The 514508-nt window shown below is 42.5% G+C and overlaps 5 protein-coding genes, 1 long non-coding RNA gene, 1 other non-coding gene and 2 pseudogenes across 7 annotated transcripts; 4 read left to right on the forward strand and 5 right to left on the reverse strand.

Annotated features, from left to right (window-relative positions):
• Positions 1–2580: 2580 nt before the first annotated feature.
• LOC147915700 (uncharacterized) lies at positions 2581–15277 on the reverse strand. Its single transcript, XR_015554131.1, has 2 exons — positions 15014–15277; positions 2581–3875 (listed from the first exon to the last, which is right to left on the reverse strand). It is a non-coding gene; the product is annotated as an uncharacterized LOC147915700 (long non-coding RNA).
• A 4827-nt stretch (positions 15278–20104) lies between these two features.
• On the forward strand, positions 20105–20814 carry LOC147915701 (dynein axonemal heavy chain 8-like). The gene is made up of 2 exons (XM_087437822.1): positions 20105–20530; positions 20641–20814. The coding sequence occupies exons 1-2, from the start codon at positions 20105–20107 to the stop codon at positions 20812–20814; spliced, it is 600 nt and encodes a 199-aa protein (XP_087293948.1).
• A 3629-nt stretch (positions 20815–24443) lies between these two features.
• On the forward strand, positions 24444–315131 carry DNAH8 (dynein axonemal heavy chain 8). Its single transcript, XM_014782746.2, has 90 exons — positions 24444–24528; positions 27726–27877; positions 28633–28822; positions 29323–29486; positions 35016–35192; positions 37945–38058; positions 44978–45085; positions 49650–49751; positions 55985–56131; positions 61657–61854; positions 64071–64147; positions 65593–65692; positions 66292–66411; positions 67721–67856; positions 70844–71031; positions 75336–75416; positions 75823–75939; positions 77052–77171; positions 89919–90054; positions 90937–91049; positions 92764–92870; positions 101106–101181; positions 102148–102343; positions 107367–107563; positions 108121–108247; positions 110654–110889; positions 112619–112723; positions 116911–117024; positions 118305–118367; positions 124064–124164; positions 127092–127229; positions 127396–127636; positions 138080–138279; positions 141282–141435; positions 142860–143023; positions 144180–144282; positions 145284–145388; positions 145776–145937; positions 149258–149482; positions 152420–152592; positions 154276–154454; positions 160629–160816; positions 163402–163488; positions 163582–163689; positions 164566–164700; positions 166177–166338; positions 168438–168684; positions 168812–169053; positions 169142–169282; positions 170645–170882; positions 176142–176284; positions 176751–176885; positions 177328–177450; positions 183225–183438; positions 186438–186547; positions 190493–190656; positions 191996–192188; positions 193610–193732; positions 195303–195433; positions 200701–200854; positions 202467–202631; positions 203719–203945; positions 205779–205897; positions 207554–207657; positions 208625–208801; positions 211394–211561; positions 212080–212295; positions 215139–215276; positions 216462–216589; positions 217391–217562; positions 219054–219209; positions 223171–223326; positions 224799–224981; positions 228419–228524; positions 230298–230550; positions 230659–230849; positions 235976–236097; positions 239045–239163; positions 240819–241021; positions 259649–259722; positions 261589–261741; positions 262116–262271; positions 270272–270388; positions 272226–272327; positions 280965–281125; positions 295914–296070; positions 300082–300234; positions 300316–300505; positions 311629–311750; positions 314653–315131. Exons 1-90 carry the CDS (start codon positions 24468–24470, stop codon positions 314938–314940), a joined length of 13581 nt encoding a protein of 4526 aa, XP_014638232.2. The 5' UTR covers positions 24444–24467; the 3' UTR covers positions 314941–315131.
• LOC106800858 (dnaJ homolog subfamily C member 2-like) lies at positions 50877–52788 on the forward strand (annotated as a pseudogene).
• LOC147915702 (U6 spliceosomal RNA) lies at positions 87816–87922 on the reverse strand. Its single transcript, XR_015554206.1, has one exon. It is a non-coding gene; the product is annotated as a U6 spliceosomal RNA (small nuclear RNA).
• Positions 315132–325024: 9893 nt separating the features above from the next.
• LOC101404798 (small ribosomal subunit protein uS5 pseudogene) lies at positions 325025–326556 on the reverse strand (annotated as a pseudogene).
• A 12553-nt stretch (positions 326557–339109) lies between these two features.
• Positions 339110–371404, forward strand: GLP1R (glucagon like peptide 1 receptor). The gene is made up of 13 exons (XM_087437823.1): positions 339110–339121; positions 343771–343867; positions 344756–344863; positions 353733–353851; positions 354202–354308; positions 357564–357717; positions 358334–358493; positions 362926–362986; positions 363559–363628; positions 363752–363840; positions 364182–364320; positions 365249–365290; positions 371141–371404. Exons 1-13 carry the CDS (start codon positions 339110–339112, stop codon positions 371306–371308), a joined length of 1326 nt encoding a protein of 441 aa, XP_087293949.1. The 3' UTR covers positions 371309–371404.
• A 24353-nt stretch (positions 371405–395757) lies between these two features.
• SAYSD1 (SAYSVFN motif domain containing 1) lies at positions 395758–402047 on the reverse strand. The gene is made up of 2 exons (XM_004424183.3): positions 401766–402047; positions 395758–396595 (listed from the first exon to the last, which is right to left on the reverse strand). Exons 1-2 carry the CDS (start codon positions 402015–402017, stop codon positions 396251–396253), a joined length of 597 nt encoding a protein of 198 aa, XP_004424240.2. The 5' UTR covers positions 402018–402047; the 3' UTR covers positions 395758–396250.
• Positions 402048–465944: 63897 nt separating this feature from the next.
• Positions 465945–503682, reverse strand: KCNK5 (potassium two pore domain channel subfamily K member 5). Its single transcript, XM_004424182.3, has 5 exons — positions 503162–503682; positions 472677–472788; positions 471279–471445; positions 470825–470993; positions 465945–468638 (listed from the first exon to the last, which is right to left on the reverse strand). Exons 1-5 carry the CDS (start codon positions 503345–503347, stop codon positions 467773–467775), a joined length of 1500 nt encoding a protein of 499 aa, XP_004424239.2. The 5' UTR covers positions 503348–503682; the 3' UTR covers positions 465945–467772.
• Between the last annotated feature and the right edge of the window lie 10826 nt (positions 503683–514508).

The following is a 514508-nucleotide window of genomic DNA, read 5'->3' on the forward strand; positions in this document are numbered from 1 at the left end:
CACATGATTATATTTTTTAAAGAGCCATACAGAAAGTTATAAAATTGAAAAGTACAGTTCTTCCTCTACTTCCCTCCTCGAGGCTCTCTCACTTAAGGCGATCATTGTTAATAATTTATTGTGTATCTTCCCTAGAGAGCTTTCAATGTATTTTATCAAATCTAAACTATTACTGATTGTAGTTTTATGTAATTATATAAATGCAGATTGCATAATGTATGTAATTGCATAAAGAAAAAATGTGAGGAAAGAAACAAGTGTTGCTAATTAAACCTTTTTAAAGTGTGCATCTTAGAATAGATGAAATACCATATATGTGTGTATATACACTTTTAAAAATTTATGCACTTGCACTTGGTATCACTATGCAATAGACTGTTACCTTGGGGTTTTTTTTTTTTTCCCGTGTAACAATATGTCTTGGAGATCTTTTTATATTTGTATATATAGCTCTACCTCATTCTTTTTATCGCTAATATCTGCATTAAAATTTTATTGAACAATGTACTACAGTACAATTAATGGGTCCTTTATTAAGGGACGTTTTGGTTATTTCCACAGAGTGTGTTTGTTTTCTTGCTTGTGTTTGCTATTACAAGCATGTTGCAGTGAACAACCAACCTTGTGTGTATGTATGCGTACATATACACACACATATATATTGTGTGTGTGTATATATATTGTGTATATGTAGTAAGTTCATTTATATTTGCTAAGATTTTTCCATTTTAACTATGTAATCTATTCAAAGTATTGCTACAGTTTTTAGGAATTCCTCTGTATAAACTAGTTGTAGACATTTTCTAACTTAAATAGTTGTGTCACTCTTTGGAAGTGGTAAGCTGATATTTTAATATTTAGAGTTCATTACATACCAAGTACGATTTGACATTTAAAAACTATGTAGAAAATGTATCTCAAATTACTTTGTTAGAGAAAGAATTCTACAACTTCCCTGAGCAAAATCTCTCCAAAATGGCAATGGTTAAATTATTTATTTAGAAAGTCTTAAGTATATGATTTATTTAAAAATTTTTAAACCATAACAAATTATTTAGAACTTATTTGTTTCTTAGTCATGATAGTGATTAATACCTGGTTATCAGTTTCCTTATATTTAGTGTTAACAGACTACTAACATAAAGACTCTTTATGTGTTCACAAAATGAGAGCTTATCCTGTCCTTGGCTTGAAGTATGTGTAAGTCAGCACTCAATTAACAGAGCACAAATTGAACTCTTTGCATAGAACACATATTCTGTGAGGACTATTTTAATCAATTTCAGAAATTAAATGCTGTTTTTTTTTCCCTTAAACAACTTTACATAAATCCCAAGGAAACTGAGATAAGAAGACACACAGGTGCAAAGTATATGTCTGTTATATTTAAATGTTTACCTGAATTAAGGCTATAGATTATGTTTATTAGATTACCATATGAGCAGAGTAAATCACAATGACCTCTTTCAGTGTATTTTATTATAAACTTGATAAATTCTCGATTAGGAGATTTTCAAAAACTACCTAGGAGTGCTGGGCAAAAAGCACGGAGTAGAGCTGAGCCTGTTCCCTAACATGTTAACATTAAGAATCTGTGCTTGTAGAAAAACCACATTTTATTACTTATTTCAATGGATTCTGAATCCTTGCTATTTGTGGTCTTTTGGAGGAACAAATATGATATGGCATAATTCTAAACTTTTTTTTTCCAACTAAATTGACCTCTTGACCTTCTTGACCTCTTCATGGCTTTTCATGGCTTTACCTCTTTGCTTCTCTCTCTAGATATCCTCCCTCTGCTTCTTACTGAATCCTACCTATCCTTCAAGTCCAACTTATGTCCATGAAATCATCCTCTTTGTCTATTTTCTCCACACTCATTTCTTCCTTCTCTAAACTCCTTTTCCAATAGAACCCCACAATTTTATACTCTTGATTGATTCATGAGGATTACTTTGTCTCCCCAATAAGATTGTGAATTAATTCTTGAGGACAACAGCCTTGTCTTGTTTTCTGTCTCCCAGGGTGAATATCATAGCCCTGGGCACGTAATATGGCGGCTGTGGCTGTGGCACAGAGACGGAGGGAGAGGACTTCATATTTTTCTTCTCATTCTACTCTTTGTCTTCCTCCTAGCTTTCTTTCCTTTTCTTTTTTCCTTTCCTTTTTACTTACTTTCAGTTTCCCTTCTCTAAGCCTACGGATTCAGCCTGACCTTAGTAACCATAGTTATTGTTTAACCTAACTGGTGGTATTCAGGACTAACTTAAGCATTTTTAGCTTTTAATATCCTTTCTTTGCAAGATTACAAATAGCTGTTTGAGCAAAGGGGGAAACTGATGCCTACAGATGGTTAACAGCTCCTCAATGCCTAACTGATTGTATCTTTTTTTTACCTTTCTCTCTTCTTTAGTTTCAAAATGCTTTTTTTCCTGGTAGGTTTGAGAGGAAGTTTTCCAAATGAAGACCTCCTGATAGACTGTCATTAAATTGGTCATTTCCTTACTGCAGTGTTTACCATGTTGTTATGAGAGGTTTGGGGATTTGATTGGAGACGTAAAAGAAACTTTTTACTCCAAATAAATGGACCGAAGGTATATTTTATTATACAGAGGTTAGTAAAGGCGATAGTCCGCAAACAGATCTGAATAGGTCAAATAATAAGAGGGAAAAAACACCAGCTCGACTAGAAAGGGAAAACATCCACATCGGCTGAGATAGCAGCAGATTCGAATAGGTCATATAATAAGAGAGAAAAACATCAGATCGATCGGAAAGGGAAACATCAGATCAACTGAAGGGAAATGATACAAATTAACCGGAAAGAGAAACACTAGGTTGACCGAAAAGAGAATATATCAGATTAATTACTTTATAATAAATCAATTACTCATAACATTTATGCCCCATTGTCAGGAGAGTCTTGTCAATTGACATGGCTGGGCAAGGATCACACGTCCTGGGCAAGGTGTCCCTTCCACAGGTGGAACTCTCACCAGGCCTCGGTTTTCAGCAGTTTATATAAGCAGTTACAGAGTTTACAGAGCAAGCACTTAGTGTTCCCATGCACAAATGGTTATCAGTGGCATACATGCACTGAACCTCCTGGCTATCATCCCAGCTCAGTAGTTGTGTACGTGCATTGTTTACCCTGCTTATCATCCCAGCCTGGCACAGATGGCCAGTCTGTCCCAGGCTGCCGTGCCCAAAGGGCCTTGAAATTTTTACACATTGTAACTATCTCCATGGGAGAAGGGCCAGTTCCCACCACGCAGAAAGCAGCTTTTATATTTCTTTTTGTGCTGGTGGCTGTAGGTCAATGGAGCAGCCAAACATGGCTGTACTCATGTCAAGACATTTTTGGCCGTGGCCGTCTCCATTAACCATAAGACACCATATGCACAGACAGTGAACTTTGTACACAAGTATTTAAGACATATCCAAGAATTTAAAATCCAATGATCATAATCATTATAAAATTATTTTGTAATAAAGGACCTAAACCCCAAGGTAATCAATTAAACAATTGATTTTTCAAAGATAACATTAGTTAAGATGACATCTAGGCCTAACAAATTAGCTTGGAGAAGTCTAGATTAGTTCCCATCACAGAGGGTAGCAGAAGGCAGGGTAATAGAGAAATTATAATTAGTTTTGTGTAATGCATCAGAGATAGGCTTATATTGAGAAGTTGCTTGATGTTTCTGAGACCAAACTTCTCGGCCATTTGTAGTCCAGGTTACAGGTCCCACTGGTGTAGAGCAGTTGGTCTAACAGTGCAGGGTCAAAGGTTGTCCTACGGAGACATTAGTTGGTGTGGAGGTCTGCAGCAGACATGGAGTTGTAGCATAGCGTAGCGAGCACAGCAGGAATATCTATTTATGTAAAGAAACAGAATTTTTAGGAACATGATATAATTGTTCACTTTCTGGATACATGACTGTGAGTGTTGCAGTGGGCCCTTGGGCCACTACTTTTGTGGCACGGGGAGCCGCATTGGGTGGGTGTGTCACCCACACTTTGCTTTAGGTTTTCATCCATCTGTAAACCCAAATCCTGTATTCCTCTTTTAGTTAATTTAGTTGGAGGTTGTCCCAGTGACACAGGGGGAGTCAGGAGGGGAAGTACCAATAATTGTCTCATTTGTTTTCCAGACTCTATAGTTAGTATTGTGTCACTACCATTATATAATATAAATTTTATTTTTTTTTTGGTAATCTGGATTAATGACTCCTCCTAGTATATCAATACCTTTTGTCGCTAGTCCAGAGTGTCCTTTTAACAAACCAAAAGTGTTTTTGGGAAATCGTACCCCTATCCCAGTAGGGACTATAGACTGCTTCTTAGGGGGCAATTGAATAGAATAAACAGTGGATAAGTCCAATGCAGCCGCTTCGGCTGTGGCACGAAAAGGCAGGTTAGCAGATTGAGTCAAGGGCCAATAGGTTAAGGTCATAAGCTCATGGGTGGCGGCTGCCACTTCTGTAATCTTTGCTGGTAATAACCTTGACAGAGGAGCAGTACTTACATGGTTGTGCCACCCCTTTAATGAGCCATGACTGAGTTTTCTCAATTGTTGTTTAAGCAATCCATTCATTCGTTCTATGAGGCCTGCAGCTTGGGGTAATAAGGTATAGGATAAATCAATTCCATATGATTTTTTTTTGTATAAGTTTGAATTAACTTACCTGTAAAGTGGGAACCGTTGTGACTCTGAACCTGTTTTGGTGTTTTATAATATAACTTAATTGTATCTAATAATTTTATGGCACTCTGTTGGGTGGCTACTTTAGCTGGCATAGCTAATAAATAACCAGAATATGTATCAACAGCAGTGTAGGCATAAATAGATCCACAAGAATTTGGCAATGGTCCAGTAAAATCTATTTGCCGGGTATGAGCGAGAAATAATCCCTTTTGGATATGACCTTGGTAGGGGTGTGGAACTCCCCGTTTGTTTAACTGTTGGCATAACTGACATTGTTGTACTGTAGTGGGAATATCATCATGGGTGACAAGGATTTCCCTTTGTTGTGCCCACCTGTATGAAGTTTGTTCTCCCAAGTGTCCACTCTTTTTATGGACTCATCGTGTTAAGCCTGGGTTGTGTGTTGTATGACTTTGCACCAGCTGATCAGCATAAGAGTTATACTTTTGTTTTGTAGAAATTAAAGAACTGTGAGCATCAACATGAAATATAGTAACAACTGTGTTTTGACACCATGACCACATGTCTTTACATAATTTTTTTTTAAGTTAAAAAAAAGACTTTAATTTTGGCAAAAGTTTATCAAGAATATTAAAAGATTTTAAAACAGTTGGTCAATTAGGAAACAATTCTTAGTTATTTATTTAATCAAGTTGACAACAGAAACAGTCAAAGGCAAACAGAGAGTTAAAACAGTCAAAAAACAAAAAGAAAAACCTTAATAGAGAGACTTTGGTCCTTTTGAACATAGGAAATTATTTTAATAAAACATAGATGTTTTGTCTTTTATATAGATTTACTAAAAAGAATATCTTTTAATCTTTATATAAAGAGCAGACCCAAAGTTTAAGAAAATTATCTTTATAAGAGAGAAAGCCACATCCTAATTTTTTATCAGCTTACTTTAGCCAACTTGACCTGTATAAAAGTTTTTAGGGCTTTACTTTTATAAATTTTTTGTCATTTATTTTTTATATTTAGAATTTGTTTTATGTTTTTTCTTTTTAGTATTTTAGGACAAATTTATTTTTTTATTATTTATTTATTTATTTTTGTGAGGGAGATCAGCCCTGAGCTAACATCCGTGCTAATTCTCCTCTTTCTGCTGAGGAAGACCGGCTCTGAGCTAACATCTATTGCCAATCCTCCTCCTTTTTTTTTCTTCCCCAAAGCCCCAGTAGATAGTTGTATGTCATAGTTGCACATCCTTCTAGGTGCTGTATGTGGGACGCGGCCACAGGATGGCCAGAGAAGCGGTGCGTCAGTGCACGCCCGGGATCCGAACCCGGGCCGCCAGCAGCGGAGCGCGCACACTGAACCGCTAAGCCACTGGGCCGGCCCACAAATTTATTTTTTTAAATAAAATAAATAAAAATATCTCTATTTTTTATATCTTTTTAATGGATAACATACATTTTGGTTTTTTTGTATACAGACTTTTTAGAAATATGTACTTTTTTATAGAACATTTTTTAACATGTATAGAACATGTTTATCAATAAACGCATCTTTTAGTTTCTCTGAGATAAGAAACCAAAGGCAGACAAATCTATGCTTAGCAACCAATGTTCAATGTTTTATCTTATGTGGAAATGACCCAGTGACTCAATAAATTTTTATTAACTTAATTTAGCAAAACTCTAAAGCTTCAAGTTACCAAAAAGATTTTGGAAGCTGTTTTTGAAATAACTTTGTCTTTTAGAAGTTTCTGTGTATTAATTAAGGATTGCATTTCATCGTGAGAGGTTTTGAATCCTCTCTTTTAAGGGTGACCCTTAAGGTGAACTCATCTGAAACAGAAGTTTTCCAGAATGGCCATCACAATTTTAAATTACTTTAAAAGTTTACTTATTTTCACTTGCTTAATTTCAGATCAGGAATTCTGGGGGAGTTGAAGTGGGGAACCTCAGCAAGAGAGGGGAGAGGAGCAGCAGATTCAGCTTCGGCTGCTGGCATGTTTAATTAACTTAATTATTTTTTTTAAAGAGGCAGTACAGTATTTCTGATTTTATTTAAAAACCTCAAAAGAGGTGGGAGTCAAGATGGCGGCGTAGGCAGCTCTGAACTCACCTCCTCCCGTGGACACAGCCAATTTACAACTACTCGTGGAAAAATTACCCCTGAGACAGAACTGAAAACTGGATAAGAGGAACTCCTGCAACAACGGACAATCCTAACTGGGGCAGAAGAGGCAGAGACTCCCTTCTGGAGAGGAAAAACGCCGCCTTCACAAACCGCCAGCTTCACGGCCTCCGGGAGCAGCACACGGGTACGCAGCCTCCCTGGAGGCGCGGGGTCCTGAGCCAGGGAGCGCCCTCGCTGTGGGCATTTTGTGGACCCAGCACAATCGAGACCAGCGGCATAATATCTGACTTTGCCTGCTGCTAAAGCATTGGGGAGCACCCCCAGAAAACCCGGTTCACAAAGAAACTAAAACTGGCTCTTAAAGGGCCCACGCACAAACTCACCCATTCCAGAAAGCATCCTAAAATCACCAGAAAGAAAGGTGCACAGTGCTTTGGTGACAAGAGACTCACCTAATAGGCCCTGAGTGCATCTCGGTGAGGGGTGAGACCTCTCCAGGGACTGGGATATTGGCGGCGGCCATTGTTGTGGCCTGGTGTGAGTGTGCTGACACAGACGCCATTGGAGTTCTCCCTGAGGCCTGCTAGCCCAGGGTCTGCTCCACCCACTAGAGCACCGATTTAACCTAGCTCAGCCAGGGCAGGCAGCCCACCCTACAGACTGGCCCCACCCAACAACAAGACCTCAGGCAACGTGTGGGCCTGCATAGATTGGTGACTGGATTCTCTGCAGCCTGGCAACTGAGCTGACTTGAGCAGGCAGGGTGTGCACAAGGAGCGGGTGGAGAGTGTGGGGCGGTGTCGGAGTGTGTGGGGCTCCCGCCGTGGTGAGACTAGGTCCGGTGAGACTGGGTCTGCTTGGGGAGGTCGGGGCGCTCACACGGGGCAGGACTGTGTTGACTGTGTGTGTGGACCTGTGGGCAACAGGGCTTGTCAGCTGCAGAAGACTTGTGCTTCTCAAAGACCCACATAGGAGGTTTGCCCCACCTTCCAAAGCCTGAAACAATTGGGTGCTCTTGTGCCTGAGGCCAGCCCCACCCAGCTGCAATCCTCAGAGAGCTGACAAGAGACCTAATAGGCTAGAGGCTTACAGCAATTGTAAGGCCCTGAGCCTAACAACCTGCCACGCTGGGGGCCTACTCACTTAAAAGAAATACTGCAACACAAATGTGGTATTAGAACTTACAGCCAACTGTGCTGGGGCTCCCCACACCTGATAAAGAGACTGAAGGGCCCACAACAACTACAAGCAGCTGAGCATAACAACAGCTGGCCAGGACCATAAATCAGCCTCCCTGGGCGCCTATAGGGAGAGCTAACAGGCCACAACAGAAGGACACACGTAGCCCACATAGGGGCCACCCCTGGAACATTGAGAACTGAGGGAAGCACACTGGAAGCCTCCTAAGGCATCACTTACATAAGGTCGTCTATCCAAGAGCAGGAGATGTAGCTGACCTACCTAATACGTAGACACAAGCACAGGGAAAGAGGCAAAATGAGGAGGCAAAAGAATACATTCCAAGTAAGGGAACAGGACAAAACCCCAGAAAAGGAACTAAGTGAAACAGAAATGAGCAACCTACCCGACAGAGAGTTCAAACTAAGAGTGTTAAGGATGCTTACTGATCTGGGGAGAAGAATAGATGAACTCAGTGAGAATGTCAACAAAGAAATGGAAGATATAAAAAAGAACCAATCAGAAATGAAGAATACAATACTGGAAATGAAAAATTCATTAGAGGGACTCAAAAGCAGAGTAGAGAATACAGAAGAACGGATCTGTGTGCTGGAAGAAAGACTAGAAGAAATTACCCAAGGTGAACAGGTAAAAGAGAAAAGAATTAAAAAGAGTGAGGACAGTCTAAGGGACCTCTGGGACAACATCAAGCGCACTAACATCCGTGTTATAGGTGTCCCAGAAGGAGAAGAGCGAGACAAGGGGTCAGAGAATCTATTTCAAGAAATAATAGATGAAAACTTCCCTAACCTAAGGAAGGAAACAGACATCCAGGTGCAGGAAGCACAGAGAGCCCCAAACAAGATAAACCCAAAGAGGCCCACACCAAGACACATCATAATCAAAATGTCCAGAATTAAAGATAAAGAGAGAATCCTAAAAGCCGCAAGAGAATCTCAAGTTACATACAAAGGAAACCCCATAAGGCTATCAGCTGACTTCACAGCAGAAACCTTACAGGCTAGAAGAGAGTAGCACGATATATTTAAAGTGCTAAAAGGAAAAAACTTACAGCCAAGAATACTCTACCCAGCAAGGTTATCATTCAAAATGGAAGGAGAGATCAAAATTTTCCCAGATAAGCAAAAATTAAAGGAGTTTGTCACCAAGAAACCAGTGCTACAAAAAATGTTAAAGGGACTGATTTAAGGGGAAAAGAGAAGACCACAAATAGGAAAAATTATCTATTTCCATGATTAGAACGTAATGGATACAAATGCACAAAAAAGAGGTTAGATATGATATCAAAAACATGAAAGGAGGGAGGAGGGGAGTTAAAGAGTACAGCTTTCAAACAGAGGTCAAACTAAAGTGACCATCAATTCTGTATAGAAGAAGTAAGGAACAGAGAAGGACTACTAAAACTGAGGGGAAAAAAAAAGTTAAAAAATGGCAGTAAGTACATACTTATCAATAGCTACTTTAAACGTCAATGGACTAAATGCTCCAATTAAAAGGCATAGGGTGGCTGACTGGATAAAAAAACAAGACCCATATATATGCTGCATACAAGAGACACACTTCAGACCTAAAGACACTCACAAACTGAAAGTGAAGGGATGGAAAAAGATACTCCATGCAAATGGCAATGAAAAGAAAGCTGGGGTAGCAGTACTCATATCAGACAAAATAGACTTTAAAACAAAAACTGTAAAAAGAGTCAAAGAAGGGCATTACATAATGATCAAGGGAACAATCCAACAAGAGGATATAACACTTGTAAATATCTACGCACCCAATGTAGGTGCACCTAAATATATAAAGCAATTATTAACAGACATAAAAACAGAAATAGACAGTAACACGATAATAGTAGGGGACTTTAACACTCCACCTACACCAACGGATAGATCATCCAAACAGAAGATCAATAAGGAAACATTGGCCTTAAATGACACACTAGAACAGATGGACCTAGTAGATATATACAGAGCATTCCATCCAAAAACCGAAGAATACACGTTCTTTTCAAATGCACATGGAACATTCTCCAGGATTGATCACATATTAGGCCACCAAACAAGTCTCCATAAATTTAAGAAGATTGAAATAATACCAAGCATCTTTTCTGACCACAACGGTATGAAACTAGAAATCAACTATAGGAAGAAAATCAGAAAAGCCACAAATACGTGGAGATTAAACAAAACGCTACTGAACAACGACTGGGTTAACGAAGAAATCAAAGAAGAAATCAAAAAATACCTGGAGACAAATGAAAATGAAAATACGACATGCCAGAATTTATGGGATACAGCAAAAGCGGTTCTAAGAGGGAAGTTTATAGCGATACAGGCCTATCTCAACAAACAAGAAAAATCTCAAATAAACAATCTAACAATGCACCTAAAGGAACTGGAAAAAGAAGAAAAAACCAAGCCCAAAATCAGTAGAAGAAGGGAAATCATAAAAATCAGAGCAGAAATAAATGAAATAGAGACTAAAAAAACAATAGAAAAAATTAATAAAACCAAGAGCTGGTTCTTTGAAAAGATCAACAAAATAGACAAACCTTTAGCTAGACTCACCAAGAAAAAAAGAGAGAAGGCACAAATAAGTAAAATCAGAAATGAAAGAGGAGAGGTTACAACAGACACCTCAGAAATACAAAAGATTATAAGAGAATACTATGAAAAGCTATATGCCAACCAATTCGACAATCTGAAAGAAATGGATAAATTCTTAGAATCATACAACCTTCCAAAACTGGATCAAGAAGAAGTAGAAAATTTGAATAGACCAATCACCAGTAAGGAGATCGAAACAGTAATCACAAACCTCCCCAAAAATAAAAGTCCAGGACCAGACGACTTCCCTGGTGAATTCTACCAAACATTCAAAGAAGACTTAATACCTATCCTTCTCAAATTCTTCCAAAAAATTGAGGAGGGGGGGAAGCTCCCTAACTCATTCTACGAAGCTGACATTACCCTGATACCAAAACCAGACAAGGACAACACAAAAAAAGAAAATTACAGGCCAATATCACTGATGAACATCGATGTGAAAATCCTCAACAAAATACTAGCAAATCGCATACAACAATACGTTAAAAAGATTATACACCATGATCAAGTGGGATTTATTCCAGGTATGCAGGGATGGTTTCACATTTGCAAATCAATCAACGTAATACACCACATTAATAAAATGAAGAACAAAAATCATATGATCATCTCAATAGATGCAGAGAAAGCATTTGACAAGATACAGCATCCATTTATGATAAAAACTCTGAATAAAATGGGTATAGAAGGAAAGTACCTCAACATAATAAAGACCATATATGAGAAACCCACAGCTAATATCATCCTCAATGGTGAAAAACTGAAAGCTATCCCTCTAAGAACAGGAACCAGACAAGGATGCCCACTGTCACCACTCCTATTTAACATAGTATTGGAAGTCCTAGCCAGAGCAATCAGGCAAGAGAAAGAAATAAAAGGGATCCAAATTGGAAAGGAAGAAGTGAAACTGTCACTATTTGCAGATGACATGATTTTATATATAGAAAACCCTAAAGAATCCACTAGAAAACTTTTAGAAGTAATAAACGAATATGGTAAAGTTGCAGGATACAAAATCAACATACAAAAATCAGTTGCATTTCTGTACACTAACAACGAAGTAGCAGAAAGAGAAATTAAGAATACAATCCCATTTACAATTGCAACAAAAAGAATAAAATACCTAGGAATAAACTTAACCAAAGAGGTGAAAGATCTGTACACTGAAAACTATAAAACAATTCTGAAAGAAATTGAAGAAGACACAAAGAAATGGAAAGATATTCCGTGCTCTTGGATTGGAAGAATTAACATAGTTAAGATGTCCATACTTCCTAAAGCCATCTATAGATTCAATGCAATCCCTATCAAAGTTCCAACAACATTTTTCACAGAAATAGAACAAAGAATCCTAAAATTTATATGGAACAACAAAAGACCCCGAATAGCTAAAGGAATCCTGAGAAAAAAGAACACAGCTGGAGGTATCACAGTCCCTGATTTCAAAATATACTACAAAGCTATAGTAACCAAAACAGCATGGTACTGGCACAAAAACAGACACACAGATCAATGGAATAGAATCGAAAGCCCAGAAATAAACCCACACATCTCTGGACAGCTAATCTTTGACAAAGGAGCCAAGAACATACAATGGGGAAAAGAAAGTCTCTTCAACAAATGGTGTTGGGAAAACTGGATAGCCACATGCAAAAAAATGAAAGTAGACCCTTACCTTACACCATGCACAAAATTTAACTCCAAATGGATTAAAGACTTGAATGTAAGACCTGAAACTATGAAACTTCTAGAAGAAAACATAGGCAGTACGCTCTTCCACATCGGTCTTAGCAACATCTTTTCAAACACCACATCTGACCGGGCAAGAGAAACAATAGAAAAAATAAACAAATGGGACTACATCAAACTAAAAAGCTTCTGCACAGCAAAGGAAACCATCAACAAAACGAAAAGACAACCTAACAATTGGGAGAAGATATTTGCAAACCATACATCTGATAAGGGCTTAATCTCCAAAATATATAAAGAACTCATGCATCTCAACAACAAAAAAACTACCAACCCAATTAAAAAATGGGCAAAAGACCTGAACAGACATTTCTCCAAAGAAGATATACAGATGGCCAACAGACACATGAAAAGATGTTCAAAATCACTAACTATCAGGGAAATGCAAATCAAAACTACAATGAGATATCATCTCACGCCCGTCAGAATGGCTATAATTAACAAGACAGGAAACAATATGTGTTGGAGAGGATGTGGAGAAAAGGGAACTCTCATACACTGCTGGTGGGAGTGCAAACTGGTGCAGCCACTATGGAAAACAGTATGGAGATTCCTCAAAAAATCAAGGATAGAACTACCATATGATCCAGCTATTCCACTGTTGGGTATTTATCCAAAGAACTTGAAAACACCAATTTACAAAGGTACATGCACCCCTGTGTTCATTGCAGCGTTATTCACAATAGCCAAGACTTGGAAGCAACCTAAGTGCCCATCAAGGGACGAATGAATAAAGAAGATGTGGTATATATACACAATGGAATACTACTCAGCCATAAGAAACGATGAAATCCAGGCATTTGTGACAACATGGATGGACATTGAGGGTATAATGCAAAGTGAAATAAGTCAGAGGGAGAAGGTCAAATACCGTATGATTTCCTTCATTAAGTAGTAGATAATAACAACAATAAACAAACACATAGGGACAGAGATTGGATTGGTGGTTATCAGAGGGGAAGGGGGAAGGGAGGAGGGTGAAAGGGATAATTCGGTACATGTGTGTGGTGATGGGTTGTAATTAGTATTTTGGTGGTGAACATGATGTAGTCCATGCAGAAATAGAAGTACAATGATGTACACCTGAAATTTTTACAATGTTATAAACCAATGTTACTGCAATAAACAAAAAATTAAAAAAAAAATAAATAAAAACCTCAAAAGATTAAAATAGGCTTCCCACTAGTTGTTTAACTTTTTAGCTGGCTTTTTTCAATTGCATAAGCAAATACATCAGTTTTGGTAAACTGAAATTGCCCCATTTTGGCCATTTTCTCTGGAGTCTATGGAATATTGTGGCCATGTGGTGTTACAAGAAAAAACTATCTTCTTCTTGGACATGGTCTCCTAGCGGAATATAGCCCATTAAGCAAAGAGGTGGCCCAGAGGGCTTTTCTTGGGGACAGATGGAACTCCCCCCCTTCAAAATTACAAGCATACAGAACAGACAGTCAAATGGGATCCCAAACAGAACAGATAGATGCGTCTAACAGATTCTGGGTAAAAGTCCTACAACTATTCCCACTCCAGTAGGAATAGCCCTGCCTCTTAAAGAGACAGGACTCCAGATGGAGGGGAAGGAGTTTTCGGTGTAAGCAAAAACAGACAGATAGACAAACAAGCAAATAATTCTGGAGCCTGTTTCCCTGTCATAAGAAAAATATGCCCAGGGTCAGCGGTGCCGGGTCAGATGGAAAGCACTGGGAGCAGTCCCTAGGGCAAATCACCTAGGCAGCTGCTGGACTGTTTCCCAGGACATCTTACCCAGCCCAGGGCCACCGAGCCACAGACAAAGGGCCTCCCGGCTGGCTAGCCAAATTATTATTGGATACATATTCAGGCTCTCTATTTGTCACATAAGAGGGGCCAAATAAAACTAGAATGCCAGGCTCATGGCAAGGAGAGACTTCCTATTTTGGGTGACATCAGCCGGGACTGTAAATCTGAAACTTCTTTTTCGAAGAGTACCTTCTCCCTTGTATTGTATCCCTATCTTCTATAGCCCGACGATAAGCAGTCAATAAACACCAACCTCGCCGTGTCAGAAAAGAAACATCATCTCTTTCTTTCTTTTTCCCCACCGTCTGCAAAGCTTTGGTCACATCCAATGATTCATATCTCGCAGACGAACATCCCAAGATTCACATAATCCTGACCTATAAGTCCACTCCCCAGCCAGAGTGCAAAAGGGAGGGTCCTCCCATCCTGGGAGCTCTTCCACCTTGGCTTCAGTTACCTTTTGTTTGAACAGGAAAGCCATCTCCTTAGTCGAATCCTGCTCACAGCGCCAATTATGTTATGAGAGGTTTGGGGATTCGATCGGAGATGTAAAAGAAACTTTCCACTCCAAACAAATGGACCGAAGGTATATTTTATTATATAGAGGTTAGTAAAGGTGATAGTCCGCAAACAGATCTGAATAGGTCAAATAATAAGAGGGAAAAAACACCAGCTCGACTAGAAAGGGAAAACATCCACATCGGCTGAGATAGCAGCAGATTCGAATAGGTCATATAATAAGAGAGAAAAATATCAGATCCATCGGAAAGGGAAACACCAGATCGACTGAAGGGAAATGATACAAATTAACCGTAAAGAGAAACACCAGGTTGACGGAAAAGAGAACACATCAGATCAATTACTTTACAATAAATCAATTACTTACAACATCCATGCCCCACTGCCGGGAGAGTCCTGTCAATCGACACGGCTGGGCAAGGATCACATGTCCTGGGCAAGGCGTCCCTCCCACAGGTGGAACTCTCACCAGGCCTCGGTTTTCAGCAGTTTATATAAGCAGTTACAGAGTTTACAGAGCAAGCACTTAGTGTTTCCATGCACAAATGGTTATCAGTGGTGTACGTGCACTGAGCCCCCTGGCTATTGTCCCAGCCCAGTAGTTGTGTACGTGCATTGTTTACCCTGCTTATCGTCCCAGCCCGGCACAGATGGCCAGTCTGTCCCAGGCTGCGGTGCCCAAAAGGCCTTGAAATTTTTACACATTGCAACTATCTCCATGGGAGAAGGGCCAGTTCCCACCACGCAGAAAGCAGCTTTTATATTTCTTTTTGTGCTGGTGGCTGTAGGTCAATGGAGCGGCCAAACATGGCTGTACTCATGTCAAGACACATGTTTTCTTGTCTTTTTATTAAACAGCATTTTAAAATTGAGATCTACTTCACATAACATAAAATTCACCGTGTTCAAGTGTACACTTCAGTAGTTTTTATTATATTCACTGTGTTGTGCAACCATAACCACTATCTAATTCCAGAACATTTCCATCACCCAAAAAGGAAACCCATGCCTATGAGCAGTTAGACCCAATTCTTCTCCCATCTCCTGGCAACCGCTAATCTACTTTCTGTCTCTATGGGTTTGCCTTTTCTGAGCATTTTATAGACTCATGTAATATGTGGCCTTTTGAGTCTGGCTTCTTTCACTTAATGTGATGTTTTTAAGGTTTATCCACGTTGTAGCATGTAGCAGTTCTTCATTCTTTCTTATGACTGAGTAATATTTCATTATGTGGATATGCCACATTTTGTTTATCCATTTAATCACCTCTTTGGACACTTGGGTTGTTTCCATTTTTTGGCTATTATAAATAATGCTGCTATGAACATTTGTGTACAAATTTTTGTGTGAACATATGTCATCAATTCTATTGGGTGGAATTGCTAGTAGAATTCCACCTAGGAGTGAAATTACTGGGTCATGTGGTAATTCTATGTTTAGCTTTTTGAGAAACCGCGAGACCATTTTCCATAGAGACTGCACTATTTTACATTCCTGCCAGCAATGTATGAAGATTTAGATTTCTCTACATCCTTGCCAACACTTTTTATTGTCTTTTTAAAAAAAATTATAGCCATCCTAGTGGGTGTAGAGTGCTATCTTATTGTGGTTTTGATTTGCATTTCCCCAATGGCTGATGATGTTGAACATCTTTTCATGTGCTTGTTGGTCATTTGTATATCTTCTTTTGGAAATGTCTGTTTTGGTTCTTTGCCCATTTTTAAATTGCGCATTTTATATTGGGTTATTTGTCTTTTTTATTGTTGAGTAAGAGTTCTTGATATATCCTGAATACTAGATCCTTATCAAACATATGATTTGCAAATATTTTCTCCCATTCTGTGGTTTGTCTTTTCACTTTCTTGATAGTGTCTTTGATGCATGAAAGTTTTTAATTTTGATGAGGTTTATTTTTTTCTTCAATTGCTTGTGGCTTTTGGTGTCATACCTAAAAAACCGTTCTCTAATCCGAGATTTGGGCAACTCTGCCTAATCTAAGGTCACACAGATTTTCACTTACATTTCCTTCTAAAAGTTTCTTAGTTATTGTTCTTACATGCAGGTCTTTGATCCATTTTGAGTTAATTTTTGTATGTGATGTGAAATAGAGATCGAAACTCATTCTCTTACATGTGTATCCACATGTTTTTCCAGTTGTCTCACTACCATTTGTTGAAAAGACTGTTATTTCCCAATCAAACTATCTTAGCACCCTTGTGAAAAATCAATTGACCATAAATGTATGAGTTTATTTCTAGCCTCTCAAATCTATTTCATTTGTTTATATGTCTGTCTTTATGCCAACCACATTGTCTTGATTATTGTAGCCTGTAGTAAGTTTTTGAATTGTTGAGTGTGAGTCCTCCAACTGGCCATTTATTTTTAAAAGAAATGAAACTCATCATCTTAGCAGAACGTAAATGTTGAAAGACTGAAATACATTGGGTTTATTAGTGTTATAAAAAATGCTCAATGGGTGCTGGCCTGGTGGTGTAGTAGTTAAGTTTGTGTGCTCTGCTTTGGCAGCCCAGGGTTCACAGGTTTGGATCCTGGGCACAGACCTACATACCGCTTGTCAAACTATGCTGAAGTGGCATCCCACATACAAAATAGAGGAAGATTGGCATGGATGTTAGCATATCGACGATCTTCCTCAACCAAAAAGAGGAAGATTGGCAACAGATGTTAGCTCAGGGCCAATCTTCCTAACCAAAAAAAAAAAAAAAAGCTCAAAAAAATATGCATTGAATATACGTGATATATATGTTGAATATTAAATGTATTGAACATTAAATATATAGAAAATTAATATATTATTTCTATTCTGTATATATGTGTGTGTATATATATATTTTTTTTATCAAGCAGAGTTATATATATCACCAAGCACAGAATCTGGCATTTAATTGTTGACAGTTAATATTACTTCCCCAGTCTTCTCCATGGAACTTGTATGTATCTTACCAAGACTTATCTTAAACGACAGCTCCTCAGAGATTTCCCTCCTGTACTTTCTCCTCTGATGCTGCAGATTCTTGTGCACACTTTGGCTGGTTCCAGTGAAACTATAAGTGTTTGTCGGTATGTTTGCCTCCCTCATTAGACTGTGAGCTCCTTGCCAATGCCTAGAGGTGAGAGAACGGTGCTTGTTTCAGGAAATGCCAAAGTGTTGTGACTCCAGGCAGCACAGACTGCAAAGGCCATAGAAGAAACTGGAGAGAAAGATTGGAACTGAGTCAGGAAAGCCCTGGAGGACTCAAGAGTTTGTATTTGGCACCCAGAGGAGGACTTTACAAATACGGCAGTGATATGATACGATCTGAAGTTTAAAAAGATCATTCTTGGCTGTGTAATTGAATGAGGCCTGTAACTTCTCTGGATCTGAGTTTCATTATCAGTAAACAGGGCGAGTTGCACTAGATGATTTCTAAGGGTTTTTTGTAGTTCTGAAATTATGTGCTGTGAATCTCAACTATCTGGAATCCTCAGGGAATGAATTGTGTTGGATAATAACATTTTCTGAAAATTTAATTTGTGCCAACACTTAAATAATAGTAGCCATTTTTAGATGGAAAACTCATTAAGATTTATTGCATACTTCCCTGATTTCTTAACCAAAATATCATGATTCAATTTTAACCATTCCTTGATGGCGTAGATAATAGTGGCTCTGTAGTGGATTAAATAACTGTGTGGCTCTAGAAAGAGCACTGGTTGCCCACAGAGAAGCTCTCCAGTCCTACTGAGCTCAATCAGTACATGTGTTTTACCATTATATTGAAATTAAAGTAAATTTTGCTTTGGTTTCTGAAGCCAGACAACCATGCCTATCAAAAACCTTTGAGAGAAGGCACAATTCTCTTAAAGTGAATTGCTTCACAGAATTTAAAAGCATAAATTTGAGCAGAGTGACAGGCAGTTGATATGACTTCACTAATATGTATCATTACACTTGTTCTTGATGGCATGACCAACTCTAGGCCAATTTCAAGTATGAGAATGTAATGCACACACAACTCCTGGGTATTGTATATCTCCGTTGTATCCAATAATAACTCAGGGATATTTAATTAGTTATTTTCCAAGCATATTTACTTACATGTGAAGATGACAGACAGTTGTGGCCAAGGAACAAAGACAAAACTCAGGATTTATAAAAGAGAGACGAGAGAAGGATGAGAAAAAAGACTGCAGACAGTTTGGGAACAGTGGTTCTTGTTTGCACATCTTGGTGGGTGTGTAAACTGGTTAGCTGGCAGCTAAAAGATAGTCAGTTTGGGTATTTCTGTTCTTGAGCAGGCCAAGTTAGTATATCAAACAAAACAATTTCAGCTGTTTATGGTTCATTGGAAAACCTGGAGAGAGGAGCTGTGGGGTACAGGTTATAGGCTGTCTCTGTCCTCTTACAGGGGACTGCTGGTGTCCCTCCATAAGAAGCACTTACTTAGGCCAGGTCTGCTCCAGTGTCCTCAGAATTTCTCACTAGAAAGCCTCTTTCTCTGTCTTCTTCTTTTGAATTATTTGCTTTGGAATTTATTCTTTTGTTCTTAAGAATTTAGTATTATTTTGGTTTCTGGATCTTAGCCATATCCTGAAAACTTATTTCAATGGCGGCTTAATTATTGTCCTATAATATGATTTTTTTTCTGTAACTGACGTTTTCTCCCGTTCCATTGGTGTCACCAAATTTTCCTGGTTATGTGCTCATGATAACTTCCACACTCTTTTATAATTAGGCTTTTCTGATTGGGTAGGTCAGATTTATACTTTATATGATACCATTGCTTCAATAAATCGTCACAATCACATTTTAGCATGAATTTTATGTTTAGAGTTGGGATATTCATTATGGCTGCTGAGAGAATGTTTTATGCTTTTGCGTGTTTCTTGGTTATGCTCATATAGATGAGATAGATGGCTAGACAGTTGAGTGTCTGATTGGTGAATTGTATCGTATCACAGAGTTCCTCCAAGCAAGGAACATTTCAGTTTGTGTAGCTCTTTGCTTGTTCTCTTGGATAAGTGAGTATGTCAGCGGTGATCACGTTGGTCCTCTAATACAGTGGCTGTCAATCTTTTTTTAGCCCTTATATACCTGAAGACAGGTGCCCTCCCATCAGCTGCAGTGGTTACTATGACAGGGATGGTATATGTGTGGAGCCCCAGTCCCCTGCGGTCATATCATAATCAGGAGGAGCAATTATAGTTTGAAAAAGCCCCTAGGTTGTGTGTGTATGTGCTGTCCCCTTAAAAAAAATCATTTCTCTAGTCCTATAAACTTAGATTCTTTAGATAATGTAGTAAGGAAGAAATAAATGATTTTGCTACCTGTCTAGCTTCAAGGGGAGCAATAAATTAACGCATAACACTCACCTTATTGTGCAGTTTGAAAAGAAAACATTTTATAATTCTAGGTTTTGAAGTTTAAAGTGCTCTGCAGGAGGAAAGAGCGGATAACATGAGCGCTGGACAAGTTAGCCCTCCTGCTCCAGAAGAAGCAGCTCCTCCCTCTTCGGAGGAGCCAGCCCCTCCTTCAGAAGATTTTGCCCTTCCTGATCTGGGAGAAGAGGGTCCTCCTCCTTCGGGTGGAAAGTCCCCACCCCCTCCAGGAAAAGCAGCTTCTGCAGAAGATGTTATCTCTCTTTCCGAAAAAGGTCCTTCGCCTTCTGCAAGTGATTATCTGAATCTCATTCCTTCTGATGAAAGGATAATTCTTCCAGACGATGATGAGCCGGATCCACATAGAGTTCGACCTAGGCCTGCACCCCGAATGGTGCAATCAGCGCTTTCTGAAATGCTCTCTCAGTCTTCCCACAGATCCTCCAAATATCGCCGAAGCATGAGTGGCATTCCAAATCTACAGGAAACATTAAAAGAGAGACAGGTTTTGCTTATAATAAGTTTTTTTTATATGTGTCACTTTTATTTCGAATGAAATATTTTGGTGGTTTTTCTTCATAATTGCAATTTTTACATGTGGTTTTCTTTCTTTAGGCAAGATTTAGAGATGCAAGGGAAAGCCGAAAACTGAAAATTGACCCTTTATACAAATATATATTTGAAATTCTATCTGAAAAGCTTGGCCTGGACTTAGTAACTGTTGAAGAATTAATTTTGGATTGCCCATCTGTAAGTTTGTCTTATCATTATTTTTTAATTTCTCTTTGAGAAGTGATTGATGTAAGAAACTGGCATCATTGTCATGAACAACAAAACATTTAGAAAGAGGAGGCTGGAATTTTACTGAGTAGAGAAGCTTTATTTTATATAATTATAGCCAGCTGAATGATCTGTCTAGTTAGGTCTATTATTGAGGAAGGAAAGAGAAGAGTTAGCAGCTAGAATTTGATTCTAAGATTCTAACTTGAAATGACTTTAGAAGTTAGAGGGATAGTCAAGCACAGGTAGAGTAATATTTCAAAAGTACAGGTTATGTGAATTACATACGCAGATTATTTAGATAGAAAAACCAACTGCATAAATATGAGCTAGGGAACAGTGACTGTTGCATGAGTATAGTAGAAAACGGTGAGGCAGTTACCGTATGTCTCAGCGTGCCAGGACAGTCCTGGATTATGCCTACTCTCCTGGCATAATTATTAGCAGTCCCTCCTTTCACTCCTAAAAGGGTCCTAGTTTTGGTTGATGAATTTTATATAGTCACTCTTATTATAGTTAAGCTGTGACTTTCATAGTAGCTCTCAGAAGCAATGTTTTAGCTTCCTTCCTGATAGCTCTGATTCTAAATTAGTTTTCAATAAAAATACTACTAGCTATTTGAGCTTTTTATCAACTCTAGGAGTGGACTGGACTGGAGCCCCAGCAAGACCAGTGAGCAGGTGCATGCTGGTGTTGAGCTGATTGTCCCACTGAATGCACTGCTGAGGGAGTTGCGGTGGGGGCAATGTTTGATGAGGTTGTCATCATCAGGGTCCATACCCCCTGCTTTTACAGGGAACAGTGAACCTGGGCAACACTCTTTAGCTTGCTCTAGGAACCAAGATTCTGTTGAATGGTTCCTAAAAGAGCCTCTCTTTTGCTTGATGCAATGTGTTGTCAAGTTCTGGAAAGTTGTCTGCCCTTCATTTCTTCCAAGACCCTTATAAAAGCTTAGAACTGGCCATCCCCTGACAGTATGAATGGGATTGCTCATGCTCCTGCTCGCTTAGTGTGTTACATTGAGATGGGAATGTGGTTGATGCAGAGGGATTGATAGCTCTGAGCTATTTTAATGCCAAAGGATAGAAAAATGCATGATGTGTACATAAAACAAGAGATGCCACAGCCAGCAACTGGAAGTGGGGTATGGTTTCCCAGGCCACCAGAGTTTCCTGCGGGAATGTACTGGTGCGGTCAAGGATGGCTTCATAGGCATGTGGGCTGTGTAGTAGAATAGGCCTCTGTGCTGAAGGTCCCTGTGCTTGGTTTAATGATCTCCTGTGGCCATCTTGAAATTCTTAATAATTTTTTAACAAGTGGTCCTGCATTTTCATTTCTGTAAAATGAAATTCTGTAGCCTGTCTTGGCTGTGGGTGATATCCTCTGTGTAGCAAGAGGATGCTCTTTGCCATTCTCAAGTTATTTTTGTTTGTTTGTATTTTTTTGTTTGTTTGTTTTAATACTCTCCTGGCCTCCCTTCCCTACTGACTGTTTTGGCTCCTCTGGCGACTCTGGCTATGTGTCTGCCTATTTTCCAAGTAGAAGAAAATGGTGCAAAACAACCCTATATGCATCCCTGAGCAGATGACTACGACGAGATGAAGGAAAGACCTATTTCTAAGAGAGTGTTTCTCTATAGACCCAGGCTTCCGGCTTGTCCTGAGGATCATTCCTGCACTTGGTTAGAGAGGAAACCAGAGAGGTGATCAACCTTGTTTCACCTGAAAATTGCTAGGCCATAAATTTGGCTAACCCCACAATTGGAATCCCAGCAGCTCTGTGAAGAGTTTAGGCATAGACATTGGATCTGGCCAGTGCCTTCAGAGGCGGACAGCTGCTAGGACTAAGTCGGGGTCGGGGGAGATGGGTGCCTGCAAAGCTGGTAATCTCACCCTTAAATATTTGCCACCTGGCTTTCTGGGCTGGCATTCTCTGCTTGGAGGAAGTCTTTCTCACCGACTAGCATGCTGGCCAGGAAGTGGGAGTGCCATATGCCTGCAAAGCCTTCTGTTTGTCATTCCTGGGGTATGTCTCGGACTTTGGGTCTAAGTGGTTAGATTCTTCCTTTAAGGCTGTCACAGACTAGGCCAGACACTGCTTAGGCTGCAAGAAAGGAAATCTGGGTCTTAAGGGAAGAATCAAGCCAGGAAAGGTGGTTCCCTAAGAGTTATCTGTGAATTGGAAAGCCACGGTGGAGGGAAGATAGTACAGTCGGGAGGGAAACCAATGTCAAAATCTGGGAGAGATTAGAGTGCTTATTTGGTTGAAGGGATAGGGCAAGGACATATAGTAAACTGGCATCAAGATTGGTGGACAAATGTGTAAGAAGATGGAACAAGGAGCAAGGGGTGGCATGGTTGGGTGTGATGGTTTAGGAAACTGGGTACATGGAAAAGTTTTCCTGTTATGTGAAGCCCGGTGTGCAATTCAGAGCGAAAGCAGCTCACTAAAGGTACCACAAAAGTGGTGGACAACAGAGGGTGTGATGGTTATTTTGTTTGCCTTCAGATCCATTATCCACTCTTCTCCACCCTGCTCTGTGGCCTGGAAGGCCGAACTTTCTTGAATCCGTCATCTGGGCTCCCTTGCTCTCTGGCTTTCACGTGGCTCAGCCACTGGGAGGCACCAGCAGGAGATTGGAGGGCGGACGGGGAGAGAAGTCTGAGTTCTTTCCACTTGGCCTTGTTTCTGGTCTTGGTCGTGTCCTCCCATAGCTACAGCTCCTCCCGGGCATCCCCTCTCCCCCAGCTCCAGTTCTCAACTTGCTTCAAGCTATGCCATTCTCTCCTACTCCCAGGCTTTCAGGCTCTGCGGTGGTACTGGCTTTCCTTCACTGCTAGTCCTCTTATCGCTGCTAGTGCCACAGCTTCCTTTAACCCCGTTCTGGCCTCTAGAAGTAGCTTCTTTATTGTAATGATTCTTCAAAAACTCCTTTGATGGGACTCCTTTTCTTGCCAGGACCCTGACCAATACAGAGGTTTCCAGCACATTGGCTTTCCTGCTTCTGCTGCTTCCCGTTTTACTACTCCCTTCATTCTGCTCTGCTCAAGATAGTCACAGACATTGCTTTCCTGGCTTATGTGACAGTATTTTCCAGAGTCAAGGCAGCAGCAGTACGGTTCTGTGGAAAGAGCGCAGATCTGGAGGGCCACGGCTGCACCCAATTCCAGGCTCTGCACTTGTGGTTGTGTGCCTTTGGGTCCTTCACTCAAATTCTTTTTTGCTTTAGTTTTTCTCTTCTGCAAGAGGGCCATAATAATGCTGCCTTACCTATTGCAATGTTGCGGTGAAGCTCAAATGAACTGTTTGTAAAATGTTACGTATTATAAGTAAATTTTTAATCTGCAGTCATGATTTTTGCCCATGATGGCATTCACTCTGCTGGTCTCAGGAGTACAATGTGTCTAAAAAACAAGAATTTGTTGCATTCGATATTTGGATATTTAGAATAGATTCTAATCCTGCCTTTGCCATACCTGTCACTGTGTATCTTGAATAAACTCTTTGAGCATCATTTTTTTTTTATTTACAAAATGATGAAGATTAAGTTATGTAAAATGCCTGACGCAGGGCTTGGTTCATTTTATTGTAGTTCCCTAGTCATTTTATTGATTATCATTTTCTCTTTTATTTAACAGCTGGAAGCATTTACTCGTTTTTTTATGAAAGATGGTTGTAAGACATTGAAATTTCTGTACCAGGAAGGAGATGTACCTGGTCTGGGTAAGGATGTTTTACAAGGGTAATGTGCTAGGTATTAGTTAATGAATGTTAAAATGCAACATATCTTTTCTCTTATACATAGACGATCCCATATTTATAAAAAAAAATTACCAGAAGCTTACATGTGGAAAATATAGTGTCCTAAAAACAATACATTTTCAGCTCAAATATATATTTCAGGCATTACTACAATGAATTAAGGAGAAAACATCTTATAAAAATCATTGTCCTTTCCTGGAGAATGCACATTTTCACTAGAATTTAATTGCATTTTCCCTGAAATACCTGGATGTTTTCAGATGACCAGAAATCGTCGTAACCCCCCCCCCCCCCAAGAGCTCAGCAGCTGCTCCCTGTGGTCCTGGGTCAGCATCTTGTGTCTGCTGCAGCTGTCAGCTGGAATGTCCGGCTTCCCCTACTGTTCACATTATTCTTAAAATAATTAACACTTTACCAGGTTGTTAAACCTTTGTCTTAATAACTAGGTACATGAGCCATCATTTGGTCTCAGACTCCTTATCTCTAAGTCCTGTGGGTTTTACCTTCAGTGTATCCCTCCTATTGGTTCTTTCTCACTTTCCTCCTATGTGACCTTGGGCTGGGCTCATGCCTGCCCTAGTATTCCAGATAGAAAACTAGTATGTGTTACCGTGTTTCCTCTCTGAAGTTCACACTACTTATTCTTGTCAAGTAAATCTTTTATTGTGCTGCTAGTTGTTGAGTCGAGTCCAAACCCTCATTTAACCGCTAGGGCCCGTTGTAACCTGGATACACAGTACTTGTTTAGTCTGATCTATTCTTCCAGACGTGAACTTGCTTTTCCTTTTAAGCAGGTCTCTTCGTTGTTTTCTGTACATACCAGAGTCATTTCTGTGCCCTTTTCTCTGCCCCCTCGACTCTTTCAGAATGCCTTTCTTCTCTCCGCTGAGCCAAATCCTACTCCTCCTCCAGACTCCAGATCATCTCATGCATTCTCTTTTCTATGGAGCCACCCCAGTGTTCCAAACCACATCCATCACTCTCCTCCAAACTCCTGTCTCATTTAAAGTTTGCATCGTAGAATACAGCACTTGATTATGTTCTTCTATTTTCATCTAATTGTTCAATGTATATATCTTTCTTACCCCACAAAATATGTAAACTCATAATTAATGACCAGGTCTGCTCTATGGATTTTCTGTCTCTCACAATTCTTATCCTGTGGCATTATTTTATGGTCTATATTTTCATAACTCATTAAAAATTAAAACAATAGCTGAAAATTAAAGAAATATAAGAAAATATCTATAATTAGAGAAAAATAAAAGCCACCTACATTCCCACTCACTTGAAATAAGCACTGTTAACTCCTTGATGAATATTCCTCTGTAACTTCTTTGGTGTATGTATATATATAGAGAGAGACGGAGACAGAGAAAGTTAGATATGTGTATGTAGAGTATGTGTGTGTGTATATATATAGTTGTATATATAGTTGTGTGTATATCTATATATCTGTATATCTAGTATATCTATATGTTACAAGAATGGGATCCAACTCTACCTATCATTCTGTGATGGTTTTTAAAATTTGTTAATATTCTCTTCTCCATGCCGCTAGATACATTTCTACAATTAAATTTTAAAGAGTTGCGTTGTATTTCATTAGGCTAATGCCACTATTATTTTAAAAACTTATCTCCTATTGTTAAAATTTAGGTTGTTTACACTATTTTGCTCCTTTAAACAATGCCTCAATGAATATCATTGAAGCTAATTCTATGTGGATTAGGAAGACTTTTTAGGAAGAATTCTTAGGAGGGGAATTTCCAGAGAAAGCATAGACATATTTTTAATCATTATTTTTGCTACCTACAAAAGTAATACATTTATCGGGGCTGGCCTGGTGGCGCAAGCGGTTAAGTGCGCGCACTCCGCTGCGGTGGCCCGGGGTTCGCTGGTTCGGATCCCGGGCGCGCACCCACACGCTGCTTGGCAGGCCATGCTGTGGCGACGTCCTATATAAAGTGGAGGAAGATGGGCATGGATATTGGCCCATGGCCAGTCTTCCTCAGCAAAAAGAGGAGGATTAGCAGATGTTAGCTCAGGGCTGATCTTCCTCACACACACACACAAATGTAATACATTTATCAACTTGGTAAATATTCCTCTACATGTGTTTCTTATATGCATGTGCTAACATATAAGTGCTTATTATCATTTTAAAATGTGATCGTATAATACATTTTATTCTTGACTTGCTTTTTGCACTCGATAGTATAGGCTAGACATTTTCTATGTTATTACATATAGATTTACCTCATTTAAGAAATGCTGTACAGTATTCTATAGTACAGCTGCATTCTGATTCTTAGAAACTGTTCTCCAATTGATGGATCTATCAGCCAGGAATATGTTCAGCTGTAAGTAATGGAAATCCTAATAATGTCTTAAACAAATAGGGGGTCTATTTTTCTCTCATAACTATGTAGTTATATTATATTTATATAGTCTAATTAGTCTAGTTTTCACATGCCCACTCCTGCAGGGCTCTGAGACGGGTGTCCTCCAAAATCACAGGACAGGAGGAATCCCCAAACCCAAAAGAAGAAAGGCTAGAAACAAAGCATTTTTGTGGTTTTGGGATGAGGATTTAAACATTTCTTTTATCATATTTTAAATTGGTTATGGTAGTAAATAGGAAGCCTGTTGATTTTTGCATATTAATATTGCAACCAACCATCTAACAGGATTCTCATATTTTAATAGTTTTTTAAAATTAAAGAAAGATTTATAATTAAATCATTAATTTTCACTGAAATTAGTTCAAGGAAGTATTTAATATAAGCTGGGTGCTATGAGTGTATTTATTTAGCAGGGCAGTGGACCTTCTCAAGGGAGTCAGTGAAGGCTTCCCAGAGATGTGATGTTTCAGCCGAGATCTGAAAGATAAGTAAGAATTAGGTAGGCAAAGCGTCGGGGATGGGATAGGAGAATAGCTTGTGTGAAGGCCCTGCTGGAGACCAGGCCAAAAGGGGCAAAAGTGCAGAAATCAGGGAAAGGCACCAGAGGAGCCTGCAATTTAATATTGGAAATTATTGACATCTTTTTGTAGACAAAATAATTTATTCCACAATCATATTGAAAACTTCCACAATAATTTATCAGGTTTGATCGGTTATGTGATCATGTGCTAAGTTCTTGACTTTTGTTTCCAGACTGTGGTCGAACTATTGCTGGAGCGACGAAAGGGGCAAAAATGATGAGATTGTATATAGACAGCGCAGCCCCTGAGAAACTAAAGGGACTGTGTATATTTTTTGTTCGCTGTCGCAATGATGTTGCTATAAATATTAAAAATATTCAGGAGGTATGTTTACTTTTTTTTTTCCAAATATATAATTAAACTTTTTTCCAATTTTATTGAGATATAATTAACGTATAACATTGTGTAAGTTTAAGGTGTGCAATGAGTTGATTTAATACACTTAAATATTGCAAAATGATTACCACCATAGCATTAGCTAACACCTCCATCACCTTACATAATTACCATTTCTTTTTTTGGTGATGATGTTTAAGATCTACTCTCTTACCGGCTTTCAAGTATATAATACTGTGTTGTTAACTATAATCACTATGTTGTACGTTAAATCCCCCAAACTTATTCGTCTTCTAACTGAACGTTTGTACCCTTTGACCAACATTTTTTCCGTCCGAAATTCTGGGCAGAGGCTAGTTTCATTGCTCTCTCCCTGGACTGACAGAGTTTTTCTGGACCCTTTTTCACAGACAGGACGACTTTCAGCTGAGAACTTTCTTTAGGCAAGAGGCTCGGTTTCATTTCCCTCACATTGTATAGACTCCCGGCCCTACTGCCTTCGCTGTGCAGACATTAAAGCACCAGGGAAAGTGTCTACTTGATGAGCAGGCATGTAAATGGTTAAAATGAGGGCAGAATATACTCATTTGTATGTTTTAGAACTCTAATATTCACAACCACTTGTTTTCCTGATAGTTTATAAAATATCTTGTCTATACTTATTGTAGTGTAAAACAGGTTATGATTTGCAGTTCTTTAATGGGATCGGCGTATAAAATAACATTTGAACACCACCCTTTCAGGATGTACTATTTACTGTTCTGGATGCGTCAGAAGGACTCCTAATTGGGATTAGGAATATGCTGGCAAATATATTTCTACCAGCTATTCTTGCAACAAATAGTTGGGGTGCTTTAAACCAGTCCAAGCAAGGAGAATCTGAAAAACACATTTTCACTGAAACCATCAATAGATATCTTTCATTTTTAGATGGTAAGTATAAAATTTAATGTTTAATAAATTACTAAAGATGAGCAAATGAACAGTAAGGTATGTTATGAAAAATAAGCATTAGAGAAAAAATTTCCATCTTGAAAGAAGATGTTAATCAAAATAAGTATAAGACCTAGAGGAAAGTTACCAAATCATTAGAACCTCTCTTTCCAGGGATCTTTGTGGGAAAGAGATATGTTTTCTTTTTGCTTTTCCATTGTAGCAGGAGGATTCTCTCTATATATTATTTGTTAAAAATTTCATCTTACTTAAAAATATATACTTTAAAAAAATATATAGTTATGTTATTTCATATTGTTAAAATATACGGTTTTATTAACAATCATCAAGTCACAATCTAATAATCAATTAGAATTATATTATATTTCTATGAAGTATTAGAACTTTAGCATTTTAGTAATTAGAGCTTGAAACCATACATTGACGTTTAACACGTTAATATTAAACACCTCTTCTCAATATTATTTTTTCCCTTTTAGGTGCTACAATAAGTATTGAGGGAACAGTTAAGTTAAAGAAGGTAGACAATGTTGATTTCTCCAAGCTGCATACCTTTGAAGAAGTGACAGTTGCAGCTAGCAATTCAGAAACTGTTCGTCAGCTAGAGGACGTGCTGATGATATGGTACAAACAGATTGAACAGGTGAGCTGACCCAAGTAATTTCATCAAATGTGAGTTGTAGTTCTCATCTGTGTCCTGGTCATTGCATTTTGTCCCTAAGAGTAAAGGGAAGAGGAGTCTTCCAGATTCTATTATGAAACTCAGCCTATTCTTGACTCTAGTGCAAAATCATTGTTCTCTATGGACCACTTAAAATCAGTTTTAAGATATTTCTCAGTTTAAGGAAGAAACCATGACAATATGGGTTGAGAATGAAATAATGAAGAATCAGGAATAGCCAGCATTTATCTGAATACTTTATTTATTGTTTATACTCTTCATAAGAGAGAGAGGAAGAGGACACAATGGAGAGACTATAGCCACAGCGCTAGACAATAAATAGCTCTTGGTTGATCAACAGAATTGTCTTGTGTTGACAAAGAGGTTCAAACTAGGCTCATTCGTATCAGTACTACAGTGGCAAATCTGCAACTCTCTGGCCAAATAAATTTTCTCTGGCAGTTATAAAAGCAGTGATAGGAATCGGGTATATGTCAGCATTCTGAGAGGTACAAACTTACACTATAAACACTGCCAAAAATCAGATGATATCTAATTGCCTTAAACTGAAAGAGGACCCTAGGAGCCAAGTCACAGATCTCTAGTTCGTGAGCACAGGACAGTAGAACTAGAGAAGAAAATCTTCAGTTATGTGAGGACTATGGGAGAAAAGTCTTGACCAAGCAAGCGTTAGAGGAAAGCATTTCTGATTTTGCCTCTCGTCAAACCATGTTGGAAGGAGGGAGGTGCAGTTGGAGGGGAAAATTAGAGGACTTTGGAAACTCCACCAAGGCCTGGAATGCTGGCCACAGAATTTGCTTCCAGGTGTCACTGGGTAATTGAAGTGGGTAATTAATTGCCCACCAGAGAACTACGGCCACCTACTATGCCACTGCAGGAAGGGGGAGTTGTAACCCATTGTGGAAGTCAAGCTCTGTCCTACACCATGGCTGAGGAGATCCTCTCCAGTTATTATAGCCAATCAATATAGATCTTCTTTCATAAAAGTGAGCAAGCAAAAGAAAATAACTTGATATAAGGAGGGGTAGCATCTTGAAATAAGGAAATCAAGTTGGGCAAATGCAGCAAATGGCCTACAATTAAGCAGAATCAATGCAGGAAATGGGAGAGATCTTTTAAAAAATTACATCTAAAATAAACCTTGACCTCTTGTCATACACAAAAATTAATTCAAGATGGATCATAGACGTAAATATGAAATCTCAAACTAAAAGAAGAGATACATGCAACAACACGATGAATCTCAAAAACATGTTGAGTGAAAAAAGTCAGTCTTAAAAGAGTAATGTGAAAAACAAAACAAAAACTATAAATGAACCAGAACATTATGTAGGACTATGTTAATATCTTCTTAAGCAAGATGCAAAACCCAGAAGCCATGAAAGAAACAACTGACAAATTTGACTACATTAAAAAAGAAAAATTCCTAACTTCCATATGGCAAAAACCACCATAAACAAAGTTAAAAGGTAAATGACCTTCTGGGAGAAAATATTATCAGCATATATACTAAAGAGTTAGTATCCATAATATATGAAGAACTTCTATAAATCATTAAGAAATGGGCAATTCAGAGAAAAATGGTCAAGGATATGAACGATGCTATTCAAGGAAAGTACATGGAGATGTTTGACCTGGAAAAAAAGAGGATTTGGGAGTGACATTACATCTTCAAATATTTGATGGGATTTCATGTGAAATTAAACCTGCACTGCATGTCCCTAGAAGGCAGAAGTAAGACCAGAGCGAGTGTGATGATTATAAGGAGAGAGATTGTATCTTGAAATCAGGATAGTCTTCTCACAGTATTTTTTCCCCCTGAAAATGGAATGTGCTGCATCTCTGGAAGTATCTAGTTTGAGGCTGGATTATCATCTGAGTGATGATATAATGGGAATTAAACATCAAAAGTGACTTAAATTATATAGACTTTCAGCCATTTAGGAAAAGTTTAAATTATGTCTAGTATCCTCTATTTAAGGAGATGGAGAAGCTTGTAAGAAGGTTAGGAAAGAGTTCCATAAACCATCGTTAAAACTAAAAGCATTTCATAGATTAAAGATAGAACCTTCATAGGTTTGAAAAATCAACTATATGTTTTATCTCATTTGTGTTCTTAAAAATTCTATTACAATTTAAGTTATGAAAAGTTATAAACATAAAAAAGTACAGAAAATAATATAACAAACACCCCTGTAACTACCACTGAGATTAAACAGATAGTAACCATTTGCCGTTTTCATGAAAGCTTCCAACCCTTTCCTCCTTCTGTATCACTGTTCTGACGTTGTCTCCTCTCACTCCCTCCAAAGTTTTACATTTTTATTGCATTTGCATATTTATAATATATATAAAGTGTATATATAAATACAAAATATGTATTTGTGTTTAAAATCTTTACATAAATGGTATACCATTAAGCATCCTTTTAGAGCTTTTGTTTTCTCATTTAACATTGTCTTTCTTCCATGTTGATACAAGTAAATTTAATTCATTCACTTAACTGCTGGCTAGTAGTCCTCTATGAAGAATCAGTTTATTACATAGATTTTCAGACATTTAAATTGTGTCTAGTATCCTTTGTTTAAGGAGGTAGAGAAGTTTATTCCTCCATTCCCTCTGAAAGACAGTTGTTTCTACTTTTTTTACTATTACAAAACAATAATAGTACACGTTCAATGAATGTCTTTGTTCAGGTCTCCTTTGCACATGTTCAAGAGTTTCTCAGTGGAATTGCTGGGAGTAGTAGTATATGGATCTTTTATTAAGAGGGTATCACAAAGCCCTCTAAATAGTGGTTATATTAATATGTTTTTTTACAGAAGCATGTGAGAGTTCCCATTTCTTCAAATCTTTCGTTACTCTTGGGATTGCCAGATTGTTAATCATTGCCAGTATGTTGGGTGTGGAGTGGTGTCTTGATTTATTTCGCATTACCCTGAGTACCATTGAGGTTGAGCATATTTTTTTTTTTTTTAATTTTTATTTATTTATTTCCCCCAAAGCCCCAGTAGATAGTTGTATGTCATAGTTGCACATCCTTCTAGTTGCTGTATGTGGGACGCGGCCTCAGCATGGCTGGAGAAGTGGTGCGTCGGTGCGCGCCCGAGATCCGAACCCGGGCCGCCAGCAGCAGAGCGCGCACACTTAACCGCTAAGCCACGGGGCCGGCCCTGAGGTTGAGCATATTTAATGGCTGTTTAGGTTTCCTCTTTGTCGAATTGCCTGTTAATATCCTTTACTTAGTTTTCTTTCAGATTCCTTGATATCCTACTGAATTGGTGGATTTTAAGTAATATTATCTGGATATTAATCCTTTGTTGGTCCCCACTGTGTCCTGCATTTTCATTTGGTATAGTGTCCTTAATCTTGTGCAAGTTTTACATTTTAGTGTAAATATATTAGTTACAAATGGTAATCCAACCTCAATTTAGCTACCTTCAGTGACTAGGGAATTTGTGCTTTTTTAAATTTTATTTAGAAAACCCTTTCCTATTCCAGTGTTAGGAAGATATTCTCCTAAATTATTTATTTATTTAATTAAATTAATTAATTAATTAATTTATGAGGAAGATCGGCCCTGAGCTAACATCTGCAAATCCTCCTCTTTTTTTTGCTGAGAAAGACTGGCCCTGGGCTAACATCCATGCCCATCTTCCTCTACTTTATATGGGATGCTGCCACAGCATGGCTTGATAGGCAGTGCGTCCCTGCACACCCGGGATCCGAACCGGCGAACCCCGGGCCACCGCAGCAGAGCGTGCGCACCCAACCGCTTGCACCACTGGGCCGGCCCCAAAATTATTTATTTATTTTACATAGTAAAATATACAAAAATGAATACAAAAAAAGAAATAAATTATTGCAAAATAAACACCTGTATAACCTTTGCACAAGTTAAGAAATAGAACATTACCAACACCTTACAATCCCCCTGCATTCCTCTTCCAAATTTTAACTCCTATTTCTTCCCCCTAGTAGTAACCACTTTCTTGACAATTATGATATTCAACTCCATGCTTTTCTTTATAGTTTTACCCGTCTCCTGTATTTTTCTTTAAAAGTTTTACCATTTTATTTTATTTTATTTATTTTATTTGTTTTTGTGAGGAAGATCAGCCCTGAGCTAACATCCATCACCAATCCTCCTCCTCTTTTTTCCCCAAAGTCCCAGCAGATAGTTCTATGTCATAGTTGCACATCCTTCTAGTTGCTGTATGTGGGATGCAGCCTCAGCATGGCCCGAGAAGTGGTGCATCGGTGCGCGCCCGGGATCCGAACCCGGGCCGCCAGTATCGGAGTGCGGACACTTAACCGCTAAGCCATGGGGCCGGCCCCACCATTTTATTTTTAACATTTAGGTTTTTAATCCATCTGGAATTGTTTTTGGGTATGTGTATAATGTGAGGTAGAAATCTAATTTTGTCTTTTTTCGTATAGGTAGCCAATTGTCCCAGAACTGTTTATTTAATAGTCCATTCTTTCCATCAAATTTATAATATCACCTCTGTAATATATCAGGTTTATAGACTCCTTTATCTATCCCATTGGTCTACTTATTTGTTTTTTGTACTCATACCATGCTGCTTTAATTTCTGTAGCTTTTTACTAAATCAACATTTGCTATGGCAAGTCCCTTTCAAAATTGCATTGATTATTTCTGGTCAATTTTTCTTCCAAATTAATTTTAAGACTAGTTTTTAAAGTATCATGAAAAACTCTGTGGAGATTTTGATTGAAATTTCATTGAATGCATACATTAATTTAGAGAAAATTGCCATCTTTATATTGTTAAACTTTTCCATCCATGAACATGGTATATCTCTCCATTTATTTAGGTCTTCTTTTGTGTGCTGAAAGTAGCTTTTTAAACTTTCTCCAAAGAAATTTTGCACATCTTATGTTAATGTCTAGATATCTTATCATTGTTATTATTTGTTATAGTAAATGCTACCCTTTTAGAAGTTACATTTTCAGATTGTTAGATGGCTTGTAAAGAAATGCTACTAATATTTATGTATATATCCAGCAACTTTAGTGAATTGTTCACTTTTATTAATTGTAAAAGTTTGTCTCCAGGTATTCTTGAATTTTTTTAAATGTGGCAACCATATCATTTGTGATTATGCCATTTTGTTTTTTCATTTTCAATTTTTGTACCTTTTGCTTGCCTTACTTATCTTGTTCTGGGACCTCCATTACGAGGTTGAATAGAAGTGGGTGGTAATAGTGGCAAACTTGTCCTTGGGTTTAAAGTGATATTTTCTAAAATTTCATCTTTAAGGATGATGTTTGCTGTAGATTTTTGGTAGATACTATTTATCATGTTAAAGAAGGTCCCTTCTACTCCTAGTTTGCTAAGAGTTTTTAACATTGTTCGGTGTTGAATGTTATTTACACTTTTAGCTTTCTTTGTAAAGATACAAATAATGAGGTTTTATCAAAGAGGAAAGTAACATTTCTACGTTCTGTGGATTTTTTTGATTGCAGGTACTTATTGAGAGTGAACAGATGAGAAAAGAAGCTGATGACTCAGGTCCACTCACCGAATTGGAACACTGGAAACGCATGTCAGCCAAATTCAATTACATCATTGAACAGATTAAAGGGCCAAGTTGTAAGGCTGTCATAAATGTGCTTAATGTTGCACATTCCAAACTGTTAAAGGTAAAAGGCCTTTTATTTTAAAGTTTAGTATACTTCAGAACAACCACCTGGAAAATTATCCTTCTTGAACTGCTTCTTTGCATCATATACTGGACTCTTGTATTTAGAAATGTTAAACTTTGAGTAAGGCTTTCTCATATTCCACGATTATTTCCAGAAGAGGAAAAGGAAGTATAGAAATGAAGATTTATTTCTCACACCAATTTTGACAGTACTAATATGGGATGATTGCCATTTATTTGAAAATTGTTTTTGAAATTGTAAATCAGTAGAGGCTCATTGAGGTAAAGAACTACATAGAAAGTCAAAAGCAAAAATGCCCTCTCATCCTACATCTCATTCCCACCATTCCACTTCTTTCCCAGAGGTCATCTTTACTAACAGCTTGGCTTGATTCTTTCCAGGTTCCTTTCTTTTTCTTTCTTTCTTCCATTTTTTTCCTTTTTTTTTTTGCTGAGGAAGATTAGCCCTGAGCTAACATCTGTTGGCAACTTTCCTCATTTTTTTGCTTGAGGAAAATTGGCCCTGAGCTAACATCTGTGGCAGTCTTCCTCTACTTTATATGTGGGTCGCTGCCGCAGTGTGCTGATGAGTGGTGTAGGTCTGAACCCATGAACCGAGGCCACTGAAGTGGACCGTGCTGAACTTAACCACTATGCCACAGGACTGGCCCTTGTTTTTTTTTTTCTTTATTTTTCCTTTAGAAAAAAAGTATATAATACAAATAATGCATGAATACTTTTTTTTTTAATAAAAGATTTAAACAGTACAGATGAAACAAGTCTCTCTTAATTACACAGCCTACCACCCTGTAACTCCTATTCCTGAATGATAAGCAAATAGAGACAACCATAGTTTTCTGTTTTTTTTTTTTTTGTGAGGAGGACTAGCCCTGAGCTAACATCTGATGCCAATCCTCCCTTTTTTTCTTGAGGAAGAGTGGCCCTGAGCTAACATCCGTACCCGTCTTCCTCTACTTTATAAGGGACGTCGCCACAGCATGGCTTACCAAGTGGTGCATCGGTGCATGCCCGGGATCCGACCCTGTGAACCCTGGGCTGCCAAAGCAGAGCGCGCGCACTTAACCGCTTGTGCCACCAGGCCGGACCCTGATTGTTTTTTTTAATATATTTCCTATGGCATTTATATACAAATATGCTAAGTACATATGAAATTACATAGTTTTGTGTTTCTAATTTTTTTATTACATAGTGTCATACTGTATTATTCATCAACTCCCTCTCCTCCCAATAACATATCTTGCAGTTATGCCTGTCAGATCGAGCTGTGTAGTTTTCCAAAATGTTAATGTACCAGGTTAATACAGCAATTTTATCTAATTATTTTCCTGTTTTTAGACAGTCAAATTGTTTCCTTTTTTTTTAAACAGTCTTGAGATATAATTCACATACTATTCATTTCTCCCATTTAAAGTGTACAATTTAGTGGTTTTTAGTATATTCACAGAGTTGTGCACATCTCCACAATCAATTTTAGAACATTTTCATCACCTCAAAAAGAAAACCTGTACCCTTTAGCTATCACCTCCCATCTCCACCTGTTCCCCTTCCCCACCCCAGCCCTAAGTAACCATCAGTCTATTTTTTATCTCTATAGATTTGCCTATTTTGGACATTTCATATAAATGGAATCATATAATATGAGGTCTTTTGTTACTGGCTTCTTTCACTTAGCATAATGTTTTCAAGGTTTATCTTTGTTGTAGCATGGAACAGTACTCATTCCTTTTCATGGCTGAATAATATTCCATTGTGTTGATAATATCACATTTTGTTATTACTTTATGGACATTTGGTGTTTCCACTTTTTGGCTCTTATGAATAATGCTGCTATGAACATTCTTGTACAAGTTTTTGTATGGACATATGTTGCCATTTTTCTTGGTATGTACTTAGGAGTGGAATTTCTGGGTCAAATGGTAACTACTCTATATTTTACTTTTTGAGGAAAATTGTTCCTTTTCTATATGTTCACAAACATTGCTGCAGTTGAAGCTTCTATATGCATACATGCAAGTATTTCCCTAGGGTGTATGCTCCACAATTTTGTCAATACTTATTATTATGAGTTAAAAAAAATTTTTTTTTTGCCAATCTGACATGTGGAAAATGGCTTATTGTATTTTGTCTTTTGCTTATTCATAGTGAATTTGTGCATCTTTTAAAGTTTATTGGCTATTTGCATTTCTTTTCCTGTGAATTGTCTGTTTATATCTTTCCCCCATTTAAAAAAATTCAGATATTATTTGGTACCGATTCTAGGAGTTCTTTATTACTATGGCTATAAATCAATTGTTATATATGTTGGGTGGGGCAATCCGCCATGGTGCCTGAGCATCTCTGCACTTTCTTGCTGGATATGAAAAGTTCACTTTGCTGATAGGAATATTTTCTTGGAGTAATGATCTGTTTTAATAACCCTGACCCATTCTTGAAGACCCAGAGTAATGTAATGTCACAAATAACTAACCTAGAAAAGTCACTCCAGGTAGAAGTAGATCTGATTCAAGTCTACAGACAGGATGTTAATTACAGATGGAATGAGCTTTTGTTTAAGTTGTTTATAATAACTTTGTCTTAAATAATATAAGAAAAAATATATCAATCACGTTTAAATTTCTGCTCTTTTAGTATATGTATGATTAGGAAAGATAGCTTGAATTTCTTGATTAAACTTTAGCACACTGATATATTTGGATGTGTCATAGAATTCTTATACATTTTTTTCTTAGAATTGGCGTGATTTAGATGCAAGAATCACTGATACAGCAAATGAATCAAAGGATAATGTCAGATATTTGTACACTCTAGAAAAAGTATGTCAACCTCTCTATAACTATGACCTAGTAAGTATGCTTTTTAAATTGTAGTTTAAAATATTAATGCATTTTAAGATAACTTTAGTATGTGTGTATTGGGAAAATCTTATATTTCAGAAAAGTTATTTATAAGATATATTTCCTATTATATATCTATAATTAATTATAAACTATATTATTTTAACCCACATTTAAATATATAGCATTATCATAAGTAGAATCTCATTTGTGAATTGAGCAAGACAAATATATTAGTTATCCATTGCTGCAGTGGCTTAAAACAATAGGCATTTATTATATCACAGTTTCTGTAGGTCAGGAATCCAGGCACAACTTAGCTGAGTGCTTCAATGTCTCTCATGAGGTTGCAGATAAAATGTTAGTTGGGGATGTAGTCTCATCCAAAAGGGAGGCTGACTGGTGGAAGGTTCACTTCTAAGCTCACTCACATGGCTGTTGGCAGGCCTCTGTCCCACACCACATAGGCTTCTCCACAGGGCAGCTCATTTTCCCTAGGGTGAATGACCCAAGAGTGAGCAAGAGAGAGTGCCCAACCCAACCAGCATTACGCTGATACCAAAGCCAGATAAGGATGCTACAAGAAAAGAAAAGTACAGGCCAATATCCCTGATGAATATAGATGCAGAAATTCTCAACAAAGTACTAGCAAAGCAAATTCAACAACACATTAAAAGAATCATACACCATCATCAAGTGGGATTTATTCCTGGGAGGCAAAAATGGTTCAACATATGCCAATAAGTAAATATGATATACTGCATTACTAGGATGAAAGATAAAAATCATACGATCATTTCAATAGATGCAGAAAAAGCATTTGACAAAATACAACATCATTTCACGATAAAAACTCTCAACAAATTGGGTATAGAAGGAACATACCTCAACATACTAAAGGCCATATATGACAAACCCACAGCTCATATCATAATGGTGAATAGTTGAAAGCTTTTCCTCTAAGATCAGGAGCAACACAAGGGTGCCCACTCCCACCACTCCTGTTCAACATAGTACTGGAAGTCCTAGTCAGAGCAGTTAGGCAAGAAAAAGTAATAAAAGGCATCAAAATCAGAATTGAAGAAGTAAAATTGTCTCTGTTTGCAGATATGATATTATATATAGAAAACTCTAAAGATGCCACCAAAAAAAACTGTTAGAACTAATCAATGAATTCAGTAAAACTGCAGGATACAAAATCAGCATACAGAAATCTGTTGGGTTTCTATACACTAACAATGAAACATCTGAAAAAGACAAAAGGTCTCATTTACAGTAGCATCAAAACCAATAAAATACTTAAGAATAATTTAACCAAGGAGGTGAAAGTTCTACACACTGAAAACTATAAGACTTTGATGAAAGAAACGGAAGAAGACATGAACAAGTGGAAAGATATTCCATGTTGATAGATTGGAAGAGTGAATATTATTAAAATGTCCATACTACACAAAGCCATCTATAGATTCAATGCAATTCCTATTAAAATTCCAATGAAATTTTTCACAATAATAGAAGAATCCTAAAATTTGCATGGAACCACAAAAGACTCCAATAACCTTAGAAAGACAAACAAAGCTGGAGGCAACACTCTTCCTGATTTCAAACTATGCTACACAGCTATAGTAATCAAAACAGTATGATACTGGCATAAAAACAGACACATAGACCAATGGAACAGAATTGAAAGCCCAGAAATAAACCCTTGCATGTATGGTTAACTACACTTTGACAGGGAGCCAAGAATATCCAGTGAGGAAAGGATAATTTCTTTAATAAATGGTGTTGGGAGAACTGGATAATCACATGTAGAAGAATGAAATTGAACCCCCATCTTATACACAAAAAATAACTCAAAAGGGATTAAAAACTTAAATGTAAGACCTGAAACTCTCAAACTCCTAGAAGAAAACATACGGAAAAAGCTCCTTGACATTGGTCTTGGCAATTTTTTGGACATGATACCAAAATCACAAGCAAGAAAAGCAAAAATCAACAAATGGGACTACATCAAACTAAAAAGCTTCTGCACAGCAAAAGAAACAATCAACAAAATGAAAGCAACCTATGGAATGGGAGAAAATATCTGCAAACCACATATCTAGTAAGAGGTTAATATCTAAAATATATAAGGAACTCATACAACTCAATAGCAAAAAAACAAACAATCCAATAAAAAATGGGCAGAGGAACTGAATAGATACTTTTCCAAAGAAGACATACACACAGTCCACAGGTACAAGAAAAGATGCTCAACATCACTAATCATGATAAGATGAATAATTTGGGGGGATCGAACATACAACATGGTGGCTATAGTTAACAATACTGTATTATATATTTTAAAGTTGCTAAAAGAGTAAATCTTAAATTTTCTCACCACACACAAAAAATGGTAATTATGTGAGATGATGGAGGTGTTAACTAACTGTATTGTTTTTAGAAAAATGTTTTAGTGGCCAAGGAAATTGATCTAAATAAAGTAATATTGACTTAAAAAAAAAAATAGGAGAGTGCCCAAGTTGGAAGCCACCGTCTTTTTGTAAACTAATCTCACAAGTGACATCACATCACTTCTGTGGTATTCTGTTCGTTAGAAGCAAGCCAGGAAGGCCAGTGAACACTCAGGAGAAGGAGATTATAGAAGGATATGAATACCACGAGGGTGAGCATTTTGGGGGGCCGTCTTAGAAGCTGCCTAGATATTTCCCAGTTTACAGATTAGGAAACCAAAACTCATCAAGGCATAGTGACTTGGCCAGCATCACTCAGGTAATCAGTGATGCAGGACGGGACCCATCTTCTAGTTTCTAGCCTACTTTTCTCATAATAGTTCTGTAGAGTTCCTTTGAAGAACATATTAGCACTCCCATTTGCTTTTATTTTTCTAAAGTTTGTTTTAATTTTTATTCATAGATTATCTGGCATTTCATAATATTTCCTATGAAATATGAAAATTAAAGAAAACTATCCTTTCTTTAGATAGAGAGAAGTCAAGGGAACTAGTATTTGTTGAGAACTTAGGGCAGTGTTTCCCAGTTTTGACTGGGTGTTGCCTTTTTTGTGGGTCACTGTTAGGCAGGAGACTTGCCCAGACAGTTGTATTTTTAAAGACGACTACAGTCTTGAGAATCCCTAGCCTTTTATGGTACTACATAGTTTCCATTTCTGGAAACATTTTCATTCTGTTTGCAAACGATCCTCATTTTAAAGATTAGGAGACCTTGTTTGAGCATTTCTACAACTGTAAGTAATGGGACCAAATGTGAGTCCAGCACTCTTTGGTGTTATGAGTTGTATTTTTTTCCCACTTCACTCTGCGGCTTCTTCATGGTGTTCTCTAAGTTAAAATGCTCTCAGAATAATTTATATTAGTGTCTGATACACATGTTCAGCGTTCTCCAGTCTGGTTTTTGAAGAGATAGTCAAATCCTCCACATAAATGACACCATTGACCATATGGCTTGGTTGACCAAACTTTTGGGGGCAAATGCTAGATTCATCCTAGAGGCAGGGAAAGGGGAAGAGTCTATATCTCATTTCACTTAGATTTAGAGAAGAGGGACGTGTAGGGGCAGTTTATACCCATCCCAAGAGGGCACCAGTAACCAACGAGTTTAATGTGGATGGGGAGGGAAAGATGTGGGGTTGAGAGTCGTGGGCAGGTGCAATTCTTACTGCCGTGTGGGAATCCATCATCCATCAGGAAGCACCATGAGAGAAGATAGGAAGACTTTTCAGACATAGTCTTTTGATTGATTCCATGATAAGATGATGGACTTTAATTTATTTAAAACTAGTTGTTATTTGGAAAGAATTATGACTTTTTAAAACTTTACTCTCTGTTCACTTCTATCCCTAGCACCAGCAAGTGGACTTCTGTTGGGAATATTTAAAATTTGTTTCACATAAGAAACTTTATCTCACTGTTTAGGTGTTTCTGTGTATGATCAGGAGTAAAGAAAACCAAATTGTATGGTGATAGAGAAATACGGCCTGTGCCTGGCTCACTCAGTAGCTCAGTGACTTGATTCTCTAGCTTAAAACATGTGCATTTAAAATTTATGTATAAGAAAAGTTGGGGTTACTTACAAGAGTTGAAGATGCAGATATTAAATACACATATACCTAAAGACTCCTCTAGAAGGACTACCTGCAAGTAGCTCTTGATGTAAAAAATAATAGATGAAGTGAATAGAGCAAAATGTTAACATTTGTCAAATCTAGTAATGGATATACGTGGTCATTATAGTCTCTGTACTTTTCTATGTATTTAAAGCTTTTCATTACAAAAAGTAAACTTGAAAGATAAAATGCTTTTTATTGTTATAAAGACCTCTAAAATTTAAGGTATACTAATTTCAACTTCTTGGTTCAAAAGACTTGTTTAAATTCATATAATTTTCAAATCGTTTAGTTCTGGTGTTCTTTTCATGCTAGTTATTTAAAAAACTTTGTTCAATTGCTCTAGCCGTGGATGTACCTTATTATTAGTAACAGTATTTTGCTGTTGTTGAGCTTTTTATATTCTCTGGTGTAGGAACGTTTCAAATGTTATCTTTTGAAATTAAAGAATTGCTAATAGTGTTGAGTCATATAATTTCTTCCGCCTCATACACTCACAATTTCTATAGTTTCACAAATTCTTTTTTTCTCATTTTCTTTATTCTCATTAAAAGCAACCAGCAATTTTTGTTTAATTTGTAACTGTTATTTGAGCAGGAAAAAGTGCAGAGGACTCATGCTTCCATTTCTCATTGATAAAGTTTATGAATTTTGTGTTTAATGCTTCTTTTCATCATCCTGGTATTGTGCTTTAGGCATATATACAATTATATATTTCACATATAAAATGTCTGAACACTATGTATAGATAGGTAAGAACTGCATACTCAAGGAGCTACTATTTTAAATAATGATGATTAAAATTTGGATAAAGGGGCTTTTCCTGATGGACGCATTTGATACTATCCCTAAGCCTTCTTCATTGGTGTTAGGGGTACTTTATAAACTTGCCTTACTGAGGGTGGAAGGCACTCCTTCTAGGCATATTTTTATTAGAATCTTTTTGATCTACAGATAACATATAATATGAATTGACATGCAAGGTTAACTACAAAGTAATGATGTCAATTTCCATAAGCCACATAAAATTGATTTAATTATGTCATAGTTACACCTCATACCTAGGACATATGGTACACAAATCAGTAGTTGTTCTTCCCTGTTTTATTTAATCCATCACCATTAAAAAAATCTCTTTATACATTTTATATTGTCCTAACTCCTTGAGGGCAGGAATGCCACTGACCTTATCTGTCCTTCCATCGTGATTTACATCCTGGTTAAAAGCAGGTTCTCAAAATCTCAGGCCCATAACTATGGTTATGTTGCAGCTGTGGGACCTTGGACAAGGCACTTAACGTCCCTATCTCTCTATTTTCTCATTTGAAAAATGAGAATCATCATAATACGTTATTTTATAGATTCTAAGACACACATTTTAACATCTCTGTACTCAGAGCACACCTTACAGTCCGTTGAGTTTTATGAATCATTGTGGACGTGACTTGACACTATTTTAAATTATTAGTTCTCTCCTTGAGGGATAGTGTTTGTTTTGTTTGTTTTTGGTACCATTGGTGTGAATTCAGACTGCAGTGAGTGAGTACCAGCTTGTGGTACACATTCTCAGTGGAGTTTATTTCCCCTCCTCCCCAAGGAGCAGAATTGGGACATGGAAGTTGTGTTCTATCTTTTCTCCATGGCTTGTTTATTTCATGCTTGTCTTCACAGAAGGGGTGTAGCCCGTTGGGGGCTTAGTTTTCTGTGGGAGTTAGACTCCCCATCTTGGGCATTTTTTTCCCTTTCTCAGTAGCACATAAAGAACTGTGCAATCTTGGGCTGGCCCAGTGGCGCAAGAGGTTAGGTGTGCGCGCTCTGCTGTGGTGGCCAGGGGTTCTCCGGTTCGAATCCCGGGTGAGCACCAACGCACTGCTTGGCAGGCCGTGCTGTGGAGGCGTCCCATATAAAGTGGAGGAAGATGGGCACGATGTTAGCCCAGGGCCAGTCTTCCTCAGCAAAAAAAAAAAAAAAGAGGAGGATTGGCAGACGTTAGCACAGGGCTGATCTCCTCACACACACACAAAAAAGAACTATGCAATCTTATAATCAGTGATGTTTTAGATCTGATGAAATGAAAATACCTTAAATGTTTGCTGTCAGCATATATTAAGATGATGTGTGAAGTGCTTACCTAGTGCCTGGCACTAGGCATTCAGTATATATTAGCGATTCTTTTGTATCCCAGTTGCTCTTGTTCTGCTTTGCTCTGCACTGTTCTATTTGTTTCACTTGTTTGTGTGTGTCCCTTCCGGTCTGCTGTAACCTCCTCCAGAATAGATTCCTTATATTTGCATTTCTCCCAGTATCCTCAGAACCTAAAGGCGCTTAGTAGGTTTGCTGAATTGAATTAGGTGAAAATGAGTTCTAGTCTGATCTTTGCTTTTAACCAGCTTTCTGACCATAAGTAAGTCACTTTACATCTGAAGGTATCAGTTTCTTTATCTTTAAAAAGAGCAGCTTCAACTAGTAGTCTTTAAAATGACTTTCACCTCTAAAATTTTATTTTCAAACAAACTTTTAAGTTTAGATGTATACAGAAAAATTGCAATGGTAGCACAGAATTCTCTTCACCCAGTTTCCCCTTTTAATATCTTGCGTTGCCTTGATACATTTGTCAAAACTAATCCTTTTTTCTGTTCCAGGATCCAATCTAGGATACCATGTTGCACTTAGTAAAATTTGACTTTAAGATTAAAATGTTATACAATTTTATATATATTTAGAGTTTTGAATAAGCCGTAGGATATTGGCTATTGAAACTATAAACACATGATGGAATTCATTTAATATATTTAAATTTTAGGTTTCCATGGCACATGGAATACAAAATTTGATTAATGCCATCAGGATGATTCACGGTGTGTCAAGATATTATAATACCTCAGAGAGAATGACCTCATTGTTTATCAAGGTGAGTTTCCAAGGGAAGAAATCACACATGTGACCATGTGAAAAAGTTGACAGTGTTTTCCCTCTGAGTCAGAGAGGGGAAATGGGAAGTGTGGGCGCCTCTCTGAGTTCTGGATTTTAGTGCTTCCAGTGGACTAGAAAAGAAAGGTGTTGACTGGAGTCAGTTGTAGCTAATACCTTCCACAGACCTCTAAATAAAGGTAGTATAATGAGTTGAGAGCAATAATATGTTTGGTTGAAATGATACCTGATTGAAACGGATACCTTTATCCTTGTTAGAGGTAGGCCCTCAGCCTTTTTGTTTAAATGTAGCTAGTGGTTTTCTAATTTATTCATTCCAAATAGTTTTGCTTAAGAGCTAAGAATTGTGTCCACTATTAACAATGCTTCTTTAGCTACTCCCAACAGCACTGTGCTTTGTGTAAAATCTTCCTGCGTAGTGCTGTATGGTTATTATTTTAAATAATCTGGAAAATCATCCAAGAAACACATGAATAGAATTTCTTTGTAAATGACTCAAGCAAACATAAATACACAAAGTAACAGGCATATTTCAACTTTTTTTTTTTAAATCAAAGGATAGATTAAATCATTATGTCCTAAAAGAGGCGAGAACCTTAGGATTCTTCCCTGTCGCCTGTCTCTCTCCTTGCTGTGTACATCCCATGTTGAGATTTCTAGTTCCATATTATTGTTAATATTTTTTCAACATTATGAATCAACAAGTATTCAGACTAAAATCTAAGTATTGTTAGTTTCTTTGATCACCTCTGTTTTGTGATTTCTGTATCTTCCTCCATCCTAGATTCACTATTTCTTTTGCTGAAGAAAATTCTCGAGTAATTCTTTCAAACAAGGTCCGTGTGTGGTAAACTTCCTGAATTCCTGCATGTCTGATAGTTCAATTTGTCCTACCACTCAAATATTAGTTTGACTGGGATTCTAAGTTCAATATAATTTTCTCCTGGTACTTTGAAGATATTCTTGTCTACTATCCAGTATTGTTGATGAGAAATTTGATGCTAATAGGGTTGTTTTTCCTTTGTAGGAAACCTGTTTTATTCTCCCAGGAAGCTTTTAGCATTTTTTTCTTTATCCTTGAACTTCTAAAATTTCAAAGTGATGTGGTTCTTTCTATATTAATCTTGTTCTATACTTGCTAGTGTGGGGGATGAGGCAACCCTATTGACTTCTCTTTAGTATGTTTAATTAACATTGTCTGAAGGGCAGATTTATATGCTGTCTTACAATCAAGCAAGGGAAACGTTCCCAGTGAGACACAATGTCTATCTCCACAGTACAATTTATAATACAATCATGCAAAAGATATGTAATCACTTAATTCCATCAACTCTTATACCTCTAATCACAGTTTTCATTAGGACTTTATCAATAGGTCTTGGTCTTATAATTTTGGATAGAGGAAGCATTCACAGCCAGACATAATGTGCATTTTCAAAACCCATTCAGACAAAGTTGATATAACCTCTTTACATAAAATTAGCTCAAACATTCTAACCTTTATAATCTTATCAATACTTGTACTTTTCCATTTTTTCAGTTTAATTGTAGCCTGAGTCAGGGTCTTTATGCTAATCATTATTGTTTTGTATTTTCTTTTTTTTTTTAATAATTTTATTTATTTATTTTTCCTCCAAAGCCCCAGTAGATAGCTGTATGTCATAGCTGCACATCCTTCTAGTTGCTGTATGTGGGACGCGACCTCAGCATGGCTGGAGAAGCAGTGCCTTGGTGCGCGCCCAGGATCCGAACCAGGGCCGCCAGTAGCGGAGCGCACGCACTTAACCGCTAAGCCACGGGGCCGGCCCTGTATTTTCTTTTTAATTTAGTCTTTTTATAGGTACTAATAAAACAATTATGACGAGAGCTCTCAAAGTTTTTTTCTGGCCACATTGATGAGTAGGATCTTAATAGAGACTCCAACCAATAAGCCTTTTACAGCTTAACCATGGACACAAGAGGCATCCCCAAAACAGAGTGCAAAAAGGTGCAGCCCTCACAAGATCCAGAAAGTTCACTCCCAAAAATAGTCTAAGAAGGCAAAGGCCTTCATTGCACAGGCAGAGTTCACTAACAAGCAACCAAGGTTGAAATGACAAAGGCCCCTAATGAAAGCAGTTGGGACCCCATATGACAAACTCCCCTGAGAGCTGACACAGCTGGACAAAGAGAGTACATCTCAGAACCCAGTCTATTTGACTGGCTGCCAAGATGTATGCCAGTATGTGCATCCTCTGGATGGCGAAGACCGAAGAGGTCACAAAGCCAAGCTCTCAAGACGCAGAACAAGACAAAAGAAAAAAAAAACCGTCATAATCCATGGGAAAGTTTACTGCGGGACCGGCCCAGACAATAGGCTTATAGTGATGCCTTTGTCTTGCCCTATGGTTTTTTCTTTTGATGACTAATGACACAGAAGACAGAACAAGGAAAAGTAGTGACCATCTCTGGGAGGAAAAAGATCAATAAACCAACGAGTACTCAAACCAAATTTCCCGGAATCTCTGAGTCCAAGAAGCTAGCTTCACCAATATTTTCTCCTGCTAATCTAAATTTAGAAAAGGAAGAAAACCTCACTGCTCTCGCTTCCATTGGACCCGGCAGGCAGAGATCCGGGAGACTGACGTGGTAAGAACTCTTACCTCCTGCTGGCTCTTGTCAGGAGTCCAGGATCTCTCAGCTGCAGTAGTCCAGGAATGAAGAGCATCCAGCCAGTGAATTTTTTATCCCATCCTCATCGCCAAACTGAAGGAGAGGAAGACTTTCCTCTACCCACTGTGAGTCCTTTCTGGCTGGGCTACAAATTAAGTTGACATGAGACAGAATAACAGGAGAAAATCAAACAAAGTTTAATAACATGTATACATGGGAGAAACCTAGGAAAACTGAGTAACTCGCCAGAATGGCTAAAGCTGCCACCTTAAATATCATCTTCAGCTAAAGACAAAGGAGGATGTTGTGGGTGGTGGTTTGGGACTTCAAAGGGTTGAAAGCAATTCACATGGAAATGGAAAAGCAAATGTTTGGTAGACAGGACTTTGATAAGCATAGGCTTAGCAAGGACCCTCACAGTCTACTGATACGCAGAGTTATCTACGGTGATGGCTTGTCCTGGGGACAGGCCTTCTGTCTTAAATTTCTTTTAGGCAGTTAGGGGGAAGGTCAAAGTTTATTTCCGAGTCTTTTGTCCTTAACCAAAGAGACACATTTTGGGATGACCAATTCTGATCCCCCACACTTGGTTGTTTCAATCCAAAGACTTTCATTACTCTTCATTCCTGGGAAATTTTCCTCTTTTGCCTTGTTTATTCCTTACACACCTGTTCAATTTATTCTCTCCCCTTGAATCTGACTTCCATTTCTCCTAACTTTTTTTTTGCTCCATCTTTGTCCTTTGACCTTTTAGCTCACTTATTTGCTCTTCATTTACGTCCAATTGTCAGTCAGTTCATCAATAGAATTCTCTTATTTTGACGATAAAAATTTCAAATTCCAAGCTCTCTAGTTGTTTTCTTTTCATGTTGTAAAAACCTCTCATATATTTCTCCTGAATTAATTTAGTTAACAAAAAATATTTTAAAAGATTTTACTTGTATCTTTTCTGTATTTCCTCTTTATTGAGTTTAATGCCTCTGTAACCATGTTTGATTTCTTCAGTTGTGTGATGATTCTTGGTTGTCTGCCCATCTTTGTGTTTGGGTCTCCTAATTTGCTTTCCTATCCTGTTTATTGTAGTCTGTCTCCTGTGGGGGATAGGTGTGACTTACTGTTGGGAGGGGAATGTGAATTCTCTGATGATTCTCTGATATGTCCCCTTAGGGTGCAGTAGCTACCTGGGGCACAGCCACACCTCTCCAAGACTGTGGTCCATAGTCATGGCTTTGTCCTTTCAGTCTATGTCACTGTTGCCTGCTGTGCAAGTTGCCCCAAATTCAATGTGCAGGGTCACAACCAAGGGTCACCTTACATCGTCTCCTGTCTTGAAAATTTCCTGTAAATGTTCCACCTTCATAGTATGCTTCTTCAGAACTGGGTTCTGGCTTTCTCTAATCTTTTTTTTCTGTAGATTTGATCCTGTGTGCTTTCCATATTTTAGGAATTCTCCAAAATTTCTGTGTGACAGCCTGCTATCTTGATGTAACCTCCTGAGGATTTGAATAGCTATCTTGTTTTTTTTTTTTCACTATTTTGGGCGATGTGAGAGGTGGTTAATTTTATATTTAGTTTGCGTGTTAAAGAATGGTGAAGAATCACACTTGGACTGGATCAAGGCCTAATTAGAGGAGAAATAGACAAGAGGAAAATAGAGTTGACTTTGAAATTTATGGCTCCAGTGACATTGACTTAAATGCAGTGGGTAAATGTGACCTTGGGTTTTCTTTGTTTTGACTGGAATGTATATTTCTTTGTTTTTTATATTCTGTGATCAATTCATTCCATAAGTTTACTATTTCTCATATTTTTATGCTTGTGACTTAAAAAAACTTAAATAAATTTTATTTCTCTCTTTGCCTATAGTTATTTTGTACTTACATTTATTTTAGGTAACAAATCAAATGGTGACAGCATGTAAAGCATATATTACTGATGGAGGAGTTAACCACGTTTGGGATCAGGAAACACCGGTGGTACTAAAGAAAATTCAGGTTTGTATTGTATTTCTATTTTCGTAAAGTAAAGCTTTCACCATCTGGCCCAATTTTGTTTACTTTGTTCATTCACAAAACGTGTTAACTTTGAAAAAACATTGTAAAGAGTAGCATGTATATATAAAAAGAACTTCATTAAAATTATTACGTCCTTTTACATTTAGTGCCCCTTTTAGGGCATGATTTAATCCTCATCTTCTCCTTGACTGCCTGTATCAGACACCTCTTGTGTGTCTATTTCATATACTCTGGCCCCCGCCTCTTACTCCAGCCCCTGTTAATTTCGTTTTCTTGCCTTTTTGCGTTGCCTAGGACCACCATACACCCTTGGTGGACGTGGTGATAGTTGGCGCCAGATTTTGGTTTTCTTTTGGAAGAGAATGTTTCTAACATTTCCCCATTAAGTCTGATACTTTCATATGTTTTAAATATATCTTTGATTAGATTAAGGAAATCCTGTTCTTCATTTTAGTACTAGGAGATATTTTTTAAATTTACTAATGGATTTAAAATAAATTTTTTCTGCACATATTTATTGAGATACTTGTAAGATTTTCCTCCTCCATGTGTTAATGTGATGGATGACATTTTTAGATTTTCTAAAATAAAACTATCCTAGTATCCTTAGGATAAACTCAACTTGGTCATGGTATAATTATCTTTTTTTGAACACTCAAATTCGGTTTGCTACAATTGTGTTTAACATTTTTTGCAGCCATATTCATGAGGAAGATAGACGGTAATTTTCCTTTCTCTTACTGTCCTTGTCAGACTAGGGTCTTAGAATGAGTGGGGGGAGGGGGAAGGAAGTATTCCCCCCTTTTCTATTCTCTGGAAAAGTTTGTAGAAAATTTAAGTGATCTATTTTTTGAAAGTATGAACGAAATGACGACATGAGGAAGGCTCCATCAGGATGTGGTTGTTGGCTGTCTTCATGCACTCATTCCTAGGCTTTGTAGAGCCGAGACACGAGGCTGGGACTGGGAGGTAGAGCCAGGAAAGACACTCAGTGCCCTCCACCCCTGACGTGAACCCCTGTGCTCACAGGGCTGGCCCTGAGCTCTGCCATTACCATGCACTGACCTCTGGAACTGGAGGATAAGAAAGAGGAAATAAAAGTTGTCAGAGGAAATAAAAGTTGAAGACTTGCAGTTAGGATAGTTTCTCATGCCAAAAACACTTGATCCCAAAGACTGGAAGAACCAGAATCATTGTGTGTTTCTTGAACTTGGCCATGTAAGATACAAAGTTCCACAGAGACGGACCAAAGCAACTCATAAAGCAATGTTTTAAAACATCACTGAGAGCAGCTGTGAACCGATAAAAGGAGATAATAACTACTTCACTTGTGTAACTAAAGCTTATGAAATGTCCTGTCCAGTGTAAAAAGGAGAATTTAACGGTGTAGATCTTGCTTTTGATAACTCAGTTCCTTCTAAAAGTGAAGCAAAGGACAATTTTTTGGGGGGCGTTTTTCCCCGTGTTGGAACGAAATTCCAGATAGTCAAATAAAAAAACAAAAGTTCTGGGCCGGCCCTGTGGCTTGGTGGTTAAGTGCGCGCGCTGCGATGCTGGTGGCCCGGGTTCGGATCCCGGGTGCGCATAGAGGCACCACTTCTCCGTCCATCCTGAGGCCGAGTCCCACATACAGCAACTAGAAGGATGTGCAGCTATGACATACAACTGTCTACTGGGGCTTTGGGGGGAAAAAATTAAATAAATAAAATCTTTAAAAAAAAAAAAAAAAAAAAACAAAAAAAAACAAAAGTTCCTAAACTTGGTGATATGAGTTCATCATTTGAAGATGTAGAGGCATTTTATTCCTTCTGGCGTAATTTCTATCCTTGGAGAGAATTTTCTTGTTTAAATGAAGAGGAAAAAAAGCAGAATGTCACCATGAGAGGAGAGAAATTGAAAAGCAGAACAGAGCAGCAAGGGCGAAAAAGAATAAAAGGCTAAGTGAACTGAGTAAGAACATCAGTTGATAATGCACAGAGCTGTGATGCAAGGATAAAAAAATTCAAAGGAAAAGAAAAAGCCAAGAAAGAAGCAGAGAAGGAAGCTAAAGCAGAAGGAAAACTGAAGGAGCAAGAGGCTAAAGAAAACCAGAGATGAGCTGAATTAGAAGCTGCTTGGATAGCTAAGGAGAAAGAAGAAGAGGAAGTTAGACAACAAGTGTTGTTGGCAAAAGAGGAAAAAGATATCCAGAAAAAAAGCTGTTGAAAGGGAAAGGCAATATCAAATCATTATGTTGTACACCTGAAACGAATATAATGTTATATGTCAATTATATCTCCATAAAAAAAGAGAAAGGCAAAACTTTGAAATTCGTTGGAAGACCCGGAATCACTTTTCTGATAAGGAGATTGAGCAGGTAAAAATGATGGGAGAAGTGAAAAAGCTTACGGTCCTTAAATAAAATACATCCTCTACAAAAGAAGTAGGAAGGCCCTTTGGTAAACTGGTAGAAGAAAGCAATGAGCAAATTAGAAAAGAGGAAGAGGAAGTTGAGGCTTGTATGTGACAAACATCTAAGAATGCAGAGAAGAAGGTGGAAATTGGTCAGAAGATAACTGATCTACAATTACTAATTAGAGCTGTGAGCCTCTTCCTTGCTGGAACGAAGATGGGAAGTTATTGCCAATTACATGAACACACATTCTTCTTCTGGAGTCAAGAGAACTGCCAAAGATTTTATTGGCAAAGAAGAGCCTCCAGAAACTTGACCCTCATCAAAAAGATGACATGTTACGTGGAGTAGAGCCTCAAGCCAACAATACAACACCTTCAGAACAATTTGAAAGTCTGTGCATAGATTTCACCTCCAGGACAACAGAAAAACGGAAGCTTTTGGAACAAGCTTCGAAAATGTATCCAGTAAATATACCTGAAAGATGGGGAAAAAATAGCAGAAACAGTATCTGGCAGGACCAAAAAGGACTACCTGAAATGACGTAAGGAACTTGTTAAGATGGTAAAAGCAGAGAAAGATGCTCAAGAACAAGTGCTGAATGCAACTAGAAACGTGAAATGACTTAATGACAGTCTTTGTTGTGTGTGCATTTTAAGAATAAAACTGAAAATACTGTACAAAAAAAAATCTGATAAAACTCCTCTGGTAAGTCACCTGGCTTGATGTTTTCTGTGGGAAGATTTTAAAATTATTACTTCCTTTTATTATAATTAAAAATTTAAAATTGTGGTAAAATATACATTACATAAAATTTACTATTTTAACCATTTTTAAATGCATGGTTCAGTGGCGTTAAATACATTCACAAAATTGTGCAACCATCACCACTATCCATTTCCAGAAATTTTTCATCTTCCCAATCTGAAATCTGTATCCATTAAACAATAACTCCTTATTCCTCCCTCCCCATCCTCTGGTAATCTCTGTTCTACCTTGTGTCTCCATGGATTTGTCTATTCTAGGTACTTCATATAAGTGGAATCACACAGTATTTGTCCTTTTGTGTCTGGCTTATTTCGCTTAGCATAGTGTTTTCAAGGTTCACGCATGTTGTAGCATGTATCAGAATTTCATTCCTTCTTATGGCTAAGGATTCCATTGTATGGATATACCACGTTTTGTTTATCCATTCATCTGTTGGTAGACATTTGGGTTGTTACTACCTTTTGACTATTGTGAATAATGCTGCTATGAACATTGCTGTGCAATGATCTTTTTGAGTCTCTGTTTTTAGTTCTTTTGGGTATATACCTAATAGTGGAATTGCTGGCTCATATGGTAATTCTATGTTTAACTTTTTCTTTTGCTGAGGAAGATTTGCCCTGAGCTAACATCTGTGCCAATCTTCCTCTCTTTTGTATGTGGGTCACCACCACAGCATGGCTGCTGACGCGTGGTGTAGGTCTGTGCCTGAGGACTGAACCCGGGCTGCTGAAGTGAAGCACGCCAAACTTAGCTGCTAGGCCATGGGGCCAGACCCTATGTTTAACTTTTTGAGGAACCACCGCACTGTTTTCCATAGTGGCTGTTCCATTTTACATTCTCACCAGCAATGCGTGAGAGTTCCAATTTCTCCACATCCTTGTCAATGCTTGTTATTTTCTTTTCTTTTTTTTTTTTTTGATAATAGGTATCCTAATGCATGTGAAGTGGTATCTCATTGTGTTTTGATTTGCGTTTCCCTAATGGCTAGTGATTGTTGAGCATCTTTTCACGTGCTTATTGACCATTTTTATATCTTCTTTGGATAAATGTCTATTTAAATCCTTTACTCATTTTTGAACTGGGTTGTTCTATTTTTATTGAGTTATAGAGGTTCTTTATATATTCTGGATGTTAATCACTTATATATGTGCTTTACAAATGTATTATTGCTTCATTAAAAAAAACTAGTTATTTGACTGTTCTTTCTATTTCTTCTTGAGTCAGTTTTGGTAAGTTTATATTTTTGAGAAATTTCTTCAATTTGTCTAAAATTTGTAATTTATTGGCATATTGTTGATAATATTCTCTTACTAATCTTTGCCTTATTATGTAATGTCTCCTTATTCATTAATAATATTATCTTCTCTCTTTTCGTTTTCTTAATCACTCTTGCTTACACCATCCTCAGATTCAAAACAATCCATCACCCTCCTAGGAGTTTCTCATTTCTTTCGTTTGCTGGATTCCATGTTTCCCTCTATAATTTCTCCAGGGTTAATTTTGGGGGTGAGAGTCAGAAATCATTCCCCCAAAATTGGCCAATTGGCAGGAACAAGAACTCTTAACATAGAATTTAGCAATTTAGTCTCATACGTCTTTTAATATCCTCGAAGTCACTTGCCATTTACTGACTGAATTAGAAATGGAAGCTTGGCTTTCTGAATTCTAGTTTAACCTGATTTCTATTACATCTGAAATTTTTTTTCGGAAAACTTTTATTATACAATTTTTAGGAACAATTTTCAGATGATTTGGAGGAAGCAATGAGAAGAATTGTTATTCAGGACCTTGTCTGTCCGACATACAGGAATTGGTTGGTGAAGAGGGAGTAATATAAAGTAATTCCTACCAGATGGTATATTCCATGGGGCTAGGGGTCTTATCTGTATTCCTAGCATCTCAAGGAGTTCCTAACACACGGTAGGCACTGATAAACTTTTGTTGAATAAGTGAAAAATAATCAGTGACCTCGAGGAGAGTGATGATGTTGTTTTGGAGATTGTGATAGAGGAGGGAGAACGTGTCATAGTTAGAAGTAGGTATCAGACCAGTTATTCACAAAACTGAGTGTTTATAGGAATCACCTGGGAAACTTGTTAAAAATATAGATTCTTGAGTCTCACTCACAGAAATTCTGATTTCCTGGCTGAGGTAGGTAGACTAATGGCTTCTCAAAGATGTCCGCATCCTAAGCTCTGGAATCTGTCAATATGTTATGTTAAATGTCAAGGGGGAATTAAGGTGTTGAGGTTGCTAATCAGCTGACCTTGGGATGGGGAGACTATCCTGGATTCTCCAAGTGGGCCCAAGGGTCCTTATATGGTGAAGAGAGAGCTGGAACTGGGGAGTCAGACCCAGGAAGATGACATTACGATAAAGATTAGGCTTGGCCATTGGTGGCCTTGAAAAAGTTTAGCATTATTTTTTAAGCTGGTTTGGTTTTCTGTTAGCTTGACATATGAGTTCCTACTGGATCCTAGTGACAATGTCCTCTTTTTTATTTCTTATAGGTTCACTAGCCTGGTTGAACTGGCCATTGGTATAGCTATAGTCAAATATTAGGATTTCAGCAATGCACTCATTAAAGACTTTATAATCTCCTTGTGGAGAAATGATGGTTGGATGATAAACTAGTATTTCACAGTCTTAATGTTTTATATATCTGTATTAAAGAATGCTGATTAAAAGATGCCAACTGAATAAGACATATAATTGATAATAGATAGAATTGATAGATAATTTCTGGCCCCTGGGAGTTCTAATTAGCCATGAAAATGTGAAAATAAGTAGTATATGTCATACTTTGATAAGGGTAAGAGTTAAGGGAAAATAACGAGAATGAAGAAGATGAAAATATGTTGTAAATTTTAAAAAACGATGTTGATTTTCACAGGCCTTTCAATGCATAGGCAGAGAACTTGAATTTTTAATGCTAATAGCAACAGACCCTGTTGAGGGGCTGGTGTGATCAGTTCCGCATGAGGAAAGAATTTTTGACTCCTGAACAAATGCCTCACTACCCTTTCTTGCTCTTCTTTTAATTCTCTCATAGGATTGCATTTTTCTATTCAAGGAATATCAGACATCTTTTCACAAAACAAGGAAACAAATTTTAGAATCCTCAGGGGAGAAATCTTTTGAGGTTTCAGAAATGTATATATTTGGAAAATTTGAAGCTTTCTGCAAAAGATTGGAGAAGGTGAGCATTATGTAGGCACAGCCACCCTCAACCACACCTTTCTGGGGTTATTTTGTAGTTTGTGTAGCGCCGTTGAGAATTATTGTTCCAGATCTTGTCTCACTATTCATATGACTCGTCCAATATTAGTCACCAATCACTGCATTTTATTATAACTTATTTTTTCATTCGCCATTACTGTCTTCTGCCAGTCACACAAAAGCTATTGCAAACTTTCCCCTCTCTCAAGACCTCAATTCTACCTCCACCTATGGAACTTGAACTTCAAAGCCTCTGCTCTTAACTGTTGTGTTAGGGAAAGTGTGAGAAAAAGTGTGGAATGAAATACCTGCAACACCTGGCAGAAGCCAGTGCTTGTGTCCTATCTGGATGTGTGGGCACCTTCTCTTTCTAGGCTGGTGTATATGGTGTATACGTGAACATTGTGCTGTCTTTGTGGGAAAGACGTGGGTTAGAAACTTCTGTACCTTTGATTCATTTATTAGGACTAGCTGGAGAGGAGTAATATTTTTTCAGAGGATATAGAGCAGCCCATACCAGAGGTTTTTTGGAGTCAGTCTATAGGATATCATCTAGGTATCACCCTCTCCATGCTTCCACCATTTTGCCACCTCCCTAGGTCCTGGTAGTATTTAGAAGCCTCCTCATTGTTTGCTGGAAATTGGTGGGGGCATTACACAGGTTGAAGGGCATTTCCTAGACATGTCCAGAAGCCTATTGTTTATTTGTAACCTCCTGATCCAGCCAGAATAGGAAAGTACAGGTGATGAAGAGAACATGTGACTGAGTGGGTCATTTATACGTACTTCTATGGGGCTATTTTTGTTTGTTTCTTTAGCAGCTTTATTGAGATATAATTCACATACCATACAATTCACCCATTTAAAGTGTACAAGTCAATATTTTCTATATATTCACAAAACTGTGCAACCATTGCCACAATCTAATTTTAGAACATTTCATTCCTGCTGAAAGAAACCCTGTGCTCATTAGCAGTCATACCCCATTTTCCCCTCTACCCTGCCCTAAGCAACCACTAATCTACTTTCTGTTTCTATAGATTTGCCTATTCTGGACGTTTCATGTAAATGGAGTCATATAATATGTGGACGTTTGTGAGTGGCTTCTTTCACTTAGCATAATGTTTTCAAGGTTCATCTGTGTTGTAGCATTCTTTTTTACTGCTGAATACTATTCCATTGTATGGATACACAACATTTTATTTATCCATTCATTAGTTGATGGACATTTGGGTTATTTCCACTTTTTGGCTATTATGAATAATGCTGCTATGAACATTTGTGTACACATTTTTGTGTGGACATATGTTGTCATTTCTCTTGAGTATGTGCATAAGAGTGGAATTGCTGGGTCATATAGTCACTGCCAAACTGTTTTCTAAAGTAGTTGCATCATTTTGCATTCTCATAAGCAATGTATGAGGGTTCCAGTTTCTCCACATCCTTGTCAATGCTTGTTATTATATCTTTTTGAATTTAGCCATCCCAGTGGTGGTGAAATGGTGAGTGGTTTTGATTTGCATTTCTCTGAAGACTAATAGTGTTGAGCATCTTTTCAAGTGCTTATTGTCCATTTACATTTCTTCTTTGGAGAAATTTCTATTCAAATCCTTTTGAATTTAGTTATTTGTATTTTTTTATTGATGTTTTAATAGTTTTTAACATTGTGAAATTTTGGGTTGTACATTTTTGTTTGTCCATCACCATATATATGTCTCCCTTAACCCCTTGTGCCTACCCCCCACCCTCATGGCCCCTGGTAACCACAATACAGTTTTCTCTGTCCATGTGTTGGTTTATATTCCACATATGAGTGAGATCATACAGTGTCTGTGTTTCTCTTTCTGGCTTACTTCACTTAACATAATACCCTCCAGGCCCATCCATGTTGTTGCAAATGGGACAATTTTGTCTTTTTTTATGTCTGAGTAGTATTCCATTGTATATATATACCACATTTTCTTGATCCAATCGTCAGTCGAGGGACACTTAGGTTGCTTCCACTTCTTGGCTATAGTGAATAATGCTGCAATGAACATAGGGGTGCATAAGCCTCTTTGGATTGTTGATTTCAGGTTCGTTGGATAGATTCCCAGTAGTTATTTGTATTTTTATTGTTGAGTTATGAGTTCTTTACATATTTGGGGTATAAGTTTCTTATTAGATAGGATTTGCAAATATTTTCTCCCATTCTGTGGGTTATCTTTTCACTTTCTTGATGGTGTTCTTTGAAGCATGATAGTTTTTAATTTTGATAAAGTCCAATTTATCAAGTTTTTCTTTTGTTGCTTGTGCTTTTGGTACCATATCTAGGAAACTGTTGTATGAGGCTGTTTTGTGGGCAGTAGGAATTTCTTGGGGGCAAATGTCCAAATAGAAAGATATTTGTTGTTGTCGTTAGTGCCTGTGGAGTGGATTCTGACTCCTAGCGACCCTGTGTACAGCAGAGCAGAACCCCTGCCCCACCTTTTTGCACCATCCTCTCACCTTTTGGCACTATATCAAACAATGCTCTGCTGCTATTCACGGCCAATTTTTTTGGAAGTGAGTGGCTAGGTCCTTCTTCCTAGTCTGTCTTAGTCTGCCAGCTCTGCTGAAACCTGTCCACCATGGGGGACCCTGCTGGTATTTGAAATACTGGAGGTATAGCTTTCAGCATCACAGCAACAGGCAGTCTCCACAGCATGACAATCAACAGACTGGTGATATGGTACCCTGACTGGCAAATGATCCCAGGTCATGGAGGTGAGAACATCGAATCGAAACCACTAGACCACCAGGTCTGGCAGGAGGATATTGGCATGGGTTAAATTAAAAAGTAGGCCTCATTGGTCAGGACCTGTTCCACAAATGTGCTTAATGTTTCTGAATCCACTAGGCTGTAAACCTGGAGGTGGGTCCTGGTTATCCTATTTTTTCCAAAAGCCAGGATCCTTTCCAGCCTAGATGCAGTTTTACGTTTGCTAGAGTTTCAGGGCTGGACTTTAATAGTTAGCCCGTTGGCAGTAAAGATCTTTGGCGGCAGGTCTAATGCTGGACATGATGGACGTATATCTGTGAAGTAGCAGCTGAAGCATTCCTGATGCTGGAGGGAGTGGGTGGTAATGGCCAGCTGCATTAGCCACTCCCCCTGCCCTACCTCTGGACAAGCCCTGCCTCTAGTCTTAAGAATACGACTTCATGCCACAAGAGCTCAGCAACCAGAGCTAATGCTGCACTCCCTAGAGGCCCTATTTGAAGTGCATCCTGATTACTAGATTATCCCAGCTCCCCTGGGCTAAGAATCTCTTGGCTGACTGGCATCTCTCCCAGGTGTAATGGTGGATATTGGTGTTCAGATTCTCAAAGATGGGGCTGTAAAACTTACCCTGAAGTGTGGCCAGGATTTTGCATAATCCCCTAGAGGTGATTACTGAGCTGACTGGATGGGCTTCCCCTAATGAGTGGGGCACAGTAGGGACCACTGTTGGGCCACCCCCATGTACTTTTACATAGTTGAAAAGGAGAGTCAGAAGGGCAAGGTAAGTCAGAGCCTATTAGAAAAAACTGACATTCAAATGTCAGTATAGCCAAGTGCCAAGTCAAAGGACAAACAGGACTGAGATTGGGGTTAGAGAGCCAAGACCTCGGAGGTGGGTAGAGATGTCGGGGATCTTTAAGGAACAAGCGAGGAAGGTGCTAGTATGTCAATTTAGGGTGCCTCAAATGCACCTTTTTTTGGGAGGTAGAGACTTGATGGTGCATTGAGTGTTAGTTTGTCCTAAAGAGCCAGAATTAAGTGTGTACAATATCCTTTGTTTCTTCTTCCTCTTCCTGCCATGTAAATTTTGGTGAATATTGGTGATTCCCAGAGCTCTGGTTTAGTTTTGTTTTCTTCTCAACCTGAACATTTGTGGGAGAGAAGAGAAGGGGTGAGAAGCTGGTATTGCTGGGGGGAGATTTAAGGAAATGGAGCTAGTTGATGGGGTAGGGACTATGAGTAAAGTCCCTACCCCATCACTGAGAGGAAGGAATCATAGCATGTGGAGAACTGGAAAAGATGCCGAGGTTGGTGAGTGGAGAAGAGATTATAAATTGATTGTCACTACTGAGGGGTCAAAAGTTGACAAAGAGAGAGCTGGTGAAAAAGCCAAGATCAGGACAAACAAGCAAGAGCAAGGTCATGGCTGAGTACCATGGCTTTTATATTGCTGCTATGTGGCATGAGGGTGAGGGATGTGTTGGCTAAGTTTGAAGGGCCAAGCATGAGACTGACTGCCGTTTCTGCCTCTTGATGACCACTCATTCACCCATGGACAGTAGAGAGAACCTATTAGTGACAGGAATTTCATCCCAGTTTCTGGCCATTGGGGGCCAGGTGGTAAGGTAAGGGGTAAAGGGCAGAGTCTTAGCAGGTTAGAATAGTTATTTTTATTTTTTAAACTTTGTTTCTTTTTGTTTTTTAAAGTGAGTGGAATGTATGTGTTAGGAGGAAACTCAGATATTTCTCATGTTTGTATAGACTATTTATAGCATGCTGTAAATTTCAGGTAAATTCCAGGTGCCTATATTTCCTCCAGATTTGGGTGGCTTCTAGGATGACAGTGGGTTTTTGGAACTGTACGGAAATAGTGGCATAAGAGTGACAGTTACTCTCATGCTCATTCTGGGTTGACATGCGCAGGATCTTATGCGAATTCTGCTGGCTGTGTTAGGAGGACCAGTAATGTTCTCTCCATGGTGTCTTGTGTTTGGAGGACTCCCCTGAAAACGAGTTTATTCCTTTTGGCCATTAGACGAATGGGCCGGGCTGGGAGAGCTTTGGGCATTGTTCTCTAAAGCAGGAATCAAAATAGGGAATCATTGATGAAGATTAAGGAACTGAGTATCCTGTAGACATGAAAGATTTTTTTTTTTGGTGAAGTAGGTGGTGTTGGTACACTGAGATAGAGGCAGCCATTTCTGAAATAAAGTTCATTATGACGGTTTCCCAGGGCTCTTCAAGGGTCAGAAGTGACTGCAGTCATCCTTCAGGATTCTGGGGCCTTTCCTTTATCTAAATGCAGGTACCCAGGGAGAAGTGATGTGAATTTATGCTAGTGTCGCCTGTCAGACCAATAGTGAGGGCCAAGAAGAGGGGTAAAGCTTTTGAATCCATTGATCCAGTGAAGTGATTTTTAGAAAATTCTCAAGAACAAAAGGATGAAGCTATTTTGACATCTGCAAGGGCTTTTACTCAAAATTTTTTTTTTTCCCCTCTTGAAAGACAAAATGATCCAATTTTGAGAAAGATTGTAAACTCTCTCTGGATATGACAAAACATCATCTGTCTTAAATCATCCAGGAGCAGTAATGATTGGGACAGAGATTTGTCTTTCATTTTCTCTCTTCTGGTTGGTTTTAGGTAAATGATTCTAGGGCCTGTTTATTGGTTTGTTTTTTTAATCATTGTTTCATGAAGAGCTTATTTTAGGGAAGGGTGCTAATTTCTCATTTTTAAAATGAAATAACACTTTTTTCTTTAAGATTACAGAAATGATAACTATTGTGCAAACATATTCCGCCTTGAGTAATTCTACCATAGAGGGAATAGATATTATGGCAATAAAATTCAAAAATATCTATCAAGGGGTTAAGAAAAAGCAATATGACATTCTGGATCCAAGAAGGACAGAATTTGACACAGATTTCTTAGAGTTCATGGCAAAAATCAACGGTTTAGAGGTAAGTAGTTATACATACTTTTACCTTAGTAAAGCTGAAATATGATGAATAGTACTGGAATTCACGTATTTACTATTTATTATAAGTCACTCTTGCAAATTCATCAAAAATATTTGCCAGTGTGTAGGGCTGGCCCTGTGGCTTAGTGGTTAAGTTCGCATGCTCCACTTGGGTGGCCCAGGGTTTGCGGGTTCGGATCCCGGGCGCAGACCTACACACCGCTTATCAAGCCATGCTGTGGCGGCGTCCCATATAAAATAGAGGAAGATGGGCACGGATGATAGCTCAAGGCCAGTCTTCCTCAGCAAAAAGAGGAGGATTGGCAACAGATGTTAGCTCAAGGCTAATCTTCCTCACCAAGAAAAAAAAAATTGCCAGTGTGAATAATTTTTTATCTAGTCCACAAAATATTTTCCTTTTTTTAAAATTAAAAATGAGTATATTCAATAAAAGATTCAGTGAATAACCAGAAGCCCAAAGGGCTATTGTATCTAGGGTTTATTTTTAGTCTACATTAAAATTTGTATTTGATTTTTGTTGTGCCAAGGAGCCAATGTCATTTTTCCAGTCTAAGAGAACATTTGTAATCCTTAGTCTTTGTTTTAAATGTGAAAAGATTTGAGAACAAATTAGGAAGATGGATCGCTCTGCCCTTGGCTCTGCACTTTATGGCCCCATTCTCTCTACAGCTTAAGAGACCCTCATCCTGTGTGTCATAGCTTAAGGGACACCAGAGGGATGAAGGGTAGTTAAAAAGTATGTCAGATGAGACTGTAACATATTTCCCTCTCACTTTTTGGGCTTATATGACCTCAGTAACTCTGTTACTGAAAACTACTGTAAACCCAGGTTAAGCCTTGGGGAATGGTTTCCTCTTTGCTGCAGAATGTCCTGGAGACACGGGGAGGGACAGGAATACACACTGTCTACTTCCTGAGTCTGAAATTCTTGCCATGAAGGTGAGGAAAATTATATATTTTTTCTCATTTTTTTTTTAAAGACTTTAAAAAGTATATTACATGTAATCTGGGCAATATAAATAAGAAAGATCCTAAAATTCTAACAACAACACTTTTTCTTTTTGAGTAGATTTCCTTTCAGTTTTTGAAAATTAGACTGTTTATATTAAGATATATTTTATTTATTGCTTTTAGTGTTTGGCTAGTTGGGCAGAGTAGAGTTTGCTTCCAAAATGCTTTGGGAGTTATATCTTTTTGGCAATGGGAACTTGTTTTTTTTTTTTTTTTAAACTTAATGCTTAAACTGTTTTATGATTTATTAATAAAGATTATATGTTTTAAAGACTTTACTGTGATCTTAGATGCAAATTTTTAGCTTTCAGTAAATTTAGAGGCCATATTAACTTTTTAATATTCAAAAAGAGGCATCAGTGTTTTAACTTTCCTTCCTTTTCCAGTGTTGATTGATGGGTGTGGTATATATTAGTAGACCATACCAATATAATCTGTAAGTGAAAGTAATTTGCAAAGAGTGCTTCAAACTGAGAGTTCCATCAGTTGGGTACCAGGAGTTTGGAGTCCACTGCTAGGGATGGTGGGAATCTCAGAAGACATTTTCTGCTTCCCGTTCGTCCTTAGCACTGGCAAAGAGGCTTCTGAGAGCAGCAGTGTTGGAAAATGACACCTGTTGACCCTGGGTGTCTATAGTGTCATTACAGTGTTCTACCAACATGCTTAGAAATTCTAAATCCCAAAGAAATGTGCTTGGTAAGGGACATTCACTGCTTTCATAAATTCTCTAGGTCAGTAATATCCAATAAATAATGAACAGCAAATGCAAACCACATAAGTAATTTTAATTTTCTAGTAGCCAGATGAATAATAGTTAAAAGAAGCAGGTGAAATTAATTTTAATAATATACTTGATTCAACCCAATGTATTCAAGATCTAATTTTAATGTCATCAATATAAAAATCAATGATAAATTTTACATTCTTTTTTTTTGTACTAAGTCTTTGAAATCTAGTGTGTTTTTTATACTTACACACATCTCCTTTCCAAGTAGCGACATTTCAAGGGCTCAGTAGCCACATGTGCCCAGTGGCCACCATACTGGTCAGTGCCGTTCTCAATGCTTAGATGGTAGGTGTGTTTAAGGCTATTTTGATTCCGTAGGAAAATCGTTGATTGTTGTTAAACGAAATAGTTTCTTCCTTAATGCCCCAAATCATTTAAATATTAATATTTTATTTTAGGTACAAATACAGGCATTTATGAACAGTACTTTTGGAAAAATCTTATCTTCTCAGCAGGCTCTTCAGTTGCTTCAAAGGTATTTATAATGCATTAAGCAGTATAGTTTCTACGTGGGGTAACTTTATATTTGAAAATACGGTTTCAAATAAGATGTGCTTGGAAATCTCTCCTGTGTAAACTTTAAAACTTATAAACATTAATCTTTCAAGTACCATTAAATAGACTGGTAAAAATTCAAACTATAGTATGATATTTTTCATTGTATTTTTTTGTAGCAGAAAGTCTTGCAATAAGAAAATGAAATTATTTCACATTTTTTTCCCTCCAGCTCTGTAATATATTTGAGGTTAATTTCATAGCTGTTATTGGAAAGGGAACAAATAATGTTTAATTCTGTGTACTGAAAGGATTTCTAAAAGTGAAATTATCTAAGAGTCATAGATCCCCAAACTTTCCATTTTCCCTCCTGAGTGCCCCTGCAGCTTTCTTTACCCCTATTCCTGACTGCATGCTCCTCTAAACCGCAGGAAAGTCTGGATAAGAGGGGTGAGCTGGACTAGAGGCTGTTTCCTTCCAGCCCAGGAAGGGCTCATGACCCATGTTTGGGAGAAACTCTCCCCTGAGAGCCAGGGGATCCGAGTTTGGATCTGGTTTTGCCATAGTTCCACATCTCTATAATGATGGATCATGCCTCCTGAGACCTTACCTCATGAGACCATCATAAGAGTCAAAACAGACATAAAATGATTTTGATGAGTGACTATTGCACAGACAGGTGGCAGGTACCATTTTCTTGGCAATTTCTCTCTGTCTCTCTCTTTCTGTCTCTGTCTCTCTTTTTTTTTACCTATAGTCTACTGGTGTCAATTCATTTTAGTATCAGAACATTATGATTCTCGTACTTCCTGTGCATCATTTAGTCTGTAAGTGGAAGTGATATTTGGCTGACAAAAATCATTATCTGATTGTGGCTATTTGGAATTATGTGAGCCTTAATATTGGCAGAGGGCCAGTCAATGAGCTCCCCTCCATTTTTGCTAAGCCAACTCCCCACTCATCTTTTCAATCTCAGTTTAAGTGTCACTTTCTCAGGGAAGTCTTTCTTGATTCCCCAGACTTGGGTGGCTTCCCCTGTTGTATACATTTCTGGCACCCTTGTAATTTAAATAACTATTTATGTAACTCTTTTTTTTTTTTAATTTTTATTTATTTTTTATTTTGTTCCCCCAAAGCCCTAGTAGATAGTTGTATGTCATAGCTGCACATCCTTCTAGTTACTGTATGTGGGACGCGGCCTCAGCGTGGCCGGACTCTTGACTGATATCTACCTTCTCCATGAGATAACTGTAGGCTCTAGGAGGGCTGGAACCACACCTGTCTTGTTCATCATTGTATCCTAGGACATGGCGTGAGGCCTGGTATGAATATTTGTCAAATGAATGAATGGATTTTTAGGACTGCAGCAATTCTTAAGTATGTTTCTCATTTACTTTTTAATTATTCAACTTCAATTGCTTTTAGATTCCAGAAGCTGAATATTCCCTGTCTTCAAATAGAAATAAACCACACAGTTGAGCGAATTCTTCAGTGTTACGTGGCTGAACTTGAAGCTACTAAGAAGGCAAGTATCATGTTTGTGAATAGAATGGTACTTTAGTACAAAAAGAGAAATATTCTGAAAGTATCTGCCGTTGCTATCTGTGGCAAGCGTTTCAGAGCTGTCCTTTCACTGCTCAGCAGCTGTGACGCTCTGCTTTATGTGGGAAGGCGCGGACAGTGCGTCGCTGGACAGCCAGATTTACACTCCTTTGCTCTTAAGAACTGTCTTTTCAAGTAGAATTTATATGTGTATAGGAAAGCCCATTTAAGTTAATGTTTTTGTGTACAGAAATATGGGCTGTAGAGAATATTTTGACAGAAATAATGGAGCTAGTTGCTTCTTCTTTTGAATACCTCCTTTAAATTTGGGATAAAAGGCAGAAAAAAATATACATGTAATGGGAAATAAGGGTTAAGAGATAATTACGTGTCATATATTGTAAACATCATAGTTTCTGAGCCTCAGATTATCATCTCTGAAGTGCATTTACATATTTATTGACTACCCCCTGTGTGTAAAATGTGAATAACGGTAAAACACCAATGCAAATATAACTGTATATTTTTTGCCTTTTCCATTGTATTGAATTTCAGACATTAATACCAGATCTTTAATTGCAGCTTTATCATTCTCAAAAAGATGACCCCCCTCTTGCTCGCAACATGCCCCCGATAGCAGGAAAAATACTTTGGGTGAGGCAGCTCTACCGCCGGATAAGTGAGCCCATCAACTATTTCTTTGTAAGCCACTAGCTAAATTTACAGTATGTAGATTATGATGGTTTTTAATACAAGAATTATATTTTATCCTATAATATCTGTGTCCATTAAAGTAGTTAGAGCTAATTCTTTTACTGGATGAAGAAAGTTTAGTTCATAAATATGCTTGAGAGAGGCTAAGCCAGTTCTTTCATGTTTGGTAGATAAGCCCATTTAATTGCAGTTATCTCTTAGGGGTGATCTTATAATTTTATGACTTTAATAATACAGGGCACTTTATAAAGGCTTTTAAAAAATGATTGTTTTGAAAACAAAGTACAGGCCTAGTGCTGAAGCTCACTTCTCTATGTGGACAGATGGGTCACTGATATGTATTAATGAAGGTGAAGATATACTCAGGGAGTATGTTCCTGTATGGAGAACGGAGACCTAGAGCAGAGGATAGTAGAATACATTCATTCTCTGTGTCCCTAAGATTGTTAGATTTCTGGCAAACACCAGGATACTCTCAGGCTCTGTTGGCCTTCTGAAATTGCCAGTTTGTCTTCTCTTTGTTTTCTCTTTTGTTTTGTTTTTTAAAGAGACAGAGTAGCAAAGCAGAGTTGGTTTGCTTGGTGTTGAGTCTTATGCCTAAATACAGAACAAAATAACTATCAAACAATAGTCTTGCAAGTAATTTTATTATTTAAGCATTATGAAATATTACATTTTCATTGTTTCTGTTTGGCTGCTATCATTTATTTTATTGTTATTTATTAAAAAAAAGAAAATTGTCACCCTGGTCCTGGAAAAGAGGCCAGGATGGGGATTGATTGCTGATGAACTCTGCAGTGGCAGAGCAGAGATTGCCCAGGTTTTGATGTATGTGGCTCCAAATATAGAACTTTCCATTTTTACATAAAGAAATTTGGTTTTTGTTCTTGGTATACAGTTACATTTTTTTACTGCTGGAATTTAGGAATTTGCCCTGATGTTCACAGTTCAAGGAAATTCAGTCCATTTTATCTTGTCCAGATAAATGGGGAGGGAATAGAGAATTGAAGGTTGAGACTCTCAATGCCTGGGGCTGGCTGAGGGCTAGAGAATTCTCTTTTAAATCCTTTATTTCCTTTTCTAATTTTCCGCTTCTGCTGATAATGCTGATAATGTTTCCGTACTTCCATCTCTAGCTTGTACAGCCTTTCTCATCTCTGTTTTACTCCGAGGCAAAATCTAAATTGGTAGCATAATTATTTGATGTCATTTTAAATATAAACAGCTTTGTGGTTTAGACATGAAAACAATCAGCAGTCTTTTAAACACAAATCTTTCTTTTTCCCTTAAAAAACAGAAAAACTCAGAAATTTTGTCCAGTGTGGAAGGTAAAGCTGTCATTCGTCAGTATAACAAAATTTCCTATGTTCTGGTGGAATTCGAGGTGGTCTATCATACGGCATGGGTCAGAGACATCTCTCAGTTGCAGTACGGTGTGTATAAGACTGTGCAATTATGCGACAGACGGCATGTTAAGTGATTTTGAATGGGTTCATGGTTCTGGAGAATTTTTTACATTCCTTTTATATAATCTTGTGATGGTTAAAAATTTAGATTTGGAGATGATGCAATTATTTATTTTTTTACCGTTGTTAATAATATTCTGATTTTATAAACAAAAATTGCCATGATATACTTAGATTATGACTTTCCTCTGAAAAACAGTATTTAAAAGTAAATTAAAAAAACTCTTTATAGATATTTCCCCATAGATTTAGGAAAGTTTTCCTACTTGGTTTTACCATGTTATAGATTCAAATCTCAGTCCCCGTCAGGGGAGAAAGAATTGCAGCTTTGCCTGTCTTCCATCCTCCCTCCCTCCCTCCTTCCCCTCCCTCTCCTCCCTCCTTCCTTCTTCCCTCACTCGCTTTCTTTCTTTTTTTTTTTCTATAGCTGAATTTAATTTCAATTTTAAGCTCCATCAAATTAAGAGTATTAGGACTGTGTCTAAGTACTTCTGAGAGGTGCCAAGGTGTTGGGCAGAGTTAAGTGTGAGGTGGGGATGGATGGTTCTAAGCCGTCATCCATCCATGCTGGCATTATCTGGGATGTTGTTGTTATTGTGTAGGCTCAATTGTTGGTCCGTTCAGGTTTCTACTTGGTTCCATCTTAACCTGAAGCTCTTATCTGTAACCTTGGTGGAACTCTGACTGTGTTCCCTGGTAGAAAGGTTTCTCCCTCCCATGCCAGGATCAGCAGAACACAGAATTGCTGGCACAGGAAGCATGAATTCTGTGGTTGGTCACTGGGATTGATGGTGAGAGGGATTACTCCTACTTCTGCCTCTTGGTTCTAGACTCATATGGGGACACAGCACTATTTACAGGCCATTGATGATTTACTGCATCCTGGAGGACAGCGCCCCAACCCTGCAGGGTGTCTTCCCCAAATGGCACCTTAGTTAAGTCTTTAATAGGCCACTTCTATCAGGCCAGCTGTTTCTGGGTAATGTGTATGGCAGGACCCAGTGGATCCTAATGAAAGCCTGCTAATGGAGCAACACTCTCAAAGGAGCATCAGAGAAGGTTAAAACTCACATTATGGAAAAGGGCAAAAGAGAATTTTTACAGCTGACATCTGGAGCATGTACTATTTTGATTCTATAATGCTGTGCACTTTTCTACTTTTTTTTTGTCCCACTGATTTTTCCTCTTATCTGCACATATTCAAAAACAAGTTCAACAGTCACCTGTTCCATAAAGCTCTTCCTTATTCTTCCTGGCAGGTAATAATGTCTTCCTCCTACAGAGTCCTCCATACCCTTTATCTGTAGTTCTTTCTCATGACACTTCTTGCTTTATAGATCTGTCTTATCTGCGCTACATATTCCCAGGGTACTCTCTATGTGCTTTCATCTTTATATCCTTTAAATAGCAGTCATAGCTAACATTTACATAGTGCTTACCATATGCCAGGCTTTGTCTAAGCACTTCAAGTACACAACTTCCTTTAATCATCAGGGTAACCCTACAAGGAACTATTATTATCCTCATTTACAGATGAGGAAACCGAGGTACTGAGAGGTTAAATGACTTGCCCAAGATCACACAGCTAGGAAGTAGGAGAGCCAGGATTCAAATTTGCCTTTCATCTGAACACGGTCTAGTGGAAATGCTCTGGAAGACTTCTTGCAGTTGTATTGATGTGACTATATTTAACTATATGGAAACTTGGAATAATAATTGGGGACCTAGTATTGGCCTCTTTCAGTTGGTTGCTCTGTAAAGTTTCACTGATGATGATTCACCTAGAATGAAATGTTCACTGAGTCCTGGACCAGACTTCCTGCCTGTCATTTTTCTTAGTGGTCTGGCTGACCACGCTGTCCTTTCAAGAGCACTCAGTACAGCCTCAAGGATGACAGATTTTATTAAACGAATGTTCAAAGGTTTTTTGGAATTTACTTGGGAGAATAAATAATTTCTAGCCAAATTTTAAAAAGATTCCAAATGAATTGGGTAAATTTTTTGGTTGAAATCTTCATGAAACCAGCATCATTAAGAACCATATTGAGACTAATTTTATCTGGTGACTGAAAGTCAACTAACTTCAAAGGGATATACAGACTATTTTATTTTACTAGAAATTCGATGCAACCACATTCTGTGAAGTAATGCGAGGCTTGGAAGATACATGTGAAATTCTCATGTTAGTAGTGTTTGTTGATAGAAGATGTAAGTCAAGCTAGCACATACTGGTCTATAAGTGTGTTATTATTATGACTTTAGAAATAACTCATGTTAGGATAACAAATAATCAGCACAAACTGTTTGGGATTATGTATCTCAATTCATAATAAAAAGTGTATCTGAAAATGCCTATTTATATGAATGATGTTCATGTAGTAGTTCAGATGTAGTGTAAAAAAGTCTTCTACATTCTAGGAGTTCACGCTCAATGGTGTTTAATAAATATTTCTTACTGATATTGAGCCTAGTTATCAGAAATTCAGGATGGAGATTTAATTCAAATAAACCTCCTTAAAAAAGCTAGTTTGAGGGTTAGGCATAGAAAAAGGTTTGAAATCTATGAGGTGTGTCATATTTTGTACTTGTGCACATTTTCCAACTCTCTCCCAGGGGTTAAATCACAATTCATAAAAATAAACTAATCTTGTAATACAGCTCTCTTAGACTCATTCAGAAAAGTATTGCAGTTCACAGCACAAAGGCTATCCACTCTTGGTCCATTTTTATCTCTCTGGATCTGATTTATGGCTTTGCAGACACTCCGCATTCATTTATCTAAGTTTTGAGCACTGACCGTTTGTCAGACGCTGTGCCTTAGCACCTGGCGTATCCAAAAATACTGTTCCGCTCTTAAACAGTCAGTAGTCCAATGAGGAAAACAGGGATGTAAACAGAGCTGGAAGCAGAAAAGAAATCCAGAATAAGTAATGTCAACAATCATTTATTTGTAGCTTTACAAGCCACACTTTTTGTGCGACATCCAGAAACAGGGAAGTTGCTGGTTAATTTTGATCCCAAAATTTTGGAAGTTGTTCGGGAAACTAAGTGCATGCTAAAAATGAAGCTGGATGTACCGGAACAGGCAAAGAGATTGCTAAAATTGGAAAGTAAATTGAAAGCAGACAAATTGTATTTGCAGGTAAGATAGATTATATTTTCTAATTATTTTTGAAGGAGTTTTTTTTTGTAAAAGCAAAATATATCACTGCAGCTGTGCTGACGTGGCATTGAGGGGAAATTTGTTACTGTGTAGATTCTTTTTATTTTTTCAGCTTTAGTGAGGTATAATTGACAAATGAAATTGTAAGATATTTAAAGTGTACATTGTGATGATTTGATATACATATACATTGTGAAAGGACTCCTCTCCCATCTAGTTAATTAACACATCCATCACCTCACATATTTATATATACATTTTGGTGAGAACATTAAAGTTCTACTCGGTTAGTAAATTTCATTTATACAGTACAGTGTTATCAACTACAGTCACCATGTTATACATTAGATTCTCAGACCTTATTCATCTTATAGATGAACGTTTGTACCCTTTTACCAACCTCTTCCTATATCCCCCACCTCCCAGCCCCTGGCAACCACTTTTCTACTCTCTGTTTTTGTGAGTTTGGCTTTTTTAAGATTCCACACATAAGTGAGATCATACAATATTTCTCTTTCTCTATCTGACTTATTTCACTTTAACATAATGCCCTGAAAGTCTATCCGTGTTGTCGCAAATGGCGGGATGGCCTTCTTTCTCAAGGCTGAATTATATTCCATTGTGTGTATATATCACATCTTCTTTATCCATTCATCCATTGACAGACACTTAGGTTGTTTTCGTATCTTGGCTATTGTGAATAATGCTGCAATGAACATGGGCGTACAGATCTCTCTTTGAAATTGTGATTTCATTTCTTCTGAGTATATATCCCAAAGTGGGATTGCTGGATGATGTGGTAGTTCTATTTTTAATCTTTTGAGGAGGCTCGATACTGTTTTCCATAGTGGCTACACCAATTTACATTCCCACCAACAGTGCACTAGGGTTTCCTTTTCACCACATCCTCGCCAACATTTGTCACTTTTTGTCTTTTCGGTGATAGCCATTCTGACAGGTGTGAGGTGATAGCTCATTGTGGTTTTCATTTGCATTTCCCTGATAATTAGTGATGTTGAGCATCCTTTCATGTTCCTATTGGCCATTTGTATGTCTTCTTCAGAAAAATGTCTATTCAGTTCCTCTGCTCATGTTTTAATCATATTGTTTGTTTGCTATTGGGTTGTGTGAGTTCTCTATGTATTTTAAAGATTTTATTTATTTATTTTTCCCTGCAAAGCCCCAGTAGATAGTTGTGTGTCATAGCTGCACATCCTTCTAGTTGCTGTATGTGGGACGCGGCCTCAGCATGGCCAGAGAAGCAGCGCGTCGGTGCGAGCCCGGGATCCGAACCCGGGTCGCCAGCAGTGGAGCGCGCTCACTTAACCACCAAGCCACGGGGCCGGCCCTCTCTATGTATTTTAGACATTAACTACTTGTTAGACATATGATTTGTAAATATTGTCTCCCATTTGATAGGTTGCCTTTTTATTTTGTTGATGGTTTCCTCTGTTGTGCAGAAGCATTTCAGTTTAATGTAGTCCCACTTGTTTATTTCTGCTTTTGTTGCTTGTGCTTTTTTTGTTTGTTTGTTTTTGTGAGGAAGATCAGCCCTGTGCTAACATCTGCCAATCCTCCTCTTTTTTTTTTTTTTTTTTTGCTGGGGAAGACTGGCCCTGGGCTAACATACGTGCCCATCTTCCTCCACTTTATATGGGACGCCGCCACAGCATGGCTTGCCAAGTGGTGCGTTGGGTACGCACCTGGGGATCCGAACTGGTGAACCCCGGGCCGCCACAGTGGAGCGCGTGCACTTAACTGCGTGCGCCACTGGGCCGGCCCCTTGTTGCTTGTGCTTTTGGTGTTAAATCCAAAAAAGCATTGCCAAGACTGATGTCAGGGAACTTACCCTCTATGTTTTCTTCTAGGAGTTTTATGGTTTTAGGTCTTAAATTTAAGTCTTTAATCTATTTTGAGTTGATTTTTGTGTATAGCATAAGATAGGGGTCCAGTTTCATTCTTTTGCATGTGGCTGTCCCATTTTCCCAAAACCATTTATTGAAGAGACTGTCTTTTCCCTATTGTATATTTTTGGCTCCTTTGTATATTCTTGCTCCTTTGTAAATTAATTGACCATAGATGCGTGGGTTTATTTCTGGGCTATTTATTCTGTTCCATTTTTGATTCTTGATAGTATTAAAATGCTGATGTGCAAACAAAGGGAAAGATTGGAGTTGGAAAGCAGAAAGTGAAAAGATTATCAGAAATCAGAGTTAGACTTCTGGATAAGGACAATGGTCCTTAATAGCAAGTTTAAAAAAATATTCTTAATATAATTTTATAGATTAAGTGTATGAGGGTTCCAATTTCTCCACATGCTTTCCAACACTTGTTTATTATTTGTCTTTTTCATTTGAATATAATTTGGATGTGAAGTGGTATTTCAGTGTTGTTTTGATTTGCATTTTTCTCACGGCTAATGATGTTGAGCATCTTTTCATGTGCATATTGACCATTCGTAGGTCTTTGGAGGAGTGTCTATTCAAATCTTTTCCCATTTTTTTTTTTTTTTTTTGGTGAGAAAGATTGGCCCTGAGCTAACATCTGTGTCAACCTTCCTTTCTTTTGTATGTGGGACACCACCACAGCGTGGCTTGATGAGTGATGTGTAGGTCCACGCCCAGGATCTGAACCCACAAGCCCCTGGGCTGCTGAAGTGGAGTGCACGAACTTAACCACTATACCACCAGGCTGGCCCCCTTTGCCCATTTTTAAATTGAGTTATTTGTCTCTTTATTATTGAGTTATAATAATTCTTCGTACATTCTGGATGCAAATCCCTGATCATATATATGATTTGCAAATATTTTCTCTTGTTCTGTGGGTTGTCTTTTCATTTTCTTGATAGTGTCTTTTGAAGCATGAACATTTTAAATTTTGATGAAGTCCAATTTATCTACTTTTTCTTTTGTCCCTTGTGTTTTTAGTGCTATATCTAAGAAATCTTTGCCTAATCCAAGATCACGAAGATTTATGCATATACTTTCTTCTAAGACTTTAGTAGTTTTAGCTCTTACCAAAATAGTTTTTAAATGTTATATACATACAAAAAACTCTGAAGAGCATTGGCATTGTGGAAACTTTGGTTTCAGCTTCAAAAGCCCTAGGTTTTTGTACCTAGTTGTGACTTTAGTCCTGGTGGTCTAGTTGTTAAGATTTGGTGCTCTCACCACCACTGCCCAGTTTCATTTTCCAGTCAGGGAACCACACCACCTGTCTGTCAGTTGTCATACTGTGGCAGCTGTATGTTGCTGTGATGCTGAAAGCTATCCCACTAGTATTTCACCTACCAGCAGGGTTGCCCATGTTGTATAGGTTTCAGACTAGCAAGAAGGATCTGGCCACCCACTTCTGAAAAAATTGGTCATGAAAACCCTATGAATAGCAACAGAACATTGTTTGAAACAGCACCAGAAGATGAGAGGATGGTGCAAAAAGACTGGGCAGGGTTCTGCTCTGCTATACACAGGGTCGCTAGGAGTCAGAATCGACTTGACAGTACTAACAACAAGTTGTGACTTTGGAGGATTGAGGATTGAGTGTCAAAGTACTGTTTTAAATTGAAGTTAATATCACTTGCATTACGTTTTACAGGATTTTAGATAGTAGTGAATGATATCATGAAAGTCAAAGTCCTTTGCCAAGTGTCAAGTATACATAAAAGTTCAACTACAGAAAAGTAACAGAAAAGGAGGAAAGGAAGTAATAACTTTGAAACTATTAAGTAAACATTGAAACAGTTTAATATTATTAATTTGAGAAGAATTAATTTGAATCCACATCTCCCATCACATAGTGCAATAAATTAAAAAATGGCCAAAAATTGATCATTGTGGTTCATGTCTAAAAAATATCTAAAAGAAAATAGAAAAGTTTATTAATTCTGAATATGTGTACATTTATTTTGATTCAAGAAAACAAATGTAGCATCAGTGATAAGTACGCTTTAATATGTTGGAAGACAAGGAACAGAAAGGGGAAAAATGTATAATGATAGGCACCATGAAAAGATAATTATCCAAACTATTTAAAATAGCATAAATCTAGAAAGCCAATTAAATAATAAATATTAAAAATGCAAATCTAGGAAGCTCCATTGACTCACTGTTTAAAGGAGATGCTCAGGTAATTTACAGTAAATTAGTATAAATTTAAATGAGCAGCCTCCATCTTGGCAGGACTATGAGGAAACACATATAATGAAACATTCCTGGTATGAATCAAAATATGACTGTTACTTTAAAATAAATTAAAGTAAAACGTGCCATTTTGACTTTTAACAGGGTCTTCTGCAATATTATGATGAGTTATGTCAGGAAGTGCCTTCTGTATTTGTCAATCTGATGACCCCTAAAATGAAAAAGGTTGGTAATGCTGAAGATTTATATTGATTTCCCTGTTGTTTAAAATTAGATTCCGGCTCTATAGATTATGGATTTTAAAACATCTATTCTTGCCTAGACCCTCTATCTTTCCAGTTCAATTTTATAGCTCTATTTTTCCTACAGAATGATTTCTTGTCTAAGTTTTGTTGCCTTTGAAAAACAGCTAAATCTAAATAATGAGCACTTTCTAAGAATCCATGATTGCTTTGTGGACAGCCAGAGATGATTAAAAACAAAAAGTCACCTTTACTAGGTATAATGGAGGGGAAATATAATTACGGAAATATAACCTATAATATTTCCAGGTAATAAAATAAAGCCTTTTTTAAATAAATGCAGATGCTCCTGTTAATAATGGAAACTGTTGTGTTTTTTCTTTTTCTAGGTGGAGTCTGTGTTGAGACAAGGGCTCACAATATTAACATGGTCATCTTTAACACTAGAAAGCTTCTTTCAGGAAGTTGACTCAGTTTTGGATATGTTCAATCAACTTTTAAAGAAGGTATGATAAGTAAATTTTTAAAAACTACCTACATTAATACGCAGGCTATAAGTAATAGTTTGATTATGAAGGCTGGATAAAGGGTATGACTTTTAACCAAAAGGACATCCATTAAGTTAAAAAAAATAATGCTTTGCATTTTCTTTAACTGCTTTGGGGCCTTTTCGCTTAGGGTTGCCTTGTTCTTGTCTCTGAATTACCTTGCCTTTAATATGTCAAAATGATGGTTCAACTCCACGGTAGGAGCCAGCCTGGTAGCGTAGTGGTTAAGTCCATGCACTCCGCTTCAGTGGCCTGGGGTTGACGGGTTTGGATCCTGGGCGTGGACTTCTGCACCATTTATCAAGCTGTGCTGTGGCAGGCATCCCACATATAAAGTAGAGGAAGATGGGCACGGACGTTAGCCCAGGGCCAATCTCCCTCAGCAAAAAGAGGAGGATTGGCAACAGACGTTAGCTCAGGAATAATCTTCCTCAAACATACACACACACACACACACACACACACATAAAAGATGGTTCAACTCCACAGTGTAGTTTAGAAAATAGGATAATTGTAGACTGTGGAAGATGGCAGAATGGCATGCTTAAGTATTAATATTAATGCATCTAATGTTAATTAGAGGAGGCAGTCATATAACTGGAGACAATCTATTGATTTCTGACGTTTGCTGCATAGAACATGCATATCTTTTTAGATGTGCTAGTCTGTCTGTGGTGGCAGCATGGTGTAACAGACAAAACTCGGAGGCTTGGGCTTCAGACAAACCTAGGTATGATTCTCTGCCTTTTACTAGTTATGTGTTCCTCCCCAGATTGCTTTACTTCTCTGAGCCTTGGTTTCTTTAGCGGTAAAACTGGGATAGTAATGATTCATGAGCTGGAATGAGGATTCAAGGAGATAACAGAGATGAGGTTATGGCACACGTTGCTGCTCAATAAAACTTTAGTTCCAGGTCAAGCTTTCTTTGCAGATGTACTCCTAAAATTTCCACCAAATTATGCTTGGCTTAGGATGCAAGTTTCCAGATGTAGCCCTCTAAATTAATTGATAACTCAAGTACATTTTGGGTGAAAGAAGACTTTTCTTCCACATTTTTTCCTTGTTGATAGATCAGTGACTTGTGTGAAATGCAAATTGATACAGTTCTAAAGGAGATAGCCAAAACCGTGTTAATTTCCCTGCCTGAAAGTGGTGCTACCAAAGTAGAAGATATGTTGACGCTCAATGAGGTATGATTTATGTATTATATTCTGATCATAGAAATTCTAGCTCATAAACCTAAGATGTGAGTTTACAATCTAAAAGTAGAAATCTGTGTCAGTAGCATTTAGACATTCTAGCTTTTTTTGGACATCCTCAGCTCCAAAGATTTACAAGGCTTCAACAGCTCAAGCCCGCAGCCATATCCTAGACATTATCCTACTAATGTCCTCAACCTCATGCTGGAGTTCCCTGCTCTTCTTCCTCTGTGCTTGCTCCCAGGGCAATATTATCTATTCTTATGGTTGTAACTTCCACATACTTTCACCCAAAAATCTGGGAGTCATCTGGACTTCTCTCCTCACTCCCACTTCCTAAATCCAGTCAGTCTTAAGGCTTAGCCGGGTTTTGTCTCTTGCTCAGATTTTGCTTGAATTGCCTCTTCTTTTCCATATCTATTACCCCTTTCTTAGGCCAGGCCCCTTAGGCTCATTTTGAATTTAGCAATTGATCTTGTGATCCAACGGGTCTCAGCCTCGATATCTGGCCCCATCATATTCATCCTCCACATTGCTACGAAATCTGATTGTGCAACTCCCCAGCTTCAGCCCTTCAATAGCAGTGACATCCAGTCCCGACAGGATAAAACCTAACCTCCTCAGCATCACAAAATATGGAAATTACTTGAATACCTATTTATCCTCCATTGGCTCGAAAGCGCAAAAAGATAGGAATCCTATCTAATCACTTTTGAGGCCTGGCATGTAACACAATCTCTCAAAAGCATTCACTTTATGTCTTGAACTGAACTCTTTTCTTTCTTGCCTGTCTTGTGCTTCAGCTATACCTACTGTGCTGGTTTGGGTCACCTTGTCCTTTTCAAGACAACCAAGGTGTGGCTTCATCTCAGGGGGCCCAATCTGGCCCATGGGAAACAGGCGTCTTTGCTCCTCTTTTTATGGAAATTAAGCTTCTTCTTCTCAGGACCCCTCTTCTTGCCCTTAGGGGTTATTATTATTTATTTATTTTTTCCCCCAAAGCCCCAGTAGATAGTTACATGCCATAGCTGCACATCCTTCCAGTTGCCGTATGTGGGACGCGGCCTCAGCATGGCCGGACAAGCGGTGCGCTGGTGCGCGCCCGGGATCCGAACCCGGGCCCCCAGCAGCGGAGCGCACGCACTTAACCGCTAAGCCACGGGGCCGGCCCGCCCTTAGGAGTTATAGTTGCCTCTAACTCCCTAAGCAAGTCCTCTTGCCTCAGGACTACGTAGGCATGGGTCAGCCCCTCCATACCCAAACTCTAGAGGACAAGGGTCAAAGTCTCTGTGTAGTTCTCTTGAAGTTCCCTACACTTATTTCTACCAAGTCTCTACCAATGATCAAGCTTTCCTTCTATAACCTCAAGGTGGGTAATGGGCTGAGTTTGCCTCTCCTGCTACCTTTTAAGGACTGCCTTCTTTGTAATGTGTAGGATCTTAACATCATTTGTTCTCAGCATTGGGGCCTTGGCTGTAATGGAGACAACACTAAATGACCCATTTTAACCTCCTGTTCTTGGAGCATGCAAGTTTAAAATGATTATATCTTCCTGGCTGTTTGTTCCTTTTATCATGATTAAGCTTTTTATCCTTTGTCAATTTTGTTTGATATTAATATAGTTACACCAGCTTTTTTAGGTTATTATTTTCCAGGTGTATCTTTTTCTTTTTTTCTTTTTTTTTTTCCACGGGGAAGATCAGCCCTGAGCTAACATCCATGCCAATCCTCCTCTTTTTGCTGAGGAAGACCGGCCCTGAGCTAACATCTATTGCCAATCCTCCTCCTTTTTTTCCCTTTTTCTCTCCAAATCCCCAGTAGACAGTTGTATGTCATAGCTGCACATCCTTCTAGTTGCTATATGTGGGATGCCACCTCAGCATGGCCGGACAAGTGGTGCATCGGTGCGTGCCTGGGATCCGAACCCGGGCTGCCAGTAGTGGAGCGCACGCACTTAACCGCTAAGCCACGGGGCCGTATCTTTTTCTATTCTGTTATTTTCAACCTTTCTGGGTTCTCCTATTTTAGGTTTTCTCTTATAAAGAAAATTTGGCTGGATTTTGTTTTTAGTCTACTCTGAAAAATCTCTGTTTTTTTCTCGAGAGGTAATTTTAATCTATTTACATTTACTCTAACTGTAAATATATTTTAGATATACTTCTACTCTCTACCCTCTTACTTTGTGTTTTCTATTTCCCTGATTTACTTATCTATTTCTAGAAGTTATTTTTTGTTCTTTTTTCCAAATATATCTGGTCTTTTTATATAATCTTGTTCCTTTCTCTTGTTTTTGATTCTATTTTTTATTTAGACATTTAAAATATATTTTATAACAATTCCATTATCTGAAGAAATTGGGGGCTCTAATTCTGCTCTTTGCTGTTTCTGCCAACTCTTGGTCAGGGTGGCTTGTTTCTTCATGGTTTTAGTATTTTGGATTGTGAGCTAAATCACACATGTCCGTTTGGTTGAGAACCTGTCCATTTTTATTTGCTCCTATATGGTACCTAGTTGTTTTACCAACTCAGGACAACTTTATGTTAGTTTCTCAGAGGATAGAATTTCCTAAACTACAAGGTAGTATAAAATCACGTCCTAAACCCGTGTGAAGGTAAGCTAGTGATTGTAAATTCCCAAGGGAGAATTTGTCCCTCCAGCCCAGAGCCTCAACCAAGATAGCTAATGTTCCTTGAGACCATAGCCATTGATTTTCCTGATGTTATATAGGGGAAGGGGATGGGAGGTCTCAGTTCCAGCCTCCTACCCTTGTGAGGCATCCATAGCCTTATCTGGTATTTTGGTTATGGAAAAAAAGTCCCCATAGAAGCTTCAGTTTACTTTTTCTTGTAACATGGCCACTGCCGCCCTGGCTGCCACCACCACCACCACTGCTCATGATCACTACCACCAGTGTGGCCCGTCCTCTCATGAGAGACAGTGATTGGAGGTTGGGGGCAGCTTACTTTTCATTTTAGGCCCATGTCTTTTTCTTTTTTATTGAGATGTAATGTGTATACAGCAAAGTGTGCAAATCATAAGTGCACCATTCAAAGAATGTCTGCGTATGATACTCCCTTGTAACCATCTCCAAGATCAAGATACAGAACACTTGCTTCACCACAAATGATTGCTCGTGCTCCATTCCAGGCAATAACCCCCCCAGAAGTAATCACCATTGTGACTTCTATCACTGTGTATTTGTTTTGTCTATTTTTGACCTTCATATAAATGGAGGCATGCAGCGTGTGTTCTTCATATCTGGCTTATTTTGTCCAGTGTTGGGTCTGTAAGATTCATCCGCGTGGCTGTGTGAAGCAGTAGTTCTTTCATTCTAGTTACTATATAATATTCCGTTGTATGAATTTATTACAATTTATACATTCTACTGTTGAGAGCATTTGGATAGTTTATAGCTTCGATAACACACTGAGCATTCTTGTACATGTTTTTTGTGGACCTAAGTGCTTATTTTGGTGGGTATATACCCAGAAGTGAAATCGCTGGATCATAGGTTATGCGTATATTTAGCTTTCATAGAAACTGTCTTTTTAAAGTTGGTCTGTTTGAATTAGGAGTCAAATAGGTTCACACATTGCGTACATGGCATTTGGTTGATATGTCTCTCAAGTTTCTTTTTATCATCCTTCCTGTTTTTTCACTTGCAACCTTTTTATTGTGGTAAAATATACATAACATAAAGTTTACCATTTTAACCATTTTAAAGTGTACAGTTCAGTGGCATTAAGTACATTCACAACGTTGTGTAACCATCACCACTATCTGTTTCCGGAACATTTCCATCATTCCAAACAGAAACTCTGTATCCATTAAATAGTAGTTCTCCATTCCTCCCTTCCCCCAGCTCCTGCTAACCTCTCTTCTACTTTCTGTTTGTATGAATTTGCCTATTCTAGGTACCTCATGTAAGTGGAATCATACAATATTTATCCTTTTGTGTCTTGCTTATTTCACTTAGCATAATATTTTCAAGGTTCATCCATATTGAGCATGTGTCTGAATTTCATTCCTTTTTATGGCCGAGTGATGTTCTATTGTATAGATATGCCACATTTTGTTTATCCATTCGTCTATTGATGGACATTTGAATTCTTACCACCTTTTAGCTATTGTGAATAATGCTACTATGAGTATTAGTGTGTAAATATCTGAATCTCTACTTTCAGTTCCTTTGGGCATATACCTAGAGAGGAATTGCTGGATCATATGGTAATTTTATGTTTAACTTTTCGAGGAAACACCAACCTTTTTTCCACAGCAGCTGCACCTTTTACATTCCCATCAGCAATGTATGAAGGTTCTAATTTTTCCACGTTTGCCGACACATGTTTTTTCTGTTTTTAAAATTTAAAAAATTTCGTAGTAGCTGTCCTAATGGGTGTGAAGTGGTATCTCATTGTGGTTTTGATTTGCATTTTCCTAATGACTACTGATGTTGAGCATCTTTTCATGTGCTTATTGGCCATTTGTATATTTTCTTTGGAGAAATGTCTGTTCAAGTCCTTTGACACTTTCCTTCTTTTAATGCTCTTTATTTGTTGAAGAAATAGGATCATTTGCCATGCACAATTTTCATGTTCTCGATTTTGCTGATTGCATCCTAGCAATGTGATTTAAAATGTTAACATATTTCTCTATCCCCTGAATTTACTGTAAATTGTAATTAGATCTAAAGGCTTGGTTTAGTTCAGTTTCAATTTATTTTCTTTTTCTGAGAGACTAGTTCACAGGTGACGCTATGTATTTCCTGTTGCATTACATCAGGAGGCACATAATATCAGGTTGTTTCCTTTTTAGTGATAATAAGATTGATCAGTGGGCTCAGGGTGCAGTCAGCTTTATCCGTCATTATAAAGTCTCCCACCAACCTTTCACCTAAAGGTTTCTAGCAGCCCTTGATTATTGTTGCCTAGAGCCATTATTTTATTGAAGATTGCAAAATGTTGATATTCTAATTTTAGCATTTATGGATAAAATAGTTCTATAAAGAAGAAATTTCCCTCATTAACTGGTTGGTTATTCTGAAATGGCATTTGTACAGAAAAGTCAGGTTATTGCTTCAATCTTCCTTTTATATACCAGTTTTCAGAATAATCAGTTGGCTCACTAGCAACTTATAAAATGACCATTGAGTTTTAAATTGTTTAAATATCATTATGAATTTATGAATTATTATATACTTGAAGGATTCAGTCCATTACAGTCATTATTCTTTTTGATGTTTAGATTTTGCCATCTATGTCCAGTGTAATGTTTCAGGCTGGCTTCTGTGTTTTTGATATGACTCCAGTAGTCTTTGAAAGCTTCCTTGCTTTCTGGAACTATAGGATATCTTAGGTTCATCTTGTGCATTTCTTGCCCCAGACCTGGGATCACCCATTTCTCCAGGCAGCGCTCATTCCTTTTCATGTTACCAGTGGAAAATGGTATTTGGAGATCACAATCTGGGTGCTAGGAAAGGCACTTATTTTTAACTTTTAGCTATTTCTTATAGTATTATTTCTGCATCTCTAAGTAATATACTAGGGGTAGTATTTCTTGAGTTGGCAAATTTGCACATTATTATCTTCCTACTTTAGTAAGTGAGAATTTAGCTCTTTGACCCTATCCTCTACCACTCGTCCCTTGTCTTCTCAATATAGTTATAAAATTTTTTTTAGTTAAACAGTAGCTGTAAATAGCAACACTTTATTGTGCTTATATAAATATTAGCCAATGCAGAACCATGTAATGTACATGTAATATATCTTTTATTATACAACTTTTATTTTTTACTGGGGTTTCTAATTGCCTTTGTCTTCACATTTTCTTTCAAATACACTATTATATGAGAGTATAATTTCATTTATTTTCTCCCCAAGAGACCTCCCCAAGAGACCTCCCCTGAGAGCCCTCTGAATCCCTCTTTCAACCTGGGTTGATTACTCTTCAGGTCAGCTGCAAAACTGTTCACCTGGGACTCTCCCTGTCTGCTGTATTTCCTGGATTTCATGTCATTCTAGGAGAGAGAGCCCTTTGAATGCTGTACTGGTCTTTTTCTAGCAATTGAAATTTTCTGAAGAAGAAAGCTCCTGTTTCCTGACCAGGGGTAAGGGGTATTTTCCCGCCTGTCATTTTCTTCTCACTCATCCTAGAATCTGACTATATGCACTTCATACCAGGTCTCACTTATAAAAGAACAGAATACAAAGGAGTAAAGAAATTCCTATGTTGGTTTCCTTGTTTTTATCCCCTTTACAATGAAAACCATCTTCTATTGATATGTACCTATAACTGTTCTGACACTATCAACTGCTCAGCAGGGAGAAATTCACACTACCAGAGAGAATTTACTTTGAACACACCAACAAAGAACTTTTATATGCATAGAAAGAGTAACAGATCACACAAACGAAGGAAATTGTGATAGATTAAGGGTGAGTGAGTGTGAATGTGGTGTTTGCATTGATGGCACAACAGAAGAAGCTGTTCTTATTAGATAGGTGATAAGTCTCAATACTGTAAGTCAAGATACAGGAGGTGGAATTTTGAAGACTGGCTCTGCCAATCAATATGCTCCTGTCACTTGCAGCAGAGAGATCTAAGTTCTAGTAACATGTGGGCTGCCTTCCCACAAACCTATCGTCAGGTGGGCCGTTATAGTGAAGGCAGAATAAGATTTGTAACGACAGGGCAAAGTTTTGGAAACATGCCAAAGTTTTTAAGGATGAGGCTAATTTGGGCTAACCAGTGGTTTCAGACCGTATCTGGGAAGCAGGGCTATTTGCAATCAGGGCAGTGTTCCTTGGCTTGGAGCATCTAAACGGTTTTAGGACAGGTTATGTTAACTATCCAAAAGCTGTTGTCTGCCCGCTTCAAATTGCACCTTCTGCTCTATGATGCTGGGGCTGGGACTCTGCAAACTGCATTTATCCTTGGCCAGATGGTTCCCTTTTAGGCTTTGCCAATAGTGTGCTAGAAGGAAGGTGGAGGAGAGACAAGGGACTTGCTCTTTCCTGTTTTTCCTCCTGTTCTTGACACTGTCACACGGGCAACAGCTCTTCATCCTGGCAGCAGCAGTGAGTCTCAGGTCGCAGCTTTCTCCAGCCCTTCCAGTATCAGCCTCATTTGCCTTTCAAATGGACCAGCACCATGAGGTCCCTCTCTGAGCTCCTGAGGCAGCAGCACCAGCTGGGCAGCTCCCTCACTTCCCAGCTCCAGGTTCTAATAACTCCATTCTCCTTCCTGTGCTCCCCAACCCCCCAGGGATGGTAGCTGCTTCCTGCAGTTACTATTAAAATAGCTAGTGCGGCATCTGTTTTCCTGACTGAACCCTGACTGACATATCTGTATCTCAATAGATATACAAATGGAATAGAAAATCAGGGAAATATTATGATCCAAGTTATGATAGGAAAACACTGGTAAATACGTGAAAGGGTATTAAAAATTATATCAACAAAATCAACTTACTTCTGTGGGAGATCAAAATTGGCCACCTCAAAATATGTCTCTTCACCTTGATTATTTTCTCTGAAGGACGTTTGACCTTCCTCTCCCAAACTGCCTAAAGAATTTAACGTACAAGGCCTGTTCCAGGAAGGAGCCACTCCCATATGATAGCTATAGTAGAATGTGAAATAGATGTGATAGGAAAGGCACCAACAAGCCCATCTTATCAAAAATTCTATCTCTCTGGCCACATTCTCTACAGGTGGCCCTGTAAAGAGTTGTCTGACAAACATTTGCATTTCCATCTCCATGTAAATTGTCTTCTTTCCCTCTGAAATCCCAAACCACTACCCCAACATCCTCCTTTGTCTATCTGAATATACTATTTAATGCGAAAACCTCCGCCATTTGTCGAGAAACTCAGTTTCCCTGGTTTCTCCCATGTATACATGTTATAAAGCTTTGTTTGATTTTCTCCTGCTATTTGGTCTCATGTCAATTTAATTTGTAGCCCAGCCAGAAAGGACCCAGAGTGGGTAGAGGATGGTCTTCCTCCCCTTCACCTCTATTGAGGCAGGAAGTAGATTAGCGGTTACCAGGGCTATAGAGATGCAGGAATGGGGAGTGACTGCTAATGGGTATAGGGATTCTTTTTGGGATGATGAAAATGTTCTGCAATTAGATGGTGGTAATGGTTGTACAACTCTGTGAATATACTAAAAGCCAATGAACTGTACACTTTAGTAGGGTAAATTTTGTGGTATATCAATTATATGTCAATTTAAAAAAATAGAAAAAAACCCCCAGAAAATCAGTTGACTGTCTTCCAGTCTGTCCCTGGACTGCCCTTCAGTATTTCAGTCTGTTCTTCACGGAGTTGTGAGAATGGTCTTAATCTTCAAGGACTAGTTAGTCTTCCCAAGAAGAGATGGGGCCCTTATCTGGAAAGGATGCTTTACTTTGTGTGGCCTCAACTGGTAGTGACATGGTACATAGGCAGTTTTTGCAGTGGCATTATTGTGCCACTTGTTGAACAAAAGAAGATGGCTAGGTCCCTGGGTTGGCAGCTGACACGGGAAATTTCTCTGCAGTGGAGTGTGTGTACAGCTAAGTTTCTTATCCCCGGCATTTATGGCAGTGTGAGTTGTCCTGATTATTTGAGATGATCCAAGTCAGCAAGGATCAAATATGTTCTTTTGCAAGTGTTCTTTGATCAGGGTTTAGGCACTAGGATGGGGTTGGGAATATTGTGTATGGGACAGTACCAGTGAAGATCCCAGCAAGGTGAGACAGCCCAGAAGTCCCAGTGGTGATCATTGCCGCTGGGGCTGAAGGGATCAAGGGAGGAAATAGTGCTTCCAGACCCCAGTAGAAGCTGGAGCCATGTGGAAGGGCTCATCCTGTAGGAGGTGAATTTGTGAAGAGAGAGCATCTATAGAGAGGCAGCCTCCAAGCAATGAGGGAGTGGGAAAAAACACACCATCCTCTCTCTCCTCCAGCTCTCCTAGCTTCTGCTGATGCTTCCCATTGGGTCAAACCCAACTGGAAATCAGAGAATAAGGCAGCCCCAGGAGCCAGTTTCCCTCTGCACAGAGCAGGGCAGAGAAGAGCTGAGAATGGGTTGACAGGGGGCAAATGGAGAATAACCAGCACCTGGAGTGTTTGCAAGATGGCATTGACAGAGTTGCAGGGATTATTTATAGTTTTCTAAATTAAAGTTGTATAAATAATTTTCACAGTCAGAGCTCTTGGTGTGTTGTTAATTGCTTCTGCATCCAACTGTTCCTTCCTTCTGGTTTCTTGGAGAAAGTTCCTACCTCTTTTCAAAATCTAGGTCCTCCAAATGGGCTCTAGATCCATGCCTTCTTGCCTTCCTGCAGACTTACTCCACTAGTCTCCCTCCTTCTCCTCTATATCTTCAACTTTGTCCTCTCCACTGGACTCTTCCTACCAGCAGTCTAATATGCTCTCACCTTTTCCTTGCCAACAAACAAAAACCTTCCCACATTTCCCTTCACTTCTCATTCACAACCACACTTTTCCAAATTCTCACTCATGCTGCCTTCACTCACCCATCTTTCATTTCCTATCTTCATTGTTTTTCTCCAATTCCTTACTCGAATTATTTCTGGCACTAATTATTATTTTTTAACAACTTTATTGAGATCTAATTCATGTACCCATAATTCACCCATTTAAAGTGTACAATACAGTGGTTTTAGTATATTCACAGAGTTGTGCAACCATCACCACAATTTTAGAACATTTCATCACCCCAAAAGAAAATCCCTCACTCATGGGCAGTCATTCATCATTTCCTCTCAACTCTCCTAGCCTTAGGCAAACACAAGTCTATTTTCTGCCTCTATAGATTTGCCTATTCTGGACATTTCACACAAATGGAATGAGATAATCTGTGGTATTTTGTTTGTGGCTTTTTTTCACTTAGCACAGTGTTTTTCAAAGTTCATTCATATCTGTGCTTCATTTCTTTTCACTGCTGAATAATAATGCAGTGTATGAATATACCACATTGTTGTTATCCATTCATCAGTTGATAGACATTTGAGTTTCTACTTTTTGCCCATTATGAATAATGCTGCTGTGAACATAAATGTACAAGTTTTTGTGAGGACTTGTTTTCATTTCTCATGGATATCTACCTAGGAATGGAATTGCTAGGTCATACGTTAACTCCCTGTTTAACCTTTTGAAGAGCTGTAGGACTGTTTTCCAAAATGGCTGCATTATTTTAGATTCCCACCAGCAGTGTATGAAGGTTCCAATTTCTCTACATCCTTGCCAACACTTATCATTTGTGATTATAGCCTTCCTAGTGGGTGTGAAGTGGTTTTCTTTTTTTCTTTTTTTAATCTTTTCTTTATTGCCTTGGTTTATATATACATATAAACATTGGTTTATAATATTGTATAAATTTCAGGTGTACATCATTATACTTCTATTTCTGCATAGATTACATCATGTTCACCACCCAAATACCAATTATAACCTATCACCACACACATATGCCGAACCATCCCCCTTGCCCTCCTTCTTCCCCCACTCCCCCCCCAGCAACCACCAATCCGATCTCCATCTCTATGTGTTTGCTTATTGTTGTTACTATCTACTACTTAATGAAGGAAATCATACGGTATTTGACCTTCTCCCTCTGACTTATTTCACAAAAATATGGAACGCATCACGAATTTGCGTGTCATCCTTGCGCAGGGGCCATGCTAATCTTCTCTGTATCGTTCCAATTTTAGTATATGTGCTGCCAAAGTGAGCACTCTCATGTGGTTTTGATTTGCATTTCCCTAATGGCTAGTGATGTTGAGCATTTTTTCATGTGCTTATTATTATTAACCTTTTGTACACCTTCCTTCAGAAATGTCTATTCAGATTCTTTGCTCATTTTAAAATTGGATTGTCCTTTTACTTTTGAATTGTAATGAATTATTCTTTATATGTTTTAGATACTAGTCCTTTATCAGATATATGATTTGCTAATTTTTTCTCCCATTCTATGGGTTGTCTTTTCACTTTTTTGACAGTGTCCTCTGAAGCCCAAAAGTTTTTAATTTTGGTGATGTCCAGTTTATCTTCTTTTTCTTTTGTTGCTCTGCTTTTGGTGTTGTATCTAAGAAAACTTTGCCGAATCCAAGATCATGAATATCTATGCCTATGTTTTCTTTTAAGAGTTTTATAGTTTTAGCTCTTCCATTTAGGTCTATGATTCATTTTGAGTTAGTTTTTGTGTATGGTGTAAGGAAAGGATCCAATTTCCTTCTTTTGCAAGTGGATATTCAATTGTCCCAGCACCAATTATTGAATCTCATTAACTGTATTATTATACAGTATTGGAAACATACAGAAGAATTTATGTGGCATCCTCCCATTTATTCTTGTGGGCATGTTCTTTTTAAAAGATTACTTTATGTTATTTTGTTGAGGTTTCCAGAGATACCAGGGGAGTGCCAAGATAAACGTGTGTTCAGTCTGTCATGTTTAACTAGTAGTATCTGGTTGCTTTCTTAGGTTATTTCCAAGCAACCGGGAGTAGAGTGGGGTGGTGGTGTATATAAACACGTATCCAATCTGCCACGATCAGCTGGAAGTGTCTACTTGATTTACACTCATTTTCCCTGCTGGACTCTCAGCCACCATTGTCGTTCCAAGGTTTAAAACTATGTTAAATAAATTAGAAAGGATGGAATGAATGAATGCTGGAGCAAGGTCAGAAGAGTTGGTGGGAGTGGAGAGGATCAGAGAATGTCTTCCTGTAGGAAGAGAAACACCATTTCCCCCTGAGACTGAGAAAAGATGAGGATGGGTTCAGATACAGATGAGGTGGTATAAATGGGAATGACAAACTTAGAAGTATCTCTCTCAATCCAGTAGCCAAGGAAGGACTACATGAGGGTGGTACATGGGAAATGTGGGACCTCCCAAGGCCTGTCTGGAGAGAGGTCTGCATGGACAGGCTCTGGTTCCTCTACAGAAGTGGTTTTAAAGGCCCAATTGGCTGCTCCCATTTACTTTTCTCTTTCCTAAAATTGTTCCACAAAAGACCTATTTGATTTTATTAGCTAGTTTTCTTTTCTGAGTTTAACTGGTTCTCAATTTCTTCCTAAAGCCTTTGCTGACTATTAGAAAAGTTCAGAAAGTCAAAGCACAGGCTTTTAGAATCAGACAAAGCTAGTTTCAAACCCCTCTTTTTATCACCCACTGTGTGACCTTGGACAAATTTCTTATTCTTTCTGAGCCTCAGTTTTTTCATCTGTGAATTGGGGACAATAATATTACCTATCCCGAGAGATTGTTGTTTAATTGAGTTAACACACATAAAGCTCTTAAATTGATGCCTGGCATACAACACCATGCTCAGTTAAAAACTTTATCTCGTTTGAATCTCAAAGCAACACTTTGAATTGTCCTTTTCTAAAACCACTTCTCACTTTCAACTTTTCACATCATCGTCTCTCTACTCCGTCAGGCTTCTTTCCTTTCACCATATAAAAGTGACTATAGATGTCGATGTGTGATTGACTCAGGTAAACGGCAAAGACTTTAAATTTTTCTTCTTTTTCCTCCTTTTCTTTGCTTGGGCCTTAGCAGCTGTGCCTTCAGCCATTGACAGTTTTAGGTCTGAAACATTACACTATTGGTAACTCTCCCTAGTTATTTTCAAGTGGCATCATAGTTTTATAAATTAAGATCATATTAATAATTTTCACAGTGGTTTTTAAGTATCTGGAAATTAATAGTCATTTCTTTACTTAATAGACATACACAAAAGAATGGGCTGAGATTCTAAACCACAAAAGTAGGCATGTGGAAGAAGCTGTCAGAGAACTTATATCAATATTTGAGACTATTTATGAAGTAAAGCACAGTGGGAAAACAGCAAAACGTTTACCAGGTAATTTCACTAGTTATGGTGTTTGAATCACAAGAGTTACAGATATATGTTGTCAAATAGGCACCTTCTGCTTAGCAGGTACCAAAATTCCAGACTCCCAGAAGGAAAGCAGGCGTTCAGCATACGCCACATCATTTGCACAAACTGCTTAGGCAGAGCGAGCCCTTTTTATCAGTTAGAGAATGGTGGGAATCCTGAAATCCAGGTTCCCAGATGCCAACCTTGCAAGCAGGCCTTTTTATGGATAGCAGTCTCAGTCCTGCTGTGTTAACTCTCTCTCTTTCTTTTTTTTTTTTGCCACTGCATTCTAAATATCTGGAGACATTTTTGGTTGTCACATTTTGGTGACACGTTTTGGGTGGTGCTACCGGTGTCTAGTGGGTAAAGGCCAGGGATGCTGCTGAACATCCTACGATGCACAGGACAGCCCCCGCCAAATGAGAATGTCCATGGTGCTGAGGCTGAGAAACTCTGAGCTTCAATAAGTATCCACAGCATGTCTTCTTTCTCTTGGAGTTTTCCCACTTAGTTAAATTAGTTTTTGTCAGAAGTGTCAAAAACACGAAAGTATCGGCTCGTTAAGTTAGAAAACTTAAAAGGTAAACAGGTATTTTAGAAAGATAATATGTAAGACCCTCTTAAAATGTTTCTTAATTCTAGATACTAAGACAGAGTGTATTTAAAGAGTATATTTCTTAGTAGAATGATGATTCTATTGGGTGATTTAAATTGAATTCAAGGACGATTCCCACAGGAATAAATTTTAAATTTTTAAAATTAAGAACTTTTTAAGAAAAGGTTTCCTGAGAAGATTTGGCCGTATAGAATAAGCCACAGGTTCAACATTAAATGTTATATTTTTGTTTTATCCTTTCTCTATAGAACAGAAGAAACATGTTGCTTTTGGAAGCGAAACAGAAGAGGGTGAGAGCACTGACTATGAGACTAGTACTGTGACTGAGGTTGATGTTAATGACAAAGATGAATTTAAAAAGGTATTTATTGTGCAACAACCTCATGCCATTTCCCAGACTTATGACTTGTAGCATTGTAGATAACCCCAAATGGTGCTTCTTCCAGACAGCTCTACAGCCAGAACTGGTTTTTCTTATATAGTAAATGTCATACTTCTGGGATCGTAGTGCCAGTCCATCTGACTCAGAGTGGAGAACTTTGTTCTCCATTATTGTGTTTAGCAGAGTTACCTATATTGCAAGCCCAGATTTTGAACCACTGGGGGCCCAGGGATCTGCATTTTTCACTAGCACTATAGATGGGCTGTGGACTCTCTCCCAGGAGAAACGCTGGTGGGCAGGTTTTCACATGGTGTTGAGGTGTGTTGAGAGGGAAGGTTCAGACGGAGGTATGGAGTTTCTTTCTCCTTCTTAGACCTCATGCTTCTGGTCATGCATCAATTCTGAATTCCACTCCCACATTTATACTCATTCCTCCTTTCTCTCGCTCCTGTCAGTTTTCTTTTAATCCCTCATACTTATTATCCCTTCATTCTTTCTCTATTTTACACACTTTTATACTCTCTAACACACATTCTAATCTAGTCTTGGAAATAAACAGCACACATTTGTTCCACTTTCACCTTCTTGCTCAAGGATGATATTACCAGTTGATCCAGAAACACTTTCCTGCTGAGTCTAGGTTTTAGCCATAGATTTCTTCTCAGTACCACGCACCAGGTGGCTATTATTAATGGCTGGAGTCAGCTGGAGAGAGGAAGTGTATTTCTGTGTCAGCAGTCCTTCTCTTCCAATTGCATTCCCCTTGACACTGGCTGGGCTCCTCAGAGCAAGACAGAGGACCATCAGAACCTCTGGAATTGGGGGATCACCTGGAGATGCATTAGTGCAGTCAACTCCTAAATAGCCTCTGCCTCTCAAGTCCATCTTCCCCACTGCTGCCAGAATGGTCTATCCAACATAAATATTTGATTATGTTGTGCCTGTGCTTCAGCCTGGTAATTGACCAACCCTGACCATATTTTTCTTTGTTCATGCCTAATAACCCTCCCTTCTGACCCAACTCAACCTGACTTACCCCCCAAGTCTCGGAGGGGCAGGATGCAGACTAGAGAGTAGCATATGGCCAGAGCCTGGCCCTGGAAGTGTGACTCCCTATGTAAGCAAGACGTGGTGCCCAGATCCCTGCCAAGGCTCTATATTTGTCCTACATTCTGACCAATAAACTTGGCTACTTCTCCTCTGGAGGGAAAGAAGGGCTTGGAGAGAGGGACAGACCCATATTTCAGCCCATATATTTTGGTATTATACATTTTAAAATATGTTTATCCACCAAGCTGAGATTTCTGAGGATGGAGACTAAATATCCTCTTGTGCCCACACCCCTGAGCATTGAGAAGTACACCACACTTAATAAGTGCTTCAGTTTTGTTGAGTGAATTATTGAGTATTGAGCAAACCAGGATTATTTTGAATAAACTGTTTTTGAATTTTGGCTTTTGAATAAGTTCTTATGGTTTGATAGGGTGTTTATGAAAGCCACTTTTCATATATTGCTTCTTGTTTAAAAAAATAAACAAGTAACTTAGTAAACAACGAATTTACTCCTACAATATAATTGAAATTGTATAGTTTATTATTTTTCATCTTTCACATGTCATTTCTAATATTGTTGCTTTGGGAGTGTTAGAGTTTTTATTTTTTGTACCAAATTTAATATGATTTCTTATTACAGGAATGTAAAGAGGTCTATGCTTTTTTCTCTCATCAATTACTAGACAGTCTTCAAAAGGCTACACGGTTATCTTTGGACACAATGAAAAGAAGAATATTTGTTGCAAGGCAAGTTGAAGAAATGCTAAATATGTCTGGTAATACTAACTATCATAATGTAATGATAATAGCACCTCTTATTTTTATTAATTTAAAAAATTGTAAAATTTTGGGGCCAGCCCGGTGGCATAGTAGTTAAGTTCACATGCTCTGCTTTGGCGGCCCAGGCTTCACGGGTGCAGATCCTGGGTGCAGACATACGCACCACTCATCAAGCCATGCTGTGGCAGGCATCCCACATATAAAGTAGAGGAAGATGGGCACAGATGTTAGCTCAGGGTCAATCTTCCTCAACAACAACAAAAATTATAAAATTTAAAATATGCCATTCATGAAAAGACTATATGAAAACATATGTGTAATATTGCAAGAACAGTGATTGAATGAACAACCGTGTTCCTAGCACCCAGGCCAAGACAAAGAATACTGAACACTACCCAAAGGTAACCACCATCCTGACCTTGATGGTTTATGTCATTGTCTTGATTTTCCTTACTGTGTACCATGTGTTTGTATCCCTAATCAATGTATCACTTAATTTTGCCTGTATTTGAGCTGTGTTCAGTATTGTTTTGGGGATTCATCTACGTTGATATAATTTCATTTCACTTCTGTATAGTTGGAGTATGCACAATCTGTTTACCTGCTCTACTGGTGATGGTCATTTGGGTTGTTTCCAGTTTGGGCTATAGTGAATAAAGCCTCTGTGAGCATTCTTGTACCTATCTCCTGCTGCACTTGCTAGGAGTGGAATGGCTGGGCGCTGGGGTGTATGCGTGTCTCACTTTACCAGAAAACGCCTAGCACGCGAGTGCCCGTGGCCCCTCATCATTGCACACGGTTGATATTGCTCAATTAAACAATTCCTTGCAGCATAGGGGGTGTGAAATGGCATCTCATGGGGATTTAAATTACCGTTTTCCTGGTTACTGATGAGTTTGAGCATATTTTCATGTTTATGAGCCATTTGTTCTTTCTCTTCCTTAAAATTTGTGTTCTTTTTTTCTTTTCTTTCCTGCCTGTTTTTCTATTGAATTGGATTAATACATGGGTGTTGATAATAATATAGCAAATATAGTCCCTCAGTTGTGCCTTATCTTTTCATTCTCTTTATGGTGTCCTTTGCTGAGTTTAAAAATATTCAATATTTTCTTTAAGATACTCAAACTTATCAATCTTTTCCTAGTGATTTGTGATTTTTAAGTCTTTTAAAGGAAATCTTTACCTACTTCATAATGTCTTCTGAAAGTTTTATAGTTTTGTCTTTTACCTTTAGGAATTTAATCCACATGTTATTGATTTTTGTATTTAGTGTGAGGTAGGAGACCAGTATATATTTTTCTGTATGGTTAATTAGTTAACCAAGCAAAAGTTCTTGAAAATTAATTTTTCTTTTTTTTTTAAATTACATTGAATTGGTAGATAAATTTGGAGAGAATTACTATCCAAAATCATGGATTACCTCTCTATTTATTTAACTCTTCTTTAACATTTTTCAATGAGGTTTCATAAGTCTCTGTGTAAACGTCTTGCACATTTTTGTTAGATTTATTCCTTAACTATTCATTGCTGAATTTTAATTTAATTTCACTGTTAAAATATCCCAATATGATAGTGAACTTGATAATTTTCCTCCTACTTTGGTCAGTTCTTTTTTTATGTATTTTAAGGCTATGTTGTTAAGTGCATACAAAGTCATAGTAGTTAAATCTACTTACAACATTGTTTCTTTTATTTTTATTTCATTAAGCCTATTTATCCATATTAATCCTGATTCCTCAAATTCTTTTTAGTCTGTTCTTAATTTTACTTTCCCAGCTTTTTTTGTACATCTTTTCCTATCCCTTCATTTGAGCCTTTCTGTGCAGTTTTTTTTGTTTTGCCTCTTAAAACCATCATATACCTGATTATTTATTTATGTATTTAATTTCTTTTATTATACATTTAAAATATAAACTCTATAATGTTTCATTTTAAGACCTTTTTCTTCCTCTAGGGAATTGATAACCTAGCATCTTATGAAACGTTTTTTCCCCAGTTTTATTGAGATATTATTGACACATAACAGGTATTTGTTAAAGGTGTACAACATAATGATTTGGTATATGTGTATATTGTGCAATGATTACCACAATAAGTTTAGTTAACATCCATCACCTCACATAGTTACAAATCTGATTATTTTTATTCAATCTGATTATCTCTGTCTTTTAATAGAGTTTAATCTGTTTCTATTTATTATGATTTTTAATATAGTTACAGTTAATTATAATTTTTATTTTGTGTTTTCTTCTTACTATCCTTTTTGTTTGGTTCACTTCATTATCTCTGTTATCTTTGGGATGGATAATTTTTCCCTTTTATTCTCTTTTCTGTGCTTCAGTTCTTTAGTGGTTACCCTTAAATTTAGAATACACATATTTTGCTCCAGTTTTTTAGAAGTACTGCCTATAGTTCTTCAGCTTTCTAGCTTATTTCTGACTACAGGGCCTTGGGATGCTTTACTCACTGAGCTGTACCTACCTTATCATTGCTGTTTGATATTTTAGGCTTACCTCTTTTTGAACACTCAAAAATAATGTATTTACTGGCATATTTTTATAAAAATTTTCAGGTTCTTGTGTATTTCTTGTATCCTACTTGTGCCTTAGTGAGGGTATGTGAGGGGTAAACTCTTTTATTCATTTTGAGTCTGAAAAATGCCTTTTTTTGTCCTCATATTTTCATGACGGTTTGGCTGGATAAAAAATTTTCACTTGTCTCTTAGCATTTTGAAAGTATTTCTTTGCTTTGTTCTGACCTATGTTGTTGCTGATGTGAAGCCTGCAGTGATCTAACTGAGGGATGTTTTCTATCCTTGGGATTCTGCAGTTTTCTTTCCCTGTGTGGATGTGTCTTTATTTAATGCTGCTTTGTTCTCAGAGTGCACTGTCTATTTGAGGGCTTATAGTGTTCCTTACTCTTGGAAAATCCTCGGCAATTTCCTCTTCAGTTATTGCTTCTAGCACATTCCCTTCATTCTCTTCTTGTGGAACTCCTGGTAGCTGAATGTTGAATAGATTACCACGTAATTTATTGTTCCAACTGGGACATTCTTTAGAGTGAAGAAGCATTTATCCAGACGGAGTGCCAGGACAGACTTAACCTGGAACTGTCTGGGCACACTGGGCATGTGGTCATCTCAAATGTGGGGGCCTCTTGCTCCGTCTCTCTGTCTCCTAACTACTCTGTCATATATTTTGTCTTTTTGCCTTTCTGGACTACATTATGGGTGAGTATCTCTGTATCTAGTCTAAAAGTGATCTCAGCTATTGCATCTTAAATTAATACTTTTTCTTATCCTCCAGATATTGTATCATTTCTGCCTTTTTAGTTTAGCAATTTCTTTATTATTATTTTATGGAGGATAGCCTTTGTTTATCTCTTTGAACATCCTTATTTTAGAGTTTGTAATACTTCTATACATTTAATTTTATCTGAAGTGAGTTTCTGTTTCAATTATTGATTTCTTTAATCCTCTTTCTTACTGTTAGACTTATTCATGCATATTGGGATTTTAGGTTGTGGCCCCTCTTTGAGCGAGAGGTTTTTTCATTTTTCTCTGTTTCTTTCTCCTTCCCTCTATATCTAGGAGTTTCACTTTTGCCTCCACATGACCCTTGGAACCTTGAGTACAGAACCAAGTCTTATTTGTTCATGGTTACTGCCACCTGCATAGATACTGGGATATGGCAGGTTTAGTCTGGGGCAGAGGAGTGGCCTGGTTTAGTAGCTTACTGGGGGTGCTGTGTATTTGCTTCTGTCACCCCAGACCCACACCTTTTGGAAAAGCTGCAGCTATACGCAGTAGATTGATGGACTTTATTTTGTTGTTGTGTTGCCTCTTGTTACAAGTGGGGAAACGTCACTTTAGTTTCTGGCTTCAGGTAGCAAGCCTGACTGAGGTCTCATCTCACACGAAGGACTTTCAGTCCCATAGTCCACAGGGGCCAGCTGCCTGCGGTCACTGCCTCTTTCCCGACCAGCACTCTGGCTGGGCTGTCTTTGTGTGTCTGATCCATTCCTGATTCATGGAGATGCTTATCTTGTATGTAAGCATTCTTTATATTCTTTCCATGATTGTGATGTATTTGGCACGAAGAGGCATGTTTGAAGCCTGAACTCACTCTGCCATGTTGATTTACAAGTCCTGCAGTACTTAAGTGGTTTTTGAAGAGAGATTCATGAGTATAATACTTCAAAATCCTCCCTTGTCTATAATGTCTTTCTCTTACTCTCACACATGAATGCTAGTTTGGTCAGCTTGGGTCACAATCTCTCTCTCACACTCTGCAAATACTGTTTCATTGTCTTCTTTTGTTTCCATTTTCAGATGAGAGTTTTGCTACTAATCCGATTTTCTCTTCTAAGTAACGTCTGTTGTTTTGATGCCTACAGAATTTCCCCCTTTATTCCTGCAATTCACGAATTATATGTTTAGATGTAGGTTATTTTTTCCCATTAATCCTGTCAGACACACAGAGAATCTTTTTTTGTTTTTTTTTTTGGTGAGGAAGATTAGCCCTGAGCTAACATCTGTTGCCAATCCTCCTCTTTTTGCTGAGGAAGATTGGCCCTGAGCTAACATCCATGCCCATCTTCCTCTACTTTATATGTGGGATGCCTGCCACAGCATGGCTTGACAAGTGGAGTGTAGATCCACAGCCGGGATCCGAACCCGTGAACCCTGGGCCGCTGAAGTGGAGCACAAGAACTTAAACACTATGCCACCAGGCCGGCCCCCCTAGAATCTTTTCAAGATGAAAAAACAAGTCTATTCTTAAGTTAGAGAAAGGTTATGCTTTAATTTACATTATGTAGTGTTCACATGCTGGCTGTAGGTAGTAAGGCATCTCAGAGCTGAGTGACCGTCTGTAAGTTACTCTCTTCCTTGGTTTCCTCATCTACAAGATGGAAATAAGAATCACAGGATCTACCTCGCAGAGTTAATGTGAAGATGAAATGTGTTAATTCTTGGAAAGTGCTTGGTAAAGCACCTGGCATACATGAAGCATTTGGTAAACATTCTTATCTTTATCCTCTCTCTTACCTTTTCTTTAAGTAATTTCTCTTTGTATTTTGCATCTGAAATTATATAATTTGTGACTCTGTTCTGATTTTTCTGTATTGTGGTTACCATGAGGTTTGTATAAAAGATCTCAGAGATGAGATAATCCATTTTCTGGTAGCCTCTTGTCTCCATTGGCCTAAGCAAGTTCCATCCCTTTCCTCTTCTCCTTCTATGTTTTTGTTGTCATAAATTATTCTTTTTTGTGTTGTGAGTTTGTGACTAAATTGAAGTGCTTATAGTTATTTTTGATGCTTTCTTTCCTTTTATCTTTTACGTTATAATTAAGCGTTTGCTAACCTATTCCGATAGCTGCAATTTTCTGATTTTGTCTGTTTATCTCCTTGCTCAAAACTTTGTAAACCTTTGCCTTTTTGTTTCAGGTAGGAGGGCTCCCTTCATCATTTCTTGTAAAGCAGGCCTAGTGGCAATGAACTCCCTCAGCTTTTGTTTATCCGGGAAAGCTTTTATTTCTGTCATATCTGAAGGATAATTTCACTGGATAGAGTATTCTTGGCTGATAGTTTTTGTCTTTCAGAATTTTGAATATATCATTCTGTTTTCTCCTAGCCTGTAAGATTTCTGCTGAGAAATCTGCTGAAAGCCTGATGGGGTTCCTCTGTACGTTATTTTCTTCTGTCTTGCTGCCCTTAATATTTTTTCTCTGTCATTGACTTTTGACAGTTTTAATATTATATGCCTTGGAGAAGGTCTTTTTGCATTGATGTAATTAGGAGTTCTATTGGCTTTATATACTTGTATCTCCAATTCCTTCCCCAGGTTTGGGAAATTCTCATCTATTATTTCTTTGAACAAGCTCTCTGCTCCTTTCTCCCAGCCTTCTCCCTCTGGGATACCTATAATCCTTATGTTACTTTTCCTAATTGAGTTGGATATTTCTTGAAGAATTTCTTCATTTTCTTTGAATCTTAGTTCTCTCTCCTCCTCCACCTGAAGTATTTCTAGGTTTCTATGCTCAAGGTCACTGGTTTTCTCCTCCATAAGATATACTCTATTTTTTATGCTTTCTACTTTGTTTTTTATCTCATTAGTTGTGTTTTTCATATCCATAATTTCTGTTTGGTTTTTTTTTAGAGCTTCATTCTCTTTGATTAAGTATTCCTTCTGTTCATTAATTTTATTCCTCAGCTCATTGAACTGTCTTTCTGAGTTTTCTTGTAACTCCTTGGGTTTCTTTATGATGTCTATTTTGAGTTCTCTGTCAGATTGTAGTCTTCCATGACTTCAGGTTTGATTTCTGGAGAGTTGTCATTTTCCTTCTGTTCTGCAGTGTTACTGTAGTTCTTCATGGTGTTTGGTGGATTGATCCTTTGCTGATGCATTTGTGGTAGTAATCACCTTTTCTTATTTGGGTACAGCTTTTTAAACTTTGGTTCTGGTCACTTGGGTCTCATGTTCCTCCACTGGCTCTCTGCGGGCTCAGATGCTGCTGTCCTATGCACCATCTATGCTGCTGCTCCTGGGTTGTCTTGGGGTGCTGGTTTCACCACTGGCAGGGGTGCTGGGTTCACAGGTGTCACTGTCATTGGTGGGGGCCTGGGGACCCAGGGACTTGTATATGGCCCCTGCTGCTGGTGGAGCTGATGTCAGAGTTGCCATGATGGGGGGCTGGGTCACTGGTTCTGCCATGGTTCCTGTTGATTCTGGTTGCAGATTCTACCTTCCATTGTTGTGGTGGGGACATGGGCTGTTTTTTCTGTTCCCACCCCATCTGCTTGTAGTTGTGCTGGTTGGTTGCTCTGCATTCATGTGGGCTGGGCTGCAGCTCCTCAATGGGGCATGTTCGCATGGGCCAGGCTACTGCCACTCTGCAGAGAGCATTCATGTGTGGACAGGCTGCCCTTGCCTCCACTCACAGTGGTGCTGGCTGCTATGTGAGGATCTGCAACCTGGATCACTGCTGCTGGGGCGGGGGTGGCTAGGGAGCTCCCATATTTCCACTGCTTCCCAGGCATCCAGTCTACACACCTTCAGATGTATAGCTGCATGGCTCTCCCAGGTGTCCTGTTGTGCTGGGTAGGGAATCCTCTGTTGGATACTGGATGTCCATTTAGTTGTAACTTAGAGGGGAGAGACAAAGGGAACACCTCACTCCACCATGATGCTGACATCACTCTTGCATCTGAAATTTTGAAGAATTCCTTAAGTTAATCCTCTAGTTTGTCCAATAAGTTACTGAATGATCTAATGTGCTGGTCACTGCCTCTATTATTTCATCTGTGTTTTGTACTTTATGAAACTCTTTCTTGTTTTCAGATTGTGCCTTTTTTAATACAGTCTACACTTGCTCTATGGCTGCATCTTGAATTTCACAGTGAGACTATGAATTAGAGTATTTTTTCTTTGTTTGTTTGCATGCTTTTAGTTCAAAGAGTTCCTTGCAATAATATGTTTATCTCGGAACCATTGATTCTAAGTGGTAAAGTTGGGTATCCACTTTGAACTGTGGAGACTTATGTTTCTTGTGATTTCCCCCCCATCTGCTTGTATTTATAAATGGAAATATAGTTTTTTAGTGATGGCAGCGTTTCTTGCTATGAGAAGTTTACCTTTATATAATTTTATCTGGGATGGGGACAGAGGTCAAGGCAGAGGGAGGTAACCATACTAATTTGCAGCTCTGATGTGTCTCCTTCTTTATTTGCATGTGTGTATCTGTGTATCCGTACTTCTGTTTGAGCATGAGTGATATGGTTTAAAAAGGCAATTTTTGGAAGGCTTTGACCAAAAACCTCCTCTTTAATCTTGCAGAAAGTATATATAAAAGTATATATATATATACCTTCTTATATACCTTTTTGTTGGTGATCTTGTCTGGCATCTGTTATAGGTCTGGGAAAAAGGAGTGCTTGTAGAAAACACTATTAAATGGAGAGAGAACAACGTGAAACTACTAGAAAATATATATAAGACTAACATTTTACTTCTAAGAATATGAAATCATTGTGTTTTCTTAGTTCTCTGAGATTTATGATTCCATCATAAATAATATTCTCTTCGTGTAATTTGGTATTTTGAAAATGGTCTTTATTTTTAGGATTGAAAGTTGTAGCATAACAAGCTATTTATGAAATTTTAGGTTGAGGTTTATCAGCTAAATGTCCATCTTCTTACAGCCATTATGGACGAAAGTGGTCAGAAGATGTTGTTTCCTTTATAAAAGCTGAAGTACATCTTGCAATTCCTAATGTGGTAAGTATTATTAAATGTTCAAGATAACACAATGATATTTTGGTAATGTATTTAAGAAGTATAGCATAGAACTGAACTTTCATTTATAGTAACCTCTTGGTCCTATATATTTTTTGACTTCACCTCAGTATTTAACAAAAATCAAAATGTTATCATTTATATCTATTATAAAAAATTGCTCTGCATACCTCATGGTGTATCGAAGGTTGGTGTAGGAGTTGAGTTAAGCATCTGTTCTGCCACCAGTTAGCAAGTACTCGAAAAATCTTCTTGCTTTTCCTTACTTCAGACATTAAGTTATCTATGTAAGACCATCTCAAAAGTCCAAATCCCTACCCCAAACATGCGACCATGAGGCAACCCACTAAGGATGGCAGAATAGAAAAAAAGAGCCTATGCCCTTAGCACTAAGGATCCCTTGTGCTTTCTTATGGAACTTATCTCTACTACCACCCCAGCTGCTTATGGCATCTGGAACTCCAAGCCACACAGGATGACTGAGGTGCATTCTGTGATGGGCCAAGGGATAAGGCCAGGTAGGAACAATCTACGACTCACCTAACACCACGTCTACACAGTCTGGCCTCCTAAAGGAAATTTCTTTGCTTATTTGGCACATTTCAAGGAATTGAGGTCAGAATCTTGGCAGTGGAGCTTCTTCGGTTATTTTGCTTCATCAACATTCAACATACACTCCATAATTTTGGGCTGCATCTAGCCACCCTCACAGGGAGAGGATGACAAGTACTAGGTTTGACCTTCTGCCTGCAGAAATTGATGGAATGGGAAAAATTCAGGACAGAGTAAGTCTGCAGCCTGCCCTCCTCTAACATTCCTCTCCTCGAAGCAGCCTTCCACTGGGCCAGCTGAGGCTTTCCCCACTCAGTGGAGAATGAGGGTGGTGAGAATCAGAGGGATGGATTGTGTGTGCTGGTGGTCCCAGGAACTTGTTTCTTCTTTCCACAGGTAATGGTTCCTAGTTTGGATGACATTCAACAAGCCATTAACCGTATGATCCAGTTAACCCTGGAGGTCAGCAGAGGAGTGGCTCACTGGGGGCAACAGCAGACCCATTACACGAAGCCTGTCATTAGCAGTCCCTCGCGTACCACTACTGACATGACCCATTTAAGCACAGGGAAACAGTTGAAGAAGGAAGACAGTAAGATGTTAAATCAAATCTCACATCAATAGAATCTTAGAATTATAAAAATTAGTAAATAGTCTTTCAGATTCTTCCTGGGTATGACAGCATATATATATATATATATATATATATATATATATATATATATTTTTTTTTTTTTTTGCTGGGAAAGATTCGCCGTGAGCTAACACCTGTTGCCAACCTTCCTCTCATTTTATTTTTTTTCCTCCCCAAAGCTCCAGTACATGGTTGTATATTCTAGTTGTAGGTCCTTCTAGTTCTTCTATGTGAGCCACCACCACAGCATGGCTACTGACAGATGAGTGGTGTGGTTCTGCACCTGGGAACCGAAGCCAGACTGCCAAAACAGAGCAGACCTAACTTTAACCATTAGGCCATCAGGGCTGGCCTGGCATATAGATATTTTTGAAAGTCATTTTTATATGTTTATTTGTTAAATTTTGCATTTGAAAAAAACTAGTGTTCTCCATCTTCCATCTTAAACATAACATACAGATATTTCTTTCCAGATTTTGGTCATGGGTGAACAAGGATTTTTATCACTGTTCTACTATCATAATCTTAGACTCAAAGTTAAAAATTGTAGTAAGCTTTAGTTCTACTTCTACTTTCAGCATTGTATTTGGTCTCATAAACTTCGTTTGCTAGAACGTGGTGCTTAGAAAATCTGGGTCACAGCCTCCTTGTATATAAAGTGTATAGAAGCTATTCCCTTAAGTAATTATGAGTGTGATATGACACTGACTCAAAATTTCATGGATGTGTTTGGACACTTTTTTTGTATAGAACACCAAACTGTTTTTTTCTTTCTCTTTTTTCCTTTTTTTTTGCTGTTCTGCCACATTAAAAAATTTTTTATTTATTTTTGACAAACAGAAATTGTGTATATTTAAGGTGTTCAATGTGATGTTTTGATATATTTGTACGTTGTGAAATGGTTACCACAATCAGAGTAATTAGCCTATCCATAACCTCCCATAGTTACCTTTCTTTTTTTTTTGTGGTGGGAACACTTGAGATCTACTCTCTTAGCAAATTTCAAATATACAATACATTATTATTAATTATAGTCACCATGCTCTACATTAGGTTTCCAGAATTTATTCATCTTATAGCTGAAAGTTTGTACCCTTTGATCAATATCTCCCCTTTTCCCCCATCCCCCAGCCTCTGGTAACCACCATTCTACTCTCTGCTACTATGAGTTTGACTTTTTTACAATGGAATATTGTTCGGCCTTAAAAAAGAATGAAATCCTATCATTTGTGACAACATGGATGACCCTGCAGCACATTATGCTAAGTGAAATAAGCCAGACACAGAAAGAGAAATATCGCAAGATCTTATTTACATGTGGGGAAAAAAAAGCCAAACTGTTTTTTTCTGAAACAATACTGCCTCCACTGGTAATCAGGGAAACACAACTTAAAAACAGCAAGATACTATGTAAGTTATATGAGCAAGTAGGCCAGACCCCAGTGCCACCTTTCTATGTTGCACCAATTCTGCTCTCTCAGCTTATAACTGTGGTCTCATGGAGTGTTCCCTACAACAAGCTATGGAGGATGAAAAATCTCAGGCCTGGGCTACAATGAGTTGGCTTGATGTGTTGGTGTGAGCTGAAAATGGACTTCTACTGCCCTACAGTCTACTCAGGAGTGGCTCTAAAGGACAGTGAGAGGAGGAATTAGCCCCAGTGGGCAGAGCTTCAAGCAGTATATCCTTTTGAAAGAGGGAGGAATTATCTGAAGCAAAGATATATATATAGACTGTTAGGCAGTGACCAATGGCTGAACTGGTTGTTCAGGACCTAGAAGGAGCAACATTGGCAAATGAGAGGCAAAGGAGAAAAAAGCATGTAGATGGGTCTATGTGTATACATAAAACAGCTGGCAAAATAAATATTTATTCCATCCCTTTTTCAGGGAGGTTAAATAATTTGTCCAGAGTCACAAACTTAGTGACAGGGCTGGGAATGAATCCAGATATAAGAACTAGAATCCAATTGTCTGACTTTTAGTCCAATATTTGCCATTATTCTTTATTCTTTTCCTAGTTCATTCCACATGTCTTTCTATTATTATAGCAGGCTAAATGCAAAACTAAAAACCATTAGGCACAGGAATCTTTGGACTAATCAACAACCTTGCAAGTAAGAATTCTATTCTCTGTCAAATTAGCAACCAAGTATGATGGTAGAATAAAAACATTTTTCAGACATGCAGTATCTTAAAAAATTTACCCTCAATGCACCTTTATCCACAAAGTTACTAAAGGTTGTACTCTTCCAAAATGAGAAAGTCAAGCAAGGAAAAAAAAAAGATGACATGAGCTATTGGAAACAGGAGTAAAACACAGCCAAGAGGTGAAGGGAATTCCCAGGTGAATGATGAAGGATGATTACACAACGACAATTGTATTCTAAGCATAGAGGGCCACCTGTGTGACTCAAGAGAAGGATGAGTTTTGGCTGCCCTCACGAAGATGCTTGATACCATTGTACTGAATGCCTGGGTGAGCCTGGTCGATATTCTTGGCTGTGCTTGCTCACTTTCACCATGTGCTGATGAAGTTGCTCTTCTACTTCCATTGCCATGGGTCACCTGAGGAAACTCATTTCACAAAGTGTTCTTCTTTGACATGCTACTGAGAACTGGAAGGAAGGAACTGTGATCTAGGAAAATACAGATTAGCCCACTGTCCTGGCTGTATTCCTGCTGGACATCCATTACTTGGCTCATAAATACAGCCCTAGTAGATGCCCTAATTATGATGAGACCTATATTTTCTATATAGGACTCACTTGTGAAGCTACCCCGTGGCTTCCCCACAAAGGGCTTTTGTAAACATGTAGGAAAGCCAAAGACTAGACCCAGAGACTCTGGTCAGTTTCTTTTCTCCTAGGAGCCTTCATCTAACGTGGGCAACTGATGTTTCTTTCCTTTACAGCTAGGTTTGTGCTTAACTGCTCAATTTTAAAAAAATTATGCTGTTTAAAAAATATGTTGCCATATGTTGTTTAGAGATACGCACATTGGTTTATCTTCAAAGAAAATTCAGGATAGTGTTTACCTCTGGGAGTAAGGGAGGGGAGTGTGATTGGAGAGGGGTCTACGGAGGGCTGTTAATATCTTGGCAGTGCACTCTTCTTCCTGGATGCTGAGTACAGTGGAATTCTTTTTCTTCTTCTTCTTTAAAATATGTTTTATATACTTCTTATTCTTTGTTGACAAATGTTTTACATACCCTTCTGTATATGTGGGTATATTTCACTCACCCACAAACATCCTCTTGGAAAACTAAGAATATGAGGGATTTTCTGATAATGGTATCTGTGGAAAAATTTAGAAATATTTCTTTCCCATTAAAATGAAGAATAAACAAGGAAGCCTGCTGTTATCACTTTTATTCAGTATTTTGCTAGAGATCTTCACTATGAAATCAGATAATAAAAAATGAGAATAATAATTGGAAAGGAAGACTTAAGATTGTCCTTACTTAAAGATTATGCATAGAAAATCCAAGGAATCTAGAAACAACTATTATAACTAATAAGTTCAGTAATGTTTATGTGTAAAGACCAAGATACAAAAATAAAGAGTATTTCTATAATAGCCAATAATTCAATTAAAATGTAATAGAATTATATGTCAATTATATCTCAACAAATCTGGAAAAAATATGATAGAAAAAATAGATTTTTCAATAGCCACAAAACCATAAGGTACATAATAAATAAATGTAAGATAATATTTACACAGCATTTTTGGAGAAAATTATTATTGCAGAATGACATAATGGAAGACAGGAGTAAATCTACATCATGAAGAAGTCAATTCTTTGATGAATTTACAAATTCAGTACAATTCCAGTGAAATCACAACAGACTTTTTCCTATAATTTATCAATTTTATTGTAAAATTATATGGAAGTGGAAAGAGCCAAAAATGGCCTCAAAAATTGGTGAAGAAAAACAAGGTAGGGGGCTCTGCCCTGCCAAATAGCAAGCAGTATTATAAAGCCAGGCTAATTAAGACAACTTTTTAATGGTCAATTAATAGATAATAGATCATGAAGAGGACAGAGGGAGCAAAAACACTCATATATATGAAAATTCGATATATGACAGGCAGAATTACAAATCAGTGGGGAAAGAATGTACTATTTAATAAATTGTGCAAGAGACTTTTATCCACGTGGCAAAAACTTAAATTAGATCTTAATTACATACCCACTATTCTATATTCTATAATACTATTATATATACATATACATATATGTATGACATGATCAGATTTTGGAGAGAAATGTTTCCAGTGGTGGTGAATAGTGACTGCATGAGCTCTGTATACCAGACGCGGAGCTGAAGACAAACATATGTTGTCTCATGTAATCCTCACAAGTATTTCCATGAAGATTAAATAACTGGCTTAAGGTCATTTGGGTGATAAATGTGGTGGCTCTCCTTTAACCACCATGCTCTTCTGTAGGGTAGCAATTTCGACTCTTTTGACCCTCCTTTGGAGGACTTTTTATTTTTTAGGTTTTAATCAGTGTCTTTCAGTGCTGTCCTCTTTTTTTTTTTATAATTTTATTTATTTATTTATTTTTCCCCCAAAGCCCCAGTAGATAGTTGTATGTCATAGTTGTACATCCTTCTAGTTGCTGTATGTGGGACACGGCTTCAGCATGGCCGGAGAAGTGGTATGTCAGTGTACGCCCGGGATCCGAACCCGGGCCGCCAGCAGCAGAGCGCGAGCGCTTAACCGCTGAGCCACCAGGCCGGCCCAGTGCTGTCCTCTTAACACAGTTTTCTCACATTAAAGAAACTGAGACCTCAACATCTGACATAATAGTTTCATAAGAATAAGTAAAGATAGCAAGAGAATTGCTCTTAATTACTTGGAGGGAGAGTCTTTAAGAAAACACAGCTTGAAAGAAGTCTATAAAGTTGAAAATTGATAATATGTAAAGTTGAATATAGAATTTGCCTATATATAAAAACATCTGTTTTCAGGATCTTTTGAAGAAATGATTCCTGCAAGGAAGCTGAAGAATTTTTATCCGGGTGTAGCCGAGCACAAGGATATTTCCAAGCTGGTCCTTCTCCTCTCTTCCTCTGTGAATTCTCTCAGGAAGGTGGCTCATGAAGCCTTGCAGGACTTTCAAAAGTACAAGACGCTCTGGACTGAGGACCGAGATGTGAAAGTGAAGGTGTGTGTCTGCTACCTGTGATGCAGTTCAGGTTTGAATTGTTTATATCTAACTTGTGCGGGAGGACCAGGAAAATATCAGTGATAATGACAGGAGCTCATGAGCAGAGGCCGGGACCCTCTAACTGCCAAACACCTAACACCTTCTATCTTGTATAATTCTCACATTGACACTCTGAGGCAATGGATAATAATGAGGCATAGGCAGATTTTTTTTAATTCCCTAAACAATTGAGTACCAATTATGTTCCAGACATGTCCAGAGGCCAGGTATTCAAGGCTGTGACCCACTTATGTGGACTCAGCTCTAGTTTTGGTTAGGGACTCAAGGAAGCTTTACAGCTCTGAATAACCATTCGTGATAGGCTGTGAAACTCCCTAATAGAGCCTCCTCTTCCCAGTACTACCAGTTCATCCTTTTCTTTACCAAGCCACTGGCTTGATAGCGCATACACGTGGAAAAGTATATAAGCAAATGCAATTTTCTAATTTAACTATTATAAGAGTAAGATTTGTACTGTCAAAAAAGCTAAAGAAAACATTATTTCCTTACTACAGGAGTTTTTGGCTAACAACCCCTCTCTCACTGAAATCAGATCAGAAATTCTACACTATGCTACTTTTGAACAGGAGATTGATGAGCTGAAGCCTGTTATTGTTGTAGGAGCACTTGAACTGCATACAGGTATTTAAAAATATTTATTATCTAAAGTATCTGTATTTTCACATGAAATGTTACTTTATTTAGAAAGCAGTTATTAAGCTACTTTCATAGAATATTATAAATATTAAATATTTCTGGACTATCAATATTGTTCATATATATGTTATATATATTATACATGTATAATATATATTATATATATTGTACATATGTAATATTATACCAAGGTGGCTTAATACACTTAATACACTACACAGTTCCTCAATTGGCAGTCAAACAACTAAAAGTACAAATGAAACTCTTTTTCAGGTTACTGTGAGGAGGGGCTTGTGTACCTGAGATAGGAGTCAAGCAGTATGTAATCTCCTGAGAAGTTAATCCACTTGGGACTAGAGTATCAAAGGATGATGAGACAACCACTTAATGTCTGAAATAAAAAGATCAATCTGACTCTGTTGCTTACTGCAGTGAGGGAGAGCTATGCTGTTCAGGCATGGTGTTCCCAGCAGAGCAGACTGCTGGTCTCATTTGGGCGTCTGGGCAGCAGGGAGTCCAAGGATTGTGTGCATAAACAGGTTAACATTATCTATAAAAGGATGCTTGCTCAGGTGAAACTGTTGTGGATTGGTTGGCACTCGGATGCAGGCTTATTATGTCCCTCCTGATTGGTTGACGCTCAGAAGGGAGGGGCTGACACTGATTGGCTTGCAAAAATATGTGAACTGAGGTGACTTGGTCTATTGTTTGGGTTTAAAACTGGCTATGGTGGCTACGTATTGCCAAGGTTACAGAGGTACAATCAGTCTTGTCCTAAATTTGTCAGATTTTGTTTTCAGAGGATATTTGAATGGTCAGTGTAAAATCGGTTATCCACCTAAACTGGATTTTCAGATCTATTTTCAGGGAGTCAGGGTAACTGTGGCTCTGAAATTTGACTATCAAGGTTACTTGACCTCTTTAATCTCCATCTCCTCTGCTGGTGATAATGACAGTGTCCACCTCATGAACTACTTTATATGAGACACTTAACATAGTACCTGGCTCATAGTTGATGTTCAATAAATACTAAATATTATTATCATGTCTATCAAGAAGGAATTTAATTTGGAGAAGAATCACAAGGACTTGAGGGGATTATTTAGCCAGAAATCAGAAACTATGCATCAGGGGCAATAATTATAAGAACTTCTGTAGAGTTTTAGAAACTGTACTCTACCTGTTATTATTTTAGTGTCCTATTTGTTTCCTCATGGTGATTAACAATATGATCCTTAATACACAAATCAGCTTTAGCACAGTGTTATAGATGGCTGAGTGCTTGATGTTAGAGATAGGAAATTAAAAGATAGAATAGGTGACAACAGTTATAAAAATAGGGCAAGGCGGGCTGAATCCTTGGGGCCCGAGGAAAAGGAGAACAGAGGCCTGGGAGGTGTGGACCTCGTGAGATAGGATCTCACATCCTCGGTCAACAAGCTGTTGTGTGTCTCTTCTCAGGCCACACTTTCCTCAGCTCCCTAGTCTTCTCAGTTTAACTGTTGGAAGTTGGGAGGGGAGCAGTCATGTTTCCCCTGGCAGGCCTGGGGAGTGCAGGGGTGCAGAGAGGAGAAAAGAGGAATGGGCAAGGATTGATAACGTAGAGTTGAATAGTTAGAGCTCTTTTGTTTTCAAGGAATAGAAACCTATTTGAGCTACATTAAGGGAAAAAAGGTGTATCCCAGAATCAAAGATGCAACTGGGCCTTAAAAGTAGACCAGACCAAGAGACAGTATAGGACGCTGAGGAAATCCTTTCTCTCTGCCTCTTGTTTCTTCTTCCCTCTGTGTACGACTTTTTCTGATCCTTAGACCACATGGCTCCCCATCAAATCTCATTGCAAACTCTCGAGAAAAGATTCTGATCGGTCCGTAGAAAGTCAGGATTGACCTGGGACAATCAGCTAGGCCCAGAGTACAGGGTCAGGTTATACATATTCTCTAACCATGTGGATGAGGTAGCGAATAGAATAACAAGAAAACTGGTGCAGGGTTTGGCAGACACAACAATAGATTACACTCCATTGTTTGGAGTTACCTAGAAGAAAATGGGGGCATGAGGGAGGGCTGCTAATGGGATGTCCAGAAACAGAGCAAGGTTCATATTGGACAATGCTAGAACTAATTTCCGAAATTGTTCTCCATAGACTCTAGTGTCCTTCTCATGCACAGCTTAACATACTCCATGGGGATAGGAATTAAGACTTCAAAATCTAGTAACCTTTATAGCACATTTAATTCAGGCTAACTACATTTCAAGTGCTCAATAGCCACATGTAGCTTGTGACTATCAAATTGGACAGTGCAGTTATAGATGCTCAGATTACACAGAAAGTGAATAGTTTCAGAACGTCAACTGTATTCTATTTTGATCTTTTCTTGTCTTCACCAGAGCCAATGAAATTGGCCTTATCAATTGAAGCTAAGGCATGGAAGATGTTACTCTGTCGATATTTGAATGAAGAATACAAAAAGAAAATGTCAGACATGATAGCATTTATCAATGAATACTTGAAAAAGTTATCTAGACCTATTCGTGATTTAGATGACATCAGATTTGCAATGGAAGCCTTGTCTTGTATCCGTGATAACGAAATTCAAATGGACATGACTTTGGGACCAATTGAAGTAAGAAATGGTTGTATTTCTCTCTCATGAAATGCTATTTTTTTAAAAGATTGATACACATTAAAAAAGTGATTCTGTTAACACATTCTTTATCTGTTTTATGGCACAGTCTGCCTATTTCTCCTTTCTCATGTTGATATCTTTGGGGGGATTTTGACAATCATCAACAGTGAACAGTATATGCAGGAATATTAACATATTAATAATACTGTACTGGTCTAGACAGTCTTCAGTTTTTTATGCTGGCACCAACATTTTACAGAAAAGAATGGTTTTAACTCTCATGTCGGTCCCAACATATTAAGGAAGTTCCACAAATATCTTTGGCTTTCCTTAGAAACCAGTTATAGGTCTCACTCATGACCAGTGGCCTATGGTGGGCAGCATGGTGGGAGATACCCACTTAGGCTCAACAGTAAATTGTTGAAATTTGGATCAACAAAAGTTGTTAGGGAAGAGTATTGTATTAGTTTCTTATTGCTGCTGTAACAAATTACTGTAAACTTAATGTCTTAAAACAACACAAATTTATTATCGTAGAGTTATAGAGATCAGAAATCTGAAAATAGATCATATAGAGCTAAAATCAAGATGTCAGCAGGGCTGCATTCATTCTGGAGGCTCTAGGGAAGAATCCGTTCCTTGCCTTCTCCAGTTTCTAGAGGCTGCCTGCATTCCTTGGCTCATGGCTCCCTTCTAGCAATGGCATCACTCCTACTCCTGCTTCTATCGTTGCATCTTCTCTGACTCTGATTCGCATACTTCCCTCTATCTCTTATACGAACCTTTATGGTTACATAGGGCACTCTCAGTTAATCCAGGATAATCTGTCCATCTCAAGCTCTTTAACTTAATCACATCTGCGAAGTCTCTTTTGCCATGCAAGGTAACATATTCACAGGTTCCGGAGATTAGAATGGTGGACACCATTGGGGAGGCCATTGTTCTGTTTACCGCCAGTATTTTATGACTAATATTATTTAGAATTTCTGGCTCATGGTAATAAGAAAAATCAGATTCTTAATTTATTTTATTACTTGTTTTTAAATTCTCTACGGACAAAGCACTCCCTTATTGTACGCAGTACCTAGGGAACTGGCACACTGCCTCCACTTGGTACCCAATGCTCGTGACTATTGTATGCTTTCTCAAACCCTTTTAAAATTTATGCTCTTTGGTAGCTAACGAACTCCATACCTTTACTACTTCTTTAAATCTTAGTATTTGGGAATTTTGGATGATGACCACCCATTCCTCAAGATTTAATAAATTATCATATTTTTTCCTGACTATAGAAGCTAAGTCTTCAGCATAAATTCTTTTGGTAAAGCCAATTGCCAATCCTTCCCGTTTGATCGTTTAAGTTTCTTTTCTTTGGAGTATCTCCTAGATCATCACATATAAGAGGAGAGAGAGGCAGAAAATGATTCTAAGGATATTTTCTAGCATAGTATTTTCTAGGATAGTATCTCAGTGTGATCTGCCTATGTCTCCATCAGAATCACCTAGGCACTTATTAAATGCAGATTTCAAGGCCTAGGATCTAGAGTCAATATCTGGTGTCCATGAGAATCTAGAGGTGCTTTTTATATATGTTTAATTTTGGGAACCGCTCTTCTAGAATATGCTCTCTTCTTCTAAGACATAGGAATGTGTCTCTAGAAGGCATCTAAATCATTTGGCAATTGCTTTCCTTGTGATGTTTCTCAACTCCACCCCCATTCCACAGGAAGCCTATGCTATTTTAAACAGATTTGAAGTTGAAGTAACCAAAGAAGAATCAGAAGCAGTTGATACCTTGAGATATTCTTTCAACAAATTGCAGAGCAAAGCTGTAAGTACAAATTGAATTTTCATTTTTTGTTAAGTCACTATCTTCAGAAAACAATATATTTCATACTTTTAAAAAGCTTACTATATTGTTTTAATAGCTTTATTGAGATATAATCCACATACCATAAAATTTACCATTATAATTCATAAAATTTATAAAATTTCAAATTCATGAAATTTACCACATATAATTCAGTGATTTTTAGTATATTCACAAAATTGCACAACTACCATCATTGTCTACTTTTAGAAAATTTTTAATCACCCCAGAAGAAACCCCATACCCAGTAGCAATCTCTCCTCATTCCCCCCCTCACCCCAGTCCCTGGCAACCACTAACCTACTTTCTGTCTCTATGGATTTGCCTTTTCTGGACTTTGAATATAAATAGAATCATACAGTATGTAGTCTTTTGTGGCTGACCTCTTTCACTCAGCAAAATGTTTTCAAGGTTTATCCATATTGTCCCATGTACCAATACTTCATTTTCCTAATGGCTGATGATAGCGTCTTTCCATATACTTATTGGCCATTTGTGTATCTTCTTTGGAGAAATGTGAATTGAAATCCTTTGCTTGTCTGAAATGAATATAATGTTATAGGTCAATTATACTTCAATAAAAAAATCCTTTGCTTGTTTTTTGTAATCGGGTTATTTGTTGCTTTATTTTTGAGTTGTAGGAGTTCTTTGTATATTCTGGATACAAGTCCCTTATCAAAGGATTTGCAAATATTTTCTCTCATTCTGTGGGTTGTCTTTTCACTTTCTTCATGGTGTCTTTTGAAGCACAAAAGTTTTTAATTTTGGTGAAGTCCAATTTGTCTATTTTTTTCCTTTGTTACTTGTGTTTTGGGTATCATCTAGGAAATCATTGTGTAATCCAAAGTCATGAAGATTTACTACTATGTTTTCTTATGAGAGCTTTATAATTTTAGCCCTTATGTTTAGGTGTCTAATATATTTTGAGTTAATTTTTGTATATGGTGTGAGTTAGGGGTCCAACTTCATGCAAAAGCATGTGGATATTCAGTTGTCTCACTACCATTTGTTGAAAAGACTGTCCTTTCACCAATGAATTTTCTTGGCACCCATGTTGAAAATCAGTTGATCATAAATGTGAGGGTTTATTTCTGGACTCAGTTTTATTCTGTTGATCCATATGTCTACCCCTATGGCAGTACCATACTGTCTTGATTAAGTTTGTATTAAGTTTTAAAAAAAATTTTGCTAAAATTCATATAAAATTTACCATCTTAATCATTTTTAAGTGTACTGTTTAGTAGTGTTAAGTATATTCACATTCTTGTGCAAGCACTCTCCAGAACTTTTTTGTCTTACAAAACTGAAACTCTATACCTATTAAACAACAACTCCTCATTTCTGCCTTCCCCCAGCCCCTGGCAACCACCATTCTACTTTCTGTCTCTATGAATTTGACTACTTTAGGTGCCTCATATAAGTGGAATTATACAATATTTGTCTTCTTGTGACTGGCTTATTTCAGTTAGCATAATGTCCTCAAGATTCATCCATGTTGTAGCATGTGTTAGAATTTCCTTCCTTTTCAAGGCTGAATAATTTTCCATTATATCACATTTTGTTTATTCATTCATCCATCAATGGACACTTGGGTTGCTTCCATCTTTTGGCTATTGTGAATAATGCTGCTAGAAACATGGGTGTACAAATATTTCTTTGAGACCCTGGTTTCCATTCTTTTGGATATATACCCAGGAATAAAATTGCTGGATCATATAATAATCCTATTTTTAATTTTTTTAGGACCACCATACTGTTTTCCATTGAGGCTGCACCATTTTACATTCCCATCAACAGTCCACAAAGGTTCCAATTTCTCCACATCCTCAACTAACACTTGTTATTTTCCATTTCTTTGATAGTAGGCATCATAATGGGTGAGGTGGTGTCTCATTGTGGTTTTGATTTGCATGTCCCTAATGAGAGGTGATGTTGAACATCTTTTCATATGCTTGTTGATCATTTGTATATCTTCTATGGTGAAATGTCTATTCAAATCCTTTTCTTATTTTTTAATTGGGTTGTTCGCTTTTGTGGTTGTTGAGTTGTAGGAGTTCTTTATATATTCTGGATATTAACTCCTTATCAGATATATGATTTGCAAATATTTTCTCCTATTCCATAGGTTGCCTATTCACTCTGTTGATTGTGTCCTTATAATCCTTTTTATTTATGTAAGGTGGGTAGTGATGTCCCCTCTTTTATTCCCAATTTTAGCAATTTGAGTCCTTTCTCCTTTATTCTTGGTTAGTCTAGGCAAAGTTTGTCAAATTTGTTGATCTTTTCAAAGAAGAAACTTTTGGTTTATTGATATTTTTCTGTTGTTTTTCTATTCTCTGTATTGTTTATTTGTGCTTTATTTTTAATTATTTCCTTCCTTCTGCTTGCTTTGGGTTTAGTTTGTTCTTCTTTGCTAGTTTGTTTAAGTGGTTAGGTTACTGATTTGAGATATTTTTTCTTTTAATGTATGCATTTATAGCTATAAATTTCTCTCTAAGCATTTTTTTTTTTTTTTTTTTTTTTAGATTTTATTTATTTTATTTTTTCCCCCCAAAGCCCCAGTGGATAGTTGCGCGTCGTAGCTGCACATCCTTCTAGTTGCTGTATGTGGGACTCGGCCTCAGGATGAACGGAGAAGTGGTGCCTCGATGCGCACCCGGGATCCGAACCCGGGCCACCAGCATCGCAGCGCGCGCACTTAACCACCAAGCCACAGGGCCGGCCCCTCTCTAAGCATTTTTGAAGTTGGTAAATCTTTACACACCACCTGTTAGACATTAAAGTGAACTTCAAGTGAGGGTCCAGATTCTTTAATTATACTGAAAATTTTTATTGAATACGAATTAAATTAACATTGGCTTAAAATTTCTTGTTTATGGAAAGACTTGTCACTGAAATTGAAGCAAAACACAATAGCAAGGATACAGAGCTGAAATTGGGGTCATGACTTGTGATTCCATCTTTACCATCAGCCATTTGGGTGATCTTATGCAAATTAGTAACCTTTGTTTCTCAATTTCTTCATGTGGTCATGAACATGAAATAGGAATATTTTAGGAATTTTTTTATAGGCAGTTATGAGGCTCACTTGAGGTAATGTATATAAAATACTTATTTAATACTCATGTTTATTTAAATTCGTGTTAAATATTGACTAACTACTTGTTTTAAAAAATGCTTGCTGGTTCGTCAAGAGAATGAGACTTAGGAAGGAAATGGGGAACCCTCCACTGAGATTTAGTGAAGCCCAACTTTCTGTTATTGTTCAATGGAAAAAATTCATGTGGGTTGATCTTTCAGCTCTTCAGCTGTTAGTGTTAAACTCGCTGACCCATCCTTTAGTGGAGATAGACAATTCTGTACTACAGTCAGCATTAAGCTTAAAGTAGTATATGGTCCAACCAAGACAGATGCTGTTGTTGAGAGCAGTTAAGAGCAGGGGCCCTGGAGCCTCACTGGCAGGTTTTGAATCTTGACCTTGCCTCGTACTGGTGCCGGGACCTTGAGGAAGTTGCCCTGTTCTCTCTTAGAGTTTCTCACCTGTAAATGGGTATAATATTAGTATTTACCACAAGGGGATGTTGTGAGGATTAACAGAGTTAACACAGGTAAAGATCCTGGCAGATAGTAAGCATGAACTAAGTGCTAGCTATTATAATTGAAGGTTTAAGCAGAAGCATTGAAGACCGTTGTGGAGGGCATTTGCTGTTTTTTTTTTTTTTAAGCTGGACTAATGTCACTTTCTTTTAGGGAACTGCTCCAGCCACTGCAACCACGTGAACCTGCTAGAGATTGCTAATCCTAGCCCTTGGCCTGGTCCCAGAGACAGCATGTGACTCAGACTGGCCTAGAGTAATAACTGTTTCCCTGGCCACATTGATGGCCTGAGCTGGGTCAGCCAGAAATCTTTTTCCTAACTGCAGTTAGAGACAATGACTTTGCCTCTTGGGTCACTAACTAGAATGATTTGAGTCTCTGTTGATGCATTTGGGTTGTTTATTTCTTGGTTTTTTTTACAAACAACGTGGCAGAGACATCTTTGTTCATACAGGACACCTGTGGGTTAAAAAACTTCCTGGAATAGAATTATAGTTTTCATTTAAATACATTACTTTCAGTCTCACGTTGAGTATTCTTTATTATTCTAGGTTTCTGTACAAGATGAACTAGTTCAAGTGCAGCCAAAGTTTAAAAGTAATCTCCTTGAGTCTGTGGAAGTTTTTCGTGAGGATGTAATGGGCTTTTCAGAAGCATATGAGAAGGTAATTTAAGTATTTACATGCTGTGTGTTAAAATGTTCTGGAGTATGTTTGCATGAGATGAAAGTGATAAACCCTGAGAAATACACTATGATTTGTACCTTGTATGTAAGAGGCTATATTTGCATATTTGCAGCTATCCGAAAAAGGGGATAGCTAGTCCTTTAAGCATGTTTTATAGAGGAAGAAAGAAGATTTAACTGTTAAACGGAGCAACAACTTTGGAGATTGTGGAAGGATCAAAGGATCTGGTGTTGTCTTTTCTCAGGGCCAGAATTCTCATAGTTGAAAATGTAGCACAGTTGTTGGAAGGCTGTAAGAAACTAGAAACACCCTAATACCGGGGTGTTATGCCACTGATTTTTTTTTTTTTCCACTAATTCTTAGAGAACCAAAAGGGTCACTGAAAATAAATAATAAATGTCATACAGGGTCAGTCCCACAGACTATTCAACCTGGTATAATCATTATAATGGTCGACCTCTGAAGTTAAACTCAGAAGTTGGATATATTCCCCTAAAATATTCTACTTTCTTTTAGTGGTCACAATGGATCTGAATTCATAAAATAATTTAAGCCCTTGGTGCTACTTACATGACACTTTTTTTTTTTTACATGTACTAAACTTACCGATTTTAGTTGGATTAGTCAACAATTGATTGCCCTGTCATTCTATTATATGGGGAATCTGGTCTATTATTTTGTGTATCCATAATATTCATGATTGTACGGACCATCTGAGGTCCTTTTTGCAGCTATTTTCTGGCTCATGGCCGCCAGAGATGCCTTCTGCTTCTTCCAAATATTCAACCATGTGTATCTCTATTTCTATACTGCGCTGAACAATTAGTGAAAGGAGGAAGTTCCCAGAACTCTGTCAACAACCACAGCATCATCATTTATAAGCATAAATGAAATGAAACACAGCTCTAGTGGTACAAACTTCATACAGGATGTAATTTTGTCACATTTTTTATTGGCTTTGTCAAGGTCCTTTAAAAATGAATGGAAGTTGGAGTGATGCAAATGTTCTAAAACTAATTGTGGTCATAGTTACACAACTCTATGAATATACTAAAAACCATTGAGTTGTACATTTTAAATGAGCGATTGTATAATACGTGACAGGTTTCAATAAAGTTTTTGCAAAAATAATGAAAGCTTTGTGTACAGGACAAAATTACACCATTTAAATTAAAAATGTTTATTTATTTAAAAGGAAATAGTAGATAAGCCCAATAAATTGATAAATATATATGATTAAGAATTAAAATTCATTACAGGAAGGACCCATGGTTCCAAATATACCACCCCAAGAAGCTAGCAACAGGCTACAGATATTTCAGGTAAAACTACTTTTTTTTTGGTTACATTGACAATGTGTTGTTATTCTTTAAAATGATTTTAGGGAAAAATTTATGTTTTACCTTACAATGGGAAAGTTGATGTTTAGAGTGCTTTTAATTGTATTCTAATCTGCTTAATAATATAATTGATTCCTTTTCTTGTGTCCCTCCGTGCTCTTCTCCACAAAATATCTCTCTGTATTTTTAGAGAATTTAATTTTGAACTTGTGTATACCTTATTCTACTTCCAAGCATCTTATTTGTATATAAAGTGATAAAAATTCATAGAATAGGGCCGGCCCCGTGGCTTAGCGGTTAAGTGCGGGCGCTCCGCTACTGGCGGCCTGGGTTCGGATCCTGGGCGCGCACCAACGCACTGCTTCTCCGGCCATGCTGAGGCCACGTCCCACATACAGCAACTAGAAGGATGTGCAACTATGACATACAACTATCTACTGGGGTTTTGGGGGGGAAAAAAAAAAAGGAGGAGAATTGGCAATAGATGTTAGCTCAGAGCTGGTCTTCCTCGGCAAAAAGAGGAGAATTAGCATGGATGTTAGCTCAGGGCTGATCTTCCTCACAAAAAAAAAAAAAAATTATAGAATAATAAAATGTATTAAGATAAGAATTAAAATATTGACCCTGTTTTCCATCTGTATCTATTTCTCTTATTTAATTATTTTTTTTTATTGAGGTAACATTGGTTTATAACATTATATAAATTTCAGGTGTACATCATTATATTTTGACTTCTGTGTAGATAGACTGTGTCGTGTTCATCACCAAAAATCTAGCTGCCATCAGACACTGTACACATGTGTCCGTTTACCTCTTTCGCCCTCTCCTCTCCCCACTTCCCCTCTGGTTACCGCCAATCTATTCTCTGTGTCTATGTGTTTGTTGTTGTGTTTTATCTTCCACATATGAGTGAAATCATATGGTATTTGTCATTCTCTGACTTATTTCACTTAGCTTAATACCCTCAAGGTCCATCTACATTGTCATAAATGGCAAGGTTTCATCTTTTTTTTATGGCTGAGTGTTATTCCATTGTATATACACATCACATCTTCTTTATCCATTCATCCACTGATAGGTACTTAGGTTTCTTCCGTTTTTTTTCTTCCTTCTGTATTCATCACTTTAAACTTCTCAGCTCCTTTCTCCTACCTCAGACCATACAATACTTATTGGATCAGACCAACCATTCACCGTCTTTTTTTACACTCAGATTGCTGAGCACATCTGGAGAAAAATCACACACCCATTTGGATTAAGTTTTGCAGATTCATGGATTCCTATGTAAGCTAGCCCCTCAGGAGCATGAAGCAATTCTGTTATTTGTTCCTGTTCTCTATCTTGTTTCCTACAGTGGCTGTACTCTTCGTTCATGTTCTCTTTATGTCCCCTATCCCACCTGCATTCTTAGTCATTAAAAAAAATTTATCAGATGCCTACTGTATATCTTGGTTGATAGAAAGATGATTAAGAAATGGTTCTTACTTCTCAGCTGCTAAAATCTGGTAGGGCGACAGAGAACTGGATAGATAATCACAAAACTGTGTGGTGAACACTATGATCTAGGCATGTGAACTCCCTGCAGATGGAAAGAGCTCCCAACCCAGATAGAGGCTGCTGGGGCAGATAGAGAAGGCTTCCTGGAAGAGGAAGCATCTAAGCTGTGTCATGAAGGACTAATTAGAGTTAGTCAAGGAAAGAAGGAGGAAAAACAAGTTAGGCAGAATTTGTGGCTCATACGAAGGCCCAGCAATGAGGAGATAAGCAGGGAGATTTAGGGAGATGTAGGGAGTGTAATGTGGGGTGCAGCGTGTAAAGAAGATAGTGATGAGGGATGGAGCAGCAGAGCAGGCAGAGATCACTAATGGAGAGCCTTGTAGTCTGTAATAAGGAGCTCGTAACCTATCCTGATGAGGGCTGGAGGGCTCTAAACAGGGAAGATGATCAGATATGAGTTTTTTAAAACAGTTGTGTTTTTAAAAGATTTCTCTGGCATTAGTGTGGAGAACGGTTTGGAGGGAGGATGGTCAGGCTGGTGGCAGTTTCAGTAAAGCAAGCAAGAAGTTATAAAGATAGAGACCAAGCAAGTACAGTGGGAATGAAGAAAACAGGATAGATCATGAGTTTATTAAAGATATCGACTTGATAGGCTTGGAGCCTGGGTTGAGGGGAAAAGATCAAGGTTTCCAGCTTGGGCAAATAGATGAAGGTGGGACTATTTTACTGAAGTATAAACATGGGAGAAGGAGTAGTTTAGGGATTTGTTTGAACAGATGACTTTGTCTCCAAATTTACAGAGAAAATTTCGGGTCCGTGATATAAATTTCAGAGAGACGTGACCCCCTTCTTGTCCAGGGGGCGTCTTTACTATTTCCCTTGTCTCTTCTTAGGTTGACCCTTGTCTCTCTATGACTTTTAAACTCTTCCTCTTTACTAAATCTTCCCAATCAGCACTTTAAAAACTGTTTGTCTTTCCTTCTTAAAATGGCAATAATAAAAATCTCTCTCTGTGCTGCACCCTCTCTAGCTCTCACTTTTCTCTTTTCTTCACCCAGCCCCCATTTCTGCCTGCATTTATACTCAGGCAGCTTCCACGGTCGTCCCACCAGGAGATGCAGAACTGCTGTCTAAAAACCAGAGTTTTTTCCTTTACTAGAAATACCCAAATTTTGCAGCAAATCAAACCATATGAAGGCTTTCTACAGTATACCTGAGTTTTGCCACATAGTGGGTGGGTATTTCTAAATATCTCTTTACTTATGTCGGAGGTTACTTCATATCGCTCGATAATTGGGTTTTTCACCCCAAAGTGGATAAATGGAGGAGTGGAGTCAGTAATCTTGTTCTTCTTGCGTTATATGTATCTTCCATGGATGGTTCAGGCTGGTTCCATGCACCCTTTTGCCAAAAAGGTTCAATCGAGTTGGAGGGAATCTCTCAAGTCGCAGGTTCTCCTGAGAGTGGTAGGGGTAGTTCAGGCTTTTTCCATCATAATCAACTGGAATACCCCTTGATTTGAATGTTTTAAAATAGAAAATCCATATCCTGATAAGAAAAATATTTCTCCAGGATCATTGGAGCAACCAGAAATTGCAGTTGGTTTTTAGTGGAATAAGCTTGTGCAAAGTAGATGAAATCATCTGTCACAGAGACCAGTGTCTCTGCCGCCTGGCTTCCGGAAGAGTGGGTCTAGCCTAGTAGCTCTTGTGAATTTCTATAAGGTAGGTTGCATGTGCTGGCTAGAGTCTTCATGGGTTGTAGCAGGCCCAAGCCTTTCGCTTATATATGATGTCCTCAGACAAAAAGTCTAGTCCCTTGCTGTTGTCAGGGTTCTTCTTTCCCCAGAACTATGGTGGTCACTCTTGGACTAAAACCAGCACCCCCTACCACCCTTGCCAGCAGTTTATGCTGGACCCTGGAGGAGGCTCTCATCTTTTGCTACCTGGAGTCCTCAGGTTTGGACCCAGGGTCCCAGGGAAAGGCCTGCCTCTCTGGAAGAGCCAAGACTAAGACTGACCTGCTCACCTGGTGGCTGCCAGCTGAGCCATGAGGAACCCCTTAGCAATAAAAGCAAGATGAATTATGAAATAGAGTAATGTTCGATGGTGATAAGTGCCAAGGAAAAAAATAAAGCAAGGAAGGGCATAGAATTCTGGGCTGCGTGTATGTGAAATGGAGGTACAATTTAAAACAGAGTCTCCAGAGAAGGCCCCCTTGGGAAGGTGACATTTGAGTAGAGACCTAGAGAGGTAAGGGAATGAGCCAGGCGGATATCTGGAGGAGTAGCCTTCCAGGTGGGGGAAGGAGCAAGTGAAAAGGAGCTAAGTGAGAGCATATATGAGAAGCAACAAGGAGGTCAGTATGGCTAGAGCAGAATGAGCAAGGAGAGAGTAATAGCAATAAGGCCAGAGAGGTAAGGAGAGGACAGACTGTAGAAGACTTGCCAGCCCCTGGGAGGGCACTGGCTTTGACTCCGAGAAGAGTGACATGATCTTACTTGTGTTTTCAATGGATCACCCTGGCTACTGTGTTGAGAATAGATTGTTGACAGTGAAGGGTAGAAGCAAGGAGACTAATTAGGAGGCTATTGCACTAATCCAGGTGAGAGGTGATAGTAATTTGGACCAAAGTGGTGGCGTTGGAGTTGATGAAAAGTGGTTGGAGCCTGGCTATATTTTGAAGGTAGACCCACTTCCTCATCTTTCCCTCAGGAGTTAACAATTTATTGGTCAGCAACTGGGATTTTAACGTGCCACCTTTTACCAGGGGTGTGGTCACTTCATTGGAAAGACACCATAGGTCCCATCTCTTGTCTTCTTGCCCCTACTGTTCTGCCTATGTCTAAGGGGTCTGAGCTGAGCAGGATGTTTGCTATGCATCTGGCTGGATATGTGACTTAGGGTAGGATTTGCAGACCCATCTCTCTTTAAAAACAGGTGCCCACTCTGCCCTCCAAAAAAGCAAGTGCCAAGATCTAGATCTGGAGAAGAAGCAGGAGCCTTGCCTTGGGCCTTGTGTCCCAGTGGTGTTCTCTGATGCAGCTTTACTCTGATTTCGGGAGTTAGTGGGCACTCTGCTGGCCTGCCAACAAAGCTGATATTTTGTTCCCCATTTGGCTGGTGCTGTAGGTCTTTTTATATTATTTGGCACTTGAGTGAAAAAAGAGTGAGTGATTGGCATCCATCAATAGTCTTCACCACATTAACAAGATTTTAAACGTCATTATTTGAATGTATGTTAACTTGGAAGTTTTTGTTTCTCCTTTCCTGGTGTTCACACAGTCCCATGAACTCTTCATTCAGTAAGTTTATTGAGTAACCACTATACTAGCCACCAAGGAATATAAAAAATGAAAAATATGGCCCTTGCCCTCTAGGAACTAAGAGTTCAGTGGAGTTCCTCCAACATCGTCGCACCTTCCTGATTTGGCTCCTGCAAAATATGCTAATATATATGTCCCATCTATATTACTATCTGAGCATTGTGAGGTCTGATGCAAGATATTTTCCAGGGCTGGGAATTTAGGATCCTTATTGATATGTTATACCATTTATGTAGACCACAGGTATCTTGTCACAGGTGGATTATTTCTATTTGCTTTTGTGCTTTAAACACTGTTAATACTTAGCATTCCAAGTGGAGAGTATTCAAATTCCAATTCAAAAGATGTGTGCATTAACTTTGCTGATTTAAATTGTTAGAATTATTTCAAAGGGTGTTAAAATGGAATCCTTCATTTTATAGACTCTTTATTTCTTGTAGAGAGAGCAGGGTTGAATGGATTATACTAACCCTTTACTCATTTGAACACTGTAGGAGAGTTGACCAGTTTAAATTAGCAAAAAAGCCTAAATTATAGATTTTTAAAAATGCAGTTTTATTGCTTTCAGATGTATTTATGAGAACTTAAAATATATGTCTTCTGGGGACCACTTAATTTAGTAAAGAAATAATTTTATGTAAAATGGATACTTTTAGAATGCTTGAAAGTTAATTTTCCTAAGTGCTTAACTTTTCCTCTGATAGCTTGACATTAGTATAAATTTGCTTCACAAATACTTGTTTCACGGTATTATTAAATAAACCTCAATATAGCTTTTATTCTGATTATCACAAATTCTACTTTAATGGGATCTGAATTAACTATATTTTACTACAATTTAAAAACCTTTTTATAGGCCAATTTTGATGATCTGTGGAGGAAATTTGTTACATATTCATCTGGTGAACAACTTTTTGGATTGCCTGTGACTGACTATGAGGTTTTACACAAAACCCGGTAAGTTTAGAAATTGTACAAGCGTTACATGCAGATAATTAAATACCGTCCATTAGAAGAATCATGTCATCCATCATTAAATCTTTTATCATGCAGAGAAGATCCTTCCTTGGAACACTCCTAAATATTTCCCTTATTCCTGGCTATTCCTGACCCATTGGAGACACAATCTCCATATACAAAAGCAATGTTCTAGGAGTAGAAAATATATTGCAAAAATTCTGGGCGTTCATGGCCTATATTTAGCCTGTGCTTTGTTTTTTTATTTTCACTATTTTTGGTTAGTGTCGATGATGGTGCAGAAGCACAGCAATTTTGGATAACTTTTTTATTTAGAGGAACAGCCATCCTCAGCTCTCAATCCCTTCTTACTGCATTTATGCTAAGTGCTCTTCCCCATTGGATAGACATAGAATTCATTGAGATTGAAGGCCAAGGAACTTAATTGATTTTAAACAGTAACAATTGATTTTAAGCAGTGGATCTAGGATTTAAACAAGTATATTTTAATAGAATTTTAAATATAACTTTCCTCAAAGGCAAAATTAAAATAGTGATATTAGCTTATTAGGATCTTGGCTTTAGAGAACTTTATATTGACTTCTTTTATAGTCACAGCATGAAAATTATGGCAAAATAGACATGAAATTGTCTGCAGATAAATTAATGCTTCAGCCATTTAGGGTAGATGGTTTGTACTCTTTTTCTAAAGTAGTCATTTGCCAAGCTTAACCCGGTACCAATTGTGTTAGAACTGCAGATGTCTGGTCCTCGCCCCTGACTTACTGAATCGGAATCTCTGGGACGGAGTCCTAGGAAATCTGCATTTTAATAAACTCTCTCATTAATTCTTTTGCACACTCAGTCTGAGACTCAATGTTTTACTTTAACTCTCATTATTCTAGGAAAAATAATCATCCTCACTTACCATCTGGACCAATGGACACTTTTTATTTTTTTATTCTTTTAAGTAATTTATGAATAATTTACAGAAGTAAGAATAAAGGCATGGTGAAAAGAAATTTTATTATAAAATTCATAAGAATTTAAGCAGAGAAAACCCAAACTTTTACTCCATAGTGTCCTGGTTTGAAGATACGTATACATGAAATGGAGACCAACTTTTGAATGCAACCAACTGCTCAGCTGTCATGCATGGAGCTGGAGCATACCCGTCCTGTAAACACTGATTCCAGGTCTCAAATCCAACTCCAACAGCTTCTAGCTGATCATTACTTCTGTTTTTTCTTGTGCTTTCATTGTTAAAACTCAAGACTGTTGAAAACTTGGACACTCATGATTTTGTTGAAGAGAGGATCACCATCTTCTTTGCACTATAAATACAAAAATCTCTACTTTTAGGTTTGAATGATCAATTCAATGAATTTTTTCATTCCTGCACCATCTGTTTCCTTTAAATACACATCTGCCTTTAACATTTGTCTACTTATGGACTGTATCAAATAAGACCTATGCAGACATCATAAATAAGGAAAGAACACTGTCACTTTTTCACAGAATGGGATGGTCTAGGATCTTTTTGGAAACTGTTGCATGGTGAAGCCCTGGCCTCTATTGAAATATATTGTTCACTCATAAATTATTGTGTTTAATAAAATTCATCTAGGTTATTGTCATCTAAAGACTCATAGTCTGAGATTTACCTTACACCATCAGGTTCACTGTCAAAATTAGAGTCTAAAGTGTTGCTTTATGTCTCTTTTCTGTTTAATACTTGGGAAGAACCTTCCTTTGTCAATTTTCTTCTCTTTACTGTTTTAGGTAGAAAATGAAAAATTCTGAATTCTTAACTGTATTAAGTGAAAGCCAAATAAACAAAAATCAAAAGACTACAAAAATATTATCTCTAGAGTTCTTCTTTGTGCTTTCTTGAAAGATGATGCAATACTTTGCATAACACAATAAGAAACCTGAAGGATGATGCAAGAGTGATTATTTTTTTCACTATTGCCTTATCTTTATAGGTGATTTTATCATTCTTCTCTTTTCTTATTATTTTAGTCATTTTTAGCATAGTTGGGAATAATCAGTGATTAATAATGAAATAATTCCTAGGGTGGTGAATTAGCAAAATGAAACAAGAATTGGAAAAACAAGATAACTAAGATTCCAGAATGTGTCAGATTTATAAAAGGGTCCAGTGCACCCATATGGTAATTGCAAGATAGAGAGAGTTTTACTCCATTTAAAACATAAGCAAGTATTATCTTTTGCCTCTGGATTATCTATAATAAATAACATGAGTTGTGAATATCAAGCCTTACAAATAGTTAGAACTACTTAAGAAATAAACTCAAAAACTTAAATTGGATCCAGTGGACCCTCATGATATGCTAAAGGTTAAGGAATTCCTGGGAGAATCCACAAACTTTGTTGAGTGGTCAATTTTTGGTGTTTTATGCAATAAAGAACATTTCCTTTACTTGGACCTGGAATCCTTCCTTTTACTCTTGTTTTGGATATACCTTTATTTGGGCAGATGAAGGAAAGCTTTTAGTAGGAAAGTGATGTTTAAAGTTATACTTAAAGGCAGACATTGTCATAAAAATCTAGCTTACATTTGAAAGAAAAAAATCAAATGAAACCTTAGCCTTAGCTTTGATCTTGTTATCAAGTTTTGGTCACATTGTTTGCAAAATTTGGTATGGTAATAATAATCAAACCATTTGTTAATGTCAAGTCATAGTGTGATTTGGAATATTTGAGAGCTGTAAACCTGACCTAATTGATGGAACTTTAATAAAGTCTTGGTTTGGAAACCAACAGGGTTGTATGCATGTTGGTGTCTATAAGATATTACACAGATAATGTATGAAATCTTTGATTGGATGAATTCTGCCTATCCAATAGTGGAATTGATTTTTAAAATATACATTATGTAATGACTTAATTATTTGGTTTCCCAGAAAGGAGCTCAACTTGCTGCAGAAACTTTATGGACTGTATGATACTGTAATGGGCAATATTAGTGGTTATTATGAAATGCTTTGGGGAGATGTAGACATTGAAAAAATTAATGCAGAACTGCAGGAATTTCAAAACAGGTGAGTTTCAATTGAATTAAGCTTACCTTTTTCTATTGCCTATCTTCTTAGGGTCCCATAGATATTTCACCAGTGAATTTATCCTCTGATACATTGCTGTATATACATAACACTTTCTTCAAAGAAATGTGTAGATGAAATAATTTTTTCTTTTTTTCCCTGAAAGATGTCGTAAACTTCCAAAAGGTCTTAAAGATTGGCAAGCTTTTTTGGATCTGAAAAAAAGAATTGATGATTTCAGTGAGTCATGTCCTCTGCTAGAAATGATGACCAATAAAGCAATGAAACAGAGACACTGGGACCGAATATCCGAGTTAACTAAAACTCCATTTGATGTGGAATCTGATTCTTTCTGTCTTAGAAATATTATGGAAGCACCACTCCTTAAAAATAAGGATGACATTGAGGTACATATTATAAGGTCTTATCAATCCTCCATTAAAGAATGTCTCCTTTTTCTTTTCTGAAAATTGTACCAAGAGACATTTTATTCGAGGGTATACTAATTGCCCTATATAATGCACCCCCAAAATTTGGAATGGTTTTGCAAAATAATGCTGTAACTCAAGGCGGTAATATGATTATTTGAAATATGTAGTTTTGGAAATCCTTAATCTATTCTCCTTGTCCTTTAACTACACTTTTATTTTTAAATAATTTTTTTTTATAATTTCATTTATTTATTTTTTCTCCCAAAGCCCCAGTAGATAGTTGTATGTCATAGTTGCACATCCTTATAGTTGCTGTATGTGGGACACAGCCTCAGCATGGCCGGAGAAGCGGTGCATCGGTGCGCGCCCAGGATCCGAACCCGGGCCGCCAGTAGCAGAGCGCGCGCACTTAACCGCTAAGCCACGGGGCCGGGCCCTACACTTTTATTTTTAAAAATCTATTTATTTCTGTATTGTGTTCTTGGTGAGTTCCTCAGAACATTTTCCAAATTTCTAATTCTATACTTTTCCTATTAGTCTACTAAATATTTTAAATTATTATATTTTTACTTTGCAAGATTTTTAATTTGTTCTTTTTCTTTTTTTACCTGTAGCGTTTGCATAGTATCTGTTTTTTTTTTTTTTTGTGTGTGAGGAGATCAGCCCTGTGCTAACATCCACCAATCTTCCTCTTTTTTTGCTGAGGAAGACTGGCCTGGGGCTAACATCTGTGCCCATCTTCCTCCACTTTATATGGGGCGCCGCCACAGCATGGCCTGCCAAGCAGTGCGTCGGTGCGCGCCCAGGGTCCGTACTGGCGAACCCTGGGCCGCCCCAGCGGAGCGCGCACACTTAACCGCTTGCGCCACAGGGCTGGCGCCATAGTATCTGTTTTTTATTGAGATGTAATTGACATATAACATTATATTAGTTTCAGGTGTACAACATAATGACTCGATATATGTCTATATCATGATTACCACAGTATGTCTAGTTAACATCCATCACCCCACATAGTTACAAATTTTTCTTCTTGTGATGAGAACTTTAAGATCTACTCTCTTAGCAACTTACATATTTACAATACAGTATTAAAACTATAGTTGCCATGCTGTACATTACATCCCCAGGACTTATTTATTTTATAACTAGAAGTTTGTACCTTTTGATCACCTTCACCCATTTCACCCCCAGACTCTGCCTCTGGCAACCACCAGTCTGGTTCTCCCTAGCTATGTTCTGGGCTTTTTTGTTTTTTTGTTTTTAGATTCCACGTATACGTGAGATCATACAGCATTTGTCTTTCTCTATCTGACTTATTTCACTTAGCATAATGCCCTCAAGGTCCATCTGTGTGGTTACAAATGACAGGATTTCCTTCTTTTTTATGGCTAATATTCCATTCTATATTTTATACCACATTTTCTTTGTCTGTTCATCCATTGATGTCTTGGCTATTGTAAATAATGCTGCAATGACTACAGAGATGCATATGTTTTTTTGAGTTAGTGTTTTGGTTTTCTTCAGATACATACCAAGAAGTAGAATTACTGGATCATTTTTTGAGGAACCTCCATACTGTTTTCCATGGTGGCTGCGCCAATTTACATTCCCATCAACAGTATGCAAGTGTTCTTTTTTCTCCACATCCTTGCCAACACTTGTTATTTCCTGTCTTTGTGATGATAGCCATTCTAACCGGTACGAGGTGATATCTTCTTGTGGTTTTGATTTGCATTTCTCTGGTGTTTAGTGATATTGGGCACCTTTTTATGTACCTGTTGGACATTTGTCTTCTTTGGAAAATGATATCTATTCAGGTCCTATGCCCAGTTTTTAATTGGATTGTTTGTTTTTTTGCTATTGAGTTGTGTGAGTTCTCTATGTATTTTGGATATTAACTCCTTATCAGACTTAGGATTTGCAAATATTTTCTCCTATTCAGTAGGTTGCTTTTTCATTTTGTTGATGGTTTCCTTTGCTGTGCAGAAGCTTTTAAGTTTGATGTTGTCCTACTTGTTTAATTTTGCTTTTGTTGCTTTGGCTTTTGTTGTAAAATCCAAAAAATCATCGCCAAGACCGATGTCAAGGAGCTTACCACCTCCATTGTCTTCTGGGAGTATTATGCTTTCAGGTCCTACATTCAAATCTTTAATCCATTTTGAGTTATTTTTTGTGTATGGTGTAAGATAGTGGTCCAGTTTCATTCTTTTGTATGTGGCTGTCCAGTTTTTACAGCACCATTTATTAAAGAGACTGTCCTTTCCCCATTGTATATTTCTGGCTCCTTTTTCATAAATTAATTGACCATATTTGTGTGGGTTTATTTCTGGGCTCTTTTTCTGTCCTATTGATCTATGTCTCTGTTTTTATGCCAATACCATACTGTTTTGATCACTGTAGCTCTGTAAAATAGTTTGAAATCAGGAAACATTAGGCCTCCAGCTTTGCTCTTCTTTCTCAAGATTACTTTGGCTATATGGGGTCTTTTGTGGTTCCATACAAATATTAGGATTGTTTGTTCTATTTCTGTGAAAAATGCTGTTGGAATTTTAATAGGGTTTGCATTGAATCTATAGATTGCTTGCATGGTGTGGACATTTTAACAATATTAATTCTTCCAACCCATAAGCATGGACTATTTTTCCATTTATTTGTGTCTTCTTCAATTTCTTTCATCAATGTCTTATAGTTTTCAGTGTACAGATCTTTCACCTCCTTTTAAATTTATTTCTAGGTGTTTTTTTTTTGGATGCAATTGTAAATGGGATTGTTTTCTTAATTTCTCTTTCTGATTGTTATTAGTGTATAGAAATGCAACTGATTTTTGTATATTGATTTTTAATCCTGCAACTGTACTGAATTTTTTTATTAGTTCTAACAGTTTTTTGGTGGCATCTTTAGGGTTTTCTGTATATAATATGCCATCTGCAAATAGTGATAGTTTTACTTCTTTCTTTCCAATTTGGATGCCTTTTATTTCTTCTTGCCTAGTTGCTCTGGGTAGGACTTCCAATACTATGTTGAATGAAAGTGGTGACAGTAGACATCTTTGTCTTGTTCCTGATCTTTGAGGAAAAGTTTTCAGCTTTTCACTGTTGAGTATGATGTTAGCTGTGGGTTTGTCATATACGGCCTTTATTATGTTGAGGTACATTCTCTGTATACCCACTTTGTTGAGAGGTTTTATCGTGAGTGAATGTTGAATTTTGTCAGATGCTTTTTCTGCATCTGTCGAGATTATTGTATGATTTTTATCCTGCACTGTGTTAATGTAGTGTATCACATTGATTGATTTGTGGATATTGAACCATCCTTGCTTCCCTGGAATAAATCCCATCATGATCCTTTTAATGTATTGTTGAATTCTGTTTGCTAATATTTTGTTGAGAATTTTTCATCTATGTTCATCAGGGATATTGGCCTGTAATTTTCTTTTCTTGTGGTGGCGTTGTCTGGTTTTGGTATCAGGGTAATGCTGTCCTCATAAAATGGAAGTTTGGAAATATTCCCTCCTCTTCTATTTTTTGGAAGAGTTTGAGAAGATTGGTGTTAATACTTCTTTAAATGTTTGGTAAGATTCACTGGTGAAGCTATCTTGTCTTAGACTTTTGTTTGTTGGGAGGTTTTTGAATACTGACTCAATCTCCTTCGTAGTAATCAGTCTATTCAGATTTTCTATTTCTTCATAATTCAGTCATGGTAGGTGGTATGTTTCTAGGAACTTATCCATTTCTTCTAGCTTGTCTAATTTGTGTACATGTAATTGTTCATAGTAGTCTCTTATGACCCTTTGTATTTCTATGGTATCAGTTGTAACATCTCTTTCATTTCTGATTTTATTTATTTGAGTCTTTTTGCTTTTTTTCTTGGTGAGACTAGCTAAAAGTTTGTCTGTTTTGTTTATTTTTTCAAATACCAGCTCTTAGTTTGCTTGATCTTGTCTTTTCAGTCTCTATTTCATTTTTTTCCACTCTGATTTTTGTTATTTCCTTCCTTATACTAACTTTAGGCTTTGTTTGTTCCTTTTCTATTTCCTTGAAGTATAAAGTTGGGTTGTTTATTTGAGATCTCTCTTGTTTATTAATGTAAGCATTTATCATTATGAATTTCCCTTTTAGAACTGCTTTTGCTGCATCACCTAAGTTTTGGTATGTTGTATTTCCATTTTCATTTGTTTCAGGGTATTTTTTGATTTCTTCTTTGACTCATTGGTTGGTCAGTAGCATACTGTTTAATCTTCATATATTTGTGAATTTTATAGTTTTCTTCTTGTAATTGATTTCTCATTTCATACTGTTGTGGTCAGAAAAGATGCATGACATGATTTCAATCTTCTTAAATTTATTAGGACTTGTTTTGTGGCCTAACCTGTGATCTATCCTGGAGAATGTTTCATGTGTGCTTGAGGAGAATGTGTATTCTTTTGCTTTTAGATGGAATAGTCTGTATATGTCTGTTAAGTCCATCTGATCTAATGTGTCATTTAAGGCCAATGTTTCCTTACTGATTTTCTGTCTGGATGATCTATCTGTTGATGAAAGTGGGGTATTAAAGTCCCCTACTATTATTGTAGTGTTGTCTATTTCTTCCTTCAAGTCTATTAATATTTGCTTTATATATTTGGGTGCTCCTCTGTTGGGTGCGTAAATATTTACAAATGTTATATTCTCTTGTTGGTTTGACCCCTTTATCATTATATAATGATCTTCTTTATCTCTTGTTATACCCTTTGTGTTAAAGTCTATTTTGTCTGTTATAAGTATAGTTACCCCAGCTTGCTTTTGATTTCCATTTGCTTGTAATATCTTTTTCCATCCCTTCACTTTCAATCTGAATGTGTCCTACATTTGAAGTGAGTCTCTTGTAGGTAGCATGTAGACATGGCTCTTGTTTTTTTATCCATTCAGCCACTCTCTGTCTTTTGATTGGAGAATTTAGTCTATTTACGTTTGAAGTAATTGTTGATAGGTATGTACTCATTGTCATTTTGTTAATTGTTTTCTGGCTGTTTTGTAATTCCTTTCTTCCTTTTTTCTTCTCTTGCTCTCTCTCTCTTTGTTATTTGATTATTTTCTGTAGTAGTATGCTTAGATTCCTTTCATGTATCTACTATAGGTTTTTGTTTTGTGGTTACCATGAGGCTTACATATAACAGATTTATAACAGCCTGTTTTATATTAATAACAACTGAAGTTCAAATGCATTCTAAAGCTCTACCTTTTTATTCTCCCCACCTTGTTTTGTTTCTGATGTCATAATTTACATCTTTTTATCTTGTGTATCCATTAAAAAATTATTGTAGTTGTAGTTATTTTTACTACTTTTGTCTTGTGACCTTCATACTAGCTTTGTAAGTGTTTAACCAAGTGCCTTTACAACATTAGATTATTTTGAATTTTACTATATGTTTACCTTTGCCAGTGAGATTTATACTTTCACTTATTTTCCTGTTACTAATTGGTGCCCTGTTGTTTCAGCTTAAAGAAGTCCCTATAATATTTCTTGTAAGGCCCATCTAGTGGTGATGAACTCCTTTAGCTTTTGCTTATCTGGAAAACTCTTTATCTTTCCTTCAATTCTGAAAGACAGTTTTGGTGGGTAAAATATTCTTGGTGGCAGTTTTTTTCTTTCAGCACTTTGAATATATTGTGACAGTCTGTTCTAGCCTGCAAAGTTTCTACTGAAAAATCTGCTGATAGTCTTCTGGGGGTTCCCTTGGACATAACAAGTGGTTTTTCTCTTGCTGCTTTTAAGATTCTCTCCTTGTCTTTAACCTTTGACATTTTAATTATAATGTGTCTTGGTGTGGGTCTCTTTGTGTTCATCTGATTTGGAACTTTTTGGGCTTCCTATATCTGGATGTGTGTTTCCTTTCCCAGGTTAGGGAAGTTTTCAGCCATTATTTCTTTGAAGAAGATTTCTGCCCCTTTCCCTCATCTTCTGGGATTCCTGTAATGTGAATGTTGGTCCACTTGATCTGTCCCATAAGTCCCTTAAGCTTTCCTCACTATTTTTCTTTTTTTTTTTTTCATTTTGATGCTGTGATTGGGTAAGGTCCATTGCCCTGTCTTCAAGTTCATTGATCCTTTCTTCTGTTTCACCTAGTCTGCCATTGTATGCCTCTCTTATATTTTTCAATTCTGTTATTGTATTCTTCAGCTCTGTAACTTCTATTTGGTACTTTTAATATTTTCTACCTCTTCATTGAAATTCTCACTTTGTTCATGCATTGTTTTCCTGAGGTTGGTGAGTATTTTTATGACCATTATTTTGAACTCTTTATCAGGTAAATCACTAATCTCTGTTCTTAAGGTCTTTTCCTGAGGTTTTATCTTATTCTTTCATTTGGACCATATTCCTTTGTTTCTTCATTTTACTTGACTCTCTCTGTTGGTTTCTATGCATTAGATAAAACAGCCACCTCTCCCAGTCTCTAAGGAGTGGCCTCATGTAGGAGATGAACTTTATCATTCAACCCTGTCCTAGCTCTTGGTTATCTCTGAAACCTTTGTGATTGTCCAAGCAGTCTAATTTATACTTCCTGGCTCCCAGCAGTTGAGGGTGTGCCAAGACCTGTCAGTGTCCCAAAGTGGAGAATATCAGTCAGCATTTAGATTCAGACTGATTGGAAACCAGACCCTCAGGCAGCAGCTTTTGAAATACACAAATATACCTCTTTGGGTGGGTGGGGGGAACACTGAGAGATGGACATTTCTGTCTGCTCTCTCGGCAGACAGAACCCTGGGGTGATAACCAGTTAAGAACTATTTCTTTGTTTGCTACTATCCTGTTGAACCCATGAACACAAGCCCCACTGGCCACCAGAGTCAGGCCATCCAGGGATTTGTCCTCTGGGTGGCAGCAACAAAAGTTGGGCACCAGTTGTGTATGCAAGCTTCTTTCTCAGAGACACCAGTGCTCTGGAGCATGGCAGAGGAGAGTGCAAAGATAGTGTCAGCCCTCCAAGGTCTCTGGAGAGGGTTACAGTTGGCCCATAGATGTGTGTTTGGTTAGAAGCCTACCCCCTCAGGCTACAGCCATGAAGATAAGCTCTGCTGCACCCGGGGAGTAACCAGTTAAAAAGTCATTCTCAATTTGTTACAGTCCAATGTGACCCTCAAACATAAGCCCCACTTGCCACCAGAGCCAGGAAATCAAAAGGCATCCCCTGGGTGGCAGCTGCAAAAAACCAGGGCACTGGACATGTGCACAAGCTCCTTTCTGGGAGATACTGGTGACCTAGCATGAGGCAGAGGGAGAGCACAACGATGGTGCCTACCAGCCTCTGTCTTTGGAGAGTATTTCAGTAGGCCTCTAGTTGTATGTTAAATTAGATGCCTGCCCCTCAGGCCAAAGCTTTAAGATAAGCAAATAGGCCACTTTCACAGAAAGATTGGGTGCTTTTCAGTCTGTTGCCTCTGTGCTGCACCCTTGGGTGTAGCCAGATGAGTCTACACAGAGCCCTTTAAGAACTCTTTCCCAGTTTGCTATAGCCCTGTGGGTCTCGTGGATACAAGCCCTGTTGGCTTTCAAAACTAGATGTTTTGGGGGCTCATCTCTCAGGTGTAGGTCTTAAAAGTTGGGATGCCAGATGTGGGGTTCAAACCCTTGACTCCTCAGGGAGAAGCTCTGGTTTTTGGGTTCCTTCTGGATTGTGGGTCCCTGCACCAGGGATGGGGTTTATGGTGAGATTGTATCTCATTTTCTCCTACCAGTTTCAGTGTGGGTTTTTTCTCATTTGCTGGATGTGTAGGAGTCGCTCCTACACATTTGTTAGTTTTTGGATTTCTCTCAGAGGAAACTGTTATGTAGCTATGGATTTGGTGTGTCCGTGGGAGGAGATGAATTCAGGATCCTCCAATATCACCATCTTGAACTGGAGCTTGGTTCTTTTTCTTTTGTGGCCACCTGTTCTTTTCTCATTTCTCTGTTTGTTTTATTTTTTCTGTCCTTTTTATAGATTCTTAGATCTATAGATTTTTAAATCAATATATATTCTCAAATATTTTATATGTTCTCAAACCTATAAATCTCAAATCTATAGAGTCCTTCCTATATCCCTTTGAGCATCCTAAATACCATTACTTAAAAATTTTTTAGTATGGAAAATTTCAAACAGAAGTAGAGATCCTCTTACTTCAACAATTATCAACTCATCGCCAATATTATTTCATCTATACCTCCCATACTCTAACAACCCCAGATTAAACATAAAGATTTTTTTTTTCAGATTGCTTTATAAAATTAATTTCACCTGGACTGAGTTTTTACTCTGATTGTATTTTATGTTGGCTATCCCTCTGACTGTTAGATTTTTTTCATGGGTTTTGTAATTTTTATTTTTGAGAGGATTCATTTTGAATGGCAGACTTTAAAAAAATGTGGCTTTTATAATTTGTTAAATTTGTTTTCTCTCCTTCTGATTCTTAGCCTTCCTTGTGTGGTGGTTTTGTGGTTTCTCCCCCTTACCCCCCATCTCCCCTGATCCCCAAGTCCAGAGCCAGGTGTTACAGCAGTGGTTTACATCCTCTGTTCTGCTGTGGTGAGGCAGATCCAGGCAGAGCTGACCTGTTTCTGGTCCTGGTTGTGGGGCTGTGTCCGTGTCACCGCATCCCCCAGGTCCATAGCTTCATTTAGTCTAGTTGCCCAGATGGCAGCTGGAGGCAGCCTCCTTCCGCAGTGGAGGGATCTGGACCTTGCCCCTGATGCTGCCTCTCCTATAGACCACTTTCAGTCCCTTCTGTCCCACAGGAACCGAGGATTTGGCCCCCACTCACCAGAGCCCGCAGGCCTGGGTTTCAGCCTCACCCACCGGTCGGCATATCTTCTCCACTTCTGGTTCATGGCAATATTTATCATGTTTTTAAGCCTGGATATATTTGTCTTTTACTTTCTCTTTTTGTATTTTATCCATTATTCTATGTTTTCGGAGGTGAGGAACTGTACCACATGACCAGAAATCTCCCATATATTTGGTTTTGAGTTTTCTACCTCTCCCCTGCCTTTTTTTTTTTTTTTTGTGAGGAAGATTGGCCCTGAGCTAACACCTGTTGCCAATCTTCCTCTTTTTTCTTGAGGAAGAGTGTTGCTGAGCTAACAGCTGTGCCAATCTTCCTCCACTTTGCATGTGGGATGCCACCACAGCACGGCCCGATGAGTGGTGTGTAGGTCTGCACCTGGGATCCAAACCCTCGAACTCTGGGCTGCTGAAGCGGAGAGCACGAACTTAACCACTATGCCACCAGGTTGGCCCCTCCCCTGCCTCTTTTTAACAACATATGTACACCAAAAGTTTGTTTTCAAAGCATTTTTTGGTCTTATTTATAAATGTTGTTCAAATACTATTGAAGGAAACAAAGAGTTAAAAAATTTTGGTGACCATCTCATTCTTGTAAGTAGGTGTTTACACTTTAGAATATAGCCATTCATAGGCTGTGCTTTGAAAACTTCATTTTACAATTCCAAGGAACTCTAGGATTCAGTTATTAACTACTTGTTCTCCAAAACAGATTCTCAGTGCTGTCTACCCCAGTACATCCTGTTTGCTCTGACCCACAGGCTCTGCTATTAGCCAAGCTGGATTCCTACTGTTACTGGATTCACTGCCCCTAAAGGCAGCCTTTTCCCTCCTGTAGAATGTCCTCTCTCTCCCCCCGTTGGAATCCCACTGGCTCTCGGATGCTCCCTCCTCAGTGAAGCCTTTCCTCCTGACCGCAGGCAGAAGTCATTTCTCCCTCCTCAGAGCTCACAACAGTTCACACCACTCTTACAAAAGTTATCACACACTAATTTGTATAATAATTATTCGTGGAAATACCTTGCACCTTTAAATTCCTTCTCATCTCTGAGATTCTATGATTCAAAGTATGAAAATAAATTGAGGAATGGTGGGGGGAAAATACCTTACTTTTATTTTCCCTTGTGAGACTGTCACATCAAGGATTCTCAGAAAAAACAGGAAAATCCATAAGAAAAAAATATAATTGCTTTTTTAAGCAAATGAGATATTCATATGAGGACCAGAACAGGCAGGAATATAGCAATGTTTATGTGTTACTTTAAAGAGTTGAAAAGACTCTCACATATATTCTCATTTGCTTCTCATAGCAAGCCACTGAGATAGAGCAGCTGTGATTATCTCCATTTTGGCTGAAAAACTCCAATTAAAAATATAATCAAGAAACATAATGATTTAAGTTCCATTATCTCATGTATATGGTACAGAAAAATAATTAGTAGTCAGAATGTCAGAAGATTCTGGTTTGAACTTGCAACACAATGATCTTGAGCCTCGGTTTTCTTGGCTGGAAGATGACACATGACTTCTAGGTCCAAGCTAAAACATTCTATGATGTTACAATGCCCTTAATTTGTAATTGAAAATGTCGTGACATATTCTTTTATTTCCCCCTGAAGGATATTTGCATATCTGCCATTAAGGAGAAGGATATTGAAGCCAAGCTGACTCAGGTGGTTGAGAATTGGACCAACCAGAACCTGATTTTTGCAGCATTTAAGGGAAAAGGAGAACTCCTGCTCAAAGGAACTGAATCGGCAGAAATTATCACCTTGATGGAGGATAGTTTAATGGTCTTAGGTTCCTTGCTAAGCAACAGGTAATTTTATAATTTGGGGGGAAAGTTTTAATTGGTATTGAGGGTTATATAATACTGGGTAAAAGCCCAGTTTTGCAGCTGTAGCATAACACAAGATTCTGACCTAAAGTGCTAACTCTTACCTGTCCTTACATATTTCCCTAATAATCATGGCCTCCATCTCGTCTTTTATGATAGTTGTCTCCCCTTCCTATTTTTCCTGGTGGGCCCCATCATAATTATTCTCCCTTGGATTGACAGCTTATCTCCTGAACATCTTGGCTCCCCGCTGAGATGACCTTTCCATTTTTTCTTCTTTCTCTTTCATTCCTCTGATTTGTCATCCTTGTCCTCCTTTAAACCTGCTCAAGTATTTACCCAGTGGCCCAGAAACAGTGTACTGGCAAGATATGAAGGGAATATACCATTAAGAGCTTAGCACTTACACACTAGCATTTTTTATGGTGAAAAGTGGTGAATCTGTGCTGGGTCTGCTGTGGCCTAAATGAGCCAACCTGTCCATAATTGGACTATTGAACCAGCTTGAAGGTGACTGTAATCTCAAGAGCAGCTTTAGGAAATGGGACTCAGTCAGATTGTGTACTATCTGGTCTTGGTCTGAACATTAGCAACCTTTAATCCCCTACCTGACTATGCAGTAATTTTCAACTGTTCTTCACCCTAACACCCTAAGAAATATATCACAACCCCATCATTAACAGAGGTCAATGTCTAGGGTCCATGGAGCTTCTAATACCCCTTCTCCAGGTTGGGATCCCTGGTTAATGAATGACATCCTGCATGACCTCTGGCCACAGAGGCAGTCTTGTATTTGGATAATGTGCTAATCCACAAAGTTCCTACTTCTGGGAGTTCTTGGTTGAACTTGCTGGAGTTAAGATCCTAGGGTGCATCCTCTGCTTTCAGGGAATCTGGATAATCCTGGCAAAGTTGACCATAGGATATTCAGTGGTTCCTAGACTTCACAGGCTACTGCTTTCTCATGGTTCATTGCAAATTTTGCCATCCTGATTTCTTGAATGATGACCTCTTGAAGAAGGGCTTAGATTCACCTGAACAGTGTCTGTGGCCTGGCCAAAAAATTCGGTATCTGAAGGCTTTCTTAATTTCATACTTAACTTACATATAACCTGATTAGTATAGTACCTATTTATACTGCTAGTAAACTCAATATTGAGGCCTTGCTAGAAAGAGTGTAAGGATATCTAAGAAGTCACAATACTTTGGGAGATTCCCCTCCTAGAGAACGTTGCAACACCAAGTGGATCCAGAAAGCCTCTTCCAGAACTAACCACAGACTGGTCTTTAGCAGTCAGTGCCTGCTGGATCTCTAGGGCCACGTGGACGTGACTTCAGAAGGAAATTGTACATCTCCACGGGTGAGACTTGACTCTAGATATTGCCTGTATTGTGACACTTTCCTGGTGGATCCCTGATTCCATGGGGCTCCATGGGCCTTCCTATTGGTCATGACAGGTTCCAACATGCAAAGTTGTGCAGTGCAGGTATCTGCCCAAAGGACAGGAACTAGTTATGCTAGATTTTATTTCAAATTTCCTTTTTTTTTTTTTTTTTATAATTTTATTTATGTATTTTTACCCCAAAGCCCCAATAGGTAGCTGTATGTCATAGCTGCACATCCTTCTAGTTGCTGTATGTGGGACGCGGCCTCAGCATGGCCAGAGAAGCGGTGCGTCGGTGCACGCCCGGGATCGAACCCGGGCCGCCAGCAGCGGAGCACGCGCACTCAACCACTAAGCCACAGGGCCGGCCTCAAATTTCCTTTTTCATGTTGGGAAGTTGTACACCATCAAAGATGACTGTTTTTTTCCCCTGTGCAGGACCATTTTTGGCCCCAAATATGTAGGTGCTTCAACTCTCTGAAATACCCATCCATACTGTCTTGGTCTGCAAGTCTTGATTTTGAAAATGTTTTTGGCATATTGACTGCCTTTCAGCTCTAGGCTAGTATAAATTGGGTGTTGAGAAAAAAAATGCCTCTTACTGCCTGAACAACTCACCTACCTCCTTGGAGCAATTTTTGTACAACTCCCTTTATACCTCCATGTATAATATAGGCTTCCAGAGAAATTATGGGTTGTACTCAGGCATCAGACTCTACCCAGAAGAACCCCAATCTATTTGTAAGCACCTTCAAGTCACCTTGTCCTGGATCAAGAAAAATTTTAAGACACTAGTCAAGAAGTGCTGCTCACCAGGAAATGCCTCTATATCACATCAAAACTACTTGCCATTGCCACAAACTGAAGTTAGCTTCTTAATCCAACTGTAGGGTATTGGGTCTTTACCCAGTATTTTCCCATCACTTCCTCCATGGCATCCACTCCATTTCTTGTCTTTCTTAGCTGTGCCCAGATTTCTGGACACCTTGTGTGCTCTTGAACCCTTCAGCTAGTCCTGATGGTGAGAAAACAGGAACCATGCTATTTTGGGGTAGCTGTCCTGGATCTCTAACACTGCGGAACCTAGGCACAGTGCCTGGTGGAATTAGCAGTTTGTGAGTGGGAAGAGCACATCTGTAAGTGGACGTCAGAGCTAAAACTTGACCCTGGCCTTGTGGTAATGGTTCCACAGACCAGTAACAAACGGTGTCCTGTGTGTTATTCTCATTGGCAATCTCCACTTGGATTTGGTTTGCAGAAGTCTTGGAAGACTATCTTGTTCCTTGTTTTCTCTTTACTCCCGGAAGCAACCAGCACAATTCCTTTGCTGGACCTCTGTGGCCTAAAACTTGGCCCATTTTCCTAGTCTATGACTGATACATGGAAACAATAAGTGAAATCACACTATAATTATATTAATTGAGTTTTATTCATAAAAAGCAAAAATCTCATTAGCTGTATGAAATTTATTAGGAACTGCCTTTTAGAAAAAAACATTCATTTCCAAGGAAATGTTGCTCCTGTAATTTACTTTTGTTAGCCCATACTATTTTCTAAATCTTCCTTAAAATATAATATTTTTTCATTCTTACTTTTTAGATATAATGCTCCATTTAAAAAAAATATCCAGAACTGGGTGTATAAACTGTCCACTTCCTCAGATATAATTGAAGAGTGGCTAATAGTTCAGAACCTTTGGGTTTATCTTGAAGCTGTCTTTGTAGGTGGAGATATTGCCAAACAGCTACCTCAGGTAAATATAGTTTTTAAACTACAGATAGAATAATGTGGTGTGTGTTGTCTACACGTGTCTGTAAAAGTGTTCACAAAGACATATGGTCATGTTTGATTACTTACACCGGGGGTTGGCAAACTATGGCCAACTTGCTTGTTTTTGTAAATAAAGTTTTATTGGAACACAACCACCTCCATTCATTTATGTTCTGTCTCTGGCTACTTTTGTGTTACAACAGCAAAGTTGAGTAGTTGTTAAGTAACAGACACTGTATGGCCTGCAAAGCTTAAAGTGTTTACTATCTGGCCCTTTCCAAAAAAAGTTTAAAAAAAAAAGTGACCTTTGATTTACATGAACAGAAAGAAGAAACTCACATATTTTCAAATCTCCAGGTTCTCCGAAGATGTGATGTACATTCAAATATGATACTATTAAATTATAGTAGTTCATCTCTTCCAAGAATTAGCCTTATAACATTTCTCTGAGAGTAGAATTAAAGTTAATCTGTATTCTGTAAGTGCGGGTTAACTATTAGTAAGTCGACTAATAGTAGATCAAAAACATACTGTGGGGCAGAGAAACTTAGGCTTAGAAGCCTGTAACAAAATCTTTAAAACAGCTTTATTAGGGCCTTTTAAATAAATGCCAGTAACTTACTAATAGCTTTATTACTATGAAGGTAACTTTCCTCTTGTAAAAATTAAACCTGATCTTCTTGAATTTCCATATCTACAGGATCTCTATCCATGAAAAATCAAGGATAAAAGGGTTTTGAAAATGACCGATTTCCCTTTGTAACACGTTTTTAAAAAAATAAATGTTTTCTTTTTAATCAGAAAGTTGCATTTTTTTTAAAAAAAGTACTTAAAAGTTTTAAAAGAGGCAATATTATGCCAATTTCTAGAGGTATTTTTGCAGTTGAATACAAAGCTTAATATCATACATAGTAAATAGAAAATTTTCATTTGCAAAAATGTAAATGACGCTTTGTTTTGGGTTTTTATTGTTTTTTCTTTTTCTTTTTCCTGGGGTACTATTGAGCTGTAATTATTCCAAGGATCCTGAGATCAAATTATTTTCATGCTTCTTCAGTTTGCTCGTCAAACCAAAACACCTGGGGTGCTGAAAGCCTAGATTTCAGCTTTAATTTGATAGCTCTGCAAATTAATCATGTGACACTTTGAAAAATGTATTAAATGTAAGAAAACAAATAAGCGATAAACCCCGTTGTGATAAAGCAGCATTTCAATAAGCAGTTTTATGACTTTGGATTTTTGTTGTTCAGAGTTAATTCAGATGGAAAAAAATTGCTCCTTTAGATTATATAGCGTGAGACTAATGGAGGCTCGTTTGAAGAACTATAGGAAATTCCGAAGTGAAGACTTTGCTTTATTCAACTATCCAAATGCTAATTTTTACTAACTATGGATTTTTTTTTTTAGGAAGCAAAACGTTTTCAGAATATTGACAAGTCGTGGATAAAGATAATGCAGCGAGCTCACGAGAATCCCAATGTGATTAGTTGCTGTGTTGGAGATGAAACTATGGGGCAACTTTTACCTCATTTACACGAACAGTTGGAATTATGTCAGAAGTCACTTACAGGGTAAGAGGTTCATTTTTAAATTATCTATCATTTTATATGTGACAGTGTTTTATCCCAAACAAGTTAATAGTATTGACTGCATTTCTGGTTTGGTAGTGATGGTTGAAGTGGCAATAGGAATTTAACATTTCACATAAATTTAATTTTTCTGCAAAAAAAAGAAACCTTCAACTTAGGAGTGGGTGAGCTAAGGCATTGTATTAGTTTTGTAGGGCTGCTGTAAGAAATTACCATAAACTGGGTGGCTTAAAACAACAGAAATTTATTTTCTCACAGTTCTGGGGGCGGGAAGTCTGAAATCAAAGTGCCAGCACATTCTGAAGGCTCTAACGGAGAATCTTTCCTTGCCTCTTCCAGCTTCTGGTGGCTTTGGAGTTCCTTCGCTTGTGGCCACATAACTCCAATATGTGTCTCTGTCTTCCCTTCTCCTCTTCTTCTTCTTCCTGTGCATCTTTTATGAGGACACTTGTCATTGGATTTAAGGCTCACCTGGATAACCCAGGATTATCTCTTCTTGAGGTCCCTAACTTCAATACATCTGCAAAGATATTTTTTCCAAATAAGGCCACATTCACAGATTTCAGGGAATAGGACATGGACATATCTTTTGGGAGGCTACCATTCAACCCACTACAGGCATGGAGTAGAGATCTGCACTAAGAGAACAATTAACCAGACAAATTCCTGGATAATTTTCTTAAAAGGCAGTTTATTCTCAATTTCTATTTGAAATAGGATAATGATATGTCCTGGTTTGTCCAAGTTTATGCCTGTGTCTTGGCTTAATGGTTAGTTGTACCCCCTTTCACTCTCAAAATGTCCGGGTTTGGAGATAAGTTATGTGTTCTCCCTGGGTTTAAGCCGTGAGATTCACAATACTCTTAGAAAAGTCGCAGGAGGGCTCTTGATGAGAAAGATGACAGATGATGGGCAGGCTTGCCCTGAATCCCTTTCTTCTTTCCACTTGTTTTCCCAAGCATGGTCAGTGGTGGAACATGGACTTTGGTTCTAACCAAACATTTCGGAGGAAAATGGGAAATGACTATAAGTGTTTGCTATTGTCTTATTGAAAATGTTAGTGATTGTATCTTTGCTAAAAAAACCCAAAAATTAATAATTCAGAAAAAATCATTTGGTAACATGACTTTATTTAAAGGTATTTGGAGAAGAAGCGATTACTATTTCCAAGATTCTTCTTTGTATCTGATCCAGTTCTCCTGGAAATTCTTGGGCAAGCCAGTGATTCCCACACCATACAGGTATAATCTAAAATCTATTACCTAAATCGTTTTTTTCCATGGCATACATAATCAATAATAAAAATGCAGTTAACATCATAAAAGTGCAGGCAGGAAAGAAGAGTATCAAAAATTATGTTGATTATAAAATATCCTATTTACTGTGTATTCAGAGCCCATCAACCTGAGGCAACCAGTCACTCACCAGCTGGGTGACTTTGGCCAGCTTCTTAATTTTTCTGTGCCTCAGTTTTCTCATCTCTAAAACTAGGATATTAATGGTTCCCATGTTATAGAATTGTCATATGGATTACATGACATAATGCATTTAAAAGCATCTGGGACACAATATGTGCTCACTAAATATAATTCATTATTATGAGTATTTTAATCTAAATATTCTAGGTCAAATAGGGATTGTGGTTTGGATTTGTCCTTTTTTCTCATCCAGAATGTTTCTCAAATGCTTTTAGCCATTTCCGAGGGCAATACTTCCAGAAGAAAGAGAAAAACTATAGAGAACTGGGCGGAGGAGGCAATGAAACACATCGCAGGGCTGTTTATGTTTGGGAATCTGGGAAACAGCTAATAATATCTTCCTAGTTCATTTTCAGGAAGTTGTAGGGTTGAGGAAAGAGAGGAGGGAAGTAAAAGCTGCATCAGGCAGGGATAGAGCCAAGAGGGAGGGCAGGACTGAGCTGTCTCTGGGAGGGAAGAGGACAGGGACCGTATGGTTCAGTCTCCATCTGGACGAAGGCGATAGTCATTACTCCAATCTCCATAGCATAAGAGGGGCATTTGCAAGATTTAGAGGAAACATTCTCTAGGGCTGGATTTTAAAAAGTGGGCCTCCGAGTCAGTCAAGGGTTAAAGCAAGGGTTAAAGCTTTTTTTTTGAAACAATGAAGTAAACTCTTAAGTGTCTACAAATATAAAAAATATTAAGGCGTTTTAAAACTTCTCAATGGCTTTTGTGTTTAGCCTCGTGTATGATGTTTATGCTCTGTCTTGTGCTTCTTATAGCCACATCTCCCTGCAGTATCTGACAACATAAATGAGGTGACATTTCACGCAAAGGACTATGATCGCATCCTGGCCGTCATATCAAGAGAAGGAGAAAAAATCATTGTAATTTAACTTGTTCAAAATTTTGTTATTAGGATTTCTTTAAACATTTAGGTTGAGGAGAATGCAATTCTCTTATGGAAAAAAGGGAGAGGAGGTGGACTTGGATTCTAGTTCTGTAGCCCTGGCTTTGTTACACACCAGTTTGAATAACTCATTTAACTTCTCTGAGATTCATCTTATCATCTACAAAATGAAAGTTTTAGACCAGATGATCTTCATAGTTCCTTCCACTTGTGGTATTAGTTGATATTACTCATGTTTTAAATGTTTTGTGTAGTATTATTTGCTTTGCATTGAGGTGCTATGGTTTATCCAGTTAAGTGTGTGACATTTGTAAAAATACCAAATCGTTGTCAATTTGTAATATATTTGTAATATATTTTTTAGTTGGATACTCCTGTGATGGCCAAAGGTCCTGTGGAGATTTGGCTTATGGAATTGTTAAAAATGCAGATGTCATCATTACATAATATAATTCGATCCGCATACTATCAAATCAGTGATTCAGGATTTCAGCTCTTACCTTTCCTCAATCACTTTCCAGCGCAGGTGAGAATGCACAGTGTTTAAATAATGGAAATAAGGGGGAAGGATACTCAGGAGAAAGTTGGCCTGATGGTGTGGAGGCTGTTGTAGCTTTGAACCAGTTAGGTTCCCAACCACCTGCTTGTCCATCTACACCATTCTAGGCCAACCCACCCCATCCCTCAGAAGAGGACTTGCCACTATTCTAAATACACTTAGGCTAAAACCACTCATGGAAAATTTCGTCTTATATATAAAAGACACTTATCTATATAGAAGGCGTCTATCTCTATATAGCCATACATAGGTAGATATAAATGCAGATAGAGATATGGATATGGGCATATATAAGAAGAATGAACATATTTTTTCTTGAAAGAAATGCATCTTACCTTTTATCTTCCCTTCAAGTGATTAAAAATTGGCATAATCTGTTAAAGGAGGCCTTCTCATGCAACCGACTTTTTAAAGAGAGAAGACCTTGAGGAGGCTGGGGTTGGAGCAGGTGTTCTCTTGAAGAGCCCTCATGTCCCATGGCTTTTAGAAGTGCATTCTGATGTGCTAAGTATTATCAAAACTGGATATAAAAAGTGAAGAGCCAAGAGTTTTATTAAATTTTCAGCCAAGATAAATGAAAAGTGATGATTTGTGATCCAGGTCAGAGATAGAGTGGGATAGAAGGCAGGAGACATCCAAGGAAAATATAGGCAATTTTTGCCCAAACTGTATTTCTTCTCCAACTGCTCCTCCCAACTGACATTCCAAATCCTGAATTACTGCGCACACAGTGGAGACAGCTGAAATGACAGGAAATTATTATTATTATTATTTTTTGGTGAGGAAGATCAGCCCTGAGCTAACATCCGATGCCAATCCTCCTCTTTTTGCTGAGGAAGATTGGCCCTGGGCTAACATCCGTGCCCATCTTCCTCTACTTTATATGTGGGACGCCTGTCACAGCATGGCTTGACAAGCGGTGTGTCAGTGCGTGCCCAGGATCCGAACCTGCGAACCCTGGGCCACCAAAGCAGAGCACGCACACTTAACCACTGTGCAACTGGGCTGGCCCCAGGAAATTATTTATTCAAACAACTTAACTACAGATATAGAATCAACCTTTGTTGGAGATAATATTTTAATATCGTTATTTTTTATATTGTATAATACAATATTTTATATTGTATAATATCTTTGGCAAACTTTAATGTTTTTATTAGCATTATTACCTTTATGGTAAAGCTTTATAAAATACTTAATTTGATAAGCTGAGAAAATAGCTCCTTATACTAACTCAACATACTCTCCCTCCCCCAGGAAAGCTTGTTCACCCTGTATGTTCTGAAGGAGAGGCTCAGTCTAGTTTAGACAGAGAACTTAGCATTATAGGTGGAAAAGTTGAAGAGCAAGTTCAAAGCTGTGGTGAGGTTGAACAGGGTAGAGCAGGAAAGTTGACTAGCTTTCAGGATTTTCTTTAGTGTGTATACATACACACATATATATACACAAATAACGAAGTGAAATTTTAAACAATTTTAGATAAAAATCTTAACATAGTAATGGGCAAATTTAAGTTATTTGGAAAAATTGCTTTAAAGAGTAATGTATTTATTGAATGAGTAGACATTGAATGAATATATATATAGAATATATACATTGAATGAATATATATATGTGCGTTACTCTTTAAAGCAATTTTTTCAAGTAACTGAAATTTGCCCACCACAATGGTAATTTAAGTTATCTAAAATTATTTAAAATTTCACCTCTGCCTTCTTCTAAAACATGTTTTTAAGGTTATAAATGAAATGGATCCTTATTTCAAAAATTTGGAAAAATTCAAAAACCATAAAAGTGAAAATAATATTTTTTTATAAATTACTTTTTAAATAAATTTTTTATAAGTTACTTTTATAGTAATATTGGTGAAATATTTCACTTTCCCTTTCCCATATTTCTACCACCTGAAAATGATGGCTGTTAATATTTTAGTGTATTCCTTTCCAGTATTTTTTAATGTGCTTATTACAGGCATCAAATAATATCGATGAGGATGAGCATGCTTATTTTGTTTTCTTTTTTCTTTTTTTATTTTAATGAGATGTCCTGCAGTTTTCATCAAGTCCCCTGCCTTCTTTAACGGAGTAAAAAACATAAGTTAAACTTTTCTTGGTGACTCAAGATAGTCATTTTAAAGATGAGTTTTTAGAATATACCACTATGCGGTGATTTTTCAGGGTCTGTGGGTCTGTCTTTAAATCAGACAGCCTTCCACTGCTGTTTCTGTATTTTTTCTCTTCGCTTTTCCTATCTTGTGCCACCTTCTGCTTCCGTCAGGGTCAGAATTGGCTTACTTATTGGGAGCTTTCTGACTGACATGGGCTATTTCCTCTACATCCTGTTGCGCACCTCAGCCAGGTGCTTTCATTCGTCTTCACCTGCAGAGCCCAGGGTTGGCCACTGCTCTAGCAGGACGAACGTGGAAGCTCCTGAGGAGGCAGGGATAAGGGGAGGGGAGGGGCGGCTTTACCAGCATCCAGTGCCACGCCCCGCAGTATCCACATGCCATACACACTGCTTTCAGTCCTCTGCCCCATGTGGGGCTCCTTTTTGGTCCAGACGATCTTGGATCTGTTGCTTGACTCTGGGGATGAACCAAACCTCCCAAAGTGACAACTGTTGCAGCGAGGAGGTGGAGGGGGCAAGTTCTAACTACTTTTACTCCCTTTTCTGGGGCAGAAATTGTAGGTAAGGTGACATTCACTCACTATTTCCTTATGCCTTCATCAGGAGACAAGGACAAGCTTCTCCCCTTCTCATTTTCTCTCTCTCTCTACTTTAGATAAACATATAGGCAGAGAAGTAGATGTGGATAATGATATGGATATTAGAGAGATTGTGCGATCAAGAAAGGAGACAGGCAGCACACTTTTTTTTAGAAGATGCAAAGAGACCTTTGGAAAACTTGCTAAAGAAAAATATACAACAAAGAGTCTATTAATTCCATATGCTTTTCTTGAGAAAGAAAAATCTTTCTCTCATGGAGGTACCTGGTGGTCTCAGGCACTCCATAGAAAAATTTCCTAAGCATCTTCCACAAAATACATATAGCTCCATAAATGGTGGCCATTGTTTTATTATTTATCTATCTACATTGAAATCGTTAAATATCAACAGTTAGGACTTTAAATGGGTCCCCCCCCTTTTGGGAGTGGAGAAATCATGTCTCTTTTTTAGTTTAAAATGAGTAAAACCCTGTTCTCCTTCATGTGAATAAGTGACTCCCAAATGTTATTGCAGATGTGCTCTATATATTTGGCAAATTTATTTGTCTGCTGGATTTGTAGGTTGGGCTTCTGGGAATTCAGATGTTGTGGACACATGATTCGGAAGAGGCTTTAAATAATGCAAAAGATGACAGGAAAATCATGCAAGTGACAAATCAGAAATTTTTGGATATTCTGAATACTCTAATTAGTCAGACAACACATGACCTAAGCAAGTTTGAAAGAGTGAAGTTTGAAACTCTAATTACCATCCATGTGCATCAGAGAGATATTTTTGATGACTTGGTAAGGTATTTTTTTCTTAATTTAAGGTAATTTAATGTACTAATTAATACTTTAGTGCTCCTAATAATGAATAATTAAGTCTTATACATATTTCCTAACTTATATGAACCTTCTGTCTACTTGGTGCTTTTTCACCACTGTCTCCATATAGACCATGTCTACAAATATCTATATTTGGTGGTATAAACAACCATATATGACATTCACATTTGGCATTCTGAAAGTCTGGAACCAACTGATGTGATGTGAACTGACTAATTGTTACATTAAACTAAATAACCAGGGACATGATATAACAGGTGGGGTTGGTCATGAGTTATGATGGACCGATTAGGAAAGAAGTCCAGATCGAATAGAATCAAGCTTCAGATAACTCTCATGGCTATTAGTCCAATTGATAGTGTCCAACAGGGCATCATGGGCTTGATTTGGGCAAGGTTCTGTAGGATGTAAGAGGGGTGGTATTTGAATTCCCTTTGGAAATAAGACTCTAACTAGTGGCCTTGAGCAAGACCAAGTTCTCCTAAATCAGTGGTTATCCATTGTAGGGTAGGGGCCCCAGGAGGTTTTGAAATACCACCATTTGACTCTCTTTGTCTTTAACTACCATTGCTTTATTTTATTTTATTTGATTCATTTTAAAGATATATCTTTCCTTTATCAGAGACACACAATTCCTGCAACTTGGGGCCCTTTTTTAGAGAATATGGTCACAAGCTACCTGTTTCAAACTTGTATCAAAAGTTCTGATCACATAAGTTATATTTATTGAAGACTGAAGGACATGCAGTCCATTTATTCCCCTGGAATCGAGATCCCTGCTTCTCAAAGTATTGTATGCCAGCCAGTTGCATTGGCATCTCCTGGGAGCTTGTTAGAAAATCAAAATCTCCAGCCGCCTCCCCCTGCTCACCTCCCTCACACCTACTGAATCAGAATCTGCATTTCAACAAGATTCCCAAGTGAAGAAACACTGCCCTAGGATTTCTCTCTGGATCTCTGGATCAGGCTAATCATCAGGAAGCTACATACTTAGACCATATTTCTTTGGCCTTCTACAGATTTGCTTTCACTGCATTGCAACTACTGTTATACTTTGGCGTTCATTGAAGTCCACCTCAAGCAACTCCTGTGAAATCCATTACTGTATCTGCTAAGAGCGTACTATTTAAGATGTTGTCTATACATCTCTCATTGACTCTTTTTTTTTTTTTAAAGATTTTATTTATTTATTTTCCCCCCAAAGCCCCAGTAGATAGTTGTATGTCATAGCTGCACATCCTTCTAGTTGCTGTATGTGGGACGCGGCCTCAGCATGGCTGGAGAAGCGGTGCATCGGTGACCGCCCGGGATCCGAACCCGGGCCGCCAGCAGCGGAGCGTGCGCACTTAACCGCTAAGCCACGGGGCCGGCAGTCTCATTGACTCTTAAATCTGAAGTCCCATGGAAGAAATTTCTTTTAAATTTAAGTGCTGAGCAAAGCTTTACTTTATATACAGATTGGATTAAAAAAAAAAACCTATACACAATTAAAACCATGAAACTGTTTTGTTTTTGTCCTAATTGCTATTGAACTCATGGTCAGTTTGCATCTCAACTAAAATGAGATCACATGGCCAGCATATTTGCATTTTATTTTTCCATGTATAATACTTAGAACAGCCTGATATACAGCAAGAACTCGAGAAATATTAGCTATTCTTTCTTCTTCCTTTTCCATGTCCTCCTCACCGTCTTAACGGATTGTTGAAAGTAGCTAGCTCACTGCATCTCCATGGCTGTGGGTCCTGCATTAGCAGAGTTCCTGGGGGTGGCATTGGATTATGTTACCTGAAAGTAGTTCTTTTAGGGTGATGAATACAAACCGTGCTTTAGGAGGGAAGCCAGAATTCTTAACTGGAGGGGGAAGCAAGATCATAGACAATGAAACAACAACAAAAAGCAAGACTGTAAATAGCATGGAGACTTGATTAGATGGAGATCTGAACATTGTACAGTCGCCAGAGCTCCACTGTTTAGTGTTAGCTGAATGACCTGGAAGTGGGCCACTGGGTTTAAGAGCAGTGAAGGGGACCATTTGCCACTTTCCTATGTTGACTCCTCTGAGTGGGCAAGACTGGGGTTTCTCCAAGTTTGCCAATGGAAAGTCATGAAGCACCCCAGAATGTGGTTGTGGTGGAATCTTGCTCCTAAATGTGCTTGCCTGGTTTCTATCTCTTGTATCCATTGTGGTGGGAGCCCAGTACCTCTTCCCCCATAGGTATATGCTGATGACCGGGTAGGTTGATTGGTTTGGCCATAGTGCTGTTGTAGGCAGGCATATGTGCGTACAGGACCATGTATCTCCCTGCTCGATCCCTTCAGTGGCTTCCCACTGCCATGACAACAATGCCCAATCCCTTTCCCACGCCCAGGGAAGCCTCAACTCTCACTCTTTCTCCAGAGTCCTGATGCCTCAGCTGTGCTGAAATGCTTTTGGTTTCTTGAACACGCCAACCAGATCTTCTGGGTCTTTGCCTGGAACACTTTGCCGTGCCACACCTCCATCACCCCTTTTGTTTCATTTCCCTGGCTAATTCCTATTATTTATCCTGATTTTAGTTTAGGTGTTTCTTTCTCTGAGTCCCCCTCTCAGACCCCCTAGACTAGGTTAGGTCCTCTTGCTATGTATTTTCATGAACTCTGAATTTCTTTTCATACTTAATCGCGATTACTTGTTTATCTGTTTGTCTTTTGTCCTTTTCTGTCAGCTCTAGAAGGCGAGAACCATGTCTGTCTTTGTTCACCCAGCAGTATCAGGTTCAAGAAGGGGCTCAATAAATACATGTTAAATGAATGAGGATCAGTTCATGGATGAGTGAATAAAAACTGCCCATATGCTTGTCTTTTATGCCATTGCAATTCAGTATGTAATCTCTTTGTATTTCATGTTTTTAGGTAAAAATGCATATCAGATCTGTTACTGATTTTGAATGGCTAAAACAGAGTAGATTTTATTTTAAGGAAGATTTGGATCAAACCGTGGTGTCTATTACAGATGTTGATTTTATTTACCAAAATGAATTTCTGGGATGCACTGATCGTCTTGTTATCACTCCATTAACAGATAGGTAGAAAATTCAGTTTTTGTTATTAGATTTTGTAATTAAATAACATGCTTAAAATTGCTTTAAAATTGCATTTGAAATAAAAAAGCATATTGCTGTCGTGTTAGGTCTATGCTAGCTCATCAAAGTCAGTCTAACAATGAAATAACCGTAGTTGTTACTTAAATGTATATGTACATTAAATTTTTATGAAGTAGAAAAAGATAAAAGAATAAAAGCAAGCTAGAGTGTTGACTATGAATAATTTCATAATGAATTTTAGGTTGCAAGATGGAAAAATATCTCTAGAACCATAAAGGAAGTCATTAGAATTGCAAAGAAGGAAGGGGCCTTGGAGATTGTCTGGTTTAGTCTCCTAGTTTTTCAAATGTGGAAATTGATACCTGAAGTGAAGTTTCTTGGCCCGGTCTGAAGAGTCAGCCAATGACAGATCCTCTCACAGTTCTTTCCAGTATATGACACTAGACAAGAACTGGGTCTTTTTCATCTTTATGTATCCCACAACACCCAGTTTCATATGCTGTGCATACAATTCACTTGTTTGTAGAATTGCCTTAAATTGGGTCATAGAACAATTAATTCTGCCATTACTTTTTTTTTTTTTTGTGAGAGAGATCAGCCCTGAGCTAACATCCATGCTAATCCTCCTCTTTTTGCTGAGGAAGACCGGCTCTGAGCTAACATCTGTTGCCAATCCTCTTTCTTTTTTTCCTTCCCCAAAGCCCCAGTAGATAGTTGTATGTCATAGCTGCACATCCTTCTAGTTGCTGTATGTGGGACGCAGCCTCAGCATGACCGGAGAAGCGGTGTGTAGTGCGCGCCCGGGATCCGAACCCTGGGCCGCCAGTAGCAGAGCGCGCGCACTTAACCGCTAAGCCACTGGGCCGGCCCTGCGGTTACTTTAAATAGGGCTGCCTCCACGTAAAATTGCAACACAGTCACATTACATCTTCAGCCTCCTCTTGATTCATCCAACCTCCGTTTGTATGCCCAGTGTCGCTGCAGCATAAATTTGTCAATGTGTTTTCTCTTTCGTTGATGTTTACATATAAAGCTTCATGTCTCATGAAGCTGTGCTAAGTTTTACTTAGATCTGAAACAAATATAACTGAAGCTGGGTCATGGATACGAGGAGATTCGTTATATTATTCTTTACACTAATCTAAATGAGTGAAACATTTCTTGGTAAAATGATTTATTCGCAATAGTGTGCTGGAGTTGGCTCGTACCAGCGTGCGAGAGCCAACTACACACATCTCTTCCCGTTGGTAGCTTGTCATTGGCCTTGGTGGAAGTATTTATACCACTGAAATCAGCAAACATGAAAATCAGATTTACTTTTTTCCCTGGAGAGCTGGTTGTTAAACATCTGCCAGCATACCACTGCTTATTTGGTTCTCTGACTTAGGATTTATTGTGACCATAACGGAAGGAAGGCCTGAAGGTTTTAAGTCAGTGTTGAGGAGTTGAGAAGTTTGTCCCAAGAAATTTTTGCAATCAGTCACTGTACTACTTCTAACGGATACCAAGTACTCCAGCCTCGTTTGGTTGCCTGTCTCTTTTATGTGGGCTGTTCAAATTCCAAAATAAACAGGCCCATTCCAATGACACTGGACTTTTGCTTGTGCTTTCTTCTAACAGGTGTTTCCCCATGTTCACAATGCTTTATCTGATTCCCATTTGCAGGTGCTATATCACTTTAGCACAGGCTTTGGGAATGAACATGGGAGGTGCTCCAGCAGGACCCGCGGGCACTGGCAAAACAGAAACCACAAAAGACATGGGAAGATGTTTAGGAAAATATGTGGTCGTGTTTAACTGCTCAGATCAAATGGATTTCCGAGGGCTAGGGAGGATTTTTAAAGGCAAGTGTGAAACACTGTTAAATTATTTTTGATGAATTTATTTTTATTGCACTTTAATGTTACTTTCCGATATATATGTTTCTAATGTTTAATTATTCCACATAACCATAATTAGTATAAGTTGATGTATATGGTATTGCCATTTTTCTGGGTCAAAAATGGCTGGATATCATCAGTTTCATACGGTTCAATACTATTGCTGGCGTTACAATCCATGAGTTGAATATGTATTGGATTATGAAAATAGAGTCAATATGTTATTGCCTGAAACAGTGTTGGAGGAGCTAAGAGCAAGACAGCAAACCGATGACACATGTGACTTCCCTTCTTGCATTAAATCCTACTGAAATGAAAGACTTTTAAAGAGCATAACAGGGCCGGCCCCGTGGCTTAGCGGTTAAGTGCGTGCGCTCCGCTGCTGGCGGCCCGGGTTCGGATCCCGGGCGCGCACCAACACACTGCTTCTCTGGCCATGCTGAGGCCGCGTCCCACATACAGCAACTAAAAGTATGTGCAGCTATGACATACAACTATGTACTGGGGCTTTGGGGGAAAAATAAATAAATAAAATCTTAAAGAGCATAACAACACTGGAAAACAAGAAAGGGGGGCCATCAGCAGATGGGAAGTTTTGAGAAAATCCTGAAAGATAGGTTTCAGATGAACAGAAGAAAAAAGAATAGAGAGCACTTCAGTCTTAGAACTCAGTCCTTGGTGGTCTTCTCTTTTCTGTCTACATGCATTCTCTTGGTGATCTCGTGCAGACCAAACTTTAAATACTCTCTATATGATTAAAATTGTATCTCTACTTGGACATCTTGAAACTCCGGATTCATGTATACAACTGATATCTACTACTTGACATCTCCACTTAAATATCTAATAGGTCCAAATTCATTATATCCAAAACGAAACTCATGATCTCGCCTCCCCATATCTACTCCTTCCTTAGCCTTCTCCATCGCACTAAGTAGCCATTCCATTCTTCCAGATGCTCAGACAAAAATTTTTGACTTATCCTTTACTCCTCTCTTTCTGTCATACTCACATCCAAACGGTCAGCAAACACTATTAACTCTACCTTCAAAATACGTCCCAAATCTGGTCACCTCTTAGCCCCACTGCTGTCATCCTGGTTCAAGCCAATTATCATCTCTCAACTGTACTATTCCAATAACACTCTTAATTAGTCTTTCTCTGTTTACCCTTGTCCCCTCCCTGCTAGTCTCAAAACAACAGCACTGTGATACTTCTACACGTAAGTCAGATCATGACACCCTTCTGCTGAAAGCTGTCTGGTGGCTTTACTCAGAGTAAAAACTGAAATCCTTACAATGGTCCTATGTTGTCTTGTACAATCACACTCACTCCTTCCCCCATGCCCAGTGTTTTGCTCTGATCTTTTGACCTCATCTCCTAATACAGTTCCCCTCACTCTCCCTGCTACAACCATACTGACCTTTCTGCTGTTTCTCAAACATTCGAAGCACCTCCCTCCTCAGACCCCCTACACTTGCTGTTCTTTAGATTCTTCCCCAGATATCCGTCCACATGGCTCGCTTGACAAAGGACATCCACAGCAAACATCCTACTGTTGAAAACTCGAAAGCATTCTTTTTGAGATAAGGCATAAGACAAGGATTCTCATTCAATTACTCCTATTCAGCATTGTACTCTAGATCCTACCCCGTGCAGTAAGGAACAACAAGAACAGCAACAACAAAAATACAAAGGTTAGAAAGAAATAAGTATAAACTTTCATTATTTACAAATGATATGGTAGACTGTGAAGAAAATTCAACAAATCTATGGAAAAAGAGAATTTAGCAAGTTTACTAGAATATGAAATCAACATGCAAAATAAATTTTATTTTGATAAGCCACAAGAAACAGAAAATGAAAATTTCAGAAAGATATCATTTAGAACTTAATTTTGAGAGTGTGGTATTTGGTGCAGAGATTGATACATAGACCAGTGGAAAATAACAGAGAATGCAAAAATAGGCCGGGGACACTTGGCATATGGCAAAGGTGGTATTGGAAATCAGTGATGAAGAGAGAAACTTTACGATAAATTGTTTGGGGACAATAGATGAATTGGATCCCTACATGTATAAAAATTGGATGCCTACGTTATATATAAAAATCAGTTCTGGGGATTAAATGCCTAAATATGGTAGGCAAAACTATATGGTTTTTAGAAGGTGATAAAAGAAAATATCTTTGTTTTCAGAGTAGAAAGGGATTTTTAATACAAAATCACAAACCATAAAGAAAAGATTGATACGTTGCCTACCCTGAGTTAAAAACTTCTGTTCATCAATGGATACTACAAAGAAAGAGAAAAGCCATGCCAGAAGTTTGGGACAGGCATTAGCAACGTATATTACCTACAAAGGATTAGCATCCAAAATATATGAATAATGCCTATGAATCAATGAGAAAAAGAACCCGATAGGAAAACGAGGAAAAATCTTGAACAGGCATTTCATGAATGAAGAAACCCAAACGAGCAGCAATCAAAGAATTGCCATTATAAAGAGATTCCATTTTGTACACACCAGGTTAACAAAAGTTTGTGTGACTTTTTTTTTTTTTTTTGTGAGGAAGATCAGCCCGGAGCTAACATCCGTGCCAGTCCTCCTCTTTTTGCTGAGGAAGACTGGCCCTGGGCTGACATCTGTGCCTATCTTCCTCCACTTTAGATGGGACACGGCCTCAGCATGGCCTGACAAGCGGTGCATCGGTGTGTGACTGGGATCCGAACCCGGGCCGCCAACAGTGGAGGGGATGCACTTAACCCCTACACCACGGGGCCGGCCCCCATAAGTTTGTGTGACATTTTTGACCATTGGCAAGATGTAGAGCAACAGAAATAATCATCCACTGCTGGCCGGAGTGTGAAACTTGTTGGGAAAAGAAAGCATACATGTATTCTCAGCCCTCCCGCCTCCTGGTATATATTCACATAAACTGCGCTTATGCAGTGGGGGCCTGTGTGTAAATGTTCATGGCAGCATTGCCTGTAACAGCAAACAACTGGAAACAACTTGAGTGTCTTCTGTGATGGACAGGATACGTAAATACATAAATTGTGAACGTATAATTTGTATATTTTAAATAAAGAAAAGCAAAAATGTAATATATATGAAATTCTGTATAACTGCTGTATAGCAGTAAAAATGATTACAAGATACATGACATAAAGCAGACTCACAAATATAATTTACAGTGAGAGAAGCAAGTCTCACAAAAATACATTAAGTTTATTTAAAATTCAAAAATAGGTAAAACACAAAATATATAGTATTTAGATACGTATACATAGTGAAAAATAAAAGAAAAGCACAAAGTTCAGACTAGCAGTCCCTCCCTCTGGAGGGAAGAAAGGGGCTGTAGTTGGGGAGAAGCAGACTGGGGCTTCCTTGTATTAAATATCATGAGTGCACTCATCCAGCCCTTCCTTTCAATGGGATGTGAGACTATCCCTACAATAGATTACACATCCAGCTCCTACCTTTACCTAGCTGTTGGAATTATATATATATTATATATATAATATATACATATATCTCATAGTATATATTTACATATATAATTACACAGTCTTTTTGTGATATTTCTCCATTTAAGAAGGAGAAAAAAACATAAGCTACAGACTGGGAGAAGATATTTTAACATGTATAGCTGACAAAAGATTTATATCTGGCATTGAAAAAGGTTTTCTTCAAATCATTCAGAAACACAAAAATAATAATGAGATACCATTCTCACTCCTGCCAGTTGGCAAAAATGGAAAAGTCTGACAAAACCACTGCTGGTAAGGATGTGTAGAAATTGTAACTCTTAGTATGCCTTATGTGTGTGTAAATTGGTAGAGCTGCTTCAGAGAACAGCTTGGCAACAGCTGGTAAATGTGAAGATGCTCATACTCTCTGACCCAGCATTTCCACTCCTCACACGTGTTGCAAGAAGCTATGAGCAAGACCGATACATTGTTATAACAAATTATTAAGAACAACTCAAATGTCCGTTGAGAGTAGAACGAATTTTTAAACTGGTATATTTATGCAATGGAATACTGTACCATAGAGCATTTTTAAAATAGTGAATTAGATCTATGTTATCAGCATGGATAAAACTCAAAAAAATAATATTGAGCAGGGCCGGCCCTGTGGCTTGGTGGTTAAGTGCGCGCGCTGCGATGCTGGTGGCCCGGGTTCGGATCCCGGGTGCGCATCGAGGCACCGCTTCTCCATTCATCCTGAGGCCGAGTCCCACATACAGCAACTAGAAGGATGTGCAGCTACGACACACAACTATCCACTGGGGCTTTGGGGGGAAAAAATAAAATAAACAAAATCTTTAAAAAAAAAAATATTGAGCTAATAAATCAAATTTCAGGATGGTATGTACACTATTGTATAGCTAGATGTATAAATAGATACACATATACAAATTTTGAACAAGCAAAGTATACAGTGTTTGTAAATACATGCATAAGAGCAGTAGTTTAAAAGCATGCATAGGAAACATTGACATCAAATTCAGGGTGGAGGTTACCTCTGGAGAAGGAGGGAGTGTAGATCCAAAAGAGACATACTTGGACTTGAGCTGTAGTTCTAATATTTTATTCTTTAGGATGAAATATGAAGCAAATTGTTAAGATTTGATAGGTGGGTACATGGGTATTCCTTATATTATTTTTTATAAATGCCTGTCGGTTAAAACATTTTTGAACCCCAAGAATCATTTTCTAATCAAAGAGAAGAGTTCTTCTGTAGATCACTGCTGGCTTGAGGACTGGGGATGGTTGAGAGAAGCAGACTAGAGTACAAGGTAATCCCCAGAATGCCAAACTTATAGCAGAAGGCAGAGAAAAAGAACATGAATTGGCTGTCTCCAGTGTTTTTCCTCCGTGTGAAAGCTGTAACACAGCTCTCTGAAGTGGGAGTCCTGGCAAAAATCAACCCCTGGCGAGGACTTGGCCAGAGAGGCAAGCAACACACCAGGTCAGACACCAGGTCAGACTGCAAGCCCCAGACAGGGAAGCTCTCCTGCCTCTCCCACCCCTTCCCCCAAGTCACCAGAGGCAGACACGCATCCTGCAAACAGGAATTTGTATTTGGGATGAGGAGACACACACATATACAGAGATAACCAAGTCTCATAAAATATTTGAAGAAGTCAGGGAAGCACTCAAAACAGCAAAGAGACCTGCTGACCACTGAGCTGATTAATAGAGACAACAGAAGAAAACTCAAAAGTAAGTAATAGATTCAGAGAGATTCAAGAATTTATCACATACAACCAATTAAAGTTAAACAGGCTGCTATGAAAAAAATAACAGTTGGAATAACCAGAAATTGAAAGTGTAAATAAAAAAAAAAAAACAACCTCTCCTCAATAAAATAATTTTAAAAACCCCACATCTCTCTTGAGTTGGAATATCTAGCCAACAGAATACATTGCAAAAAGAAATGGAAAGTTTGACAGAAATACTTAGGGGTTATAGGGATAGATATTTAAGTTCCAACAACCGTGTAATGGAAATTCTCAAAGGAGAGAGAAGAAAAACTGGATGAGGGGGCAGTAATAAGAGAAAGAAGAGGATTTTGTGTAACTGAAGATAATGAAAGTTTTCATCCTTGGAGATTAGACAGGAGCGACGTTCACGAGGTCCAGGTGTTTCTTTGTGCTGGGTTTTATAAGGAATAAATAAAAATCCCTCTGGCCATTCTCTTTCTCACCCAGCATCCTGATATTTCTATCTCATTGCAACAAAAAAGGAACAGAGTGATCTGACCCAGACAGGGCATCCCTTATTTTGTTTCCCCAAAATGTTCTGGGTCCTTCTATCCCCATCCCCACTGGAGGCAGCACTTCCAGACTGAATCAAATTTTATCACTCTTCAGCATCCCTGGGTGTAATGTCATGGCTACACTTTCATTTGGGCAGTGTGCTATTTTCATTGTTTTGGTGATGATGTACAAATAATTAAACCTATCTTTATCACTAGAATTAAATATGTCATTATAAACAGCCAAATATGAAATTTTATATAAATGCTGTTTCAATATGTAATTGTTTGGGAGCAGGTTGGAGAAATTATTGCTATCAAGAAAGGTATATTATAAACTGTAACTTTTCAAATTAACTGTTTTTCATGCCAGGTCTTGCACAGTCAGGTTCTTGGGGCTGTTTTGATGAATTTAACAGAATTGAATTGCCTGTGTTATCAGTGGCAGCCCAACAAATTTATATCGTTTTGACAGCAAGAAAAGAGAGAAAAAAACAGTTCATTTTTTCTGATGGTGATTGTGTTGATTTAAATCCAGAATTTGGAATCTTCTTAACAATGGTGAGAACATAGGCTTTAAAGGCAATTTGATTTGTTTAATTGTTATAGACTTAAATAAAACAAAACATATATTAGTAGGTAAATGACTGACTATCCAGAGGTCATGAGCTAGTCTCACTTATCGAATGATTTGTTGTGAGTAGTAAAAATAGCCCAGACAAAAGATAAAATAGTAATATGTTCATGATAATAATAGCTACTGTTTATTGAGCACTTATTATGTGTAAGGTGCTGGGTTAAGTGTTATATGTATTATATCAGACAGGATAGCTGCAGTAACAGACAATCCCCAAATCTTAGTGGCTTAAAACCACAGAGATTTATTTCTCCCTCATACCACATGTCCATTGCGGGTTGATTGCGATGGCGGTAGGGGAGGGCAGGGTTGACTTCCTATGATCCTTACTCTGGTACTGTCTCAATCATTGGTGGTTGCTGTAGCAAAGGAAAAAGACAACATGAGAAGAACTATGCTCTTGCTCTTAGAGTTTCTGTCCAGAAGTGACATGGTCAGAAGTCATTGATTAAAGCAATTTACATGGCCACACCTAATTTCAAGGGGCAGGGAAGTACCTTCCTGTACTGTATTTTGTATGGTGGGTATTTTATAACTGAGGTACCCAAGGAAAGGGAGATTTAAAAACTTGCTCATCACACATCCCATTAGAGCAAGATGTTACTGTCTGTCTAATATCAAAACCTGACTACTTAACTGCTACACTTGGGTTTTCTCTGACACTCAATAAACAATGATGGAAATGGTTTAAAATTTCCAAAATAATTCAGCAAGGTTCTATACCAAAGAATTGTTACATATTCAGTTACCATGTGATTGAGGGCAGAGCCTTGAGATACAATGTTGTAACGATAGAAAACCAAAGGCATGAATACATAGAATTTCTGTGAATTGGAGAAGTGAAGTTAATGTTGAAAGAGTTTTATTTCATGTTTTTATTTGTTCTCTGTACAGTTAAATCTCTAAGTTGCAAGATAATACAAAGTGCTCTGAGTTTAAAGTGTTCCAGAGGACAAGGATAAAGACAAGAAAGTTTCTGATAAGCTTTATTGTAAGCAAACATCCAGTAAAGGAGTTGGGGATAGACAATAATAATCTAGAAGTGATCAGTTATAACTCAGAAAATGGGGTGAAGTGTGATGCTATGGCCTAGAAGAATATAAAAGAAGTTTAACATTCTCCCTGAATTAATAATATTGGAAATATCAATTAGATATTGCATTAGGCTGTGAATAACTGAGGCGAAAAATAGTGGCTTAACAAGTAAGGATTTATTCTCTTAAGATCCTTCTATGCTTCTGCTGAATCATGGTTTTCATCTTCAAGGTCACCTTATGACCTAAGATGTTACAGAGCATGTCTGTTTTGCTGCAGTCCATTGATTGAATGAACTCCCTTCAAACAAATATCAAGGATATTGTGTACCGTGTGTCCCTTTGTATCTCACTGTCTAGAATTTAATCACACCAGCTGCAAGGCAGTCTGGGAAATGTAGTTTTTAATCTGGGTGGTGATGCACCCAGCTTGCACTGGTGTTCTGTGACTAGGTAAGGAGAAGAGAAGGCATATTGAGAGGTAACCAGCAATCTCTATTCTCAGCACCTTGCAAGGTATTTGGCCTATTGACAGTGCCCAGTAAATGCGCAGGGACTGAAGGTTCTTAATGCACTTTCCTAAAATAACTGATCCCCCTTTGACTTCCTCGTCTTTGAACCCTAACCTTTCCTTTGGACTTTTGGATCTGACCTATCCTCAACCTGTTTTATTTATGATGTCTTAGCTTCCTTTCCACCTCTACTTTTGACCTTTTCAATATTTTTCTTGTCATTCTCCTATTTCCCTTCACCCTCATGGGTTTTTTTAAAGGTATTTTTTCAGCCAAAGAACTCTGTAATTCTGACTGCAAAGGATAATTGAGGAGATGAAATAAAAAAGTCACCTAAGTAAAGTGATCAATATGAAATCTCGAATTTTCTTCCTCTTTCAATGACATATTTTAGATCATAACTATCCCGGTATCTATTCAGTTTTCTTTTCTTTTCTTTTCTTTTTTTGTGAGGAAGATCAGCCCTGAGCTAACATCCATGCCAATCCTCCTCCTTTTGCCGAGGAAGACTGGCCCTGGGCTAACATCTGTGCCCATCTTCCTCCACTTTATATGGGATGCCACCACAGCATGGCCTGACAAGCAGTGCATTGGTCCGTGCCCGGGATTCGAACCCGGGCCACCAGCAGCGGACTGTGCACACTTAACTGCTACACCACAGGGCCAGCACCTCTTTGCTATTTTCTTAACCAGTAGATACACAGATGCTTAATTTTTGCTACACAAAGTGGTGTGTGTGTGTGTGACCTTATTAGTATAATGAAAATGGAAATATGTAAGAACGTGATGTGACATTAATAAATATAGATCCTCCAATACACATTTTTGAGAAAAGAGGGACGTTTTATGCATCTAATGTTTTCAATACCACCTTATAGTCTGAACTAGGGATTTGAAATGTATTTGTATTCATGAAATGAAAATTCTATCAACAATTAAATATTAAATAATTTTAACTTTTAGAACCCTGGATATGCTGGGCGTCAGGAACTACCAGAAAACTTAAAAATTCAATTTAGAACTGTTGCTATGATGGTTCCTGATAGACAGGTAGGCACCAGGATTTGAAAGCACAATATAATTTATGTTCTTTACCTGTTTTTCACTAAAGTTGTTGAAAAATCTCACTGTATTAATTTTCAGATCATTATGCGAGTTAAACTTGCAAGCTGCGGTTTTCTTGAAAATGTTATCTTGGCTCAAAAGTTTTATGTTCTTTACAAGCTCTGTGAAGAGCAACTTACTAAGCAGGTAACTTTTTATATCTATTTTTCCCCTAGCTATGGAACTTGATTTTTTTACTTGGCAATTTTTTACCTTGATAAATGCTAAACGGTGAGTTAAAAAAAATCTCATGGACTCTTCTAAAATATATTTATAATTAATTTGACCTATTGGTTATGTATTTTTGACAACTTTTTTATTTTGAAATAATTATAGATCCACAGGAAGTTGCAAAGAAATATACAAGGAGGTTCCGTGTATTTCACCCTGCTTCCTTCAATGTTGACATTTTATAACTATAGTACAATAACAAAACCAGAAAATTGACGCTGGTACAATCCATAGAGTTTATTAAGATGTCACCAATTGTATATGCACTTGTGTGTATGTGTAGTTCTATGCAGTTATGTCATGTGTAGATTCATGTAACTGTCACCACAACCAACATAGAGAACTGTTTATGACCACACGGTTCCCTCATGCTGCCTCTTTATAGCCACACCCACCTCTCTCCCAAATCCCTAACCCCTTGCAGCCACTAATCTTTTCTCCAGCTCTGTAGTTTTGTTATTTCAGGAATGTTATATAAATAGAATCATATAGTGTATAACCTGTTAGTTATGCATTTTAAATCTATTTGCCTCTCAAACTGTATCAGACTGTCTTATTCTCAAAAGATATTTAAAGTGTGAACACTGTATCATACAGCTTGATCTTTCCAATGGACTGATCATTTTTCAGTCAAAGGAAAGGTGGGAGAATTGAGCTGATAAAATTTTGCAGCTCAGTCACTCCAAAACTATAGTAGATAAGTATTGGAATATCTACCTATATGTATATAGTGGGTCTACATTTCAGAGTTTTTCAATTAAATAATCTTTTTTCTCTCTTTTCTCATCTTAGGTTCATTATGACTTTGGGTTGAGAAATATTCTGTCTGTATTGAGGACACTCGGATCTCAAAAAAGAGCCAGACCAGAAGACAGTGAATTAAGCACGGTCATGAGAGGACTAAGAGATATGAACCTTTCTAAATTGGTATTTTTTTTCTCTGAATTCACTTCTCTTTCAAGATTTTGACATGGTTTCTTTCTACTCAGCTGACAAATGGGGATTGGCTCATGTTACCCTGTGAACATTAATAACTGCAGGGACAATAGGTGTGCAAAGCTACTGCTGTGCTTCCAGAAGAAGGCAAAGACCCCCATGGCCTTATATGACCAATATGGCCTGGAAATGCATCCTCTTATCAGTTGTGTGCTATAAAACAGTCTTCAGCCCCCAAATTTTAGTCTAATCCTCTACCATTATCCATAATGTAACACAAATTCTAAACATGAAAATCTAGATTCCCAGGGAACCATGAGAACTTTTTGCTTTCTCTGTATACGACTAGTTTATCTCAGCTATGTCTCTCCCAAAACATCAACACCATTTCTATTTTCCAAAAATGCATTAGAAATTTGCCATGGAGATGATAATAGTTATTTCACTGCTGTCATGCTTGTCACAGTTGTGGCCAGGTTGTTTTGAACTAGCTGATGGACAGCTTCATGTGGTGTTTATTCAAGGGCTTCTGTATGCTACGTCTTGTGTCCATGCCCTGGGAGTACAAGGTTGAGGAAGAAATGGTTCTTAGGAAGCTCACATTCTAATTACAAACACTAACAATTAACATCTGTGTAGTTCATTACTATTACAGAGCCTTTTCAGGTTATTGTCTTCTTTGAGTCTCACAGCAACTCTGTGGGATATGGATGGCTAGTGTGCTCATCGCCATTTTACTTATGAGGGAACAGAGACTCAGAGAGTTTGGAGAACTCATCCACAAATACAGTCAGTTGAGAAGCTGGAATAAAAACCTACAAGACTTTCTGATGCCAAATCCTCTGCTCCTTTCAGTAGCCTTCACTGCCTCCCTTAGATAACAGTATTCTTGAAACTCCTAGAAAAGAATTCCAGAAAGCATGAGGGGAGCTCCAGAGACTAAGGAGAAATCAGAAGGGGTCAGCAGTTGGGAATGGAGTGATCTAGGTATTAAAGATGCAGTAAATAAGGATTAGTCAGTTTACTCAACCCTACTGTTTATAAGAAAGGCAGAACTCTGTTCTGATGGTTTTCCAGCCAATATTGGATGAGCCAGTCATGCAAGGTTATGGATATTTTCCTTACTTAAATGCAATATTAATATTCTATTCTTGTGGGGTTGGGACTATTAATTGCATGTTTTAAAAGTTGATGTGTATGCCTGTCTGTGAGAAGAGATAAAGGAAAGAGATCAAACTTTGGAGCAGTAGATTGTAGAAGATGTTGAATGCCAAGGAACGTTGGGTGCAATGCTATTGGTAATGTAGATTCATGGTGATGTTGAGGAGAAAGTACTAGAGGATACAAATCTGGTTAGGAGAGTAATAAATGATTTTCTGGGCATGAAATGATAAGTGCTATGTGCTTCCTAGCTGGCTGATAAATATTTGTTGACTGAATGAGTAAATTTAATTTATGCAATCCTAGGTCGATGAAGATGAACCCCTGTTCCTCAGCTTAATCAATGACCTGTTTCCTGGATTACAGCTGGATAGTAATACTTACGTGGAACTACAAGCTGCAGTAGCCAACCAGGTTCAGATAGAAGGTTTGATTAACCATCCACCCTGGAATCTCAAACTTGTGCAGGTAAAGAAATTTTAACCTATTATTAGTATGACAATAAGTGTGTGTTGTTAAAAATTGCCATTTGAGGAGAACATGTGATATTGGTTACATCAACATTACTTGATGTAAATGTTGAAACTAAATTAAAATATACATCATTGCAAGAAGAGTCCTCAGGGGGATGTGTTGGTCCTAGAGGGATGGGATGGATTTACCCTGCCTATCCTTTATACTTTATCCTTAATCTCTTCTCACAGACAGGCATACACATCAACTTTGAAAACATTTACAGTAAACAGGCAGTAATTTCCTGAGTTTACTTATACCTGGTGAGAAGGTTGGGTGGTAACCAGAATCTCAAGAACAGTTAGGAGGGGATAGTAGGCTATAAAAACCCAGGGAGGTAGAATGACCCAGCTGGCTTTTTGTGCTGATCTGGCAGTATTGCCCACAGCTGAGTGCCTTTGTGGGGCATGGAACCCAAGGAATCTGGCAGTGTTACTTTGCTCCTGCTTTGCATGTGGACATGTTCACGCCTACACTAAGACTTGAATCCTTTGCCTGCATCTCTTGGTGTCTTTCTTGCCATCACATTTCATCCCTTTGACAACCACCCAACCACTTTATTAGTAGAGTCAAGAAGCTATGGCAGAGACACAGGATTAAATCTCTATGAGCTTGATGCTTTCGGGGTATTTTCCAGGGCTTTTGGAAAATGAAGGTACTGAAATTGTGGAGAGTGTTAAAAACTGCATTTGAAAAAGAACAATTCTTATTTTAACTTACTGTTCTTGCCAGATTATAAAAGTGCAAGTATATGAGACATATCCAAATCTTACAAGGAAATATTTAAAGTTTAAAAGTAAGTTTTTCATCATCTGTGTATTGGAGACCACTTAACTTTTTTAAATTTCTGCGAAAGCATCATTTTATATATAATATGCATATAGGATACTGAGTACTAAAATCCTAGTCATCTCAATGTGTGGGGACCAGGATATTGTGTTCTTTTTTGATGTCACTAACATTACTCTTTAAAATAATGTTTCAGCTAGTGCCTCTGTTGCTTTTAAACTATGAGTTACTGTAGGAATAAATTTCTATCTAAAATGTTAGGAGAATAACTCAAATTCTACCTCTGATCGGCTGTAAGGGCTTTAACTTCTCATATTTGTTAAGAAATCAATAGATGGGATGTTGTAATAGACACTGTCCACGTTCTAGTGTGTCTCCTTGAGGCTCTTTTACCATTTCTCGGCGCCCCTTCCCCAGCTTCTGTGTGACTCTCACCCCCACATTCACCACTACCTTCAGGAGGACAGAAGCCACTGGGTTGGCAGGCACAAACTGCAGGCTGTGCCATGCCTGGGAGTTGATTTCCCACCCACTCCCAAACCAATCTTTCTTTACTTAAGGACTGATGGATGATGGAGTAGGAAGGTCAAGCTCCCCTGCCTCCAGGGGGTGAACAAACGCTGCGTGGTAACTTAGCTTCCAGAGTGACCTGCGAGACCAGTCTTAAGTCAGCCCTCTACAGAATTTTGTCCTCAGTCACACCTTGCTTGGCTTCTCCTCATCCCTGTCCCACTTCCCCCACTCCCTTATCAGTTTCTCCTGGGAGCACTTCCTGCATAAATCACCTGCACAGGAATCCTCAGCTCAAGCTGTGCATCTGGGGAACAAGAAGGCAGATGCGTAACTTGGATTTTCACCGCGATGGTGTGTGTTGCTGCTCGCCACCACTAGGGGGCAATATCATCACATTGCATGCAGAGAAAGTGGAAAAATTCCTCCTTATGTATCAGCAAACCAAAATCATAAGGAATAGCAGTTTGAGAAGCAAAAACTAAATCCTGAATTAATTATTTACAAGATGTAATTCAAGTTCCACATCGTCATTACTTTATCACTTTTATCATTTTATAACGTGCAAATTTGCTATCCATATCTAGTAAAACAAAAACCATTTTTTTTTTACATTTTCTCATCTTTTAAACAGTGAACTAGTTACTTTAATGAAGCGCTTATTGAAAGCTTTTTAAATATCAGCACACTACTTCAATGAAGGTCAGCAAAAGACTCATAAGTTACATTTTTCAATTGATTGTTTCATTGCCTAGTTATACGAGACATCGCTAGTACGTCACGGCTTGATGACCCTTGGGCCCAGTGGTTCCGGGAAGACAACTGTTATAACAATCCTGATGAAGGCATTAACAGAATGCGGGAGGCCTCATAGAGAAATGCGCATGAATCCAAAAGCTATTACTGCACCTCAGATGTTTGGCAGACTGGACACTGCTACCAATGACTGGACAGATGGGATTTTTTCTACTCTGTGGAGGAAAACATTAAAAGCTAAAAAAGGTGCACATAAACTCTCCTTTGTGATTATTTTATTCCTGCCAGTTTATGAATAACACAATTATTTGTTTAACTTCCTGTTTTAATTATTTGCAGGTGAAAAGTGATTTTCTGTTTTAATTATTTGCAGGTGAAAACATTTTCCTTATTTTAGATGGTCCTGTAGATGCCATTTGGATCGAGAACTTAAATTCTGTGTTGGACGACAATAAAACTCTCACGTTAGCTAATGGAGATCGCATCCCCATGGCCCCTAGTTGTAAGCTTTTGTTCGAAGTCCACAATATTGAGAATGCCTCTCCTGCCACGGTTTCTAGGATGGGCATGGTCTACATCAGCAGCTCTGCTCTCAGCTGGAGGCCAATATTACAGGTGGGGACAAGAGACCCGCAGAAGTGTGCTCAGCCTTTGTCCATGTTTCACTTTCTTGATAAACAGAGATTCTGTTTCTTTGCTGCAGGCATGGTTGAAGAAGCGCACTGCACAGGAGGCTTCTGTGTTCCTAGCTCTGTATGATAAAGTGTTTGAAGATGTATATACATTTATGAAACTAAACCTCAATCCAAAAATGCAACTCTTAGAGTGCAACTATATTATGCAAGTAAGATTTTTTTGGTGCATTCACTACCTAGACTTGAGATTTTTTTTCCCACTTAGTTGCGGTTTAGAGGCATCTGAAATAGAAAATTCATGCAGTCCATAGAAATCTTTTTATGATGTGGCTGTGAAAGTTCTGAGAAGTTTGATTTCTATTAAAGATCTCATTAATGCTCTTACTGCCATCTCTTTATTATTTTCACTTCTGAGAAAGGTGTTGTCTGGGGAAGAGGAATGAACTATCTTTCCCACCTTCAAACTCAGTAACCTTCCCAGAAAGGGCATTCAATTACGAGAGTAGACAAAATAAACAAAGAAAGCTGGCAGTTCTACAGAAAGGTAAAGAAAGGAGCTGGTGGCCATCAGGAAAACTTGGATGGCAATCTTGGCTTTGCAAATTTAGTATATATCAGATGGGAAAACCTTTAAACAATTATCTGCGTAGTTGGTAGCATTTTTTTTTTTTCATACTCAGTTTTCCTTAATAGTCTTTGGAAAAAACAGAACTAATCATAGATTTTTAAAGGCTCTCCTGATTCTAGTCTATAGGTGATCTCTCATCCATTCTAGTGCTTTGATTCTCTATTAGTGTAAGGGATGTCAGTCAGTGAGGGTAGGTAGGTTAGAAATAGTACATAAGGCCCAAATCAATGAATTATTTAGTAATTACTTTAAAATGCATAATATAAGTGAAAATCTTGTCTTGAAATAATTTTGTTTTTAAAGACTGAGGACGTCTTACTGTAGATATATTTTTTTTCTGATGCCATATGGGGGTTGGCACACTTTTTCTTCAAGGGCAGAAAATAAATATTTTAGGCTTTGCACAACTCTCTGTCTCAACCACTCGACTCTGCTGTTGCAGTGCAAAAACAGCCAGGCACGATGCGTACATGAATGCGTGTGACTGTGTTTCAGTAAAACTTGATTTGCCAAACAGATGGCTGGCCCCTGGGGCCGCAGTTTGCTGAGCCCTGCAAAATGTTAAAAAGAAATAAAATCTTTGATGTAGAAAATTTGGAGTAGCAAAACTTTAGAACCAGAAACTATCTTAGAAAACATGTAGTCTAGGTCTTTTGCTTTACAGATCATGAAACTGAGACTCAGAGGTTAGTGGCATGAGCTGGGAATAGAAACCACACCTCCAGATTCCCAGTTTAGCATCCTCTCTGATAGACTGTGCAGCCCGTTTAAAGCAGGATGGACTTCTAAATGCTGTTGGCTGTAGGACAGTGATCAAGCAGTATTTGGAGATATACTTGTTTTCTTCTCTCTTTCCCTCCTTTTAAATTTGTTATCATTTTAAAATTTTTATTAAAAAATTTAAATATAAAAATTAATTTTATTGTATTTTAAATATTTTCAGTCTCTCAATCTTCTGGAAGGTTTAATTCCCTCCAAAGAAGAAGGTGGTATTTCATGTGTTGAACATCTTCATAAATTATTTGTGTTTGGCCTGATGTGGAGTTTAGGAGCCCTTCTGGAGCTGGAAAGCAGAGACAAGCTTGAAGCCTTTCTACGAAAACATGAAAGCAAGTTAGACTTACCAGAAATACCTAAAGGCACGAATCAAACCATGTATGAGTTTTATGTTACTGATTATGGTAAGCACAGTGACTTATACCTGAAATGAAATGACATGTTTTTAATGGGAAAAATATAAACTTCTGTAATATTTCTATGGGGAAATATTAAACCAATTATGAATAACATAGTTGCTAATACCATTTTTAAAGGGCTTATATGCAAAGAGTAGTGGAATTTTCCATATTGGCTGTGACAGAAACTGGTATAGAGACTCTTGGCTTCTCCTTTTGGAATGGACTAAGTGAAGTATGCATAAATAAGCTAGCAATACCTCTTACATTGCCTACTTTCTAGTGCTTGAAGACTAAAGGTAGCAGTGTAGAGAACACAGATTCTTCATGATGCAAAACATGGTAATGCATGCAACAGAGCAGACCCACAACTTCCTTGTTGGAAATGTCAGAATAACTAGAGAATGAAGCAAGCAGATGGTGTCCTACTTACACGTAGCAGACTCGGCAAGGTCCGGTGCTGTAACCTCAGCCCCCGACCTCCTGTGTGTGGTAGGGTCCACCTCACCTTTCCCTAAAAGAAATGCCCTTGAGCATGGTGGCTTTATCCAGAGCCTAGCTCCCAATTCTTCTAAGTTCCAGAGAAGAAAAAACATGCTTCCTAAAAGCTGCATTTACCTCTGATTCTTCCTAAAACCCCAAAATGGCAAAGGTATTTTTTTGTTTTCATGCATAAATCAAAAGGATAAACAGAAAAGGAGAGTAGACAGCAATAATAACATTTTAAAAGCAAGAAAGCAGAAAGGTAAGTGGCAATTGATTCAGCACACTGGGCGAAGGGAAGCCCTAGACTGGCAGTGGGAAGAGTTAAGAAGCAATGTCGTGTACATCACAGAGCCTTCAAAGGGCTCAGGCATTGGGAAGTGGGGCGGAGGTGGAGGTGAAGACCACAGAGGGCTGCTTGTAAGTCTGTTTAAGAAACAGACCTCCAGGTCCTCTTCCCAAAGCCATGCTCCTAGACAACTGTACCTACCTCATAGCAGCCAAAGACTGAAGAATTATTGTTTGGAGATTGTAAAACACAGGATTGCCTAGACTTGGGAGACACCAGGCACATTTGAGGGTGTGAGAATCATACTGAAAATGGGGATTAAGTGAAAGTTTGTGTTTTAGAGGGCCTTGATAAAGAGATTGAGGTAAATGAATTCTTCAGCTGGCCGGCTTTAACCAGAGTGACCAATAATTCTGCCGCATGTGATTAGATGTATTAAAGATATGGAATGATAAAAGGGAGCTCTAATTCAAAATGCAAACTAACAGTTAAATGCATCCTTAAATCTAGATAGGAATTCTCTTAGAATCCAGAGCCAACCAAAGGATGGTTCTTTGAAAAGATCAATAACTTTGATAAATCTCTTATCAGAGATATCAAGAAATAAAAAGACATAAATTACCATTGTCCAGAATGAGAGGAAACATCACTACAGATCCTACAGACATTAAAAATAAGAATGAGTATTAGAAACAATGTTATGAAAATACATTTGACAGTGTAGATGAAATGAACAAATTCCTTGAAAGATACAAACTACCAAACCTCATCAAGAAGAAATAGATGTCCAAACATCTGTATATCAGTGAAAAACTGAATTTACACTTAAAAACCTTCCCGCAAAGAAAACTCCAGGCACAGATGACTTCACTGGTGAATTCTACCACATACTTAAGGAAGAAATAATACCAATTCTACATACACTCTTCCAAAATATATAAAATGTATAAGGAAGAAACACTCCCCAGCCCGTTTTATGACAGTATTATCCTGGTACGAAAACCAGAGAAAGACATTGCAAGAAAAGGAAACTATAGATTAGTATTCCTCAGGAACATTGACATAAATTTATTAATAAAATTTTAACAAATTAAATCCAATAGTATATGAAAAAGGTAATATATTAAGTCCAAGTGAGCATTTATTCTAGGAATGGAAGGTTGGATTAACATTTAAAAACCAATTAATGTAATTCACCATATTAACAGACTAAAAATCAAACAAACCATACAGTCCAATTAGATACAGAAAAATATTTGACAAAATCTAAAATCCTGTCGTGATGAAACTCCCAGTAAACTAAAAATAGAAACTTTATCATCCTGATAAAGGACATCTACAAAAAAGCTAACATTATACTTAATGGTAAAAGACTAAAGACTTCCTTACCAAGATCAGGAACAACACAAGGATGTTCTTTCTTATCACTTCTATTCAACATTGTACTAGAGGTTCTAGCCAGTGCAGTAAGGTAGTAAACAAACAAACAAACAAATAAATAAATGTAATACCTACAAATTGGAAAAGAACAGGCAAAGCTCTCTTTATTTGCAGATGATATGACCATCCGTAGACTCCTCAAAAAAGATGTTAGAACTAGTCAATGAATTTAGCAAGGTCACAGGATGAACGAACAATATATAATAACAAGGTGTATTTTTATATGCTCAGAGCAAACAACTGGAGATGGAGATTTTAAAATACCATTTAAAATAGCATGCAAAAAATAGAATCCCTAGGGATAAATTTAACAAAATATGTGTAAGATCTGGGGGCCAGCCCGGTGGCGTAGTGGTTAAGTTCGTGTGCTCCGTTTCACATCTTGGGTTCATCCTAAGTTCGAGGGTTTGGATCCTGGGTGTGGACCTACACACCGCTTATCTAGCCATGCTGTGGCAAGTGTACCAGTATGAAGTAGAGGAAGATGGGCATGGATGTTAGCCCAGGGCCAATCTTCCTCCGCAAAAAGGAGGAGGATTGGCAACAGATGTCAGCTCAGGGCTAATCTTCCTCACCAAAAAAGAAAAAACAAAAAACAAAACCTGAGATTATATACTGAAAACCACAAAACTGTGCTAAGAGAAATTAAAGAAGCCCTAAATAAATGAAGAGATAAATCGTGTTTATGGATCAGAAAACTCAATATTGTTAAGATGTTATTTCTCTCCAAATTGATCTACAGATTCAGTGCATCACAGTGAAAATCTCAATAGGCTTTTTTTGTTGAAACTTAGAAATGAATTCTAAAATTATATGGAAATGCAAAGAACCTAGAATAACCAAATCAATTTTTTTTGTCTTCAGTGTTTCATTTTCATAATGTTTTTTATTGCAGTAACATTGGTTTATACCATTTTATGAATTTCAGGTGTACATCATTGTACTTCTATTCCTGCATAGATTGCATCATGTTCACCACCCAAATACTAATTACTATCCATTGCCACACACATGTGCCTAATCATCCCTTTCACCCTCCTCTCTCCCCTCTTCTACTCTAGTAACCACCAATCCAATCTCTGTCTCTATGTGATTGTTTGTTGTTTTCATCTTCTACTTATGAGTGAGATCATACAGTATTTGACCTTCTCCCTCTGACTTATTTCACTTAGCATAATACCCTCAATGTCCACCCATGTTGTCACAAATGGCTGGATTTCATTGTTTCTTACAGCTGAGTAATATAAAGTTGGAGCACTCACACAACCTAATTTGAAGGCTTCCAGTAAAGCTATAGTGAGCAGCACAGTGTAGTATTGGTGTAAGGATACGTCTATAGATCCATGGAGTAGCATAGAGTTCAGAAATAGACCCACACGTGTATGGTCAGTTGATTTTCGGCAAAGATGTCAAGGTAATTCAGTGGCGGAAAGGATTGGTTTTTCAGCCATTGGTGCCAGAAAAATAGATTAGCCAAATATTAACAACAACCACAAAACAGAGCTTTGACTCTTACACTATCCACAAAATTCATCTTAATGATGAACTCAAAGTAGATCATAAAGCTAAACATAAAAGCTAAAACTATAAAATTTCTAGAAGAAAACAAAGAATATTTGTGTCATTGGGTTAAGCAAAGATTTCTTAGATAGGATCAAAAAAGCCCAAACCATAAAAGAAAAAATTGATAAACTAGACTTTATCAAAATTAAAATCTTTTGCTATTTAAAAGTCACTGTTAAGAAAATAAAAAGTCCCGGCACAGAATGGGAATAAATATGTAACTGATAAAAGAATTTTATCCAGAATACATAAAGAACTCTTGCAATTCAATAATAACAAGAAGACAGCCAATCCAAATTTTAAAAAAAGTGGGGAATAAATTTAAATAGATGCTTCATCAAAGAAGATATATGAACGGTGAAAAAAGCAGGTGAAAAGATATTCAACATCATTGGTCACCAGGGAAATGCAAATTAAAACTACAATAGGATATCATTACACAGCCACTAGAAGGGCTAAAATTAAAAAGATTAATAATACCAATATTGGCGAGGATGTGGAGCAACTGGAACTCTCATATACTACACAATGATACAGCCACTTTGGAAAACAGTTTGGCAGTTTCTTAAAAGTTAAACATACATTTACCATATGACTTGATTTTTTGCAAGGAAAGCTGAAATGGAGGTTATTCCTCCAGTGATGAATATTTGCTTTGCTACTATCAAATGTGCGCTCCTCTGTTATCCTTCCATGCGTTCTGTGTACACAGTAACTTTTTTGGGTACAATCCTGAATCATAGTATAATCTTTTTGAAGACATTTAAAATAGCAGTTAAACTCAATAATGCAATACCAACAATGCAAATAATTCAATTTAGATGGCAACAATATGAATATCTCTGACCAAGTTTGCCTAGCCAACAGCGATCGTAAGTCATCATAGGTTGTAAGGCGCATTCCAGAGATGCTAAAATGCTAAATTCCAGAGATACTGCAGCTCATCCACAAAATTCCCTGTAAGAAAACAAAATTTTTTCTTGGAATTGATGAAATGTGGTAATAATAATTGTTATAAGAATAATATCAGCGGGTAAATTAGTAGTTACTGTAAGTCAGGAGTCTGGGTATTCTATTACACTAGTTTTAGGGCCGGATTTGTTTTTCCCATTTCTTGTGGCAAACGTCCTACGTCCAGTAATCAGTTATTTCTTTTTTGGTCTTTCCCATGTTTTCGGTTGATGTGGCTTTCCTCCTAGTTACTACACATGTCTTTGGTTTTACCACTAGCTGATTCTAATTCCATTTCAGGCCAGAGCTCACTAGATGAATGATTTAGCAATTTAAAAACTGACTTTGTAAAGAGGCAAAACAAATTTAAATTATCAAATGCCATATACATTAGATAAGCAGATACGTTTACGTGTTTTAGGAAAATGTTTTAAATACTTATATGATTCTATTGATTGTCTATAGCACTTGCATTTTTGTATTCTGAGGACTTTTGAAGAATGCAGTTTTATTAAAACCAATTTTTGCTTATTTTATAGGTGATTGGGAGCACTGGAATAAGAAACTTCAGCCATATTATTATCCAACTGACAGTATCCCAGAATATTCATCAATTTTGGTTCCAAATGTTGACAATGTCAGGACAAATTTTTTGATAGACACCATTGCAAAACAACATAAAGTAAGTTTGATAGTTTCTTAGGTGATTGCAAACCATGTAGGAAACGTACCTTTTCACATACTACAGATAGAAAAATTAAATTCCAGCACAGAGGGCTGGAAGTAGTGTAATTTGAGGGGAACGTGTTTGGCAAACGAACCCCAGGTCCCAGGATACACTTAATTCAATATCTCCTGAACTGCGCGCCCCAGCTTGCTAAGGAAAGTGGGTGTCTGCTTACGAAGTCCTTCCATACTCCCATGGTCCTGCGAATATTCACCCATATTTTCTTCCAGCACTTTTATAGTATATGTTTTACATTTAAATATTTAACTCAACTAGAATTTATTTTGATATAAGTGTAATTCTAAAAAGTAATTAAAATTAATTGCATTAAAGTATAGAATGAAAGAACAGTAGAACCATAAGATATTTAAAACTAAACGTGTTAGCAACACCTTTCAACATGGTGATCCTATGATTGCAGGCTGTTTTGCTCACAGGAGAGCAGGGAACTGCAAAAACTGTAATGGTTAAGGCCTATTTGAAAAAATATGATCCTGAAGTACAGTTATCTAAAAGTCTGAACTTTTCATCTGCCACAGAACCAATGATGTTTCAGGTAAAACTCATCATTTGCTATAGTAATCAACGTATTAAATATTTTAAGTGATTGTTATAATAAAATGTGTATGCATATAAAACATTTATATATGTGTGTATATATATGTGTATATATATACACACACAGACGCACATATATATCAAAAGAAATGATACTGCAGTTGGCATTCAGGCTGAGATTGAAGCCAAATCCAAATTGCATATTCAGGCCTAATAGTGAGGCTGAGGCTGAATTTTGCAGTGTATCTCTTTTCATATAAATTAATGGTTAACATTCAAATTACTTATTTTTAAAAATTTCACAAAATATGTTTTGATAATTATATTTATACATATTAAATAAATAAGTAAATTCTATTCTATCTGAAAACCATGCTCGTCATTTGTGGTAATACGGATTGAAATCTAATGCATAAGACAAACCATCTCCTTTTCTCTAGAGAACAATTGAAAGCTACGTGGATAAGCGAATGGGCAGTACATATGGGCCACCAGGAGGCAGAAAAATGACGGTCTTTATTGATGATATTAATATGCCCGTGATTAATGAATGGGGAGATCAGGTATGACTGAAATATCTCTTATAGATGATATTTAATCACTATTTTTAGTTAAATATAAAGAGGTCAATAACCATCATCTTATGAAGCCTAGTAACAATTCTCAGTCTTTTTTGACGTCTTGGTTATGGCTGACTTTCTCCCTTCTTGAAATCCCTCTGCTCTTTTCTGCAATAATGTCCTCCTGTCTCTGGCTGCTTGATTCCAGGTCCTTTCTGGCTCCTCTCTTCCTTTTCTCAGGGTTTTATCCTTGCTCTCTTACCTCTTACTCTATATACTCTCTCCGAGGAGTACCTGGTGGTAGAAAACACGTTTTTTTAAAATAACTCTGCTACTCACCGCTGTCCTAGTTGTGATCACCTTTCAATGGCAGAGTCAGTCCCCATTAGAGAGCCTCACTGATGCTGCCAGAATTCTGCATGCTCCTGGTGGGATCCCCAACACCTCCTTCCCACTGCCGTCCACTCCCTAATCAACACCATCCACCCAGAGCCCGCCAGGACCAATCCATGCCGCCCTTTATCCCGGTTCACCTCAGACACTACCAGGAGGTCAGGTCTCCCAGGTCCCCACTTGTCCTGAGACTAATCCCCAGACAGCTCTGCATGGCCCTTCTCTGACCCCGTCTCCTACTTTCTCAACTCCTGAAACCTTTCAGTGTGCCCCTGGGAGCCACAGTACATCTGCAAAGTTCCCTGTAAATTCAACTTCTTCTCTGAACTTTCCTTCATCTTCTTGCTCTGATGGACACCCAGGACGCTGCCTTCCCTGCAGACGTCTCAAGTTGAAGCCCTGGGCCTGGAGGTGAGGAAGATGTCCTCCTTGCTTCTCGTTTCCCTACTGCCTGAAATCCTTTCAGTCTGACCTCACGCTGCCCTTGTTGTTGCAGTCATCTGGATCCTCAGATCACACCCCTTCTTTCCCTAGAGATTTTGGTTCCTGGGTCACTGTTACTGTCTCCAGTACTGTCCTTGTCCCTAGGGCAGCCTTCATTGTTGTGTTGCACAGGGGCTCGCATTTCAAAGGGCCCTGCCTGTGGTTCAACACTCTGCTGTAGCCATCTTGAAATTCTTTTTTCTTTTCTTTTTTTTTTGGTGAGGAAGATTGGCCCTGAGCTAACACCTGTTGCCAATCTTCCTCTTTGCGCTTGAGGAAGAGTGGCACTGAGCTAACATCATGCCCATCTTCCTCTAGTTTGTATGTGGGACACTGCAGCAGCATGGCTTGCTCCGGATCTGAACCTGCAAAGCCTGGGCTGCAAAAGCAGAGCATGGGAACTTAACCACTGCACCACCGGCCTGGCCCCTTGAAGTTCTTAATAATAATTTTTGACCAAGTAGCCTTGCATTTTCATTTTGCCTTGGACCCCAGAAATTATGCAGCTGGTCCTGCTTGTCATAATTCTCAGTGATGCCAATATCCACATACATGATCTTAGCCTCTTAGTTCCTTCACCTTGCCTCCTCCCAATGACCGTGTCTTCCACTCCATTTGAATTACTCATTCATGCAGTCGTACCCTACGTCTTGTCATTATCAATAACTGTGACCCCTTCATTATCTCAATTTCAAGCATTTTATTCTCTGATCATCATGTCCACTCTCTGCAGCTCATTTCTTCTGTTACTGGAGCTCGAGATGGATCTACCATCCATTGTTCCTGCCATCATGGCACTATCCCCCATTTCCTCACTTCCTTTCCCAGCTAAAATTCCACGGTCCATCATTATAATCACTGTAGCATACACCCTCTACTCACCTGTGAAAGCCTTAACCACATTAAAGCCTCGTTAAAACTCTCTGCCTGTGCAGCTAAACTTGGCTGGAGAAAACCACACAATCCTGTTATCAGTTTAAAATTATGATCATGGACCTCAACTGAGCTCCTAATGCTGCCCAGCAGTTCTACTGCATGTCTCGTCTCATGTTTTATATCTTTGTCCTATTCATTCCTTTACTGCATTTCCATTCAGGCTCCTGCTCTGTGAGATGACTATTTCATTCCTTCTTTTTCCCAAACCTCCAACACCTCCATTTCCTTACCCTCAGCTGAGCATAGATGTGTTGCAGCTTTCTTCCTATTTCTCTGAGGAAGTTGATTTCTTTCCTTTGTTTGCTATCTATATACTGTACTCAGTTTCTACGTTCTACTGGTTACCTAACCCTAGACAGTACATCCAGCATACACAGATAATCAAAAATAAAGATAATCAGGGGCTGGCCCAGTTGCATAGTGGTTAAGTTCACCCACTCTGCTTCGGCAGCAGCCTGGGATTCGCAGGTTCCGATCCCAGGCGTGGACCTACACACTGCTCATCAAGCCATGCTGTGGCAGCATCCCATATACAAAATAGAGGAAGATGGGCACAGATGTTAGCTCAGGGCCAATCTTCCTCACCAAAAAATAAATAAATAAATAAATAAATAAAAAAGGAGAAGGGTAATCAAACCTTTTATTCCCATCTTGTATATCCAATAACCTTTGAACACTTTAATTTCCTTTATCTTTCTCATGACATTGTTTTATTGTTGACTTATATTTTAATTCTATTTCTTTCTTTTTAGAAAAAACTCCCATGATACATTATTTTTACCATTTTATATATTCACTCTTCATTTGCATTACCCACATATTTACCACTATCTTTGCTCTTTATTCATTCTTGCTTCTCAGGCCTTCCATCTGGTATCATTTTCCTTCTGCTTTTAAAATTTCCGTTAAAGAAGGTTTTTTAATGACTGATTCTTAATTTCTGCTTGTCTGCACATGTCTTTATTTCATCTTCTTTATTTGAAAGATATTGTTGCAGGGTGTAAAAATCTAGGTTGATAGTTATTTTCTTTCATCATGTCCAATACATTATTTCTGCCTTCTTTTCCTTGTTGCTGTTGAGAAGTCAACTACCACTTAATCACTGCACCTCTGAAGTTAATCTGCCTTTTTTCACTTGCTGCTTTTAAGACTTTTTCTTTGCCTTACTTTCCTATAATTTTTTTCTTTTTTTAATGATGTTGGTGTAGATTTATTTGTATTTATTTCCTTAAGATTCGCTAGGGACTTGTAAATCTGTGGTTTGGTGTCTTTCATCATTTCTAGAAAATTCCCAGTCCTTATCTCTTCAAATATTGCTTCTGCCTCACTCTCTTTCCTCTTTTCTCAGACTCTAATGTATTTTAGACTTTCTTCTGTACTCTCTGTGTTTCTGTAATTCCCTTCTGTACATCCCAACCTTTTCTCTTTCCAATGCTTATGTTCTAGATAATTTCCCCTCTCTGTCTTCCACTTCACTAATTTTCTTCTCCACTTTGTCTAATCTACTGTCAAATTATCCATTGAGTTTTAATTTCAGTTACTGTTTGATTCTTTTTTCTTTAAAATATGTTGTCATTTTTTATAATTTCCTATTCCTTGCATATATTTTCAAATTTGTTGTCTATTTCTTTAAACATGTTGAGCGTAGTTGTTTAAAGTCTGTGTCTGTTAATTCCAGTATGTGAAGTCTATGTGGATCTGTTTCTGCTCTTTATGGTTTTAATAGTTCTTGTTTATGTTCAAATTGTCTTCTTTTCTATATGTATCTTTGACTGCTTGCTGAGTCATTGCCCTTGAAAAATTATCTGTGGCTGTTTCTTGAAGCCCAGGATGTATGTGCCCTTATCCAGACATGTTTAGAGTTTTCTTCTGCCAGATCCTTAAAAGCCTATTCAGTCAAGATCATCTCAAAGCAAGGTTAAGATTTGAATGTCTCTGGTCCACTTAGGCTATGCATATCCAGGGTGCAAATCTATGCAAGTGTCATTCTGAGGCCACAACCTCCCAGGGAAGGTTTCTTTTCTCTTTTTGTCTCCCATTCAGCAGGGATCCAAGGAAGATAGACCTCTCAGCAGTTCCTATAAGGTGAGGATATTGGAGGCATATTTAGATATCATCTATAAGCTGAAGAGCTCCTGAATTTCAGGCTCATTTATCCAATTAGGGATGTCTAGTTGGATCTCAAACTTACATTCAGGCTGAGATTGAAGCCAAGAGACATTCAAATCTTAACCTTGCTTTGAGATGATCTTGACTGAATAGGCTTTTAAGGATCTGGCAGAAGAAAACTCTAAACATGTCTGGATAAGGGCACATACATCCTGGGCTTCAAGAAACAGCCACAGATAATTTTTCAAGGGTAATGACTCAGCAAGCAGTCAAAGATACATATAGAAATTCCTGTTACTCCCTAAACCTGCTCCTCCAAAAGTGTTCTCCATCTCAAGAAATAGCAACTCCACGTTCAGTCTGCCAGGGAATCATGTTGGCTCTATCTTCAAACTGTATCCAAGATTTGACCACTACTCATCATCTCCATTGCTAACACCTGGTGCAAGCCACCATTTCTTTTCTTGATCGTTACAAATGCCTGTTCATTGTCTCCCTGTTTCCCTCACCCCTCTCAGTCTATTCTCAAATCAGCAACCAAGTAAAACATGAGTCAGATCATGACACACTCCTCTGCTCATAACCCTCCCATGAGAATTGTAGAATATAAATGCCAAAATCCTCACCATGACCCAAAGACCCTGATCTCCTCTCCCCATGATTCTGCTTCAGCCACATTTGCTGATCCTTGTACACATTGGGTGTAATGTTTGCTCAGAGCTTCTACATCTGCTGTTCCTTCCACTTGGAATGCTCTTCCCTTGAATATCTAAATGCTTTGCTTTCTCACCTCCTTCAAGTCTTTGCTCCTATGTCATGTGAGGTGAAGCCTCCTCTGCTCTCCAAATTTAGTTGCACCCCTGAGCATGGCCTATTTCTTTCTTTGTTTTGTTTTCTGCAAAAAACTTATAACATACCATTTTATTTACATGCATATACACACACAACTATACATGTGTATATTTTGTCTCCCATCACTAGAATGTATGCTCCATGAAGACAGGGAGTTTTATCTATGCTATGATAGAACCAAACACACAGTAGTCATTAAATGTTAGTTGAATGAAAGAGTGTCATATTTGAGGTGTTGTGTATCATCCACTTGGAGATGTCCAACAGAAATTTGGATATGCAGACGTGGAGCTTAGAAGGGAATCTGAAGTTAGAGTTATTGAGTTGAGATTCTTCAGGTATAGGGTTGAGATGGCATCCCCTGAAATAGTGAGAAAAGAAAAGGGTCAAGGATGGAATCCTGTAGAACAGTTACATGTGAAGAATGAGTGGAGAAAAGTGGCTTGGGAAGCAATCCAGAGTCACAAGCTGCGGTTGGAAAGAATGGAACCTCTGAAACCAACAGAGGAAAAATTTTCACTAAGGGGGGAGTGTTAGCAGTATTAGAGGCTGCAGAGAAGATAAGGACATAAAATCCAAACTAAAACATTCAGTAATATAATATTGAAATCTCAGGAGTAAAACCATCCTATATTCTGATTTAAAGTATTTTGAAGTGTTGATTATTGAGTGTGAAAGATATTGGCAAAATTTGTAATTCTGAGTACTGTTGTAATTGTATCAAATATTCCATAACTCACTTATCTACATTTATTTGGAAATTAGTTTTATCAATGTGGTAAAGACCACATTGGACTTGCACCAATCATGTTTAACTTACGGTTTAGAGTCCATGAGTGGCATCATTTAAGTCAAATTGCCTTGAAGGTGGTTGTTGACATTCACAAACACTTCACTGATAAGAGTTGAATATTTTCTTCTAATCTCATCTGTACTATTTTGTAGGAGCTATGGAGGACTATGATAGTGATGTGTTACTAAAATATTACTGTATAAAATTTCAGATAACTAATGAGATTGTGCGACAGATGATGGAAATGGAAGGAATGTATAGCTTGGATAAGCCTGGAGACTTCACTACTATTGTCGATGTGCAGCTCATAGCAGCAATGATTCACCCTGGAGGTGGTCGAAATGATATTCCACAACGTTTAAAAAGACAGTTTACTGTGTTTAATTGCACACTGCCTTCAAATGCTTCAATAGACAAAATTTTTGGTATGACTATTCTTGGTGTTTACTTTTTTTATTGCATTACATAATAAACAGAAACCACGCAAAACCTTATTTAAGAGATAAAAATGCTCTGTCTGAATTAGGGGTTAAATATCTGAAATGGAGAGCTAAGTATCAGAAAAGAGGGACTAAATACTAAGAATACTCATGTTTGTAGCCTATTCCAAGACTCAGGAATGTTTAGAAATAGCCTTGTTGAAGGTCAGCTGTGGACGTTAGTGAAACTTTGTGTTTTGGTTTTCTTGACGTGGTTAATCAGAGAAATTCGGGCTAATGAATGATGAACAATATAATATATGAAGTCAAATGTAGCACTTTGATAAGTTAATAAAAATGGGATTTTTGACACCATATTTAGGCTCACATAAACTGTACCATCAAAAATTATATACATGAAGACATACAAGAGAAACTGACCCATGCATATATGGACATTAATTATTTGACATAGCAAGCACTGTAGATCAGAAGGGAAGGGTCAGACTTTCAATTGGTAGTACTGGGATAAATTTTTTATGTAATTTTTATGGGAAAAATCACTGAAATTGGACCCCTATCTCACACTAAACATAAAATCAATACATATGGATTAAAGACCTAAATATAGAAGGCAAAGCTATAAAACGTTTGTAGGAAAATATGTAGATGACCACCGGGTAGGAAACACCTTCTTAAATGAGACTCAGAAAACACAAACCATAAAGGTGATGAAATGATAAATTTAATTAGATTAAAATTAAGAACTTCTGTTCATCTAAAAAGCAACATTAAAAGAGTGAAAAGATAAGCCCCAAATTGTAACAAAAAAATTTGAACACATATAACAAAACAAAAGAGTATTCTAAATATTTAAAGAAATCCTATGACTCAATCAGAGAAAAGCAAACAATCTAATGTGAAAATGGGCAAAAACCAGGCATTTTAAGAAGAGGAAACCAAATGACCAATAAACAAATGTAAAGATGATAAACATTAGTATTCAGGGAAATGCAAATTTAAAACACCAAGGAATACCATTGTATACCCACTGGATTTGCAAAAATGAAAAATTCTGACAAAACCAGGCATTGGTCAGAATGTGAAGCCACCGGGACTCTCATAAACCCTGCCGGTGAGAGTGTAAACTGCTACAAGCCCTTTAATACTGGGAAAGTAGAACATGCGCACACCCACAGCAGTTCCACTTCTAGGTATGTACCAATTTACCATTTTTTTCCTTTGTGGTTTGAGCTTTCTGAGTCTCATTTAAGAAGACCTTTCCCACCCAGAGGTCATACAGATACTCTCCTATATTTTCTTCCAAACATTGTATAATTTTGCCTTCCATATTTAAGTCCTTAATCCATCTGTAGTTGATTTTGCACATGTGCACCAGAAGACTTTCACGAGAATGTTCATAGAACAGTGTTCATGATAGCAAAAGCCTTGAAATACCCAATTATTTATTGGCAGTAAAATTGAATAAATAGATTGTGGCACAGGCACACAGTGTAATGCTGTGCAGCAGTGGATATGAGCGAACACAGCTACAAGCTTCATCGTGAGTGAAGCCCAGAAGTATAATGTTGAGTGAAAGAAGCAAGTCACAGAAGAATATATAACACGATTCCATTAAATTAAATTAAAAAAATTAAAGTTAAAAAAAAAGATTGAAGTTTAAAACCATAAGTGGCAAAGCTGTAAAGAAAAGTGAGTTACTGATTCTCAGCAAGTCAGAGTAGTGGCTACCTCTGGAAGAGGGAAGGGGTTATGGGTAGGGTTGGACAGACGGGGCTTCTAACGTCCTGGCGCAATGTTGCACTTCTCAGTCTAGTGGTCTGGACATGAGTGCTTGCTTATTTGTTAAACTATTTTTATACTCTTCCATATGATTAATATTTTAAATTAAATATGGAAACAAACAAACCAGAAATGGAGGTTCAGAGAAGTGAAATAACTGCCCAATCAAGGCCAGTTATTTAGTGCATGGCAGAGGTGCGGTGCTAATCCTGTTTTCTGGTTCCAGGTCCTGTGCTCCTTATATAACACATTTGTCCCACAGGGAGTTGGAGATCCAGAATCACAGGATTTCAGGAAGCAAAAGGGCCTTACAGCCATCTAGCACAACCAACCATGACTTTGGGGGATGATTTCATGTTCCCTCAAGGCTACTCTTCTTCGGTCTGTGTGACTGAAGCCCAGTTTCTTTAGCTGCTCGACCCTTCATAAACCTGCTCTGCGTCTCTGAGCAGATATTCATATTCACATTCCTCTGAAAATTCCATGCTCAGAACGGAACATAGTACTCAACATATAGTCTCACTGGAGCAAAGTGGAGTAAATCTATTTTTGCAGTCTAAAACCAAAAACATATTAAAACTTTAAGACTGGTCTATAAACCTACAAGCCAGTCCTTCCTGAGGGTGATTATGTCTGGCTGTCACTGTGCTGGGTGTTTCCTAGGAACCGTTACATGACCAGCCCAGGCCAGAGTGTTGACTGACTGCAGGTCAGGAGATGTGGGTCCTGATTCTAATTCTATCAGCAGCTAATCTATTACCTGCCTGGGCCTGGTCTCCGTGTCTGTAAGATGAGGAAGTAGTCTCTAAGTTCTTTTCCAGCTCTCATATGCTTCAGGGTGAGTGCTGTTTTACAGGCTCTGGAGCCAGGCTACCTGGGTTTAAATCTCAGATTCGCCTACCCACAAGCTGTGTGACCTTGGGCAAGTTGCTAAACCCATATTAAAATGGGAATAATAATAATAGTATCTGCCTCTGATTCTTTCTCATAGGATGTTGGGAGGGTTAAATGAGTTAATACACATAAAATGCTTATCACTGTGTACTAAGCTTTGCAGGACCCACCGCTGACTTCCAGTCTTGGCTGATTCCTAAGAGAAATTCTTAATGTCACATAATCAGTCTTGTAATAATTTATTCACAGGGATAAATATGTACCTTATAATCTTTTAGTAAGCTTGTACCTTCAATCTTATTTTTCAGGAATTATTGGCTGTGGATACTTTGATCCTTGCAGAAAGTTCAAACCTGAAATATGTGAGATGATTGCGAATTTAGTTTCAGCGGGCAGAGTGCTGTGGCAGTGGACTAAGGTACAGAATTATCTGTTGTCAATAATAAAAAAAAAAGTCAACTATTATTCAGCCTAGTTCTCACCTCGTGGCTCGTGAAGTTATCATCACATCATTTGTGGTAGTGTTTTTTTGGAAAAGACAAATTAGGTGCTCAAATAGATTTATGACACCTTTTCCTTCCAGGGAGCAAATATTCTGACTGAATGATGCTTTCCATATGTATGAGATATTACTATAAACCAGACACGACATCCAAGATAAAGCAGAATTTTGCTGAAATGAGAACACTGCTTTCCCACTTGTTACTCTGATTTGTATGTCTGTCTCCCCCCAACCAAACCATGTAAGACGCTCAGATGTTTACTGACTGAGTGAATACACGATTTCTAGATATTCTTAGCTAACCAAGACTTAAAATCTAATTTGTGTGTTTCTCTGAGGTGGAGCGTGAGTTAGTGAATGGATGGAAGTGTACACAACAAAACAGGCTAGATTTTAATACACAGCTGAGTGCCCTAAGAAAAGCTCAGTAGACCCAGATGGCTCAAGGCAAACTCATGAAAAGGCAATTAAGTATGGGTCTGAGATTAAAAAAAAAAAAAAAGATTGATATATTTGCCAAAAAATGGCAAAAGGAGATAAGGATTAGTTGTCATACTTCACTATACGTTCATTAGGCCAATACACACATCTGGGCAGAAATTGTGTCCTAGGGAAATCCAGAGTGTGCCAGCCTTTCAGATTCCTGGGTGGACTGGGGGAATTCTAGATACAGAATTATCAGAAGAGGAATTGGGTGTTTCTTATGAAATGCTCTTCTGTGAAATCTCCTATAGTGATCAGTTCCTTTTATGGGCCTGCTTCTTGCCAACAAGGGTCTTTGCACACGCTGTTCTGCCTCTCTTAAAGAAACTCCAAAATGAATGGCAAGGTCTGAGTGTCTGAGATGATTTTCTGTGGTAATATCCATCTGTTTTCCAGTGGGGCTATTGTTCAATTTAATGTGCTTATATACGTATTTGTATAGCGTTGGCCTTCCTGGTGTCTTTCCGGCAAAGCTTCTTTTGTTATAGGAATGCTTACTGGCTTCACTTCCTCACCTTTCTTTACCTCTTTACCCCATTTTGCACAAGCTTTTGTTTCCACTGCTCTCATCAAGGTCACCGAGGGCCTCAATCTTGCCAAATCCAAAGGTTGATTTCTTCTTCCTCTTACATGTCTCTTTAGCAGCATTTGACAAGTGGTCCCTCTGAACACTTTTTCACTTGGTTTCAGAGGGGCCACATGCTCTTGGTTTTCTTCCTACGTCACTGGCTGCCTTTTTTAAATCCCCCTTCTTCTTTCCCTCCTCTAAATACTGGAGGGCACCTTATCTCGATGCCGAGACCTCTTCTCTATCTCCATTCTTTATCCAGGTAATCTCCTCCAGCTTCAAGGCTTTAAACACATCTCTGTGCTTATGACTTCAAAATCAACACCTCCATCCCAGGCCTCTCCGCTTGGCTCCAGACTTATTTCTAACTGCTTAGGAGACATCACCGTTTTGATGTCTAATAGCCATCTCAAAGTTAACATGTCCAAATGGAACTCTTAATTGCCCTTAAATATGATCCTCCTTCAGACTTTTGCATCTTATTTAACAGCAACACCAATTATTCTCCTTCTCAGGCTGGGTGCCATCCTTGATTTATCTCTCTCCTCCCCTACATCCAATCCATCAGCAAGTCTCAGTAACTGTGCTTTCAAAATATACCCCAAAGCTGAGCACTGATGGCCATCTCACTGTGACCACCCTGATAGGTGCTTCCATCATTTGCCCTCTGGACCATGCAGCGACTTCCTAACCAACCTCCCTGCCCTCCTAGAGTCTGCTCTTTACACAGTCCTAAAGTGCTTTTTACAAAAGTAAATCCGAGATCATTACTCCTTCTTAAGACCACCAGTAGACTCCCCGTTACACTTACAGTGAAACGCATTGCCTTGCTCCGGTCTGTGAAACTCAACCTGAGCTGGCCCCGGCTTGCCTCTCTTCCCGTCCATCACTCTGCTCCAGCTGTGCTGCCCTTCTCAATCCTCCTTGAACACCTCAAGTTTTTCATGCCCCTGGGCCATGGTACTTCATTTGACTCATTCACATCATTCTTACCTTCAGAGAGGCTTTCTCAGATCATTTTCTTTAAAATAACCGTCCATGGCCCCATCCCAGGCATCATCTGTCTCCTGATCCTACTTTATTTCTTCTAACCATAATTGTTATCATTATTATTTGTCTGTTTGTTTATCAGTATCTTTGTTTCCTATTTATTGTCAGGCTCCCCCACTAGAACGGAAGCTCCCCAAGGGCAGCAGATTTAGCTGTCCTATTTACCGTGGTTTCTTCTTAAGGGCAGTGGGAGGTGCTCAGAAATAGTCACTGAAAAGTGAGGGAATCTTCCTCCTCGCCCCTCTCCCAAATAAGCAGCTTCTTTGTATCTTTTCTTCAGATCTCCCGTCTTCACAAAGCACTCTTTTAATCCACTCGTGGTCTGTATATCACTTCACCTTTATATTAGTTTACATAGCTTGAAAGCATGAGCAGGTGAGGAAAGAAAGAACTTGAGAAAAATTGAACGGAAATATTAGAAGAGAAAGAAAGAAGCAAGTTAATAAATGAGAAGAAGAGAGAAAGAAAGGAATTCATGTAATTCTCTTTAATGATTGCTTCAGTGGCCAATGGCTGCCATCATAGCTGCAGTCTTTTACAGCAAAGAATAAAAAAGCAATATTCACATAGCCTTACCCCTTATTTTGCATATTTGTAATATAAGTGTGTGTTTTACATTTTGGTGAGTAGAATAAACACTTTGGCTTGGAATGGAACTAGGCAAAGAGGGGAAATTGAAGGGTGATTGATAAAATAACACTTCTCTTCTTTCTATCTTCCCTTGCTACCTGCTGTTTTAACTTGCACTTTGAATTAGGCTGTAAAAATTACTCTGTAAACCCAATAGGGTACTTTTTCAATATAGAAAGGGCATATTCCATGAATAGGTACTAAAGCAAGCATTTGCTTTCCTGAAATAATCATGTGGAGAGCTTGCTTTGTGTCTCCAGAATTATTATTGTTTTCACTTTAAAATGATGCTAAGATAGTTACAATCTTTCTACGTGGCCAGCAATGCTTCCCACACCTGGTACACCTCACATTTATTCTTTAACTGGTATCTCTCTGTCTAAGAATGTGTTGTTGTTATATCTTTGCCTGTTTGGATTCTAGAAGTTGGTAGAAATAGTAAGTAAATTAGTGTTCATAAAAACAAACAAAACCCAGAAAAACCACCCTGTACTTACAACTGCATGTCAGACTTGACTGCCAATTTATTATGGATATACAGATATATGAGAGCATATTGACTGAGTCTGAATCCCCACGGTGAAATCTACATTATGACATACAAATATATTTGCAGAAATTCAAACACATTAAGGACCTTAATCAAGCAATCTATAGAAGATAGTCATTACTGACTTTAGAAGCGAACATTCATTGGTCTTAACTACTGGACAACAACTCACCTTCAGGTTTTTGTTATGACATATTTCCCGCATATACACACTAATAAGGTTAATAATGATTAGGAATACTTATTCCGTGACTCACATAGTTTTTGAGAACTCGGGGGAAAGTGACTTACTCGAAGCCAACTAATGAATGGTAGAGCAGACGTTAGAATCTGCATCTAGTGCACTATTCTTGAATCCATCCTATGCAAGGACTTATGGTCTTTTAAATTCTATGTTGGTTTATTTATGATGTATTTTTTCTGTCAGTGCTGTGAGAAACATGTAAACTTAATCTTGGTTTATTTACTCAGGCTATTTTGTCTAAAATAGGATTTGTGAAATAAAATAGTTTTAAAGCAGCTCTACTTTCAGTTTTATCTGTAAAGCGAATTGAAATCATCACACTTTTTTCATCTCTAGGTCAAGATGCTACCAACTCCTTCTAAATTTCATTACATTTTCAATCTTCGAGATCTTTCCAGAATTTGGCAAGGAATGTTAACCATAAAAGCTGAGGAGTGTAATTCAATGTTGGTTCTCCTGTCACTTTTCAAACACGAGTGCAACAGAGTAATTGCAGACAGGTATGTATTACAGCGTTTTGAATGTACTGTATAAGAAATTTACACTACTAGATTAATTCCTGCGTTATCTACTCAGATAAGTAGAATAAGAAGTGTTGCCTTAATTTGCTCTGGGCCTTGTGAAACATTGATGTCACTTCCCATCTGCTAATCACTTTAAAAAAATGCTCTGCTAATTTGCTTGAGTATTATTTCAACAGGACATCCTTTTAAATCACCTCATTATCAGAGAGTTGATAACATTCAGAGGCAAATTGTAGTTATGCATATTTTCTAAAAACTGTGAGCTCTGTGTAGGTTTTGCATGGGGAAATCCAGTCTATAAGCCCAGTCGTCTCTCTGAGACTCAGTTTCCTCCTCTATAAAATATGGATGGTAATGCCAGTCTTACAAAGTTATAAAGGGCCTACCATGGTGTCTCATACATTGGTGGTACTCGTCAAATGTTAGTCTGCCTACTTCCTCTCTTCCCCCTCTGATATTGTAAGTCTGAAAAGGACCTTCATGATCTGTGTGCCCGCAAACCCAGAAAGAGAATGCTCACCCACTACTGATCATCACTTCTGCATTCCTATTGCAAGTTTTAGGGACCTTTGACCTCACCTAAGTGACTCATCTGTATTGTTAAAGAAAAAAAATTATTCATGACACTTGTTAAAATGTTAAGGCACAGACTTTCCTCAGGACTGCCGTGATAGGTATAGGGGCCACTGCAATGGGGTTTGCGTTAGGGAAGAGGAATTGGGCTCAACTCCAAACACAACAAAGAAAAAGTGGGAATTTATAGCCAAGGAACAGGAGAGGGGAGGTTGGTGGATGGAAAATTACTAAGAGGAAAGTCAGGGGTAAGGGAGAGTTCTGGCTAAACTGACATAATAGAGTTCTTGCTGAAAGCAGGCCAGGGGGATCAGACGTTACCTGGGGGATAGCGGGGAATGAGGAATTTGGTCAGATATCAAGGGTGATCAGATATGGGGAGGGGGGGATTCTGACTAAACCGATGTGACAAAATTCTTGCTAAAATTGGGCGATGTGAAGAAGGACACAGAAGTCCAAAAGTCATGGCCTAGTTGGGAAGAGCATTCAAAGAAGCCTGACTTAAGTTTGGTCAAGGAGAGACTCTTTGTCAGTCTCTTCTCCAGATAATACTATCAGTGTTATGCTCTCTTGGGTGGAGTTATGTCCTTCTTATCAGAAGGCAGAACGTCTTGTTTCCCTGTTCTGAGGTGGCGGAGGAGCAGGCTGGGGGCTGAGAGGAGGTGGAGGAAGGTTGAAACCATGTTCAGTTAGGAAAGATGACTTCATATTTTGCATTTTTACTACTGTACTTCTATTTTAGATTTATAACTCCTGAAGACGAGCAGTGGTTTAATGCGCATCTTGTTCGTGCAGTTGAAGAAAATATTGGCTCAGATGTGGCGTCATCTATTCTTCCTGAGCCATACTTTGTAGATTTTCTCCGTGAGATGCCTGAACCAACTGGTGAAGAACCTGAAGACACTGCCTTTGAAGTCCCCAAAGTCTATGAATTGGTGCTTATTTTCATCGTTAGAAAGAGTTTTTTGGCTCACTCACGTAACTAGATTTTTCTCCCCGTGCTAGAGTCCCACCGTGGTATTGCCGTAACTTCTACGTTAGTTATGTGTCGTGATTCGTGTCATCATACACCAAGTAAAATATTTCTTTCAGTGAAATTTATCATCAATTCCATTAAAGTCAGGTCTAAGACAAGTATGTCTACAGTTGTCACTCATTTAATATTTCTTTGCAAGTTCTAGGCACTGCAACAAAATGACACAAAGAAAATAGATCTAATGAGGAGATAGGAAAAAACAAAAATATCATTATTTGCAGATGATGTGATTATCTTACTATAATCCAAGAGAACTTAAAATCCGTTTTAACTAGTAAGAGTTCAGTACGATAACCAAATATGATATAAATATAAAACTCAACAACTATGCTCTATACCAGAGGCAAATTACAGTCGATGGGCCGAACCCAGCCTATCACCTGGTTTTTGTTAGATTTGTGAGCTAAGAAGGGTTTTTACATTTTTAAATGGGTAGAAAAAAAATCAAAAGAAGAACAATATTGTGTAACATGTGAAAATTATATGGAATTCAAATGTCAGTGTCCATAAGTGAAGTCGTATTGTCACACCCCTGCCCATTCCTTTATAGATTGTCTGTGGCTGCTTTCGCACCACAATCGCAGTGTTGAATAGTTGTGACAGAGACCAAATGAGCCACAAAGCCTAAAATATTTACTTTCTTGCCCTTTACAGAAAAAGCTTGCCAACTCTTGCCAACAATCATAAGATAGAAAATATACCAGAAAAGTATTTCATTCGGCAGTAACAAATAGATAAAATATCTAGGAATAAACATGATAAAACTTTACTTGATTAAATAGCAACACGTCATTCTTCCTAAATTAATGTAAAGGTTTAATGAAGTTTGAAACAAGAGGGTTTTTTTAAACAGGGTCACACAACAAAGTAATTCTGAAGTACACATAGATCAAAGAATTAAATGGGGAGAAACAATTTGCAAAACAAATATGCGAGTGTTTCCTTCAGAACAATTTGACTACGTAAACAATGTCAAACTTCTGTATATTGTTTAAAATCCATAAACGATATTAAAAAGCAAATAAAACTGAGAAAAATATTTGTTGTGTTCCAACATTAATTACCATGGGTAGGAGCTGGTGCCAGGGTCCTTGAAGGGAAAGGTCAGAAATGGTTTCAGATTGGAAACCAACTAATGCAGTTTGGTTTCAGGCCTCTGAAAATGGAAATAACTAAAAGTGGACTAATCCGTGATAAATCTTTGGAAATCCATTAGGTTTTTAAAACAATTTTTTAGAATTACTTTTGAGTGTCTTTACAATTGTGATTTTTATAAATATTTGGATCTTTATTATTTTTCTCTCTCTCTCCCCTCCGTAGGTCCCATCCTTTGACTTTCTGTCTGAAAAACTCCAGTTTTACCAAAGACAGTTTAATGAAATCATTAGAGGAACATCTCTTGATCTGGTGTTTTTTAAAGACGCGATGACTCATCTTATTAAGGTTCTAACTATTGACTATTTACTGATATAAATAGATTGTGTAAAAGTTTAGTAAATTTCACAGATAAACTTTATGAGAGAATAAATATGTATTTTCAGGCAGTGTATAGAAGAGTGACCATAGGTTGGGTCAGTTCACTGTCTTAGAAAACAAAGGCTTAATCAGAAACTCCTTATTTGAATCTATCTACCTGACAGCAGATGTTTTTCAAGGGCAAATTGATGGTTTTTATGTTCAGAGATTTTGACACACTGAGTCTCAGTTTTACCTTCCTAGAAAGTAAGTTGGAGAACACCGAGGAAGAAATAGTCCCTCCTCAAATTATATTTTGATATGATAGGAATCCTGTTCCCCCTGGAGGAAAAGTTGATGCTTTAAAAAACATCAGTTTCATGATTGGGTTACAGATCATGGGCAAACTGATGGGGAAGGGGTGGGCTGGGTATACAGGACTGGTGAAAAAATAGAAACCAATTGGAGGCAGCACTCAAAAGGAGCATAGTTTGATCCAAGTCTAAAAGGCTGCAGAAAGGAGTTATTTATATAATTTGTGGATCAAAAAGGAATTTCTCCAGGAAGTCAAAACATGGAGTAGGGAGGTTTAATAAAGAGCAGGCTGTTAGTTCTCTATTTATCATAAAGTTGTCTTCTGGCAAACTTGGTGAATTTCCAAATGTTCTAGGGCTGTTCCACATTCATCCATTCAGCAAGTAATTATTGAGCACCCACTGTGACAAGGTCTTGGGGGCCTGGGACTCTGTTCTAGGTGCAAAACCACAGAAATGGTTAATATATTAAAAATATAATGATAGAATTAATACATATCAAGTTGTTGTTACTGATCTGCCACCTGTAAAACTTGCATTAAAAAAAATTCTTTTTAGTAGTGATAATGAATTTAGTGATCCATCTAGACTTTCTCCCTAATGAGTGACGTTAATGTAAAAGACAACTTTTTGGTGATGTCTTGAACTGGCCTGCATAAAATTTGGACCGCAATTCCAGCCTTATCCTCACTGAGGAAATCAACCATATAGAAAAGCAACGCAAAACTAAAAGCTGTGTCTCTGATTTTTTTTTCCTCCAAAGCCTTCCTGCCCCCATTGTGAGTAGAATTTGGGTACTTTTAAAAAATTTTCATTGGCAGAGATATGCTAGAGGTAGTATTTGTTGTAGAGCTGGGTGTCTACATACTTCAGTGTGTTAGGCTGATGGATAATATGCAAACGATTCTAAACTCCTTTCTGCAGGTTGGGAAGAGCAGCTCCACCATCCACTGAGTCTAAAAATAATAAAATTACACACACATACAGGATAGTTTGAAATAGGAAATAGGAAAGCCAATTTGTACTCTTTTTGAGTAAATGATGATATAAATGTAAACAGGCAAGGAAAGAATTTGAATCAAATAAATCAACCTGAAACTTTAATTTTTAAAATTCTGGGATACACCGTTAGAGAGTCTAATGTAGTCTAGAAGCATATGGTCAAACCTTGGACCCATTTAGTGCAAGAAAATGTAAACAGTTGAATCCTATTTTCAAATAAATACTGTTTTATTTCAAAACAGATTTCACGAATAATTCGAACATCATGTGGAAATGCATTGCTGGTGGGTGTTGGTGGTTCAGGAAAACAAAGCCTTTCGAGATTGGCCTCTTTTATAGCTGGATATCAAATATTCCAGATAACATTAACCAGGTAAGATAAAAGAAAACACGACAATACGTTTTTCTATAGGTAATTTCTTTGGAGTAAAATGTTTACTTAAAAAAAAACACAACAACTTGGTATATTTATTTTTTAAGTAAACTATTCATTGAAGTGTAACATATATAAGGAAATATACACAAATCATGGCCGTCACAAAGTAGGTACACCTATGTGGCTAGCCCACACATGAAGAAAACCCCAGAAATACCCCTCAGGTCCTGTCCCAGTCATTACCCTCCCAAGGGTAACCATATTTGGACTTCTAAGCCCATTGATTAGTTTTGCCTGTTTTTGAACTTTATATTGATCGATGCATGCAAGCTTGACTTTTTTGTGTCCAGTTTCTGTTGCTTGCACTATGTATGTGAGATCCATCCATGATGCTGCATGTACCAATAGCTTGTTCATCTTTACCACTGTATAATCTTCCACTTGATCGTGTATTACCACAATTTGCTTATCCACTGTACAGTTGATAAACATTTGTGGAGTTTGTTTTTTTTTGGCAAATAGAGCTGTTCTGAATATTCTTGTACATGTCTGAGTATACTCTTAGAGATGGAATTGCTGGATGTGAAGCATGCATATGTTCAGCTCTAGTAGATTTATGGAGTAGTTTTCCAAAGTGGTTCTACCAGCCTACACTTCCACCAGCAGATCATGAGAGTTTCAATTCTTCCACATCCTTGCCTGCCCTTGGCATGGTGAGTCTTTTTCATTTTAGCAATTCTTGTGGGTATCCAGTGGTATATCATTGTGGTTTTAGTTTGCAATTCCCAGATGGCTAATAATGTTGAACACATTTCCATCTCTTATTGGCCAGTTGGACAGCCTCTTTTGTGAAATATCTGTTTAAATCCTTTGCCCATTTTTTTTTTTTCAACTGGGGTGTGATTCTCTCTCTTATTGGCTTTTAGGAGTTGTTTATGTATTTTGGATATAATTTTTTTGTCAGAGTGTGTATTGCCAATACCTTCTCCCCGTCCTTGTCTTGCCTTTTCACTCTTGGTGAATCTTAATTTTAATGAAGCTTAAAAGTTTTCAATTTTTTCCCTTTATTTTAGTGCTCTTTGTGTTCTGTTAAAAAAAAATCTTTGTTTATCTCAAGTCCATGAAGATATTCTCCTGTGATTTCCTGCACATTTACAAATAAAATTTACTATTTTTACATTTAGAACCATAATTCATCTAGAATTTATTTTCTTATAAAGTCTGAGGTAGGAGTTAATATTATTATTATTATTTTTGTGTGTGTGTGAGGAAGATCAGCCCTGAGCTAACATCCATGCTAATCCTCCTCTTTTTGCTGAGGAAGACTGGCCCTGAGCTAACATCTATTGCCAATCCTCCTCCTTTTTTTCCCCAAAGCCCCAGTAGATAGTTGTATGTCGTAGTTGCACATCCTTCTAGTTGCTGTATGTGGGACGCGGCCTCAGCATGGCCAGACAAGCGGGGCCTGGGTGCACGCTCGGGATCCGAACCCGGGCCGCCAGTAGTGGAGCACGCGCACTTAACGGCCAAGTCACGGGGCCGGCCATGAGATTATTTTTTTAAATATAAGTATCCAATTAATTTAGCTCCATTATTGAAAGGGTCATCCTTTTCTTGCCACATCACAGTGTCATTTTTTTCTGAAAATCAGTTGATCGTATATGTGACTGTAGTCTATTCCACTGGTTTATTTATCTATCTGCACCATTACCCACTATTTTAATTACTGTAGCTTTTTAATATGTCTTGAACAACTTTGTTGTTCTTCTTCAAGATTATCTTGAATAGTTGGCCCTTTGTATTTCCATATACGTTTGAGATCACTTTTTCAATTCACATACACACACACACACACCCCTGTGCTGCCAAATAGATAAAAAGTTAACAAGATACAGTTTACAAGAGCGTTTTAAAAACATGAAACATCAGATGTCTAGAGATTAATTAAATTAAATTTAATTAGTTGTCAACATTTAAAAATTGGGAGATTTCACATAACAAACGTGTATTTCTGACTTCTCTTGAAACAATTGGAAGATCTGGCAACATTGGGCCTACATTCCCAGGTGGCTGGAGCCGAGCAGCAGCTGCCTCCTAAGATGGGCCGTGCTGTCCTCCAGTTGACCGGAGACCCACCAGCCTTGCTTCTCTCATTGGCGTTACTGCCCGATTCCTGAAGCTGTCTGAACTTGTGATCCTGGGGTGGATGTCGTTGCAGTCGTTGTAGTCAGAAATAACAGAGGCTTAAATTAAGGCAGGTGTGCTAACTACATTTTCTTATTTTCTGCATTCTTGATGCTCCGGCATCTGGGGCCTTGCTGAGTGGGGAGAGACTGCCTCTCCCAGGGCTAGTCAGTTCTTAGAGATAGCAAATGACTAGCCCAGGAGTGCGCCTTTCATATGTAAACCAACCAATCCAGAGCTCACACTCTGAACCACCGCCTCTATCGGGCTTTACACTCCAGGAAGCGGTATTCCTCTGCCTTAATCACCCCAGAGACAAATACCAGTCGACTAGGGACAGCATCTATGCCCCGGAACCTGCTGGAATTATTCAGACTAGCCAATCCTAAGTCTGCTTAGCCTGCCTTCCTCAAGGGAACCACAATAAAGGCTGCTGCCCAAGCTTTCCCCTCTCTCCTTCCACCTCCTGACTGACGCTGGTGCTTCCCTATGTAGCCCTGTGTGGCGTGGCAGGCCCCCTCTGTTTCTAGGGGTCTGTGAGTATAAACTTCCTCCTTCATGGTAATCTTTTTCCTGTCTGCGTTTCTTACCATACCCGATTAAAACAAATCCTGGGTACATTTTAAAATAGCAGGGAAAGTGGGAATAGAGAGGAGTCAGTGGGGACGGTTTAAAGTCTGTGGGATTGATAGCAACTGATTGGATACGGGGCAAAGAAGAGGGAAGAAGAAAGGGTCTAGGATGACACCCTAATTTCTCCAGTGGTATTTATCACAATGCATTAAAAAAGTGCTGGTTCACATTTCTGTCTCCTTCACTGTGCTGTGAGCTCCCTGAGGACGGACTGTTGTAACCTTTGTCTTGTCTACCATAACTATAAAGTGGTTACTTTTAATCAACACTATAAAAGTATGTTTGGGGGCCGGCCCCGTGGTGTAGTGGTTAAGTTCGGCATGCTCTGCTTCAGCAGCCTGGGTTCGCGGGTTTGGATCCCAGGAGTGGACCTACACCACTTGTCAGCCATGCTATGGTGGCAACCCACGTACAAAGTAGAGGAAGACTGGCACAGATGTTAGCTCAGGGTGAATCTTCTTCAAGCAAAAAAAGAGGAAGATTAGCAACAGATGTTAGCTCAGGGCAAATCTTCCTCAGCCAAAAAAAAAAAAAGTTTGAACAAATGAATAAATGACCTGTTTTAAATGGTAAAATGAGAATTTAGTTCAGTACATGTTGAATATGAAATGTCTGCAGAACACACAGTTTCCATAGGTAGTTAGCTTCACGGAGGTGGAGTTCAGGAGAGGGGTCTCAAGATATAAGTATAGAAGTCTCAGTGGAGAGAACACCTTTAACTTAATGAGGAGCATGAATAGGGTGCTGAGTGAGAAGAAAAGACGGCTGAGGAAAGAACCCTGGGGTCTCCCAACATAGAGAAAGGGGGCTTGCAATGAGGAGTAAGAAGGAGAGGCAAGTAGAGAGGGGGAAATCTAGAGTGGGTTCCAGAAACCAAGGAGGTAGAGAATTACCCTGAAAATGTTGATTAAGTTAAGGCATGAAAAGTGGTAACTAACAGTCAACGTGACCAAACTTCCAGTGGAGTGGATGGATGTGGACGCCACATTGGACTAAGGAAGGGGAGAAGCAATGATAACAAATTTAGGAACTCCTCAAGAAGCTTAGCTATGAAAGGAAGAAGCAAGAGATGTCAGGACCTAGAGAGAGGTGTGTTGTGACTGTGTCTATATATCGCAAAAGCAAGACATAAAAGTTTAATTCAAAGGAAAAAAATCTGTCAAAATGGCTATGTGACATCATTGCCTGGTGGATTCAGAGGCTGGCCGGTAAGGGAGAGGATTACTCTGACAGCACCAGCCCACAGCATCTCTGCAGGAAGGATGTGGGCTGTGTTACTCTCCCAACACAGATGCAGACGTAGGTGCAGCTATGTCTCAGCAAACGATTTTACCGATTTCTCTTTTTAATGAACTTCTCCTTTGGGAATTATTTTGAAAGGGACCTGTGTTCTTTTTTTTGATGGGGTTCCTTTTGTGGAGGTCTACAAGACTTTTACTGTAGTGCCACTCTGAAGCGGGTAGCTGATGCTCCCAGTTTAAAAATAAGCTATTTATTCATTCAAGTGCACTTAAGCTACATCACCTCTAATGCCGACAGCAACCTGTACAAATAGATATTATCTTCATTTTGCAGATGAGTTAACAGAAGCTGAGAAATGTGAAGGAATTTTTCTAAAACTGCAGAATGGGGATTTGACCCCAGGTCCATCTGGTTCCAGTGCCCATAGTCTTTCCATTAGACCCTATGGATTATTACTTATTACCTTTATTACCTGCACTGTAAAACCTCCTTCAAGAGAGGGTTTCTTTACTGTCCTTGTCATCAACTTACTCATGAGGATTCATATGCAACACTTCAGAAAATGTCTGCTTGATTTTTACACATCACATCATCTCTGGCAGCACATGTGTTTAGTAGGGGACAGAGTACACAGATAACCAAAGACCAAGAGCTTCTCTTTTCATCATCTGTAACCACGTAATTGTAACATCTCTGTTGTTGATATCACATTGCATAGTGCATCTTTTCCTGTAGGCTTTCTCTGAATCTAGCCACTTAGTGAGATGTGCAAATTACCACTATATATAATTTATCACTAATTTTATTTATAATTTATCATGACTTTCTTACAAATCCAAACTCATCCAAATTTCAGACTAGTTTTAGGTATTACAGATGTATTCACTTGGGCAAAATCTGTTGCTAAGACCTCTCAGATTTCAGGGAATAAAAGTTCATTTCTCTATTCCCAGTTTTTCTACATGAGTCACTTCTGGTAAGTTCCCCATTTCTCACCTCTCAGGTTAGGTAAAACATATTTGTTTTGAGTTATAACATGTAGCTTTTTTTGCTCTAATTGCTGTGTTTTCTAGCAGGCACTATTATTTAATATCTACTGGAGCAGGTGCAGATTATGCTCTATCATGGGTTATATTATGTTTTGAGATAAATTATGATTATATATATATTTTTATTTTTAAATTTCCTACTGCTTCTATTTTTAGGTCATATAATGTGAATAATCTAACAGACGACTTAAAAGGTTTGTACAAAGTTGCTGGTGCTGATGGAAAAGGCATCACTTTCATTTTTACTGACAATGAAATAAAAGATGAAGCATTTCTGGAATATCTTAACAACCTGCTGTCTTCGGGGGAGGTAAGTCTCAAAAGTAGAGAAAAACTAATATTTTTAAAGTGTAAATTTGGATAGACAAAACAGCAACCCTTCAGAAGTGAGGCCATTTAGCACACGTTTTTTATTTTAGACATGATTAACGTACGAGATTTACCAGATTTTTTGAAGTTCCTGTGAAATGAATGCTGCCCACCTCCAGATACTTTGTATGTTTTCTTTGATTTTAAATATGCTTTCTTATTTGTCTCTTCAATCTTCAATTTGATCCTATAATTTATTTTAGGAGAAGCAAAGTCATCTATCATCTCTCTCTCTCTCTCTCTCTCTCTCTAATAATCAAGAGTAAAGAATGGTTGAAAGAGTTCCACTAGCTGTAAGTAGCTGTTTGTGTCATGACTTTTTTTTTTCTTTTTTACAACAAATGAACTTCTTTTTTTTTTTTTGAGGAAGATTGGCCCTGAGCTAACATCTGTTGCCAATCTTCCTCTTTTTCTTTTTTTTCCCCCCAAAGCCCCAGTACATAGTTGTATATCCTAGTTGTAGGTCTTTCTATTTCTTCTATGTGGGACGCTGCCTCAGCATGACTTGATGAGCGGTGAGTAGGTCTGTGTCCAGGATCTGAACTGGCGAACCCCAGGCCGCCGAAGCGGAGTGTGAGAACTTAACCACTATGCCACCTGGCCGGCCCTTGTGTCATCACTTCTGATACCACTTGTATCAGCACTTCCACGACCACCCACATTCATGGTACTTTATTAGAAGGACTCATGGGACTTAGCATATAGTTGTACTCATGGCTAAGATTTATTGCAGCAACATAGTAAGGATTCACAGTAGCATCAGTAAAGAAAAAGACACCTCAGGTAGAGTCTGGAGAAATCCACGTGCAGGCTTCCTATGTTCTCACCAAAGGAGCCATGCAGAATATGCTTTTCCTCTAATAATGAAATGCGGTAGCACATGCGTTGTATTTCTGTTCAGGGAAGACTGTTTGAGATTCAGAGTCCAGTGGTTTAATTGGGGGCTGTCATGTAGTCACTCCCTGCCTAGCCACAACTGCCAAAATTCCAGACTCCCAGAAGGAAAGCAGATGTTCACCATATATCCCCATATTTGTACAAATAGTCTAGGCACAGTAGAACAACTTCATCAATTAGTAATGGAGGAGACAGTCCAAAAGCCAAGTTCCCAGATGCCAGCTGAGGGCCAGCCACCCCTGCAATCACACCCTTCTCTAGATCAGACCTGCTCTGTTAACTCTTCCCTTCGCAATGATGTATATTGATGCTTACTGGTGCACGAGCTGGTTAACTACCTTGGAGCCAGAGTTGAGACTATGAGTCAGAACAGAGGGTGTCACTGGACATTTAAAGAGATGATTGGAATGGTAGAGATAGCTTTTTGGTGGTAGCTATTGAGCAAGGAGAAACATAATTTGCTCCCGATTAAGCTGCTCAATAAAAAGTTGCACACTTGGTAATCTGTGGCAAACCAGGGATTTGACTATGGAGATGCAGAAAGAAAATAAGAAAAAAGATGACACGCAGGGGATAAAAAAGGACCAGACTTTGGCAGTGAATTGGCTGTGAGGAACTCTTAAAATACAGAATACTTTCTTGTCTATTCCTCAAAGATCTCCAATTTGTTTGCACGAGATGAGATGGATGAAATCACCCAAAGTCTCATATCGGTGATGAAAAGGGAGCTGCCTCGCCATCCTCCGACATTTGATAATCTGTATGAGTACTTCATCTCAAGGTCAAGGAAGAACTTGCATGTGGTTCTCTGCTTTTCTCCAGTAAGGTTTCATTTTATTTATATCTACATAGGAGGAGTTACTTATTTAAATGTGTTTGGATAGTTTACCTTCTCTGATGAGATGATTTGCTCAGAAACATTGTTACATTGAATTAAAATTAACACTTTACTACCACCAATCTGCACTGACCAAAATCTCATACCAAAGTGTGATCATTTAAAATATTCATCTTACTGGAAATTATTGCATAGCCTACAACTTTCATTAATTACCTAGAGATGTAGATTATCTCAATTATAATATGTTGGATAGTGAATATATTGGTGATATAATCCTATTCAGCTCTACCTCCAATATAGACATACCATCTAGAATGTCCCTGATGTAGGTTTGAATATCTCTAGCTCACCATGCTATCCAATATAATAGCCATTAGCTATGTATGGCCATTTAAATTTTGATTAATTAAAATTAGGTAAAAATAAAAACTCAATTCCTTAGTCCCAGTAGCTCCATTTCAAGTGCTCAATACCTATGTGTGGCTAGTGGCTACCATATTGGAAAACACATATATAGAACATTTCCATCATCACAGAAAGTCCTATTGGGCAGCTCTGCTCTGGGGATCTCACTAACTTGCCAGGCAACCTGCTTAAATTTTAGTTAGTCTAATAGTGAGAAAGATCTTCTTTACATCAATTGTCTCTCTGTCCCTTCCTCTGTGATTCTGCTTCAGTCCTATAAAGTGAACCCAGTCTCTCTCCCTTGTACAGCTCATGAGATATTTGGAGAAAGTTTTGCAAACAGGTCCCATTCCTTCTGCTGTCCTCACTTGTTTGTGTCCAGGCCTTTCATTGTCCTGGTCATCTCTCATTAGAAGAGTTCTAGTTTGTCAGTTTCCTCTTAAAAGGGAGCTCCTAGAGTCAAACAGATGTAGTCTTAGGACAGGGAAGAGTGTGGAAATATTACCTCCCTTCATCTGGACACTTTATTTATTAATGTAATCTAAGAAGATTTTTTTAAAAATTTGTGATGTCACACTATTGGCTCAGAATACATAAACCTCTCTCTAGCCAACTTATAATCCTTCTGTGTTTCTAATGCTTTTTGACTTTGCTATCAATAGGTTGGTGAGAAGTTCCGTGCCCGTTCTTTGAAATTTCCTGGCTTGATATCAGGTTGCACTATGGACTGGTTCAGTCGCTGGCCAAAGGAGGCTCTGATCGCCGTGGCCTCCTATTTCCTTTCAGGCTATAGTATTGTCTGCTCTAGTGACACTAAAAGACAAGTCGTAGAAACAATGGGCCTCTTTCATGACATGGTTTCAGAGAGCTGTGAAAATTATTTCCAAAGGTAAGTGACATTACATAAGCATGATAGCTCAGAACCACAAAGTTCCCCCCAAAGAGGAATTAAATGTAATGTCCAGTAAAAGACTCTTCCTACTGATTGAGCACAAAGGCCCAGCTATACTTAGATTTTTTCTTGCTTTGATTTTCTAGTGATTATGTATTGGAAAGATGATAAATAAACAAGATTTAAAAATTAACTAGTGCCCATACTTAAGTACCTCTTTTCCCTCCAGGCCTCAAAGTAACAGATGCTTAATGAATCACTTTATTTCATTTGCTTAATTTTTCTTTTGAAAACGACTTAACCAATCCATTATAAACTATTTGAAATTAGTTTCTTATTCAAATGCATTATTTATCTTGATTAAAGTAGTACACTGTTTTACAGTTTCATTATTGCCTTATGTTAAGGGAACATTTAGGCTTTGTATTTGCATCACTTAGTCTTATCAATGTTTTCATGCCAAATAATTATGAAACAAAATTTTAATTGACTGTAGAAGAGTCCATTCCCTAAAAGCAGCCACGGTGTTCATTATGTGAAAGCTGGGGTTGACAGTTCAAAAATACGGAATTTCTATCCAGTAGTCACTGTTACAATTGAGAGATGTGAATGAAGGTGGACCAACATGGATCTCTGGAACAGTGGGCTCCTCTCTTAGGGTTAATGGTGGGGTTCCAGGGGGTGTAGAACCTCCCAGAAAGACAATGCCTATTTTTCTGCATAGAGAGTCTGGTAACGCTTTCATTGATTTTTCCAGGAAGTCCCTATCTCACAAATGTTTGTTTATCCTGGCATTTTCTTTACTTAAAACCATACCTGGACCACGCTCTTACATAATTCTAGATAATCTCCCAGATGCTCTTGGTGAATCTGCGTGTATTAATTCTTACTGTTAGGAAGATTTTCTTTTTACTTCACTTGAACTCCACCTGCCGCCATCATCTGTGGAGAGAAATTTTTTACCTTTGTACAGGTACAAAAACCCATGTCTTTATTTTTGAAAATATTGACGTATTTTCCAAATTTTTCATATCCTCTTAGGTTGTCGAAGTTTATTCTGAATGTAATATTTATATAATATTTAATGATAGTCACATATTTGCCCAAGTCCTTAAATTTTTTTTAAATATTAAAAATCTTCAGAACTCTAAAAGTGAAAAATTAATATAAAAGTTAAAATAATTTTATAGTATGTGAAGAGCTCTTCTTTGACTTGAGTTTCTCCTGAATAAAATTATTTCTTTTATTTATTTCTATTGTTAAATATAGTTACTATACTAAAGCCTGTAGTGAGTTGAATGTTTGAATCAAGTGTGGCTGCCTTGATTTCAAGGACGATTCAGTGAATCAGGGGAGAGGCTGGTTTTCACCTTGTAAGCCCACTCTGCTGGGTTTGTAGCAGTGAAAAGGTGTGTAGCAAATATCAGTTGAATGAAAACAGATCGTAGCACAAATTCACTTCAACAACTTATCCCTAATATTTGTATAGAACCTTGAAGTTTACAAAATGTCTTTACATATGCTGTTTTATTTTTTGATCTTCACAAAATACTGGGGAGTGTAGGGCGGTGATTCTTTTCTCGGTTTTCCAGATGAGGAAATAAGCCCAGAGTGGGGATAAGAGTCAAAGACCTCTAAAAGGTCAAACATCAGTTAGAGATTTAGTGTTCTTCCCACCTCACTTCTAGGGAAACCATTCCTTCCCTCTTGCTAATGACTCACTCTCTGGAATTACACTGATTTCACAGTGGGAAGAGCGTCTGTATTGACGTTTTATGAGAGTACACCAGAATGATAGAGAGGAAGATCACTTTTATGTTCTACTTTCAGATACCGCCGAAGAGCACATGTGACTCCCAAATCTTATCTCTCTTTTATAAATGGTTATAAAAACATTTATACTGAAAAGGTGAAATATATTAATGAACAAGCTGAACGTATGAATATTGGTAAGCAGAATGGAATCTTGTCTTTTTAGGGCTTGTTTGATGGGGATCCCAATATTTTGTTTGGCAGATATTGTTGTGTTTGAAAATGAAATACTGACTTTATTGTTAGTAATAGATTATTTTGAGGGATACTCTTAAGGGTCTTTGACCTGTCAAGAAACTCTGGGCAGAAGAAAATCTAAACAGAGATGGCCTGTTTTCTCTCTGGAACCACTTCTCCCAGCTCTTTCAAATCTGGGCCCACCCTGTTGGGCAGCAAGTCACCATAGTTACCGCAGATGGGGAAAAGCCAGATCTTGGCAACTGACCACAATTTCAGTTTTGGGTTTCTTTACAATTTGCCTGGATTTGTATAAACTTTGCCATGTTAATGCTTCTCAAATTTCTAACAAATGAAGAGGCAACAAAACAGAAACAAAAAGAGATAACAGAAAGAGACTGTTTACCTGAGCAATGATTTTCTGAGTGTCCAGTGTATGTAATATACATAGGAAAAGTATAAATTGGAACAGATTACAAAGTCCAGAAAGCTTGTTTGGCCCAAACAATCCAAAACATGTTAGTGCTTTCTTTTCACTTCTTCTACACAAAACTTGGTCACATAGCATAACTGAGCTCTAAGGTCTGTGAAGTTACAGTGATGATAGAAGCACTGTGAAAGAAGCCTTCTTCTGCTGTTTTTCTCATGTCTCACTTTCTTGCAGCTTTTCCATAGAATGTTCTAGAATCATGGTGTGCTGAAGCTACTTGTACTGGCATGTGAGAGTTAATTGTTCAATTTTTAGGATTTTATGATCTGGTAAACACAGCCTTTATTAAAAGTTAAATCATATAAACTTACAATTAAATAAATTATATTAAAAAGAAGGCAATAAATACTCAAAACATCACTTCTTAGTTATTTTTACTCTATTTTACTATTATTAATGTTCTTGAGGTTATTTATTTCTGTCAGTATGGTAGAAGTGTTATATAATGGTATGCTACTGAGAATCTCTTGGTAGCTTGAAATCAGCCATGTGGAGAGTATTTACACCATGGGAATTGGAAAACATACAGATGAATGATCCCCCTTGCCTGCAAGAGACCCAGATGCTAAACATTCACCAAAACACCACTGTCTAGAACCCAGTTGGAATGTGAAAAATTCAGTTAACCAGTTATTTTTCTCTACAGTACTGAAAGTCACAGAGCCAGTTCCACAAGTTTTAGTATTTTCATTTTTATAGCAAAGAGAACCACCAAAATGTTAATATAGTTTCTGTCTCATTTGCCATCTCAGTTGTAATGTGATTCAAAGGCAAAAAATGATAGTTACAAACTGTTTGCAAAGCCAAGGAGAGCAAAAATTTGTCAAATAAGTTTCCTGACTAAAATAATCTTACTCAATATGGCATTGTGACTTTCCCTTAAACGTAGCTAGACGATGTTCTTCTCTCAGAGCTATTTTCTTCAACCCCTGCTGAAACTCGCAGAAATATGATCAATATTGTTGCTCTAAGATAGGTGTATTTTTGAAGCATTTGTCCAGAGATAATTATCCTGTGTTTGTTGTAGTACTTAGATGGTGCCTTATAAGTAGTAAATGTTGAATAAATATTTGATGAAGGGATGTTCATATGCTCAGCAAAAGCGTATATGTGTGTGTTTGTAAAGGTCTTGATAAGCTTATGGAGGCAAGTGAGTCCGTTGCGAAACTCTCTCAAGATCTTGCAGTAAAGGAAAAGGAATTGGCAGTGGCTTCTGTAAAAGCAGATGAAGTGAGTTGGCATTTATTTTATCATGAAGGGTGAGGAATATTGTTTCATATTAAAAAATTATTTTTTATGTGTTATTAAAACACATAGTTTTATACATAGGATATAAACCTATAGACTATTTCTGGTAAGATAATGTTCACAAAGACCATTAAATAGTTTTGTTTAAGTTATCCCAAGACATGTCTAAAGTATTATGTCCTCTATCTGATCTAAGACTATTCTACTTCTCTGGCTCTTCCTCTCTTTTCTGTCTCATCTGTTTATGAAATTTCTGCTAGACTATAAGTTATATTGGTCTTCTTGTTAAGATCCCTGAACACTCTAGGTTTCTAGGATAGCCCAAGTCCCATCTGAAGTTTGTATGGAGGAGGGAAAAGGATAAGAGGAAGAGTTGGTGGAGTTAAAAAAAAAAAAGATACTTTTCCCTAAGTGATGGGGATAAATGTTGCTCTTTTATACACCACCCACCAGTCTCAGATTACTGTCAGCTTCCACTCACTGAGAGTCCTTTAAGAATAGTTACTTACATCTTGACCCTTAACCTGTTGCCGGACTGAGGGAGACAGCATAGGGGAGGCATCATATGGTAAGCATTCAACAAACATAAGCCATTTTTATTGTTATTACATGAGGCTTAATATGGTTTCTGATCTTATTCTATTACACTGACTTGAATTGTTTTAATTTTCTAGACATTCCATAGAGTAGAAATACCGTTTTTCTGAAGGCTTAAAACATTTATTTTATATTCTAAGCCTGAGGAAAGCTTAGGAAGTAGAAGACTGCAAGGAACTGATCAAAGGACTTACTTTAATGTACCTTAAAATACAGATGACTTAGATGGGGAATAAATTTGCTCTTATTCATGTTTTATATTATATTGAATAAATATTCTCTCATTACTCAAATCTGTAAATTTTGCTCAAAGGGTTTCTATTTACTCTCATGTGTTTCCTCAACTTAACAGGTATTAGCAGAAGTCACAGTAAGTGCTCAGGCTTCAGCCAAAGTAAAAAATGAAGTGCAGGAGGTAAAAGACAAAGCCCAAAAAATTGTGGATGAAATTGATAGTGAAAAAGTAAAAGCGGAGACTAAACTTGAGGCGGCTAAACCTGCACTGGAAGAAGCAGAGGCGGCCCTGAATGTGAGCAGTGCATTGTTATCCCTCCCAACACAAGTGCTAGCAGGCGCCACGATTCGTGACATGAAATAACTGTGGAATTTTTGTAATCAGAAAACTGAATTGAATTCTTCACGTGATTTTATTTTCTGAGTCTGGAAACAAATGTTTCTCTTGATTAAGTTTTCTAAGTACTAATTTTTTAAAGTCTTCACTTCCCATAAATTATTTTCGTTTCATAAATCAGCCTTCCATGAGAACTGAGAAATAATGCTAGTGATTAATGGCCTAACCTGTAGCATAAGGGATTCAGATATGTAGAGAGCTGTCTCAGTTCCTTCAGCACCCTGTCCCGATGACGTCATGTGCCCTTTTAAAATCCCCTTGTGGTTCTCGTTGCTCTTAGGATAAAGTCCCAAGTGAGGCATCCACAGCTGTGAGGCAAGAGGGGCACAGCTTCAGAGGCAGGCAGACCTGCATTTGCTTCCCGTGACCACCTCTTCCTAGACATATGATCTGGAGTAAATTTACTTGACTTTCTTAGGTCCCCATGGGGATTATAATTCCTCATTGATCCTTGAAGGATCAATGTAAGCATTAAAAGCAATGAATACAGTTTGCTGGGCATGTAGAAAGTACTCAATAAATATTAGTGCTGCTGCTGATAACCTGGCTCCTGTCTACCCATTGAACTTTATCTCTTGTCATTCTGTCCCTACACACAATATGATGCAGCCATACAGAAACACCTATAGGCTTCTGGAAGAATCATGGCCTCTTTAAATGTGTCTCTCCTTCTGCCAGGAATGCTTTCCCTAACCTTCATTGCCTAGCAAGAGTCATTCTTTATTTTTTTTTTTTGTGAGGAAGATCAGCCCTGAGCTCACATCTGCCAATCCTCCTCTTTTTTTTTGCTGAGGAAGACTGGCCCCGGGCTAACATCCATGCCCATCTTCCTCAACTATATATGGGATGCTGCCACAGCATGGCTTGACAAATGGTGTGTCGGTGTGCGCCCAGGATCCAAACCAGTGAACCCCGGGCCGCCGCAGCAGAGTGTGCGCACTTAACTGCTTGCGCCACCGGGCCGGCCCCAAGAGTCGTTCTTCAAGACCAGGCTCGGGCCTCACCTCTTCCAGAAAGTTTTTGGTTCTTCTGGCTCCCCTTTATTTTCCTAGCACTCCTATGCTTCTATCATGACAGATCATCCTAGTTTAGGGTAATTGTGTTTTCTTTCTCTTCCTTGGAAGATTATGAAGACAAGCCTATGTTTGTTTGTTTTTTGTTCTATATGGTTGAATGCCGGTAGTTGTTGAATGAATAGATTTGTGATAATCATTTAATAAAATTGTGGCAATGACCAGGACACATTCTCCATCCCCACTCCCTTTATGAGTCCCATGATAAGGCAGAAGAGAGGGAGATCACTGAACCAAATGAGTCTTAGAAGATTTTATTGATCATATGATGTCCCAGTCCTTCTTGCCTTGAATGTCAGGTAATGTCTTATTCCAAATCCAGCTTACAGACAGAAACTTCCAAAAGTATTTTTATGAGCCATATGTTATAATAACTTCTCTTGTGTCCTTCACATTTCTTCCTCTTCCACAGACAGGGCAGCCCTCAAAATGAAGACTGAAAGTGAGGTTTCTGATATTCAGGGCCTTGCTCCTCTTTTTTTTTTTGTGAGGAAGATCAGCCCTGAGCTAACGTCCATGCTAATCCTCCTGTTTTTGCTGAGGAAGACTGGCTCTGAGCTAACATCTATTGCCAATCCTCCTCGTTTTTTTTTTCCCCAAAGCCCCAGTAGATAGTTGTATGTCATAGCTGCACATCCTTCTAGTTGCTGTATGTGGGACGCGACCTCAGCATGGCTGGAGAAGTGGTGCGTCGGTGCGCGCCCGGGATCCGAACCCAGGCCGCCAGTAGCGGAGCCTGCGCACTTAACCACTAAGCCACGGGGCTGGGGGCCCCCTTCCTCCTCCTTTAATATCCACACACAACACAGACTCTGTGCTTTGAAGATGCCAGTTCTCTAAATGTTACCCATCAATGAGGCCAGTTGCTAACAGGGGTCTGGGGTGGTGGGCAATGGGTGGTAGTGATATTCTAAAGCAATTAGTTGAAGGCAACAGAGGAAAAAAAGAAGAAAAACAAACAAACAGAAATCCCAGAATAACAATGAAAGAGCCATTATGCAAAGGAATGCAAGCCCTTGAGGAAATAATGTCAGGGAATGGGGAGAAAATACTTTTCAAAGTTTTCTACTTTAATTGTTTAAAAGTATTAGATTTCCAGGGGCCGGCTGGGTGGCATAGAGGTTAAGTGCGCGCACTTCACTGTGGGGGGGTGAGGGGGTGGGGGGCTCATGGGATTTGGATCCTGGGCGCGCACCCATGCACCGCTTGTCAAGCCACACTGTGGTGGCATCCCATATAAAGCAGAGGAAGATGGGCACGGACGTTAGCCCAGGGCCAGTCTTCCTCAGCAAAAAGAGGAGGATTGGCATCGGATGTTAGCTCAGGGCTAATCTTCCTTATAAAAAAAAATATTAGATTTTCATATGACTAGGAATACTACTCAAAAATTTTTTTTGATTCCTAACCCCAAATATAGACTATCAAGCCAAACGATATTGCCACAGTCAGGAAACTTGCGAAGCCCCCACATCTTATTATGAGAATCATGGACTGTGTTCTGTTGCTATTTCAAAAGAAAATCGACCCTGTTACTATGGATCCAGAAAAACCTTGCTGCAAGCCATCATGGGGAGAGTCATTAAAAGTAAGTAATTCTATCTTTGCTAAGTCCTGTGAGGTGCATCAGGCGTCCTCATCCCGGGGCACTAATATAGACCAGATAAGTTGGCAGACAATAATCGATTATTGTGTATCGAAGTTTATCTTAAACAGCATCTCCCAAAATGTAAGTAGGGAAAGATTTTAAAGCTGCGTGTTTTCTTTTTATAAAATCTGTCCAGAACCAGTGGCTACTATTGGCACAGTCTTGATATGAACCCAACCCGGTCTCCAAAAGGGTGCCTGTGTGGTTGGTGGCATTTAGAGATGCTCACTGGACAGGAAATTTACATAGTTTTTCTTTTTTACTCTTCCACCATGGAAATGGGAAGACAATTTGCAATTTACACATGTAGGTTGACTACTGCCATAGTATTGATTTGTATGTTTAGAGCACATCAGTTGTTCCTTCTTTGAAAAAATTCAATGTAGAAGTACATACTAACTCAAGAAGAAAGTATTTAGTTTCTTTCAGAACTTACAGGTTGTAATACTATTTTTCAGTTGATGAGTGCAACAGGATTCCTGTGGAGCCTTCAGCAGTTCCCTAAAGACACTATAAATGAAGAGACTGTTGAGTTACTACAGCCATATTTTAATATGGATGATTACTCTTTTGAAAGTGCCAAAAAAGTCTGTGGGAATGTGGCTGGTCTGCTGTCTTGGACACTTGCTATGGCAACATTTTATGGTGTCAATAGAGAAGTGTTGCCACTGAAGGTAAAAATTTTCCTCCTTCTCCCAGTAAATCAATGTTTAATAAAATCAATCGTTAGTACTGCTGTTATTAAAAGACAAAGCATAACTTCAAATAACAAAGGTAGATGTCCTTGTTATCAAATTTTTCTTTTTTCTGAATGTCCTATCACAGTTTCTCATTCTTTTTACATCTGTTTCGTTTCTTGGCATCGCAGACAAGAAACCGAAACCAACTTAAATAGGAAATTAATTTATTGGGAATAATAATCGAGCTAATTATAAAGGAAAATGGGCTGTATCTTTAAAGTTTAGAGATTAGGTTTGGAGACTGCATTTAATTACTATATTCCAAACAAAATTTATAAAAATTAGGATCAACACCTAGAAATGTTTTAAATTTCAAAGACAGAAAGAGAAACTTATATACATCTAAGAAACAATCAATCAAACAAAAGTAAAAAAGTTGCTTACAAAAGAAGAGAAATCCGGATGTTGCAGACTTCCCACCTGTTTCTAGAAAACTAGAAAGTAATGGAAAAATATATGCAGAGTATTGAGGAGGAAATTGCTGGGGTTCGAGAATTCAATAACTGGCCAAACTGCCCTTCACGTATGAGGGAACAAAAAGACATTCTTAAGGATGCAACTTAAGTATTGAGGGGTAAATACACACACACACACACACACACACACACACACACCATCTATACTGTCCTTCATGATGGAGGGACTAGAAAGACATTCCCAGGAGTACAAACGATTCATACAATATACCACTTAGACACGTACTACCCACTGCCCCCTGCCCGAAACCCTGTAAAGCTAAAAGAGTTGAAAGTGGTTTCTCTGTGGAATGGAAAATTGTGAGTAGGTGGGTAGGGGGTTATATTTTTCATAAGCTTTATAGAAATGGCTTCCTCTTTAAACTCTGTGGATAGGTAACCTTGAGAAAAATAGAAAATAAATTGAAAATAGGAAAATTTTATCAAAGGGAAATGGTGAGAAAATATAGCAAATGCACCCGAAGAAAATGATACTAAGAGAGAAATGTTATTATAAATGTAGAATTAAAAAAAAAAGCACACGTAAGAGCAGTTTTTTTAATTGATAAAAATTGTGATCCACGGTGAAACTTAATTGTAATAATGCTTTATACAATAAATAAAATAGCATCCAATTACATAAAGCAAAATCCATTGGTATTTTAAGTGAAGATTAACAAAAATAATATTCTAATTTGAGATTGTGGCACATACCGTCAATCCACGACATAACTGGTAGGCAGAGGCCAGTTTTATGGGCGTGTAACCTGTGCACACAGGACCCCATGTTTAGAACAGCCCACGCTTGGCTTAATGCTCTGCTGTCACCCTCTTGAAGTTCTTAACAATTTTTTAACAAGGGGCCCTGCGTTTTCCTTTTGCACTGGGCCCTGCAAATTATGTAGCCAGTCCCGAGTAGGCATAAATTAATAATTATATAAAAATTTTACGCTATATTATTTTTAAGGTTGAATAGCTACATTGAACTTTCTTCAATATGAACAAAGAATATGAATTGTTTCTAGTGTCCAAGAAAAGTTTACAAAAATGGATCATATTCAATTCTAAAAGACCTTGATCCAATTCCAAAAGCAAAAATTGCAGAGGCATCGTTCTCTGATTATAAACAATAAAATTAGAACGTTTACATTAGAAAGAGGGCTAGTCACTTCTATTTAGAAAATGATGACAAAGAGCTAGTTACCAAAGCTTTTGTGATGTGGCCAAAATCCTACATTCCTAGCCCTTAAATGAATCAAAGAAACTAAACACTTTAGTACATACTCACTTATAAGCACATACACACAATTTAAGGAAAGTGGAATAGAGCTAATAAAAATATTAAAAATTAGAGAAGACAAAAGTAGCAGAATTAAAGAATTGGTGCTTTGCAAAAAAAAATGTGTGAGACATGTTCTTGGAAAATCTAATCAAGAAGAAAATCAAAGTAGAAAGATAAATCCGTATAATGATAGATGTGTAGATTTAAATAATTAAAAAGCAAATTTTACATAGTTATGTGTAAATACATTAAAAAATCTAAATGAAATGAAAATTTCCTGAGAAAAAGGGCTAAATTCAAAAAACCAACTATTGAGAAAGAAAATGAGGAAGTTAAGTAGGAACTTCTATTCCAGAAGGCTCTAGGGCTATATTACTCTGATTATTTTAAATTTACAAGAAACAGATAATTACCACACTGTAGGACTTAGAAAAAGATGAAAAACTACTGTTACAGTAATTTCACGTCAAAAAATCTTCACCAAGGAAAGAATCCAAAATGTTTACATACCCAATAGTATTTATCACAGCATTATTTATAATAATTAAAAATGGAGAGGGAAAAAGAAATGTTTAAAAGTAGAGAAAAGGTCAAGTAAATTATGATACATCCAAATTGTGGGATATCACACAGCTATATAACCAATGTTCATGAAAAATTGTTTATAAGGATGTGGGGAAATGAGTATAGTACATTAAGTGAAAAAAAAAAATCAAAATGCCAGTTGTCAACTTCTTAACACAATATTCGCAGACTATCTCTGGGTAAAATCATGGGTAATTTTCGTTCTCCTTCCTATATGTTGCTGCATTTTCCAAGTTTTCTATATTGAACATTAATAATTAAAAGAAAAAAGAGAACTTTAATGAAACCTCTTCAAGATTCTCTGCTTCCCCAGCTGAAAAAACTGAGAGAGATGACCTCCAGGTACCAAGTAGGGAAAAAATTATGTAATTGATGTTGTTATTTACCAATTCCAATCAGGAACGTTTCAAGGTGCTAAAACGACTCTGCACTGATCACCTCTTCTTGCTTTCAAGGCTAACCTGGCCAAGCAAGAGGGCCGTTTGGCAGTCGCCAATGCTGAACTGGGGAAGGCGCAGGCAATGCTTGATGAAAAACAGGCCGAGCTGGACAAAGTGCAAGCAAAATTCGATGCAGCAATGAATGAGAAAATGGTGAGTTAAATACACAAAATTGCTAAAATGACGTACTGAAATTTGACACAAGTCTGTGTCGTATTTAGAAATTAGGCAAATGTTTATGATGAAAAAACATTTACCTGAATGCCTTTACCTGAATGCACTGGCTGTGTCTACTTATTTTGGATCTTCAACACTCTTGTGTTTTTAATAATCATTTTCTGTAAGAGTAAGCTGTGATGTCATACCCAAAGTGTTTTCTGACTTTAGAGTTAGAAAACTGGGTTTGAGATGGAGATCAGGCACTTATCAATTGTGTGATTGGGGGCGACTGATCTAACTTTATCTGTCAAGTGGGAATTCTAATATGACCTCATAGGATGGGTTGTGTAAGCAGTGGTGGTCTGGTAAATGTTCAACAATCAGCTTGTTGTGGGGCAGGGGCAGGGGGAGAAGAAAGCCTTGATTTGCAGTATTTGCTGATTTCTGTAGTCTAGGTACTCCCACCACTGTCAATTTTAAGCTGTCAATGTGACAACACTGAACACAGATTTGGAAAAAGATGGGCAGCATTGCACCATTATAAATATTTCCACCATGCAGATACAATGGACTTACATAACCTCAAGGGTATAGATAATATGAAAATGTAGTAAATAATTAGGAAGAAGATGAGTTCTGATTATTTATTACGTTTGCTTTGACATAATTTGTTTAATAGAAAGTTTATATACTTTAATTTTTAATAATGGCTGTGTTTAACACCAGCTCACAAATTTTCTGAAAATTTAACAATTGGCCCTTGTGAGCTGATACAAGCTGGCTGCAGCACAGTACTGTTTTGTAGAATCTTTTTTCTGGGAAAAAATACTTTGTGAACTGCAAAGAACTCAGAATTATTATTAAATCCAAGATTTAAAATGGTATATTTTATTGATTGGATTATGTTTTGAAAATATTTAATAGAAATACTATTTTAAGCTATGTGATTTGGATTCTGTCTTAGAAAATGGCTTTTCTTGAAATTTCATAAGGTCAAATAACAATATTATGAATGAATTAGGAGAATTTAATATGTAAAGTTTCAATCACACTGTATTTTTAGATTATATTTATTTTGCGATTAAGAAATTTCTCCGTGTATTTTTACGTGTGAATATCACGGATGTTTGATTAAGCAATTTAAAAAGTTCTTGAAACATTCTCCCTTTGTGAATGTAGGATTTGCTTAACGATGCTGATATGTGCCGGAAAAAGATGCAGGCAGCTTCCGCTCTCATCGATGGGCTGAGCGGAGAGAAAGTCCGATGGACTCAGCAAAGTAAAGAGTTCAAAGCTCAGATTAATAGGTATAAATTTTGGTGTTTGTTATAATCGCTCTCCTTAGTCATCACTCCAGACACCGCCTCTCTGTGATGTTAGAGAACATAAAGTCCATTTCCCTGAAGTGCTTTTCTCCTTCATTTCCATTTACCCATCTCTGTATCCCATCATCTAAGAAAGTGCCTACCGCTTAAGTCACACACTCTCAGGAAACAGGGCAGAAAATTTTGTGAAACACTTTTAATCTCAATTTCGGTTCAGCAATGTGGGTTTTCAGTACAAGAGTGCTTCCGAAATGGTTAGGATTTGCCAGAATAGTCTAGATACTTGCTCCAGTTCTAGACTCTTCACCTCAGTGGGTTTGAAAGTGTGGATCAATGGTTTGTTCTAAATGCAAGAGTATCTTGTGCTGGTATCTATTGGTGTCCTCAGAAAACTTAAAGAGAGGGGTGGGAGGAAGGCAAAAAGAAAGAAAAAAAAGAAGAAGAAAATAGTTTAACCAAGACTGAATCTGCACTGGACCAGGGCATGGGATGGAAAAAGGATACTTTCGTTCTCTGGGGGTCAAGGCTCTAGACTTGTAGGCTTCAGGAAGGAGCCTTCTCTCTTGCTCCCTGACCTACCCCAACTGTGGCCACTCCTACCCCCTTTTGGGTTTGGGGGCACCTTTTTGCATTGTCTCTCCATGTCTGGCTACCAATTGTTAAGCAAGGAGCAAAGAAGGATTTCGCCTAGTAAGGAAACAAAACTGCAGTGTGGCCTTTAAACTCCTTAATGGCAGAGCTTAACATGTGTTGGGTGACTCACTTTGTGTCTTTTCTTAACAGACTCGTAGGTGATGTTCTGCTGTGCACTGGATTCCTTTCCTATCTTGGTCCTTTCAATCAAATATTTAGGAACTATTTGCTTAAGGATCAATGGGAGATAGAGTTGAGAGCACGGAAGATTCCTTTCACTGAAAACCTAAATCTTATTTCAATGTTGGTGGATCCTCCAACAGTAAGTGTCACTTTCCTTATATTATTTGAATGTCAGCCTCATTTTATTTCTTACTTGCTAAGAAATCAAGGTACACTTAATTTTTTCTTTTTTCCTTTAATTGAAAAGATTGTTTTGAAAATGCTAAAGCTTTACAAAAAAAAGAATTTTCTTTGTGGTATAAAAGTTTCATTGCATTTTAAGAAATCTTGCTTTCAAATGAATACTGATTGCACTGCTGTGAACTAAAAGATTTTTCCCGAATTATAGGCCTGCTAATACTGAACTCTTCCTATTACCCTCATTATTTACACTCTCCTATTAAGTCACTCTCTCTGTTAAACATTTTGGGCAAATGTAGGCATTAGCTAGGCCATAAGCACTGGTATTAACCTTCTTTTGATCATTAACCATCTTTTTTTAATGTCCAGTAGCATAACACAATAGCACATTCTGGTATCGCTGAGCAATAGCGTGCCCTACTGCGCTAAACTTCCTTGCTGGGAATTTGATGCCACCATCAATTTTCAGTATATCTTGCAGAGCTCCTGTGGTATTAAATGCTTTCCAGGCAATTTGTATTTAGGAGCTGCTTTCTGATTTGTAATATGCTCCCCAGATGCTCTTTCCTTAGGGATGCCATGCTATTAATATCATGTTATCCGTACTTCAAAGTTAAAAAATAATCTTTCCCCATTCAAACAATGTTCAACTAGCCTTACAGGGACTAGATAATGTATTGGAGATGCATTGGGTACTGGCGAGGCAAAGTGGGCCAGGATATTCTTTACTAATTATGGCCTTTGGAGATGCTGGGATAATTCGACAAAGGGGGAGGCTGGTTGGTTCATTGGATCTCGGGTGATTTTATTGACCATGTGGGGGCAGGCGGGCAATTCCCTTTAATTTGGAAGGGAAATATTTTTTTAAAAATGTCATTGATGAGCTCCTGCCGATATAATATCTCATCTTCCCTAATTTCTCTGCCTCCAGCTATGCAATACCCCAGCCGCCATGAAAGCAGAACCAAAGGGCAGGAAGGGAAGGTTTCAGAGATTGGTCTCTTGGGGCTTATCTTCTTCTCTGACATCTCATTATATTCCTTATCTCCGCTAACTCCAGCCACTTTTGATCCCACCACCAACCCAGTGTCACCATATTTAAGCCCCTTTATTCTCTGAATGTTCAGCAACATGCTTCAAAATCCCCAAATGAGGTTTAATATGCAATCAATTTACAGTATTTCCTCATAAGTATGAAAATACAATGTAAAGGACTAAACCTAGTCTTGGGTTATTAGAGAAAGGATTTATTAGATGATAAATTTGTTTTTTAAATTTAATGTTATTTTGTTCACATTTACAAGTTTTGTTTTTTTTCTGGGTACCTGTTGCATAGTCTCAATGGAAAAAAATGTCAAATTTTGAATTCTTTTATATCGTGGTACTTTTAATTACTAACGAAAGCATTCTTGTTGTCCACTGAATGGCCATGTCCTTTCCCGTTATTCAGATTGGCGAGTGGGGGCTGCAGGGGTTACCAGGAGATGACCTCTCAATTCAGAATGGCATCATTGTGACAAAGGCCACCAGATACCCACTCCTCATAGATCCACAAACTCAAGGCAAAACTTGGATTAAATCAAAGGAAAAAGAAAATGACTTGCAGGTATGTACCATTTGGTGCATAGGAAAGTAATCTTGAAGTCATGAAATTTTCCCAAAATTTCCATTCAGTCTGCCAGTCATGAAATTGTTGTCTCTATGATAATTGTTTGCTGATTTACACCCGTGAGCTTCGTAACAGTGATTTGGGGCAAAGGCTCTGATTATCTTCTCTTTTGTGCTCTCTTTAAATCTCATTCTCTTTCTCTCTGTCCATTTTCCTGACTCTATAGTTTTGCCAATGTTGGATGTGGCTTTTATTCTGGGCCTTGGGTTTGGGCTTATAAGAAAGCAGCAAAAATAGAACTTGTGATTCCTCAGTTTAAGGCCATTTGCACCAACCTAGCTCAGTACTTGGTACTACATAGCATACTAGAGTCCAGTGTTGGAGTTGGAGTCTAATGAGGTGTAATTTTAAGGTAGCGTAGACAAGGGCAGGAGTCCAACATTCCTGGCTCCCTTGGGGATCTTGTTACCATCGATATTTCAATTCAGCTATCAATACGGACTATCATTGTTTCCTAGACCCTGTTCCCAGTTCTAAGCCTCCCACATCCATATTTTTGCTCATACTATTTCTATTAATTAGAATATCTTCTCCACCCTACTGCCCACTTCTCTTACATCCCGTATAAAAATCTTAAACATCGTTCAAAGTCCACATCCAGGGCTACCTTCATCAAGACTTGTCTGTGTCTCCAGCTTAATCTAGCCTGTCCTGAATCCTCACAATTCGGGATTGTCTGTATTGTTTGTATTTCTTGTCTTGTTTGTATTTCTGTTATAGACTTAGAGTCTGTCTTGAATTATTGTTCTTTGCACGTTTGTTTTTTTTTATCTCGACTGTACCATAAACTTCCTACTGAGCAGGTTTATGATTTTACACCATCTTTATATTTTCTGTACAGCTCTTTATATAGAGTAGGAATTCTGACATTTATCGAATTTAAGTGGATTAATCAAAGTTGTGTCATCATTCGGGGGAAAAAAAACCCAGGAAAATCATCTGGTCGTCTTGATAAATGCATAAAAAGCACTTGGTAAAATTCAACACTCATTCATGATATAACTTCCAGCAAACTAAGAAGAGGAGGGCTCTTCCTTAATCAGAAAAAGAGTATTTACAAAAAGCCTACAACCAACACCATATTTTATGGTGAAATGTTGAAAGATTTCCTTCTGAGATCAGAGCTTTACCGGCAAGCGGACACCGCCCAGTGCTCAGGAACACCCCTAAGATACTCCCACCTCGTAAATCCTCCAGAACACAGTGCGTCAGTCTATGTTTACTTAAAAAAACCCAGAGAAATCCCAGAAGGGATCAGAGTGTAATGGAGGAGAAGAGTTAAAGGAAACGGAGTTAATGGGAGTGTAGCTTCTGAGGAGCTCCATTCACAGAAGGAGGGCACAAGTGGAGGGTCCCGGGGCACTCCTGCTCCTGAACCTAGTTTCCTGGATCCAGCTCAGCTAGAACTTGTCTGCTGCTCTGTTCCTGCTCCCTTGCCTGGCTGTTGATCTCCCTGCTCACCTTACTCTTATTTTTCCTGACCACAGCTTTGTCTCTCCATTTTGGCATTAAACTCCTCGACAGCCTTCAGTCATGTCCTTCCTGATGCAACCCAGTCCCAGAAACCCTCTTGAGGAAGTAATAGAAATATGCCAGAGATAACTCCTTATTTGAAAAACCGTCAACTGCTGGGATGTAAGAAGGCTGAACTATATTCTCCTCACTCAGAAGACATTGTTTTTCTGAATATGTGAATGAGCACGTGCACAAACACACATAAATGAAAACAAAATGAAACAAAATTATTATTTCTTTACTTGGGAAGGAAAACAAAACGAAAAATGAAACACTTTATAAATGAAAAACAAGACGTTTCATATGTCCAGGACTGCACTCCTAGTAGCTTTGCCAAGGCCACCTGCAATGCCATCTCCAGGACTTACAGCTCTGACTTCTGGAAAGAGAAGATATTCACCAAGTTTCCCTGTAAAGAATTCACTGACCACCTTGTAAAGACCCAACACCTGAGCATCTGTGCAGATGACCCAGGCTCTGGTGGTGGCTACCGTATAGTGTTTCTACACAAGAAAAGTCAAGTGAATTAAACCTGAAATTATGACTCCAAGATATTATTTCAAGTTTATAAAAGACATGGAAGGTGATTAAAGGAAATCTTAAGTAAACTGACAATTTGAAAATTATTATTTCTTTACTTGGCATATTAGTCAGCCTTCTCCAGAGACACAGAACTAATAGGATATCTGTATATAAATATAGATATATAGAAAGAGATTTATTATGAGGGATTGGCTCGTGGGATTATGGAGGTGAGAAGTCCCACAATTTGCTGTTTAGAAGCTGGAGGTCCAGCAAAGCTGGTGGTGTGGTTCCAGTCCAAACTCTGAAAGTCTGAGAACCAAGGGAGCCAATGGTGTAAGGCCCAGTCCAAGTCTGAAGGCCAAGAACCAAGAGCTGGTGTCCAAGGGCAGGAGATGATGGATGTCCAGCTTAAGCAGAGAGCAAATTCGCCCGTCCTCCACCTTTTTATTCTATTCAGGCCCTCAGCAGCTTGGATGATGCCCACCCAAATCAGTGAGGACATCTTCTTTCCTCAGTCTACCTATTCAAATGCTAATCTTTTTGGAAACACCCTCGCAGATACACCCTGAAATGTGTGCCAGCTATCTGGGCATCCTTTAGCCCAGTCAACTTGACACATAAAATTAAACATCACACTTAAGAAGAAAATCACAAAAATAGAGTTTGGGAAATAGAGCAGGATGTTTACATTTAGTCTTATTGGGACCTTTTTTCATCTTGTTTAATAAGCTAGTTAAAGATCTTTATTTAGATTCATTTACCTTATCAACTCACAGTAAGGTCTTGCACAGCACATCATTTGTATAAATAAAACTATCTATCCAGAGAAACAAATTCCTTTACGTGCAGGATTTTTTAGTTATTTTCTTTTTAACCAAACAGGATAAAGGTAGACTTATGTAATTTTTCAATTCCACATTTTTTTTTCATAGCAACTGAGAGAGAATATTTTTTAATTCCTCTCTCCTAATCACCTGCTGTCCCAGAGGATCTTCCTTGGGTCTTAAGATTAGCACTCACAGTAGCATAGAGGCAATAGTTGAACTCAGAGGAGAGAGTATAAGGAGATAGAGTTGAGAACTGGACCTTAGGGAATCCTCGCACTCAGGTAGGGAGGGGTCACGGGAGAAGTAAGAGTTCAAAGCTAATTGACTCATGCAAAGATCAACCAGCCCAGTGTGTCTCTAATTGACTCATGCAAAGATCAACCAGCCCAGTGTGTCTATTTTAATTCACAACAAACATTGACCTAAAAAATGAGAGACCTCACCAGGCATTCAGAATTCTAATTTTTTAAAAAATGTAAATATACAAAAAGTGAATGTATAGTCTTTTAGGTTGATTTCATGGAAAGTATCTATCATATTCTTCTGTTGTACCTCTGTCAGAGACACATGGATGGATGCTTGGTTTGACTTAATGTATCATTTCTGACATTCTTAGGCTTACTTTTTTTAATCACTTATTCATCTCATAGGGGTCCTGAGGAGATAAATGAGTATCACAAATATGCAAGTGACTTTGCTTTCTCTGAGTGGTTGTAGCTGTGTGAGTTTAAAAGGATTAATCCTTGCTCACTTCTCGTCCATCTTTGGGAGCAGAGCTCTGACATCCCATCTCAGGAATGCCACTCAAGTCTCCTCTTTTCATCAAAGAAACCCCATTACACATCTAGGGCTTCCACAGAGTCATGACCCACCAAATTTTGAAAATTAATTTTTGTTTGTTACTTTTATAAGTAAGGCTTCCTATATAGCCCTTAGGATTCTTAGTCACTTATCTAATAATTCTCTTGGTTCCCACTTAGCAATAGGCACATTCTTTGTAACATTTATACAGCAACGCTCTCTATTTTCAGGTAACATCTCTGAACCATAAATATTTCCGCACACACTTGGAGGACAGCCTTTCCTTGGGCCGACCCCTTCTCATTGAGGACATTCGTGAAGAACTGGATCCAGCCCTGGACAACGTATTAGAAAAGAATTTCATTAAATCGGGCACCACTTTCAAGGTGAGCTTGTCAAAAAAAAAAAAAAAAAAAGAAAGAAAAAGAAAAAACGAAAAGAACAATGGTGACATCTACTTATCTTTTTGAGCATAGCAGCAAAGGCATTTTCCTTCAGATGGTGCTAATATTTGGTATACTGGAAAAAAATTATTTCCAAACTCATATTCAGTGTTTCCTTTTTTTTAATAGTATATGAAAAATATAGGGGGTGTGCGCTATCTTGGTAAGAGTAGCCATTTAGCTGAAACTAAGTAACACATTAAGGAAGGACATTGTCTGGTCATAATAATAATATATTAGTGTTACATGCAAAATATATATATTTTAGCAGCTCTGAGACAATTGGTTTCGCAAGCTTTGCATACATCTATGCAATAAAACCTGCATTTCCTCACTAGAGAAAATGGTATTTTAATAAAGTCTATGGACATCGATTTGTTCATTTCTCTCTTTATTAACTTTCAATCTAAACTCATGGACTTTGCTGGAAGCTGTGGAAACTGTTCCTGATCATTGGTAATAACAGGAATTGTTTTCCATATATGTGTTTCTTTTTTAATTGGTGTCATTCTACCTTTAGGCTTCTTTGGTTTATTTCTTGATAAATGACAGCATTTCTGGTTGAGTTTTTTCGCTTTGGACAACTTAATTTAATGAATTTCAGTGAATAAGTAAAGAATGCACATTTTCTCATTAAACGCAGATAGATTTATTTAGAAAAAATTTCTTCATAATGTGAATTCTTTTATATGCTATATTTAACATGCCAGAGGAGGCTGTAGGATCTCCATTCCTGAAGGTCTTTTGAAAGACCCCAGATTCTTATCTGCAATGTGAAGGCATGGTGCCTGAGAATGTGGGAGTGCCTTAGCTGTGTTGATTTTCAGTCATATGTAGGGTTAAGATTAACTAAAAATTTAAGTCATTTAAAAATATTATAATTTCCACCTGAGTTTTAGATAGCAAAACCAGTTTTTTTAATATACTGTAAATTGTAGTGTTTAAGATAAATGTTCTCTTTCCCGAAAAAGAGTTGGCATCTTTTTCTTTGCAAGTTTCATTAGCCCTTTCTGTTGTCAAATATGCTTCAGATATGATTGTGAAATGCAAAGAGAAATAACACTTCTCATAAACATGACACATTTCCATGGTAGGAATTTCCTCAAGTGGGAAAAAACAGTCAATCTTAGATGCATTTGAGTTTTCCTTTATTCAACATTTGTTTTGGATAAATGTTTCACTTAATTTGCTTGGTGTCATGGCTAAAAACATCTTCAGGCGGGACCACAAATCTAAATGATTCTAAAGGAATAGGCTTTATTATTTAAGGTCAGTGATTAAAATTTTACATCTTTCCTTTGCAATTCATTTAAGTTTCACAGCACTGAGCTTTGGTGAACTCTTTCCTAAACTGAACACAAAGTTTTTGTCCTGTCCTTTAACCTGTTTTTAATTTTATGTTTGAATTGATGTAGGTGAAAGTCGGTGATAAGGAATGTGATATCATGGATACATTTAAACTTTATATTACAACAAAGTTACCAAACCCTGCCTTCACCCCTGAGATCAATGCTAAAACATCAGTCATTGATTTCACCGTGACGATGAAGGGTCTTGAGAATCAGTTACTGAGGAGAGTGATTCTAACAGAGAAACAGGTAATAATTTCTTGAGGTAAAGAACTTCTACTTATAATAAATGTTTAAAATGTACTAGTAAGTTGTTAAGTGTATGGCAAAGGAGAAAAATTAAGCAAATCATATTTACCTTTGTTAACATAAATATTTGTTTTGCAATCTCAAGTCCTGTCAAGAAATCATGTAACTAACTCACTTCTCCTTCAACCCAAAACATACACACATGCATGCACACACACACACACACACGCACCAGTCACATTACTCTTTCTACTTCTGTCTTTAAACTTTTGGGGATGTTGACTTTCATATCTATAGTCCTATGGTTGGATGGTTTTTGGTATACCTGAAAAATTCAATAAAATAATGATCTTAGAGAAAAAGAAATTGCTCTGAATGAGTGTTATTGCCACTGTGGTAGTTTCAACTACTACCATCTAATAACTTAATGATCAGGGGAGCCATAATTCTATTTTAATTAAATGAAATTTGCAACAGGGAAATTAATTAAGTATAACTGAGGGTTCTAATAAAACAAAGAACAACTTAGAACTGGAAGATTTTAAGAGACTGATACAAGATTAAACTAATTTTTAAGATAAAGCTTAGAAAACATTAAATGTTATGCATAAAATATATGTATTGCATATATAAAATATATTTGTGTAAAATCTGAGAAAGTTTGTATTTGCTTAAATATAATTAATTTTAGTATTAAGGGTTCAAGGAAAGGCAAAGTTAGAAAGAAGACCAGAGAGACATAAAATTGGAGGGTGAGAAAAAGAATGGCTGAAGAAGACTTAAGAGAAGAAGGAAAAGGAAGAGATATGAATAGTTGGGACAAACACAGGGGAAAGACATTCAAAAAGGGAAAGACAGGGGCCGGCCCAGTGGTGTAGTGGTTAAGTTCATGCACTCCGCTTCAGTGGCCCGGGGTTCACGGATTTGGATCCTGGGCGCAGACCTACACACCGCTCAAGCCATGCTGTGGCAGCATCCCACATACAAAATGGAGGAAGATTGGCACAGAGGTTAGTTCAGGGACAATCTTCCTCACCAAAAAAAAAAAACAAAAAGGGAAAGACAAATGATACTGACACCAAAGAAATAGAGAGACTCAGTAAAACGAGAAGTAAAATCCTACCTGGTTAACAGACATGGTTAACTCGGGGCAGCCCTTGAAAGGCAGCCAGTCTGCTGGAGTAAGAGGGGCACAGTTCCACCTTCCACTCTCATTAGCTGTTAGCTTCCAACAAGCAGCCCTAGGCTTATGCAATCCAGAAAGGGAATCCTTCCCACTTCCACAGCCAGGCGGATAGCATGGGCCCCTCAATTCATTGCCTCCATCACCTCTTAGGGCTACATGGTGTCAACTGTTGAAAATTAGCCCTTCCTTCATGGTCTAACTGGTACTCTTGGTCAGTTCTGAGATGATTCCTCACTGGTCCAGATCCTCCATGCAGGCTGCACTAACTTCTGTAAGGCAGGCCCCTCCACTGTCTAAGGTAGGCTACACTCCATGTCCACAGAACACCTCACACCCACTCTTCTAGGCCTTAGCTTCCACTTCAAGAGATGTGCTAAGATGCTCATACCAACCTTGCTGGAAAAAACAAAATGCACACTTAATCTGCAGGAGGACATGCTGACCATGAAGTTTAACCCTCTTAACAGTCCTGCTTTTACACCCCCATTGTACAGATGAACAAATGGAGACCAGAGAGAATAGGATCTTAACCTCTATGAGCACATGGACTTTGCACCCTGCCAAGCCTCCTAGATAAGCTTTACAGGTCATGTTGTAAAATTCACAAGTGTCCACTGTACCATGATGCTTGTTTTTCCATATCATACTGAAAAGGCAGCTAACATGATTTCATTTTGTCCATGTATTCCTATACTGCCACCCAGGGGTGACTATTTTAATGAAACCAATTCATTGGCTATTTCCCTGCACATAAAGCCATAATCTTCATCGCCAGCCTGTCAAATACTGCAAACCTGATCTTATAGTGGCAATGTACACTACTCTTGGAGTTGGGGAAGAAGGGTATTAGGCCTGTCTCTGCCAGTAACTAGCTGTGTATATTATATTGGGATGTTACTTGGAGTTAATATTTCTGGGTCCTCAGTTTCCCCAGATGTAAAATAAAGTTGTTGAACTAAATTTAGCACACTTCAATTTAGCCAATATTTACTCGGTTGAGTCCCTTCTCTGCAAAACCTCAAGATAAGTGCTGTCAAGAAGACAAAAATGAACAGGACAAGTTCCTGCCCTCTAGACGCACGGGATCTAATTGGAGGGACATAATCTACACACAGATTGTGATGTAAGCCACAGTAGATGTATACAGATGAATGCTGTGCTGTGGCTTCTGATTGATGAATTGGTTTAGGAAGACTTTCTCAAAGTGATGGAATTTCTGAAGTAGTTTTTCAAGAAACTTTCTCACATAAGTAGTTTAAAAACACCTTTTAACATAATTCTGAGTACAATATTGATTCCGTATAAGATTAGAAAAAAAGTGCTGTAAAGAATGCTATTGAGATAATTTCAATTTATTCCATATTTAGCAAGAGTATTATATTTATGTTAAATTTCCTGAATTTGAAAACTGCACTATGGTTGTGTAAGAGAGTGTCCTGGTTCTTAGGAGATTTGCTGAAGTTTTTAGCGAGTAAAGGATCATGACACCTGCAAATGGTTCAGCAATAATCATAACAACATTAATGATAATAAGTTTTATATATAGAGAGATAATGATAAATAAAAATGTTATTTAGTGAATCTAGGTGAAGGGTATATGAGAATTCATTGTACCAGTCTTGCAACTTTTCTGAAAGCTTGAAATTTTTTAAAAATATAATTTTAAAAATACACCATTTCTGTAGAAAAAGATATACCTTATGAACATCCAGTGTAGCCCCTCTGATAGAAGGAGATGCAAAACAATGGAAAAAGGATTTTTACTGGCTATGCCAAACCAGGTACCTGGTGTTCCAAGAGGCAGGTCCAAAGCCAAGAGCTCACATTTGGCTTGGGTAGTCTCTTGGCTTCTTGATATTAATGCCTTTTGTTTCTACCACTTCTGACTGCAGATAAAGTTCGCATTTCTCACAGAGGCAGTGTGGGAACAGGGCCAAGAGAATGGGACGCTCTAATTTAAGTAAGCATAGAGCTGGGGTTAACGGGGGAAAATTATATTAGCAGGGTTATCTCGTGCATGCCAGTGTAAGTGCTGCGGAAATTTAATGCTAGCGGGCATAATTTTAAAAAATTGTCCAGAGAAACAAAAATACAGATAGATAGATTTGGCTACTGATAGTAATTTCTTCTGTCATTTGAAAGGCACTTTGATTTAAACTTTCAAAAATTGATAATAAACACTAGTAAATTGGATTTGCCATTATAACTGGTAATTACAGTTCTGATGTTATTTTTTGATTCTTAATAATAGGAGTTAGAGTCTGAAAGGGTTAAACTTTTGGAAGATGTGACTTTTAATAAGCGGAAGATGAAAGAACTTGAAGATAACCTCCTCTACAAATTAAGCGCTACAAAAGGTATTGTGTTATTAAGAAATAATCAAATAATGGATTCTGAATAAGGCTTTCTTGTACCCTCTTTTCAATGCCCTCATGATTACAGATGTTAGGAAATAGTTGAGTTATCAATGCAAAAACAAGCCAGGCAATTTCCATCTCGACATTAAAGAGAGACTGCAGAGAATCTGATTTTTGAATTAGCAAACAGAGTCTGAGCATTTGAAAATAAGACAGTTTTCTTGATATAATTGCTCTCTCCTGAGAAACATAAGGGCTCCCAATACAGCTAGGTAACTCATAATAGGCTAATTTGCTTGCCCAAAGGAAACTAATGTGCTCAATCTATTTTTCTTTTCTTTTTTTTAGATTGACTCTTTCATTTGATGTTAAAATGTGAATACCACAGTGGGTTATGGTGTGCATAATCTGTGTCAGAGGCACTTGAACACCCAAGGCCCAGCTCACTCTCTGCTTGACTTGACTTGACCTCTCACTCATAAGTTCTCCTCGGGACAGTCAGGTTCTCGTACCACATCCTGATTTAGGAAGGCACCCTCTCTGAATACACAAAAATGTTTTATCCAAAGAAAATAAAATCAACAAACACTATATTGTTCTATAGTAGACAAATTACAGCAACCTGAATTCTACCATTTATTAGCAGTCTAATAATGAATACCTCCCAACAGCCCTTTAATCTTTGGATAAAAAAAAAACTTAGCCTCCCAGAAGTACATTATGCATTACTCTCACAACAATCTCTAACACTATCTTTAAGGTGACCAGAGGGAAAAGTCCTTTTACCTGCCTTCATTGCACTGCTTATGCTGGTGAAGTTCTGTCTCTTGGTCCAGTGACTTCTCCCAGCCATTTGGATACTCCTGGGCATTCTAAATACTAGCAAGGAGAGCTGAGAGCTCCTCCCCTGATCCAGCCAAGAGTGTCCTGGATCAAGATCTCTTTCCTGTGAGGTTAATCTCAATCTGGACTTCCATAGTAGACCTAGCATGCCCTTCAGAGTAACTCAGCACCTTCCCATAGCGCTCACATGCCATCCAGACTTCTAAGGTCAGCCAGAGCATTGCCATTTGCAGATATGATGACCTTTAGCTCAGCATGTCCAAAGTGTCTTTCTGTAACTTAAAACTGAATTTATTGTCATAGATGTGTGATTTCTATTAAAAACAGTAACAAACGGTCAAACTAAAAATACAACTAGGATTCTTCTTCCTGACAAGACACTTCCGTTATCCCCCAATTTACTCTTGTTAGAGATATAAAGGGCTCAGAGTTCTCGGTGGCAAAGGACTGTTGTACTAAGACAGGAGGAGTGGAGAGTGTGCTGCTCGACTGCAAGCTGGTGTGTAACATTGGGGTCAGCTCACACTGTGAGACAAGCTGGATGGAGAAGCTCATGACACTTTGAGGGGAACCATCAGGATGATAATGGAGGTGAAAGCCGAGTCACATAAGGAACAGCTGAAACCGCTGGCAGTGGATGGAGACGTGATTTTGTCCTGAGACCTTTGAAGACCAGCCATGCAGGCTGCCTTGAGAATTGCCTTCTGAGGATTTTCAGGCAGAGGCAGGGATAAACCGTCCGCAGGAATCTTTAGAAGGATTCAGGCATCAGATGGTAGTTGGACTAGAAGCCTTTCGGTGTCTTAAGATTCTGCTCTTGGGGCTTTGGAGAAGAGGAGTTGAAAATTAGCGGGATGATTTCAGAAGTGATGCATCTTGCTTTGCACCTTTCCCATCTTGTGTTCTCCAGTTTTCCTGTTTGGCTTTTAGGTTCCTTGGTAGATGACGAATCTCTCATCGGTGTGCTTCGAACCACCAAGCAGACAGCGGCTGAAGTAAGTGAAAAGCTACACGTGGCTGCAGAGACGGAGATCAAGATTAACCTGGCTCAGGAGGAGTTCCGGCCTGCAGCCACCCGCGGAAGCATCCTCTACTTTCTCATCACAGAGATGAGCATGGTCAACATCATGTACCAGACCTCGCTGGCCCAGTTCTTGAAGTTATTTGACCAGTCTATGGCCAGGTGGGGCCTCACTCCCTTTCTCCCAGAGGAGTCGCTTAAAATTCTTTTTGTCTTCCCACTCTCTTAGACATGGCTTTTTACTTTTCTGATTTTTTAAATGTATTGCAGGTCTGAGAAGTCTCCACTACCTCAGAAGAGAATTACAAATATTATTGAGTATCTGACATATGAAGTTTTTACATACTCTGTCAGAGGCCTGTATGAAAACCACAAATTCCTCTTTGTACTCCTCATGACCTTGAAGATCGATCTTCAGCGAGGAACCGTGAAGCACAGAGAGTTTCAAGCTCTCATTAAAGGTGAAGGGTTTGGAAATGGATATGATACGTAAAGGATATTGCTCTTGAGATGCTCTTTGATGTTCCATAGGCCCATTTTGATAATATAACAGAGGAATTATGTCCTAATGAAAGTGAAGTTCTGTATACATCCTTTTTCTTTTTTCTGATTTCTATTCATTTTGCTCTGGTTACTCAAGATGACTTACTCCAGGTCTGTGTTAACTCTGATTTTTAGTATATAAGTTTGATCATTGTTGCCCATGACTAGGAGACCCGAATGCCAGAAGGAGGGAAAACGATGCTGGTGATGAGCTTTCCATCGCAAGAGAGCAATTCCCTAAGCAAGGGAGTATAATGCCTTTCAAGATTGTAAAAAAGGCACACGTATTTCATATTTGAAGTTAATTCTATTCATTGCTTATCTCCATGTTAAAAGTAAAATTAAGAAGACAGAGTGGTATTTTCATTCAGTTCAGCTAAACAGGTATTTATTGAGCACATACTATGCAAACCTACCACGCTAGTGTTTCAGATACAAGGATAAACCAGACATTGCTTTAAAAGAAATAACAGTCTCATCATGGGGATAAAGATAATTTAAAAAATAACTGCACAACAAGGCAGAATAAGCTGTGTTATAAGAGAGCTAACAACAAAGTGTTACATCTAAAAAGAGGGAGAGATTACATGTGATTGGCGAGATCAATAAAAGCTCCTTGAAAAATATACCTTTGCAGGGTAAGCAATGATTTTTTCAGATTATTTGATACCTGGGAAAAATGTTCCAATTTTTTCCTTATGTTTTTTGCTCTTAGTATATAGTTTAATGAATCATTTTTCTGGCTGCCCGCTCTCCTAAAAGAAGAAATTGGCATTTGAAAGGGACCCTGAAGGATAGGTAGAAATGAAGAGAATGTTCCATGCTGAGACAGCGCAGCATGAGAACAGAAATGAGTGGAGTATGTAAACTGCTGAGCCTTGACTCCTAGAGAAGGATTTTCTTGATCTGGTAAGAAGCAAGGAGCTGTGTAAGGGGAAGATGTGGTCCTCCAGGAACATTTAATTGCCCTTTAGGAAGACTATTCTGGCGGACACCTATAGGATTAGAGAAAAGAGGTTCAAGGGAGTCTGTTATAGTCTTCACAACCACAGGTAACGCATTCCCGACCTTGGGTAGAGACAATGGGAACATAAAAGAGGAAAAGATATGAGGGATCGTGGAAGTAAATTGGCAACAGACTGGAGGTAAGAGCCACGAGAGGGGTTAGAAATGAAGCTAAGATTTCTGGTTTCTGTGGAGATTCCTGGTCTGGTTGGTTGGAAGAGAAGCTAGTTTGAGGAGCGTCAGAGTGGGGTTATAATGAATATGGTTTGGGGATGTAGTTTCAATCAGGATAGGCCAGGTTTTGTGGCCAGAAACACAATCCCAAAATTTCAATGGCTTAACACAACAAAGGTATACTTCTCGTTCACTCTCTCTCCGACATGCTTGTCATGGTCACCCAGGAATTGAAATGGCTTCCCTAATGACTATGGCAGAGGGACAGGATGTGGCAAATGGTGTGCTGGCTCTTAAAAGTTACCCCATAAGTGACACATGTCACTTATGCTCATAGTTCATCAGCCAGAGCAAGATACACAGCCACATCTAACTTTAGAGAGAGCAGGGAAATGCAGTGCCCCCAGGGGCGTGGAAGATGGGAATCTGAACGTTTTTGAACAGCTCACAGTATGTGACTACATAGACATGTTGAATTTGAGATAGCCAGCAGACGGTTAGAAATGACAGGCCAGACAACTTAGGAGAAGTCAGACAGCTGCAAAGACAGGGCCCAGAAACAACAACCAGAGCTGTGGGAATGGAAGAGACCATCTAGGAAGTAGATGTCGAGTATTTCCAAATTCATACTACAAGGTGATAGGACATGATACTCTCTTATCCTCAACATCCAATTTGTAATAAACAGGCCGTAAACTGTAGCGTTTTAGTACTCTATCATTCTTCTTTCTGTACTTCAGTTAATTTCTTCCTCAGATCCAGGTTAGACTGCTGAGGTAGAAACTTTGCAAACAATTTTGCGTAATCTCTGAAATTTCTTCTTTGACTATTTCTTGTAGTTCAAAGGAAATCGGAATCTGTCATCTGGTGCGTATTTTTTCTCAGGTCTAATACACCTGGAGAAGTTGTGTCTTGAAGTGTGTGCAGGAGTAAGGCGGTGTTGTACACTAAAGTGTGTGCTGGGCTAGGAACCAGGGAGACGAACTGGGCTCTGCCATTGACTAGCTCTGTGATCTCATAGAGCCATCAGCCGGTACCTCCACGTACTAGAGGCTGTCGGGGCCCAGAGGGGAAATGATAAGTACGGCCTGGGAGAAGCGGGGCAGGCTCTACAGAGGAGGGTTCAGACGTGCGGGCTTGTGGTCTCTGTGACATTTAAATTAAGTGAGCCTGAATTTGCCAAATCTAGAAAGCTACTTTGACTCATTTCAGTCACCTCGAAGCTCTCACTTGGACTTCGGGCCCCATTCTCAGTGTTTGGGGCACTGGACAGTGGGGAGGGGGGACGTGGGAATCTAGGCAGCAGTGGGAGCAAAATGGGCCTCACAACTCAGGAAAGCCTTCTATCTGTGGAAGGTAAGGGGGATGGGAAGTATACTTTTGAATCTTTCCTTATCTGTGAGCTGACTTTACTTCTTGAATCCCGTTTGCCAGTATGGCCCCTGGGAAGGAGACAGATATGATATAGAAAAAAATGGGAAAGCTGACCCCTTGATCCATAGTGGGTCATGGGAAGGACAAGGGAATCAGAGGTAGAAGGAGGTCAGATGCAAAGTTTCTTGCCTCTTCTCTGTTTCCTGAGGCAGAACCTTGGGTAGGTAGAGGAGGGTGCGCAAGAAACATCCAGATAGAAGATGCCCATACGTTCTGCCCAGAGCCACATCCTACACTGAAGCTGCATTGCAGCACTGGTGGAGGGCAGTGGCCAGGTGGATAAGCCTTAGGTTTGGCAAGCAGGAGTGTGGACATGGAAGTGTTGAGAGGGCTGGTGTACAGCAGAGGCCTGGGCTTCAAACCAAGAAGCCACAGGGCAGGGGACTTTGTAACTGGAGACAAAGGACCAGTCTCTGAACAGCAGCCCAAAGTGCCTAGGGGTCAGACAGGATTTGTTGTAGCTCAGAGGATGCAGTACAGGGGTCCCAGCCTCTGACTGAGACAAGTGGAGACTGGAGGGCAACATGCAGATCTGAGGCATCCTCCTTATCAAGACACAATCCCACCCACCTCACGCCTCCCCACCCAGCAAACCCAGCCAAACCAAAGCTATTACCTGAAAGAGATTGGATTCTTTGAGAGAAAGTATGTAATCAGAGGAGACTGAAAAACAGTGGGGAGGGAATTTGTCAGAGGGATTAGATTTGTCACAGAAAAATAAAGAGGGCTGCACATTTGGGTTGTGGTGGGAGAACATCTATGACCCCATTTCATAAAACTGGAGAGTCAGGGAGAACCAGGTTGCACAGGGCCAGAAAGCCAGTGAGAGGAGTGTGGATTTAATTTAGTTGGCAGTAGGGAGCCATCGAATGTTTTATGAGCAGAGAAGTAGCATGGATAGAGCAGTGCTTTAGGAAGATTAATTTGGGATTGTATGTTAGGTTGATTGACAGAAGTATAATCAGCTCAGCAATAAAAGAACTGATTTATTGTACAGTTTGTATTAGTTTTGAACTGGCTTACATTTTGACCAAATTATTTTTAAAAAGATAGTATGACTTTGTTTTTAAAGTTTTTTACAAAAAGTTAACAAACATGGCCCTTACATCATTGATATTTTTTATCATTTTGAACTTGATACTTAAGGGGGAAAGAAAAAAGATTTATCAAAGCAGAAATGTTTAATTTCCCAAGAGTGACTGTCCCTCTGTATCAATTCCTACTTGTTTTCTGCAATATTTGGAAGGTGCCTTTGACTTTCTTCTTCAACCGAGAATGTCAGAACACTTTGAAAAATGAAATAGATACCAGGGGCAATCCTGCGTTATAGAGTAATTGATATACCTGTTTTTCCTGCCTGGTTATTTTAGAAAGATATCATCTTTCTTTTGTTGTAAACCATGGACAAAAAGACAGCTTAGGGGTCTGCTCTTGCCTTCCAGGCTGGATTGGACCCTAGCCTTCCAAAACAGAGAGAGAGTTAATGTTAAAATAACAGCTAATGATTGCATACTTTTTTGCTCAAGGGTTGATAAGTGAAGTGGAGGGATTTGATGAGTTCTTCAGGAGGATTATCAGAATTAAAAATTCAAGAAGCACTATTTTGCATACGTCAATTAAACAACAGAGCTGGAATTATTATGATAAAACATTACTAAAAACATGCAACAGAGGTATTTTGAAATTGTAAATATGATCCATGTGTCTTGGTGGAAGACTGTCACATTGGGTATGCTCATTTGGCTTGTGATTTGCTGCAAAATCCGATCCAATGCTATAACTCATGTTCTCCGCTATACTCCGGGAGAGCAGGGGCCCTGTTTGGTCTTCTCTCCTTTATCCCCTGTGCCTGGAATATGCCAGAGACGTAGAGGGTGCTCAATAAATATTTGTTGAATAAACGAATGAATAATTGATTTTAATGTTAATTACTCCCTTAAAAACCCACAGATGTATTATATTCTTCCCTCCCTCTTTCCCTTCCCCGCTCCATCTATCCGTCTATCCATCTCTTTGACCTGGTGAAAAATAGTATTGAATATCAAACTTCTGGAGGAGTGATGACTGACCAAGAAGTGATTTTTAAAATCACACATGAAAAGGTCAAACTATTCCTTGATATCAAAATTGTAAATTTCAGGTTATTAAAAAGACAATAAAAAAGCAAACAACTATAACCACCTGAGAAAAATTCTTTGCAGGGAAAAATGACAAGGAGTTGCCATCTGTATTTTATCAGATGGTAGTAATCATTAAGTAAAACACTAAGACTGGAAGGAAATGTACCAAAAAAAGGTAACCCCATTTTCTGTAATGTGATTATTTTCCAATTTTTTTCTATAATATGGTTATCTCGTTTTTATTATTTGGAAAATAAATTTCTGAAAACGGAGCACAAGCTGACCTGATTCCCGCTGACGCCTTTTCCCAGGGGGAGCAGCCCTGGATCTGAAAGCCTGCCCTCCCAAACCGTTTCGCTGGATCCTCGATATGACCTGGCTGAACCTTGTGGAGCTAAGTAAACTTCCGCAATTTGCAGAAATTATGAACCAGGTAATAAAAGCTGGATAAAAGTACAGATCTGTAAATCTAAAGACCCCCGGGCCTTTTTAATTGGGGCCTCCTGGTGACAGTTCCTTCACTCAAAGAAGGCAACACAGTAGCCTAGCGTTAAGGCGCTGTGGCTCTCTGGGGGAGATTTTAGACCCAGGGGTATCAGAAGGAACCTTTTCACAGGTGCAGACGCCTGCCTTGTCCTTCTGTGTACTGAGCATGGGTCATTTATAAGCCTGCTTGAGTTGCTGTCAGAATCAGAACCCGCAGGTGGACCCTTTTATTATAGACTATTGATGTTTTTACATTTTTACTTCTGCCTGTGATTAAATAATTTGTGCAAATTTGAATTTGAGGCAAATTAAAAGGTTAAGATCCTGTTCAAAAAATCAGTCATTTTAATGGTGAAAATATAAAATGGTGAAGTGTAGTGGTGAGAATGGTGAAACCGGTCCTGATTTACTGTTGTTTTTCTTATTTCTTAGTTGTTGATTCAACTCTCACTGGAAAACAACTATGCAACTCAGAATAAAGATAGTTATTGCTGGGGTCTGTTGGTTACAGCTGCCTGTCCCCGATGAGGGCCTGCATTTTCCCAGTGTCAAACGCTGATCATCATCTTTTTTGCAGTTGCTGGTGATGGACAAATGTGGCAATGGGTAGACTGCAAGTGGCTCCCCTCCACACCCCCCACCCCCTGCCCAGCGTACACTAGGTGTGTCTGTTTAGTGGTATTTCTGGAACCTTATGTAGACTCCTTGCCCACTCAGCCACTGTTGGGTCTGAGTCAATGGGATAAAGCCCCTGGATTCCATCTGTGGTGGACAATAAGCTTTGTTTTGTAGTACAGCCATAGATGAGTCCCCCAGGCCCAAACAAATACTTTGAAAAAAAAAAGTGGTCTGAGTCTGGTCAGAGACTGGGTAAGGGAGATCTTCAAGCACCACTGGAAAAATCACTGAAAACCTATGTCCTCCACTGATGGGCTGTGTTGGTATAGGGATGTGCATTATCATTTGCCTCTGTCAACTGGATTTTAAGTACCCGTGGTGTAGAATCTGGTAGCTACTACTGCTAACTATGGGATAAGTACTTTGCAACAACAATAACTGTGCGAGGAAATATTATTGACCCTGCTTTATAGATGAGAAAACTGAGATTCAAAGAGGTTAAGTACCTACTCACGGCCACATAGCCAATAAATGGCAAAGCTGTAATTCGACCTCCTGCTCTTTCCCTGACATCATGAGTTCTTTCTTTCCCACTCCTTTTACACCATTGGATGGGTCAGAGCAAGGGGAGGAGTCGTTCTCAGGAAAGTTGCAGAAGTTCTCTGGGGACCCATTCTCAGGCGGCCATCGGTTTGGCCTGTTTGTGGAAGGAAGGGAGGAAGTAGCAGGAGGTCAATCTCCCAGCTGAGTGGGTGTCAGGAGTTGAAAAAAAAACAGCCTCACACAGCAGCTGCCCTGCCTTGGCATCCCAGGCCAAACTCTTTAACACCTGGAAGTGGTTTTGCCAACACGGAGGGCCAGAAAAAGGACTGGGAAATGGAGGTGGGTGGCTAAGGGGCTGGACGTTATCCAATTGGCCATCACAGATGCAGCTCACCTGGAGGCTCTATTGTGGTAGAGTCAAAATTAGCAGATGGAAGGCCAGCAGGCTGGGAATAAACACTCTTTCTTCTTGTGCCTTCTCTCTAGCCACCAGTGTGGAGGAGGCCTGCAGGGGGTGCCATGGGTGGCAGCATGTAGGTACCAGCGTGGTGGGGTGAGGCTGCAGCAGCACCCAGGCCCTCCCAGCCCTATGCCAGGCAGATTCTTTGGGAGCAGCCAAATAGGGAGAGCCATGCAGTCTTCAGGGGAAAGATGACAGTTGTGGAACATTTCAGAAATCCTCCTCCATCCGTTAGTGTCCAGGGACAAAGGCAGAGCAACTGAGTTACAGAGCAATTGTTTTGTTATTAATTTGCACCCTGTCTGTATCCTATATAATGAATGGTTTGTGCAGTTATTGAACCTCTCTGTGCCTCAGTAAAAAGTGGGGATAATAGAGGTAAAAGTATGGTCCTTGAGTCTGGCACATAATATCTGCTGTGTAAACATTTGCTATTTGTTATCAATGTTTCCCATGGCTTCTAAACCACGCTTACAAACACTGTCTAAATAATCCAGCCTGATCATTGCTGAGGAGCAGCATCAGCCTCACCAAGCTATAGTTTTTGTAATTAGTTTTGACAGTACTTGGGCTTCAGGGAGCACCTTTCAATGCCTCTGAAAACCTGCGATTCTCTCCCTGCTTCTGAAAGAACGGGTATTTGAGACCAGCTCATGGAGACACTTCTTCCATTCTTAGGTTTAAGGTCTCAAGGCAGAGGATCACCAGGAAAATAAAAGTTTTGATTTTGTCATCCATCACTATTTTAAGTAGAGGTCAAAATTTAGAGGTTTGGTTATCAGAATGGTCTATATCAGTGGTTCTCAACCACGGGCAACTTTGTGCTACCCCCCAGAGAGCCTTTGACAATGTCTAGAAATATTTTGATTGTCACGAATTAGGAGGAGGGGTGCTATTGGCATCTAGTGGGTAGAGGCTAGGGATGCTGCTAAACATCATACAAGGCACAGGACAGCCCCCCTCAACAAAAAAATAATCTGGCCCCAAAATGCCAATGGTGCTGAGGTTGAGAAACCCTGCTCTCTATTTTTTCCTGCCCGATCATTTTGTGTAATTGATACATGGTCCCGGATTTAGTGAATAATGTAGAAAAGCAATGGAAAAAAGGAATACTAACATCCATGTTATTTGAGTCATTGATTCTGAAGAAAAATGTCAACTGTGTAGTTATGTTGAAAAATTATCTGCCTATAAAGAAGTTTTTCAGAATCCTCTCCAATATATTCCAATTGCATATATTCCTATGGCTTGCTAATTGGCTTGTTTATTTTAGATATCTCGTAATGAGAAGGGATGGAAAAGCTGGTTTGATAAAGATGCTCCAGAGGAAGAAATTATCCCGGATGGATATAACGATTCACTGGATACCTGCCGTAAACTTTTACTGATCAGGTGAGAATAGGTGTTATCTGACCTAGAAGCATCACTCATTATATTAAATTACAGATCTCGCCTCAGGGAGCTTACTTCAATACATCCCAGTAGTTATTATAAGAAATGTGTGTGCTTCCAATGCAGTTTTGGATGGCAATTCTTCAGTTCCTTGACAAGTAAATAAAATGGTGACAGTGAAAGGAATGGTATATCTTGACGGCATATTAATGATAGTGCTTTTAGCAAAAAAAAAATGAAACATATGCTCTTATTATTCACTTCATTCATCATTTACCTTTGAGTGCATCATTTATTGTTGAATTTACTTCTTTAAAAAAAAATAGACCTCACAAAGTTATAAGGCAATTAGCTCATAAGCTGAAATTTAATTTCATCTGAGGAAAAAACTAAGAATGTTGTGCTATTGAAATGTATAAATGCTGTTTTGGCTATTAAAATGGAAGCAAAAATTTGAAATTGTTGTTAAGGAAGAACATTCTTCCTTTTCTTTTCTTTTCTTTCTCACTTTTCCTGTTTTCTCAATATCTGGTAGCTCAAAGAAGACTTCTATATTGGAAAATCAGTGTGTGTGTGTGTGTGTGTGTGTGATTAGTGGGAAAGGAGGGTGGAGCTGGGGGAAGATGAGGCCACCAAAAGAATAACAAAAGGATGTAGAGCTACGTTGGAGTAGTTTTTTGTCTTTGCTAATATTATTCACCTGAGCTTGCATCCCTTAGAGAAAGTTGTTTCCTGGATGTTGTCACTCTTTGAGAGTGATCAGAGCAGTCAGCAATGATGACCTCATGGTTGACAGAGTATGAAAGGGCTACTTGTTTTTATTGGAATAGATGTGTCTCTCTTCCATTCATCATTTTTAAATTGAATCTATGTCAAATGAATAGTGTAATCTACTAGCAAATAAGAATCTGTAGGGCTTGTCTGCAATCTAAAATACCAAATGACATTTGTGTAATGTGTTGCTGGGTTTGGAAGCGACTACAGTGGAGGCTACACAGATGGTATTACATCAACGCTTGCTGATCAACCTACTTTTGACACCTTTGACCTGTTAATTCTCCCCCTGAAGACTGCAGAGCTTCAGAGTGTGCAGCAGGCTGGCCCCCACCGTGTACTGGAGCCGGCAGAGAACTCCCCCGCACCGCCCCCTGGGTCCCTGCTGAGTCCCCAGCACCCAGAGCGGGGCTTGAAGTGTAGTCTGCACTTGATAAATCTTTATCGGAAAATGAATGTGCTCCTGTGTGTTAGTTTGAATGAGGAATTGCTTACGTGAAGCTGACAGCCTCAGTTACTCAGGGTAATCGTTGATGTGTTTTTAAAAAACAACTAATTAAAGCTTCAGAGTAGTTGCTGCTGCTTCTGAAAATGAGACGCTTGGATCAGATGACTTCTGAGTTCCCTTCCAGGTTGGCAACAGACCATGTTGTTGCTGGCTCTGCCCTGCTTCTTGCCAGTGTCTAGCACCAAAACTACGTGAGTAAATTTGCACTGATCCAGGGATAGAAAACCTTGCCATCCCTCTTACCCAGATCTGCATAAGGGAGAACTAACGTTTTTTCCTTTGCTAATTAAATATGTTCTTTACATGCTTAGAATTTGACAGAATCAAGAATGAACACACTGAATTTCTTCCTCTAACTTGTATTCACTCCTAGGTCTTGGTGCCCAGACCGTACTGTTTTTCAAGCAAGAAAGTATATTGCAGATTCTTTGGAGGATAAGTACACAGAACCAGTTATCTTAAATCTGGAGAAAACTTGGGAAGAAAGTGATACACGAACACCTCTGATATGTTTCCTGTCCATGGGATCCGATCCCACAATTCAAATTGACGCATTGGCCAAGAAACTGAAGCTGGGTATGATCAGCAATCTGTGAAATTTAGCAAAACCTCCATATATTTGCCTCAAATTTTACCTTTCATAACTTCATAATGACTTTTAGAAATATATCCATAAAGCTGAGTTAGGAAAAAAATTAAACTCCTTACTCTTTCCTCTCTTTTCAGATCTTCTAGAGTGAGGGTGTGGTATAGATATCTTTGGGTAGAGAGGAACACACTCATCTACCATATACTGTTTTTGTAAGTTGTAAGCAGATGACCATACTACATGGATAGCAGACTAGCAAGAATGAACATACAGGAGTAAATTTTATTGCCATGTTTATATAAAATTACAACAAAGTCTATTTTATCACAAATTGAAAAACTGTAACCATTATTGTAATTCGTAGTAATTAGAGATTCATTCATTCATGCTTTCGTTCAATAACCATTTAGTACAGACAGTGTACGAGATTCAGGGAGTACAGAGATGAGTACAATGTAGCTGGGAAAGACAGACATGTAAATGCATAATTGAAGACAGTGTGACAGCTGCTATAACAGAGTTACATAGACATGCCTGATTACAAGATTCAGAGCTACTCAGACTCCACGGGGTACAGGGGAAAGCATCACACCGATGATATTTTGAGTAGGATCTGAAAAATAGATCAAGTTTTACCAGGCGGGATGGTGGGAGGTAGAAGGAAAGTTATTCCAGGGGGAGGAGGCAGGGCATGGGGTTATAAACATGTAAGTTGTGAGGGCAGTGACTGGGTCAGCAGGGCTAAAGGACAAGGAGCTGCATGATGCAGAGCACATCCTGATAGGATTGAGCCGTCCTCCTATAGGATGGCTGTTTCTAGGAGGGCTGTTTATCTGCTCTTCATACTCTGAAAATCTGAATGTTGTTGGAATTGCCATTTGGGATCATCCAGGTTCAGATCTCTATAACTATACCTTATAGGATTAATTCATTCATATATTTATAAAGATTATAAAAGTTACTGATTATGAATCACTAAACCTACCCTATGTAATAAAACTTATATTGAGTTTAATATATAATTAACATAAAGATGCTATAAAATCAATTCAGTCGTCTCCAAGTATTTGCCACGTCCCTCTGTGCTAAGAAGTTACTGTAAACCGTTAGCTTATGGTAGCATGGTCTATGTTCACTCCCTGTTTTCTCAACTTGACTTTGCCCTGTTCATTGTTACCACACTGTTGTGTCTTCCACGTGGATCCATGTTTGAATGGTCACTTTCTTCTATCTGAACACTGATACCCAATGCAAAGAACTCCCAGGTTCTATTGGCAATTGCTCGTGGTTCAGTCTCATTAACCACCTTTAAAGTAGGCTGATTTGCTCTAGTGTTTACTGCAGCATGCCAGTCATCTGCATCGGTCTAAGAGTGGTGCCTTTCTTGCAGCTTGTAGTTTGCAAATCTCTCTCGGATCTACTCCTTTATGGATCTTTGTCCAGCTGCTTCTATGCCCCACTTCTCTCTGTATGTAAGTTCCTTTTTCTTGTCTTGCCACAAACCAATCTCTATGTGACCATCTCTCATGGCCTCTGGTGGCTCATGGGCTTCACCGCTTACATGTTCAGTAAGTTCAACACTCCCAGGGAAACTCCTCGTATTCTCTTGGTCCCAAGTCCAAATATCCAGGGAAGATGTTCATTGGTTATGTGCTCCTTTCTGGTCCAGTCAATGAACTGTTGCTGTGGAGAAGGGTTCATAGCAGGAGCCATATGTATGGAGCTAGAGCGGGTGACATTACTTAGAAGGGGATACTGTTCCTAGAAGAAGGGCATGTTCCACTAGAGTTACCATTTCAGACGTTACTCAAAATAATGCTACTGTCTAGAACAAGAGTTTAAGAACAGAATTAAGAGATTCAAGGTCTCCTTTGGGAGAAATTGTAACTATGACATTAAATAAATACATAAGGCCAGAATTGTGCAATCACATTTAGAGTTGCTACATGTTATCGTACTGCTTTGCTTGGCAATTCGGTGAGTTTCATTTCTTGCTACTACTTTAGTTTTTCTAATGCCAATTCTTCAAGCTTCTATTGGTTACTTTGTTAGGATACTGAAACAAAGTAGATTTGGTTGTGACACTAAAGGACCCAGTGAATTTTATAAAGAACTCTTTGCTAAATCATTTTTAGGAATGTTAGGAAGTCTCATGGTGTTCACTGCTTTGGGTTAAAAATCCCCAAAATAGCTGTAAAAATGAAACTATTATATAGACAGAATATTATTCTAGTCTCACTAGAAATATTTTATTTGTATAACTGGATAATAGATAATCATAGATTGCCCAAGGTGAATAGGACTCTGGAAATCTTGAAAACCAACTACCTTATTTTACAGCTGGGGAAACTCAGGTCTGGAGATAAGTCCAGAGAGTTAATTGGTGACAGATCTGATTCGGGACTTATCTCAGGGCTTCCGAATCCCACTTCAGTGGTCTTTCTCTTTCCTTCCCTCTCATTGAGTTTATTGGATGAATTAACCAGTTATCTGACAGCGACTTGAGGAATGGGACCAAATCAAATAAGTTTTGGTAGGAAAAGAGGAGCAGGAAGACTTCTCACTGTGGATACTGTCTGGTGCCTGTCACGCTCTGCAGTGAGAGATTTGGAGCAGATAAATTCTGCACAAAAGCACTGGGTGCCTGGACAAGGGGGAGAAAATAGATGGATTTAACACGAGAACCTTTCTAGGAGCCTGGGTAAGGGAGAAAGGGATCCCAGAGGAAGGATGGTTTGAAAATAGACTCCAAGAACAAAGAAATAAAATACAAACTCATAACTATACAAGAGTAGGAATGAGAAAATGGGTATAACACCACATATAGATGAAAAAATTTAAATAACAAGAGAATGTTAATTCTGGTAATTTAATACCAGCAGAATAGTTCTGGTGTGTAATTATGGTAATAAACATTAAAACTGACAAGTTTGTAGAAAAATATAAATTTACAAAAACTTCTCAGAAAAGGTACAGAAACTTGAATAGACCAATAATCAAGAGGAGAAAAATTAGAAGTTTTTAAATTACTACCTCAGCAAAGGCTCTGGCCTTGGATTATTTTTTTTGGTAAGTCCTTTAAAACTTTCACGTGCTATCTTCCATTCTAGACATAGAAAAAGAGGATACATTTTCCTCTTTATTTTAAGGGAATAGCGTTATTCTATTATCACAAATAGACCAAGATAGTAATTGCATAAAAGAAAGAAAAGCACAGATTGATCCTACTTATCAATGTAAATGTAAGGATCTTAACTAAAATGCAAGCAAGAGGAATTCAGTGTAACATTAAAAAAATAACATGCAAAAAAGTAATAATAACATACTTTGACCAAGTGGGAATGCATGAGAGAATATAAGAAAGATACAATATTAAGCAATCTCGAGAGAGGAGTCAAGATGGCGGCGTAGGCAGACTCGGAACTCACCTCCTCCTGTGGACACAGCCAATTTACAACTACTCGTGGAAAAATTACCCCTGAGACAGAACTGAAAACTGGATGAGAGGAACTCCTGCAACAACGGACAATCCTAACTGAGGTGGAAGAGGCAGAGACTCCCTTCTGGAGAGGAAAAATGCCGCCTTCACAAGCCGCCAGCTTCACGGCCGCCGGGAGCAGCTCACAGGTACGCAGCCTCCCTGGAGGCGCGGGGCCCTGAGCTGGGAGCGCCCCCGCTGTGGGCATATTGTGGACCCCGCACAATCGAGACCAGCGGCATAATATCTGACTGTGCCTGCTACTAAAACACTGGGGAGCACCCCCAGAAAACCCGGTTCACAAAGAAACTAAAACTGGCTCTTAAAGGGCCCGCACGCAAACTCACCCGTTTCAGGAAGCACCCTAAAATCACAAGAAAGGTGTACAGTGCTTTGGTGACAAGAGACTCACCTAATAGGCCCTGAGTGCATCTCGGTGAGGGGTGAGACCTCTCCAGGGACTGGGACATTGGCGGCGGCCATTGTTGTGGCCTGGTGTGGGCGTGCTGACACAGACACCATTGGAGTTCTCCCTGAGGCCTGCTAGCCCAGGGTCTGCCCCACCCGTTAGAGCACCGATTTAATCCAGCTCAGCCAGGGCAGGCAGCCCACCCTAGAGACTGGCCCCAGCCAACAACAAGCCCTCAGGCAACTTGTGGGCCTGCATAGATTGGTGACTGGATTCTCTGCAGCCTGGCAACTGAGCCGACTTGAGCGGGGGAGGGTGTGCACAAGGAGCGGGTGGAGAGTGTGGGGTGGTGGCAGAGTGTGTGGGGCTCCCGCCGTGGAGAGACTGGGTCCGCTTGGGGAGGTCGGGGCACTCACACGGGGCAGGACTGTGTTGACTGTGTGTGTGGACCTGTGGGCGGCAGGGCTTCTCAGCCGCAGAAGACTTGTACTTCTCAAAGACCCACATAGGAGGTTTGCTCCACCTTCCAAAACCTGAAACAATTGGGTGCTCCTGTGCCTGAGGCCAGCCCCACCCAGCTGCAATCCTCAGAGAGCTGACAAGAGACCTAATAGGCTAGAGGCTTACAGCAATTATAAGGCCCTGAGCCTAACAACCTGCCACGGTGGGGGCCTACTCACTTAAAAGAAATACAGCAACACAAATGTGGTATTAGAACTTGCAGCCAACTGTGCTGGGGATCCCCACACCTGATAAAGAGACTGAAGGGCCCACAACAACTCCAAGCAGCTGAGCATTACAACAGCTGGCCAGGAGCATAACTCAGCCTCCCTGGGCGCCTACAGGGAGATCAAACAGGCCACAGCAGAAGGATACACGTAGCCCACATAGGGGTCACCCCTGGAACATTGAGAACTGAGGGAAGCACACTGGAAGCCTCCTAAGCCATCACTTACATAAGGTCACCTATCCAAGAGCAGGAGACGTAGCTGACCTACCTAATATGTAGACACAAGCACAGGGAAAGAGGCAAAATGAAGAGGCAAAAGAATACATTCCAAATAAGGGAACAGGACAAAACCCCAGAAAAGGAACTAAGTGAAACAGAAATGAGCAACCTACCTGACAGAGAGTTCAAACTAAGAGTGTTAAGGATGCTCACTGATCTGGGGAGAAGAATAGATGAACTCAGTGAGAATGTCAACAAAGAAGTGGAAGATATAAAAAAGAACCAATCAGAAATGAAGAATACAATACTGGAAATGAAAAATTCATTAGAGGGACTCAAAAGCAGAGTAGAGGATACAGAAGAACGGATCTGTGAGCTGGACGAAAGACTGGAAGAAATTACCCGAGGTGAACAGGTAAAAGAGAAAAGAATTAAAAAGACTGAGGACAGTCTAAGGGACCTCTGGGACAACATCAAGCGCACTAACATCCGTGTTATAGGTGTCCCAGAAGGAGAAGAGCGAGACAAGGGGTCAGAGAATCTATTTCAAGAAATAATAGATGAAAACTTCCCTAACCTAAGGAAGGAAACAGACATCCAGGTACAGAAAGCACAGAGCGCCCCAAACAAGATAAACCCAAAGAGGCCCACACCAAGACACATCATAATCAAAATATCCAGAATTAAAGATAAAGAGAGAATCCTAAAAGCCGCAAGAGAATCTCAAGTTACATACAAAGGAAACCCCATAAGGCTATCAGCTGACTTCTCTGCATAAACCTTACAGGCTAGAAGAGAATGGCACGATATATTTAAAGTGCTAAAAGGAAAAAACTTACAGCCAAGAATACTCTACCCAGCAAGGTTATCATTCAAAATGGAAGGAGAGATCAAAATTTTCCCAGATAAGCAAAAATTAAAGGAGTTTGTCACCAAGAAACCAGTGCTACAAGAAATGTTAAAGGGACTGATTTAAGGGGAAAAGAGAAAACCACAAATAGGAAAAATTATCTATTTCCATGATTAGAATGTAATGGATAGAAATACACAACAAAGAGGTTAGATATGATATCAAAAACATGAGGGAGGAGGGGAGTTAAAGAGTAGAGCTTTCAGACAGAGGTCAAACTAAAGTGACCATCAATTCTGTATAGAAGAAGAAAGGAACAGAGAAGGACTACTAAAACACTGGGAAAAAAAAAAAGTTAAAAAATGGCAGTAAGTACATACTTATCAATAGCTACTTTAAACGTCAATGGACTAAATGCTCCAATTAAAAGGCATAGGGTGGCTGACTGGATAAAAAAACAAGACCCATATATATGCTGCATACAAGAGACACACTTCAGACCTAAAGACACTCACAAACTGAAAGTGAAGGGATGGAAAAAGATACTCCACGCAAATGGCAATGAAAAGAAAGCTGGGGTAGCAGTACTCATATCAGACAAAATAGACTTTAAAACAAAAACTGTAAAAAGCGACAAAGAAGGGCATTACATAATGATCAAGGGAACAATCCAACAAGAGGATATAACACTTGTAAATATCTACGCACCCAATGTAGGTGCACCTAAATATATAAAGTAATTATTAACAGACATAAAAACAGAAATAGACAGTAACACAATAATAGTAGGGGACTTTAACACTCCACTTACACCAACGGATAGATCATCCAAACAGAAGATCAATAAGGAAAGATTGGCCTTAAACGACACACTACAACAGATGGACCTAGTAGATATATACAGAGCATTCCATCCAAAAACCGAAGAATACACGTTCTTTTCAAAGGCACATGGAACATTCTCCAGGATTGATCACATATTAGGCCACCAAACAAGTCTCCATAAATTTAAGAAGATTGAAATAATACCAAGCATCTTTTCTGACCACAACGGTATGAAACTAGAAATCAACTATAGGAAGAAAATCAGAAAAGCCACAAATACGTGGAGATTAAACAAAACGCTACTGAACAACGACTGGGTTAACGAAGAAATCAAAGAAGAAATCAAAAAATACCTGGAGACAAATGAAAATGAAAATACGACATGCCAGAATTTATGGGATACAGCAAAAGCAGCTCTAAGAGGGAAGTTTATAGCGATACAGGCCTATCTCAACAAACAAGAAAAATCTCATAAACAATCTAACAATGCACCTGAAGGAACTGGAAAAAGAAGAACAAACAAAGCCCAAAATCAGTAGAAGAAGGGAAATCATAAAAATCAGACCAGAAATAAATAAAATAGAGACCAAAAACAATAGAAAAAATTAATAAAACCAAGAGCTGGTTCTTTGAAAAGATCAACAAAATTGACAAACCTTTAGCTAGACTCACCAAGAAAAAAAGAGAGAAGGCACAAATAAATAAAATCAGAAATGAAAGAGGAGAGGTTACAACAGACACCTCAGAAATACAAAAGATTATAAGAGAATACTATGAAAAGCTATATGCCAACCAATTCGATAATCTGGAAGAAATGGATAAATTCTTAGAATCATACAACCTTCCAAAACTGGATCAAGAAGAAGTAGAGAATTTGAATAGACCAATCACCAGTAAGGAGATCGAAACAGTAATCACAAACCTCCCCCAAAATAAAAGTCCAGGACCAGACAGCTTCCCTGGTGAATTCTACCAAACATTCAAAGAAGACTTAATACCTATCCTTCTCAAACTCTTCCAAAAAATTGAGGAGGGAAGCTCCTAACTCATTCTACGAAGCTGACATTACCCTGATACCAAAACCAGACAAGGACAACACAAAAAAAGAAAATTACAGGCCAATATCACTGATGAACATCGATGCAAAAATCCTCAATAAAATACTAGCAAATCGCATACAACAATACGTTAAAAAGATTATACACCATGATCAAGTGGGATTTATTCCAGGGATGCAGGGATGGTTTAACATTCGCAAATCAATCAACGTAATACACCACATTAATAAAATGAAGAATAAAAATCACATGATCATCTCAATAGATGCAGAGAAAGCATTTGACAAGATACAGCATCCATTTATGATAAAAACTCTGAATAAAATGGGTATAGAAGGGCCGGCCCCGTGGCTTGGTGGTTAAGTGAGCGCGCTCCACTGCTGGCGACCCGGGTTCGGATCCCGGGCTCGCACCGACGCGCTGCTTCTCCGGCCATGCTGAGGCCGCGTCCCACATACAGCAACTAGAAGGATGTGCAGCTATGATACACAACTATCTACTGGGCCTTTGGGGGGAAAAAATAAATAAATAAAATCTTAAAAAAAAAAAATGGGTATAGAAGGAAAGTACCTCAACATAATAAAGACCATATATGAGAAACCCACAGCTAATATCATCCTCAATGGTGAAAAACTGAAAGCCATCCCTCTAAGAACAGGAACCAGACAAGGATGCCCACTGTCACCACTCCTATTTAACATAGTACTGGAAGTCCTAGCCAGAGCAATCAGGCAAGAGAAAGAAATAAAAGGGATCCAAATTGGAAAGGAAGAAGTGAAACTGTCACTATTTGCAGATGACATGATTTTATATATAGAAAACCCTAAAGAATCCACTAGAAAACTTTTAGAAGTAATAAACGAGTATGGTAAAGTTGCAGGATACAAAATCAACATACAAAAATCAGTTGCATTTCTGTACACTAACAACGAAGTAGCAGAAAGAGAAATTAAGAATACCATCCCATTTACAATTGCAACAAAAAGAATAAAATACCTAGGAATAAACTTAACCAAAGAGGTGAAAGATCTGTACACTGAAAACTATAAAACATTTCTGAAAGAAATTGAAGAAGACACAAAGAAATGGAAAGATATTCCGTGCTCTTGGATTGGAAGAATTAACATAGTTAAGATGTCCATACTTCCTAAAGCCATCTATAGATTCAATGCAATCCCTATCAAAGTTCCAACAACATTTTTCACAGAAATAGAACAAAGAATCCTAAAATTTATATGGAACAACAAAAGACCCCGAATAGCTAAAGGAATCCTGAGAAAAAAGAACAAAGCTGGAGGTATCACACTCCCTGATTTCAAAATATACTACAAAGCTGTGGTAACCAAAACAGCATGGTACTGGCACAAAAACAGACACACAGATCAATGGAATAGAATCGAAAGCCCAGAAATAAACCCACACATCTGTGGACAGCTAATCTTTGACAAAGGAGCCAAGAACATACAATGGGGAAAAGAAAGTCTCTTCAACAAATGGTGTTGGGAAAACTGGATAGCCATATGCAAAAAAATGAAAGTAGACCCTTACCTTACACCATACACAAAAATTAACTCCAAATGGATTAAAGACTTGAATGTAAGACCTGAAACTATGAAACTTCTAGAAGAAAACATAGGCAGTACGCTCTTCGACATCAGTCTTAGCAATATCTTCTCAAACACCACGTCTGATCGGGCAAGAGAAACAATAGAAAAAATAAACAAATGGGACTACATCAAACTAAAAAGCTTCTGCACAGCAAAGGAAACCATCAACAAAACGAAAAGACAACCTAACAATTGGGAGAAGATATTTGCAAACCATACTTCTGATAAGGGCTTAATCTCCAAAATATATAAAGAACTCATGCATCTTACCAGCAAAAAAACTACCAACCCAATTAAAAAATGGGCAAAGGACCTGAACAGACATTTCTCCAAAGAAGATATACAGATGGCCAACAGACACATGAAAAGATGTTCAAAATCATTAACTATCAGGGAAATGCAAATCAAAACTACAATGAGATATCACCTGACGCCTGTCAGAATGGCTATAATTAACAAGACAGGAAACAACATGTGTTGGAGAGGATGTGGAGAGAAGGGAACTCTCATACACTGCTGGTGGGAGTGCAAACTGGTGCAGCCACTATGGAAAACAGTATGGAGATTCCTCAAAAAATCAAGGATAGAACTACCATATGATCCAGCCATCCCACTGCTGGGTATTTATCCAAAGAACTTGAAAACACCAATTTGTAAAGGTACATGCACCCATGTGTTCATTGCAGCATTATTCACAATAGCCAAGACTTGGAAGCAACCTAAGTGCCCATCAAGGGACGAATGGATAAAGAAGCTGTGGTATATATACACAATGGAATACTACTCAGCCATAAGAAACGATGAAATCCAGCCATTTGTGACATCGTGGATGGACATTGAGGGTATAATGCAAAGTGAAATAAGTCAGAGAGAGAAGGTCAAATACCACATGATTTCCTTCATTAAGTAGTAGATAATAACAACAATAAACAAACACATAGGGACAGAATTGGATTGGTGGTTACCAGAGGGGAAGGGGGGAGGGAGGAGGGTGAAAGGGATAATTCGGTACATGTGTGTGGTGATGGGTTGTAATTAGTATTTTGGTGGTGAACATGATGTAATCTATGCAGAAATAGAAGTACAATGATGTACACCTGAAATTTTTACAATGTTATAAACCAATGTTACTGCAATAAACAAACAAACAAACAAACAAAAAAAGAAATCTCATCACAACAATAAGTAAAAGATTTTTTCTTAAGCTATCATAATATTATCTTGATAGATGCTAAAAAGGCATTTTATAAAAATTCAGCATTTGTATTTGACTTTTAAAAAGTTGAAATAGAAGAATATTTTATTAATGTGATAGTGAATATGAACTTCAAACATCAACATCATACTCATTGGGGAACAAGTAGCGACATGCCCATTCAAGTCAGGAGGAAGATAAAGATATTGGCTATCACCACTATTATTTAGTATTGTTGTGGAAGATATAGCTGATGTAAGAATCATAAATAAAAGATATAAGTACTGGAAAGGAGGCACAAAAATCATTGTTATTCTCAGACAGTGTAATTGTCTAACGAAAAAACACAAATGAATCAACTGAAAAACTATTAAATTTAATAGGATAGTTCAGTAAGGTGGCTGGTCACAAAATAAATATATTTAAAAAAATCAATGGAGCATTCTTGTAAAATAAAATGTAAAAATCCTATTCACTATAGCAATATAAATAAAACAAATAATTTAAAAAATGCGTATCAGAAGAGAACTATAAAACTTTCTTAGAGTCATAAAAGTGGGATAGAATAAGCAGAAAGTTAAACTATATTTCCAGTATAAAGATTCAATATTGTAAAGATGTCAATATTCTCTAAATTAATCTATAAATTGAATGCAAGTTTAATTGAAATTCCAATAGTATTTTTTTTTAATTGGATAGTAGAGGGATCTTAGATCATCTGGAACAATAAACGCACAAGAATAGCCAAGAAAGCTTGAAAAGGAGAAAGAATAATGGGGAACTAGCACCATCAGATTTTTAAAACTTTATCAGAATGGCCAATAGTTTAATCAGTGTGGAACTGGCTCAGAGTACGTAAACAGGTCAATGGAGTAAAATGGAAGGCCCCAAATTAGACTCTAGTCTACGTTAACAGCTTAGTCTATGATAAGATTCACATTGCAAATCTGTGGAGGAAAAATGGATTAGTCAATAAACAGTGTTGGGATAACAGGTTCACTTTTGATAAAAGTAAGAATTTTATCTCACATTAAACTCCAAAGTAAATTCTAGGTTGATTAATGTTTTAAAGTCTTTAAATTAAGCTATAAAATGATATATTGAACAGTTATGTACTATTGGGGTGGCTAAGATTTTCTTAATCATAATATCAGAGTCCAAAACCAGAGGGACAAGATGGGTCATTGGACTGGATGAAGTTTTAAAACTTCTGTTTGTCAAAAGCACCATAAAATTGAAGGACAAATGAGAAGAGTGTGGGTGGGAATTACAGCATTCCATTGCAGCTGAAGACACTGGCAGGTCTTTTTTACATATATCACAAATCTTTAAAATGTTTGTATGCTTTGTCCCAACTATTCTACATGTATGAATTTCTCGTAAGAACATATTGAGAGACACACAACAAGATTTATATACAAAGATGTTTAATCTGGTGCTATTTATATTGAAAAATTGAAAATGTCTTGAATATACAAAAGGGTAGTGGTTGAATGAACAAGGATGCATCAGAATGATGGAACACTGTGCCACCATTAAAAACTGTTCTCCAGTAATACTTAGTGACAGTAAAATACCCACAACATACTGATAAGAAATAGAGATATAACATGTATGAGTGTATGTGTATATATATATAACACATATGTACATATGATACATATATATGATTTTTAATATAAATAGGTCTACAATCCTTTATTCAAAACCCTTGGAGACAGATAAGTTTTGGAAATCAGAATTTTTCCAGCTTTTAGAAAGGTAATATTTCGTACATTATATAATATACTGCAGATAAAAGTACTAATATTCATAAAGATAGGGATAAATAAAGACTATAAATAGTCTTCTATCAATTCAGGTCAGGTTTTGCACCAAAATGATTTTGGGGTTTAATTTTCAGAGTGTTTTGAGTTTTGAAATGAGAGTAAGTGATTGTGGATTGTGCATATTAAAAAAATTAGAATGAAGATCTCTAGGGAAGGATATTGGTGATTTTCATTTTCTTCTTCTTTTTTTTTTGTGAGGAAGATCAGCCCTGAGCTAACATCCATGCTAATCCTCCTCTTTTGGCTGAGGAAGACTGGCTCTGAGCTAACATCTATTGCCAATCCTCCTCCTTTTTTTCCCCCAAAGCCCCAGTAGATAGTTGTATGTCATAGTTGCACATCTTTCTAGTTGCTGTATGTGGGACGTGGCCTCAGCATGGCTGGAGAAGTGGTGCATCGGTGTGCGCCCAGGACCCGAACCCTGGCCGCCAGTAGCAGAGCGCGCACACTTAACTGCTAAGCCGTGGGGCCAGCCCCTCATTTTCTTCTTTGTGCTCTCCTATATTTTCCAAAGCTCTCACTATGGGCATATATTACTTAATTAGAAATAAAAAGTTAAAAAAAGTAAAGAAAGAGGAAAAGTAAAAGAGAAACAAACATAATTTTGGAAAGAAATGGAAAGGTGGTTGAAATCTTACTAAGGTCTCTCGAATACAAACAAACAAACAAAAAACAAAACCTCAAACCACCAAAGAGTAATTTTCTGCATTACCTGCAACAACACTTTCTACAATGCCCTCAGCATCCATCCTTCTCTTGAGAGTCCCCCTTGTGATGTCCTGACACCTTTCCCCACCCTCTCTAGAAGTTCAGCCTGCACTGCTTCTTATCTCATGGCCTCTGTGCTTTGAGACTTTTCCCTTCTCAATTGCAAAGCTTCATCACTTTTCCAAAGTCAATCAACCTAGTCTTTCTAGACCATTAAGAAAATTTATTTAATATTTATTGACCTGTGTTAAAAATGAGGAAAGATTACAAATCAATAACTTAACCTTTCACCTTAAGAAACTAGGAAAAGAAGAGCAAACTAAGTGCAAAGCAAGAGGTAGGAAGGAAATAATAAATTTGAATGGAAAAAAATGAAGTAGAGAACAGAAAAACAATAGAGAATCAACAAACCGAAAGTATCTTCTTTTGATCAACAAAATTGACAAACTTTTAGCTTGACTGACCAAAAATAAAGGAGAGAAGATTAAAATTACTGAAATCAAGAATGAAAGAAGGGCCATCACTATTGACCTGACAAAAATGAAAAAGATTATGAGGGAATACTATGTACAATTATGCCAACAAATTAGATAACCTAGAAGAAATAGACAAATTATTAGAAAGAGACAACTACTGAAACTGACTCAAGAAGAAATAGAAAATCTGAATAGACCTATGAGAAGTAAAGAGATTGATTTAGTAATCAAAAACTTACCACAAAGAAAATACCAGGAGCAGAAGTCTTCGCTGGTGAATTCCACCAAACGTTTAAAGAATCACACCAATTCTTCTCAAACTTTTCCAAAAAATAAAAGAGGGAACACTTCCCAACTTATTCTATGAGACCAATATTACCCTGTTACCAAATCTATATAAAGACATCACAAGAAAACCAATATCTCTTATGAATATAGAAGCAAAAATTCTCAAGAAAATACTATCAGACCAAATCTAGCACCATATAAAAAGGGTTATACATCATGACCAAGTGGATTTATCCCAAGAATGCAATGATGGTTGAATATATGAAAATTAATCAATGTAATATGCCATAGTTAATAGAACAAAGGACGAAAACCCACATGATTATCTCAATAGTTGCAGGAAAAGCATTCAAAAAATGAAATATTCTGTCATGACGAAAACACTCAACAAACTAGGAATAAAAGGGAACTTCTTCAATCTGATAAAGGGCACCTAGAAAAAACCCACAGCTAACATCATATTTAATAGTGAAAGACTGAATACTTTCCCCAAAGATCAGGAGTAAGACAAGGATGTCTGCTCTCATCACTTCTATTCAGAACTCTATTGGAGTTTCTAGATAGGGCAAGCAGACTAAAAGAAGAAATAAAAAGCATCCACACTAAAAAAGGAGAAGGAAAACCCTCCCTATTTGTAGATGACATGATTTGGGATGTAAAAAACCCTAAGGAGTCCACCAAAAAACTATGAGAGCTAATAAATGAGTTCAACAGGATTGCAGAATACAAGATCAATATATTAAAATCCATTGTTTTTCTACACACTAGCAAGAACAATCCAAAATTGAAATTATAAATGCAATTCCATTTATAATATCTTAAAAAATACCTAGGAATAAACTTAACAAAGATGTGCAAGACTTGTACACTGAAAACTACAAAACATAGTGGAAAAAAGTTAAAGAAGACCCAAATAGATGGAAAGACATCCCATGTTCATGGATTGGAAGACTTAATATTGGTAAGATGACAGCACTCTCCAAATTGATCTACAGATTGAACACAACCTCTATCAAAATCCAAGCTGCCTTTTTTAGTGGGAATTGACAAGCTGATCTTAAAATTCATATGGAAATATATGGGACGCAGAATATCCAAAACAATTTTGAAAACGAGGAACAAAGCTGTAGGAGTCACATTTCCCAATTTCAAAACTTACTACAAAGCTACAGTGATCAAGACAGTATGGTACTTGCATAAAGACAGACATATTTATCAATGGAATAGAATTGAGAGTCCAGAAATAATCCCTTACATATATGGTCAATTGATTTTCAACAAGTGTGCCAGACTTTCATGGGGGAAAGGACAGTCTTTTCAACAAATGATGCTAGAAAGATTGATATCCCCTTTCAAAAGAATTAAGTTCGACCTTTATATCACACCGTATACAAATATTAACTCAAAATCAACCAGAGACATAAATGTCTGAGGTAAAACTATAAAACTCTAAGAAGAAAACAGGAGTAGATTTTTGTGGCCTTGATTAGGCAGTAGTTTTCTAGATAGGATGCCAAAAACATAAGCAACAAAAGAGAAAATAGATAAATTGGACTTGATCAAAATTCAGAACTTTTGTGTTCAAAGGACACCATCAAGAAAGCGAAAAAGACAACCTACAAAATGAGAGAAAATATTTATAAATCATACATCTACTGAGGATCTGGTATCCAGAATATATAAAGAAATCTTACAGCTCAACAATAAAAAGCCAAATAACCCAATTTAAAAGTAAGTAAAGAATTTGAATAGACATTTCTCCAAAGAAGATATACAAATGGCCAATAAGCTCATGAAAAGATTCTTAGCATCATTACCCGTTAGGGAAATGCAAATCGAAACTACAATGAGATCCTACTTCAGTCCCTCTAAGATGACCATAATAAAAAGATGTACTTGAGCAAGTGCTGGCAAGGATGTGGAGAAATTAGAACCTGTATACACTGCTGATGGGACTGTAAAATGGTGCAGCTGCTTTGGAAAACAGTGTGGCAGTTCCTCGAAAAGTTAAACATAGAGTTACAAATGACCCAGCAATTCTACTCCTAAGTATACACCCAAGAGAACTGAAAACATGTCCACACAAAGACTTACACAGGAATGTTCATAGCAGCGTTATTCATACTAGCCAAAAAGTGGAAACAACTCAAATGTCCATCAGCTTATGAATGGATGAACACAGTGTGGTACATCCATACAATGGACAATTAGTCATAAAAAGGAATGAAGTTGTGATCCATGTTACAAAATGGATGAATCTTGAAAACATTATGCTAAGTAAAAGAACACAGACACAAAAGGTCGCATGTCATATGACTCCATTTGTATGAAATGTCCAGAGTCGAAAACAGAGACAGAAAGTGGATTGGTGGTTCCTGGGGTGGGAGAGGGTGATGGGGAGTGACTGCTGATGGGTGTGGGGTTTCTTTTTGGGTTTATAAAAATGTTCTGAAATTAGATAGTAGTGATTGTTCTACAACTCTATGAATACACTAAAAAATTTTGAATTGTACACTTTAAAAGGGTAGGTTTTATGATATGTAAATTATATTTCAATTTTAAAAGTTTAAAAATATTTATTGAGCATCTACTGAGTGCCATGCACTGTCTAGGTGCTGGGTAAGACACCGTGATCTAAGTCTCTTCTCTTGTGGAGCTGACATTCTAGTGTGGGGGTAAAATAGACAATAATTGATAAATAAGCGAGTATATAATATGCTAAAAAAGAAGCAGAGTAGGGGCGGAGTGATGGGGGTAGGGGTGCTGTTTTAGATAGGATGGTCAGGGAAGGCCTTGTTGAGAAGGTGAGGAAGACCTGAGATGTGAAGGAAGTGGGTCAGTGCAGCTCTTGAGGAAACAGATTTCAGGCAGAGAGAAGAGCAGGGAGGCAGCAGTGTGCCTGGAGAGGCCATTGTGGCTGGAGAAAGGTGAATGAATGATGGGGAGAGTGGTGAGATAAGAAAAGGTGTGTGTGTGTGTGTGTGTGTGTGTGTGTGTGTGTGTAGAGGGCAGTGACAGTGGGGTCCAATTGAGAAGGGCCTGAAAGGCTACAGTAAGAACTTTGGATTAGATTTTGGATTTTGTTCTGAATGAAATGGGAAGCCATCAATGGTTCTGAGCAGAGGATGGACATAATCTGATTTAGAGCTGGACAGAATCCCTCTGTCTGCTGTGGGAAGAGTAGTTAATAGGGCACAAGAGTAGGACTGAGGTCAGCGTGAGGAGGCTGTTGCAAGAATCCAGGCAAGAGGTGGTGGTGACTTGGACCAGGGGAATAAAGGCGGAGATGTCAAGAAGTGTCAGATCCTGGGTATGTTTTGAAGGGATGCGGCTAAGTCTCCTCTCCACCCCTTACTTGCATCAGTAGAAGAAACTCAGGCTCATAGCCACCTGAAGAAAAAACAGTTCTTCTCTTGAGAAGGTGTATTTCAGAAGAGCTGGAAAGTGAGAGGAGATAGAATGTGGCTCACACTCATGTGTTACTGCTTTTTGTCCCTATCAAACCTTCCCCCATTGACCTATTGAACAGTTGTGAATTCTGTCAAAATAAGAGGGGCTCAGTATCTCTGTATGATCCAGAGGCTCTTCCCATTCAAGTCCCACCTCCCCTTTCTTCTTTTATATATGCGTGGATTCTTCCCAGAAGCCCCTGGGAGCAGTGCCTGGATCCCCTTGAACCGGAGAGTTCATGGGGGCTTTGGTGGGAAAATCCAGCTTTGCTCAGCCACCCTTGGCCTTTTGCAATTCCCAGTTCTCCAAACAGTGCACTTCCATCCTCTCTCAGGTACCCATTGCAAAGTTTCTTCCTGTGGCCCTGATTCCATGAACAATCCCTACTGTTGCACCTTGTAAACCCTAATGGAATCTCTGGCCATTAACCACTAGGTGCCATTTATATGGTGTATCCTGACAACTTCTCTGGTTCCTGACATGTTTCCCTCCCCACTCCATGGATTTCTCCAGTCCTTTGTAGCCTCTACCAGCAGTTCCCAAACCAGCCTCTCTGTTTGCCCAACCACAGTGGTCTATTTTTCTGAAGATTCAGGCTCACCCAATAGAGCAGGGCAAAAGCATACACTGGTTCACAATGTCTCCACTGACCTCCTTTCCCTGGACTGAGATCATGCCTCTCAAACTCAAGAAAATCTGCATCCACAAAGGCTTGATTAAAAGTTAATTTCCAACTCCGTTTTCGCAATCATGATTCACAGACTAATTTAGTGGATTCATATGTCAGGGCATAAGTGTGGTTCTTTGCCTACAACATTAAATTCACTAATGAGCCTAAATAGTGTATTCTCCCCTGAATTATAATCACACTTCTGATCTTGGAGTGGTCTCCACTTTCTCTTCATGCTCAGTCCCAAGGTGATGATAATCTGAGGAGTAGTTACTCCTGAATGTAGCCCTACCAGGGCTGAGCTGCCTCAAGTTACCCTCTCAGAAAATGGACCAACATGCAAACAAAACCAAAACAGACAAACAGAAGACACTGCCAGCCTGACATCCTAAAAGAATAAAAAGCCCATTAAATCTTTACTAAAGCATCTGTACAACACCAAAGGAGATTTCTGATCAAAACATGCAACAGAATTAAAAAATCCTCTTTCCCTCTAAATACCTATGATAATAGTGTAACTGCCTCTCTCATCATCAATCTTTCTTCTCATTGTCTCCAAAGGCCCCCAAACTCTCTAAAACTCAACCTTGTGCCTTTTGTCTCTCTCTCCTTGCCCTCATCTTTCCAGGTTGGTCCTCCAGTGTCTGATCCACTCATTTCTCTCATTAATACAGGCAGGGGCGAGACCTGTTTGAATAACAAAGTCTCCTTTTGAGAAGCCACGGAGGGAGGGAGGCTGTGACCATTCAGAAGTCAATTTTTTGTCCCAATCCTGTTATAAACTTGACGTTTTATCATAGTGATCCTTTTCCTGTGTTACAGAATGCAGAACTATCTCAATGGGGCAAGGACAAGAAGTACATGCTCGAAAGCTGATTCAGATGTCGATGCAGCAGGTATGTGGCAAGAGACACCTACTCCAAATGCAACATTCTTGCTATTATCCCTCTGGCCATCACGTCTACCTAGGACCACCACGGTGATGCCTGTGCTGCTCAGTCATTATTTCCATTTTGTTTATGTGTATATAGACCACCTTTAATTACCTGTGAATTTTAAACCTCAAGCTAGTTTGCTCCTGACATCCCCGTAAAAAGCTTTTTCTATCTCCTATAGTATATGCTCCATTTTATTTTCACTAGATATTTTTTTGATAATTTGGCAGATACATTTTCTGGTTAGTAAGGATGTAGTCTTGGAATTTCATGATAAATGTTAATAGATTGTGCTTAAGAAGTGGCAGATTGAGACAGTTACATTTCAATTTTTAGTTCAAGTCAGACTTTCATTTTTCATTAATGAATAGTTTCAGGCAAATAAGAAATATTTGAGGGCGTTATGTTTAAATACGGATAATGGTTTTTATTGAAAATTGCAAGCTGGATGGAATGTTGAGAAATATTTTCCATCACACCTAATAAATACACAGGACATTAATTTTCTAGAAATTCTTGGTAGATGGCAATTTCAGCTGCAATAAGGAATTGCACCATTTATAAAAATAAAATAAGATCTTGGTTTATTTTTAAGCTTTTGATCTTATAATGTCTGTAGCAACTTTGGTCCAATTTTTCCCTGGGAATTAATGACTAGAGAGGGTTAATGGGCTAAAACTCTGCTTGGGTCATCAAATTTTCAAGCTAGTCATTAATTCTTAAGTGCCCTAAGCCTTAATCTTTACCACTTAATTAAATTCAATAATATATTGTATTTAATTTATATATATCAAAGCAATTATATATAATTATTTTTACTCAGATCAAATGATTCACTCTATTGAGTGACTTGACAGTTTAACTTTGGGCCTTAAATAATATCTTTAGTTTCCATGAGTGAGAAACTTTTTAGTTTAAATACTGCATTCACATTAACTGTCTTTGAAATGCTAGCTTTTACAACTTGCACATTCTGTTTCTCAAGGTGAGATAAGTATTGATATTAATGGTATCAGGAAAAAAAAAAACCTCATGAACAGGTGCAGCAACTTTGCCACGTGAGAGACATCAGATGTAGGATAAAGCTGACATTGTAGTTGTATTTTCTCTTACAGTAGAAGAAGGCATAATACACAAGCCTTACCGTGTATTTATTGTGCTTAATATTTTGTAGCTGTAGTTATCTGATCTTGTTATATAAGGGTATCAAAATGTTGTCTGGTTCATAAACTATGTTCTCATAGAGCAGTGATGGTTATGTGATTTGTATTGTTAGAGGTAGTTTTATCAAGTATTTAGATAGTGCTTAATATTTTGTGGTTTTAGGAATTTATGGGATGAGTGATGACCAAGAATAAGGTATAGTGTTATGGTAGCAAATGTCACCAAATGTTTTGTCTCCAACTTTTATGAGATAATGTGCGTCTCTCTTTGTAACTATGGATGAGTTGGTTATGGGGTGAGTCAGTTCTGATTTACCCTAGGCAGGACAATTTGTTACAAATTCCAGAATACCCATTCCTACCATTAGATGGTGCACACACTGTACTTACACAAGTCTGACTTCAAGTTTTAATTTCTGTTCCCTTCTGAACCAGGGGTGGCAGAATACAATCATTTTGAACCCACTTGATTCCAAGTAATCAGCTTTATGAGTAGTTGAAGAAATGATAGTATTGACATATAATAATTTTATTAAAATCGTGTGCTCAAAACAGAGTATTCACATGCTCTAAGCAAAGGTTTAAAAAATTGGTTTGTACATATGTTTTATTAAAATCATAAAAAAGTTACAAGAAATTGATATGAAATCATTTTTGAATACAGGGTGGCTGGGTATTACTGCAAAATTGTCACCTGGGCCTAGAATTCATGGAAGAATTACTAGAGACATTAATTACCACTGAAGCCAATGACGATTCTTTCCGAGTATGGATAACTACCGAGCCCCATGATCGATTTCCAATTACATTGCTTCAGGTTTGTTACTATAAGTATCTTTTCTTTGAGAGTTATATAACTAAAGATGGTATAATTGGCATTATTGAAAGATGGAAACACAACCAGGGCTTTTTGGTCCAGTAGAGTCTGCACTGCCAAATCTTATACTATAATTGTCAAAGTCTTGTCTAGAATCATCCAGATTATATAGCAAATATTTCTACAGAAGAGTTATAAGTACTAATTTATTGGGTTTCAGTTCTGATCAACGTCATTAGTTTACACAGTGCTAAATTTCAACCCACATTTTATGTACCATAAACATATTGTTGTCTGATGTATTATTATAATTCCTATTTCATCCTTTACAATAATTTATAGAAACAAAACTACTGTTTGCTTTTTTACAACAGACGTCTCTCAAATTTACTAATGAGCCACCCCAAGGAGTGCGTGCAGGTTTGAAGAGAACATTTGCGGGAATTAATCAAGACCTTCTGGACGTCAGTAATTTACCCATGTGGAAACCGATGCTTTACACAGTAGCGTTTTTACACTCCACTGTGCAGGTAACTCCCGAGAGCCGTTTACATGTTTAGGGGATGCTCATGGTATGTTGCCTCTCTGCTTCACTGTCTGCTCTCCTTGCTCTGCTTTTTCTCCCCCTCGTAGCGCTTTTCCCCACCTGGCATGGTATATATTTGTTGATGTACTTAATGTGTCCTCCTGCCCCACCCCCATCCTGGCCATCAGAATGTAAGACTCTCAAGGACAAAGACTTTGTCCTTTTATAACTGCCGAATCTCCCCCGTCACAATCTGGGATATTGCCAGAGCTCAGTAAATATTTGTGGGATGAACAAACGGATTATTAGGGTAGGAGCTTGGTGTATAAAGTGAGTGCTGGCCAGGAAGGTTATGTACACCATCTCCTGTCATACTCACAACCACATTTCCAGGTAGGACCATCACCATTTGAGAAATGAGGAAATTGAGACTCAGAGAGGTTATGTTCACTTCGTAGGAGGTGGGTCTAGGAGTCAAGCCCCGCGCTGCCTGCCTCGGACGTAAACACGTTTTGACCCTGCTCCCCACTGCTGAAAGTGGTGGTGGTGGTGGGAGGAGGGGTAACAGTGGTCACCGGTCTTTCTCAGGCTGTTTGCTATTTGCTTTTGCTGTCTAATTACTTATATAGTAATTTAATTATTTTATGGCTACCCAGCAACTTGTCTATGGGATTTTTTTCATTTTGTTATTGTTATTGTTTTGTTCTATATTTGAATTTTATATGTTGTTCTGTATTTGAAAACTGTATAATTTGAATGCACTGGATTCACTCCTTGATTTCACAGAGAGATGAAGAGCCTCCTTTAATTCCTTCCTACGTGTCTTCCTTCCCTGAGGCTAGAGTGAGGACAGTAAGTGGCACGGAGCTTCATCTCCTCTCTCCCCGCCCTGCCCGAAGGTGGAAGAGAATTTGGGGCCCACCCCAGAAAATACTGGGCGTGTTTACCTTCAGGTTCATTGTCTCTACCACTTTACCAGGTTCCATGTTGCCCGACAGAGAGGGCTGCGTAGAGGGGACAGCTGGTGTTTATCTGTTCCCCACCCCAGAGAGAGTTAAAATCAGGTTAAAGGCTTTGTGGGTGGTTATTTTTACTAAGTCCTGTTGTGGCCTTTGGATTGTAAATTGCAGCTTTCAAGTCACTGAAGTCTATTTCTTACATTCTTATCTGGGAATTGTTCCCTTTGCTAGAGCTTATCACACTCTAATACAAATATTGCTTTAAGTCTCTTATTTAAGTCCCAATTCACAAATAATATATTTTATGGTTCTGGTCCCAGTAGTGATGATTCAGTTCTTCCACCTTGCTTATCACGGGGAGATATTTGGGGGTATTTTCCATACGGTCTGTGCAGCAACCTGCATTTCTAGTGGCCATCATCGGAGTGCTAAACAGAAGAACAGCAGGACCATGGTCTAGTCATGGGGCTGAGGTGCTTGCACTTAACATGACATGTATTTCGTTAAAACAGAAAAAATCTCCACCACTAGGGCCGTGAAACTAAAGGTTGAATATCTCTTAAAATCTGGTCGCAGTGTGCTAGTTAGAGCACTTCATTGACAGTCAGAGGCCTGGGCTTTAGACTTGCTGTGAAATCCCTTAGCTATGTGAGGTTGGTCCAGTTATGTCTCTCTGAGGGCCCTTGTTTCCCCATCTCTGTGTTTAGAGGCAGAAGGAGGTGATCTTTCAAGGTTGTTCCCATTTCTAACATTCTGTTATCCAGTTCTGTGACTATGCAGGGAGCGCAGATAATTCAAGCATATTTCCCTCGTTCTTTTTTCATCATTTTCAGAAATGTTTACTGTAATATTGCCTAAATATTTTCTTTGACTTGGTTAGGATAGAGCCAGCTTGATAGAAAAATCTGGAATTCTTTAGGGGCTTGTGGTCCTGGGCCAGTAGCATCCGTATCACTTGGGAGCTTGTAAGAGATGAATCTGAGGCCCCGTCCTAGATCTGCTGCATCAGAATCTGTAATAAGATGCCCACATGATTCGTGTGCACATTAGAGTTTGAGATGCAATTGCGATAGGAAGGACTGTTCTGGATTTGGATAGATTGTGACTTATGTTTCTCTAGTGTTGGACGTAATAGCCAAATACCTGATTTCTTAATTGATCGATTCCTCCAAATTAACCTAGATATCCCTTGCTTTATACAAACACGACGTATATATTTTTGTCCTTGAAGAGACTGAAAAAAAGAAGAGGGAATTGGTTCATGTCACATAATCTGAAGCTTCAGAGCTGGGGAGGCCTTCATGCTGGAGTCCTTCACACCTTAGAATGCAGAACCTATGGGTAAAACGTGAGAGTTGCATGTCCCGCAATGTAATTTCTCTTACTGAGTTGCGGTTTGCCGTCATGCCATCAACTCACCCCCACTCAGGGGCATCACGTGTTATGTGGACCCTACTCATTGTTACAGAGAACAAAACGAGCACCCTTTCTCTCCTATAAGAAGAAGTAGATTTGGCTGGTCAAAGACACCTTTCTTGGGTAGAAGAGTGGTGAAAGTTGTGGTTTGTTCTGTCGATGAGGAGGCAGCAGGCTTACCCAGTAGGAGGGTGCCTGGGTGCTGCCCTGAGAACCTGCACAGATGCACAAGCCAATTCTGCACTGAGCTCTTCTTGCCCCAAACTCCCCCTGGCCTCCTTCCTCTCTCCTACAGGAACTTACCATCCACACAGGTCAGGAAGTTACTGCAGCAGTGGGCGCTCTTACTGCAGTCAGGTGATGTCTGTGCCTTTGCCAGCCAGCCCTCCTGTCCTCGCCGTGGCAGTCTTGCATTCTCAGCACCCTGGTGTATGCTTGGCTCCATTTGGCCACGACTCCTTGAGAACGTTTCCAAATCCTCTTGAAGATGACTCTCAGGGGAAGCTTCCCTCTGGCCTCAGTATTATCTCTCTACGCTTTCCCAGAAACTCCAGTGTAACACCATGCTGGATTTCAAAACAAGCCCACGTTCACCCTTCAGGATTTTAATTTTAAATATATCTTCCTCCAAAGTCTTGGTCTTTTGAAACTTAATAATTACATTTGTAGTCTCCTCTCAACACTTCCTGTAGAAGGTCAGAATAATGTTTTCTGGTTTTTTCCTATTAATGGTCAAGGTACCATTACCCAATATACCAATGTACCCATTGCCTGGGCCCCAGAATCTCTGGGAGGAGATGGTGAGGTGGGGTGCTCAGTATTTTTAAAAACTTCTCAAGTGATTTTAATGTGCGACAAGAATTGAGAATAACTGCCAAGCAGCCACTGCCCCTAAGGGAGGAGTCTTTAGTCATTTTTACTTCCTTTTCATGGTTTGGAATTTTTCTCCCCGTCACCTTAGCTTGCCCACATTGAGGCCCACATTTGGCACTTTTCTAACAGCTTATACACAACTCTGTGAGATTTTTTGCTAAAGTCATTGATTAGGAGCTCTCACGGCCTGCAGTGGCAGTTGCAAACTTTGAAATTTTACCGTGGCTTTTAAAAGTAATTGAAATATTAAATAAATATGGCCATGTCAATAGCAGCCAGGGAATTCCACTGTTAGCAGTTCCTTATTCAGAAAAATGTTTCCTTCTACTACATTTTGTTTTCTTTCTCAAGTTTGAGCCTTGAGAAACACTCTCTTCAAGTTTAATAGTGTATATAAAGTTCTTGCTTTGAGGAGGCGTGATTATTATGTTCTTGATTTAAATGTCTTCAGAATAATTACAATAATATGATACAGGTTTTTAAAAAGATCTTTTACACTTTGCTGTATAGTGTTTCCCAGTGGTCCTGGCCATTTCTGTTAATTATTTTTACCTATTAAATTTTCCCTGTATTGTCTAGTGTGGATTGTATTTTTCATTTTATGTTAGCTCCCGTTATTAAATAAATAGGATGTGGTACTCCAAAGAGAGCCTTGTTTTGAAGATGTGACTGAGGTGATTCTGCACTGGGCTGTGGGAGGTAGGATCATTGGGCTGAGGTAGAATCTACCATAAAATTGGAAATAGCTTTGACATCATTAAAATGACGACTCCACTGAGCAACTTTTCTTCAGAGTTCTAAGGAGGATTCCAAGTTTTCCATGTTTCACTAATAATTCTGTGTTTTGTATATTCTTTGGAATAAGAAGAAAAAATCATATTCATTAAATTCATAAGTGGTAGAGGTAGACTAGTCTTCCTAAAATTATCACTTTTCAACTTAATAATGGATAATAACTCCCTTCTGTTGAATCAGGTTTTAGCTCTCTATCCTGACATCCAATCTATCTACATTCTGTCCCTGAGTCATCACGTGAGCACATGGTTCCTGCTACTCGCCAGAGGTTGCCTCTGCTGCGGTAGAACTGTTCCTGCCCAACGTGGGGCCTTCTGCTCGCCACAAGACATGCCAGTAGTCAAGAGGCAAGGTGGTGGTAGAAAAGGGACTTTTTATTACAGCTTGCTAGCAAGAGGGAAGATGGCTGATTCATGTCCAAAAGAACCATCTTAAGGGGGCACAAAATCTTACAGCAGTTATATAGGCCATTGGGTTACAGGGGAGAGGGTTAGGAGTGTTGACCTTCTGGTGTTACAGACTGGGAGTGCCACACCAGATCTTTCAGTTTTCACTAATGATGGGCTCTCAGCATAGACTCTCTGTTCGGGGGTCATCACATTCCTAAGGAACTAAAAAAAACGAAGTTATCATCTTATCGCAGCTGGGAGGTACATGCACAAGCAGGGGTTGTAAAATCTACAGAGCAGTTAGATCTCCTGGAGGGCGCATATCCAGCTGGATTAGTTTGTCAGAGGTCATTCAAAGTTACAACAGGGCTTCTTTTCTACAATATGGCTTCTCTTATGACAACCTTGGCTTGAGCTGGTATCAGAACCATTTACCTGCAAACTCCTTCTGGATGAATCATGAGCTTTGCGTTCCTGTCTTTGCTCATGGCCTTCACTCAGAAGTCTGTTTTTCTCCCTTATTTTCAAAGACCAGCTTTAGTTTCGTGCTCCTCCCAGAAGCCTCTGATTGAATGTCTTCTTCAGGCTTATCATCTGTTAACTTTTGACAGTTAATTATGCTCACTATCACATTGTCCTTTACTTATTTCTAAGTCTTATTTTCTCAACTAAATTAAAACTTTTTGAAAATATACCAATTTTAATATTTTCTATTGTATCACAGAGGACTCATTTCACAGTTTCAAAAATACTAATTGGACTAAAGAGATTCAATATTCCAAATATACCAAATTCTAGCAAAGTTTCCTGCTTTTGAGCTTCCAAATGAGTTCTTAGGTCCCAATGGTTTGAGTTGTTCCTAATAGTAATCCAAGGTGATAATTCAGGGTTTTTTTGTTATTGTTATTTAGAGAGATTAGTGAGTACAAAAAATAAAAAAGCAAGAAAGTGAAATGACTTCCTTTGTGAAGGAAAAGACATCCACCAAGATTTTATCTTTTTCCCCCCCAAGATATGCTTAACAGTCGATGACTTTAGTGAACCAACCTAAAAAGTGAATGCTTTAAATGAAAATTGATACTAAGTAACAAAATGAAGCAAATCTCAGCATTGGGGCAATTTTCAAAGATCGTATTTTAAAGAGCAACTGCATTGCAATTGCTCAGTGCATATAAATGGGAGTGTTTCTACAGAGCCAATTTAAGTAGCTTCAGTAATTGGAAAGAAAGAATTATTCTTCATTCAGCCTCCTGTCTAATTGAACAGTAACATTAAAAAATTAAGTCAACATAGGTAAAACTATTTTAGAGTTGATTCTCTTTTTTTTAAAAATTGGAAAACGTTTGCATTTCACTAATAAGTGGTTAGCATTCTTCTCTTTGAAGTCCCCCAAGTGGAAGAAATTCCAGAGACTCAAGGGTTAGCTGAATGCATTTTCATGTTAATATCCCATAGACCCTCCCAACCCACCCTTGCTCCTAGAATAACCTGGAGGAGGCTCACCTAGATGTTTCTGGGATCCACTCAAGAAGTTCAAAACCCCGTGTCAGCTTCTGAATTGACCCCCACAAAGGGTGAGAGGGAGAGTGCCTTTCAGTCTGACAATAATCTATTAATGTTTATTAGACAGCCAGGATCCTTTCCCCAAGGTGCAGTTGCAAAAGGGGAGACAAAAATGGGAGACATGTTTTTCCCTGTCAAGGCTCAAAATCTAGTTACAGGACCAGATATTTCAACATGAAGCAACTAGAAAACAAACCAAGGCAACCTGAATGCTGAGACCAGGAAGCAGAAAGCCATCAAGAGAAGCTGACAGGTTTAAGAGCCAAGGCTCCTCCTCTTACACCTGGGACGACACCACATGTCTCTCCTCCTGTCAAGGTGGCACCTCTGCTCCCTCTCCCTTTCTCTGTTCAAGGTGGAAGATGGTGCTTCACGGCTTCTGTGTTTACAAGTCTCCCTAGTTTAAGCTCTGACTAGGATAAGTCCGGAGAGCAGTTCTTAACCCTAAGTCTAAATTCCTGAGAGAAAGAATCTGGTTGGCTCTTCCTGGGCTGGTTGTCCACCTTTGATTTCATTAGCTAAGGGGCGAGGGTGGGAGTCACACCATACAGATGTCCAACACCTAAAAACCTAACCTGAAGACGTACAGGTCTAGAGGTAATGGTAGTAGTTTACATTGTTAATGAGTTATTTGTTTGCCCTCAGTCTGAACTTCCAGGGCCAGAATATCTAGACGCAAGTTAATTTTCATGGTATACCTAATATTTAAAAATCATATCCTAAAAATCAATAATTAAACCTTCTCGCTTTCTGAATTTCTTCTCTGACCTGTCCATGAACTTGTCCAAGTTAAAATTCATTTAGATTCCTTTTATATAGTGGTATTATTCAGGTTCTAAAGCATGGAGGAGCTGCAGTAAGAAGTATTGGAATGGCTTGTAACAACAGCGTGTGTGTGTGTGTGTGTGTGTGTGTGTGTGTGTGTGTATGTTGGGTTGAGGAAGGCAGAAAAGGAAAGAAATTTAGTACAATCATGTACCACATAACAACATCGTGGTCACGACAGACCACATATATGACAGTGGTCCAGTAAGATTAGTTCCATATAGCCTCAGTGTGTAGCAGGCTGTACCATCTAGGTTTGTGTAAGTACACTCTATGATGTTTGGAGAAGTAGAATTACATCTTCCCGTAGGTGTATCAGGATTCCACACTCCACATAGTTCCTCACCTCAGGCACTAGGGTCAAAGGCCTAGGAGCTAATCCCAATAAATAATTGGACCTTCCTTAGAGACTGATTGTGTGCTCAGGCAGGGAAAGCTGATGGTATGTTAACACTTGAGTTAATCTCTGTGGTTTGCTAGGTGATCAGGGCCTGGAATGATGAGTTCTAACACTTACATACCTTTAAAATGGTCTCTGGAATATTAAGGCAGTTGAATCATTTGATCTGAGCTCAGTTTGATTATTTATGGGTGATTTGGCAATTCAAAACAGTCAGTCACTGTTTCATGGGAGAGAACAAATGAAGGCAACGTGAAAGTTTTAAGACAGGCGTGTCGTGTTTTACAATAGAAATGTTTAGTTTTCAAAATCGGAAAGGGCAAAATTACAAAGTGAAACGAGCAAGGAGTCTAAATGCTCCTGAGTGCTGAAATTATTCAACTTGAAAAACAAAAATTCAAACCCTTACGTTTAACACTGGAAACTTTCAAGAGTCCAATTTAGAATAAATGAATTCATTCCACAGGTATTGATTGAGCACCTTCTACACAGTTTTTGAGTTGGCAATCGAGACCCAGACTTTTGTTTTTAAAACCCAAGAACTCCAATTTGGCAAATACTTGGAGATTTGTTTTTGTAAACCACCTGGCTGTAGAGTCCTGGAATAATATTTCTAATGGTTAATATATCCAAAATCATATACTGCTCTTCTATGACATCAACTTATTTTGATATCCTGCCTTAATTTTACTGTACTTTATGTTTTCATAATAATAATAATAAAAGGAATCAGCTGCATACAATTTTAAAATCTCAATGCTTACTTTTCTTTGGTGTTTTTAAGGAGCGACGCAAATTTGGTCCCTTAGGATGGAATATTCCCTATGAATTCAACTCTGCTGACTTTACAGCCAGTGTTCAGTTTATTCAGAATCACCTCGATGAATGCGATATTAAAAAAGTGAGTGAAATTGTTTCTTTTTTCTTTTTGTATTGCTGTCCTTAAGCCAAGGTTCTATAGACATTTTCAGTCTGTGATATACAGTGAACCTGCTGAGGTCCTCCCATCTCCCCAAAAGGGACTGCTCGTTCCATTCAGCTGTCCACTGGTCCAGCCATTTCTCTCACAGCCCTACTGCCTGTAGGAGTGCATTCGGACTCTCTATCTCACACTTGTGAGAAACCCCCACCCGGTCTCTCTTCTGTGTACGTACACAACAGAGGCAAACCACTAATGAAGAAACTCAGTGTGTTGAGAAACACCACAGCCGTCTTCATATCACACCTAAGTGCCACAGTGCACTTCAAGAGAATGTATACCTTAAATCAAACTTCTCTTCTTTCATACTTCTTCAAAGTGAAAATGTTATCTCCCAGCCCCTGTGAAAGTTCTTTTTCACCTTAAGTCACATCTTAACAGACATTTAAGCTTATGCTTATAAACAGCAATAATTTCTAATAATGATCACTGATCGTTATATAGCACTTCACAGTTTTCAAAGTGCTCGCGTAGGCAGGATCTCATTTTTATTTTCCCAACTCTATGAGGTAGATACAGAAGGCGTTACTATTATCCCCATTTTATGGATGAGGTAATAGACAAGAGAGAATAAGGAACTTCCTCAAGGTCACAGAGCGAAGAACGCAAACCCAGTTGGCCTTTCACACATGTGTAATAAAGGGTTGGAAATCTGTTTCTTCTATGAACTTGAACAAGTTTAGGAGCCTCTCAGAGCCTGTTTCTTCATCTATAAAAAGGCCATGGTTTTTGTGAGGAATAAATGAGTTAGCATTTGTGAAAGCACAGTTTGTGTGCATAACATAAGGGCTCGATATATATACCAGTTTCCTACTGTCTCTCCCTCTCTTCCTCCTCATAGTCGATCTTGAAGACAATTATAGATGCTGCAGTATCAGTATGGTGAGGATGAGCCAGGATGAATTTTTATCTGGGCAGGTGGGGAATCTAGCATCAAACCATCATTTTTCCTTGAAATTACAAAGGGATATTAAGTTGAGTATGACATTTTGATGAAAAATTAGATCACATGGGCTAATATTCTGTGATTATTTATCATTTTGCTATATACAAATAACAGTTACCTTGAAATAGTTGTTTTGAAAGGCAACGAAGCTGAAAAATAAAATTTTAACCAAGAGAAAGTAAATAAAAATCAAGCATCCTTACTTCTGTCCCAAATATATTGAAAGGTTTTTTTTTAAAATAAAAAACTATTAATATCTGAAATGTACTGCTAGTATAAGATTGCTGTGGAAATTAATAAATACTTTGATGTAGTTACAGCTCACAGAATGAGACAGCAGAGAATTGCATTGTAGAAAAATCTCATGAATGAATAATTTTCTAGTTGTTCTCATACCTATTCAGAAAATACATTACTAAGAAAGCATCTTAAAGTGTTGATTACTTGATTTTTCTCCTTTCTTCACTAAACATGACTTTTTTCTCCTCTAACAGCTTGGCCTTACTATAATGAGTATTATAGGTAATTACATTCGCAGAGTGAAAAATAGTTGTTTTTTTCCCCTATTTTAAGTAATCAGTGAGCAACACATCCACCAATGTTTAGTATTGTAGATTTTTCTTTGGTGAACAAACCATAGCAGTTCCAGTCATGTACTAGCAAAAGAGTTATTAATATAAGATAATGAGTAATTTTAAATGCAATCTAGTCAGTGCTTCCTTTTCCAGACCTTTCCTCTAGGGAAAGACCTGAAATGTTTAGAATTATTCATTTGGATTGACAATGAATCATCTTTTTTTATTTTTCGTAAAGGGTGTATCATGGAGTACGGTTCGGTACATGATTGGAGAAGTACAATATGGCGGCAGAGTGACAGATGACTTTGATAAACGACTACTTAATTGCTTTGCAAGAGTAAGTCAATTTAGGAAAAAAAGCACGTTTTTTCATTTCATTGCATTTTCCTTTTAAATAAGAATATTTTTTGTTGGTAATAGGTAAGCCAAACTTAAGGGGAAAAAGAAGTATAGAGCAGAGCTGCTAAAAAGAATCAACCAACAAAACAAAACAAAAACAAAAACAAGAAACAAACTAGCAATTTACTGTGGTCCAGAGCAGAATAGTGGTCAACTCTCAGTGGTTTGTGAATCTTCTCTTGTATAGATGTGCTGCTCATATCCAGGGTCTCTCCCCTCCTCCTCCATGAAAACACTGGACATAATTTCTCTGCCTCTTCCTCTGAGTTCAAGTCTCATGGCACTTTCAAATATTGTGATTGGAGAATTAACCATAATTTGAGTTTTTTCTTCTCTTCCATTAGGACAATTAGAAATTGATGAAGTGTTCATTTTTTTTTCTCTCTGAGCTTAGTAAAATCCATGTATATCACTTGGTAAACATTTTCTAGAGAAAATTGTTCCTTAGCAATTATGGCTTTTACATCAAGGATGAATAGTATAACTGCATCTATCAGACTCACACTCTTCCTAAAGTCTTTACATGTTAAAGAAGCAATAAACATTACCTAAGTGGGACAAAAACCAGATACGTGAGTATTTTATGGTTATTTGAATTCTTTATAGTAGCATCTATATGGGTAATTCTCTGTTTCAATGATTTTCTTCCCTTAACAAAATTAAAACTTCAATGACAAAGCATAAGCTTCGGGAGGTATTTTGGGAAACTGGAGGTTGACCAGAAAACTGATTTTTCTTTCAACTCTTATTTATTTTTTTGCAAGTTTTTCTGGAAGCCACGTGTGGAGAAAGGTGGACAATGATAAGCGTGGGTAAGGACGTATGGAGGAAGGTGCCCTGCTGCTGGAGGTTAAGCCAGTACAGGCCTCCTGGAATGCCATTGGGCAAAAATTACTAATGTTAAGTATCCTGGGTAGATACGTCCCAGAACATTTCTAGAAAAAGTCCACAAACGGGGGCTGGCGCAGTGGCATAGTGCTTAAGTTCGCGTGCTCCCCTTCAGCGACCCCGGGTTCGCGGGTTTGGATTCTGGGCGCGGACCTACACACTGCCCATCAAGCCATGCTGTGGCAGCATCCCACATACAAAATAGAGGAAGATTGGCACAGATGTTAGTTCAGGGGCCAATCTTCCTCACCAAAAAAAAAGTCCACAAATGGGTATGTATAAAAATGTTCATGGCAATATTATGTGTGGAGCTGAAGGCGATCATCGTAGGTTGAGTTCTCTGGAAACAGACTCTGAGATGGAGATCTGTTTGCGGCTCCCCACTACCACTAGGACATGACCTTGGTTGAAGCGGCTCCCTTTTGTCAGGGTGATTCCTGGGAAGGGACAATGCTGTGAGATCTCAGTAGCCCATACTCTGGGGGAGCAAGTGCCTGGGTCCTGAAGAAGGATCTGGTGGTGTATCACAGCATCCACTACAAATCCCCAAGAATCCTAAGAGAATAGATGAGAAGTAGTGGATGAGCATGATGGAATATTGCTCACCTTTCCAGGGTACAATCTGGAGGCACTTAGTCCTATCAAGTGTGTGATATGACTACTCTCTGAACCAGAATCCCACTCCTGAGTGTATTTTCCAGAGAAATTCTCAGACAGGTTTATGGACATGTGCAAAGATACTATTGATAGCATTGTTTGCGGTAGTGGAAAGTTGAAGGCAACCTAGAGGCCTGTCATGGGGAAACAGATGAGTTAAATGTTGTAGACTCCTATCATGGAATACAATGCAGCACTTGGAAGAAATGATCCATATGATATCATGCATAGATCTTAAAAACTAAGTGTTGAGGGCAGAGCTTAAAAAAAATAAAATGAAGGGCCGGCCAGATGGCGCAAGCGGTAAAGTGCGCGCGCTCCGCTGCGGCGGCCCAGGGTTCGCCGGTTCGGATCCCGGGCTTGCACCGATGCACCGCTTGGCAAGCCATGCTGTGGCGGCGTCCCATACAAAGTGGAGGAAGATGGGCATGGATGTTAGCTCAGGGCCAGTCTTCCTCAGCAAAAAAAGAGGAACATTGGCAGATGTTAGCTCAGGGCTGATCTTCCTCACACACAAAAAAATAAAAATAAAATAAAATGAGATCTATCAAGTGATACATGTACATTTCACAAGGACATATATCAAGTACATTTAAATGGATGCCCTCAGAGGGAAGGAGACTTGGAGTGGATACCAGGGCTGCATGGGGAGAAACTAAAATAAAAGGGGCCTAGACTCATGAGAGTAATAAAGGAATATGATAAACTCACCTCTGTATCTCAGGTTCAAAGGAGAAAAAAAGATGTCTTAGTAAGTATACTTTGTGTTAGAATAATTGTAAAAGTACCTAAAATTGGAGTTTGAGCACTGTTGACTGTGAGAAGTGGTTAGATTTTGGATATATTGTACAGATACTCCCAGCAGAATGCTGATGGTGAGAGAAGGGAGTGAAGGATCACTCCTAGTTTTGACCTAAGCAGCTAGATAGGGAATGGGACTGTTTACAGAGAAGGAGAAGGGCTACAGAAGGAAGGAGTTTTATTGGCTGGGAGTGGAAATTAGGAGTTCTGTTTTGATCATGTAACTTTTGAGATGCCTACTAGACACTCAAATGGAGTTGTCTAAGACTGTAAGTTCCATATGGGTGGGGACTTTGCCTGATTACATCACTGCCAAATTCCCAGCACCTGGAACAGAACCTAGCACATAGTAGGTGCTCAGTAAATATTTGTTGAATGAGAGAATGAATGAAGGTAAACAAGGCAGTTGGATGTACAGATCCGGAGGTCAGGAGAGAGCTCAGGGCTAGAGAAAGATTTGGAATTTGTCAGCATATAGATGACATTTAAAGTCAAGACATTAGATGAGATCATCATCCAAGAAGAAAGTGTAGAGAAAGAAAAGGGAAAAAAAAAGCTAAGGACCAAGTCCTGAGTACTTTAATGTATCAAGAAAGAAGATACATGAGAGAGGTCAAGGAAGATGAGGAAAGGGAATTGGCCTTTACTTGGTATTTGCCTGATAAAAATTTTAAAAAATTTTAACCTACTTTTAAAAAATATGAAATATCGGGCCGACCCCTTGGCTTAGTGGTTAAGTGCGTGTGCTCTGCTACTGGCGGCCCGGGTTTGGATCCCGGGCGCACACGGACACACCACTTCTCCAGCCATGCTGAGGCCACATCCCACATACAGCAGCTAGAAGGATGTGCAACTATGACATACAACTATCTACTGGGGCTTTGGGGGAAAAAAAAAAGGAGGAGGCAATAGATGTTAGCTCGGAGCCGGTCTTCCTCAGCAAAAAAAAAGAGGAGGATTAGTACGGATGTTAGCTCAGGGCTGATCTTCCTCACGCATGCACACAAAAAATATGAAATATAGCACAGTGCAGAAAAATGTGTAAAACATGAAGATACAGCTTAATAAATTTCTTCAAACAGACGTAGAACATTTCCAGCACCCCCAAAGACTCATGCATGCCCCTTCTCCATCACAACTTCTCATTCCCTCAATGTTACCACAATTCTGGCTTATAGGAACCATTTCTTTCTCACTATACTTTTACCAGCTAAGTATGCACTCCTTAATAATGTAATTTAATTTTGCCTGTTTTAGAACTTTATATAAATGGGATCATAGAGTATGTTTTCTTTTGTATCTGGCTTCTTTTTCTCAATGTGACACTTTGAGATTCTTCCATGTTGCAGCATGTAGCAGTAGTTTACTCATTTTCATTACTGTCTAGTATTCCATTGTATTGTGTTGGTGGAAATTAGGATCAATTCCATTTGGAGCTATTATAAATGATGCTGCTGAGACCATTATTGCACAGATTTCTTGGTGCACATGGATATGTTTTTGTATTAGGAATGGAATTGCTATGTAATAGAGTTTGTATATTTTCCATTTTAATTGATCACATCAACCTGGTTTCCAAAGTGGTTGTTCCAATTTATACATCCAGCAAAAGAATGAGATACCCCGTTTCACCACATCCTCGCTAACATTGGGCATGATGAGTTTCTTTAATGTTAGCTGTTCTGGTGAGTTTATAATGGTACTTCACTTTGGTTTTAATTTTTATTTCTCTGCATACTAATGGAGTTGAGCACCCTCACTTGTTTATTGGCTATTTTTATTTTCACCTCTGTGACTTCCTTGTACATTCTTGCCTCTGTTTCTCTTGAGTAGTCTGTCCTTTCAAAAAATTGATTTATAGAAGCTTTTTGCATATTCTGGATACAAGTTCTTTGTTGATTATGTGGTTGCAAATACCTTTTCCCACTCCGAGTCTTCCCTTTTCACTCTCATTAATCTTTTAATGATTAGAAATCTTAATTTTAGTATACCTGGCGTATCTTTTTCTGTTCCTTTTATTTCAGCTTTTCTGTGTCATTATGTTTTAAATGTATCTCTTATAAATAACAAACAGCTGGAGTTTTTAATCTCCAATCTGAGAGTCTTTGTATTTTAACAGGCAAATTAATCATTTTACTGTTGTGATTACTGCTATGTTTTGACTTATATCCATCATCTTATTTTGTGGTTTTCATTAACCATGCTTTTTTTTTGGCCTTTTCCCCCTTCTTTTCTACTTTTTTAAAAATGTGTTTTTATTTTTCTCTACTGGTTTGAGAGTTATATATTCCATTTCTAGTCCTTACATTTTCTAACATGATTACTTAAGTTAAGATCTAACCATACTTTATGGGCTCTAACTCTGATCCCTTCTGAGCTGCATCTTCCGTATTACTGTTGTGGAACATTTTGGTTCCACCTCATTTTTATCCCCACGCCTATCATTCATTATGTTGATTTTTACAACCAGTGCTGATTTAGATTTACCAATATGTGTACCAGTTGTTTTGCACACCATCCTTATATTGCCCTCTTCCCCTCCTGATAGAAGGAGAGCAGCACGTTCCTTATGATGGGGAAGGAGATGGGTATGGCGGCAGGGACTGGTAGGTTTGATGGGGGAAGATGAGGTTGTTTTCTTCTGACTGTGTCTGTGTTCAGAGTGGAATAAAAAGAAGCATCATCAGCTGAGGGGATGCAGGTCTTCAGCTAAGGGGAGAGGAGAACAAGTTTGGGACATTTGAAGGGAGAAGAAAAGGTGTGAATACCTGCCTTGGAGAGTGGGAGAGGGAATATGTGATCCTAATACGTGTGTTCTGCCTCCTCCACTAGATTGTAAGCCCATTGAAATAGAAACAAGTCTTCCAGGTCTCTGTGTCCCTTCTCTCTAGCACCTAGGATGCACTCAATACCTGTTCGTTGATGATGATAAACATAATTTAATCTCAGCAGATTGAGAGTTTTATGTGCTCAGGGTTATATTGTTGTCTAAGACAGAGTAGATTGGATTGAATTTTTCCTGACCCCCAGAGCACAACTTCAAAATTAGGTATACTTTTTTTTTTTTAATAACACTTTGTATCAGCTTTCAAAAAAAGATGCTTTGACTGTTTTTCTAAAAAGTAGAGTTCAAGAAAAGTCCTAATTAGCCAACCCTCTTCATCAGTTTTTCTGTTTTATTAAAACTGCCTTACCCAAAGGTGTAGGAACACTGCGGTTTGCTGGCAAAGTGAAGGGGCTTCTAAGAGACCTCTTTGCTCTCCATGTCAGAATCAGAGCTGGCTCTCTAGGTCACAGTTGAAAGCTGCTTGTGGTTAATGGTCACCTCGAGGTAGGTGGCTGAGCCCGGGCAAAGGGAGGGAGAGGAAGAAGCGTGCGTCGCTCAGACTGCTCCATCTGCAAAATCTCAGCCTGGGTGTAGCCTCGCGCTTTCCTAACCTGTCTTTCCTCCTCTTCTACTTCTCTGTATTCCAGAATTCAGGGCAATAGAAGGCTAGTCAGCTGACCCCGATCCCCCAACTCAGAAGCCTAGAATTCCGCATCCTCTGGGCCTGAGCCTGGCCTGGGGGAAGCTCACCTGGGACCATAGTGTCAGTCATGCAGACCTTCTGCTCTAGAAGCCCAGAGCTCGTTATCCAGGCCCCGGTTCACTGGCTGCTCCTGAGGAACAGCAGATCCCTCCCCACCTGGGTTGTGTTTCTCCCTTATTTCACTGATTCTGGCTTCTCTGAACTCTGTTCTCAGCAATTACTGTCCTAAATGAAAACGTCCTCCTATTATTTTTCCATTCTTTTCCCCCTGGGCAGCTCCCTCAGACCTGTTCTCTGTCTCTCTTAGGACTTTCCCTAGTATTGTTCCACCTTCAGTGGCTCCAACTCCCACCCTGGGGCAGCCCCACCCCCTTATTCCCGCTGAATCTGCAGTGCATCCTCCACTCTTACCCACCTCCTGTCTCACCGGTCCTTCCCCTCACTCATTCCTCTGTCTAGCTTGGACCTGTTCCAGATGACCACTCAATACCCAGAGAGGTGAGTTTGGGTCTCTAGCTCTAAGGACACGAGGTCACCACATGAACCTGGCAGCAGAAACCCTCTTGAAGAAGGCTGCAGACAAGCACCATGGAATCCACATCCTGCCTTCCCCTTGTCTTATCTCAGTCTCAGCCTCAGTCTTACCCTCTAATCAGCTGACCTAACCTCTTTGCTGCCACTTTGCCCTGACCATGGTATCCAGAGCTGCCCTAGTGAGAATTGGTTCAGTTGTATATCAGTGCCTTCAAATTGGATCCTCTGTCCCTATGACTTTCAATTGGGGCTTATCTTTGAATCTCTATTTTCTCTGTTCTCAGCAACTTATGGTGTGTCTCCCCTAAAACCAACAACCGTAGAACCTTATGTATTGTCCTTGGAAGATGACTGCTTCTCTTTGTAAGGTACCTTCTTATCTCTGTAAGGTACCATCTCCCAAAGTAATTTCATGTAGACTTCATATTCTATATTTTAACTATTATATGCCAAAGTGTCTTCCAAAGTTGGTGAAACTCAGCTATGTTTGTGAATCCAGCTATTTGTGTGCATATAAATAAAGTAATGGAAAAACAAGAAGGAACTTCATTTTACCTTTATAGACACATGTCATCTGGCAGCAGAGAACTCAGTGTGGTCATTTGTTGTCTGTGTGCTGAAGACTCCACGGCCTTCACCTCCCTAGTCATCCACATCACTAAAAACCTGATCTTTCTAAATAATGACCATGATCACAGCACTGTTCTCTTTAACTTTCAATGGATCCTCATTTTCTTAAATTAAGTACTAGTCCTGACCCTGACATCCATAGTCACTTCACTTTTCTTGTGCTGTCTCTTACCACTACACTGTATTTACCCTAGATTTCGTCAGTTCCCCAACCTGCCTCACATTTTTGCATCACTTATTCTATGCCTTTGCTTGTATGGTCTCCCCAGTCATGGTTCCCCTTTCAAAATCCTCTCCTTCAAGGTTTATCTCCAAAATCGCCTCATAGATAAAGCCTTACTGTTATCCATCTGGCTATTCTTTCTTCCTGCTTTAAGCCTCCTTAGTACTTTGCTTATTTTTATTTCCTCTGGCTCTTACCTTAGTGCACTTTGTATTGTGGTTATTATGTAATTGGCTTATCCCTCTATTGGTCACAAGCTCCTTAAAGGAAAGGACTGTGTGTGTCTCATCTTTGCATTCTGTTCCCATTCTGAGCCTTGTACACAGAAATTGAATAGGATAGAACTGTGGCAAGTAAAGCAAAAGAGAGAACTGGTGCACAGGGTATTTCAGAGCAATCACTGGACCTAAAAAGAGCTGGAAGAAGGATAAGGAGGGAAGATACTAGAGACAGTGTGACCAACCAAAGTAGGGCACAGTCCCCATCTCTTTTCACATCCAGTCCTCCAAGTGATTCAGACATCCTGCCTGCTTTTCTGCTCCTCCTGTCTTCCACTATTTCCCTCCCTACTGAGAAAGTCGCTCTATTAGGCACTGAAGTCATTGCCTCAAATCTGGCTCAGAGGCATTCAGCATTATTTTTTTTTTCCTCTTCAGATTAAGTCTATTCACACAAAGTATATATTTGTTCTCTCACTGTTACATTACAGGTAATCAATTCATAAGGAATGAGAAAATGATGTCCTTAAGGCGAACAATAAGACAGTTGGACAATAAGACATTTTCTTATTGTGGCCAGGACATAACTTAATCAATGGAGGGAGCTCCAGCTCAGGGTGGGTGGGGAGACGTTTGTCAGTTTTCCTGGCCTTGTGCTGTGCTGTGAGGCACACTGGGCACTAGCGTAGCCCCTGGGCATGAGCCCATTTCCGGGAGAAGGGAGGCAATGGAAATGCCCAGATATTCTCTCGTGTGGGTGTTTATTGCCTCATCTCCTCTGCAGTGTGTTCCCACTCCTCTTCAAAGTGGGATTGAGCAGAGAGTGGGCTTGCAAGGCCGGCTCTCTCCTCTTCACTCTTAGCAAGATTCTTCTTTGGTATTTAACAGAGGCCCAAGCTTCATTGTTTTTGTGTTGTGGCCTCTCTCTTTACTTCATATATGTGCTGATTATTCTATCAGTGGTTTTGTTAGGGTACTTTCAAAACTCAATATAAAAAACTATTAAAATGTAAATAAGGCAACCTTTCCTCCTTGATAGTGGCAGTTTTCATTTTGATGTTCATCAATTTTATTTTCTCTACTTTCCCATATAGGTCTGGTTCAGTGAGAAGATGTTTGAACCGTCGTTCTGTTTTTATACTGGATATAAAATCCCCTTGTGCAAAACTTTGGACCAGTATTTTGAATACATCCAGTCATTGCCATCCCTGGATAACCCCGAAGTCTTTGGGCTTCACCCTAATGCCGATATCACGTAAGTTCTTGGCATTTTTTAATTTGAAGGGGTCATTTGTGACTCAGCCTGGCAAAGACTGTGCATTTTATTTTCTCTGTTAATCTCTCTCCTCTCTCTTGTTTTTATTTTACTGTGAAAAATAGTATCACTTCCTGTCTCCTAACTACAACTTTGTCATCACTTGGCCTACCCTCCCCTCACTGAATCCTGATGCTCCAGAGTTTATGACAACGTTAAAGCTCTAATTTATGCATCGACTATTTCTCCTCTGTCATGTCATAAAATCAGTTGGTGTTGTTAGTATTGATGCTCTCCCCTGATAGGACAGTGGTCTCCCAGCTCCTTGCCTCTGACCTCAAAAAATCCGTGAAAAATAATGGTCATAAACAGAATCTAAAAGGGCCAGGAGGGTAGAGAGAGGAGGATGAAGAATTGTATTTCTGCTTGATCCTCTCTTTTATGGTCCTCTCCCCTTACTTGCTCACCTCCATCCTTCTGTCACTAACTGCCCACAGTGGGCACAGTGCAGCGAGCACGGGAGCACAGGACGCAGATGCAGAGCCCAGGAGGAATGGCTGGAGGTCTCAGGTCAGTGTGAGGTCCCTGCTCCAGTCTCTGAGGCAGGAGGCAATGAGTGAAGAGATAGGAAGTGTGTCCACGTCCCAAGCCGCTTCTTAGACCCATCCTTTGGATGAGGTCTCACCCCACATCTCTCTAGAGATCCCTTCCTGAAAAGAAGACCACCCAGCTCCACAGAGAGTGCTCCAGGAAGCCCCAGCTGAGATTCTCCTCTGGATGGTCATTGCCTTTGGCCCATCGATGAGAGACCACAAAGGTTATGTCCAAGAGAGCGGTTTTAGGAAATGGAAGAAACCAAGCCTCCTCTGGCAGGTTCTAAGCGGAAGGACTGAGGAGTGTGGGGTGCCTCTCTCCTGTCACTCACCTGCTGCTGCTGTTTTAACAACTCTGCGATGGGGCATGAACGTTTTTCTCTTTCTGGTTCTCTGCCCTTGCCAGGCTTCCCCGGGGTCCCAGTTTGCTCCCATTGCATGGTCTCTCCCCGCACCGAACACGCACCTCACCCCTTGCATGAGGCTTGGCCTCCTGGCCTCTTTGTCACCCACGTTGATTCTAACTTCTCCATACCCTCTAATCTCTCCCATGCTGCTCTTCATCTTCAAAGACTCACGAATGACTAACCCTCCTTTCAGACCCGGGACGGAACTGCGATGGCTCTTTGGTAGCAGCTCTAGCTGTTAGTGGAAGAGGCTGTCATAAGTTAGCCGGAGACAGGAAAGAAGTGAAGAAATAAAAAGCATTCCCTAGAGATCCGTTTGAGAATCAGCTTCAACGTTATCTGAAAGAGAAAACAGAGAAAGAGTATTCCTTTAGCTGAGACTTTAAAAACGTCGGCCAGGGGCGGGTCCCATGGCGTAGCAGTTAAGTGCGCGCGCTCTGCTGCTGGTGACCCGGGTTCGGATCCCGGGCGCGCACCGAAGCACCGCTTCTCCGGCCATGCTGTGGCGGCGGCCCATATAAAGTGGAGGAAGATGGGCACGGATGTTAGCCCAGGGCCAGTCTTCCTCAGCAAAAAGAGGAGGATTGGCAACAGATGTTAGCTCAGGGCTGAGCTTCCTCACAAAAAGAGAAGAAAAGAAAAACGTCGGCCAGACCACATCACTCTTCTGCTTAAGAAAACCCTCTTAAGGCTCCTGTCTCACTCCAAGTCAAGGTCAAAGGCTGAGAGTGACCTTCAGGTGAACTACCATCTGCCCTGCCCCCCCAGCTTGGCCTGGTCTCCTTCTGCCCTCTGCCTCACTCTCGCCCCCTCAGCTCCAGCTCCCGCCAGCTTCCTGTTCCTCAGACCGGCCAGATGGCTCCCACCACAGGATACTTGCACTTCCTGGAACGTCCTTCCCCCCAGATATCATTGTGGCTCACCTTTTCACCTTTTCCGGTCTTTGCTTAAATGTCACCTTTTCAGTGACGCCTTCCCTGGCTGCCTTATTTAAAAATTGTAAGCTTCTCCCCAACCCCCACCCCAGAGTCTGTCCCCCTTGCCTGCTTTTATCTATAGATTGTACACCAACCGACATACTCTGTATTTATTCATTTATTTGCTATTGTCTATCTACCGTCATTAAACGTAGGTCTGAAACTTTTCTCTATTTTCACTGCTGTACCCGTCGTGCTAAACAGTGCCTGGTGCTCAGGGAATATCTGTTGAATGAGTCAGCGATACTAAATTCTTCTAGGTTGTGAAGAACCTAAATCAATGGGGGATAGTCTATAGAAAGGTCTCATGAGTTCGGGTGACTGGGGAGAAAAACGGCCAATAAGTCGTAACGCACTTACAAATTTGCAGTTGAAGTGGTTCACATATGAGGGCTCTGGACTTTGATCCCATCCTTGGCAAGGGCCCGAGGAGTCATGATGGCTGGTTCCTAGAGAACCTGATCCTGTCGGGTGCTACAGAATCCTACCGACAAGCATAGGAAACAAAGCTGAAAGCATCTCACCCTGGCGTACAGGGACGGCGTTCCTGTGCCTGGATTACTGTATGCAGTTTTGGTCACCAGCTCTCAAGCAAGACAAGCCAGAGCTAGAAAAATCCCAGAGAAGAGCAACTGAAATGTCATCGGGATGGAGGCAAGGATAGAGACGAATTCTTTATTTTTTTCCCTTGACTTCTCATTTTGAACTATTACAAACCCTCGGAAAAGCTGCCGTACAGTGAACACCATGTACCCTTCGCCTAGGTTCACCAGTCGTGAACATTTTGTTCCTTTTGCTTTTCCTCTTTCTATATTTATATCTCTGTATATTTATACATCTCTGTATAACCATGTCTATTTCTGTGTGTGTGTGTATGCTTGCAGGCCCTCTCAGTGGTCAGAGCTAGAAAATATGTATTTTTAAAACATCGTGAGCTAATACTAATAACTCCAGTTCCAGTTGTATATCTCGGGGCTCTTCGTTGCCTTCCTTCATTCCACACTGATATCTCCTTTCTCCCAGAGTGAGAACTCTGGTTCCCAGCAACTTCAATGTATTTACTCATTTGCTCCGCCTGACTACACCAATACCACCATCACCAACAAACGTACTGAGTGGAGATCAACATTTCTTTGCAGTTCTTTTTGTCCTTAGAATATATCCCACTGAGGGTGTGCCGAGTACTGTGTGCAGAAGTCACTCAGATTGTTTTTTCTGTGTGGTTATGCTATCGGTTGATATATGGGTACATTTATTTCTATTTGCATTACATTTTAAGGTTTTTTCCATCTTTGTTGATTGTTTTAAATATGTGAAACATGAACATGGTTTGAAAGCCACTACTGGTTAATAGATGTTCTTAATCTCACACCCTGATGTTCCTAGCCTCCAACCCATTTCCCTTTCCTTGATGGGCAATCAAATGCATTTGTTTCTGGTTTATCTTCTCTGTGTTTCTTTTTGCTCAAATATACATGCATACATAAACATACATGCATATATATTCTTATTACTATTTCTTTCTTCTACAAAGTTGCCATAATATATATTTTATTTTGTGTCTTGCCCTTTTCACTTAACAATGTATCCTATAAATCACCCTGTATCAGTCCATAGATCTCTTCCTTATTTTTTCCAGCTGCACGCTACTTCATCGTTTGTATGTATCATGGTTTATTCATCCATTTTCCTTTGGATAGGTATTTAGGTTGTTTCCAATATTTTGCTATCTCAAATAATTCCTCAATTAATAATCTTATGCTTATGGTTTCTCATATTGTTGGAGATGTATTTTCAGGGTAAATTGCTATGGGCGGGATTGCCAGATCAAGGATTAGTGAATACTGCTAAATTCCCTTACACAGAGCTGTGCTATTTTGCACTCTCACCAGTAATATGAGAGTGCCATTTCTCCACGGTCTCATCAACACAAGTGTTGGTGAAGCTTTTGAATTTCCACCAATATGATAGGTGAGACATGGCATCTCAGCATAGTTTTAGTTTACTTTCTTTTATTTTGAGTGAAATTGAGCACAGTTTTATATATTTAAGGGCTATTTGGGCTGATGAACCATCTTGGAGACCCTGTGTGTGATGGTGCAGGCTGAGATTAGGGCTGATGATGGGATGGAGAGGGGATGGTCAGGCTTTTTTGTCTCTTGGCAAGTCTTTCTTCACAACTCTGTCCAGAAGCTCATATGCCACCGCTGGCAGGCGTGCTGCAGATGCCGTAAGCTTTCTTTTCCCAAAATAGAGGGTCAGGATATTGCAATCTCTCCCCACACCAAGTAAGGGCAAGTAAAAAGCCCTAGACCTCTGCCTCAAATGGAGGATTATTTCTGCTAGAGACAACTGCTGGCCTGTAAGCCCTGTGGCCCTCCTCCTCTGATCCCCCTTCATTCTGAACTTCCCACTTGGTCTGTCCTAGGGTCTTCCCCATCCATCCCAGCTCTCCTCTTCCCAGAGACCTTAGCTTGTTTCTGGTTCCTGCTCAGGCATAGGCTCTGTTCTGCAACCCTGCTTTTGGTAATTTTCTCAGTCCCTGGGTGAGATTTGTCTTAGGTTTGATGCTTCTTTCCTCTGGGCTCTGAAGTATCTGGTGACTGGAATCCCAGCCTCACTCTTCTGGCAATTGAGCCCGCCTTCTTGGAGGGCTGTGCTCCAACCCCTTGCTGTTCCCCCACCAGCCACCAGGAGGCAGTAAGCAATAACGGACAAAGCTTCCCAGCTAAAACCTACCCCTGGTCTCCTCCCAAATACACCCTTCTCACTCCAGCGAGATGTAACTCTCAAAGTTCTGTGTGAAATGAAAGAAGTAGTCAAAGGTTCCCCTGTCATTTCTGGCCTGGGAGCTGGGATGGTGGAGGACTTGGGAACAAGACTGTGTTTGAGGAGGGGTTAGAGTCCTGTTTGGGGCATGTTGAGTTGGGAAAGACAGTGGGATGTATCTGAGTGGGGTGAGAAACGGGGACTGGAGCCCAGGTGAGAGGTTTGAGTGCATTTGTGCAGAGATAACAGTTGAAACCATGGGAGGGGGTAGACTCTCTAAGCTACACTGGCTAAATCTGTGAGAATGTCCCCCACTAGAGGAGTCCTTATTAATATATCTGACTGTCCATCCTGTTCAACAGCACTCTTGCTTCCGGATAGGCTCATGGGCTGTCATCAGGCCATGGTGGAGAACTCTATGTCCCTGCTTATCAGATTCTGCAGTTAGCATCCATGCATTTGAGAGAAGAGGGAGATTCAGGAAAGGGGACCATGAGTCTGTCTCCTCGGTCCTTGCTTAAGAATACAGAATCCCTGAAGTAGAGGGGGGAACTCCAGCTGAATAAATGCTTTACAATAAGTAAAATCTCTCCCAAGAGCTTAGATACCTGGGTGGCAGGAACCATAAAAATGCATAGTTTATTTGCGTTTTATTATCTAGATTTATAAGGTACCAAAGACTTTGCACATTCAACCATCTCAATGTCAAAAACAGTTATTTATTTTCACTCTTTTTCTCATTAGCAGTTATGCATATTTTTCTACCTTCTGAAATTTATCAAATGTCTTATTACAACTTTTATATTCATTTTTCTGCAGGATGAATGTAATTATATTCCTTTTAGTATTAGCTGACACTTTTGAGTTTTGGATTTTTTAAAAATAATTATGCTCATTGATATTTCATGTGCAAAGATGTATGTAAATCTAGGCTGATTTGTATATGATAATGCACTAATATCTCATTAAATGATTGTTTATTTTATAGACACTTCTGTTTTTCAGTTGTTTTGCATCTTTATTATCCCTGACTCTGACTCTACCACTCAACAGAGATAACTTAGATGACTTCCCCAAACCACCAAGCTACAAGACCAGTATGAATTTCTTCTGATATTTACTCCAAAGAGAATTTTCTTCTAGAAGTAACTCGGGACCAAAGCTCATGGAACATTATAGTTCTCGTTCTTCATCTCAGAGCATTTACGGGGACTGTTTTCCTGAAAGCCCTCGGGCTTTTGAGGCATATAGAGATATTCGCAATTCTCCATTATAGCTAGCTAACTAGGCTTCTGCCTTTCCTATTTTTGCAAATATAAAATCACATCGTGGAAAAAGAGGTGCAAGTTGTCCCGCCTGGCATTCTGTGCCTGATCAATTGTGTGTTAGGGAGATGATCTGGAGAGCTGGTCCAGCTCTGATGCAAAATGGGTCAGCTTTTCAGGGCTTCTTCCCCATATCCATGTCTTGAGGACTGTTTTCAGATCACTTCATAAAAAAATAACATCACCCACCATGAAGGTGATTTCTTAGATGAGATTTAGCAGCAGTAGCATCTCCATTGCCCCCTCCCTGGAGCACTGGTGAAAGTGGCAGCGCCGGCCAAGAGCAGGATGGTCGTGTCCGCAGTGGCGTGTGCTGTTGGCACCCAGCCTCTGGTGCAGAGCGTGCTCCAAAGAGAATTCAAACTGGAGGTGAGCTGAGAGAGCTCCTGAGAATCTCAGATATGGGGTCTTCTCCCTTTATTTTTTGTAGCTAGCACAGGTAGGAAGAATAAACTCTGATTTTCTTAGTACGAATGGAAATTTACCATGGTTTTCATCTCTTTAAACTTTAAAGATCTGTGTTTAAATGTAAGAATAAAAATAGTTTTCCTTCACTCTCAAATTATATCTTTCTGATTCTCCTGTGTTTTGAGGAGCATATAAATTTATATATATATATTTCTCTTTGTATGTGGAAAGTTTCCAGGAAATAGACAAATAGTAATGATAATATACTATACTTTTACCATAAGAAAGAACAAATAATTAAATTTTCATGCCCTTTAAGTATTGGAGAATTGCTCTCCTTTATATCTGAGGTTTAATAAAATCCAAGCCAATTGGCCTCAATTCAATAAACAAATATTTATTGAGAATGTACTCTCTAGCCAGCTTGGAGATACAAAGAGTAGTAAGACACAGTCCTTGCACCTGGAGGTCATCAGCTATCAGGGAGAACAGATGAATGACAAATAGTTATGCAATGCAATGTGGTAATCTCTAAAATCAAGAGGTATATATACATTGCTATGAGAACAAAGGCAGTGGAGTAATAAATTCCAACTTGGGCATCCAAGGAAGCTAGTGAGACAGACCATATCTGAGTTGTGCCTTAAAGGATTTGCAGGAGTTCTCAGGTTAGAGAAGGGGTGGGAGGAAGTGACCGCAGCACCGGGGGGCAAGAAGGACAGGATGCATGGAAAGAGGAAGATGATGGGCAGCAAGGATGCGTACGTATATCAAATCATCAAGTTGTATACCTTAAATACATACAATTAAAAAATTAAAAATAAAACACTGTAGCTCAGTGAAAAAAAGACATGGATTAGGGCATATACATGAAGGAACAATCCAGGGAGGGGCATGAGGATGTAAAAGTGTGTGGCATATTCAGGGGAACCAAGTCCAACATACCTAGAGCATGGTGGGGGAGGGGCTTGAAGAGAGGGGTTACCTAAGGGTGAGGCTGATGACAAAGGCAGAGACTGACTTCTGAAGATTTTGGGCGTCATGCGAAAGATTTTGGGACAATTCTGAAGGCAGTGGGGATGAAGATGCTGGAAATTTCTAGATGGATGCTAAAAATGATTTGGAAATGGGACTTGGAAATCAAGAAGAGCTGAGGAGTGGCATCAGGAGGAGGCTATCTCTGTAGTTTCTGGGTTGGGCAGCTGAGCGAAGACATTGATGTTGTTAAAGGAGATAGGACAAGGAACAGTTCAGGTGAGCGATAAGGGAGAAGTCAAACAATGAGTTAGGTTTAGGATTTGTTTGATTTAAGAACCAGAGAGCCCTATGAGTCAATGGAAATGTGCGTACATGGAGTTCATGATAAAGTCAGAGATTTAATGTGACCCAGACTTGCCTTGTATTTCACGGCTCTCCATAAGATGTCATGACAGTGACACCCACATCTTCTCTAACACGGCAATTCATCCACATATTCAGCCTTTACTATATCTAATGCTAGAATGAGATAATGGCATAATATGAGCCACATAGAAATTTAAATTTCTGGAAAATGTTACATAATAACATGTGGATCCTTGACTCTTAATAACTTCATTTTGTTGTCTCATCAGCTATTTTCATAGGGTTTTCCCCTTAGAATTATTTGTATTTTCCTTGTACTTTATATGACTTTTTAAAACTGAGATAGTGCCATACTTCAAAATTCAGGAATGGGTTGCAAGTGCCTTTTAGGTCATATTACTAGAATGTTTTGCTCTCTATTCATATGTCCAATTGTGTGTGTGTGTTTGATATATTCACCTTTCAACTTTTTAAATAAGTGCCTTTTGGAATATTCTAAAACCCCAACATCTGAATAGAGGTTATTCACAAAAAAATAATAAAAAATAAATTTAAAATTATATATAAATTTGTACAAGATCAATTTTCATTTATTAAAAATATCTTTTACCTTATTGGCCCTTATTGTGAAGTTCATATGTTAAAAGATAATGTGGAGTTAATATCTAAACTTTGGTTACAAACGTTTACTAGATCTGACACAGGACTCTCATAGTCACTGTATCTGACTGAGGGTCCAGCATGTAAAGCATGGTGGCAGGTGCATTTACCTTAGCCACGTCTTTTGGAAAGGATGTACTTGTTTGGATACGCAAGTTTGGGTCCAGATGTGATATTCTACCCGCTAATCAAATAAAAATGCTGAGGACAGAAGCATCTCTTCCACTCTTCGGCTGGTTTCCTAAATGAATTAAAGTCCAGCTGAATAGTCTTCCCTCTGTTCACACAAAATGCAGCTTTTTCATAAGCAAAGAAGCCTGGATAACTTCAGCAATAGCTCCTTAGGATTCTGCCAGTTAGTGGGGCAATTTGCGCAAAAGATCGTTTAATTCACACCTGGAGATGAAGAAAGAGAAAGGTGTAATTCTCTCGCTCCATATGCTGTGAGAAAAGGCAGAAGGGGGCCTTTCTGGTGGGGCATAAAGATGACTAGGGACTCGTAAGACGTGTTTCAGTGAACCTAAAACATTTGTCACTGATTCGTCTCCGTTGAGTTCTTGACACTTGTTATGGGCTTCACACCTGGGAACTTATTTTTTCTCTATTTTTCAAAATGAAAATGGTTTTAATACTCTTTATTATAAAAATCATACTTTTCATTGAGAAAAATAAACAATACAGAAAATAGAAAGCAGAAAGTAATAGTTAAAGTAAAAGTTCATCATACAAAAATCTCATGCTCAAAATACCCTGCTATATTTTTTCTATGCTTATACGCACAATGTTATCAACAAAATATTAGATCATACCATATGGTTTTTGTACCATGCTATTTCATTCAGTAATCTCAATTCAATAACCTCCCCTTAACAAAAAAATATAGAGCTACATCACCGTTTTTACTGGCTGTATAGATTTTTATAGAGCTTTGCCGGGATTTATTATTACAAATACTGTTATAAACAGTCTTGTGCATACATCTATGTATACTTGCCTGATTATTTCTTTTTAAAACTGATTTATTAAATGTTGAATAAATGCAAGAGTATTCATGACGTGTATATAAAATATAAAGAATAAATATAAAATGTTGCTTTTTTTGCACAGTATTTCTATACTGTTTCTTTTCTTCTTCCTTCTTTTTGACTTTTTGCTGAAAAAGAGTTTTTCTCATTTTATTTTTCCCCCTTGGCTAGTTTGGGAGTTATGTATTCTGTTTTCTGTTCTTTTTACTGGTTACCCTACAAATTTTTACATCCATTTTTAATCATGCCTAAAATGAATATCTTTACCCTCCTCTCAGTCAAAAACTTTTAGGTAACTTTGACTACAGTCACTCCCCTCCTGGCATTTCAGTATTTTAATTTTATCTTATTTTTTTCTACCCCACAATCAAACATATAATTATTGTTTTATACCATAATGCTTATTTAGATTTGCCCATGCATTGACCATTTCTTTTCTACACCTCAAACCTTCCATCAGAAGAATTATCCTCCTTTCTAAAGTATATCCTTTAGAATTTCCTTCAATGAGGGCCTGTTGATAGTAAACTCTTTTGTTTTTTGAAAATATCTTACTTTGCCCTCCTTTTTTGAAAAACAGCTTTATTGAGGTGTAATTTGCCTACCATAAGTTAATTCATTTTAAGTAGACAGTTCAATGATTTTTAGTAAGTTTTCAGAGTTGTGCAACCATCACCACAAGTTAATTTTAGAACATTTCTGTCACCCCTAAAAGAATCTTTGTGCTCATTTGTAATCAATTCCCACTCCCACTCCCAGCCTCAGGCCACCACTAACCTACTTTGTCTCCATAGATTTACCTTTCCTGGACACTTCCTATAACTGGAATCACATACTATGTGGTCTTTTGTGTATGGATTCTTTCACTTAGTGTAATGTTTTTGAAGTTCATCCATGTTGTGGCATGTATCAGTACTTCATTGCTTTTTATAGTCAAATAATATTCCATATATGAATGGAATATACCACATTTTGTTTATCCATTCATCAATTGATGGACACTTGGGTAGTTTCTACTTTTTGGCTTTCACGAATGCTGTTATGAACATTCACAGACAAGTCTGTGTGGACATGTCTTTTCATTTCTTTTGAACAGATAACTAGAAAGGTAATTATTGGGTCATATGGTTAAAATGTCTTCCAAAGTGGCTGCACCGTTTTACAATACCCTCCAGCAACATATGAGGGCTCAAGTTTCTCCACATCCTTACCAACACTTGTTATTGTCTGTTTTTTGATTATGATCATTCTTATAGGTGTGAAATGGTATCTCATTGTAGTTTTAGTGTGCATTTTCCTAATAAATAATGAGGTTGAGCATCTTTTCATGTGCCATTGGCCATTAAAATATAGCTTCTTTGGTGAAATGTCTCTTCAAATCTTTTTTCTTGCTCTTATTCATGAAAGATAATTTTGCTTGGTATACAAGTCTAGGTTTATAGTTATTTTTTCCTAGCACATAGAATGCAGTATTCTATTTTCTTATGGTTTCCATTGCTGCTGTTGAGGAATTGGCTGTTAAATTGTCATTTCTTTCTAGATGATCTATTTTTCCCTCTGACCACTTTTAAGATATTCTCTTTGTTTTTAGTGTTCAACAGTTTCATTGTGATATGTCTACATATGGATTTCTGTTTATTTATTTGTTTTTTTATCCTATTTAGGATGCATTGAGTTTCCTGAACTTGAGAATTCAGATCTTTCATCAATTCTCGGTCAGTATTTCATCAGTTATCTCTTTTTCATTCTCCGTCTTCTATCTTTCTGAAACTTTTCTGAAATGTGTGTTAGAGCTTATCACTCTAGCCTACATGTCTCTTAACCTCTCTTTCATATTTCCCATTTATTTTCCCCTCTGCAGCATTCTAGATACTGTCGTCAGGTCTATTTTCCAGTCTTCTAATTCTTTCTTTAGCTATATCTAATCTGCTATTTAACCCATTGATAATTGTTATGGTAGGAAGAATAATGGACACCCCAAAGATATCCATATCCTAATCCTCAGAGCATCTAAATGTTTTACCTCATGTGACAAAAAGGACTTTACAGGTGTTATTAAGGTTAAGGACCTTAAGATGGGGATGTTATCCTAGATTATCCAAGTGAGCCCAATTTAATCACATGAGCTCTTAAAAGTAGGAGAGGGAGGCAGAAGCGTGAGTCAGAGAGATGAAATGGAAGAAGGAGGAAAGATTAAAAGCAAGAGAGGGACTTAACCTGCCATTGCTGGCTTTGAAGATGTTGGAAGGGAGCCATGAGCCAAGGAATGCAGATGGCCTCGAGAATCTGGGAAGGGCCCTAACCTGAGAGCCAGCAAGGAATTGGGGACCTCGGTGCTACAGCTGCAATAAGGTGAATTTTGCCAACAACTCAGATGAGCAAGAAAATGGATCTTCCCCAACAGCTTATAGAAAGGAACCCAGCCTTGCTGACACCTTGATTTTAGCCCAGTGAAACCTGCATCAGACTTAACTACAGAACTGTAAGATAATAAATTTGTGTTGTTTTAAGGCACTGATTTTGTGGTACAGTGATGCATTGCTTAACAATGGGGATACGTTCTGAGAAATGCGTTGTTAGGTGATTTCATTGTTGTGCAAACATCATAGAGTGTATTTACACAAACCTAGATGGTATAGCCTACTACACACCTAGGCTATACAGTACTAATCTTATGGGGCCATCATATGTGACCCGTCACTGACCGCAACATTGTTATGTGGCACATGACTGTAATTTGTTACCGCAGCAATAAAAAACTAATACAGGCTTTGAATTTTAATTATTTATAGAAGTTCTACTTGGACATTTTTCAAATATGCTATTCATGTTTATAGTTTACTGTTTAATAGTTATATTTTCAATCACCTTTTTTTTATTCTTCAATGTAGTAAAAACATTTTATGATGTGCATCTGGAAATTCACTATCTGAGATCTTTGCATGTCTAGTTCTGCTTTCTGTTGTTTCTACTGGCGCTTGCTCACAGTGCCTTGTTTTTTTTTTTTTGTTTTTTTTTTTTTAATGAGTTTTGACTGTGAGCTCATGTCTATTGGAAATGGCCTGTTGGATTTTTTGAAGCCTGGGTTGAAGGCACATTGTTCCAGGGAAGATTTGTGTTTGCTTTCCCCCAGTGCCACCTGGGACTTCCTGGGATCACCTTAAAATAAACTTTTGGCTTGAGATTTTTCAAATCACACAGGTAATATGAATGAATGTTCATCGATGTCAGAAACCTGGTGAATTAAGAATTCTCAGGAAGGATTATTTCCTACCCAATGTGAAGCTAGATAGAACAATTTTCCCACCATCCCCTTCTGACAGATGAGTTATTTCTAGTTTACCCTTACACTGAGGGTGTAGCCCTATGGTGTCCCAAATTTATATAGGAGTTTCCTATTAGACTTTCCACCTTGAGTATAGGGCTTCCCTCTTCCCTCATTGTACCATCCAAATAGAAACTCAAGAACACCAGGGGTGAGTTTATGCCTCCAGGGTACAATCTGGCTTAGCTCTCTAGATTTCAGCTTTCACTCTATATTTTTTTGACCCTGAGGGTTTCTTAGTTTCTTGCCAGTTCAGTAATGTATTTAAAAAGATGTTTTTCATATCTTATCCAACATTCTTAGTTATTTTCAGGAGAGTTGTTCAGGGTAACAATTGCACTATACTGTCAGAAATGGAAATGTCTGATTATCTCTTTAGGGTCAATTCTTAGATGTAGACTTTCTAGATTAAAAGTTATGCACATTTAAAATTTTGATACATATAGCATATTACAAAGACTTATTTTGTGTCCAAGGAAATAAAACAGAAAAACAAATCACTAGTCTCAAACATTTGTTGAATTCCTTTTAGATTTGCCTCTGACACCTATGAAAAGAGATGTAAATGTGGTTCACATCTGGACAAGAGAAAAAATTTACAAATGAAACCAAACAGTAACTCAGAACAATTTAATTATGTGATGTTTATAGGTAGAAAATTAGGAGTTCAGAAAGGACAGAAAAATGTAAATCTGATCATGCACACCCCTGCTCGTGAAGTCCTCAGTGGTTGCCTATTGCCCCTGGGGTAGCGTTCAGAATCCTTAAAGTAGCCCACATGACCCTGCATGGTCTGGTCCTTGCTTCGTCTCCATCCTCCTCTCTCCTCCTAGCACTGGCTACGGCCTCGCTGGCCTTGGCTCTGCTCCTCGAATGCACCGAAGTCCTCCTCACCTCCAGGTCTTACTTCTTACCTGAATGTCCTTTCTTACCTCCTACCCCACCCCACTTTGCCTGGCTGACCTCTCATCCCACAGGTCTCAGCTTAGATACGGCATTTTAAGAGATACCTTCCCTGATCTTCTAGTGTAAATTGCCTCCAACATACACACACTCACTCATTCACACTCACACTTAGACAAACACACACCATATGTGTGTCCAGACTTCTGGTCAATCTAGCAACTTCGGGACAAAAACTAAATTCTTGCACCTCAGAGCATCTGGTTGACCTAACAGAGAGCTAGAGAGTGCGAGTGGGAGCAAGAGACAGACAGACTACACTCTCTTAAAGCATCCTGTTCTTTTCCCCGGAGCACTTATTACAGTGGTATTGACTAATGTCTCCTTCCTCCATAGAGAAAGGCAACAAGGCAAGGACGTGTTCACCATCATATCCTAGCACTAGCTCAGTGCCTGGTGCATAGTAAATCTGTATTGAATGTATGGATTTTAAAGATGGGGGCTGCATTTAGACAGGTGGAGCAGAGGGATGCCAATAGGCCAACTTGGAAATCATGAAACAAGTGGAAAACTGAGAAAACAAACCAGAAAAGACCAAAGAAATTTTGATAATTTATAATTCAGTGAGGAAATATGAGTGGTGCTCTTTGATCTTACAAATTGTCATATAATGGTAGGATTCTTATGTCTAGTCGGTGACTGGGGGAGAATAAAAGGAGGCAGGCTCATTTTCCAGCATGAAGTGATTAGGTTAGCTGTGAGCAAGATCAGATAGCACTGCTTTGGGTTGTCACGGACATTTGTGGAATTTCTTTCTCTGAAGATGGAGAGTTTTTCATTTCTGTGATGTTCTTGAGATGTCCCATTAGGAAGCAGTAGAATAGATCTCTAGTTTTTTCATTCCTTAAAGGCTGATAGTAAAGTTTCCGGTTTTTTTTTTTTCTGTCTTTGGTTGGATTTGATTGAAGTGATTCATCATTTCATTGCTTTGATAATTATCTCTGAAGGTGCATTTCCCTGCTACATTCTGAACAGTTCCCTCTTTTTGTCAGGTATCAGAGTAACACTGCTTCTGCTGTTCTTGAAACCATTACCAACATTCAACCCAAAGAGAGTGGAGGTGGAGTGGGAGAGACACGGGAAGCCATTGTCTATAGATTATCTGAAGACATGCTGAGCAAGCTGCCTCCTGATTACATTCCTCATGAGGTGAGCCACGCCCTTCTCCCACCGCTTGGACAGGACTGTCTTTGGTTCCACAAAGCTGAGCACAGTCCTGGGACAGTATCTTTCAGTCCCTTCCTGTCTCTGCTCATTCCTTCTTCCTTTTCAACTCATTCTTTTACCTTTTGGTCTCCTCTTTCTTCTTTCTCAAGCATCTTGCAAATGATGATCTGCATTTTTTCTGACACCTTTCTCCATTTCCTTTCTAGGCCACTTTCTCTTTCAATTGTCTTTTCTGTATCCTTTTCCCTCTTTGGATTCCTGTGTCTTTGAGTCCCCAGATAGCTTAGCCCTCTAGCTGGAAACCTCTCCCTAGCTCTCTTACCCAAGCCAGCTCTGTCCATTCTTTAAACTTACCCTTTGTTTTTGTCTCCTGTCCTCCATACTTTTCATTCTCTCAGTCCTCTCAGCCGTGTTATAGGAAAGCAAATCATGTAAAGGAATTCACTCCGCAGTTTGGATGGCAATAATTTTCTACTTCTGGAACCTCCCAGGTGTTTGCTTGTTAATCTAAATCAGTTTTTTTTTTTCAAATTTTTTATCTCAAGAACCCTTTACAAAATGATTGCGGACCCCAAATAGCTTTTGTTTATGCGGGTTGTAACTACTGATATTTAATATATTAGAAATTTAAACTGAGAAATTTCAAAAATATTTATTAATTTATTGTAAAATAACAGTAACAAACTCATTACACGTTAACATAAATAACATTTTAACTGAAAATATAAATGTATTTTCCTGGACAAAAAAATTCATTGAGGAGAGTGGGATTGTTTTACATTTTTGCAAATCTCTTTAATGTCTGGTTTAATAAAAGACAGCTGGATTCCCATACTTGCTTCTGCAGTCAATCTGTTGTGATATCACACATCATGTAGCCTCTGGAAAACTCCATTGTACATTCCCGAGAGAAGGAGAGTAAAAAGGTCAAATAATGTGTTAGCATTACTATGAAAAAAATGTAACCTTGTGAAAGGATCTCAGGGGCCTTCATGGGTCTGAGACCACACTTTGAGAACTGCTGATCTAAATAAATCTTTAACTGTGGTAACATTTCTGGATGACCTGAAAGTTCTGGGAGAGGTCCTCCAACTTCCTCCGAGTCGGTCTGCTTCTTCACGCAAGAAGACAGGACTGTGTCCTCTGGCCTTCTGGGGCTTTCTCTTTCTTGTTCCTCTGTCCTTCACTGCTGATGGTCAGAGCTTCACCTCAGTCCTAGACTGGGCTGAGTCAAGCTTAACTCTTCAACCAAAAAGTGAGAGGCTGATGCCCTAAGGTGGGTGTAACTATGGTCCTGTGTCTACACTCTCCTGCACCCCCAAGTCTGGGAAAAATACACTTGTCAGCTGGGAGCCCCTAGGCTGCCTGGGCTACAGGACTCCCATCTTCAGTGAGCACCCCCAACAATAAAAAACGTTTTCTTGCCTCTTAAAACAATTTTTGTTTCTGTCGTGTAGATGGGTACCAAGACATTTGGTCAAGATATGAAATCAATGGCTTCACATAGAGATAGTTATAGAAACGGGAGAAAACATTTTTTTTTTTTTAGTGGATAAATATTATAAGTGCGTACTTTCAATGGTTCATCATAAGTGATCTTCAGAAGACAGATGAGGCATAATACCTGCCTTCAAAGATTTTCAGAACTAGCATGTGAAAGTGGGCTAAAACTTACTCTGTATGACTAGACCACAGGTTGGTATTACCAGAGGTAGGTTTCAAGACCTTGGGATAATTTGAGCTGTCCAGGGTTGGTTGGTGCCACTTCACCAAGATCTCTGTTCTGGCACTATCCTAGCAGGAGGCAAGTGTGAGTAATGTCGCTGAATGGACTGCTATATGGGACGAGGTTTGTACTAAGAGACATCTAAAACTGATTCCTCTTCCAAGATCACCTACTTTTTAGTGTCCTTTATTTTATAGAAGAGATGTGTTCTTGAAAATGTGGCTGTAAAGTGAATTTTGTAAATTGAAATGTAATTATACTATTGACTTCCACAGTAAAAACGGAGCCACATTACTGTCGAAGAGACTACCTGGTCCCAGAAACATAATGAAAATCTTACATAAAACTACAGCAAATCTTTCATTTTATTAATAAAAAGACAATTTTAGGCTGGAACAATAATCATACTCAAAATCAGTACTAAAATTAGATTTTCTAGAGTCTAAGTTTTCCTAAGCATGTCTCTATTGCAAGTGAAGTTTCTCTTTTAAAACTCTAAGTAGGGGGCCTGGCCCCGTGGCATAGTGGTTAAGTGCGTGCGCTCCGCTGCTGGTGGCCCGGGTTCAGATCCCGGGCGCGCACCGAGGCACCGCTTGTCAGGCCATACTGTGGCGGCATCTCATATAAAGTGGAGGAAGATGGGCACAGATGTTAGCCCAGGGCCAGTCTTGCTCAGCAAAAAGAGGATTAGCATGGATATTAGCTCAGGGCTGATCTTCCTCACACACACACAAGAAGATTTGTTTGGGGCTTTTCGCATACTGAAAGATACTTGGGTTATTGATTTGACATTGTAGGCAATACCTGGGCTTAATTTCCCACTTGTGGGAGTTGCAAAAGTATTTCCATAATTTCCCTTTTCCTTAAGTGTGAATTTCCAGAGTAGTCATGATTTAAAGGGGATGATGTATATGCTATTCAGCCACTGGAGGCTAACAGGCTTGAGCTGAGAACAGGGCAGTGGAGCCTGCAAAAATGTAAGTTCTAGAACCAGAAATTTAGGAGAATACCTGAAGGTTGGTATGGCACCTGAAGGTTGGTATAGCAGACCGGGTTAGGGACCTCCACTGGCATGTCTGACTGGCATTGCAATATTACTTACTCTGTCTGCACAGACAGTCCTGTCCAGGCTGTTCCGTTTCACACCACAGCTTCCCTCTGAGTTGGTGCTTCCCCTCTTCATCCCTCGCTTACCAGAAGTGCTTTGCAGCTGCAGAAAAGCAGAGGTGTCCATTGCTGAGTAGTTAACTTCTGTGCCATGACAGAAAATCTGTTCTGTAAAATGAGGAGGATGGTCCAGATGGCTCTGAAGCTCGTCCATCTCTAACATTCCATGACTCAAGAAGGGGCAGTGGGCATCTCCAGCAGAGAATTCCACAGTTTACCGGGTTGCTGATGATTCTTTGGACTGGTACATCGCTTTAAATTCTCTCCCACTCCATGTAGTTATCCTTACCCCTCCTATTCTGGCATCCCTTCGATTGTGGCCAGCAGAAAGTTCAAATCTCTGTATGAATTCTTGCCAGTATTTGTAGTCAATTTTTTCTTGGATATATATGTCACTAAATTGAAATGTGTATGTGTATTGGCTTATTTTCCAATGGTTGTTGTATTTATTGTTCCCATAACCAGAGGCTTTTATATTGATCTCGTCAACATGGTCAATAAATGATATACCAAAGGGAACAAATGACAGGTGCTTAATGGCTCTCCCACAAAGTCAAATATTTTCGTTGATTAGATTAGGAAAGTCTCTCTTTAGTTGCCCTAGCCAAGGCAACAATGATCTTAGGAAACTATAGCCAATCATATTTATTGGTAACTGTTCTGTAAAGATTTTGGCTGTACTGTATTAACTTTGTGACATTTCTAATAATGACTCTGCAAGCATTATGAAAGAAAATATTCCAAACTGTACTCTTATAAAGGTTAGATTGCAAAAGACTATTTAACTGACACTTGGTGCTTAATCATTTGAAAGGGAAATAGGTACAATTTTATTTCAGCTTTTAAAGTACATTTCCAATTATCAACTAAGTACAATCAGTAGGAAATAAAAATCGTTTTAGTCGAACAGTAGTTTTTGAAGCCCAGAAAATGGGGAATTTAATGGCAAGTTGTGTTCTGCAAGAGATGTTTTAGAGTTCATTTGGGCTGGTAGTGATACAGGCAGAGGAAAAAAAAAGACTTTTAGAGAAAGGACAGGTCATTGAAAGAGAAGAGAAGGATGATAAAAAAATTTCTCTTTTATTGTATCCTTTTTTTAGGTGAAAGCTCGTTTGATAAAGATGGGACATCTTAATTCAATGAATATATTTCTTAGACAAGAAATTGACAGAATGCAAAAAGTCATCTCAATACTTCGCAGTAGCCTGAGTGATCTAAAATTGGCCATTGAAGGAACAATCATTATGAGTGAGGTGAGCTGTTATTATCTCAATAGTCATTTCCCGCTTTTGTTGATTTTTCTTATTCTCATATTTTAACTTTATCTTTTTCAGAACTTGAGAGATGCCCTTGACAACATGTATGATGCTCGTATACCTCAGATCTGGAAAAGAGTGTCCTGGGATTCATCTACACTGGGCTTCTGGTTTACTGAACTTTTGGAAAGAAATGCTCAGTTTTCTACTTGGATATTTGAAGGAAGGCCCAATGTGTTTTGGATGACTGGTTTCTTTAATCCCCAAGGTATGTGCTCATAGGACAGTGGGCCAACTTGGAAGATGTGTGTAGTTGTTAGTAGCACTGTGTGATACGTGTGTATTATATAAAACATATAGAGGTACACAGCTTGCTGAGAGCTGGACATATGCTTTCAATGGTTGGAGACTACAGAGCATCCTTCTGTATTTCTTTTTACAAATTCAATCTGAAATTCTTTCTACTGTATCACCTCCACAATATGGTGGCAAAACCTTCCGTTTTTCTTCTCACCCACTTCAGCAAGCCATCGGTCTTTGGTTAGGGTATGTGAAATATTAAAAAAGTTTCGCTCAAACCTTAGTTTTTAAACGTTTATGAAAATGACAAAAATGAAGCACCAAAATATGCAAAAATTGTTCCTAGAATTCAGAAAATTAGACTGATTTCAAAAATGATCATGTAGCAAAAGTTGTTTTCAGTTAACTTCTACAGTCTGTCCTCCCTCAGTTTTTTTCCCCCTGAAAAAGTGCTTTGTGATTCCACTATGTTTATTCCTTCATTCTAGAAATATTTACTGAGTAAGTTACTGACTGGATGTCATAGAGTTCATCAACTTCAGAAACACGACAACTTTTTGTCTTACTACAATAAGGTAGTCTTACTTCAAGTAATTCTTGGCCAAAATGAGGAGATGTTGGATTCCTGACAGTTCAACACCTTATAGCCCCACTAGTGACACAATTTAAGAAGCAGTCACGCTTACAGATTTAGGAAATATTGTTGCTACTCGCAGCAATATGGTCGAATCTCATAAAATAATATTAAGTGAAGGAAATCAAACAGAACACATTGCAATGTTATGTACACTGTATCACATTGTAATATATGTACAATGTGTGTATACTGTTTGATTCTATTTATACAAAGAATCAAAACAAGCAAAACAGATCCATAGTGTTAAAGGTCAAGATTGTGGTTGCCCTTGGGGAAGAGGGCAGTGATTGCACAAGGGTACAAGGGGGCTTCTGGGGGTCTGGAAATGTTCCATTTATTGATCTGGATATTGGTTACTTGGCTGTATTCCCTTGGTGAAAATTCATCGAAGTGTACACTTACGATTTGTGCACTTTTCTTTGCATAAATAATACTTCAATAAATAGTATATCTTAAAAGTATACATTTAATTGTCCTCTACGTACATACATTCATTCACTTCGTGCATTTTCAAATGCTTTAACATTTTCTAAATTTAAAATACTAAGCATGGTGGCTTTTATGAGCTTACCAAATTATACATAGTATATTCTTATATCAATAGGCTTTAGATTTGTAAAGGACAGCCCCCAGATTTCACTGATCTATTTTTATCCCAGAATTTCCATTGAATTTGGGGAGGAAATTTTTTTATTATGGTTCTCAGATTTTGTGTATTTATGAGTCTTTTTCTTCTTTACCAGCCCTCAATTTGAGTAAGTTGTCACCAGGCAATTCCTGGCTTGGGAGCCTGAAGAAATAGCATTTAACTTAATTAGGATTGTTTAACCACCTTCCATTTGCCAGCCCCTCTGCTGGGTGCTTTCAAGAGAGAGAGATTTGAGACCTGATTTCTGCCCTAAAGGAGCCCATAATCTAGTTGGTAGGACAGACACATCAACAACTTCAGTATAATGCGATAAGTGCTCCACCCAGGTAAGAACGAAGTGCCACACTAATACAGAGGGCAGAGAGATGAATTCTGCCAAGGCAGGGCTGAGAAGAGCTTTACATGGAAAGCATGAGTAGGGTTTGCAGAGGCAGGGACTTGAGAAATGGGCATTCCAGGCAGCAGCCTGAGCAAAGACAAGGCATGTCCAGGGTAAAAAGGAGACCAGTGTGGCCAGAGCTCAGGAAGCAGGAGCAGGGGTGGTGGGGAGTGAGGCTGGAGCGTGAAGTCTTCCGGGGGAGTTTGGGCTGTGCCACAAAAGCAATGGTAAGTCACCAAAGATCAGAAGATAAGCCCAGGAGAAGGTAAACGTTAGACTGGAAAATGGAGGCCCAGAGCAATGAGACTCTTACCAGATCCAAGGGAGAGAGCCTGGGACCTTAGCCAAGTGCAGAGGAGGGCACAGAGTTGATGGAGTGATTAAATGGGCGTCTTTGAGAGGGCAAAGAGTGGCAATGGCTGAGGCTGAGGGCAAGGTATAAGATAAGGAGCATTGGAAGAGGCACAGGTTGGGAGGAATGGCAAGGAGCACTGGCTTTGTCAGCTAGGGCTGGTGGAACATCCAGATGGAGAAGTGTATAGGCAGACTTCGAGTTCGGGAGAAGGGCAAGGACGGGTGGTTTTAAAAACCATGAGGTCATTAAGTGTATTTTTGATATTCAGAAACCAAGGAAGTGGGGTTGGTTCATCCCTGGCTGCCCGTAGACACAGATGACCAAGTCATGTGTCATAGCACACAATCTCTTTCAGTGATTGCTTTTTTATAATTAAAAAAAATAAAAAATAAAATAGCAAAGTATTAGTATCAACTAATCTTTAATTGTTACTATTTGTTAAGAAATTTTACAAACCAGAACGATATTTAAAAAAATACAAACAGATGTATATTTCAGTTTTTTTACTGGTCTTGTTAATATTACTAATCCTTTCTCTTTTCTTCATTTCTGTTTTCAAGTTAAACTTTGATTTTTTTCTCTCATGGCTCTCCATGGCATGGAAAGCCCTGAACTTACACAGCATCCTACCCTTTATGTACAAGCACACAGACACACCCCCCACCTATGATTGCTTTCTGTTTATAGCACAGAAGAGTGGAGGTCAACCTTCCCTGCATACCAATCACTTCTCTGTTTCCTTTTCCTTCTCTTGACATGAGAGACAAATTACTTTCCATTTTATATCACCTGGCCAAATCTGGAAAACATAAAGATTACAGCAACCCCATGCATGTTCACAGGCGGTGTGCAAGCAGATAAAGTCCTTTCCATTTGGAAGCCTCTCTGGCCCCTATTTGACATCAACAACTGATTTCTCAACATGAGTGTATCTCCTGGGTTTTATGTCTTCTAACTCAGACCCTCTGATGAAATAATTTTTTTCTTTGGCTCAAAACATTTAAGTAAATTTTTTTTTCATTTTAGAAACACCACACACATTTAAGTAAAATACAGTGCAGTTTGCAAAGAGGCCATCGTTTCATCACAAATATGTATAGTGAAAATCACCTAGACTATAAAACATTTGGAAATGTTTTGTTCACATATGACCATTTATTTTGTGTTCTTACAATGTAATGCGGTGTCTGATACTGTCTGATGTGTTTCCCATCATGCCTCTGCTGATTGCTCCTCAGACCTACCTGACATTGAGGTCCACACTGCTGCCAGGACAGGTGTCAGGCCTTGTTTGCCCCTCAGTCTGTGTCTGAGCTCGTGCTCTGTGTAGCGCTGCTGTGTCGCCTTATGGTGGCCTGATGTTTTGTTGGTCATATTTGAAGACACTAAGTCAGCCACCGTGGAGCTAATCTGGTATTTCCAGCTCCCTTTGCAATCATTTCTGTAGCAGTTGATGAGGTCAACCATGTGGCGACTAGGTTTGATTATTAAAATGGTCCAGCTCTCTGTACCCATGACCCTATTTCGTGCAGTGGGGCAGCTTTTGGCAGTTCCTGAATTTGCCTCAGGCCCAGGAGAACCTCTGTGCTCCAATGGGGTTTCCCAGCCATCGTTGCTGCACATATTCATATATTGTTTCAGGTTGTGCTTCTCGGGATTCTCAAAGGATTTACTTCGTCTCTTGTTCCTACAGGTGCACCTTTTCAGAGCATCGTGCACACATGATTTAGATTCTGGTTTGTGAGAGTGTGTGTGTGTGTATATGTATGTGTGTAAGTGTGTATGTGTATCTTTGCGTGTGTGTCATAGGTGGGGGTGGGTTTAAACCCAAAGACTGTGAGTTATCATGAGCCTGACTTCAAGCCAGGGTATTGACTGCCTTTCAGAGCCTCTTAATTGATAGTCATGCTTTGCCATTTGATGGTAGACATGACTCACAGGTGCTGCTAATGAAATGGAGCTGAGGCTGAACGTGCTCCCCAGGTCTCTCACCTCTAGATTAGACTAAACCACGCAATGTCATTATTTTCTAATGTTTAACTCAATCTGCAGCTTGATGCCATTTGGATGCCGAACTCCTCTAGTTTTTCTGGTTTTTCTTCTTAGTGTCTTGACAGGCTAGACCAGTCTGCTGTAGCAGATATCGGTGGCAACTTATTATTCACTAATACAAATCAAGATTTTCAGTTAGAGGGAATTTCGCTGAAGCAAGGAGACGGAAAAATGTTGTCCTGTTATCTTTTGTGACTGTAAAAATCATCTACAACCTCTTGCCTGGGTGTTGGTCTTCAGGGCGACGTCATCAGCTAGCAGCAATGTCTGAATGCTTGTCTTAAGGAGAGTTGTAAAAGCCTGAAGTTTGTTGGGTGGAAGAGTGCACCAAGGGCTAACAGACCTTTAGCATTGGAAGGGACTGGGGGAGTTCCTCTAACCTAGTAACAGTCCTGAGCATGCCCCATAGCTACAGTTTGCCAAACCAGAGCTGCCCCTAATGTCTGAGGGAATCCAGGTGAGTGGACGTTACGATTCTAAACCTCAGTCTGAGTGATAGCACTCACCTTGCCTTACCCCACTTCACAGAACAATAAAAGTACTGTGGACACCCTAGAAATGCCTCCAGAGTGACCGACTACCTGTCCTCCTCGCCTTTGTGTACGAGGGGCTTCGATGCACTGGCTTCAGTCACAACCACGTCGCTCATAATTCTAGTCTCTGCACGTGGTTACCTCCCTCACCAACCACCTCGTCCCTTGTGATCTGGGCAACCTCTTCACTATACTAAAACTGCTCTCTCCAAGGCCACCACATCTAGTGGTCTTCCTGCCAACTTCATTCCCCTTGACTATACTAGGAAGCTGATTCTGGAAACTCTTTCATACCTTGGCTTCTGTCCATTACCTTCCTTGGTTCTCCTCCTACTTCTCAGAGGGCTGCTTCTTGTGGGCTCTTCTCAGGCAAGTTCTGCCCTTGGCCCAGCCCCTTCGTTGATGACTTCAGCCATTCTCACAGATGCAACTATTAATCTCTACCTATGATTGACTCATCTAAAGTCCCAGTGTGAAATTCTGATTCTTCACTTCTAACTGCCGATATAGAATAGTCCATCCTCCTGGGACCCTCACCAGTGCTACTATCTGGTCATCTTTCTCCCAAACCATCGTCATCAGGATACTGCTATATTTCCTTGTGCATCACCATCTTCCAGATCACCTGAACTCTTGTGAATGGTCCCCTCAAGTCCAAATAGCTTGGAAGAGGGAAACCAGGAGAGCACAGTGTCATGAAGACAGAGGGGAGGGTAGGATGTAGTGACAGATACTGCCAGAGGTCAGGTAAGATAGAGCCCAAAATGATCAGGTGGCTTTATCAGCAAGAAGACTGTTGGCTAAAGAAGTCTCAGTGGAGTGGGTGGGGAGGTAGAGGAGTCAGATTTCAGGGCAAGTGAGTGAGAGACCAGGAAATGGAGACAGAAGGTGAGTATGGACAACATGGATAATTCTCTCAGGAAATTTGGCTTTGAAGAGGAGAAGCAAATTGGAGGAGTAGTTGTAAGAAGAAAGGATTTTCTTAATGATAGGAGAGGCTTGAGCCTATTCAAATATTGGTGGGAGGAAGTGTGTGCATGAGAGAGAGAGGCAGGGTCGGGGTGGGGGAGACCAAAGATACCAGAGAGGGGTGAAAGAGGCAGGAGGGGGGACTTCCAAGTGGGGAGATGCACTCCAAGCAGGTGGAGGGACGCCTCACCCATTATAACAAGAGTAATAAGGAAGGAATGAGAGTAGGTGCAAGTGAGTTTGTAGGTTTGGTGGCAAGAAGTTAAGGGAGTTCCCATCTGATGCTTTCTATTTCCTCTTTGAAGAAGGAGAAGTGATCTCAATAGCAAGAAGGTGTTGGAGGAGAGATTTAAGGAGAGTGGCAGAAGTTCAAGAAAGAGGACTAATGAGGGGGACAGGGAAGGATTGCTAGGTGGCTTTGAGCATCTGGTCAAGGCTGGTGATGGTTAACCATGGGGGCAACTGTGTGATGGATGGTCTCAGTATTGTTCAGCAGCCTGGAATAGGTATAAGAAGGGAGACATTTGGATTCATCCAGGCTTGGGGTTTTGCTGGTCAAGTGATGAGAAGGATGAATCTAGACTAAATAGGAAAGAAAGTGAAGAAAAGAGGGAGTAGAGTTGAGGAGAAGGTCTTCAGAAATAATGAGGTCAAGGAACTGAGAGGTCAAGACGCTGAGTGGGATACTGAAGAGACCCGGATGATGGCAGGATGCTCAGTGAATGAAGGCAGATGGATATTTGGCAGAGACAATGAGGGAAGGGGCATGTGGCCAGAGGGTGTGGTTGTCAAAGCAGGAGAGATTCTCACAAAGCCTGTAGGTACAATTGGGAAGGACAGTGTCTTCAGAGTTGAGCCAGGTTCCACTAAGAGTAAGAAGATGGAAAGAATGTTCTGTGAAGATGTGGAAAATATTAAAGAGTTTGTTAACCACAGAACCACTGTGGAGGCAAGAGTTGGAAGGTTGGGGAGGGAGGAGATGGGTGAGAAAGGAAACATAAAGCAGCACACGTTTTGTCACAGGAGACACGGTGGGTTTACTTGATCCCAGCCTGGCCAAGAGAATTAGCCCAGGTCTCCCACTTGTACTCAATGTTTTGCCAGAGCCAACCGTTTTCTGCATTAATGGCATTTCAGAGAACACGTGCATCTCAGGGGACTCTGGAAAGAGTCAGCTCGTCCTACTAACAGCCTTCCTAATATTTTGCTTGTACCATGAGGCATTTCTCTTCCCACTTGTCAAATTTGTTTTTAAAACAAATGTGGGTCAGTGGCCTGTTAATGGCCTGTTGTGCAGATCTTTTTACAGAGCAGTGGTCCTCAGCCCTGCCTGCAGAGTCCAATTGCCTGGGGAGCTTTTGATACATACGGATGCTTGGGGACCCAGACCTATTATATGAAAACCTCTGGGGATAAGGCCTCTAGAGTCGATACAGTTCATTTTCTTAAAAGCTCCGTTGGTCATTCTAATGTGTCAAGAACCTTGGCCTCAGAGCTTTGCTACCCAAGTATTTGGTCCACCAGCCAGATGCATCGACATCACCTGGGAGCTTGATAGAAAAGCAGAATCTCAGGCCCCACCCTTGACCTGTCTACCAAATCAGAGCCCGCATTTCAGAGCTCCTTCCCCAGGTGATTCCTATGAACAGTAAAGTTTGAGAAGCCCTGTCTTAAATCAATACTGATGCCTGGGTTCCACTTTGAGAGATTCTCATTTTATTGATCTGGGCTGTGGCCTGGGAATCAGGAATTTTAATGGCTTCCCAGGTATTTTTAATTTTCAGCCAAGTTTAAGATCCCTGCCTTACAGCATCTAGCAAAGCAACAGGAAAGGTGCTCGGTGCATTTTTATTCAACTAGGTGGATCAATCCCATCTTTGTTTAATGATTTCTGACCTTTTATTTAACTTATGAATGAACTCCATTTGCTTCTCATTTGGGGGAAAAACTGCCTGTCATAAACTTGTGGCAGGAACATAATTTCTCCTCATCTTCAAAGACGCTACTGGGAGGCTTAATAACTGATAAGGCAGGAAGTACTGCACAACCGAAGGCCCGTTACATAAGGACTGATTCATTTATTAAAGAGAAAAACCACCATTGCCTATAGGACCATCATTACAGAATAGCAACCAACTCCTTATAAAATCGAGAAGAGGAACCTTCCTGATTAGTTATTTCTTTCATCTTTTCTAAGGCCTTGTTTGAAATGATACTTAAAGCACAGCTCTACAGCTTTCTTTAAGCCAACTGATTGCACAAGTCAAATAACTAATTAGTTTGCTGAATTGTTGGGTTCCTGCTATTATAGGAATTAAGACATAACAAGTGTTACTTTAGACCCGAGTTTCCAAAGTATAATCCTAGCTTAAAGGTGAACTTTTTTTAAAGAACAAGCTTGACAAGTGTTTTAAGGATTCATTATGCTCTTCGAGTTTGAAGGGAAACAATTTTTTTAAAGCACCTCATTTAGACCACACGTAACTCAGATGTTTGAATAGTCAAATCACCCATTTTCATGTGGGTGGTTAAATCTCATGAAGAATAGAAGGTTGTTATTGTTGAAGACTTTCCCTAACTTTTGTTTCTGACTTCAGAGTCAAACATAGGAACGTATGAATCACTTTTCCACCACTAATGATTGAAATTTGCTGTAAGAATTATTAAAAATAAATTGGTGCCAAGACAAAAGTACTGCTTTTCAAGCTTTTATAAAGAAAAAAGTATCAATAGTCTTTTAAAATTATCCAGGCTTCAGAGAACACAGATTTTGATTCCATTAGACTTGATATCAGTCTACAAGAAAGATGGTCATTCATTTTTTAAATTCAGTAATGAACAATCAGTGGATTCACTACGATTTGAATTCCACAATATCATGTTCTTCTTTTTAGGTAAGCCAAAACAAAACTATCGAGAGTTGAAAAAATACATATCTTCTCCATGTTCTTTGTGTGGGAATGGCCCATGGAACAGTTCCTTCCCCTCCAGTCTCAGGCCTCCAATGTATTTATTTAAGATTTTCCTGTCTTAATAGCTCAAGGTCATGTGTATTCTAGATTCTATCTAGTGGCATACTAAGGGTGCTTCCTAAACATTAGGAGGCTTGTTGTTGAAGCCGGCTAGACGACACGCATATTCCCCAGTAGGGAGAAGATAGGAGATGGTCTCTCCTTAATTGCACTAGACTTTTTCGGAGCTCTCTGACAATGACTGAAGTCTTTGAAGCAGGTGTGTTTCATAAGAGAGAATCCCACTCATTGTCCTGAGTGCCATATGGAGTGAGGTTAAATTTGCCATTTAGTTGGAACTTAAAATGTTACAGAAAAATTCAATTTTTCAACTTGTGCAGATGGGTGGTTAACACCAGGATTCCTGTCTTGTGCATTATGACCCTGTAGATTCATAGATCAGTGATGAATTTTAAAATGTCATAAATAGGGTCAATTTAATTCCAAGTACTCGGAAACACAGTGTCTATTTAGTATACCACATGGGTGCACGCTTAAGGTTGAATGATGAAAATGACATTTTCATGGAGTGACTTAGAAGGGAAAATTGGATTTTATTATTGTGGTCATATATACCACCAGCTGGCAAACACACAAAATGTTTTACTACTAAAGTATGGGATTCCCAATATTTAAAATGGAAGTCAACAAAATCACATGCTGATCAAACTACCTCAAGTGACTCCACATGTAGAGTGGATGAGCATTGACCAGCAGTTGCTTTCAGGCAAACTTCCAATATGTTTCCTTCCCCCTGTAATTAACTCTTTGTCCCATAAAATCATCCCTTCCTACGAGGCACTCTCAGTTTTGTGAAACTAGAGCTTTATAAGAATCACCCATAAAAGTCCTTCCATCAGCTACTCTGGTTGATTGACCAGCTTTTCTATGGAGTAATGCAAAGGCTCTTCTTTAGCAACCCAAATCCTGTTTTATTGAGTGCTCTGAGTAAGCCTTATATGAAGCAAATACAACCAAATCATTTGACTACTCTAAATATTCAGTGGCTTCTCACCATCCACAAAATCAAGTCCAAGCTCTGACACTGACAAGTCCTGCCTCTACCTTTGTTCTAACCTTGTCTGCCATCATTGCCTCACCTTAGCCTAAACCTCCATGCCTTTGCACATGCTGTTCCTCTAATTGGAACTTTCCCATCTGGCAAACTCCTACGTATGTTTCAAGAGTCACATTCAACTTCATCTTCTCAATTCAGCCTTCCTTGTGCCATCTTCCCAAGTGGTTCACTTTGTTCACACCTTTGCTCATAATAGCATTGTGTTATATGTCCTGCCTTCCTCCACATTCCCTCTAGACTAAGCTCCTTGAATGCAGGGTCCATGGATGGACTTTTCGTCTTTGTGGTCATCCCACCTAGAGCAGTGCCTGGTACATGGTGGCCACTCTCGAGAGATTTAACAAATGGATGAATGCTTGTCTCCCCAAGTGTCTAATTGAATAACCAGGGAGAGACTTGGGAACGGGAAGAAATTGACTCTTTCGTTAAGTCAAGCTAGCGGCCTATTCTTTCTTTCCAACTCCAAGGGATATTAGCTCAATGCCTGTAATTATGCCTTGCAACTTCTCTTCTTCCCTCTGCTCCCAAACTTGATAAAATATTGTCACTTTTGTGTTGGTTTGTGCATAATAGTTCTCAGGTCTCACTAGGAGTAGCAGGGACATACACCTTCCAAAATTTAATCATGATTATGAATAAAGAGCTTTGTAATTTTCAATATTAACATGAAAGCCAAAATGTAATATGTAGGTCACGAATAAATTTTCCTAAGGTTTTGAAGTCCATTTTGAAGTTTAGTGTATAGTTTCTAACATCAAATGCTACTCTCCAAGAAAGGCTTCTCTTATTGAATTGAATGGCATGGTTTGCAAACATTAAGTTTAAAGAAAGGCTACAATATGCGGAACCATGTATTGTCTTAAAATAACTGTATTATGCACATTAAAACATGTAGCTCTCCTTTCCGGTGTGATTGCTTTGTTTGATCAAATTGAAAGTCAGGCTTTCTATTTGGGCATTATGCCTTATTTTCTTAGACTAAATGAAATTGTTCCATTATAGCAAATAGAAGCTTGATAATGGTTTGATTCAAATTTTAATTGGAATGCTGTTCTCAGAATATTTTACCATTCCAGTCTTATGCCTAGATATTGTATCTTCCAATAGCGACAATGAGCTAGGATTGGATTACAAACCTTATAGGACTTGTGTGGTTGAAATCCTGGAAGAATTTCAAACCAAGGCCTTGTCTGAAGCAGAAAGGGTGCTGCTTTCCTGCTGTCAGCTGGTGAGAAATATTTAGCTCATCGCAGGTCCCCATAGAAACCAAACACTGAAAGAAATGTCCCCTCTGAGGTTAGATCTCAGCTCCTCTTAGATGGGCGCGCATTTGGAGATTGATAAGCAAGTAACATGAGCCCTGCTCCCTTCCTGTTTCTAAAGTGGACTACATCAAAGCATCAAAATAATTTCTTTCTTTTTTTTAAGGCTTCCTCACAGCGATGAGGCAAGAAGTGACCCGTGCCCACAAAGGCTGGGCCCTGGACTCCGTGACCATCCACAATGAGGTGCTGCGGCAGACCAAGGAGGAGATCACATCACCTCCTGTGGTAGGCACCACTGGGCAATGGCAGGGGCAGTTCTGGAGCTGGGGCTGAAGGTTGAAGTTCTGCTTAAAACTGACTTCTGAGTGCTTCAGTAAGTTCGTTGGCTTTGCAGCCAGGGTTTCCTCGGTTGTGACCAGGAGACCTCAATGCCAACGCCTCCTCCATTTGCTGGAGTGGGAATTAATGACAAACCCTGGGAATTCCCCGACTGCATTTCTTTATAATTACAAGTCACACTTGTGTTTGCTAAAAAGGATTTTTCCACACATCTCCAGCTATGGCTGTGGGCTACTCAGAACTGACGAGTGTTGAGGGCAGTAGAGACAAACAGGACTAGCAGTTCTGAGCTCTGGGGCCAGCTCCAGCAGTGTCCCCCACTAGCTGCAGGACCCTGGATGGAAGGACGCTTGGCTGGAAGAAGGGCAGGGCTCCAAGGTAAGAGAGGCCATTGAGAGCCACTGCTTGGACACTTACCTGCTCTATCAACTTGGGCAAGTTCTTTAACTTTGTTGAGCCTCAACTTCTTCATCTATAAAATGAGGATGATAGACTCATTAAAGATGATTGTGAGAATTACATGGGATCAGTTAGGCTTGGTGCCGGACCCCACATAGACACTCAATAAGTCTTCATCACCTTTTCCCTTTCTCTGATTTTCATTCCTTCAACTGTCAAATAAGGGGGCTAGACCAGATGATTTCCAAGTTCTGGCCCTTTCTGCCACTTTATAACAAGACTTGCCTTTCCTCCGGTTTCCAATAGTATGATCTTTATTTCCATCAGAGATAGCACCAGAAGCACCTTTAATCTCCATATTTCCACCAACAATCTCTAGATTCAAGGCAACCTAGGCTTCTTCCATCATGAGCCTCAAAATTCTTACAGCTTCTTCCCATTATGCAATTCCAAAGTCACCTCCACATTTAGGTATTTGTTGCAATAGCACCCCGTTTCCTGGTACCGAGATCTGTATTAGTTTCCTAAGGCTGTTGTAACAAACTGGGTGGCTTAAAACAACAGAAATTTATGTTTTCAGAGTTCAAGAGGCCAGAAATATGAAATCAAGGTATTGGCAGGGTTGGTTTCTTCTGGAGGCCCTGAGGGAGAATCTGTCCCGTGTCTCTCTCTTAGCTTCTGGTGGTGGCTGGCAACCCCTGGCGTTCCTTGACTTGTAGCTGCATCATTCCAGTCTCTGCCGCCATCGTCACATGGCCTTCTTCCTTCCCTGTATCCCAATGTGTCCTCTCCTCTTCTTATAAGAACACCAGTCATATTGGATTTAGGGCCCACCCTACTCCAGTGTGACCTTAACTGTTTACATCTGCTAAAACCCTATTTCCAAATAGTCACATTCTGAGGTTCTAGGTGGACATGGGTTTTGGGATTTTGGGACATGGGTTTTCACTATACCTTCCAACTATGACTTTGTAAAGTTCTGAGATTGAAAGGGGCCTAGAAGGGATACAATTTACTGTCAGATGGTACCTAAGTGGTTGTATTGTTCATGTAGTAATTGTCACCCACTGACTTAGTGGATTACCACCCACTTTAATGGTGGTAGTCGTATGTTCTGATTTTCTGGGATTGCCAGTGGTTTCACTGTCAACCAATGTACTTAAGGTTTTGATTCAAAAAATATGGTCCTCTTACTGTTAGCCCACATGAGGGGATTCCAGAAAACACTTTGCAACTAATCTCACTCTCTTTTATTATAATCTACATTTATTTTCCCATACTCTAACCTCACTGGAAATGGAAACATGGTCACCATCTTCTACATAAATATGTCTTATGAGCTTCCGTGATTATTGGAGTCTCCCCTGCGATTCCTTTTAGCCTTTTTTTTTTCTTCCTGGACACATGTTCTATGAGTCCCCATTGCCTACAAGGTAAAATTCAGACTCTTCAGTTTGGCACCTAGACTCTTTCAAGGTCAAGTCCTAACTTATTTTATATCCGTTGAACCCTCTGCTAGAGAAAATGCTTGGGCTTTCCCACGCATCCTGCCTTTCCTTGTAGTATTGCTTCTGCCTGGGAAGCCCACTCTCTTTCCTCTCTCTTTCCAAATGCCGCCCACCCTTCAAGGCCTGATTCAAGGCCATCTCCTCCACAAAGGTCCCTGAGCACTCCAGCCCACGGTGGCCTTTCACCTCAGAAGTCACTGCATTTAACCTCAGTGCTGTTCACCAGGCAGCCCTTGTAACAAGTGTGTGCTGGTATTTGATTCATATCTTTTAAATTTTTTTTCTCTCTGTGTGTCTTGTCTCCTGATTTAATGGTGAGGACCTTGAGGGCAGGTCCTATTGTGTGAAAGAGCGACACAGGATGACAGTCAGCCACTGCTGAACCAACCCTCCCCTCCCTGCCCTTCACACCCGCTCTTGCTCTACCACACCTGGCCTCTGGGGGCGCTCTGGCTCTCCTACAGGCCAGGCCTGGCTGCACAAATCTCACTTCAGCCTAGGACTGAGATGAAGTTAGAGCCACAGGTTGGCTTGGCCAGCACAGGCTGACATCTTGTGTGGCACCTAGCTCCAAATCCTGTTGCGTGCTCCCACCCTACACTGACTCAGACCAGACCTCTCAGAGACTTTTACCTCCCTGCAGAGGTGATTTGGCATGGCTGGCTAAATCTGTTGTCCCAGGCAGGCCACCCCCATGCTAAAACAACCAATAACAGGAACATTTCTACAGTGCTCATAGCCTCAAGATATGCCACAGGGGAAAATTGGGCTCGATATTTCACTAATGCAGTGTGCACAGTGGTGTTTACTTCTCTTGAAAGTGTTTTAAGACTGATGTCTGTTTTCCTTCCAAACCGATAACCTTTATTACAGTAATGGATGCCCATCTCACAGCACCTAATTTTTTAAAAATCCTATTACCTTTTGCTTGACTCTTCCAGGAAGGTGTGTATATTTATGGGCTCTACATGGACGGAGCGGCCTGGGACAGACGGAATGGGAAGCTCACAGAATCCACCCCCAAGGTGCTCTTCACACAGCTGCCTGTGCTGCACATCTTCGCCATTAATTCCACCGCACCCAAGGACCCCAAGCTGTATGTGTGTCCTATTTACAAGAAACCGAGGCGAACTGACTTGACCTTCATCACTGTAGTGTATTTGCGAACAGTCTTGTCCCCAGATCACTGGATCCTGAGAGGGGTGGCCCTTTTGTGTGATATCAAGTAAGTTCATTTCCACTTGCTGAAGGCATCAGGGGCCATGGAGACAGCCAATGCTATTGAGGGACTTGGTGATATGCATCTTTTCTCCCTGATAATTGCTTGATTCTTCTTTCTAAATTAAAAAGTTGATGTTCTACAATTGCTTGTGTGTGTGGGTTTTCCCTCATATCAATATTCAAGAAGACAATTCTAAACTAATGCTTTTGTCCAAGGAAATCATATTCCATTCTAATTAATTTTTTAGATCAAGTCCTATCCTCATGTTAGAACACTTTGGAAGGTTTGAATTTAAAAAAGAAAACTAAAACAAACTATTAATTTGTTGTGTCTGAAAAGAAGCCTAGTAGATGCAAACTTTTCTCTCACATAAAAACCACTTTTCCCTGAAATAAAATCTACCCATGTCTGTGCTAATGTTTGAGTTTGGTCTTCTCTCTGTGCTTGTGAAATGAAAACTGGAGGTGTCCAGCCGGTGCCCTTAGGAGTTAACAGCGGTGCAGTGTGGAGTGTTTGGGACAGCTACTCTTGTCACTTATTTTAATTTCATTTAGTATTATTTTATTTTATTTTTTAAGTGCTTTTGAGGCCCAGAAAACTCTGGGTCTCCAGCTCTCCCCCACCCCAACTCTGCGGGAGATAATGAAGCACACATTTCTAGGCAGCAAATGGAGAAGGAAAAACAAACACTATCAAATGAAATTAGGTTCCATGCTGAATGCCTTAAAAAGCAAAGTCTTTAAAATGTGAAGCTATTTCTCACTCTGTAGCTAGTCTGAAACTGAGCATGAACCTTTATTTCCTGCTAAAGGAAATTGTCAATTTAACAAAACAAATGAAGTCCTATATTGAATGCTCATGCAGCTTCAGGATAGTGAAGAAGCATCTCTACTGGTCTTCCCATCTAGACTCCTCTTGCCTGCCCCCAGCTAAACTCACAAACTTTATTCCTTCTGTCTATTCTGAAGGAAGGGATCATTTCATGTTGCCTTGCTCCCTCCGCTCTCATCCTTCTGTTGCCCTGATCAGAGAGGCCAGTTATAAACAAAATGAGGTGGCAAAGCAATAGCCCAGGGGAAATTCCACTGTAGTCTAGTGCACTTTCCAAAAGTAGAAAATATATAATGAAATGCAACTTGTAGTAGTGGCCTCTGGTGTACTCCTGATATTGATTCAATGTCAAAGCCATAAAACTTTCCAGGGCATTCTGGTATTTCCCTCGGCCAATACCCTAAGGGAAAGGATGGTATTCTCTGGAAAGAATGTCCTCTTGAGCTGAGGCTAGGATTTGGAAGCACCTGCCACTCTGGGTGGGCGCAGAGGAAGTGAAACACGTTATAGCAACCAAACTGCAGGTCCCCAAATAACATGCACACATTTTATTCATATTCCTGTCCAGTCACTAAAGTGATTGAAGACAAAGGGCATAGTCTAAACCCTCAGATATCAAAGTAGGTTTTCAAAGAATAACAATTAGATTCAGTGTTCTCTAATGATGAATGTCTTATGGAAAATTTGGGGAGAGATGGAAAAGATGTGAATCTAGCAAGGGGATAGATCAGACTGTTTAAAGCCACATACCATTTCCTGGGAACTTTTTCACTGTTACTGATTATTTTGCTCTGTGTCAACACAGAGGACAGAGAGATGGGTGTGGAGGCCTGCCCCCCAGGGATGGGGACCTGGCACCCAAGCCATGCCTCAAAATGATCTTCTCTGTGGTGGGTACATCTTAGCTAGTCCTAGTTTTGCAGAGCTGGCTGGGGTCCAGTTCTGCTTTCTTTCTCTAGGCCCATTAAATGGTTTCCTTAGACATTTTGAGCTATTGAACTTCCATAAACACATAACCATTTTCTCGGCAAAATTGTTGCTCTTTCACTAATTACATAATTTGCCACACTTGAGTGAGGGAGACCTGGTGAGCATAACAGAGCAAAAGGTCGGTGACAAAATGGTTAAGCCAACTGAAGCTGGGAAGGAGGCAAAGTAATTTTTTTTCCTCCTTTGAATCAGTCCACATAGTTTCATTTTGGTCTCAGCAAAATGAGCAAAGAGATTTATACCTTCGTTGATTTAAAATGTTATTTTACTTTGGGCTTTGCATAAAAATAAGACCAAAAGAGAAGTGTGTAAAGATATATCTTCTAAAAGGGATTGGTCTTGTGGGTGATGTTGCATGAACAAGCCTCACTGTCTGCTGTCAGAGACCGCAGATGAATAAGGGACTCACCTGTAACGTGAGTGTGACTTGGGCCATGGGTGAAGTATGAAAGAATGGTTATAGAAACTCAGGGGTGAGGGATGAACTTGAAGACAACATTTCAGTTGGTTCTTGGTCTTTCATTAGTTGGTACCAAGATGGTACCCAGGCAGTAGATGGGTATATTCTAAGGAAGGGAGCAGCATGAGGGAGAGAATAGTATAAAGATGGGAAACTTCACAGAACTTTCAGAGACAGGGGCCAGACCACGTGGTCCCCTGCTCAAGAGCCTTCTGTGAGTTTCCATCACCTGGAGTGTACACTCCAAATGCCAAAGCACTCCATGAGCTGGCCTAAAATAAAATTTCTGCCTTGTGGCCCACCATCACTCCACTTGCTCAGTTAGGACTATTTGATGTTCTCTGAACATCACACATACTTTCATCCTTACGTTATTTCCTTATCAAGGAAAGCTCTTCCATATAGAACAATTGGAACTTTCATACACTGCTGGAGGCAATGTAAAACGGTACAACCATTTTGGCAAACAGTTGGACAGTTTCTTAAAAGTTAAAATCTTCTTAAAAGTTACACTTATTTTACCCCCCATAGGTGTTGACTGAAGCAGCTATCATAAGACCCCAGCATTTCACTCCTGGATATTTACCCAAGAGAAATAAAAGCATTGTGCGCACAAAGACTTACACATGAATGTTCACAGAAGCTTTATTTGTCATAGCTAACAACTGGAAACTCAAATGTCCTTCCACACCTGAATGGTTACACAAACTGTGGTACACCCATTCTATAGAATACTACTCAGCAATAAAAAGGAACAAACTATTGATATGCACTACAACATGGATGAATCTCAAAATAAGTATGTTGAGTGAAAGAAGCCAGACAAAAAAAAGTGCATAGTGTATGATCCCATTTATATATAAAATTCTATAAAATGCAAATTAATCTATAGTGACAGCAGATCAGCAGTTGCCTGACCTAGGGGAGGGTGGGGGGCAGGAGAAAGAGATTGCAAAGGAGCAGGAGGAAACTTTGGGGGGTGATAAATGTGTTCATTCTTTGGATTGTGGTGATGGTTTCACAAGTGTCATAATGTACCAAATTGTACACTTGAAACATGTGCAGTTCATTATGCTTCAACTATACCTCAGTAAAGCTGTAAAGAAAAGTTCTCCTTACACCACTTGATCCTTCCTTCGCCCTCTGTGAGGACTTCCATGACCCCCTTACCCTTATGCCAGTTAGGATTCATTGTTCCTCCTGCATTTTGGCTGCAACTGAGTTTAGCAATTTTAATCCTAAGAATTAATAACATTTGTCTCCCTACTCTATAGCAATGAATGAACAGCAAGTAACCCAATTTGACTGGTAAATATAGGCGAATGATGGGAAGGAGGAGATGTCAGATGGCGACCATGTTGGGAATACTATGGAAAGATAGTGGGGAACCACTGATGGTTCTGGGCTGCTAAAGGAATGGAAGTGAGTAGGTCAGTTAGGAGGCTATTGCTCTAGACCAAACAAGGGGAAATGAGGGTTGGACTAGAGAGAAGACAATTAGAATGGAAGTAAAGCAAGTCATTTGAAAGATGGTATGGAGGTATAATTTGGGGATTCAGAAACCAAGTTGATGAGATGAATAATAAGCAGGAAGGATTGACGGACAAAGCAATTTATAGCCTGCAGAGTCAAGTTGGATGTTTCTTCTGTTGTTACAATTTGGGGAAAAGAGCTGTTTTCCTAGCCAAGTACTTATAAATAACTGCCAGGGTCTCTGAAGAAAGACTCAATGATCTGTGTGCTCTCCATTGCTCACAATGAGGTCTGTGGCTTAATAATGTAGTGTTACCATATGCCAGGCACTGGTCTAAGGACTTGACATGAATTAACTTATGTAATCCCTATACCAAACCTATGAGTTCAGTACTGATATTATCATCTCCATTTCACAGATGAGGAAACTGAGGCACAGCGAAGCTAAATAACTTGCCTAAGGTCTCACAGCTTGTAAGTGACAAAGCCGGGATTTTAAACCCAGGCTGAATGCTTCCAGTCTGTGCTCTGATGAACTTTGCAAGGCAGTATGGGACTTTTTAAAAAGCCAGAGTCCAATGGCATAAACCTCTAAAATTCACAATTGTGCATAGAAAATAGTACATCTATGTTTCTCTGACTTGTTAATTTGAGTAGCTTTCGTTATCTGGATGGAAAAGATAATGTGCATGGAATAGAGACTATCAGGCAAATATCAGCATTTGTATGGTGTGCAAACAAATGTACATTTAAAATTCAGGAATTTTGAAGGGAATTAGTAGGTTCATTTAACATGCTCTTTCTGGGCTTTTTTGAACGTTCTAGACAAGCAGGTGCATTGTTAACCAAAAGGAGCTAGAGAATTAGCTCTAGGCTCCAAGGGAGAAGACAAGTCTAGTCCTGGGACACAGGCCCCCTGCTGGGAGGCTTCCTTGACCGCATGCAAAAGAAGAAAAAGTAACTAAGATGTTATTTTAAAGAACACAATTCAACAAAGGGTAAAAGACAGCAAAAGTGTAAAAAATAATTCACTATCTTAAATGAGAAAAAAAATTAGGGGCCAAAGCAATCCTGAGAAAAAAGAACAAAGTTGGAGGTATACTACAAAGCTATAGTAACCAAAACAGCATGGTACTGGCACCAAAACGGACACACAGATCAATGGAACAGAATTGAGAGCCCAGAAATAAAACCACACGTCTATGGGCAGCCCATTCGACAAAGGAACCAAGAACATACAATGGAGGAAGGAAAATCTCTTCAATAAATGGTGTTGGGAAAACTGGACAGCCACATGCAAAAAAACAGAAGTAGACCATTATCTTACGTCATACACAAAAAATAACTCAAAATGGATGAAAAAGACTGAATGTAAGACCTGAAACCATAAAAATCTAGAAGAAAACATAGGCAGTACGCTCTCTGACATTGGTCTTAGCAGTATCTTTTTGAATACCATGTCTCCTCAGGCAAGGGAAACAAAAGAAAAAATAAGTGGGACTACATCAAACTAAAAGGCTTCTGCACAGAGAAGGAAACCATCAAGAAAACGAAAAGATAATCCACCAACTGGGAGAAAATATTTGCAAATCATATATCTGATAAGGGGTTAATTTCTAAAATATATAAGAACTCATACAACTCAACAATAAAAAAACAAATTACCCGATCAAAAAATGGGCAGAGGATATGAACATTTTTTCCAAAGAAGATATACAGATGGCCAACAGGCACATGAAAAGATGTCGGACATCTCTAATTATTAGGGAAATGCAAATCAAAACAACACTGAGATATCACCTCATGCCTGTTAGAATGACTATTATTAAAAAGACAAGAAGTAACAAGTGTTGGAGAGGATGTGGAGAAAAGGGAACCCTCATACACTGCGGGTGGGAATGCAAACTAGTGTAGCCACTATGGAAAACAGTATGGAGAGTCCTCAAAAATAGAAATACCATATGATCCAACTATTCTACTTCTGAGTATTTATCCAAAGCACACAAAAGCACTAATTCGAAAAGATATATGCACCCCTATGTTCATTGCAGCATTATTCACAATAGCTGAGACTTGGAAGCAACCCAAGTGCCTGTCAACAGATGAATAAAGAAGATGTGGCAGACTACTCAGCCATAAAAAAAGATAAAACCATGCCATTTGTGACAACATGGATGAACCTTGACAATATTATGCTCAGCGAAATAAGGCAGACAGAGAAAGACAATACCGTATGATTTCACTCGTATATGGAAGATACACAAACAAACACATAGATAAGGAGAACAGATGGGTGGTTACCAGAGGGGAAGGGGGTGGGAGGAGGGCAAAAGGGGTAAAGGGACACACATGTATGGTGACAGATGGAAACTAAACTTTTGGTGGTGAGCTCGAAGCAGTCTATACAGAAGCCAAAATATAATGATGTACATCTGAAATTAATATAATGTTATAAACCAATGTGACGTCAATAAAATAATTTTTAAAAAATTGGGGGGGGCTGCCCTGGTGGTGTAGTGGTTAAGGTCACACATTCCATTGCAGCGGCCTGGGGTTCACAGGTTCGGATCCCGGGCACGGACCTACATACCACTCATCAACCATACTGTGGTGGCATCCCATATAGAAAATAGAGGAAGATGGGCACAGATGTTAGCTCAGGGCTAATCTTCCTCAGCAAAAAGAGGAGGTCTGGAAACGGATATTAGCTCAGGGCCAATCTTCCTCACTAAAAAAAAAAAAAAATTAAGGAACTATGGAGATGCTTTCTGTTTAAAAAGCCAAAAAGCTACTCTCAGTTATAGTAACGCAGTGACTTAATCCTAGGTGTCTAAGAGAATCTCCAAGTTTTTTAAAGGTTTTTAAAAATGATCTTGCTTTAAAGCATGTCATGTGACATAAAAATGTCACATGACAACACTCTAGGAATAGTTATCCAGGGCTGTATAGACATTGGCTTATGAGCCTTTTCTATATATATATATATTAATATTAATATTAATATATTATATATTTATATATATATATATTTTTTTTTTTTTTGTGAGGAGATCAGCCCTGTGCTAACATCCGCCAATCCTCCTCTTTGTTTTGCTGAGGAAGGCGGCCCTGGGCTAACATCGGTGCCCATCTTCCTCCACTTTATATGGGACGCCGCCACAGCATGGCTTACCAAGCAGTGCGTCGGTGCGCGCCCAGGATCCGAACCAGCGAACCCCGGGCCGCCGCAGCGGAGCGCGCGCACTTAACCGCTTGCGCCACCGGGCCGGCCCCTGAGCCTTTTCTATATTTGATAAAAATTGTCCACCCATTAAAAACACTAAAAATTTTGCCCCTCTCCCTGTCTTAGGTCAAGTTCTCTGGAAACAGACTCTGAGACGGAGATTTGTCTGCAAGTTTCCTGGGACCAGCACCCATGGCGGGGGGGAATGAGGCAGGACTGGGCAGAGGGAGAAGCTGGGCTACGATGCAGTCACAGCAAAGGCCTCAGCCACCGCTGCGCACCACCCCCACCTCCGCCGGCTGCTGAGTGGGGATGGCCCCGCGGGGCGGCCCCACATGGGGTAAGGGGGTCCAGGAAGCCGCAGCTGTAAGCCAATCACAAGCCGACCTCCTGGCAGCTGGGGGAGCCTGGGACCTCAGGAGAAGGGATCTGGGCAGCTCACTCACAGCATCCATGGCACTGCCTGTCTTCCTCCACACTCTTTTCCTTTTCTCCTCTCATCCTTTTTCTCCACCTCCTTTGATTTAACAACGAATCATGAACACGTTTTCCCTTGCTTTCTCTTTAGGATCTCCTCAGAGGATCTTAACAATTTTAGGGAGAGTACTTCTGACATCTGCACACAGACTCCATACCCCTGAAATGCAGAGAGCTTTCCGGAGCGCCTGAACTGGCGGGAAAGAAACCTGAGGGAGGTGTGACCCCTGTCCCTTCCAAGTGGCTGGGGACGAGGGTGTCCCTGCCTGGGGGAGCCCCCAGATTGAGCAGAGTGACAGGACAGATTTTGAAAAGACTCCAAAACGCAAAGACAACTGAATTCTGAAAGCATCCATTCTTAATTGCTATTTTTCTCAGAGCTGTAAATTCCCTAAGAATTTTTGAAGGCTAGAGCCACATTTTGCCTTAGAAAAAATGACTTTTGTACCTTGAGCACATGGAAGAAAGTTAGTCAACTCCATTGCTTCTCTCTTCCAGCATCTGGCTTTGACTGCAAAAAGGAACCATATTCTTTGAACACTCCACTCTTGGTTTACGTACACCCTTCTGAGATAAATATAAATACTTTGGAGTAACGTTCAAGAAATGAAAACGTTCTTCGTCTACCCTGAATCAATACCAATTCCTTAGAAGCTGTTGGTTTATAGTCGATTACCCTAACTGCTCCATTCTCCCCCAAAGGAGCCAGAGATGGAGAGGTTCAATTGCTTCCATCCTCTGGGGCTTGCGAAATCACCCTCCTTGGGAATGTGGGATGTGGCAGGGTGACAGTGTCACAGTTGTTTCTTTATAAACAGTTTTAATTGAACAGGTGTCCTAGGGAGCAGGGAAATTCCTCTTCGCTTCACACATGTGTTACGCCGGAAGCTCCCTGCCTTTCCTGAGAGAAGCCGCGCTCTCGTTCTTACTCAGACTGTGGCTGATTAATTAAAGCACCTCCTCTCTATTTCCAGGCAAAAGCCCCATTTGTCCTGGTGCAGACACTCCACTGGATGCTTGAGCCTCTCATTTCCTGGCACCTTCACAGCTGCTTCAAGATGGTGTTTATGAATGTGGGGGCTCTTTTCCAGTCTCCCAGCTGACAAATTCATGAGTATTTCTGTCACTGGAACCCCAGCCTCCTCAGACATGTGATTGCGGCCTTCAACCTGTGTCTGAGGGGATAAGGATACCCATCTGTCATTTGTGGTTTCCATGTATCCCTTCCTGATTATGCAAATCCTCCCCCTTTCTATTGTTCTTCTTCTATTTTCCCCCCAAAGGACATCCGGTGTCCATCATGATAAGAACCTGAATGAGAGGTTGCCAGACAGATAGAAAATACTCTTTGGTCTCTCTCTCTTTCTCTCTCCAGAGCTAAGAACCAACTGTTTGGTGTTTCGTTAGACCACAAGAGAAGCTTTGTCTATTATGTGTCATCCCCTCTCCTGGGGAAAGCAGTCAATTTTAGTTCTTTTCCATGTTTATGGAATTTTTTTAGAGAATAGACTTGCTCTTTCTGCTTGGTTTGCTTTCTCTGGAAGCCCAAGCCAGTCCTCGGCTGCCAGCAGTCAGCTGTGGTGTTCTCTGGTGGATCCCACATCCCATATCCCCCTCAGGTCCCTCCCCTGCTCATGGAATCCTGGGCTGTGGGACAGCTGGCCCAGGGGATGAGCAGACGAGTTTCCTCATCTGGCCCTGCCCTTGCCTCTCACGCCCGCTTGCCCGCTCTGCCCTCCAGGCTCCTCAGAGGGCGTGGACACTGATGCCCACAGGAGGAAGGTCGTGCTTACGCTTCGTTTGTTCACATTACTCACTCCTGGAGCCATGCCAGGGGATAGCAGGTGGTCGCTTGGGGCAGGCAGGCCCCTGCCAGTCTCAGAGAGCACTGCTGTCAGGGCCCGTCTATGATGTTTCTCCATTCTCTTCCTCTCATCCTGGAGGAGGGCATGAGTGGGAAGGGGCCGAGGTGCTGCCAAGCCTTTCTCCTGACATCCTTCTAACAGGAAAGGCAGCGAAGCCAGTGGCAAGCTGGCACCAGCCTTCCATACCACATGTCCCCTGAAAAGAAGTGGGTGAGCATTTCCCCTCTTCTGGGGAGAAGTCTGGACTCTTTTAGGGTTGTCTTCACCTCCAGCATCTTTTTGCAAAACTCCAACTTGACTGACACATAACGCGCAGATATCTGCCACATCCAGCCATGAGAAACTCACTCTGTTCTTGTCGAGTGGAGTTGGTGTCTATGTCTCTAGGTCAATTTATGTATTAATTTGTCACTTGGTGCATAATATTTAGCACTGCGATAAAAAACAAATAAGCCAATCCTATGAGGAATTGATTTTCCCTTCCACATCTGTTCACGGAGACATAAATCTAAAGTTTTGCTATTTCAAAAGCCTCCAATGCAAATATAATCTAAAATTGCTAGGCTTTGAACTTGGGCTTTTCTGTCAAAAGATGTTTATAGACCTGCTCCCTGGAGCCTGGCCACTCATCTTCTGCCTCCAGGCTCCAATGGCGTTGATTACCTCTTGAGGTCCTCTCCAATTCATTGCAACTCAATATGATGGTGTCCAGTGCCTTTTGTGCACAAGCTCCATGCTAACGCTCAGGTGAGATGCCAGAGGGACCCTGCCCTCAGGCACGTACTATAGCAGAGAGCACAAACTCTGCACACGCATAGCCACAATGTAAGTCGGAGAGTGGTCGTTGTGCTAAAGACGAAGGGGCATAGGAGTGCAGAAGAGAGAGACTCGACTTTTCTTTGGGAGGGCAAGGTCCTCGGAGGAAGTAGTCTTTAGGCTGAGCATGAAGGATAAAGAGGATTTGACCAAAGGAAATAGGGGAGAAGAGCATTCTAGGAGGAGTGCACAGCAGGAGCAAAGGCCAGACGTGGACAAAAGCAGGCTGAGTTTAAACCACAACAACAAATTCGGGTTGGCTGCAGCTCAGACACACAAGGAGGAGAGCTGGGAGGAAAGCTGTGTAATGGTTGGGGCCAAGAACATTGCTGGTGTGACTGTGAAGTTTCCCTATATCTAGGTGTTGCAGTTTCCAAAGCTCTTTCTCATGCATTATCTTGTTTCATTTTCACAACAATCCTATAAGCAGGCAATAGCAGAGACTGTTATACAGATAGAAAGTGAAGGTGATCTGCTTTAGGGAACAAAGGAAAATAGCAGAAGAACCAGGTGAGAGCCCAGGTCTTCCCACACCCCGACCAGGCCCTTTCCCCTAAAACAGATGGTAGTAGGGAGACTGAAAGAGAACTTGCTCCTCAGGACCTTCTTGTACCATATTTGTGAGATTTTTCTTCGTTGGTTTGCTTTCAGATTTAATTCACTGATTTTTTTTTTTTTTTTGTATAAAAGCACCTTGTAGTGGCCACCTCTGGATACTCTGATGTGGGTCCGTGAATTCGTAACAGGGAGACGTGGGGAACAGTCTCTTGCTAGAGGTCAGAGCTGTGAGTCTTGGATGCGACGTTGAAGCTTGACAAAGCTGGCAGGGCTGGCAAACACCTGCCATCAGGTGCAGCCTCCTAGGCATAGGGGCCAAGACAACGTCAGGGGGCGGCGATGAGGCACATTAGCACAGAGCCACAGCGTGGTGTCACTGTGTGGGGCTGGCCGACATCATCGTTCCCGCAGTAGTCCTGCTGCACCGGGATGATGGAGAGCATGGTCATGATGAAGGCCCTGCGGATGGCAGTGGGTACCTCCTTGGGCTGCTTGACATCCAGACTGACATGACCACTGTAGTCCCTGATGGCTACAATTGCCTTGAACCTGGTCTGCTGGCCAGCCTACGTCTGCTTTTGCCCAAGCATGATCTTCAGAACCTTGTCCTTGAGGGGCATCCCCAGAAAAAAGTCAATGATCTAAAACTCCTTGATGGGAAAAGGGAAAGTGATAGATCTTCAGGGATTTGATCTTCATGTCCTGGACCCACTGACCTGGCTTGATGATGGGGACACAGACCTTGTCCTTGATTTGCCTGCCTGAGCTCTGGAGCCTCAGCCCTGGTGTTGACCACAGCTGAGACTCCAGCAGCCCTGGCTGCTGCTGCAGAAGCCTCCCCGGCTTCCCATTCCAGGACCCCTGGGGCTTCCAGCCCCCTCCCGCAGTGCCAACGTCATGAGCATTTGTCTCGGAGAAGTGTTTGTGCATTTTCATATGGCAAAATTGCCGTGCTTGGAATTAATTCTGTGAGCCCACTCCCCCCGAGGAGCTCTCCCTGAGAAACAACTGGATGGTGGGGGATTGGACATCTGAGCCATTAGGTGCTGGCTAGGTTCATCAGCTTTGTTTGCCATCCCGTTTGGCAAATGAGCCAGAAACCAGAGCCTCGTTGAGTGCTTTGGGAGCGAGGGCTTTCAGAACAGGGAAGGAAGTGACTCTTAAGCTGGCCTTGTGAGGGGAAAGAATGAAATAGACTGGGTCCTTGGAAAATGTCACCTGCTGGGCAAAACTGCAGGGCCACTTGAGGCCAAGTCCAGAGGTCAGACTCCAACAACAGAGGGAGACTCTGAGCTTCCCCCAACCATAGGCCAGTCTCAAACTCTGAAGTGTTACCATGTCACTAGTCAGACGGGACTGAGAGAAATGACCAGAGACGGGAGTGGAAACTTCTGGGCTGTGATCCTGTGGAGGTGTAGGAGACATCTGCAGGGTCGGTCCTAGATGGCTGCAGCTTCTTCAAGCCAGATCCTGGGTGTGACCCATGAGGTCCTAGGTGGCCAGAGATGACCACCGAGCCCACACTCAGAGAACCAAGTCGCAGTGGTGCAGGTAACTGGGAGGAGTCAGCCCAGAAATGTTCAGATTTTCCATTTAGCATTTGTTTTCTATTATTTAGGAGAAGAAAGTGAGTGGGTTACCACATTCCCTTTACGCAGAACTAAAGGAGATTTTGTCCAGCCTGAGTGTGTCAGGGAGAGAGATCCAGAAGGCTCCTGGATGAGAGTCAGGCTGTTGCTGGGAGGTCTTGCCTGCCCCTACATGCTCATCCTTCTTGCCTCGGGGGACTCTGACAAGTCTTTATAGTGACGTTGACTCAGCCCTCGAGGTGATCCTGGCTCCTGAAAGCCAGTGACAGCTTCCTCACCCGGGCTCCAGAGCATTCTTTTCAGAGAGAACCTCTGGGGCCCCACAGGCCTCTCTGCTGCTTGCTGTTAGCATGTCAGTCTGAGGACACCTCTTATTTTAGACTCGGGTTGATGCTGGTTTCATTTCTCATTTCGGTCACAGTGGGTTTCTCAGCCATGACGGAGGCGCTGAAAGGCTACGATGAGAAGGCCCGTGTGATGCTTCCTTTTTGTTTGATTTCCAAATGTGTGGAATTCAGCACATTTCCTCTCTCCCTACAGCACTTTAATTCTATGAAGGGACAGTGTGGGCTCTGACATAACCACCCCTTCCCTGGCCCCCCACCTTTTCTCCAGAGAAAAAGGCAGACAGGTGGGGACAGCCAGGGTGAGGGATAGAGAGGAGCCAGATGGATAAGAACAAATAGGTCTGCGCCCCAAGCCCAGGAGCCATAGCCACACAGACCCAGAATCCCCTTTCCGATGCTGCCATCCACTGATGAAGGCGAGGGGTGCAGAGGAGGAGGAGATGGGCCTAGAGTGAGGAGGCCCATTCACCTAAATGCAGCTACAAAGAGGGGACCTTCAGAAGCCCTCTGCCTAGACTAACTCACCCTGCCCCCAGACCAGCTCAGGCACACATGCTAACTGTGTTTGTCAGGGTAGGCTAACTGCAGATACAAACAGTGTCTGAACCTCAGTGGCTTAACACGATAAATCCAATGCAGGTCAGCAGGAAATTCTGCTCCACACAGTTATTCAGAGACCCAGGCTCCTTCTGTCTTGTGGTTCCACAGTCCCCTGGGGCCTTGGAGTTCTCCACTGGATCATCTGTGTCCTGCTGGTAGATGGAGGAGGAGAGGGTACAGAGGATTGTGTGGGAGGTTTTATGGGCCAAGCCTGCAGGTGGCCTATACCACTTTCCTCCACATTCCAACGGCCACACTAAACATCAAGAAATGTGATCTTGGTGTATTATGGGTTGAATCTTGTCCCCTCCCAAAAAGATATCTTGAAGTTCTAACTCTTAGTACCTTAGAAAGTGACCTTGTTTGGAAATGGGGTCTTTACAGAGGTAATCAAGTTAAAATAAGATCATTAATCCAATATGACTGGCATCCTTATACAAAAGAGCGATTTGGACACAGGGAGACACACACAGAGGGAAGACATTGTGAAGACACAGGGAGAATGCCATCTACATGCCAAGGAACGCCTTGAAGCTAGGAGAAAGGCCTGGAACAGATTCTCCTTCTCAGCCCTCAGAAGGAACCAACCCTGCCGACACTTTGAAGGACCTCCAGCCTTCCAGAACCCTGAGACAATAAATTTCCGTTTAAGCCACCTAGTTTGTGGTACTTTGTTATGGCAGCCCCAGGAAACTAACACATGCCATGTGCCCAAATTTGGGGAGCAGTTCAGCCAGCTCTGCCACACAATCTTCTCACCAAAAGAAGAGAATACGTGGCTCTCAGGGCACCTGCCACCCTCGCTCGTTCTACCACCCTTACCAAACCCCCTTCCCCCGACTCCCTCCCTCCTCTGGGTTCTCTTCTCCCCACTGCTGACACCAATCCCTCTAGGGAGGTGGAGGGAGCTCCCATCATTTCTGGCCAGAGTCGCCATGTGAAGGAGAGAGAGGAACTCGGCTGTTCTCACTTCATTTTCTTCTCTTCCTTGTCTAGAGGTACACCAACCCTGCCAACACCTTGCTAAGTGACCTCAAGCTAATCCTCTGACTCTTGTGGGACTCAGTTTTCCTCCCTGGGAAGTGGGAGTGATCCCACTGACTTTGGTTCTCTCAACAAAGGAGTCAGTTTTGAAAACGATGCTGTGACACTTTGGAAATACGGTGTGCTGCATCCGCCCAAGGGAGCAATAATCACTGTAGCTCAAGAGGCTGTAAATCCTCCCCAGCTGACTGCCCAGAGCTGGATAGGGCCCAGCACCAGGGAAACTCGGCTGGGTTGGCGACTGGGGGGCAGTGATGGTGGCACTGCACAGGGGGAAGGGCCTCTTTGATCCAGCCGGCCTCCTCCCTCACCCAGACGTGGGCCGGGAAGGGATGTACTGAGCCTGACCCCTGTGCATTAGCAGCTGTACCTGCCGCCTTGTTAAGACCTGGCACAGCTGGTGTGACGACAGCCGGGAAGAGGGAGGGCCGTGGGGAATATTAGCGGTGTTAACGCTGCCATTTACTGAAGACTTATTTGTGCCAGGTTCTGGGCAAGTGCTGTTTCTAATAGTGACACCATTCTACCAGGGCGTGAACGTGTGCTATGCCGTCAGTACGCAGAGTCTGGATGGCTTTGCATCCAGGCTCTCTTAGGCTATCTTGAGCCATCTTGGGCAAGTTATTTCACTGCTCTGTGCTTCAGAGTCCTCATTTGTAAAGTGGAGATAAAAGTGATCCCACTTCACAACCCAGGGATGCTCCTGGAAGCGCTGGGTCAGAGGACAGAGGGCGGGGTCCAAGAAGAGAAGCAGGAGGTGGGGGGGGGGTGGAGCTCTGGCCCACAGAGGCAGCCTCCATGACACACTCTTTCGCCCCTGGGAGCTGCTGGCAGCCAGGTTCTCCTGGCTCCTGCAGAAGGCGGATTCCTGGGGCTGTTCCTGCAGTCTGTGCCTTTTCCCAGCAGCAAGTCTTCAGACTCTGATGATGATGACTAGGGTGAGGGCGACGGTGAGCATTAAATGAAGTAACACTCACACGGCTCCTGGAACAGCACCTGGCTCAAGGCAGGTGCTCAGCAAATGGTGGCCTTTATTATAATCCCCATTTTACAGATTGTGAGACCGAGGCTCAGAGATATTCAGTGAGTGAGTGCACTGGATTTGAACCCAAGACTGACACACTCTAAGATCTGTGTGTAGCCGTGTGTGTGCACGTGCGTTTATATTAGGCTAAAAGATGTTGGCCCTTTCCTCATCTGGTCCCCCAGATGAGGGATGTGGCCTTGAGCTTTAGAAAATAAACAAGTTTCTTAGGAACTTGCAGCTTGGAAAGAAACCTGAATTATACGGGCAAGAGATGTCTGCCTTTTTTAAACAATTCTTTCTTCTCTCCCCTCTCTTTCCTTCCCTTTTTCTCTCTGTCTCTGTTCTCTCTGCCTCCGCCCCCCGCCTTCCCCTCCTTCCCCCAAATAAAAGAGTCTGTCCTGCCCACTAGCCAGGTCTTCCTACTAAGGAGAGGGTTTTCCTCCTAAGGAGAGGGTTTTCCTCAGCCAGGGACAAAGGCGGCGGGGAGTGGCCTGCTCTCGGGTCCGTCTCCGCAGGGACGGGGACTTGCAGCATCTTTTCCTCAGGGGCACATATCAGTTGCTCCCATTCTCATTTCTGAGGATGACCAAGTTTTCTTAGTGGAAGCTGAGGGTACCCCACTTTAGGGCCACAGGAGAAGCTTTGGGCATGAGGGCAAGGAGCAGGACCCAGGGCTCTGGGCTATGGAGGAAGGAGTCAGGGGAGGTGCTCCCGAGACAGGCTGGCAGAGCTGGCAGTGCACCCTCCGCACTGCCACAGATCCAGCTGCTCGTCAGGAGCTGCTGCACCGCTTTGGGTGCAAGTGGACCCAGGATGAATGCCAGCACTGTTCTATGAGCATCTCACTTTTCATCCCTGAGCCTCAGTCTCCTCATCCACAAAATGGGTATAACAGTACTTGCTCATAAGACCTGAGGAGATCAGGGCGTACTAAGCATTCAGCAGCACCTGGCTCAGAGTGGGGGCTCAGTAAGGTGGTACTTATTGTTTTCTTTCACGGTTATTATTAGTTTAGCAAATGGTATTCCATCCATTCAAATCTCCATTCTTCGTGAGCTGATCCTGCCCTCAGTTCTAGGGGGCCTGTCTTAGTCCATTTGGGCTGCTATAATAAAATATCATAGACTTGGTGGCTTATAAACAACCAACATTTCTCTCTCACAGTTCTGGAGGCTGGAAGTCCAAGATCATAGCACCAATAGATTTGGTGTCTGGTGAGAGCCTGCCTCCTGGTTCATTTGTGGCCATTTTCTCTCTGTGTCCTTACGCAGTGGTAGGGTAGAGGGAATTCTCCAGGGCCTTTTTTTTTTTTCTTTCCATGAGGAAGATCAGCCCTGAGCTAACATCCAATGCCAATCCTCCTCTTTTTGCTGAGGAAGGTTGGCCCTGGGCTAACATCCATAACCATCTTCCTCTACTTTATATGGGATGCCGCCACAGCATGGCTTGACAAGCGGTGCATCGATGTGTGCCCGGGATCTGAACCCGCAAACCTTGGGCCACCCAAGAGGAGTGTGCGCACTTAACCACTATGCCACCGGGCCAGCCCCACCAGAGCCTCTTTTATAAGGGCACCAATGCCATTTATGAGGGCTCTGCGATCATGACATAATCACCTCTCAAAGGCCCCGCCTCCAAATATTATCACCTTAGGGGTTAGGATTTCAACATAAGAATTTGGTGGTGGTGGTGGGGGGGGGACACAAAATTCAGACCATAGCAGGGCCTGAGTGAGGGGCCCTGAAAACAGCGTGGGGAGAGGAAAGGACTGTACTCCCCAGTACATTATCTGTCCTCTCCCAGCTCATCCTTCTTCTGTTATGTTTTTGAGCACCTTCAACATTCCAGACACTTCACTGGACACGTGGATTGAGGCGCTTCAATTGCAACCAACGTTATTGAGCACCATGTGCTGGGCCTGTGCTGATGCTGGATATCCAGAGATGAACGAGCACATATCCCTTCCCTCAAGGAACTCACAGTCTAATGCGGGAAAGTCATAATAAGGACGGTGACAGAACACAGTGAGTGCTTCAGTTCATTCCACTTGTTATTTTAAACCAGAGTCACTGACCACCTCGTGTGTGCCAAGCACTGCACTGGGCGCTAGGGGTGTAGAGATGAGTAAAACAAGACCCCTGCCCTCACAGGGCTCAGAGTCCATGGGCAAACTGAGAAATTCACCAGCAAACACTCAAGAGGGTTCCAAAGTGCCCAGAGGGCCGTAAGCACAAGGGACTGGAGGCCCTGCGGAATTGGGGCAGGGGATCATGGAAAGCTTCCAGGTGGGGGTGACTCCTTCCCTGAGGCTCTGAGGGTGGGCAGAGTTGGGGAATCCTGGAGGAGAACCATGATTCAGGGAGCCTTCCAGAGGTCTTGCTGCTGACAAGAGCACCCATGCTGCCTTGAAGGGGTGTTGGGGGTGGGGGGAGGAGAGGTTTCTTAGAGAGGGGGCTGCCTGAGCTGGGTCCTGAAGCATGAGTAGGAGTTCAGGCAGGCGAGGTGAGTGAGAAAGGGACAGAGGAGACTTCAGACAGAGGGGATTGATTGTGCAAAAGCAAAGAGGTGGGAGGAAGCACTTGCAAGAGGTCCAGCTGGGAGGTAAGCTGGGGGCAGTCCAAGCAGACTCCTCAGATGCTAACGAATTTTGAGGACATGGTCCTGGGTGGTGGGAACCAATGGAGAGGCTCAGGGATGAGTTCAGATAAGGGTTTGAGAAAGCTAATCTTTGAGGACACTGGATAAGAGGGAGCGAGAGAAGTTAAGTTAAAGAAAAAAAAGGAATCATACCCTGGACCTACTCTGAAACTTATTTACTTTCCAAGCTCGGGAGACAAATCCTCCCCAATGTCCAAAACACAACCTTCCAGCAGCTGCAGGGCACATCCACGGAAGCAGCAGGGCACGGCACCAGGTATCATCCATCATACCCAGAGACTGAACCAGGAGGGTCTGCGAACACTGGCCACTTATGAGGCTGGGGCTGAAATACGGCATGCTGGCCCTCTCGGAGCCTTGGTCTAAAGAGAAGGAAACAGTAATAACCCAGGGTGGTACACGCTGCGATGAGAGACAGCATCAGAGCAAACTCAGAGGCTTGGACCCCCAGGTGTCAAAAGGAGAGGTTGAATAATCTGCTACCCAAATACGTCTGGGCTCAGGGGGCCGGCCTCCATCCCTGGATACATTTATATGCCCACTGACTTCAGCTGTGCTCTCCCAGAAGCAGATCCTGAGGCCAAGATTTAAGGACAAGTAGTTTATTTTTAATTGGGAGTTGCCCCCAGGAAGCACTCGTCCCCTACTGTTGGAAAGTGAGACAGGCCAGGGAAAGAGGCCAACAGTGGGGGCATTATTGAGCAGGTTACCTCTGGGGAAGGCTGGGGCTCCATCGCACTGGGACCTCTGGGAGACTGGTACACACCTCTGAGTCGTCTGATCCAAGGGGTGAGGAGCTGGGGTATTTATGCATCCACTCCTATCTATTCATTCTTGAGAGCTGCTCCTAGGGGTGCCTACCCTGCCTGGGCTGGACACAAAAATCTCCCAGTCCGAGACAGCCCCCTGGCAGACAGAAAGTGGTCTTTGGAGCACTGAGGGCGAGACTTCAACAGCATCTGCTTATCACAGCAGTGCTGATCACTATCGCAATTGTAATATAAATGGCTCCAATAATTGTTTAATGTCTCTCTCCTGCATTAGAATATAATCTTCCTGATGACAGGGACAGCATCACCACTTTGTCCCCAGGACCTAGTTCAGTGTCTGGCACATAGCAGGTGTCCAATAGATATTTACAGAATAAACGTAATTTGGAGGTTGATAAATTCATGGTAAAGGTCCAGTTCTGTCTGAATACGTTCTCTAGCCTCTTATTTTCCTCTCTCCTCTCCTCTTCACCACAGCCCCCAACCCTGGTATAGCAGAGCCTGCAAGTTGTTTCCCTGTGTTTCTATCCATATCTATATCCATATATTTTGCCTTCTTCCAGAGTAATACAAGCCCCAATATTTAACCTTGCCAGTGACTGCCTGGAATAAAGGGTACTTTCTCCAGCCTCCTTTACAGCTAGAAGCAAGCGCCCACGTGTCTAAGTTCTGACCAATGGGTGTGGAATCGACCACTGCCACTTTCAGGAGGTGTCCTTGTCGTGGAGGTGCACCCATCTTCTTCCTTTTTCTCCTTCCTGCTGGCTGCAATGTGGATACCATGGCCCAAGCCGGAGCAGCCATCTTGGATCATTTGGTGGAAGGCTTGGGCCATGAGAATGATTCTTCTAGAAGCTAGAAGAACCAGGAACTCTAATGATCAGGGAGCTACCACTCCACTGTGGCCCTGGGCTGAACCTCTGGCCTTGCTTCACATGAAAGAGCCCTTGGTTATGCCATTGCTATTTGGGGTTTTCTGTCACAAGCAGCTGAACAAGCGAAACCTCGGCACAAGTAAGGTGACTGACTTCTGGGCAGGGGAGAGAACAAATGACTCCCACTGGCTGTCTCCTCCCACCTCCTCACTCCCCCCACGCGCAAACCTCCCTCAGGGCTTTGAGTGGGTTTGTTCTCTCCCTGAGGAACAGCTGCTCTCACAGACTCCCTTTCCCCTTGGAATGGTCCAGACATGCCCCTTGAGTGGTGGTGCTGCCACCCCACTTCCTAACAGTGACATCAAAGTTCTTTCTATGGGCAGGTAATCCCCTTTTCCCACGCCCACTCCTCAAGGGAAGATAAAGTCAGTGTCCTCTGCACTCTCTCTGCCACAGCCTTGCTGTAGGAAGGGAACCTGGGGGTGGCCTGGGACCACTGGCCCCCACCCCCTGCCCCTCACTGTTTGGGGGTGGGAGTGGATACAAAGGCAGGTAAAATACAGAGTCCTCACAAAGCAGGGAGACAATGATCCAGGAGGCACAGAGAACAGCTTGGGCACACGTCATCACAGGGGCACACGGGTTCTAAGAGCCCAGGGATTCAGCGCCAGGGCCGTGGGGGCTGCCGGAGTGGGGGAACCTCAGACCCTCCCGCCCTCCGGGTTCCATTGTTCCATTTGTCGTTGTCTCCCCACTCCTGCCCCCAACCTTGGCTGTCCCAGGACTGCCTTCGGGACAGATCCCGGGAATGAGGAGAGGACTTGGGAAGGGGGTAACCCCGCTGGGTGGATCTTTCTTACTAGTCATTCGCAGCTCTTGGGGTTACACTTTCCGGGAGGGGTCTGACAAGCAGTGCGACCTTGGACAAGTCCCATGCGCTCCTCCGGCCTCAGTTTCCTTTGCAGTACCCTGAATAGGGGGGAGTGGATTGGCTTTCCTTAGCCAGGGGAACCTGGGAGGAGGTTCGGGGTGCGGGGGTGGGGGGCAGGGCAAGCGCCCCGGCGGCGCTCAGAGCCGACGGCCCGGGTCTTGCGCTTCCCAACCCCGCGCGGCGCCCTCCCGGAGCGCGGGGCCCGGTGCCTCCCGGCCCGGGACGGGGTGAGGACGCGGCGGGGCGGCCCGGTGACCTCCGACGGCCGGGGCGGAAGACCCGGGACCCCGCCCGGCCCCCCCCGCGGGCGGGGCGGCCCCGCGCCGGCTCCTCCCCTGGCGCCCGCCGCCCGCCACCCGCCCGGGATTAGTCGCCGCGCGCGGTTCCGCAGGTGGCAGCGATGGCCCGGTGCTGAGCGCCCCGCCATGGCCGGCGCCCCCGGCCCGCTCCGCCTCGCGCTCCTGCTGCTCGGGGCGCTGGGCAGGGCCGGCCCCCGCCCCCAGGTGAGCCCCGCGGACCCCGGGGAAGGGGGAGGCAGGTGGCGCTGCGGGCTGCAGGCGCAGTGTCCTGGCAGGGGCGGCGGGACTTGAGCGAAACTCCGCGACCGCAGGAGGAGGGAACAGAAAGCTTTGGCGGTAGTAGGGACTGGATAGTTGGGCGCCCTGGACTGGGTGGCCGAGGTGGGCGCTTGGACGGCGGACGACTGTCCCAGCCCCGGCGAGGCGCCCGCTTCCTCGCCGCCGGGGACCCGCTGCCGGGCATCAGCTGCCCCGCAGCCGCCCTGCGCGGACTTCTGCGCCGCGTCTCTCTCCCCAGACCACTTTCCCGACTCCTTCTCCTCGTAAACCTGTGTCTGCGGCCCCGGCATCGCCCGGGTCTCGCCCCCTCCCCGATCTCACCTTTCCCTCTACGCCCCGGACCCCTCCCCCGCGGTGCATACCCCCTCAACCCGCCCGGTTGGTCAAAGACCCTGAGAAGGCTCTGGGAGGGCGAAGAGGCCCAGAGTGTGGACCCCCAGCTCCATTACCCCCTCCCCGGCCCCTCAGCACAGCCTTTGACTCATAGCCCCAGAGACCCTGCGGTGGCGGCTTGTTGTCCTTCCCTGTGACCTCCCAGATGGAACTTGAGTGCCCCCCTTCCCCCAGCCGCTGCAGCAAACACGCAAGAGGCTCACTGCTCTTCCGGAAGCAACCAGGCCCCCCTCACACACTCACCTGACCCCCCAGGTTGACAACACACACCAGGGCGCGTACTGGGACACGCAGAGGCACCCTGGCCTCCTTGGTGCCACCGGAGAACAGACCACAGGTGGCAGCCCCCTGCAGCTCCCTCTGTGGTCCTCTTCTCCTTCCTGCCTTTCCTGCCCCAGGCTCCTGGGCTGGGAGCTGTGGTCAGCCAGTTTTGGAGAGGGGAGTTGTCCAAAGATGCTGTGAGATGCTTGGGCAGAGGGGAGGTGAGGCTGGGGTGGACTATCCTGTGTCAGGGAACTGTCTTGTCCCATTGCTTCCCACTCCTACCCCTGGACCTAAATAATGGAGAGCTTTGGGCAGTGGGCCTGTGCAGGCCTTGAAATTGGTGCTGGACGAGGGGCCATTGCCTTGGTGACGGCTGACTCCACCCCTGGCTGAGAATCCAGATGTGGACAGATGTGCCTCCCAGCTAAGGTGCCAGCCCATTTTCAGTCCCCAAATTCTTTTCTAGACTCATTCTCTCCCTCTCCTTGTCCCCTAGCCCAGCTACTGCCCCTAGCCCCAGGAGACACCCTCCCTGCCATGGCACCTTCCCCCAACACCCCAGCCAGGCCTTGGCTTCCCTGGTGTAGTTGGGATCTTTTGGGAGCCAGGACCGCAGACCCGTTACCCACTTCTCTGTCACCTTCACCTCCTCCTCCAGGCTGGCATGGGATGGAGGTGGAAGGCTCTGCTACCTGGTCCCATCCTGCTCCAGGCCAAGTTTGCAGACCCAGTATGGATTAAGGGAAGAGAGGAAAGGGAAGTGGAAAGGTTCTGGAAGCTGCTTGTCTCCTCCCCAGAGTTCTCTTTCCCAGAGGAGTCGGGCTTCTTGAACCTGCCCCTCCTTCTGTCCTCGTTATTTCTCAGCCCTGGGCCTGAGGCAAGAGCTGAATATCCTGGGGCCATGAGAGGCCTGGGATGACCGAGCAGGGCAGCGGGAGGAGATGGGCTCTGAGCAGGGAGGGTGGGGCTTCGGGGGATGCTCTTGTTCAGGGGCACTGAGCACCCCTGGCTGCCGCAGAGACCTGAGCGACAGGGGCTTTGAGGTTAGACTGCAATGATTGTGACACAACTTCATGTCCATGTATAAGAAGCTAAAAAATGGTGAATTTTGCCTTCTAGTTTCTGTTCGTGAGGTTGCAAGACTGGAGTTACTCCCTCCATGTCACTGATGGGAGGACAAAAGCTCAGAAAAAGAGAGTTCTTTGTGTAAGGTGACCCAGCACTTCAGGAACAGAGAAGAGAAAGGGGTGCAGGGCTGGGCTGGTGCCTAATACCCACTTGTCCTGTCCACTCTCAGGTCTGGCCAGGCTGGGAGCCGCTTCCCTGCAGGCGGGTAGATGGCTGAACTGACCTCTGAAGAAGGGGAGCTAGGCCACTCCTTTCTTGTTGCTGGGAGGGACCACCCCCCTTCTCTATTCCTCTATTCCTCCCCAAAATCCTGTGAGGGAGCTGCTCTACTGAGGAGACCGGCAAGCCTTTGACACCCCAAATTAGAACCAGACAAAACTGGGTTCAAGTGTCAGGTCTGCTGTTGGCTGGTGATCTTGGGTAGGACACTTGACCATCCCGAGCCTCAGTCTCCTCATCTGTAAATAGGGATCACAAGCTCTACCACATGGGGTTATGGAGAGGACTGAGACACTGGCACCCTGAAGTGGCAGCTTTAGTCACTTGGGAATCTGGAAGCCTCTCCGGGCTGCAGAACAGGGCTGGGAGAGAGGCCATTGGTCGCCCCATGCCTCTGCGCTCTAGTGAAGGGTGGTTGGAGGCCAGGGGGCGTAGCCATCCGTATGGACTTTATTATGAGCTGGGCTCCCTCCTGGACATAGACCCTGGGCAGGAGCAACCAAGAAACCGCATCCTGCTCTCGGATGTCTTGCTCTGAGGAAAAACAGGCCCTTCCTTAGCTGCAGCCTGCCCCTGGGCAGATTCCTCTGTGTGTGTGTGTGTGTGTGTGTGTGTGTGTGTGTGTGTGATAGACAAATACAGAGATATAGAGATACAGTGACAGAGATAGGTAGAGAGAGACAGACCACGGGAGATGGGGGTGGGCTATATGAGCCCCCGTTTCTCTGTATTTGTACGTGACCCTGTATGTGACAGTCTGTCTGTGTGAGAGTCACTTGTGTGAAACATCTCAGCATGTCATTGTGTGTCTGACAGTGTATATGTGTTTGTGTCCCCGTGTGAGATACTGTGTCTATGGGAAGGTCTATGTGTGTGTGTATATGTGTGTGTGTGACACCTTAGTGTGTGAACGGGTGTCTGCCAGTATGTGTCCATGTGTGGGTGAGAGATGGTGTGCTTGTGACAGAATGTGTGGCTCTTTCTCTGGATGTGTGTGTGTGACAGTGTGAGCTGAGTATACATCAGTCAAGGGGTCTGTGTGTGTGTGCACTGAGGGGCAATGTCTCAGCATGTGAGTGTGTGCCTGACAGTCTGTGTGTTTGTGTGTGTGAGAGAGGCTCTGTGTCAGTGTGTCAGTATGTAAGAATGTGCTGGACAGTGTGTGTGATAGTGTGTGTGACCGTGTATCCATGTGAGGGTTCTTACACATGTGGGAACGTGTGTACAGTTTTCTTTGCCCTGCCCTTCTGCTCAGATATCTAAAGCCCTTAAGAAAAAAAAAAAATGACGTCAAAGAGCCAGGGATCCGGCCACCCCACCCCTGCAGGGCTCCGGGGCCAGCGGTGATGGGGTGATGGTTTGAGCTCTGGGAGGTGGGCAGAGGGGAAGGAGGCTAGGGGTCCTGGGAGGAGCCGCTGGGGAAGGTGAAGGGCTGCATCAAGTTGGGAGGTCCCAGCAGTCGTCCTTGGAGCCCGCTTTCTCCTCTTGGGATGCCCTCTTCCATTTTTCCCACCTCAGTGGGCCAGGGAGGCCAAGGTCTTGAGAGCGACCACTCCATCTGTATTCTTCTCCTTCTGCTCGTCCTCCTTCCAACACGGCCCACTTGTACAGGGCTTAATAATTCATGAAGATTTTCACCTACTTTGTCTTGCTGGATCTCTACAGTAACTCTCTCAGGATAATGATATGCCCGTTTTAAGATGAGGAAACTTAGGCCCCAAAAGATTAAAACGTGTCCCATCAGTCCCACTTGAACAGACAGAGCTGGGATTTAAACCAAGGACTCGTGACTCTTTGTCCAGTGCTCTCTCCTGCACACCACTCTCTCCTGGCATCCTCTTCCTCACCACCTGCTTCCTCCTCAAACTCCTGAATCCACCCCCTCCTTACTGTAAGCTCTACCCCAGGCATTGTCCCCGTTCATCTTCGTCCCCCTCAGAGAGACCGCATGAAGCCTGGCAAGACCTGATTCTACAATCTGCCGGCCTACCCTCACTCTGGCCTCTTACGCCCCTCATGGCTGCCTTGTTCTCTGGGCCAGCTCTGCTGCCCTGTGAGGGCAGGGGCATCCGCCACAGTGTCCTCCCCACCACCCAGCGGCTTGCAGCAGGGACAAATGTCACAGGAGGACGAAATGGGGCAGGGGTTGGTGGCCAGGGCCTTGCCCCTCCTCACAGTTCCCTGCCCATGGGCATGGAGTCCCGAGTGTCGCCACTTGGCTTTGACACTGGCTGTGGTTGCTGCTGGAAGATGTCACAAGTTGAGCAGAATGATTGGTCCTTGGGCATGAAAATATGTTCATTTCTTCCTTCTGGGAGTCTGTTGATCCTAGAAGTGTGGGAGGGGAGGGGCCCAGATTCCCCAGGAAGCCAGGCTGCCCGGTGGTCCACTCTGCCAGCAGAAATCTTGAGAACGGCTGCCACTGACTATGCATTTTCCATGTGCCAGGGGCCGTTCTAAGCATTAACTCACTTAATTCTCACAACAATCCTGGAGGGTAGGGTCTATTATTATTCCCATGTGGCACCTGTGTAAGCTGAGGCTCGAACTTAGAACTTTTACACAAGATCACAACCTTAATCTATGGGGGAGCCAGGATCAGGCGCGGATCTGAGCCCAAAGCCAGGGCTGTTCCCCCTCCTCTGTGTCACCTGGGCACCTGGGCACTGCTGCACTCCCCCCTCAGACTGCATGGCCCCCAGCGTTGTCCCAGACCAGAGCCTCACATCTGTCCCAGGTGCAGCCCACCGCTCTCTCCCTGGTCTAGAAACTCTTCCTGAACCTCAGTTCAAGGCTTTCCTCAGCTCCCCAGAGCATCAGTGTCCCCACTTCTGCAACTTTGTCCCTGCTGAGCCCTCCTGCTGAAATGCCCACCCTCTGCCCTTGCCAGCCCAGTCTTTCCCCCACCCACCCTTGCTTTACCCCCAGCTCCGTCCCCAGGGTCCCCCAGGGCTCTCCATCTACACTGAGCCCTGCCCGAACCACTCCCGGAGCACTTTCACCATAGCCTTCTCTGTTAGGTCCTGCAAAGCATTTGACCCCACCTCACCCCCAAATAGTCTGGGGACTCTCTCAGGCCAGGGCTGTGTCCTTCTGTGTTCCACATGTCCCCCCACCCTGCACCACCACCCAAAGCCTGGCACAGCAGTGGCTTCCAGAGACACCAAGTGGGGAGAGAGCAGAGGTCTGGGTAGTGCGTGCTGTGTGTGTTGGGGGTGGGGGTGAGCAGTATTTGGAGACCCTGAGCTGGAGCAGGGAGAAGGCAGAGGATCCCTGTTGTCAGGAACCCCTCTATCTGAGGGGAGAGAGAGAGAGACAGCCCTGCCCTCAGGGGGCCCCAGTCTGAGGGGGGACACAGCCCGGCCCTCAGGGAGCCCCAGTCTGAGGGGAGACACAGCCCTGCCCTCAGGGAGCCCCCAGGCTGAGGGGAGACACAGCCCTGCCCTCAGGGAGCCCCAGTCTGAGGAGAGCCAGCCCTGCCCTCAGGGGGCCTCAGTCTGAGGGGGAGACACAGCCCTGCCCTCAGGGAGCCCCAGTCTGAGGGGAGACACAGCCCTGTCCTCAGGGAGCCCCAGTCTGAGAGGAGACACAGCCTTGGCCTCAGGGAGCCCCAGTCTGAGGGGAGAGACACTGTCCTGCCCTCAGGGAGCTCCAGTCTGATGGGAGACACAGCCCTGCCCTCAGGGAGCCCCAGTCTGAGGGGAAGACATAGCCCTGCCCTCAGGGAGCCCTATTCTGAGGGGAGACACAGCCCTGCCCTCAGGGGGCCCCAGTCTGAGGGGAGACACATCCCCATCCTCAGGGAGCCCCAGTCTGAAGATAGTTTTCGTGTTTGAAGCTCTGCTCAGAGCAGGTGACAGGGCTGCCTCTGTCTTGAAGCTCTCTGGGTTGTTGGTGACCAGGCTGGCCTTCATGGTGCTGTCCTTAGCCTTCAACCCCACCGCAGCCCCCACCCTGAGACTTCTGGTTTCCATGAGCTTCCTTGTCCCCACTCCCTGCCCCAGGCACACCATCTGCCCCAGTTCCCAGCAGTGACCTTGCTTCCTGCCTGCTCTCCTCCTAGAAGGAGATCAAGGGGGCTTCTCCCTGGTCTCTCTACCCTCCCACCACCAGCTGTGTTTAGGGGCAGAGAAGAGAGGAAAAACGTGTGTGTTGAGGGGGTGATCCCCCAGGACCGGCTCTAGTGAAAACTGTGCCAACTCCTCAGTTGTAGCTAAAATCATGACACTGCCTTTGCTGTTGTTACATTTGATTCCTTCTTCTTTTATTTTTTGTTCATTTTTTAATCAAATACACTTGACCTTTGCCCTCACAAAAGCTCCGTCCTTCTGTAGGCCCACCTGCGGCCTCAGCACACTTACTCCAACAATGTGGCTGGGGGTCAAGCAAGCTTGGTCCCTTCCCTGGGGCTTCCTATGTGGCCAGGGATGAGCACATGACAACTTATGTCTTTATGGGCAGTGTCTTATAAACCAGGACTCAGTGCAAACCAGGGCAGGATTACCCAGAAACCAGATCCAGCGTGTGCTTAGGGCACCACCAGTCAAAGGTGCAAGCTTCCAAAACAAAGCTATTTTAATTTCAGCACACGTGTATATTTTTGTGATGTCAAAAAGTGAAATTTTGTTTTAAATTATGTATAGGCCCTAAATTTTATACAAGGGGCTCCCTGGTCATTTCAGCATCTACAGCCTCTAAGTGAGGAATATTTATAATCTTTAGCCTGTTCAAGAAAAAAAACAAATAAAAAAGAAACACAGTCCCAAGACATATCTAAAGGAAGTGCACAAAAATGTTCAGAAGGGACAGTTCTCACTTGGATGAGTCTATTTGGGTTTCTGTACTAAAAAGCCAGTTCTGTTACCTTATCCGAAAATTGAGGTTCATCTCCCCCTACTCACAGATAGGGGGATCCCTCCCATTGCAGGCCTGATCTCCATATTCTGGAACTTTCCTGACCCCTTCACCCCATGTCCTCAGGACTCCTCCTTCTCCAGTTGATAGAAGCTGGGCCAAATATTTGATCCGTGTTGTTATGTTAGAAGGGGACACTGGGGGGTCGTGTTGTCCTCCGAGGTAACATGATTGCATTTTGCAGGGGGGATGCTGATGGTGTAGTATTACCAGGCTCTGTAGCACTGAATCCTGTCACACACCCCACCCTCCAATACTCCATCACAGCATCACAGGCACTGATCTGGGAGACTCTGGGTCCTAGCCTTTGCTTTGCTCCTTGGAGTGCTGTATGACCTTGACTGAGTCCCTCTACCAGTCTGGGCCTACATGTCCCTTTCTAGTTGAGGAAAGTGTGAGAACCTCATAGGCAGGCTGACTGGGCACTGGAAAGGAGCCCGGGGCAATAATGAAGCCAGTGGGCCCTCAGAAACTCTCTCTTCTAGGTGAGGTCAGATGAGACCATGAATGAGACATACACTCTCCCCTCCCCCTTCACCCATTCACCCCCCAACAGCTTCCATTCAGTAGACGTTTATACATCAAGCTGTGCATTGGTCCCCTGGGAGGGATAAAGGTATCAAAACATCCACCTGGAGCCCCTCTGTGGTGGTGACTTGGTCTCTCCCATTTTCAGAGATGGCTGGTGCCTGGTGGAGTTTGGGGCTCTAAGGTCCCGTAGAGATCAAGAAACCAAATGGTGTAGGGGGATAGGTAGACAAGGGGCTGGCTGGACCCAAGCGGCCCTCATTTCTGCCCTCCTTCCAGGGTGCCACTGTGTCCTTCTCGGAGACACTGCAGAAATGGTGGGAATACCGCCGCCAGTGCCAGCGCTTCCTGACTGAGACTCCGCCCCCGGCCACAGGTAAGTCCAGGTAGGGCCCTCACCCAACCAACTCCCAGAGGCTTTGAAGGCCACCAGAGTTGGGCATTATTTGTCCCTCTAGGATGCCACATCTTCCCTGTGCTTCCATCCCTTTGTCCATTCTGTTCCCTCACCTGAATGCCTTCCTGCTCGCTTTCTACATACTGAAAATTCGCAGGAGCTTCCAAGTCCAGCGCGAGTACCACCTCCTCCACAAATCTTCCCCAAGGAATGATGTGGTCTTTTGGCTGTTGCCCATTGGCTCTGCAGTCAGCCTTGGGATGCTGGCTCATTGTTGCCTTATTCCCCCTCACCCCCAGCCTCCCCTCAGGAGCAGGGACCTGGCCTTTCCATTCTGTGTCCTCCTGAGCACTTTCCGGCCTGTGCAGGGGCTGGAGCCCCAACCCACATATTTATAGGAATAAATGTTTTGGGGGAATTTGTGGGGTGGTATGAAGATTGGACCCAGATAGGCCTGGGTTCAAATCCTGACCCCACAATCATAACACAGTGACCTCAGGAAGGTTATTTCAGCCTCATGGGCTCCATTTCCCCTCATCTCTGATGTATAAATTAAGAATAGGCTTCTAGGGATCGTGTATGGGGCACTTACTTACTATGCTCAGGTATCTATGTAACATACACTATTTATCCCCACAAAGCCCTGTGGGCTCGGGATTACCCCATTTTACAGATGAGGAAACAGAGACATTAGGTAACTTGCTGAAGGTCCACTGCTGAGAAGTGGCTGAGTCCCCTTGCTTGGCACCTGCCGGGTAGGGAAAGTGCACACAGCAGAGGTTTCTGCCCTACCAGCCCCGCACTGGGGAGAGGAGGGGAAGGGCCATGGCCAGGCCAGGACTCAGAGACTGTACCCTGCTGCACCAGGCCTGTTCTGCAACCGGACCTTCGACGAGTATGCCTGCTGGCCGGATGGGCTGCCGGGCTCCCTGGTGAATGTCAGCTGCCCCTGGTACCTGCCCTGGGCCAGCAGCGGTGAGTCCCCTCCCCACCCCAGACCACCCTTCCCCCCATATCCAGGAGGCCTGTGATGGGGGGTGGAGTAGTGGGGCGCTGCTTTCTTTCCGCTGAGACACAGCCCTCTCCGTCCCAGAAGGTCCTTAGGCCTCCTAAAGGGCAGTCTGCCTGTCTTTTATTGTGGGAGGGGAGTGGAGGGTATTGGATGTAACCTGGGTCTGAGGCCTGTGCTGGCGGATGAGGGTGGAGTGTGAGGTCTGACTTAAGAGAGAAATGTGAGCCCCCTCCCATCCAGTAGTCAGGAAAGGAGCCAGGTGGGGACAGATCCTGGGGGTTTGGGGGTGTTACCCAGAAGTGTCATTGCTCTGATGTATGTAGTGGGGCGCTGCTTTCTTTCCGCTGAGACATAGCCCTCTCCGTCCCAGAAGGTCCTTAGGCCTCCTAAAGGGCAGTCTGCCTGTCTTTTATTGTGGGAGGGGAGTGGATGTAAGAATGTGTGTTGTATGTATGTATGATGCAAGTGTGTATGACGTAGGTATGTATGATGTATGTGTGTATGATGTGAGTTTGTAGCTGCCCCCTAGCCCACTTGCTGACTCTTCAGGGGTTCACTGGTCAGATGAACCCAGATGGGAGCAGTGATCGGGGCGTTGGTCCCTCAGGCCCTCCCCAGCTCACTCCTGCCTGCAGGGGACACCCTGCGCTGGGAAAGGAGTGACTGGGTAGGTGAGAAGGTCATTGGAGTAAGAGACCTACAGAGGCTGCAGCGGGAGCTCTGACTGCGTGGGTAGTTAATGCGCCCCCCACCCCTACCCATCTATCCCAGGCCCCAGGGAGGCTCACAGGAGACAAGCACCTTTGCCTCTAGGAGCTCGCAGTCTCAATAAGGGGAGAAAAGACACTGTCTTACAATAACAGCTAATGTTTACTGAGTATCTACCATGTGCCAAGTCCTGCCCTAAAAACAGGGTTTTCATTTGTTACGACTGCCCCAAGGCTATGCTTGTTGTATAGATGAGGAAACCGAGGCCCCAGGAAGTTGAAGTCACTCGCTCCAGATGGCATGGTAATGGCAGAGCCAGGATTTGAACCCAGCCCATGCTCGTGACCACTGTGCCTTGAAGCGGTCTGAGACCAAGCAGAAACCAGCCCAGAAGCAAGTATAAAAGCCAGGTCGTACTATGGGAAGCCAGCAGTCTTCCTGTAGGAGGCAGTCCCTGAGGGGAACATCTGGGCTCCTGGCAGGGCCCGGTGTGAGCTTCATCTCAGAATGCAGGACTGAGGTCAGAGGAAGCCCAGACAGGGATCCTAGGGAGGCTCTCCCCTCTCTGCCCACCCAGATCACCCCAAAGTGCACAGGGAGAGCCTGGGCCTGGAAAGAGTCAGGCACCTGGGTAAGACACAGAGGGGATCAGTGGCCCTTCACACAGCACTTCTGTGGCCCATTGTAAGCACTTTACATATGTCCACTCATTTAATCCTCACAACAACCCTATGGGGCAAGTACTCTCATTATCCTCCCATTTTACAGAGGAGGAAACTGAGGCACTGAGATGCTAAGTGACTTTTCCAAGCTCACACCTCTAGTAACTATCAGACCCAGGAATCAGTCCAGGAGTCTGCTTTAGTCAGTGTGTTTAATTGCTACGCCAGACTTCCTTAAAAGTGTGTGCGTGTGCACCCGTGTGTGTGCCTATGCATGTGTTCCTGTGTGTGTGGCCCTGGGCGTGGAGAAAGGTGAGTGGCCTGGGCCTCTGCTAGCTGGGCACACCCCTGGGGAGGGCAGTGAGCTGCCTGCCCTCTCCCTATAGACGAAAAAATTGAGTCCTACTATCTAATGGTTCTGCTTGCCAATGTTCCAAGTGGCTGAGTGAGCTTGAGCAAGTTCCCAGACCTCTCTGTGCCTCAGCTTGCTCCTCTGGGAGATGGGCTAAACCAGGTGATGGGGGTGTTGGGAGGATTGCAGGTCCTTGAAAAATGGTAGCTGTTGATTTTTTCCAACCACCCTACATACCTTGCCCTCCTCTTGCAATACACACTTTCCCTGCCTCCCAAAGGTTTGGGACTGGCTGCTCTGCCAGCCTGGACTGGGCCTCTAGACCCCAGGGAGCCAGGCGCAGGACAGGGCCCATCACTCAGCACTAAGCCGCCCCCAGCTCTGCCTGCTGCTCGCGGCTCCATCCATCACCTTTAATTTTATTTGAGCAGGAAATAGGTCCTGGTGGTGCCCGTTTATGAGCGAACACGGTTTTATTGCTTTCTCTACGAAGATAACGGCCACTGCACAGGCCCCCTGCCAGCCTCCGCCCCCCTCCCCGGACTCACGAGGCTAATTCACTCCTTTCTGACACCGGGAATTACCAACTCTGCCTCCCTCTCACCCCTCCCTGAGTTAGGGACCCACAGAGTCACCCACCGCAGCCTCCTGCAGCATAACTGCTGTCTCTGGCTTGTCTTGACTGTCCCCTTGGCAAAGGCTGGCACTGGGGGCTTCTCTGACCCCCACCCAGGGCAAGCGGGAGCAGGAGCTTTCTTCTGGAGTTCTGGAGCTTTCTTGGGTTGATGAAGGGAATAGCCTGTGGAGGAACTTCATAGTGTGAGTTGGTGGGGAAGAAGAAAGGGGGGTGTCTTAGGCAGGGTCCTGGCAGAAAACACACTCAGCTGGGAATTGGGAGAGATTTTAATGGAGGGGCTACTTACAGAGGCTGGGCAGGTTAAGGGGCCATTAAGGTATATAAAGTACCAAGGACCACAGCAGTGGGAAGCTTTAGCGTCTCTAGACCCAAGTGGGGCAGGAAGGGGGCTATGAGGCCCCCAGGAGAGCTGGAGGTCATGGTGACGGAGAGGCCACTCAGCACAACTGTGGCCATGGGGGGGCGAAGCCGACTGCCGGAACCTCAGAATCAAGCCAAGGAGGGAGCAAGGGAGAAATACCACAGCCTCTCTCTCCTTCTGCCCTTCTACTTTCTGCCAGTGCCTCCCATTGGCCAAACCCAGGAGAGGGCAGGGAGCCCAAGTGACGCTGTCCACAGGGGTTAGCCTTCTGGGGTGCAGAGGAGGGCAGAGGAATGAGTGACTAGAGAAAGAATTAAATTCAAAACAATAAGTGGACACCGAGTTAGGTCTGTGTCAGGAGCTAAGAGTATGTGAGCCTGTGTGTTGGGCTGAAGGCTGGAGATGGTGGGGTGTGTGACCCTTCACCATGGGACTGACAAGGTCAGCTCAGTGGCCCAGGAAGTGGTGCTGAGGGAGGTCAGAGCCCCCTCTTCTGCCTGGGGTGTGGCATCAGGAAGACATCCAGAGAGAGGTGACATTGAGGCCAGGCCTGAAAGAACAGGCAGGTGGAGAAGTGGAAGGAGGGCGCTCCGGAGAGGGAGGCCATGCAGGTGCCGCCTTGCAGACGGGGCCAGGCCTCAGAGCTTAGAGCTGCACAATGTCTCAGGGAAGCCAGGCAAGCCCTCGAATTCGGACCCCTCTAATGCAGAATTTGGGACTCTGGATGGCACAGAGAGGGCAGGAGCGGATGAGTCCAGGAAGGCAGGTGTTCAAAGGAGATGCCTGGTGTCGACAAGATTCTCTGTAAACCAGAAGGCTGGAGCGGCTTCGGGGAGCCTGCTGCCACCTGAGGGCCCTCCAGCAGCCGCGTTTACCCACAAACAGCTGATCTGCTTGTTACAAATCATTCTGGTCTCATTAGCTGCACCCCCTCCTGATCTCTACCTGTTTTGTTAGCTTAGTTCTAATTATATGAGAGTCATAAAATGCTTTTAAAATAGCCCATAACTCACAATTCTTGGAAACTCTGACAGGTGCCTCCCTTGAGTAACATTTAGCCCGGGAGCTTTCATGGCAGGCCAGCGTTGCCAAAGGGAGACTGAGGCCCGAGCTTGGCCCTGGAGGAGTTCTGCTGAGGTGGTGTCCTAAGCTCCAACCACAGCCTGAGGGAAGAACCCTTTTGAGAACTTGGGGTGGGGGCAGCAGCAGGGCTTCTATTGTGACCGTGGTTTGAAGGCCTACTATGCACCAGGCACTGCACACGCTTTATCTCCTCATCCTCACACCACAGACCTGGGAATTCATTATGGTTCCCATTTTACAGACGAGGAAACAGACCCAGGGAGGTCTGCCTAAGGTCCCCTAGCAGATTGAGGGCAGAACCTGGATTTGAACTTGAGTCTGTGTAGTTCAGAACCTCAGCTTCTTCTCCCAGGCCATGATGTGAGGCACGTCCCCTCACCTCCCCCCCACAAGTTGATGCCTTCAGTTTGGGCCCTGCCTTCGACCCTCATTCCACTACTTTGAGGAGGGCCTGTGACTACCCTCTCTGAATCCTAGCTTCCCGGTCTGTACCACGGGGCCCAGTAGTCCTCACTGACCTGGCCACTGTGGTTGCCAGGGTGCAGGAGCTAATGGATTCATGAGCAGCTCTCACAGCCCTGAGTGCCTGCATCCACGTGGAAGGGCGGCTGTTAGCTTGATTACAGACGCCGCTGCAGTTTCCGGGAGGGGAAGTGTTTAATTGGGGGTTTTATTTCCAGCACCAGGGTCTGCCTTAATGAAATATCCCTGGGCCTCCTGGCATGCGGCCGGCTGCCTCCTGATGTTGACAAGACCAGAGCCAAGCCCCTGGCTGTGATTTACCAGCAGCTCCTGGGCCAGATAAAGCTGGGCTGATAATGCAGGGCTGTGCCCAGACCCACCCCACCTCCAGCCAAGATGGGCATCTGGGGACCACAGGCCCGGCCAGGAACCAGCCCTGGCTTTTAATATTGGCGGCTGATGAAGATAATTGGCAGACGCACTCCCCTAGGCTTACTGAGCTTTTCAGGCACGCAGTGATGCCTTGGTGCTGTGGCGGTAACACACGCATCTGTGCACACACCACCTCCCCGTCCTCCGAGTTGGTCCTAAACAGAGGGCCTGGGATTGGTGCAGGCTGCCGGGGGTCTGCACTGGCAGGAGGACCTGCTGGGAGGACACTAAATGTTAGCAAATCTAAGCCCAGAGGAAGGGCAGCAGAGAAATGGCACATGGTCATTGTTGACTGTTAGTGAATTTGGCTGCTGACGTTTAGCCTCTGGAGACAAAGAGCTGGAGGTTTGAATCCTGGCTCTGCTACTTCCTGGCTGGATAATCTTGGGCAAGTCGCTTGGCCTCTCAGAGGCTCAGTTTCTCCATCTGTAAAATGGGATTAACTGTGCCTACCTTGTAAGGTGGTTGTGCTGTTCAAAGGTGTCAGGCATACAGCAGGTGTTCAAACACCGATTCTGTGCGTGTGCAGCCTGCAGAGATGGTGTGTAAGGGGTATGTAGGGAGGAAACCAGCAATTGTGAGTGCCTCCTATATGCCAGGCCCTGTGCCAGCTGTGGCAAGTGGGTATTATTAGAGTCACACACCTGTGGGCTGAGTCCTGGGTGAATGGGCGGTTCAATGGTTTGTGCCCCATCACTGTGTCCTCTCCCTTCCCTGGCCCCTCTGCCTCCTCTTTTCTCCCCACATCCTCCCATCAAAACTGGCTGCTGGAGAAGGCTCTGGTATCAGTCTCATTCTTCATGGAGTCAGCCCAGATCCCCATCACTGCTCTGGGGTTATCTACCACTGATGACTGGTCTGGCCTCATATCAGAAGACAGGACCCCTGCTGAAGAATTCCAGGCATCCACGCAGCAGATAACATTGGCATTCGGGGGCCTGAGAGGAGCCCCTCAGGTTGCTAAAATCAGACCACATGCCTCTCCTTCTCTGTCCTTGTCCTTCCCCTGATTCCGTTCATGAATGCATCAGGGGGCTATTGGGACATGGCTCTTCCCACTGCAGTAAGTCCCACCATTGCATTTTCAGGTTTTTGTTTCTCTACAAGGTAAAATCTTTTAAAATGCAGGTTCTTCTAGAAGCAGTGATGCTGCAAGCTGATTTACCCCACTGTATTACCAGAGAGTTCTGTCTCCTGAAGAGGGACCTGGTTCAGAGTTTGTTTCTGAAAGGGAGGGGGAGAAAGGAGAGCTGGGTCAGAGTTAAGGGAGGACAAGAGTCCCCCTGCCAGGCCCTGCAGGTGCCCGACAGTGCAGGAAGGGAGCTGTCCCCGGATCCTGAGGTAAAGACCCCCCTGCACATAACAGCAGTGGTGGATGGACGGTTTGTGAACTGTAAAACAGAGCCCCGTCCCAGATGGCTGTGTCTCTCCTGGGCCCTTGCCGGCTAGGCCCTGGGGCTGGCAGCGCACCCATCACGCACGTATTTTAATGAGCCTCTTCCCACAGACACGGTTCTTACTGGTACCTCTCCACCTGGAAACTTCTGACCAGCCACTGCCAATTAATGGCTTCTCCATTCTCCCTTCCTCCCGCACACTGTGCCTTCCTCCTGCAGCTGGGGAAGCGGGTCTTTAAAATCTTTTAACCTTTTAGAATTTTAAAGTCTTTCAAAATTCGTCCTTGGTTCCAGTTTCTCTCCTTGATCCCCCTGTGCTAGATCTCCCTTCCTTTTTGTCACAGGTTTTCTGACCCTGGGGTCAGACTTAGATTCTCCTGCCGAGTGGTAATGAGGCATTTCCTCCCAGATGCTAGTAGGCCCCTTATCCCCTCTTGTGGCCTTACAGCAAACCTGGGGCCACAAGCCACCCACCTCCCTGGGAAGGTGGGCGGTGAGGCATGGCAGGGGCACTTCCTCAGTGCCCAGATGCCCAGACGTTATGTGAATGGGCACAGGGAGACTTCTCACCACCGGCTCTGCTGGGTCTGTGTTTGATCTCTCCTTGGTTTGCATTTATTCTTGTTATCGCCCAACGTGGGGCCTTCTGCTTGCCACAAGACATGCCAATAGTCAAGAGGCAAGGTGGTAGGAGAAAAAGGACTTGTTTATTACAGCTTGCTAGCAAGAGGGAAGATGGCTGACTCATGTCCAAAAGAACCATCTTAAGGGGGCACAAAATCTTACAGCAGTTATATAGGCCAGTGGGTTACAGGGGAGGGGGTTAGGAATGTTGACCTTCTGGTGTTACAGACCGGGAGTCACCACACCAGATCTTTCACTTTTCACTGATGATGGCTATCAGTGTAGATTCTCTTTTCGGGGGTCATCACATTCCTAAGGAACTCAAAAAAACAAAATTATCATCTTACCGCAGCTGGGAGGTACATGCACAAGCAGGGGTTGTAAAATCTACAGAGCAGTTAGATCTCCTGGAGGGTGCATATCCAGCTGGGTTAGTTTGTCAGAGGTCATTCAAAGTTACAATAGAGTTTTTCTTTTCTACAGTATGGCTTACCTTACGTCAACTTTGTCTTGAGCGGGTATCATTCTCTTCCTTTCTGAGCAATTTTTTTTTTTTTTCCTGTGAGTCTTGATTCCCTGAAGCCAGGGACTGTACTTCCTTCCTCCTTCAGGCTGGAGCTCCCTGAGGACAGGGGCTGGATCTTTCCCCCCTCCCGGACTGGGAGGTCACCAAGGGCACACTCCATCTCCAACTACTTGGAGCTACTTGAAGGGAGGAGCTGGATCTTCCTGCCTTTTGAATGGAGGGTCTCCAAGGGCTGTGTCTCTATCATCGACTTTTAAATCAGGTGGTCTTTGAGAATAGGACTGTGTCTTCTTCATCAGATTAGGACTTCTTAAAGGCAGGGCTGTGTTTTCCCTCAGACTGGGGCTCCCTGAGGACAGGGCTGTGTCTCCTCCTCAGATTGAGGCTCCCTGAGGGCAGGGTTGTGTCTCCCCCCTCAGACTGGGGCTCCCTGAGGGCCCGGGCTGGATCGTTACCCCCTCCCGGACTAGGAGGTCTCCAAGGGCAGTCTCCATCTCCAACTACTTGCAGCTACTTGAAGGGAGGAGCTGGGTCTTCCTGCCTTTTGAATTGGGGGTCTCCAAGGGCTATGACTCTACCATTGACTTTTAAATCAGGTGGTCTTTGAGAATATGACTGTATCTCCTTCATCAGATTAGGACTTCTCTTTTTTTGCTGAGGAAGATTCACCCTGAGCTAACGTCCATCACCAATCTTCCTCCTTTTGCTTGAGGAAGATTCACCCTGACCTAATATCCTTGCCAATCTTCCTCTGTTTTGTATGTGGGTCGCCGCCACAGCATGGCCCCGACAAGTGGTATAGGTCCATGTGCAGGAACCGAACCCAGGCAGCTGAAGGAGAGTACACTGAACTTAACCACTAGGCCACAGGGCAGGCCACCAGATTAGGACTTCTTAAGGGCAGGACTGTGTCTCCCCTCAGACTGGGGCTTCCTGAGGGCAGGGCTGTGTCTCCCCTCAGACTGTGGCCCCCTGAGGGCAGGGCTGTGTCTCCCCTCAGACTGGGGCTCCCTGGGGGCAGGGCTGTGTCTCCCCTCAGACTGGGGCTCCCTGAGGACAGGGCTATCTCTTCCTTTCTCTCAGGAGCTCTATCTTCACTTTGTTCTCAGGGTCTGCTCTGTTGGAGGAGAGTTGGAGGGAGATGGGCACTGGCTGAGTCCTGAGAATCAGAAGTCTCAGGGTGGCTGTGGGGTTGTTAGGACCACTGCTGGTCAGCACCAGACCTTGTCAGTAGTGTGATATGAGGCTTCAGGCAGGGACATGGAAATGGGCTAGAGGGGTCTCATCTCAAAGGCATGGATTCATCAAACTGCATCCCAGGGTGGCTGAGAGGGAAGGCTGAGGGTGTGGCTGGGTGGCCCTCACCTTCGTGACCCCTTCTTGTCCATAGTCCAAACAGGCATATGGCAGGGGAGGAAGGCCCGAGTGTGTGCGCGTTTGTGTGTGTGTGTGTGTGTGTAGAGGGGAAGAAGTGTTGCTAATCCCGAGGGGTCAGTTCTGGGGAGCAGGGTTGACCCCCCAGGGTGGGGAGGAACGTGGGACATGTGGCGTTGGGTCAAGGCTCAGCTCCTGCGTCTCTCCGCCCCAGTGCTGCAGGGACACGTGTACCGGTTCTGCACAGCTGATGGCCTGTGGCTGCATGTGGACAACTCCAGCCTGCCCTGGAGGAACCTGTCTGAGTGTGATGACTCCAAGGGAGGGGACAGAGTGAGTTGAAGATGGGTGCTTTGAGCCAGCGAGGCGTTGCAGGGTCCCACCTTCATTGAAGCAGGGACCCTGGGTGGGTCTGTGGCTATCTCGCCCATTTCCCTGCCTCTGGGGGCTTTGCACACCATGCTTTCTGGACAAAGGTGGTGTGTGTTCACCTCTCTGGCCTTGGAACAGGGCCCTAGATATACAAGGACCATCGCTATAGGTTATTCTCTTTCTTATGTTCTGGATCCCCGGTAGGGCCTGACTTGGGGCCCCACCTCTGCTGCCATCCCACGGGAAAGAAGGATGTGGGAGAGGAGGATTGGGGCTGCCCCGTGTACACCGTGTTCCCCGTGTGCACACAGAGCTTCCCCGAGAAGCAGCTCCTGTCCCTTTACTTCATCTACACAGTGGGCTACGCACTTTCCTTCTCCGCTCTGGTTGTCGCCTCGGCCATCCTCCTTGGCTTCAGGTAAAGGGACCCGGGGCCTGGGAGGGGACTGCTTCATCCTAACTCCGTGCTGTGTTCCCAAATGGAGGAGGGGGACACCAAACCAAAGCAACAGTGCTGCAGGTTCTTCTCTTAAGAGGTCTCCGAGAGCCCGTATCAGAGATTCTGAGGTTGGAAACACAGGATACAAGACTGTATACTTAGTCTAATCCTCCAATGTAAATGCATGCATATAATGCTGCAAAAAAGGAGAAACAAACACCACACACACACACATAAGGCATACACCCCAAGCCTGAAGAGTGGATGGTAGGATTGGGAGAAATCCTCTCCAATGAGCATGTGTCACTTAAATAACCAGGAGTTCGGTATGATTTTAGACAAGATCTCAGGGGTGTCGAAATTCTGCTCTCTGTAGAGCTTGTCAGCCCCCATGGAAAAGTTCTTCCCTGGGTCTAACCTAGATGAGCCATTCCTTCTAGAGGGCCAGGTTCTTCCTACTCCCTCTGCACTAGGTGGAGGTGGCCCAGGGGGGCTGGATTCACGGACGGGAGTGCAGGACACCAGCCAGCAGGAACAGGAGAGGCAGCATTCCTCCTGTTGTCCCCATGGCCCCTGGCACAGTCAGTGCTGGGCACACAGTCAGTGCTCGATAAATGCATTCACTTGAATACTCTCCTCTTTTATTACGAATTATTTCAGAGATCCGAAAATACAGTGGCTGGTACTCTGACCTGTGCACACAGCATCCAGCCTAAGAACTAAAGCCTACCACACAGTTATGTTTCCCAGGCTAACCATCCCTTTCCCCAGAACCAGAGGGAACCCCTGAGGGAGCTGCTTATAATTCCCACCCATCTCTCTATACTTTTACCATATTTGTAAGTATCTGCAAGAATAGATAGCGTGGGTTTTGCATATATTCAATGGCGTGTTGTACATATTCTTCTGCAATGTTCTTTTTAGCCCTACGTTACGTTTTTGTGAGATTCATTCAGGTTGATACAGGTAGTTCTGTTTCATTCATTTTAACTGTCACTCTACTCTATTGTATGATATATCACAGTTTATTTGTTAACCTTTTAATGGACATTTGAGGTGTTTCTTTTTTTTCTTTTCTGAATTATTAACCTTGCTACAGTGAACGTTCTTACCTATGACCCTTTGTGCGTTTCCCCAGGGGCAAATACCTCCTAGTAGAATCACCTAGTCTGAGTACCTCGTGCTTTTGCAAATTTATTAGGTGTTGAGTTGCTCTCCAAAGTGGTCGTACCAGTTTGCTCTGTCACCAGTAATAAATTAGAGTTCCCTTTGATTAACATCTTCACCAATATTTAGTAGTTTCAGATCTAATTATTAACTAATCTGAAATGTGTGAAATATCTCATTATGATTATGATTTGCATATCCTGATTCCTAGGGAGATTAAGCATTTTTTTTTATGTTTTATTCTGTGACTTGCTTGTTCATATCTTTTGTTTACTTTTTATTTAGCTCTTCCTTTTTTATTTTAGGCATTCATTATATATTCTAGATACTAATCCAGGATATATCCTCTCTTAGTCTGCAGTTTATTTTTTCACTCACTTTATGGTGACTTTTATGCACAGAAGTCCTTAATTTCAATGGAATCGAATATATTAATTTATCCGTTTTTATTGATAAACAAAATTTATCAATAAATGTTTTCAATTGATAAAAATTTTGTCAGTTAAAAAAAAAATCAATTTTTTCCCCAAAGACCAAATTTCTTCATGGTCTTGTTTAAGAAATCTTTCTTTAATCTGGGGTCGTCAGTTTTGCTCATCCCTTATGGTTCTTTGATGCACTTGGAATTTATTTTTGTCTATGGTAAAAATAAAAAGTTTAATTTCATTTTTCCATATATACATATAGTTAATTGCTTCAGGACCATTTACTGATAGCCCATCCTTTCCTCCTCGGTTCGCAGAGCCTACTCTGCCATGCAGCAAGGGTCATCTGTGCCTGGATTGGTTTCTGTCATCTGTATTCTTGTCCGTTGGTCTGTTTATCTGTCCCTTTGCCAATACCATGGTGCCTTAACTACTATAGATTCATTAAAAATCTTGGTTCTTTTATAGCAGGACCCCTAATTTGTGGTTTTTTAGGAGTGTCTGGACTATTATTGGCCCTTGGCTCATCTTCATAAGTTTTAAAAGTTGCATGAAAAAAAACAACAACACTGTTGGAATTTTTTTATGGCTATATTGAATTTATCAATTAATGTGGGGAGAGTTGACACCTTCAAGGTAGAGAGTCTTTCTATCCATGAATGTGGTGTATCTTCCATTTCTTCTCTAATGATCTTAAGCAAGTTTTATTGTATTCTCCATCGAGATCTTGCCCATCTTCTCTTAAACCTGTTTCTAGGTAGCCAATTAAAAATATTATAAATGAATTTTTAAATTTACTTTTTAGTTGTTTATTGCTGATGTGTATGTATTCAACCTTGCTGAACTCTCTTTTTAGTTCTAATAATTTATATGTCGATTCTCTTGGATTTTCTATGAAGATAATCTATCATCCATAAATAATGATAATTTTGTTTCTTTATTTCTAATTCTTATACATTTTTTTCCTGCCTTATTACAGTGGCTAGGATCTGTAGTACAAAGTTGAATGGAGTGATGATAGCTTCTTAAGGCTAGCTGATCCTATTTTGTTCCTGATTTTAAAGGGAATGCTTTTAAAGTTCCTCAGTTAAGAATGATGTTTGCTCCCAGTTTGGGTAGATAGCTTTTATCAGGTTAAAAAATGTCCTCGTATTTCCAGTTTCCTATGTGTTTTTACATGAGAGGATATTGAAATTGTATCTGATACTTTTTGAATTCCTACCGTGTGCTTAGCCCCAGTCTGCCCCTGTAAGGCAGCCCAGAGGCACGCAAGACATGGTGCCTGTCATCAAGAAGCAAAGCAAAGTCTCCGCTGGGGAAAGTGGTCCTCACACATAAACCACTTGGGTTACACATAACTTTGTAGAAAAGAAGATGCCTTAGAGGGAAGGATAGAATGTGGAAGGAGGGTGGGGGGTGGCAGTGACTGCACAGCTGAGGGCTTCATGGAGAGGCAGAACTTGAGTTGGACCTGGAGGATTTTCAAGGTTATGGGGAAGAAGGGCATTCTCAGAGGAAGGAAGACAGGAGCATGGTCCCAGAGCCAGAGACATGCCCAAGGTGTTTGTTAGCCTTAGAGCGGGGGTTGCAGGGCAGAACTGTTGGCCGTCTTGCCAGGGAAGGGCCCTGCTTTCTCCCACAGACACCTGCATTGCACCCGGAACTACATCCACCTGAACCTGTTTGCATCCTTCATCCTCCGAGCACTGTCCGTCTTCATCAAGGACGCGGTCCTCAAGTGGATGTACAACACGGCCCCGCAGCAGCACCAGTGGGATGGCCTCCTCTCCTACCAGGTGTGTATGTGTCCAGGAAGGGCTGGAGGAGGGATGGATGGTCAGTGAAGGCCGGCCTCCCCCACCCCACCCAGGCCTGGCACAAAGAAAGGCAAGAGCTACCCAGTCCTGGTCCTCAGGGAGCCTCCAGTCTGATGGGAGAGGCAGTTCACCCTGGGAGCCCCCAGTCTGATGGTAGAAGCAGCCCACCATGAGGAGCCCCAGTCTGATGGGAGAGGTAGTCCACTGTGGGGAACCCGCAGGGTAAGGAGGGAGACACTGCCCCTGCCCTTAGGGAGCTGTCAGTCTGACACAGAGGAGTGGTCTTTGGAAACAGACCTAGGTTTGAATCCCAGCTCTGTGACTTACTAGCTGTATAGTTTGGGGCAAGTTATTTAACTTCTCTGAGCCTCAGTTTTCTCATCTATATGGGATAATATTTGTTTCTTCTCCCCTGGCTAGAGGATTCGATGAGCTAAAGCAGATCAAGTTCTTAGCACCAGCCCTAGCCAGAAGGTGTGAGCTCTCATCCTGCATCCACCAAGGCAGGATAGCAGCTGGGGCGGGATGGGGAGGGAGGTCAAAAGAGGCAGGGGGCAGAGCTGTTGTCCCCTGGGGACCTTTCCTCTGCCCCCAGAACTCTCTGGGCTGCCGCCTGGTGTTCCTGCTCATGCAGTACTGCGTGGCGGCCAATTACTACTGGCTCCTGGTGGAGGGTGTGTACCTGTATACGCTGCTGGCCTTCTCAGTCCTCTCCGAGCAGCGCATCTTCAGGCTCTATCTGACCATAGGCTGGGGTAAGGTCTACCGTCATTCATCTCACCCTCTGCCATCCTCGCCCTGTGGTGTGGGGGGTGGGAGACCCTGACCCCTCCTTGAACTGCTGCCTTCAGGCTACTCCCAAGAGGCCAACTTGTTACTCAGAACCAACTGTTGGGCCAAGGGGCAGGGCCCACTGGATAAACCCCTCCTGGACACAGGACTCACTGCTGATGGTGCTGTCAAGGCACTGCAGGGGGTTACGGTTGCCCTCCCCACTTTGTACAACCCTTTTTCCTTAATGGAAGCAGAGGCCTCCACCCTGGTGGCCAAATACACCACACACACCACTGGCAGTCATGGCACTGTCCTCAAATACCCCTTTAGGAATAGAGCCCCACACCCAGGCCTGGGCAGCCCAGGCCCTGAGGGAGATGGAGAGTCCTGGGCCTCAGAGTGGGGATCACTGGGAGTGAGGGGCTAAGGAACTATGGCTCTGTCACGTGATGATGAAGAAGAGGGCTCAGAGGAGAACTGAGTAAGGCAGAGTGGGTCTGCCGGAAGCCAGCTGAGGAAAGGGTGGATGGAGGATGTGCCTGGAGCCCAGCTGGAAATGTTCTAGCCAAAAAAGTTTGCTGAGAACCATTGTGTCTTTTTTTTTGCTGGAACATTTCTGGTTGTGCTTCTGCCTCTCGCCACGTGGGATTCTGATGAGAACAGGGTTGGGATGGGGCAGAGGCTGGGACACCCACCAGCAGCAGCCGCCCACCCCACCCTGCTAGCAGGTACAACAATGCTTACTCTGGAGGGGCCCACAGGCACCCACCTGGGATGGAGCCAGGGAACAGGCCCTGCCCTCTGGCCCTCCCTAATCTGGCGGTGTCCCTGCCACACACCACAGGACCCCGCCCTCTACCTTGAGCCTGCCATTCATTCATTCACTCCTGTCATTCCTTCATTTGCCAGCCTCAGGCTGCTCTGACCACTGCTGCCCCCTGACCTCTAGGGACTTCCCGCCTCAGTCACAGCCACGATCCTCCCTTGATGTCCCCCTCCCATACTGGCTCCTGCCCCTGAGCCTTTGCAAGGCTGTTCCCGGTCCAGGTCGCCCAGCCTCCCTGGCTCTCTGCTCTCTGGGGCCCTCTCAGCCTCCCTGCCCCCTGTCCTCCCACTTCATTCATTTTTGCTGGTGTTCCTTGGCCACTTGGTTCTGTATAGCCCCATTGTAGAAGAGTAGCTCTCAAGGGGCCTTAATGTGATCGGTGTCTTAGGGCAGGGCAGGGCCTTACAGGCAGAGCAGCCACTGGAACCAGGCCTCCTGATTCCTAGGCTCTGGGCCCTGCTGTCTATCATGCCAAGTTCTCTGGCCTGCGCTGCATCTCTTTGGTCCCCTGAGGGCCTGGCCTCTGCACAGGTGGGCCTGGCCTCTGCACACGGCTCCCTGCTTTCACCCTTCCTCCCTCCTCCCCCGGGGTCCAGCCCTCTCTGCTTGGCCTTGCTCCCCTGCCAGGCCTCTTCGTCCTGCTAGGGCAATGAAACAGGCAGTGGGCAGCAGGAGAGCCCTGCAGCTAACTAGAGGTGGGGGCGGGGTTCACCGTCAAGGGGATCTCTGGGAAGGCTGTCCTTAGGGTGGGGGACTATGTCTGTCCATTCTGGGAAATAGCATCAGCACTGTTACTGCCCGTCACCATGGTGACCGAGGGCAGGAACAATCAAAGGGACGGTGTGATGTGTGCAGAGGAGCGGGGGTGGTTGGTGGAGGGTTAGTGGGGATGCATGGTGCCCTGGAAGTCTCTGAGGGGGAAATGAGGGAGGGGGGTCAGTCCTTTCCCACCACCTCATGCCCCAGCTTATGTCTCAGAGTCTGAGGAGGCACAAGGGCCAGACCTGGGGGACCTCCCTTCCCAATCAGAACATCCTCTTCTTGAGGAATTGGGATGGGGAGATACAGAGAGAGACAGAGGGATAAAGACAGAAGGACAGACAGAGAGATTCACAGAGAGCCAAGAGCTCTGTTGTGATACCAGGAGGCCTGGCCCACATTGAGATGCTTGAGAAACAACTTTCGCTTCATGTGCAAGCAGAAGAATTAAAATTAGGACTCTGACACAGTTGAGGGAGTCCCCAAAATGCATGTCAGCTTCTGCTGCAGTCCATAGGCCGCTGGGTGCCCCCAAACCCCCCATGAGGAGGCTGCACAGGAGGGAGGCAAGTGATGGATGAGGGAATCATTACTTCTTGGAGCCAGTCCTGTGTGTCTTAATTTGAGCTTTTTTCTCCAGTCTGTCTTGTTAATTTTCTAAATGGGAGAAAGAAGAAGCCAGCAGGGAGTGTGTCATGTTTGCATGTGGAGGAACTGTGCCTGCATTTTTTAAAAAGGCTTTGTTAAGGAGATGCTGGTGAATGAATGAAGTTCATCAGGTCTGGCTGATAACATGAGTGAGCTCCCCAATCCTGAAAAGGGGTCTCAGAGAGAAAAGACAGCAGGTGGCTGGGGATGCCCAAGAGGGAGGTTTCTGTACGTGTGTGTGGCTCAGGGAAATGGCGTGTTCTTTCCTGGAGAGCTTCCCTTCTCTCATTGATATATTGACTCACTCATCATTCATTCATTCATTCATTCACTCATTCATTCCATTCTCCCTGAGCATTGTCTATGTGGCAGGCTCCGTGCTATGTGCTGGGGCCTTTGGAGGCCATTCGTCCCTTGTCCAGTCTCATGAAGGCCTGTTACTAAAGCATCATGGATGCTGAGAGGTCTGGTTTGTGCAAAAATAAATGGCCATGGAGAGAGATATCTAATGAAGAATGCTGGTCAGCTGTGAGCTTCTTGGCTTCCTCTATCCCCGTCTGCACCGTCGAGCACAGTAGCTCCAGGCATTTGAGCTGCTCATAGCTGCTGCTGAGTGTACATCTATGCATTGAGGATATGGATGATGGTGACAGGAAAGGCTATGAAGTGGGTTCTGCCCTGGAAATCGGCTCCTTCCTGGGGGAGACACCCCAAAGCCACCCATGCATATGCATGGACCGCCCCCCCCATCCCACACACGTGTCCACGCATCTAACATGCACACCCTTACCTATCTCAGACATCAGCATCTCCAACCCTGAGAGAGGCATCAGTAGAGACAGGCATGGAGAGAGTTGGTGCAGAAAGCCATTGAGGGTGGTTGGCATGAGTGTGGGGCCTGCGTTGTAGTCCCACCTGTATCCTCCTGAGCCCCTGATCCATCTCCATCTGTCATGTGAGGATGGACAATCTAATTTTAAGTCAGCAAACACATATTGAGCTCTTAGGGCAAGCTGAGCACTAAGGCTCTGAAGATGAATGAGGCTCTACCCTCAAGGAACTGGAAACCAGTTGTATTAGTTACCTATTGCTGCATAACAAATGACCCCACAACTGAGCTGCTTAAAGCAACAATTATTATCTCTCAGTTTCTATGGTCAGGAATCTGGTTAGCTGCATGCCTCTGGCTCAGGATCTCTAAGAGAGATATAGTCAAGCTGTCGGCCAGAGTTGCTGTCATCTTAAGGGTTAGCTGGGGTTGGAGAATCCACTTCTGAACTCACTCAGATTGAGAGAGAGTGATCAGATTGAGAGAGAGAGAGCCCAAGACCAGCCTTTTATAACCTTTTAAGACAGTCTTTTATAACCTAATCTCAGGAGTGACATGCCATCACTTCTGCCGTACATTATTGGTCACCCTGACCAATCCTGAAACAATGTAGACTACACTAGGGTGTGATACCAGGAGGTCGGGATTGTTGGGGGCCATTCTAGAGGCTGCCTACCACACCAGTCAAGTCTCAGCCAAGTGGAAAGTGTTGTTGTTGTAGCTGTTGTTATTGTGGGCCACTGTGTACAGCTGTTTGGGCTGTTGGCATCAAGGATAGAGCTTCTACTCCAGGCTTCTGCACAGCCACTTGCAGGTGCATGCAGGGAGGGAACAGATGACTGGAGGGGCTTCCAGTGCCTGAAGGAGTTGACTGAGATGGGCATGTGGGCTCAGACGGGGGGTAGGGGGCAGAAGGGCATCAGAGTTGGCCTGTTCTCACCTCATCCAGCATGTCCTCCTCACTCCATGGCCCTGTCCCTCTGTTCCTTGTGTGTCTGCATCCTTGTGTCTCAGCCAGGGCCCTGGGGGCAAGCCCTGATAGTGTGCTGGGCCCATGGGAGGGGGCAGACTGGTGAGGAGTGTAACATAGCCACAATGTGGTGGAGCCTCTCTCTAAGGAAGAGTTGGGGGAGTTGGGTGCGGGGGAGGGTTGGTTCCTGCTGCCTCCTTTCTCCCATGCACCCAGGCCAGCCTAGTTCCTTACCTGCTAGAAAGAGTGGTTTGGGGCCAGGCAAGGAGAGGGGCTGGAGTGGGAGAGGCCCCAGGTAAGGAGAGACCTCTGGGTGTGCATGGCGATGGCTCTGGCCTGCCAGCCCCTCTGCCCTCTCTCTCTTTCCCTCTCTCCTCTTAGGTGTTCCCCTGCTGTTTGTTATCCCCTGGGGCATTGTCAAGTACCTCTATGAGGACGAGGGGTGAGTGTCCCGCTTCAAGGGGTGGGTGTGCTGAGGTCCCCATCCTCAAACCCCATGGGATTCCTTGGCTCCTGGGGCATGCGGCTCCTACCTGTTGGGAGGATAAACTAAGGGACCAGGAGTTAATTTATGAATTTAGTTCTCTAATACACTCTCCCTTCCCCTCCCCGGGATTGTATGAGGACAAATGGTGCTGGGTCTGTGGGGTACGTGGGGCCCCCCTGCAGGTTTTTCTGTAATAACTGTGAGTGAAATGTTTCTGTTATTTTATGTATGATGCTGAGTACACACGTGACCACGTTTGTAGGTTCATGAAGGGGCCATGAGTATCTCTCTGTGCGTGACTGTTTATATTTAGGACTCTGCGTGTGTGGGTGGGTGGGTGGGTGGTGAAAGGCTCTGCATGGGTCTGTGGGATTGGTTGTCGGGTAGCTCCTGGTGGTGGTGTTTGTGTGGCTCTGTGTGTGTCATTTTGCATGCCCATGTGTACTGTGTGCTCCTGTGCCAGCACTGTGAGCTGGGGCTCTGTGTGTCCAACTGGGTGCCTGTGTGTGTCTCTCTCCCCTCCCCAGCTGCTGGACCAGGAACTCAAACATGAATTACTGGCTTATTATCCGGCTGCCCATTCTCTTTGCCATTGGGGTGAGTGACGCTGTGGGGGTGGGAGTGCGAGTTATGGTGGGCCTGGGGTGGTGCTGGGGGAATGACTGGGGGAGGGTAGGCGTCTTGAGAGGGCCCCCAGCCACCTGCCCATCTGCCCTGCAGGTGAACTTCCTCATCTTTGTCCGGGTCATCTGCATTGTGGTGTCCAAACTGAAAGCCAATCTTATGTGCAAGACAGACATCAAGTGCAGGTGATGTAACCGAGCTGGTTTTGTGGGGCACCTTCAGCTCTTCCTTCCAGCAGAGACAGAGATCCTGGGGTGCTGAGCTTGAAACCCTACGTGACCTTCTTCTCCCACCCAGCCTGGCCTGGGGCCCCAAGCCTGCCCTCACCTCTGTACCTGGGCAGCTCCTGGGCTTCTGGGGGGACTTGACCTCTGTTTCCTCCCCTCCAGGCAGCCTGTCCCAGGGTATTTGGGGTAGGAGGGTGTCCGTGACCCAGATGCCAGGACCTCATAGGGGTTTGGGGCACAGAAAGGGGAGAAGAGTCCAAGGGAGAGGTCCAGAATGAGGTCTCTACCTCACCCCCCAGACTTGCGAAGTCCACACTGACGCTCATCCCCTTGCTGGGGACCCATGAGATCATCTTTGCCTTCGTGATGGACGAGCACGCGAGGGGGATGCTGCGCTTCATCAAGCTGTTCACGGAGCTCTCCTTCACCTCCTTCCAGGTGACTTTACAGCCCTCACTCGTGAAGTCCCAGGGAGGGCTGGGGCAGAGATCAGCCTGCACCACGCAGATGGGCAGCCTGAGGCCTGGGGGGAAAGTGGCTCTTGCCCAAGGTTACGTGGTTGGAGCAGAGCCAGAGCTAGAAGCCCCGGGTGTCTGGACGCCCAGGCCAGTCTTCTCTATAAGCACATTGGACAAGAAGCCTTCCTGGATGTAGCCATGGGCACCCAGCCTGGCATTGCAACTGCCATCTACTGGGCTGCTCCTGGGTGGCAGGCACCCTGTCGGGTGCTTTATACACATTGTACATTTAATCCTCATAGAATCACAGGAGGTAGGCAGGATTATCCCCATTTTACAGAGGAGGAAACTGAGACTCAGAGATGTTAAAACAAGATTTGCCAAGTCACGTAGTTTCCGAAGCCAAGAATTCATCGTCTCCACTAGTGTTAGATGATGCTGAGGGGATGCGAGTGTCAACGGGGGTGTAGGAGTATATGAAACTGGTCCAGCCTCTCAGGAGGCTTAAGGGATGGCCATGAGCATGTGGGCCCATGCGTGTGCACTTACACACATGTGCACACACACATAAATAGATCACAGTTCTGGAGCACTGGGTCTCTTGAGTGAAGAAATGGGGCTGGGGCAGGGAAAATTCCGCCCTATCAGAGGTGGTGTACTTCCTCAGGTCAGGCCTCCTTGAGGAGAGGGCGGTTGAAGAGCTTCTGCAGTATCTGAGCAAGGGGCTTCTTGTTCCTCCAGAAAGGAAAGGAGAAGGAACCCAGCGCCCCCATCTCTGGGTCTGCCTGGGCTGCTCAGTCTGAGGAAGGGAATACTGGGGCTAGAGGCCCAAGGAGCTTCAGACTAGGGCCTCCCTGCAGGGCACCTCCCTCCCGCTTCCTCCCTGCTGACATGACTCTTGTTTCCAGGGGCTGATGGTGGCCATCTTGTACTGCTTTGTCAACAGTGAGGTAAGGCCTGAGGAGGGGCATGGGGCCCCTGGTGGGCTGCTACCATTGGCTGTTCTGGAGCTGTGCAATGGGGACTCCCATCCATCTTTTCCGCTGAAACCCCCTACTCCCCGCACTGAGGCACTGGAGTCGAGGAGGCATCTTTTTTTTTTTTTTTTTTTTAAAGATTTTATTTATTCAGTTTTTTCCCCCCAAAGCCCCAGTAGATAGTTGTATGTCATAGGTTCACATCCTTCTAGTTGCTGTACGTGGGACTCGGCCTCGCGTTGGACGGAGAAGTGGTGCCTCGGGGCGCTCCCGGGATCCGAACCCGGGCCGCCAGCATCAGAGCGCGCGCACTTAACCGCTAAGCCACGGAGCCGGCCCCGAGGAGGCATCTTGTTCATGGATTCTGTTTTCTGTTCCTGGGTCTCTCTCTCCCATACACACACACACACGCGCGCGCGCACACACACTTGTGTAGGCATACCCCAATGGTATGTGAACTTGGGGAAGACCTAACCTCATGTTAGGGGGGTCCTGGGTGAATAGGTGGTGGTGGCTGTTATAAGGTCATTCAACGCAGACGTGCAGTCACATACTTGGGGCTTTAATAATCACTATCTTATTTGATTGTCGCTGTCTCCCCCCAAAAAAATCCCTGCTAAAAATCTGGTTTCGATATTCCCATTTTTCACATATGAGAACACTGAAGATCAGAGAGAGTCAGAAACATGCCCCAGGTTTGGTGTGGAAAGAGTGGCAGAGCTAGGATTCAAATTAATTCTGACTGAGAGAAGAAAGCCCCCATCTTTGTGTGAGCAGCCCGGCCCCCGGCCCACTGTGGGAAAGGGGATGAGTTCCTCGGGGGCTTTCTGGCTGCTCGGGTGGGACAAGGGGGTTCTTGCTGACCCCCACGCCCTCTCCTGCTCACTCTGCAGGACCACAGCCCTCTCCTCTCTGAGATAGTCAGCTCCTAGGAGGAGGGGGTGTCTGTGTCTGTGGGTGCATGGGGAAGACCCCCTGCTCCAAGGTACCCAGCTCTGCCTGGAGCAGAGCAGGAGCAACCCCAAGACATTAAACTGTATATCAAAAATGCCACAGCAGGGGCTGGCCCTGTGGCATAGCAGTTAAGAGCGCACACTCCGCTGCTGGCGGCCCCAGGTTCAGATCCCGGGTGCACACCCATGCACTGCTTGTCAGGCCATGCTGTGGCGGCGTCCCACATAAAGTAGAGGAAGATGGGCATGGATGTTAGCCCAGGGCCAGTCTTCCTCAGCAAAAAGAGGAGGATTGGCATGAATGTTAGCTCAGAGCTGATCTTCCTCACACACACACAAAAAAAAAAAAAGTCACAGCACCCTCTCCCTACAATTCCAGCACACTCTCCCCCCAATTCCTTCCAGAGGGAAAACAAATAATAGTCATAGAGGCAGCAGGAGGGCCACCTGGGGAATTATCTGCAAGAGGATTAACCCCCAGCAGGAAAGAGAGTGCAACCACCCCTCCCCACACACACACAGTCTGGGAGGAAACCGAGGACTCTGTTAACTCCATTCAAGCCCAGGTGAGGGTTTACATCAGTGGGTGACCCAAGGACACTGCTCCTCAAAGACCAGGTGCTCTTTGTGTGGCTTCTGTGTCACTGAGTCTGAGATCCCAGAGCTCAGAGATCTTAAGAGTCAGCACATTAATACAAATTTTACTTTTGCTATGGGTGTGGGGGACACGGGGGAGCAGTGGATGGAGACCTCGGTATTTCAGGGAGCTGTGGGATGGCTCAAAGGAGCAGCATGAGGTAGCAGGAAAGATGCAAGGATATGGGCTCTGGCATCAGATCTCTGCTCCGATCCAGGCCCCATCACTTAATGAGCTGTGTGACTTTGGGCAAGTCACATACCCACTCTAAACCTCAGTTTCTTCATCTACAAAATGCTCAGAGCATGTGGACTTCAGATCTCTAGAAGGGAGGGAAACAACATTTTCTGAGCACTTACTGTGTATAAGGTGCTCAAGTGTTTTATTAAATCCAATCCTGAGTAGCCCCAGGATGTTATCCCCACTTTACAGACGAGGAAATTAAGTCTCAGCAAAGTGAAATGAATAGCCCCAGTTCAACAGCTAGAAGGTGGCGGAGCTAGTAGACTGGGTGGGGAGTCCCCACTAATGCCTCAGGGCTGCTGGGCTGGGAAGTGGAGGCAGCACCAGGCAAAAAGTGGCCCGTAAATGAGTTCTGGCTGTTCCCCTGGGTAGAGCTCAGAAGGCCAGCCAGGCTCAGGTGCGGTGGGCCAGGGAAGGAGGGAAGGTGGCTGTAGAGGACGGTTTGAGGGGCCTCATCCTACAGGCCCTGGATCCGCAGGAGGCAGCAGGACGTCCCAGCCCTGGTTCTCCCCTGCATCTGAGTCCTCATAAAGGACTTCCTGAAGAACTGAAGCACGTGCTGATATACAAGGAACCACAGCCCTTCGGGGTGGCATTCCCTTCAGGAATGGTTCTCAGCCAGAGGGGAGATGTGCTGCCTGGTGATAAGCTCTGCTGCTTTATTTTCCAGGGGACGGGGGCAGGGCGGCAGGTTGCCCTGTGTGGACTGGGGAGCAGAGGCCGGAGAGGAGGGAATGAGGCTCCCTTCTGCACCTTCTCACCTTCTCAGCTCCTCGACTCCCCTGTTTCCTGCTTCTCCCTCCTCTTTCCCCAAAGCCATGCTGGCAGCACACACTCACCACACCCACCCACTTACAGGCACGTATGCTTGGCTTCCCCAGCGCTTCTGCGGAGAGTCTCCCCTGGACCCTGGCTCAGTCTCTTCTCCTGATTCCATTCCTCAAAGCCCAGTCACCCATCACCTCCTCCTTCATCTGCCCCCAAGACTGACCCAGCTTTGTGAGGAGGGAGGGATGGGCACACTTGGCAAGTAACTTGACCCTGAATCACCAGATCCCCAGCTGGCTTCTCCCCTCATGCTCTCCCAAGCTCCTGCCGTGGGATCCAGGAGACCCCGCTCAGAGGGCCCACAGAGCCTGCCTTGTTTTAGTGCACCGCCCAGTTCCTTTAAGACGCCTTGTGCCCTGGATCCTCCAGGCACAAGGACAGACTCCTCATCATCACTGGGCCACAAAAACACACATGGCTCCTGGGCTGAGGCCTCTATCCACAAGAGCTGTTCTCTACACCCGGGGTTGCCATGGCAATGCCAGGTACTTGTGACCCGAGGAGAAAAGATGGCTTGGAGGTTGGTCCTGTGTGGCTGCCAAGGCCCGCACCAGCTGCCAGTGGGCAGGGACTGGGCACAGGGGAGGGGAGGCCTGTGGGTGGTTTTGCTGTGGCCATGTCCTCTCATCATGGCCTGAGTGCTGGTCCCACTTCTGCCACCACCAGCTCTGTGACCCAGGACCATCACTTTGCCTCTCTCTCCACGTGTAAATGGAGGTGAATGAGCTTTACCAGTTCATCCCAAATCCCAGAGCTCGGCGTGGTGCCTGGCCAGAGAGGACCTCGGAGGGAGGAATGAGCGTAAACTTAGTGCGTGAGGAAGTGCACTGACCTGATGCTAGGATGGGGGTCCAGGATGCATGTTATCTCCTTTGTCATTTCGTTGTAATAACTCAGTAGGAACCCAACGTCAGATGCTCACCTAGTTACTCACTCATTCATTCAGGTCACTTAAAATACACTTATTGAGTACCTGCTGGATGCTGGGCACTGAACCAGGAAGATGTGGTCCCGGCCCTCATGGCACTCCTGCTGAGTGGGGAGGAGGCGCAGCCAGAAACAAACATGACCTAAAGAGTCACCAAAGGCAGGGGCCAGTGGCTAGGAGACTGGGTCTGGAGTCAGCCCAGACCTAGGTTCAAATCCTGCCTGAGACCTGGAGAAATGTCTCAAGACTCTGCACCTCGGTTTTTCCACCTTTCAGCAAGGAGTTATAACCGGAGCTACTTTACCGGGTTGTTGTGAAATAGGGTCAACTGAAATAATCTGTGGAAAATGCTGGGTGTATAGTAAGGTCCCAATAAATGATGGGTTATTTTTTTTGGTGAGGAAGATTAGTCCTGAGCTAACATCCAATGCCAATCCTCCTCTTTTTGCTGAGGAAGATTGGCCCTGGGCTAACATCTGTACATATCTTCCTCTACTTTATATGGGATGCTGCCACAGCATGGCTTGACAAGCGGTGCATCGGTGTGCACCCAGGATCCGAACCCGCGAACCCCGGGCCGCCAAAGCAGAGTGCGCGAACTTAACCGCTTGCGCCACTGGGCCGGCCCCCAATAAATGATGGTTTTTAATGACAGTTGTCATTATGTGGGCCACAGTGGAGGTTCAGAAAAAGTGCCGAGGGAGATGGGGGCAGAAAGGGCACCAGTGTCGGCGCTCTAAGTCCTGGCCTGCCCGATTTCCTGCTGGTATCAGTGAAACCTCTTCAGTCCCTGTGGCTCCCCATGGATGTGCCTCAGTTTACCATCTCTCTCCCCTCTTCCCCCAGGTAAGCGCTGTGGGACAAGATTGGCCCTCCTGTTGCTACACAAGCAGAGGCCACCATCAACCTTGGGGGTCCCCATCCCAGCTATTAGCACACCCGCCACACACAGAGCAGGGCAGCCTAGGTGGTGTCTGCTCAGCCTCCCTCCTGCACCCAAGCCTGGGCTTTGTGATGCTGTCCAGGAAACTGCGGCCATCCTGGCAACCTGGCTTAGGCCATCTCAGCTCCACTTAGTGCAGAAAAAGTTATTTTAAGGGGTGGTATGCAGCCATGCCAGGCATTTGCTGGGCTCAGCTAGATGGATAACAGCCCTTGCAGGAGGAGAAGAGGGGTGTTTGCCCGGGGACTAATGGCGGCATTGGCAGTGAGCCGCTTACCTATAGCTGCTGGCAGCTGGCCCTCCTGGTGGCTGGGGCCTGAGAGGGAGAGCCCAGGCCCCAGAGATTCTGGCATGGGAGGCCTAGGGGCAAGGGTGGGAGACATCAGAGAAGTTTTGGAAAGCAAACTTATGGGAATGTCCCCCAGAGGAGCACTCCAGACCCCTCCAGGCTAATGCATAGGTCCCAGCAGCCCCCTCTAAGGGACCAGAATCACAGGTCATCACAAGGAGCCACAGCATTGCCACAAGCCCTAAACTGAGTGGGGCTCTGCAGTGTTACTTGGATCTGTCTCTTTCTGCCCCAACAACTAGGTCCCCAAGCATCAGTCCTCTTGAGAAGGCTTTTCCTGATGGGGAGGCCTGAGCCCAGCACACCAGGGATTCTGGTTGACTGACCTCACCTGGCTGCACCCCTCCATGGGTCGGGACTAGTTGCTAGATGGGATTAGTTCAAATCCAGGCTGAGAAGCCATTGTCTGCGGCCCCCTCCTCCCTGCTGCTCCTAGTCTCAGCCTCATTCCCTCCTGTCCTCCTTCCTCCCCACAAGGCACTGGGGCCAAAAGCCCTCAGGGAGTTTAGAAGAGTCTGGTGTAGGCACCCTGAGGGTTAGGGGTGGGCCATCCCTTTTCTCAGTCATCCAGGCACTCTCAAGTCAGGTCCTCTCTCCTCTTTCCCATCTCCCGTCTTCCCGCATTTCTCTCTTGCTCTCGTTTTCTTCCGTTAAATAATTCATGATGGATTGTAAAAGGTACTTAGCTGAGTCACAGAGTTTAGAGATGGAAGAGGCCAATTAGATCATCAAGCCCATCTCTCTCCCGAGGGGAGGTGGAAAATAGGAGCCAACAATAAACAATTTTATTGGGATATTAATTTAGGCGCCCGAGGGCCTTGACTTTTGTCTCTTAATATAATGCAGTGGATTTTTCCCTTCCCTACTCATGTAATAATGGGGCCATTCTATGGGCAGTTGGTTTGCATGATGGCTTTTGTTTCCCTCCTTTTCCCACGGAAGGTCCAGATGGAGTTTCGGAAGAGCTGGGAGCGCTGGCGGCTCGAGCACTTGCACATCCAGAGGGACAGCAGCATGAAGCCCCTCAAGTGTCCCGCCAGCAGCCTGAGCAGCGGAGGCACGGTGGGTAGCGGTGTGTACGCAGCCACGTACCAGACATCCTGCAGCTGAGACTCCAGCACCCGCCCTCCCTGTGGTCTCGCTGCTGGCTGGGTGGCCATCCCAGGCGGGAGAGACCCTCCAGGGATGGGGAAGGGAGGGCACACATCCCTGTTTTCCCTTTCCAAACCCATCAGACAGGCAAATGGGCAGTGCCTCCTGGGACCTGTGGACACATTTTCTCCAAGGAGAGGCAGCCTGCTAATTGGATCACAGTGGCAGGAGGAGACGAAAAACAATTGCTGCTAAAATGAGGAGGATTTCTTCCCATTAAGCCACAAGGCCCCTGGGGTTCCCCAGACAGAGCAGCAAATCAGCCCCAGACTCAATCTCAAGGTCAATGACTTATTAGTGGGACTGGACTTGTAAGAGGAGGTGGTTCTGAAAGAGGCTGGTATAACCTCAGCCAAACGTAGAACTTAGGTAACACGGGCCAACTCTGCTTGCCTCTGATTGAGGTCACTGTCCCCCCCCCCCGCCTCCTCATTAAGGGACGCTGTTCACGTGTCTTTGTTGCTTGTTTCCCTCATCTTGACCCCTCATCTCGCCACACAGCTTCTCTTTGGGGACTTTGGACCACTACCAGCAGCTATTCCTAGAAATGGCTGTGGGTGGTGTTGAGAATGAACATTGAGAAGGTACCCGACGGTTTCCTTTGCTGGTGCCCACTTCTCCCCTGGGTATTTAACTGTTTGGTGCCTGCTCTCAGCATGCCCAGGGAACCAGGGCAAGCCCACCACTGAGGAGCCCAACCCTGGGGTATGAGCTCTGAATTCTATTCTAGAGATGATCAAGAATCCTCTGGGTTCATCTATGGAACTTTAGGAATGTCCGCACCAGGGGTGGAGATTACCTGGCACTGTCGGGAACCCAGAGGGCCGAGAGAACTTTGCCTCCACCTCCCCATGGAAATGCTTTTATTTGTGACAAGATTATGTATCTTGCATGGGAGTTTGCGTGTGCCCTCTAACTTTAGGGCATGTGACCAAGAAGAGACTCTTCCGGGGAAGCTACCAGCTGCCATTGTTACCATGGAGGCAGTCTTCCCCTGCCCTTGGTTTCTTCCCTTTGAAATAACCCTACTTGGGAGCTTGTATACACTTTATTTATGTTTCCTTATTGCTGTGAATAGTCTGTATGAGCAAACGCACAATTCTGATTTCTCCCACCTGGTGAAAACAAGAACTAAATCATTGTGGTGGTGGTGATGTTGTTTGGGGGAGTGGGGTAGTAATTGATTTGACTCATCTACACTTTGAGCTGTTAAAGTTTGCCCTGCCTCCAGTCTCATCCCATAAATAATGAGCAGTAGAGAGGCTAGACAGGGAAAACCTATCAATCCTGCCCCAGCCATGATGAGAATGCAGACACGTAGCAGCACTGCAGAGACCCAGACAAAAGGGGAACCGCCATCCCAGGGAGGCTGGCAATTGAATTCATGCATGCAAAGGAAGTTTCCGGAGAAGGAGAGAACTCTTGGGAATCCTGACCACCTGGGAGGGCAGAGGGAGAGGCTTTGGATGAATTCCTTTATGAGTCCATCTCTCCCTCCTTCTCCTTTTTAAGTGATGGGGACCTTCCCCAAAGCCTTGCACCAGACACCTTCTCCTGTGCCCCACAGAGAGGCATGTGATGTGCGGTGAAAATAATAATGGGACATAAAACACATCAAGCAGAAAATTTCTTATACTTCAGCTTCAGTGAAGTGTTGTGTCTATGTTAGTAATGAAGTTGAACCTCAGGCTAGAGAAAGGAATTGTGCAGAACTGCCTCCTTGACTGAGAAAATGTAGAGAGGTGGGGGTGGGGCATTCCTGCATCCCCAGAGTAAGGGCAGACTTCCCAGTAGGCATCACTCATTTGGCTCTCTCTTTGGAGTGGGGAGGTGGGGAGATGAGCACTGGTGGGTTGATGGGGGGTACAGCTCTGGTGCAAGTTTCTCAGTTTTGGATAAACTGGAAGATTTTGAGAATCATTAATACATGACACAGCAAGAAAGAGACAGATTGATATAATCTATGAGAAATAAATTGTTGAGGGGAGGAATTGTGGGGAAAAAGTGGTCAGGCACCTGGGAAGCTCAGAAAATTTGGTTTAAACTCTAAGTAGAGTTCTTTTCCCAATTGATATTGGTGATTCCTGATTTCAGAAGGCTCATCACACCCCCAGGCCCCAAGCCTTTTAACACTGAGGAACTTCTTCCTTCATGGATACGTATCAGATACTGAACTGAAGAAATATTTTCTTTGCTCCAAGGTCTGCACTATTAATAGTCATTTGAATGGCAATGCACTCCCGCCAAGCTCTCCTAAGCTAAATATAGTTCTAATAGGTCTGGGAACTATCAAATGCAATGTGCTCCGAAATTCCACTAGCTGTTTATATGTCTGATGCCGTTAAGTCTGGAGCTTGCTGAGAACACCCTTATCTGCCTCTGTCCTGGGGGTACTATTGCTGGCCAGCAGGGTGTGGGCGCTGTGTGTGTGAGCTGTGCAGCCAGCAAGGTCTGATGACTGTTGTAATAGAGACTGACTTCAGCACTCTGGCCAGCTCCCTCGAAGACTTAAATCCTGTCAACTTGTCCTTGCCATTTCAATTTTTGGAGCAGCTAAACCACAGAACTGAAACAAACCACTTACATTGCAAAGTTGCCTTCCCTTCAAAATGACTCTCCAGATTGCAGGCATGATTTTCAATTGCCTCAATGCAGTTCATGCTGAAGCTCACACCAGTGGAGTTCTTGGAGACTCAGGGCAGGGAAAGACCTTGGAGACCTCTCCTGCCCTGATCCAGAGAAGTGAGGAGGCAGGCTTGAGGGGTGGCTTGCCCAAGGTCACAGAGCTAGATGGTGGTTGAGCTGGGCTAGGACCCAGGCCAACTCCCACCTCCCAGACCAGTGAGGCTTCTGGAAAGAATAAGTGAAAAATCATTCAAGATCATTCAAGATACTCTAAGTAAAAGTTGGCAGTGTTATCTGGAGTTTCTGTTAAAGAAGAAACACAGCAGCAACGGAAGACACACGATGGTGAAGGTGCCATCTCCTCAGTGAGAAAAGGGGAAGCGTATGCTTTACTATCTCTGCTCTAGTACCTCATTCATCCTTGTCTGAAAATTAAGAAATGAAATGCATAAGAGCGCATGTATGCATAGAAACAGCAAATGAGCCATATCGGGTAGCAAATCCAGCACTCTTTTAATGGGTTGGCTTACTGTTTTTCTGATGCATCTGTGCTTATTTGAGACGCTGTACTGATAGCCACACAGAGTGGACTAAAAAAAATCTTAGAAAAGGTCTTGGCTCTCCCTTTTGCTTCTCTAGGACCCCCTGAAGTTGGAAAAGACTAGCAAACTGGGCAACTTTAGTCTAGCAAAGATGGTACTGCTACCACGAAGGGTAAATAGAAAGAGTCAGTTCACATTCACGCCCCGAGAGGCTCGGTCACCTGATTGGTGTGGGCCGTGTTTCAGCAGGTTCCGTCCCCATTCCCTCCCCTGTCTCTTTCTTCCACAAGGAGAGAACACTCTGTGTGTGTGTGTGTGTGTGCGTGTGTGTGTGTGTGTGTGTGTGTTTTTCCTGTGCATAGCCGCATAAAGTTAGGAGATGATGAATCCAGAATCATCCCACCCACTGTGAAGGTCACCGGACCGCACAATCCAGGGCGAAGATGGGTGGGAGCAGGAGCCGTAGATGCTTCCTCTCCATGCGCAGACAGGGCTCCCATTATTGCTAATGCCTGCGACGTGCTCAGGGAAGGCAAAATATATTCCAAAAGTTTATTTTCCCTCCACTGAATTGATTCTAATCTACAGTGCTGACCCTGCTTTTGGCTCCTATGAGGCAAACTATAAAAACCCTCAAATAAAATATGTCGGCTTATTCTGCTAAGAGAGCTCTGTGAATGACATGCTAAATATTCAGCAGAATCCAAATTAGTATCAATTGGAACTTTTTTTCTTTTCATGGCTGGAGCGAGGTTTCTTGGTAAAGAAAACGGCCCAATGTGAGAAACTTCTGCAAATAACATCACTGTGCCCCTACAGTGGTACCCAGCTCCCTGGCCCCGCGCAGAGGACCCTAGTAGGAAGCGTTGTTAAGCAGTATAATTTCAAACACTTAATGCCACAGTGTGTCTACAGTATCTATAATTACTTCTGCTCTGTCAGTGGATCCAGATTGGCAGGAAGCAGATAAGCATAATTGTTTTCCCTTAACTCCTCAGTCTCTTGGACTTTGCCTATATTTGAATCTATCAGAGGGGCAAGTTTTCTCTTCTCCCCTTCAACCATTTTAGCCGGTTTTTCAGGACCTCATCCAGCACTGGTGCATTTTCTCCCGATGCATCCAACCTCCTCCCTACCCCCACACTACCCCCTCACACCCGCCCATCCCGCAATGAGCTTTCCCACAGTCCTCCCCCTGCTGCCTCGGTAAGAGGTGACCCTGCCAGCCATGCTGTGAATGCCGTCCTCTCAGCTGTGACCAATTTAGGGGTGCAGCTGAGAGTGAGGCGCTGCCAGGGCTGACAGTGATGCAACACATTCCACTCTCTGGCACAGTAAGGAGCGTTGCAGCCAGCAGCTTGGATCCTAACTTACATTGGGGTTATGCAACCTTTCTGATGGGGCCTGTCCCAACTATCAGTAATTAGTCAACCTAGACAATCTAGCATGACTAATTATCACTGTTTCAAAGCAATCCAGGAGAAGAAAACTATCTAGAAATGAGAATGTTTGGATGTGCTGAAAATAGAGCTCCCGGCAAAGTTTGGAATGTCTAGGTTAGGTTCTTGGCTTCTTTGCAGAAGAGTCGGGGGGTGGGGAGCCAGGAACGGGCAAGATTCGCCCCAGACAGACAGAGCTGGATCTTGCCAAATGGTTCACACTTCACTTCCAAATCTGCAGTTCTAAGTGCCCCCCTCCCATTAAAAATAATCATCACATCCTCAAAGCAGAAAAATCTCAACATCCTGTTGGTTTTGGAGGGGATTCAACACAGAGCTTTAAATGCACCGAGAGAGGTGAGCCAGGCTCTCAGGAGAGATAAGGCTGAATTTCTATCTTCAGTCCTCTTCGGGGATGTTTGCTCTTCATGAATGTTTAAACAAGATAATTTCCATGTGATTTCTTAATGTATAAATTCATGTAAAATATGACCTGTGTCTATAGGTAGCAAATGTGTGTGGTATGTAATTCCTTGTACAGATGTGAATGGATTCAGGCTTTTTCCTCATTTGCCAAGTCAAATAAAAGCCTGTCATTACTGTGTCTCTCTTGCTCTTCCTTTGGGAGAGGAGGTTTTCTGCAATGTCAACCTAGGTGACTCATGGTGCAGTGGGAAAACACAAAAGATGCCGTTTCCAGCCAAGGAAAAAAAAATCCTCGCTCATTACTCATATCGTGATTTTCATCTTCAAAGCACTTACCAAGTACTAATTTATCCATCACAGCCTTTATATGGGGACTGCAATGTCATTTAATTAGAGAAGTTGGGTGGTCGAGTGGCTTAAACAATGACTGACGGCCAAATGGATGTGTATTCTAATTCCACTCATTCATTTGATCTCCCTTGTCTAAATGAACTCAGTCCATTAAATCCATTTTTTAAAAAATGCCATAAAAGCACGAGCCTTGTTTGCAAAGCAGCCACAGAATTTGAATGGAGCTGCTGTTAGAGATTCATCTTCAGAAAATGAACTTTTCTCCAATTTAAATGATCGCTCACTCTCTGGATTTGCAACTCACTTTTACAGAAGAGCAGAGGATTTGCGGATTCTCCCCAATCCCTCCACCATTTCAGTTGCCCCTGTTTGAAGATCAATTTACTTATCTGAAGGTCTCCTTAAACACACCTCTTTCTTAGCCAAACTGTGGGAATTGTCCCTTTCAAACATAATAATTCTTACTCTGAGAGCAAACTACAAGTATAGTCAGCTCTTGATACCTGCAGATAGAATATCTGTGGTTTGGTTTGTCTGCCCCAATCTTGCTTTTGATTTCATTCACTCCACTATTGATATTCTCACCTCTCTGTGTCTTTACTCTGCCACTCAGCAGGAGCAAGATGGAGCTCAGAGCTTTTTCTCCCTTCCCCACCCTCAGGAAAACACCTGCCCAAACCAAACCAAGCCAATGACCGCCACATTTGTAGGATGTGTAAGTCAGATAGATGCCACCTCAGGAAAAGAGGGTGCACTTTGACTAAACAGGGCTTAACCTCAGGCTGAAGAAAGAGTAAGGGGAGCTGCCCTGCTCTGCAGAGGCCCAGCCATGGAGGAAATAAATGAGAATTCTTGGCCTCCAGACTCATTCATGTTCACATGCAATAGAGAGCCACATTCCAGTGATTCATGTACCACAGATGGGGATAACTGAGTTCCACATAGAAGTTGTGAAGGATCTCACTCATGTGCCATATGTATCGGCATTCCCAAGGGTTGAGAATCTCCCCCGCTACACACAAAATCTCTCACCATCCTCTCAAAAGCCTATGCCATAAACACCTGCAGTTCAGTGTCTTTCAATCTCTCTCCTTCTTACTCCCTATCTCCTTCTCCCTCTCCCTCTCTCTCTCACACACACACATGCATGCACGCACAATAAAGAGAAATACTGAAAACAGTGGGGTCTCCCTTATCAGAAATAGTGGAGGAAAAACCCCAATGGCACAACCTGGAATAGATAACAAATGTAGCCAGATAGTTGGAGAAGATGAGAAAATAGACCCAGTATTGGGACAAGGAAGGAGTAGAAATTACATGTCCCCAAAGGTGGCAAGGATAGGTGGGAAAGAGATGCCGAAGAGGCCAGAATATAAAAAAAGTAAATTAAAAAACCCAGCAGACTATTTAAATGTGAAAAAGAGCTGTAGTAAAAGAGAGGAGGAAATTGCAGAGGTGGAAAAAAGGATGAGAATTACAAGTGGCAAGCTATAGGGAGCCAAGTTAGGAGCCCCATCTCTAGTCAATGTTATTAACTCCTTCTTCCATAAATCTGAGCTCTTTCCCTGTAGAGTTCTCCAATCCCAAGCTGTGAGAGATTATTTTCCTTGGTATGAAGGCTCATTTTAACTAACATAATGATTTTAAAAAGAGAAAAAGACTCACAGCCAAGAGCAAATCCAACAAATTAAAAAAATTTTTTTCCCACTGATACCGGGCACAAGTGTTGGAATGAATTACTGCGGCTCCTCCTCACATAGGACCAATAGACTTCAGAATTTATCTGTTACAACCTCCGAGAATAAAATCAATAGCTGAGTATTATAAACACAGAGCAGTCCCATGCCAAGAGATGGACTGCTTTAGGGCTGAAGCAGGCTGGTAACACCTGGAGGGGACTGGCAAGCAATTTTTCTTTTAACTTTCCGTATCTCTAGGGTGAAAGAACAACAGCTTGAAATAATAATGTTTACAGAACTCTTTTCAGTTCCAATGACCTAAGGCGGAATTAGAAACACAGTTCAGGACTTGGGAACATAACTACACAAATTTCATAGCTGCAACAAAAAGGCCATAGTTACTTTAGCTTTTAGGTCCAATCTTCAACAATCTATAACCATGTATGTACATTCTGGCTTAAAGAGACAGGTGTGTTACCACTGTATATTTTGCCCTCCAGAAAGCTACAGAACCTTCAAAATTCCCAGGAAATTGAATTTACAGTTTTATTCAGCCCCACTGGTACCCACCAATTAGATGCCACTTTATAATGAAACCATCCTCAAGCTCTTTCATCTTTCAAATCCTGGTGTGGGAAGTGGAGACTAGAGAACCCAAATGCAGGAGACACACACCAAAGCAAAGACACTCACTCTGGTTAAGCTAAACCAATGTCCTTCCAACAGCATCCTTTGTAAAGGTACGGTTAAAAATACAGATGAAAAGTCATCTTATATACACTCATATTATATTAAAGAATCATGTTACATTAGGAATTATACTGTGTTGGAATATTCTTAGCAATCAAGAAAAAAATCCATAACACCATACTTTATATACGGTATATATAAAAACACCTTTTTAAAGAAATTGGTAAAGATCATAAAGCCTGCAACCAAAGCATGATGGGGGCCCAAGTCCAGAAAAGATGCCACATCCATGGAGTCTTAGCATCAGCTGCAACCACAGTTCTCTCACTTTCTCCTGGTCTTGAACCCTGCCTGCTTCTCAGATACAGACCCTCTTCTAGCAGGAGGGGTCCTTTGCCTCTTGGGCTCCTTCACTGGGTTAGCCTTGGTGTCACTCCTCACATTAAAAATGCAACAGCTCTTCAGATGTTCTGCATCCATGGTGCAGACCCCCTGAGAGTATGCCAAGCCACCTGAACCTCAATGACACCCCCAAATTGGAGTCATCTCCATAAGGGCATGTGGGGCTCATGCACCCTCTGCACCAGCTGCCCACATGGAGAGACTTGCTTCAGCTGCACTCAAAACGGTGCAGTGATGTAGATTTCCAAAGGCTACAGCAGCAAGGTCATGGACACCCTGTGTGGACTCCTCAGAATCCGACCTCTCTCTCCTCCTTGGGGCTGGATCCTCCAAAGCTATCATGTCCTCACATGAATTTCCTATTTGATTATCTTTCCCCAGGAAACGTCTCTCCCAGTTCCCCCACTCGCCCTGCATTGACCAGCCTTTCATTCAGCCACAAGGCTTCCTCTGCTTCTGGAAAACATGCAAATTGCATGGGAAATTCCTCTCTTTCCATAAATAGTTCCTTGAAAATTAGATACAGGGGCAGAACCTGGTATAGTTCATATTATAAGAGCCAGAATATCCAAAGACATTATTTTTTCATTGATGAGGCTCTAGAACAAAGCGATTCCTTCATATCACCCCATGCCATTTCATCATATTATATGTTTGGCACTGCCAAACTCATTGTAAATCTCAGGGGAAAAGTCTTTAGAAGGAATATGATTAAAACAAACTCTGCATAACAAATCTATGTCTGTCTGTAGAGATGGTCCACTGTCAATGAATTGCTACATGTATAAAAAATACTCCGCCTATAAATACATATACTTTTCTCTAGAAATTATCAAAATATGATTAATATTATTAGTAAAGTAACTAAATGAAGTATTTATCATAGGAGAGAGGCAAAAAAGGACATGGAGATATAGGGGAAGGGTGCTACTCTATACTGAGTGGTCAGGGAAGGCCTTTCAGATGACATGACATCTGAGAGACCTGATTGGAGTAAGGGAACAAATCCTAGGATCAGCTAGGGGAAGTGAGTTTTAAGCAAAGGGAACAAATAGTGCAAAGAGTCTAAAGCAGAAGCTTATTTGATGTGTTAGAGCAGGGATCAGCAAACTATGGCCCACCACCTGGTTTTATAAATAAAGTTTTATTGGCATACTCCTTTGTTCACATATTGTCTATGACTGCTTTTGCTCTACAATAGCAAAGTTGAGTAGTCGTGACAGAGACAGTACGGTCAACAAAGATATTTATTGTCTAGTCCTTTACAGAAAAAGTTTGCCTAATCCCTGTGTAGGATGAACAGGAAGGAGGCGAATGTAACTGGGAGAGGCAGGCAGGGGCCAGACCACTAAGGGCCTGGTAGGATAAAACCACCTAAACCACCATCCACCCACCAAAGGAAAGACACATCTCCAAGGGTTAGGAGTGCAGGTATCATTTACAAATTGGGGCTCAAAGTCATCTTTTCACTGACTTACTCCAGGGTGCCTGTCCAAACTCTGTTTTATTCTGGTCCCCAGGTTCTCAGTCTTTTTTCCCATGTGACAGCAATGTGCCATCTGATAGGTTCCCATGGACACATCTACAATAGGCCTAAGCAAGTGAGGAGATTTACAACATTAAGGGTACCCTTGAAGGTGCACTAATAAAATTGCAAAATGAACATTCACAATAATGATTTGCTACAAATTACTTTGATATAAACCTAATATTTTTTTTTTTTTTTTTTTTTTGGTGAGGAGGACCAGCCCTGAGCTAACATCCAATGCCAATCCTCCTCTTTTTTTGCTGAGGAAGACTGGCCCTGGGCTAACATCCATGCCCATCTTCCTCCACTCTACATGGGACGCCACCACAGCACGGCTTAACAAGCGGTGCGTCGGTGCACACCCGGGATCCGAACCGGCGAACCCCGGGCCGCCACAGCGGAACGTGTGCACTTAACCGCTTGCGCCACCGGGCCGGCCCCTATAAACCTAGTATTTTAAAGTGTGTCACAAGACACAATGAACACCACTGCTACAGACTATGTTTTCTAGCATTTTTTTCACTCAAGCAAAATTCCACAGACACAAAGTATATTCAAAGACCTTGCCACTCAAAGTGTGGTCTGAAGACCAGCAGCATCAGCATCACCTGGGAGCTTGTCTGAAATCCAGAACCTCAGGCCCTGGCCCAGACCTATGGAATCAGAATTTGCATGTTAACAGGATCCCCAGGAGATCTGAATGGTCACTAAAGTTTGAGACCACTGTCCTGATAGGAATTGGCTTCTAATTACTCTTTTCCAAGAGTTGGAAATATAGAGTTTTAAGTCTCAAAGAGGTTAGCCTGGTTTATACTATTCATACTAGTGAACACTGGATACAACTTAAGTGTTAAATAATAGGGGATTGGCTAAATAAGTAATGGTATGTTTATCCATACAGAAATATTATGTGGCTGTCAAAATCGATATTGTAGAAGAATAACATGAGAATATATTCGTAGTTTATCATTAAATGAAAAAAATCAATTATAGGTAGGACTAAGACTAAAACAAATGTAGAAATTATGATTAAAGAACAGAATGTAGATGTTATAAACCTTAACAATATGGTAATGATATATCTAATAAAGTGAGGAGAGGAAAAGGGATAGAAGGTGTCAAGCAGTGTAGGTATACTGATTTCCTCATCTTTCATAGCCACAGGTAAAAACATGTAATTTAAGGCTAATAAATCAAGTAATAGGTTATAATTATATTTAAAAATGTAAAGTTAGTCAATAGAATGAGTATTGAGGAATGGAGAGAAGTCGGGAGAAGGTGGAAATACAAACTTATTACATTCATTTTTCACGGGATATTAGTGAATACTGCCTAAAATATGAAGGATTAAGTAATTAATTTAAAGTTAAAAAAGTAACTTTGGAACAGACATTTAAGTTTTCCAAATTATCAAAAGAAACACACACACAAAAGGAAACAAAACAAAAAGCAAAGACCATATGGTAAAAGAAGCAATATCAACAGAAAGCATAACATAAAATGTAGTGAGATAAATAAGACTTAAATAATATAAATGAGCTAAACTCACCTATTAAAGGAAAAATATCTCTCATAATGGATTATAAAGCAAAATCCAAATATTCTTTATATACAAGCAACAGCCACAATAAAAGTGACTCAGGCTGAATGCCAAAGGATGGACAGAGGCATACTTAGCCAATGCAAACAAGTAAGCAGGGTCCCAATCTTAATGTCAGATAAGGATGAATTCAGGGGAGAGAGCAATAAAGAAAACAAAGATGGCTTTTTGTAATGATAAAAGGGAACGATCTGTAATGGAGACCTAAAAATATATCTTTATACATTCCAAAATCTGAAAAAATACTCAGAAAATACTATAATCTCACAAAACTTATTAATTAAAAATATAAATAAAAATATTAACAAACAGAACCTATCAGCACATTAAAAGAACAGGACATTACAATCAAGGATCATTTATTCCAGGAATGAAAGGATGGTTCAATATGAGTAAATCTATAACATAATTGATCAAAGAAAAAATCATATAATCAAATCTCCACTACCCTGAAAGAGATTTTGTGAAATTCAACATCCATTCTTAATTTAAGGGAAAAAAACCCGTTTAATTACACAAGTACAGATGAGTAATTCCCAAAGATACCTGTCTGTCTATCTATCCATCCATTTACCCCAAAGCCAGCATCATGCTTAATGGGAAAATACCAAAGCATGCTCATTAAAGTCAAGAACAAGACAAAGATGTTATTGACTATTATTCTGACAACATTTTTCTGGACGTTCTAGCCAATGTAATTAGAAAAAAAGAGAAAAAATAAGAGGTATAAAAATTGGAAAAGGAGGAGCTAAATTTTACATTATTTGAAAAAAAATTATCTACGTGGAAAATCCAAGAGAATCAACTGAAAAACCATTATAATTAGTAAGAGAATTCAGTAAAGCCAAGAGCTGGTACAAAATTAATATACCAAAATCAATAGCTTTCATATATATTTGTAACAACTAGTTGGAAGAAATACTAGAAGTCTTCAGAATGGATCACTTTTCTTAAGTATGCTATTGTCCTTCCTGATCAATCACCTTTTCCCAGGTGGTTTCCTGTGACTGAAACGCTACCTCCTTGCCCCACCTTCTTCCCTGGGGAGTACTTGATGCTCCTTCAAACTCAGCACAATGTCACCACCCCCAGGAAGCCCTCCCTGACCCCGTAAGTGTTTTAAGATCCCCTTTCTGTACTCTGGCTCTCGTTTAGACATCACACTCTCGTAGTGCTTACCACACCATACTGCAACTGTCTGATTATTGGCTGCCTCCTGCATTTGACTGTGAGCTCCTTGAGAAAGAGACCTCGTCTGCATCATCCCTGTCTGCTCAGAGCCCAGCACCAGGCCTGGCAAAGATTAGGCGCTCTGTCCAAGTCCACAGTAGATACCATGTTAGGCTTTTGATTCTCTTCATAAGAAATCATGACCCAAACCCAAAGATAGATAAGTGGATGAAGATGGACAGATAAATAGATAGGGAGAGATGTGCTAGATTCATGTAAGTTGAAAAAGCAGGTGCTGATTAGTAGGTTGTTATGCCTCACTTGGTCATGTTTATGGATTGTAATCCTTTCATTGATGAAACAATGAATTCAGTAAAAAATATTTATTTAGTGAAATGCTGCCCAAAACTGTTAAACTGATGAATGCATGAGTGTATTTGTTCTAGAAACAAATGGTGACAGATTTTATTTGGTTCTTTTCCTAAAATATTTGTAATTTTTGTTGTGTTGACTTTTAGGATATTCTGATTTAGTTTTGAATTATCATGATCATTAATGTTACTGGTTCCCCGAAATTAAAATCTTCCACTTTAACACATGAAGTAAAATGTATAAATATACATCTTAAGCCAATAATTTTGCAAGGTCAATATCTGTTAACAAAATCTTAAAAGATGGCAGAATAGAAAATATGTAAACATTTTCACCAATTGGAAAAAAAAAGATCAGGTGCTCCATAAATAAATGGATGGATGGATGGGTGGGTGGATGGACAGACAGATGAACAAAGGGACAACACAGAGAATCCACTCTCCACATGAAAGCCCACATGATCTTTTAAAAATGAAAATTGGATCATGTCATTCTGTTACATGAAAACTTCAAATGCATATAGATAAAACAAAAATCTAAAAAAGAAAAAGCAAAGGGCAGAATAGTGTGTAGAGGATGCTATCATTTGTGGGCTTGAGAAAAAACAAACATGATGGTGGGAGGGAGACTCTATCACTGTATATCCTATGTACCCCCTGAATTCTGAAATATATGCACATAAGCACAAAAATAAAATACTTTATTCTTTCATAATGTTCTAAAATGAGCATGTGCTTCTTTTTGGAATAACTGTTTTTAAAGAAAACTTCAGAAATAAAGCACTTTTAATGACCACACAGACTTCGGGAGTTAGTTCCTCATCGTTTTATTTATTTATTAATTTTTTGTTTATTGCAGTAACTGATTTATAACATTGTATAAATTTCAGGTGTACATCATTATACTTCTATTTCTGCATGGATTACATCATGTTCACCGCCCAAATACTAATTACAACCCATCACCACACACATGTGCTGAATTATCCCTTTCACCCTCCTCCCTCCCCGCTTCCCCTCTGGACACCACCAATCCAATCTCTGTCTCTATGTGTTTGTTTATTGTTGTTATTATCTACTACTTAATGAAGGAAATCATATGGTATTTGACCTTCTCCCTCTGACTTATTTCACTTTACATAATACCCTCAATGTCCATCCATGTTGTCACAAATGGCTGGATTTCATCGTTTCTTATGGCTGAGTAGTATTCCATTGTGTATATATACCACAGCTTCTTTATCCATTCGTCCCTTGATGGGCACTTAGGTTGCTTCCAAGTCTTGGCCATTGTGAATAACGCTGCAATGAACACAGGGGTGCATGTATCTTTACGCAGTAGTGTTTTCAAGTTCTTTGGATAAATACCCAGCAGTGGAATAGCTGGATAGTATGGTAGTTCTATCCTTGATTTTTTGAGGAATCTCCATACTGTTTTCCATAGTGGCTGCACCAGTTTGCACTCCCTCCAGCAGTGTATGAGAATTCCCTTCTCTCCACATCCTCTCCAACACATGTTGTTTCCTGTCTTGTTAATTATAGCCATTCTGACGGGCGTGAGGTGATATCTCATTGTAGTTTTGATTTGCATTTCCCTGATAGTTAATGATTTTGAACATCTTTTCATGTGCCTGTTGGCCATCAGTATATCTTCTTGGGAGAAATGTCTGTTCAGGTCTTTTGCCCAATTTTAATTGGGTTGTTAGTTTTTTTGTTGTTGAGATGCATGAGTTCTTTATATATTTTGGAGATTAACCCCTTATCAGATGTATGGTTTGCAACTATCTTCTCCCAATTGTTAGGTTGTCTTTTTGTTTTGTTGATGGTTTCCTTTGCTGTGCAGAAGATTTTTAGTTGGATGCAGTCCCATTTGTTTATTTTTTCTATTGTTTCTCTTGCCTGGTCAGACATGGTGCTTGAAAATATGTTGCTAAGACCAACGTCGAAGAGTGTACTGCCTATGTTTTCTTCTAGAAGTTTCATAGTTTCAGGTCTTACATTCAAGTCTTTAATCCATTTGGAGTTAATTTTTGTGTATGGTGTAAGGTAAGGGTCTACTTTCATTTTTTTACATGTGGCTATCCAGTTTTCCCAACACTATTTGTTGAAGAGACTTTCTTTTCCCCATTGTATGTTCTTGGCTCCTTTGTCAAAGATTAGCTGTCCATAGATGTGTGGGTTTATTTCTGGGCTTTTGATTCTATTCCATTGATCTGTTTTTGTGCCAGTACCATGCTGTTTTGGTTACTATAGCTTTGTAGTATATTTTGAAATCAGGGAGTGTGATACCTCCAGCTTTGTTCTTTTTTCTCAGGATTGCTTTAGCTATTCGGGGTCTTTTGTTGTTCCATATAAATTTTAGGATTCTTTGTTCTATTTCTGTGAAAAATGTTGTTGGAACTTTGATAGGGATTGCATTGAATCTAGAGATTGCTTTAGGAAGTATGGACATCTTAACTATGTTAATTCTTCCAATCCAAGAGCATGGAATATCTTTCCATTTCTTTGTGTCTTCTTCAATTTCTTTCAGCAATGTTTTATAGTTTTCCGTGTACAGATCTTTCACCTCTTTGGTTAAGTTTATTCCTAGTATTTTATTCTTTTTGTTGCAACTGTAAATGGGATTGTATTCTTAATTTCTCCTTCTGCTACTTCATTGTTAGTGTATAGTAATGCAACTGATTTTTGTATGTTGATTTTGTATTCTTCAACTTTACCATATTCGTTTATTACTTCTAAAAGTTTTCTGGTGGATTCGTTAGGGTTTTCTATATATAAAATCATATCATCTGCAAATAGTGACAGTTTCACTTCTTCCTTTCCAATTTGGATCCCTTTTATTTCTTTTTCTTGCCTGATTGCTCTGGCTAGGACTTCCAGTACTATGTTAAATAGGAGTGGTGACAGTGGGCATCCTTGTCTGGTTCCTGTTCTTAGAGGGATAGGTTTCAGTTTTTCACCATTGAGGATGATATTAGCTGTGGGTTTGTCATATATGGCCTTTATTATGTTGAGGTACTTTCCTTCTATCCCCATTTTATTCAGAGTTTTTAACAGAAATGGATGCTGTATCTTGTCAAATGCTTTCTCTGCATCTATTGAGATGATCATGTGATTTTTATTCTTCATTTTATTAATGTGGTGTATTACGTTGATTGATTTGCGAATGTTGAACCATCCCTGCATACCTGGAATAAATCCCACTTGATCATGGTGTATAATCTTGTTAACATATTGTTGTATGCGATGTGCTAGGATTTTTGCATTGACGTTCATCAGTGATATTGGCATGTAATTTTCTTTTTTTGTGTTGTCCTTGTCTGGTTTTGGTATCAGGGTAATGTCGGCTTCATAGAATGAGTTAGGGAGCTTCCCTCCCTCCTCAATTTTTTGGAAGAGTTTGAGAAGGATAGGTATTAAGTCTTCTTTGAATGTTTGGTAGACTTCACCAGGGAAGCCTTCTGGTCCTGGACTTTTATTTTTGGGGAGGTTTTTGATTACTGTTTCAATCTCCTTACTGGTGATTGGTCTATTCAAATTCCCTACTTCTTCTTGATCCAGTTTTGGAAGGTTGCATGATTCTAAGAATTTATGCATTTCTTCCAGATTGTCGAATTGGTTGGCATATAGCTTTTCATAGTGTTCTCTTATAACCTTTTGTATTTCTGAGGTGTCTGATGTAATTTCTCCTCTTTCATTTCTGATTTTACTTATTTGTGCCTTCTCTCTTTTTTTCTTGGTACTTCTAGCTAAAGATTTGTCAATTTTGTTTCTCTTTTCAAAGAACTAGCTCTTGGTTTTATTAATTTTTTCTCTTGTTTTTTTAGTCTCTATTTCATTTATTTCCACTCTGATTTTTATTATTTCCCTTCTTCTACTGATTTGGGGCTTTGTTTGTTCTTCTTTTTCCAGTTCCTTTAGGTGCATTGTTGGATTGTTTATTTGAGATTTTTCTTGTTTGTTGAGATAGGCCTGTATTGCTATAAACTTCCCTCTTAGAACCGCTTTTGCTGTATCCCATAAATTCTGGCATGTCGTATTTTCATTTTCATTTGTCTCCACGTATTTTTTGATTTCTTCTTTGATTTCTTCGTTGACCCAGTCATTTTTCAGTAGCATTTTGTTTAATCTCCACGTATTTGTGGCTTTTCTGATTTTCTTCCTATAGTTGATTTCTAGTTTCATACCATTGTGGTCAGAAATGATGCTTGGTATTATTTCAATCTTCTTAAATTTATGGAGACTTGTGGCCTAATATGTGATCAATCCTGGAGAATGTTCCATGTGCCTTTGAAAAGAACGTGTATTCTTCGGTTTTTGGATGGAATGCTCTGTATATATCTACTAGGTCCATCTGTTGTAGTGTGTCGTTTAAGGCCAATCTTTCCTTATTGATCTTCTGTTTGGATGATCTATCCGTTGGTGTAAGTGGAGTGTTAAAGTCCCCTACTATTATTGTGTTACTGTCTATTTCTGTTTTTATGTCTGTTAATAATTACTTTATATATTTAGGTGCACCTACATTGGGTGCGTAGATATTTACAAGTGTTATATCCTCTTGTTGGATTGTTCCCTTGATCATTATGTAATGCCCTTGTCTCTTTTTACAGTTTTTGTTTTAAAGTCTATTTTGTCTGATATGAGTACTGCTATCCCAGCTTTCTTTTCATTGCCATTTGCATGGAGTATCTTTTTCCATCCCTTCACTTTCAGTTTGTGAGTGTCTTTAGGTCTGAAGTGTGTCTCTTGTATGCAGCATATATATGGGTCTTGTTGTTTTATCCAATCAGCCACTCTATGCCTTTTAATTGGAGCATTTAGTCCACTGACATTTAAAGTAGCTATTGATAAGTATGTTCTTACTGCCATTTTTTAACTTTTTTTTTTCTCAGTGTTTTAGTAGTCCTTCTCTGTTCCTTTCTCCTTCTATACAGAATTGATGGTCTCTTTAGTTTGACGTCTGTCTGAAAGCTCTACTCTTTAACTCCCCTCCTTTCTCATTTTATGCTTTTGATATCATATCTAACCTCTTTTTTGTGCATTTGTATCCATTACCCTCTTATCACGGAAAGAGATAATTTTTCCTATTTGTGGTCTTCTCTTTTCCCCTTAAATCAGTCCCTTTAACATTTCTTGTAGGACTGGTTTCTTGGTGACAAACTCCTTTAATTTTTGCTTGTCTGGGAAATTTTTGATCTCTGCTTCCATTTTGAATGATAACTTTGCTGGGTAGGGTATTCTTGGCTGTAAGTTTTTTCCTTTTAGCACTTTAAATATATCGTGCTACTCTCTTCTAGCCTGTAAGGTTTCTGCTGAGAAGTCAGCTGATAGCCTTATGGGGTTTCCTTTGTATGTAACTTATCTTTTTCTTGCGGCTTTTAGGATTCTCTCTTTATCTTTAATTCTGGACATTTTGAGTATGATGTGTCTTTGTGTGGGCCTCTTTGGGTTTATCTTGTTTGGGGCTCTCTGTGATTCCTGTACCTGGATGTCTGTTTCCTTCCTTAGGTTAGGGAAGTTTTCATCTATTATTTCTTGAAATAGATTCTCTGCCCCTTTGTCTCCCTCTTCTCCTTCCGGGACACCTATAACATGGATGTTAGTGCGCTTGATGTTGTCCCAGAGGTCCCTTAGACTGTCCTCACTCTTTTTAATTCTTTTCTCTTTTACCTGTTCACCTCGGGTAATTTCTTCTAATCTTTCGTCCAGCTCGCAGATCCATTCTTCTGTATCCTCTAATCTGTTTTTAAGTCGTTCTAGTGAATTTTTCATTTCCAGTATTGTATTCTTCATTTCTTATTGGTTCTTTTTTATATCTTCCATTTCTTTGTTGACATTCTCACTGAGTTCATCTATTCTTATCCCTAGATCAGTGAGCATCCTTAACACTCTTTGTTTGAACTCTCTGTCGGGTAGGTTGCTCATTTCTGTTTCACTTAGTTCCTTTTCTGGGGTTTTGTCCTGTTCCCTTACTTGGAATTTATTTCTTTGCCTCCTCATTTTGCCTCTTTCCCTGTGCTTGTGTCTACATATTAGGTAGGTCAGCTACGTCTCCTGCTATTGGCTAGGTGACCTTATATAAGTGATGCCTTAGGAGGCCTGCAGTATGCTTTCCTCAGTTCTCAATGTTCCAGGGGTGACCCCTATGTGGGCTATGTGTGTCCTTCTGTTGTGGCCTGTTTGCTCTCCCTGTAGGCGCCTAGGGAGGCCAAGTTATGCTCCTGGCCAGCTGTTGTAATGCTCAGCTGCTTGTAGTTGTTGTGGGCCCTTCAGTCTCTTTATCAGGTGTGGGGAGCCCCAACACAGTTGGCTGCAAGTTCTAATACCACATTTGTGTTGAAGTATTTCTTTTAAGTGAGTAGGCCCCCAGCGTTGCAGGTTATTAGGCTCAGGGGCTTACAATTTCTATAAGCCTCCAGCCTTTAGGTCTCTTGTCAGCTCTCTGAGGATTGCAGCTGGGTGGGGCTGGCCTCAGGCACGGGAGCACCCAGTTGTTTCAGGCTTTGGAAGGTGGGGCAAACCCCCTATGTGGGTCTTTGAGAAGCACAAGTCTTCTGCAGCTGACAAGCCCTGCCACCCACAGGTCCACACACACTATCAACACAGGTCTGCCCTGTGTGCACAGCCCACCTCCTAAAGTGGACCCACTCTCTCCATGGCAGGAGTCCCACACTCTCCACCTGCTCCTTGTGCACGCCCTGCCCTTCTGATGTGGGCTCAGTTGCCAGGCTGCCGAGAATCCAGTCACCAATCTATGCAGGCCCACAAGTTGCCTGAGGGCTTGTTGTTGGGTGGGGCCAGTCTCTACGGTGGGCTGCCTGCCCTGGCTGAGCTGGATTAAATCAGTGCTCTAGTGGGTGGGACAGACCTGGGCTAGCAGGCCCCAGGGAGAACTCCAATGGCGTCTGTGTCAGCATGCCCACACCAGGCCACAACAATGGCTGCCACCAATGTCCCAGTCCCTGGAGAGGTCTCACCTCTCACCGAGATGCACTCAGGGCCTATCAGGTGAGTCTCTTTTCACTAAAGCACTGTGCACCTTTCTTTCTGGTGATTTTAGGTTGCTTTCTGAAACGGGTGAGTTTGCGCATGGGCCCTTTAAGAGCCGGTTTTAATTTCTTTGTGAACCAGCTTTTCTGGGGGTACTCCCCAATGTTTTAGTAGCAGGCAAAGTCAGATATTATGCTACTCGTCTGGATTGTGCTGGGTCCACAAAACGCCCCCAGCGGGGGTGCTCCCCGGTTCAGGGCCCCGCTCCTCCAGGGAGGGCTGCGTACCTGTGAGCTGCTCCCGGGTGGCCGTGAGGTGCTGTGGCTTGTGAAGGCGGCGTTTTTCCTCTCCAGAAGGGAGTTTCTGCCTCTTCCACCTCAATTAGGATTGTCCTTTGTTGCAGGAGTTCCTCTTATCCAGTTTTCAGCTCTGTCTCAGGGGTAAATTTTTCCATGAGTAGTTGTAAATTGGCTGTGTCCGCGGGAGGAGGTGAGTTCAGAGTCTGCTTACGCCGCCACCTTGACTTCTCTCCTCCTCATTGTTTTAAAGCCACCTTTGTGTTTCTTTTTCTCTAGCTTTGATGTTCCAAATGAATAGTTGGAATAACCGCAAACCTTGTTGCCCTCTTTTAAAATACACATCCATCTTTCTTTGCTAGGGTCTAATATACACTAAGTTTTCTTCCTATTTTAACGTTTATGATTTATATCACTGGCTCTTGATCTTTAGTGAGCTGGAGATCACCTCAGGGAGGTTGTTAAAATGCAGATTCTCAGGATCCAACCTCTAGATATTGTGATTCAGTGGGTCTGGGTGGAGCCCTGGAATCTGCATTTTAACATTACCACAGGAGCTTCCAATGCAGGTGGTCCACAGACTATACTTTTCAAAACATTCATCCATGAATTGTTAAGGAAACTTAGTATTTTTCACATAAAAGTGACAATCTCATGTAGTATAAAGTTTAGATTTAAGAGTGATCGCTCCTTCTGATGACTCCTCCCCCAACACACACACACATTACTTATACCTTTATAAACATCAGTATTATGTTATATGCCTTAAAATGTGGTTCTTTGTGCTCTCGCCTTGTCTTCTCTCTCAGCTTTTTGAGAGTGAGATCCACGTCTTTATCTAGCCTAAAGCTCCAGTGTTGTGAAATAAAGGATGTGTGACATAAACCAGAGCGTACAGTTCCAATTTTACTTTCTTTGCTTATGGATCAAGTTTCTCTGCCAGCTGTGTAAGTTCCTAGTCTTTTTTTCCCCCACAAAGCTCAGATGTGGATGGCACAGTGCTAACCCCCTCAACTGCCACACTGCCTGCTAAGTCTAGCAAGGGGCAGTTGTTTTATTTAAAAATATGTGTATAAATCATTTCTGGTAGCTTTCGATGCCTTTCCCAGGACCTCTGACGAGCCCTTTCCTCTGAGAATCTTAGAGTGAAAAGAACACTTGAAAAAGCAGCACAAATGGTTCAGTAAACATCCCAGTGGGTTTCCCACAAGACATAAAGTATCAAGTGTGATGTGAAAGGACAGGACGATGTATACCGGCAACTCTATGCTACCTCCCCGTGGCAAGATGCTCCATGGCATTCCAGCCCCCCTCCGCCCTAACATCCTGGGTCTTCAGTGGACTCGGACGGCCCAAGTTCATTCATGTATCTCCAGCAGCGCTAAGGCCAGTGCGCCTTCAAATATTTGCTGGGAAATAGGTTAACAGTATGAGTGACAGGAAACAAAAACACATGGTTAGAATTTTACTTTCTTCTGCCCAACCGAGGATCACTGGTTCTGCCAATTGTGTAACTTCCTCATTTATTTATTTTTTTAGCACAGCCTAATCTTAATGCACAGATCAGTCAAGAGGCAAATGTGGAAGACCTCCTAGACTCAAAGCACAATCCTAATAGCACAAAATATACACACCTAACTCAGCACTAGTAAAACTCCAGAGCTTCTGAGAAACATCATTGCACCCACCAACTGGGACAGTCAACCCCGCCCAGACCTGGAACCCTCAGAACAGGTCAGGGCTAGCTTGAAAGTGATTGTCCCAGAAGTATAACTCGGACGATTTTGCCTGAAGAACAGAGAGGACTAAGAGAACTGAGCAAGGATCCACCAGTCTGGAGGATGCTCCGGTCCACTGCGATTAGAATAAGAAGAAATAACCTGGGGTGGCAGTGGGGGGATGGCTCAAATTCTTTCAGTAAAGAGCTTCCTAAGAAGTGCCTGCACCTTGCACCTGGATTCTTCTTCTTTAGGGGTCACTAGGAAAAAAAAAATTTAGTCAGGATTAAATACAGCCCTGCTCAAGGCAGGGGGGGACACATTTGATGGCATTTTGAGGTCCCTTCCAGCCCTACAAGTAGAGGCTCATTTAACAGTCCCTGTGAATAGACAAGATGAAATAACGTGAATAAAAGCAAAAGCCAATTTTCTTGTAAGACTCAGACAGAAACGACCTCACCCTGCACATAGCTATCATAGGGACTGAACTCATCTCTGGGATTTCAAGTTCCCTGATGACAGAAGAAGCCTTTAATGGAAGATGCTTGCTGGGCTAATGGTCAGGCCCTGAGTGGAAATTCTGAGATCAATAGGCCTTTCTAAATTCAGGAAATCAAGACTGCGCCTAAAGCTTAATGGTCTGATAAGAACAGCAAATACATACTGTCCTTTCTTCTCCTCCCTGCCAGCCATTTAATTGGTTCACACCCCCCTTTTCCTAGAAGTTAATGCTGTCATTACATGCGACCTTTGGGAGGAGGTGAGCAAGGAGAGGAGACAAATTGTTCATAGAAGGTCCCGTGGAAGATGGGCTTAAGGCAATCTAGGCTCTGCCTCATTATGAACAGCAACATTTTCGAAGAACGCCCGTAAGGTCCACTCATAAATCGGGTCTCTATGCTTAAGAGAAGTCTCTACTTTGCTGGGATTACTAATTGGATCAAATGTTCCTAATTCACAGTTACAGGCACTTTGTTTTAGGTGAAAGTTTGAATTATACATTTTTAAAATGCAAAGTAATTCTTTCCTAGAACAATGCTTATTGCCCTGGGCATTGCAGTGAATCTTTGATCAGAGATATTTCTTCCTTCTATTTGGCTTTTATGAAATGGAAAAGCCCAAGTCAAATATCAGGGAAATGAAGGAAGCCTTAAGAAAACAAATCAGGAAACAAAATCATGTATCTTAAAGACTAGCAAAACTTGCATGTTTAATAGGGTGTCATCTGTTTCCCATACTTTCTACAGGTCCAGTTCAGACAGAAGTCACGGAAGAAAAGACTTCTTGATGAGCTAAAGGGATCTTCTGTTCCATTGGATGACTCTGAGGGACAGCCAAAATCCCATCAGCATAGGGCTGGAGAGAGGAGCAATGCTTATCAGAAGAATTTTCAACAAGGGCTGAGGCACATGGGCTTGGTTAGCCACAAGTGTGATCAATGAAAGCATCCCTCTGCACTCCTCCCATAACTGAAACGTGCCTCACTCTATTATTGAGTGACAAAATAAAACGGCTTGTTTTATTTTGTCCACCACCTTACTCCTGGCTAGACTGTAAGCTTGGAGAACTGGGAATGCTTTCATTATCATATCTCAAGCGCCTAGCAGAGTGTTGGCATTCAATGATTAATAGTTAAATTAATTAAACTGAGCAAAGATTTTGCTATCAGGCAAAGAATAAAAAATCAGGCAAGAATAAAAAAAGAATTAATAGGTCTCCATTACTTAATAACATCTCATAAATATTAAAGTTACTTTCTAATGTGAGAATTAATCACTGAATTCTAAAGTTGAAAATCTACTGAGGAATCATTAATTTCTTAAAATCTTAAGTTTGGAAAAAACTATTACTTTAAAACTAGAGTCCTCTTCCTCATCAGTATGATCCATAAAAAAAGTATTTAATGGTTTGCTTTGCCCAATTTTTTTATTTTTTTGTGAGATCAGCCCTGAGCTAACATCCATGCCAATCCTCCTCTTTTTTTTTTCCTGAGGAAGACTGGCCCTGGGCTAACATCCGTGCCCATCTTCCACCACTTTATATGGGACGCCGCCACAGCATGGCTTGCCAAGCAGTGCGTCGGTGTGCGCCTGGGATCCGAACCGGCGAACCCCAGGCCGCGGCATCGGTGCGCACGCACTTAACCGCTTGCGCCACCAGGCCGGCCCCCGCTTTGCCCAATTTTAATGAACCCAAACTCGATCTTTGTGCTGGAAGAGGAAGGAACACTGAAAGCATGCCTGATGACCAGTTTACCTAATTTCTCACCAGAGGCCCACAGGCGAAGGGACTGCTTACCCGTAAGCCCTTAGAATATAAGAAACAACCCAAGCAGCCAGTAAGTCTGCAATGCCACTTCCAGAGCTCCCCTTCGTACACGCTCAAGAATTTTTTCTTGCTGAATTTATCATTAATAACCACGTATCAAATCTACCAATATTGACTTTGTGAAATCCCTGCCCACACCTGTCACTCAGGACTTGGTCTTCTCTTATCTTCCTTCACTGAGAACGGGCAGCATAACTGAGAAGCGTGTAAGATGGTGATGGGCAATGGGGATCTGTTTCCAAAAAACACATGTTTTAAAGGTATTTTATTTTTCAACATTATTAATGACCGAAAAAGCAAGACTTAAAGCAGGAAGGAATAAAACCCAAAACCCAAAAAACGAAGCTTGCAACTTAAACTTTTTAGGGGAGAAAATGCTATAAATATGAAAAGACTTAAAGTGAACATTCACTTTGAATTCACAGTCCCAACGTATCCGACCATGACTTCAAAGAGGTATCCCCCAGTGCCTTCCTAGCACTCTAAAATCACCTCTCTCAAATAATGAGACACACAGTTCTCCTTATTGAGGATGTAATTTTTATAAATTGCATCAGACCCACAGTGAGTGTCTTTCGGGGAGTTTCACCAAAACCAAAGAGAAATTCAAAGATAAAATTGCAGAAGATCAGGGAAAGAATGTAGAACTGCGTGGTCACAGAGCTAACCCGCAAGCCGGCCTTAGTCTTAGGCACCTGAAATCAAACCCACAAGTCCACACCCCGGGCTAAGATAGCGCTTGGTCCTATCTCCCCTCCAGGGGTCTAAACTGTAACTCACGCTCAAACTGCTCAGCGGTCAGCGTGCCCTGGATGGCTTTGCAGCCCGGGTTGAACACAGAGTAGGCACTCTTCTCCCCCTCCTTCTTCTCTTCAGGGCCTCGTGTCCCAACATACATCCAGTAGAACAAGGACAGGACAAAATAAGCCAGGCCAAATTCCAGTTCCACAAACAGTCCCAGCAGCACCAACCAGAGAAGAACCTTCAAGATGGTGATGTTGGTCAGGAAACGCTGCGCCCGTGGTGATGGTGGAGGAATGGCTGTATTCCGTGGTGGCTGTGACGTGCTGCTCCCAGGCTGAGCCGCTTCCTAGGACACACAAACAAACACAAGTAAGAATAAAGCCTCATGGGCGTGAGAGAATCAAACCCAATCTGGAGAGGCAGCTTTCATTGCTCCGGGAAGGCTTCCGGCTCATTGATTTCTATTTTCTTGCCCTGCTCTCTAAAACAATCATCTCCAAAGAGCTCATGGGCCCTGCTCCGACTGAATCAAAACTGATCAGCACTTAGTGAGATGTGACCCAATAAAAACCTTACAGTATTCAGATGGATTCCCATTCATGGGAGACATTTCCTCGGATTAGTCTGCTCCTAACAAGAGCTCATTTGTGCCCCTTACAGAAGCTCCTCAGTAATTGATCATGCAACAGCCATGTGTATGCTTTGCACACAGAATTGATACATGTTTGTTGATTTGATTAGAGGAGCTAAAATTTTGTGAGTGAGATGATTCTAAAATGAGGACTGTACCAGAAACAGGAAACAAAAATCTCTTCCACATATTGAAAAAAAAAAAAAAATACTGTTACAGCCACAACTTCTCCATCCTCTGTGACCATCCTACACCCCCCAGACCCAGGCAGCGTCTCCTAACTGGACTCTCCGCCTCCTATCTCTTCTCTCCCCAAACCATCCTATGTGCCGCTACTCAATGAGTCTCCTAAAACACCCATCAACCTCCTGCTCACAAACCTTCAACAAATTTTTATTGCCTACAGGTTGCAATTTAAACTCCTTCAGCTGGAATCCAAGGCTTTCCATTTATTCAGCAGATAGAAACGCCAGTACGCAGGCCCCTGGGCTGGGTGCTAATGGGAGACACAGCTATTGAGGTAGCATTAGGGAGCTTGATCTATAGTCCAGTATTTTCTAAACGTTTTTGGGTATGACCCACAATAAGAAATACATTTTGTACTGCGACCCAGCATATATATGTAAGAAAGAAAAAAAAGTTTCACAAATCAACAAATACTTTCACTATATATGAAGCTCTCATTTTCTTTTCCTTTTTTTTTTGGTGAGGAAGATTGGCCCTGAGCTAACAGCTGTTGCCAATCTTCCTCTTTTTGCTTGAGGAAGATGGCCCTGAACTAACGTCTGTGCCCATCTTCCTCTGTTTTGCATGTGGGATGCTGCCACAGCATGCTTGTTGAGCAGCGTGTAGGTCTGTGCCCGGGATCTGAACCCACGAACCCCAGGCCACTGAAGCAGAGCATGCGAACTTAACTGCTACGCCACCAGGCCAGCCCCTCTTTTCTATTTTTTAAAATTTATTTTTAACAGAGGACTGGATCCTCTAAATTGATTTCGCCACCCACTAATGGGTCATGACTTGCAGTTTGCAAAACAATAGTCCAAAATTTTTCCTGTACAACACAATCCACCATCTATTGCTCTATAAATGAACCCTCCACTCCCGTTCAACTGGTCTTACTACCCAAAGCCATTGCCTGGCTGTGGCCTTGAATAGCCTCTGCTACCTCGCCATCCCCCAGCTTCTTGCCTTCCTTCCAGGCAAGCATGACTGGCGTGAATTGTGTATGCCCTGACCTCCTTGGCCATCAAGGAGGGCGCCCCCTCTGCCTCCAGGAGCACTAACTGGCACTCTTCCTCACTGATCACCAAACTATTCAGCATTGAAGTGTCTCTCTTGTAATATAGGTCACATGTGCCCCTAGATTGATACCAAGAGGCCATGGACTGCCATTTATTATCTTTTGGTGTCTCCAGAGCCACACACAGCAGGTTCTCAATACATGGCACAGCTTTGGGTTCACTTCTTCAGTTATATCCCCTATTCTTCACAAGATAATTTAAAAGGGGACCACGAATATTATTTGGTCTTGATACAAAATATAGGTCATCTGATTTATGTTGCTTCAGAAATTCTATTTTATTAGAACCTCCTTTTTTAGCATGAACATTGTAATTATTACCTTTTAGTTAGATTGGAAAGGCCCTTAGCATATCATCAGCAACACTGCCTGACACACACATTTATTAAATAAATAAATGTCCCTTTCAGATTTGACCAGTGTGCACAATAGGAAATCACTGAAGGTCTTAGCAGGGAACTAATATAATCCGAGTTATATTTAAGACTACTCTGGCTGCCAGGTAGAGAATGGGCTACAAGAGCAGAAGCAGGGAAATTGCTAGTAGCTTCTGCAGGAGGCCTCGCAAGAGAGGACCAGGCATAGATTATGGTGGTGACACAGAAGTCGGAGAGAAATGATGGACTGATGAATACAGAATACATTATGAATGTGTACAACTTGAAATTCACAGTAAACTGAGTTTATTTTATTATTGAGGGAGTATAAAAGAATAATGCTATGGCCACCATTTATTGAGTGCCTTCAAGGTGCCTGAGCTCCTGTAATCCAGGAGGCAGGCATTATTATTCTCAACTTACTGATAAGGAAACACTGAGACATTAAGTAACTCCTCTAAAGTCACACAGCTAGTGATGGGCAGAGATGAGGTTGGTCTAGGATCCTAGCATGGTCTCCCTCCAAAGCCCTTTCTACTTAATTAGAGGTCTTTATGGGGGATAGCAAGGGGAAGGGTTAGAGAGCTAGAAGAAGATGGGGTGGTAGGGGGAAATGAACTGGCATAGAGAACAAACAAAGGAGAGGAGGGATGTGGAAATTCTTTTGGCGTTGGTTTTGCTACCAGTGCGCCTTCTGCTGGCAAAGCTGTGTGTGGAAGTGTTGTGGTCGTCACAGCACGTATAGGCATAGTTAGGGAAGATACTTCCATTACTCAAATACCAAGCTGCTTCCCACCTCACGGCCTTGGCACCTGTGGGTCCCTCCGAGAGGAATGTCCCCTTCTCCTCATGTCACCTGGCTGTCTCCCTCTTCTCCTACAAACCTCAGCAAAAATGTCATCATATGTGCCCTTGGCCTTAACCCCAGGTTTCTACAAGAGTGGCTCCTTCTTATGAAATGTCACCTCCTCAGTGAGGTCCTCCCCGCACTCCCCCCAATTCACTATCACAGTACCCTGGTTTTCTTCCCCTTTTATAGCATTCATCATTCTGCTCTTTTTTTTATTGTCTGCCGTCCCCTGCCTCTTCAAATTCAAATACAAGATATGTGAGAGCAGGGCTTTATCTGTCTTTATTACAGTCTCCCCAGATTTAGGACAGTAGCAGGAACACAGCGGGCCCAAGAAAGGATTCTGCTGAATGAACGAATGATGGTGAGGGAAAGGAAGAAATTAAAAGATGACTCCTGGATTTGAGGGGTGATGCAAAGGCTGTGCTCAACCAGGTAACTCCAAAGGAGAGCATCTGAGCAGTGAGCCAACCTGAGCCAAGGGTTGGAGGTGAGGAGTTGCAGGATGAGTGTGGGCAGTGGACCCTGGGGCTAGACGGTGCACTGGGGCTGGTGTGGGATATGCCTGGGGAGGAAGATGGGGGGGTTTCTGCAGGATTACAAAACATTACAAGCATTTTGTCCTAATGTAGTAGAAGCTTGTCACAGAAAGAAATATTTTATTTGGGGGACTGCTTTTCCCGGAGCTAAATCCAAGAGTGGAGGAAGGAGGATGTGGATGCTTCCTTATCAATGACTCCTGAAAAGAAGCAATTACAAACAGAAGGCTAAAGAAATCTCTGACAAGCCACCAAAATTATTAGGTAGAAATAACTTTGGTAGAAATGGATTGCAAATTAGAAAAAAAAAAAATTTAATGAGAATTTTCACACCAGTGCAAACCTAGGAATGATAACCCAGTCAACGAAAATGAGCTTAAGACAGAGTCCCTTATGAAAAACAGAGTTTTTTAGATTAATAAGAACCAACTGGAGGTCCAGCATTTCCTCTCATCCTTTTGTCAGGCCACCAGCTTTTGGGTTTTTAATAATGGAAGCTTTCTCCAAGTTCAGCTTCTCTGGGTCCAACTCAATGATCTCATATTCCTTTGGAAATGAGATATACAGTCAAAAACTCATTGTGTGGGTTAGACATTGTATTTTAACTGCTGGGAGGAAAAAGGGTAGGGTAAGTGGATTCTAAAATATTAAGCAATTGTTGTGTTCAGTGAGTTCTAATCGACAATAAAGTTATCCTGAGTTAAACTGCATGCAAGGAAATGGACTGTTTGCACCGTGCTGCACTCTCTTTCTGCAAGTCATCTGGAACCTTGCGTGTCATGGAGAATAATACCTAATCAAAACTGAGTAACAATACGTTCTCCTTGATTTAAAAAAATTCCCTAAAACCGGATGTCGTGCAATAATAAATAAACTTAGGAGAAATAACTTTAAGAGGAGTAAAGTACACTTCTGCTCCAGTCCCTTTTAATTTTCAAAAGGAATTTTTGGCTCTTATTAAATTTATGAGGTCCAAGGGCCTTGTCACAGATTGTCTCAAAGCACGGATTTTCCCTTAATCTTTGTCCTACATTCCCACATAGTCCAATCTCACATGCAAGTCACCTTGCCACTTTACTCAGGAGTGAAAACTAAATGAAAATACGAAAAGATGTTTATTAAGCTCATCTGAAAAATAAGAGACTACCAAAGAATTAAAGGGTGAAAAGGCTATCATACTAATCTAAATATTGATTTCGCCTTGAACGTTCGTTATTGACCTTGAATAAGCTCTTCTAGTTCAACAGCGGTGCACAGAATGTGTATGCCACCACTGGTAGTTATAGCTACCACACTTTTGCAAGTTTTGTATTCAAACGCCATTTCTAAAGCACAGGCTATTTGGGCTACCGGCTCATTTGGCCCAGGTGCGAAATCAAATGAAGGCTTAATTACTGCCACTTTTTATCAGTATCCAATTAGACCTTTTACCCTCCATTAGCAGAGGGCTGTGGTTCTGCACGGTTGCGGAAAGATTTCCCAAAGCCACAGGGCGTCACAACGATAACTCGCTGTGAATCACTCAAAGGCAGGGATGTTTTCTTCCAGGACCTTAGACCTTCGCTTCCCGCCTGGAAACAGGAGCTGCGTGGGTCGCGGGCTGGAAAGAAAACGTCAAAGCCACGCTATCAGTGCTGACACGTGGGACAGGAGAGGCGAGGCCCCGCCCCCGAGCAGGGGGGGGCGCCAGCAGCCAGTGGAGGGGGCGTGGCTTGGGGGCCGTCACGTGGCGGGCGGGGACTCGGGCGCAGTTTCCAGGGAAGCACGACTGCGGCGCGGAAGCCTGATCGCGGGGCCGAGGCCTCCGTTCTCTCACCTGAGCGCGGCTAGGCTGGGCTTGGGCCCTCCCAGGCGTCGGTTTCCACACCAGAAACCGTTTTAGCCAGCCCAGGGCTGCCTTTGGAGTCGCAGCTGCTTCCGCCTTCTCTCCCGAGGTTTGTGCGCTCTGCCTCGAAGTGCTGGGTTCGGCCGCCAGCCCGGCCCGTTTGCGGGCCGCCCGGAACTCAGCTAACCGCTGTTCCATGGCGCTGGCGCGCGCCTCGGTCCGCGCGCGCCCGCTTGCAGTCATCGGCCCTCCGCTCTGCCTGGCGCCGGGCTGCAGTGCGCCTGCGTAGCGAAGGGTCTGTACTGCGCGTGCGCGCTGGAGGCCCCGGGCCCCGCGTGCGCAGGTTTGTGACGTTCCCGGGCCTACTGTACCGCTAATAGTCCCTTCCAAAGGCGCTTGGACGCGTTGTCCGCCTCCTCACGCTATATCGTTCAGGATCTAAAGCATCAAGACTGCCCCGTTGTTCTTCTCTCTTGCCCCGGGCTCCACCGAGGGAAGCTCTGCGGTGCTCCATCTCACTTTAGGAATCTGGTCCCCAACAGGTGGAGCATTCTTGAGCAGTGGAGCGCTCATATTGGGCGCCAGGTTGCGAAGGTGGTCCCAGGGCATTGAAGAAGGCCCTTGATCTCTGGGAGGTTCTGGTGTCAGAAGGAAGACAGGATACAGCCTCTCCTTTCCCTTTCAACGGATTTGCCAATCTTGGCCAATCTCACTGCTCACCTGGCAGGCTGGCCGTGCAGAACTCTATCATCGCTTCTGCCACAATGGAAACTTCCTTTTGATGTGTCTAGATAGATCAGAAACTTTAAAAAAAAGCTTTTATTGGGGTGAAACTTAAAATACATCTTAAGTGTACTGCTAAATAAGTTTGTACTTATGCTTATGTATACACCTATATAACTACTATCAGGATAAAGAACATTTCTGTTACCCCGAGGGCTCTCTTGTGCCCTCTGCTAATAACTACTCACCCAAAAGGTCACAGTTCAGGTCAGGGACTGTTAGGTTTTTAAAGCTCTAAGCATCTAGCTAAGTGCAGCTCACGTAATTGAGAAGCAAATATTTCTTGGATCTTTGTGAGTTTGAGTAAAGAAGCTAAACAAACTAGAATGGAGTCTTTCATTTATTTAACAAATATTTATCCAGAGCCTGCTGTGTGTCGAGTATTGTACCTGGCACTAGAGATGCTGGAGTGAATGAAATAAACCCCTCTTTTCTTAGCACTTACATTCTAAATGGAAAGACAGACAAATGGATAACTACATGTTTATATTTAATGTAATGTCAGGTACTGACTAGTGCTGTGAAGAAAACTAAAGTAAGGAATAGGAATGGTGGGGCTGTTTAGAGCTAATGACTAATGAAGACGTCTCTCAGGAATTGCCATTTGAGCAGAGACCTAAATGAAATGAGTGAGTGAGGCATGTCGATATCTGCAGAAGAGTGTTTCAGTTGGAGGAAACAGCAAGTGCAAAGGTACTGCGACCTCAAGTAGTATGCTTGACCTACTCACAGAACATCACGAAGGCCAGTATAACTGGAGGGTGGGGGGATGGAGAAGAATGGTAGAAAATAAAGATGCACAGGTATCCAAGGACCAGATCACATAAGGCCTTATAGGCCATGGTGAATACTTTGTACTGCATTTGGGTGTGATGGTAGGTGATTGGAGGATTTTGAGTAGGAGATGACATGATATGACATATTTTTAAAGGATCACACTGGCTGCTTCAGATGAGGCCTTGGAAGCGTGCAAGTTAGAAGGAGGGAAACCAGTTAAGAGCAGGTACAGTAGTATAAGACAGACTGGCTGTTTGGGCTAGAGTGGTAGTGATGGAGGTGGTGAGAAATAGTCAGATTCTGAATATATTTTGGAGATCTGAACCAGCATGATGTGCAGATGGATTGAATGTGGAGTGTGAGAAAAAAGAATCAAGGATAACAGATTTCTGCCACTCCCATCCCCCCCGCCCCCCAAACCCTGGCAACCAAGTGAATGATGCTGGGGCCCTCTGCTGAAATGGGGGAAGACTAGGAAGAGAGGATTATGGAATAAACACGAAGAGTTTTGTTTTGGACATGCCAAGAGTTTGAGATGCCTATTGGATATACAGTGTAGGCACTTGGTTAAAACTGGAATTCAGGGAAAAGTCAGGACTGGCGATACCTATTGGAAGTCATCAGCATGTGTATGAAATTTAAAGCCATGGGGCCGGCCCCGTGGCTTAGCGGTTGAGTGCGCGCCCTCCGCTGCTGGCGGCCCGGGTTCAGATCCTGGGCGCATACCGACGCACCACTTCTCCGGCCATGCTGGGGTCATGTCCCATGTACAGCAACTAGAAGGATGTGTAGCTGTGACATACAACTATCTACTGGGGCTTTGGGGGGAAAAAAATAAAAATAAAAATTATTAAAAAATATATATATAAAAAAAATTTAAAGCCATGAAACTGGATGAGATCAACTAGAGAGTGAGTGTGGCTAAGAAGAGAAGATATTTGAGGCCTAAGGCCTGAACAATTAGAGATGGTTTGTAAAACAGAAAAGAATGAGGTCGTTATACCACAATGACCTCTTCTTGAGAAACCACAGAGAAAGTTTCTTGTCCATCTTGGTGTCAGGAGTAGGTCTGCTTCTCTCGAGGGACTGGAGATTCTTTGATTGATTGTGTTTCTCACTTGATAATCACACAGACCTCAGAGCTGTGTTTATGGTCGACTTCTAGTAGGCATTTAGGCTTAAGGCATGTGATTTATGGGCTGTTGCAATCAGGGTCTGTGACAGGAAACACGGCACCTTCAAGAGGGTTAAGTCAGGAGAGTTTTGTGAAGGAGTTCATTACAAAGATGTGGCAGGATTAAGGGAGCCAGCAAGGGATGGTTTCCAGCAAGGGATGGTTCACAAGACGTGTTACCAGCCTCTAGGTCTCAAGCAGCAAGAGGACAGAGCGGTCATCAGAACCCAGTGAGCCCTGTAGCTATAGGAGAAGCCTGAGACAGGGGAGCTCTTAAAGGAGCATAAAACAGGTAGAGACGAGTGGAAAGAGGATTGAGAGAGCAAACAGAGAAAATACAGCCCAGTGCTAATGTCCTTCCAGCTCCATCTTGCTTTGGTAACCTTATTTTTCCTTTGCTTTTTTTCCTGATTTATTAAATTTATTTTGTCTCAGTGCTTTGTAAACCTCTTAAATACTTTTTGGAAGAAATTGAAAGAATGGAAAAAAGTAAAGATGAAAGAGATGATCATGAAGAACAACTCCTGCCAAACTAGCTTCATTTCCTTTTTGGCTAAGATTATGAGACTAGTAAATAAGAAGGATCCCAAGTGTACTTAATGTGTGAATTTAATTTTTATTATAAAATACTTTGTACATACCAAATTTTATATACACACACACACGTATATATATACGCACATATGTAATGTATGTACATATATAACATATTTGTAAGTTACAAGTAATAAAATACCCACATGCCCTGTGATACATTAAGTCTTTGGCCTCAGTTCTTCACTTGTCCTTGTATCCATGCCATAAAAGGCAGAGTGTACTTTCCCATTCCTTGACTTTGAACTCAGCCATGCAGTTGCTTTGGCCAATGGGATGACGGCAGACATTATGCAAGCAGGGGCTTGAAGTGTGTTTGTCTTGCTGAGTGTGCTCTCTTAATACTCTGCGCTGCCATGAGGTGAACTTGCACAGGTAGCCAGCTGGTCCAAGAATAGTGAGAGTCACGTGGATATAGTCACCCAGCTGACCCACGGACCTACTGTTTAAAGCTGAGCTGCCCAGCAGAGCCCAGCCTAAAATAGCTGACTCCAGGTTACCCCCAAGATATATGGAAAATAAGTGCTTATTTTATATTACAGAAATGTTGTGGATTTTTGTGCCACAGAAAAAGCTACTCAAGAAAAAGAACATTTCTCTGTGTGCCTGTGGTCCCTTCCTGGCTCCTTCCCACCTCTTGAATCTATTAATGTAGTGAGTTACATTAAACCATCCTACATTCCTGGAATAAACAAAACTCAGTCACTTTGTAAAATAGAAAGTTCAAAGCTAAGTTGGTAATTTTTAAAGGAATTTTGCATCTGTGTTCATTAATGAGATCTTCCTATAATTTTGTTTCCATGTGCTGTAATTAAAAGGTTTGGGTTTTAGAATTATACTAGTTTTATGAAAGAAGCTGAAGTGTGCCTCTGTCTCTTCTCCCCCATTTTCTAGAACAGTTTGAATAAAATAGGAATTAACTGTTTCTTGAATGTTTGATAGGACTTAGCAGTAATACCTTCTAGACCTGGTGTTTTCTTAGATCAGATAAATAAAGGTAAGATACAATTAACTAGATTCATTGCTGGTCAACACAGCCTTCCCCTAAAAGTGTTAAGAAATGGATCAACATCAGCCTGTCTTGTCTGAGGTTTTTAGGAGTGGCCTGGTTGAAAATATAAAAAGGCAGTTTGTCATATTTTCAGGTGACAAAAATTTGATAGAGAAGATCTACGATTATGTCTTTAGGGTAAAAAAGATAAGTGAATTTCAATTTGTCATGATTAAAGGGTTGTGGAGATGATCAGAGGGAACTCTACTTCCTTCTAGATTTGCATTTATGTTTTTATATCTTTATTTTTGTTTCTTAATCATTTGTTTCAATAGGACTTGGAGCTTTTCCCTGACCACAGACTGGGGAGGAGGGGGCATATGTGGTGGATGCTTCAGCTGCTGCAGTCAATCCTGTTGTTATAGTGAGTGACGACCCCCATGCTCTCATGCTGTATGTGGTCCTGTCCCTGCAGTACCACATGTCAAGTGCTGAGCACTCTGCTTTATATAACAAGCCTTAGAGTGTCCAGAGGAGAGTGACCTGGATAATGATGTTTCTAGAGCAGCGTTTCTCAGCCTCGGTACTTTAGACGTTTGGGGCCAGATGATTCTTTGTTGTGTGGGCTGTCCTGTGTCTTGTAAGATTCTTAGCAACATCCCTGGCCACAACCCATAGTTGCCACTAGCACTCTCTGCTATTTCTAACAACCAAAAATGTCTCCAGACGGTGCCAAATGTCCCCCAGGAGGCAGATTTGCCCCTAGTTGAGAACGAGTGGTCTAGAGACCATGTTGTAGTAAGAGTGGTAAATGCAGTTGATGATTTGGGCCAGAGAAGAAGAGTCATAGTGAAAACATGGCAGTTAGTTAGTTTTAGAAACTATTAAAAGGAGTATTGTCAGTGGGGGAGGAGACTCATTCTGTGGGGCTCCAAAAGGCGGAACTAAGGCCAACAGCTGGAAATTGCAAGGTGACAAATGTGGAATCTTTAAAAAAAAGGACTTTTCAGCAACTCAGCTATTCCAGCAGACCTTGGGCTGCCTTTCAGAGCAGTGAGTTCCCTGACACTAGCAATATTCAAGCAGAGGCTGACTAACCACTTGTCAGGAATGTAGAAGAGGGGATTTCTGAACTGGAGAGGGATTTGGTTAACCTAGATGATTACCAAATCTCTTCCAACTGGAGAACTTTATGTTTAATCCAAGACGAGCAAACTGGGAGGAGAGAATGGAAGAGTTTGGGGCATCAGGCTAAGAATGTGTTGCATAGGTGTTGGTGCCACTGCCCGTATCCTCTCAGATCTCATTATTGCTTACATGCTGATGGCTTGTTTCTACAAGCACCGGAGGGCTTTCTCTGGCTGCAGGAGTGTGTTTAACTAGTGCATGAGGCAGACTAGCAGTGGTAGGGGATTAGTCCCCCCACCCCTCGAATAGCCTTCAACCAATTTAGGATGGAAATTGGTTGATAAATACCCCAGCTCCTTCACTCCTCATGGGGGATCCCTCTGAGGTGTGTTCCACAGAGTGTCCCAGGGGTCTTCAGGAGGAATGTGCCTCAGTTGCCCACTGTGGTACCTACTCATTAAAGCATTGTCTGTCACCTTTCTTCGCTTTCCTGTCTCACTTCCTTGCTCCACTCTCGGTTCCCTGGAATCACGTCTCCAGTAAACCTCTTCCTTTCAAATCCTTATCTCAGGGTCTTCTTCCAAGAGAATCTAAGGTAAGACCTATGCAAGACCTAAGCCAGGCCTGTGGACTTGCTTGCAGAAAGGGAAGTAAACTAGAGGGCTGGTTGGTATTTCATCTTTATAAGACCTCTGTCTTGAAGTTTGAAGCAAGCAAAACAGGGCTTTAGACTGGCACAGTCCAAGGAGAATGATATTTGGAGACAGGAATAAAGAAATTAAGGAAGGAGAAAGGAAGGGAAGGGGAGGCCACAGTGCTTCAGCTGAAGCGGCCTGTTCAGGACAGCTTCTGGAATGATGGTTTGGCCCACACTTTATGTTGGGCTTTGTGGAGGACAGTATCAGAATGACTGATTGTATGAGTCTGTCCTCCAAGGACTTCAGAGACCATTCAGTCAGCAAATGTTGATTGAACATTTGCTATATGCCAAGCCCTGTGCCAGGCTTTGAGGATGCAGAGAGGAATGAAATACAGTCCCAGCCTTTAGGAGTTTAAGGTCTGGTTGGGGAGGCTGACTCATTAATAGACAATTACACACAGAGGTCTGAGGGAGCAGAGGAAGGTCACTACGTCAGGCTGGGGAGTAGTATGACTCCTTCAGATTTAAATGTGGGGAAACTGAGGCGAGAGAAGGCAAGCTGGAGAGGTTATATAATTCCTGGGCATTGCTGTAGACAATATTTCTGTTAATAGCTTATTTCTTTAGAGTACTATCTTTTGCATTTGCATTGGAAAGTATTGCCGCCTGACCCCTTGCCCCCACCTGCTCTTGGCTTGGTCACAACTGCTTTTGCCTGACAGCTACTGCTGGTTTGAGCTTTGCCTTTTTGTGTCCCCCCCAACTACAGGGATCTTGTGTTCCAAAAGAGCCCAGCAGTCTCTGCTGTCTTTCCCAGTCAGTCCTGCCTCATCCCCCTATCTAGAGCTTCCTCATTCCCCTCTTTTTCATCTCCTTAACTCCCTTTAGATTCCAAGATCTCAGGTTGTGACAGTTTTCCACCCACCTGACTTGCCTTATGTTGCTCTATTTTGAGTTCTATTGTGCTTAGCTCTGATGCTCAAGAGAAATGCCTCCTGTGGCTTGTAGGACAGATGATCAGACAAATCCCACAGAATTGCAGCAAAGATAATCTATCTGTAAATTCCTTCCCAAAACTTTACTTAAAATTTTCTGAAAGTCTTTGGAGAAGCATCTCTTTGGAAGTTGAGAATGCACATAAAAAAAGCAATAGGCATTGTGTGTTTCAGATGAGCTTGCTCCTCCACGGTTATGTGTGGGAATAAGATTGGAAGGAAGGCAAGCTTTTGCCCTTTAAAATTCTTTGAAGAAATGGGCTGTTTCACTAATATATATGTACACGCACCCAGAGTAGTATATTTCCTGATTCTTGACAAAATCGGCTGCTTAGCCTCTTCCCTGGAAACTCCCGCTTCAGCCCTTGCATTTGTCTCCAGCCATTGACCTTCTAGAGTCTTGCCTGAACACCAGGGTTTGGGGCCCAAATGGACCCATTTTTCATCCTAACAGCATTAGCTGCTGCTGAGGCTTGAAGGAAAAGTTGGCCCTTTCTCTGCGGCTTAGCAGCAGGAACACAGCCAGGGCCCTGACTCTGCTTGGTTGTCGCCTGCTCAGCTGTTAGTCATTTCAGTACTCCGCACACTGGGGAGCCATTATTGCTTCTGTAGTAAGGTGGACATGATGGAGGGGAAGAGAGGCGATTCCTACTCAACAGTCTGCCTCCTTCCAACTTGTGTGTTACTTTTCTAGACTTGTATCCTATGGAAAGGAGATTTTCTATCTGAGTTCTTCCTTAAAAAAAAATTTTTTTTAACCTTGAGGACCAGTTGAGTAATTCACTATCAACAACAAATTCTTGTTGGGTTTCAATAATAGTTGACCTTTGTGGAGTGATTAATGTGTGCCAGGCATTTTGCTACACCCTTGAAAACTATTATGCACTTTAATTTTCTCAATAACTCCTCGGAAAGGCACTTGGACAGAGATTAAGTATTCAGTGTTACACAGCCAGCAACTAGCAGGGTCAGGATTTGAACCTGAGTCTGACTCCTGAGCCCAGGAATCCACTGTTCTCCCTCCTCCTCTGTGCAGACCATTTTCAAGGTTCTATGAATACAAACAGGTATAAGTTGTGATCCCTGGCCTCTAAAAAAACTTACAAACTCAGGGATGATGAAACAAGAATGTGAAATGCTAAATAATGCCAGACACTACCTGCTAGGTGTCCTGTCAGTGGAACAGACAGGCAGGAACTTACCAGGCAGAACTTACCTCAAGATCAGTGAGAGTGGGGTGGTCTAAAAGGCTCCATGGAGGAGCATGGCATTTGATTGCCCTTGAAAGATGGAAAGGACTTAGGAAAGCTGAGAGGAGGAAATCAACCAAGGGACAGAGGACTTTGAACACATGGGTTCAAGACCCAGCTCTGACATTATCTATGCAATCATAGGAAAGTCCTTCATTCCCTTTGTTGCTCCATTTCCTTTACTGTAAAGAGAAAGGCTCAGGGAGGTGATACGGAGTGGGGGAGAAAGCAGAAGTTTGGAACCAGAAGAGGCTTAAGAGAGGCGTAGAAGGAGGAGGTAGTGATTTGAGGAGGGAGGGATGTTGGCAAAGTTCTATCTTGACTTAAGTGGTGGTTCCATGAGTAATCACCGTGAGACTCCATTGAGCTGTCAAAAGTAAAACAAACAAACAAACCATACCCCCTAGCTTCTAATTTTTGTTTTGCCTTGGATAGGCACTTACCCCTCTGTTTCTTCATCTGTCAGTGGGGATAATACCTCACAAGAAGATATCAGGATGAGGTGAGCTGATGGGGAGTGCTTAGGAGTACCTGGCTCATTGTAGACCCTTAGTTAACATGGGCAGCTAAGAGAGTATGAAACCAGCATGGTCCAAACTCAGTGGGTGACCAGAGGCCTGGGAAGAAACAAGGAGGAGAAGATCTTCGTAACCCAGAGAAATTGGAATGCATGTGGAGAATTTGTACCTTTGTAGGTTTTTAGACTAAGGAAGATACAGTTCGTCTGAATTGAAATTGTTCATGTATCAAAAAGCTGACATATGACTTCTGCTCCTGCCTTTTCTGACTCCCATCATTCTCAAGAGCTTGTTTGAACCAAATTAAATCTCTTCCTCCCATTACCTTAATAGGCTTGGATTAGATTTACTCGACCATTGACCTCACGTTGAGGTTGCTCTGAGGTGGTATTGATAGGCATGTCAATCAGCCAGCCTCCCACAGTCTGTTTGTAGGGGCCATTGGGGATTCCTGTCTGCCTCACAAGAAATCCAGCTGTTAGGGACAATGGACTGAGCCCCTCCGTGAGTCTGGGATCTCCATTAGGAAGCCAATAGTAGGAGGGAAACCATATAGCACTTTTCTTTGGCTTTCAGTCTCCTCTCTCACCAGGATCTGCTAAAGACACGGAGACATTCTAGGGTGAAGGATTCTCTGATTAGAGTTTTCATCACGTCACCACACCCTCTTCTTTTCCCACGCAAAACCCGCTCCCAAGCCCCAGCCTCATTACTTCCCACTGCCCATTCAACCCCTACTCTTTAGCTATGCTAAATTATAATTCCCCAAACATCCCAAGTTGTTTCCTGTCTCTGTACCTTTGCCTACACTTTTTCTTTTTATATGGGGGCATCCTTTCCTCCCTTACTCACCTAAGTGCCAGTCATCTTACATTCTTGACTTAAATATCTCCTCTAGGAAGCCTCTTAGTCCTTGCTCCCCAGGTGGGGTTTCGTTCCCTCGGGCATGCTCTCTCAGCACTAAGTGCATCCTCTATAGCAACCGTTATCACCTGAATTACAGTGGTTAGTTTACTAGTTAGTAGGGTATAGTTTAAGAATTTTGAATAAAGACCAAAAATAATAGAGGCTTGAAGAAGACAGAAGTTTATATTTTCCTTCAGGCATTACTTGAGAGTGCCATTGGGCAGTGACCCAGGCCCCTTCTGTCTTGTTGCTCTGCCATCCCTAGGGTGTTGACCAGCATAGTGCAGGTTGCCTCACAACCACACCAGAATTCCAGCCTGCCTTAATTCCAAAGCAAGCCTCCTAGCCACCAGGTCATTTTGCCTCTATTAGTGATGCTGAGCTCATTGCAGATTGGGGAGGAAAATGTGAAAAAAATTAGAAAATCTCAAGTTGTATTGGGAGACACTTTGAGTGCCTGGTGGGGAGCGGTGGGAGATGAGATCATGAAGGTTGGGTCTCGCTGTGCAGGACTTGAATGTCAAAAATACATCTAACAGTGACAGTAACCGTCATTATCAGATAGTGTCATTTCTCAGGCACATACTCCAAAATCACTGCCTCTAAAGTGGGAATCAGCTCCAAGCACCTCTTAAGACCCTCCTAAATATTTCTTACATCATTTTGGAGAGACATGGGTCAGATCTTTACAAAAGGAAGTGGAGTAGAGAAGCTGATACTCAATGAATCACTTCTAAAGCAGGAACCCATGGGCCTAAGCCATCCACCATCTGAGCTGTTTCCAAATCTGACTGATCATCAGAATGACCTTGTCACTTTAATAAAAAGGATCCTGAGCCCCTTCATGGCCCTTGAATCTCCAGGATGGGGCTCACGAATCTATATATTATGTAAAGTTCTCCCAGTGATTCTGATGAAGAGCTGGGTGTGGGGACCCTTGCACTGAGGAGACCTGTAACCAAACTGTATTTACTCTAACTCAGATTCACCGATTGAACTCCTTTTTCTTTCACGGCAGAAGCATTTTTCTTTCTTTGGACCCATGGCAGAGTGATTCTTGTTTGATGTTCTCTCTGAACTCTAAGCCCCGGGTTATTGCAATGTCCAAAAAATTTTGGGTCTTTTCTAAGCCTGCTCGGTGACGAATCCATTTTCTAGAAACTTAAAGACAGAGTTGAGCAATTCAAAAGTTTGGTTAACCACTAAACAAACCATTTTACATCTTGGAAAGAGATTTGGAAAATGATTAGATTTCAGAACTTCAAGTGGACCCCTGATAGAGATTTTTTCCTTACATTTGACCACCCATATCCCATGATTCCCATCTCACTAATCCCCTGGACCAAGCTTTCTGTCTTTAGAAAATGACCCAGGCAGGGACGAGCCCAATGGTGATAGTAGAACATTTATTTAGTGCCTTCATGAACCATGTGCTTTATGTACATCATCTCATGTAAACCCCTTTGACAAGCTGGGCATATTAGCATTAGTAGTTCTAATTTATAGGTGAAGAATCTGAGCCTCAGAAAAGGAGCAGACCTGGGATTCAAACCTAGATCTACCTGAGTCCAAATTCTGAGTTACTAAACTACTTCTCCCTATGTTGTATGTGTAGGGAGCGGGGAGGAGTAGGGATAGAGGAGAGGAAGAGGACAAGGAATAGAGGTGGAGAGACAGCATTTCCTTGTTGGCACCTGCTGCCTACTATCATTTTCTGTCCCCACTCGTCTTCACGTTCTCATTGCCAGTAGCAACAACCAACACAGGAACAGCCTTGGATGCTCCCAGGCAAACTTTAGCAAATAAAGTTGAGCTCCTTCTGCAGAAACTAGCTTCCCCCCTGCATCATTTCAGAGCCTCGATGGACCCACAAATATCATTTCCAGCTAATCACATATGCGCCAGACAGTTATGATATACAGTAAATGATTAACATATTCAGCTGATTCCTTTGAGGACATTTTACCAAATTTATTGGAAGGCACTTTTATTCAAGATGACACACAGATTCCTTTTTTCTACGTTTCCTTCCCTTGCTGATTCACTCTGTATATCGTGCCTGAATGAATCACTTGGCTCTTCTAAGTCAACAGAGCTGAATGGGAGAAGTCCAGGCACGTGATTACTGCTGGGAAAATGGCAGGTTTGGCTCATGAGAGGTATGGTTGGGGCACTCTTTGGGATCAGGAGCATTCTAGGGAGATAACCATTGCATTTGGTTCAAATAGGGAGATAACCATCACATTTGGTTCAAAGCTTCCCTTGGAGATTGAGTTCATCTCCCCAGATGCTATTATTTGCTGATAGGAGGAAAATTATGCTGGATCCCCTTAGTCTGTAGCAATTTGAGTGAATTCTTCTGTGGCAGGCTGGGCCCTTCAGAGCTTTAGTTGGTTCTAATGCTGAGTGGCTTAAAATAATTCACTCTTCCACATACTAATCTCTCATTTCCCGGAGCAGATTGGATTGTTCAGAAATGAGCCATTGAGAGAACTCTTTCTTCTCACTCAGCCCTAGATCTGGGGCATGTTTTTCCAGAAAAGAGAGCTCATTTTAGGGACGGGGAGGAGGCTGGTTGTGCCTGTGTATGACTCCAAAATTTTTTCTCCACTTTGAACAATATCTTCATTGTCCCCTGAATCTGATTGATGAACCCAGGATAAGGTACATTAAGAAAACCAGTCTATTCCTACACCACTCAGGGTACTGAATGGCTGAAAAACAATGTTAGCCAAGTGCAACTGTGTAGGAAAGGTGCCATGGTACAAGTTCTTGCCCTCACCCTACAACCAGCTATCTCAGTTTTCTCATCTGTAAAATGAGCCAGTTGGACTCACTGCTCTCTGAGAACTCTTAAATTGACTAAAGAAGATTTTGATTAAATTCATTTCATTATTCTAAAGCAAGGTTTCCTAATCTCAACACAAATAACACTTTGGGCCAGATAATTCTTTGTTGTCAGGGCTGTCCTGTGCATAGTAGGATGTTGAGAAACATCCATGGTCTCTACCTACTATGTGCCATTAGCACTCACCCCCCTGAGTTGCAACAACAAAAATTATTTCCAGACATTGCCAAATGTCTTTTGGGGGACAAAATTGTTGAGAACCACCTTCAGTAGCTTCCTATTGCGTACATAAAATGCACTCATTTATGAAATATTTAATATCACTTATGGAGTACTTACCAAGAGCAAGGATAAAAGATTCAGTGCCTGCCCTCAAGGAGCTCATAGTCTAGTTAAGAGGACAGACAAACAATTATAATCTAGTGTGGCATATATAATGACCAAGAGAGATGCAGAGGAAGGAAGGAGGAAATTTTTTTGAGGGGGAAGACAGAGGGAGCTCAGAAAGCTTTTTGGAGAAATTAATGATTAAGTGAAAAATGAAAGAAAGAGTGGATATCAGCCAGGCATTCCCAGCTAAGGGGACAGGCTGACAAAAGCCATAGTGTTGGGAATAATGATCTGCTCCCACAAAGCTTTTTGAACTAGGGAGTGGTGAAGTTGAATCTCCCAGGGAAAAAGAGACCACCCCTCAATCCCAGCTATGCATGGTTTCTTTTAACATTCCATTCTGGAGAAGCAGTTCAGAACCCTAAAGAATTCTCAGCCATTGCTCTCCTGAGTCCCCAGTTGAATGTTACTGCTGTGGAGCTCTCCAGGGTACTGAACAGTATCCACCTGAACTGCCTTTAATCAGCAGCTCTCTACCTACGGACCTGGCTAGAACACTACTTCTTCTTGACCCCGACTCCTGCCCATGCCTGCTGCCCTTGGCTGATGCTATATAGTAGAAAAAGAATAGGTTTACCAACCTAAATGATTCAAATTGGGAGACAGTCAAATAAATGATAAATTATGGTATGTCCTTATGAAAGAATATTGCACAGTGTTTTAGTAGCCTTTCATTTAAAAAAAAATTATTTGGAATTTTACATATTTTCTAAGATATCTATAATAGCATGTATTTCTTTACTCAGAAAAATATTTAAAATAAAATTAAAAAGAGCTTTGGAATCTAAGGACTGGGGTGTAAATCCTAACTATGCCACTTAATAGCTGGTCTGACCTTGGGCTAGTTAATTAATATTCACTGGCCATTGTTTACTCAATTGAAAAATTAAAAAAAAATAAAAAAAAGGACAAACCTTCGATAATTCCCCAATGCCTACCATGCAGGTCTCTTGTGGATATCAAGTGAGCTCAAGCACATGCATCTACTACCATGTTGCTTAAATAAGAGAAACACTCAGCAAATGCTTGTTTTCTATTTCCTGTCTCATCACTTGGATGCTCAGTTTTCTATTACAACAAAGGCAGGCCTGGTGTATAACAAGGTGGCACCAGGATTTGTAGGCATGGACTGATAGTGCCCCTCCCACTTCCAATTCTTGAGGCCTTCAGTAGGAACAGAGTTCTGAAATAGGACTAACTTGGAGTATGATTATGTTATATCCACACTTGGGTCCCAGTACATTAGCATCTAGACCTTTACCCTCATGGCAGGGTACTGGAAGAACATTCCCTGGGTTATTTGACCACTGAAAGGTAAATGGCTAAAGAATTTGGTGTTCTCCCAACAAACAGTAGCTGAGCTAGATCACTTTACTCTGAAGCCCAAAGTTGTCAGGCCCTACACCCTGGGGAAGGAAGGATTTTTTAGCTTCCAGTTCACTATCATGAGTGTACAGCCAAGTTTTACATTTAAGGAAAGGCTCTAATATTGGAGCTAGAGATAAAAAAAACAAACAGGAAAAAGCAATTTGGAGGAAACAAAAACTGCAGGGAAAGAAAATTTCCCAAATAAATTCTAATATTAATGTATTTGGAGAAATAAAAGAAGAACTTCCACAAAACAAGAACAGGATGCTATAAAAAAAAAAAAGAAAGAACATCCAAGGAACTCTTAAAAACTCTTAAAAATGAGGAACATGATAGGAGACTTGAAGAACTCTAAGTGGGTAGAAAGACAACATTTAGGAAATTTCATCTCACCCCTCTTCCCCCTAAAAGAGCAAATATATAGAGAAGGAAAATTGGAGAAAACATTAAAAGAAGAGAGGATCATCATAAATGTGCAACATTAGAATAATGGCAGCTCTAACAAGGGACAACAGAGAAATGGGGATGAGGAGGAATTCTCTTAGAGATAATGCAAGAAATGTCCCACAACAGATGGAAAGGACCCACCAAGTGCCCAACCTAATGAATGAAAGAAAGAAACTCACAAGGCACACACATCATTGTGAAATTTTGGATCAGTAAGGACAAAAAAAAAAATTCTACAAGCTATCAGAGGAAAAGAATATATATTTTATACATATAACTATAAATATATGTACACACACACACACACACACACACACCAACAATCTGGAATCAGAATGGCTTTAGATTTCTCGACAGCAATACTTGAAGCAAGACAATGGAGAAATGCCTTCAAAATACTGATGGGAAAATTAACTCCCATCTGAGATTCTATACCCAGCCCAATTATAAATTAAATAGTATAGAATAAAAACATTTCTAGACCTGTATAGTCTTAACAAATTTCTCTCCCTGTGCACCCTTCCTCAGGGACTTACTAGAGTGTATGCTCCACAAAAAAGAGATAGTAAGCCAAGAAAGAGAAAGACATTGCTTACAGAAAACATGAACTCCAACACTGGAGATGAGTAAAAGAAATAACCAAGAGGAGGTAAATGGTGGTCTCAGATTGACAGCTGTGTACCAGGCATAGAGGACAACCAGTCTAGATGAGAAGAGAGGGCCTCAGAAGATAGATATGTTGATGTTGAGAGCTGTTATCACCAAGATCCCTGCTGCTCTTGATCCTTTTTATGACCTGAGGACAGAATTCCTGGGTAAGTCTGGCTGAGATGATCTACTCTTGACTTGCCTTAATCATTTCTGATGAGGTTGCTGCTTTTCCTGCTATGGCCTGTTTTCTGGGTCAGCTGAGGATTCTCCTTTCACCCCACAGAAGTGCTCTACTTTGATCTACTTCAGAAGCTGAAGGTAGGCTGTGGTGAAGCATAAAATCAGGAGCAACCCACACTCTGGGCCATATTTCTTCTGGCTATCCAGTGCCTGGCCCCCACTACAATGGAGTCTTGTAAACTCTTGGGAAAAGTGAAACCAGACTGACCCAGAGACTCTGTTTAGTTTATCTCTCTCCTGGACACCTTCATCAAACAGGGACAACACTGCCCTTTCATTCTTAGCTAGGTTCATGCTTCTACTCAATATACATTGTTTAGGAATATGTACCTAGATGGTAAAACTATAAAGAAAATCAAGAAAAAAAAAAGAAAATCAAGAGAATGATTAGCACAAAAGTCAAGATAGTGGTTGCCTCTGGGGAGGAGGTTGGAGGTTTTATTTAGAGAGGGGCATTTGGAGGACTTCTAAGGGTATTGGTTAATGTTCTATTTCTTAATTTTTGTGGTAAGTACATAGGTGTTAAATGTACTGTATTTTCAACTCTACATATATTTAAAATACTCTTCTATACCTATAATACACTTCACAGTAATAATATACATAGCAAGCAAAGCCACCCTGTGAAGTAATGAAATCATACGTTTATATGTCCTCTCTGGGCCTTGAACAGAGGGAAATATGAAAAGGGACATAAGTATAGCCCTAATCAAGAGGCAGCAGGAAGAACAATAAAATACCCAATGCTGAGGTTTTTCAGACCAGTTTAATAAATTGGTTTCACAGCACTTAGAATCCTCTTGTAATAACCTGGATTCCGTGAAAGACAACTCTGCATTAAAAAGGGAATTCAGAACTCCCCTGATGCTGTAGTGGGTGGGGTGGGGGGGAGGGGTGGCTGTGCATTCTCCCTTGGCCTGTCCAATCCATTCTTGCCCTGTCCACCTTGCTCTGTGCCCCAGAGGCTGACTTCTATGGGCTACATCACCTAGGCTCCTCTGTTCTTTGGCTTTTACCTGGGTTCTACCAGGAGACAGGAGGGCAGGAAGGAGAGAGAGGTCAAGGGTATTTCTTCCCCTCTCCCTCCTTGCCTCACCATCCCTTATTGTTCCCTTAATCCCACACACACCCCTATAAATAGTCCAGTATTAAATTTTCTTCAGTTAAACCCTTTTGAGTGTCCCTTTCATTTCCTGCTGGGACCCTGACTGATACTTTAACATTTAGGTGTCCCTGCCCTGTGTACATTTTCATGTTAATATGGATTTTGAGGACCACAAAGCGCTCAGAAGCCCAAAGAAGTAGCTCTCTAATGGGGTGGTATTTCAGGCAGTATTCCAGAGATGTTCCCATGTCAGCTCTCAAATCAGATTGTGCAGTGGATTGTTTTTACAAGCAGCCTTGTCCAAGGGAAGATACGTATCTAAAAACAGCTTCCTCCAATGTGGGGTCTGCAGCTGTGGCTTTTTGTGGAAAGGTTGTACATTGGTTTATTATACAATGAATTATACCGCTAGCTAAGTATAGAAAGACCTGGGGGAATTTGTTTCTGACATGCGGAATTTTTATTCCTTTTCCAACTCTGTCCCGGAAAAAAGAAAGACCTGCATCCAGGAACTGGCATGGATGCACCGTCCGCACCAGCATCCTCAAATTGCTTTAAGAGAGGGATTTTTTTTCAGAGAGTGAGTCAGATGCTGAAAAGACTCCTAGCATCTCTCATCAACTTCCTGTTGCCCCTTCCTCTCTGAAGATCAAAGCTCACCTCAGGAGAACCTCCAGAGGGAAGAAACAGCCAGCGGAACCCCCAGGGCCAGGCAGGAAAAGCAAGTGACCAAGTGATTGACGCACTTTGTAGACAAGCTTGAAGGGGCTTCCACACAGTCTCTGCTGGGGGCCAGCGTGAGCAGGGGAAGTTGAGGAAGCAGTCCAGGATGGGGGCGGGGCCCCGGAGGGCTTGGGCAACAACTCATTGTTCCTCAGGGTTTCCAGGGAATAAGGCAGGCCTCCAACAAAACAAACGTGCCAGGCGGACAGGCTATTTGTGTTGATAAACACGAAAAGAAGGGAAGTGACTAGCTGGAGGGAGGGTGGGTTTAAGTGGAATGTGCCTTATCCTGGGCCCCTAAGGGACACAAGAGGAAGAGGCAGAAGGAACTCAGACAAAAGGAGGCAGTGTTTGGTGTTGTGAAACGCATGGGGCCTGGAGGTGGGCAGACTTGTGTTCAAATCCTGAGGCCTCTATTTCCTAGCTCTGTAAGTTGGCCCTATTATTTTTATTTCTCTGGGCCTTGGCTTTATTGTCTGTGAAATGGGAATGCTACTTCTCACCCATAAGGTTTCCTTGAAGGCTTAATAAGATAATGCACTGTAAGTGTCTGACACATAGAAAGTTCTCTTTAAAAAGTGTTTACTATTGCTGTTAGGAAGATGTATAAGTGAGGGATAGGATCAGTGGGAAAGAAACTTGTGCTTTGGGGAAACAGCCCCGCACTGTAAGCACCTACCTGGGTTTTAGCCAAGGCTCTGGCACAAATTCACCGTGTGAACTTGAGCAAGTTACTACCTGTCTCTGGAGTTTCGCCTCCCTGGAATGAGGATGCTGAAAAAGGTCTCCAGAGTTTGTTCGCACGCCAAGACCCTGGGTTCTAAAGAACTGTATCCACGGTGTGACTAGGAAATTCTCTGACTTAAAAATAATGCAGAAGCAGCCAAGGGTTGTTCCCATCCTCCTGGTCTCCTTGGGACTTGACTCTTATTGTAATGATGCTGCCATTTCTCAAAACATTTTCAGATTTATTGGTTTAAAATTATCTGCAGAGCCAGTTCTTAGAGCCAAATTAGAAAATCATATTGCTTTATAGCCCTGAGTTTCTTCTTTCTTTTTGTTTCTTTTATTTTTTGACCAAAAAAACCCACTCTCAATGCCTTAAAGCAAATTAGATTCCAGTTCCTGTTTTGCCACTAACTAGTGAAGGATTGTAATTTTGTCTCTTTTGACCTTGGTTTCCTTCCCTGGAAAATGGGGATAATCATATCCACCTGGTAGCATGGCCATAGATGAGCTCAGGGTGCTTGGCTCAGGGTAGGGAGTAACATACACTAATACATCCATATATACATACCTTCATTCTGTCATTCCTTCCCCATCCTGATTACCCACTTTACCACTTTATTCACTAAATAAATTTGTAGCGCACTAATCTATCAGGCTTTGTATTGGAAAAACCTAAGTCTCTCTCTTTTCCTCTCACATAGAACACTTCACTTCTGACACTTTTGGTCACCAAGTGTGTAGGGGTTTTCCCCCACCAAGCAATTCTCTGTGATATCCACTGGGTGTCCTACAATTTAACTCAATTCTGGCACTGTCTACCTGGAGATAGAGTCAGATCCCACAGGTTCAGGGCTCAGTCCCATGAGACCGCCCTCCACTTCAGACACCAATCATGGGTAGTAGGTCCCCAGGTTACCCACAACTCCTGTCTGACTTGGCTACAAATCGGAGTTTCCCATGACCTCAGTTTCAATTAATTTGCTAGACCAGCTAACAGAACTCAGGAAAACATTCACTTACGTTTACCAGTTCATTAAAGGATGTGAGAAAGGATGCAGATGAACAGCCAGGTGAAGAGATACATAGGGCCAGGTCTGGGAGGGTCCCGACTGCAGGAGCTTCTGTCCGTGTGGAGTTGTGGTGCATCAGCCTTCCGGTACGTGGGTGTGTTCGCCTACCTGTAAGCTCTCCAAACCCCACATTTTTGGGATTTTATGGAGGTTTCCTCACATAGGCATGATCAGTTATTAACTCCATTTCCAGCCCCTCTCTCCTCTCTAGAGAAGTGGGAGGAGTGCTGAAAATTCCAAGCTTCTAATCATGGCTTGGTCTTTCTGGTGACCAACCCCCATCAGGAGCCACCCAGGAGCCCACCCAGAGTCTCCTCATTAGAACAAAATATGCTCCCAGTGCTCTTATCACTTAAGAATTTACAAGGGCTTAAGAGCCCTGTGTCAGGGACTGGGGATGAAGACCAAATATACATTTCTTATTATAAATCACAGTATCACAGGCTCCAAATGATTTTCTTCCATTTCCAAAAATCAAATATACTTTGAGAGGTAAAGATTTGCTACCATGAAGGATACTCAAAGCGATACTTAGATTCTAAAGATTTCTCTTCAGACTATACACTATGTTTATATGTGTGTGTGCATTTGGTATTTAGTAAAATCCTCAACACTGTGAGACCAGCAGAGAGCCCTGCAGCCAAGGCTGTGATGCTGAACCGGTACCTGACTTCAGAAAGTCAGGGCTCAGGATGATACCCAGAGGCAGGGAAATATGGAGGCAAGGATGCTCTTTGGAGCCAGCCAGCCCTGGCCTCCAGGCTCAGGGAAGCCCACTCTGGCTGGGTGACCTCTGTCAATCACATGATACTTTGAAGTCTCTGTTTATTCGCCAGGAGAATGACATAAGCCTCATAAAGTTGTTACGAGGATCGTAAGTGCTAGTTTTATGGACGAGCAAAGAAGAGGCACCAGTGGGTGGGAACATTGGTTCTATGTGAGGCACAAGGCATCAACATACTTGCACCAGATCCCGTGTGGCATGGAAGGATGAGGAGGAAAAGGCAGACAAGTAGTCTTAACTCTGTCCCAGTGCAGCCTCCAGAAAGAAAAGAGATCTCCCCAGTAATGTCCAGTTCCCCTGCACTTCCTAGTTGGAAGAGTGGTGGCTTTGTTCTCTCCCTCTCTCCCAAGAAAATCATTCCTCAGCCTCTGGCCTCTCACAGTCTTCAGCCCTCAAGCTGCCAGGCAGTTTTCAAACATGTTTATGAAATGCCTTCACCTGAGGCCACCTGATTGGTTTATCAGTCCCGGCCCTGGGAACATTTCCTCACAATGAGCAGTGACATTTACAGCTTCGAGAAGTGCAAGGGAAACATTTTTCTTGCTGACTCCTCTCTCTCTCTCTAATGAAGCAGTCATTATAGCCTATCAAAGGTGGACTCTATCGGTCAAAAAATGTGTCATAACTTCTCACAGGAGAAACATTGTAAATGTCAGAAACCTGATAGCGCCGTCTGAAGTGCATAAAATCAGCTGCTTGAAAAATGTGGAACAAAAGTCGTGTTTCCTCCTGTTCTGCAGCTAGGGCTGGCTTCATGGGCATGAGGCCTGTGCAGTCACCAGAGTCCTGAGCTCAGAAGGGCCCTGCTCTTGGTTTAATAGTCTGCATTTAAAACTAGCATTGCACAATATAAAGAAGAACAGTAAAATTCATGCTGATAATTTAAAACCTTAATTTTTCTTTACTTAGAAGGACTTTAAATAGCAAACAAAAAAACACCATGACCAGTTGAGAGACCTCAGAGGAAAGGAAAAGGCTCTCTATTTTTGTACATTTAACGACACTTTTTTCCTGCTTTTTGAACAAGGAGCCCTGCGTTTTCACTTTGCATTGGGCCCTGCAAATTATGTAGCCAGCTCTGTCTGCAGCAGTATAAAAAACAGCAGATATTTCTATCATAAGGATAGAAAATAAAAATAAACACCAATTATGAGCACTTTGGCGTGATTTACCTGATGATGACCACTTCAGTGGAGATTTCTCTTCCCAGTTTGTGTCCTCATGTTTATTCTTGCCTACACTAAAAAGCTGTCCACTGCTGGACACACAAACTTCTCTCCATTTCAGTTCTCTGGGATTGGATGTAGAATTTTTTTTAGGTAATTGCAATTATATCTATCTATCTATGAACGCTTTGTGAAAACAAGACTCTTCTTCCTCCCAGCTCTCTCTCAATGGCTCTATCTCTCCATCAGTCGTATTAGCATATTAAAGGCTCTGAGAAGTCCTGCGGCAAAAACAAACAGAGGAAACATCCAATCTATTTTGCTTTGATTAACCCAGAATTTTTGAAACTTGTTATTTTCCAAACTGGTTCTATCCCCTTCTTTGATATAACACCTCTCATCATCCTCGGAGTCAAGTGTGGAGCACACTGCTTATAAACCTGGCTCTAGGCTCATAATTCCTAAATTTGAATCATGCTTCCGCCAGGGTTCTGAAGGAAGTCTCTTCATCTCTCCAAAACTCAGTTTTCTCACAAGTAAAATGGGGTTAATAATCCTAACTCATAGGGTTGTTGTGAGGATTAAACAAGATCATATGTGAAATGGACACACTGGGTACTTGATAAAGGTACAAGCTATTGTTACTACAAACCTTAAGGTTTCCCCTTTGTAAGCCATTCCTGCCCTTGGCAGTCACAGCCTGTCTGTCTTCATGTTCCCAACCCATCTGTCTCTCCTGTTTTCTCAAACCTCAACTTTGAGCTCACTGTGAAGTCAGCACCCACCAGCCCACCCGTGTCTCTAGGGTTCTTGCCCAGTGGCGCCGGGGTTGTTTTATAAAATACTCTTTCATGTCACCTCCTGGAACTGGGCTGCAGTGGGGAATCGGGCAGGGGAAGATAAGAGGCCGCTTGCTACCCCGTGATGAAGAGTTGTGGTCTGTGTCCTCATTTGGGAAACATGGTTTTGTTTTATTTGAAGGAGATGTTCCTTTAAATGTGCCCAGGTGTTTATGGCTATAAATATTACAATGCAATAAAATCTGGGCTGAGTGACATCCAGAGGCAGAACATCATGTTAATGGAAGATTCCAGTTAGTGGAACTGTCTATTGGACACTGAGATCTTAATCCAAAGCAAGAGCACCAGTACGGCTAGTAAAATGCCCTGTGCTGGGCTGGCTGTACTGATGCTTTCTCTGTTTCTTCTATCATCATGGAGCCTTTCTCTCTCGAACAGGGCCTGCTGAGGAGGACCCAGGGAACCTTCCTGGACCTGGGGGGTAGAGTGCCAGCCTGGCGAGCCTCCAGGATGCAGAGAGGAGAGCATCATGAAGTGACCTTCAGTGCTGGCTTCTGTAGCAGTCAGGATTCAGGACAGGAAACAGACACCACTCTAGGAATTTCAAGCCCAAAGCAATTAGACTTAATACAGGCAGTTAGGTGCTTACAGGAGGAGTAGAAATCAGGGGCCACTTGAAAGCTAATGGTTCAAGGTCATGCCTCCACAGTGGCAGGCCAGAGGTCAGGAAACTGCTGTTGCCGCTGCTGCTGTCACCGTGGTGTGAACCCACGAAGCTGGTGACCACTAACTGGAACTTGGCCTCTGGCAGCTACAAGCACATTTGCCCAATCTTGCTTATTTCCTCCTTCCAACTCTGGCCTGAGTCTATCTCAGCCTAAACTCTCTAGCTGAAAGGGACTCTAGCAAAGTAGATTTTGAAACTTCCAGCTCTTATGATACAGACAGGGGGTCAGGGGACATGGAAGAGAGTGGATTGGATTCCAGGAGATCATATCGGGCATATCTTCTAGACAAAACAAGAGTAGCTTTCGTTTACTAAGTGCCTACAATTTGCTGGATGCTATGTTAAGTGGTTTACATGTTTATCCACTTTTATTTTCACAACAGCCCCCTGAGGAAGGTATAATTTAATAGCCCCATTTTACAGATGAGAAAACTGAAGGTCAATGAGATTGAATAAATTCCTCAAAGTCTATAATGGTTAATTTTATGTATCAACTTGGCTAGGTGATGGTTGTTTGGTCAAACACAGTCTAGATGTTGTTGTGAAGATATTTTTTAGATGTGATTAACATTTAGATCAGTAGACCTTGAGTAAAGCTGATTACCCTCCATAATGTGGTTGGGCCTCGTCCAATCAGTTGAAGGCCTAAGAGAAATGACTGAGGTCCATCTTCCCCCCTTACACACCAAGAAGAAGGAATTCTGTCTCCAAGGAATTCTATCTATCATCTATCTATCTATCAACTAACTTACTATATACGTCCTATTGGTTCTGTTTCTCTGGAGAACCCCAATGATACTAGGTCCAACAAGTAGTAGATGTTACAGCTGAGTTTCAAACTCAGGTTTGTCCACCTCAATAGCCCGTGATCTTAGAAGACAGACTTCAGACAGCCTCATGTTCTTAGACTTCCATCAGCTCCATCAGTGCTGGTGGGAGCTCCAGACTCAGTGGGGGAAAGATCCATGCATTCTGGGATGTCTCAGGTGGAGAAGAAGCAATGGTCTGCCTCAATATGTAGACCCAGGTTATGGGGGGATTGCTGTATCTGTTTGATGGTCATTCTTCAAACATTTCCTGACTGCCTATTGGGGGTCAGAGACTTTGTCAGCCTTAGTGAAGACGCAAAAAATATATTCAAAACAACAGCAGCAACTTCATGGTCCCTGACTTCCGGTTTGAAGATGATGGCCTCAAGTTCATGTTTCCCTGTTCTTCTCTGGAAATCACCCAAAAAGCAACAAAGACAAGAAACAGAAATTCAAAATCTATCTTTGTCAAAACTGTAAGAAAGTCAAAACTCTAAATAGGTGGAAAGAGTGTTGCAAGAGTGTCTTTCTGCCGATGTAGAAAGAGATGAGGAGCAAGGGAGGGAAGAGGAGAGAATGTAGAAGCCGCAGATCTCAGAGAGTTTGCAAAGTCACTTATCCAAGGTGAGGGGCACACCTTAAGTTTGGCAACCTAAATCCTTTGCTTACAAGAGTTAAAAATTGGGTGCCAGGACCAGGGACCAGGAACCAGAGCTTCCCTGCGTCTAGCTTGGTCCTGAGGTAGGAAGAAGAAGGGGTGGTATAAGGAATCACACAGTCAAGCCATGTTTGTAGGAAACTGTGAGTGTGAGAGCCGGGAGAGGGGAGGGTTCACTTCAGTACCAGGCCGTTGGCTGTCTGTATCGATTGTCTGAAGAGAAGTAAAGACTCATATTTACATTCCAGGGTTATAAGGAAAATTCTTGCTCGTTTGGAACATGACTTCCTGCATGAACTCCTGTAAGTACCAAATGGAGGAAAAACAACCCTCACTCGACGTTTATTCGTCAAAAGTCTATACAATGATGACCTCTGCTTCTGAACAGGGTGGAGTAACAGGGATTAGATTTACCTTCTGCCTGAAAGAAAAAAAAAACAACTGAAAAAGAAGACAAATATTTGAAGCAATGATGTTCTAACTATTGAATGTCATTCAGTGGTGTTCAGTGATCCCTGAGAGGTGGGAAATAAATGAGATGAGCCCTATGATTGTCCCAAGTTAGTGCTTAGAGAGTTTTTAGATTACAGCACAGAGAAGGAAAAACCCAGTCAGAACCTGGTGATCTCTCAGTTCAGTAGAAGGAGCTAGAAGACCTGAGAGGCTAAGGGGACTAGAGTTTTCAGGGAATAATATCAGAGGGGAGATACTGAGCTTCAGAGATCCAGAGGCCTCCAGTGGGCCTTCCTGAGACTTCAGCTGAATTCTAATCAGTGCATGCATGTGAGGAAACTAGCAGAGGAGGCAGGGAAGTGTGGGGGTGGGTGGGGAGCAGAGAGAGAACCACCTGAAGGATCAGATGTAAAATTCCCACTTAAGATCAAGAACAAGGCAAGGATAGGGGCTGTCCCAGCAGCCTAATGGTTAAGTTAGGCACTGTCTACTTGGCTGGCCTGAGTTCGGTTCCCGGGCATGGACCTACACCACTCGTCAGCAGCCATGCTATGGTGGAGACCCACATACAACATAGAGGAAGATTGTCAACAGATGTTAGCTCAGGGAGAATCTTCCTCAGCAAAAAAAAAAAAAAAAAAGAACAAGGCAAGGATGCCTGCTCTCACCACTTCTACTAATACATGCAACAACATGTATGAATCTCAATAATTATACTGAGTAAAAAGCCAGATCAAAAAAAGAGGATATACTGTGTGATATCATTTATATAAAATTTTAGAAAATGCCAACTAATCCAAAGTGACAGAAAGCAGATCAGTGGTGCATGGGAATGGGGGAGGGGTGGGAACGAACATAGGGAGAGATTATAAGGGATACAGGGAAACTTTTTGGGGTGATGAATATGTTCATTTGATTTGATTGTGGCAATGGTTTCATGGGTGTATATACATATGTTAAAACTTCGCTATCAAATTGAAAACTTAAGTATGTTTCTTGTATTTAAGTATACCTCAGTAAAAATTCAAAATACTAACAAAAAAAATGAAGAAAACGACAAGAAAAGCCAAGGAAATACTATATAGAAAAAAATGGTAGCCTTGAAGAAAAAAACCAGAAATCATGTAATAGAACAAATATTTAAAGATACAATTCATCAGACCTTTTCAGAAACCAAAGAAGACTTGAATCTAGCTATTGGAAAGGGACATGATTCTAGAAAAAATTAACAAGGATTCTCATCATCAAGACATATCTTAGCAAAATTATTGGACTTCAGAGATAAAGATTCTTTTGGGCAACCAAGGAAAAAGACCAAGATAAGTGACTTGCTGACTTCAGGCGTCTCTAAGTCAACACTCAGTGCTGGAAGACAGTGGAACAAATCCAAAAAATTCCTTAAGGAAAAGAAGTGTGATCTAAAAATTTTTACACCCAGCTTTTTATTTTAAACATATAAAATCAAACATTTTTGAACATCGAAGAATTTAGGAAAGATTGTTCTTATGAACTCTTCCTGAAGAAACTACTGGATGACCCACTTCAATCCAAATGACACTCAGAATAGAAGATAACAAGGAATTACACATTGGAGGAACATTGTCCGGTAGAGAAATTGAGTCCATTGTTAGAATGGAAATACCTGAAAAGGATTTAAATATGTTGGAAGAGTCTGGCAACTTAATTGTACATGAGCTTGGAAACGTCAGTGCCTCAGAATATGGCTAAGAAGTCAATTCAGAAAAACAACCATGTCTGACAATAGTGAAGATTAAGAATTCCTAAGTTGATATACTGAGATGCTACTGGCTACTCTGCCTAAGGAATTTAGAGCGGGCTGGATTTTTACAACGTGCCCTGGGAATATGGAATTTTTACTGCCTTCTTGGGAGTAGTGCGTTTGCCAGTTTCTTTCCAGGGGGGGAATACTCCTTTCTATAAAGAGTAGAAGATACCAAGTGATCAAACAACAGATTGCTCAGTAGTTTAAAATGATCTTGGCAGAATTTTTGAAAAAAATGACGGAAAAGTTGTCAGATTCATTTTGGGGACAAATAAGGAAATTTTAATATGGGTTTTGTTTTAGATTTTGGAATTATTGTTAATTTTCTGAGATGTGAGCATGGTATTATGGTTATGTAGGAAAATGTCCTTGTTTATCGGGGATTTATGCTGAAATATTTAGGGATGGAGTGTCACATCAGTGATTTGCTTCCAAATTATTCAGCAAAGAAAGTATATATCATACATAAAGAAAATGAAAATATGGCAAAATGTTAACAATTAGTGAATCCTGGTGAGGAGGATATGGGATGTTGATTACACTAATCTCTCCATTTTTCTGTAGGTGTTAGGTTTCCAAAATAAAAACTTATCCAATTAAGAACAGAACATCAAAGCAGCAAAGATTATCTTTTAGAGAAATCAAGACTCAAAAAACCCCACCACCCTAAGGAGATATCTGGGCTTAAAGATACAATCAGATGACTTGAAGAAAGAATTCAAATGCACAGGAAATATACTTGCTCTTTGGGGAACTGAAGAAGGACCCAGAATATGAAGAATTCATTGGAAAGCTGGAAATCTATGGGAAAAAAATTCTATTTTTACTAGTAATTTTATAATACTTCCAGAGGGAGAAAAGAATTTGTAATAAAGATAATCTGAATAAAGTGAAGAGGATGCCTGTACACTATTAAATTCAAGAAAAAGATTTCCAGACTTAAGTTGGCATGGAAGGAGAAAATCAGAATGGATGAAATACTGAGTTGAGTAAATGGATCAAATCCTATCAGAAATCTCAGAAAGTCCCCGAAGAAGCTCTACTGCACAGAGAATGAAACTCTCGTTTTGAATAATTGAGCTGGGCTGCTGAAACACCCAAGGACCAGGTTGAGAAGGTAAAAAGTCAGAGAAGACAGACAACAGCTCTTGGACAAAGTGAAGAATGGTTGAGAAAAACAGAGCCCATTTCCAATCCAAAATGAGCGAGGAGGTGTCAGCCAGGTGTGAGCTGGAACACCAAAAAGTTGGACACTGACCCTTGGACACAGCATTCCATCAAAGCTCACCTGGAAAATGGATGTACAGCCTTGCAGCCGAAGCCCAAGTTCTTAATGACCCAGCCAGGCAGAGAGGCATGGCTCTGCAGGGGAATGAATGGGAAGAGGGAGAGCAAGTGCCCTCACTTGGGAGGAAGTGAAAGCTTATAAGCAGAGAATTTAAGAACAGGAGGATGAATTATGGGGGATGAGAAGTAATAAAAACTAAATTGCTCTTTTTGATCAGAAAGTCCGTGACAACAGGCACATGGCTGGTGCTGCAGAAGGAGCTCTTTTTGGAGAGAAAATGCAAGCTGCCAGCTGGGGACAGAAATTAATACAAGCAAAACCAAGACAACAATGCTTCAAACACCAGTGACCATATCTCCAGGAAGACATGCTCATCGAATCCTTCTACAGAGAGGTCCTCTTAGCCCAGACTGCTCTTCCGGCCCACCTCCAGAACTGGAGGTGGCGTCTACCCAGGGCCAACTACATAATTTGCTGGGTTCAGCGCAAAATGAAAATCCAGGTCTCTTGACCAAAAAGCAGGAAAAAAACTGCCAATAAAAATATTGAAGTACATAACTCTTTCCTTCTCTCTGGGGTCTCTTGACTTGGCATGGTGTTTTTTATTTATTTAATGTCAATCTCAGCAAAGAAAAACTAACTTATTTTTTACTATTAGCATGAATTTTACCATTCATTTTTATATTATCCTATGGCAGTTTTAAAAACAAATATAAGAGCATCTATCTCATGTGCAGAATCACCGAAATTACATAATGCTCATTTTGTAGCTTACACATGTGTGTGTATTTTGTTCTTACCAGAACCATGGAAATGCTGCACAAAACTAACTAAACTCTGAATTTCACCTCTCGACTTATGCACATTCTACCAACACTCTCTACCTTTGGCTTCCTGACGAGTAAGGAAGGCCCGAGGGAGAAGAAGCTATTGAGTTACCCTGTCTTTCCCTTTCCTTCTCTGTCATCATTTTCAGTGTCCGTGGTTGGTAAATTCAGGGAAGTAGCACAAGTGGAAAAGGATATGATAGAGCTCCTAGGTCATTCCTGTTTGTTAGAATGCCACCGCCTTCTTTCTGCGTTCAAAGCAAGTTCTGGTTCTAATGGAAAGTGTGGCCTCTCTGGGCTGTCAGCAGCCCCGATTACTCAGTCATAACAGGCTGCTTACCTTGTACTTGCTTTATACTTTGTCTCACTCAACTCCCACACATTGTGGGTCCACCGGAACTCTGTGCTCATGAAGTCAAAACACTAGTTCAAAGAGAAAATGATTAAGAATTTCAAGATGGCAACAGCGGAACATTAAACCAAGCATGGGGCCTGTCTGAGCATGGGCCCTGTGCAACTTCACAAGTTGCATGAGCCTGAAGCCAGCCCCAAGTCTATCTCCCAACCATGATTTGCTTCCTTGAGTGAATCCTATTCTCCTTAAAAGCTGGAGCTAGAGGGAATTTGTGACCATCAATCAGCCTCTACCCAGTTCTGGAAGCCTCTCTCGTTCAACCATGAAAGATGACACAATTGATGCTGTCCCAGGAGTGCCAGGATGATCTTGCCAAAGAAGATGCCACAGCCCTGGGTGATTGGACCTAACCTGTGGTTACCTTAGGGGCCTCCACCCATTTTTCTTCTCAGAGTCTTCCTGGGCCTCCTCTTCCAGACCAGGAGAAGATTCCTAGACTGTCAGCTGGAATAAAGGTCCTTCAAGTATTTCAGGGATATCCATCTTCTAGGTCCTTAGTTTCTTGGAGTAAAATCGTACGTTCCTTCCGGTTCCCATTTACCACTCATGCTGTCACTGCCAGCCAAGGAGTGGCCTCCACATTTTAGCATAGGCTCTGCCCCTTGCACACACTTGCCTTTGGTGTCACACACAGGACAATCCAGGGGCTTCTCTTGGACTTTCAGCCTGAGTCACTGAATGGAACTTTTGAAACATTTCCTATGCTTCAGAGTGAAATATGCATTTACTTTGAATATTGGCCTTATACTTACCATTTTACAAGTTCTTTTCTTTTGCTTTTTGCCTTAGGCTGACCAAGCAAGTCAACCCCGAGTTTTGCAGTTGGGGGAAAGAAATTTTATGTATTAAAATAAAGATTACCTCTTCAGCTTTGTCCTGCTACATCCCTGTTTTAGTTGTAGTTTCTGTAGTTTGGGTAATTGATAAATGTTCTTGAATGCTATGAAAATATAATATGTTTAAATACTTTTCTTTTCCAAATTCCAAACAACTGGTCCCATCCTAACAGTAGAAGATGACTCCATTGGTGCATCCAAGTAACAATCCCAGAACGCGTGTCAACTGCTCACCGTGTACCTGCTCCTTGAGGTGACACCAATAGCTGAAATGCACAGCTCCTCTCCTCAGGGACTTAAAGGCCAAACCACAGCCATGACCAAGCCTCACACATCTTGCAAGGGATAGTGTGAGCCTCGGCTCCTCAAAGGAGCCCCCAGATCCTGCCCACCCCACACCCTGAAATCGCCCATCTCTGAGCTCCCCTGCCTCTTTCATTTTCCCATCCGATTACCCTCTGTCTACCACTGAGCTACTAAATTTTTTTTTCAGAAAATGATCTTTATTTGGAGTATTTGACCCAGAGTTTTTCAAAATATGTCTAGAGACCCTGACATCAGAATCCCCTGAGGTCAGGGGACTGTTACAGGACAGATTCCAGCCTCCTCTGCAGACATTTGAAAGGAGACTCTCTGGGAATCTCAAGCATCTGCAGCTTTAGCAAGTTCCCTTGAGAACTGTAATGCCCACTGAAGTTTACAAAACACTGACCTAGTCTTACTACCCATTTTACAGCTGAGGAAATTGAGGCCCTGAGGTCCCTTAAGTCAGAAGCAGCACAGTGAGGACTAAAAAGCTAGGTTTTTTCACTCTTAGCCCATCTTGAGTCCCTACGCCAGGACGCCTAGTTCTCCTAGTTTCCTAATGTACATCTTTATCTTCAAGTACCTTGTAAACTCCTGAATGACAAGGACCATATGAATCAGAGTATCTAGCACAGTGCTGGGTGTGACTCAGTGAATTGTTATTTAACAAGTAAACCAGTGAATGAATGAATGATGACTCCCTACAGTGAGGCTTTAAAACTTCCCGGTTCATTTTAAGTTTACTTTTAGGTGTCTTTATTGCTAACCATTGCAAATGCTCTTTGGCAGAAGGCTGGGTCTAAAAGAGAAAATAAATCAGGCAGATGAAAGCAAAGGGTTCTGAAGGAGTGGAAAATCCCCGCCTGCCTGCTCTGATACCCAGGATGTGGCCCCCTCCCTCTAGTAGAGCCATCTCTCACTTCCTGCCTCAGTACACCACTACACTCTCTGTGTTTTAATGCTTGTCTGTGGCTCTATGCCCTCCCTAGGCTTTCAAGGTCAATTTGATCCAATATTTATAATTGTCTGTTGCCTCCCATTTGGGCTACTGGTACTTTGATTGTAAAAACACCCACCACCCCTCATGGGGTTGGGGGCTGGGAGGGAGAATTTCATTAGTTTTTATGGCTGTAGCAATATTTCATGTCGAGGTAGTGGGTGGATTGTCCCACGCATGCTCCAGCCTCTCACACTGCATGGCTGGCTTCAGGCACTGATCGTATTGATTGCATCTACAATGACATGATGGCTGCTCTCTGGGGTGGGACATGTAAACACCCTGACTCTCAGATGGGAGGAAAAGGATCTTTGTCAATGGCAGAAACGTGTCCTCAGAGATCACAAGAGTGTAACCATGGGTCCTCTAAGACCAGTTCAACTGACCCTGTCTTATCGCAGAGTAATTAAGAGTGGTTTTTCAGGAACTGAGAAATGACTCCTTGTCCAGTTCAGGCCAGTTGAGACCACCAACTCATGAACTGGGCTTGTGCGAATGCCCGATAAGTGACCCTTTTGATGTCAAAAGGCTGAAAACTCCACACTTAGATCATGCTAGCACCGCCATATTGTGAACATGTGTCCTATGAAGAGCCATGAAACTTGACTATGCTTGCACGGATCATCAATTACCTCACTTCTCCTTACCTCCAATCATCTGTCTCCACACTTCAGACCGCCCTGCCATTCATCCCATAAATTTTACCCCAAGCCCTGGATTGGGGAAACAGATCTGAGAGCATATGCCTCCCGTGTCCTCGAAGATCGATTTAGCAATAAAGCTGTTTTCTTTTCCCAAAAGCTGATGCTGTAATAATTGGCTTTTTTTATGCACATCGGGTAGGAGAACCCCAATTTTGTGCGGTAACAAGAGTACACTTTGCTGGAAAAGGTCTCACCAGGTCACATTTCTTTCCTACAATGGCCTAACTCTGTCCCTCCCCCTGGATGCCCATGTTCTTGAAATGGATAGAATGGATAGATGGGTGGGTGGGTGGAATCACTTCAGTCAAATTTGACAAATAATATGGTTAGGATATCCAAAGTGAAAGGGCCCCCCTAGATCTTTGAATCCAACACCTTCATTATACAGATGAGGAAACTGAGGCCCGGAGAGGAGAAAGTCCTGAATATTCTGACCAAACCTGGGTTTTTAGACTTCTAATTAGATGTCCAGCATGTTAATATGCCTTCATTCTAGGAAATAACAACTATATACTAGGAGAAGGGCTGCTTCTGGCCCATATGGTGTCTTTTTGTGAATAAGAAAAGGCGTCCCTTCCTCCCATGGACACAGCTCTGCTCCAGGGTGCATGGCTTGGCAAGCAGAGTGGCAGCTGGATTTCAGCCCCTGTTGGCTCCTTGGCCGGGCACCATTATACAGTGAACAACCTTCACGGTTCTCACCAGTAGCTCTAGCTAGGAAAGTGTAAAGTTTGTCCCTGCGGACAGGGCCTGAGCCTTATTTACCTCTGTAATCCCACCTCATCTAGAGCCATGCCTGTCCCAGGAAGGGAGGAAGAGAAATGTTTACATAAGGAAAGAAGGGAAGAGGGAAGGGGAAGGAGCAATACCAATATGCTTGGGAATTTCACAAGTGACACTTTGTGCAGGAACAAAACAAGTTAAACCCAAGCAGCCAATTGCTGGGTCTGGTACAGGAAAATCAAGTTAAGTGAAACAGAGTCCAATCAGTTTGCTTAAACAATATTAAACTCCAGAGGAAACTAGAAAGATAGCCCCGCTGACATTACTGTGAGCAGCGGAGAGGGGCCGGGCAATTATATTAGGGAAAACAGATAAGTTTGTAAGTTGCCAAATACAGAAGCAATCACAGAGATAAAAGCTGGCGCTTTCCCAATACAGAAAACATAGCTAAATCATTTATCAACTTCCTATGTAGAGCTCAGGCACCTGATCTGGAGACAAATAAGGGGGTTGTTTTTTAAAACGGTGTTATCTTGAATAGCCTGACTCCTTTGCCTTGAGCTAATTTGGATTAATCTGTCTCCTCAGGAGGCTATAAAATTCTTCCTTTCCTCCATAAACCTTTGGAAGGACAGATGGTCACTCATCTGCAAGTGAAGTTTGAATTCCCTCCTTACTCCCCGTGGTGGGAGGTAGAGAGGAGGGGTCGGGGGAGAGGAGGGTGTCAAGAGCAGAGAAGCAGAGAAGAGAGAGAGAGATCAAGTCTCTCATAATGTTCAGAAGTTCAACAATGTCTTCTGTTTCTCTGTCTTGTTTATTGAGACAACAAGCCCCTGTCCTCCTTTTAAGAGTCAGCTTGGCCCGTGTCACCCCAGTGCAGGGATTTTGTAATCTTGTTGGAGTCACAGATCTCTTTGAAAATGTGGTCAAAGGAAATGGACCCCCTCCTCAGAAAAGATGCACATATGCACGTGCTCACACACTTTGACAAACAATTGCAAAGGATTCATGTATCCCCTGAAGCCCATGTTGGATCCCAAATTAAAAAAACACCTGTATTAGAGCCTGGAGGAAGTCATTTTGGAGAGGGCATTAGAAGCTTAAATAATAACACCTAATGCTGTCCATTTTGCATTTTAATAGGTTTGAAGGCCTCAATTGCATTATGAGGAGCAGCTTGGAAATGGCCCCTCTTAGAAGCATTAGTGGGGGCCCTGCAAGCTGAGACCTGGGAGAAGGGGAAAAACTGGCAGGGAAGTGCTTACACAATCTTTGTGAGGGACAATTCAACATTCAAGAAGTTAGGTCTTCATGAAGTTTAGCCTGTAATTTGTCAATGCTGCCACAAGGTGGCAGTGCTGTAGTCATTTGGCTCTTCTTCCCAGGAAGCCTGAGGGTGCATATTTCTGGGTTCCAAAAGCAAATCAAAAATTTTCCATTCAACTTTTTTTGATAACTCAAGAACAAACACAGAAGGCCAAATACTTGCCTACCAAGTGCTTACTGCTGGTCTAGGTATTGGAGGTGCAAAGATAAAGAAGAGACATCAGTGTCTTTACATTCCACTCTTTTTACTTCCTGCAGCAATAATTGGCCATCGTGGGGCTAGATTTTCATTGCTGCAACTCTTTAAACCGTTTTCCCTTTCAGAGTCAGGTAGTGAGTACTCATAGACCTTTCCCTTTAATTTCACAAAATCTGTGTGGGTTATGCCTGGCATTTTTTCCTCCTGAATTTCCTGAACTCTGAGATGATGTAGTCTCTTTTCTCAAAAAAGTTAACAAAGGGTTAACAAAACAAGACATTTATTAAACCAACTAACTATTATACAGATGAAGAAGTATTACTGGTTACCAAGGAGTTCACTAAGCTCTCTTCATAAACTAGAGGTATCGTTCCTGAATGCTCCCTGCCCACCCACATCTAACACACACACACACAACCACACAACCATTCTTTAGGCTCCTGGGAGGTAGGACTACTTCCCTCAGGAAGTTGAGTTTGGCTTAGGCATTGAAGGACACTTTCTCTGATTCTCTCTCAAAGTATTTGTCTTATTTTCTCTGAATTCCCAAGTCCTTATGATCTGGCATTTAGCATAAATTACCTAACATTTCAGCTTCTTTTGTGTGTATCATGTCTTGCAGGACAGGGATGTGTTTCCATCTGCCAGGTCATCTTTAGTCAATTGCTTAATAAGTAACATTGGTTGACCATACCAATTAGCAGGATGTGAACAGTCAGAGAAGAGTTGTGGGGGAGTGGGCATGGTGGGCAGAAGGAATAGCAAGTACAAGGACGCTCAGGTAGGAGACCCCAAGGCCCTCACAGGAGAAAGTGACTCCTCCCGATGTGACTAGGGAGAAAGTGTCACAAGGGTGGAGGAAGAGAGAAGACTGGGAGGTGGGGAGTAGACAGACTGAAGAGACCTTGAATGTCAACCTACAGAATCTGGACTTGGTTCAGGAGGCAAAGGGGAGCCAGTGAAGGGTTCCAGGTAAGGAAGATTTCAGCAAGATGCAGAACGGGCAGTGTGAGCTAGGTAAGGACCATAGGAACCCACTACACCCATTCAGGGTGAGATCACAAAGTGGCTGAACCCTCTTATACAACAGCCTTGACAGTGACAATGAAGGGTGGACTCAGGTGAGACGGTTAATGGAAGAATGAATTAACAGAATATGGTGACTGCGTGTGGAATGGTCAAAGAGAGTGACCTGGGGCCTGCAGGGAGATGAAGTGCCAGGCCAAGACTCGCATTCCAAAGAGTATCAAATGTAAACTTTTGATGTTATCTCCAAATGAATTTGAATATACAATTACAAAGACACACACGAATAAGCCTCTTTGTCGATATAGACAAGCTGATTCCAAAAATTATATGGAAAGGTAGAGAAACTTGAATAGGCAAAATGATTTTGCAGCGGGAAATCAAAATTGAAGAATTTGTACTACCTGATTTTAAGACACACTGTAAATTACAATAATCAAGATAATGTGGTTTTGGGGGAAAGAATAGACGTATAGCCCAATGGAGCAAAATAGAGAGTCTACAAACAGACTCATACAAATACGATCAATTGATTTTTGACAAAGGTGTAAAGGCAAGTCAGTGGCATGTTTTCAACAAATGGTGCTGGGACAACAGGAGCTCCACATATTAAAAAAAAGAACCCCAACCTATACCTCACACCATATACAAAAATTAACCTAAAATGAGTCATGCACCCAAATATAAAATGTAAAGCAATAAAATTCTTATAAGAAAATATCAGAGAAAATTTTTGTGACTTTGAGTTTGGCAAAAAGTTCTTAGATATGACACCAAAAATATGATTCATAAAAGAAAAAGAAGATAAATTTAACTTCATTGAAATTTAAAACTTTTGCTCTGTTAAGGACACAGTAAAGAAGAGGAAAATTCAAGCCACAGAATGGGAGAAAATATTTGTCAATCATATGTCTGACAAAGGACTTGTATCTAGAATATATAAAGAGCCCTCAAAACTCAACAATAAGAAAACAAACAACCTAATTAAAAAAATAAACAAAAAGTTTGAGCAAACACTTCACCAAAGAAGATATAAAGATAGCAAACACACTTATTAAAAGATGCTCAACATTTTTAGTAAGTAGGGAAATACAAAATGAAAACCACAATGATATATCTTTATATACCTATTAAAATGGTTAAAATTTTTTTTAAATACTGAAAATACAAAGTGCTGACAAGGATGTGACTAGAACTCTCCTACATTGCTTGTGGAAATGCTAAATGGTACAGTGACTCTGGAAGACGGTTTGTCCATTTCTTATAGTTATACGTACACTTACCACACAACCTAGCAATCCTACTCCTAGATATTTGCTCTAGAGAAATAAAAATTTATGTTCATACAAAAACCTGTCCACAAATGTTTATAGCAGCACAATTCATAATCACCCAAATTGGAAATAATCCAAATGTTCTTCAACTGATGAATGGATAAATAAGCTATGATACATCTATACAATAGAATACTACTCATCAATAAAAAAGAATGAACTATTGATGAATGCAACAAATTGGATGGATCTCAAAGGCATTATGCTGAGTGATAGAAGCCAGTCTCAAAAGATTACATGATTCTATTTATATGACCTTCTAAAAAAGGTGATAGGGACATGTCATAGGTTCAGCTATGGCCTCCCCAAAAGGTAGCCGCATCCTAATCCCTGGAACCTATGAATGTTAACTCATCTAGCAAAAAAGTGTTTTGCAGATGTGATTAAGTTAAGGTTCTTGAGAGGGGGCAATGATCCTGGATTATCCAAGTGGGCCCTCAATGCAACCATAAGTGTCCTTATAAGAAGGAGGCACAAGAAGCTTTCACGCAGAGGAAAAGGCGATATGAAGAAGGAACAGAGAGAGAGATTTGACGATGCTGGCCTGGAAGACTGGATTAATGCGGCCACAACTAACGAATGCTGACAGCCATCAGAAGCTTGAAGAAGCAAGCAGCAGATTCTCCCCTAGAGCTTTCAGAAGGAATGCAGCCCTACCAACACCTTGATTTCACCCCAGTGATACTGATTTTGGACTTCTGGGCTCCAGAACTATGAGAGAATGAATTTCTGTTGTTTTAAGCCACCGAGTTTGTGAAAACCACAAGACTTGTGGCAGCCACAAAAAATTAATCAGGGGCAGAAAATGGATTGGTGGTTTCCAAAGGTCAATGTTCTTTAGAGTATTGAAATTGTTCTGTATCCTGTTTGTGGTGATGGTTACAAGAATGTAGACATTCATATGATCATCTCAATAGATGCATAAAAAGCATTTGACAAAATTCAACATCCATTTACGATAAAAACTCACAACAAAGTGAGTATAGAGGGAACGCACCTCAGCATAATAAAGGCCATATATGACAAGCCCACAGCTAACATCACACTCAACAGTGAAAAGCTGAAAACTTCTCTAAGATCAGGAATACGACAAGGATGCCCACTCTTGCCACTTTTATTCAACATAGTATTGAAAGTCCTAGCCAGAGCAATTAGGCAAGAAAAAGAAATGAAAGGCATTCAAATTGGAAAGGAAGAAGTAAAACTGTTACTATTTGCAGATGACATATTATATATAGAAAACCCTAAGACATGACCAAAAATTGTTAGAACTAATAAATGAATTCAGTAAAGTTGAAGGATACAAAATCGATATACAAAAATCTGTTGTGCATCTATACACTAATAACAAACTATCAGAAAGAGAAATTAAGAAAACAATCCCCTTTACAATTGCATCAAAAATAATAAAATACCTAGGAGGAAATTTAACCAAGGAGGTGAAAAACCTGTACTCTGAAAACTATAAGACATTGATGAAAGAAACTGAAGAAGGCACGGATAAATGGAAAGATATTCCATGCCCATAGATTAGAAGAGTTAATATTGTTAAAATGTCCATACTGCACAAAGCAATCTACAGATTCAATGCAATCCCTATCAAAATTCCTATGGAATTTTTCACAGAAATAGAACAATCTTAAATTTGTATGGAACCACAAAAGACCCCAAATAGCCAAAGCAATTCTTTGTTGTTCTTCTTGAGAAAGAACAACAAAGCTGGAGGCATCAAGCTCCCTGATTTCAAACTATATTACAAAGCTATAGTAATCAAAATAGAATGGGATTGGCATAAAAACAGACACATAGATCAATGGAACAGAATAGAGAGCCCAGAAATAAACCCACACACATTTGGTCAATTAATTTACCACAAAAGAGTGAAGAATATACAATGGGGAAAAGACAATCTCTTCAATAAATGGTGTTGGGGAATGTGGACAGCCACATGCAAAAGAATGAAACTAGACCCCTATCTTACATCATACACAAAAATTAACTCAAAATGGATTCAAGACTTGAAGGCAAGACCTGAAACCATAAAACTCCTAAAAGAAAACAGTGGTAAGCGCTTTGACATTAATCTTGGTGATGATTTTTTGGATTTGCCACCAAAAGCAAAGGCAACAAAAGCAAAAATAAATAAGTGGGAATACATCAGCTAAAAAGCTTCTGCACAGCAAGGGAAACCATCAACAAAACGAAAAGGCAACCTACAAATGGGAGAAAGTATTTGCAGATCTTTTATCTGATAAGGAGTTAATATCCAAAATATATAAAAAACTCACACAACTCAATAGCAGAAAGACCAAACAATCCAATTAAAAAGTGGGCAGAGGATCTGAATGGACATTATTCCAAAGAAGACATATAAATGGCCAACAGATACATGAAAAGCTGCTCCACATCACTAATCATCACAGAAGTGCACATGAAAACCACAATGAGATATCACCTCACACCTGTAAGGATGGCCATTATAAAAAGACAAGAAATAACAAGTGTTGGTGAGGAGGTAGGGAAAAGGGAACCCTTTTGCACTGTTGGTAGGAATGTAAATTGGTGTAGCCACTATGGAAAACAGTATGGATTTTCCTCAAAAAATTAAAAATAGGGGGCTGGCCCTGTGGCGTAGTGGTTAAGTTTGCATGCTCTACTTTGGTGGCCCGGGGTTCACAGGTTCGAATCCTGCGCACGGACCAATTCACCACTTGTCAAACCATGCTTGACATCCCATATAAAGTAGAGGAAGATGGGCAAGGATGTTAGCCCAGGGCCAGTCTTCCTCAGCAAAAACAGGAGGATTGGCAGCGGATGTTAGCTCAGGGCTAATCTTCCTCACACACACACAAAAAATTAAAAATAGAACTACCATATGATCCAGCAATTCCACTTCTGGGTATTTTCTGAAGGAAACAAAAACAATAACTCGAAAAGATCTATGCACCTCTGTGTTCATTGCAGCATTATTTACAATAGCGAAGATGTGGAAACAACCTAAGTGTCCATCGATGGATGAATGAATATCCATCGATGGATAAAGAAACTGTGATATATATGTGTATACACACACACACAGACACACACACACACACACACAATGGAATATTATTCAGCCATAAAAAAGAAGGAAATCTTGCCATTTGTGACAACATAGATGGAACTTGAGGGCATTATGCTAAGCAAAAAACGTTAGAGAAAGAAAAATACCATATGATGTCACTTATACGTGGAACCTAAAAGAAAACAAAAAAAAAACCCCCCAAAAATGGGCTCATAGATACAGAGAACAGATTGGTGGTTGCCAAAGGTGGTGGTTGGAGGGTGGGCAAAATAGGTGAAGGGGGCCAAAAGGTACAAACTTCCAGTTATAAAATAAATAAGTCGTGGGGATGTAATATACAGTGTGGTGACTATAGTTAATAATACTGTATTGTATCTTTGAAAGGTGTTGAGAGATAGATCTTAAAATTTCTCGTCACAAGAAAAAAAATTTTGTAACCGTATGGTGACAAACGTTAACTAGACTTATTGTGGTGATCATTTAACAATATATACAAATATCAAATCATTATGTTGTACACTTGAAACTTATATAATGTTGTATGTCAATTATACCTCAATAAAAAAATAATCTAGGCATGTGTTAAATTCATAAAACTGTACACCAAAAAAGTGAATACTATCGTATTTAAATTTTAAAAAATCAATCAATAAATAAAATTTTTGAATTAAAAAAAAATACTGGGATCTCAAAGAGAAGAAGTGGCCCCAATCTCTTCCAAACCTTGGGGGACGTTGGAGCAAGACTGAGAGGAAGCCAGGTCTCCAGCCCAGGCGATTCTGAGGCCATGACAGGAAGTGGTGGGAGGAGCTGCCATATGTGTAAATAGTGGGGTGGGGTGGGGGCACTATCAAGCTTGTTCTAGACACTGTGTACTTGAGGAGGCCTCAGGATATCTAGGTGGAAATAATGACTCCAAGAGAGGCAGGACAATGTGGAAGGCCAGAGAGTGTAGTAGTTATGAGCACAGACTTTCAACTAAGACAAACCTGAGGGCGTATTCCAGCTGCGTGACTTTGGCAAGTTACTTGGCCTCTCTGAACCTCAGTTCTCTCTGGGAAATTGGGATCATGTTGGCACTTACTTCATCTGAGGATTCAACAAGAGAATGCAGGTAAATCATTTACCCCCGAGCCTGGCACATAATAAGGACAGGAAATGAGAGCTATGATAATTACTGTCAAGAGAGCAGTGGGGACCTGACCATGAAACCACGAGGGGAATGAAAATCTGATGTAGGACCATTGCTGGGCTGCAAAGATGGACGTCCCAGGAGTAAATGGGGCCAGCTGGAGAGATTGAAGAAGAGGATGGGGGCAGAACCTGCGATGAGGGGCTCTCCTGGGGGCAGGAGGAGAACCAGACAGCTAAGAGAGGGTGAAATGGTGTGTGTTTGTTTGCTAGGGCTTCTATAACACAGTAGCCACAAACTGGGTGGCTTAAAACAACAGAAATTTATTGTCTCACAGTTGTGGTGGCCAGAAGTCTGAGATCAAGGTTTCAGCAGGATCGGTGCCTTCTGAGGGCTCTGAGGGAGAATCTGTTCATGCCTCTCTCCTAGCTTCTCAGGGTCCTGGGGTGCTGCTGTAATAATACCTGAAAATGTGGAAGTGGCTTTGGAATTGGATAAAGGGTAGAGGCTGGAAGAGTTTGAAGGTATGTGATAGAAAAAGCCTAGATTGTCGTGAAAGAGACTGTTACTAGAAATAGGAACGTTAAAGGCGAGGTCTCAGATGGAAATGAGGAAATCATTGGAAACTGGAGGAAAGGCAGTCCTTGTTCTACGCACCTCAGGGCTGGGGAGAATAAACACAATGGTCCCTGTGCATCAATTGTTTGGCAAACACGAGGGCTCTGATGTCCTATTACGGTGTCCTGCCATGGGGTCAGTGTGAGGCTCAAGAGGCGGGGACTAGAGGGACAGGCCATGGCCCCTGGTGGGGAATCGCAGGGATATGCGTCGCTCTGCAGACAAGATGAGTTTCTTAAAGGCAAGGGGTGAGGAATCCTGGTGGCCTGTCTCCGGGGTTGCCCCGAGTGAGTTCCTCCTTCCTGCTTTCCTTTCCCCTGCAAACTCCCCAGAACTGCTTTCTCCAGGCTGGTCCCTCCCAACCTCACCCCTTTCTGTTCCCCGCTTGACAGAGATTCTATGTTTTGGACCCTCTGTACCTGCCTGGGGCTTTATGCAAAGGGTGTTCACAGCCCTCACAACAGCTCCTAAAGCTGGCAGGACAGGAACTGTTAGTCTCATTTTATAGAGGAGGATGCGGAGGCTCGGAGAGGTTATCTGACTTATCCAGGACACACAGCGTGTTGGAGGCAGCAGTATTCAAGCTCCCGTTCTCTAGACTCCCGGCCTGGAGCTGGGCACACCACACTGCTTGGCTTTGGTGTCTGGTGGTTCCTGTTCTGAGAGGCTCGGCCTGAGGGAGAAAGTGAAGTCAGAGGCAGAGATACCCGAGTTCCCCCGTCCTGACCCTAGCCAGGGAGAACCTGGCATTTGGGAGGTCTTCATCCCCGTCGCACTTGGAGCATTCCTAGGGACAGAAGTTTCAGCTTTGCTGTTGGCATGACCACAAGGGGGCAGTGGTGCCCGCGTGATGATCTGCTGGCAGGTCAGCGCTTGAGGTCTGCAGAGGTGGGGAGGGGTCTCTGCTTCCAGGACATTCTCAGAGCTCCCTGCTGCCAGGGCCCTTCCCAGACCCCCCTCCTCTGTTGAGAGGCTCATCAGCTTTCAGGGTACATAACTTTGACTCAGATTGGTTTTTCCAGTAGTTTCCTGAGCTGGGGCTGGGTTTGATGCTGGAGGAGACCCCCATCTCCCACCACAAACACCCGCATTCAACCTCAACTCAAAATCATTGGAGCCCCCCACTCTGGCCTCCCTGGGGACTGAAAATCACACTGGTCACCCCCTCCGCTGCTCCCTGGGCTCTGTGGGCAGAGAGGGTCTGCTCCATCGTTTTGTGCTTCCTGCTTCTCTCCCCTTCCTCAGGGTCTTAGAATTCTGAGAGAGCAGGCCCTCCAGGGCATCTCAAACTGGGCTCAACAGGGCTTCTTGGACCACTAGAGGGGCTCCGGAGAAAGTGTGAGAAGGGTGGGAGGAAGGAGTGAACTGGAGTCCAACCCCTCTCTCCCCTCCCCCTTTAGAGACCCTCTAGTATCAGTTATTTTGCATTTTGAGCTTAAGATTTCTTTTGAAGAAAGGGCTCCACAACTTTGCGGGGGAGAGGATAAGTCTTTGCAAAGCGCTAAACGAATCCATTCCCCTCAGTTCACAGGTGGAAAAACTGAGACCCAGAGCAGAGACCTGCTTTATCACCAACCTCAAGAGGAGCAGAGTCAACCTGGACCCAGGTCTCCTGGCCACCAGGCCCACTCCACATGGTGCCCCATGGGCATATGGGTTGTGCGAGTGGTGGGGGTAGAGAGCAGAGGAAACTCTTGTAACTTTCAGAAACACAACAGAAGAGTCCAAAAGTCCATGAAACCATCCCAGTTGAGAATCTGTCACTCATTCAACAACTATTAATTGAGCGCTTACTGTGAGCCAGGCATCTAGATACATGGGATACAACAGTGAACAAAGCAAAGATCCCAGCCTTCAAGAAGCTTAAATGCCAGTGGGAGTTCTGTTTGTTCTGAGACAAAGCAAAAACGGCAAGATAGATGATAAAAACCCACCCCTACCTCATACAGTTTCATAGTTGCTGTGCCTGTATGCCACCCCTTGTCTTGATTTGTCCTGTTTTCCTTGTACCCCTGTCCGTCTCTTCTGTATCTTTCCTTGTTCCTGGATCCATCCTCCCTTCCTCATCCAAGGAGGTATTATGACAGGCAAGAAGGGGCTGCCCTTCTGGATCCACACAGAGCCAAGCATGAACACTGAGAGGGCTATTCACGCGGAGCAGGACAGGAAAGGAGGAAGCTAGAGGTCTTGCTGTGCCAAGCCCGGAGCAGGCCGCTCCTTGGCCCATCGCTGGCGCCTGTGGGTTGGGTTTGCTAACTCCCCAGGAGAAGGACTTCTCTGTCAGAGACTGCCTTGGGCTGCAGATCTCAGACTCCGTTCTTTTTGCTCCATAGCAGGGGTGGGGAATTGCGAAGGAATAGGAGGGAAGGGCGGGAGTCAGCTGGCAGGGCTGCCACCCCCACCCCCCAGCCCCACCCGGGGAAGCTACAAGTCCATCCATATCATCTCTCTTAATGAGGACCCCCAGGATGGATCTTCCTAAACTCTAGCCAAGAAACAGTGCATTCCCTGAGGGTTTCCACAGAAGCCTCTGACTACTGAGGGAAAGTGGACTCTTCACACACTCATGGTACACACACACAGGGAGGACTTGTGGGTCCTCATTCCCAAGTAGATCATCTTCTCAGGGAGCCCCAGTCTGAGGGGAGACCCAGTCCTCTCGTCAGGGAGCCCCAGTCTGAGGGGGGAGATCCAGCCCCGCCCTCAGGGAGCCCCCAGTCTGAGGGGAGACCCAGCCCTGCCCTCAGGGAGACCCCACACTGAGGGGAGACACAGCCCCGCCCTCAGGGAGCCCCAGTCTGAGGGGAGACACAGCCCTGCAGAGAGAAGAGACATAGTCTGAGGGGAGAGACACATTTTCTGGTCTCCAAGGGTCTCTGATAGGATATCCCTCCCTCTCTCTGCCACTATCTCACTGCCTGTATTCCTTTCTGTCTCTCTGAGTCTTTCTCTCTCATGTGTGCACACATGCATAAACACACACATGCACACATACATGTGCAGACATTCAAAAGAAGTCTTAAAAACACTGAAGACCAAATCTCAATAAATGCCAAGAACGCAGTCTGAACTCCAAGGACTATGCAAATCCAAACTCAGTGATGAGTTGGGGAAGATCTTGAGGTTGAGCTGCCAGGGCTGAGGCTCCGGACCTCACCTGAACTCAGGAGCCTTGAATCCCACTGTGCCCTCTGAGCCCTCACAAGTGGATGCGTCCTCTGTGGTCACCAGGATGGCGTGTGAGCCCCACCCCCTGGGAGCTGTTGCGTCCCAGCCTCATATGCCCTGATACGTGGTCTGGCTGCTAAGGAAGCAGGACTTGAAAAGACTGGAGCAGCTACAGCGACTGAGGACATCGGAGGGATGGGGTGGGACAAGAGAAGTGGGGCTGATCGCCAGCTGTCCAGGCTCCCCATGGGAGGCCTGGCCAAGAAGGAAAGCATCACCCCCGCCCCCACTACACACACACGCGCACACACACACACACGCACACACACACGCGCACACACACACACACATACCTGTCTTGACTCCCAGAGCCCAGGGGAGAGAGAACAGCTCTTGTCATCCTCCAGGGATGGGTCCCAGTGCCCTTGTTTGGGCCTCCATGGTGGGAAGGGCCAAGGGGTGTGCAGAAAGGGACTCTGAATGGGGTTGGATCCCAATAATGTTTGGAAAACACCCTTCTGTCTCTTGCATGACCCTAGTCACTTTCTGTCCCAAGAAAAAGGCCACTCCAGTTCCTCCATAAACATGGAAACTAGAGGCCCTGCCCTGGAATTAACGCTGTCCAAATGAGAGATGGAGGAGAGGAAGTCATGAGTGATCTGGGGATGCAGAGAAGCTGTGAAGCCAACTTTCCTAGGACTCTTGAAACTCAGGACCGATTGTCTTCCTTGCAGTTCAGCTAGTCTGGAGGCAGAGGGATGAAGAATTTGACATCTATAACCACAGAAGCTCAAAGCGGCAAGACTGCCGTCTCCTAGTGACAGGTCATATCTCCAGTGACAAGGAGCTCATTCTCTCTTGAAGCTGCCCTCGCCTTTGTTAGATGCCTCTGACAGGGGGGATTTGGATGGTGAGGTCCGCTGTCCTCCGCCTGGTCACGTAGACCCTGGCCAAGAAGAAGATGGGCACTGGAGCTTGAGTTCCATTCCATGGAACCTTCCCTGCTGAGTCTGGGAACTCCTCCTGGGAAGACAGATTTTGCTCTGAAATGGCCCCATTGTGCTCTCAGTGGCGCCAGGGGGGTGGGGTGGTGCAGTGAGGAGGCTGCGGTCTGAGGCACGGTGTGATGAAGGTACAGTACGCCTGGCCTCGGCACCGCCTGCTCCCATCCCAGGCCTGGCACGGCACCTCCCTGCCTTGGCATTTCCCATGCCGCCTTATGGTGCAGCCAGACTTCCTGTGCTGGTCTGGCGAGTCCTGAGCCCTGGGGGGCAGGAGGAGGACTGTGAGCCCTAGGGCTACTGTCTGCTGGACAAACAAGATGTTTATTCAGTGAAGGCGAACGGAGAGGCCCGGGGATGAAGCCGCTGGTGCCCCGGCCCTTCCTTCCTGCCTTTCCCTCCTCATGCCACACACACTCCAGCACTGCACTAGGGTCAGAGGCCCAGGCGTACACACTAGACATCAACACCAAAGGACCCACGGACAGACAGACACACACACACATAGACACACACCATACAACAAGCGGACCCCTGTGGACAAGGCTATGTTCACTTTTCTGATATAACCTTCCTAAACACACACACACACACACACACACGCACACACACACACACACACACACAGCCTTTGTGTTTTAAAGTCAATTAACCCTGGCAAACAGAGTTAAAAGGGTGGCTGTGGTCCAAGGGTGTCGCAGCAGCCGCTAATGCCAAAATGGAGAATTGGCCTGCAGAGGGAAGGAGCAGGAGCTGGCGGCAGGCACAGGACACGCAGGGCGCAGTTGCCAGGTTTGTGGTGTGGTGCCTCTGGGGTGAACAGACTGGGCCTTGATCTTGGATGCAGTCCTGGGAGGCTGAAAGGACAAAGGACCTGCCTCCCTGGACTAAGGAGTCAGGCTCTGAGGCCCCCATGCAGAGACAAGGAGAGCGGGAGAGTGGATGGATGGACAGATAAACTCCCGGAGGGACTCTGAGGCCCCCTAGGGCCTTGCTAATCTAAGCGTGACTCATGGGCAGCAACGTGACATGAAAGCTTCTTAGAAATGCAGAATCTTGGGTCCAACCCAGACCTACTGAATCAGCCTGGTTATCCATTTACATATTCTAGTTCTGGAGGCATTTCTCCAGCGGCTTCCTGGCCCCTGGGTGAGGCTTTCTCCGTGGGTGAGGCATGGATGACAACATCACCTCACAGACTCGGCTCTTGAGTCTGGAAGGCACTGTGTGAAGTCAGCCCAGACATTTCCCGGCCCCCAGGTGTGGCTATGGCTCTCGTCTCGCAGATGGATTCATTCATTCATTTCACAATTATTTATTGTGGCATCACGCTAGGTGTTATAGAAAGGAAAATAAGCAAAAACCAGACATAGTCTTTGCCCTCTTGGAGTTTTCAGGCTAGTGGGACTGATGACGGATAAGTCTTTCCCGAAGAAACATCTTGAGCTGCATTTGAAGAGGTTACCGCGGTGAAAGGGGAGAGAGGCATATTCCAGGCAGAGGGAACAGCAGAAGCAAAGGCCCTGGGGTAGGATGGAGCATGACTGGTGTGAAAAACTAAAGATCAGTGTGGCTGGAGAGCAGAGAGTAGAAAAGACGTTGGATCAGGTAAGACTGAGTATAGACGTCTCCAGTGAGCCAGAGTTCCCTGGTGCCTGTCCCACCCTTGAGTAATAGGTTTCACAGAATTCTAGAGGGTCAGAAACGGACAGACCCTGAGCTTCCTCCAGGCAAATGCTTTGAACCTGGCTTCATCATAAATTAACAGTAAATGTGACCTTGGGTCATGGATTTCTCATCTGAAAAGTGTTGGGGGTACAAGAAGTGACATCTACTTTGCAGATGCCGGGAAGATCTCATGTAAGACTTTACTGAGGAGTTATTTTAGTTAGGACATGTGTTAGGCTGCTATTAAAAAGAGATCCCAAAATATAGTGGCTTAAACAAGAAATAATTTCATTTCTCTCTCATGTAAAAGTCTGAGTAGGTGGTGCATCGGCAGCTCAATGGCGGTGGAGAGCTAGGCACCTTCTACTTTGTTGCTCTGCCACTCTCAACACATAGCTTCATATGGCCCAAAATGAATGCTCCAGCTCTTGCCATCACATTCGCACCCTCCTTCCTTTTAAAGGCATGATCCATATGTTGCGTCCGGCACTTCTGCTCATATCTCATTGGCCAGAACTTAGTCACGTGGCCACACCTAGCTACAAGAGAGTCTGGGAAATGTAGTCTTCAGCTAAGCAACCACGTGCGCAGCTAAAAATTCTATTACTATGTAAGAATGGAAGAATGAATACTGGGGGGCCAGAGGAGATGACCCAGAGTGTGAAGGTAGAGTTGGAGCCAGGGCAACCAGCCAGGTCTCCAGGTTTCTTCTCTTGGCCTTGAGCTGCCCTGGCTTCCTTCACTGAGTTCATCAGGGTTGGGCTCCACCCTGCCCCACAATCCACCCCCATTCCTACCAACTTCAGGAAGGCGTTGCAGCTGTGGAGGCATTGGTAGTGCAGGGTTACAGTCACAGAAGGCGGCTGGCCCTTGCCTGGCCCCCCTAACACATCACACACTGAGTTCTATGAGGGTTTCTGGAAGGCTGGTAGGACAGGCTCAAGAAGAGGTGGGTTTCCATTGCTCATACTTGTCAGAGGCTATTCCTTCCGCCTTCACAGCGGCAGGAGAGGCCAGCCTGGGGTGGGCGGTGGACTGGCTGTGTTTTCATCACCTGCTCCTGAGCCAGGACTGGGGGTGATCCCACAGCCAGGTACACAGCTGGCAGCAGCAGCTGGAGTGGCTAAGGAGCTCTTCCCCCTCCAGACTGTCTGACCGTGAGAAGGCCAAAACCAACACGAGCAGATTCCAGAGGCTGCGTCCTGCACACAGTCTGTGCTGCTCATCACAGCCAGCTGCTGGCAGTGGCTCCCTCTCTGGGTCTCTGCTCTGTCCTCTTGGTTTCTCTGAGAGGGACAGGGAGTGTGTGTGAAGTAGGGGTTACAGGAGAGCAGGGTTTCTCAACCTTGGTATGGTTGACATTTGGGGCTAGATATGTCTTTGTCATGGGGGCTACCCTGTGCATTGTGGGGTGTCTAGCATCATCCTCGGCCTCTACCCATTAGGTGTCAGAGCACCAACTCCCTCCCTAGTTGCCAGATGTTTGGCGGCGAGGGGTGAGCGAGGGTACAACCCTGGTTGAGAACCACTAGTATAGATTGAAAAGGTCCTGATTTACCAAAGGAGGAAGTCAAGGAGGGGGCGGGGGGAGGAGAGAGAGGAGGGAGAGGTGAGGGAAAAGGAAAAGAATCAGGTGGAGAGAGAAAAAAGAAGGAAGAAGAGATACTAAGAGTGAGAATATGGGATAAAAAGAGCAAAAGAAAGAAAAAGAGCAAAAGAGAAAAGCAAGTTCAGACAGACAGAGTGAGGGCCAGGCCCTGGAAGGCAGGGGAGGGGAAGCAGGTGGTCAGACCCTAAGGATTGTGCTGGAGTCTGGAGATGTCGTGGGGCCATGCAGGAGCTGGCTTGGGGCAAAGGGGCCCTCTCAGAACTCTAGTGTTGTGGTCAAAATCGAGGTCCTGGCAACCCCACTCCCCGGAAGTCAAGCCATAGAGCTTTTAGAGTTCAAGCTTCTCCCAGGTCTCCAGCTATGTTGCTTTCTTAGTGGGTTGGAATTTGAATGTGGGATTTCCCCAAAGTTTCTCTAAGCCTCAATTTTCACCTCCAGAGAATGGGCCATTGCTGAAGAGAAAGCAAGGAGGACTGATCGCTTTTTATCTCTGCTCTCATCTAAAAGCCCACTAAGATGATCATGATAAGGCATATCCCACAAGGACAGGAAGAACTAAGTTGTAGAGTAGTCGGCAAAATCCTGGAAACTGAAAAGGGATGGACGGTTACTTAGCCCGGCAGAAGCTGAGCCTTAACTGTCAGGAATGGGGGCTGGGAGGATGGGCAGGATGGCATTAAGAAACAGGCTGCTTCAAGCTGTGGGTGCCTTACATGTCTCAGCACTTGGAATTGCCAGATCCTTCTGAATGGGAGGTGCAGGGTGGGGCTGAGGAGGACTGGTTGGAAGTAGGTAAAGGAGCAGCAATGCCCCAGAGCCCCTCCCACTTCTTGCACTGCTGGACACTGCCTTCCCCACCCTGACGGACAATGGGCTGGCTTACCAACAGAGAGGTTTACACAGCTGAGGCAGGGAATTCAGTGCAAGTCTGCACACCGAATGGCTAAGTTTCCCTGAGCCCCTCACCACTCAGCATCAGAACATCAGAAACAGGTTTATATCCCCCAGGAAATTCTCGGGATTCTCTCTAGGGAAATTTGCCCAAAAGACCTACAGATACTAACATTAGGGGTTTCTCAATGAAAAAGTCTGCTTGCCACCAAGTCCACTAGGCATAAGCTCTGCTCATATACTCAGAGCCTCAGTCTGAAATATGAATAGACAACCAAGGATCACTGGGTGTTGGAAGAAAAGTGCCTCTATAAAAAACAGAAACCAAAATAAGAACAAAACATAACTTAGAGATGATGCAGAAAGCAGAATCTTTTTTGTCTGTAGACAATTAATAGTCTCAGAGATAAAAAAAATAATACTGCAACCTTTGAAACAAGAATAGGATGCTACAAAAAAGTAACAGAATAAGAAATGGCTCTTGAAAATTAAAAATATGATAGCAACCTATGTAGTATCCTTGCTAAAAATATTTATTTCACCTGAATCTAACCATGATCTAACTTCCAGTCTCCAGCAAACACGGTAGGTGGAGGAAAGAATTAAATGACATTATAAGGAAACAGTCAGACAAATCCAGGATGTAGGACATTCCACAAGACAACTTGCCCAGACCCTTAAAATGTCGATGTTGTAGGAGAAACAAAGAGGTAGGAAAACTATTATAGATTTTAAAAAGACTAAGGAGGCCTAACAATCAAATGAAACTAGATAGGATCTCAGTTCAAATAAACCAACTATAAAAGAAAATGTGGACACAATTGAGGAAATTTGAATATGGACAGGATATTAAAGATATTAGGGAATTATTGTTAATTTTCTTAGTTGTGACAATGGTGGTGTGATGGCATAGCAGAATGTCCTTAACGTATTTAAAAATCAAGAATAATCTGGTCTACGAATTTCTTTCAAATCATTCTGCCAAAATATACGGGCAGCTCATAGATAGATATACAACAACAACTGTTCAGTCGGGTCCTGCACTGTCTAATACAGTAGCTATTAGCCACCTGTGGCTACTAAGCACTTGACATCATCTGAATGAGATATGCTATGAATATAAAATATACACTGGATTTCAAAGACTTAGTACAAAAAAAGGAATGTAAAATATCTTATTAATAATTTTTATACTGATTGCATATAGAAATGATATTTTAAAATAAATAAAATATAAAAGTTAGTTTTACCTGTTTCTTTTTACCCTTTTAATGTGGCTACTAGAAAGTTTAAAATTATGTACGTGGCTCGCATTATATTTCTACTGAACAGCACTGACCTAGATGGCGGGGAAAAGAATGTGAAGTATACTATTTTTTCAACTTTTCTGTATATTTGCAATTCTCTTAATAAAATATTAGGAAGAAAAAGAAACAAAATAAAAACAAAGTAGAAGTATTTTTTTTTAATCAATAGGAGGGTTTAATATAAAGTTTAGAAAATCCTCCTGAAAGTAGGATAAGAAGGCAAAAAGTGAAGGTCAGAAAAATCAAAAGACCAATCATAGAGGCCTAACTTAAAAGGATAGAACATAATAAGTACAGAAAGGAGCCAGAGGGCATGAGCTTCTATATTGAAGAGGAGCCTAAGGGCACAGTAAGTGAAAAAATACACCAACCAATCTGCTGGGAAATAAAGAGATACTAAAAAGTTTCCAGAGAGAGAGAGAGAAAGAGAGAATAAACAGGTCACATGTAAAGTCCCAGGAATTAAAATATCCCTGAACTTCACAACCATGCAGGAAGCTATACGACAAAGGGAAAAAATTCTCAAAATTCTGAAGGAAACAAATTTCCAATCTAGAATGAGATACCCAGCCAAACTATCAATCAAGCTAAAGGTAGACTAAAGATGTTTTTAGACATACAAGATCTCAAAAGTTTTACCTCCCTTGCACAATTTCAGAGAAAGCTGTTGAAGGAAATGCTCCTTCAAACAAGGAAGTAAATGAAGAAAGACAGATGGCATTGGATTCAGAAAATGGGGGTTCCAATGTAGGAAGGAGTCAAAGAGTGGCCTTCTTACTCAATGGTGAAGGGACACTTCAGGATGCTAGCTACGTAGCAGGCCTAGAGAGCAACCATCCAGCCAGGAGCAGAGAGGTGTTTGGCTCTGAAAGCAATTCACCAGGAAAAAACAAATGGGACTGACAGATTATTCTATGAAAGGAGTTTTACAATTGTAGCAGGGAGTTTGAGAATTAATTAGGGACAGGAACATGCACATTTAGGCAAACAAAAAAAAAACATGGAAAACAAAACGTCATGCAAGAAAGAAAGTGTATCCAAGTACGCTACGTAATATTTTTGTTGTTGTTAATGCTGTCAAGTCGATTCCGACTCCTAGTGACCTTATGTACAGTAGAGCAGAATCCTGCCCTGACTTTTTGCACTGTCCTCTCATCTTTTGGTGCTATATTACACAATGCTCTGCTGCTATTCAAAGGGTTTTCATGGCCAATTTTTTTGGAATTGGGTTGTTGGGTCCTTATTCCTAGCCTGTCTAGTCTGGAAGCTCCACTGAAACCTGTCCTCCATGGATGACACTGCTGGTATTTGAAATCACGGTGGCATAGCTTTCAGCATCACAGCAACACGCAGCTGCCACAGTGTGACAACTGACAGACAGGTGGTGTGGTTCCCTGACCGGGAAATGAACCCGGGTTGAATCTTAACCACTAGACCTCCAGGGCTGACTCATGTAATATTTACATAGTCATAATAATGTAAGCACTAAATTAAGATCTAACTATATTGGGAGAATAAGGAAAGAAGTATGTGTGTTGGGGGTGGAATGGAGCTAATCTTTATCTTTTGTCGTAGGAAGATAATCTATACTAACTAAAGTATGCTAAAAAATAATAATGGGTAAGAAACAGCTATATGTTATTTAGAGAAGTGGAAGAAAAATAGGAATAAATAGCTGGAAAGTCTAAAAGAAGTTGCCTCTGGGGACAGGGGATGGGGAAGGGTGAGGCAGGCAATTGCTGTTTTCCGTTACAGTCCGTGTAATATTATCTGACTTTTTGAAAGTATTTATACATATATATATCACTTTGCTAAAAATAGAAGTTGAATTAAAAGATAAAAAGAAAACCCAGGTCATGCAGGGCAGGGCAAGTGACTGCCCAGAACTGGGGATCATTCCAGGTGCTGCTGCCTGGCAGCTGTCTACGTCAACAGCTCCGGACATGGCTAGAGGGAGCCTTTTTGGAGAAATGTTATCCTGCCTCCCTCCGTGACTCATAGGCTCCCATTGTTTCCACACCCCTACCACTCTCCCAGCACGGGGATGTGTGTGCTGATGTGGGGGGCGGGAACAGAAGGAACTTTCTTCTGCTCTTTGTTTACTGTGTGCCCCACTCCCATCCCCAGGGGTACAGGCTTCCTTGCCAGGGACCAAGTGTCAGGCACAGGGCACGAGAAGGAGAAAAAGCGATCTTAAAATACTCCTCTGCCTGCCGATTGTGGAAATTCAGAATCATATGGTTGAGGTTGAGCAGGACCTACGAGATCAACTTGCCAACGTCTCCAAGAGGTGGACCCTGACCCTTCGCCTGAGCACTTCCAATGACAGGAACTCAGTGCCTCAGTGGGACACTTTTGGGGGTTGGGGGAAAGTGAGGGGCACATAAGGGTCTTTGGTGCCTGTAGGCTTTTGCACGGGCTGTTCCCTGTGCCTATATTGGTCAAGGCCCTTTGAGTGTCAAGGAACCCATTAGTTATAGAAGGTGAGGTTCAATGTAAGGATACAGCTCTCAGGGGCAACAAGGCCTGCCCAGTGCCTTGTGTCTGCCTGTCTTGCTATATGTCTGCTCTATCTTCCTACTTTTCTCTGCACACCTCCTTCCTCTCCCTACTCACTGGCCCACATGTGACCCCAAACGCCTGCCACCAATCCCAAGCCTCCGTGACCTCAGGCTCAGCTCCCCACAGCTCACTGTCTCAGTCTCCCAATATCCCAATTTCAAATGCCTAGCTAGGTCATCTCATTGGTCCATCTTGGTTCAGGTTTCCTCTCCTAGTCCAATCAGCTTTGCCAAGGTGGGTCACATGGTTCAAAAATGGCTACCTAGGCTGTCCTGTCTTCAGGAAGGACCATGGGTAGGAAAACCATCTCAAATGTGTCTACTGCCCACCTTTCTCTCCCTCCCACTGCACATTCATCCATGGATGCCTATGGCAAATATTTACCAGGTAACTTCAGAAAGGGCACTGGGAGTTTTTTTTTGTTTGTTTTTAATTTTAATTTTTTTTTGGGGGGGGGGGTGAGGAAGATTGGCCCTGAGCCAACATCTGTTGCCAATCCTCCTCCCCTTGCTTGAGGAAGATTGTTGCCAAGCCAACATCTGTGCCAATCCTCCTCCACTCTGCATGTGGGATGCCTACCACAGCATGGCCTGACGAGCAGTGCGCATGTCTGCGCCCTGGACCCGAACCCACAAATCCCGGGCCACCAAAGCGGAGTGCGTGAACCCAACCACTACGCCACCACCAGGCAGGCCCCGGCACTGGGATTTTGAAGGTGGAGGAACCATGCTCAGATTTGTGACTTTGGGCAAAGCACTGCCCCTCTACAGGTTTCAGTTTCCTCCTCTGTAACATGAGGGGGGCTATGTGTCAACTAGATTGGAGGTTCTCAATCCTGGGGGAACATTAGAATAGTTTAGGGAGTTTTTAAATAAAATTCTGATAGCTGGCCTTAGTCCCCTAATGCTGCAAAGATTCTGATTTCATTGGTTGGAGTAGGATCTTGATGACATACTTTGAAAAGGCCCCAGTGATTCTAACATGCAGCCAGGGTTGGGAGCCATTGGATTAAAGTCTAATCATTAAATTATCACTAATAGTCAATGGCTAAAATGGTACTTGGCTTGCAATAGGTGCTCCATAGATTCTCCTTGAAGGAATGAATTCCCTTCAGCTGTAGCATTCTGTTCTGAGTTGAGAGGTAGGTTTTGAGGGTACTGGGGAGCTCTTGTGGGACCAACATAAAGGGTTTGCTCAGAACCAGGGGCAGAAAGACATTGGAGGGAGGGGCATTGCCGGTTAAGGAGGGATCCCAGAGTGGTTCTTCAGAGATGACTCTCTTGGCACCTACAGCCACTGTGGGGGCCCAGAGGCTGAGGGCAACCCTTCAGCAGAGATGAGATCTTGAAGGTCTGAAGGCCAGGACCACATCCTCCCCTCACCAGATCTGTGACCTCAAGCAAGTCAATGAACCACCAGATTTTCACATGCAATACAGGAATGCATAGTTCTTTTTATCTAGGTTGTTGGGATAATGAAGGGAGACAAAGGATTGGAAAATGTACTAGATGAATGTAAAGAATTATTTATATGAGGCCTAATCTCAGGTAAATCCCAGATATGTGGCTGCCTAAAGTCCCCCTGAGGGAGTAGCAGAGAGAGGGCAGTAAATTGTCAGGGTCTGACATGGAAAATGACAGCTGTCCAGATATAGTTCTCCCTGGAATTTCGATGAGTCACTGTTAAGCATTTCCTAGGGTGAAAGGAATGGCAATAATGTACCTACTGCCCCTATGGATAGTAAGATGAGTAATGTCATGTGCCTTACATGCTAACCTTTGAGGTAAGGTATAGTCCTTGATTTTTCTATGAAGAAACAGAGGCCCAGACAGGTTAATTGACTGTTCCAAGGTCAAGCAGCTAGGAGAAGGCTGAGCCTGGAATTTGAGGCAGCCCAAGAACAGTCCCATCCTACCCTCTCACTGTGAAGATGGAACAGACACCCATGAAACATCTAGAGAATAAGCCAGCAGCCATAAATGGGAAGTTACCTGCCAGGTAGAGAAGAGCAGAGAAAGAACCCTGGGTGGGACAGGGTTGTCCCTGTTTCTAGAGAATGTTTCTAGAAGGTTAGTGTAGAACCAGGCCACCCAGTGGAGGAGGGCATGAAGACATGACTTCCAATTAATTAATGTCTTGGGGTGCCTCTCCTGGGATGGCAGGTCAGGGTGTTTGGGGTTGAGAACTGGGGATGTTACTGTGAGGGCTCTTTCCATGGTAAAAACCAGATACCACTTTAGCTGGCTCAAGGGAGGAAGAGTTTTGGTCAGGATTCAGCCAGCGATCTCAAGGAAGTCCAGAGGTGGGATCAGCATCTCTCTGCAGAGAGTCCTGGGAGCTGGGAGCTGGAAAGTGTCTTCTCTGTGGTACCCATTCTTCATTCTTTCTCTCTGCCTGTGTCTTTCGTTCTGTTTCCCTTGGCCCCTCTCCCTCTGTCTCTCTGACTTCATGTTGCACGCACACACACACTACACACACACAAACACACAAGCCCTTCTGCCTTTCTATGCATCTTACTCTGGCCTCTCTCTACTGTCTGACTTCTTCTATGTTAGCATACTTCCTGCTTCCCCATAATTGTGGTGACAGCTATGAAATTGCACCCTGCAGACCTCCAACTACAAGGAGCGTAATTAACCAAAGATCCCAGCTGCTGCCTCTGAAATCCATCGCCAAGTGTGCGCCCAGACCATGGCTGTTCCAGCCAGTGACTGAGCAGAGCAGAATACCAAGGTAGGTCCATTCCCAGGAGACTGGGGACTCGTCTGAGCCGAGCCGAGCCTCTCTTAGCCTGCACGGCAGTCTAGGATGCTTCCGCTTAACCTCCCTTCCCTCTCAGTTACTCGGCATTGGACTTGCATTGTGGTCAGATGGCACTCCCAGCTTCTCACAAGTGCTTTCCCTAATACAGTCCTTTCCAGTTTAATCCAACCGTGGCATCTACTTCTTGGAGAACCTGGACTAACACATTGCAGCTCCGAGCGGGTCATTAAGAATCCCCTATTCGACCCTATGTGACCTCTCCTTCTACCTCCTACTGCCAACACACACAGAGTATGAGAGTGGAAGAGGACAAAGAAAGAGGGACCTTTTTCCTGGGTCTCCTTCTACAGTGCCCAGGACAGAGCATGTCACAAAACAATGGTCAATAAAAAGTTGTAGTTGTTAGAGGGACAGCACCACACATGGCTCACAAGCCCAGAGCATGTCTGGTGGCCTGCAGGACAATGGCTGCCCTGACGGGTGGGCCGTACTGTGGCTGGCTCACTGCAGACAGCTGCTGGGAGGATTCTGGGATGGGGCTGAGGGGTACTGGACCTCTGCAGCATCCACTTCTGACTGGGGCCCTGGACATCCTGTGTGGAGTCCCCTCCTCCCCTGCACTGGGGGGCAGGGAATTTCTGGAAGGTCTTAGACTCCCTCCTGTGTTGGCTTACATAGGATCCTATGTGTCTTTGCTAAACAATACCATCCTTACAGCTTTAGTCTGGATCCCAACCCGCCCCATAGTCCTAGTCTGGTTACCAGACCTCGTTTTTGCCAAGAGGGTGTCCCCTTTAATTATAAGAACACTCAGGGTATGAGGACTTGGCTGAAGCCACAGGGCAGTCCGGCAGAGTGCAAGGCAGCTCCTGGATTGGGCTTTGGGCAGTCTGAGAATGCCAGCTGAAGGCAGATGTGCCTTCTACATGAAGCCTGTGTTCTCCTTTCTGCCTCCAGCTTGGAGCATGGCCCAAGAGCTTCTGTGTATATACATGGGGCGGGGACACGTGTAACCTGCCCACCCATCACCCTCATGGTCAGCTTGCATGGGCCTTGAATCCTCACCCCTAGTCAGCAATGGTCTGAAGGGCCCAGGGAGTGGAGGTAACACTTTATGAATTATGTTCCTCCTGAAACCTAGATGCTGCTTGCTCCTTTCCAGTGTGGGCAAAACCTCACTGCCCCCCACCCCACCCAGTCTGCATAGCCAGTCTGGAAGGAGGTCAGTGCAATGATCTGCTGGTAAATGTTTAATCTCTGGCTCTCTGGGGAGGGCAGAGCCCTAATTTGTAGTGTTTGCCCATTTCTGTAGTGTAAATACTCCCATTATGGCTGATTTTAAGCTACCAACACGATGTCACAAAACGTGACCTTGAGAAGAGAAACACAGTAGCATACGATTACATAAAATTTCCACTGTACATATACCTGAGATGCAAATAACCTCAAAAGCATGAATAATAGTAACAAGTAAAGTAATTAGGAAATGAAGAGTTTTGAGTATTTTTCTTTGTTCTTAATAAAATGTAATTCTATGTTTTGTATAGTTTAATCTTCAATACAATCAGCTTGTAAAATTTCTGAAACTTTAACCATTGGCTCTCATGAGCTGGTATGAACGGCCTCCAGACCACTGGATCAGAACCTTCCCCCCAAAGAACCTTCCCACTATTGAGGGTGGGAATCTGAGTGGATAGAGAGACAGAGAGAGGGCCTGACCATGTGGTCAGTAATTGTCTGTTCCTCATTCTCCTTCCTGCTCACTCACCAGCATCAGGTGTTCTAGGCAACCTAAGAGAGACTCAGCAAATGCAGGTCATTGAATTGAACAGAATGTGATGTCTACACCCCAAACAGAGCGCTCAGCTGGCCAGAGCCGCAGGTGAAGGAATCGGAGAACGAGGAGGAAATATCACATAACGAGGTCAACACAGATTTCAGTGCGGAATGAAAACACAGGCAGGGGCGGTTGGGCAAGAGATGTCAAACACAGGAGGAACCTGACCTCTGACATCTCCAGCCAGGGATTTCCAGATCCTGGGTATTTCTGGGTTTTACCCCAGACCTGCTGAGTCAAAATCTCCCATGGCAGAGCCCAGAATCCCCCGGTGATTCTTGGGGAGTCAGCGCAGGGCTGTGATCCGCAGATTGGTTCACCTCACTGGTGTTGCGGATGAGGAGTGGCTGGGAGCTACAGCCAGGGCACCCTCTCTGGGCACCCTTGCCCTGGAGTAGGAGAGCCTTGCTCCGGCAGGCTTGCGTGGTAATTACTAGCACAGGCTCTGCTTCTAGCTGTGTGACTTTGGGCAAGTTACATAACCACTCTGAGCCACAGCTTCCAAATAGGGATAATACTTCTGACCTCACGGTGTTGTGGGTATTAAATGAGATCATGGGCATAAAGTACCCTGGTCAGTGCCTGTGCGTAGTAAGGATCCCATGATGGCAGATGTGGCTATTTAGGTCACATGGCTAAATGGTAGCATACCCCAGGCCTCCCAGTGCTGTTTAAACATAGCAGAGAGGACTAGAGACCCCAAAGTAGAAGGGACTTTGAAGTCACAGCGTTGCGACCAAAGGCCATCAGGTCTTCTAACTCCTTACCAGGGGCTCTTTTCCTTGCGCAAGGTGAAAGCTTGTAACCTGCAAGGTGTCAACGAGTTTCAGCCTCAGGGTAGTAGATGCCGTCTGTGCCCACGTCTCAGTGCCTTGGCCTCTTTGAGTCTCAGGGCAGCTGACATGTAGACAGTCCCATACATGCTGCCTGAGTGCCTCCTCCACGCACCTTGGTGCCTCTCTGCTCTTCTACCTCAGAGCTTTCTCCGAAGCCTGGCAGAAGGTCGCTTAGCTTGGGGCCAGCCCAGCAGGGGCTCCTATTATCTCTTGCTGTGTAACAAACCACCCCAAAGCTTAAAGGCTTAAAACACCACCAATCATTTATTTGCTCGTGATTCTGGAATTTCAGGGATGGCTGGGCTCTGCTTCACGTGGCCTTAGCTGGGGCGGGAATGTCCAAGATGGCACCTCAGCTGGGCGGATTCTCTCTCCATGGGGCTAGTTGGCGTCTTCACAGCATAGGTCTCAACGTGCTTGGGTTTCTTATCCCGCAGCTGGTTTCCTCAAGAGGGCAAAAGCAAAAGCTGCCAGGCTTGTTAACACGTGGGTTCAGAAATCACAGAAGGTCACTTCTGCCATATTCTATTGATCAGAACAGTCCAGGGCCAGCCCACAGGCCAGGGGCATGACTCCACCTCTTGCTCGGGGAGTGCCAAGGTCACTTTGCGATGAGAATGTGGGATGGGAGACATTTTGTCGTGGCCGTCTTTGAACAATAGTCTGCCGCATCCAGGCTGCATGGGAGGAAGGTGGGGATTAATGCCCCTGGGGCCATCCCTAACCAGTGAGGTGGGAATTGGTGGATAAATACAGGTCTCCTGTCCTTCGGAGAGACAATTCTGGGGTGTATTCGGCAGGTTCTTCAGGGGATCCCCAGCAGGATTGAGCCCCAATTGCCCCCAGTGGAGCCAGCTCAACAACTCAACAATGCCCCCTTCATTGCTTTTTCCTCTTTCCCCATCTTTCTGTCCCCTTCTCTTTCTGCTACTTCCTCCCACCATCGCTCAGTTCTGGTCTTAGGCCTTGCTCTCCTGGGAAACCAAACCAAGACGCTCAGTTTCGTCATGTGACAAAGCCCCTTAAATTGGGCTATAAAGTATTGCACCTGGCTCCCAGGGCTGTTGAGCAATCCCACAGGCATGGGTGTGAAAGTGCTTTGTAAACCGAGCAGCTGGGCACTGAGATGAGGGGGTCACTGTGGGCAAAGGTATTCCCGAGGGAAGCAGGGAGCCTTGGGGGCTGCTGGGGTGGGAGGCCAGCCCCCCAGTCATCAGTGAGGGATGCTTGGGGCTGCCTTGCAGACGATGAGAGGTGAGGACAGAGACGTGTGGGGAAGTACGAAAGGGTGTCCAGACAGAGGTGCTTCCTGGGGTGTGGAGAGAGAAAGGGCACTGAGTCTCTGTCCTGCCTGCCAGATTTGGGTGACTTGGTACAATTAGGTGACTCACCCGGCCACCGCAGCTTGCAACAAGGTCCCTCAAGCTCATGTACCTGGCTTGCTGGGACTTGCCCTCGTGCAACAAGGCTTGCCTCCTGATTTGGCCTCTGTCCTGGGAAGAGAGGGACTGAATTACCGGAGGGTCCAGGACTCTGGTTCATTCACTCTCCATCCAGTAAACACTGAAAAGCTGAGCCCTTCTCCGTGCCCAGCCCTGTGTAGGGATCCAAACAAGCCACTCCCTGCTCGCTCCGAGGCTCCCAGTCAGGGGGCAGAGGTGAGACCAGGGGGCAGAGGTGAGACCAGGAGGCAGGCAACCTGAACAGCATCGAAGCAGCCTGGCTCACTGAGGGAGGTGCTCTAGGCACAGAGGATGGATGTCTGACTCAGGAGGGGGGACAGGGAATTGTGGAACTCTTCTCCGAGAAGCTGATGTCTGCCTTGAACCCCAACAGGTTTTAGGACTTAGCCAGGTGAGAGGGAGAACGTCCAGGGCAGAGGAGAGGGCATGGGCATGGGGAGGCCTGGCTCATATGAGAAACTTCACTGGAGCCCAGAAAGAGAGGTGGAGGGGGTAGAAGATGAGGCTGGAGAGAGAGGCGGCACCAGGAAAAGCAATGGGGGCCCTGAAGGAGTTTAAAGCAGGAGATAAAGGGGGTCAGATTTGATTTCAGGATACATCTTGCTGGTTGCAGTGATGGCCAGGTGGAAGGGGCTCTGTATTAGAGGCAAGGAGACCAGTAAGGGGCCTCATTCATTTATTCAACAAACATCTGTTGAAACTACGGCGAGGGGCCATAGTGGCCTGGCTGGTGGCCAGGATGGAGAGAAGGGGCAGAGATTTAGGGAGGTGCTCTCACTGTTACATAAACACATCCTGCAATTCACAAACTGGCATCCGGTTTCTGGACTGGTTGTGTATGAATTTGGAAATTGGGGACCTGTTATTTCAGGGGTGGAGAGCTGATAGGCAGGGCTAAGCCCAAACCTCAGGGGCCCTGCAGAAGGGTAACCGTTCCCAGAGAGCCCACCCAGAGCAGGCCAGCCCAGCCTGCCTCCTCCTTCCTGCTCATTCTGCCCCAGGCTCCAGAAAGCTTCCTTGCAATTTTGGCTGAGGATAATCTTGACTGGCCCTTCCAGTGAGAGAGTGAAACCCAAACACCCTGATTTCTTTTTGTCAGTCCTGGCATGGAGCCAAGTGACTCCTCCAGGATCACCTGGGAGGTCGGAGGACCAGCTGGGACACAGAGTTTGTGTTTATTTTCTCTTTCTGTGTTCCTCTCGCCCTCAGATTGCAGACTCTGAGGGTAGGAACTGTCTCCTCCATCAGGCAGTGGGTGTTCTGAGGGGGTTTCCCCCATCAAATTAGGAACTTCTGGAGGGCAGAATGAGGAATGGGAATGCTGCGACTTAATAGTTTGAATTTGCAAAAAATCCTCTATTTGCCTCAATTTCCTCATTTGTAAAATGGGGTTAATAATAATACCTGTTGTGAGGATTCAAAGACATAAAGATAGAAGAGACAAGATTAAAAGACCCTTGGGGGATATGGACAGGACATAAATACCAGAAAAGAACCAGAAGTGAGAGCAAAGGGAACCAGACAGTAAGCCCCACGAATGCAGGGATTTCTGTCCACTGTTGTTTTCCAAGTGCCCAGAACAGATCCTGGGACATAGTAGGTGCCCACTGAACACCAGCTGAACAAATGAATGGCAAGTCCAGGTGGTGATGGTGGAAAGCAGACTGCCAGTTCACTCGTAGGGCAGGAAGGCCTCCGGGAAGTAGCAGGGGAGGGCCAGGAGCTGGGGGGCTCCTGGGAGCGCACCCATGGGACTGGGGGCGTCCGCCTTAGAGCCCCATGGCCTGCTAGGGGTTGAACAATGCCCCCCAAGAGCCTGGGGGTCTCACTTATCCACGTCTCCTTGACCCAGGTTACGTATCTGGTGTCAACAGGGGGATTTCCCTGTAGGGTCCTCTCCCGACTCCCACACCACTGCTTCTCCTTCCGTCCCTCCCCCGCAACAGCTCACCGGCTCAGAGACACAGTGATCTGAGGTCTCACCCCACCCTGCCCCTCCACATGTACCCCCTCCCCTGCTCTCGACCCCTCAGGAACCTGGGGCCTCCCGGGTCCCACCTTCTGCTCCAGCTGCTGCCCCCAGACCTTTTACTCAGAAAACTCCTGACTAATCTTAGCCCCCAGGCCCAGGACCACACCTCCACCCCGATCTTCCGTTTGTGCTTTATCATCCGTGAGCACAATTCTGCGAAGCTGTGCTCCGGGAAAGTCATCCTCTTCGAACCTTCATCTCCTTAACTGAAAATGAGGCCAAATAACCCGTGCCATGGGGGTGCTCTGAGCCCTGTTGGTCAAAGGGCTTTCTTTGTGAGGTGGTCAAGGGCTAAATAAAGATGGCGCTTAGTGTGATGAATTCTTACCTTGAGGCTGCAAGGGGCTAAGGCAAAACCAGAGTAGCTTGGACCTGTGTGTGTGTGTGTGTGTGTGTGTCTGTGTGTGTGTGTCTGTGTGTGTGTGTCTGTGTGTGTGTGTGTGTCTGTGTGTGTGTGTGTGTCTGTGTGTGTCTGTGTGTGTGTGTCTGTGTGTGTGTCTGTGTGTGTCTGTGTGTGTGTGTGTCTGTGTCTGTGTGTGTCTGTGTGTGTGTGTGTGTGTGTGTCTGTGTGTGTGTCTGTGTCTGTGTGTCTGTGTGTGTGTGTCTGTGTCTGTGTGTGTGTGTGTGTGTGTGTGTGTCTGTGTGTCTGTGTGTGTGTGTCTGTGTGTCTGTGTGTCTGTGTGTGTCTGTGTGTATGTGTGTGAGAAAGAGGTGGAGAGATGTTTTGGCAGAGGGAGGGATGGTATCAAGTAGTTATAGAATCGGTTGGTGTATTAAACACATATAATCCTTTGTAAACGCATCCATGCCCTCAGGAAAAGGTGGTTCACTCCTTAAATCACAGAACTTTACATTTTTCCCAAGGCTCAAAAGTTTAACTAACGTCTTGTATTGTGTTGGGAAGGGGGCCCTGAAATTGACACAGAAGAGGCCAATCTCAAAACGGTTGAGACCACGAAGCCTGACAAATCCTCCCTTTAAATGACACAGACAAGCCCAGCTGAGCCTGGTTGAGCCTTCTTTGACTTTCTTGTCCGCAGTGCCCACCCCTTGAGCTCAGCCCACCCCTTGAGCTCAGAAGGCCTGGTCTCCTCCAGAGTTCTCTGGTCCACCTTGCTGGAGACAGGAGCCCTTGCAGGGGACATCAGACCTGCCACAAAGGCACAGGCTATCTTTCTCATCTCATCATGGTGGCTGTGGGAACAGGCCTGGGAGCGGGGCTGCATGGCTTTGAATGCAGCCTCAGCACCTATTGAGATCTTGCACAAGTCACTGTGTCTGTTTCCTTGCCTATAAAATGGGGCTGTAATACCCACCTCACAAGGCTGTTGCAAGATCAAAAGAGGTCACTCAAGTATAATGAGTTGAAAGCACGGCGAACGGCGCCTGGCAGACCGGTGACACAAGTTTGCCATGATTGCCCCCGACCTGTCTCCCCTGGCTCCTGACTCCTTCCTGATTCTTAGACCCCTTCTGCAATGCTCCTCATTTGGACCTGTTCACTGTCACCACCTCCAAGAAGCCTGTCCTGACCACCTCATCTTGAGTGGCCTGCCCCTCCTCCCCCTCCTCACCACTTCCATTATTTTTCTCCCTTCTAGATCACCTCCATTCTCCTCTTGACCCTCAGGCTGTCCTCAGTCCTCCCTGCCCGATCCTCCCAGACTGTCCCTCACCTTGCCCTCCCAGCGCCCTCCCCCCCACCCCCACAGTACACACCAGGCTGGCCTGTCCATCTCACGTTTTATTGTAAAAATGTTAAAATAAATTACATTTGACATCCTCGCCACTATGTACATACAGTGTGTACAATTCCAGGACAGCCAGTGGCACCCCAGCAAGGTGGGGTGAGGAAACTCAGATGAGCTCGTTAAAGCGTTTCACAGAAAGACTGAAGGCCACCCCTCTCACCCCGCTGCCAGGCCAGCACACCCCTCAGTTACAGGATGAGTGGGGGAGTGGACACACACGCCCATTGCTATCTTCACATGTTGGGGGGGGGGGTTGGGTCTGGCCCCATTTGGCCCCACAGTATTGGGGAGGGGGCTGAGAGGCAGAAAAGGTGTCTGGGTTGAGGGTGATCGCTCGCCTCCTGCCCAGCATCAGTCGCCTGCAACCGATGCCCCACCCCCACTCTGCATGGGGACTCTTGACATGGAGACCCTGGCTGAGGTCACCGAGAAAGGCCCAACTGAGTTGGGGGTAGGAGGGTGAACACTGAATATCCCAATCCTTGGGACTGGACTCTGTCACCTTTTCTCCCCTCTGGCTCTGAATCCAACCACAGACGCCAGGTACATAAAAACAGCAGTTCATGTAAAAAATAACAAACAAAACATGCAGGACAGAGTGGGCTGGCCCCAGGGTCCACATTGTGGAGAACCCAAGAACTCAGGCACAGCAAGTTCTGCCAGCCCCTCACCAGAAACAGTTGTGTGCAGTTTCACATTATCTTTTGCTTCCCCATAGCAAATCCTTTCCCGTCTTTCTCTCATTCATTCACACACACACACACACACACACACACGCACGCGCGCAACAGTAGCTGGAGGGAGGAGTCTGATTCACATATTTGGCCATTCCCTGCCTGTGAGCCAAGAGCAATCTGGGGAGCAGCGAGGCGCAGGGCATGAGGACAGCGGGGCGGGCAGGTGGGGGCAGGTCCCTGAGCCCCAGCCTCAGAGGCCATGGCCTGTTGACCCTCTTCCTCCCACCAGTTCCCTGGAGGCAGAAAGCCTTCATCTACCATTGCTTGGCCAAAGGGGGCCTGAGACAGGGAACTGGGCTCTGGGCTGGTCCTAGTAAATCAACAAGAATGACTAGGACCCTGGGCCACACTCGGGGCTTGCTCTGCGTCCTTGTATCAGGAGTGTTTCGGCACCCGCCCACCCGTGTTCTCCTCTCTCCCTCCCCAGGCGGCCTCTTCCCTACTGGGGTTTGCAGTAGGGGCCTGACGGTCAGGCAGACAGGTGGGATTGGGGGATGGTGACATCCGTGCCCCAGGCTGGGCCCTGCTACCGCTGAGGAGCTAAGTGCCGGCCTGATGCCACAGCTGTACCTCCTGCAGAAGCAGGCCCCAGGTCTCACACTGCCTTCGCCCTCTCTGAAATACCTGCCCCAGTGCCGGCCACACAGAAGGAGCTCGTTAATACTGGTGAACTCAAACTGCCAAGGCCCTGGCTAAGAGAACCGTGTGACATTCTCAACCGAATGACTGGGCGAAGACCCACGCAGGGGCAGGTCTCCTCGGAGTCAGTCCTGCCAGTCCATACATGTCTTTGAACCATCAAAAGTATGCCAGCCGTGCTCAGGACAGACGCCTCCCATTGCCAGGGTGCCTGTTCAGCTGGAGAACAGAGGCCCTGTCCTGGGCATGCGCCATGTTTGATCGGGAGCGTCTAGCTGGAGAGGATGCAAGGTGAGGAAAGCCCCCGGCCCCCCACTTCCAGTTCCAGAGCCGCTCCCCTGCCCCCAGGGCCCAGGGGTCCCAGCCCTCGTAGGATGCCCCAGGATGAGGGGAACAGAAGCCAGTGAAGGTGGGGCGGGGAGCGGCCCGGCCTCACGTGCCTTTGGAGCAGTCTGCTTTGTTGTACTCGTTCATAAGCTGCTCGTATGGCACAGAGAGCTCCGACTCGGTGCTGGTGAAGGTGGACTCGTCTGATGACGGGAACTCGCCCAGGTTGAGGGGCACCTCAGCCTTGACCCCCTCCTGGGGCCTCTCCTCCCCGGCCAGGTTGTCCTCCAGTGAGGACTTGGACGTCTCCTCGTCCGTGAGGCTGGTGTCCTCGTTCACAAAGGTGATGCTGGCATTCTGGAAGATGAGCGGGTGGTAGTCCTGCGCGTCCCAGGGCTCGACCTCCTCGCTGATGCGGTCCAGCTGGTTAATGCATACCTCGGGGGCGGGGGAGCCGTCCTCGGGGGGCCCTGCCCCTGCCTCCTCGCCGGGGGGCCGCGACACATGGCCTTTGCTTCTTAGTGTCTGAGTCACCTCTTCCAAGCTGGGCACCCGGTTCTTGGAGTAGACCACCAGGGGAGTCAGGGAGGTGGGGAGGGCTGGCAGCGTACCCCCCTGAGGCCCCAGCCCTGGTCCTGGGACCCTCTCTCCACCCCCGCTCGTCTTCATCCCCTTCTTCCCGATCTGCTTGATGAGGTCATTGTAGGTCTCCTCCTTTTTGGACAGGAAGCTGAAGATGTTGATGTCCTTGGACCCTGCACTCCCCGCCATCCGCAGAGGCTTCCTGGAGTGTGGGGAGCTCTCGAAGGACTCCTTCCTCCGCCGCCGCCGCTTCTTGATGGCCTTGTGGACCTCCACAAACATGCTCACCTTCCAGCTGACAAAGAGGGACAGCCAGGCCAGCCCCAGGTAGATCCACAGCTCCACAAAGTAGCGGTACAGGGCGTGGTAGTTGGCGCTGGGGTTCACACCTGAGGACAAGACGGGGGCCCAGAGGGTCAGGAGAGGGTGGGCGGGGACCCGGAAACACAAAGGCCAAAGCTGTGTTGTCTGAGGGTGGGCACGGTGCCAGGACACAGAAGAGGACTCACTGAGAAAGAAGGAGGCCTGTTCTAGAACCTGGGCTACGCCATTGTGCTGAAGGGTCTTGGCCCAGTCTCTCACGTGCCTATCCCAGTCCCCAACCTGCCAGAGCCTCAGTGTCCTCAGCTGTCAAAGGTCAGGAGGGTGGTCCCTCGGGGTGAGGGAGGTTCCGGGGAGGGGCCTTGGGGAGGCTGGTAATGGAGCCAGCACAGGTCAGGAAATAGTTCAAGCATGTTTGCCTTTCAGTCATTCACCTACACCTACACCGGGCTGCTCTGTGCACTTAGTTGGTGTATACGTTACAGTTCCTCTAAAACCAGGATGCAAGTGAAGTGAGAGGGTGGCTGGCATCCTCACGGATGGGGATCGACTCACTGGTTCAATACGAATGAGGCTGGCGGTTGGGCCGAGAGGTCCGAGGGCACTGGTCTGGCAGGAAGTATTCTGGACAGCCTCCTTCAGTGATGTCTGGCCTGCCTCCTCAGAATGGCTCTTCCTGTGCCCAGAGGGCTCTGCCCACTTCATGTCCCCCTCCTCCAAAGCCAGGCTTCTGACGCCTGCTCCAGGGAGCCCTCCTGGGCCACCCCACACAGCTCAGATTGCTCTCCTACACCCCAGGATTATCTGAGATTTGTTGGTTAACTTTATACCTCCAGACATGTGGATCTGTCTTATGTATCCTGTCTCCCCTGGCTCCAAAATGCGAGCAACTTGGAAAACGAACGGGAGGAAGGGGCTTCCTCCAGGGTGGGGCTCTCTCAGGGCAAGGACTCTACCTCCCTCATCATATTCGGGGCTCCCTGAAGGCAGGGGCCATGTCTCCTCTTGCAGACAGAAGTGCTGTTTGGGGGCGCTGTCAATCTTCAATCTTGCTCAGGGCTCTTGGTCACAAGCAAGGTGTGGTGACAACCAGGACAAACATTAATATAGCTGGGCCCAGCCCTCAGCACTCACTTGATTTTCCACCGCCCTGTCAGGTAGGTGCATATTTCTTTTTTATTAAACCGATTTGACAGATGAGGAAACTGAGGCTGAGGTTTGGTGTCTTACTGGAGCTGAGAAAGTATGATTAAATACACCACTGTACTTCCCCAGTACACAGGCTTCTCCTTAGCTGGCTCAGGGTCCCTTAGACAATAGCAGGGTTGTGCCTCCGTCTAAATTTATCTCCCAAGACAGCAGGCCCAGATCTGCCAGGGTCAGTGGAGTGTTCAGGCCCCTTTCCTCTTCCTCCCAGCCACTCAGCCGCCCCCTCCCAGCATTCCGAGTCTCTGCTTACAATGCGGTAAAAGGCTAGTGACCTGCCCCTGCCCCCTAGGAAGGGGGAGGGGGAGACCACAGGCCCCTGGAGCAGAGGTTGAGGTCAACAGGGCAGGGCGGCAGGGATTGAGGGAACAAACGCTGTTACCAAATGGGGTATCCAGAAGACTGAGAACCAAGATGCTGCGCAGGCCGCAGGCACAAGGACATGAGTGGCTGGGGCTGGACAGACAAAGCGGCCAAAGAATCTCACGGCCCGCCTGGATCAGGCAGGCAGGAGCGGGAGGGAGTGTCGGCCGAGGGGGCAGGGCAGCTGGGGAGAAGGCCTCTCTTGTCTTGAAGCTGCCTGTGGCAAGAGCAGAGGCAAGTTTCGGGCCTCCGAGCAAGCCTCCAGGCAGCTCCCTCAGCTCCTTGACTGATGGAAGGAAGGCAGCTCTGTGATGGGGAGGGGGCCCTGGCACAGACCCTGCAGGGGAAGGCCCTACCGCCAGCCCCTAGTGCTCAGCAGACGTGGCGGGGCGGGGGGGTGGGTACGGAGGGAGAGGAAGAGGTCAGACGCTAAACACAAAGAGAAAAAGAGGGAGAAGCCACGTCCTAAGACACGGGACTGGAGAGCAGAGTCTTCTGCCCTCACTCTGTGCCTTAGCTGCTCCTTGCACCTGGCAGGGTGGGGTCAGCACCCACTGGGTAGGGTAAGTGCCCAGGGCACTGAATGCCTACGGGGGCCCCCAGAAAAGGTCAGCTGAATTGAGACTGGAGAAGCAGAGAAAGAGAAGGTGGAGAGGCAGAGGCCAGGGGAGGGGGCAGGACTCACCGGCCACAAAGTCGCCGAAGCCAATGGTGGAGATGGTGATGAAGGAGTAGTACAGGCCTTCGATGTAGTCCCACTCTTCAGTCACCATGAAGACGAAGGGAGGGATCACCAGATGGACCAGGACGCCCCACACGATGAAGATGGCCGTGCACGTGATCTGCGCCTTCCGCTGATGGGGTGGCGGGAAGACCAAGTCAGACAATGATGGAGACTGGGGAAACTCAGCAGGGGCACCCAGGAGGGCTGGGGAGGCAGCCAGAGGGGAGGCCGCTCACTGTCCGGGGAAGGAGGCAGGAATGATGTCCCCAGCCCAACCCAGGAGGGCAGGGGGCTCTGAAACTGCCCTCTTGCCTTCTGTCCTAGCACCTCTGTCCAATTCGTGGATCCTTCCCACCCTCCCATCACCTGCCAGGGTCCCCCCACCTCTGCCCAGCACCTAGGGCTGGGGACATACCAGGCTCACGCCTCTCTTGGTGAGGAACTGGCCTAGCCTCTTGGCACGTCCTCCAAAGAACTTGCCCAGGGCACTGATCCATGTCAGGCAGAGTGGTACCCCGAAGAGACCGTAGAAGACACAGAAGAGGCGCCCAGCAGGGGTCTTGGGGGCCACATTGCCATAGCCTGAGGAAGAAGATAAGTGAGGTCAAGAACAGAGCCACAGAGGGGACCCAGACTCAGAGTGGCCCCTGCCTCCACCACACACACACACACACACACACACACACACACACACAAACATACACCCAGCTTGAGGGAGGCCCATTCTAAGATGAATTGATGTTGATCTAATATCAATTGATATAAGAAACGAGATTGCCCTTGATCACACTCTGATTGTGATCATTTGTAGCAATTCTGATGGTATGGGCTATGTCTCCTCCAACAGACTGGAGCTCCCTGAAGGTGGACTAAGCCTCCACCATTAGCAAGTTGTCCACTAGTCCATATGGCACCAGTGTGCAAATGAGAAACTGATACTCTCTCTGAGTAGACACCCCAGAGGCACTGTGGCAGACGGTCTCCAAAGACGGCCATCCTTAATCCTTTCCCTTCTTACGCAAGCTGCTGCTCACGTCAAGCTGAAGCCTGACTCCCCTCCCTCTGAATCTGGGCTTTCTTGACTTGCCCGACCATAGAATGCAGCGGAAGTGACGCTGGGTAGACCAGGTCTAAGAAGCCTTACTGCTTCTCCCTTTGGTCTTTTTGAAATGCCCCCTTCGGGATTTTCCCTCTTGGAACCCAGCTACCATACTGTGAGATGCCCAAGCCATTGCATTTTCATCCCCAGCTGAGCCCCTGGCCAACAGCCAGCATCAACTATGAAACATGTGATGCAAGAAGACATCTTGGACGTCCACTAGCTGGGCTTTCAGATGACTCCAGCCCCAGCCACCATGACTGCTACTGCATTTGAGACCTCAAGCAAGAACTCATCAGCTGAACCCAGTCAACCACAGAATGGCCAAAGATAATAAGAAGTTGTGTTGTAAGCCACCAACTTCTGGGGGCACTGGTTATGCAGCCATAGACAACCAGAACAGGCACCCAGCCTGGTGAGCAAGCATGGGCTGGATTTGTGCAGTGAGCAATCCGTTCAACCTCCTGCATGGTTCTGGCTATCAGGCTGTGTAGTTTCTGCTCCAAGAGCCCAGGTCAGGACTTCTGGAAGTCATTCTCCCAGGCATGGCCAGTCAGCAAGCGTCTACTAAACCCTCAGGAAAGTGTCAAAAGAACAGACTGGAACTGGCTTGATTTTACCCCCAATGAGGCCATGTGACCACAGCTGGACTGCTATAAGGATCTGGGAGTGAGGGCATGGAAGTGGGTGTCCTGAAGGTCTCAGAAGACTTACCAATGGTAGTGATGACTGTGGCTGCAAAAATCATTGCATTGGGCCAGTTCCAGTTGTTGAAGGTCTGGTTTCCTGTGATGGCCACACCCTGTCCTGCAGCATCAGATACCACCTAAAAAGAGGGAGACCATGAAGGTCAGAGAGGAGGCCAGACTTACAGATGCTTTGTAAGTGACAGCACTCTCTTAAACTCTGTATAAGCATTCTCATTTAATCATCACAATAACAAGGTGGTAGTTATTGTCTCCATTTTATAGATGATGAAACATTTTATAGAGGAACAGAGAGCTTAAGTGATTCACCCAAGGTCACATAGCTGATAAGAATATGAACATAGGCAATCTGGCTCCCAAGTTCATCCTCTCACTGAACCAGAATCACCTGGAGATCTTGTAAAATAGACTGCTGGGCCCCATCCCCAGAGTTTGATCTAGCAGGTCTGGGTCCAAGAATTTGCATTTCTAACAAGTTTCCTGGTGACACTGATGCTCCTGGTCCAGAGACCATACTTTGAGAACCACTACACTAGATTATTCTGCCTCTCAAAGAGGGCAGATGTGATGCAGACACACAGGAGGAACCCCCCTTCGTCCCCTTCCACACTCAGCCCTCCACAGAGAAGTGTTCCACTGCTCAGAGTTGGCTTGCAAGGGACCCCCATACACCCTTCACCCCCACTGGCAGGATGGCTGCTAAGGTCAGCTCAGTGCCCTCCTGCATCTGTCCTCTGAGAGTGTACAAATCAGCTGGCCTCCTTTTCCCCATGCCTGGGCCTCTATCCTCCCCCTCCACAGGCTCCCCCTTCCCTTACTGCTCTGAACCCCTTCTTCTCTCTGCCCTGGGCTGAGCAATTTCAAGGTCTGGGCCAGGACAGGTCATCAGAAGGTGATGTGTACATTTCAGGGTGACTCAAAATCGTGCCTTGAGTCCCCACAGCACTCCAGCCACTGTGGGACGCAGGGGAGAGGCCACCTGAAGACGTCCACTGGGAGACTCCAGGAGAGGCCTTATCTCGTCCAGGAACACTGCCAAACTTGTTTCCACCTGACCAGACTCTGCCTCCACCCCATCCTTCAGTTCTGTCCCCACTCACCCCACCAACAATGGCAGGGCCAGGACTCCCGATGAAGGCTCACAAGGAGGGGCAGGGACCTGCTCCAAATCTGAGGTTCCAGTTCTGCCCCCAAGGAGGGCCCCAGGATGGGCCATCCAGTCCAGAGACCAGGAACTCAGCCAAATTCCCTATAAAAAAGAAGCCTCGGACCAAGGGAAGAGAGAGGAGCAAGGGATGGAAGCAGGCTGGAGACAGAAAAACCGCAGTTCTAACCCACCCGCGGTGTGACTGAAGTTTGGTGGGAAAACAGAGCAAGGGTGGGTTACTCTGAAGGAATGTGCAGTTTGCAGCAGCACCACGGGCCCATGTAAACGGATCTGCAGACTCTACAAAGAATTTTCCATGATGACACGCTCATCTGACAGGCCATCAAACCACACCACTCGCTGCCCTGCTTGCTCACAGGATTTCCAGAGCATCTCTCTGCAGGCCCCGCAGCAGCCGAGAGGGACGGCTGCCTTTAACCCTGCCCTCAGAGAGCTGGCTGTCTAGGGGGCCAGGCCACTCACACAGGAAAGCACCAGGCCAACGGGAGAGATACGACTAGGCCAACAGGAGCGCTAAAACAAACACGACGGTCCATCCACAAGGTTGTCTAAAAAGTTAAATCTACGTTCAAAGCAAGAGAATGAGGAAGTACCAATGCCGTGTGCTAACGTTAAACAGATGGCAGAGAAAGCAGAGCCACTCGGCTCCCCTTTCTCAGCCTCTGTTATCTCAGATATCCGTCGTACAGTGGAAAGGGTAGAGCACAGCCCAAGACAGATGAAATGAGCACACGAGAACACCTTTAAGCGAGAATGGCATGACTGACCAGAGAAAGATGTCATCGAAGAGCCACCGCTGGTCATCCCGGTGGAATGTCGGGGGAACAGGAAAGATGTCAGAAGACAAGCTGTCCCCATTCTCACACAAATGGAATGGGTGGATCCTAGAAACACGAACGTGAACTCTTGCAGACTCCTAAACGGGGACAGCAGAATGTCTGGCACATTCAGAAGAGGAAGTGGCGGGCACTAGAAGCTAGCACAGGTTCACCAAGAACAGGTCACGCTCAGCTAAGTGCATCTCCCTCTCCTAAGGGGTTGCAAAGCCTTGAAGTTTGGTGGAAAGCAGTACATCTAGATTTCAGCAAGGCAGCTGAACAGCTGGGCTTAAACATATTCACGTGGACAAGACAGGGAAATGGAGGGTGAAGCTTGGATTAATTTGGGTCCATTTAAAAGCAGATCAACAACCCCAAGAAGTTGTGATCATTATCAACCTGCCCTGGGCTCTCCGCAATCATGCCAAAGGCCTGGTCTCTTCAATATTTTAATTGACAACACAGTAAGGACATAGATGGCTGACCAGTCTAATCTGCAAAGGATGCAAACTTGGGGACAAGGCTGGGATGGGAAGATAGCTAACACATTGCAACGGCAGGTGTGGGACTCAAAATCACCTGGCCCGGGAAAATGGGCCCAAACTAACAAGATATGACTGTCTTTTAAAATTTTCATGTCTTACACTTTGGGTTAGGAAAGATAAGTATAGATCGAAGGGAAAAGTCCTTGGGTTTCAGCTGACCACAAACTAATAAACACAAGGGTGGCTGCGTGGCTGAGAAGAAAAGTAAATACAATCTGGGGCAGTGTCAATGCCTTATCTATTCGGGGCTGGGAGGTAACCAGCCCATTGTTCTCTACAGGGTCAGGCCATACCTGGCCACTCTGTTCTATTCTGGGTGTCAGACTTCACACGATATCTTATAACTAACAGGCCAAGGTCCAAGAGGGGAGGGGTGTGGCTTTTGGATAATGAGCTACCTCAGAATGGACTGCCCTTGGCAGTAATCCATTTCCAGTAATGGAAAGTGTTTAGACCAAGGGTGACCACCACATACCAGGGGTGTTGAAGGTCTGACTGGAACAGGGTTCTGAACTGGGGTGGTGGCACCCTCTGAAAGTGTTTGGAAACGTGCTAGGCTCTGTTCCAGGCACCAGGGATAGGCAGTGAAGGAACAAAATCCTTGTCCTCCTACACATCTATTCTAATGAATGATGGGGGTGCTGCTGGCATTATTAAGCGGGCAGGGACCAGAAAGGCTAAATGCCCTGCATTTCACAGGACAACACCACCCACTGCTCCCACTGAGAAACACTGGCTTGCCCAAGGCGATCTGTGATTTGGGAATTATTTAGTAAGTGCGAAGGAGACATCAAACCTAAGAGCAGGCAAAACAGGGTAACCAAAGACGGCATTATGGCTGAGAGCTGTGAGGCAGAGAAGCTAGGTTTCCTGACCTTTCCTCCATCGATGGTATGCCCTTTGGGGCACAGCCTCAGCCTCTGGCCCTGGGTTACCAGGGAGCCACGTGCTTTCCCCATGACCTCCATCTCTCCATGGTCACCCAGAGAGGGGCAGGCCAAAGGGGCATTCCCCAACCCCACTAGAAGCACCACTAACCCTTACAACGATCCAGTGGCAGGAGTTGTGCCCACTGGTCAGGTCAGGAAACTGAGGCTGAGAGAGGTTAAGTGGCAGAATTGGGCCAGGTTCTAGACAGGCTGCAAGTCAGCATGGCCCGTGCCTCCCTCCCTTCACAGATTGACCTGCCCCTGGCCCCCCCCAGCATCCCTTGTTGTTGCCTCTACTCTGTCCATGGGTCCGAAGCAGCTGGCCTAGGAATCAGCTTGGCTCCATCCCAATGCTGGGGAAAGAAGTAGGGTTTTAGTGCTGCAGTGTGTCAGACACCCCTTGCTGGGGCTTTTCTATCTGTTACCTAACTGGCTCTTCCTGTGGTTCTGCCAGGCATCACTTGACAGGTGAGGAAAGCTGGGCTTGGGGAGCACAGGTCTGGATATGAACTTGGGGTGCCTACTCCCTATTCCCCCCACGTGCAGCTGTGGCTCACTAGTTATGGTCAGGGTCACGCAGGCTGAGGGGGAGGCCTCCCAGCACAGAGGAGCTGACCCAGGACTGAGGTCATCCCAAGGTTAGGGGGAGGGGCATGGGGGAACCTGGCCCACACCCTGTTAGACCCTGGGGTTAAGGAAACAGCTTTCTCAGGGGGAGGCGGCCCCTGTTCACTCACAGGATTCTTTAACTTGGCTCCCAAATTCAACAAGACACTATTTTCATTTTCCACATAACCCTGGAGAGTGACGGGAGAGGGGGATGCTGCACACGCCCCAGCCCAGCTCTTGTCTGGGGACGGAATGGGGCTCCCGCCTCTGTCACCCTCCTAATAAAGCAGCTGTGATTTACTGACCACTCACCAAGTGTTGTGCTAAGTGCTTCACATGCCTTGAGCTCATTTAATGAGGACACAATCCTGCTGGGAAGATACCATAATTTTTTCCATTTTGCAAATGAGGATTTACAGCTTAGAGAGGTTAAGTAAGTAGCCTAGGGTCTGATTGCTAAAAGTGAGGAAGCCAGGAGGAGGACCCAGCCCATCTGGGTCCTAGCCGCTGTCCATCCCCCACTCCCGGCAAAGGCCACAGGAAGGAGGGCAGTGCAAACTTCCACCCCTTCACACCAGCTGAAAAAACAGTGCCCTAGAACCAGTCCATCCACTCTGACCGAGCTCAGCATTTCCAGCCAGGCCTCCAGGAGGCGAGATTCATGCCCTGGCCTTGGCTTCAGGCAGCCACTGCCCTGACCCCACCCTCTCAGGCACTCGCTGTCCACGAAATCTGGGTTCCCGGACAGCTCCTCACCCCTGGGGATCCGGGGTTTCCCAGGCAGAGGCAGCTGCCAGGCCTCCTCTTCCCGGACAGATTCATCCTGACAAGTGGGCAGTTCCGGGAGGGCACAGCCAGGGCTTGGGCCACGAAGCCCACCTTCTGACACAGGCAGGTGGGGCTGAGGTGGGCCCTGTCCGTCATCGGGCCGGGTGGGGAACCTGAAGTCAGGGTGGCAGCCTGTCTGGGGACGGCACCTGCCTCCAGCTCCCGCATCATGTACGGATCACAGAGCTCCTTCCTGCTAAGCAGGATGTGCCTCAGAATCCTCTTTGACGCTAGCCTCCACTGCACCCAGACTGTTGGTGGCACATGAGCTGAACATCCTTTACCGTCCCTGGCTGCATTCATCCTGAATTCATTCCATCGAAGCTCACTTGGTCCCTCTGGCCTGGAAGGTGAAACAGGCTAATCGTCCTGGGTGCACGGTGCTCGGCAGGACAGAAAGAGCGCCCTCTTGTCATCCCTCTCACCTGGCCCTCCAGCCACCTGGGGAGGTGGGAGGGGCATGGTTTATTAATCCTTATTTCATAGATTATAATAGTTGATATCTGAATAGTAGCTGATATTTGAGCACGTATTACATGACAGGCACGGATCAAAGCACTTTAAATCACTTAGCTCCACCGAATCTTTACACCTTTCTAATGTAGGTACTAGTAACTCCCATTTACAGGTGAGGAAAATGAGGCACAGGGGCTAATTAAGAAACTTGTCCGAGGTCACCCAGCTAGTCAGGGGTGGGGCAGGGTGTGAACCCAGCAGCCTGGCTCTTAACCCCTGCAGTACCTATAGTTGGGGAGAGGGGGGATGCAGGACGGGTTTCTTAGCTACATGGAGTTAAGCCAGGTCTTGGAAACACAACTTCCCAGGCAATTGCAAGGGAAATAGCTGCAAGAATGCAGAGACCCCCCAGAAGGTCTGCTCCAAGAGGGCAGGGACTTTCTTCATCTGTTTCCTTTCTCACCGCTGTTTTCCTGGAGCCCAGAACACTGCCTGGCACACAGCAGGCGCACAACAAATACTGTTAAATGAGTAAACGAACTTGAATGAATGAGGGTATGTTCTCTGGCCTCAACTAACTCATCCTCTAATATCCTTCCTTCAACACCTTCTCAGCGTCATTCTGCAGTAGGGTTTTAACTAAATTCATCAGCAGCAAGGTGGAGGCCTTGATCCAGCAAGAGGTTGGGAAGCAGAGTCAGACCCCAGCAAGAGTGGGGGCTGGTGGGGTCAGAGGATGGATGCCTAGCATCCAACTGGCACGTGGTGGTGGGGGGGTGGTCACTAGACTGCAAGAACAGAGAGGGCGGGGGCTGAAGGGGCGGGGGCTGGGGAAGGGCTGAGTTGAGAGGCGGATGAAAGCTCCCTTGCCCAAATGGCAGAGCAAGTGGCAGTGGGGCTGGGAGAGTCCCCGAGGTGACTGGAGGGACTGTCCTTCCTGCAGGAAGGGGAGGCCTGGCCCCTCCGGAAACTCTCCTAGGGGACAGTGGATGTGCGGAGAGCAGGAAAAGGAATATACAAGTCAACACTGCTGGAAACATTTACTACCACCAGCCTGACACTTTCCTTGCTGAATCCTTACAAGCCCCTCTCAGCTCAGGCTGAGCTGTTCTAGGGAGAGGCAGGGCTCTCTCTTGAACGCAGCCCCTGTGTCTTGTCCCAGGCAGAGGCTCATGCAAACATGGGAGTGACCTGGGTGTGAATCTGGGGGGAGGTCTCTCAATTGCTAGCACCAAGTCTCTGGGTAAATAAATTAGCCTATCAGCCTCAGTTTCTCCATCTGCCAAAACTAACACCTGTCAGAACATATGAAAAGTGCCCGGGACATCGTAAGCAATGAATCAACGTATCTGCCATCAGTGTGATGACTGGCATGTGTGGCAGGAAACCAGCCCCTGTGGGGACTTGAGACCCAGCGGGAAAGACCACTTGCCCCCATGGCTGAATCAAAGGCCCGAGGGGTTTACCTACCTGCCCTGGGTAAGAACAGGGGGTCCTGTCCCCAAGCTTCCTCACACCTGCCACCTCTTCCCAATCTCCCTCTTTGAATAGCGAAAACTGTCCTTTCTCAGTCTGATCAATCTGCTTCCTCGATGACTTCTCCAACTTCCTCCGAGACCAAAAAAATTCAAGGGGGACACAGGAGAACTGAGGCTCAGCGGATGTTCCTAGGCCACCAGACAGCTGGAGTCGGGGGACTTAGGGGGCAGGGTGTGTGTGTTAAGCTCTCCCTGAAGGCAGCAGAGGGCAGGGGAAACAGAGGCAAGTCCAGGATGTGCTGCCCCCGTCCCTCAGAAGGCCCAACGCTCCTGACTCTGCCACCCAGAGGCTCCCAGCCACCCTGGCCAGTTTCCCGCACAGCCAAGCAAGGCAAGCAGCCTGCGGAGAGGAGAGTGCCACATGCTGGTCCCCCTACTGTCCTGTCAGGTGGGGTTTAGGCCGGGGCCATGGCGGCTTCTCTGAACGCTGGTCCCCACTCCCTGCCCAGCTGTCCCTAGCTTCACCACGAGGCTAAATGCCCGCTCCCCGGTCTCTCTGCTGGGCTCTCCCTGTGTGTCCATGTCTGTCCATATGTCCATCTAGTCTCCAACAAAGAACTCCCTCAGAGCAGGGGACAAAGGGTGGGGTTGAGGCCCCACAGGGAAGGGGAGAGGGTTCTGAACAGGACAGACACAAGTGGAGATGAGGAAACCAATCACAGGCACTTTTCAGGCAAATATTTGCAGTTTGGGCTTGTTTAGAACAACAGTTTTCAAGTTCTTTAATACCACTAACTTATGAACAGATAAAGGGCGGGGGGGAGGACCCCAGAGCCTACGTATTGGGACTCCCCCCAACTCCCTGCAGGAGTGTGAGAAGGGGGAGCGGGGTGGGAGGGGGCTGGTGGGCACAGCTTGTCTGTCCAGCTGCTCGGCTAGTCCTCCACCTGATCAGCCTCCATCTGATCGTCGTTTTGGGGACTGCTGGCAGATCACAAGTATCTTGGAGAGAAAGTGAGCACCTGTTAACTCCCTTATTCCTGAAACAAATTAGAGAATTGAAGGTTCTATTAGCTAAGCCCTCAATTATCTTCATCCCTTTCACTCTCGGTCCCTCAGACTGACTCAACTTCTCAAGCTTCCCTTAAGGTGAATTGGGGGTGGAGGAGGGGTGTTGGGATTGTTTGCAGATGAGGAAACTGAAGTTCAGTGACCTCGGACACCACACAGCCACTGAGGCAGTGGCTCTCAGTCCAGGTTGCCTAACGGATCCACCGGGGAGTTTATATCAATACTTCGCCTGGGCCCCACGCACAGGTATTCTGTGTGGTTGACCTGGGCCTGGGGGGTTAGCAAGCGTCACAGTGGTTCTGATGTGCAGCCGCTCGCTGCCTTGTGGAGGGGGACGGGTGTGGGTGCTGGGCTCAAGCCTTCCATCGCCCTGTCATGGGAGGGAGGATGTGAGGGCAGGCAGAAGGAATCCTCGGTATTCTCCCCACCCTCGGCTCAGCCCAGGTGACCAGGGTGTGGCTCAGGGCCAGGCCCAGTTTATGAGCAGGGTATTGGCGAGGGCCCAGCAGTGCCACCCTGATACCTGCACCAGCTGCAGGCCCAGCTCGCCCGGGTCCTGTCTCTCCCGGAGAATGTGGGGCAGGTGCAGGGACCCGAGGGGGCAGGGCCACGTCGAGTCTCAGTGAAGACCAGACCTGGGCGGTTGCAAAGTGAACTTTGTTAATTTCTTGTTTATCTGCATTACAGATTTGCTCCAGCACCTACACAGAATATTGATAATGTTTTTAGAAGACAGAGGGAAGGACAAATTGTTGGAGACGTGGCTGGTGTGCAAGGATGTCAACGCAGGGTCTGAAGACCCGGGTTCAGCTCAGCTCTGCCCGTCACTTGTTGAGATTCTCCTGGAGCCCTGGATCTCTGCCCATTTCCTTCTCCGTAAAATGAGGAGTTGGCCTATGACTACTGGGTGCCCTTGCCTGGGCAGGTGACACCTCTCTACAACTCACATGTTCCTCTGCCCAGAACCATGAATTCTGGGCCCAGAACCTCTCAAGTCCCCAATCCATATCACATTAGAGAAAATACATTTTCATTCTCAGGATTCAGCTTACCAGCTCCAGCTCTTCCTCAGTCCCATGTCGGGAGCTAGCCCTATTCCTCACTCACACCTCCTTCCTCGTTTCCCCCGGTCCCACTGCAGGATAGAGAAGGCGCCTCACTGCACACTCTCCTCTTTGGTCCTTAAAGTAATGTGCCTAGTGCTGGCTCGGGCTGCCTGCCCCAGGCCAGGGAGGAAGCAGCCAGCCGGAGCATGCCCCCAGTTCCGGGTGGGGCCGTGTACAAAACATGATCCCCTAGTGTGGGTCACGCCTAGAGTAAACCCACGCCATCTTACTGGGCAAGGGGAAAGTGGTACACTGCCCCCACCCTCAATGCACACTTTAGGGGTCACTATATTCCTGCTTCTTCACCTGGACTGTACATAGACATCATCTGGGGGACCTTGGGAAAATATGCATGTCTGGTCCTGCCCCAGAGATTCAGGCAGAAACGGTCTGGGGCATGGCCAGGGAATGAGGATGCTTGAAGGCTGCCCCAGGTGACTAATGTTAGATAGAGCCAATTGCAAAACCACTGCCCTAGACCCAAACCATTCTCCCTCCTTGTTAGGGGAAAGGCCCAAGTCAGCCCCAACCCTGGACTCAGCACTGCAGGCCCTGGATGTGCGACCGTCCTCCCTTTGGGCTTCCCCTTGCACGCCCTCCTGGGCCATCTCTCAGCAGTCTCGGCAGAGCCCAGAGGCACTGCTGGGTCTCACGCTCACGGGGGGCGGGGGCAAGCCCGGGCCAGAGGTGAGCACATTTTCAGCAGAAATCTCTGGGTTTCCGACTTTCTCAGGCTCGGGAGCCGTGTCCTCACTCAGGAGGGACAATGAAAACAAGGCAGGTGACCCTGTGTCTCCATTGTTCTCAGGCTGGGAGGGCCCCTCCCGTGAGAGCTGAGCCCAGGGCAGAGCTTTGCAGAGACTGGCTGACCTGGGAGGGCTGCAGGCTTGGCTAAGCAAACAGCGAAGGGCTGATGGGGTCTGAGCTCAGGATGGGATGTCAGCAAGCGTTCTCAGGCACCTGGAAGGCTGAGCTGACGAGTGAGACTGGAAATCCCTGTGCGTGCAGACACAGGGGACCTCTCGGGCCCAGTCTCGGGCCCACAGCACCGCTGCCTGAGCGCTGGCCCTGGGAAGTAGGAGAGAGCCCCCTCCCACCCAAACACCAGATGACCAGATGACCCTCTGGAGCCATGTTCTCAAAATCCACCCCTGCCTCATCTCCTGAAGGACTCACGGCAGACGGGATGTACAGTGAGGCTTAAATGATGAGAGGTACAACCTTCATCCACCTGCAGCTTCTCTACCTCCCAATTCACAACCACTGCCCTGCTCCGGCGCGGCTGTGGCCCGGCCCATGGTGCTGTGCTGGTATCTCTTCCCTATTGGGGACGCTGCGGCCTGCGGCCTGGATTCACAACCTGGCCCCTCCCCTGCCGCCAGAATCCAGATCCTGGGAGTGTCTGACATCTTTCTGCTTTGACTGATGCCAAGAGATGACTCCCAACTAGTGGGTCAACAACTTGAGGGCAGGAAATGGTTAAGCCAGGATCCCTCGAACATGCCAGGAGGCAGAACAGCCCCCCTCCTTCCCCACAGGGGTGGGGGTCACTAAGGACTGAGAGGTCCCTGAGTAAGATTCAGCTCTTGGCTTGTCTTTTCCAGGCAAGCTGGCAAACCTCTCTGGGCCCTGCTCAACTCCTCTGTAACAAGACTAAGGAGAGCACTGAGTCATCATCCCCCGCCCCCTGCCAGAAGCCCACGTTCATCAAGCACCTCTCATACCTACAACTCCTCTGGCCCTAATCTCATTTGAGACTCAAGACCCTGTAGGGAAGGCAGGAAAAATGGATATTACTATTCCCATTTTGTAGCTGAGGAAACCCATCAGAGAGGGCTAGTGACACGGTAGAAGTCACACAGCAGGCTGATGACAAAGCACAGAGAAGAACCAGCCAGAGTCTCAGTTGAGGGCCCTTTCCACCAAACCAGACATCCAATCCCATCCTGGGACCAGAGTGAGAAATGCCAACCAAATTGGAGCAGGGAAGGTGATAGTAGACAGGCAGACACAGGTGACAGGTGACATAGAGCTATAAAAGGGTCGTGCAGTCACACCCACAAACATAATCTTGATATTTTAGGATGAGTATATGCTTATGCTCCCCACCCCCAACTCCTGGAGATGCCTTAGGTTTACCCCAACCTGGCAGTGGGGTGGAAGGAGCAGACACGGAAGTCACCAGCCACTCCAGTCTTCTGAAAACAGCCCTCAAGCAGGGAGCAAAAGAGGTCATGAGGACTGCAGACTTCATCTACCCATCCCGGGCTGATGGGAGGGAGATGTGGTTCATCGTCAGCTCGGCTGCCCCGCCCCCTCCCCCAAGCCCAGGTCAGCACGTCAGCCTAGACAACGCAAGCTGGGGTGGCTGCTCCACTTCAAAATCACAAACATCAAGTCTGGGACCCTCCGCGAGCACCATGGGGGCAGAGGGGCAAGGTCCAGGCTTTGGAGCAGAGGGACCTGGGTTCAAACCCTGACTCCACCAGCGGGTCACCTGCAGCATGTCCTCTCACCTCTCTGAGCTTCACTTTCCGTATCTGCAAAGTGGGGGTACCCAGGCTTCATCGGGTTGGGGTGCAGACTATGTGAAACGATGTATAGCATACAGGGTGTGCTCCCGAAATGGGCACTGGGCAGGACAGCGAATGTGGGAAGAACGAGGGGGCTGCGGAGGCCACCCCCGTTCTGAGGGTTGGTGCCTGCTGCATGGGGCCTCCAGAGCTGAGGCCGAGAGCTGGGCTAGCTGTTGACAGCAATGTCCTCCTTCCTGGCTACCACCACCGGAAGAGCGGGGACAGTACTCACAGCCACATGACAGTCTATGAGGGATCTGTTATCTGCCCTACTGTTTATCTCCCCCAGACAGACTCTGAGCTCTGCAGGCAGAGACTTCATCTCCCGTGTTCCCAGAGCAGAACCTGGCACGCGTGGGGACTCAATATTTGCCAGATAAATGGCTGAGTCTCCAAGAGGCATGCCTTCCCCAATCACTCCTCCCAGGGCACAGCGCTGGGTGCCTGTGTTGTATCTCACACGGGTTCTGGCTCCACTGGATGAGGTGGGCAGCGCTGGCAGGTGTGGGCAGCCCGGGTTGATGGCTTCATGTTTCTCTGCCCAGTGTCTTTTCCCTACCTCACCCCCACCCCCAACTGTCTGCAAGGCCAAAGCCCCCAGAGGTCCCAGCCCTGGTGAGTCAGCTGCACTGCAGACTTTGGAACCATCAGGATTCCAGAGGAAGGAGGCAGACGGGTGGGAGGGGTGAGGGTCCAGGGGGGGATGTCACGGTTGAGGGCTGCAGGTCTTCCCACGCGTGCCCCTGCTTACTGCAACCCCAGCAGTGGGAAGGAAGGATGCCCTGTTCCACGAAGCTCTCTGAGCCCTGATGGCTGTTCCTGCTCCCTGTGGGGGTTCCCTCCCCACTGACACCCCCAGACTCCCACCTCCATGGGATGAAACCTGCCCCCCACCCCTGCCACATTCATCCCTCCAGGTTCCACCTGCACCCCTGAGAAGGGCTGTGGCTGACACTCCCACCTCTTGCCCCAGAGAGTGCCCCAGACCACAGGCAAACTCTCCTCCTCCCAGGGCCCTCAAGAAAGCAGCCTCTCCACCTGCTCCTTCCTCCTTTCCCCTCTCCCTTCACCTGTCGCTGGCGGCTCCTCCAGGTAATAAGTAACTGCCCATCCTTGAAGGCTGGGGTTCTGATGATAAGGGATTATTAAGCCTACCCATTTATTATAACTTGTTTAAGATGACCAGATGGTTGAACTAACTGTAAACCTCTTCACTAATTAAAATAAGAAAGCCCAGAGGGGTACTAGGCCGTGGGATGAACCCTGCACTAACGGTGGTGGGCAGCCGAGTTTCTCTGCTCCTGTGAGGTAACCTCCCTGTCTGTTTATCACCAACCACCCCTTCCCACCCAAACCTGGCCACGCCGCTGCCTCCAAGCACCATCCCACCCCCATCCCTCTCCACAAAGCCCCCTGCTGCGTCCTCCTGAGGGCCAACCACCTGTCACACAATCCTTCCTTATTGTCTGACTCTAACCTAAATCCCTCCGGCTGCGGTCCAAGCCCATTTCCTTTGGTTCAGTCTCCAGCTGGAGGCAGACAACAGCTGGCCTCCATCCTCTCTGGAATAAATTGTACAAGAAATGACCGGCAAACCGGCACAGGCATTTTGGGATGGATGGTGGGGGAGCCTTCTGCCTCGATCACCCCCAGATGCCAGATCAGAAGACTGAGTCACAATTAGAGATAAAAGCCAAGACCACGATGCTCAATAACCTCAAAATCACTGAGCCAGGGGCCGGCCCCGTGGCGTGGCGGTTAAGTGCGTGCGCTCTGCTGCTGGCGGCCGGGGTTCGGATCCCGGGTGCCAAGCGAGGCACCACTTGTCAGGCCATGCTGTGGTGGTGTCCCATGTAAAGGGGAGGAAGATAGGCACAGATGTTAGCCCAGGGCCAGTCTTCCTCAGCAAAAAGAGGAAGGATTGGCATGGATGTTAGCTCAGGGCTGATCTTCCTCACACACACAAAAAAATCACTGAGCCTCTGGCAAGAGGACTTTTGCCCTAAAGTGCAGACTCCCCATAGCCCTGACTGTTAGATCTCACACCACACGAGCTGCACCAGGGGCTCTGGCCCGCCAAGGCCCGCATTTGGACATCACAGGGATGGGATACAAAGAGGACCCCCAAATAGTGTAGGAAAGGAGCGGGTACCCCAGATACGTGCCATCGCTGCCCAAGTATGTCACAAAAGCAGAGGGGCAGACCAAGCACAGCTGACTCTGCATTTTCCACCCTGCAGGGACAGTCCCCCGCCCACCTCCCATCGTGGCTGACTTGCTCGTGGATGTGACCAGGGAGAAGCAGCAGAGCCGTTGCGTGCTGAAGGTGTGGAAAAGTACAGCCTGTCCTCCTAGCACAGAGGCTAGGCTGAGGTGAGGGGCGGTGCGGGGCTCGGAAAAACCTCCCGCCCCAACCTGGGGCACAGGACCAGAAACAGGCCGGGCGACAGGAAATGGAAACTCTCCTGATGGCACAGGAGGAGAATCTTGACTCTGAGACAGCCCCGTTGCGAAATGCAGGAGGCAGAAGGAATCAAGACCATGCCTTCGACACACTCTCTCTCTCTCTCCTTCACCAGGGCTGTGATTTTAAGCAAGAGCATTTTGAAAGCTTGCTTAACCCCCTAACGCCCACCCAGGCCCTGGCAGCTCTCCATCTGCCCAGGAGAGTGGAGCAACATCTGATACGCAGGCCTGCATAGCATTGTCTCCTCATCAGTTCTCAGGGTTATGGGTCCAAAGGCTCGATGGACATGAACGTGAAGAGCGTGAAGCTGGTGCACAGGCAAAGCTCGAGATGCTCCTGACTCACAAGCTCTAGTCTCGAAGCATCCGGTGTTGCTGGGGGCAGGCTTTCTTTCAGCTCTCCCCACGCATTGTGTGTGGCCAGGGGAGGCTCAAAGACAGGAAAGTAAATGCCACCAGATTTCCAAGTCACCCAAGGGTCAGGCGGGGGAGCAAGACCTGCTCCTCAAGTGGCTGCATCCTGTCCCCCCGTGGAACTCAGTTTCCCACCAAACACACTGAGTGGCGGCTGGGGTGGCCACTTCTCGGGCTCGTCCAGGGAGGTCCATTTACCAAGTCTGCTGAAGGAGGCCATCCGGCCCCCTGAGGGCTAAACCAGTGCCCTCACAGTGGGCTGGAGACCCTGGGCGACATGTTGGAGATCCATGAAAAATGACTCTTTCTACAGCCTGGTCCCACCTCCAATGGAGCCAAAGCTGACCAATGATGCTGAGTTTGGGACACCAGGAATCACCCTCCTGCCAAATACACACTCACCTGAGTCTGATGGGACTGAGAGGGCAACAGGCCTCTGTAAAACTCACGCTTTCTGCAAATCAGACCAGTGGGTGTGCTCATCTCAGAAGAGCTTGCAAGTTTCCTGGTGGGTGGGAGAGGAAAACCCCTTCCCGTGGCTCTTGGTCATCACCCTCCCCACTCCAAGGCTGCCAGGCCGGCTCTCCCTCTCCCACCTACAGCAGGAAAGGAATTCGACTAGGCACCGAGAGAAGCGGGTGTGCCAATCAAAACCTAAACAGATTCCTATCGACACTATACACTGTCCAATAGAACTCTGTGCTGATGGAATGTTCTGTATCTGAGCAGGCCCATGCGGCTACTGAGCCCTTGAAATGTGGCCAGTGGAGAACTAAATTTTAATTTTAATTTAAAATTAAACAGCCACAATAATTAGTAATATTATGTTGAAATAAAATTAATTAGTGGATGGTGATGACTATACAGATGCAGAGTCAAACACAACAACACACTCTACCCAAAACCTCCCCTAGGCAAGGTCTGCATTCCCCTGGACCCTCAGCTTCACCCAAGCCCGACGCCTCGGGCCGCAGCACGTTCCTGACTCTGAATCACACGCGTGGTCCTGGGCTGTCCCAAACCTTGCCTGTGCTTGTGTTGTTAAGCTGAAAGGCAGGGCAAGGTCTTCTTGGGCACCCGTATGACTTGGAAGAGCTGGATGCACACAGAGGCCAAGACAAGACTTGTCCATGGGCCTCTGGAGGACCCCTTTCCTCACAGGGGACACTGACCCCAACAGTGGGTACAGCTGCTGGAGCTCCCCTGGCTGTGTTAGCCCTCTCCCGGGGAACCATACTCTCTTCTCGGAGACTGTCAGCTCGTGTGCCCAATCTTAAACTCCTTGGTCCGCAGACCAAAGGCCCATTGTGTTTCCCCAGAATTTGGGACCCTTCCCCTCAGTGTTCAACAGCACTACTGCCCAGAAATCACCACTCTGGCAGCTAAATTTAAAAACAACACCACCATACTGTTTAGCAATTACAGAACTGATACTAGTTTTCAGAGTATGTTCTGTTAAAACCATGTTTACCTGTGCTTTGTGTACCTCGTACATTAAACATACCCAGTGTAGATGTGGCTAATCACATACGTATAGATCTCACCCTTTAAGAAAATTCGATTTCTTTTTTTAAAAAGCAATACAACAGCATTTCAGAAAACCAGGGAGGCAGAGAAGGAAACAGCCATCGACAATCCTGCCTCCCACTCAGGACTGGCTGCCTTCTGTTTTTACGTTGAGTTTCTATGACTCAATGCTAACAGAAAATGCACGCTAACTTGAGTCGCCCTGCTTCCCCCAGTCTTGTTTTTGTGTCACTTGAAGTCTGGCTCATGCCTCAGAGTTTCTCACTTTGAGAAACACCAAGTTGAAGCACCAGGAAACCCCCAGGGCCTGGGCAGCTTGCACACGAGGTGTTCCTGTTCCTGAGGGTCTCCCACTCCACAGGCCAGATCCCACCAAGTCAATCGATAAGCCAGGGTTAAACCGCATGTGCAGAGCAGCGGGACAGAGGTGTGGAGGAGTGTGTACACAGATGGGAAACCGGAAGGGGAAATTATAAGATATGTGCACCATGACCCCAACACAGAGCAGGTGGAGACAGGGCATTGGACCACATTCAGCTCTTAGCCCTGGCATTCTGAAAAGAGAGGGTGCGCCAAAGCCAAGATTTGTGAACCCTGAATCCCCAGCAGGCTTGGTGGAACCTTCTAGAACAGGACCCAAAAGTGCCCCCTATGACTCCAAAGTTGCCCTGCCCCAGCCCTGGGGAGACCACCCCCGGTCTAGACAGATGCACACCCAGGGAGATGCTGACACACTTTGCCAGGCAACCTATCGACCTATCCCAACAGGGAACAGAGTGTCCCCAGTGAGGAGGGCACTGCACACACGAGGGGCAGAGGGGTGGGGGCAGTCTTAGAGGGCTTGCTGAGTGGGGGCAGAATCTGACGAGGCAGGGGCCCCACTGGGAGGGCTACGGACAGGAGTTTTCCAGATTGGAGGTGGACCCATCTGAAAGGCAAAGGAGGACCTGCCTTTGGGTTTGGGGGCTGGTGGGAGAGAAGCCAAAGGAGAGAGATACACAGCTTCACGGTTCAGCATGTTCATTAATAATTACCCTCTCACACAGTGCTAGGTCTGGAATCCAATGGGGCACAAGTTGAGGGCCTGTGGGGAGGGGGAAGTGTGCAGACAAGGCAGAACCCCCAGTGCAATGTGCTCTGACGGGGAGGAGCCAAGAGTGATGGGGCTCAAAGAAAGGCAACCCCTGGGCCCAGGGTCAGGGAAGCCTTCCCTGACAGCCCAGCCTACAGCAACTTTTCTAAAACTTTTCTCCCCCTACTTAATAATCCTTCATATACACTGGATGGCCCCACCTCAACCTCAAAGGCAGGAATAATGTCTAATACTTACAATACCCACAACCCTTAAACCAGCACTAGGCATACAGCTGGGGCTCAGTAAGTGTCTAGTTGGCCTTAGTGAGCAAGTCCTTGGCTCAGAGATGGGCAGTGACCTGGCCTGGTCACACACCAAGTCAGCCAAGCCAGGCCCAGGACCCAGCTCTGTCTTCTAGTCCCCAATTCACTAGGCCACTCGTAAGTAGATCTCGGGGCTGCAGCTCGATTCTGGGGGAAAGGAGAGGTGGGATGCTGAAAAGCTGATAATCAGGGTACCCTCCCTTTTCCTGCTCCCCGGGGGATGCTGACCAGACACTACCGCATCAGCCTGCTCCACTTAGCCCACTCAGCACTTATCCCCTGGCGAGAGGTGGCCCTTCCACCCGCTGCTCCAGAGGGGGCCGGGATGCGAGAAGGGAAGGGCACCCTTCCAAAGCTAACACTGTCAGGATGCATTCCATGACCCGGGAGGAGAGAGTTTTATTTGAACAGGAGCTATGGGGAAGGTATGGGGCTGCTGTTCTTTCTCCTCCAGAGGGTCTGTGAACAGGTGCCATCCTGCACCTGGGGGCATGGGAGGAACAAGAACCTTGCACTAGACACAGGGGCACCCAAGCCAAAATAAACATTCGAGTCCACAAAGGGCCCGCCCTGGAGTCCTTGGCACGCTGCAAAATAGCCCCTCTCTGTCCCCAGCCACGCAGGCAGGATCTGGGCAATGCTTATACCCCAGGAGAAAGGCCGGACTAAAGCTATTCCCTCCCAAGGTGCAGATGACAGTCCTGCTAGGGGTTACCCTGGGGAAGCCACGTGGGGCACGTGTCACGAGTGTGGGTTTAGCTGCCAGGGAGGTGCCAGGTGATGTGGGGGTGCAGACAGGAGGCCCACCGCTAAGAGGCCATTGCACCTCTCCCTCTAGCTCCTTGCTTCTTCCTGGAGGGCTCGGTCTCAGAGTCCCCGGACCCACAAACCCCGCAGTGAAGGGTCGCGGGCCTGTTAGGTCTGTAAAGATGATGGGGGAATGGGGCCAGGGGCAGGGACAGTTGACAGCCCCAATTCTGAGCTGTGGCACCCACAAACATAACCCAGGTTTTCTTGCTTTCAAACTTTCCACGCTGAAAATAGCAAACAAACTGATATGTCAATGTGGTCAGGAAACAGTGGTGTTGGAACCCGCGATGCTGAAGAGAGCAGTGCTCGGTGAAGGCTTCTGGGCTGTGGGGAGCCAACGGGCCCAAGCCGAAACCCAGGCCCATGGAGCGCTGGTAGCCTCGCAAGATCGGTAGGACTGGCGCTAAGTTAGGACACTATGGAGTCCAGATGGGAGGTGAATGCACAACTCTGGCTCTGGACTCAGACGGCCTGCACCGTGAGGTTCTCACAGCACCTATCTCACCACTGTTGGGGAGCTGGTGGCATGTGGTACAGCCCGGCCTTCACGAAGCGTCAGCTACCGTTACTACTGTTGTGTGGCTGTTGTTACGCCTCCTCTACCACCACATCAGAGTAATTCATGTTATCAGTGGACTGAGACCTGGAGTTCTTGGTAAAAGCTGAAACTCACTATGAGTGTGCCGGGTTTGAGAACGCCTCTCTGCCCTCAGGAGATGGCCTCCTGTCTGGAGCGACGCCAGCTGGGATCAAGGGTAGGGGTCCAGAGAGAGGCGAGATTACACAGCAGCAGAGTCCAAATCCCTTGGGCCGCCGCACGTCCTTGGCTTTTCGTCTGAGGGAGAAGCCATAGAGGGTATTCTGAGTTGGGGCTCCCGATCTGACTCTATCAGGACCCCCGACTGCGGTGGCAGGGACCAAGAGACCAATTTCAAGATGTGGCAATCACCTTTCAACCTACCTCCGTGGCCACTGCTTCCAAGAAGCCTTCTCTAATTGCCCCACTTAGCTCTAACCACTCCTTTATGGTACTTCCCCCACCCCTGGCGAGCACAGTAACCTTGGAAAAGTTACATAACCTCCCAAGGTCTGGGCCTTGGCTCCAGGGCTGTAAAGGGAGGCCAGTTAGATAACCACCAATCTCCCTGCAGCCTCACATTTTATGATTCGCTGCCAGGAGAGGTGCCCAGAGCCTAACCCTCCTCCCCACATCAGCCACCCCTGCCAGCCTCCAAGGTGGGCTCCGGAGAAACCAGCCAACAACAGCTTCTTGGGTGCAGATCCATGGGGAGCAGGGTCCTGCGATAGGGAAACTCCCTGCGGAGGCATCAGATCATTTCTGCCCCAGGCTCTGCATGGCCCCGAAAAACATCCTCCTTCCCGAGCCTACAATTTCACCTTTCGCCTCTTTTCCCAGAAAAACTCACTAACTGGTGGGGCAGCTGATGCTCAAGATCACAGGAAGGGGTATGCTGGGCAGGTTAGGAAATCCAGCAGGCCAATTCAGTGTAAGTAGACTAAGTGCTCTGCACCCCAAAACACCATCAAGATTTTGATTTAAAAGCCATGTAAAAGGGGATTCGAGGTGGGGTGACAGATGGCTCAGTGAAGAAAGGCTCTAGCGTAACCTGGGCTTGGTTCTAGAGACAGTGTCCCCAGCTCCTCACCAGGCCTCTGTTCTCCCATCCAGCAAATGGGATGGCATCCCACTGCCAGGCCTCACATCAGAGTCAGGCCCAGAGGTCACAGGAAGGCACCTAGATGAACGGGTGTGCAGAGATCACGGTAAGGCCAAGGGTGGGGCTCCAAGAGTGCAAAGCCTGTGTATCCGCAAGCTTCTTAGAGGTCACCCAGGCAACACCGTGCAATACTCCTGCTCCATCCCCTGGGGCCAATATCCTTGGTCAGCCCAGAGGGGGTGCCCTGTGGGGTGGGCCATGGTAGAAAAAGCCCAGTGCAGACTCCTGTCATGCCAAAGGAGGTATCAGCTGGGACACACTGTTCTCCCCTGCAAACAGCCCAGCCTTCCTCCTGCTCCTCCTCAGCAGGCTCTGAAGATCAAACACCAGCTTCCACAAGGAAGGGGCAAGGGGGTGCTGTTTCCCTCCCCCTGCACGTGGACTTGCCCTGGTGGTTTCTGCAGTACGTGGTCTGAAGACACTCCCCAAAAGCAGGGATGGGGCCGTTCTCTTTGCAGCAGGTCTCTAACAGATCTGGGCACATAGTACGTGCTTAGGAAGTACCTGCTGGAGGAGGGCCTGGGTATTTGCTCTGTGTCAAGTTCCTTGAAAGCAGAAACCACGGCTCCCCTCCAGCACCTAGCTTGCTGTGAAGGACAGACCTGCCAAACACGCTCACGCTGGCCGGCCTTGTTAATCCCAGGGGAAAGGAGTTTAGGAAAAGTTTATGAAACAAGGGATGAGGGGAAAAGAGACGGGCCTCCTGGAGATAAAGAGACCCGGAGAGGGAGAGCCGTTTATTCTGCAAAGTCCTTCAAAGGGAGAAGATAACAATAACCTGGTCTTAAAGGTTAACTCGGAGCTGGAAGCTGCGGTGAGCTTTACAGTCATTTTCTCCTGTTATCTTCACTCCCAACGAGGCAGGAAATATTACCCCCACTTTCCGAGGAAGCTATGTGCTCAGGGGCGCACAGCTTGCAAAGGCAGCATGACTTGAAAGCCTGTCTCAACCACTACACAACATGGCCTCACCTCACGTGGCCTGAAGGGGAAGTGGGAGTAAATTTTGATAATGGGACTCTCCTCCTCCTCGCCATGATCTGGAGCCTATGAGACCAGGAGCCAGAGTCTGGGCTTGGCTCAATTCACCCAGGTAACCGCCTTGCCCTTGTAAGAAGCTTGCCCCTTCCTGACTGGACTTCCAACCCAAAGGTCCACACGGCTCTCAGCCTCCCCCTCAGAGCCAGCTACACCACTGGGCACGCAGGGCCCAATAGACAGGTTCTGAGTAAGTCAGTGGTCGGCTAAAACCCACATACTTACTGAGCACGTCTTGTGGGCTACGCCTGGAACCAAAGAGTGTGAAGACGCGGCCCCACCCATGCAGGCCTCCTACAGTCTGGCTGGGCCTAATTTAACAGGTGCTCCAAGCCTTCTTGAATGAAGGGATGAATTTACTCGAGGGAAGCAGAGTCCAGAGAGGTGAAATCTGGCCAGGGTCACACAGCACAGACCAGGAGTGTAGGGAGAATCAGAACCCAGGTTAGAATCAGCTATTCCTCACAGAGTGGTTCAGATACGGGTCTCTCAGCCCCAGCCCCAGTCCCAGCCCCAAGCACGGGTCCACACAGACAAATAGAGGGGCTCAACTGCGTACTCCCCACCTGATGTGGCTGACAAGGCCCCTGGCAGCCCACAGGGCCAGCCACCAGGCTATAGGAGCCAGTAAAGCTGGCCCTGCCACCAAGCGCCCCGCTCGGCTTCTCTCCTAGACTTGGGGGCAAGCCTCTCCCTCATAGGAGGGGCCCAGCTGACCAGTTGCAGCCCAATTACAGTGGGCCATGGGAGGTGACACAGCCAGAAGTACACAATCCTGCCTAAATATTTTGGCAGGAAACCCAAATATTTAGATGGAGGAAAGGAAAAATAGAATGCACATTTCAAAGCCAATCAAAGGGACCTGACTACAAAGGGCCCTCTGAGAAGGGAGGTGGGTGTTGTCTGCCCCCAAGGAGGGCACAACTCTGTCCCCAGATCCTGTGTGATTGCCCTCCAGGGAGGGCACCCATGAGGCCATCTGGACTCAGGAATCCTCCAGAAGGGAAAAGGTTTAACCATGGGACAAGCCAGGACTGAGCAGAGAAAGCCTTGCCCCTTTACCCCAGAGCAGGGAGCAGGGCCCAGCTGGTAGGGAAGAAGTAAACCACCCATATTTTCAGATGCTGCCCATTAACTCTTTGGGAGGAGGGTTGTGGGTAAATTTGCAGGAAATGGAAAATGATGGGTGACTTCACTAGGAGAGATCTGGTGAGTTTTATCTTCCTTGTCTCTATCTCTAGATTAGGAGCTCAATCCATGGTGGGCCTGAAGTGGGTGTCAGGAACAGGGCCCCCACAGAGAGATGGGGTACAGGAACAGCACCTCACTAATACATAGCAAGTCACCGGCTGCATGCACCAGGCACTCTGTCAAGGGTGTTTATATGGATTCTACAGGCATGAGGGAGATGCTCTACTATTATCCCACTTCATTGATGCGGAGACTGACTTTTGTTCAAGGTCACACAGCTAAGGAAGCATCCTGAAAGCCGTCCCATGTACCCTAAGGCTTTGAAGACACCACACATGCCCCACACTTTCCCACCTCTAGACCTTTGTTCCTTGTTTTTCCCACCTTCAATGTAGCCTCACAGAGAGTGGAATGGTTCAGATGTGGGCTCCGGGTTCAAATCCCTGTTCTTCCACATCCCCGTTGTACAGTCTCGGGCAAGTTAGTGAACCTCTGTGGTCTACATTCTGTCGCTCCCACCGTGAGGCAGCGGCGGTAAGAGTACCTACAGCAGAAGGCTGCTGTGAACGTTCATGAGATGATGCACAAATAGTTCAGGTAACCTGTGGCTAAGCAAGTGCTCAGTAACTGTTAGCTGGCATCCTCACTTTCCCACTCCTACTCCCGGCCCACTCCGGGTGCCCCAACCTCGTGGACCTACCTCCACTCATGGACCCAAGGCTTGAGGCAGCAAGGTGGGGCACATCTCAGCCTCTAGCTAGCCATGTAGACTCGGGCAGGCCCCCTGGCCTCTGGCTTCCTGTTCAGTGGGAACAGCAACTGACCCACAGGACTGGTTCAAGGAGGCAGAGGTAAAGAACCAGCCCAATGCCTGGCACATAGTAGGAGTGCTCACAGGGGCTGCTACCCACACCTCTCATCCTTCAATCGAGCTCAAACTCCCCTTTCTTTAAGTTCAAGAGCAGGCATCTATCTCCACGGTACGCTCTTGGAACACTTACCAATGTCACTCAGGTAACGGCTCCTTTACCTTTCTTTCTCTAGATTAGGGGCTCCCTGAGGGCAGGGGCCATGTTTTGCTCAAAGCCAGAGACCTCGAAGGCCAGGGGATTCTACAGGCCTCAGGAAACAGGAACTGAATCTTCTGAGGCCCTCTGACCCTCGTCCATCTCTCCAGCCTCTACCATCTGCAACCCATCACTCAGCACCAGGACCGTATTTCCCCTCATTTCACCACCGAGGCCCTGTTTTCTCTCCCAGGCTAGACTGAGATCCCAAGGGCTAAAGCCCACTCTGGTTTCTGAGGCTTCAGCACACACAGAAAGGACAGCCAGCAGGGAGGGCCCCCTCTGTGATCCCACTCTTACTTTGCCCAGGCCTCTGAGGTCTGGGGATCGGATTAACTCCTCACAAAAAGCCGAGAGGCCCCAGGCAGCTGTACAGAGCTAGAGCACATCACCTCCACTTTTACATAAGGGGCAACTAAGACGCAATCTGGGAAGGTCATCAAATGGGTTGGGGGGAGGGTATGTCTTTGGCAGAGACAGGGACCAAGACCTGAAGAAGAGAGGATACCCTAACTGAAAGCTGGGGTGTGAGGGAGGGCGGGTGGGCTCTTCTAGGGGGCTGTACACTCTATGGGCTTTGGTGGAAAAAACCCACACTCCATCACATCAGAAGGAGAAAAGGAGGAGGCGTCCTTATCAGAACAGCGATGGGGTAAAGGGATCAGCGCACAGAAATGCCGCTAATTTAGAGTAGACTATTCAACTTGTACGTTGCAAACGGCTGTGAAGGAAGATGAAACTTTCTGAAACGCTGTTCACTCCCCTCCTTGTAAATTGCAAAAATTTAGTGAGTTCAAATTCCTTGGCTAAACCCAGAGGGCTTTGTCATCTGACCCTCACCTCTCTGCCCTGTGGCTGCAGCCCAGGACCACCACGGAGCTTTACACCTCCCTGAGGGCTGTGGGCAAGAAAGATCCACTCCCCCCCCCCCCCGCCCCGCTCCTTGTCTAGCTCTTTAAAAATTTGGTTGCTATATACCCAGAAGTGGGATTGCTGGATCATACAGTAGTTTGTTCTATTTTTAGTTTTCTGAGGAACCTCTATACTGTTTTCCTTAGCGACTGCACCATTTTACTCAAAAAGACAAATACTGTATGATTCTGCTAATAAAGTATCTAAAGCAGTCAAATTCACAGAAACAGAAAGTAGAATGGTAGTTACCAGGCACCGGGGGAGGAGGGAAAGGGGAGTTGTTTAATGGGTATAGAATTTGTTTTGCAAGATGAAAAATTTCTGGAGATCTGTTTCACAACAATGTGAATATACTTAACACTACTGAACTGTACTCTTAAAAAATGGTTCAGATGGTAAACTTATATGTTTTTTTACTACAATAAAAAAAAACTTCGGTTGACATTTCTTCTGCTCTAGAAAAGTCTTCCTGATTCTGCGTGAACCACACTTGTGCCTGGACGGCCCCATTGCATAGTAGTGGTATCTAGAAGGAGAGGTGGCAATGGCAGCTAACACAATGAGCACTATGTGTCAAGCACTGTTCTAAGCAGCCTACGAGGGTGACATTATGGCATGTTTCAGGGGCCACCCCATAACCACAGACACTGCTTGGATGGTGACTCAGCAACAGCAGGGGGCCTACAGGTGGTGAGGCGAGTGGCATGCGGTGAAAGATCCCTGCCGAGGGCAGCATGCTCTCTATCCATGTCAACCCAGCCCTGGGGAGATGGACAGATCTGGCCTCCTCTGCCTCATTCCAAGAGTCCAGGGGGACTCTCAATGAAACAGAGTCACCTCTCCCTTCTCCACTCCCTAAAAGGAACATCGGAAGGAGGCGAACCTATTTCACGTGCTTTCCTATAGTCATCCACGTCACCTGGCCTCTCTGTGTCACCCAGTTCTCGTCCCACCCTGGGATCTAGCATCCCAATTTGTACAAAGACTCTCTTGGGGGTTCCGTCTCAGGAGCCTGGCTCCTCTGCTCCCCAAAGCCTTGTACTTTCCTACCCACCCCCCGACAGAGTTCAGAGACTGAGCCCAATCTGACAGCAAACAGCCAAGTTCAAGATGAAAGCCCTTGACCTGAGGTCAGAGCTAGCCGAGCACAGCATCCGAAACTGGAGGATTGTGTTTCTTTTAAATGCCAGACGATAAATACGGCAAAACCGTCGAAAAATACTTAGAAGCAAGTCATCACCTCCCTTGTACCCTCTTCTATAGGACTCCCCCCACCTCCACTAGAACCTTTCAACACTTACTAATTTCTGTTCTCAGTAAGTCTCTCTTACCGTGTCAGCCATCAGTAATCTTCCTAAGGGCTCTAGTAAAACTCGCAAAACGATTTAATAAAAATTCACTTTAACTGTTAAAACTCTAACCAGAGCAGTTAACTAAGGCAGATTTATTGATTTGAGAATTTTTTTTTTTTTTTGGCTGCCCTTTGAGTGGAACATAAATAAGAAAACAAGCCATTAGGAAGAGACTTCTTTCTTCCATTTCCTCTCAAAAACTTAACTTCTCCACTTTCCACTTCTGCAGTCCTAGACTTCAGAGTTCAAGTTCGAACTAATGATGTGGAGGCCTCTGATCCCGGATAATCAAAAGATCTATTGTGTTCCCTCTACTTACAAAGGCGGTTAAGTGGACCAGTGCGCTTTACAATTTCCAACAAGGCTTGAAACAAAAGAGGTTTTCATGTTAACCCTCAATTCTCCAAAATATTCAATTAACGTGCCCTGTTCTAAGCATTTTGGTCAGACGTAATTTTACCACATAATCCACAGTTATACTTCTCAAATTTTAGGAGGAAGATTGGTGTTAATAACAGGATGTCAGAACCTCAAAATTGGCATCAGCCTCACCGCTATAGACTGGAACGTGTATAGAAAATGAAAGGAGAGAGGTCTGGCAGACATGGAAAACGTCCGGACAGGATAATGCAGTTTGGAGCTCAGGCAGCAAGGAGGCTAGTGGGATCCAAGAGGCTTCTGGGAACTGGTCAGCTACGTGAGCAGTCAGGAAAACCTAGAGTTAGGGATGGGTGCCCCAGTGGAGGGCAGGGCCTGGGAGGACCCCTACCGCACCCCCAAAAGCCACAGCACAAAGCAACACCCCACTCTCTTCCCCCTTCTTTTCCCTGCTAAACCCTCCTAATTCCAAGACGCCACTCTGGCTTCAGGTCATCTCCTCCTGAGAGCCCTCCCTGATCCCTCAGGCTGGACCCGGGAGCCCTCATTAAGAATCCCTCTTGAATACCTCCGTGGGGGCCTCACGAACTGTCCTGCCACAGTGGGTTTATTCATCCTTCTCCCCAGCAGCCAGTCTGAGCCCGGCTGTGTCTAATTCATCTTTGAACTCCCAGCGCTTTGCCCAGTGCCTGGCACACAGTGGATACTTAATAAATGCTTGTTGACTAATTCCATGTACTTTGGAATACAACACACTTCGATTTGAAACCTGACCCTCCACTCTATGATCCTGGCCAAGTTACATCATCTTTTCAAGCCTCACTGTCCTCATCCATAAAAAGTGGTGGTCGTCAAGATTAAATTAAAATATGAATGCATGTAAAGTGCTTATGCAAAGCCCTGCTGCGTGGTGGGCTCTCAAATCCTTTCTGTTGATGATCACCGCACACCGGGGGTAAAGGTTGAGACGGGTTTATTCCTCCCCTACACCCCAACCCTCTGCTTTTTTGTGCTTCCATAAGAGGAGCTGGGTGGGGTGGACGGCTGCTCATTTCAGTAAGGGAGAAGGTACCCACTCAGCCGAGCAGAACACGGGGGAATGCCAACGCTGACACCTGTTCCAGGGGAAACAGAAAATAGAATTTCCCAGCAGAGCAGAGTCCAGCTGAACCAATTTACTCAGCTCACTTACAGACCCACCATTCAACAGCTTCACATGCCCGAGAGGGAAGGCAAGGGCTTCCAAGGAACAGGCTCTGGAGGCAGACTGTCCCATTCCCTCCCCCTAGGCTGTGCCCTCCTGCTGTATCACCAAGGCCACCTTAACCTTCGCTGAGCTTCAGTTTCCTTATCTGAATACATAAGATTGCTGTAGGAAGTACCTGAACTAATGCAGGTAAAGCACGTGGCAAGTTGCCTTGGTCAACGTGTGTGCAATCAATGCTAGCCACAAACACAAGATGTGTGTGCTCCATACACATCTTGCCTAACGCTCTACTTTACTTGACCCTCACCAGACCCTCATTTTGCAGATGAGGAAAGAGAGGCAAAATTAAAGGGCTTGATGGGTAAATGACCAAGCCAGATGGCAAAACCAGCCTGTGCCCTCTCTCATAAAATGCAGATAGCACCCACCATGCCCAACACAGAGGGTGCTCAGTCAGTGCTAACTCCACTTGTGGGAGTCTGCAATTTAGGAAGAGGCTGGGGGAGTGGGTCATCCAACACCTGGTGGAGCAGGCTTGAGAGCAAGGATTCAAGATGGTTCTGAAGGCAGGAAGGAGGACGACCATGAGAGCCGAGGCTGGTGGTGTGAGGCTGGTGGTGCGCTGAGCATTTGAAAGTCAGCCTCTGCCTCTGTTCAACCACAGCTTGAACAGGGATCGAGCACTTGATGACTTGGGGACTATCTCCAAAGATCTAAAGAAAGGTGGGTTAACTCCCTTTCTCACGCATTTCAAAGCACACACACAATTTCCAGTGTAAGAAAAGCCCCAACCCAGATTGTACCCCCTCCCCTACAACGACCCTCCCCATGAGCCTGCCCCCACCCCAGGAATTCCTAGCAACAGACTCCTTTAGGATTACAAACCCAATACAACACAGAACCTCAGGTGGAAAATGCTGAAGCAGCCAGATGGGAATGAAGATTTTTGAGTTTTCATTTTTCCTTAAACCAATTTCCTGAGGCCTGAGGCAGTGCCCCAAGTGACAGATCAGAAAGCGGAGCCAGGCAGAAGTTTTTGCAGACTAAAAGTGACGCTAGCAAAATGCTTCCACTGGTCCGTTTTCATTTCTCGGGTTTTTCCTATAAAGGGAGGGGACTCGCCCGGTTGGAGATGGTTTGAGCGTTTTTGGCTGCAGATGGGGCAGGGCTGCCCATAATCATTTTCAAATCAGACTGGCCTGACGCCACATCCTTTTTCTAAAAGTTACTTGACCACTCGTGGGGGTAATCACTGGTGGGTTTAAAAGGACCTCAAAATAAGAGGCATTTTGTTTGCTGAAACACCTTAAGAAAGCTGTCCAACCTCCAAAGCTGCTACCACCAGCTGCACCCGGCTGCCTCAGCCCGACCCCTCCTTTTCCCTTCTCCTCATGTTTTGAAGTTTATTTTCCCACATTCAGCCTTGAATTCTTTCCTTCCTTCCTTCCCCTGCAGTAGCGGAGGAGCAGCGAAGAGGGAAACACTTCGAGGGCAGCTCGATTCTTTATCATCCCCGCCGGCCCCTTCCCCCTCTAAACAAAGCCCTGGAAGAAACTAAAAAACAACTCGTTCTCCAGAGGAATTGTTTCCTAAGGGAAATTATAAAGTGACCCCTCCCCAACACACACACACAGGGCAGACACCCATCCAAAGGCATGCGCTTCATCCCAGAGCTCCTGCTATGAGGAGCTAACCCCCCAACTACCTTCTGAAGCTCATCCTCCCCACCAACCTCACCTCCCACGTCCCCCACCCCAGGAACTGCTACAGGTCCAGAGATTCTCCTCACCAAAACCAAATATCCAATCTGCAGGCCTAAACCTCCCCTTCCACCGGCCCCTGAGAAGACAGGTCTTTACTTGCCCGGCTGTTGGTGGGCACCCATATGCTCATTTGTGTGAATGTCCATTGAGGTGGGGACAAAAATGGGGCACCAGAGGCAAGACATTTTCATGTTTTCCAATGCTTTCTACCTTCCAGCAGTCCAGGGCAGATAAAAACAGATGAAGACGGGTTCATGCTCATTTTACCTATAGGGAAACGGAGGCCGGAAAAATGAGGACAACTAGACAGCTATAAAGTATAGGGGGGCTGGGCTGGCCCCGTGGCTTAGCGGTTAAGTGTGTGCGCTCCGCTGCTGGCGGCCCGGGTTTGGATCCCAGGCGCACACCAACGCACCGCTTCTCTGGCCATGCTGAGGCCGCGTCCCACATACAGCAACTAGAAGGATGTGCAGCTATGACATACAACTATCTACTCGGGCTTTGGGGGGAAAAAAGAAATAAACAAAAATCTTTAAAATATACGGAGGCTGCTGTAGATTAAATGCTGTTCCTCATCAAACCTCCTTTCTGGCATCTTTCATTCCAAGAGAAAGGTAACACCTTGGACAATCTCCCCCCGACCCCCTCCCCTCCACCTAACGATCTAGAGCCTCTACGGGCTCTTACCCAGGTCCTGGTCGGTCCACTGGGGGGAGGCCATTAGCACAGGCCAAGAAGGGTGGATGCTTGAGGCTAAGAACCTTCGAGAAACTAGAGTAAAGGGCCTTGGTTCCCAAACTGGCCCAAGGTCAGCCCCACAGTTTATCCGAGCGAGGTCAATGCCATCATCCATCGGGCATATGAGCCAGAAGATAAGAGGCTCCCAAGGCCAATGTGGAGGAGAAACTCTCCCCACCAACTTCCATTCTGCACAACGTCTCCTTTTCCCCCAAAATGCGACTCCCCGGGTTTCGCTCTTTTGCTCAACCTGCTACTTTCACAAAGCTTAACTCCAAGCCCTTGAGGGATGTCTTGGCGAGATAAGCCTTCACGGAAGCCTGAGTATTCCAGCCACCAGCCCCTGCCCCGGGGACTCAGGCCCGACAGAGCCCCAGACCCCGCTCCTGACCCCGGGGGGGCGAGGTTCTTTGCTCAGCCTGGGGCTAGGGGACCTTCTCGTAACTCCGACGGGCTCACGGCCCAGAAGAAAAGCCGGGCGGGCGCGGCACTGGCTTCCCGAGCTGGGAGGTGGTGACGCGAGGGGGTGGCACCGGCCGGGCTCCCGAAACCCGGGAGAGCCTCCAAGGAAAGATAAGCGCCTTTATCCGCCCCACAACCTCCTTCCAAAGAGGGACGTACCCGCACACCCACACCGAGCCACCGCAGGACCTGGTTCACCCGGGGATCAACCCTAAGTTCTTCTCCGGATGAACTGGGTTCCAAAGAGTCTCCGCGCGTGGGTGACTCCTGTGTCCACGGGTGAAAGACAGATCCCAGCAGCCAGACCCATAGTGAGACATCCTCTCCTGTCACCCCCAGGGCCACCCACAGGGACTAAGTGTCGTCCAAAGCTGAGAGGCTTCCCTTGCGCACTCCTGAACCTCCAGCCTGCTTCAGGTGGATGCAGGGGGACGGCGGCGGCTCACCTCCAGGATCTTGTCCAGGCCCTCCTGGCCCAGGCACGGGAACTCCTTGAGCAGATGCAATTTCTGGGTATAGTAGTTTTTCTTGGCCTCTTTCCAGTGCGGCTCCTCGAGCACCTCGAAGATCGCCGCCCCGATGGCCAGGTAGAAAATGATGGCCGAGGTGAGCAGAGGGCCCCGGTCCACCATGGCTCCGGAGCGGCCGCCTCCTCGAGAAAGCCTCCCCTAGCCCCAGCGGCTCCCGGTCCACCCGCCCTCCAGCCTCTGGAAACAGCTGTTTGAATTTGGAGCTCCGCATGCGCAGTGTCCCGTTCCCCCGGCGCCGCTCCCGGGATAAAGTTGCTCAGCCAAGTTGGCCCACCGAGCCGGGGAACTATGTGGGGCCCTTTTCACGCGGGCCGGGGGCGGGCGGACACCAAGGGGGCCCAGTGGGCGCCCTGGATCGCGGGGCGAAAGCAGCTGGGTGAACTCGGGGCCGGACTCCGGGGAGACACGTGGGCCACCCCTCCGCGCGCCACAGCAGTATGCACCGCTCCCGCCTCCGCGCGCCTCTTTAACCAGCGCCCAGCGCGGGCTGCCGGCCCGCGCCGATCTCCTCGGGGGAGGGGCTGCATCCGGCCCCGCCCCCGCCAGCACCGCCCCCGTGGAGGCCCCGCCCCGCGCACGCCCCGCGGCGGGCCCGACAGTCGCCTCGGGGTGAGTTCTGGCCCCAGCCAGGTGCTCCGTGCGCTCCCGCTCCCGGGGGCCGCCGCCAGGGGAGGCTGCGCGCCCTGCGGTGCCCCGGGGGTTGCGGTCTCTGGGAGTCGGGTCTATTAGTGCTGGTGCATTAACTAACATGAGTGTGTACCTAATGACCGAGGTCAGGAAGTTATTACTATTGTTATTTTCATTATAATTCAATTTTCGCTTACTGATGTTTCTGCCAAGAAAGCTTGATTCTCAGTCTCTTTCTGTCTCACACACCTTCCTATAATCTTGGGAAAAGGAGACTAGAAGGGGACTGGAGAAGCTGTAGAAAATCAGAGGATGTCGGGAACTAATCCAGCCACAAAGGCACGACTCCCTCTCGCCCCGTGCTCACCTGGCTTGGGGAGACCCCCACATTGGGAAGGAGCACTGTTCCACTCTCCCCGCCCCCACCCCGCACTGTAACTCTGCAGGGAACACGACCTCTTTCATACTCCCGAGCCTGTTTAAAATTGCAACACCCCACCACACACACTCCTTATCCCACTGTTGGCTTTGTTTTCTTCCTAGCACTAAATTCCTTCTAATATGCTATATAACTTTATTTCTTTTGTTTACTCTGTTCTGCACCCCCTACTCCCCAACACACACACACATACCCACTAAAAGCTCATCTAATAGGGTGGGGAGTCTGGATTGTTCAACGATATATCCCCAGTGGCTGTTATATAGTAGACACTCCACAAACATTTGTGCAATGAAGGGGTAAATGAGTTCGTCACAAACACACACCCAGGATATTTCTCCCTCACTTGGCTGCCATTTACTGAGTGTCTGTAAACCCCAGCAACACTGCATCCTCTCTGCGCATCATAAGCAGGACCTGTCCTTACACCCACTTGGCAGTGAGGAAACTGAAGCTCAGGTGGTTGGTTTGTTCCAAGTCTCAACCAGCGACAGCCGGAAGTTGGAGGGGCACACTCCAGTGCTGTGTACCAAGGGCTGGCCCTCACCCTCCCCAGACTCTGTGGGGGCAGGTGCAGCAGTGGGCTGAGTTCCTGTGCACTGTACCCTGGTCAAGGCCTTTCTTTTCCCCATGGGAGAGGTCGGGGGTCTTTGCTCAGGTGTCAAGAGTTGGGGCAGTTTATACTCGGCCGGGGGGATCTGTGTTATCTCTAGATGAGGCTGGAGCAGAGGGGCTGGGGATGCAGGTCTGAAGGACTGATCTGGGTTTGTAGGTGTTTGTCTCTCCTTTATGGCACCACGTATGTGTCCTTCTGTGAGCCAAGTCCCCTCAACAAAGCCTTGGGGTGGCTCCCTATGGAGACCACCTACTCCCCAGCCAGGCCCCTCACCCACCCCAGAGAGACCCCTCTTCTCTAACCCCTACCCACCTCCTACCCACCCTGCACCAAACTCTGCGGTCCCACTTCCCACTCCACAGCTGGTGCAGAGACCAGGCTTCTGTCCCAGATCCCTCCTCTCCGGATGGAGAAAGTCAGGACTGTGGTGTGAACAGTTCATCCAGTGTAGGGTGGGGGCAGTCTGAGAGGCCACAGGCTCTCCCTTTGTTTGGAAAACTCTCTACCATTCCTCTCCCACCTCCGGTCTGCGTTCTTTTCCTAAGAAAATAAAGGGCCTTTTCCTATTTCTGTTGCACTGTCTCACAAAAACACTGCAGAATACTTTCGAATGAATTGGTTTTTATTCGAAGTTTTAATAATTTCCAGTTTCTGTATCTTTCCGCTTTGTCTATTTCTCCGTTTCCCGACTCCTTTCTGTTTTGCCCTCTCAATTTCATGCTCACTCTCTCCTCATCCTCTCCTCTATGGCCCTATTCCTTACCTTCCCGAATTTTCCTAAACCCCTCAACCTAGCTCTCTATTCTCCCTGCTCCTGCCTCGCTTTCCTTTGTCTCTTTCCACATTGAATGTGATTCTTCTCCCCTGCTCTGCTCCTCTCCACCCTCCCTGGCCTCATCCACAAGTTTGGATCAACAATTTCCTTTGGACATCAGGAGCCATGCCCATTCTTTGCACCACAGGCAGTGGGGGCTTTTGGAAATATAAACTGTACTGAAACCAATGAATGTCTAGACAACTCAAGCCTCAAGGATGGAGAAGGAAAAAGGAGGTATAGGGATGGGGGTGAGTATGTATTTTCTTACACCTCAGATGAATAATGCCATTCCAGGGGCTTTATTATTATACTTATTTATCAGCTTATGGCTGATAATCATTTCAGAGTGCCATCTTTTGAAAGGCAATCAGCTTTGAGAATGGAGTTGAGTTTCACCTTGGAGAGCAACAGATCACTAGATTTACCTGGGTCCCACTAGGAGAAATTGACAGTTGTGTTCCCCAAGGTCACTCTCCTAAACTCTGGTTGCAAAAGGATCCACACTCACCTTTGTTTCCTCCTCAGTTCAATTAGGTAAAGGGATTATCCTCTTGGTGAACAAACGTTTAATAATCCTTTCATAATGCTTAGACACTCGTTGTTTTATTTCTGTTTGGGAATATTTCTGTTTATATTCTGTTTAGAAATTTCAAGGGGAATAGTCCCTCTCTGAAATTCACCTATTAGCTAAGGGGGCATATAAAAAGCCATTAATAGAGTGGTTCAACATCGCAATCACTTGAAAACTTTTCCTTAAGCTCAAAAGGTCAAAAAGTTTTAATTTTGTTTTTGTTCCTGTCATATTGTTTGAAAGACTATTTTAAATGCCTTATAAAGTAGCTTGCATTATGAAAGATTACCAATTACTTTATAAACTTGCTCCATTCCTAATGGATCATTAGGATACCTGGGGAAAATATCTGTTAAATATTCATGTCTACAAATCCTCTACTTATTTAATAAGAAAAGTTTCTGAGTGGTAAATTCAATATACGTGATAAGGCAACCTTCATGTTTTATACCAGGAAAAACAAAATAAAATCACAGAACAATAAAGTTGTAGTAAAAAAACGTGGTGAAAATGGTAATACATGTAATGGAATATTATTCAGCCTTAAAAAAGAAGGAAATTCTGTCATATGCTACAACATGGATGGACCTTGAGGACATAATGCTAAGTGAAATAAGCTAGTCACAAAAAAAGATAAATACTGCATGATTCCACTTATATTAGGTATCTAAAGTTGAAACCCAGGGCCAACTTGCTTTAACTATACTCAGTTGTCTGTTTGCAAAAGTAGTTAGATAATGCATTACTAAAGCCCATATAGATAACATCTCTGTTGCTTGGGTCACCATGGTAACAGGTAGGGTGCTTAAGTTTTTCAGGAAGTGAGAGTGGACTCTGTCCAGTTCAGGCCAGTCAAGACCACCAACTCATCAACTGGGCCTTCGAGGATGACTGATAAATGAACTTTTGACGTCAAGGAGATGAAAACTCCACCCTTGGATCGTGGTAATGTCGCCATTTTGTGAACACGCATCCTATGAAGAGCCGTGAAGCTTGGCTACACTTGGGCAGATCATCAATTACCTCACTTCTCCTCACCTCCAATCATCTGTTCCCACTTCAGACCGCCCCACCCCCTTATCCCATAAATACCCCTAATCCCCATTTTTCAGCAGGGCAGATTTGAGATTGGTTCTCCTACCTTCTCGTTTGGCTGCCTTGTGATTACATCCTTTCTCTTTGTGAACTCATCATCTCAGTGATTGGCATAATCATGTGGCAGGCAAAACGAACCCGGTTCAGTAATAAAGTGGTCAAACTCTTAGAAACAGAAAGTAGAATGGAAATTGCCAGGGACTGGAGGGCAGGGGAGCAAAGAGTTGTTCAATGGGTATAGAGTTTCAGTTTTGTAAGATGAAAACATTGTAGCGATCTGTTGTACAGCAAGGTGCATAGAGTTAACACTACTGTGCTGTCCACTTAAAAATAGTTAAGATGGTAAATTTTATATTATGTATAAGGTTTAAAGTAAAAACACAATAAAAGAAAAAGTAGTGAAAAATGAACTTGTAAATTCAATGGAAAGTATTTGACGTTACAAGAATTAGCCGGGCCTTGAGGAGAGAGATGTGACTAAGTGACAATAATTAAGTCAGATAAATGTTGCCTTGACAGAGTTTCAGTTACTCTTCAATACTGAAGCTATATGTCCTTCTCTCTGGAAGCCAGTTAAGGTCTAGAGAAACGTCCTTGTAGCTTAAGAACAGAGCTCGAGCACTGATTCTGAATTATTTGTATTTGAAGACTTCAGATGGGTCTCTATTGCTATTTCAAAGTCTTTTCCTTAAAAAGGGAACCTGATAATATTAGAATTTATTGCTGTCTGGCAACATCTAAAATTTCTACTGCCAAGAAAAACAACTCAGTAACAAGAGAGGCCCCCACTCTGACCAGTTCAGGGTCACTGGAAGCTATTCCTTAGATTGGGTCATTTTTAGAGTAACACAACAGGGTGTAAGTTATGGGACCTACCCCCAAACTTTTCTCTCCAATTGTCATTGGTCCCTGAAATTCCACCATTTGAGAGTCATTCCTTTGCATTAAACATTTTATCCCTAAGACCTCTTTTCAAACCTAGGGAAAGAGTATGGCATTAAGACCCTAACATTTTACTTCTGTGGATCTTAACCTTTCTTTGTTTGTTTGTTTTGGTCACAACTTTGAGTATCTATGGACGTTTCCTTGGAAAAATGCACCAATGCACAAACCCAATGAAACTTTTAAGCAAGTTTTGATGGTTCACAGGAACACTCCTCTCTCACCGCCCACCAAGGTTGTTCCTGGCTGGATGACTCTATAGGCTCCGTGGGCAGGGAGGTTCGGGGTGATTGAGCGGAGCTGGTTGATGAGGAGAATAGAAGAGGAAAAAGATGAGTGGACAGGTGGGGAGCGCCTGGGCAAATCTGACTGTCTTTATGAATTTGCCTGGAGCAATAATAATAAGGTGCTCTTTAAGTGTTCGCTATGTGCTGGATATTTAATAAACAGTAAGATAAAGCAGATAAATAAAGCACCTAGTCATTATTATTATCCCATTTAATGGTCGCTGTGACTCTGTTTTCCATATGAGGAAGCTGAGACGCAGGGAAGTACCTTGCCCAGGGTGACCTGAGCCCAGAGTCCAGGGCTCTCCTCAGTGACCTGAGCACTTCCTGTCACCACCCCCTTCCCATGGCCTCCTCCAGCTCGCCTGAAGCCTCCTGGCTTCCTTCTGTACTGAGAATCCTCGCTTTGCTGGCCCAGGCACTCCCCTACTCGTCGTTGGGGTTACTGGCAGCCCTGCGGGGACACCTCTCTTATCTCTCTGTCCTGCGGTGAGCAGCTTCCTCTGTAGCCTAGGATATCTCTTTTGGAGATTGTGGCCTGTCCCCACTGGTCTCTTCCAGCTCCATCTGTTGCTGGTCACCCTTAAAGCAGATAGGAACTTTGGAGATAAGAAGACTAAATGGTCAGGGGAACAATTGTTCTTTGCAGGTAGAGATGACAGTATCATACTGACCTGCCAGTGTCTTTGGGCGACTGTTTACAATGCCTCATATTCATCCACTTGATCATTCATTCATTCATTCCTTCAATTTTTTTTTGAGCAAATATTATGTACCAGGCTCTGTGCCAAGCACTGGGGACTCAGCATAATATGGCGCTGTCCTTGCCCGAAGAGCCTTTGAATGACCAGGAGACAAATGGGCAATAAAAGTCTATGCAGTTGGTGGCCAGGAAGCACAAAGGTGGTGGAGGAGGGTCAACTCTGTCTGGTAAAGTTGAGTGACTTCAAAGAGGGGCTGACCTTAATAGTCATTTTGGAAACTAGGTCAGAGTTCACCAGGTGGACTGGGTGGAGTCAGCAGCGTGACATACAGCAGGCCAACCTTATCTGCAGGGATGCGTTCCAAGACCCCCAGGGGGTGTCTGAAACCATGGATAGTACTATGCTTTTTCCTAGACGTACATACCTATGATAAAGTCTAATTTGTAAATTAGGCACAGTAAGAGATTAACAACAATAACTTCTCTCTGGCATATCTGAATTCCCGGAATCACTACTCTTGCACTTTGGGGCCATTATTAAGTAAAGTAAGGGTGACTTGAACACAAGCACTCAGATACCGTGATGGTCAATCTGATAACCAAGAGGGCTACTAAGTGACTATCGGGCGGGTAGCCTGTACAGTGTGGATACCTGGACAAAGGGATGATTCACATCCTGGACAGGATGGAGCAGGACAGTGAGAGATTTCATCACGCTACTCAGAATGGTGCCCAATTTAAAACTTATGAACTGTTTATTTCTGGAATTTTCCGTTTAATATTTTGGGACAGTGGTTGACTGAGGGTAACTGAAACCACAGAAAGTGAAACCACGGATAAGGGGGGACTAGTATAAGTCATGAAGGCAGAAAGCAAGGAGGTGAGTTGAGTAGCTGCAAGAGACTCGACAAGGCCTGCGAGAGGGGGAGGGGCAGCCAGAGAATAAGTCTAAGAGCCACAAAGATGGGTGGGAGTGTGTGTGTGTGTGTGTATTTTGGGTGCCATGAGGAGAGGTTTTAACCTGCAGTCACCAAGAGGTCCGTGGGTAGAATTCAGGGGCTCCATGAACTTGGGCGCAAAAACATGTTACATCTTTATTTGCACTAACCTCTATCTGAAGTTTAGCATCATCCTCAATAATCAATCACAGTAGCATTAGCAGCACTGGAGACTTTGTCACCAACAGATACCCTGGCTCTTTTACTATCAAAAGAAAATGGTGGCAGATATCTCAAAAAATTGTTACAAAAGTATGTCAATCTAATGACCCACTGCTAGAACTTGTAACATAACATGTTAACTTAAAAGCACATATGTTACTATACACAATTTTTACTTTTAAGAAATATTTTGATAATCTTGTTTTGAAATAATCGGTTGCCTTTGTAATCCAGTGCATTTTATGTAATGCCTGTAAAAACGTTATACTGGGAAGAACTCTATAGGCTTCACCAGCCAGCCAGAGGGGGGTGTGAAACAAAAATAAATTTAAGCATTCTCCCTGGAAGGGTTTTAAGCAGACGAGTGTCCTGGTCACTGTAGCATTTTCGAGAGTTCGCCCAGGCAGCTGTGTCCTTTAAGAGGTGGTGGCAACAGTCCAGGAGTGAGACAATGGGAGCCAGAAGGGAGAGGAGAGGTGGCGGTGAGAGGATGGGACGACTCAGCAGATGTTAAGAAACTAACAGTTGCATGATTTGGGAGCTCGTCACTGTTGACAGAGCTCCGTTGCTTTATGCTGCTGTCCGCGGGATCTGCTGCCTTGTGGAGTTTGGCACCGATGATAATTTGCCTCCTATCTGCCTGAACACTTGGCTCACAGACTAGCCTCTCCCGCAGCCTGCCTCCCCTCCCTGTTTAATGCCTATGACTGCCACATCTGGCCCCAGTGTGGCTGCTCCCAAGGGACATAAATGTCGCAGAGACAATTGGTCACTTGTCCGCCAAGTGGGAGAGTGACTTGAGGATTGGCGGAGAGGGGCTGGAGAGGGGAGGAGGATGACGAGGATCCCAAGGAGCCCTGGAAGTAAGTTCTGCCTCCTGAGCCAAGGTCCAAGGGCGAGCTGGACAGCAAACAAAACTCGAGCACACACGGGACTTTGGCCTTGCAGCCCTGGGGCATCTGTTTCTGGGCGATGGCTCACCAGGCACTGGGGCTCCATACCTTATTATGGGGCTCGTAGCACATAAGCCACTGTTCATTTAACAGGATAAGGGACTGGAATCCCTGACTCTGAACACGAAGCACCTCCCTCCTGAAACCAGCCACCCAATCCTCTTATCCTTGTGTCAGGGACCCAAGATGGCGTGGCCTGGAAAAATGATTGATTGGGGTCCAGCTCAAGGCCCTTACTGATGGTGATCATATTGGAATGGTCTAGCTCCTTCCCTCTTACCCCCTCACCGTCAGGGCCAGGAAGGGACTGGTCATAAGCGATGCTGTGATATGAGTCACCATTGCTGTGTGCTTCTCATGTGCCAGGCACTGCCCTTGCACTTTATACACATTACACTCGCAATGACTCTCTAAGATAAGCCTAATAATTGTCTCCAGTTTACCCGTGAGGAGACTGGGGTTCAGGGAGGGGAAGTAACCTGCCAAGGGGTGCGTGGGGAAGCCAGGAATGGGACCCCGGCTGGTCTGATGGCAGAGGCCTCTGAGCACTTAGGGCGGGGCTGAGCAAGCTTTACTCCTCCAGCACCGTCCGCTGTCCCTCCAAAGCCTGGCTTATACCTGGGGGGCTGCAGCAGTGCTGGGTCTGCTGCTGATTTCAAAACTAAAAACCTAAGGCACGAGGAAAGCCCAGCTAGGTTGTCTTCATTTGCCAGAAGCAGCTTCATATACAGGAGAGGTTCCCTACCGAGGGTGAGAACTGTCATCGCTAACGGTGGTGGAGAGAAAAGGGCCCAGGGACCCCCGTGCCCCCTCCCTCCACCAGCAAGTCCTTCCCTGGATGAACAGGAAGAAGCTGGGCCTGCCTGAGCTTCCAACTTGCTCTCCCCTTCTCCACCTGGCACCAGAGCACCGCCAACTCGTGATGGACGAATGTCCTAGGCAGTGACCATCCGTGGCTGTCAGCACCCCCAGAAGAGAGACAGAGCCAACTTTACATGCGCCCTGTGGGAAGTACCCGACACCACCCCGAAGCAGATCTGCCAAAAATTGAACTTGAATCTGACCAAGTCTCTAGATCCAACTGCCGTTGAGAAATACAGATCCTACCATTCACAGGAAAGGCAGGGGACAGAGGAATGTGTTAAACTACACCATAGGGATGTACTCGACAAAGCGCGGGTCAAACAACTTGGTTTCTTTAAAAAATAAGTAAGAAGGAAAAAAAAAAGACGGGAGGGAGGGAGAAAGATTGAACGGAACCTATAGATTATGAGAGACTTAAAGAGAACAATCAATTACATGTGTAGACATTATTTGATTCTTGATTCAAATGGTAGAAAACAAAACCAAAACAGCTTAACGATTTGTAACATTTATGAGACAACTGGAAATGTGAACCCCGAATGGACATTTGATGATGTTCAGGAATTTTTGTTAATTCTTCTCCCAGTGGCTGACCGCTGCCTCTATTTTTTTTAATTGTGGTAAAATACACATAACATAAAATTTACCTGTTTAACCATTTTTAAATGTACAATTCAGTGGCATTAAGTACATTCACAATGTTACACAACCATCATCATTATTCCTTCCCAGATGTTAATATTTTTAAGGTGAAATATGGTCTTATGGTTTAAAAAAAGACATTTTCTTTTTAGAGATTAAATAAAGTGTTCAAAGAACACTGTTTTTCCCATTGTCCATAGACAAAGTCATATATTCCTACAGTGGCCTCGAGATCCAGCCCCTGCCCACGTCTCCCACCATCTTCTCAGTGCACGCTCTCTGCTTCAGCCACGTGGCTTTCACACCAGCACCACATTGTGACTTTCACGGGCACTTTTGTCTCTATGGGTCCCTTCCTCTATAAATTATATTTTACGAATGTATTAATAGAAAGACCATTACATGAATATTATACTTAAAACATATTCTTCAACCTAAAAGTTCATTTTTTTCCTTCTGATTTTAAAAGAAATCAAAACAGAGGCCAGCCCGGTGGCATAGTGGTTAAGTCTGTGCGTTCCACTTCGGCAGCCTAGGGTTCGCGTGATCAGATCCCGGGCATGGACCTACACACCGCTCATCAAGCCACGCTGTGGTGGTGTCCCATATACAAAGTGGAGGAAGATTGGCACAGATGTTAGCTCAAGGACCATCTTCCTCACCAAAAAAATAATAAGTAAATAAGTAAATAAAAATACACAAACAAAAATATCTTAGAAAAAAAAGGAAATCAAAACATTTTCATGGGTTCCTTTTGGTATGGTGGGTCCCAGACACTGTACCCACTACAATTAATGGATATGTTAGCCCTGTTCATGAACAGTCTCTATCTTCCCAAACACTCTCCCTTCTACCTTATCTTGGCAAGCCCTACTCTTCCTTGGAGAAGCCTTCTTTGACCTCCCCCAGTCCTCATGATGAGCTTGTGGCCCCATCATATGCACTCATGCTTCCCTACACCCTGGCTTCATGAGAAGCATCACAGTTGAGAATCATATGTTAATGTGCCTGTTTCTCTGCTTGCTGTCTGTCTCCCCCACTAGATTGGCCATCTCTGCACGCTCAACACCTAGCCAGGTGCCCAGCATGGAGTGGTACTTAATAAGTAATGTTTCCTGAATAAATAAACACATTTGAGATGAGAAGAGACACTCATGGTGTTTTAAAACATTCAAATAGGAAAAAGGAAAATGTTTGGAAAGAAATAACACTCATGCGCCGCATAACGACATTTCAGTCAACAACAGACCGCATGTACGACGGTGGTCCCATAAGACTAGTACCATATAGCCTAGGTATGCAGTAGGCTATACCACCTAGGTTTGTGTAAGTACACTCTATGATGTTTACACAGTGATGAAATTGCCTAACGACGCATTTCTCAGAATGTATCCCTGTCATTAAGCGACGCGTGACTGCACACCAAAAGGTTAACAACGTTTTTTTTTTGGGGGGGGTGGGTAGTAGAGGGTGGAAAAAGTGGTAGATTTAAGAGTGATTTTTACAAAGTTGCTAAGAGACTAGCTCTTGAATGTTCTGGCCGCAAA

Source organism: Ceratotherium simum, chromosome 13, assembly GCF_057802395.1.
Source record: "Ceratotherium simum simum isolate JZ-2026a chromosome 13, ASM5780239v1, whole genome shotgun sequence".
NCBI lineage: Eukaryota > Metazoa > Chordata > Mammalia > Perissodactyla > Rhinocerotidae > Ceratotherium > Ceratotherium simum.

Excerpts from the sequence above, each read along its gene's own strand:
- GLP1R (XM_087437823.1), top strand. Across the intron at positions 357,718-358,333 it reads ATGGCCTCCTCTCCTACCAG|AACTCTCTGGGCTGCCGCCT; the intron begins GTGTGTATGTGT and ends CTCTGCCCCCAG. Across the intron at positions 365,291-371,140 it reads ACTGCTTTGTCAACAGTGAG|GTCCAGATGGAGTTTCGGAA; the intron begins GTAAGGCCTGAG and ends TTCCCACGGAAG.
- KCNK5 (XM_004424182.3), bottom strand. The coding sequence starts at position 503,347 with ATGGTGGACCGGGGCCCTCTGCTCACCTCGGCCATCATTTTCTACCTG. Across the intron at positions 470,994-471,278 it reads CCAAGAGAGGCGTGAGCCTG|CGGAAGGCGCAGATCACGTG; the intron begins GTATGTCCCCAG and ends CCACCCCATCAG. Across the intron at positions 468,639-470,824 it reads CTTCGGCGACTTTGTGGCCG|GTGTGAACCCCAGCGCCAAC; the intron begins GTGAGTCCTGCC and ends TCTTGTCCTCAG.
- LOC147915701 (XM_087437822.1), top strand. The coding sequence starts at position 20,105 with ATGAGCGCTGGACAAGTTAGCCCTCCTGCTCCAGAAGAAGCAGCTCCT. Across the intron at positions 20,531-20,640 it reads AAACATTAAAAGAGAGACAG|GCAAGATTTAGAGATGCAAG; the intron begins GTTTTGCTTATA and ends TTCTTTCTTTAG.
- SAYSD1 (XM_004424183.3), bottom strand. The coding sequence starts at position 402,017 with ATGACTGCAAGCGGGCGCGCGCGGACCGAGGCGCGCGCCAGCGCCATG. Across the intron at positions 396,596-401,765 it reads CCCAGCCTAGCCGCGCTCAG|GAAGCGGCTCAGCCTGGGAG; the intron begins GTGAGAGAACGG and ends TGTGTGTCCTAG.
- DNAH8 (XM_014782746.2), top strand. The coding sequence starts at position 24,468 with ATGAAAGATGGTTGTAAGACATTGAAATTTCTGTACCAGGAAGGAGAT. Across the intron at positions 35,193-37,944 it reads CACATTCCAAACTGTTAAAG|AATTGGCGTGATTTAGATGC; the intron begins GTAAAAGGCCTT and ends TTTTTTTCTTAG. Across the intron at positions 49,752-55,984 it reads TGGTACTAAAGAAAATTCAG|GATTGCATTTTTCTATTCAA; the intron begins GTTTGTATTGTA and ends ATTCTCTCATAG.